Here is a 576,716-nt window from a genome sequence, read left to right on the forward strand (position 1 = left end):
ACAGAAAATAAAACGTGGTATCTGGTGAGGAAGATAACAGTCTTAACTTATCTTTCAGAGAGGTTTTAAGGAATTCAGGGTGGAACCTTCTATGAGGAGATTAAAAGAAGTCTAGGTTTGAAAATAAATAAATAAATAATACTCCACTAAGCCAATCAGTTTTTTTTTTTTTTAATCACTGTTGAGATATTAGGGGGAAATATATATTTTCATTAACTAACTGGGTGTTCGCTTTCAAAGACTCGATTTCTGGTACTTTTTTTTTTTAAGATTTTTATTTATTTATTTGATAGAGAGAGACACAGCGAGAGAGGGAACACAAGCAGGGGGAGTGGGAGAGGGAGAAGCAGGCTTCCCGCCAAGCAGGAGCCCGATGCGGGACTCGATCCCAGGACCCGGGGATCATGACCTGAGCTGAAGGCAGATGCCCAACGACTGAGCCACCCAGGTGCCCCTCGATTTCTGGTACTTTTTGACAAAATTTCATTTATATGAGGCATCTGTAAACCAGGTGTGCTGGAGCTAGGTGGATCTGGTCAGGTCTTAGCTGAAGGGAAAGCTGAGATTGCCACCTGAAAGGAGACGGTCTCCGAGGCACCTTCCTCGGGATAGCCAGTGCCCCACAATCCACGAGTGACACACCCTGCAGGTGCAGCAAGAAGGGGCTAAGCCTTCAGTCACCAAAACTCATTCCCACTTCCCAGCACAACTGCTATAAATCAGTAGCCAAGGAATGATGAAATAGTATCTATAACATTAATATTTGAGAGCATGATCATAGTTTTTGAGGGGCTCATAATGTGTACAAATAGACACATGTACACATATACATAAGTACATATATATGCAGGTAGGTATATGTGTATGTACACTTTTTTTTTAAAGATTTTATTTATTTATTTGACGGAGAGAGAGACACAGCGAGAGAGGGAACACAAGCAGGGGGAGTGGGAGAGGGAGAAGCAGGCTTCCCGCGGAGCAGAGAGCCCAGTGCAGGGCTCGATGCGGGGCTCCATCCCAGGACCCTGGGATCATGACCTGAGCCGAAGGCAGACGCTTAACGACTGAGCCACCCAGGCGCCTTTGTACACTTGTTTTTATGTGGCAACATACATACTTCCTGTAATTTCTTTCCCTGAGAATTATTGCTTCTCCTAGATCTCTGTAACAATACCACACTCGTCAAGTGGGAAGTTGCAGAAAAGAAGCCTCTTCCCAGCAGGGAGCTACAACGGCATGAAACAAACCGCTGTTTTCTAAAGCTTTAAAAGCTCTTCAGGATGTTGTGTTTGTAATGGCCCCTTTTTGACTTGGACTAATCCTCATATTTGTGCAGTTTGTACAAATTCATTGTAAAAAGATATAATCACGTTGAAGGATAATGGATTACACCTCAGTTTCTCTACAAGGCATGCTCCTAACTTTATTCCGTTGGACTAGGTCTTAGATGAACCCATCTGTGAGATTTGGTACTCTTGAGAGTCGGGCTTTTAAAGGGATTCTGAACAGTTAAAATGGATCGCCCTCTGGTGTTCACTCGAAGTATTGCCAGTTGGAAGATTTTTTAGAACTATGGTATTACTGAAGAGGAGGAAAAATAAGTTTATGCAGTTTTCTCCTTTGACTGAATCAATTTTAATAATAATTGGGGTACGTCTGGGGAAGTACCTAGTGAGGTATTCTTGTGAACCCACTGAAAGAACCTCTTTATTTTTATCCACTCCTTAGGCTTGCAGATAAGCATAGGATCAGTTTCCTCTTGCTCTTTGGGAATTTCAGTCACTCTCAAATTCTTCACCCAAATTTTGGGAATCTTCGAAGTTGTCTCAAATGTACTTGAGAATTATTTTCTTATAGATGAGCTAGGCTTTCTCAGCAGAAATTGACTTTTGGGAGGATGAGGCATTCATTTGTATGGGGTAAAAAATTGTGGGCACTTGGCTGGCTCAGTCCAGGAAGCATGTGAACCTTGATCTCAGGATCGTGGGTTCGAGCCTCATGTTGGGTGTAGAGATTACTTAAATAAATAAAGCTTTAAAAAATAGAGAAGGAAGCTGAAAAGCTCTGGAACATTGGACACTGTTCAGAAAATGCTGGTTGGAAAGAATGATTAAGTGGGTGAGGCAGGGAGCAAGGAAGCATCCTGAGGACAGTGGACACTTGTAACAGATGAGCACATACAAAATGTAGACAGAGAAATGCACTGGAAAAGGTGTATTAATGCCAAAGGTAAACTCTGACTATAATTCAATCTGGTGGCCTAGAGAGAGGAGATGGTGACACTGTCATAACTTAGTGTGTCCCCTGTTCTTCCACAAGTGATAAAAGACCAGTGGAGTCTGGCCAGCAGCTTCCCCAGGCCTGCTCTTGGCATTAGAGTGCAGTTGGAGTAGAGATCCTAGAGGTAATTATCAGATGCAGTATCCTGGGGGTTTAGCTAGCACTGACGGAGATTGTCCAGGACAGGACCGGGTTATAAAATCCAAATACAGAAAAACAAAGGGGGTTGAGATCTAAACCAACGTGGATCAGGGACTGAAAGAGAAGCTGAGAAATGCAGATATGGAAGGAATTTGTGGGGCCAAGGTTCCACATCTCCCATGTTTTATGTTTGTTTCTGTTTTGTCTTCTTAGAATCCTCTGCCAGAGCCTTTGGGAACTGACGTGTTGCAAACCAAAATCATATCACTAACTCAAGTTCAAAGCCTAAAGATTCCCAGAATTTTGTGTTGGATGATGGAGTAAAGTCCTTTGAAAATTAGTTTGCTTTTTTCCTCTCCCTCTTTGTATCTTCTTTGTTGATAAGCAGTACCCATACAATTTCAGTCCTGAAATTGTTATTTTAATTAATTTGAGATGAAGTGAGGTCACAAAGCATTCTCATCATGTTCTCTGAAACCACATCTTTTCGTATCTCTGCTACAGCACTTGGCTGTTGGAGTTGTGTTCATTGTTTTCATGTCTACATATCCCATTTGTATTAGAGCCCCTTAAAAGCAGAAACTATAACTTATTCCCCTTTGTATTCTTAGCATCTAGCGCAAGATGTACTTGTCAAAAAAAAGAAAGAAAAGTGATTTACAAGTATTTTTCTGAAGAAATGAATGGATGAATGAATGAATGAATGATAGAGGTACATTCTAATAAATGAAGTATAGATAAACTGAGAACAGGTCAGCCATTTATATTTGGGTAACCATCTATCAGGCTTTTAAGTTTCTGTTTCATATTGGGCTCTTAGAAGCTTGAATAAATGAAAATAAATAAAAAATAAATAAGCATAATAGAATGTTCCATATTATTTATTATACAAAATGGAATTCAAAAGAGGCCCCCTGGCATCGTATAAAATTTCAATCATACTATGAATCCATTTTCTCCATAAATCTCAAATGTGGCACATTTTGTGAGGGGGATCATGTTTGGTGGTCAACACTGAGAATGATGGCTGATTTCTGGTGGTTGGTTACCTACATTAATAATAGGGTGAATGAAATGGAAAATCAAAGACCCCACTTTATGTCCTCCTGGCAGACCCATTTTTCTCATCTTTATTAAAACAGTACTAATTGTCCTGAAATTTGTAGACCTCAGGACATCTTTCTGAGTGAGCACAAGTTATAATTGTAATCTAGTCAAATTCAATTTTAAAAAAAGCTGTTGTTTTCTTCTTTATTTTTCTTTTTTACCTCCAGCAAAGTCATTTAAACATTTTTAATTGTTTGACCAAGAGATGGCCTTGCATCTTGGTAAACCTGTGGATCCCACTGACTCTGTGGCTATAGTAATTTAAGAGTCAATGTCAGTTTGTCAAATGGGCAATATGGAACTTCCAGAGATTATAAACCATTTGATTATTGGCAATTTATTATCGTTTTAAGTTAGTTTCCTTCTTTAAAAAATTGTAACCCTGGGTTTCTGAGATCAATATTTTACCTGAGATTAAAAGAGATAAAAGACATTCCAATTCAGCTCTTCCATAGTGATGGTTTTTATCATCCATGATCTTCTTTAGGGAGAAGGTCAGGAACCGCCTTTTGTCGCTGTTTTGCAATGTTTGACTCTGTGTCTGGACATTGACTGTGGGCAAGGTGTAGGAGGGAAATATACATTCTTGGGAAGTTGACTACTTGGCCATGGGGCCTGCAACCTGATATTACTGCAGAAGTCACCAACAGGTGGAAAAGGCATCCTGAAACCGGAGATAAGACTTTTAAAAAAACATAAAATTAAATGTTTTTCTGCATTAAATGTTTTCCTTAAAAAATTATTTGCTCTATTGTTATCTAATTCAATAGTTGCCAGGATTTGAGTAATGACTCACTTATTTTTTTTTTAAATATCAGTGAAAAATTGCAAACATTCACTAAAGTAGAGTGAATAGTACAAGGTAACCTCTATATAACCTCACTCAGATTTGACAATTATCAGTATTTTGCTATTTTTGATTGACTATTCCTTTTTCTTTCCTTTTTTTCTTTGCTAAAATATTTTAAAGCAAATCCTACATTTCACCAATAGATATGCGTGTATCTCAAAAAGAACCTTTTTTTAAAAAGCTAATTGAATTTAAATTAAAAAAAAATATTTTAACCAAAATGCCATTATCACACCTAACAAAATTAAAAATGTTTCTTGGTATCAAATGATATTCAACTCATAATTAATTTCCCAGATTGTATCAAAGCATGTTTTTCCTGCTGGTTTGTTGAGGATGCAACATTCAATGTTTAAAATGTAACTGAATCCCCACATGATACCCATTGTTAAGAACATAATGACAAATCACCTACATGCACTTGGAAACACTTTTGAACGCGGATGTATTTTTTAGCCTCTATATTGTCTACATATACTTGGAAAATGATAGTGAATATGTGTGAGATATTTTTCATGCTACAGACAATGCTTGATGACCACACATATTTGTAGCATTTGTAATAATTTGTAACTCCTCCTCAGGCTGTGAGTCCTTGATCTAGACTACATTTATTAAGTGGTGAAAGATCATTTTAACTTAGAGCAAGATTTTTATTTTGTTTTTGTATTTGTTATGTTTTTTATTTTATTTTATTTTGTTGTTATTATCAAAGAATTATGACCTGACCTCCACTGTAGGAATTTTCCTTGTAACCCTGGATTATTATTCTAATGGTTTCCTAGGCTTTTATGCCAGAGAGTACTTAATAAATGAGGTAATTTTAGATCATTTTGATATGCTAAAACCTGAGCTTCCTTATTTGATTCCTTACTTGATTCTGCTGTACTCCATTTTTACAATATTTATCATTTATTCATATATTTCCCAGATATGAATTCTGTACTATTAAAGTTATTTTTGATTAAAATGACACCTTATGAATTAAATTCTAAAAATGATAATGTCAGAGAAGTGAAACATATTCATTGTAAAAAATTATAGAACTATATAAAAATGAAAGGAAAAAATAATTTCTTATAGTCTATGACCTAGAGAGAACCTCTGGTAATATTTTGATGTATAATCTTCCAATTTTCCCTATGAAAATTTGGCTCATTCTGCATGTATAATTTAGTATTCTACACTTCCACATTGTGTTGTGAACATTTTCCTTTTTCATTATGCTTATAAATGTGATTTTTACAAGGTTCCATAATATATCACTATATGGATGTACCATAACTCCCTTAAACATTGTGTGTTTGCTGAGCCTAGATCGATAGATGGTTATACATACACATAAAACATTGTTCTATATTTCTTCTGATTATTTATATTTAAAGTAATTTAAAACTAGTAATTATTAATTAGTGATAGATCCTTTAAACTAATTGTTCCATGAAATACTGGAGACAATCTCCTTGTTTGCTTTGATCCCCAAATCACTAGGATCTGCTCCATACTTCTCAAGTTCCCCAACACTTGGCATCTGCTGACTCCTTCTCAGCACCACCCCTTCTGTCCTGTTGCATTACTTCCTGCCCTATTACCCAAAGAAGCCCTAAATTTCTCTCACTCAGTTACAAAAAGATTTCCAAATCTTAGTCTCTAACAGAAATGCAGGCCCACCATTGATATATCTCAAATACAGCAAAGCTCTGAGCAGAACACAATGGGCCTTCAATGACCACAATCTATCCTTAAAGAATAGTTAGCGTTATGGAGGCAAATTTTCTTCCATTAAGGAACTAATCTTTTGCTTTGAAAATTTTCCAGGAGTAGCTTGAGCAGTAGGTAAGGGGTAAGGCCAGGAAGTATGTGTCAGGTACTTACCACAATGCTTGGCACTTGGGAAATGTTTAATTAAAGTTAATTGTTGATGATAATGATGATGGATACATCCTCTTTATGAATACATTTGTTTATGCCTTGTGAAACTGACATTTTCATTGGCCAGTGGTGCACAGAATGGTATTCTATATAAGGTGTTAATATATGCTTAACACATTTTGAAAAAGCTTCTGGGTAGAACCACTTACGTATTGCACTGTTCCACAAGTTGCACTGTTCCAGAAGAAACAAAACTTGAAAAAATTTGTTCCACTGAGAAAGCGCTGTGGGTCATATCAATAATTCTACTACTACTACTACTACTACTACTAATTGTTGGTAGTATTATATTTGTACTCCTTTTCTTCAACTGCAAATATTGAGTCTAGGATATATAAATCTCTCCCATTGTGGATAATTTGGGAAAAAAAAACCAGGAACTGAATGATTAACATTTTTTAAAGAGGGGAAAATAAAATAACAGACAAAGCAGGAACAGACACTTAAAAAGTAGAAAAGGAAGTCATGACAAGATAAGCTAGTTCTTTCTCAGAATGACAATTGGGCAGCTTTCAAAGCAACTAAAGGTTTTGACATAAAGTTTATGGGCTGAATCAAGGCTATATAATTTCATATATTGGGGGAAGGATTTGAGAAATGCCTAACAGCTATGCAGGATAATTTCAAGACAGGGTAACAATGTATATTCTTTCTTGAGCATTCATATTTTTTGCATCTCTTTGAATCCAGTAGGATCTGAAGGCATGAATCTATGGATTCAACATAAAAAAAAAACCCTAAAATACTGTCTATTTATATGGATGCTCCTTAGGATTCAACGATCTACATAAAAGCAAAATTAATTAAAACATGTGTCATTAAAACCTCAGAGGAGGGGTAGCCTAAGAATGTCCTAGCAAGTAAAATACGGTAATTGTGCCCTGAGACACTCCCCATTATAACAGTGCAATATATGTAAAATGTAATTTGATGGGAGAGACTTTTGGCTTTGTTTTAAAGACTACAAACAAATTTATAAGAGTTCGTTCAAGTTCACCTAAGATACAAGATATCGCTCTTTCTCTCAAGTCTGAAGTTCTTAACTACAAATTGCTTTACCACAGACCATTTCAGCAGCTTCACCTTCCTGGTTGGACATGATGTAAGTTCGCTTTTGCCAAGTTAACAAGCCACCCTAAAAGTTAGTGACTTTAAACAACAACCAACCACTGACGTATTGCACTGTTCCACAAGTTGGCAGTTTGTGCTGGTGTGAGTTGGGCAAGCTTTCTAGTCTGGGCCAGCTCCAGCTGGTGTGCCTGGAGCTTCTCCCCACACGAATTCTCATTCTTCACCAGGCAGGCTTGGGCTTGTTCACATGGCAGCATCATTCCAAGCCAGCAGGTCCCAATGCATCAGTACTCTCCAAGTTTTTGCTTCTGTTACATTGGCAACCGTCTCGTTGGTCAAAGCAAGTCACAGGATCAGTACAAACAAAAGAGCCAGAGAAAAATTTTGATTGGGGCAGCTTCAAAGTTACTATGGATCTAGGGCAGGGAAAAATTTGTGGCCATTTTAAAAATTTACCACAGAGATGAATCTACTGTAGACTTACAGACTGCCTAATTTATATGCTACATATCCCCATTTTATAAATGAAGACCTAATTTTCAAAAAAAATAAAAGTGTCCAAGATCTCAAAGATGACAAATAATGGCATGAAAATTTGAACGCTTTTCTACCTGACGTCGCTGATATTACCATTAGACCATGCTGATTCCCCAGGGGCTCTGGAGGACTAACAAGTTTGCATTAGATAACAAAAATCCATAAGAAATAACAATATACAATAGAGACAGAAGTTTGCCTTTATTATTTAAGGGGTGTGTGTGTGTGTGTGTGTGTGTGTGTGTGTGTGTGACACTTTGCTTATCCAGCAGTTTCTCTCTATTTAAGGCTTTGGAACATTTGCAACAGGTTTCTCTAGTCTCAGAGTAAATCCATATACAATTAATAAAGATTTCAAATTGGGGAATATAGTGTGGTGGAATGAAATGTAGTTAAAACTTAAAATGTTATAATGACTTGAATCTGTCCCTAAGTCAGATGAGATTCCATATTGGTTCACTTAGAACCATAGACATAGATAACTCCTGCAATAATCAGAACAGAATTAGAACCAACAAACTTTGCATTTCCTATCCCTCAAAAAAATAGCATGAGAGTGTGCAAACAACTGTATGAGAGAGCAAGAAATGGAGAAAGGCAAGAACGAGAGGAAAAGTGAAAAGGAAAATGAGAAGGAACAAGAACCAGGGGAAGCAAGAGATTCATACACCTGCAGTGGAAGGCACGATTACTTAAACTATTAGAAAGTACAGTTGACCCTTGAATGATGGAAGCATTAGGAGCACCAACCTCCCACACAGTTGAAAATCCATGTGTAACTTCTGACTCCCCCAAAACTTTACTAATAGCCTACTGTTGACTGGAAACCTTACTAATAACATAAATAGCCGATTAGCACCTGTTTTGTATGTTATATTATTATATACTATTTCCTTTTTAAAATATTTTATTTATTTATTTGAGAGAGAGAGCACGTGTGTGCAAGTGTGAGCAGGGAGAGGTGGGGGAAGAACAGAAGGGGAGAGACAGGGAGGGGAAAGAATCTCAAGCAGACTCCACATTGAGTGCAGAGCTGGATGCAGGGCTCCATCTCACAATCCTGAGATCATGACCTGAACCAAAAACAAGAGTTGGATACTTAACCAACTGGCCACCCAGGTACCCCCTTATATACCGTATTCTTAAAGTAAGCTCGAGAAAAGAAAATGTCATTAAGAAAATCCTAAGAAAGAGTGCCGCATGGGTGGCTCAGGCGGTTAAGCGTCTGCCTTCAGCTCAGGTCATGATCTCAGGGTCCTGGGATGGAGCCCTGCATCAGGCTCCCTGCTCAGCGGGGAGTCTGCTTCTCCCTCTCCCTCACCTCTTCTTCTGCTTGTGCTCTCTCTCTCTCTCTGTCAAATAAATAAAATCTTAAAAAGAAAGGAAAATCCTAAGAAAGAAAAAAATACACTTACAGTACTGTACATATATTTATTGAAAAAAAAATCCTCAAATAAGTGGACCCACACAGTTCAAACCTGTGTTGTTCAAAGGTCAGCTGTGGTAATATTTTTGCTGACTTAGAAGAATGGCAATTATTTTTTTCCCAGACACAATGGGATCTCACTGAATGTACTCCGATTTAATAGTATGTACTTGAGGTCTTTTTTTTTTTTTTTTATATGTTTTATTTTGAGATCATTGTACATTCACATGCAGTTGTTAGGAATAATACAGAACTATCCAATTATTTTTTACCTAGTTTCCCCAATAGTAATATCTTGTCAGGTCATTTTGAAAGGAAAAAATAACAGAATCATTTCATTTAAAAAAATGATTAAAGCCCTGGAATTAAAGAATTTTCAACCTAATTAAAATCACTCAGTGTAATACATCACATTAACAGAATGAAGTACAAAACCACACAACACCTCAATTAAGGCAGAAAAAGCATTTGACAAATTTAACACTGTTTTATGATAAAAACTCACAACAAATTAGGAATAAAAGGCACACACCTCAACATAATCCAGACCATCTATGGAAAGCTCACAGGTAACATCTACATAGGTGTAGAAAATTCTAAAGATTCCACCAAAAAAATATACTGTTAAAAACTAATAAAGTTAGAAAAGTTGTAGGATACTCACCTAAACAAGGAAGTGAAAGATTATACATTTAAAACTATAAAATATTGCTGCAATCAATTTTAAAATATACAAATAAATGGAAAGACATCTCATGTTCATGGATTGGAAGACAATATTGGTAAGATGTCAATCCTACCCAAAGCAATCTACAGATTCATTGTAATCAAAATCCCAATGTTATTTTTTCAGAAAAAGAAAAATCCATCCAAAAGTTCATATAGAATCTTAAGGGACCCAGAATAGCCCAAACAACTTTGAAAAAGAACAAAGTGGGAGGACTCACACTTCTGATTTCAAAATATACTGCAAAGCTACAATAATCAGCACATTGTGGTACTGGCATGAAGACAAACAATAGAATAGAATAGAATAGAATAGAATAGAATAGAATACGAACAGAGAACAGAGAATAGAATAGAGAGTCCATAAATAAACCCTCATGTATATGATCAAATGAATTTTTTAAAGATTTTATTTATTTATTTGAGAGAGAAAGAAAGAATGGGGGAGGGGTAGAGGGAAAGGGCAATGATCTCAAGCAGACCCCCTGCTGAGTGGGCAGCCCCATCCCAGGACCCTGAGATCATGATCTGAGCCGAACAAGAGTCAGATGCTTAACTGACTGAACCACCCAGGCACCCCTGATCAAATGATTTTTGACAAAAGTGCTGAGGCCATTCAATTGGGAGAGGACAGTCTATTTAACCAATGTTATTGGGGAAATTAAGTATCCATATGCAAAAGATGGAGTTGGACCCTTATCTCACTTTCTACAAGAATTAAATTGAAATGGATTAAGGACCTAAACAAAAGACCCAAAATGATGAAATTCTTAGAAGAAAATATAGGGGAAACCCTTCATGACATTGGATCTGGCAATGATTTCTTGAATATGACACAAACTATGGAAGCAAAAATACACAAAAGACACTACATCAAACTTAGAAACTTTTTGCATCAAAGGATACAATCAGCAAGTGAAAAGGCAACCTATAGATGGGGAGAAAATATTTGCAAATTATATACCTGATAAAGGTTAACATCCAGAATATATAAAGAACTACATATCAACAACAAAAAATCAAATAACCCAATTTTAAAAAGGCCAAAGAACTTGAATAAACATTTCTCCAAAGATGATACACAAATGGCCAACAAGCATATAAGATGTTCATCATCACTTATCATAAGAGGAAAGCAAATCAAAACCTCAATGAATATCACCTCACATGCATTAGCGTGACTACTACAAACTAACCAGGAAACAAAACAAAACAAAAGTTATTGGCAATAAAGAGCGTCAGTGATGATGTGGAGAAATTGCAATCCTTCTACATTGTTAGCGGAAATGTAAAATGGTGCAGCCATATGAAAAACAGTATGGAGTCTCCTCTAAAAATTGTCTTAAATTACCTTATGATTCAGCAATCCCACTTCTGGGTATATACCCAAAAGAATTCAAAGCAGAGTCTTAAAGAGATATTTGTACATCCGTGTTCATTGAGACATTATTCACAATAGCCAAGAGGGGGAAGCAACCAATCTGTCTATTGTCAGATGAACAAATAAAGAAAATATGGATATACCTACAATTGAAGGTTATAGAGCCTTAACAAAGATGGAAATCTTGTCCAGGGCTATGACATGTGATGGGTGGAGGTACATAGGTGAACCTCAAGGAAATTATACTAAGTGAAATAAGCCAGCCACAGAAAGACATATGAGGTACTCCTATGAAATATCTAAAGTAGTCAAAAATCATAGAAAAAGAAAGTAGGAAGGTGGTTGCCGAAGGTTGAAGGGACGAGGCAGGGAGAACTAGTGTTCGATGGGTTCCAGTTTCAGTCTGACAAGATGAAAAAGTTCTAGAGATCTCGTGTACAACAGTGTGAATATGCTTGGCACTGTTGAACCATACACATAAAAATGGTTAAAACGGTAAATTTAATGTGATTTTTTTTTAACCACAGTAAAAAAAAAAAATAGTGGTTAAAACACATTCCTCCTCTTCTCGTCAGTTTCCAAAGTTCAAAAGCGGAGCTTTGCTCAGTGAGTTATTTAATCAATGAAATCTCCGGTCTTACTGAAAACATTGGTGATGACAAAAATGAGAGCACTTAATACCACCAAAATTTCACACTCCTGGCCATCTGCTTTTCAGAGTAAGTGAATCTTGAAGACAAATTAACATGTGGCATATGAAAGAAATGCAGAGAAATTGGGACTCTGCCCAGACCTTCAAAGACTAGCACTATCCATTTGGTATGAAAGCAGTTTTCTTACATATAGGCGGGTCCTTCACATTCCTGGGCAAGCTATTTCTTTATATAAACAATCTCCTGTAGTCCAGTTCATCCCATGATCTTCTGTTATAATCATTCAGCTTCAGGCACAGCAATCCACATATTTAATTAATTGCACCTCTGATCACACCCCTTCAGATCTGGCTTTCACACCCAACCTATCCTTCCTAGGTGGGGTTTAGGATCTGTTTGAATGAGTGGTAAAGTGCAAATCTTCACAGAGCCACAGAAGTGGAGTCCTTTTGTCAGGAAACCTTTAGGCAAGCAACCAAGGGCATCCTTGGCATTTTTAAATAGACCAGTGGCTGGATGGTAGTGGCAGCAACAGCACCTGGGAACTTGGCAGAAATGCAAATTCTCTAGCCCCACCCAGCCCCACCCAGCCCCACCCAATCAAAGCCCCGGGCTGGGTTTCAAACCCTGCAGGTGATTCTGATGCCTGCTGAAATTTGGGAGCAAGGGCTCCAGATCATCTACCGCAATATGCCCGAGGCCAAATCAACTCCATGTCACAGTAAATGTGGAAAAAGTGGCAGCAGGTGGCAGTGTTTGACTATTTCTGCCTTTTTCATAAACTTGGACTCCCCGTAGAACAAACCAAGTTGCCCAACCTGAACATTTTAGCACAGGTTACTGCTCACTTAGTAAAAAATAAATTTCATTGTTATTTTTCTTTTCAAGAAGAAGACAAAACTATTTCCTTGAAAATACAGAACCAAAATCTAAAAATAAAATTGGTGGGGGTTTTTTGTTTGTTTGTTTTGTTCTTTCCTCTTGGGAACTTAGGGAGATTTAACTTGGAGGTACCTTTTAAATTGTATTACATCAAGATACAAAAGTGGTTGTGCTGGAAACTCTTAAGTATATTCAACATAAAGTCAACAGAATGTCCATTCCTTCTCCCCAGCTACCCTATACTTTTTTTTTTTTTTTTCTATTCTATGCAGCCATGATTTTGGCCCGTCCAATTTACATATGTGTCCCTGGTGTGAACAGTGAGCTTAAGGATAGTTTATATTTTGAAAAGGGCTCGCTGCGGTACAAGCCAGAGTTTTAATCATAGCAAATGGGATGAAGTTGGAGAAGAGTTATCGCTGCCTTAAGAGATTATATGACATATATGTGATTTCATAGCAAGAGAGTCCGGCTTTCCAAAGGAAATGACTCGTTTTCCCATTACTAGATCCAACACTAGCCGTTTTCTGATCATCAGTGGCTACAGGGATTCAACCCTGATTTGCCTGGAGCCTTCTAGAAGCCTGCCCTCCCAGTGACCCTTCCTAGATCACAGAGATTCCGGCCCACTGCACTGGGCTTGCTCACAAGAAGGAGCACAGAGAAGGTACTGAGGTCTAGCTGTGGCCTAGTCCCATTCACCACACTCCCTAAGCACAAAGGGTTTCTTTTTTTAACATTATTGTACGCTGAAGGGCTTTGCTTGATGAATGGCCCTTTGAATGACGTGTGTAAGGGCACGCAGTGCCTTCTCAAAGACAACCGGTTACTGCCGGTGACAGTAAATATGGTCAGGGCTACTCCTGCCTCATACTGAAGCTTTGTCTTCTGATGTTCTTTTATCTTGAATATAAATTTGTTCTTGTCAGCAATCATAAGCTATGGAGGCAGGATTCCATATATGGAAGGCAAGGCTTGATCTTCTCTACCAGCGGCACGTTAGATAGATCTTCCTGACGCCATATTACATTGACTGCTATGCGGCCTCGGGGCGGGGGGGGGGGGGGGTGACGGGGAGAGAAATAGATCAGTGCCTCTCCAGATCAGGATCCTATCTTGTCTTGAGATCATGTTTCATTATTCCCCAAGCCAAGAATGCATGGGGTCTGATCCCCGGCCAGATAATGTGATTCTGGGACATAGATCGGGATTACTGAAGATAAAGTGGCCTGGCCATGAGGCATACTGTAAGAACACATGTGCTTATTAGAGTGCATCCCATGTCTGTGGCGGCTGCCCTCCTGCCAAGTCGGAGTGTGACTAAGCTCATCCCTCCCCTCCGCTCCCACGCGAGTCACAAGTTTGCTTGCACTTTCTAAAAGCAAAACGTAACAGTGAGAGAGGCCCAGTTCGGCTCGAGATATACAAGCTGTCAGTTCGTGTGGGGACAGAGGCTGCCTTCCATTGAGGCAGCACCCCAATAATGCCAAGTGGCACCTTTGGCACCCTTCTGGGTGCAAGCTATTTCTTCCCGAATGAATCACTGATTGTCTAGGTTCTTTGTGCTGCTCGCTGTTGCTTACATCATAAAGATGTGGAGGCTGCAAAACCTCACTTTGTTTCAAGCATGGAAAAGCAGGTTTTTACCCTCCGCGTGTCTCCCTCCTTATATGGTAACAGCTGAGCTCGGAACCACGGACAGAGCAGGGCCCTATCTTTGAAAGGAACATGGAAGTCAAAGACAATATCAAAGGTTGAAAACCTAGAGTGGCTTTTTTATGTACTTGATAATAACATATTTAAGTCAGGACACCTGGGTGGCTCAGTCGGTTAAGCATCTGCCTTTGGCTCAGGTCATGATCCCAGGGTCCTGGGATCAAGCCCTGCATCCAGCTCCCTGCTTAGTGGGGAGTCTTCTTCTCTCTCTTCCTCTGCCTCCTTTCCCCACCTGCACATGCTCTGTGTCTGTCTGTCTGTCTCTCTCTCAAATAAATAAAATCTTTAAAAAATAAAATCAAATTAAAAAAAATTTAAGTCAACCACTTTTTAAATGGAGTTACATGTCTGGGACCCCAAGGAAGAAGTCATGAGCCTAGAAGGATTTCAACATTCATGATTGAAATCCACTGGGTTCTAAGTGAAAAATCAAGGAGGTCGAAGTGGTTCTTCTGTAATTATATTCTTCCATTTACAGCTTCCCTTATATAAAGGATAGGGGAAGAATCTCCTACTTTTTTAAGGTGTAGGGGGCAGACCATCCCCATCAAAGACATCTGGAGTGCTTGCGAAATGTGTATTCCCAGCCCTGACCAAAGATTAGAATCACTGATTTTGGGGCCTCGGGAATCCGTATTTTAACGAGATTCCTGGGTACTCTTTTTCGACACTGAATTTTGAGAACCATTTATCCAGGATCTTAAGAGACTTTCAGATTTCTAATAACAATGGAATCCCCTAAAGAGTTAGCACGGGGTGCAGTGGGCTCCAAGGATGCCTTTGACTAAACCGTCGTGCAGAACGGCCCAAAGGTAGGTGCTTGTTCTTACTATGTACATATCATCCCCCACCATGCAGATCTCTCAAGGGCAATAATCAGGCCTTGAACTCCCTTTCCATTTTCAGCAGTGGCAATGACCATGTTGCTGTAAGTAAACAAGACAAACAGTCTTGTAAGACTAGACAGAAGGCACAAAGTAGAGCAAGTAAAATAAGGCAGAGCAAGTATTTGCAGTTATTGTACTACGTTCAAAGGAACATCCCACTGGGATTCAGTCAAGATAAGTCTTCCCTGACTGTCTAATTTCATGAAGCCCACAAGGACATGGCAAGGTTGGGGAAAAGGCTTCACTGGTCATTGGCGAAATTCTGTTAAGAGGACGGTCCTTCCGAACTGAGTTAAAACCTGGGGTGACCCCACAGAGGTCCTAGTGCTAGAAAAGGCCCTGGCATATACTGGGTGGTCAATAAATGTTTGTGGCATGGAAATGAACATTGTGATTCCAGCGCTTCTCCATTTGCACTGATTCACAGCCTCCTCTACTTCCTATCCCATGATTTTATTCTCCTATCCCTACGTATTTGCCCTAAAGAGCAGAGCCTACTAAATAATAACAATACTTAATTCGAAAACATCCAGTGGTCTCAATGAAGAGAAATGGCCTTGGTCAACTCCATCAGACATTATTTGCTACCATTTGGACAACTTCAAGCTTTAGATCCAAGCAGAAACTCTAAGGTGATTAAGTTTTGGCGGAAATCAAAATGCCCAAGCCTCTAGGAAGTCCGTCCTGAACGTCTTTGTCATTTTGTCTTTCTACTCATGGACACTGCCTTAAATATGTTAATCGAAAAAGAATATTTCACATGTGTTATGACACGCAGTTCTAAGGCCTCCCTTCTAGAATGAAAGCTCAGTGAAGACAGGAACTAAAAATATACTTAACACTCCTTATAAGCACAAAGAGTTTACAGAGCTTAAGCAGCTTGCAGGCAGTTAATAAATACCTTAACAGCAGAATGAATGGCCACCAGGAGCCTGGCAAAAAAAAAGGAGCCACGAAAAAGGACTCATGCCAAGATGGGGCTGCCGGATGGTAAGGGGGACTCCTGAGGGAGAAACCAGTGGTAAGTTCTTGCTCAAAAAAAAAGATTCAGAGCCAAATGCTTACTTACTCCCAAGGACTAGCCTGACTGTGGTCATGCTGTTGTTGGTTGGGGGGCCGGGAGGGAAGAGGAAAGAGAAAGAAAGAAAAAGAAAAAGCAAAATTCGAAATGGAAGCAAACAGACTTGAGGTAGAAGTATTTGCACACGTTCCTCTAGCCTCCCAGCCTCTCCACTGCGTCTGCTGCAAGTGAATGGCCCCCTCCCATCCTTCCCATTGGGAAACAGGTGTCTCCTGCCAGTTAGGATTTAGAAATCAACAGGGTCTTCTTGAGAGAATGATGACAAGTCTAATTGCAAGGAGCAGCTGTAGAGCCCTTGGCTACGCTGGGGCGGAGTTTATTAATCCCTGTTTTGCTGGGTGCCGGGCACAGAGCTGGGGTCAGCTCCCGTCACAGGGTTGAAGCTGTAAAATGTAGGGCGAGTATTTAATGGCAGGAGGGATTAGAGCACTCCGCGCTGATCCTGGGAGTCGGGCATGTAAGCCAAGTGGACACAAAGCACTGTCAGCCAGCGACCTCAGTTCAAGGGGCTGCCGCGGCTGGAGAACGTGCTGGCATGTTTACACAATGCAGGGGACTTATTCAGTCTCCCTGTGTTTACTGGCCTGTTGTCAGGACCCTGCCCCTTGTCCAGGTTAGGAACCTGGAGGTTCTTAGAAGTGTGACCTCACCATGGTTCCTGATGTTTGTCTCTGCAACATATTTATATTATGTAAGCCCTTAGTTTGAAGAAGCCAAGAAAAGTATGCTAGCTTAGTACCTTGTAGGTATGGAATTGGCAAAGCCAAGCCAACAATCAGCAAACAAAAAAGCAGTGTGCGTTTGAAGGGCCCGTGTAAACAAAATTTTTAAAATAAATTAAAATTATTAACTTGAAAGAGCTTTCTAAGATTTCCTAGTAGGAGAGCATCATTAGATTCGCCGGGGCCCTTCTATGGGTGTGTTTCCAGACGGCATGTATGTGGACACAGGCTCATACGCACATGCTTATAGGCTCAGATGTCACCTCCTAGGGAAGTCCTACTCAGTCCTTCTCTGTGCTTCCTGGACACACTCTTCAGGCCTGCACACCAGCTCTTCTTTGAAAGTGCCTTTACTATTTGCGTGTATACATTCATGAGTAGAGCGCAAACTTTTTTTTTAGGGTGGATGCGTGTTTTAGTTGTCTTTGTATCCTTATCATCTAGCCTAGTACCTGCCCTATAGTAAGAGCTCAATAAAGGTTTCTTTAAACTGCCACCTCCCAAATGGGGAGGCGTGGAATCTGTCTGCCAACGCATTGCTAGCAATTGCCAAGGCAAACATACTGCAATCATGCTGTTCTGTTGCCATCTAAGAAGTCATTCCTTTAAAATGCCAGTGAAGACAGGAAAGTCCAAGAAACATTCCTCCGGAAACACATGCAAACATTCATTCTGGAATGCCTTGGCATTCTCTCATAAGAATAGCTCAGTGAGAGCCCAGCAGAGAGAAAAACGAAACCAGAGAATAACATTTGCTCACAGAAATTTACAGACCTTAATATAGGCAGTGCTGAGAGGTCAAGGTCAAGTGGATTAACAGGATGAAGAGTTTTCAGTAGGGAAATTCTGCAAGTCCTATAAACACATTAAAGTCTGCAGTAAGAAACTAGCCCATATACCAATGAAATCGTTTTTAACTAACATTTCCCAGAATCGTACTCAATATTATCCTTTGTCCTGACCAATAGAACCCAAAGAGGAATAAAATTTTGCCTTTGTCTTAAGCTGCTTCTAGAAGGGGAGTAAAATACTGTACCATGAGCATGAATGCACTGAACTCCATGCTCTACCAGCAGAATGGATTGTAACGCACAGAGAGATGATTTCAGTCTGAGCGGGATTTTGCCGACCTGAGACAGGGATATTATCATGTTCAGAAGACAAAAAGGAGTTTTAAGAAGAGGAATTAATTAGTCTGAGCAATGAGAGTACAAGGTGTGTAAGAAGAGCAAATGAGATCCATGTGAAACCCAGAATGAGAATGGGCTGAGAGGAGGGTGAATGTAATAGTGGTTAATGCCACAGTGTCAGGCTAAAGAGCTCCCCGCCGCCCCCCCCCCCCCGATCTCTTAAGAGATCCTGGAGTCTTGTAAACAGGCTTTCAAAGAGGAGAGAGACAAGCTGAATTCTGCTTTTTATTACCCCCAGTGAGCTGGCTTACAAGGGATGTATTAGAATGGTGGGGAGCAGTCAGGTGACAGCTTAACACTGTTAATCATCTTGGCAAAAAGGAGTTGAAATCTTCAGTTAGGGATGTGGCCAAAGGGGTGAGGTGTGGACAGAGATTTAAAGAACATTTAAGAAATGGTATGGATTAGCCCAGAGAGGGAAGGCAGAGCATGGGGGCAATTCGAAGTCCAAGGTTTGTAGTTTGGGGAACAAGTTAGACTGTTACAGCATAAATAAAGATAGAGAATCCAAGTGGAATTATGGGAAGATTAAGTGCAGAATTTGTTAGTGAAGACAAACTTATAAAGAAGCAGACAGAATTTACATAGGGTCTGAATCAATACTTAATAAAGAATGTTTTGTGGAGAAAATGTTCTAAGATAATGAGTCAGTATGTAGAAAAACAAGTCTGCATGAAGTGATAAATAAATTTAAAGATTCATCTTACAATCTCAAATAATGTGTACATAGTGTAGAAAAAGAAGGAGGCCAATACATTAGATCCCCAAAACACAAAGTTGAATTAATCGCTTGCTTAAGTAAGGGAGAATTTATCTAGTCTTATTGAGCAAAGAAAGATCTTACAGAGGGTTTGGGGAAGAACGTGTTTTGGGTGGTGTTGATCACCAAGGCAAGAGGACGCGGCCATAGTCTTGGAAGCAGGGTTTTGTGTTGGTGACAGAGGCTGGAGTGGGTAGATTTCAGCTTTACAAGCTTGTTCACTAGTGCGTGTGCCACCCAACGACTGGCTTTGAAAATGTAAGGCTGCCATCGATTGGTTGGTTTTCAGAGATGTGTTCCTGGAAAAATCAGCTTTAACTAATTAGGCAAGTTGAAAATCAGCTCTGGTGTTTGCTTGCATTTGCCTTTTAACTGAAATTTATTGATTAAACAGGTTTAAAACTACTTTCTAGGCTTTAACTGGTTAGCAAAGCTCTAGAACTCTCAAGCTCTTCTTTAGTTTTTCTTTAATTATTCTTAATAGGTAGGAAACCGATGCAGTAATGGCCAAATCATCCATTTCACTGCATTGCTACTCTGAAAATCTAAAAATAAAAAGCATCTCTATTTTCGAACTTCTCATAACAATTGCAAAATACAACAATCAAAGGTTTCCAATATTGCCAAGTATTTCGAATTTGTGTGATCTTAGCAATTAATCTTCCATAATTTGGCTAACACCTAACATATCTTTTCATCTTGCTTATTTTCATGGTGTGATGCATTGTCTCACTCTATGAAGAAGATTTCAAATCCAGTACTGAAATGAGACAGTTGAAATCCAGAATGGTTCCTTACTGAGCTTAGGGGCTATGTATGTGTGCTGTGGGTTTTTCTTTGTAAATTATTGGTTGCGCCTGTCAAACTGTTTAGATACTTTGAATTCTAAGGTAATTTTTGGTAAGGCACCATTTGGTTCCCTTACAGCTGATGTCTGGGGCTATATGTGTTTCAGCCGTGGTGCTGGTCCTGACAGGCTGACAGAATGCTTGCTAAGTGGATGTCTAAACAGATGTCTTAGTACATATGCCTTCTCTGCACCGAATCAACAGAAGGCCTGCATTTTCTGGAATCCGCTACATTGTTTATATTGTGATGTAAGATTTGGAAGCTGTTTTAATTTTTTGTTGAATACAGCTGAAAAAGGGCTCTGCTTCAAAAAGTATTAAACTGAAAATAACATTCAACTCCAAATACCATGCCATAGAGCCCCCTTATATAATGCACTTATCCCAGGCAATGTAGTTGTCCGTGCTGCTAACCATGTCCTTCCCCAGTCTCTGAACACCCTTGGGGATCAGGCCTCCTTCCTTTGCTATTTTGGCCCAGGGCCTTGTTAAGGCCTTGACACATAATAGCTACTCAGTAAGTTTTCACTGAATAAATAAATCAGTAAGATTTTAACACCAGATGCCAAAATATTTCTTAAATGCAAACAGAGGTAACATATTCATCTTATTATGCTCATTTCCAAGTTCCCCTCAACTATAAATACTCAGAATCCCCAAATAGGAAGAAATGTTGGAACCAATAATCTCCAATCCCCTCATTTCACTTTTATAAGGGTTCCTGAAAAACAGAGTAGAGAATAAAATAATTTTTGATGAAACTTGAGGGTATTATGGTAAGTGAAATAAGTCAGACAGAGAAAGACAAACACTGTGTAATCTCACTTATACGTGAAATCTAAAGTAAAACCAACAAAAAGTTGAACTCACAGTTATAGAGAACAATCAGTGGTTGCCAGAGGTGAGGAGTGAGCGGTGGGCAAAATGGGTGAAAGTGCAAAAGCTACAAATTTCCAGGTATAAAATAAATAAGTCTGGGATGTAATGTACAGCATAATGACTATAGTTAACAGTACTGTCTTGAATATTTGAAAGTTGCTAAGAGAGTAGATTTTAAAAGTCCTTATCACAAGAAAAAAAAATTGTAACTGTGTGGTGATGAATGTTAACTAGACTTATTGTGGTGATTATTTCGCAATACATACAAATAACAAATCATTATTCTGTACACCTGAAACTAACATAATATTATATGTCAATGATATCTCAATAAAAAAGAACTAGGGGCACCTGGGTGGGTCAGTCGGTTAAGCGTCCCACTCTTGATTTTGGCTCAGGTCATGATCTCAGGGTCGTGACATCGAGTCCCGTGCTGGGTTCTGCGCTGGGTGTGGAGCCCGCTTAAGAGTCTCTCCTTCTGCCCCTTCCCATACCTCCCTCTCTCTCTCTCAAAAACAAAAACAAAAACTAAAAACTAAGATCAGGAAACAAGTCTCTTGATTCTTAATCCAGTACTTTTCCTATCATCCCATACTGGTCTTTCTAAACATATATTTTTTAAAATTTTTCCTATCAGTCCAAAACAGTTTCTAAACATCATTTTTGTATCAACTTCTATTTGATACAGACTATTTTAGTTTCCTGTTTTCACTAAAATCAGATTGAAAGAGCAGAGTTCTTGTAATCAGTTCTTTGCCAATACTAAACCACTAAGACATTTTCACAATGATTGTCACTTCATATTTCAAGCTACTACCCTCAGCTTCTTCCGATGTAGATATCACAGAGAAAAAAAATGTCTCCAAAGAAAGAAATTCTAATGACAAAGGGAAGAAGAAGACAAAAGATAAATCTAATTTAAATTAGATTTCAGGCTTGATTAAACATGAAAACATCTGGTCAACCCATGGTCTGATATGCAACCCCTTGGTTTTCCTTGACTAATTACAATCTTGTGTGTTCAAATCATTCATTCCTTTCTTATTCAGGAAGGCACAAATATTACAACTCTTGACCTTAGGGAACCCACTTCTTGAGGGGCAAAGAAAGGGGGCATACCTTGAGCGAGAAGGAAATAAGCTAGAATATACTGGCATATATGGCTTTTGTGAAGTTGTTTGTGAACTGAATCGCACTTTATAAAAGAAACTGAAGGGTTTCTGCTGCTAAGGATTCTTGGAAAAAGTCAATTGTCTAGGGTCCCTGGGTGGCTCAGTCATTAAGCATTTGCCTTCGGCTCAGGTCATGATCACAGGGTCCTGGGATTGAGCCCCAGGGTGGGCTCCCTGCTCTGTGGGAAGCCTGCTTTTCCCTCTCTCACTCCCCCTGCCTGTGTTCCTGCTCTCACTGTGTCTCTCTTTGTCAAATAAATAAATAAATAAAATCTTTAAAAAAAATTATCTAGGTCCCACATCAATCATTTAAATTAGAATCAACGGGGGGCACCCGGGTGGCTCAGTCGTTAAGCGTCTGCCTTCGGCTCGGGTCATGATCCCAGGGTCCTGGGATCGAGCCCCGCATCAGGCTCCCTGCTCGGCAGGGGGCCTGCTTCTCCCTCTCCCACTCCCCCTGCACAATTGTGTTCCCTCTCTCGCTGTGTCTCTCTCTGTCAAATAAATAAATAAAATCTTTATAAATAAATAAATAAATAAATAAATAAATAAATAAATAAATTAGAATCAACGGGAGAGGTAATTTAGTATTTTTTTTTTAAACCTATGTAGTTCAAATGTACAGTTAAGGTTTTGAAAAATTTCTTACACACTTTAAAATGTGTGTCCTAATGACTAGATGCTCCACCACCAATTCCTGCCCTCAGAAATGACTACAGCTGCCTCTCTTGCTCTACTAAATTTGCTTTGGACTCAGCCTCTGGTCCCTACCATGCCCTTCTATTTACCACACAGCCACCAGCGTGGTCTTACCTACAAATAAATCTGATCATGTCATTCCCTAGCTGAAAACCCACTAGCTCTCCAGCACATGTCTAATATTGGTGAAGTTCAAACTCCTTAACTTGGACTCCAAAATCCTTCCTATTCATCCTGCTGCCTTCTTCCCTATGCTCAACCTCCACTGCTCCATGCAAGTTCATTGTTCTCTTTAGGATATGGCTGCTAGATAAAAAATACAGAACACCCAGCTAAATTGGAATTTTAGAGAAAGAACAAATAATGAAATATTTGGAATACATTTATACTAAAATATTATGTTTTTTTCTCTTAAATTCAAATTTAGCTGAGTGTCCTCCTGCATTTATATTTGCTAAATCTGGCAACTCACTCCAGGAGGAATTCTGGGAGCTGTGTCACCCCCTCCTGTCTATTCTTTCCCAGGCAGTCAGGCCCTCTTCCTCTGAACACACTGCTTTCTTCAAACTTCCACCTAAGGTTAGAATCATCTTGTTGCCTATCTGGTGTCAGGAACTAAGTCTTATTTGTTTCTGTAACCTAGCTCCAAGCTGTGCCTGGAGCATGGGTGCTTAATAAAAGCTTGGAAAGTGACCAGACAGCACTCCCGGGAAACCCTGGCCAATATAGTGATTAGAAGCACTACCTTAGTTTTGAGTACTACAAGCCTTACTCTTTCTGGAACATTATCAACACCCTCAAATCACCTGTGGCAGTCCATGCCTGAGGACACTGTATCTTCCAGATACTTTGGCATGCCATCTTTGAGTTTCTTTCTCTACCTTATGAAAAAAATAATTTTTTTGTTGTTGTTAGCTTCCTTTAGAGGAAGCTCCACAGGAAAGCTCTTTAAATATCTGTATCATTTAACTGTCACAACAACTGTATGATATGAGTTGTTTAAGGATTGGAGATGGGAAGTTGAAGGCTCAGGGAGGTATGTAATTACCATAAAGTAGCAAGAAGCACTCTAGGATTTGTAATCAGGTATGTCTTACTCTAAACTGTGCTCTTTTGAATTGACTATGCTGATTTATTTCACTTTTTAGCCTGTTCTTAAATATCAATGACATTTTCATCCAAGAGTGAGGTGGCCAGGATTCAAGAGGGCCTCCCAGTGATCCTCACTTCCTGGTATTGACACCCTGTGTAGTGTCCTCCCACATTGTCTCATGGTTGATCTGTGTGATTAATAACACATGGTAAAAGGTATGCCACTTCTGAGATTAGTATAAAATACTGCAGTTTCCACTTGGGGCATGGTCTTGCTAGCTCAACCAGTCTCTTCCTCTTGGATCTCTCACTATGAGGCAAGCAAGCTGCCATATTGTGACTAGTCTTATGGTGAAGTCCATGTGGCAAGGAACTGAAGCCTGAAGCCAACAGCCAGGAAAGAACTGATTCTGGTTAATGATCATTTAAGTGAGCTTGAAAGAAGATTCTCCAGGCAGTTGAGCTTCGAAATGACTAGTCCTGACAACTTCAATGTAAACTTGTGAGTAACCCTAAGCCAGAACCACTCAACTATCCTGTTCCTAGATTACTGATGCTCCAACACTACATGAGGTAATAAATGTTTAATGCTTTTAGTTGCTAAGTTTTGGAGTAATTTGTTACACAGCAACAGCTAACTAATAAACAGGGTAGATGAGACTTTCTTTCTTTATCAGCTTTTCTGATAGAGTTAAGGAAGGTTTAGTGTCTGAAATCACACCATTTAATCTACTGCCTCAGCTCACATGATGATAGATAAAGACCTTCTCTTAGGCTAGAGTGCAAGTGTCCAAGCTTTGCTTCTAGTGTATCAAATATGAAGAGAAAATAGATCAACAAGTCTCTTTTTCACAATTTAGCAACTGGGGAGCAAACAATCCCCCTCAAGCTCTTGACTCTTCCCAAGGCTCTGGTGGGTGGTTATTTATAGCTGATTCTGAGTTATTGCTGCATAACTTCCCCGATTGCAGTTTGCACAGTATTTATTGAGCAGCCTTTAATGATGAATAGAGTGAGAAACACCAGGCAAAGAATATGGTAATAACAGCACATAAATTTTATTTTCATTTACCATGAAAACACCTGATTTCCTTCAACATTGTAAACATGTCACATTATTAGGCAGTGAAAGGCTGATGAATTTAGACGTTTATTTAGACATTGTTTTGAATGGAAAATGTACTTTAATTCCACTTGCCTCCACTATTACAGATCATTTTATATTTATTTGTTTTATTTCACTTTGGTTTGTTTTAATTAAAAAAAAAATCCCAAGGAGAGAAAGCAACTGGAAAGTTTTCTCAGGATGGGATTGGTTTTTTTAAAGATATTTCTCTTCTTATTTTCCTGTGAACAGTGAGGCAACCTCAGGATAGAACACTTAATGGTCAGAGTTGGCAAATAGCTCACACTTTGTAGTTAATAAACCCGATCAGAACTAAGTGTTTAGAAGGAAACTCTGCTAGACCATTTTTTTTAACAAAATGCAAAAACGCACTCATTAATTATATATAATTCTGTCCTTAGTTAAAGAAGGAGATTTCAGGCTAGGAAGGCATCTTATCCCTCGACTTCATGTTAAGGGAGTAAGTACCTATGAGCTTAAATTACTGCCCAGGAAAACAACAACCACCTCATTACTGTCAAGCCCATGATTTGCTGTTTCTTTAGCATGATGTGTTTTCTGGTACTAAGGTTCTGTCAGTCATTTTAATAGAAACTCCTACCTTTAGGGTTTATCATTCAACTGTTAAAAAAAATGGTTCTGGTTGGTCAAAAAACAACGTAAGGGTGCTTTGGAGTTATATGAGAAATAGGAAAAACGAAGAAACCTATACAGTCTTAACCACCATGCTAAATTTGGTCAAACAGAATGTTGGAGCCTTTATGTGACTCAGCAGTACCCTGTTCATTGAACCCATTGTATGCCTAGGGGTGGGACAGTAGTCAGTCAGGGCGATAGGCCACATTTTTTACCAAAGAAAGAAAAATTAAAGAGTCACAGGATCTAGCATCTGATGGGCTTAGTTCTAAACTGCATTTTATAGATGATTAGGTAATGCAGTCACAGTGATGGGGAAAGAGGGGGGAAACAGATGGAGCACTGAGATTCTTGGCCTAGATATCTAGGTTCTCAGTGTGTATGTCAATTTGTAGGGTGACATAAAGTAAGGTATCAGGGTTTATCCAGAGCACTGTAATTTAGAGGGAGTAATAATTGAAAGCAACCATTTTAATCTACTATGGGATATTTTGGGCCCCTTTCTTCAAAATAAACAGTTCTTCCCTTCCATCCCTTGCTGAACCCAGATCTGTTGGCCACTGTGTAACTGGAAAGAGGAGAAGACCTAGAGAATCAGGAGTCCCAAAACCACTTTATATACTTTGAGTGATCCACTCTAACCTCCTTTATTCTCCAAAACATCAATGGAGGGCATGCTTTTGGGCTGTTTGCTCCAGAAATCACCATTTCCAGTTGGTTATTAGTGCACACTCTCTTGACTACAAGTGACAGAGACCAAAGTCAAACAAGTTTAAAGAAGAATGAAAAGAAACAAAAAGAAAAGAAGAGCTTTGGCTTATAAAACTAAGCCAGCGATGGTTGTTGAGTAGAAGTTCTGGCTCCTTATATGCTGAAACTAAATGCTTCGACAGATCATCAGGGCTCCAACTCTCAGCTCTGTTTGCCACTGTGTTGGCTTCGTATTCTGGATCTCTCTCAATACAGTGGGAAGGATGGTCCTGGTGTTCTAGGCCAATGAGCCCAGCCTAGAGCTTATGATCCCAGAAACACATGCATCTCACAACATCTTTAGAGAAAAATCTTGGGGTGAGTTTTTATAGGCGCAGCTTGGGTCCTATACCCATCCTCAGGCAGATAAATTGTAGCAAATAGGATGGAATATGATCGGCTAAGGCTGAGCCATATGTATGGTGGTTCTCTAAAAAGGAGATACTCAGTACACACAAAAAAGCTCATGTTCACTATAGAAAAGGCAACCCATAGAAGGGCAGAAAATATTTGAAAATCATATATCTGATAAGTAGTTAATATCCAGAATGAAGAATAAAGAATTCCTACAATTCAACCCAATTCAACAACAAAAATAGGAAATACCCCAATTTAAAAAATGAGCAAAGGGCTGAATAGACATTTCTCCAAAGAAGATATCCAAATGGCCAATAGGCACATGATAAGATGTTCAACATCACTAATCATTAAGGAAATGCAAAGCAAAACCACAATGAGGTATCACCTCACACACATTAGAATGACAACAGTCCAAACACATCATTATAACAATGATGGGGACGTGGAGAAACTGGAAGCCTCGTGCATTATGAGTGGGAAAGTACAATGTTGTGCCACTGCTATGGAAAATTGTGTCAGTTCCTCAAAAATTTAAAAAAATTACTATATGATCTAGCAATTTCACTTCTGGGCATACACCCCAAAGAATTGAAAGCAGGGACTCAAGGAGGTATTTGTAGACCCATGTTCATAGCACTGTTATTTGCAGGAGCTAAAAGGTGGACACAACCCCAGTGTTTATCAATGGATGAATGGATAAACAAAATGTCGTGTCTCCGTACAAGGGAATACTGTTCAGCCTTAAAAAGGAAGGAAATTCTGACACACTATGACATGGATGAATTTTGAGGACCGGATGCTACATGAAATAAGTCTGTCATAAAAGGATGACTACTGTATGGTTAGTCTATATGCTTATAGGAAGTATTCATGGTAGTCAAATTCATAGACAGAAAGTGGAACGGTGGTTGCCAGGGGCTGGAGGGAGAGGCAAGAGGGGATTATTGATCAGTGGGTCTGGGTGCAGTTTTGCAAGACATGCAGTTCTGTGGCTGGATGGTAGACAGTAGCATGACAGTGTGGATGCACTTAGTATCACTGACTGTACACTTAAAAAATAGTTAAGATAGTAAATCTTGTATGTATTTTATTGCAATTAAAAAAAAAAAAGGCATGTCCACTATAGAATTTTTAAAAAAGAAGCAAAGTTGGCCCAATTGTTTCTAAAAACTTTTTCTCCGTTTATCCTTTAGAGACTTTCTTCTGGACATCTGTTATGCAGATACTCCTGAAATCATGTGGAATCCTCAGTGCTCCCCCCGATTTGTTTTCCCGATACTCATGTAGCTCTAGGAACTCCCCACGTGCCCACTCTGGTCAGAAGCCTCCTCAGTCCCATGCTTTAGTTCACGGCGTGTGTAAGTCAGTTGTGCCAAAAGCTGTTGATGTGTGCGTTATCTCCAGGAAAGGTGTTTTGAAGAGGGAGCATCTAGAGAATGTGTTTTTGCTTAAATGTAAACCAATTCAGCAGCTTTCATTGGGTAGTTAACTCTAGGGATTCCATACAGAACTGGATATAATCGTGATCCTTAAGCCAGATCCGCTGAGGGCCCTTATTACCATTCTCTGAAGAAGTAACATTTTTACTGCACAAGGGTCATTTGTCACATAGGCAACTCAGGATGGTATGTGCATGGCGTTAGGCCCATAGGGAGAGCAAAGAGTTATGGGTAATGCCATTGCTTGCAATCTCACATGCTCTGGATTGCATTTTTCCTCAGATCATAATTCTACAAGTTCTGAGCAACTCGATTGCAATAACCGGACAGCCAGATGCAATGCAACGAGCATAACTAGACAGTCCACTCGATGGACCTAAGGCCCAATTCTATTTGTGCCACCCACAAGTCACAGGACTTTGGGGGGTCACTTTAACGATGTAAGAGGACTAATGATACCAGCTCTCAGGGATATGATAACTAAATGAGGTAAGATACGGTAAGCTCCTGGCTCATTAAGTCTCTTCAAATGTTAGTTTCCTTCCTCTTCCTCCTTCTGCATGCTCACTTCAGAGCTGCCTCCAAACCTACTGATTAAATCAAAGCCTGGCCACCTCCTGCATGATCCTGGGAATTCCTCACCTTGCTTCAATGGTACCAGCTGTCTCTACCTGGGTCTGTCTCTGCCAAGGTCAGATGAGTAAAACCACAACAACCATAATACAGGCTTCACAGAGATAGATGGAGGTACATGAATGAATCTCCCTGTTTTGGATAGACAGAAGAATAATGTTCTCTTTTCTTAAGAACCAGTCCTTTTTTTTTTTTTTTAAGATTTTATTTATTTGACAGAGAGAAACACAGTGAGAGAAGGAACACAAGCAGGGGGAGTGGGAGAGGGAGAAGCAGGCTTCCCATTGAGCAGGGAGCCCAACTCGAGGCTCAATCCCAGGACCCTGGGATCAAGACCCGAGCCAAAGACATACGCTTAACGACTGAGCCACCCAGGTGCCCCAAAACCAATTCAGTTCTTGAGCCAAGCATGGTGACAACATATACTTCCAGAAGTGGTCATAATCAGTGGTAGTAGATTTTATTTAGGATAGCAGCTGGTCCTCAACATTTGGAAAATACACTGGTCATTTGTAAAACTTTAAATGCAAGTTTAAAAAATGATGTGTTATACTACCTTTTTTCCAGAACCCTCTCTAATGTCTCCTCCACCTCACCCCCTGCTGTTTCCATAATTGATGTAGATATAATTTCACGAGCTAAATAAGATGGTTTTTAATTTCTATTTACATACACATTATTACTGTCCACTTTCATGAGAATAGGTTATCCCACCATAACATATAATTTAATGAAAGCTGTATTTTTTTGGAGTACATAAATCTGTCGAAGAAAAAGTGACTAAATCACTTGTCATTCTGTTGTAGAGCTCCTTCTCCATTAGGTCTTCACTGTTTGGCAAATAAATTAGCAATGTCATGTTTGTTTCCAAGCAGACATAAGCTGGTGATGACTTGTACAAGTGAGTGACGAAAAGGTCACAGAGGCATTTGAAGTCCTTCAGGGTTGTAAATCCAGATACAGTATTACTTTATCTTTACAGGAAATTAGGGTAAGGCGAGAGACAGGAAAGCAGGATAAGTCAACTGGTAACCCCAAATAATTTTTCATGGTGTACGCTGTACATACACATTCTCCATTCCTGCCATCATTTCTAGCTTTCACTAATGCTCTCTCAAGGTAGCACAAATAGCAAATCTTGTTTAAATGACTAATTAATATGATCTGATAAAATTATTTAGGATTTTATTGACTGCTTTCAGAATAATTCCATTATGACTTGACAAGGTGTTTAATAACCAGCCAGGAGGTCACTGCAAGCTCACCATCCCACTGGACAACTCTACTTTGAGGTCCACCACCACCTCCCACGTAACACTTCCAACCACTGGACTCAGTATCTTCCTCCAATAACTAGCACCACCAATAGCAATGGAAACGGCTGCCAGAATCCTTTTCTCTTTTGTGTTTCTGATCTCTGTGAACGGCCCCACACCTGTATCTTGGGCACTGCATCTACCAAATTTCCCAAATTTTTCCCAGAAACCCAGAGGTAAGGTGGGATTTGCCTGAGGGCATGAGGAGAAGCAGGAACAAATGCTAAATGCTAATTATTCTTAGCATCTTAATCTCTTTAAATCTGTGTCCCTGTCTCCACATTCGTGGCCATCACCTAACTCAGGAATCTATCAGTAACTCTTTGGGACCCCGTGCCAGCCTCACAGATCCTCCGTCCTCCACTGTGGGGCCAGAGTCACTATTGTCCAGTGCAAATCTGGACACCTGCACCCTCTGTTTACAAGCCTTTCATTTGACACCTACTGATCCCATAATAAAATCAAAACATGTATTGAAAATCAAATCAGATGGAATATTGAAATCCTCATGATCTGACCCTTGCTTATTTTCCAGACTCATTTCTTACTATTCCCTCTCTTCACCCTGTGTTCCAGAAATAGTAATTATTTGTAGTAGGTTCCCTGACCACACCATTCTACTTTTCTCTCTTACCTGAACACTCTCTTCTTTATTTTTCACTTTGTCTAGATGCTTCCAATCCCTGGTCTTCTCCATTTTGTCCTTGGAGGTCTAGCTTGGAAATCATTTTCTCCAGGAATCTTCCCTTTGATGACTGCTTAAGTGCCTCTGCAAACTATTCACCATGCCCATGTGATACTCATCGTAACCCCTTTCACACTCTGTCTTCAGATTCACCCCTACCTAACTGCCGAAGAGCTTGAGGGTCAAGAGTGTGATGAGTTCAGTCAGCTGTGCCCATGGTTCTGTGGAGACTGATTTACTTGATGGCTCCTCCAACTTCTCCAACACACACTCTCATTCAATTCTGTGTATTTTCACTGAAGGCTTCACAGAGAACTAGATTGACATCATCATTGCAGCCACAAGGCACAAAAATCTATTTTATGACTACAAAGACAACACGTTACCCTTTAGGCACCAAGAGTGTTCCCACAAGCCCCAATCAAGAAGTATTTTATTGGGGTGGGGCACCTGGGTGGCTCAGTTGGTTAAGCGTCCAACTCTTGATTTCAGCTCAGGTTATGATCTCAGGGTCATGAGATTGAGCCTCGTGTCGGGCTCCAAGCTGGGCGTGGAACCTGCTTAAGATTCTCTCTTCCTCTCCTTCGGCTCTCTCTCTCTCTCTCTCAAAAAAAAAAAAAAAAGTATTTTATGGGGAGGGAAGAGAATATTCTGGTTCGTATAGAGTTATCTGCTTTGTCAGATATTAGCACATTATGTTTGAACATTTTTCAAATTGTGTGCTAACACAATTCTGGAAGGTTCTCTGGATGAGGGACAGGCATTTAAAATCAGAACTTGAGAAGTTTTCCCCTTGGTGCTGTGAGAAAGCATCTAGTTTACTAGAGTAAATCGCCAGAATTGACTTTGGCTTGGTCAGATTTTTTGAGGTTTTTGAGTGGTGACCCATGAATGAGAATATATATTCTTTTACACTACTATATTCAATAACTATTTTTTAAAAATGTATATCCTGAACAGATGTGAAATAATGGTTATCTTTTGCTAGCTAAGGGAAATCACACATTCCTCTTTCTTTTCTTATTCCTGGATCTCAGAATCACAAACCACAGTCTTTGCAAATAGATCTAATTTTTATGTGATATTTTGTAGCTTTAAATAATTTAAATCAACTAAAGCTACTGGTGTTGCATATTATTATTATTTAATAAAAGAGTAATGGGGGCAGAGGAATCAATTACTGATTCATTGCAAACTTATTTTTTCTTTTCCAGATTATTCTCAGTTCACATGTAACTCTATTTCCAAATACGTCTTTACTTATGACCATCCTTGCTCTTTATTTTCATGAATTATTAGACCAGCAGACACTCCAGCTAAGTTGTAAAAATTTACATTAGTTCCACCCAAACTTACCTGCATGTTTTCTCTTTTTAAAAAAAATCTAGCTCAACTTTTTAAAATCTTTTTAATTTCAGACCATGATCATACAAGTTTTCCTATGGTTTATATATTCCTTCAGCAAATATTATTTGGGGGTATCTACTACATGCCAGATACTCTCCTAGATACTGGTTATATAGAAGTGAACAAAACAAAATAAGACAAAAATCCCTGTCCTCACAGGGCACACATTCTAGTGCGGAAGTCATCCAATACAAAGGATAAACAAAAGTATGTGCCATGCTGGGTAACTGTAAATCTAGGGATTAAGTATTATTTAACAGTAAAGGAGGGAAATGATATAATGCTGGGGGAACATGTGGGACATACTCAATTTTGAGGTGAGCCTTTTAAAAAGTTATGAATGAGGTTGTCAGAAATTTCCCTTTGGTTTGCATCTGAACAACAGATCTGCAAATAAATCAATACCATACACAAGGTAAAAAAGCTGTTAAAAGCTATTTAAGGGGTGCCTGGGTGGCTCAGTCGGTTAAGCGTCTGCCTTCGGCTCAGGTCATGATCTTGGGGTCCTGGGATCGAGCCCCATGTCTGTTTCCCTGCTCCATGGGGAGCCTGCTTCTCCCTCTCCCTTTGCCTCTCTCCCTGCTTGTGCTCTCTCTTGCTATCTCTGTCACTATCTGTCTCTATCAAATAAATAAATAAAATCTTTAAAAAAAAGCTATTTAAGACAATGAAATATTACTCAGCCATCAAAAAGAATGAAATTGTGCCATTTGCAACAACATGGATGGAACTAGAGGGAATTATGCTGAGTGAAATGAGTCAGTCAGAGAAAGATAAAGAGATGCTGAACTCTAGGAAACAAACTGAGGGTTGCTGGAGGAGAAGGGGATAGGAGATGGGGTAACTGGGTGATGGGCACGAAGGAGGGTGCTTGAGGTATTAAGCACTGATGAATCACTAAATTCTACCCATGAAACTAATAATACACTATGTGTTAACTAACTTGAATTTAGATAAAAGAATTTTTAAAAAAGCTATTCAAGAACAACACTCCTTTTATCACTCTTGGAAGCTACTTATAAACTGGGTCCCATATTCATCTAAAAAAAACATTGCTTTAAATATTCTAAAAGGTATTATGTTGTCATTAATGAACTGCAACTCCTTTCTCCATTATGCTTGAATGTGACTGTTCCTATGTCAAACCAATGCAACTCACATCCTTTTGGCACACCAGCCCACTTGTAGTCTTGATGAGGGACATTCTGTCATGTTACATCTCACTCACCTTAACTGCAAATGACATCTAGGTATAAGCAAGGGAAGGTAAGAATACATCAGGAAGCTTAAATATAAATTTCACATTATTTAGAATTGAGCTAAGTCCACACAACAAAAACTCTACAACATGGGAGGGTGAAGAAAATGAAAACATTTCCAAAGGTATTTATTGAGAAATAGTAAAGATGTACATATTTTTACAAGCTTTTATTATTAATTTACATTTCTTTAAATTATATCGGCCCCAATAATCTATACTTTACTAATACATAACAGAAACCCTTGACTTTGTGAGATTTCCATAATGCTACCATAGTTGGGAGTCAAAATGCAACTTTGGCTCATGATGCTTAAATTTGTTTTTGAAAGAAATACTAAATGCCATATTCACTGAGAATGTAGGCTCTTCAAAAAAAAATGTGCTTAAAAAGATAACAACTTCAAACTGCAGCATGCTGTTGACACTAGTTTGAATCTTCACTCACCAGGGACTAAGGAAAAAAACATTTTTAGAGTTATCCACTTTTTTGTGCACAAACTGCATGATTCTAAATTTTTTTTTTTTTTTTTTTGCCTCTGAATTTGACTTAACAAACTTTTGTAGGGGTAGAGTATGCCATAATATTGTAGCCAGGCCGCCTGCTTTGATATTTTTCAGGTGTGACACAAGGTGGTTACCCTTCCTAGTGACAGACCAAGTTTGTACATGTAATAGCCGCAAACTCATTTCAGTGACAGAACACTTTTCAAATTGGTTTATAAGAAGGGACAACAGTCTATGTCAACAGAAAGTGGGAACTGCCAAAGGGGTTGTTCTTTCTGTTTGTTGGCTTTTTTTTGTTTTTTGTCTTTTTGTTTTTTTAGATCAGAAAGGAAGAAGATCTCTGTTCCTAGCATAGGAAAGGCAGGGTTCTAGTTTGAGCACGCCTGAAGTTGCATGACAAGCTGTGAGGTCGCCCAGAGTGGCCTGCGCCATTGCTGTGCCACCAAGCTGTTCGTTAACCTAGCATTTAGATTTTATGCCGGCAGCCTCTTCTGAACACACAATCGGGGGAAAATAGCACTGTAAGAAATAGCACTGGGTGAGGTCATCGGTGACACTTCCTTTGCCTGTGAAGGGGTGTTCCTTTCTGTACCTGCAGGGTTTTAGCAACATTAGAAGCCTTGCTTGTTTGATATGAAAAAGAATTAAAAGTCTAGATGTAATGCCACAGCTCTATCGTTTAAAAAAACTGGCTAGAAAGATAATATTGTTTTATTCACAGTAATAAATATTTAAGGTATTAGTGCACAAAATATAAGTATTGATAATCAGTGCAGCTCTTTGATTTTTTTCAACTCCTATTTTCAAGTTAAGGCCAATAGAAATGTAAGATGATGATGATGATGATTATCATTATCATTATTACTAAAAGTATTGCAACCTTAATTTGTCTGCACCAGTACTTGGGGCAGAGAGAGCCAAAAGTTACAAAATGTAAAGAATAAGTTTAAGGTTTGTGTGATGAAAGCACAGTCTTAAAATCTGCAAAATTGGATCTCAAGTTCTTTCTGCCCAATGTAAATATGGTCTTAGCATTCAGTAAAGAAATACAGGTTTACAACCTGGAAAATAAAACCTCATTTCCATAGTGAATGTTGTGATCAGTGTGCAAAGCACTGATCCCACAGGAGCCACGGAAGCCTCAGATGATGAACTATCATGGACCAGCCTCTGGTTAGGGGCTCTGCCTACTAGCTGGATTCCAGCCTCCACATTTTAAACACAGAACTGCAGGTGCAGACACCATTAAAACACTCATAGATCTTGAAGTCTTAAATTTCCACAAGGGAAATTTCATGTCATACAAAATGACAGGAGAACCTGTATCATGTTCCTAACATGGGCTACACACCAAGAAAAAAACACGCATGCACACACAACGATGACAGGTTCTCCTTGCAATGAATGCAGGCCATTGTTCAGGAAGAGTGCGGGCAGAAATGAAGGTGCGTGGGCCTCTAAGGGAGAGAAACTGGACTGACGCATTCAGACGGAGAACCAGATACTATTTCACTGTTGTAATTTTCAGTATTGCTGCCAAGATCTGGCTCGCTTGCCAATATATTTTGTGATGATATTCTAGGTAAAATTTTCATTGATTCACTCCTTTCTTTAGAAGGCATCTGGGCATTCACCTTCCACCACTGATGACATTTCATTTTCACGATGGCACTGGGAATGAATGCGCTTAGCTTTATTTTAAGCCATGTTCACTCAATGTGAATTTCAAGCCATGTTCATGGAATAGCCTAAGAAAGTTTGGGGGCTATTTGCTTATGATTTTAATGAGACTATCTTCCTCGACACAACTTACACATATCAAAAAGTCAAACTCAAAATACTGTAAGTAGTCATGAATATGGCTCTTAGTTTTCTCCAGAAGAACTGTAGAAAGGGGTACTCGAGACTTCAACATACATTTCACTTTTAAGTAAAAGTCCCACAGTCTTTCCCAAACCTTCCCATAACCTTCTGCTTATGGTTGGATGCACAAATAGTTGCCTCATATAACTACTGGAATTATTAAGAACCCAAATAAAACACAAGCTTTCCTTTATTATCATTGTTTTCTTATTGCAACAAATACTCAGATTCTTGCTGATGCAGTATTAAGCTTTGATAGCTTGAATTTTAAATTTGGTCATCTTAAGAATGATCACAAAGGGTTTTTTTTGTTGTTGTTGCTGTTGTTTTTGTTTTTCATTATCTACAGAGATTTTAACCAAAGTTACATTGTAACACACAAACGCTGTCTTGTCTTTAAGGCACAACACATCAGTATGAACATTTTGTTTGCCAAACTTAAAAAAAGAGACATTATTAGACTCCCACTGCCCACCCACTTCCCTCCCCAACAAATGAAAAGAAAAATTGCATCCACTTTCAAAGTCAGCTGCTAATAAAGTCACAGTAAATTATTTTCATCCATAATTTACACAAATTACAGGTCTAGATAGGATTGTCCTTATACAGTCTGAGTGCATTCCAATTCAGATTTTCTGGGCTAGGTAGGCTAAAGTCAGATTCAAACCTCAGGGCTGAGAAGATCTCCCATGTTGAGGAATGTCGTTGAACACCACCTTGTCAGACGGAGCCTGTGTTGGGTGCTTTGCCAGGGTAAGAGGTCTTTGCTAAAGCTGTTAATTCCAGTTAGGACTCACTCGGTGTGTACCAGCAACCTCCACAGATTTTTTATTTTTTTAAACCATTAAAGTGTTGTAAATATAAGACCATAGAGCTTCCTTTCTGTAGTGCTAAAGTTTAACTCCATTCAGCAATCTGAATTCTTCATTCTGGAATTTTCATTCCAAATATGATTTCATCCTTTAAGACAATTTATATGTGTAAAGCCAGGGGCATTGAATCACACATAAAAATTCAGTGTACTTGAAATATATATATATAAAAAAAATGGATCTCCAGCTAGAGAACACAGTTACAAATACTCTAATTCCAGTGCTTGATGCAGAGCCAAGAGGTCTGAGTGACTTGATATCCTCCAAAAGGGCATGTTGTGCTGTGTGTTGACAGAGGGAGGGACAGAGGAGAGAAGGGGAAGGAATGGAGAGAAATCATAACTCTTGTCTCAATAAAGCAGCAGTACACACAAAGACGTGTGGTTCACCCACACTCAAGGGAGGGAACTCAAGGGAGGCATGATCGTATTTGAAGGCTTGGTAGCATCAATATCGTATTGTCAAGATAGTAGAGAAATAGATCTGAACTGGATTTTAAAGTTTATAAAAGCAAATGCTGAGATTTCTTAAGTAGTTTAGTATTTATTCTGGAAAAGCATGACCAACATCAGCATCTGGGGAAGCAAGTTGAGCATGGAGCAATCCTCCGTGGCTTATGGAAAGCAATTTTTAACCACAACACTCCTTAGGGTTCACCTCTCAGAAACAAAATTTAAAAAATGATAAACTTCCTAAGTCCAAGGTTTTTTTGTCTATAGGAGAGGAAGAAGGTGAATTCCTTTCTATGTAAAAAAATAATTTGAAGCTGGACTATATAAGGTAGGAAACAATGTGGGGATGATCAACCTTCTTCCTTTTCTGGGGTAAGTAATAACTTAAGCCAGTAGCACTGACTTATTTCACTGGTATGGGACTGAAAGAAAGCACTCCAGCATCCGTTCCCAATAGGGGTGATATGTACTAAAGGGGACAAAAATGAACCCTTTTGGGGAAAAATATTCTTAGACATTACAATGGTTTGAGGCTCTCCAAAGATATACCAGGATATGGTATATGTGTGAGAAGCTTCACAAAAAAGTGTGATTAGGAAAAAACTGTCTAAAAATACTCCATTATGGACAATAATGAAAAAAAGAAATAATGCACCGTGGCAATTAAAACCAAAGCATTATTTATAGTTTTGGGCTGATGGCATCTTGTAGAATACATATCTATATATATATATATATATATATATATATATATATATATATATAAAAACAAAAATACATATATATGTGTATATATATATAAAACATGCAAATGTATTTTATAATAGAAGTTAAACATTAAAATAATAATCACTACTGTTATGATTCTTTGTTGTCCAATATGGTAGCCAGTAGCCCCATGTGTGTATTGAGCACCTGAAATGTGACCAGGCCTGTTCAAAACGTATACTGAGTTTCAAAGACTTAGAATGTAAACATCACATTAGTAATTATTATTTTTATTAGATATTGATACAATAATATTCTAGGTATATTGGGTTAAATTATATTACTAAAATTAATTCCACCTGTCTCTTTTTTTAAAAAATGCAGCTTCCAGAAAACTTAAAATTACAATAATGGCTCACATTATATATTTCTATAGGGGGCTGTGGTTATACATTAATTCTTAAACTTTGAAATTTCTTCTTAAATTTGCAAAACAAAACATGTTTCTAGGTCCAATTAAAGCACAGAAGTTTTTTTGTTCATTCAGCTCAGATCTATTTTTAACAACAAAATGGTACTTTGTATTTCTGCGCATGCGATTACAGCCACATCCAAAGAAAAGCATGCATCCTGCATACTAGAGGGACCAGCCACCTGTGTTTCCAAATAGAACCGTAAGCCTCCACCATCACCAAAACTGTACCTACATAAGCAACCATTTGGAAATAGCATTCTAACCAAGGTTCTCACCCACTTGGAGTCATGCCTTTTTCTCCTGAAGTTTCAGGGTTAAAGCAGAGGGTATAACAACTGGGGTGCCAAGTCCTGTTTTCACACCATGGATAAATGGTGTAGACTTTATGCATTTTCATTTTCAAAGGCATATAATGTCTCTGGTTTGGAAAAGCAAATTTATATTGTCCTGACCTAGATCTGTGTGAATTTCACATAGTCTAAAAGACATGCAAAATGTCTGCCACAGCGGCGCACTGACTACTCGTTGTGTGTCACGATGGTGCCAATGTGAAAAATCAAAATAGCGTGGACTCCGGACATTAACAAACTCCAATAGATAATTCAACTGTGTGCAACTGGAAGTATTCTAAGTAGCAGTCAGCAATGAAAGCTGTGTTTCTTGAGGCTGCATCTCTGACCTGATACAGAATGTCTGAGGGGCCAGTGTGCTGTCCTGGGTCACTGATGTTGCTAACAATTAAGACCAAGAGCTCTGTGGTAATCAGAGCCTCCACCAGTTCTTAGTGTTACGGAAAAGCATGGAATTTTTCAATTATGGCTTCCAACACTTCACCAAACCTTCTAAAGTAGAAGCTCTTTCTCTTTCTTCATTTCGCTTGATTTAAATTACCTACAAACCGAAGTCATTTCTTTTATCTTTCTAGTATAGCTATAAACTTTTCTTAAAAATTTATTTTGGAAAACAGAAATCAGGTAAACACTCCAGCACATGCAGTGTGAAGGCTTTATTAGATGATGATTTGAGATCTCCTCAGGATAATGACAACATTCTTTCTAAGTAAAACAATATAAACTGCTTTGTCACTATTTAAAAATAGCAATCATTTTGCTTTATTCTATAAATTATATGATTTTTATCCTGGCTGGATGATATTTTGTGACCATTCAGTGAAGGGAGCATTAGGTCTCAGTGTTGTGTCAACTGATAGTTTGGTGTCTAGGACCAATCCTGGTATCATTCCTCTTTTGATCTTGGGCCAACCATTTAATGGTTTTTAACTACCTTAATTTCTTCCTCAGAAATATGGGCCAGATGAAAAGGCTTATTTAAATACCTAGGGCCTATGAGATTTTCTGAATATGTTCAATGTCACCTGCTTGGCTTCAGTCGAGTACTAACAGCTCACTCAAACAGGCAACACTCTTCTAGAAGATACAAGGCAGACCGCCTCTAAGTCTTTATGACAAGTTGGCACCAAAGGATCTGAATAATACATGTCATTCCAACAGCATTTATTAAATTCTCTAGCAATAGTTTTTTCTTCAGCTATTGAATCTATCCTTAGCATTTATCATCAAGGAGCACACTTACTACAAGGCACTCACAAGGACCATTGGCATAGAAGGTGGGTGAGCAAAAGGGTAAGAACAGAGCCACTGATATGATTTCTATGGAGCTCATTAAACTTGTCTATCAGGTTAAACTTTATGTGTTTAAAAATGGTTATTTTCCCCCACCTTTCTCAAAGATCATCATATCTGTGTGCATTACACGTAAACACACACACACACAGACACACACACACACAAATAAATCTGACTAAATTTTTGTACATTTCCTATCGAATTTCAGGCAAAAAAATGCTAGACTCCAAATGGTTTATTTGAATGTAAGTATTGACCTTCTCATGCTCTTACTGCTTTGCATCTATAAATTTAAATCATTTGTCAAGCTGCCATTGGGCCAAACTACAGGAATGCAAACACAAAAGCTTGCATTAAAAGTATCACGCCAACATTGTTTGAGACAGGTTACCTTTTTTGCTGCCTGTTCTTCTTCTACACCATCCCCAATTACAACATATACTACTTTTCTGCCAAACCTTTGCATTATTCGTTCAAAGCAACTTTCTTTTCCTGGAAGATAAATGAGATAAAGTTCAGAGTGAAGTTACCTGGTTAGCGGCATGCTCCTCATCTCGGCCATCTCCAATCACAACATAAGTTATGTTAGTGCCAAATCTGGACACTATACGCTCAAAACAGCTTTCCTTGCCTGAAAAACAATGCACTGCTTATTCTTCCAGCCATTGCATTCATTAACCTAAAGATTCATAAAGTGTTAGGTTAATTTCTCTTGAACATCAATCACTTAAGCTAGCTTGCAATTTCTGGGTTTATGAAATCAACAAATACATTTGAATAATGTTAAGTCTTTACTTGAGACAGATTATTGAACAAATGTGTTTCAACACTCCAAAAAAGTCAATAGGGTTAAGCATTTGACCCAGAGAAAATGTTAACATCTTTTACACCACCAAAAGAATAGTGGAACAACTTTACAAGCAACTATGAGTTTTAACATTTTTTTTGTTTAATTCTGTGTATCAATTTTATCTAGTTTAAGTAGTACAGACAAGTCAGCTAGAAATATCATTTTAAGAAACTGAAGGTTCACCTGTAAGGAAGGAGGAAATACTAAGATGTGGATTTACCTTGATAAACAACTCCTTTCTTCAAGTGGCTGGGAGCTAGTCTGCTCAGATTAATTGTACTAAAGGTGCTATTTGGGCCACAGCCCTGAGGACACCTGTCTCCTCTGATTGCACTATGGGAATAACACGGTGGAATTTCTACATGTTCTTCATTTTACAACATTGGCATAATTCTCTGAATTTCATTCCCAGAATGTTCATGCAGTCATGGCTATTTTTTGCATTTTTTTCTTAATCTGATAGTTCAGAACTCCAAAAAAAAAAAAAAAAAACAAAAAACTACCTTAAAGGGAAAAATAAAAATCATTGTTTTTTCAGATTAAATATGAGGAACAATTTGGCCAGTAAAAAAGAATATCGTCCTTGCTAGAAGAAATGCTTATATGCTGGTGTAAAATTACTTGACATGTCAAAATGCAAAATAAAGTGTGATAGGTTAATCCTGCCAGCATAAATACATACATTTCTGTAATGAATGAGTGGGACTGGCATCAGGCCTCTGAGCTGTAGTGCGTAGGACAATGTGGAATTTACATTAGGAAAGCTTGTAAAGGCTCTCTTTAACTATACTCCTGAAACAGCTGCAACTGGGGGCTCTTTTTAGCTTGTGCCAATATCGAAACTCTGCGAGGCCCAGGACATGTTATTTTTGGTAGGGGATTTTGGGATTCTGGGCTCTTGCCAAGGTGCCAGAGCCCAAGTTTGCTGACCTGCAGGGCACATTATACAACCTATTTCCCCAGGCATTTCCTTGACAAGACAGTGCAATATGCGAGCTGTTTTCTTTTAACTCTTTCAGGATGGCAGAAGTTAGGAAGCTCTGTTTTTGAAAGATTATTAGAGACGTAGTCTGTGAGAGGCACTTCAAGTCACAAATGGCTCCGCAGACAGATAGTAAGCAAATACACAAGGTTGTAGATCTTTAATTACTATGGAACATTGTTGGAAATGTGGATTTCCAGGCATTCATGAGTTCTAATGCGTGGGATTATTTTTTCTGGAATAAAGGATGCTACTTCCATCCAGCCGGCACTCCCCTGTAATGCCAACATAGTATTTTTACCTTAGATCTAGATTATCGCATCTGCAAAGATGCAATACCATATACCATACTAACTAAGATATTAAGTACCAAGGCCAAAGACACTCTATTACTTAGAAAACAGGTGCTGTAGTGAAAGATAAATACAAATACATAAATAAGTAAACAGAATTGTCCAGATACTGAATTCAGAATTTCATCAGGCAACAGTTTTCATAAAATTTGCATATGTACAATGAGTCACAGGCTCCTTTGTTATCTGAGCTCTGTTCAAATTTGCGTGATATTGTAATAGCAAAACTGATTAAAGAGGGAATCATGCAGACAGACATATTAAGAAAATCCCCCAAGACACAGATGTGAACACATTTCATACAGAGTTAGAAAGAATTTTCTTACCTATTTTAGTTGCACTGTAAATATTCTCAATGGGGAAAGCACCTCCTAAACTATAGAGTAGAACCTTCGCGAGTGCTGGGATCAGTTGGGTTGTCGTTACCAAGACATTTACGCAGTTACTCCTACGATAGGGAGGAAATACGCATTGTTGTTTTCTAATACTAAATAATTTCTAATGGTGCAGATTTTAAATGGTCACTGGGGTCTTTCAATTCCATAACAAATGGGCCCTGATAACCTAACCTTTAAATGTCAACAGTTATTTACGGAGTGCCCGCTACCTGACAGACACCATGACAGGGGCTAGGAATACATCCCAAAATGGGGGAAGCGGAAGAAGACAGGCAAAAAGAAGTCATGGATGAATGACATTTTTGTCCCCGCTGCATCCCAGATCACAGGATAGATAGGAGAGAGACAAGGAAGTAGACACCTGCAATATGAAATATGTTCTATAATAAAGATCTGCTCTTTAGGCTTCTGTGGAACCTCAGAGAAGAACACCTACCTCCGCCAACGGCAATCATGGGAAGGTTATCAGAGGGATAGTTTAGCTCTAAGTTTTACAAGCATCCAGACGAGGTATTTTTTAGGGTGGTAAGATTCTATGTCCCAGGGTTAGAAGAGCCTGGAAAAGTAGTAGTCATAGGCAGAAAGAAGGTGATGGGATGCGTAAAAGGAGTTTTTGGATTTTGTGGGAGCAACAGTCCAGTGTTCCAATCAAGAACACTTCTTCAGATGGGGATCCTGAAGAAGTAAGAATGGAGAGGACCCTTATTTAATCCGGAAGAGGTGAATCCCTATATCTCCTTCTTAACAACAACAAAGGGCAAACTGCATTTAATGGGTTCAGTTTTAATCCATCTACAAAGGCCCTACTCTTTGAGAGTGAAAATGTCCCATTTTACAACTTACGGTTGTTTCTTTCAGAGTAATATTGCAGGGAGATAAAGGAAACACCAAGAGAGTGGAAACTGTGAGGCAGAGATCTGGAAAGAATGGACTGTGGTCCTTCCTTCTGGATTACGGAAAAATTGAGCCATCCTGCCTTGAGGGGCTCAAACCACACACATCAAATTGGGACTCAGAAGGCATACAGGTATGGACCTTTCTCTACTGGTATTTTGTAGCACGAACCTTTAATACATATTAGTGAGAGCCTCAAAAATATTCTCTGGAAATCTCTAGATTGATTATCAGAAGCCTGGTTGGAAGTTAGAAGAGCAAGTGGGGTGCCAACTTTTCATGGTATGTATATGCTTACCCCCCAGTAGACTTAATATTATGCTTTATATTCTTTAGACATATCCTGTGTAAAGAAAAACTGTAATTTATTCAAAAACAATGATAAAACCTTTATAATTACAGGCTTTTAAAACCTTTTCATTTCTAAATTATTTCCATAGATAACCTGATTTTGTAATGGGAGCTCTGATTTCTGGAAGCACACGACGAGGTTCTCACTTAGATGGGATAAAGAAACAAAGCCTTCTAGAGGTAGAAGTCTAGTTAAGTATCACCAATGTAATCCTTAATGTGGCCAATAAGACAATAAAGACCTAGAAGGTGATTTGCCTGTTATCAGACAGAAACTCCCCGAATAATGGCAGATTATTAAGCATAATACACAAGCACATTACTGTATTGAAGTAATATTTTGAAATCTAGCCGTACCACTGATACTGAGTGATACTTGGAGTTATATCATTTCTTCTTTAAATTACAAACTTTGCACATGTTTATAAATTGCAGATTTATAAATTATAAACATTGCATATATTTAATATTCAATTTATAATGCTTTGTAACTTCTAATTACAAACACTGCATATATTTATAGGTTTACATGTATATACATTTGTGAAATATGGGCAAATATCAAGAACATGAAAAGCATCAATTATTTAGCTATCCAGAGAGCGGAGAGTAACTGCTCTCACCATCTTGTGTGTTTACTTTCAGAATTTGTGTATAGATACTTTTTCTCATTAGTACCACAATATACATATGATTTTTTTCTTTTTTCGCTTGTTTATATCATGAGCCTATTTACTTATGTCATATTGTCTATTAGTCCTCCTTTCCTCACAAAATATAATGTGTGAAAACCACATGTGGCTGCAGCATCGTTTTTTTAAAGTTAGCTCACTTAAGATGGTTTGACTTCTAAACAGTATCAATAATGTGTGACATAGAAAATTTTCCTACACATTTGATTATGACCTTCAACTATATTCACAGGAGAAGAATTAGAGCTGGAGGGTACAAACTTAGCTAAAGGCTCGGATACAGAATTCAGCCACATTTTGTATAAGCTTCTGTTCTCCTGGACATTTTGTAGAAATTACCAGTAGGATCCTACATGTGGATGACTTGACAAATTTCAAGGCACTCTAATCTCCAGTGTGTAATGACTTATTTTTCCCTTTGTCCTTGTTACACTTTTGCTTCTTAAAATCACATACCCATGTAGTTGCTTTAAGGCCGGTGTGTAATAATACTCTCTCTATATCATGGACAACACGTATATAATCTATATAACACTGTAATAACCCTTGGTTTTTAAGCATCTAGGAGACTTCTTTTAGAAATAATGAAAGCTGCTGACCTCCTTGTCAGAGAAATGTACATTCTACTACATTTTACACACAATTTCAGGGACTCAGGAGTCCTCACATCTTAGCTTCCTTGAACTTTTGTCTCCATATCACCAGTTACAGATCACAAGCCAGCAAGTCCCATTTTAAAACAGCTTCAATTGTGAGACAGTTCTTCCTTACATAGAGCCAGAACTTCCTCCCTAGGATTCCCACACATCCATCCTAATTTTCTCCTTTACAGATCAGAGAGAAATGTAACTTACTTTCAGCCTAACATCTCAAACAGTTGAAATTGGTAATCTTGTTTCACATAGGATGTTTCACATAGGACTCTCCTTCAGACGAAACTCCTTGGCTCCTCCCTCCAACTGTTCCTTTCACGTGGTATCCTCAGCCTAAAACCCTTCTGGCCACTTGGCTGGACATAAGATGTTGAATATGCCACGCCCCCGTTGAATGTGGTGCCCAGAACTGAGTGAAGTGCTCTGGTTTGGCTTCCCCAGCCTGACCCAGGAAACCGGTAGCTTCCTAGCCACCTCCATCCACCCCTTACAGTTTCCGACATCAGTGTAGTTGCTGGTTACGTGGTGGCTGGAAGCCACGTGGAGGACTGGATGCACACACGCTAACTTCCATGTTCTAACCCTGGATTCTCCTTTTACCCCACTGAGGCTTTCTGTATCCAGATTCAATCAGTGCAAGTATTACCTCTTCCTCTGAATTTGTGCTACCCACAGGTTGGCTATGCATGCTTTTATTTATCCACCTAACTCAGAAATAAAATTAAGGAATGGGATAGTATAGAGATTCATCCCCACCCTAAGTAGCTATCACTTTCCAGATTTATATCACTTCATGAACTAGCATTTATGGCACATGGTGTTCAGCTAGTTATAAGTCTATTCAGTTCTATTATCTACACTAGTAAGTCAGTATTTCACTGTTCAGTTCTAACAACACAAAGGTTACAAGTTTTTCAAAGAGCTTTCACCAGGGATTTTGTTGCATTTAAATATGCATATTATCGGGGCACCTGGGTGGCTCAGTCGTTAAGCATCTGCCTTCGTTAAGCATCTGCCTTTGGCTCAGGTCATGATCCCAGAGTCCTGGGATCGAGTTCCGCATCAGGCTCCCTGCTCAGTGGGACGCCTGCTTCTCCCTATCCCACTCCCCCTGCTTGTGTTCCCTCTCTTGCTGTGTCTCTCTCTGTTAAATAAATAAATAAAATCTTAAAATATAAATAAATAAATTATGCATATTATCTATAGTGGGCCAAAACACTTAAAAAGATGCACTCTGTGTAAATTGTATTATTTTATTTTTTTCATCATCTCCTGTACTTTGCCACTAACAGGGTGCTGTCTTTTCTTTTTTCTTTTTTTATTCAAGCCACATGACCTTCCTGTGGAGATTATCAGTAGTTATATAGAAAGGAGGGTAAAGATAAGGGATCTCCTGCTGAGAAGCTGCAACTCCCATCCTCTACCCCCCAAAACCTCCCCCACACACATTGAAAATCACTTGCTTCAATGAATTGTTGGGTCCCTTGAAATTCTAAAATACTCTAGTAATTAAAGAATTTGTATATATGTTGCACTATTACAACTACATCTTCAATACAACAAATACAGAAACTGAAACAATACCACTTACCTAGTACTAATAATTGATAAAGATTTAAGTGCATTTGTTAGCCAGGAGTCTGTCAGACCTTCGATCTCTGCCCTTAACTGTAGCCATGCATCTCTCTTGGCAGGGCCAAGGAGTCCTGCAACCGAAAAACAAGGCAGAATCAAGAGATGACAAATTTCAGGAATACCTTGTCTAGGTCTCCCTTCTGTCTAGGATAGATCATATGAGAAAGAGAGAGAGACTGATTTATATCAATAGTGATCTTTCATTTAAGAACTGATGATCCATTCATTCATTCAAACATTTATTGAACAACTTCTAGATTTCAGGTCCTGGGCCAAACAGTGGGGATGAAACAGTGAAAAAGTGGGTCCCAGCCTCTGTTCTCACTGAACCTAGAATCTGGCACAGTGGACGCGATCACCTGAGGAGCTTCCACCACTCCTGTGCTGGGGTCCCACCCCAAAAAACGGTGATAGGATAGGTCTGGAGAAGAGGCTGGGGTCGACCAGCCCAGGGATACAAACCTCAAACACTCTGGTGGTCTGAAAATGTTTCACATTTTTTTTTTTAAAGATTTTTATTTATTTAATTGAGAGAGAGAGACTGAGAGAGAGAGAGCACAAGAGGGGGGAGGGTCAGAGGGAGAAGCAGACTCCCTGCTGAGCAGGGAGCCCGATGTGGGACTCGATCCGATCCTGGGACTCCAGGATCATGACCTGAGCCAAAGGCAGTCGCTTAACCAACTGAGCCCCCCGGGCACCCCCATAATGTTTCACTTATTGATAATCACAATCATTACCACTTTTAACCAGTAATACTGACATTATCATATGCACCTACCAGCGCTGAAGCTATCACAAATACTCTGCGTTTTAAAAAGAAGTTACAAGAATTGTGTTTAAAATTCTGAAGCATAGGACACACTTATAAACAATGGTTAAAACTGCACTGATGTTTGGATAAGAAAAAAAGGAGGCATACTAATTTTTTTATTTAAAAAACCCTTGTTTATGGGGTGCCTGGATGGCTCAGTCGGTTGAGCGTTTTGATCTCAGCTCAGGTCCTTATCTCAGGGTTGTGAGATCGAGCCCCACGTCAGGCTCCAGGCTTAGCATGGAGCTTAGTTAATAAACAAACAAACAAAAAACCAAATAATAAAAATAAAAAGTCCTTGTTTTATGATAAAACAAAATCATGCAAATCTGCTAAAAAGAAGTTTCTTATTTAAATCGTATTTCAGAATATTAGGAGCACATACACAGGTGGATGATTTTTAAAATCAAAATGTATAGTTTCTGACAACTCTCATCTGTCCTTATTTCAATAAAGGGATGCTAACAGAGTACAGAAAATGGACTTGCATGTCAGCACTTAAACTTTTAAAGCTATAATATTATTTATTAGTAATCTTGTTAGTTTTTACATAACTTTAATACCCTTCATGAGGGGAACAATGCCATACCTAAATAAAAATTATTTCAGATTTCTCAAGGGGATATTTATTTTAAAATTAAACATGTTACCCACAATTGAATTTATTCTATTTTATTTTTTTTTAAGATTTTATTTATTTATTTGACAGAGAGAGACACAGCGAAAGAGGGAATATAAGCAGGGGGAGTGGGAGAGGGAGAAGCAGACTTCCGGCGTAGCAGGGAGCCCGATGTGGGGCTCGATCCCAGGACCCTGGAATCATGACCTGAGCCAAAGGCAGAAGCTTAATGACTGAGCCACCCAGGCCCCCCACCCACAACTGAATTTAAACAGAATATCTGTTTGTCTGATTTTACAAATGTCTTATCTAGAGCATTGGAGTGAATTAGGAAACTGGAGTTGTCTGTCCTGCAGGGGCCTCTTTCTCATTTGGAAATGAAGATCTCCTATTTCTAAGATCTCTTTTTGGTTCTAACAACCATAATAATAATATTGCTATTGCCTATGGTTCTACATATTTTTTTTTAAGATTTTATTTATTCATTTGAGAGAGAGAGTGAGCACAAGCAGAGAGAGAGGCAGTGGGAGAGGGAGAAGCAGACTCCCCACTGAGCTGGGAGCCAATGTGCGGCTCGGTCCCCGGACCCTGAGATCATGACCTGAGCGGAAGGCAGACACTTAACTGACTGAGCCAGCCAGGCACCCCTACATGTTTTTTATTCTCTTATAGCTACTGAGCGTCTACTGAACATCTATTATGTACCTTAAGGCTCACTAGACACTGGAGATACAAGATGAACAGACACGCAGCCCCCGCCTCAAGATGTGTGTGGTGTGTGTAATATATATACCATAGATGAAAATGTTACTTACTACACTGTATTCTATGATAAGATATAAACATACATATATATAGTATGCATAAGTATATTTAACTTATCATTCAATTTAGATTCTGATTTAAGCTCCTCAAATCATCCTTTAAAAAGAGAGAGAGAGAGAGAAACAAACAGAAAACCCTGGGAGAAAAATGTTATGTGACTTCATAGCTAATCTTAGGGTCTTGCTGACATAAAATTGATCCTAATAATAGAAATAACCAAGGTTTATTTTATCAATAAATGTATCCAGAATTTTAGTTTTGATGTCACAGGTTGTGATATCACCTCTAATATATGGATGAAGGTAAAATAGTTTAGATTCAACCTACAGAGTATCTGAACATTTAAAAACCATGATAATCACAGTTAATACTATACATGGAAAAGATAAAAGATATACTGCCAGACAACGTGCAATTTTTTAAAAAAATAAAATAGTCTTGCTTAAGTCTTTGAAATAACATAAAGCACTGTTTATATTTATTTTGGAAAGGATTCCAGAAAGATAATGAGGACTAACCACTCTGCTTTAATGACTGGGGCCTTTGCTTTTAGGCAGGTCTTCCCACTGCCTCAATGAGTTCCCCTGTCTGGTTTGCACAAATTCTATCTGCACAAGAGGGGTAAACTTCCCATGTCCTGCTGTAAATCTTGACCAAACATCTGGGCACAGAGAATTCCCAACTCCTTTGGCAGAGCCACGTTTTATTTTGCAGTTACATTTTTCCCCCCCCACCAACTAAGAAACTTAAAATTCTGACTCAGGGGAGTTCAACAGGAGCTCTTAGTAACTTCTTTTCTACTAGAGTAGTCTCTAACATGGAACACAGAACTGCAGGTCAGATCCTGCTTCTCTCTACAGTATCTTTATTAGATTTAAAGAGCCACACATACCTCCAACATTGTTCTTGTAGGTGTTGTATAATTCTTTTACTCTTCTGTAACGAAAAGCCAACTTCCTCATCCAGTCAACCCCTCCTCTTACACCTGTTGGCAAACAAAGGTTTGCACTACTTGCAGCTGCATGGAAGCCATCAGTTGCAAAACTGTAGGTACTGCAACACCCAAAATACATTAAAAAGAAATAAAAGAAATAATTACAGGTGCAAAACTCCATAGCTGAATTTCTGTAGGAAAGAGCATACTGAAAGGCATGGCTTACCTTAAGTCCTGCCCATTATCATCAGAGGAAACATCATCTATATGAACTTGATCACACTCCTGTTAAAAACATCGGAAAAGTTACTTGTTTTTCAAAGGATGCCTGTGTGGTTTTGGGGTTTTCCATCTTTCCATTTCAGACCATGGCCAGAAGGTGGCAGCATTTGCCCATCTATCCCACGGACAAACTGGGGAAGTGACAGCATTTCTATTTTAAATCCAGAAGAGTACCATAAAAGGGGGTCTGAAAACATATGACATGTGGATTTCTTTCGAGCAGCTTAAAATTGTTTACTCTGAAAATTATGGATAACAAATTATCTTTTGAATCTTTATAAGAATGACCGGTGTTCACTTTTAGCCATTTCTGTTGCGTATACTTAAATATGCAAACAAAGCTAATCTGAAGATACACAGAACTTGTGTGGTTGAAGGTCAGGTGGTTACTATTATTTGCTATTTGTTCAGCAGCTATGGAGGGGCCTGATGATTATGGTGTCCTGTGAGATTTCTAGACTTCCTACCTTTTGCTGGGCCAGGGGTACCATGAAGGAACCATGCTGATGCTATTCTAAAAGTCCTGGTCTTTTAACACAGAAAAAAAGCTAGATAACCGTGGAAGTCGGTATCTTTTATTCCTTTTTTTCAAGTTTTGAAATCTTGAAGCTGAAAATAATACTTACAAATAAAAGGGAAATAATGAAGATTTACCATCTCCAATGTGCTACAAACTCAGAGGAGAATAAACTTTAGGTACATACACCCATACACTTGATATGACTGAAATCACAATGTTCTCAGAGCAAACGGTTACTTTTCTAGATAAGAAGTAAATTCTTCTTTGCTGTTCTAAGGGTCCTATTCTATCTTCAAATAATCTGCAAAGTTCTAATGAAATAGTATGTGATCTGAAGGTGGAATTTGGCTAGGGCATTTAAAATACCTAGTACTTACTGACTTTAGGATAAGTATGGTTTAGCTTTTGGGGCCTCTTTTTCTCCCCTCAAATTATTTCAGATACTCACAGATCCTGACTGCATAACATAGTGCTTACTATTGAAAATCACTTTTTAAAAAATTATTAACTCTGACAAGAAGATGCCATACTAAGCAAGGGCTTTTCAGCTACTATTTATATTCATTATAGGACCTGGAAACTATTTGGTAGTGAAATATTTCATATCTCATCTCCAGCTTTCCACACTGAATATATTAGAACCTTTTATAGTTTGAGCTTGACTAGCTGATTTGGGCTTCTTTTAAAATGTAAAGTATAAAAGTAGCCCAATTAATAGAATTTTAGTATGTAACTTGAAAATCCAGGTAAATAAAAGTTCATATGATTTACATAAATTATACATAAATTAGTAATTTTAGCATAAATGTCTACCAATACTCCTAGGTAAGGAAGGGCTCCAAAAAGTTAATCTGACTGGAAGCCCTTCCTTACCTAGGAGTATTGGTTAATCTGACTGGAAGCTCCCTGAGGGGGGTGTTTGGGTCACCTGGATATTCCCCCCCCCCCCCCCCCGCTTAAGGCACAATCTGGCACACGGTAATCGCTCAGCAATTCTTTGTTGACTAAATGGCGGATATCTAGACAAATGACAGTTCTTGATAAAATTATCACAATCATTTAAATTTTCTAACACAAAGTTGCAATTATATTAATTGCAATCCTACATGGCAAGGACTGTAAGAGATATTTGTATCAAGAGTGGAGGGGAGTTGGGGGAGAATGGGGTACAAGCCAAGGCTGCAGGAGTGTAAGGGCGGGACATGCACTTGGAAAGGGCTTACCCCATTTTGGCTAAGTATGGGTGGAAAGGAGTACAGCCCAAACTTTAACCAAAGGAGGCATTATGCTTTCAGAAAAATCTCAGGGAAAAGTACGGCAAGCAACAGTAGTGGCTACTGGATTGGGCTCTAAAGGAAAGGTTGGAGAGATTTGATCATTAGCATGAAAATTGGAAATAAAGTTCTCCCAGAATAGGGAGGCAACAAAGTGTTCTAGACAACAAGACTTATTCCTTATTAGAGACGGTGACATTCTTGGTAAGTATGAAGATGGAAGTAAATTACTATCAAAATGGCATCATGTGAAGCTGTTCATTCCACTGAAGTTTTGAAATCTTTCATTATGTAAATAGTTTCCATCTCTCTCTTTTATAATAAACTACAATAAATAAATAAATATCCAAAAAAAAAGAGGGGGGAATCCTTACGAATGACTCTGGTAATTAGAAGTTATTTCTAGATTTCATACCTTCTCATCCTAATTTGTAGAGAAATTCCTCTGACATTTCAAGTATTAACTCACATGATTAATTTGTACACTTTGCCCCTAAATTTATTTTTTTACTCCTGAGGACATCAGTATATCAAACTTATTGGAGCATGAGCTCCATATTTGAAGTTATGTTTGAGATTTTTCCAAATGGAACTTCTCTTTAAATTCATGCCGATTTAACTATGCTTGTTGACTCTGGACTCTTGCCTGAGGATTACAGTCCAGTGAAAGAAATCTGAACTTCAATCACTTACATTTTTAGAAAATTCCAAATAATTGTTCTTCAATTAGTTTTCACTCAGAGGAATTTTGCAAGAATTATTTTTGACCAAAACCTGAAATACTAAAAACAGTGCAATGCTTGGCTTCAACAAATTTCAGTATAAGGACTCAAACATTTGGACTAATTCTGTTATTAATCTTAAATTACTTAATTTTGTCTTGCGCGGTGACCATGAAGTTGTCACTGATCTTTATCACTTATAATCTACACAGCAGCCTTCTCTCACCTTTGTGAACCTGAACTCCCCAGTGTCTTCTTTTCTGGAAGTTATTCTAACTGAAATAACATTTTTATTTCAACAGACAGCATTCTCTTATTAGGAGGAGTAGTGTGAGCATTTGCCTCCCTGCAGTTGGGCAGGATGCAGCGAAGGGTCTATTAGGATTTAAATTTGTATCTTTTAAGGAATTATGTGAAAGCAGCTGCTACTACATATGTTACAGTATCTACTGAAGGATTTGAGTCTCAAATTAGAGCTCTGGGTTAAGAAAAGGAACCCTGAGAGATTAAACACAGAAGCAAAAAAAAAAAAAAAAAAAAAAAGGCTAACGATGGAGTTATTCTCTTGAGGAATCCGCCTCTTTGTTAGCAGAAGCAGAAATAGCTTAACACCAGTCTGCAGCCCATGACAATCTTTGCTTACCAGAGGTTTACTGAAATAAAAAATGGGGAGAAAGACAAGTTGACTTTCAAAATGAGATGTAGAAGGATCGTGGATATATATGTAACAGCACTGAATGACCCTTGAAAGCTACTGTTTAGATTTTATTTGTTTTCATGCTTGTTTATCTCACTGAAGTCACTAATAAGCCTTTAAGTTCCCTTGGGCACCTCATCTGGATGTACACACACGCACGTCGTGTGCATGTGTGTGCGCACATATGAGAGTTCAGTCAATTTACGTGCAGATAACTCAATCATTTCATTGGTAAGGTATTTTTATTGGATACTAAGTTGGAGTGCTTGAGTCAAATGGAATTTTTAGCACATTTTAAAACATAACTAAAAAGCTATAATCAGAAGAGAAAGTCAATACCAATATTTTCTCAGTTACCATTTTTACCGGAGATCCTGTAGGGTATTTTGAAAATATATTTTATATAGTACATAATTCAAGATAAAAATTCTTAAAGCACCGTGACTGACCACATGCTTCTGATATTCCAATATTCATGTCAAACTTGCTAAAAGTATTTGCAAATTCATCATATGCTACTCTCGCTTTCTCACTTCACTATTCTGTGAAAAGTTGGGTGGTAAATTTACTCCATCTGGCTCCTAATGTGCCACTAAAAAGCTAAAAGGTCATTTATCCCATTTATTTCTAGTAAAAAATAATTAATGAAATGAAATAAAAACTCTAAAACCTGAATAAAATCACATAAAAATTTTTTTTGGTCTTTCACAGGTTTAAAAAGATGAGTAATCTTAGAATTTTCTTTAGAAAAATGAGACTCATCCATTTTAACCAACAGAAAAACCAACCTAAAAGTTATCGCCATATATAAAAATTCAAGTTCCAAAAAGATTAAAATGTGTTTTCTATTATAATGTATATATAAAGTCATTCTGTATACTACCCTACTAATAAGTAGCATGATTAATTTAAATCAGGTTTTAGAGAGGTGATTATTTTTTCTTATTATCTAAAACTGGAAAACTTGCCGAGGAATACTGATCTTTCATACTGGCCATTAAAGAAAACAAATAAAACCTCTTTAAACAGACAGTAATTTTATTATCCAGTAAAAACAGTGACTCACTGCAGAGAAAACACCACCAAAAAAATGATACTACCCAGATTTCCAGCACATACATTTATGGGATATACTAAAAAACAGAATTTTTACTCTTATGTCTCAAGTGCAGCTGAAACTGGATTTAAGACCTTGTCAATTTTTAAAAGTTATTTAAGACACTGACTAATTTAGCTTTTCTTTCTCACATCCTTCTGTTAATTTCAGCATGGTATGGGGGCAGAAATATGTGCTCTGGAGCCAGAGAGACTCCAGAGTTTCAAATCCCAGTTTTACCACTTAGCTAGCAGGTAACCTTAGACATGATTTTTATGCTTGTGGGACCTACAGTTTCTCCTCTACAAAAATAGTGTGATAAACAAATTTATTTCAAAGGGTATTATTCAATCAATGGAAAATCCAATATAAAATGTTCTGCACAAGGTGGGATTTCAGCAATAATAATCTCCCTCTCCATTTATAATAGGATTATAGATAGACACTTTTATTTCATTGTGAAACCACTGGGTAAAAAATAAATGTAAATATGTCACTTAAAAAATATTTCACCACAGTTGCACTTGATTAAGAAGTACTTCTGCTCAGTGCTCAGCTACTCAGTTACTTCAAATTTTACCATCTGAATGCCTAATAACTCAGATCATTAGCACCCAGATTATATACCTTATTACAGTACTTATTTAGCGGTCTTGAGACTATTGGGGGAGGGGGAGTTCTTTCAATTTGTTATTGTTTTTATTTCCCCTTTGAGGTTGGAAATGAAAAGATAAATGAGAACAAAAGAAAAATGCAATGCAACCAATCAGATGTGCTACGTAAACAGCTCTAGCACTGTTTTATCCAGATGCAGAGGAATTAAGGAATGATAATATTGTCTAAAATTAGGCTTCAGATTATCTACAAAACTTAATGACCCATGCCAGCACCATGAATAGTACCCAGTGATTTAACCTAAATAATACTCTGGTTAGGAACCTGGAAAAGCTAATGTTGACTCCAAAGGTGCCCAATGGGTTGTCCAGAGGGACAGCAAAGCAGAGCTTCTCCTCTTCTGAGATACTTCTGTTTTAAACAGGTGCCAGTAAACAGGCAGAATTCATTAGCGCAAGTTAGCTTTTGTTTATATTTGTATATACATTTTTCCCCTTGACAGAGACTTTGCTATCCTCTTGAGCTAAGTATTTTTCAGATTTCTTGAGGTTATCTGCCTATTTAGAAACCATCTAAGCATTATAATAGTTGGGATACGACCCTTTCTTTTTCAATTCTTACCTCTAAATCATTAAAAAATAAATGTGTATCAGCAAGATTAAAAATCATTTCCTCCATTCGGAGTCCCAGGGTTACAGCCATGGGGGGATCCTGAAAAGAAAATACACATAGAATGAGGTAAAATTTCAGTAACCACTTACTATTAAGAATATCTTAAGTGCCTATTATTGGGGGCGGTGGGGGTGGGTAGACTGTATGGATTTTTACCTAGGATCCAAAAGATTTCCCAATGATCTAAAAAGCTGCCTTTCCAAAGGATAATCCAAACCACACTAAATATACATCTGTGAATTTACAGGAATTCATACACACATCAAGACAACTTGGAACACATTTCCACATACATCTATATGTTCGTGAGGAGGGAGTAGGAAGCAAGCTAGTTCACAGGACCCGGTTTATATGTACTCCATGGAAAGTCCTTTGGAGAAAGATATTTGGATGGGCTACTGAAGAATGGAGCAGACTTGTACAGAAGAGGAAAGGCCATCCTTCAAGAATAACAGATAATAAGTAGGTAAAGGAGAAAAGGAGGACTTCTGGGTGTCTGCAAGATGGGGGCAGAAAAATATCATCTGAAGGTGGGCCAGGAAGAGCTGGTGGAACACGGTAATACCACCACTCAATTGTTAATTGCACTTTGATCGACAGGCAACATTTATTTGAATACGCATACAGCTTGGGCTAACCGGCATCTGACTAGAGATTAAGAGGGTAGGGCTGAGGATAACTAAAGGAACATTAATTCAGTAAAAGTAATCTAAGTAGAAAATACATAATGTTTAAAAGTTTAATGACCGTAAGGGAGTTAGTAAGGAGGCAAGTGACGTAATTCTTGTCTACAGAAACCGAGATATTATCTAGCAGCAACGAGCTGAGAACCAAGACCAAAGTTGGTACTTTACCATGATTAACCAGAGTTGACAGCCTGGCATCAGACGTGTAAGGCTTTGAAAAGTAGGGAGAGTTTAGGGATAGGGCTGGGAAGTAATTCATGCACAAACATTGTGCTTGAAATGATGGTGGGTGAAATGATCTCTAAAGGAGGATTGCAATAGGTATGCCTCTGGAGATACAGAAACTAGAAAACCTGGAAGGGACAAAGCCTCAGAATTTGAGACCAGAATGAGTATTAGCAGGGAGAAGAATACGGTTTCGAATAAAGCTGACAAGTCTAGAAGGATACTGTTGGTTTTGGCTGAGAAGTTATTTTGGAAGACTTTAGAGGGTGATTTGGGTTGAGTGGCTGGGCCAGGAGCCAGGTTGTAGGGATTTGAGGAGAGAGAACCAAACTTGTGTTTTCAATGTTCTAATAAATGGCATTTCAAAAAAATGTATTTAAACTTGGGGAAATTAATGTTAACTTTACTTCCATTTATGATAAGGACATGCAACCCAACAGGCCAAGCTGTGTTCATTTATACCCCTGAACTTATTCCACTTAGCAGGAGAAGCCCTTCCTCATCCCATTCCTACATGGCAACAACAACTTTCTGCCTATACTCCCTTCCATATGCTTTGAGGAGGAAACCCTAGAGTAAACATATTTGAAGTGAGTGTCAGCTTCATATTCTGTAGTGATTAAAACTTAGAGAATAGGAATTGAGTGCTAAGAAAGAAAGAGGTCACTGAGGTGGTTCTGAGCAAAGTGAAGACTCGATGTGGGAGAAGATGAAGACAGGGCAGTAACGATATGTTGGATGTCAACACAATTTTCTAATTGTTTGCATCGCTTCCTTAGAGATTTCTGTGGATTTCATAGTCAGAGACTCTCTTCTCAAAAACAGATGTTCACTGTTCACATACTTGATGGCGTCCTGGTATCATGTCCTCTAGTCGCTCAGACTTGCCTGCTAGATTCATTTGTCTTCCAGTGACAGGATCATTTGGAGCAACACACCCAAAGACCAGATAAATTCCATTTCTCCAACAAATATTCAAGAATAAAAACAGAAACAGGGAGTGCCTATTTTGTGTCTCAGAAGGATCTCTTGCTGTTACCTTCAAGTATGAAATTCTTCTTTTTCCTTGCTTCTTCTGTTGTTGTTCATGTTTTTGTTGCTGTTGAAAGAAAATCCCTGAAGGCTGAATAATTTTGTTTCAAAGTCTACATTTGTCTTTTTCTGTTCAAGAATTCCTATTTCCAGTCTCTGTCTCTGTGTTTTGGAGTGGGGTGGATAGGCTGAGGATGGAAAACTTGTAAATATTCTGTGTAGTCATGGGACCATGAACAAAAAGTCTATAGAAATATCAGGAAAAATCAAATGTAATTATAGCATGAAAACATATAATTCCATTAGTGATGCTCTCTGCTTTTGAGGAATGTTCACTGATGCAAGACAATAAAACCGAGCTCTACACTACTCCGTTATGTTTCTGATGATTACTGCCCTAAAGATATATATTTCAGATGGGGATTCAGAAACGTCCTATTTAAAAGGTTTTCCTTCTGGAGACTTGGTTGGTTGAATTCTTCTCCTATGATGCGCCAATTTTTTCTTTTTAAAGTCTTAAATAAAATTACTGAATTTCTTATATTCCTGTCTCACATTCTTTGCATTTATAGATCAGATTTATGAGGCTGGGAGAAAACATACTGTTCCTCTTTGATTGTTACTTTCATTGATTCCACGCTTCTGAAGTCCATAACTCTCTATGCGACCCATGATAGGCAAATCCATGAAGAATGCATTTTGTGCATCTGATAAGCATGCAAATACAATTTAAAAAAAAAAACCAACATGAATTCTCTAACAAGTAAGCATAGCGTACGGTATGATGAAAACTGTATCTGAGCATTCCACGGGAATGCAGCCCCACGGCACTAGAAGGGGTCGTTCCTTGGTTTTTCAGGCTATGGCGATCCCACATCACATTCTACTCGGAGCCAGGATTTAGTAAGCATTTTGGCAAAATATCATTTGTTAACTGGGAAAGTTTAGGTTTGAGGTTTGCTGGAGTGTGAACTAGCTGTATTTTACTGAGGTTTCCAGAGAACAAGGCCTGTTGAAAAGGAGGTGTTGCGTCAGCCATGCCAAAGGCTCGGCACAGATGGGCTAGGGACGGTCATGCCACAGGCCAAGGAAAACCATGTCTGTAAGAAGTGGTGATCTTGTTTCTAAGAGAATGTTTAGTGAGGGCTTACTTTCAAGTATCGAGTTTTTTTCCCCCCAGCTTACTAAGTCACTGGGACAGCTAAATCTAAGCGGATTACAATACCACATTTTTCTAGCTAAAGAACCCACAGATGTAAGAATCCAAGAAAGAGGACCAGCAAGTTGGGGGAGGTGGTCTTAGTGAGGATCTGTAACGGTGGGCACCCCCTGCTCGGCCGGACTCCCGCGAGAACTACCAGAGCTGCAACCCCATGGTTTTATCAGGCGTTTGAGAGTTCAACATACTTCTGGATTGAACCCAAATTTTATACAGAGATGTTTGCTCATTTTCATGAGATGTTTGTAGAATTATGGGCACCTTATGAATCAAGAGTTACTGCCTTTTTTAAGTTTAACTGTAGTGCGTGTTGAGTTTAGGGTCTGAAATGAAGTGACGGCGAAAACTTGGATGGGGGGGTGGGGAGCGGGATAATAAGGGCACCAACAGCGTTTTGTGGAAGCTCTGACACATATTATACATATATAACCGTTCCAGTACGTTCCAAGTGTCTACAGCAGAGTTTAACATGGTGCAAACTGAACTTCTGCCAATTTACTCTGTGTACTGCTCTATTAAAATACTTAAACTATTCCCAAGACATTTTAAGAGAGGGAGGGGGGAGAGAGAGAGGGAGAGAGCGAGGAAGAGAGAGAGAGGGAGGGAGGGAGTGACGGAGGGAGGGAGGATGAAGAAAATGAATAACTCTTGGCCCTTAAATGTGTGATTCTCAGCCAGATGTTACCAGTTTTTAACCAAGTCAGGATCAAGTACGGCACTTCTCTATATCAAAATACTAACGCCTATTAGCCATGTTAGCACAGAACATAAATTGGAGCCAGACTGTCTGTCTATGGGCCTCTGCCCTGCACTGGGCCATCAGCTGGAATTCCTCCTCTAGAGACACAATGTAAAAATATCTCAGGAGAGGCAGCAATTATGTATTTTTAAAGAAATAAGGAACTTTTTTCTTTTTTCAAAAAGAACTAAAGCTCTTGGAGCAGTTATTCCTTTGGGACCGGAAGCACATTTGTCGACTTGTGGGCTCAGTGGCGTATGATGTGCACATTCATTACAGATGAAGGCAGACAGCGGCACTGTGAACTAGGGTAGGAAGAGCTAATGGGTTTGCGAGAGTATGTGAACTCTTCTCATCAGTGACAGGGGATGAAGTGAAACTCAGTCGTGAATCAGAAGGGCAATTTTACAACTGACATGTTTCTCTATGATGGACAGGCAGAGGGCTTCAGGGTTCTCAGGGGGAAGTGGAGAAGGGTCTCAGGAACACCCACTCTGTTAGCGTGTATTCACTGAGTGTCTGCGATGTGTCAGATGTGTTCAAATTCTGGGCAGAGAGCAGAGAATCAAATAAAGTTCCTGCCCTTATGGGGTTAATACTATTACTGGATGATTACCTGATAAATACTGGACAAAATCCATGTAAATATATACTATGTCAGGTGGTGAAAAAAATCAAAGTCAGCAGAAACAGAAGGCTATGGGGATGGGTGGTGATGGCTCATTTAAACACAGTTCAGGGAAGGCCTTTCTCAGGAGGTGACAGTTGAGGTTAAGAACCTGAACACAGTAAGGGGACTAGCCATGCAGAGAAGAGGGGGCAGCGAGCACATGTAGAGGCAAGAGGGAGTCCGCATGCGTGGAGTGGTGTGAGGCACCGTGACCCCAGTCAGAGAAGGGAAGCGGAGCGGAGTGCTCAACTGGTTCAGACACACAGCAAGATAAACCAGGAATTTGGCAAGCAGGTCATTCCACAGACTTGAAGGGACAGGCAGAGAATGAGAGCAGCAACTGAAAATGGGCTCCAGAGGCTTTTCTGGTGATGGGACCATTACAACATGAAATATGGCATAAAGAATAATCCAGAAGAGTGAGGAACTGGGGACTCAGGCATGAAAAAGGTCATTTCCAGAGTCAATTTATTGGGTAAGTACAAGGGCCTAGATCAAGGACATGAATGGAGGTGCAAAGAGAAGGCAGAGAATATGGTTACGGTGTAAAGATGAAGCAATTTTTTTCCAGCCTTTCAGTTTTTTTGTTTGTTTGTTTGTTTTGTTTTGTTGTTTTTTTCCTCCAGTGAGGAGGAGTTTTGTGCAGAATTGAGAAGAGCTGTGAAGGTCTGAGGGGAGAGGAGGTTTGAAACAGTCAGCTGGAAGAGTTAATTCTCAAGAGTGCTGGACCCACTGGAGATTTGTGGACACAATCAGCTGCTAAGATACAGGGAGAGAGTCGGGCAGGTTTTTCTGCAACGTGAGTCTGATGCCTAAAGAGCAGGATAAGGACAGTAAGGCTTTATGGGAAAGTGGGGCTACACGGACATCCAGGGCTGAGGTGATGATGTCTAATGCAGAGCCCATCAAACTTGACCACACATGAGAAACACCTGGAGAGTGTTTAAAAATCCCACTGCTTACCCCACACCCCACACCAACGACATCAGATTCTCTGAGGTGGGAGCTATGCATCGGTAATTTCAAAGCTCTCCAGTGATTCCAATGTACAAATAAGACAAAATCAACAGATTAGCACCTCGCTACTCAGTGTGGTTCACAGACCAGCAGCCTTGACATCAGCTGGGAGCTTGTAAGAAAGACCGAATTGCAGACCCTACCCCAGATCTACCCAAGCAGAATATGCAGTTTAATGAGATCGTCAAGTGATTCATATGCATGTTGATATTTAAAAAGTACTAGTTAAGAGCTCTCATGAAGTTCTGGGACAGTAGGGAAGACCAGAGCTGGTATGAGCTTCTGGTTTCCCAAGAGGTAAGCCTCTGGGTTGCTTCCGAAGGACTCTAAGACTTGAGTCAGTCTGATCACTGAGTAGAATGCTAGTTCAGTAGAATTTCTTAGGAACTAGGATTCCCTACTAATAATTTAAAGTTATGAGTAAGAGTGCATTGCTTCACCTTCATCTCCATAAAGACCACCTGTGGACTTAACTTCAGCAACCAAATGACCCACAGTGGCTCTTTTCTTAGTCATATAGCCAGATACCTGCTGGGGAGCTGGTAAATGTGGAAAACTAGCTAATTTTTGCTCAGGATTAAGAGTATTCATCCAAATTTAAGCATTTGATGTAAGCAACATATTTGCAATTGAACAGTAGTTAATATTAAGTAATCAGAAACACTGATGGAGGCGTTATTCAACTTACCACTACCAACTTCCGTTTCAATCAAAAGAGATTCCAATAAACTAATGATGGAATACATACACTTCAAGGGGAATTACAGTAGTAGTAATACACTATACTTGCAGTTGCTATGCTATATTCCTGCTAGTGTGGAGACTCTGGATCCATGAGACATGTTGAATTTTTATTATTTTTTGGCCCTTCTAGCCCATCATATGCCATATATATTTTTTTAAATATAAAAAGCAAAATAGCATTATGTTTATACTATAGCATTGCAGTTGGGTGAGAAGGAAACAGTCAGGTTGGTGAGAATAGCCATGGGAGGATGAGCTGGAAAGCCCAGGACTGAGAGAGGGGAGGAGGGGCAGAGATGACTGAACACACCCAACTGGGGTGGCCATGGGACTTGGTGGGGGCGGGGGAGGGGCAGGGAGGTGAGGGGTACTGAGAGGAAGGGTGTAGAAAAGAGAGGTGAGACATTAACCTAGAAAATGGAAGTTGATGATTTAAGGAAACTTAAGGGACAGTAATAATCAAATCTGCCCTGCCCACCTCCTCAAGATGGGAGATTGCGCAAGTTTATAAACTGAGGTCATAAACAGGGACTGAAATTTCAAGGGAGGTTAAAGAAGTCATCTCTAGAAGTTCGTGTTTTTAAGAAACGAATTACCACTCACCTTTCTGGTATATTCGTTTCAAGCTAATAAATGTGATGTCCCTTCAAGATCTTTCCCTTTTCCCTTCTACTCCCAGCAATAACTTGGTAAGGCTGGGCTTTAGTAAAAGTGAGCATGATGTTTGGCTATTTATGGTATCACCTAGAGCCATTCAATCCAATAGAAAAAAAAAATTTCTCTGAAAGGAACAGATACTCAACAGAAAAGGAACACAGAGCTCTGCAAGAGGAGTCTCTATGACAGAGTTTGAGAAATGTCACTGTTTTTGACTTTAGCTTTACTTGTACATACATGCGCACTGTAATTATGTACATACCATTCACATACACATATGTGCACACAAACACACATATTATGAACAATCATGTAGCACACCATAACATTTGTGAGGCTTGAGAATTCTGCACTCACTCACTTGTATGTACCACTTACTATCTTGTCACCGTCTACTTCCCTACAACAATGAGCTGAGTATCTTACATTATGAGACAAAACAACAGATATAAATATATGCAAATTTCTTTAGGAAATATCCAGTTTTCCCAAAATTCAGTTTCCCAATGTTCAGATTTCCTTGAGACCACATAAAGTAGGTTACACTTACTGAATGTTTATTCTGTGGTAGGCAATGGGCCGAATTTTAATGCATTAGCTCATTTAACCTTCTTAATCACATGATTAATTTTATCATCCTTCCTTTTTTATATAGAAGGTAACTGAGGCTCACAAAGTTTAAATAAACTACCAAGGTCACATGTGCAGTAGGAGGTAGAGCTAGAATTTAAACTCAGGTCCATTCTCCCTTCAAAGCCAGGATGCTCTAGCCATTATGCCCAGAGGGGAGGTGACCTGCCCTGGTGTTAACGTTGCCATTAGGGTGGCCTCTAATCCATGGTTCCAACATTTAACTAATTCTAATCACTTCCTTTTAAACCATGTTGCTTTTTCTTAGTTGGCATGCACCTAAGTCAGTACTTATCTTCATAGCTATCTCAAAATTTAAAATCTAGCTGGTGCCATTTCAGAAATCTTTCTATATAAGTGTGTGTGCACTTTTAATATAAAAGTAATCAATTGGTTTATGTTGATGGACATCTTATTTCCCCAGCGCTGCTCTTCTCTAAGATGTTGTCTACAATGAGCAAGTAGTTTGGGGAGCTTGAATCTCAATTTCTCAGTACAAGGTAACTAACCAACTGTTCACTTTTCCTTCAGTCTTCTTCCCTGACTTGGGCTATTTCCTTTGCTTCCTCACCCATACTGTGGAATAACTTTAGAGAATCATGGCTTCACAGTACATGACACATTAATGCTCCAAAATGAATCAAATCCCTAAAGCACAATTTATTTAGCTCCTTTCATCCCTCCTTCAAAAAAGAGGAATTACTACAACTTACCAAGTAAAATAATACATACACATAATCAGGGAATAGGAATAATCTTCACAAACTCTAACAGATGATGGATGAGATGATTCCTCATCTGTGTCCTGCTAAATTTACAAACTCCTATTCCGGAGTTTTACAAGGCTGAAAACTGTACGTGCCCACAGGTGCTCTGCTGTAAAGCCCATCATCAGCTTCATCAGCAGCGGGGCTCAAACACCCACATAGCTCACTTGCCATTATGGTAAATATCCGGGAGCTCTTCTGTTTGGGAAAAGAACATGCTGTGTTGACAACAGAACAGAGTCCCAAAGAGCTAAGTTTTTAGGAAGATCCTTGGAAAATTCACAATATCATTTACTTGTAAGTGGAACTAGGATTTTCCAGAAGTTTCTTTTTTAAGTTAAAATGCAAAAGTTAGTTACACAGGGCTATTTATAAGTGAAAGGGCATTCCTAAATTATTATGTTCCATGCATTTTATTTTTATAGGTGGTGGGGAAAAAAAAACAGACCAAAAGAATGTAGAGATTAAGAACATATCAAAGATATGTGGGTTCTGACTGGCCATACCACTTATGAGTTGTGTGAGAAACTACCAACCACACAGGGCAGTGACGAAAGTTATGGAGATAATGCATTTAACAGGACACTGGGCAAAATGTCAGGCCCATAGCAAGAATTCAAGATGGTGCTTATTTTTTTTTCTTGGTGAGAGAAAGAAAGATAAATAGAGAGGTAAGTAGGCGTGGTTCTGTCAGGACATGATTTTGTATCTCTGGCACTTACATTTCCAGCTCCCAGCTCACTATATGTCAGGCCACTATGATAACCACTTCATACAACCACTGACCTTCTGTGTGTCCAGAAATAACTGCCAATAGTCACTTCTCATTTGGGGGAAATAGTGTGTATTTTTATAAGTTTCTCTAGTCTGGGATGCGGATGATAGTTTTCAGAGCTAAGTGCTACTTTTATACATTTACATTACCTCATTTAATCCATCAAGTAACCCCAGGAAGGAAACAGATTATAATCATTTTCAGATGAGACAGGCTCAGAGGTTAAATGACTCGCCTCAGGCACATCTAGGCACAGGACTTCCTTCTAACTTCTAGCTTGGTGCTCCTTCAGCTGGATTACTGCCTTAAAGACTGTGTTCTGAGCAGCATCCAGGACTCAGGAAACTCTTCTGGGGTGACTGAGAACAATGGGAAGGGATTGGCTCCATGAGGGAAGTGTGACATTTCCAGTCCCTCAACATCTCCATTTCACCTAGAGCAGGTCTGCCCTCAGATGTTTTATATAAAGATGCTCGGTGTGACGCAGTAAATGTGCACAAAGGATTCTCGGGTGAGAAGGAAAAAACTGAAAAATCACTATGTTATACAAAAATGTTGTGCTCTAAAAATGCATGTTGTGGAAACAAGATTCATCCAACAAACGAAAAGGACTGAAGACATTAACAATCGCAAGCTGACACAACCTTTAAGTAGTATAAAGGTCGTTCTTTCCTCTCCCAGATAGAATGGCCCTGGTCGCTTTTGTTATTAGCAAAGCAAAGTCCTTCTGAATTGTCAACTAGTCACCAGAATGACCTCACTTCAAGCAGTCCTCAAGGTCATTACTGAAGACACTAGGGAACTGAGGAATTAAACATGGTTTACAAAGGATTCTCAACTGTGAAACATCTCAAGACCTCTAACATGATAATGTGCACTGGATGGCCATAAAATGCAAGTAGTCACTACGTCTTTGTGGCCATGGGCCTTTCCAAAAAGACTACCAATTAACATGTCACAGAACTCACTTTTTCAAGAAAAAATGTTGGGGAAATACCCTATTCTAGTGGTTCTTAAAGCATGGTTTATCAGCTTTATTGGGGGTTTACTCCGAATGCAAAATCTCAGGTCCCACCCAGACCTACAGAATCCGAAACTCTGGGGGTGGGACACAGCCACCTGTGTTGAACAAGCCCCTCGGGTCATAGTGACTCACATGGAAGCTCCAGAAACACTGTTCCAGTCTAAATCACTACCATTTCTTATTTACTGCATAGTAGCCTGCGAGTCTCCACAGAGCAGCCAGTTATAAACCATCATGTCCTCTCCCAGCCAAAACCCCTCCAACACACTGCATCTAGAATAAATCCCAAGTGCCTTACAGGAGATACCCTAGCTGATGCGGCCCCCTGCTCACCACTCTGTTCTTACCCTGCATTATTCTCTCCCTTGTTTACAACCTTCCAGCCACACTACTCCTTTATATTTCTGGAACACTGGCAGACTGTTCCTGTTCCAGGGCCCTCCTGTGCCCTCTGCCCGGAACACTCCTCCATGCTCTCCCCTTCCCCCCACATCAACACAGCTAGCTCCTTCTTGAAATCCACGTCTCAGTATCAATGTCACCTCCATGGTCAGACCCCAGTGATGCTCTACATGACACAGTTTCATTGTCTTCACTGGAGTTATGGCTATCTGCTCTGATTTTGTTTGCTTGTAAGCTCCATGAGAGTAGGAAGCTGGTCTGTCTTGCATTAAGTAAATATTTGCTAGATGAATATAATCTGTCTACAGAGCTCTAGTTTCACCATTTTTACCTGTGGTTTGTGGGCAAGCGGAAGCTGCCCAATGCCCTCTTGGTCCCCTCTGAATGACCTCTGAGCTGCGTGTGGTCTCCAGCTTCAAAAGATGGTCCTGACATAACATCCCTTCTTTAGCTACTTCCCAATATGCCACGATAGTAATGTCTTACTGGCGAGAAGACAATGCCAACTTCCTTTCGGACATTAAGGAACATGTCAACGATCAAATGACTTTTAGAAAAATGTAAATAATAATTCAATAAATAAGGTCATCTAAGTGTTTATCATGGACTTCAAGAAGGGTGTTTTCATTCTGATTAGAAAAAAATAGAACCTAAACAAATTTTTACTTTAATTTCCTTAAATTGCCCCAAGTGAAACATTATTCAATGCGGTGAATTCCAACAGGCTCCCTGCCTGTTAGAATCATATAAAGTACAAGGACTTGTTATGAGACTTACCAAATGTACCAGCATTTAGCATTTTGTGAACTTGGTCATGTTTCTTAGCCCCTCAAAACCCTGGGTTTCTGCATCCGTTAAACTTGGATCACAACAAGTTACAGCAGAGTAATTAAGAGAATCAAGTGGGGGCGCCTGGGTGGCTCAGTTGGTTAAGCGACTGCCTTCGGCTCAGGTCATGATCCTGGAGTCCCAGGATCAAGTCCCGCATCGGGTTCCCTGCTCAGCGGGGAGTCTGCTTCTCCCTCTGACCCTCCCCCCTTTCATGTGCTGTCTCTCTCTCTCTCATTCTCTCTCTCAAATAAATAAATAAAATCTTTAAAAAAAAAAAAAAAGAGAATCAAGTGGGATAACATTTGTGAAAGTGACCAGTAACAGGTTTTTTGAATGTTGATTCCTGCCAACTGTTCTGCGAAGCCTTTCAAACATGTTCTCTCTTTCATTCTTATTCACTATAGGTAGTACTATTCCCATTTTACAGAAATTGAGGCCGAGTGATGAAGGACTTTGCCTGAGGTCACAGAGCTGCAAGCATCAGCGCTGGGTTTTCAAAGTGAAGTTTATCTAACTCAAAGGTCCTTGTCCTTAACCATCATCCCTAGTGCTTGTGAAATGCTGAACACAGGCTCCATCCACCACACAGTGGGTGTTCTATAAATGCAAATTTATCTTCCCCAAACGTTCAGCAGTGCCCCTGATTCTTTTCCCATGCTATACTGCCATGAGGCAGTGATATCTGTCTGCCACAATCCATTTCACTAAACATTTCTTAACTTTTGCCTCTTGAGGGAAAAGTATCCCAATCGTCTGAGAGAAGATCGTTCAAATTATTTCAACCTAAAGAGAACTCCCATAACTGCCTACGTGGTTCCTCACTGATTGTCTTTACTCTTTTTAGGATATGTCACATATTGCGTTCATGGCACATTGAAGGTCTATGGTGTGTGATGTGCTGTAGCAGAAACGAGATGGGTTTTGGGATCAAATAGTCCAGGGCCCCACGACTCATCTCTGCCACTGACTAGCCGGATGACTCTGCACATGTTTTATTCCCTGAGTATGTTTCCTCATTTAGAGATGGGGAGAAAATCCTCTCTCTTACAACTGTTGCAACTAAATAACATTAGTTCCCTCCTGCCCTTCACTTTGCCCCCCTCTTTCGATAAGCTCTGCAATTTTAAGCATTGAAAATGTCTCTTTTGTATTCCAACAAAGCTGTCTGACAATACTTTAAGAGAATGGAACTTGTACGTGAAACTGATGCTGCATGTCCAGGTGGCCATCTGGGGAAGTGACAGGTTTCTTCCGGTGATGCACCACTGCTGAGGAAAGCATGAGAACTTTGCTATTACAATTGCTCTTGGAACCAGTCTGAGTCACTCAAGAAAGGCACCTTGTTATTCAGGGTTTTTTTATGGTTCACCCCCCCACCTTTTTACTGGCTCCCCTTCTTATCCCAAAGGGAAGTCTACGCTCCGTACTGGGAGGGGTGCAACTTTATGTTATTTTTGCCAAAAAGAAAAAAAATGTACATACACACACATATATATAATGACATTTTGACCACGCTCCTTATTTATCACTTTGGGTTCAAATGATCTTACTATTTCTAACAGTCAAAACCACCACAAAAGGATGAAGGTGTGAAGTGAGGAAATACTCCAAAAATCTAAAGGTAATTCCAAAAGATGACTTCCACCACTGGTCTGACACAATGGAAGCAACATGGATATTTAGGTCTATAGCCTCTGATCGTGACTGACTATTTTGAAGGGCACTTTATTTGGATTCATATGTTCAAGTTAGATTACCTTAAACATTGATGTACTATGAAACTTAGCCATATAAAAACGTTGCAGTCAGCTCAGCAGCATTTACTGGGTAGTCCTCATCAGCCAAAACTATTTCAGAAGAAATGCTTTAGACTGTTACCCGGAAACTTTTTAAACTGTATACTCTACCAGTCATTGAATTCTGAATGTGCACCCCAAATTTATATATGGTTACTTTATTTATATGTTATATACATATTCTTTAAATTATAATAATATGCATGTATTTGTAAAGTATGTGCATTATAAAACATATAACAATACAAACTGCAAGACAAAAATGTGTGTGTGTGTGTGTGTGTGTGTGTGCATGTGTGTACACACATTACTTTTTTTCCTTATCTTTGTGGAGCATCTTGTGTATACCCGGCACATATTCATACACCCTGCTTTGGAGACCACTGTTTTAAATGACAATGATTGTGATAAAGGGGCTAAGACCCTTTTTTGTAAATGGCTGTTAAGCAAAACTATTACCTTTCAATATTTGTTTAGTTACATATATTACTTACACCAAAAATCAAATACAGTGCAGATTCACCAAGAGTGCAATACACGAATATTTCAAGTAGGAGATACTTGAGCGCAATTCATCATTATCGGTCTAGAAGACAAAACTTAACAAAACTGCTAAACACTGCAGGCTGGGCTGACATGAGACCCTCATAAATAATGAAACACTATAAAAACACAGGGAAGGTACTTCTTCTATAAGCGTAATATGTAAAGGAGGCAAAGTTAGATACAACTTAGAATACGGTAACTGAAGGCAGGCCACCCTGTTCCGAGTTGACCCTGGTCAGATTATGAATCCTATAGAGTCAAAAACTCAGACAAGAATGGCCTAAACCACTGTTTCCCTGACCAGTGTGCTGGAGTTGCCTTGATCTTTGTAGCGGCACTCACGCAGCGAACACCAACCCAGTCAGAAGAAATGAGCTACCTACGCAAAGGATGGCGAGGAAGAAAGGAAGAGGAATCACGAGACCATCTGTCTCTGAATTTGTGTGTGTGAGGGGATGTTATCCCCAGTTGCTGCTCAAATGCTTATTCAAAGTTATAAAAAAAATACTTGTATTCATAAATCCAAAGGATCTCTCAGACAAAAGATGACTTCCTTATTTCAACTGGCATTCTATAGCAACACTTGGTGCAATAAGTGAATTCAAGCAATTTCTTAAAGTTTCCTTATGAGAGGATAATATATGATTTTATAATGTTGAAAGTCCATTTTAATTTACAAAATAATTTTTCTAAAATGATTATGTCATAGTAATAAGCTTGCTTTTGATGCAGAAAATTCAAAGGCATTCTGAAAAAAGAAACAGATTCAATTTTGAATTACTTTTGTAAAATTTGCCAGTTCTCATTAAAGAACAATGAGCCACTGGAAATTAATTAAGAGCAGATTTGACAGCCTACAATAAAAACACTTAAACGTATTTAAATTGCTCTGGATTTTTTTTTAAAGATTTATTTATTTATTTGAGAGAGAGCGAGAGAGGGCGCAAGAGTGTGAGCAGGGGGAGGGCCAGTGGGAGAGAGAGAATCTCAAGAATCTCAATCTCCACTGAGGGTGGAGTCTGACACAGGGCTCAATCTCCTGACCCTGAGATCATGAACTGAAATTACTCTGGATTTTTGAACAAAATAAAATTCCAACAAGGTGTCTTGGGGTGAAATTTCTTGATCTCTTACCTTGCCATACTTCTGGGCATAAGACCCTGTGAGCAGTGAGTGGAAAACAATGATGGTTTCATCCAAGTCCCAGACAAACACACGCTGAAGAAAAATACAAGTATTAGAGAATTATCAAGTTCTAAGGAAACAGAAATCTCTTAGTTGAAAACATCTGACTTCATCGTTGGGTATAATCTCAATACCATTTTATAAAAAACTATGCTACTCCATCAATTTTTTTCCAAGTTTGCCAGATGTTACCGCGATAAAACCAGAGCGGGGAGAGTGATAAAAAAAAAAAGTCATAATAAGCTTACAGATCAGATGTCCTAATTTGAATGAACTCATCTAAATATTTACTTGCAGTTAATACCCCAAAAGACACATTTGAACTTAGGATATAAGTGTGCTTTATTTTAAAATCTTTTGCCTCATGGATTCATGAGATTTTGCAATTTGTGCAAAGGAATAAATTTTTAAAAATATTTTAAAAAATCAGTGAATGATCCCTAAACAGAAATTATAAACTGTAAACCTCTGGGTTAGTTTAGGCCATCAGGTGGGTTGTTTAGTTTGCACAGTGCTTAGAAAGATTTCAAATTATTTTTTGATGTACTGTATGGTGAATAACATAACATAATAAAATAACATAAAATTTTGAAAAGAAGAAAGATTTCAAATTATTGATCAACATTTCAAGATTAGGAGATTTCACACAAACATCAGGGTTCTGACCGCAGCAGGGAAACTGGAAGATACTGCAATGCTGACTGACATTCCACATGGCGGTGATGGGTGGGCCCCCTTCGACTGGGCCAATGCTCCCTGCTCCCCACATTCTGCTGACTCCCTGGCCCTGTTCACTCATTTATATCACCTGCTGGGTTCCTGAAAGCACTGGAATGCACTACTGTCCTTCAGGTGAAAGAAGTGATGTCTTACAAAGAGGCTATTATTTGATTTGTCTATTATTTGATTTTACCAAGTCTGGAAATTTGGGTATTTTTCTTAATTGAACGATGCAGTTGTGTAAGAAGTAACACAGTATGGTTAAGAATAGTTTCCCTGATGTTTTAGAATAAAAATCAACCTGCTTAACATGGACATATCTCAAAAGAGCTCTCAACTAGAAAAACAGATGCATGGAAGTTTTTATAGATACAAAAATGTTAACATGTATCAAATGATTGGAATTTTTCCCATTTTCAGAAGACAACTTTTCATTTCCATACAGATTAATTTCACCTTTTTAAATTTTATTGACCCCCCCAAAATTTTATTGACCCATATAAACATCTTTCATTACCTTAATACTACCAAATAGAGTGTCTCTCAGAAAATTATCCCACAAACAATGGCTTTATTTTATAAATTTCCATTTGTGCCAATTAGGATCAAAAGATGCAATTATCTCAGGCCTAGAATTTGTAAAGTACCATCGTTTTAAAGTTTTTAATTTTGCCATTATAATGGATGGAACCTCAAATTTTGGAGCTGTGAAATGCCTACATGATAAGATCCACACATTTCATGATATATCCTTCTTTTTTTTAAGGTTGAAACCTTATGGCACTGTAAGGTATAGAATATATCATTTCAGTAAAATAAAACATCATATTCCACTCTTTAAGGATAAGTCAGCATACCTCCAGGTCACTGTCAGGAGGCGGTGAGGGATTATTTTTCCGGCCTCTTCCTCGGGATTTTGACCCAGAACTCCTGCATGTTCTCTCATCAAGATCTTTGATAGGTGTGGAGGGGCTCTGCACGGTATCAAACTCTCCTAGAAATAACATGACTTGTATCAAGAAAAGTGCTTCATTTTTAGATCAGGTATGAGTCTTTGTTATGAATTATCTTAACGAATCCTTTTACAATAGAAAACTCCTCATGACAAAAAAGATTTATCATCCCAAAAATGCAAAATCCCAATTCAATTAAAATTTTTGCAGGTCACACAAATCCCCCGTAGTTTCAAGCTATGTGATCTATTAAACCTGAATGTGTTTTATACTCCGTATGTCTTCACTTTCCCTGTCTCTACCCTCCCCTACATATTTATCCAAATTTAGCTCTGTTCTCATCTCCTTATGTCAGAGCTCAAAGGAGGAGATGTCTTCTTCTGGATCAATCCCATCCCTCCACCTATAAACTTGACTCCCAACCTCACCCTCTAAGGGAATTGTGCTCCATTAGTTAAACCCTGTCTTAACTTTCTTCCAACCTCTTGTTCTTCTGTGGGCCATGGACAAGTTTAAAAGTCCTTCCCTTGACCTTGCATTTTCACCTAGAAGGTATCTGCTTTGCTATCTTCTCTTTTCTAAGTGATACACCTTAAAAGAATAGTACATTACTTGACAGGGCAGTCCAAAAGAAATACAATGTGAGCCACAAATATAACCACATATATAATTTAAAATTTTCTAGAAGCCACAATAAAAATATGTAAAGAAACATGTAGAATTAATTTTATTCGTGTACACTAATTGACCCAATATAACCACAATATTATCATTTCAGTGTGTAACCAACATAAAAATTATCAACAACACATTTTACATAATCTCCATCTAAGTCTTTAAACTCCTGTGTGTATTTTACACTTAACAGCAGACCTCCAACTGTCCTAGCCACGCTACAGGTGCTAGACAACCACGCGTGGCCAATGGTGACAGCAGTGGACAGCACCTTTGCCTCCACTTCCTGACATCTGATTTGTCATAATCAGTTCACCAAATCTCTAATAAAACTACTCTTACTCAGAGTCCCCGATAACCACCCAACTGACAGATGTAATAGACAGACTCAGTCCTTATCTTCCTGGATGCCTGAGCTGTGTTTGATCCTCTTAAACACCACGTCCTTAGAGCCATTATTTGGCAGCTGATACCTTGCGGTCTCCTAGCTCTGGAAGCTCTCTCATCAGTCCTTCTCTGTCTAGGAGACATGCACTCCTTTTCCTCCTCCCATTCCTTGTACGCTGGTATTTAAGAGTCCAACCTTTGGTCACTGTTCTCCTTATTCCACACCATCTGGGCGATCTAACACTCTCACTGGTTAATCACCCTCTCTGAGATGACCCATACATAAATCCCTATCTCCGATGAAGCCACATCCTACAGAAGTTTCAGACTTTGTATCTAACTGACCTCTGCATGTCCCCTAGGTACCTGAACGTCTGACATGTCTAAAGCTGGGGCTGGGGCATCTTATGAGGAAGGAGTACTGAGCAGCAGCAAATCTGTGGGAGCAGGTTAAGATAAACCAAAGCGACAGTGAGGTGCTGCAAAACCTCACAAGTAACAAGAGTCAGACTTACTGTAGGACTTAAAGCATTTCACTCAATCTCTCTGAATCTCTTTCTTTGTATATTAAAGCATGGGCAATAGCAGCTGCTTTCTGAATTACTGAGGTAAAAATGATTTATATTTAATTTGATTTAAATCATGTATGTAAACACTTCTAGGAGAGTCTGAGGGCAAACTACATTAAATTTAAATTAAATTTAAATTACTATATTTAAACTTAAATTAAATATAAAGAAGTTATAACTATTATGCTTTATCATAAAATTAAAGAAAAATAATTATGAGGACAGCCAAGTAGTTATTAATCAAAATAAACAAATCTGAACAAGCTAGATAACATTTAGGTCATACCTCTTCTGAGATGTTCTAAATAAATAGTCATTTTTACAAAGCTCACCTGTAATTATTTCTAATGGTTATAACATTTTCTTTGGGAAACACTGTGCATGTCAGGACAGCATCAAAAAAACACATGTCTGTGCTTCAAATATTATTTGCTCTTAAAACATTGTTAGCATTGTTCCTATCATGGGTCTCTGCTATCAACTGTGTGAGAGTAGACAGTGTAATAAATAAAGGCTCTATAGTTTTCAGTTGAATATCGCCCCATCTTAGAGTAAAACGTGTTTCAGCTTACTTGCACAAGCATTAAATGAGGCTTTAGGTATTTAAATACATGCCAACTTAAAAAAAAAATCACACAAAAATTTTTCTATTTCTAGTTATTTTTTTTTAAACAGAATTTTAGTAAGGTTACTATGCCCTGCAAGTCAAATGTTCTCGTTCTGATAAAATGATGATTCAAATTAAGCCCCATTTATTAAGCTTATAAAATTTGTTGGATGACCTCCCACAAAAACTTGTCTTTCTACTCATGATAGATCAATTTTCAGCTGTTAACTATCATGAGGCAGCTTTGTTCTTGCTAAAAATGCAAGAGCTGAAAGGTCAAAAACTTGCAAAATTCCAAAGCTATTGTGATCAGTTATGGGTGGCTGATTGTTGACTGGATCCATAAAGAAGGAGTTTGGCAGAACAACTCAGCTATTAAATGAACTGGAGAGCCAGTTGCTAAAGAGCAGAAGGAGGAAGAAGGGAAAAGGGTGGTCATAGAACTGTCCGCATTTCAATAAAAGTAGGATTTGATACCACTGATTTTTGTCAAGTAACAGAAGGATCTTGAAAAGGCTCAAAGAATTCGGACAAAATATGGACACAAGTGTTTTGATGAAAGTAAAGGCATATCCTTTTAAGAAAACCATGAAGAGTAGCTCCATATTTATCCTTAGTATGTGTCATGCACTGCCTTCTTTCTTAAAAAGTTTATTGAAATACGTGTTTGGCTCTATTCACTGCTCATTATGTCTGTGAGATTCTTGCCATTTTGTAACCTGGAGCAGTTGTTTGCTTTTTCTTTCATGTGGCTAGAACTTCATTATATATGTATACTACGCTTTATTTATCCATTATGTGAATGAACATTAGGTTATTTGTAGTTTTAGGCAATTAGAAATAAAGCTGCTATAAACGTTCTTGTTCACCTCTTGTGGACATAAACTCCTATTCCTCTAGGGTATATTCTTAGCAGTGGGACTGCTGGGTCATATGGAAGGCATATGTTCATCTTTAGTAGACACTGACCACCTTTTTCTAGTGTGGTTGTATTAATTCACTCTCTGATAAGCAATGAGATTTCCAGTTGCTCTACATCCTTGCCAATACTTGGTATTGCTAGTCTTTTTTTATATTAGCTATTGTGGGGGTATGTTGGTCTCATTGTAGTTTTAATTGTTGAATAATGATGTAAAACACTTTTTTTTTGTATTTTTTTTTTTTTGCCCATTTGGGATCTTTTTTTTTTTTTTTTATGAGGTAACTGTTTAAATCTTTTGCCCATTAAAAAAACTGGGTTATCTTTTTCTTATTGATTTGTCAGAGCTCTTTATTGTAAGACATTCTTTACATATGTATGTCTGAGTTAAACTTCACTTTAACCCAGTGAATTTGGTCCTTTGTTATCCTCTTTTAATAATGGGAAACCGGAGGCATGTGATATTTTAAATTAACTTACCAAGATGAAATAGCTTGTATGCAGAATGCTGGTATGATTCCAGAATTCCTGCCTTAACCACTAGGTTATCCTTTCTCACCCAAACAGCAACAGATCCTCCAGGTTACAAAGAGGTCAAACTTATATCTGTTCCTACCCATCAAAAGAGTATATAGACTTTTTACAATCTCGTGCGAGTAAAGGCCAATGAATTCATCGAAAGATCTTCACAGTAAAAGAGTAGGTCCTGCAGAGTACATGTGTGGTAGCTAGTCTCCTATAGTAACCACCCAGGGGAACTGTTCTGACCTCTGTATCTTTTGAAGGTTCTATCCTTTCTTCTGATAAAGGGAAAAACCAGGAACTTGAGCTCAACCGGTCATTAAACATTTGTTGACACTTTTTTTTTTTAAAGAGGAAGCTGTTAATTCCAGTGTCTCTGCCAAATTTCACTCAAGTAATTGCACTAGGGTACATTAATGCTGCAGGTAGGGAAAAGGCAAATTGGCAGAGAAGTTAAATGTGGTCAGTCCTTTCCATCTAAATCCTCTTGATAGCTTCAATTAAATGAATGAGCACTTTGCCTTCCTTCCTGTCCTTGTGTGAAATGCCATGAAGCTATGGAAATTCTACTGAGTTCCGCCTAAGAAACTGGCTTCTCTTCAAAGAGTGAAGTGATCTTACTATATCTTTTACTTTTCTGAAGGACCTGTAAAGTTTAATTAGCTAATGTATTGTAATGTTTGCCAAGGTCTCAGAGTAAAGGATGATACTGTTACAAATTACTGATTATTTTTCATTTTCAAGATGTTTAAAATATTGAAAGAGGGGGAGCTACAAAAATCTCTAATCTTAATGTGCTAATCAGTCACCAAACTTTCTGAATGCAAGTCAAAAATATAATATACCTGAGATAATCTTTGTTAAAGGCAAAAAAAATCTTTATAAAGGTAATATAAACTCAAATATCTGTTCTTAATCAGTATGCTAATGTGTCTTTAAATACACTGTCAAACTGCCTAAAAGGTGAAGTCAAGAACTGAATACTATTTGCAATTTCCAAATAACATCAGTCATTACCAGTTGCCCTAGGCTTTTCTTGGGCCAACACTATACGTGATTGAATAATTCTCCTTTAATTAGTACAGTAATGAATAACTACAACTTCTAAGTTTTGAGTATTTAGATCCAATTTCATTTCCTTTAGTTTTATCTCTAAGCCAGAACCACCACCTGTCTATTATAGAACATAAAGTATGTTTCTATTTTAAAAACGAGAGCTGTGAACAGTAAATGATTTATGAAAAATTGTGGATATAATTGTTAAGTCTCTGTGTTCAGTCCAAAATGCAGAGCTGGTCAATGGGAAATACTTTTCATACCCTTGAACTGAGTACCTCAAATTTCATCAATAACAAAGAAAAATCCCATAGTTATAAACTTGTTGGCTTTTTGCATGCATGCCAGACCTGGAAAGGCAAAATCTAACTTAAAACTACCTTGCCTGAAGTTCTGGGGTCAGAGAATTCCCTAAAAATCCAGACATATTATTGTTATAATTTTGGTTAAGAGAATAATACAGTTACAAGCAAAAATGATTTCTTCTCTTAATTCAGCAGAAAGTCTGATAAGACCTGAAAATTATGTCAAACAATAGTTGTTGGCATTAGCAATCAATGGAAAGCTAAAGAAATTGCATTCTGATAGTGACTATGAGGATGTTACACATGGATGTGTCACATCCAAAGTCACATATTCAGAATACCTACATGCCTGCATTTAGTACTTTTAGTGTAAGCAAAATAGCTATTCTGAATATTTATTATTCTTTAATTAATGGAAAGTGTCCATCTGTGTCTTTCCTGCACAGAAACTTTTGTGATCACACTGAAATTAGAGCAAAATCAACAGCAAATTCAAAGTGTTATCCAGCGGATATCATATTTGAAAACCAAATATTTTTCACTCGTGGTAGTTCTATTCTAGTAAACTCAAAAACCGTCTGCTGGTCCTGGTCCTATCATTCAGTCTCCAGTACCTTGATGATCAAATACTTCTGTGATTTTTTTTTTAATACAGTCATCCTACCCTGTTTCCCTACGCATTTACTACTGAGAAAAATCTTTCACAGTTAAGATATCCCCTTATCTAAACATCTCCACTATCCATTAAGCAAGTATTCTGAAATCACACTTTCTTCTTTCCTCTTCTTTTCTTTCTTTCTTTTTTTCTTTCTTTCTTTCCTTTTCTTTCTTCCTCTCTCTCTTTCTCTCTCTTATTTCTTTTATTTCCCTCCTTCCCTTCTAGATTTATATATTTGAGCGAGAGCGGGCATGTGCGCATGCGCAAGCTGCATGAGTGGGGGGAGGGGCAGAAGGAGAGAGAGAAAATCTACAGCAGACTCTCTGCTGAGTGGGGAGACTGACATGGGGCTCGATCCCACGACCGTGAGATCATGATCTGAGCCAAAACTAAGAGTCGGATGCTAAACTGACTGAGCCACCCAGGCACCCCACACATTCTTTAACTTGAAGTAATATTCTTGATGAAATGTAACTACTGACTCAAAGAGGATCAGGACAGATTTAGAACATGGGATTTAAGCTGAAATGAGGTTAAGGTGAGTGAGGCACTAAGAGGGTGAAATTTAAGGGCCTTGAGAATGAATGTCTCCTTCAATTGTGTACCCCATGCTTCCCTGGCCTTAACTTAGTCCTGGCCCTGCACAGGATACAACTGCTGAGAGAGCTGGGGCTAGATGAAAAGCCTAAACAGGAGCGTTAAGGGGACAAGGACCAGAAATTCAAGGGGACTGTGTGGTCATGGAAGGGAGGATCTAAAGGGGAAGATGAAAAGAAAGAAACTGAAATGTAGGAGCACCAAAGACAAAGTCTAGTAGAATACAAGACAGTTTTTCCTTGGAGCCACAGTTAGAGACCCTATTCTGACTAGGGAACCAAAAAGAAAGGATGTCACTATTTCATCAATTCATGATCTGAGCATATCTTGGCTATTACTTGAAGTGTTAGCTTCATTCTCACTTCTTTATGTTCAAATTAGTTTTCTTGCTAACATTCCTTGTATTATCTAGCATTTTCCCTTTTCAACACTCATACAATTTTAATTATTTGCTTGATATTTATCTTGCTTGTCAAATGGAAGCTAAAGGTATGCAGAGAGCTCATTCACTACTGGAACATCGGCAGTACCTGGGACCTATTAGGCACTCATAAATAATTGTTAAATGTCCTTAAATCTCCTTGGAATTACTGGTCCAGTTAGAAAGAATTTATAGTGTTGTGACCGTGTTTCCCCATTTTCTTGTCCTTCCAACACTGGACAAAAAAAGATAAGATTGGATCTTGCAAAATAACTGAAGTCAGAAAATTAAGTTGGAACATATTAATAGTGATTATAAAAATTTTTAATTTCATTTTTCTTATTGAATCTTGATAGTTCTTTATATATGCTGGATACAAATCCTTTATCAGATATGTGTCTTGCAAGTATTTCCTCCAAATCTGTGGCTTGTCTTTGTATTCTTATAACAGTGTCTTTCAAGGAACAGAAGTTCTTGATTTTATGAAGGCTAATTTCCTTTCTTTTAGAGATTGTGTTTTTAATGTCACACCTATAAAATTTTTATGTAACCTAAGGCTACAAAAATTTCCACCATGTTTTCTTTTAGAAGGTTTACAGTTTTAGTTTTTATGCATATTGTATATGGTGTGAGTTACAAGTCAAGATTCTGTTTTGGGGTTTGTTTTTTGTTTGTCCTATTATTATTATTTTTGCATATGGATGTCCAGTTGTTCTGGTACCATTTTTTTTTAAAACAAACAAAAAAAACCCTTTATCTCCAACTGACTTTGCACCTTTGTCAAAAATCCATTTTCCAGTGTATGCATATGGGTCTATTTCTGGACTCTCTATTCTACTCCATTGTTTAATGTATCTATCCTTTTGGCAATACCACACATTTTTGATAACTTTACTTTATAATAAGTCTTGAAATCAGGCAATGTCAGTCCCCAAACTCTGTTCTTATTTTTCAAAATTATTTCAGCTAATCTAGGTCCTCTGCCTTTCCTTGTAATTTTAGAATCATCTTGATGATTTCTCCAAAAACTCCTGCTGGAATTTGAATAGGATTACAATGAATCTTTATTAATTTTGCTTTTAACTTTAAATACTTCAGCTGTGTCAGCAAATCCAAGTCCAGTGGCACTGCAGATAAGCTTCAGACAAGGAAGAATACAACGGATCTTAAGTAAGTGCTAATCAGAGAAAGATATTAAACTACCTACCAATGATCCTACACATCCTAGGAATGTAGGAAATGTTCACTGGCTAGATCTCCTGATGACTCACAAAGATGAAGGAGCTACACAGTCTCTCAAGCTTAAAGGAAATGCTATCAGTTACACCCAAAGAAGATAATCTTACTACAGCTTTTCCATATTGTCATGATCTTTACAAAAGAAATGATTAGTCAGGCAAAAGGTCCACTGAACTTTTTATATCCATATTCATATATATATATACTGCCTTTTGAAATTAAAATCTCTCAACCATCCACATCTAAAAGAAGGGTTTTCTGCTCTCAACCAACCATATCTAAAAGAAGGGTTTTCTGAAACGCCAGAAGCAAAGCCTCATCTCATACAGTGGTACTGGCCCAGATTAAACATCAGCATAATTAGATGAGAACTTTCAACCTTGTTTCCAAAATATCCTTTTTTGCCATACATTAGACCCAGCAAAACATAAAAGTATTTCACCTGGATGAAGATCTGTACCTGGTTGGCTAGTCAGTCCCGGGAGAGATTCCTGCAACTGATAGGTTGAGGTTGAGGATGATGTGCCATCAGCCGCCGTGTTATTTGATGTCATATACGCTCCATACGTGGATGCTGAGTAATACTGGGCATACTGGTTTTGGCCAAAGGCTGTGTAGGATGGATAATCCTGAAATAATAATTGAGACATATGTGTGCTTGAAGGAGAAATTACTTCTGGTATGCTCCTAAGAAAAGCAATCACTATGGTAACTGAAAGACTAGTATCTGGCTCCATTCGTTTTTGGAGTCCACAGTTTTGAGGTGATCCTAGTGAGTGCACACAGTTACGAACTACCCTGCTGGCTTCGCCAACCAGGTCCAGCACATAATTCTCAAACTGCCTAAAGGCTGCATATGCCTCACTTGACCATGATTACTTATTCGGGGATGCACTTCATAAGGTCTTATGCACTGGGAGAGAAGAGAGGGTAAGCACCAGTTCTTACACATCTTCTAATATCACCAGCAAGGAGATGATATGCCTGCCCCTTCTCAGTTTCCATATGGACCTCAGTTGGCGTTTATGTGATTTCTGTTACCCTTCTACATTACTCTTGATAATTATGCATGAAATAAAGAGTAAATAAAAGAAAATGAATTAAGAGGCTTTTTTTTTTTTTTTGAGAGTTTTTTTACCCAGCCTTTTATAGGCTATGTGTCATCTAAGGGCTTGACTTAAAGTCTCTAGTGAGGTTTTCAAATATTGAGTTTGCCTCATTTGCTAGAGACAAAAAAGAAAGTATTGGATCAACTCCTCCGACCTGCCCTTTATTAAAAATTTCTAAGAACCTTAAAGTGATCTAAGTAATCCTTCAAAATCCTTTTACATATTAAGATAACAAATAAGAATTTGTTGCAATAATTGGTGTTTAATGTATCTAGCATGTTTTAGCCCAAATTTTTATCAGTAATGACAAATCCTTGGTCAGGATTAAGATTCCCTGATACATGTTCCTAAGGAAACAAAGATCCACATTTGATGTGGTTTCCAAAAAAGGAAGTTCTTTATATAAGTAAATACGTGTATAAGCAAATACGTGTATTAACAGAAAGGATTAAGTACAGATGACCCTTGACCAACATGGGTTTGAATTGTATGGGTCCACTGATACGTGGATTTTTTTTCAATAATATAGAACAGTACTATAAATGTATTTTCTCTTCCTTATGATTTTCTTAATAACATTTTCTTTTTTTCTAGCTAACTTTATTGTAAGAATACAATATATAATACATATAACATAAAGTTTGTGTTAATTGGCTGTTTATGTTATCAGTAAGGCTTCCTGTCAACAGTGGGCTATTTTAGTTAAGTTTTGGAGGAGTCAAAGGTTACACATGGGTTTTTGACTTTGTGGGGGGTTGGTGCCCCAACCCCTGTATTGTCTGGTCCAACTCTAGTATGGCAGGAAACTAAAATTCTATTCGTCTGTTAATTTCAGGATCTGATGTTCCCCATCACCACCTGTAAGCTAAGGAAAAAAACCTCTCAACAATACTTGGACAAAATTCTTAGCAACATATCTTTCTCGGAGTAAAACAATTACACAGTACTTACTTGGTGTCAGGCAGTGTTCTAAGGCTTTAAGTGGATTTACCCATTTAATCCCCACACCCGCCTATGCGGTATTATTACCCCATTTCACATTGAGGGGGATGGAGGCACAATGTGGTTAAGTGATCTATCTGCTTGAAGTCAGACAGCTAGCAAGTTTCAGAGCTGGAATTGGAACCCAGAGAAGCTGACTCCAACATCTGTGTGCTGAAGTTCTCCCTGAGGCTGCTAATGTCCTTACGGGAAGATGAAGTGACTTAGAGGAAAGGTACAGACTACTAGCTATTGGTGACTAAAACATCTTTTTGTACTCAAACTTATCTCAGAAATCTCCCCTTCTCTTCATCCCACTACTGCCACCCTGGTCCAAGCTACCTTCACTTCCTGTTGGAGCCAATGGACTGGTTTTCCAATTTGTTTCATTTCTAGGTTTAGTTTTCTCCAAAGTGCCTAAAGCCAGAGTAATCTTTTCAAAACATAAACTGTATGATGTTATTCTCCTGTTCGAAATCCTTCCCACTGGGCTTGGAATAAAATTGAAATCCCTCACAGAGGGATACACATACAGAGCCCTACATACAAACACAGAGAGCCAGGGCCCTGCCTATCTTCATAAATATGCTTCTCCATCTGCCATCATGCACAAACTAAACCTTCCCCTTCTTTGAATTCACTGGCACACCAAGGATTTCACCTCTCAGAGGTTTAGTACCTGCTACTTTCTATGCCCGAAACACCCTGGCCCTTCTTCTTCACCAGAGTCTTAGAAGACTTGTCTCAAATGTCATTTCTACAGATAAGCCTTCCACAAGATCTTCCTTACTCAAAATTAGATTTCTATTAATATTTTAATAGGACTCTGTTCTGACTCCTCATGCTTTCCAATTCTATATTTACTTATGTGTTTATTGGTTTATTGTCCTATCCACTCCTGTCCCCATTTACATGTCTCCAGCATACAGACCAGTTCCTAAGACTTGATAACTACTCAATAAGTATTAACTAAAATAATAGACTGGTATTCCAACCATGGTCCAAAATATAGGTTATGTGTTATATTGGAGCCACTGTATTTAAATGTTCAGATAGTATTGGATCTGTTTTATGCCATAAATCTTTCTTCTCGTTTATGAATCTTTCTTTAAATCCTCCCAAGTAGAACAGAGTAGTCTTTCCTTTATGCTACCTACCACTCTGCCTAGTATATATTTCTATTATTATATTCATTATATCCTACCCTCTTTTCATATTATTTTCTTATCCGTTTCTTTAGGATTGCTTCCTTCCAGACAGCAGAGAACAATGACATTATTTTTGAATCTTCAATGTCTAGTCAAAAGTCTAATGATAGTAAGTGCTCAGTAAATGTTTCCTAAATCAATAAAAAATAAGTAAAACGAAGCTACCTGGATTATCAAAAATTCTCAATATTTTTAAATATAAAATAGGCATACCCAGCTTTAATGTTTAATATTAAGAAAACATTTTTCTAACCAATGCCAAATGACACAGTTTAATTCTATCAAAAATATTATTTTTCCACACTATTTAATAATCACAATTTCTTTTTTTTTTACTTTTGTTGCATTAATAAGCATTAAGAAGGCAATTAATATAATTCCTTCAGTAAATCCAAAGAGCATAGTTGTGCGATAACTTAGATTTTAGAATATATAAAAGTCCAACAACTATGTTAAAGTAAAATAGTGTACTGTCCACTAAGGAAATCAACTACCCTTCTATCTCAACTACTCTGAACATGGCTGAGAACTAGGGAATAAGGACAAAAGATTCTGAAGTGTCAGTATATTCACTCATCAGAAACATTCACTCTTGCTCCACACATAATTCGAACAAACTAGATTTTAGAACTCACAAAAATACTAAGAAAACATAATTAGGAGGAGGACTAAGGACTGCTAGAGGCAAGCACAGTGACAAAAATTACAGCTGTCAGGAAAGTAGGAATCAAAAATTTATTAAAATGAACCACAGGACTAGAAGAAAAAAAATCCAAGAGGCATTTGGTTTAGTAACAAATATTCTAGACTAAAAATGTCATAACCTAATTATTGGTTGTAGTTCAATCTCTTAATGTTCATAATATCTTGTCAAAAAAATAAAATTATGTTTAGTACAGTTTAAAATAATAGGAAAATATGCAATACATTTTGTAGTTCTACGCCAAATGATTAAAATGATCATGGCTTAAAAATTTAAAGGGCAAACTTTCAGCAACCAGAAAACCTAAAATACCCAGAATAAGACAGATCCCAAGAATTCTGGAAAGCTACTTTTTACCACCTTGAAATGCCATCTTAATTTTAAATAAAGAAACCTTTTTCTAGGAGAATATGCACTTATATGACAACCTGAAACTATTCTTCAAAGATCTGAAACAGATACAAAAAGCCTAAATACAAAAAAGCTACTATACCTGTTGTGAACCACTAAAATTCGTTGAATTGGAGACTGAATTATTTGCATAAATAGTAGATGATGGCGCAAAACTAGAACCTAGAAATAAAGAACAAATTGCATTTAAAAAGTATTTCTTTGCAAAATAATAATAACATTTCACTTTGCAGAATCCAACGAAAGAAAGATATTTTTAATTTTGTTAAGGCAACAAAACGTGAAATTTGAAGTTGAAAGATTTATAAGGAAAAATGTGCTTAGCTCTATCCCTCTTGTGACAACAGTTAAAGTCTTTGCTATAGATGTCTGTTGGACTAAACAGGAGCACATGGGAACTGTCTTAAGGACAGCCGCTAACCTTTAAAGGTTAAATGTCTAGAAGAGCAAAGGTTTTCAAAGAATAAAATGTGATGCAGACAGAGTACTCCTAGGAAGCTACTGGAACTTTCAAATGGTCATACCAACTGCATATGCACACAGAAACCATTTGAGTTAAAATGTGGATGGGTTTAGCTTAGGAAACAGAGAACCAACTTAGAATTGATGCTTATAGCACCCTGTCTTTTCTTTCCTCCTATGTCCTTTCCTTAGGGCCAAGAGAGATGTGAAGTGGGGCTCAGACTCAAGGAAGAGCTGCTCACACTACAGTCACCTAGGGTTTGAGAGCCTTCTAAAATTTGACCACACAGTTAGAAATTTAATTATTTTTTAAATTCAAATTTTAAATTACTTTTTAAATTAAAAACAAGTGAAATATCAATTTAAAGATTAGTTTTTTAAAACATACATTCTACAGAATGGACTTACGAGGAAGTAAAATGAAAGACTATTGACACAGCTGATTATTTGTTTTATCAATGTGTTCTGAATTGCAATGGTATTATGTAATTAATGCAAACTGACCTGGCCCAGAATATCCAACATGAAAATATTTGGGGGAATAAATTAAAATACAGTCATGGTTGCTTTCATACTCCTAACTGAAGCTGTGTGGCTCACTGTGGCTTTACCATTTATGCAACTATATTTCTACCTACAGTTTAGGTAAAAAGAGACCTGCCATTTCAGCCAAAAAGGTCTAGGTAATTATTTCATTTTAGTCGATGGACTAAAATTTCAACACTAGTTGATTAAAAAAGTATGTTCATGTAACCCCAAATTTATGACTAACAATATAGATAAAATGACAGAAACAAGCTTTTAATGTATTTACTATATCACTAAAATTCTGCAACTACTACATGATGATCAGATGTAGAACCAAAATTAAATACTCAGATACGGAGGATTTTTGCAGGGGGGGGGTACAAATTACATAAATATTTCTAGTAAGAAATAGAGTATTAAGAGAGGAGGGGTATTTGAGGAATGAACAGAAAATCCAAAATAGTTCAATGGTAAATAGGACTTAGAAAGGTACTAATTCAATTTTAAATATAATCAAAGCAACATTACATACTTAAGGAATACAGACAAGAAAATACTGGGACTTTTTATGAATCTCTGAACCTCACTTAAGGAGATGCCCTACGTGTGACTGACGTGGCCCGGAGGTTACTCTGCTTGGACCTAATGTCCTGCCAATTATATACAACCTCAACTTAAGTACTGAAATTCGGTATGGGTCATGTTTCTTGATGTATATTCATTTCTTTTCACCATGTTTTTTTTTCCCCCCTAGTTATTTGTCTTTCCTGATGTGAAGAGCAGTAGCAATTAAAACCATTTTCATGAAGGCATATTCCTACTCTGAAGCCAAGGAGTCTCATCCAGAGAATTCCTCCTCACGTAACACGCTTCCTGTGTGGTGGCTTACCTGGCATCTGGTAAGAATAAGGCGTCTGGCCTGGCTGTGGGGTAGAAAACCCCGGGCTGTAACTGAGGCACCCACTCTGTAACGGGGACTGAGTCTGTGAAAGCCCGCTCTCCGTCTTGATGCCCGGCAACATCACGCCCAGATCTGTTTGGGAAACACACGTGCAGACCCTTGCATTAGTAAAATGACCTTGCTCCTGAGTTGTAACTTATGCTAGAATATCTAAGCACTAGGCAGCAGGATTACCCGCTCATAAGCAAAGGAGCAGAGAGAAGACGTGAGATACCGTATGTGGGCAGGCTGTAGGGCTGTCCTGTCTGTGAGTAGGCTGTGTAGACGGCTGGCTGCTGCATCCCCGAATACTGAGTCTGGCCTGCGTAGGCAGACATTGTTTGAGCTGCTGGTGTAGAAAGAATGTGTGGATAGGGCCTAAATATCAGAAAAATAGCATTACTGTGGCAACAAAGACTGCACATTATTTCAGACAGCTTAGATTCAGTGAAACCTTATAATAGCCAGGAAGTAATCCTCTTCTTTATCCACAATACAATTCTAACAATAGGGAAAGGACAAGAGTCCAAACGTCCGAGCTACAGATCAGTCTAGTGACTTAGGACAAATGGTTTAAACTCCCTAAAGACTTACACCTCACCTGTAAAATGAGAAATTTGGATCAGATATTGTATCTAAAGTCTCTTCCAAGTCTATAGTACTTGTTTACCTCTGAAATAGTATTCTAATTAATGTGCAGGGCAGGGAAGGGGGGCCCAGACCAGTTAGCATGCTCATGAGGATACTCGCAGTCACTACGAGTGACCTACTGCTCTACAGTGGATAGAAGAGTCATGAAAAGCCCTACCAAGAACTCTCTACCAAGAACAGGACATTTAAAAAAAGAAAAGAAAGGAAAAAGGTAGGCAGCTGCTTCCTGAACAGAAATGGAATGCCACTCCCTTTATCATGCCACATTTTACAGAATGTTCCTGAATGGGTATCCAAACACCAGTCTGTACTTAAGAGTAGAGACTGTAGCTGGTTGCACAGATTAACATTTAAATGTGTGTGAATCATGGCTCCAAAATCTTAACACATCTGGCTGGTTGTAACCAAATTCAGATACGTACCTAATATTGTTAAATTTGAAATTTGTACCACTGTCTTCAATAAGTTGATTTCATTTGTTATAAAAACAACAGAGCACATTATTCAAAAATATGTTTCTGAGAACTTGAAATCCAATGAAAATAATGTAATATGGAACAAATTATGAAGGGTTAACGTTTGAATAAAATATAATCTTTTTAGATTTTCTTTAAGCTAGTCATCATTTTTGACTTTCCATTAAGAAATCAGTGTTTTCTGGTTTGAGCTTGATGCTCTCCTCAAGGTATACAAAGATCCAGAATTAAAGGAACTGTCTGGACAAACATGAGTATATCTCTATTTCTAGATTTGTAAAGGACATTTATCCGTATGTCTAATCCACCCAACTGATTTATACAAGCATTCATCTATTCAACTATCTATAACACACTTATATACGTAAAGGTATCCCAATATGAAGTTATGTTGCGTGAATACAGATTAATAAAGATAATCCTGGAAAATTATTCTAACAAATCTGAAAGAATCTACTGAGCACTTACTTGGAAGGATAGAGCTGTGGGGAATATTGATGCGCTGATCTGGGGCTGTAGCCACTACTTGTTATTACTGTAAAACACAAAAACCAGTGCAAAAAATAGTTGCTTCATGAATAAGTTTCACTAGAATGACAAAACCAGTTTGAAGAAATTATCATGTTCAAGAGATGTTTCTAATAATTCACTTATTTTCTAAACAGAAAAAATTCATTTTCTAAACAGAAACAGATGCCTAAATATTTTCTTCTAATTGAACTGCTTCAAGTTTGCTCTAAGAGCATAAAATGAAATCTTCAAGCATAAAATGAAATCTTCTCACAAATCCTTTCTCTCTTTCTTTTGCTTTCTCACACCAATAGCATATTCTTATGTATGATTAAGTATGAATAAACATCTTTGATTACAGATCATTAAGATTTCTTTCATGACAAAGTAAATTTTTAAAATTTTCAGACCTTATGTTTTATGTTTTAAATTCCAAATATGACAGCAACATATTGCTCTTCTTCCGTATTTATTCTACCAAAAAATTCAATAAAAATTCAGGAAAAATGTGAAGTTCCAGCTTCACTTTTAAATTGTAAAATGCTATCATTTTATATTGCCTCGAAGTTTACCAATCAGATGACAGTTAAGAATGCAGAGTCCAAAATGTCTGAGTACTAACTGGAATATGCATAGAAAGCATGAGGGATAAGGCACCACGTCTTAAGAAACATAACTGCATAATGCAGCAGTAATCATATTTACAAATATATTTTGAACTATCAGAGAAAGTTCTTTTTTGAGAAGAACTTAAAGGTGAAAGCCAGGTCCTATTAACATTTTGTCCTAACATGCAGCCCCAAACTGGAATACATTCAGAAGTTTGGAAGTTTCTCTTTCCCTTCACCATCTGCCTTGACTAAGACAGATGTATTGCAAATATATGGACTCCAAAGTATTGAGGCAGTCCCTTCAGAGCCAATCCATACTGGGCAGGCACACAGAGTGTCTTTATTAAGCCATCTGCTGTTCATTCACTTTTCAAAAAGATTAAAGTAGTACACAATGCAGTGCTGGAATTAGTTTAGTCTAATCAATCATAGTTATACTTCAAAGTACTATGTCCTTCCTAAGTTGTTCATAATAATTCTGGAGCTAAACTTTTAGAGTTATAAAAGTGACAAATAGGTTTAGGTTGTTAACTATTTTATGAAACATGATATATTTCTATATCCAAATGCTATTAAGTACCCTTGTGATCTGTCATTTCATAAACACAAAGAATTTAAAATGTATTTAAAATGCTATTTTGGCCTGTAGGCTCTGAGTATGGACAGTATATTACAGTTTTCATAGCAAAAGGTGCAGAAGTTTGTTTTCAAGGATATTATGAATCAATTTTGAAAATCATTGAATATGACGAGAAGTGTCATGTTCTAAATATTTTAATCAAGCAAAATTTAAGTGAATTTGCTATATAAATTTGAAAATCAATTGACCAATGAACCATTAATTTTCTACTGATTTATTAAAGGCTTAATGTTCAAAACTTGTTTCAAATCACTTCAGTGAGAACACTCTTTTTCTACCACACCATAGGCACTAAGTGTACATTACATAATAGCAATAATGTTATTCCCCAGGAAATTCAGTCTGGTTCATTAACTCACAATAGTGAATACTCTTTTTAGCAAAAATATAGTTAAATGAGGCATAACTTCATGTGTTTTTGTCTCTTATTTATAAAATGTCACTTTGGCACACTCAAGACTTTATAGTAATCAGGTCTTCTCAAGATTGCAAATCACAAAGCTTTTCCAAAGAGACATCAAGTAATGAAAAGAACCATCCACCACAGCAGCTTTTATAAAAAAAAAAAAAAAAAAGGCCAAAGAGCAAAATTATTTCAGGAAAAAGCCCCATACACCTGAATGGAAATCTGAATATATAGGATTTTCCTCCTGCTAATGAATGAATCTAGGCAACATTAAAATAATGTACCCAAAACAGTATCAAGGCTTAACATTTAAAATTTCTATTATTATCTGTATGTTCACTTTCTAAATAGAACGCAAAACCTCTGGCTCAGAAAACTAAGATGTTCACACAAAACTTGCTTCTAAACTAAAATGTATATTTATTCTAACTCATGAATCTGCAGATAACCGAAAACAACAAAATTTGACTAAAGTGGGTTGAGATTATGCTGACCAGAGTAAAGTCTGTTCCTACACAGGGCAGCCTAATCTCCAGTATGGTTTCTGGACTACTATGTACAGATTTCAGAGATTTTCCTTTCATTCCCCATTGTCATTTCAGTAAACAAGAGATATTACCCCAAAGCACTCAACTTATTATATTCCATCATCTCTGCAAATAAAAGTAAGCAAACTGCTTGTTTTTAAAAGGTCCTGAAAATTAATTACAACAAATTTCTATACAATACTACCAGATTCTCAGAGCATGATGCAAACAATTTTAAGGTTTTATTCTAATTACTGTGTCACCTTAGATCAGAGACTCTCAATGGGGTAGGCGATGGGAAGTGAGGGAGCTGGGCAGGTAGGAATTTTGCCTGTGAGGGGACATTTAAAATGTCTGGAGACATTTTGGGGTGTCATAACTGGGGAGTGCTACGGTCATTCTGGGATAGACAGTGGGGATGCTGCTAAACCTCTTCTAACACAGAGGACAGATCCTCCCCTACAAACAAAAAAAGAAAAAAAGTTAGCCGAATTTTTAATAGTGCTGCTGTTGGGAATCCCTGACTTAGAACACTGTTGTCCAGAAGAACCCGTCCAACAACCTTCCGTGGAGCTGGAAATGTTCTGTAGCTGAGTTGTTCAACACCGTAGCCACAGGCCTGGAAGACCACAGGCAGCTCTTAAACACTTGAAATGTGACTGTTGTGACTAGAAAAAACATTTTTCCTTTTACCAAATTTTAAGATAATTGAGACTTAAATAGCCCCCTATGGCTAGTGACTATGGGACAGCACATCCCTAGATAATTCGTAAAAGAAAACTGGGCAACTATTTGTAAAGATAATGTGAGTGAATTTTAGACAGGATGGCAGCTCACAGCTATTTCTTTTTCCATTCTTATATTTTCCAATGGGGTAGTACAGAAGGGACTCCCAGACTGATCAGAACACTGCTCTGCACTCATTCATACCAGTGAGCAGCTGTGGGGCCTGGACCGAAGGGCCTTCACACCTTTAACTTATCTGCACCTCTGTATTCTTGCCTATAAATCAGATCAGAGACCTCTGAAATTCCTTGTGTGGCTAACGTTCTACAGTGTTGTCGTTTAGCTATCAGTGAACTTGTGGTATGGTATTTAAGGATGCCAACAGTTCCTTAGTAATTTCACTTCTTTCCCTAAAAATGTGTTCCCATGCATTCACTCTGCGGAAAGTTTACCAGAGTTATGGTAGGTGAGCAATAAAGACTGCTAGAGTAAGTTGCTACCTATTTATCTTCTGGGAGGCAAGTGAATTGCTAGAAAGCCTGTGGATTAGCGCATGTGAGTCTCAATGCAGAGTGTAAGAATTATTACCTCTTTCTGTCTGAAATACTAATATTTATGTGACTACACAGCAACTGCTCCCAATCAGTGTGAACTAATGAGAGGGGCTCATCTGTATCTATAAAAATGCAATGTATGCTTACCAGGATACTATACTCAAGGACATGCCTCCACTCTTTATACCTGAAGCACACCCACATACAACCTCCGTATGTGAGAATATGGATAAAACATTAAGCTGTATTAAGGTAGACCAAAAGAACCACGATGTAATTACCACAAAAACTTCTCTAGGTTTACTGTTCATCTTTGTGCTATTCAAATTCCTTCTCAGGTTAAAAAAAAAAAAAAAAAATCCTTTCACCAGATAATAAACTAAACAAAATATTGTAGCTTAAAATCTTGAACGAAGTCAACTTAATGCGTGTCCTTTGTGCCCACCTGGGAGTTATCAGGTATTTATATTTAAAAGGATTGCTGTTTAAAGACACGCTATTGTTCTCTTTGAAGCACTGGGTGAAAGTAGTGCTCTCAGGCTGGGTTCTAATGCAACCAGCATGTGTCCTCCCAAAGCCCATTAACCTTTAATACTTGTCACTCAGCTGCTTACACAGGAGGATTTTTTTTAAACCCAGAGAGGAAACAAGGTTATTTAGAAGGAATCAAATGGATAGTTTTACATCTCGAATGTTGGGAGAGAAGGGAGTTTTTTATGCCATTTAAATGGACAAGTCAAGGGAACAAAGCCAACGATTACAACCTAATTATTAAATTAAACACTCTATAAAATAATTCCAAAGGAAGCCAGCCCTGCTTATTCCTAACAAGAAAGTCAGAGGACTGTTTTGCTGTCAACTGAAAAATCCAGCAAAACGATTCCAAGTATAATTTTTTAAAAGTATATACTTTTATGACAATTAGTTCTCCAAAAACTAAATCTAACGCTAAATCGATAAAAACCCGCATTCTCAAAACTCCGCTGCTTATACACCAGGAAGATGGTGAGCACCCCAATGTGTATGTAGCAACGCGTGAGCTTAAGGCTTTACCTGACCCAGTAAAAGTGTCAAGGGTTCCATCTCCAGTGGTGGTTGCCGCTTCGCTGCTGTTCAAAGGCTCTGTTTTGACTGCAAGGAGAGACACTATGTAGAAGAATAAGTACAGGTGAGTTTTATTTCTAAATTTTTATCAAAGACGCTGATTGTTCCACTAGTGGCTTTTCCAACTACCACGGGCATGCAAAAGAGAAAACTTGAGAAGTCGATGAGGAAAGTTTTGTTAATTTAGCTTCTAGAAAGTGGACATGCATTTGCAGAGGATTCAGTATAAAAATCCTCTGACTAAGCTAGTTCTCTCAGATCTGGGTTTTAAAGGCAGTCAACCTTATAAAGGGAAGCAGGAGTACACATATTTGCATTTGTAACTCACCTAAGCACCCTCTGACATTAGAGTCAAAAGACAGAAAAAACGAATCACAGTCGGTCTTCAGCCCATTTAATCCAAATCATAACAAAGAGATTTACTAGCTTGTATTTTATTCTTCCCAAGGAGACATTAAAAAAAAAAAAAAAAGATTGATTGCCTAAGAGCACAATGGAGGCATATGGAAATACAGAGACCACGGGCCTGTTCCTGAGATGGGTGAAAAATGAGGCACTCTAAATAAATTTCTGCTCTTAAATATACTAAACAGTCCTAAGATGTTGGGGTTTTTATTTTAATGGTAAAACAATTTTTAATGCATTACAGAGATAAGCAGAGAGAAAGAGATCATTTCTACAGCAGGGAGTACATCTTCTGAAAACTCTTTAAAATGTTATTATTACTCTGAAGTAGTGTATTTTGCCAAAATCCTCACTTGGGAACGATGTGAGCAAGCACACCTCATCATTGTCATTAGATGCAGTGAGTGGGGGAGGGGGGCCATGAAAAAGCCTCGACCTGTTTTTGTCACACCATATTTTCCCTTTGTGGGCAAAGCTCTGCTACATACATCACAGAAGCAAGGGGATCAACTAAATTATTTTCTACTTAACACCTCTTATGTTTCCTGGTCATAAAACGGAATGATACAGTTAAATAACTCAGAAGCAAGCAGAAAACTATAAAGAAGAAAGCTGAAGACTAGCCAACCATGAGCAAACATGGCAAAAAGAACAGTGGGGTCAGAGTGTCCCCATCAACCAAGCAAGTCAGCAATGTTACTCTGTTAGAAAGGCAATTAACTGATGGAGAAACATGCAGTAATGATTATGCTCTCTTTCCACAGAAACAGGATTGACTGGACTCCCCCCCGCCCCCCTCAGTGAGCCCTGGGGTTAAGTTAGCATCCATGACTGAATAATGTCATGAAGATTTGCCCAAAGATTCAGAGGAGAACTGTAAAGTTTGGAAAGCAGAAGTGAAGAAATTTGGATTACTTATCCTAGCAAAAGGCAAGTTTGAGGTTACCCTATTTTTCAATAGCAACGATAATCTGAGGACTAGGGTTTAGTTATTTGTATAATGATAAATAATGAATTGGTGGTTAAAACTTTATGGTAGTAAAATTTACATAGTAGTCCGTTTATAGTTATACCTGACTACTAATTATATTTCCCACTACAAAATTATTTACTAATGGGGCACCTGGGTGGCTCAGTGAGTTAAGCGTCTGCCTTCGGCTCAGGTCATGATCCCAGGGTCCTGGGATGGAGCCCCACATCGGGCTCCCTGCTCAGTGGGGAGCCTGCTTCTCCCTCTCCCACTCCCCCTGCTTGTGTTCCCTCTCTCACTGTGTCTCTCTCTGTCAAATAAATAGATAAAATCTTAAAAAAAATTATATACTACTACAAAACTATTTATCAAGAGCTCATTTCTCCCTCATGACAATCATATGAGGTAGATAATATTATCATCTTAATTCTTCAGATAACAAACCTGAAGCACAAAGTAGCTAAATAACTTGCCTATAGTCACATAGCTAGTAAGAACTAGAATTTGAGACCAGGTGATGTGGTTTCAGAATCTAAATTCTAAACCATACTGCCTCTCAGGAAGCACTAACTAATCAAGAATTCCTTTTATCTGTATGAAGATGATCCAGAGTGTGACCTAGGTGGATGTAAAGCTCTCTTTCTGATGTAATGCCCACATTCGACTTCTGACAAAAAAGCACAGCCCAAAGCCTTCAGCAACACTAATACAAGGGAGAGTCTCTTGAAACTTCCAAATTCTAATGCTGGGTACTTTCCTATTTACCTGTGTCTAAATCTACAAACAACTGTAAAATAGATGTAAAAAAATTACGTATTTTACTTGTGAATTGAGGAGAAAGGAGCAGAACGAGAGCTGGGTCTAAAAAACTAGTCTAGAAGCCAGACATGAGGATTAGTTCTGTTACTCTGGATCCCAGCTTTGTATTGATGTTGATTATAATCGCCTCAATTTGAAAGTTTCAGGTGGTCAAAAAGAGAAGGAAATAAAGGGAGACAAAGAGTTGTGGCTGCATTCACCATCCTGGAAACATCTCTCATTAAAACTTTAAAGGTCTGAATTTAGTCAAAGACAGACAAAGAAGTTCCATTTTACCGAGAAAAGGCATCCGTAGAAAGTATATGAAGAGAAGCATAAATGTCAAGATGTGTTCAGTGTACTAACATGCATGGATTTTAAAGTACTAACTCAACAAATGGATTTGGAGAAAAACTGCACATTAATGCTAATTTATTTTTCATATGCAGTTAAGAACAAAAAGGAAAAGAGGGAAATTTCATTATGTTGCTACGAAAAGCAAATTATTCTCACATTAGGTGGACATCAACAAACATCTCTTGGCTCCAAGTAAAATGCAAAGTTAATTTGGTTTGATTTTGTAAAGAAAAAAAAATAACATTAGGTAATAAAAAATAATTTGTTCTTCCAGGGGCAGAAAACTAAGAGGACATTCCATATATGATTCCATATATGATTAGTTAATTAAAAAGACAGAACACAAATAAGTATCTTAATATTTATAAAACAGGTAACTACTACAATGGAAACACTATCTTAATTAAAAAGCTTGAAAAATGCAAGTCATTTTCAATAAAGGTTCAAACATATTTAAAATGTATCCCATTTTCTTTTGTCTTGGTTTTGTTTCTGCACTTTCAATTAAATATACCATGTACTTTATTAGTGGCAGGAAACTTTGTTTTTAGTTAAATATGTGCAAGGCATTACTGGAAAGATATTCATCAATGAAAGATCTTACTATTTTTTAAAACTTATAAAAATCCTCATTCCAAATGATTATCAGTGTAATTCATTGTCATGTTCAAATGTAACTTTTTCTCACTGTATTTCACTTTTCTTAAAGTAACACAGGTTCAACAGGGTTTTTAACTTATTAGGACAATGTCCACAATCATTACATGCTATAAAATGGAAAGGACAATCTTCTAGAAGTGATAAACATCATATTTTTCAAAAAAATGAAACTTACAAATGTTTTGATTTCAAAAGTAACAAGCATATTTTAATGTCCTAAGTTAAAGAGTATTGTGGTTTTACTCTTCTCTATGTTCAAAATAAGTAATTCGGCATTCAGGGTTAATTCCGTAATTCAGGGTTTCTCTAAAGGATGACAAACTATATACAGCACTCTGTACAGAACTTATTATTCAAGAAATACTTGTATTGTCAACCCCCCCCACTAGTTATATATTTGCAATTTGGATCTTTTTCATAGAGCCAAACTTAAAAAAAAAAAAAAGAAAAAAGTCAAAATATTTTTAATATATTGGTTGCAATATGTTGGTATAATTGGATTTTATTTTTCACCTTTAAAGATAATTGCTATCTATGGACTAAACCAAAACTGTATGTGATTATTGTCGGCTGTCAGCTGTGCCTCGGCCTTCATCCCTACCCTCCTGCGCATATTTTCAAAGCAAATTTAATCTTGTCTGTTCAGATTATCTTTGGAACTCAAGTACAACATTAATGTTTATTAAGTATTTGTGAAGAAAGTCTGTTTATTATAATAATCCAAAGTTCATGTTCATTAGTTGCGATAGCAGATTTAATCCTTGAAGGAGGTGACCCAAATAATTTACATTTTACATTTCATCTTCCAAAATCTGTGCTTAAACTGGTGTACACTTAAAAGACATATATATGTTAATTCTAAATATACTTCTTTCTGAACCACAAAATCACCCATAGCTCCTCCTAACAGCATAGATTCTACAAAGAATTTCAGGAGGAGTTAGATTAGGAAGGTTACAATTTATAACACTGCAGGGGACACACAGTATTGCCTACCGATTTTAATAATTAGTATAGCCTATGATTTATGTTTGTCTAAATCAATATATTCACTCTAAAATCTATGAGCACCAAGTGTCTTTCACTCCTAAATATCCAGAAAGTAATTTCGTAAAATAATCTGATAAAGCAATTTATGGTTTTCATTAAAAAGAAATCTAAAAAGAAATAGAGCCACGATAGTAGGTGGTTCTACTTCACAAACACATAACATTTGGAAATAAACCCCTTGCCTAAGTCAATCATCTGTATAATAAATATAATAAAAATTCTGGAAGATTCTTTTCTATGATATATAGATTTTAAATACAGAAAATGTTATAAATCTGATCAGAATGTCTGATTTAGGTTCCCCCAAACCTTCTCTTTAAAGCATTTTCTTAATCTCCATGTAGAATCAAATATTCCTTCCCTCTGCTATGCACCCACCTTGAACACATTATGCACTCATTACTTTCTTGTCTGTTTCCCTCTGCTGGACTTTTGGTCCCTTGATGGCCAGTATCATATTCTATAGGTCAATGGGTTCCTATTTCCTAGCACAGAGCCTGGCATATAACAGGAATTTGATACATTTTAATTGAGAAAGTGAAAATCTACTTTTAGATCCTATCCTAAGCAATTCCAACAGATGTCTTTCTGTAAAGTACAGCTAATCATGAATCTTGACACCATTAAGCAAATAAAAATCTTACCTATTTCTGTAAGTAACTTTTCATATGATTGGCATGCATTTACGTGCATAAATATGCATATACATGAAGTATACAGAACATAAAGATGGCTTTATATTGGGGGTCAGCGAACTATATCCTACATGCCAAATCTTCCCCATGGCCTGTTTCTGTATAGCCTATGAGTTATGAATGGCTTTTAAATTTTTTGACAGTTGAAGAATATCAAAAGACGAATATTTGTGACATGTGAAAATTTTCTTTAATTCAAATTTCAGTGTTCACAGATCAAAGTTTATTTGAACACAGCCAAGGTCATTGTCTATGGCTGCTTTTGTGGAACAACAGCAGAGCTGAATAGCTAAAACAGAGACCACATAATCTGCAAAGCCGAAAATATTTACTATCTGACCTTTTACAGAAAAAATTTGTTAACCACTGATCTACATGCTAGGGTATGATTGCATTTATTCCGCTTTTATTGACAGTTCTACATTTTAACAATTTTACAAGCAACAAAAATTTGAAAGGAAATTAGTTTCCAATATAAATCTGCAGATGTAATTATATAATTAGGACTAAGGTGCTGAAACACTTCAAATCAATTCAAGGAATAATGTAATATATTTAAAGAGTACCAATGTAGTATGGTAGGATATTAAGGTGACACTATCAACTTATTCATATTAGTAAAAACTATATAATTAAAGTCCTTCTGAAAATCTCAAAGTTAATGGAAAGATTTTCAAAAGCCACTAAATTAGCTTTTGCTTTTTCCTTTTTTTATAAAAATTTTATAAAGTGATCCAATTCCCACAATAAAACCCAATATTAAAAATAAAACAGTTTAGGGGCACCTGGGTGGCTCAGTCGTTAGGGGTCTGCCTTTGGCTCAGGTCATGATCCCAGCATCCTGGGATCCAGCCCCACATCAGGCTCCCTGCTCCGCAGGAAAGCCTGCTTCTCCCTCTCCCACTCCCCCTGCTTGTATTCTCTCTCTCACTGTGTCTCTTTCTGTCAAATAAATAAATAAATAAAATCTTTAAAAAATAAATAAATAAAACGGTTTACTGTCAATGGGAGAGATATGCACCAAATCCTTAAGTCTGTGCTATAAACACCCAACATACACCCATACAATAAACACCCCAAAGTCATTAAAATTCATAAATTCATAAATTTCATATCAATATGCCACCAAGACTACACCGTTAATAATCAAAGTATACCTAACATTTTATTACTAAAAGCTTACCTTCTTTGGCCAGTTTACACATTCTAAATGCTGAAAATATACTATATGACCAAACATTGGAGAGTCTTTTAACATAATGCATGTTTTCATTTTCCTTAAAAACTACTGCCTAGTTATTACTGAATTATTAATTAAAGAAAGGGAAATATACTGTTTTTTACTGGCAAACAATTTGTATTCCTATCTAATTTAAGACAAAAGCTTTGGCATGGAAATATTATCCTCCTTCTATAGAAAGAGATTAAAGCTCAGAGAGGTTAAATAACTTGTTCAAGGTGACACAGCTAGTAAGTGTGTTCCTTCTGACACACAATTCCTGTTCTTCCCACATGGCCACGTGACTATTAACATTAATGCTAAGAATTAGGAAAATCTGAGGCTTAATATTTAGAAAAATATTTCTTGGGGTGCCTGGGTGGCTCAGTCATTAAGCGTCTGCCTTCAGCTCAGGTCATGATCCCAGGGTCCTGGAATCAAGCCCCGCATCGGGCTCCTTGCTTGGCGGGAAGCCTGCTTCTCCCTCTCCCACTCCCCCTGCTTGTATTCCCTCTCTCGCTGTGTTTCTCTCTGTCAAATAAATAAATAAAATCTTAAAAAAAAAAAAAGACTCCAAAATAAAAAAAAAAAAAATGTTTCTGGTTGAGATTAGATGTAAATTATTAAATACTGATTGTACATATGTAAAGTTGCCCATGTTACATGAATATTTGAGAACAATAGCCAGTGAGCTAAAAATGTTTTTTACAGACGAAATGTTTAAAAAATAAATAAAAACTAGAATATTTTATGATGTGATGACTATGAAATTTAAATACTAGGATCCATAAATAAGGTTTTATTGGAACCTGATGAATGTCATCCATTTATGCATTGCCTATGCCTGTTTTTGAGTTATTGGTGACATAGCTGAGTAGATGAGACAGACATGGTATGCTCTATAAAGGCTAAAATATTTACTATCTGGCCCTTTATAGAAAAAGACCCTGAGTTAGAATTAAGAGAAACTAAATTCTTGCAACATATTTTAAGTATAAAATGTATATTTTAAGTGTGGAATTGAAAAACATTTTGAGCTAAAATTATAGAAAAACATAAATAATGTGGATAATGGAGTATTCTTCATTCACTGGCCATATATTTTAATTTAATTAGATACATCAAGATCCAGCCAAACTGCCTATCCTAACTGCTCTCTTATAATGCACATTTCCAACAGGTAAGGAGGTCTTCTTATTAATCTTAAAATTGGGTGATTTCATGTTAGTGTTATAGTTTTGCTTTTATTTTTTGATTTTGATAATATATTAACTTTTGATTTAGAAAAAAAATTTTTATGGGGCACCTGGGTGGCTCATTTGGTTGAGTGTCCGGCTTTTGGTTTAGGCCCAGGTCACGATCTCAGGGTCCTGGGATTGAGTCCTACGTCCGGCTCCATGCTTAACGGGGAGTCTTCTTGAGGATTCTTTCTCTCCCTCTCCTTTTGCCCCTCCCCAGCCTCTCTCTCTCTCTAATAAATAAATAACTCTTTAAAAAAAAAGAAAGTTTGTTTATACTTTTATATATTTTGTGTATATGAATGTAGTAATTATAGTTCAAAGTATTTTAAGGGTTAATATTGATTTATAATTTTAAATGTATAGCTTTCACACTGATAATTCTTTAAATGATGGAATTTTAAATGTTTATGTTATACTTTAGGCACTTAACTGGATTATTTATTGAAGTCCGTAAAATCACGAATATCTTTTTGCCATGTTAAGAATTTAAATTAAGACAGTCTGTAGGTTATGGAGATGACTGAGTTTGTATGTATGTACAGTCTGCTTCACTTGCTCTTACTGATAGGACTGCTGTGCTGAATTAGCCACTTAGATGATATGTAGTTAGAAAGACAATAGCTGCATCTGTTGGTGCGACATTATAAAAAAATGTAAGAAAAAACAGTACTGGTCTAAGGAATCTCAGATTACAATAGTAGTTGGTAAGAAAAAAAACATAGTCAACTGTTATCTATAAACAACAAAAAGTCATGTTTATTTCTCCTTTTTCTTTACAAGTACTTAACACAGGAAGTGCAAACAGAAATAGCAACAGAAAGCAAACCAGAAGGGCAATACCACACACCCAAACACATGCAGTGTACCATCATCTCTCATACTTGTTGCGGAAGAGGGGGTGTTGCAACTCAGCAACCAGTCTGCAGTGTTTAAAACAGTCATGTTGTCCCCTGAGAACAGGAACAGTATAAGGGTTCATTGTCCGAATGCCTGCTCAGTGTACATGAATAGTCTTCAATGCTTGCACTGGTTCCTGACCTTTTAGCCAAAATCGTAACTGCAATGTATGACTTTTATACTTTATCAGGTCTGTTTTAGTTTAGTTAAATACATACACATGATGATTAGTGAACTCCAAGGTTTGATTCCAGAGTTTTTAAAAATCTTATTATATGTACCCAAGTTAAGGTTTAAATATAAATGTTCTTACACCAGAAATCATCACTAAACAATCTTATAAATTTGCAATCCTATAATTAATTAGCTAAAATTATAGATGCAAGTTTAGAGACAAATAAACATTATAAACAAGGAAATGTTAATCTACAATGGGTTTGGTGTAAAACATTATTAAATACAGGCAAATTGCAATGCACACAACTTTACAAAAAAATTTTAGACTGCACAGTTATTTTAAATTAAATGGGAAGAGGTGTATCAATTTCATAAATACTGAAAATTTAAAAGAAAATATGATGTGGCAAATGCTGTTATCTAATAATATAATTAGTTTATAAATTAAAACTAATTTCATATAATTTTTCTCTTATTGACTAAAATAGATCTATAAAACTTCAAAATGATGGAGAATAACTTAAAAAGTAGCTTACACATAATGTGTATATATTTGACATCTCTCTACATATTCTGATGTAAAAATTGACCATATATTTTGATGGCGGAATGCATTTTCTAAAATTAGTAGGGCAGGATATCTGAAATAACTGTTATTATGCTGTGGCATAATTATAGGCTAATCAAATGAGAAAGTATCTGAAAAAAATTTAATTCCCAATTTAAATACATCAGGTATTAATCTCTTTGAAAAGAAAGTGCAGCAGACATAAATATTTTTCTATTCTCAAACCTCTTTTAAGAAAAAAAGAAAAATTTGGGATAGCCTTTCTCCTGCAATTCAAAATAAAACCAAAAACTAGTATACTAGTATAATTTCTTTTCTCTCTGTCTCTCTCTCTCTCTCTCACAAGATCAGAGTGCAAATCTTTTTGGCCACACTTTCTACATTTTTTTTTTTTGGAATACTTAACAAGGGCAAATACAAAAAGGGAGCTTTGCTAAAAGCCTTCAAAATGTTGTTCAGGGATATCTATTCTTTCTGAATTTTTCCAGCTACAGAGGAGGCGCAAAAGTTTCAAGAAAATCAACAGAATAACAGTCTATCGGCCATATATTCCCTGGATATAATGCTGATTATGTTATTACTGATAAGGATTTATTTATTAGCAGATCCCTAGCATGTGAAATTATAGCAAACATTGAAATGTGCTTCTGGGTGTCTCTGGGGTGGTACACTTACCTCCTGTGCCATTTGTGGTGACAGATGTGCTGCTGAGATTAGCCTTCTCCAGTTTGGAGCTACCAGGAGTATCACCACTTCCAACAAGAGGATGAGGACTTGCGAGGTCCTGCATTTCCATAGACCTGATAGAGCAGGAAGCAGCAGAGCAAAAGCTGAAATCTCAGCAATGACTTCTTAATAAACTACATATATTATTCTACTGAGCACACATGTGATCTCACAATAAGAACTGAGACTAACAGCTAAGACTTCTTTGTTAACCAGGTGAACATGACGGTCCATTAAAAATTAGTAAATAAATAAAGCTTCCACGGTAGTCTAGCCTCATAATATATTTGTAATCCTACAACTATTCTGTATAATAAAGTACAGAAGAAAGACTCTGTCATCTTAGCTGTTTAAGTTGATAGGGATACCTTCCCTCCTACACTGACCATCTCAGTTATAAACATGTAGAAATGTGGGAAATATTCAACTCCTAAAATGTGATGTATTCAGCCACCAGTGACAAAGAAATCAATAGCTAGAAATAAAGTATAAACTCAAAGTCAGAACAGAAACTTCTAGCTGACCTTGTGGATCCAGGGCTGAAAACTGAGCTGAAGGACTGAGGGCTAGAGTTGTTACACCTTTAGTATCTACTTAGGAATAGACAGGTTGACTTAAGTCTGTTTCAGGGAATGTGCTGGAATTGAGCCCCTAAATAAAACCGAGACTCTTGAAAGGCTGACGCTCTTTGGAAACAGAAACTAAAAAAGCAGGATTTCACAGTAGTCCAAAGAAGGCATACATGCTTCAATGAAAGAAGAGAAACACAAGAGATCAACAAAAATCAAGAGAGCTTATCACCAACAAGCTACCCTGTAAAAATACTGGAGGAAGACCTTCTGTTCAAAGGAAGGATACCAGATAAAAACCCAGAGCTACAGGGAGGAATGAAGAGTGACAGAAATGTAAATGTATAGGTAAATACAAAGGTTATCTTTTGTTTTTCTTTTAATTCATGAAAGACAGCCAACTGAAGCCAAAAAAAGAAAAAAAGTGATTTATAATATGGTATAGGAATAAAATATATGTCAGTAGCACAAAGAGAGTGGGACAAAATTATATTCTTTTAAGGTTCTTTCATTTGACATGAGGTGTTATGATATACTTGGAGAAGACATTTAGGATACATCAAGTAACACCTAACATTAAATATTAATAAGAAAAAAATATTAACAGATATATATAACAAAAATTCAATGGAAAAATTAAAATAAAACATTTAAAAATTTTGATTAACCCCAAAGACCAGGAAGAGAAAAGAAGAAAGAACATATGTGAAAAATAGAAAACACGTAGCAAGATAGCACACTCATACCTAACCATATCAATGATTACGCTAAATATCAATGGACTAAACACTCCAATGAAGAGCCAAAGATTGTCAGATTGGATTAAACAACCACAGCCCAACTATTAGGGATCTACAAGAGAAGTATTTTAAATACAGACACACTGTGATACTATGGTATATTGCCCAGAAGAATTCATTCCTATAGCTGCTGTAGTGTTACCAACTGACAGTTCTCAACTAAATTCCTCTCCAGGACTTGCCCTCAAATAAAGAGTCATTTGGACCTAAATCACACCCTTTCTGGGGCAGCCCTCATCTACTGACTGACCGTGAAGGGGTATAAAGGTATTACCCTCACCCTGAAAGTCACTTGAGTCTAGAGTCACCATAAGATCAGCTGAGACCTTTGTTGCAGTTGCATTGACGATCAAAATCTCTCAGTCTAATCATGCTTCCATCATTCCACCAAAAATAATACCACTGAAAGCACACTCCAATAAACTCCTGGCACATAAATCTCCATGTTAGAGTCTGCTTTCTGGGAACTTGAGCAGTGATAAGGCACAACTAGGTTCAGAGTAAAGAATGGAAAACAATGTAACATGTAAATAATAAACATAAGATAAATGTTTGGGCTATTATAATATCACAAAATGGTCCTCAAAATGAAGAGTATTACCAGATACAAAGAGATGAATTAAGAAAATGAAAGAAATGATAAATTCCTCACAACCCTAGATGTGCATGTACCTACTAGCCCGAGCTTCAAAATATATAAAGCAAAAACTAACAGAATTAAGGGAAGAAACTGACTAGCAGTCCATGGTCATACCTGGAGCTTTTACAACATTCCTTCCCCAGTAACCAATTGCAAAAGTAGACACTGTCACCAACATGCTGTAGTTGACAGTTATAGTATACTAATACCCAATAATTATAGAATACACACTATTTTCAAGTGCACATGGAATGTCTACCAGGATGACTGTCAGGTTGGGCATAATATAAGTATCATTAGATTTTAAATTAAACCTTACAGAGTATAGTATCTGGCCATAATTAATTAAATTAGAAAGCAATGGTAGTACAATACATGAAATAATCATTAAAACTTGAAAATTAAACACCACAATTCTAAGTAACCTATGAGTCAAAGAAGAAATCACCAATGAATTTAGAAAATGCTTAGGACAAAATACTAATGAAAACACATCAAATCACCCCACATGTAGTCAACTGATCTTTGACAAAGTAGCAAAGACAATACAGTGGAGCAAATGCAGTTTCTCTAACAAATGGTGTTGGAAAAACTAGACATCCACAAACACACAAAAAATAAGTCTAGACACAGACCCTATACCCTTCACAAAAACTAATTCAAAACTGACCATAGACCAACATATAAAATGCAAAGTTATAAGTTTTGAATACAACACCAAAGATAGAATCCATGAAAAATAAATACTGGTAAGCTGAGCTTCATTAAAATTAAAAACTTCTCTTCAAAAGTCAATGTCAAGAGCATTCAAAGACAAACCACAGACTGGAAGAAAATATCTGCAACAGACACATCTGATAAAGGACTGTTATCCAAAATATATAAAGAACTCTTAAAACTCAACAATAAGAGAAAAACAACCTGCTTAAAAAAGGGCCAAACACTTCAACAAACACCTCACCAAAGAAGAGATATAGATGGCAAATAAGCATATAAAAAGATAGTCCACATCACATGTTATCAAGGAAATGCAAGTCAAAACAGTAAGATAACACTTCACTATTTACTAGAATGACCAAAGTCTGGAATACTGACAACATCAAATTCTGGCAAGGATATGGAGCAACAGGAACTCCCATACATTGCTGGTGGGAATGCAAAATGGTATAGTCACTTTGGAAGACAGTCTGGCAGTTGCTTATAAAACTAAACATACTCTTACCATATGATCCAGCAGTCACTCTCCTTGATATTTATGTAAAGGAGTTGAAAATATATGTCCACACAAAAATCTGCACACAGATGTGTAGAGTAGCTTCATTCATAATTGCCAAAACTCGGAAGCAACCAAGATGTTTTTCACTAGGTGAATGGATAAATTCTAATATAGAGAGTCAATGGGCCATTATTCAGTGTTAAAAGGAAACAAGCTTTCCAGCCATGAAAAGACATGAAGGAATCTTCACTGCATATTACTAAGTGAATAGCCAATCTGAAAAGCCATACATACACTATGATTCCAATTATATGATATTCTAGAAAAACAAAACTATCTTGCTGGCGTAGAGATGAGGGAGGGATAAATAGGAGTACAGAAAATTTTTAGGACAGTGAACATATTCTGTATGATCTTGTAATAAAAGATATATGTCATTATACATTGTCCAAACCCACTGCATATACAATACCAAGAGTTAACCCTAAAGTAAACTATGGACTTACAGATATGATGACAAGTCAGTGTAGGTTCATCCTTGGTAACAGATTCACCATTCTGGTGAGTAATAACAATGGAGGAGGCTATACATGTATTGGAACAGAGGGTTTATGGGAAATCTCTGTACCTTCCTCTCAGCTGTGTTATGAACTTTAACTGATCAAAATATAAAGTCCTTAAAACAAAACAAAGACTGCATATCAATATTTGTGATATGCAAATGAAGCAGTGGCTAATGAGAAATTTATATCTTTAAAAGATTATATTAGAAAAGGAGACGGGTTTAAAATCTGTGATCTAAATTTCTACCCTAATAAACTAAAAAAAAGGAAATTAAACCCAAAGTAAATAAAAGGAAGGAAACAATAAAGAGCATAAATCATTGAGAGAGAAAAATCTATGAATAATAGAGAAAATTTACAAATCCAGAAGATGATCATTAGAGATACTAAAAATATTTAAAAAGATAATAAGGAAATATTATGAACAACCTTATGTCAAAGCGTTCACTAATTTAGATAAAATCAGCAGAATTCTTAAAAGTTACAACCTATAAAACCAACTGAATAAAAAATAGGAAATCCAAATAGTCCTATATCAATTAAAGAAATTGAATTCATAATTAACACCCCCCCCCCAAAAAAACCACAAAAAACAAACAAACAAAAAAACCCAATTCCAGGGCCATATAGTTTTCTTAGTGAATTCTAATAAATAAGGAAAAATAACAGTCTTTTATAAATTCTTTCAAAAAAATAGGAGGGAACACATTTCACTCCATTTTATGAGAAAAGGATTACTCTCATCTAAAATCTGACAAAGACAATTTAAAAAGGTACAAGGGCCTTACCAGTAGTAAATCCAAAACATGAACCAAAAATATCTGAAACTTAAGTCAATACTGCTCCAATTCAAATACTGAAATATCAAAATGATGGCTGTTCAGGAATTGGTAGTTCCCCTCCTGCTCAACGCTTAAGAGGAATCTGAATGCTCAGACCTTACCTTAAGTGCCAGCCAGAGTCAAGGATTTAGACTCTTCAGGAAATAAACATGACAAAAAAACAGTATGCTTCAGGCTCTACTGAGTTTTTATGTTCAGAATACCATAAATATTTTGAATACCATATGTATCTTGAGTCCTAACAAGAAGCAGGAAAATGTGAGCTCTAGTAAAGAGAAAACACAGTAAACAGAAGCAGACCTGTATATGACCCAGGTTTTAGAATTATCAGACTAGGATTTAAAAATTATTTTGAATATATGAAATAATTTACAGGAAAAGATGCATACCCACGCAAGATGTGTGTGTGTGTGTGTGTGTGTGTGTGTGTGTGTATCACACATATACATATATATACATATGTGTCATATATATTTATACACATATAATATACTTATATATAATACATATGTATATATGTACATATAGTTATACATACATCTAATACATATATGTATATAATATGATATGTAATATACATATATGTATATATCTATGTATTGCATATAGAAAAGAAACAAAAACTCTAAAAAAATGAAAATTCTAGAACAAAAATTACAATATATTAAATAAAAATATTCTTTGGATAGATTTAACAGAAGATTAGACACTGCAAAAGCAAGAATCAGTAAATCTGAAGCTGGGCCATTAGAAATTACCTAAACTGGAACAGCAATACAAAAATGGAGGGGCAGGGGAATTAAATTGAGTATAAGTAACTTGTGTAATATTATCAGGAAGCAAGAGAGTGAGACAGAATAATACTGAAATAAGTAATGGCCAAAATTTTTCCAAATGTGATGAAACACCAACCCACAGATTGTTTAAATACGATGGACAACAAATGAGAAAAGGGAAAAGAAAACCATACCTACACACATTGTAGCCAAATTCTGAAAATAACATAAGTAGAAAGCTTTACAGCAACCCGAATAAAAAAATAGGGAAATAGTAGTATTCCCCAAAAAACTATTATCTGTAGCACACTCCTGGTAACAAGCTTAATTATAGTAAGTAATGAATGTTTATGACTTTATTATCTCCTACTGGACCCACCCAATATATTTTTAATGTAATTGATCAAATTAATTAACAATTTCTTATTATACGCAAAGCACTGTCACAGTTGTTAGGATTGCTGAGTGAAAAAAACATGGCCCTACCCTCCAGGAGTTTATGATCCAAACGAGAAAGCAGATCTTGTGCAAGGAAAATTAAAGTACATTAAATGTCCACTGAATGGAACAGACAGAAGTCTGCGTGAACTCAGAGTACGGCAAATTTTCTCAGAAACTATTAGCTGGGTTTTGATGATTTCAAAGGGATTCTGGGGGAGTCACTGGTCAGTGGTACTGCTGAAGCTGCAAGGTAATATATGGGCTCAGCCAATTTAGACCACATGCAAGGTGAAGAAGCAAGGCAAATTAGTCAGGAATGAAAAGATGGAGCATACACTGAAGAGAGGAGTAAAACTATGTTGCTCCTGCAAAACAAAACAAAAATAGCCTTGGTATTTTACATTCCAGTTTCCAGGAAACCAAATGCAATGATCTGAACCTTTACAGTAAGTCCCCTTTGCTTGAATTCCCTTCAGTAGGTTGATATTTCTTAAAATTAAAAGAGCCTTCTGAAAACAGATGTGCATTATTACCACAAACTATACAGCAAGAATATTCCTATATTTCCTTCTGCATGTTCTGTAATTAATTGAATTCTGAAACTTTAGATCCTTTTTAAGTCTACTTTATACAAAATAGAAGATACAAGATGTAAAATGTACCATAGACTTCAACAGCAGAAAATGATTAATGGTACCAGTTTTTACTGAGTACATATAGTATGACACATGCTATGCCTGGTATGTCGTATATATTCTCTCCTTTAATCTTTACAGTAACACATTTATATGCATATTACTTCCCGTATTTTATAGGTGAAGCAATTGAGGCGTACGGAGGATGCACAACATGCCCAAGACCATGTAGGTAGAAAGTAGCAGCCCCAGAATTTGAACTCGCATCTATCTGATGGCAGAGACCAGGTTCTTTCTGTCACACATTGTATGTTTCCCATTTTTTAAGTGACTTTAATTCTGTCACACTGTGAAACCACAATCAGGAATGCAGAATACTGCAGTAAAACATTTTGAATAGTTTTCAAAAATCACTGAAGTCAATATAAGCATCTGCTCTGCCAAATCTATACTAGTTATCATCATATTTAAAGGTGACCCTCTTTTCCACCCAAGATGCCTGTTTCAACCCCTTTTTAGTCATAAGGCCATGTGAGTACTAGCATCAGTCTGGACAATATAAAAAATGAACTTATCCAGCAACACAAAAACTCATTTTAAAAATAAAGAATTGCAGGTTACATGCAACTAGTTTCTTGGTTCTTTTCTAAAATTCTTCTGTAGCATAGACAGAATTTATTTCTAACAGACTGAAATATCCTCTTGAAACCCAAGGAACAGCAAGCTTTCTATCTGTGTATTTCAGAGTCTGCTCTAACTCAGAAACCATAATTCCTTCTGCACAGACGCTGGTAATGGGTCACAGCCTTTGCACATACAGGCTGAGATTCCATCAATCCTCCATGACCCAAGAAATGCGAAAGCATCCAGTACTTTCCAGCTTTTTCCATACCAGCTTTTTCTCTTTGCAGAAAGTGGACAGCCTGTGTGTATGGCTCTATGTCTCATGCTGTCAGAGTGAATCTTCACTGTAGCCACCAGAAGGAGTCTAAGGAAAGGCTTTGCTTTGTTTAGCACTTCCTTTTCTAATATGTCTTAATTCCCCTTAGCTGCAAAGCAGGAATAATAACATTAGTCTCCACTTTAATAATGAGTCTCAGCTCCATTAAGGCAGGAATTCTTATCTTATCTTATTCACTGTTTTTCTTCGCTACACTTAGAATTGTGTAGGCTACTTGCTGAGTGCTAATGAATGAACAAATAAAATAGGAAAAATGTAGATGAAGTGATCTGAGGTACCTGGAGTCAAATGTAGTCTAGTTCAGAGAACACTGCTTGAACATCTACCATGTTCTAGAGACAGTTCTAGGAATACTTAAAATATCTCCAGAGACCTTGCAGGCTAGTGGAGAGCAAGAGAACAAACAGGTGGAGGGAAACAGGGATCAGTTCTCTGATGTGAATGTGTGTGGAAGTTTTCATATCTGTATGTGCAGTGTTAGATCTTCCAAATGAGTAAGAGGTTGTGTGTGTGTGTGTGTGTGTGTGTGTGTGTGTGTGTACACACACCCATGTGTTGGGGGCGAGGAGAAAGATGCTCTGCCTGTGTACAGAAAGCCACTGTGGAAGAAAAAAGAAAATAAAGCGACTTGGTCAACTTAGATCAGATGAAAGTCATGGCATGTCACTACTGAGTACCGGTTTCCACTATCTGGAAAAAGCCCATCAGGTAACAATGCCAGGCCATCTTAAACCAACACATTTCAGTTTCGAATCCAAGAAACCCTTGTCATAGCTGCAAATCTAAGCCAGTTTCTCCTTGGGCAGTAAGGCTGGGGAGGTGTGGATCCTCTCCAGTGGATGTAGATCCATTGTGTCACCGATCAGGGGAACAGACAGTTTCGGAAGGAGACCCTCATTAACCCATTTTACCAGATATGGTCAGAACTGGGTGCCACCGGAAAGAAGCAGAAATGGAGGAGGAAGAAGACCCCTAGCAACAAGTATCAAGAAAATGGACCATGCATAATGGGAGCTGTTCTTGCAATTTGCCAGTGACCTCATGCCTGTCCCTGGGGCCAGCATGAATGCTTGCAGTACAAGTGACCTGTCTGCCAGGGTGACCTCAGGCCCTGGAGTAACAGCAAATAAAGCAATGAACAGACTGTTCTCTGGACACTTCTACAGTCTTTCCTTTCCAGGGCCTGCAGCTCTACACTTGAGATCTGCAACTCTGGCCCTTTCTTCACTATGATCCTAACAAATTATCCAGATAAAACATGGTTTCCCCACCAAAGAAATGCGAGTAAATATTTTTAAAAAACAGAAGCATATTTCTAAATGCCAGTTTTCAAAACCCCGCCCCCACTTAATCTGTAAACAAAGAAAAAAAATTGAATGAATTTCCCAAGCATTATTTGAATGGTACAGGACTCAAGTTTCTGTTAGATCAGTTACAAACCATGGTTAATGAAGCAGGAAATTATTTCCCTCCAGTAAGTAGTAAAGCTGAAGGCCACAATCAAAACAGCTATGGCCATCAATTATAACCAGAAACACACGGACTCTTTTTCTGAGAAAAACTCTACCAGTAAGGATCAAACTGGATGAATAAACGTATAAAATAAAGATGACCCCCCCTGGAAAAAGGTGGTCCCCTACTAAAATGATGGAATTTCAATGTCCTCAAATGCAAAAATACCATTTTATGCCCGAGGCTGTGAATGCAGTCTTAAGAGCCTACATGGTAGACTCAGACCTGGGTTTTAAACCCTGTCTCTCCCATTTACCAGTCACTGGACTTTAGGCTCAAAAATGAAGATAATAATATCCACTGGAGGGCTGCTGTGCGAATTAAATAAGATCACACACACACACACACACACACACACTGCACAGAATTTGGCATACAGTAGCTCTTAATAAATGTTTGCTAATCCTACAGTCACTTCCACAACACTGTCAATAAATGCCTGATTTGTCTGTTTGAAAACTTGTGTTCACAAGAAAATTGTTTTCTTAAGAGGCAGCCCATTTCATTTTCAGATCACTCTTACTATTAGAAAGTTTCCCATACATAGTTTCCATGGAACTTTGGTCTCAGAAGAAACTGAACCCACTGACATGGGTCAAGTCAAAACCTCCTTTCCCATAATAACTGCCCTTCAAACTCCAAAGAGGGCTGCCCTGGCCCAGAGCCTCTACAGGTACAAAATACAGCAGAGACCATACAACTCTCACCGTGGACCCATCAGCACAGCCCGAAGAGTACATCAGCTTTGCTACCAGACACTTCAAAGTACTAATACATGATGAAACCCAACTAACGAAACCCTTAAGCCTTTGCCCCATGTTAGGATTTACAGTCCTGTTTTCTCTCAGTCGCTACACATGCAGTTGGCATTTGGAACCCAAGTAAACAGCTTTTCATGTGTTCCTCCTAAATGCCATCTTGTTGGAGCAAGTCCATTGTTTCAGCTTGTCCCACTACATTCTGATTCTGCTGTTCAACCTACTTTTCCCCTGTGTTATGACACCAATAAATTCTCTTAGCTTGCCTTCAGTACCGAATCACAGTAAAAATGCTGAAAGGGCCAATGTCAAACAGATCTTGAAGAGGACACTAGGTGGATCTCCAGGTTTATACAAACTCCTCAGGAATAATTATTGAGCTACTAGTAGTACTCATGTTCAGTCTGTATTTTTCTATCATTCCCCCACCGTCATAAATATATCGAGAGCCTCTGACACACCCCTTGCTGAATTCCATATGTACTTTGTATAACACATGTCTTTGTTCCTCTTTTCTGGTACTGCTGTCATAAAGACTGAGGTTATTCTGTCTGCCTTCTGTTTAGAGAACTTAGATTAGATCCTCGTGACCACAGCCCTCTTTCTAATTATTTACATTTAATTATCTAAGAATGTAATTTTAGAATCAACAATTCACAAGAATTTTGCTGTCTATAGTTTATGTCATATATGGAAACAACGAAAGTGATTTCTCATAAGCAATATGATGATAAAATACACATAAGGTGTGCATTGTATCAGATAAAAATATGGCTTGGGAATCAGAAACATGAGTATAAGTCTATGATCTACTACCTAGAAAAAGTTAATGGGTGTATGTGTAGATGGTTTTCTGAATATCTTCTCAGGTTTACAAGACTCTCTAAATAACACCAAAAGCCTTCCATAGACAGGCATTCTGTACTAGCTTCCCTTTTACGCCAAGACATTCTGTATCTTTATGAGATTACTCAACCCATTCACTTTGAACGCAAGGAAGTTAGCACCTGCCACGAGGGATCAGAATGTGAAATATGATTCAGGGAGCCCTGTGATAAGTGCCTGACCTTAGCAAACAAAAATAAAACCCCTAAGAAAAAGAAGAAAATGCAGCAATATACAAACCAAAGTATTGTGTGGCTCTAAACAGAAGCAATTAAAGTTCTAGTCCATAGTAAACAGTAGTTGAGTGTGCGATTCAAGGAACAGGAATGCCAGGAGGCGTCAGGGAACTCCCTCACTGCACCATCCTTATGACACTATAACATGATAGTCCCCATTAAAAAAAAAAAAAGAAAAAAAGCCAACCAGCCATCTTAGTGATAGGAACCTGGGGCCCATTTCTCATCTGACATAATACTTCACGGAGCAGGTCCAAAAACAATGCAGGGCCCTTGAAATCAGCAGGAGCTCAGCACTACGATCCATGCCAAAGAGCAAGATGAGAAATGGGGCTGGTATATAAATATTCATTGGAAAGTTACGGCCAACCTCCCTGCGCTGTGTGTTTAGTGCAACTCAAAACTGCTCCACCTGGTCCCTTCTGGCTCCCTCATGTCTACCAGGGGCTGGCAGCTGGAAAGCAGGCTGAGCCTTAGAGATCTTTTAATTTGTAAAGCACCAGAGGGGCAGGCAAGAGGGATGACAATGCATATGCTAGGTTTCAATTACAGGCTGTCTTTTTCCCAGGTGGAAAACAACACTGACGGCAGAGAATTCAATGTCTCATCTATTAAGGTCCCTCAGGAAATGTTTGGTCCTTTGCAAATGCTGGGGAAGTGGAATAATGCTCTTGACAAAAATCTTGGCAAAATATATCAAGCATATTGAATATTTTGTTGGGCTCACGTGCCATCTTTATTTTTTTCTCATTTTCCAAAGTAAAATCATTCTGTAACTTCTGCCTGGAAAAAATGGATGGCTGCCTCAAAGTTCAGAAATAAGTTGCTGTTTAGCCTATAAAATGTAGGATGAGAGAGGCTTTGAGATCACTATCCCATGAATCTCACTGCCAAAAAGGTTTTTAAATATTGCATAAACTTAGATGTGTTCCAACCATTCACATTTAAGGGGAGCACACAATGTTCTAAATTTAAAGCACTTGCCCAGTTCCTAAAAGCTTGACAGAAATAAACTACGATGTAATAATTTCTTTACAATAAAAATGTCATAATGTCATTAATTTCTAGGACACTCACCTCAGTAGCCTGCTGTAATTTGTCAGTGATGGGGGGGAGGGTGTGCCTCATATTCTACCTGCTATGAAGCAAGGTTTACCAAATACAAACAAATACACAGTGAAGGGTTAACTAGGTCTACTTGGTTGTTTCTAAATGAGTACTTACTGTGCTCATAATTATAAATTGATATTGCCTATTTATTAGAGTAGATCTGTCAGTTCTATTACTTGGATAAATTTCTGAGGTGGGTCACTTTATTTTTATTGTGTATTAAAAAGGGGGGGAAAAAAAGCAATTACATTTGTTTTTAACTCTCTCAATTTCACACTTGCCCCAGGGTAGTCTGGTTTCCCCATGGCAGTTAGACAGGGCTTTGCAATAACCACCTCAAACTTTTCAAAACCTTCTAATGCCACCCCACCCTTCATTGTTTTTGTTTTTTTTTTAAGATTTTTAAAATTTATTTATTTGAGAGAGAGAGAGCAGAGGAAGGGGCAGAAGGAGAGAGAGAGAGAGAGAATCTCAAGGAGACTCCCATCTACCTGATTCTGACTGTTGATCCTCAAACATGCCCAACAGGCTCACAGAGCAGGGCCTCTGCACTTGATATTTCCTTTACCTGGAACACAGTACCCCCAGCCATCCTCCTTGTCCTGTTTCTCTGCTCAAACATCTCCTATTCAGAGAGGCTTTCCTGTTCTCCTTATAAAACAGAAACACCACCCCCACCCAATAATTGCCTACTATCCCATTACATTACTTTATTCTTCTTCAAGGCGATTACCTCCTCTGACACAGTATATATTAATTTATCTGTATTTTTTTAAGATTTTATTTACTTATTTGAGAGAGAGAGAAAGAACATGTACAGGGTGACAGGCAGAGGGAGAAGCAGACTCCCTGCTGAGCATGGAGCCCAACTCAGGGCTCGATCCCAGGACTCCGGGATCATAACCTGAGCCAAAGACAGGTGATTAACCGACTGAGCCACCCAGCCACTCCCATCTGTTAATTGTCTCTCCATTTAGAATGTATGCTCCACGAGAGCAGAGAGTTTTTGTTCATTGCTGTATCTATAGCGCTACAACTGTGTAGGGTACATAGGGATGGTTCAGTTAATCGTTGTGGAGTATGTGATTAAATTACCCACTAATTTCACCTGACGGAACAAGCTAATCCTAGTTACTTAGGTTTTATTGTACTGCTTAATATTACTAGTTTTCTGTGGCATAGTTTTACTGTTTTTTAGAATCACGTATCTAACAATTAAAAAAAATAAGATTCAAGTATAAAGAATTTGAGTTTGACAGAATCCCCATATTTTTTATCCTTAAATTTGAAGTATAGATAATTAATAACTACTTAATGGGTGCCTAGCATGCAAGAGGCATTACTTTCTAAAATTTTAATAAAAACATAGTTTTGCCTGAAATTAAACATTTTCTTGCATTCTTTGCAAAATACAAATTTTAGCTTAAGATCAAGTGTCTTGGTATGTTCAGGCTGCTATAACAAAATACTACAGGCTGGGGAGCTTATAAACAACAGAAATTTATTGCTCACAGTTCTGGAGGCTGGGAAGTCCAAGATCAAGATGCCAGCAGGGTTGAGTTCCCTGGGGAGGACTCTCTTCTTGGCTCATAGCTAGCGCTTTTCCACTGTGCCCTTTCATGGTAGAAGGGCCAGGGATCTCTCGGGAGCCTCTTTTATAAGGACACTAACCCCATTCATAAGGGCTCTACCCTCATGACTTAAGCACCTGTCAAAGGCACCACCTCCTAACACTATCATCTTTGGGCGTTAGGATTTCAACATGTGCACTTAAGAGGGACACCAACATTTTTTTTTTTTTTTAAGATTTTATTTATTTATTTGACAGAGAGAGAGATAGAGAGAGCAGGAACACAAGCAGGGGGAGTGGGAGAGGGAGAAACAGGCTTCCCGCCGAGCAGAGAGCCCGATGTGGGACTCGATCCCAGGACGCTGGGATCATGACCTGAGCCGAAGGCAGACGCTTAATGACTGAGCCACCCAGGCGCCCAAGAGGGACACCAACATTGAGACCACAACACCAAGCACAGAGGTAAAAAGTAAAGATATTCCATTTTCAGTCTCCAAATAAAACTTTTTTTAAAGATGGTTTTCTATTAGGTTTTTTTTTTTTTATTTAAAGATTTTATTCATTTGTTTGAGAGAGAGAAAGCACGAGAAAGGGAGGGTCAGAGGGAGAAGCAGACTCTCGGCTGAGCGCGAAGCCTGATGCGGGCCTCGATCCTGGGACTCCAGGATCATGACCTGAACTGAAGGCAGATGCTTAACTGACTGAGCCACCCAGGCGCCCCTCCAAATAAAACTGTTTGATGCCTCAGTGCAGTATAACATTTACAATCTCTCCTAAACATAAGCATTTCCCTAAAATGGAAATAACAACACTCTTTTCTTTAAATGATTTCTGAAATTCACCAAATTTGTGGTATTAAAAAAAAAAACAAAACAGCTTTCTTTTTGTCTCTCTGAAGTGATGAGAAATCTAGGACTTGACAAGCTGACAAAATTCATGGACCTGGCAGTGGAAGAGGCTGCACCAGAACCTGATTAGGAGCTACTGACTAGGCTCTGGGAAACATTTAACTGATGATCGAAAAAAAATCCAAAACATCCCTGCTACTATTTTTCCCATCTGGCTACTTTATTATCATTACTCTTCCTTTCAAAACCCAGAGTCTTCAAACTGGTGTCAGTGCTTCCTATCCCCTCCTCACCTCAGTTACCCTCTCTCCACTTCAACCAGCATCCAGAGTCTACCTGGTCATTAGCCTCACCTCCTCATTACCAATCCAATGGGCTTTTTGTGTTTTTTTCATCAACTCTCACTTGGACCTCCTCTTTGGCATTTCACAACGTTAATGACTTCTCAAACTTTCCTCCTCCTAGGGTTCCTTCATACTTGTAGAGTGGTCCTGTTGCCTGGTTATGGGTCCTCCATTTGCCATTTCCTTTTACCTAAGAAAGAAATCTCCGTTTGTGTTCCGGTATCCATTTCTCACCCACAAAGTACAGTGCCTCGGGGAAGCTAAATCCATGCTCAGCTCCAGGAGATGGCAGTCTAATTCTTCTCCCAAGTTAATGACTGTTTCAGGAATCCTACATCAGGTAACCATATTTGTGCCGTCAAGAGTTCAGAAGAAGCCAAAGTAAAAGCCAATGAATCACTGAAGTAGTAAACTAGGATGCATGAAAAAAAGACAGTCTGCAAACCAGGAGCCCCCAAACTAAAACATAAAGTGAGGTTAAGGGCTGTATTGTTACAAAGCAGCTTATCTAGTGAGAAAGCAGTGACTGTGTGTTCTTCAGTGATCGGTTACAGTATTAGAATTCTCTTAAGTGACAGGGAATTGATCAGTGGTTACCTCATTTCAACCCTGGGAAACAGTTCAAGTGTTGCTTATGATTTCCAGAGGCATAAACAAGAAATGACCCAGGTCAAGTCAGCCTTGCAAAATAAGCTAAATTAAGCTTTGTTGTATGAATAAACTGGTTTTGTCTGCTCAGGGAATTTTCAAGGCTGGTCTCCGTTTGTTTTTGATTTTTACAGTGCCAAGGGGACACAGGGAGTACTTTAGCTGGAGACTTGTGGTAAGCTCCTCTTCACTCTTCTAGGAGAGCTTCCAGATGTGAACTGCTTCTTCAGCTGGACGTGAATGAGGGAGCAACGTAGCCCTGATTTATACAACCCATCATTCTATCGCCAGAGGAGAAACAGACTTAGGGCAAATCCAAGACTGGATGGCAGAGCAAAAGGAGACAAAGGAAACTGGTTTCTTGACGAAATTATTGAGCGCCTGGATCAACCACGCCCAAGGCCGTTTTACCTCTGGAATTCTAGTTATGTGATCCAATAAATTACCTTATTGTTCCAATCTAGGTGAGTCAGCTTCTCTATTACCTGCACTTGAAACCATTTTCTCTGATACAACTACCCTCTCCTGGTTTCTTGACGTCACGTCTGGCCATTAGATTTCAGTCTTCTTTGTGGGTCATTCTTGTGTACTCTTAACCCTTTTGATGTCCATAATCCTATAGCCTCTGCCCCCATCTCATTTCACTCAGGTAAACCTACCCTTCTGGGAATTTCCACATGTATTTGTGTACATGTATTTGTGTCTTAAACAACTATTTTGTTGTTGTTGTTGATCAAGTCAAAAAGCATCCCTCCTCAGCCCACATATCCCTTCTAAACACCAGATCTTACTTACAGTTCTGTACTGGCATCTGCACAGGGAGACACAGACCCTCCTAATAGCATATGTCCACAGCTCAACTCATCATTTCCTTTACAACTACTTAAACTCTTACCTCGAACTATACTGTTGGACTGGTCCCTCAAATCAGAACCCTAGGTGATAGACTCAAGCCTTCGGTCTTTATAGAGTTCACCAAAGACCCTTGGTGCTTCTGTCTAAATAGATACCAAGATATGTACTCCTTTTCATCCTAATCACTACTTAAATTAGGTTTTCATAATTCCTCACCTAAACTTTTTCTATAGGCTATACTTATCACGCCGAATCTTAGCAGTTCACTCATTCTTTGGTGCATACCAAGTAGTATGTGTTCTATGACCATTCCTTCACTGATGAATGAACAAACAGCTGCTCAGTTTTTCTGTTTTGTTTTTTTTCTCCAAATCATCCTCCAGACAATCATCAAATGGTTTTTCTCAAATACAAAATACAACTATGTTACTTCCCTTCTTAAATACCCTTCCCACTGGCAAAAACAAAACAAAACAAAAATTTCCAGTGGCTTAAGTTCAAATATTTAGTAAATGTCTACTGCATGTCAGATTTTGGGCTAAGGACTTTGAAAGAGTGAGTTATGCTTTTCTTATTTTAAAAATCCTATATAATTTAGGAAGGAGTCAGTAAATGACCTTAGCCATGGCAAAACATAGGTATCCTCACACTACTCTGAATCCAAGAACCAGCATCTATTTTTACTCTGGTAGACTAGTTTCATACCATTTTTATGTTCCATCTATTTAGATCTGAACTACAATTATCCTGAGTTAATTTCAACTTATATTGATGCATAAAAATTCCAGAAAATATGATTGACTAGTTGACACTGTCATGTACAGAAATTAGTACTTTTCAGAAGCTGCTCTAAAATTCAGAATTTAAATACTACATTTTATATAAATGAATATGGTGATTTGCTGGTTTTGTGATTCCACTTAAGAAATTAGTTCTAAAGTATCACATTCTTTAAAATTCAGAAATCACTCAAATTTGTTCATATTTTCTTCAAAGTTTTTTTTTTTTTTCCCTGAAGAAATATTATTTAAATTCCACCATCTGGCACATAATTTCATCCCTTCATTTATTTATTTGACAAATATTTGGGTGCCTAGGCTCTCAGTTTTCCTTTATGAACAAAATGGATACAAATTCTTAACTTTTGTGGAGCTCACATTCTGGAGTGGAGTAGGGGAGAAGAGTAAACATTCCCTTATATGGCAATTGCTATTCACTTTGAAATCTTTGCAATAGGTTATTTCACCTATTTATGAGACTCTCTACCATGCAGTTAGAGCGTCGGTGCTATAGAGCAGAAATACCTAAAGAGTCCAGAGGAGATGTGCTTGGTCACAAAGGTACAACTTCAGTAAAACAGATTATTAGCAGAATTCAGACAGATGGAGGCATGGGGACCTGGTATTCTGGCCAGAAGATAGAGTTGAGCCCTAGAACACAAGCTGACATGGGGAAGTGGGGAAAATAGGCTAACTAAAATGGAGAATGAATGTTGGAGAATAGAAAGGAGTTTGATTACTAGATTCACTAAGGCTGCTGAAGGCCAGGCACAGGAATCTGACAAAAGAGTACTGTGATTGGGGCAGTCACTGCAGGAGATGAGTCTGGCTCACGTGCATCAGTGTGATATAGACAAGAGGGAGAACTTAAACTGACATAGGCTGGTTTGGAAGCTAATGCAACAATTCAGGCAGGAAGTTAAATGATTTTTGACTAAAGTGGTGGTAACAGGATTGAAAACGAGGTAAAAGACGTTAAGAACATTTTGGCTGGGAAATTCCAACTTGAGAATCAGACATTTAAATCCTACATTCATTTATTCATATGTATTGAGCACCACAATGTGAGTTTCTCACATGAATCTAGCACCCAACATATTTATTGAGCACCTACTAAACATCCGCCATTGTACCTGTTAGTAGAGTCAATGGTGGTGAAACTACCACGGCCTCCCCACTCTGTGACGATGGTCACAGTCTAGGAAGGGAGATGGAGCGACGACACAGCGCAGGGCCGTGCTGTGGACATCGGCAGTAGAGATGAGGTGGGATTCACTTCCCGGGTTTTGCGTGAATGCGTACGCACATGCACACAGAGATAAAAGGCAGCGTCAAAACCGAGTTCTGAGGTTATTCTCCCCCGTCAAAGTTAGAGAGGGATTCCAGAAGACGGGAGGACAGGTTGACTCAAAGGCATGGAGGTGGGAAATGGCACAGTGTGTTCAGGTACCTGCAAATAGTAAAGTATTCCTGCATCACAATGGTCAGAGGGCAGGTGGCAAAAAACACAGAGCTCCCTGAGGTCTAGGCTGAGGACCGAAGCACAGTCTGCAGGCAGAGACGAGCAGCTGGGGAGCAGGAAGCCAAGGCAGCATGGACAAAATCACATGGTACAGAGATATGTGAGGACCACATGGAGGCTGACTCTAGGAGGGGAAAACGAGTCAGGGAGGCAAGAGGGGAGCCTGCTGGCGTGCTGAGCTGGGAGATGAGTAGACACTAAACTAAAGAGCAGTACAGGGTGATGGACTGATGGTTATTTAAATGCCTGATTATCAAGTTGTAAACAAAAGAAGAAAACTTTAGTAGGAAGCTCAATTCTAGAACCTGGAAACAAATCAGACGCGAAGAGAGGGACATTTCACAAAGATAATGAAGGTTTTGAACTCTGGTTGGGAAAAGGACGGAACAAAACAGGAACATAAGGAAGAGACTATTTGCAATGAAGAAGGAGTGATGTAAGACTTTGAGGGAAAAAGGAAAGACTTCCAAGTAGCAGGGCAGGACCCCCTGGCATTTGGGTAAGCCAGGCAGATCATGGATTTCAGTTCAGCTCAATTACTCCATGCCCTTTAACTTCTGAAGTTTACTTGCTTTGTTTTCCCAATTAGCTTTTAGATTTGCCAAAAGGTATCTACTTCTTTTACCACATAATTACTGAATACTATACATGCCAGACACTGTCCCATGCTCTGATTAATAACAGGGATTATTTTGTGTTTAATGTTTAGCTTATGAGAAAATATATGGGCACATATATATATATATTTTTTTTTGTAGAGTTTTACACATATATACAAACTCTACAAAATATAAAATGGCCAATCAATTAAATAACTGGAAACAACACAAATGTCCACTAAGAGGTAAATGGACAGACAAGCTGTGGTACCAGCACCCAGGAGAATACTGCTCAGCAATAAAAGGAATGACCTGACCCATGGACAGATGCTCACGACATAGGGGAATCTGAAAATAATTATGAAAGGACATCTATGGTTGCCAGGAGATGGGAGGTGAGGGAGAAGGAGGATGGGAGAAAAAATAAATGAAGAGGCAGGACTAAACTTTTGGGCTGATGGATAAATTAATGATCTTGGCTGTGGTGATGGGTTCACTGGCATGTACATATGTCAAAACATCAAACTGAACATTTTACATGTGCATGTTAAATGTACCTCAATAAAGCTGTTTTTGAAAAATAAAATAATAGGTGTATTTGTGCGGTGGGTTATGAGTTGATTTTTATTTTTTCTTTTTTTTTTACATCTTAAACACAAATATAAAACCATATGACCAAAATTCATTTTAAAAATTATAAAAATTGCACTGGCCAGGTACTGAACTAATCCTAGTAATCAGGGAACTGCAACTTTAAACAACAGTGAAATATTGTATCAAGCCCATCAGTCTAGCAAAATTACAAAATCAGATGAGGTCAAATGTCAGCTAGAATGTGGTAAAGTGGGTAATTCTCATACTTCCGGTGGGAATATAAATTGGTACAGCTAATTTGGAAAGAAATATTGCAATATCTAGCAAAGTTGAAACTCTGTTTATACTAATGACTGCAAAGCCAGTTTTCAATTTTCCTGGATCCTAATAATTGGTGCCACCATGAAGTATGAACACACATTTGTTGTGTGTATTCTGTGTGAGTGGTGAGATTTCAGACTTCCACAGTTTAGTTCGTCCCTCCTAGATTTCTCTCTGCAGTCTCTCTCCTTCCCCTTTCTCTGGTCGCTCTCCTTCCTGCCAGCCTCGCTGCAAACCCTCCAGTCACTCTACCCGCCCCAACACCCGCCGAAATCCCTTACCTCTTAACAGCGCCTTTTTCTTCCCCATCCCAACCCCCGCCCCCACCCCGTACCCCCTATTCCCCCACAAAAAAGGGCTGAGCAGGGATCAGAAGTGCCACGTGAAGAAGACAAATCTGTCCTCTGAAATGCGGACCATTCAACAGCGCACAAGGTGGGTAGGGAAAAGCCATGGCATCAAGTAAACACAGAGGAAGGTATTGAAGCCTTTATAGGGCCAGCCAGCCATGGCAGGAAGCTCAATTCTATGGGCATTCTGACTGGAAGTAACGAAACACCCAGAAAGCAGTAGAGCAAGAGGGCTAATATTAGAACTTTATGATTTGTAGCTATTATTTTTTATGGAGATGTTTTAGATATCTAGTAGTGCCACAAAATGTTTTTATTGATGTGCACATTCTGATACTCTAAAATTCTGTTATTAATGCTTGTATTAGAGGATAAATGCTGAACTGCTTTGTTGTCATTTGCTCTGACACAGCAAACACCATGCACCACGTCCCCAATTACTCTTTTCTGTTTCGACTCCAGAAAAATTATCCCATAACATCGTTTGTTTGTATGAGTAAACGATTAGAAACAACTTAAATGCCCATTTAGAAAAGAATGCATAGATAATTTGGATTATATAAATACAGAGAATACTATACAATGTTTACAGTAAATGAGCGAGAGCTACATGCATTAATATGGATAAAGAATATAAGCTTAGGGGGAAAAAGCCACAAAACTATGCATATTGTTTTATATTCATAGAGATTTTAAAAATTGACCAACACATATTATATATTGTCTCTAAATTTATAAATATGTAGTGAGATACAATGCATTCATGATAATGATAGCTTCTAAATTCAGGAGAGTCCTTTCTCAAGGACAGAGAATAGGTATCTCAGAGGAATATACAGGGATCTTCAGCACTGTCTATGTTTATTTTTAAGATCCAACGTGAATGTAAACTGATGTTAAAATCTCATAGAGATAGGGGTGCGGACAAATGTTTACATGTGGATAAAAAGTAGTTTTATTTCCTCTCACACCAAAAGGATTGGTACCAAAACAATTTCGTATTTTCTACTAAAAAAAAAAAAAAGTATAAAGACAAAAAAAAAAGAGCTTGGAGACATATGATACCTTTAAAATCCCATTATAATGGAAACAGTGAACTGTTCAGTTGTAACAGAGGTAATTCCAGCTGACTAGGTTTCTGAATTCACACCCCATTTATGAATTTATGAACACAAGGAAAGTGTCCTGGTTAAACTGATCAAAATGTACATGGTTCAGCTTTTGATAATGTGAATGTTCTTTCAGGAAAACATCTAAAGCTGAGCTTCTCTTGCTCGAATTAACTTTAAGCAAAACAACAGAGAAGCATGGTTGCGATCCCTTCCCATAATGTAATGCCCAATTTCAGAAATCTCTGCATTTTGCAATTCCTTTTCTCTGTGTCCCTTCAAAGTGAGGTAGAGCTTCGGTGACACCCAGAGAAATACTGCCTAAATACAGAGACATTAAAATGAAGAACTTCTAGGCCACTTTTGAGAACCCATGCTAAATAAAACCTATTGTAACCAAATTTTAGGCATGTGGAATAAATTCAAAACATTGTGGCTTGCCACAAGCTCAGTATACTAAACCTTATCCCAAATGAGATGTTACTTGATTTATTTAGACTCCTTGGCATGTTTGGATTAATGTGCTGGCAGTCTGAGCAGCTCTTCTTCCTGGGTTCTTTCAAGAATTCTTGGATAGAAGAGCTAAGCTAATTTGAATGACATTTATATGGGAATACGACTCCAGGTGCAATTATAATCAGCAGGCGGTAGGAACAGTGGTGGATCTTTCTGCTGAGTGCATCTGCCCCAGGGAAAAAGCAGAGGCTTCCTCCGACCTGCCTCTTGCAGGGCTGCCCTGGATGGAGCCTTGTCTTCACTGCAGAGGAGGACCAGTCTACCGGTGAGCCAGATGGAGAGAAGAAGGAGGGAAGGGGGATTTTTTTTTTTTAAAGTGTCTCCATCTGCTTTCTACAGGGAAACTTGACTTGGAGGGCAGGCTCAGTAAGAAGCAGTAGGTGAGAAGAAAAGTGAGCCAGAGAAAAGCCTATACAGAGTAGGCTATTCTGTATAAAGTGGGCAGCTACTTCTTAAACTACTGCAGGGCCTGCTCATTCTGCATCGAATGGAGCGTCGGAGTCAGAGAGCTGCTGATCGGGCTCCACAGGCTCATGCCACCACCAGCCTTAACTCTGGCCCTTTGCACACAGCTCCAAATGCAGTCATGCGGCATGGATAGCTTCCCAGCGTGCAGTCACCTCGGCACACTGCAAGCTTGGCCAGCTGATTTTTCTCCTGCTTACAGAAGTGTTGAAGTTCTCACTGTCATCAAGGTCATCCCTCCTTCAAACACTGTTTCAATGAAAGGTAAACTCAAGACCCTACTTTTGGGGTTCTATTTTAAAAGTCCAAGTGGCCTGGGAGGAAAATGGCATGTGTGGCAGGCTGGGACTCTAGTCCTGTGCCACTCTATCCCCAAGGAGTGCCATTCCTTAGACTCTTACACCTCCATTTTCTCTTGTATGGAACCAGGAAAACAGCCCTCGCCTTGCCTCACAAGGAAGATGGAGTACAAACAATAAAGCATGTGTTGGGAAAAATGCTTTTAAAACCCTAATTTGTAAAAAGCTGGAGGTATCACAACTTCAGGTTTCAAATTATATGACAAAGCTGTAGTCATCCAAACAGTATGGTATTGGCACAAAAACAGATACACGGATCAACAGAACACAAGAGAAAGCCCAGAAACAAACCCATGATTATATGGTCAATTAATCTTCAACAAAAGAGGCAAGAGTATGTAGTGAGAAAAAGACAGTCTTTTCAGCAAATGGTACTGGGAAAACTGGACAGCTATATTCAAAAGAATGAAACCGGGCCACTTTCTTATGTAACACACAAAAATAAACTTGAAATGGATCTAAGACCTAACTGTGAGACCTGAAACCATAAAAATCCTAAAAAAGAGAACAGTTAGTAATTTTTCTGACATTGGCCATAGCAACCTTTTTCTAGATAGGTCTTCTGAGGCAAGGGAAATCAAAGCAAAAATAAACTACCGGGACTACATAAAAATAAAAACTTCTTCACAGCAAAGGAAACAATCAACAAAACTAAAAGACAACCTACTGAATGGGGGAAGATATTCGCAAATGACATATCCAATAAAGGGTTAGTATTCAACATATATGAAGAACTTCAACACTCAAAAAACAACTAATCCAATCAAGAAATGGTCAGAAGACATGAACAGACATTTCTCCAAAGAAGACATCCAGATGACCAACAGACACAAGGAAAGATGCCCAACATCACTCATCATCAGGGAAATGCAAATCAAAACTACAATGAGATATCTCCTCACACCTGTCAGGATGGCTAAAATCAAAAACACAAGAAACAACAAGTGTTGGAAAAGATGTGGGGAGACATGAATCCTTGTGCACTGTTGGTGGGAATCTAAACTGGTGTAGCCACTGTGGAAACAGTATGGAGGTTCCTCAAAAAATCAAAAATAGAACTACCCTATGATCCAGAAACAGCACTACTGGGTATTTACCCAAAGAATACAAAAATACTAATTACACACACACACACACACACACACACACACACACACACACACAATGGAATATTACTCAGCTATAAAAAAGAATGAAATCTTGCCATTTGCAACAACATGAAGGAGAGTAGGGAGTATAATGCTAAGCTAAGTAAGTCAGTCAGAGAAAGACAAATACCATATGATCTCACTCATATGTGGAATATAAGAAACAAATGAACAATGATTTAAAAAAAGAAAGAGAGACAAGCCAAGAAACAGACTCTTAACTACAGAGAACAAACTGACAGTTACCAGAGGGGAGCTGCGTGGGGGGATGGGTGAAATAGGTGATGGGGATTAAAGAATATACTTATTACAATGAGCACTGAGTAAGGTACAGAACTGTTGAATCACTATATTATACACCTGAAACTAATATAGCACTGTATGTTAACTATACTGGAATTAAAATAAAAACAATAAAATTTTAAAAACTAAGTTGTAAGCAAAGATACTATTTGTAGTAATGGCAAAAATACTAATCAGCAAAGAGACCTCATATTTATAAAGGACCCCTTCTTTCTAGAGTCTTTACCTAACACTGTGATGTTTATCAACATGCTATCAGTTTTGCCCACTACGGATGTTGAATAATTGTTCATGGGCTTAATTAATGAAAATGAATGATGCATTAGTTATGGCATTCCCCCAAAAGAATGTCTCCTAAATTATGAGAAATTCCTACATCCTAAGTTATGGGGTTTTTTGTTTTGTTTTGTTGTTTTAGTGATTCTCCAGAGACTTAAACTACAGATCTCATTAGAACCTTCTTGTGCAGAGTCACTTGCCTAAGTACATCCCCAAGCTCCTCCACTGTGGCAGGTCACCTCAGAAATGTGCTTCCCATGTTTACCCCACATACACACTAAACAGGACCCTGAGCAGGAGTTATTAATAAAATGGAACATCTCTTCTGATTTTTCAGATATGAGACATCTCAGTCAGTCTTTGGTAGATGTCTTTCTTTGGGGCGCCTGCATGGCTCAGTCAGTTAAGCTTCTGCCTTCAGCTCAGGTCACAATCCCAGGGTCCTGGGATCGAGCCCCGCATGGGGCTCCCTGTTCAGCTGGGAGCCTGCTTCACCCTCTCCCTCTGCTGCTCCCCCTGCTTGTAATCTCTCACTCTCTCTCTGTCAAATAAATAAATAAAATCTAAAAACAAAACAAAACAAAAACAAAAACAAATGTCTTTCTTTGATGCCCACTGTGTGCTGGGCACCATGCGAGGCATTCTACATACAAGATGAAGAAGTTGGGGTGTTTGTACTGCATAGAGATCACACCCATTCAGACTGTCATGGCTGATACATGGTTAGACTGTATTGCACTACTTTTTAAAAGCACGGAAGTCCTTCGGGCTTGGGTAGTATGATGCTTTGGTTTGTTCCATTCTTCCCTTCCCATGGAGAAGAGTGCACATAGAGGAAATAGTATTTGTGGTGTATGTGCATGATTATTTTCATACAGGACGAAATCATCTTATTCACTCACAAATATGTATCTGAAATCTACTTCAGCTGAGGCACATTTAGGGGTTACTAAGTCTTGTAAGCTAGAATTTATTTCCTGTAAGAATTCAGTTTAATTAGGAAGACACACCATAACAATCACACATAGGAAGATGGTCCCAGGCAGTGTCTATCAAGAAGACCCAATGATGATGTGCAGAGATGTCCTGAGGAGCCCTAAGACATCTTGTGAAGGAAAGGGACATATCCCAAAGGAGGAACTTGGATAAAACACAAATGATGTGCAACGGGAGGATTATCTGTGTGCAAACCAAGTATTTCATTTTGATGTAGGACCAACAACGTTTGGGTCTACCACAATGTAGACCTGGCTGGCACTCTGGTTCATGAGTTTATGGAGTGGAGATCGTGTACTGGACATTTCTCCCCAACTCTATCCCTTCTCTGTTATTTGTAAGGCTGTACAAAGTCTGCACTTAGTGAAACCACGTTAGGAATTAAAGAATTTGAGGAAGTACAAAGTAATATTGAAATACTATTGCATAATTCCACCTTCTATACCAAGACGAAAAGGCCATTCCATGTTCTCATGAGTGGATAGGATTAGATAGTGTGACGGTGGCCCAGAGACAAGGGCAAGAAAGGAGAAAATTACTTTGCACATACCAACAAAAGGAGCAGCATGCCATGGTAGTATGTCTTCAGCAATTTAGAAATTATTGCTCTAGCTTAACTATTTTCTCTATTTTCATACATCAAAGAAAGAAGTACTCAATATTCTAACTTGAAAATGCCAAAATTGTAAACTTTATAAAATCACAATTTATCTTTAGATCCCTGATTATTTGGTTAATATGCTTATAGTTATCTTAGTTATTGTACTAACATTTCTCCAGCTAATCTAAAATAGAAAGTACTCATTTTTTTTTAAAGATTTTCTTTATTGGGGCACCTGGGTGGCTCAGTTGGTTAAGCGGCTGCCTTCGGCTCAGGTCATGATCCCAGGGTCCTGGGATCGAGCCCCACGGCAGGCTCCCTGCTCAGCAGGGAGCCTACTTCTCCCCTGCCTGCCGTTCCCCCTCCTTGTGCTTGCTCTCTGTCCCTCTCTCTTTCTCTCTGGCTCTGTGTCAAACAAACAAACAAATAAATAAATAAATAAATAAATAAATAAATAAATCTATCTTAAAAAATATTTTATTTATTTGAGAGAGAGCACAAGCGGGGTAAGGAGCAGAGGGAGAAGCAGACTCGAGAGGGGCAAGGGGCAGAGAGAGAGGGAGAAGAGACTCCCCGCTGAGCAGGGAGCCCGACGGACATGGGGCTCGATCGCCGGACTCGGGGATCATGACCCAAGATGAAGACAGACGCTTAACTGACTGAGCCACCCAGGTGCCCCAGAAAGTACTCATTTTGAACAAAACCCTAAGTTCATGTGTCAAACTTCATACAATTTATCTGTGTACTGTCTTATCAATTATGTGTTTCAACTATAATGAGAGTAAGTATGGATAGTTTACATGTGTGTGTTTATACATACCGCATATACGTATACATATGTTAAAGGTCTCTGTATCGTTCTAATTTTAGTGTATGTGCTGCCGAAGCAAGCACAGTATGTTAAATGTCATAGACAAAAGTCCACAGTATAATGACAATAATAACTTCCATTAATTATGCACTCAAGAAATATTCTTGAGCAATTAGTATCTGCAAGGTGCTGCGCTGGGCACTGTAGGGAGAAAGATTTACAAGATAACTAAGAGTCCAGCATCTACGTACCACAGTCCAAAGATCCGCCGCAGCTGTCCTATCCACCCTGTGAGAAACGCAGGCTGGCATTCAGGTACCACCCTGGAGAGTCAGGCTCTTGTGAACAAACTCCAGGAATGCAGTCAACCGACACACACACTCCCCAGCTTTTTGCTACGTAGTACACAGTTTCAGAATGTATGCTCCTTTCCCCCAACTGCTAAAGGAGGAAAAGCTCAAGTGGGAAAGCTACAAGCCACCAGCAAAACGAATGCCACAACGCAGGAGTACATCCTTAAGCAACATGGAGTTAGCTGTCAAACACAGGGAAAAGCAGGAAAGGCAAAACAAATCTGGAAAATCAGAGAAGAGGGGCTGGGGTATTTATTTCCCAAGCAGGAATACTATGCACTGAATACAATAAAGGGATAGAATGACACATCGGGTATAAGAATCAGCCATCACAGGAAAAAAACCCAGAAATATTATCTATATATTTTAGATAATTAAAAAGGCTCCTGTAGAAAGATTCAGATTTTAATTCAAGAAATATGTCTTCTGGGGCGCCGGGGTGGCTCAGTTGTTAAGCGTCTGCCCTCAGCTCAGGTCATGATCCCAGGGTCCTGCGATCAATCCCCACGTCAGGCTCCCTGCCCGGCGGGAAGCCTGCTTCTCCCTCTCCCACTCCCCCTGCTTGTGTTCCCTCTCTCATTTTCTCTCTGTCAAATAAATAAAATCTTAAAAAAAAAGAAAAGAAAAGAAAAGAAATATGTCTTCAAATCCCAGCTCAGCTCCCCATACTAATTTGTGATTTTAGGCAAACTTTTAACTTCCCAGAACCTTACTTCTATCTATATAATGGGGACAGTAACTTACAGTGTTATTATAAAGATTAAAGGAATAAATCATTTTTTGGTTTTTTTTTTATACTAGTAACATGCCTGGTTATGAATGTCCAATATAGAACGCATCTGTGATATGCATGAAGGGAGGGTAATCCAGGCAGAGTGGGAACACATGTAAAAGTCCAAACATGGGAATGCATCTGTGATATGCATGATGTACGTATGTACACACACACACACACACACACACACACACACACCCTTACTCATTCAACATTCCGCAAACTATATATTCTATCTCATGCAAATCCTATGAATTAACCAACTCATTGCAAGTCCTATGAGTTAATCTTGACAACAGGTCTCATAGTCACCTTTTTATTTCTTATTCCCACTTACTATAGCTTAGTCCAGGGCCCCCCTGTTTTAGGTCTGAATCACCACAGTACTCTCCAGACCTTCTTGCTTCAACATCTATTCCTGTTTTATCAACAGACCCACCTTCCTAAAAGATGATTTAGCACCACATAGTTTGCAGAATGAAGTGGAAAGAGAATAAAGTATAAGCCAGGAAATTAAGGTCTAGTCTTGGTTCTGCTTCAAGCTTAACCCAAATATGGGGCAAATCACTTAACCCCTCTGGCCTTCAGTTTCCCTCTCTATAAACTGAGTACATTTGATCTAAATGATTTCTGGGTCTCCAACTTAATATTCTTAATTTTAAATTTAATATTCAAATGACACATCAAAAATATTGCAAAAATCGATAGTCAAGACAACTGTCCCAAAGTAAATAATGATCAGGAGAGAAACAATAGCAACAAACTGCTTTATCAACATATTGCTGTACCCCGCTCCACATGAGCAGCATGTATTAAGCAAGCACCCAAACCCACCCATGTGCCCACATGGCATAACTACAGAGGGCAGTGGGCCTCCCCAACCCCACTCATTTCTGTGAATTTAGGTTAGATGTTATATGGAGATGGTGCTTTGCCCTACTCTCCCATTCATGTGTGAGCTATGGTATTTAAAGTACAGAGGGACATAGAAAACACAATTTCACCTCAAGGAATGTGGTTCTACTACTTTTTTACCAAGAAACTAGAGGAGTCAGATTTGGGGTCTTGATTCTAAATGCAAAAGTCCAATTGTTCTTAATGCAAAAATACAGGTATATAAATGCCTATACATGTGTAGCTTTGCTTATCTATGATATTAATATAATATACAATATTCATAATGCTCTATCTGTTCTAGATTATGTTGAAATTCTATCTGAAGCCCAGTATATGGATGTATAAGTCCCTCATTCACATTCTCCTCATAATCCACCTCAAATAGGTAAAGCACATAATGTAACTTCTGCTTTTAGTGAAGATAGGAGTATCAAGGAGATCTCTCATCTAAAACAACTTAAAAACAAACAAGATATATAAAACAATGGTTCTCAAGACACTGAACATCAGGCAACGGAAAACAGTGATCTGGGAGAGACAGAAGACAAATCAGGTGAGACCTCCAACTTAGTCTCTAGAGAAAATTTCCAAGCCACAGTGCAGAGGAACGCAGGCGGAGCCCAGTGAATGGAGGAGAGACAGCCTGGCATGAAAGGGGACTGGCCTCCTTTTCACTGGGGCTGCGCCAATGTTACTTCTCGTGTTAGTTTTAATATCATCCACAGATGGAGTGGAGGAAGAAGAGTTTCTGTCCTTAGGAAGCTCAGCGTCTAGTAGGCATACAGAAATATAAATTTAAAAAATTACAATACAGGGGGAGACGAACCATGAAAAACTATGGACTCTGACTAACAGACTGAGGGTTTTAGAGGGGAGGGGGGTGGGGGGATGGGTTAGCCTGGTGATGGGTATTAAAGAGGGCATGTACTGCATGGAGTATGGGGTGTTATACGCAAACAATGAATCATGGAACACTACATCAAAAACTAATGATGTACTGTATGGTGACTAACAACATAATAAAATAAAATAAATTTTTTAAAAAATTACAATATAGTTTACTAAGTTCTCTACAACAAGGGCAAGCACATAATCATTTGGGAAAATATGAGAAGGATTTCCAGCAGCCCTGGAGGAAACAGATCAGAGGAAGTTCTTTGCCGAGCAAACCATAATCTATGTTCTAAAATCTAAATAAAAGCAAAACAAAGGAAAGGAGGGTAATCCAGGCAGAGTGGGAACACATGCAAAAGCCCAAACACGGGAATGAGCATAGAGAGCATAGACATACAAAGGGCTAGGAATGAAGATGGTGGTGAAGAGGTCAGCAGCCTTCAGATCCTGAAGGACCCTGTATGTCTGGCTAAGAAAAGTGGATTAGTTCTGCAGGCAGTGGGGAGCCACCTATGGTTTAAATAGGAAATTACCTTCTTTTATTTGTATTTTGTATAAATCATTCTTGCTAACATGTAGAAAGCGGACTGGAGGAGAAAACCAGATGTGTGGAAATTATTAGGAGACTCTGATAGTTAGGTGACAGCAGGTATGAATTCAAAAATCAATAGATTCTAAAAATTCTAGGGAGGTGAATCTTTCTAATAAATTATGATTGATTAAATATGAGGGGAGAGCATGAGAAAAGCATCAAGGATGGACATCCAGATTTCTGTGAAAGGAAAGGCACTATGATTCACTGAGATAGGAAGAAAGGAGAGAAATTTTGGAGATATACATGAGTTCAATTTTGGACATGGTGGAATTAAGGTGTCCAAGGGACATGCAAGGAGAGATATCCAGTGTCAACAGAAAAGTCTGAGGGAGAGGCCTGTGCTGGAGACAGCTTTGAGGTTCATCCGCACATATGGAGTGTCCAAGCTCTGCGTATGGAACAGGTCCCTCGATACAATGGTAGGCAATGAGAAGATAAACATGGTAGGATCCTGGAAAAGGCCATTACTTAAGGGATAGGCATAAAAGGGGAATACAAAAGAGACAACAGAAAGGAAAAAATCAAAAGATGGCAAGAAACCCAGGAGGGTATGGTCTATAGGATAGTTAAAAAAATGTACTGGATGAGCACCAGAAATTATGGATAACCTCTGAAATGGTGGGGGATCCCGGGCATATATGGAAAGAATTGGCCTTTGACAGGACAGTGGCACTTGGTGTCAGAATAACAAGGGTAACAGGCAAAGAAAGATGTATGCAGATGCAGATTAAGGGAGGAAATAAAGGAAATCCCTGGCCTACGGTTCTAATTTATCTGTGAGGTGCGAGGCAAACTCTTCACATGTTGGAATATGAAGGGAAAATGAAGTGGAGTAAACTTAAGGAGAGTGAAGCAAGTTTCAAATAAATACTACCAGAAATGAGAGCGTTATTGGTGAAACTTCGAATATTACTGGGCAGGATGGAGGGCCTCATTGAAAACCAAGAATGAATTGATAGAGTTTTCTGGCATACTTCTGGTTGCCCCCAAGTATTTGGGGATTCCCTTCTTCATTCATAAAAAAAAAAAAAAAAAACAATAGGGTTTTAGTTGTGCTCATGGCTACCCAGCCATAATCTGCATTTCACAACCTTCTTACAGGTAGATTTGTACACATGAATGCATTCTCTCTAATAAGAATGAGTTCAAGAGACATGTGTCTTTCCAGCTGGGTTTGTCCTCCTTATCCTTATCCCTTCTAGCTGTGGGGAGATGATGAGAAATGGAGCAACTGCTGTGGACCACCAGCCCCAGTCAGGTGCAAAAGAAAGCAGGATCCACCACCAGCCCTGGGTCACCACTGAGCTCTGCAGTGTGATGTGAAAAAAGAACATCTATTTTACTCAATCTGGGCACTTCTAGATTTCTTTGCTAGTCTGTAGTCTAGCTAATACATACATTAAGTCTGAAAACACTCAGAGGCCTTGAGTGTTAGAAGGTAGGCAGTCTTGATTTTGGGTAGGGGTGTGAAAAAGAGAAAAAGGGATATGAAATTAAGACTATTGGCAAGCTACTAGTTGAAAAGGTGAGCCATGGGACCTACGCTGAGCCAGACAGTCTGTGAAGATCAATCAGGGGTGACAGATTGGGTCAAAGGACGAGGTGCCTTAATGAAGTCTCACACATTAGGGTCACTTAACAGAATGGATGCAGGCAGACAGGATCAATGGAGACTAAACTATACAACCACACAGAGAAATATGGATGACTTTTATAAAGAAGTTAAGCAAAAGAAGCCGGACACACGAAAAAGTACATATAGCACATATAATTCTACTAATATAGAGTAAAAACCAGGTAACATTAAACTATGACATTACAAGCCAAAAAAAAAAAAAAAAAAGATTGTGGCTGGAGAGGGATCACAGTGGGGCTGCTGGAAGCTGGTTATGTTCCTTGTCTTCCCTGGGTGCTGATTACATGGCTGTGTCCAGTTTTGTGAAAATTCAGAAAACTGCACATTTATAATATGTATGCGCTTCCGTATGTATACTGTACTTCAAAAACTAAATTTTAAAATTGCCCAACTGGAAAAATACATACCATTTTTACTTATCAAAATAGCAAAAGTGGTAGTTTTTAAAAAAACACAGTACTTCTCAGTGCTGTCAACCATGACACAAGGGCTCCAATGCTCTCGTGGTTTGACTTTAAAATGGCACAAGCTTGGTGAAAAGCTATCTGGCAAAAGGTTTCAAGAGCTTTAAAATATGCATGACCTTCGACCTAGAATTCCATTTCTAGAAGTTCATTTTAAGAAAATCAGAAATATGAGAAGACTTACACATAAATATATTCAATGCATTATTTATAAGAGGGGAAACTTTGAAAGGAACAGAAGTGTCCCCAAATGGGGAAAATGATTACATAAACTGTTAAATCCTGTGATGTGATAATTATGCAAATAATTTTCAATTACATAGTGACATGTTCATCATATAAAGTTTTTTTATAAAAAGCAAAATAGAAAAAGTGAGTATACAATATTATTCCAAATATCCATAAAATTATGGACCAAAGTATGGTTATCTCTGGTAGAATGACTTTTGTTTTCTTTTCATAAATTCTGTATTTTCTAGATTTTCTTTAAAAAGTATGCAATACTTTATTGATTACAGATAAAAAAATCATGCCTGTGTTGCATTTTTATTTGCTCTTCTCATAAAGTTTCCTATTTTTATAAAAACATAAGTAACAACTGTGTTCTGCTCCATAAGAACTGTTTCACTCTGAGCTGCCTGAGGGCAGGGTGTTATTTTACTCAGTTTAACTTTCTCCCATAACACCTTGCAGAGAACAGAGTCCGTTGAAACACTGAATCAGGGGCACCTGGTGGCTCAGTCGGTCAGGTCATGATCTCAGGGTCCTGGGATCAAGCCCCATGTTGGGCTCCCTGCTCAGTGGGGAGTCTGCTTCTCCCTATCCCTCCACTCTTCTCCCTGCTTATGCTCTCTCTCTCACGCTCTTTTTCTCTCAAATAAATAAAATCTTGAAAAATAAAAATAAAAAATAAAAACACTGAATCAAACATCAAACCCTCATCTGTTATCTTTTATTTCTATAATTGTACTATACAATTAAATAAACAGCATGCAACATGAACCTTTTTGTTGCTTGTATTCAAAAGTAAAAATACTTCTAACTGCACAGTTTATGGTTTAGCCACATATCTCCCTCCATCTCCTGATTAGGCTCAGGAGGGGCTGAAGGTCCAGGCATGGTGGGGGCTGGGTAGGGAGGGGCAGAAGACAGGGCTAAGGGCTCAACCCAAGCTCTAAGGCTCCAACTAGAGAACAGCTACTTTGATCTTCTTCCAACTCCCTTCCCCTTCCCCCATGACTCAAGGTTGAAGGAGGTAAAATCCAACAATGCCAAGGGTGAATCAACACCTGGGGGTAATCATTTAACTGGCCCACTGGGGAACCTGAGCCCTGTTTGAAGTGGACTGCAGGGAGCCCACAGGAGGGGAGGAAAGCCAGGTCAACAGGAGGGACTTCGGGCTGCTTAAGAGAGTAGGGAGCCTTCAAGGGGAAAAGGAAGGCTCATGATTGATAGAAGGAATTACGGACTTAGTTCGACAAAAAAATACAGAGAATTTTGTTTCTAGAAGGAGCTCCTTCATAGTCAAATTGTAATCTCTACCTTTGGAAGAAACTGCTAATTTTTATGGTAGGTGGTCATTTTTTGAAATTTGTGACCTGAATACTAATTACCCAATGTCCTTAATTAAGCTGGATTGACACACCAACTTAAATAATACTTTCTCAAAATGTGTATTCTCTCTCTCCTAGTCTTCACACACTGATGTTCACTCTAAAAGTTTAAGTCACACTCGGAGAAAAAGCAGCACGTAATTTATATTTAAGAAACACCAATAACACAATCTTATCTTTCAGAAATACCTTTTGCATGAGCATTTTACTCATATCATATTCAACAGGAAGCTTTCTAGGATGTTAATTTTTCTGTTCACTTAAGCAACTTCTAGTATAACACCAATATCATCTCACTAAACTAATGAAATAGATTTAATCAACAGATATTGATAACGCATAGGACACTAAGGACATGGCCTGGTTTTGCAAATGTTAGTGAATCTGCCATGTTAAACTTTTAATAGATATGCATCGGTTGTAGTTGTATTTGAAGTGTTTCAAAAGCCTCACAGCCCTCTTTTTTTTTTTTTTTTTCAAGTGCATTAAGATGACCCTGGAAAAACTGAATATAAATTTTAATGCTTTAATTTTGGATAAGAGCAGTAGATGCTTCCAAAATATCTTGCCAATCCAACCTCAAATGTCTTCTTTGCCCATCAGGACGCATGCCTTTTCCATGTAACATGGCAGCTACAGACCCAAGACCTAAGGACCACAGACAGACTCACCAACTTCATTTTCACTTATAATAAAATCCAGATTGGAACAGGGGTTTTGTAAGATCAAAGTCTAGTTAGTGGAAGGTGAACTCTTTTTTTCACTACTTAAAAAGGAACTGCAGTTACTTTCCACTAGAAATGACCACACATCTCCCTGAGCCCCATCAAAAATAAAAAATAGCATTACACTGCTTGACAGTTAAAGCTGAATTTAATCCATACAAGCAAGAACATACTCCAGCCTTAAGAATACCATGGATAGACATCACATCATGACTAACACTCACTGAGTGCCAAGTGTATGCCAGGCACTATCCCTTGCACCTTTGGGAAGTAAACCCTCTTAACCTTCACAGAAACATATGAAGTAGGCACTGTTATGATCATCTCATGCTTGGGTGGGGAAACTGAGGCACTAAGAGGTTAAGTAAGTTATCCGATGCCTCACAGCTACCCAGTGGTAAATCCAGGTTTCAAATTAAGTCAGTCTGGCTCCAGAATTTATATTCTCTACCATTACACTTGAAACTTGATTATCCTTCTAAGAACAACTTTTTAAAAATTTTTCTTCTGCCGAGATTCATTCAATCTAGATTCTAGAAACCAAAGATTTTTTTTTCTTTACACCTCTACACAAATCATTCAGGAGGACAAGACTATGCAGACAGTCCATCTGTAATGTAACCACATAAAAGACTTCCTGGCAAATTTGAGCCCATTAACAAAAGTGCACATGGGATCTGCCAAGGAGCCAGATGCTGCCCTCCCCTGCAGGATGAGTACCTTCCCGAGCTCATCACCCAGACCTTGAGGTGGGTATTCACCAAGAAAAGACAGAAGAGGGATGGTCTGTTCACCATACAAAGGGTGCACACATAAAACACATGACATGCTTAGTAAGAACCACTGAATATTTAGTATATAACAAAATACTCTTTAGCAAAACCCAAACAGAAGCACCAACAATAAAAGAAACCCTCTCAAGGTATGCGTTATAATTCTGGGACTGTTTGCATAATAAAATTAGTTAAAGCTTGTCCTCATCCCCTTTCCAGGTTTAGCTGTTAATATAGGTCAGTGTTTTCTTCCCCCTACTTCAAATCCTCCAAAGAATGCTAGAGAAAATCAGGCAACCCAGAACAAGCAGTTTTTGGGCTCTGGCACTCTACCATTTGGAAAAGACACTTGAACGGCGTGATAGATAGTGGTCTAGGAATTTAAGAAATACGAGTTTGGTTTCAGTAAGAAATACCTTTACAAGGAAGCTGAAAAATGGAAAACAGCAGCAGTGTTTTTCTTTTTTTTTTTTTTTTTCCCAGAAAATCAGTAACAAACATAGGAGCCCTAAATCGAATTTGAATCTACATAGAGTTCACTATTTGATTTACAAATTCCTACTAGGCTCAACTTAATTGAATTCAGGAGACTAAAATCACTGGAGCTGAGAAGATTTATTATTGCATTTTATCCATGGCACAGGGGGTCTTGGGATTACTCAAGAGTCAGGGGAGCTTGGCACCCTGTGAGCTGCTTCTGTTAAGCTTGCTGTAATGTGACGCCACTGTCGGTGGGGAAAGGGGGGGGAGCAGGCTTGAAGAGCAGGAAGGGAGTGAGCAAGAACAAAAGTCCTGGTGATGTGGGAGAGTCTGGGCTTGTGGGGTCTGTCTTTTCCCACCCCCACCGTCCCCCATTCAACAGCTAGTCCAATCTTCTCTTGGTCTAAGAAATATTTTGTAACAAACTCCCAACAAGACTAAAGAGGCAGAATGATCTTGAGAGGAATACCTTTCCTGCAATTAAAAAATGCAATTAACAAATGCTGTCATTTAACAGTGCAGGTTGATAAAACCCTTTGATAACCTGTGGTTGATAATACTGAATAATCATATGAACACTTAACAAGAGTTTTAATTAATCTTTTCCCTAACAACAACAAAAAAGCGACAGCAAAGGTTATTTTCCCTATCTTTCTAAATTCAAAGCTACAGTATTTTACAAATATATATATGTGTATATATATACTGAAATATTATACCAACAGCTGTATGCAAAATCTACTAAAGAGAAACACAGATGACACATCTAAAAGTTCAAAGTCAAATGATTTATCTTCCGACTTCTGGAAAAACCAATGCTCTAGATATGTTACTTCTCTAATCAGCTTTTCTCTGTCATTATAAAGAAGCTTATTAAAAATGTTCTGCATTTCTTCCTAACTTATTATGTTCAGATAATTATAAGAGGAGTGAAATAAATTTCACTTTAATTTTGGCGGGAAACTTTCTAGAATTAAAAAGTCATAGTTGCATACACTTGGAAATTATGTACTTTATTAAAGTGTAAAAACACGTTTTATACAACTTGTTAACAGCTTTCAACTTGAAACCGTACGTGGGCTATGCAGTCCGATGGATACTGGTGATGCAATCTAACCCATACATAACTGGCATTTAGCTGAGGACAACAGAGGATTTTGAAGACCAAGGCATTGAACATCCCGAAATCTTAGGACATTTTTAATGAAGAGAATTCAGAAAATATACACTGTTTCCAAGGTTTTCCAAAGCTGAGAGCGCGAGCCACCGGCAGGCACGCTCACGTTCATGCCACCGCGCGGGAGGCTCTGTTCGCGTGGACCGCCTCTCAGGCGGGGCTAGAAGCCATGTCTTCCTGGAAGCCCCGACTTCGCTCACTCTCCTTCTCCCACCAACTAGTAGTCATTTCTTTATGATAGTCTATCTTGTGTCACTACTCATGTAAGTGTCTTATCTCTCCTATTATTTTGCAAACCTGTTTAGGGCAAGAACTACATCTAACTTTTTAATTCCTTACAATATCTAGGACAGAGCCCGACCCGCATACTAAAGGGCTGAATAACCACCTGTTAAATTAATGAATGGAAATATTAATGAAGTTTGACAATCTACATTATATAGACAAGGTAATACTTGATACAGGGAGCAACATTAGGTTTCCCTTCAGTCTTTCCTCTAGATCTGTGTTGTCTGATACGGTTAACACTAGCTACATGTGGCTGTTTAAATATAAATTAACTGAAATTAAAAATTCACTTGCTCGGTTGCACTAGCCACATTTCAAGCATTCAACAGCTATATGTAACCAGCAGCTACTATAGCGGGCAGCACAGATTATAGAACATTCCCATCACGGAGAGTTACAGCACTACTCTACAGAGTAATCAAGGTGATCCTATTAAAAACAAAGTCAAATTGTTCAATCTTCAGATCACAGCCTTCCAATAACTTTCCAGCTCATTCAAAGCAAAAGGTAAAGCCCCTTTAATGACCTTAAATGAGGTGCCTTACTCCTCCACCCTGGCCCGCATCGTATCACCTATCCCTTAATTCCGTTTTCACTACTCTCCAGCCAGACACGATGTTCCTAAAACACACTAAACACGCTCTCACCTCAGGACCTTTGCACATGCAGTTCTATCTGCCTGTAACTCTTCTCTCAGATATCTGCATGGCTAACCCCCTCATTTCCTCTGTCTAATTCTCTAAGATCTTCCCTGACCATACAATATAAAATTATCACCGCCTGTCCCCACACATTCCCATTCTTCTTTTCCAGTTTTTTTTTCCATAGTACCTGCCACCACAAAATATACTCTTGTTTTATATATTAATCTTGCTTATTGTTTCCCTCCCTCTACTAGAATGTAAACCCCAAAAGGGAAACTTGAGTCTGTTTTGTACTCTGCTGTACCTCTATCTAAAATAGTGCCTGGCACATTATTTGCATTCAATAAATATTTGTTGAATTAATTTGTTGAATTGATGAATGAAGAGTATTTACAATCTATAGATAGGTAGAATATAAAATATTGAGGATGATTTTTTATGATTCTTGTGCAAATCAGTCATCTGACTGTGACAAATGTAAGAATAAATAAAATAAGTTACTAGACAACCTTAAGTTTTTCAGATCAATGGTGCTTTCTGCCACCAAGATAACCATTATATTCAGTTAGAACCATTTAGACTGTCAGAAGTGTATTCCATTCTGGTTTTTACTGCAGAAGAGAGACTGCAGTAAAATGATGCTGATCCATTCACTCATTCTCATATTCACTAGATATTTCCTGACACGCACAATTCCATATGCCAGCAGATGGCTAAGATCCTTTGGAACACAGATAAAAAACACAGCCCCTACCAACCAAAGTCCAGTTAGGGTGGCAGGGAGTCAGATAATACTCTAGCACAGTGTGTTACAGCCATGGCAGTGGTGAGCCTAGGGAACAAAGGGATAGATAGGAAAGGCACCTCAAATTTATGACACTAGGAAATGACTTTCTGGAACTGGGTTCTACAAGGCAAGAGTAATTCACAAGAAGGACTAAGGAAGTATGTTCAAACAGAAATAATAGCATAACTAAAGGCAACTAAAAATGAGTGAGCAGGTACCGTCAGAGGAGAGTTTTAAAATAGAACATGACAGCTGATGTTGAATCCAGTGAACAGGGCATCAGGGTTTCCCATTTCTCCCTCCTCACATGAACAGCGAAGAGGACTAGAGGCTGGAAATAAGCAAACCACTTCGTGGTGGCTGATGAAGCAGGGCCACATGTAAACCAAAAGTACATTCCAAAACTCAGTTAAGATGCTTTCTATTACTTATAGGCTCATATTAGCTAATTAAATGCACAGCAGATTATTAGTCTCAAATAATTTATATTAGTAAAAGCCTTTAATATTCAAGACAGCAACTAGAATTGTTCTTATCACTAGAAGACTGTAGAAGCTGGAAATATAGATGATTTGTTTTATTTAGTGTGACTGCATGTATTTATTTTATCTAAAGGATCTATCATGTATTATATTTATAAGATGAAAAAACACAGTTGTGAATGTTTTAAGAAAAATATGCAACTAGGAACCACTACTATGAAACCCATCAAGAGTGTGGACTGTCTTTTCAGGAGAAGCACAGTGACTGGGACAAACATAGGTCTTCGTGTGTCACTGGCTAAATGGATGTGAATGAATTAATGGAATAAAGTTATTCATTGCTTCAGTAACTAGGGATGTTAACTGCTCTCTCCTCGTCACTAAATAACATGAGGATTAGGAAAGAGAAAACGTGCTTTATGTTTCCCATCTACTCTATCGTTTTTTGGCAACCCTCACTCTGAATCTGAAAAAGTGAGCAAAGGAAGCAGTCCAAAGGCATCAACAGTTCAAATTCCCAGGACATTTTTATTAGGTATATATGAAAGGAAAAGATGTCTTCCAGTTCTGAACTATGAGTTATGGAAGCAGCTTCCTTTTTTTATAAAACATGGTCTAAATTTTGAAGGTGCAAAAAGAAAACTATAATCACTCAGATTTGAATAGATTATTTTAAGGAGATAAACTCAATCATGAAAAATACGTATGTTAGATATAAAGGAAAATCCTTGAAATTAAAAAGTAATCTTTTTTAAACACTTTCATCAAATTATCATTTTCGTATGGAACTGACATTGCACACTAACTATACATACCACCCTGGACTTAGATATACCAGGGGACGCCTGGGTGGTGCAGTCAGTTTAGCATCTGACTCTTGGGTTTCAGCTCAGGTCATGATCTCAAGGTTGTGAGATGGAGCCCCGCGTCGGGCTCACGCTTAGCACAGAGTCTGTTTGACTCTCTCTGTCCCTCTGCCCCTCCCCCCTGCCCTCTCTTTCTCTCACCGAAATAAAGAAATCTTTGGGGAAAAAAAATACCGGAACAAAGTCTTATTTTTTTTTCCCTTTCAGGTAAAGAAGGCATTTGGAGGAAAAGTGAACTAGTACTTATTTTATAGGACTTTGCCCTCTAAGACTCCAGTGCATGGGCTAGGTCTTTCCGGAGTCAAACAAAGCTTATGGAAAAATAGCACTAAAGTAAGTCAGCTAGCTATAACCTAGTTTTCATTCTCTATCAGGTCAATTTCTGGTTTTCTGTATAAACAAATGAAGAGGGTCCAAAAGGACATTTTTTGGTCCTTTCTATTTTGAGAGTCCCAGAATCCTGTTTATTTTCAGGTACGCTAAAACCACACCAATTCTTATTTAGCCTAACACATTTTTATTCGTTTGTGCTATTTGGCCTATACAATATGAATGCTTCCTGTTTCACAAACACATAAGCACAGAAATAATAAACAGTAAATACTAAATAATAGCAACAGAGATTTAAAAAATAGCACTTGGGGCTGTTCTAAGAGCTTTCGTTTCACGAATGTAAGCCCTGCAACAACTCAGGACAGCAAACACTGTCAGCATCTCCAGGACAGAAGTACCGAAACAGAGACACCAGAAGGGTAAGGAGGGCCCAGGTTGTGGAGCAAAGACCATGGTCCTTGTCTGTCTGTCTCCAGGACCCAGGTGCTTCACCACTGCACAATGCCATTTCTTAATCTTATTTTTTAAGATTTTATTTATTTATTTGTCAGAGAGAGAGAGAGCACAAGCAGGTGGAGCAGCAGAGGGAGGAGAAGCAGGCTCCCCCCTGAGCCAGGGGCCCGACGTGGGGCTTGATCCCAGGACCCTGAGATCATGACCTGAGCCGAAGGCAGACGCTTAACCATCTGAGCCACCCAGGTCTCCCCACAGTGCCATTTCTTAAGCACTTAGTAAAAAGTATTTATTTGTAGTAGTATTTTCACAATAAACAGTGGTACCAAATACTTAACAGTTCTACAACCCATTCTCCTCCCTAATTCTCTTGACCCTGTCACTTGTTACTCTTCCTCTTATTTCTCTATAAACATGACATTTTATTATATTTTCAAATGGACTTACTCTATTATTCTTGTTTTGAATTCTAACATAATCCTGATTATTATTGACTGAGCTAATATATAAAGACTGTACTTAGCGATGGCTCATAATTTTTACAAAAGGGATTACAATGGAGCAACATCTCCTACTAGGCATGCCTTGATGTCATCTTATACTGCACTGCTCCCTGAATCACAAGAGTAGACAAAGAGGCAAGCATTTGATTCCTGATTATGGTTAAATATTATCGTAGTGCTTCATCAAAATGAATTTGCAAAGGGAAAAATGGACTAGACCATTTCAGTACACATTTCGACATTTGTGTTGATAACTAAATAGTTTGAATTTAAGCTTCCAGATACTTAAGTAGATTCTCACTTTGGAATGTTTTTATAAGACTGTGTTATTTCATGAATGTTACCTTTTTAGAAATCTGAAGGGAATAAAAAGGGCAAGTGTTCTACTCAGAGAGCTAATTTCTAACTAATAAGTAACAAATTTAATAATAAAGACAACCTAAGAAGAGCCTGCCACTCAACAGTTTAATGGATGTTCTGAAGTACTCTTCCCTAATAAGGTATTTTGGAGACGTTTTAAGAACTGTCATTAGCTATCCTTCTGTGTCCTTATGCAATCTGCAGAAGGTGTGCATATTAGGTCCGCAAATGTGCAATAGTATGAACAAGATATATATGTGTGTATGTGTACACGCCTATAAGTAAATCCCCTCTCCCAAGAACATATTCTCCCTTCCCAAGAATCATATGGCTAATTTTGAAAAAAAAAAAAATGTTTTCAGCCGAAATTTTGGAACAAGAGGGTAAAGGAATATCTTCTCAAAGCCAGTGGAGATGGCTGGTCATCATGCAGCAGTGGGCATCCTCCAGATCTTCGCTGTCCTCCCCTTACTTCCTGTGATTACTCCTCAAAGGTCAGAAAAAAGCAGTAGAACCTTTGCTGTTCTCACCCCACACACATACCATGGCACTGTGGCTGCCTGTCATTTCCCCGTCTCTGCTAAAATATCGGGTTTCTGATATTAGAGAGAGGCATGCTGGAAAAGACCCTCAGTCCAAGCTGCTTATTCCTAGGAAGGCTGAGCCCTGGATTCTGCCACATTTCAGTCAGGTCATGTCACAAGTCCCCAGGGTCAGTTGTGGACACTGGGAAGATAATAGCCACCTCTCGTGGAATGTTTACTATGTGTCAAACATTGAACATAATATCATCTAATTTAGTCTTCATGACAACACAAGAGGAAGGCACCAGTTCTCTGGGGTAAAAGAGGATATGAAACTTAGAGGTTAGTAAGTAAGGGAATGATATTTGAACTCAGATCTTTTTGTGTCTACAGTCTGTTGACTAGTTGATATTATTATCTAAGAAGAGAGTGTTAGACAAAGTAGGAGAACTCGAGCTGTATCTCTCAGTTTAATTCCAAAACCAAACCTGACCATATGAACCACAGCAAGTTCTTTCTCTCCATTCTTATGCAGAGGTTAGAAGTGATTAGAATGTATGCCTGCTAAGAAAAAGCCTACAGTTTAACATAAAAGGGGCAGATGCAAACTGAAGCAGGTTTGAACCCAAATCACAATTTAGAGCATCTCCAAAGTATTTTTAAAATAACTCTGTTAAAAGGTAAGGTAACAAACAGTACTTTGTACACTATACTATTATCCTTGACTCAACTGTGATAGAAATTTCAACATGATGTCCAGGGCACAAACTCTGTTTTCATGGATTTTGCTAAGTACAAATCCTTCTATTAGCAGAGACTGTTCATGCAAGAGGGCTTGTGTGGAACTGTCTAACCAGTATCTGGATCAGTTTATATTTTAGTAATGATGTTTTATACATAATATGGATTAGATATGTTTCATTTTTATACAAAACTTTTAAATAGAGAACATATAAACACAAAAAACTTAGAAACAAGTAGGTAAATATGCTGTTATTCTGATGTGTAAACTCAGAAACATAAAAATCAAGCAATGTCAGAAAATGAGGTAAGGAATCCTGATGAATATTGTGAAATTTGGAAATACTAGTCCCTATTTTTTCAGATCTAACTGTCTAATTATTCTTTCCATGTTTCCCAGTAATTATACAAAGCCTCCTCTTTTTATTTTCTTTTACTTAATTTGTTTAAACTACAGCAGAACTTTATACATTGACGTTAAACAATTATCTTCACGTCAAAATTATTTTAAGAAACCTACTCTGGAAATCACACAGGCATGTTGCCAATTTATCCATGTAATGTGAAGGAGAAAAAATGCTGTTAACATTTTTTAAAGTCAGGAAACTACTTTTAAAGCCAGAAAAATACAAAAGTATTGTCATTTAACGGGAACTTTGTTTCATGTCACAGCATAGACTCCTGCCAGAATTCTATGCTATATAACTACTTATATTTTGATTTTCAGCAGATGTAGTCAAAGTTGACAACATTCTTCTGTGAATCATTAGAAAATATTTTCACTGAAAACATATTCTTGATTTAAAACATAAGTGGCCTCATGCGACTTTTTTTTTTTTTTTTCTCAACAGCTTCTACCAACCTGTTTTTAACTCCCTAACTTTCCCCACCTTTCCGCACCACACACCAACTCTTGATCTGGTGAACTAACCAGATAATGAGTAACACTGAGTATCGGTTTCTCGTAGTTATCATCTACTTGAAAGAGGGAGAAAAACATACTAAAGTACTAGTTGAACAAAAGTAATTTCCTTCTGTCCCTACTGCTTCGTTAGAAATAATTTATATGTGTTCCAAATTACAATCATAAAGAATAAATTATGACATAAATATGCTTGGTGTGACACTGTAAAGAATTGAGCATGTATAAATTATGCCCAGAAAATCCACTAGCAAAACAAACGGATTCCCTGGGATACTGACCTGGATTCAGCATGACCTGGTGTAGGCACGAGCTGGCCCGAGCTACCACTCCTCTAAACAGAGCAGCAGAAGACTACAGACCTTGGAAGGCACACATTTGGCCAAAAGATAAATAACCATGTAGTTAGCTGTGTTATACCTTATACTTACTTAACTATCATCCATGTGCTTTGTGATTCATCTTTAAACAGATCCAGTCCTTCTGCTTCATATACCAACCGCATCAGCTAAAATAACCCTGTACAGGTTTCTTGTCTTTGCCTGCATTTCACCAGTTGCAATAGGGGACAAGATTTTACAAAATATGTTTTAAACTGCAAATTGGCTTTTTTTTTTCCCTTCTTTTTTGAAGAAGCCATATCAGAACTTTCTTCAGGAAACTGACCTTTCCAATTCTACACTGTGGACAATTTACTCCCCTCCCACCCCCACCCCCCAAAAATGTCCTCACTTTTAGTGAAATTCTGGACTTCACTGATTTAGAATCTTCCCAAAGTTTTTGAACAAACCTTCTATAGCATGCATGCAAAAGGAGCAATTTTAAGACAGAACTTTGAAATAAGAAACACATGTCAGCCTGAGAAGTTCTAACTCTTACTACTGACAATATCAAAAGAAAAGCCAACTGGGTAAAAGTAACATGAAGAAAAGAAGTAGCAGCTGAATAAATCAGACTCCCTAAATATGAAGAAATGGAAACCTGTCCTAATAGTTGCTCAGAGAGAGTTCAACCAACTGATCCAGCTTCAATGTGAATATGAAAATTCAATTTAATGAAAATCTACTGCATAAAAGTTCTGTTCCCTTAAGAAAAGGAATAAGACTATTCAGAAAGTAAAAAAACAAAACAAAACAAAAAAACAAAACAAAAAACCACTAAAAATACCCCAAATAAACTAGTCTCAACAACCTCTTCACCCTTACCATACACACAGAATCAATTCACATGCTTTGTAAAACCAGTTTGGTCACTCCTGGAATTACAGAGATGGGACACAGGCATTCCTTTGCTATTCATCCGATTCTTAACCTGAAGACAAGGCCTACATTTTGCACCATCCTCTCTTTTTTTCCAATTTTATTTAGCAGCCATCTAGCAGCTTTAATTAAATGGACCTCAAAGCATGACCATAGGGGAAAAGACACACAAAAGTATGCAGGGTGAGAAATTTGGTAGCGTACCACCTACGCAAGCAAAATAAATCAATTCTAAAGCCTTTCCAACTCCTGTTTAAAGTAAATGATAAATCAAGAGGAGGATATCAATATTTAAAAGGCAACTATTTTTAAGATTCCTCAATGATCACTAATTTCCATTGCATGAAGAAAAAAAAAAACTCTTCCATGAAGTAAAATTCAATTTTATAAAAATTCGTATGCTCTAATACCAAGAATTTGTTCAATGGAATGCAATGGGTAGACTGGAATGGAATGGAAAGAGTAAAAAAGCACTGAACATATAATCTCTGAAACCTCCCACTGCTCATCCTCCATTGTCAGGAATGTTCCCTGAAATCTGGCTGTAGAGATTATTGACTCTGTCTAAGCAGCATCAACAACTCAAATGATGTTATTGGGATACTGACCTTGAGTTGTTTTTCTAAGGTATTGATGGGTTGTGCTTTGCTGTCTATACTCTCACATGGATGCCCTTGTCCCAATGTCAAGTGTCTGTGAGAGCCATTCTGGGGTTAAATGTCAGAAGCTATGGATGAGAGCTCTTTTTCCAGCAAAGGTGAGTGACTCATTCTGGGCCCTGGGAAGGCTGGCTTCACTAGCACCAATTCTAAGCCTTGTATTTCTTAAATTTCTCTTAGTCCACCAGACATATGATCTTTTAGGATACACAGTAGCCTCCTCTGACCATAATCAGGCATCCACTGGGTACCTGGGGAATGTCTGAAACCAGGCCAGGAAGTTTGAGGTTCTCATTTCCACTGGGGGTGCTACTTAGCAGTGGAAGAAGCCAGGTTAGGACAATCGTGCAGTGTGGGGGGCAGTCCTGCATAACAAAGAGTTGACTCTTCCAAATCCCCCCGTGGAGAAACACTGGTGGGTCACCCACACTTGCAGTCACATTGTACCCTTGCACCTCATGCTTCCTCCCCACCATGGTTACCATCAGTGCTTCTCCTGACAAGGAAGCCTAGGATAATTCTACCCCCAGAACACATATGGAACATTATGTTTAAGAAGATGTCAAGTCAGTGCGTGTGTGAGCTACAGTGGCCTGTTTTGTCTCCCGCTCAGTGCCAGACACCATGCTCCCTTCTAACGCCAGCAGCCTGCACCACGACAGCTGCTGCATGGAGGGTGTGGTGCAGCCACCTGGACATTCTGCCAAACCACACTCGTCATCTCTTTCCGAGGCACTAGCATGATATCTAACATCCCCATTAGCTGGGACTCTGGATCTCCCATCAGAATAATAGAAAACGAGAGAATGGGCCACGTAGGGGAGATAAATAATAAAGGGTCACATCATTTCCTGTAATAAGACTGTGTACGTTCTTGAAAAGTTAGTATTACTTTTCAGAGGCATGGCCTTTCTCTCAATTTATCCCATGACAGAATGCAACAGAGGAGCACCCTATTTAAGTCAAGCCTATAAAAAACAGAACAATTATTTCCCAGTGACCTTTTATTTCAAGAAGCATTTTCACATACTGTGTTGCTTTAAAGACAAAAGTGCAATGCCCCTAATAAAAGCCATCCTAAGAAAGGAAAGAGAAGAAGACAGAGAGAAAGGGACAACAGAGAAGGAGGGAAGGATGGCAAGGGAGAGAGTGATTGTTACATTTCTACCTTAGAAAGTCTGGTAAGGGCATGAGCATTTTGTTCGAGTAACTGTAAAACTTATCATGCAAACTAGGATTTTCTAAGAAAGTAGAGTATCTCTAACCAGTTCCAGAGCGGACACGGGAACAGTGATGTAAAGTGGGACTGTACGTGGGCCAAGCTAGGATAGAGTCCTCCTACTTGCTACAGAAAGTTTAGAGGTCTCTCTGAGATTCGACCTTGTTTACAAATGGTATTTGAGCCTTATTAGTTATTATGTGGCATACTGTAATGAGACTAATGTGGGTCCAGACATAAAGAACTTTTCACATACAAAAATATGTAATAACTTAGCTGCTTATTCATTCATCCATGTATATAATAAATATTTACTGCTTTCCTCCTATGTGCCAGGCACTATGCTAGGTACCTGAACTGGGTTGAAAAAAATCCCTAAATGATCCAGATATTGAGCTGCTCCTATTAAATGTGAAAAAGAAATATTTCTACAAAACTTCAGCTATCTAGGGCCTTCAAAGTATGGTCATTAGCGTTTAGTCAAATTGTCTGGCTGGCTGAGATGTGCATCGTTTTAAGCAACGGCACATTCAATATGGAACCTTCTATATAGAAATAGTTCCCCAATGTTTTACGGTGCTAAACATAACTTTTCCTTAGAGAGTCAAGGTGATCAGACCTCATGAGAATGATTATACAGTACTAAGGCATGCAAATGCCCTCAGGAATTGCTAAAGAATACAGGGCTTCTAGCATTAATGCCAAAACAGCCCACATGGCTCAGCATTTTGCATTCTTGTACTTATTTTTATTTTTGTCTCCTTTTCATTGTTAAACTGTCATTTGTCAATATTATAGTGATAATATACCTTATAGGACAGTATGACATTATCTCCACTTTACAGATGAGAAACTCTGAGGCAGAGAAGTGAAGCAGTTTGCTTGAGCTCAAACACCTGGGATTCCACCTCAGGCAGTCCACCACATTCGCCTACCCTGCCATGTAAGCAATGCCACATCTACCTTAATAAGACATGAACTTGAAAACTTTAGAATTATGTAAGAGAAAATATGCACCTGAGAAATGCAAGCCTGTGAGTTTGGGGAAATCAACTCTATGACACCTAGATTTGTCGTCAGGCATTTTTCTTTCTCAGATATGCCTGTGTAAGCGAAGTTTGTCGGATAACTCAGTCTGCCAAGTTCACTGAGCCTTGGAAATTAATTACAATTAAAATGAAGACATTTTTACAATATAATCTCACATATATTTTGTCCAATTATTCTTAGGTTGGATATTTTCTCATGAGAAATTTAGACTTTTAGGAAAAGTAAAGTTTAATTTTAGTTACGTGAATTTAAATAAAAAGGCAGTTCTTTGGTACAGTAACATGCCAGAAAGACATCAAGTATCAGGTGATAGAAATTTATAAAACACATGAACAAAGAACCCATTCAACTATTGGCTTATTGAAAAGCAAATGAGAACACTGTGTAGGTTGCTAAGACAACAGAGATGTGATGATTAACTGTGAGATAATGAGCAGATCTTTGTGTCTTTATGAATCCAATTTTTGGAATCTAAGCCCTCCTCTGTGTATATATAGCTAAAATTTTAAGAGTATTACTTAAATAAAAATGCCTTCAGGCTTTTGAGGTCTGCTCACGAAGAAGCTTGCAGTCTTCTGCTCAGGACAGATCCCTTGTCGTGGAGGATGTGTGCGGTGGGGCAGAAAGAGGTGTTCCTGGCAGGAAATCAAGTCTGTCTCGCAGCAGTGATGGATGGTCTGCCTGTCAGAGATTATTACCCATAGGTCACGAAAAAATTATTTGCAATGGATTTATCAAAACTGAAAATAAATATTTTCAAAATACAGTGAATAACAGAAATTGCAGCTTTTTCTAGAATGTTGCTACTTCGAATTTGACATCCTGGGCTCACTCCCTGTGAGCCACAAGGCCCTCCTCACTGATGTTTCAGCCAGGCCAGGCTCCCACTGAAGGGCTGTTCAGTGGCTCATTCCCCAAGGGAACGCACTCCCCCCAGCCCTACTCTTGCTGTACTACCAGCTCCTTCAAGTCTTTGCTTAAATATCGCCCAATTTAAAACCAGGACCTACTCCTTCCCAATAGTCCACATACTCCACTTTGTTCCCTAGCCTTTATCATCTTCTAAAATAAGCCATCATCATGCATGTTCCTGTTTCGCTCACTGACGAATCTCAAGCACCCAGACCAGTGCCTGAAACATAGAAGATGCTCATAAATAGTCACTTTAAGGGCAAGAATCAGTGTTCCTCTAAGTGAACTACTGAGAAGAAAACTAAGATCTTGTTTCTTCCCACCTTAGATTGGCCCAACACGCAGAGGGCCCTCCGAAAGTTTCTATTTTCTACTCAGTTGAGTCTAGAACTTTGTGCTAAATATACCCCAAGTCCAGAATAATCATAAGGATTTATGTAGCTCAGTAACTCCTAAGCAGATCATCAGCCGACATGGTACACACTCAGAGACCCTCACTACCCCCACCCATAATAATTTGGATTATCAATCTGATGCAAAGTAGGATCTTGTCTTGGCTTCTCAGGTCCTCTGGATAAAAGTCACCAAACAAAGGCTACTTTATGTGATGTGTTACTCTGACCAAATTAATTCAAAGCAGCTAACAGTCTCCAGAAAGACTGTTTCATATTATTAAACATAAAGACTTCAGAGGAACTCAGTTTACTCTAAGAGAGGCTGAACCAGGACCACAGCCATTCTCTGGAACTCATCACTAATAACATGTGGAGAAATCAAGTGTTTTCTCATCGTTAGAGAATAATGCAAGCTGTCAGGAAGAAGCAGCCAGATCCCTCCCACTGCCACCATGCCTATTTCAAGCTGAATCTATTATTTCATGCTTTATAATATGTTTATTGGTTCTTAAGACAAATAAATAATACACGATGTAGAAAATTTGGAAAATGTGTTTAAACCATGAAAAAGATAGCATCAGATGTCATCTCAAAATAACCCCAATTTGCTCACTGTCTCCTTTTAAGTAAGTCTCAGAGCTAGCTTCCCTGCCTCCAGGCACCTGGGCTGCAGCTGCTCTGTCATCACAAGTACAATTTAATCATGTTATTACCTGATCAGCAATCCACCAGTAACTTCCCAATACCTGGAAAAATGCGTTGCCAAAATTTCAAATTTGGACTTCAGGTTATTGGTCACTGGTTGTATTTCTTTGAATGTGTTTGACGGTTTTTTTTTTAAACATAAGTCCAAACCTATATACTCATTTTGGCAAGATTATCGTCAGAAAGATAAATAATTTAAACTGCTACATGAAGTGCATTCATCAGACAATCACGTAACAACTGGAAGAAGTGGAGAAAGTAATTTACATTTGCAATGGCATTTGAGAGCTGAAGAGAAGGACTGGGCCCACTGGTTAGCAACTGGTTAGCTTGGGGATTGGGGACAGCAGGGGCAAACTTTGCAAGAAGGGTTTTCAGCAAAAGGTGAGTGGAGCGCCTCTTCCTTTGAAGTATGGCTGCCACTTGGCGTAAAGCTCTCTCATGCGATGTTTTCTTTGCTGACAGCAGCTTATAGATGTCGGACCTATGAAATCAAGCTCCAAGTCTCCATATGAGTGAAAGTGATAACCACTGAGTTGTATCTGATGAGGGAAGGCGAGAAAGCAATAGAAGCTGGATTATAGGAAATGAAGGACTTGGGGAGGGGGTGCTGGAGAAAACAAACAGTCTTGGACAAAGGTAGGAAGTAGAGGGCACTTGTTGGGTTATCTGCTCAGCAGTCTTTTCCTGAAAGTTCTTCTCACCCCTGCTTCATAGGTTCCCAGAGGTGGCTCCTGAAAGCCAAGTTTCTGTTTTGGGAACCTGTCCCTCTGATGCCATTCCCTTCCCTGGAGATTTGGAGCTGAGATAAGGAAAAAGAGAGAGATTCTAGGCCAGAGATTTTACCTATAGAAGTATAAATTATAAAATCAGGAGCAGTGTCACGTGGGCATTTTCCTCCTACCGTGACACCTTGAGAGAGAATAAGACCAATCAGCCAATCCTCATCAAGAGGTGAAGACATGAAGTGGCTAAGCAGCCAGGACCTGCGTGAACAAGAAATGACCAGGAAGGTGGTCCCTGCTCACACATCTTACAAAATCCAGCAAACTCTCTCTTCTCAGGTTCCCTAAGATACCACATCCTTGTTTAATATCGAAACAACAAAGTGACAAGCAAATAAACAAGCAAAACTCCTCTTTTCTGCCTAAACTGCCTCACAGTGGTAGCTACAACCAATGAGTCCTAACAAAACCACTAGAAATCCAAGCCGGCAACACTCTGCATTAATTTACCCATTTTTCAATCTCATTGACAATTTTCCCACATGAATCAAGTGGGATGCCTCAGCATCTATAGAAAATCCCCATCAGCGGTGCCTGGGTGGCTCAGTCGGTTAAGTGTCTGCCTTTGGCTCAGGTCATGATCCCAGGGTCATGGGATCAAGCCCCTTGTCTGCCTGCTTCTCCCTCTCCCTCTGCCTAGTGTTCCCTTGCTTATGCACACACTCTCTCTGTCAAATAAATAAATAAAATCTTTTTTTATTTTATTATATTATGTTAATCACCATACATTACATCATTAGTTTTTGATGTAGTGTTCCATGATTCATTGTTTGCGTATAACACCCATAAAATCTTTTTTAAAAATCCTCATCAGTTTCAGTTTCTAGTCCTTTCTTGTACCTCACTGGGGTTCTCTTTTCCCCATTTCTTCAAATCTTATCTATTCTTTGACATTCAGCCATAGCCCTAAGTCTTCCCGGCAACTCTTCCTGAGCACTTCGGCCTCACGGTGCTCAGGACTCAAGCTGCACTCTGGTGGTATTCTCCTCCACCCCTCTAGTGAAATGAGCTCATCTGTAGAACTACCAAGCAACTACTGCCCTAAAATGGATGCTTTCAGGAAGCCAAACAATACACAAATATCTTATTTGACTCTAAGGTCTATATAGGAAATGAGGGCAGGAGAAGGAAAAAATGAAAATCAAAGTACGTATGTCACTGGTATATCTTTATCTTGAATGTACTTTCCAAGATCCATATAGAGTCATGTATTCTTATTTTGGTTTCCAACTAGAGGAAGAATACGAAATTGGACTAAATGAATATCTAACAGATCAGAATAAGGGCAACAGGGCAGTAGATAACAGGTAGCCCAAACAGTCCCTGGCCTCTCCCAAACAGCAACTAGGTAAAAGCATGTGTGTCCTTATTTTTACCTCATGCACACAATTCTATTTTTAAGATTATTTATTCATGCTTCTGCATATACTCTAAATGTCCACTAAATACTTTTTCTGATCAATGAACAGGGCAACCCCATATGGAAAGTATCATTAAGAAAGGCTCATCTGACAGCCTGGCCGAAAAGAAAGGCAAGGTCTATACGGAGCCAAGAGAGCCACTTGGAAATTTGTTGTATTAATTCAGAGATAAGGTGAGGACAGCTTGAACTTTCACAGCAGTAGTGGGAAGGGCAGGATAAAGAGATTCCAAACATAGCCAAGAAAAATTAAATACAACTTGATGACCAACAGGACTTGGGAGAGGAAAGAGAGAAAGAGGTCAGAGATTACTCTAGAGTCCTGATGTAGGACACAACTGAGAGAATCACCACTGGAAAGAAAAAATCCTGGGGGAGGGAGTGTAAATATCATAATTTTTTACAAGAGGAGTTTGAGACAGCAGAGCAAAATCCCTAATAAAATTGTCTTAGGGATTTGTGGTTACAAGAGATGATCCAGGAGAGATTACAAGCTAGGTTTGTGCATCTGGAAGTTACTGTTCACTAAACAGGTATGTACTGAGGACCTGCTATATGCTAAGCACTATGCTATATACTCATGATACAACAGGGACCAGAAAAAGCAGATGTGACCCCTCACCTTGTAGAGTTTATAGTGTAGTGACTGAAGCAAATGTTAATCAAATGAGGTGCCTCTGAAGGAGAAGCACACGGGGCCATGCAGCCAGAGGACAGCGGGTCTGGATCACTGGGCCCACGAGGGAAGAGCAGAGATCCTAGGAGTGATGAGTTGAAATGAGGTTGGTGAACAAAGCTGGGAGGGGGAGCAGAGCACAAATGGGGAAGGAGCAGTCCAGCCTCTGCAGAAGGAGAATGGCATCTGTGAGTGCAGACCCTTTTGCAAGGGGAAGCTTGACTGAAATCAAAGCTAGAGGCATAGCAGTGGCCAGAGCATGCTAGGCATGGTGGGCCATGTCAAGACTGGTGAACAGAGGGGCACCTGAGTGGTTCTGTTGGTTGAGCATCCCACTTTTGATTTGGGCTCAGGTCATGATCTCAAGGTCCTGAGATCAAGCCCCACATCGGGCTTCCTGCTGAGCGGGGAGTCTGCTTGTCTCCTCTCCCTCTCCCTCCACCCCTCCCCCTGCAAGCATGCTCTCTAATACATAAATAAATAAATCTTAAAAAAAAAGAGTTGTGAACAGAAATTACATGTGAAAAACATGAAGTGGAAAGCAAGCAAGAAGATCGAGAACCAAACCTAGGGATCTGAAGACATAAACCAAAAGCTAAAAACACATGAGTATGGGAATTAAGTACCAATGATGAGGCCCTTCTTCCCTTGAGCTACAGCTCATTCTTCTCCACTACTGGGTTTAAGATGTCTTCTTCAATTTTGAACACATAATAAGAAACTATTCTGTGAGTACCGGTGTGTAAGGACTTTTCACATGTATTATTTTACTCTCATTTACTCATTTATTCTTAGAAGATAATTAAATTTGGAGAGGAAATACCCCCCAAAATTAACAAGTATAGAGATAACACTAAGCTGTGTTGCCAATAAAGATACATCACCAGGAGTCCCCAGTGAACTATAGGACAGGGCTGACCAGAAGCCTGCATGACAAGATATTTAGAAAACAATAATCTAAGTTTTGAGACTGTTCTTTAAATCTTCAAGTTAACACTAATTGATATCAGGGTTTTAGCAGATAACTTAGACAATCATCTGAGGAAATCAGCTCAATATGCTACCAAGACCCAAAGGGTCAAGATATCCCAGATACTGAGGATAAAATTAATAGCAACACAGAACACATTCTTCATTCTTGTTCAGAATCCCAGCTGTTTCCACACCTGTAAATCTGTCAACATACATCAGAGAAGGCAAAGTGGATTCAGAAAACTTCAGCAAATGCTAGCCAAAATGATGAAGAGAATAGAGAGGTGTCCTCATGAGGCCAGGCTTTGAAATGAGATAGAATGCTTGCACAATTGGAAAGAAAAAGATTAAGTAAGCTATGGTATGACTCAGGTTAAGTAACCATTTTATGATATAAATTAAGTTCCCAGATTGAGTTCTTTCTTTTCAAATCCCCAAATATGAGAATTAAACCACACTCTTAGAATATTTATCCATCGGGGCACCTGGGTGGCTCAGTCGTTAAGCGTCTGCCTTCGGCTCAGGTCATGATCCCAGGGTCCTGGGATCGAGCCCTGTATCGGGCTTCCTGCTCTGCGGGAGCCTCTTCTCCCTCTCCCATTCCCCCTGCTTGTGTTCCTCCTCCGCTGTGTCTCTCTCTGTCAAATAAGTAAATAAAATCTTTAAAAAAAAAAAAAAGAATATTTATCCATCATCTATCATTTTCAGGGCAAGTTGAAAGAGGCAGTTTTAAACAACTAGAAGGAATTAATAATTACTTTGTATTGTGATTAGTAATTTTCTGGGTTCTACAGTCTAAAATACTATAGTCTATAGGATTTGCTAAAATGTGGCTAAGTCTAAGAAATGGCTACATAAACATGGACTGGACAGCTAGACTGTGTTCCTGATAGAACCTGTTTATTGGTACTACATTCTGAAATTTGCAAGTCTGAGAACATGCAATCTGGCAGTAATGAATTTTGATGCTTTTAGAGACAGAATATTAAGCCAGGTGGGCCTCTGATTTGACACAGTGAAATACAAATGTGTGTTTTCAAAAAGGGACCCTCACTTTTCACTGCTATGAAAAAATACAGCATTTACGTTTTTGACAGGAAATTCTATACCAACAAACATTTCAGACTTCTGGAAGCATTACAATAATTATTTTACTAGCAAATAAATATGTACAGCTTAATGCCTTAAATATAACATTGTTAAATGTTTACATAATATGAATTAGTTGCATTTTCAAAGATTTTATACGTAGATACTGAATACATCAAATTCCTGAGGCTCACTGAAATATTAGATACTACACTGAGATTCATTCCGGTGCTTCTTTAAAAGCTGGAGAGTCATTTTGCCTTTCTCTTGATAACTGTAAAGTCAATATAGACTAGGGCAAGTCACAGCACACAACCAAGCCTTTGCTGATTTCAAGAAACCCCATTTCTCAGCAAACCAAATTTCTCAACCTAGGAAGCGGGGAAGAGTACACCCTCACCATTACCCACTGAATCATTCTGTTTTACCTTCACATGGAAAAACGGTCACCTTAGCTCATAGGTACCATGAGTCCTTCCCATATTTGAATACTCCTCCTTAGATTCCCCTACTCTAATCTGCTGGTGGTTGGTATGTGGGCAGGCTGAGAGAAAAGGAACAGATAGATATATTTCTTAGAAGTCACTTCACACAGTCAGTTTCACCGAAATGTTTATTTCCAGCCACTTCTTAATTCACTGCTTAATTCACTTAATTCCTTAATTCACTGAAGTAAAAAACAAAATTGCCAGATTTGTGTTTTATTTCCTTTCTGTGTTCTTGATCTCTTCTTGGTGAAAATGCTGTACAAGTTAGTGACCCAAATAGGAAAAAAGTGAAGGGAAACCAAATTCCACCAAAGGAAATCACCAAAGAAATCATTCAGGTTATCATGAGGACTATTTTAACATACAGCCATATTTGCATATAGGATATTTGCTAAGAATGTAATTACAGAATGAAATAAATTATTTCCTCACCTCTTACCAGAAAGAACTGAAAGTAGAAAAGTTAAAAATATGTGAGACTTAAAGAAATTTCTATTAGCTTCACTTGTCCAGAATCTATTCATTATAGTATAGTTAAACAAGATCCATGTATTTTCAGTGAAGACTCAAAGGAGGCACAAATCTACACAAATAAATTCACCATCAGTTCAGGGGAAAAATCAATATAAAAATGGTATTTCCATTCATGTTTTAGGATAGCCTATCCAGTAACAGACAATTTTAGGGTATGATAAAGTATGTCAAAAATACAGATTTTAGTTTTCTCTCGTACCCATTTTATGGTTAACATTAATTTTAGGAACAAAGGCCAACAATACTATTACATGATTAGCAACATGGAGGAAAGCAAAAAAAACAAGGTCAATTTTTCTATGAAGTACACTATATCTCTTCCCATATGACATCAAGTTCAATACAGTTTTATGAGCCTGAGAAAATGTAGTCCCTAATATCTGACTTTTAGTGTATACATATAATGTTATTTCTAAGAAGACATTTTTACCTTTCTTACATAGATCTGTAAAGTCTATTTTTCTCAATCTACCAGTCACATCTGCAGCCCAAACATTTCTTTCCAAAAGAGGAAAAAAGCCAAGCAAGACAAAGAATTTGCTGATACACATATGTCACCCTAAGAATTTTCCTTACAAAGTCTCCACACCCAATTTAATTACTTCCCTACTGTAAAAACACTTTCCATCTACATTTATTCTAATCTTTTCAAATCCAAAACCAACACACTATAAAGCTAGCTAAATAAATGAATTATATTAGCTTTAGGTTCCAAGTGAGGCAGCACTTTATAAGGCAGTGGGTCTCCAGCTTGCATGCATTTTATGCTGATGCAGTATTTCATTTGGAGCTCAATTCTTTACTTTAGATTTGTTTAGAATAGAATTATCTAGCCCCGGGCTTTAAATCTCAATCTGAATCAATCAATCTCTCTCCTTTTTCTATCTTGTGCTCCTTCTCTCTCTGTCTCTCTCACACACACACACAACACAGGAGAAGGGACGGAGGGAAGGAAGGAGAGGGAGAGAGAAAAAGAGAATACAGGAAGGTCTGTGGTTCCTAATGAGCACAAAAAAATGTAGCCATATACATATATTGCTAAAGCAATGTTGCACTGTGTGTGTGTGTGTGTGTGTGTATGTGTTTAACAGGTGATAAAAACTGAACCTCAGTACATGCATACAATAAATACTATTTTTGGCATTCTTGGATTCGTTGACTATTCAGTAAGTTATTGTATCATTTTTGTGCAGAATGATATTTTGCGTATTTTTATTCTCTTGGCATTCCATCATTGCATTAACCAAGTGCCAGTTTTAGCACTCTACTACCTAATACCTATGAGTAAACAGAGAATGGCCATGCCTTTATGTTACTGACACTTTTAGGGTGTGAGATTATCCCTTGCACCAGAAGGTAGGAGAGGAGACCAGCCAAGATCAAAATGTGTAGGCAATCTTGAACCAATAAATGATTCTTGGTCATGTTGAAGGTCTTTCCATATTGTATTTTAGTAAGTAAGGACTCTTTGTTTTTGATATTACAAAGCTTTAGAGTCATTAGAAATAGATTTGCCTATTTTGACCTATTTATATTGCAAATTAGGAAACTTCTAGAAGCAGCTAATCTGTGGCAACCACCTCTTGGTTTCCAGGAAGTAAAGATATTTTTTCAATTAATATATATTACACATTACATATTAATGTAATAATACCTTCTATGTTATAAAATAAAATGTATTTTAAATAGTCTTTTTAAAATAACCACAATTTACCTTACAAACAAAATTGTACTTTTAAAGGCCATTTAAGCTGGGATTTGTTAGATAAAAGAAAATGATCTAATTCTGGTTCAAATACACTGAGTTCAAAATTCCCTGCTTTTCATCTAAGTTATTTATATCAACTGTGAACGCAGTTTGGTGGCTTTCTGCTTTTTTAAAATTTATTTAAGCATAACACCATGTCCAAAAATCCTGAGTGGACTTAAGGGAAAAAAATTTGATATGAAATGTCAATAAGGATGATGATATTGCTCTGTTTTTTTTTTTTTTAACTAATCCTCAAGATCAGCTTTGCAAAAATTATTTAATTACTTAAATAACAAGTCATAGGCAGGTCACTCAGAAAGGTCAGCAAAATGATTAGGAAGGAAATACCCACAGGATTAGAGTTTAGACCTTTCTTTTTCTCCATGCATCCTGGAATTACTCTGCTTTGTAGGGAAACCTTTAATGGTTCATCCATTTCCTAATGCTCCAATAAGCTACCTGTTTATATTTTGATATCTAATTATAAAGGATAAAGATCAAAATGTCAAAGAACAAATGTCAAAACTTCTATATCATATTTGTATACTCTTGATGGTCCAAAGGAAAAGACCATTTACAATCATTTTAATATAAGATGTATCAGAATTAACTACAGGAATATCATACTGTATAAAATGAAGGAAGAGTTATTCAAACTGTCAATGTATGCCACATAATATATACTTGTTCTCCAAAAAACAATATGGTGGCCATAAACATTTTTCCCTAGATGTGTGTTGCTGTATTATACCAAGAAAATCACTATTTACATCATACACTGGAGCAAGGAGGACAATTAAGACCCATCTCACCATTAAATTTAATTTCTTAATATAATAAGCTAAGTTATATCATTAACATCATACTCAGGTTATGCTTATTACTGTAATGGTATTTACAATACTTTTTAAAATTCAAGCCTGGATTTTGAAATGAAAATGTGTAGGCCTGAAAATATTGGGCATCTGGTCTAAGCACAAACAATAAAATGGTGCTAAGTTCCTGTATGTAGTGGTCTGACCACTTTATTGCATCATTTCTACAGGCTCCAAATAACCAAAAAGAGAAGTCCAAGTCAATTTTGATTTTTCCAATTTGACAGCATTCTCAAACTCTAGCAATGTTTTATCAAAAAAAAAAAAAAGAAAGAAAAAGAAATACTATAGTTTTATTGGTAAACACAGATTTGAAAGTTGAATTATTCAGTTTCTGGAAAAATTTCAGATGTGAATACATTGTAAGAAAAGATTAGAAAGAAAAATGTAGCTGAACTCACATAGTGAATGGAAAGGGAAGAGGTTTTCAACTATTTCTAGAGATGTTTCTACTATCGTTCTTTAAAGCTGACTTCAATCAGAAGAATGGTACCCAATCCTTTGGATTGGATTCTGGTTAACGGTACCCTAGCCAATACAAAATGTTTTCATAAAGAAAAGTTCTTAAAGAATCTCGACGTTTCAAATCACAGTTGTATCTGGAGTATGACATCTTACTAGTTAGTTCTCCAAAATTGCCATTTTCCTTAGTGGAGTCCCGGCCTCTATTTTACAGTACCTGGAATTCTGAGCTTCTGAAACGTCGGATTCTGTGCACGTTTTCTTTACCTGTAAGAAAAGAGGACTAGTTATTCTCATATGAACATACAACTTCCTCACACAGGTTCACACACTTGGTAAAGTGGATACAGCTCTGCTCACCGAGATTTCTATAAAATAATCCCCGCATTTTCCAGGGGTAGCATGCGGTGCTAAACAGCATATTTCATTATCATCCCATATCAGCTGCCAAAGGCGCTTCCCTAGACTCCATCAGTACATAAAATGTTCAGCTGAAATGGCTTGGGACTAGCCTAACTAGGAACAAAGCAACCAAAGAACCAGGTTTCCCACTTAGGAAAAAGAAAGCCATACTGTTCTCAATTCACTAAGAAATGTTTTTCCAATTGATACCGCTTCTGTCCCCTACCACAGTGCACAATAATAAACACCAGGTTCTGGGGGCAAAGCATCATGTTAGTTAAAACATTCACATATTAATTTTCATTTTCTCAATCCAGCGGCTGTATGTTTCATATATTTCTCAGCATATCAATTAAGTTTCAGCAGGGCTCACAGACTTCTCACATATATTTGCAGTATATTTTGCAGACTGTATTTCCACTTTGTGGTTTTTAGCCCATAAAAGGTAAAGAATGAAAATAACTTTTGCTTCTAGGACTTGCTAACCATTTCTGGACAACAGTGTGTGATACATTCTCTGAAAGAAGGTAAAGCACAAATCCACTGTCTTTCACAATTTAACTTCAAGCACAGATACTTTATCTGATTACTATGGACTTAATGGTATATCATAATGCAAAGTAGACTCAATTTAAAAAATTTCTTAGTTAATATGGAGCATGAACAATATACATTTACAAGTCTACTGTTAGACACTCTGGGTATTAATACTGTGAGGGTCCATCTATGCAACCTACAGAATCCAAAGCATTTTAAATTCTAATATGAAACTTGGAAGCGAAAAATAAGTCTACTAGATATACACCCTGGGCACACACCATGGGTGTTAACTGTGATACAAATGGCATCATTTAAGAATAAATTTTGAGGGGCGCCTGGGTGGCTCAATCGGTTCAGTGTCTGACTTTGGCTCAGGTCATGATCTCGGGGTCCTAGGATCGAGCCCTGCATCGGGCTCCCGGCTCAGTGGAGACTCTGCTTCTCCCTCTCTCTCTGCCCCTCCCCGCACGTGCTCTCTTTCTCTAAGAAATAAAATCTCTTAAAAAAAGAGTAAGTTTTGAATTTTAAAGATGCAGCATTGTCTTTCCAGCTCATAAATTCTTTCGTCCTCTGACTCAGAAGAATACTTAAAAAACAAACACAAAAATCTTCTTGCTTTCAAATATCTATGTCTTCTGCTTTCATTTCTAAGCCTAGACATTTTCATCATCTGGGAAATCAATTATGTTGCTTGATTAACCACACTCTCTTTTGCATCCTGTGTATACATTTATACAGTATGAAAACAAAACTGATGAACAAAGAGATTATTATCCCTGTCTAATCATGTAACAGCTTCTATGCTCTTAACATGGAACTCAGCACCATGAGATGGAAGGGTGAAGAATATTTTCAAGAGCAATTAGTTAAAAAGAAAAAAAAAGTTAAAAAAAGGAATACTTTTCTTAAAATATAAACAAAATTTACTACAAAACCCACAAAAGTCTTACATCCACTAAAAATTGTCCAAAAAGAAAAAAAAAATACTACAAGGGAAGGATACCAGAACAAAATCCTTATTTCCCACTTGTTCCTTCCTATGATTCTTCACCAGAAACTATATGAACTGTTCAATGAATATGCAGAATCACCTCAAAGTGAATGTTACTTTCCTCAAGGCTATGATGACTAGACTTTGGGACTGGCTGTAGAAGCTGCAGACCACACTAGCAAATTAGACATATACTCCCAAAGCAAGAGTCAGAACCAGACAAGCTTCCTATGACTTACAAAACAAGGAATTTTTTTAATACTCATAGCTTTTATAAAGCATCACTCTCCAAATAATTAACCAGAAAGTTCTGATTATTTTAATTTATCTTCAAAGTAGTAATTATAATGGCAGAGAACACATCTACTGATTATTCACTCTCTAGTACCCACTGAGTCTCAGATTCATAGCTAATGCTAAATAAGTATATGGTGAAAGACTGAAGTAGATACAGATATTCTTTATCTATACATATTGCTAAAGCTATAAATTCTACAAAGTGATTCTTTTTAGGAGTTTCATCCATTTGTTCATGGTCCAATGAGGGAAGAATAATATTTAGAATACCATGACTGCTATATGAAAGGTCTCTGCAGTGTTATGGATGCTCAAAGAACAATCTACCCCAGCCAAAGGAAGATGGGGATAGCAACAAAGGAAGTGACTTCTCAACTGAGTCTTAAAAGACAAAGTCTTCAAAGACTAAATCTGGAGAAAGGAATTTCAATATCATGGGATTTGCCAGAGGAATCCTATTATGAAGAAGACCTTACACATGACAAAGAATTCAGAACTTAATCTTTGGGCACTCAAGACCATTGAAGAGTTTTAAGAGACAGCCTCGTTAGAGATGATGTAGAAGATAGTATAGAAGGGGGACAAAGTAAAGGCTGTAGAGACTAATAATACAACAGGAGAGAGAGTTTAAGCTCCATGAAAGCAGGGATGGCATTGATCTTGCACATTACTACATCCCTAGCCTTGAGTAGATGCTCCCAGTTATGTTCTGAATGTGTCCCCCCCAGAATTCATATGTTGAAATCCCAACCCCCGAGATTACGAAGTGGGTGGGTCTTTGGGAGGTGCTTGGGTCATCAGGGTGGAGCCAGTATGAATGGGACTGATGCTCTCATGACAGAGACCCTACAGAGCTCCCTAGACTTTCTACCACGTGAGGACACAACAAGAAGGCACTAGCTATGAACCAGGAAGCAGATCCTCACCACACGACCATGCTAGTGCCGTGATCTTGGATTTCCAGCATCTGGAATCATCAGAAATAAATTTTTGTTGTTTATAAGCTACCCAGGCTGTGGTGTTTTGTTATGGCAGCTCAAATGGACTCAGACACTCCCCAAATACTAGTTTACTAAGAGAATCACATTCAATCCATTGGTAAGAGATAGTGACAACCTAAATTAAGACAAAAGCCATGAGGACAGAGGTGAGAGGATATTTTTGACAGATATTCCTGAGACAGAATTGACAGAATATTATTACTGATTGAAACAAAGTATCAAGATGAATATGATCTGATCTTTTAATCTGTCCTTGAAAAGAAATTTTGGTAATACCAAAGACCAAAAGAGATGTTAACTTATAACTTCTTTAAAATACTTCAAAAACCCCTATCTTATTTCTGAGCTGATGGAAAAAAGTTAAATGAACCATTAGGAAACTTTTATGTTTATTGTGTCTTGATCACAGAACTAGAAACCAAATGGATAGTTTTACCTAAATTTGAACACACCCTCCCATCTGAAAGAGCAACACTTCATCAAATGGTGGCTGCTGAAGTAAGTATCTATGCTATTGGAGAAAGAATATCCTTACAAAATATATGGAACCTTCTGTTTTCAGTGATCACCAATTTAGTTTTGAATTTGTTTTTGAAAAAAGTCAAAACAAGCAGGCCAAGAAATGAGGCAAAATTTCATGCCCATAATTTAAATCAAATCCTAGTTTTCATAAGACACACAAGGACGTGGGCAAAAAATATGCCAAGAGGACAAGATGAATAGTGTTAAATTCTTTTAATAGGCTGCACTGATGTGAATTTTTGCCCTACTTAACATTATAAAAGTACAGGCAAAATCAAAGTGAAATGAAAAAGAATTACAAGTTTATTTTAAGAAAATAACTATTTGGTATGTAATTAACATAAAAATATCAAAACACCAAATTTTTGGAATGAATGAATGAATGATAGCAGAAAGTTTATTATATGCCAGGCACAATGCTTAGGTAGAAGCTATTTTTTTCCCAATTCATAGATGAGAGTACTGAGGACCAGGAAGATTAATCTGCAAGCAAGTTGTGTAGGAAACTTCAATTCCAGATATATAAAGGCATTTTAACCTAAAGAACCTAAAATTTTAAGAACCTAAAATTCATAAACATCCAACCTAAAATGTTTAAAATGAAGATCAAAATGTCTTGTTATTTACAAGTTGAATTTTTACTACAACATAACAATGGTAATTGCTGTCATTTATTAAGCAATTACTTTTTTCCACTCACTGTGCTGGACTATGTATATATGAAATCTCATTTAATCTATGAAGACAGGTGTGATGGATGAAATTCTCCTTTTACAAATGAGAAAACTAGCGCTCAAAGAGGTTAAACAACTTGTCCAATGTCCCACAGCTAGCACTAACAGGGATGGAATTAGAACTGAATACTATGCATCAAGCCTTTCTTTCTCTCCTATGCTAGATCTGCAGGTTGCTTTTAGTAAGTTTTTTTAAAACTAAGAGTTGAAACTACCATCCCGTCGGGGGTGGGGGGAAACATTTTTAAGGAATCTACTAGTTATTTCTTATAATACAACAACCATTAAAGGAATCTTTTTTTAATTATGTTATGTTAATCACCATACATTATATCATTAGTTTTTGATGTAGTGTTCCATGATTCATTGTGTATAACACCCAGTGCTCCATTCAATATGTGCCCTCTTTAATACCCATCACCAGGTGAACCCATCCCCCACCCCCCTCCCCTCTAGAACCCTCAGTTTGTTTTTCAGAGTCTATAGTCTCTCATGGTTCGTCTCTCCCTCCGATTTCCCCCCTTCATTCTTCCCCTCCTGCTATCTTCTTCTTTTTTTTTTTAACATATAATGTATTATTTGTTTCAGAGGTACAGGTCTGTGATTCATCAGTCTTACACAATTCACACACTCACCATAGCACATACCCTCCCCAATGTCTATCACCCAGCCACCCCATCCCTCCCACCCCCCACCACTCCAGCAACCCTCAGTTTGTTTCCTGAGATTAAGAATTCTTCATATCCTAAAATTTGTATGGAACCAGAAAAGACCCCAAATAGCCAGAGGAATGTTGAAAAAGAAAAGCAAAGCTGGCGGCATCACAATTCCGGACTTCCAGCTCTATTACAAAGCTGTCATCATCAAGACAGTATGGTACTGGCACAAAGACACATAGACCAATGGAACACAATAGAGAACCCAGAAATGGACCCTCAACTCTATGGTCAACTAATCTTCGACAAAGCAGGAAAGAATGTCCAATGGAAAAAAGACAGTCTCTTCAACAAATGGTGTTGGGAAAATTGGACAGCCACATGCAGAAGAATGAAACTGGACCATTTCCTTACACCACACACAAAAATAGACTCAAAATGGTTGAAAGACCTCAATGTGAGACAGGAGTCCATCAAAATCCTAAAGGAGAACACAGGCAGCAACCTCTTCAACCTCAGCCACAGCAACTTCTTCCTAGAAACATCGCCAAAGGCAAGGGAAGCAAGGGCAAAAATGAAATATTGGGACTTCATCAAGATAAAAAGCTTATGTACAGCGGAAGAAACAGTCAACAAAACCAAAAGACAACTGACAGAATGGGAGAAGATATTTGCAAATGACGTATCAGATAAAGGGCTAGTATCCACAATCTATAAAGAAGTGATCAAACTCAACACCCAAAGAACAAATGATCCAATCAAGAAATGGGCAGAAGACATGAACAGACATTTTTCCAAAGAAGACATCCAAATGGCCAACAGACACATGAAAAAGTGCTCAGCATCACTCGGCATCAGGGAAATCCAAATCAAAACCTCAATGAGATACCACCTCACACCAGTCAGAATGGCTAAAATTAACAAATCAGGAAAAGACAGATGTTGGCGAGGATACGGAGAAAGGGGAACCCTCCCACACTGTTGGTGGGAATGCAAGCCGGTGCAGCCACCCTGGAAAACAGTATGGAGGTTCCTCAAAAAGTTGAGGATAAAGGAATCTTTTAAATTGGGCTACGGAAATATCCTGTCTTTATCAAGCACTAGTAACATTGAAAGTCCATATCAGCAAAGTGAAATAGGGTTTTAAAGAAATTATCCAAATACCTCTAGCATTCAGTGCTGCTACCAACACACCAGCAACTGCAAAAAAAGGTCTACATGAAAAACAACTTCTGTGCTTTTATTTGGTGTTTTACATCTAAAATATCAGGAGCGGCTCATTCAAAAGAGCTTTAACTAAATGCACTGGGGTGTACTAGGTATCATTCTGGGCATGGAGATGAACCAGACCGGAGGAGTCCAACAGAGAAGCCCCTAGCCACCTTTAGCTATTTAGAACTTACAGTGCAGCTACTCTACACTGAGATGTGCTGTAAGTGTAAAAGGTACACAGGATTTCAAAGAGTTAGCATGAAAAAAAATGTAAAATATCTCAGTATTTTTTATATTGAGAAGTGAAATATTTTTAGATATACTGGGTTAATAAAATAATTTCCCATTTCTTTTTGTTTTTCTAAGGCAGCAACAAAAAAACTGGAAATACATATGTGGCTTACACACTATTTCTGTGGAACAAAATTGACTCAGACCCACAAAAACCTGCCTGCATGGATCACTCATTCTAGCGGAGACGACATGCAATAAATTTGTAAACAGGTAAACAAAGATTATGTCAGTGGTAAGTTCCAAGAGAAAGCAGAATAAAGGGGAAGAGAACACCGCTTAATAGTTAGACAATTATAAAAGTAGTTCTAATTTCACATACTAATCATCCTTCCAGTTTTTAGGCTGTATGTATGTAAGTAATGTTAAGTTGTATTTTTTAAATGAATTGTAAAGAATGTAGGATTTGGTATTGAGAGTAATCAACAGTTTCAATGTCTGGAAAATATATGCAGAATATATCATCTCTAGAGTTTTTTCATTATGACTATTACACTCAAGTATAAAAATCACCTTAAAATTTTTCCTATTTTCTAACCACTACATGCTTTGAGAAGCTTACAATCTTCTCAGGAAAAACAGAATTAACTCATTTTAAAAAATTGCAAAGAACAAGTTTCTTTTATCCCATCCACCATCTTCTAAAAAAGCTGGAGCCAATTATCCCAATCATTTTCTACTTAATCTTGCTGTTTGTAAATCCTGAAACATTAAAGATAATAAAAAAAAGAATAGAATAATAGATGACATTTTAAAAAGACCTCTTTTGTAACTTCATGTTGTTTTGAAATGAACCTTAATGACTAAGTCTTAGAATATAATATACAGTGATAATAAAGGATCAATCCTGCAATTATAAATCCAAGATGAAAACTTCAGAGACGAAAGTTTGCTGATGTAATGAATAGCTCATTATACGTATTTTTATGGATGGTGTGTAAGACAATCTTTATTTCTTCTCTAAACTGTGTAGGAAATATAAATTAGATTTGAATACAGTATGTTTAAGAAAAAAAGGATAAAAAAGACATATAAAAATAAAATTTGTTCTCCAAATGCAAATTATATTATAGACTATTGCATAGAAAATTCTTTGTAAACACAGAAAGTGACACAGAATTATTGTCAACAACAAAAATTTAGATTGTCAACTTTGGTTGTATTTCAAATGTGAATAAAATGCAAATCTTACTGAATAAACAATATTTATACAAATACTGTAACCTGTCAGTGCCTATAGCATCTTATATTGACGTCCATGTTATAAAATGTATTTTATGACTGGATTGGATAAAGCTATAAATAATTTCCCAATAAAGCAGAATAGGTATGTAACTTCAGTTACCTTTAGGTTCTGACTTAGTGAAGATAATAAAATAAAACTGAAATATCAATTGTTGTGACATTTCTCATATTTTCTAATACTTTAGAAAGTTGGTCATATCTGAATTCCAAATTACATAATGGAATGAAAAAGTATTTTCTTGTAATTATTCCAGCTGTATTCTAGGAATATAACGTATGCTCTCATTAAATACATTTTAATTAGATGACCCTTTTAAAAACATTTAATATTTTACAATTAGTTGAACCAGCTGATACTTTCATGGGCTTCCTCAGATCATCTTGTTCTCAGGTTAACAGCGTTAAATAAATATGAATTAAGATATGTCCCTTTTTACTTCAGAATGCATATAGTAACATAACTAACAAAATATAAAACTAGGTGTGTGAATTAATTTTTAAAAATTGAGCCAATATAATAATAGTTAGAATATTCAACAAAATACCTAATTTTTATTATGGAGGCTTTTGCCAAAAATTATTCTAGTATTTATTTACTTGGAATAGTCAAATAGAATATATGTTCATTTTGTAAATATGATATTTACAAGTTAATACCACTCTAGAACTTAGCATAGGATGTATACTTTAATGAGATAGTCTAGGATATTTGTGCAACCAAGTGATTATAATTTATGTTGAGAAGATCAGCACAGAATTCCTATTCTGCTAGTAGCCCCAAACAAATACACACTTAGTCACCATCTAAACTGGCTTCAACTAAAATGTCTCCACATTCCTCAACAAGACCTATTTTACATTTTTCTATGTGCTACAATTCATTTCTTGACTTCTAAAAACTTAAGGCATAAAAACATCTTTGGAACACAAAGGTTGTCACGTAGAGTTTTTAAAAATGTGTCACTGTTTTAATAATGTCCATACAAACTGAGAGGCTTCTCAAAATAAAATAAGTAATGTAAAATAAAATGCCATTGTGCCAGATGGTGGTCAAAAAATTAAGGTCTTGGGGACAGACTTTACAAAAATCTAATTACTAAATAATCTAAATCTACTTTTATAAAGTGTCATTCTAACTTAGAAACAAAAATCTTGCAGTTCTAAAATGCATACATTTCTGAAATCCTTCTCATGAAGTTTGGAACGTTTCTTTACTCTTCCCTTTATTCAGTATATTCTTTTCAACCTCTTTAACATTGCTTCCCCAAGCTTCTCCCCTGCACCACCAAGTATCATTTTCCCAAAGCCCAAGTTATTCATTTATTATAAAAGTGAGGGAACTCTACAATGTAACTGGAAATCTGCATCCATTTCAGTTCATAGAAAAATTGCCATATCCTTTCTTTAACTGCTATACATAGATAAAATACAAAGATCCAATTGAATACTCCGTTTTTAACTACAACAGTAAACAAAATAAACATATATACTAAGAACAGTAGGGTTAGAGTGCTAATAAGTAAAAATCCACAACCAAAAACCTGAAGTAGAAATTATTTTACCCCTCTAATACTGGACTGTCATGGGCAAGATCTTACTTGATTTCTGGCCTTGAAAGCAGGGGGCCTTCCAGGACCCAGGTTTGGGGGAGGGAGGTTATACAAAATCACCCACTGGGGAGGAATTATATTTTAAAAGTAAAAAATGCTATAGGCTATAACTCTTCATCAACTACAATTGTCACAACAGCGTTCACATTATTTGAGAGTTCATTGCAAGGTTGGATATATTTAAAACGCAACTTAGTAACAATGACTCAGGGAAGCAAAGCATGATTATATATGTACAGCATATAAGTATTAAATCAAACGTCAAACCTCATAAGCTTTTAGAATTTGGAAGCACATTTTCTCCTTAATTATGCCAGAGCCCTTTGTCACCTGCCATAAACTCCACATACACTATATGAAATATCCAGGAAAATTTCAAACTCCTTCTAATGGTATGTTTTTTCATTATTACCCAACAGGGACTATATCAAAGGTAACATAGTACTTAAAATGCCACAAAAGGAACTATAAGATGCCTTAACATATCATGTTACAGCACATATGAAAGGTTTTTTTTTTTTCCTTCCAAGTTTGGAAACGAGACTAGACTGTTCAACCATGATACTCTATCTAAATATGATAGATAAGTCTTAAAAGGATTTTTTTTTGTCTCACAAATGTGTACTATAAAAACCTAAGAGATATTTACCCATAAATCTTGATCTCATTTATACATTATGTTTACATGTTTCTTGTCCTGAGTATCACAAAGCAGACAGTATTAAAACAACAAAAGAGCAAAGTGGAATATTCAAATCTAAACCAAGAACTAGTACTTAACAAACATAATGTTAATTTGGTAGAAGCCACTGCAATTAAATTCAAATTGCTGACTCTACCTTACATTTTCTCAATGTACCAGGAAAGAATAATTCTACCAATCTTAAGTATAAAAATCTTTTAGCTTTAGATTTCCCTCCATTCAAGCAAAGATTTATGAATTCACACAAATAATGCCTTAAAAATAATCTTACGAATTGACCCTATTCCCTTAGATAGAGAAGTCTTGCTAATGTTTTTGGCAATGTCTTCTGTATCTTTCTGGGGTCTCCCCCCCTTTTCTTAGATATTGGAATGTTTTGGCCACAAGGTTAAGAAAAACTTCCCCATTTATCATGACCTGCCAAGCACAACAGGCCCCCAGACAACGCAGCCTTCTACCACTTAACAAACTCAGCTCATCTTAGCCATGAAACTTCAAAAGAATTTGGCCACAGGCATAGATTAGCTATCATTTGTTTTGCAGCATAAATATCAATCATTCTGTAACATACTCTAGTATTCCTAACATCATCTGTCTATTAAGTATAACTGATAACTGAACTTTTCAATTTGAATGATAACTAATATAGAGATAATCTGGTTTATTAATATATAATTGTAGAATTTATGTGTAATAATTTTAGTAAAAGCTTCTGTTAAAATCTTAGTTTGAACCATATATATATAAACTCTAAAAGATACTTTCAGTTAATATATAAAAACTCTCCTAATGTGTCCAAAGGTATCATAGTAACTTAAGGAAAATTGAGAAATCCTTTGACTTTAAAAACAAATTGATGGATAGAATATAAACAATAAAATGTTAAAGGCGATTTTAAATTGAATGGCATATATCTGTAGATTAATTTGAAGATTAATTTACGTATAATGTAAATACTTCTGGCACTTTTATATTGACTTTTAAAAAGTATACACAGAGCTGTATTTCCAAATTTTGTAAATTTTAAATTCTTGATCTCCCATTAAAATGACAACTTTTATAAAGAGAAAATCCTGGGATTTTGGCATCAAGTTCTTTATTTTTTAACTAAACTACATACAATAGAAAAAATATATTTGTAGCATTATTCATTTTAATCATATACTTTTTATAATTTTAGCAACATTTTTCAGCTTTAAAATCTAAGGTAGTTTTATATTAAATCCATCTTGCAAACCATTGTTATAAAAAGCTTATAAATCACCTTTCCTTAAGTTTTAATCCTAAAATGAAATTCCTCATTAGCAGAGTTAATAAAACACAGATTGTGACATAATTTACACACTAAAAAACACAAATTATAAGATTGCTGCCTGAGTAGATTTTCTATCAAATTAAATTAACATTTTGAATTACTTGCAAGCTAAGAGCATATGACAAAACAGTTTCACATGAAACATTTCACACATACAAATATGTGATATGTGATAAGAAGAAATATTCCTATTAACTGTGTAAGTTCAAGTAAAAACTAAGCAATTTATTATAAGCCTTTTTTAAATATAGAAGTTGATTCCTTACATGGAAGTAAGATTTAGTCAGGTAATTTCACAGTTTTTGTGGCCCTAAATATTTATCTATCATAAGGAATGAAGTACCCTCTGCAGTCTCAAAGTAAAATTGATCCACACAGTGGTTAAACTCAAGGGTTAAAGAGTAAAAGAATTATAAATTAGGTCTATCTGTAGTGAAGGTCTCATTCTAGGTAAACCTAATAAATAATTGAAATATACTTACGATTTTTTCCTCTTTGACCTCAATTAAAATGGCTTTGTGAGAGCAGGTTCTAAGGACAATTTATCCTGGTTTCCTCAATACACACTTAAGTCATCTGGCTTTTGTATTTCTTCAACAGCTGCATTACCTTCAAAATTGGCTTGCACCATTTCCCCAAAGCAAAATGTAAGACTGCCCCCCGACACACACAACCACCTTCCTTCTGTGGGTGGCTGCGAGCTCGAAAAGTCAGATCATACAATTTTGAAAATTCTAACAACAGTAATTTTTAAGAACTTAGAGGAAGAAAGAGAAAAATCAAAGTAGAGATTTTTAAAATTCACTTTTCTCTGTTTTCCTTCTCCTCCCTTCCCCCCTCCCTCCTTCCCTCTCTCTCCCTTTCTCTCTCTCTCTTCCTCCCTCCCTCTCTCTCTCTCTCCCTCCCTCTCCCTAAGTTATAACACAAAGCATTACAGGTTATTGGTATTTGCTTCTGTTGCCATTTTTGATAAGTAATATTTTTATAGTTTAGAAAACTTTTGGTGAAAAAACAAACACTCAAAAAGCAAAATAAGGTAGTGCAACATCATTGTTCAATTAGACAGGATTTCAGAAAATCATAACTGCAATCAAGGAAAGGAGCAGGAAACCGGATAGTGCTGACTGATGCTCAGTAGACCCTGGAAACCAAACTGGAAAACTTATTGGCTGTGATAATTCATCCTCTCTCTCTTCAAACAGGTTCCCTAAACAATCTAACTCTAGCAATAAATCAGTGGTCACAGACACTTAGAATTAGAGGATGTTTTCTCCTCCTGAATTGTGTTTTTTTCACAAGAATAATAAAACAGTACTAAGAGAGCAAAGTTTTCCTCAGCTGTCTTGAATGAAAGAAATCTTTTAGATACTGAAATTATTCTGACAATTTGCCTCATCTTAGCCCCTTGATGCAGCAAAGTAGCAATTCACACGCTTTCTTCATGAGATTCAAAGATACAAAAATATATTTAAATAATCTAAACCAAAGCATATCAAAGGCTTCTACATCAAGGTTCTCAAAGTACCACTCAACTGCACATCAAACTGAAGGTAAAACCAACTAGAAAGTTAAGATATTTTTTAAAGAAGTTAAACTTGATTTTACTATTAGCATTTCAGGGGAAAAATCCCATAAAAATAAGGAAACATTTGTTCTCTTAAAAAAATATAAACACTTATCATTGAGATGACTACATTTGAAATCCAATGAAAAATCCAAATTTAGCACAAAATTTCAAATCAAAAAGTATCCAGAAAGAAAGTCTTTCATTTAAATAGATGGTGTTATTTTTTAAAAATCCTATAGCATGCAGCTATCAAGGAAAACTCCTTGAAGTCAACTATTAATATTTTCTAATGAAATGTAATCTATTTATTATCAATTATTGCTTCACCTGCATTTCTCCTAGCATTAACATAATGTAATCATGTTTTATGAAGTAAAAACAAAATGCATTTAAAAGTTTCAGCATGGGCAGATTGGAGATTTTCTTTATACTGACCCACTTGCTCAATTTTATGTACATATTTCTCCTATCATCCTTAGACTAAAACTGAGAAAAATCCAAACAAATTATTTTAGTTAACATTTTTTTCTGAGATAGAATTGCCTATATTTAAACATATGACCCACCACATCATATAATAGTCATTATAATGTTTCAATCAAAAGCTAAATACAACTTACCTCATTTAAAGTCCCAAAACCTGAAACTAATTCCAGTTTTATTTGGAAGTAAGTTTTGTGTGTGCATGAATGTGTGTGTGTGTGTGTGTGTGTGTGTTTGTGTGAAGTTCAACAGCCAATAAATTCCACTCTCCAGTATGAGTAGAATGAAACCCGGTTCGAGGATTACACAATACTCTGAAAGGTTTATAGTCTCTAACCAACATCCAGGTAGCGTTAAAAACACCTTGCTCTGGCATGAACCTTCCGGCTCCAGAAGCTGTGTAGTTATTTAGGTTAACTAGGAGGACACCTGGAGAGTAAACACTCTTGGCTCCAGCCAATGGCTTTCCACGCCCTTCTGTTTATAGTAAGATGACTTGCCATCAGAGGTCACCCCCATCAACAGCACCTGTCTTTCAGTGGGCATACAAGAAACGGACTGCCTTTATCCTGACTTCTAAACTACTAACCTGCTGTCCTTACAATCCACTGTTCTAGTTATTTGAAGAGTTAAATCCCTACATTAAATTTTCTAAATTAAATTTTACTTTAATTTCTTTTAAAGCAAAACATTTCTGTAGAAAAAAATACCTCTTGACAAGTTAAGGATTGGTCCTCATTTAAATAAGGATTGCATGAGGATTGTCACTCCATGTCCCAAACCAGCATTTTGGGTTTTGTTCCTTTTAGCGTTTTTGCTTTTTTTTTTTTTTTGATTGAGGAAGAAGTCCTGCAAAATTTTACTTTCATTATTACATTTCTCCATTAAGTACAACATTTTCTTCTTCCCTTAAGCACACACACAGGTATGCTGACAAAGTGGGAAGATAATTACAGGCATTTTTATTTCATTCATTCTTTATGTAATTTTATTTGAGGTAGAGGAAGGGATGATCACAATTATAAATATTTGCACAGAGGTTATCATTTTATGTAAAATGTTCTCTAAAACAAAGCATTTTATGTATAACAAGGAAGAAAAGAGATGTTAAGTTCTAATAAAATGAAAACAAAGAGCTAAATTCAAGAGATAAGGATAATGCAAATTAAGTCCCTTCTCTGACACTGAAGTTCCCCTTCTTTCTAATTTATAAAAAAAGAATTGTTTTCTTTAAAGAAAACAATATTATGGAAGTTTCATTCCTTCCCCCTTTAAAAATGTGTCCTGGAGATCTCGAAAGACTAAGCTCATTTGGTAAGTTCCTCCTACAATATTTCAATGTAGCCTTTACAGACATTATGAGAATTACTGCCTCCAATTTGTCTACATAATTCTGGGATGATTTCTTCCACTTTTCTTGCTCTCTAAATGGCACAGAGAGGCAAAGCTTTCAAAATAAAGACCGACAGCCAAGGGGTAAACACAGCTCAATGGGAGTGATTTGTGGCACGTGTTTTTTGGGAGTCGTTTTCATTTTCCATGGAGGAACTGCGTGAAAAGCCCATCTCCTACTTCAGGTTTGGTCAGCACTCCAGAAAGCCTGGTGCCCTGGGGACTGAAGACGGCGCTGTCTTCCCATAATGGTGGCTGCTTGCTGCCGCTGGGAAACTGGATAAGTGTAAACAATCCACCTGCAGCACTTCTCAGCCCAGGTTTGGATGCCACTGCAATACTTTCTTGACAGAGAGTTGTCTGGCTCTATCAGAGTTAATAAAATGTGCTGATCAATTATTTGAGAGGCCTCATTTTGACAGATCCAGTGCTTTGTTCCTAGGATGGCTGGATGACTGAAAGGAATGTCATCTTTGCAGCCAAAGCTTAAGTAGTTAGAGCTTCTTGAGAACTGTGGTATACATTAGAGTTTTTAATGTCAACAGAATATGCTTCGGAAATGGCTACTTTCTTTAGGGACTGTAAGTCATTCAATATTTTCTAAACGTGGAAGAGCTCAAGACACATTCATTGAAGCAAAATCTATGTCTGTTCCTGTTACATTAGAGACACGATGAGCCGTACCTAAAACCCTGAGAAGGACAAAATAAGTTCTTCATGAATTAAAGAAGGCTGGCTAGATGGTAATCTTCTTCCCCAATCTGGGCGTGGGGGGGCCGTGAGGAAGAGGGTCAGTAAGCAATGTGTGATGAAAACTCTGTAAATAAGGGAACTACGAATGTGAAAACAAATGTCATTGGTAGTTACAACTCTCTAAGAGTACAAGTAACTACAATCCTTCTGGTGAAAAATATAACCTTTATCTCAGCTTAAATTAGGTCTTCAACGTGTTCCTAGAATCATAAAAGTAATTGGTGTACCATTACTTTACACTGTTTAAACTAAGGAGGAAAATTATATTGATTTTTTAATAATATTTATGAACAGATTGTTGAGATGCTCTCCCGCCCCCAAAGTACTGCTACCAACTAATTACATGAACAGGAACAAAGATAAACTGTTCTTTCTTTAAAAAAAAAAAATTATTTATTTATTTGAGAGAGAGAGAGCACATGGGCTGGGGCAGGGGGCAGAAGGAAAGGGAGAGAATCTCAAGCAGACTCTCCGCTGAATGCTGAGCCTGACTCAGGGCTCGATCTAAGGACCCAGAGATCACGACCTGACCCAAAATCAAGAGTCCGACACTCAATGGACTGAGCCCCCCAGGAGCCCCAATAAACTTCTTTCTAAGTATCTCTTTCCCCTCCTATGAAACAAATGTTTCCATCTCAGAGTGTCAATAGTATAGTATTTTTTCAATGCAAACCACATATATTTGAGACTTTATCTATCAAATATATTCCATTGAACAATGATTGTTTCCATTACCCACACTTAAAATCAAGCAGATAGCTGTCAGTCAATGCTAATTATTATGAAATAGCCTGTAGGTTCAACTGAGTTAATAAAATAGCCAACAAAGGAACCAGATACATTTAAAAGCCAGTAGAGCCATATTGTGGGTAAAATGCTTGGTTTCCCTTTTATTTTAAAATATTGAAAATAACACTTTGACTTCCAAAAACTACCTTTCAGTGATTTACGTGCAGTCTGTGAGGACCTGCCCCACATCTGACAGGAGTGAAACTACTATGACCTGCACAAAGTCGATGCACTCCAGCAGCGACCTGCACAGTGCTACTGAGCTCGAACTTGTTAAAGGCATGAATACCCTTCAAAGTAACAGGCAAAGGGAGATGAAGTTCAGTCAATCATAACACCTCTAAGCTTTCATAGAAATCATATAATTTTTTAAAAAATTTATTTATTTATTTGAGAGAGGGAGCATGGGGTTGGGGGGTGCAGGTGGAGAAGAGGGAGGGGCAGAAGAGGAGGGAGAGACAGAGGATCTCCAGCAGACTCTCTGCCAAGGGCATAGCGGATGCAGGGCTCAATCCCATGACCCTGAGACCGTGACCTGAGCTGAAATCAGAAGCTCGATGGCTCAACCGACTGAGCCACCCAGGTACCCCTCACATAATTTTTTTTTTTAAATCAAGAAAATAAATCAGGTACTGCAGTTTTAGGAGTGCATACTTCCAGTTCACCCTAAATACTCACTCTCCATAAAGTCTTAACAAAAGGTCGGTGCTTTGGGGCTCCCTGTTCTTCCTTTCTTCCCCACCCCATGGCATCATTTTTTGTACACTGTCTAGTCATCTATCAAGCACCTACCCTCTCCATAGTTAAAAAATGCCTCCAGGTTCTTTTATAGCATTTCTTGTCACTTTTCATTAATGTCTGATTCAATATTTAGACAGCTTTGTAATAAGTTCCAAGGAAAGATATTAAAAATCAAGAGATAAAGCAGAGCCAACATGGGAAAACAAAAGAACACTAAAAGTACAATCACGTAATTCTGACAACAACCAAAAAATCATAGAAAGGGAAAGAAAAACAATTTAAAATGTCTGTAGGTACAATAAACTCCCAAATCGCTGGTTTGGAAAAGCCCATATGGAATCAAAACTAAACAACTACCACAAACTACAACCACCTCCTTAGCTAGGTTACTGATGTGGTATCTATATTAGAATACAAAATATATTAGAATACAAAATATATTAGATAATTCATTATAACATATATATTCATATATATATATTCAAATATATATATTCAATATAACAAAATATATTAGAATACAAAATCCAATACCTATTGGTTTATTTTAAAATAAACATTTAAGCAAATTATGCCCATGCCATTGTAGAACACCATATAGTAATCAAAGCAGTAATTATATTTGCCATTTGATTAATCTTCCTTCTTTTTCTGGTAACACTGTCAAACTCAAGTATATTCAGGAGCCAAGTGGGTAATTTGGAGGAGTGAAGCTGGTCAAGTGGAGGCGGGGCTATTGGCAAAATGCATGATTTTCCCTGAACCACTCAAATTCTGTACTTCCTCCCTAGAAAATTCATGTGTTTTCAAGTCTTAAATGCCATCTGTATGCTGTAGATTCCCAAATTTTCATCACCTCCTGAGATCCATCATCTGGGTTCCAAAGTTTCACATTCCAAAATTTCACGTTCCAAAATTTCACAAACTTTAATATGTCCAATGCTAGGCTCTTTACTACTCCACCACTAATCCTATCTTTACTGTCCAATATTTTCCACATAAATAAAGCCAAACACTAGAGTCACTGGGTCCTCCTTTTCCTCGAACTCTGTATCTAAATTCATCTATGCAGCAGAATTAGACCAACCTGAAGGATTAACCTCAACCTTGTCTCCCAGAGTACTAGCCCAAATCAGCTGAACAAATCTCATAAACCATTAAAGTCAACTTTTAGAAAGCCAAGTGGCTTTACCCTTAAGTTTCTGAATTGACCCTTCCACCTAGTCTTCAGATATCAATGAGCCCCACACGAGGAAATTTAGGGCAATTCTTAACATCCTTTTTTTTTTTTAATTTTATTTTATTATGTTATGTTAGTCACCATACAATACATCATTAGTTTTTGATGTGGTGATCCACGATTCATTGTTTTCATATAACACCCAGTGCTTCATGCAGTACGTGCCCTCCTTAATACCCATCACCGGGCTAACCCATCCCCCCACCCCCCTCCCCTCTAAAACCCTCAGTTTGTTTCTCAGAGTCCATACTCTCTCATGGTTCATCTTTCCCTCTGATGTCCCCCGCCTTCATTTTGGAAGGGAATTCTTAACATCCTTAACAATCCTGGCCAGTGATTTGAGCCTGGGCTGAATACCAGCAGGATCAAGGTGGTATTACTGATCACTTCAGCTAAAATCAGGAACAAATTTTATACCACCTTTTCTAATTGGAGACAGAGATAATGGTCCACAGGGCACACATAATAATGAGTCAATTACTCCTCCATAAAACTTCCTTGAGTGACCAAGAGTAGCTTCCCTGAGTGACCAAGAGGAGCTCCACATTCGGCAAGTGTATGATCTACAGTCCTAAATACTTGAATGTCTCTTATGACATCCCTAACAAAGAAGTCTTCTAAACAACAAGTACAGTTCTAAGAGTACATAAAGTCCCCAGAAAGTGGTTTTTATGACATTTAGGGCCCTACAAGTAGGATCAACATCAGTTGGGGAGATACATGCAGATGGTGCCTCCAATGTGGCTTCTAGGTCAGTTAGCAGGGCTTATGATTCCCAGTTCAGCTCCAATAACTAAGTCTAATTTGGGGGACCAATCAGTTCAATCTCTATTTGTCCACACCACCAACTAGTGGCATTTATTTGTCACATAGAATGAATAACAGCCACGGAAATGATGGGGAAGAAAGACATCTAAATGTGTTCATATGCTTTTTGCATGAGAGGTGGAGGAGTTGGGCCACCTTCTGCTGTTGTTGATAGACTCCTTGGTCAGGTAAGGGGAAATGGTGCTCAAATCATGGCAGAGCCATCTACCAGGGGATAGCAGAGCTAAAAGTCACTTAAATTTAAGGTGCTTCTAACAGTATGGGAGAGCCACACTAGGGCAGATTCCTTCAAGAAGAAGGTTCCAGGAATGGCTATGAAAGATCAGTAACATCATTAATGTTTACTGGATCACTGTACCTCCCAGGTCTAATGTTTTCTAACCACAGATTGTCATTGCCCTTCCCCTATCACCACGAAATCGTGTCCTATTCCAGTAGCTACTACTTCACCTTTTTCTAATCATCCCCTACTTACACAGACCTTTCATCCAGAAAGGTCAAGAGCAAGAGGACCAAGGCTATTTTTATAAAACTTACTCAGGCCATCAAGGGAGATATCAACATCTAAGAAGAATCAGCAAGCATTTTACTCAATCAAGTGATCAATATCATTATGATCCAGGACAATTCAATGTAACAAGAAATTTCAAGTGGCTGAACCAATATAAGTTTGAATCCTCTCTTCCCCTTTTTGACCAGGCTGCCAGCCAGAGGGTGTACCAAACAGGATGATCTGGGGTAGCTATTAGGGGAAGGAAAGACTCATCACATCTAGGAAACGTCAGGATGATATCCTAAATCTTCAAAATATAAAATATGGTATAACCTCTCACCCCTCCCGTCCTTATCATAACTCAGGAAGTGGTCAAGAGATGATTTGAAACTGGGGCCAGCTGGATTCAGTACCCAAAGTGTCTTACCAATATATGTGGACCAGAGGAAGTCAGAGAGGCAGAGTTATCTTTAGAGTTGATTTTAAGGAGGCTGTTCCAATATTCCACCACACAAAATGCTGTGGATGACAGGGAGCACAGAAGGGCCACTGAATACCTTCCCAATCAGCCCTGGCTTCTGTGACAGAAGGTGCACCATTGTCAGACTTATCTAGATTAATTCCGAGGGTCACAGTGGTGTGGCTGACGTTGGCTGACTGGAATAGACCAGCAAAACCATAACCTGGAAAACTGTCAACAGCAGTGAGGTATCATCGACGTCCCAAGAGGGGGTCCAATGCAGTCAATTTGTCAGGAATGGCAGGAATAAATTCCCCCCCCCCCCCCCCACTGAGACAAACAGGTCAACTGTTAGCATGAGTCATCAGTTTTCCATGCCAGTCATTCCACATGGAAACAGAGTGCTTTACCTCCTGCTCAGTCTTTGATTGTGGGTCTGCTGCATGTCCTGTCCAGTAATGAATCCAGGTAGCAAGGGCAGAAGTCTGGGTGCAGACTGAACCAGCAGCTTGATTCCAATTGGTTCTTATCAGAGAACAGGCCCTGACCATAAACGTCTTCATGAATGACCCTGACAGCGTAACCATTTCCACAGCTTGTGCCCCCCCCACCCCGAGGGATGTTTTTAATCTGCCAGTTGGTAGTTTTTCAAATGGCAAACCAAAAAAATACATCACTGGCAACACGCCCAGAGACAGTAAATATGTAATAAGATTTATCAAAGGGAGTATTGGCCAGCACTGTAAGAACTGCCTTGAATTTTGCACACTGAGCAGAGACAATATCCATTTTCTGCATAGCTGATGCTGAGCCTGAATAGTCACAGCAGCCCAAACCTAACTGAATTAGGTTTCAATTTAGCCAATCCATCAGTGACCAGGGCCCAGGCATTTAAAGGAACCTCCTGGGAGTCAGGAGATAAAGTTTTCCCTAAAGGGAGAGTTGACACTTTTTCATGTGAAGTTAAGATGCTGCTGGTGTCAGGCTGCTTGCATTCCTGACCATGTCATTTTTTTTTTTTTTTTTAGTTTTTGATGTAGTGTTCCATGATTCATTGTTTGCGTATAACACCCAGTACTCCATGCAGAAGGTGCCCTCCTTAATACCCGTCACCAGGTGAACACATCCCCCCATGCCCCTCCCCTCTAGAACCCTCAGTTTGTTTTTCAGAGTCCATAGTCTCTCATGGTTCGTCTCCTCCTCTGATTCCCCCCCTTCATTCTTCCCCTCCTGCTATCTTCTTCTTCTTCTTTTTTTTTTTTTTTAACATATAATGTATTATTTGTTTCAGAGGTACAGGTCTGTGATTCAACAGTCTTACACAATTCACAGCGCTCACCATAGCACATACCCTCCCCGATGTCCATCACCCAGCCACCCCATCCCTCCCACCCTCCACCACTCCAGCAACCCTCAGTTTGTTTCCTGAGATTAAGAATTCCTCATATCAGTGAGGTCATATGATACATGTCTTTCTCTGATTGACTTATTTCACTCAGCATAATACCCTCCAGTTCCATCCACATCGTTGCAAATGGTAAGATTTCATTCCTTTTGATGGCTGCATAATATTCCATTGTATATATATACCACATCTTCTTTATCCATTCATCTGTCGATGGACATCTTGGCTCTTTCCAGAGTTTGGCTATTGTGGACATTGCTGCTATAAACATCGGGGTGCATGTACCCCTTCGGATCCCTACATTTGTATCTTTGGGGTAAATACCCAGTAGTGCAATTGCTGGATCATATGGTAGCTCTATTTTCAACTTTTTGAGGAACCTCCATACTGTTTTCCAGAGTAGCTGCACCAGCTTGCATTCCCACCAACAGTGTAGGAGGGTTCCCCTTTCTCCGCATCCCTGCCAACATCTGTCCTTTCCTGACTTGTTAATTTTAGCTATTCTGACTGGTGTGAGGTGATATCTCATTGAGGTTTTGATTTGGATTTCCCTGATGCCAAGTGATGCTGAGCACTTTTTTATGTGTCTGTTGGCCATTTGGATGTCTTCTTTGGAAAAAGAAGTCTGTGTGCAAATGAGCTTCTGCTCATTTCTTGATTGGATCATTTGTTATTTAGGTGTTGAGTTTAATATGTTCTTTATAGATTGTGGATACTAGCCCTTTATCTGATATGTCATTTGCAAATATCTTTGGTTTTGTTGACTGTTTCTTTCGCTTCCCTATCAAAATACCATCAACTTTTTTCAAAGAAATGGAACAAATAATCCTAAAATTTGTATGGAACCAGAAAAGACCCTGAATAACCAGAGGAATGTTGAAAAAGAAAAGCAAAGCTGGCAGCTTCACAATTCCAGACTTCAAGCTCTGTTACAAAGCTGTCATCATCAAGACAGTATGGTACTGGCACAAAAACAGACACATAGATCAATGGAACAGAACAGAGAGCCCAGAAATGGACCCTCAACTTTATGGTCAACTAATCTTCGACAAAGCAAGAAAGAATGTCCAATGGAAAAAAGACAGTCTCTTCAACAAACGGTGTTGGGAAACTGACCATGTCATTTCTATTTGACAACGGAGGCTTGTTGGGCCCCTCCTACCCCATCACTCACTGAGGATGAACTGATATACTCCAAAGTGTGAATATCAGACTGAAGAGTCACAAGGCCTGCACGGGCCGGGCATTCAGTTTGACTCAAAAGAAGTATGCCTGGCATCCATATCAGGGATGTTGTGAGACCAGGAGTGGTACCACCCCAGGAAGGTTGCTTCCTTTTGCCAGAGCCTCCAAAGAGCAGTCATAGAGACCTGAAGCTCAGAAGAGGTCATCAGGGTTGTGAGGCCCCAAAAGTCTTAGCACCTCTGCATATGCAGTTCTTCAAGATCAGAAGAATCCCCTCTGGATTTTGTAAGCATTCCCAGTATAATCATGTAGAATTCAGTAACAGAAGCCACGACTAGAAGACATTGAATTGGCCAATGGGACCTGCCAACAAAGTCTACTAGTTTCCTTCCTCTATTGCAAACCCTGCTCAAGCCACATTAGCTGAATTCAGGTATCCCTTTTCTCCACAGATGGGTAGGCTGGTAAACTGGGCACTTGTATCTCACATGTCCATAAAAGTTTATGTTCCTCCCCTCCCCATAGTTACATATTTTTTACCCACATTTGGATGGGTAAATAACAATTTGGATCTTCAGGATAGGGAGAACTCAGCCTCATTACTGTCTTTCTCATTAAAGAAGCTAAAGTTGGGATAGAGGAGTAGGGAGAGAATCTAGGGTCACAGAGAAGAATAGCAGCTCCATGTTAGTAAATGAGGTGCATGTAATTTCAGTTTTGATTGGGTCAAGCTCAGGACTCAATCAAATGAACATTTAATGCATTCAGTTCATGCTCTGTACTGAGCAGCAAGATCACCATCACTGACATCATCTATTTCAGTTTGGGGAATCCCTAGACTTAGTAACCATAACCTGTGGCTCTGGCATTTGCTTCCTTTGGTGGACTCAGGCTTGATTTGCATAGGAGAGATTGTTTTAGAGTCCCTTTTAACTGAGGGCATTTACTGCCCTATGATAACATCTCTAAAGTGCTATCCCTGTTTTCACATAAGAATTATGAGAATTTTCCAAGGCAAAGTGGATGACTGCAACAACGTGTCTAGATTGTTTGGGTAGTTTATTTTCCAAGAGATCATCTTCATCAGCATTCCAGGACAGCAAGAGCCCCAGTACTAGTCAATACCACAACCATGGTTCTCCATGGGAGCTTTTTGTTTCTGGGAAATCTCCCCCCAAGAGGGACAAACTTCCCTTATAGCAGCCCAGATCCACTGCAAGAACTCTTAAGACCTTTCACTGTTTCCTGATGGATCTAAGATTGATGTGACAGACTGCAGGAGGGATGAGCCATAAAATGGATCAGGTTTTGCCATTTTAAACAAGTATTATACACCCCACACCATCTTTCAAGTGAACAACCAAAGTTCTAGTCATTTGCTTGGCTATTACCCATATGGTTTCAAATTTCCCTCATTTCATGCTTACCCCGTGAAATTATAAATGTTGTCTGGAGAGGTCAGAAGTCTCCTCTAGACCAGGATGGGTCATTGTAATACTTGTCACAATGGGGTGGATCTGAAACTGACCCTGAGATTGATGAGGAAGTCCCCATGCCTAGAATAGGGTTAGGTACAACCAGGGTACCTTTTAGCAACTGATTTGAACCCACTTCCAGGTACTTGGATTACAACCACCTCACTAATTCATCCTCATTAACTGGCAATAAAATTGAGGACCATTTTTCCCCAGTTGACCAAACAAATTGGTCAATATATGTTCACTAATAATGTCCATGGATTTCCCTCAAATCCCTTTGATTGTCCATGAAGTCCATATCCTTTCTCCTTCATAAAGCCATATCTCTATCATTATCCCCACCTCATCACTAAAACTGCCAAAAATTGTGAAGGGTCTCTAGTTTTACTCTATTTACAGGCTAATAATTTAGCCTGTCACAATTTCACAAATGCTGGCAGAATATATAAGACTTCGAGGTCAGATTCAAAGGACTCTACATTCACAGCAATAGCAGAAGCCAAAATATCACCATTTTCTTATGACAGTTCCTGAGTTCCAATTTCTACAGGGTGACATGACATCAGGACATGCAATGGGTTGTGCAACCCTGTGCTTAGGGAGCCCAAATCTTTTATAATGGGCAATAAACATGCTGCCCTTGCTACAGAGGAACGGGTTTTATTTTATAGGCAAATATTTCCAAGGTAAAATCAACTCAGCAATTAGGAATAATTATACACCACTGCCTGGTTTAATGAGGCAACTAAATGTTTCAAGATACAGAGTTTCACTCCCAAACACCTGCCTCAACTATGTAATACTGAAACCTCACAACTTCTTTTATCAGGATAAGACCTAAACAAGGGCCAAACAAAAGTCAGACTTTGCTTCCTAATGGTCAGAAAAAATATCAAACTCTATACACCTGCGTTCATGGACTCTATTAATAGGACAGTCCAATGGACTCTTACTCAGAGTCTATTAAATATTACTTTACACATGCCTAAGAAACTAAATATGCTAATTTCTATATTACAGCTCCTCAAAAAAAAAAAAAAAAAAAGGAGTGGCGCCTGTGTGGTTCAGTTGGTTAAGCATCTGCCTTTGGCTCAGGTCATGATCCCGGGGTCCTGGGATCGAGCCCCACATTGGGCTCCCTGCTCTGTGGGAAGCCTGCTTCTCCCTCTCCCACTCCCCCTGCTTGTGTTTCCTCTCTTGCTGTGTCTCTCTCTGTCAAATAAATAAATAAAATCTTAAAAAAAAAAAAGGAAAAAGAATACCTGACATCAAGTGAGAGAGTAACCCAAAAGTAGAGAAAACAGAAAACTATGATTCCAATATAAGAATCCAAAAGACATTTATGTAAGAACAACTGGCTTCTACACTCCAACTGCCTCTTAGGGTTTCAGTTCATTAACTGATTGCACAACGATGACCTTGGGCATCAGGAAGATATGAAAATGTTCAGCCAGGAGATGTTCACAGCAGAAAGAGCCCAGGGCTAGGTGTCAGAGGCTAGAGCTCTTATCTAACCTACTGGCAAGGTAACCTTGGGCAAGTCATCCTCCTTAACCCACAGTGTCTACATCTGTCAAACAAAAAAAAACAATGTCTTATGTATCTCAACTGGTTGCCTGAGCTATTTTCTATAATGTGCTTTGTAAACTATACAGTTCTCTAAAGCTCAGGTCAGACAATTCTTCTCCATAACACTGTATTCCAGCCACCATGGATTTCTGTCAGTTTCTCGAAAACAAAAAAGATCCTTTCCCCTACCAAGGCCTCTCATTCGTGTTTCCAGTGCCTAGAATGCTCTCCCCCTATTCTCTTAAGACTGCCTGCCTCTCACCCTTGAGATGTCAGCTGAAACTTCACTTTCTCAGACCTTTCTCGATCACTCAGTCTAAAGCAGTTTTGCCCTGTCTTTTCTTGTAGTGCTCTCATTTTCCTTCGTAGCGCTGATCACAATTTGCACGTGTTTGTTTGTTTTCACCTAATGCCTGTCTCCCGCTTAGCTCACAGACTCCGCAAAAACTGGACCTAGGTCTGTTTTTCCTTCAGTTTATACACAGGGCCTGGCCGAGTGCACAGCCGAGAATGATACTCTACAAAATTTTGTTAACGACTGACTGAATGAATGTGTCAGCATAAGGCTATACCATCTGGGCATTTTAAGAAGCAAATATATGTGAAATTATTTTTAGAAAAATGCTCAATCAAAATAGTTCAACTAGAAAAAAGTGTGGCACTTTAAATGGGTAAAAACTAGGATATCTGAAAAAAAAATGAGAATGGATGACTCCTTTCCACTGTTACATTTAGAAGTATGACTCTACAGATGAATTTTCCAGTCCAAAAAAAAAAAAAAAGACAAGGTTTTTTAGAGTCACCTACTCATGTTCTCCTTTGATCCTGTGAGATAGTTATTATCTCAATTTCACAGAGAAAAATAATTGAAAATTCAGATATTTAGCAACTTTCTCATGGTCACAATAATAATACTCAAATTCAAATTCGGGTCCTTTGATACAAGTCCAGTACCCTCCAGTGCACTACGCTACTTCCACTTTCAAGAGAAGGCTCTGATCAAAGGATTAAGTACAAACATTTTGGTTTCTTACTATCAAATTAGTTTCAGACCAGTGACTTTTGCTGTGTTGAAGCAAGAACTTCAATAAAATTACCAGTAAATCAACAGAAGCTATGAAGTTATCAGTGGGGTTCACCTCAGGGTTTGTTTTTACCTTTAACGTTTGCTTTAATTCAAACCATATTGAGAGGAAAATATTATGTAGTAGCAAGACTTAGTAATACCTCAGGCAAACTGAGCCTAATGATGTATGTGTAAAATACACATAATTATGTATATATACATACACACATACTACAATTTTTGGTCCTAAATATAATATATAAATAAAAACATGATAAATATAAATTATATAAATATCATACACACATTATTGTTCCCCAAATAACAATAAGCCATACCATAGTATAAAATCTGTGACCCAAGCAAAATTATCAAAAAGACCCCTTTACTCTTGTCTTAATTATAAAACAAACAACCCCAGTGATAAAGAGCCCCATTTTGAGTGAATGCATCCTTAGAGAAATAAGTGTTAATGAGAAAACAGCTGCTTCTGCATAACAGGGTCCTGTGTCTTTGAAAACTATTCAAAACAGTTTAGATTTTTTGGCATGACATGGACATCGGGCATCTGGATTTATGTCAACTTCTGAAATGTATGGGCTAAGACAAGGTGAGAGACATTTTAGAAAGTTTTCCGAATGATTTCTTCAGTTCAAAAATTATCTTACAGTTAGATCAGGTACTATCATTTAATTAGGATGGAAAGAAGTTACTTCTATAAAATTCATTTTCCTACTTTAGCATGCAGATATTCCTGCAAAACAGATTTTTATGAGAATATTAAAGTCCTCCTTTTTCTGCACTAGGAAATGAAAATGGTAAAGTATATACATATATAGAAGACTAGTTAATTTTTTCTGCTCTTCCATAATAGGAAATAAACTCTTAAAGTAGGATTACCTCCCCCCAGAAAGGCAGTTTAGCCAAAGAGAAAAAAATGAGAAATAAGACTACATAAAAACTACTAAACAAGGGCCATTACAGGGCACCTGGGTGGCTCAGTCAGTTAAGCATCTACCTTAGGTCATGATCCCAGGGTCCTGGGATTGAGCACCCTCCCTGCCCCCCCACCCTGTGCTCCCCCTGCTTGTGCACACACACTCTCTCTCTAACAATAAAATCTTTAAAAGACAAAAAGGGGGCCATTACATGTAATGTAATCATAAATACACAGAAAAAAAATTTACTTTTTTTAATTTAACTTTCAAGATATAGAATTATTCTTAACCAAGTTTATCATGAATTATGAATGAAAATAAGTTTCATCCCAATTTGTGGTTTAAAAAAATGACTGAATTTGATTGACAGAAAAACTGCCTGAGTCTAATTGAACGTTTGGAATTAATTTCTCCTAAACTACTCCACTACACATTAGTTCTAAGAATAGATATTTAAGGTGGTTACTACGTAGGTATTAACTATATTCTCATACATTTTCCTATTAGTTACTATGATGCTATAATACCATAGAAGCTCTTACATTTAAAAAAAAACTCACTGGATTAACTGATGTTCATCACTCTTTTTTTAAATTTTTTTAACTTTTTATTTAAATCCTACTTAGTTAACACATAGTGTAATATTGGTTTCAGGACTAGAATTTAGTGATTCCTCACTTACACATAACACCCAGTGCTCATCACAAGCACCCTCCTTAATCCCCATCATCCATTAGCCCATCCCCCCTCCCCTCTAGCAATCATCACTCTCTCTTTAAAACATTCTGAATAATGCTCTGACACTCTGAATGCTAATGGATAGTAGACTAGTCTTCAGTAAGCTCATTCTCAAAACTCTTTCATATTCATTATACCACTTGGTCGTCATAATACCAAAACAGCTGACTTTGTAACAATAGCCACCATTTCTAAATCTGAAACTGAGCAGATATCACTATGACTTCAGCAGCAGTCAACTCCCACTATCTTCTCTACAGCTTGTGTGGCAACAGCCATGAACAGTAAATAATAACCTCAGAAATAAAAACATTTTAGGAAAACTTCTATAGAGTTCTGGTCAAGCACTGATTTCCCTAACATCATCATCACCACCCTCAAAATATGTATCAATACAACTTGAATCAAACACTTTTAATAATACACATGTATTATGCCATTTGAGTGAAAAACTGCACATAGGTGGCATGATTCTTAACTTTAAGGTTGACAATATGTGTTATCAACTGAATGTTTGCAAATTCACATGTGGAAGCCCTAACCTCCAATGTGATGGTATCTGCAGATGGGGTCTTTGGGAGGTAAGTAGGGTTAAATGAAATCATGAGGGGGAGATTAAGGCCCTTACAAAAAGGGAGACCAATGAGTTTGCAGTCTATTTCTCCACCATGGGAGGACTCAGGGAGAAGGTAGCTACCTACAAGCCAGGAAGAGAGCTCTCACCGCAACCAACCATGCTGGCACCTTGATCCTAGACTTCCCAGCCTATAGAACTATGAGAAAGAAATTACTGTCATTTAAGCCACCTAGTCTATAATATTTTGTTATGGCAACTCCAGCTAAGACAATATGAAACTATATAATGTAATAATACTGATAATTATTTTTCTAATAAAGGCATGTCCTTTGTCTTATTTTTTATTTATTTATTTTTTTGGTTTTTACATTCGAGAGCCTGGATTCCTACAGCACATAATATTAAAAAATTCAATATGAGAAGCTTAATCTTGAAACTTAAATAATGACACAAAGCTATTTAGAGACCTTACCAAATTATTTATACAGTAATCACTGAGGAAAAACCATCACAAGTAAGTTGAGGACTGGGTTCATCCCCAGGAAACAGTAATCATTAAAGAACTATTTTTCAAAATGATCTGTCTGAACTTCTATGAGGATGTCCATGGCCCCAAAAGATAGATTTGGTATTCTACTCTCCAAAAGCTGCAGCCACAATCTTAATGAGAAACTGACTATACACTGGGAAAAATCTAGGTTCTACAGACAGGCCCTGTTTCTACACTGGGAAAAATCTAGGTTCTACAGACAGGCCCTGTTTCTGTGATTTCCCATAAGCCTCCATGAGAAAGAAAAAAAAAAAAAAACAAACTACATCTTAACCTATTTTCAATGGATCTGAGTCATATCTTCATACAGAGGCTGAATGCCTTCATAAACAGTAATTTTTTCTCACATTTTTTTTCTCTTGGTACAACTTTTAATAAACTGAAGAACTCTAGGTCCTTTCTCTCCTGGAAACTACTCTTTCACTATCAAGTATTCTTGTTCCAGAAGTCCTACCAGAAATGAGTCTAAAAATTTTACAGGAATCTTTATAAAAGATCTGACAGAAAAAGAAGCAGTAGAAGGTGGTGGAAGTGAATCAATACACACTTTGGAATCAGGAAGTAGAGAATCTGTGTTCCATCACTGCTGCTTACCAATCATGTGAGATTCTTCATTAGAAAAATTGAGATAAAATAACAGTACCTGAGTCATTCTGCTGAATAAATATGGTGAATGACCTCAAGCATATAGCACAGAATAAACACTTAGGAAACATTAGCTCGTCTTTATCTTCTTCCTCTACTATGACTATTATTAATGCTATGACTTTTTAATCCACCACTACCACTACTACCCATAACAATAAGTAACTGTTATTATTACTGGTGGTATGTTCAGTTCTGTAGTTAAAGATTAGGACTTCACCTCTCTGGAACTTATACAAAGTTCGTTCAAAAATTCAGGTGGCATTTTGTTACTGAAGCAGTAACCGAGGGTTTATAAAGCATATGTAACTGTGCCTTTAATATTACCAACACTGTACAGTTATGATGGCTGCAATTTTCCTTAAAATACTGTAGCATATAGAAAATATTACTGTGTGTGGGTTACTTAGATTAAGCTATGATTTAGGTGTTGCAAGCATTCCATGAATAAAATGCAACAGAGGGGTGACTTTCTCATTTCAGGAAACCCACATTCCGAAGCTACTAAGTCTTCTGGTATCTGTATATTCATCAACAACTAATATTATGAAAATGAGAATATTTAATGTCCGAAGTGGGTTTTCACTGATGAAAACAGTAGTAGCCTCTTGACTAGCACTGTGAATGTGAGCAATGAGCTCACACAGATGAGAATAAAACTATTCAAGGTAAGTGTTCACTAAAATATTTTAGCAACACTTCCCATTCTTGCATAAATTGAGTATAAAAATCAGAGATTCCTGTAGCCTTCACTTTTAAGATGTCTTTGACTAACTCTGAGCAATCCCAAGCTGAGTCATGAACCATAGAAGATTCTGATTGTCTGATACTGGCCAATAAGGTGAGAGAATCCTGATTTTGGAATTTTGATATTTGTATCAACTGAAACTTCCATGCTAGGTGGTGGTCACAACACCTAAAAAGACAGAGAGCTAGAACTCTGAGCCTATAGAACAAGCTATAGGAGTTTTTTTGTGTGTTTGCTTGCTAAGAAACGTTCAATACATTTTTATATAGAAGGCAGAATCTGGCTGAGACTTCATTTTTTACCCAGGAGCAAGGTTTGGAAGGAAGGGTGGATAATCTTCACTCATCTCAACATTAACTACCTAACAGAAGTAAAGAATTGTAATTTCATCATATATCCCACATGGAAGGGCAGGCACACTCATACATCAGTGCTCTTCCCTGACAAGGTGTTAGAAATAGAATACTGATTAACAGATATTTGAGAATTTTTATGTAAACCTGAAATAGAGGAATGACTCAATAATAATATAATAATAATAATAATAATAATATTAATATATTATTCAGGAAAATTCTCTCCATTGTTACAGAAATAAACATTCTCAGCACAACATATGGTCGTGATTTTTTTAAAATCCATGTGAAATTTATTCAAAGTAGAGAAAATACTACCCACAGTGAGATTTTTATTGTAATACATGCTTGCTTTCTTTGGTAATAAACTATGAACTTATTATCATTCGAACTTGTACAAACACGTCTAAAATATCTTTAGTGTTGGGACAGCAAGATTATCAACTTTTCACAATTACCAACCATGATATTTTATGCTAAGACATGTGGAGCTTCATTAGCAGTATTAAATTTGTTGGTTTAGCTAGGGGTCATTGATTTCCCAACTTTCATTCTGCCCTGTAAGACTCTTCCTTTTATTAAACTTGGCTTCAACTTTATCTTTCTTTCTTTCTCCTTTTGGTGCACCTGCAATTCCGGCCCCATGATCATCATGCTTTGTAAATTAAGTCAACTGTTATGTTCATTAATTATAGGTCTCCAAATGTTTTCTTTTCCATTTATTTTCATTTCTGTTTATTGATGAAACAGTATTAAAGGAAATTTTAAAAGAAAAAATATTCCGCTATTCCATCAAAAAAACTATTGATGTTATGCAGTTTTTCTAGATTCCTTTTAAGATATCTTCCACAGTATCAGGGGCGCCTGGGTGGCTCAGCCGTTAAGCGTCTGCCTTCGGCTCAGGTCATGATCCCAGGGTCCTGGGATCGAGCTCCACATCGGGCTCCCTGCTCCGCAGGAAGCCTGCTTCTCCCTCTCCCACTCCCCCTGCTTGTGTTCCCTCTCTCGCTGTCTCTCTCTCCTTCAAATAAATAAATAAATATCTTTAAAAAAAAAAAGATATCTTCCACAGTATCTATGTTATATTACTTTTATATGTATATATGACATTTCAAACCATCTAGGTAAAAGATGAGAAATAAATACTACAAATTATAATGCACATGAACATATTGCATGGTTTCCTTCATTTAATATTAAGTATATTATTTTAAAATATTTCTCTGTTGTTCCATTCTTCTCTTTTTAAACTCCAGACCATTCATCATGATAAAAAAAAAAATCTCAAAACAAACTTCCTTTTGAACAAGAGATGATGGGTCATTCCCATGACAGCCATTGAATTGTGAGATTATTTTGTTTTATCAATTTTAGCCAAATTAGAACACATTTTGTACACAAAACAAGGCTTAAAGTACATAAACTACTGAAATTATAGGTGTAATTGCAATTCTTTCTAGCAACAAAAATATAGATACAAATCAAATGCACATTTAGAAAGTACTTGGCTTTGGGTAAGAATGATGTGTCAATGTCACTTTTTATCAAATGTAACACTGTGGTGTGGATAATGTTGGAGACTATGCATACACAAGGATAGGGAGAATATGAGAACTTTCTCTATATGCTACTCAGTTTTGCTGTGAACCTACTCTAAAAAATAAACTACAGATACTCTAAAAAATAAAGTTTATTAATTAAAAAATATTTGGCAGCCTTCAAAAATGTTAAGCTGTAAGGTTTCTGAGATTTAAAGAAATTAGATCTATAGTTCAAGAACAAACAGTAATAAAGTAGGGATTGAATAAATACTATTTTCTCTTCTGTTATTTTTGTCTTTCACATAGCATTAAGTCTTGCCACTTCTTGCTTTAAATTCTTCATGATTGGTTTAAAAATAATCTAAGATGGGTGAGGGGACTAGGCAAAAGGTATAGACAGACAAATTTGGTATTCTCTTATTAACTATTAAAGATGGATGATGGGTATAAGAATTCATTAGGGCCCTTTCTCTACTTTTATATATGTTTGAAATTTTCCATTAAAAAATATTATTTAAAAAAAAAAAAAGTCTCATATGGACATCCATTCCTGACCATGTTAAAGAACTTGTATCAGACTTTCCCCACCTCCCCGTGATAAAACTAGAAATCCAGATAAAATATATAAAATGGTTGGTTTTAGACATTAGACAAAGTCAGCAGAGTAATCCTGCAAAGGAGAGAAATAAAGAAAGTGAGCACTACAATGGTAACAGTTTTCTGTCTAGAGTCACTTTCTGCATTGTGAGGCAGGGAGGGGATATCTTAGATAAGAAATCAGCTACCAGAGTTCTGGAAGGTTAAGAAGCCTGAAATTCATGGGGCAGGGTACTGGGGATAACAGAGCTATGCAGACAGAGAGCTCTAGAAATCTTCATGGGGCCCCGTTATGTAGTTGCTAAAACTAAATTGTACACACATGAGGTTGAAACTCCACATGACAGGTAAGAAAAAAGAATGACCAATGAACTCTAGTCTACAACATGCAGAGTTTACAGAGAACTAGAAGACACTTGCACCGCATCCGGCTGGCGTGGAAAGACCTCAGTGAATGTCTGGGACATTCTGATGAGACCCTGAAAGTTTATGCCTTAATGGTAAGGCAAAACTAATATTAGATTAGGGCTACACTGGACCCACCTAACAACACTTAAAAACAAACTAAAATTCAAGCTGACTTGGAAGTTAATTAATGGCTTTCTAAAACATGATTTAACACTCCATACAGAAAGACAATAAAATCCGGATACTCAGCACCTAACATTCATTATGTTCAGCATCCCATAAAATGTTACCAGCCGTGCAAAGAAAACATAACCAGGAGAAAAATCAGTCATTAGAAATACAAACAGAAGTACCAAAGACAATATAATTTGGAGAAATTGATATTAAAACCATTATCATAAATATTCTTGAGAATTTAAATGGAAAAAAAGAATATAATAAAAAAATGAATTGTGTAAGAAATAATGAAATGGAATTTCTCAAGCTCAAAATATGGAGTATTTAAAATGAAAATAAAGTCACTGGATTAGATTAACAGGAGATTTGGCACTGAAATAGAAAAGATCAGCAAAGTTGGGGACATAGCAAACTAAGACACAGAAAGAAAAAGAAATATTTAAAAAAAAAAGAAAGAAAGAAACAGAAGCTTGTGGGGCAATATTAAGCAATCAAACACATGTATAATTGAGGTGGGAGGGAGCAAAAGAGTGTTTGCATAAAAATGTTAAAACTTTTCCAAATTTGGTGAAAATAAGATTTTAGAAGTATTGCTCTTTAAACGACACCTTTAATCACAATCTGGGAGAAAATATTACCAATACCTGCATCTGATGAAAGACTTGCCTCCAGAATATGTAAAGAACTCTTACCATCCCAAAATAAGAAATCCAATAATAAATGGGCAAAGGAACTAACCAGACCCTTCACACACACACAAAAGATATACAGTGGTCAATGCCACATGAAATGATGCTCAACATCATTACTACCAGGGAACTGCTGATGAAAAATACAAGGAGATATCACTACACACCCACCAGGAAAGTTAGAATTCGCAAGACAGTACCAGTGTCCATGAGAAGGTGGGACATGTGGAACTCTTAGACATTGTTGGTAAGAATGTAAGATGGCAAAACCATTTCGGGAAATAGTTTGGCAGATTCCTATAACTGTAAATAGACATTTACCATATGACCTACCAATTCTACTCCCAACTAAGTATTTACCCAAGAAAAATAAAACCATAAATCCTCAGAAGGACTTGTATATGAATGTTCATAGCTTATCCATAATAACCCCCAAAACCTGCAAACAACCTAAATGTTCACCAGCTGCTGAATGGTAAACAATGTGGTAGAGCCACACAATTGGATATTATGCCAGCAATGAAAAGAACAAATTACTGATGCCCTCAAGAATTTGGTGAAGCTCCAAAGCATCATGCTAAGAGAAAGAAGTCAAACAAAAAGATACCACACTGTCTGAATGCATTCAGATGAAATTCTAGAAAAGGTACAACTAATCTATAGTTACAAAAAGATCAATGGTTGCCTGGGCCTGGGGAAAGGGGGATTTACTGATTGCAAAGAGGAATGAGGAATTTCTTGGAGTGAAAGAAGTGTTCGGTATCTTGACTGTGGTGGCAGTTACATTGCTGTACACATTTGTCACAACATACCAAACGTTATATTTAAAATGCATGCACTTTATTGTAGGTAACTTATATCTCAATAAATTGGATTTTTAAAAAATCTCCTTCAGATTCAATCCTTCTCCATTACACTTCTCTCCATCTGCACAATGATAATCCTAGTCCAGGACAGTATAGTATGTCTTCTTCGCTGTTACAGAAGCCTTCTCCATGCTCTCCCTTTTTTGGAACACAAAGCGAGAGTGGTTTAAAACACTCTTCTTCAAACTGCAGGATGTGGCTCTTTACTGGGTCATAAAATTGAAACCAGAATTGTTTTATGCCATGGAATAGAAATATCAGAATGTCCTGTGCACAATAAAGTATATTTTCATAAAACTTAAAAGAGTATGTGTGTGTGGTGTGTGTGTGTGTATTCAGTAGCCATGCAAAATATTTCTGACTATGAGTCTAAACTAAAAAAGGAAAATATGAAGGTCTCTGCTCCAAATACAAAATAGATTATGCTTAAAACTATCCAATGCCTTCCCACTTACTGCACTTCACATAAAAGCCAAACTTTACACTGTGGGATCTAAGGTCACCTTTATAATTACATTGTAACAAACATGGTCCCTGCCTACTTCCCCAACCTGGCCTTGCTTGGCTTTCTCCTTCACTCACTGCACTCCAGCCTGTCATCCTGTTTGCTGTTCCCCAAACACAGTAAGCTCCTTTCTGCCTTCCAGTTTCTTCATTTTATAGCCCATTGTCTAGAAGATCTGCCCCAGATTTCTGAATGGTTCCTTTTCTTGTCAGTTTGGTGTCTGCTCAGACCTCACCATCTCAAAGACACCTTCACTAACGACTCTGTAAATTAGCCACTACTCCTAGGCTAGCGCTCTCTACCACAGCATTTTGTTTTACATCTTTTTTTTAATTATGTTCATTTAGTCAGCATGTAGTACATCATTAGTTTTTGTTTTACATCTTTACAGCACTTAGGTCTATGGAAAATTAGCTTCTTCATAGTTAATCTGATGACTATCTGTCACCCTCTTCCCCTGAAATGGACTGGAAGTTTCATATGAAGATGTACTTTCTTGACCCTCTGGTTGCACATAGCCCCCACCACTCTGTACTGCTTTTCACCCAAAGCATTTCACATGTTGACATTATTGCCTGGGCCTCAAGGTACCTCGTTCTGGCATACACTCATGAGTCCTAGCTATCGGAATAAGAGACTAGCACTAATTGGTAATTATTACCGAATGAAGATACAAGTTCCTAATAAAATTTAGACACATTCACTCATTCGTTCATTTACCCATTCATACACATTAGCCCAGTAAATGTTTAGTGAGTGCCTAATATGTGTCTCCCCTAAAAGAGATAAGGAAGTAAGTCATGGGGATATTTGACCTGTTAAGTTTCTAGGCAGGGGATAAAGTACAAAGGCCCTTAGGGTGATGTCCTGGTGTATTCAAAGACCACAACCCGCTAATTTGGCTAGAGTACAGCACCGAGGAAAAGAGAAGTAGGAGGTAATATCAAAGTGGCAGCCAAGGGCCTGAGCAATCATGCAGAGCCTTTTAGGCCACTCTAGGACTATGACTTTGATGCTGAGTGAGACTGGCAGCCAGTGGAAGGTTTAAGTAGAGGAATGACCTGATCTGACTGAAGTTTTAAAACACTCACTTTGGGCTGTGAAAGAATATGCCATAGGAAGACAAGCAAGGAGGTTCTACAACCATACAGATGGAGATGGAGCTCCCTGGGCCAGGCCTCATAGAAATAAAAATGCTGGATGTTGATCGCATTCTGGTTATATTTTAAGGGTAGAGACAACAGTATTGTTAATGGATTTGATGTCTGCAGAGCAGGAGAAACGTGAAGGCTGGAGATAAAAACGTGTGAATCTTCATCATCAAAATGGTATTTAAAAATACAGGGACTGGATAAATTGACCATGAAGGAAATATCCAATGTGGAAAGATAAGAGAGATGAAAAGAGTGCCCATTACATACACCTGAAGGTTTCCATTTATAGCATGTGTAAGCAAGAGTGATACTAGAGCAACCTGGTATCGTCGATTGTGAAAGGTGGAAGACACTGAAAATATCCCCTGCCACATGAGGAAACTCAGTGCTAGAGAACAAAGTGACTTTGTAAAAGTCATATAACTAGTTATGGCAGAGCCCGGACATGAACAAGGCCCACCTGACCACTTGAGCTACTCACGCCCATACGATAGGCCTCTCATGGTAACATTTAAACACAATCCTCACACAGAAAAAGATGTATCTAATCTTCAGTAGAAAATCCACACTGACTATTTATTGAATGAATACAAAGTTCTGACCATTCCATAAAGTATGGATTTCTCTCAAAGCCTAGAAGCCCCCATGAAAAGAAGCACAGAGGGTCTAGAATCAGATGTCCTCAGTTTACTAGGTAGGGACATGACCTTGGACAAGTTCTTTAACTCTGTGTCTCAGTGTCATCATCTCTAAAATGAGCATAACAATCATCACCTCTGTGTCGAGTTGTGGGCATTAAATAGGATAATCTATGAAAAATGCTGACCGTAAGGCTTGGTATAGAGTAATTCATGATAAGGGTTAGCATTGATTATTTCTCTACCCTGTGCCAAATCTGGGCAGCTGCCTTGCCTTTTCGGTATTTACTATTAGATATGATAGCTATAAAATAGGGGATGGGGAGATGTGCATAATCACCATTTCACATGACACTACCACTCTAAGTCTCCATTTTAAGGGTATAATTTACACATTTTACACTCACAAGTTAGAAAGGGAAAGAGTTGTGTACAATATATTTTGAGATTAAAAAATGAAAAAATAAAATCATCACTATCTTTCCTTAAGAACCTCATAAAATAAAATATACATTTTAAATTCTCATAAAGAGAAACTGAAAAGCATATGAAAACCAACTACAATGAAAGTGTAGAGAAATGTATAAGTTAAGATAAATACCATGATCAGAAATTCATGTGAATGGAGATATATAGAAAGAATATCATAAAATGCTGAACAAAGTTGACAGGAGAAGGTCAATCATACAAAGGAATGGAGTATTTTGCTCCCACTTCTCTCAAGTGTCTGGTCTTCTCCAAAGCCCTCCTCATGGCAGACTTGCCACTTTCTTCTTTGACCCTTGTAATAACACACTGCAATTATTTGTTCAACTGTCTATCTTCAAGTAACCATGGGCTCCTTAAAGGAAGGACTGGATCTTCACCATTACAAAAACGTATCACCCAAGACTTTGTAAATGTATTTTGGTCATACCTCATCACTAAAACAACTCTTATATTTCCATAAGCCTTCAGTTGTAGAAAAAGGAAAAGCCCTTCTGCCTCATGTGTAGTCCTGGGCACACTATGGTGTAGGGGTTAAGACTCGGAATCTAGAGTCAGCCTGACATGATGAAAATCCATACTCGGCCACTCTTGAGCTATGTGACCAGGGCAAACTACTGCCCCATCACTGTAAAATGGGCATGCCTGCCAGATAAAGTGGATAGAAGATAGAATAAAATCAGTTATGCAAAGGATTTAGCTTCTAGTGACATAGGAATCACCCAATAAATATTAGCCACTATTTTGAGAAAAGGATAGTTAAGGAACTGTACCAATAAGCAGAAAAGAGATAATTTTAGAATATCCTGACTATAATTTGGAGTCCACAAGGTTTCTAAGCATGAGATTTTTAAAATTTTATCAATTGTAATTGATCTGAGGAAGCGTTCCTTTAATATAATTCCAGTTATTTATTTCTACTCTTTTAAAAGCCCAAACTGTACATTCTCTAAGTATATGTAAGGAAGACTATGCAACTACCCCTTGGGGGATAATCTATATTAAATTTTAGTGCAAAGTCTGATCAAAATTAAAATTGTTTAAACCTATAATTAAAAAAAAAATAAACTTCATACCTCTGGAGCACAGTGGAAACATAACCTAAAAAGCTCAAAAGACAAATGGATGAACAAATAATTTCAATCATATCAAGCAATCATTTCCCTAAAGCAGTTTCCTCTCCAAATTACTAGCCTGACAAAGTCCCTACAGATGGGTTTTGGTGAGTGCACTCAACTGAGGGAGGTAATCTATACCCTCCAGCTCTTTGCAGGTCTATATTCTACCAAACCTTTCATTCCGGGTAACCAGGGTTGGAGTAACTCTGAATTAGAAACACCCTTTCTCTAAAGATGTCCTTATCTTCTCTTAAGCATTACATATTCTACAGAGGTAAATAGTAAAATACATTTCAGAATGCCCTGAAAATTGAGGGACAATATGATGAATAGACTATTTTTATTACAGAATCACTTTTCTTAAAATTGAACTAGACAAATTCACATTTTACTTACAATTATTCTCAATTTTAAGTTTGAAAGATTGAACTAAAATATCAAAAATAGGTACGTTGCCTCTTGTTACTGAAACATAGGATGAAATAGAAAAGCCTAGTCAATCATCTCTTTACATATGCTGTTTGCATTCCACTTTCAGTTGATTTATAAAACATAAATAATATAAAAATTTTAAGGAATTTACATAATTTTACCTCCAATATCAATATCATCAGAATTGAGAAACTTACTGGCTTACCTCCTAAAAATATTGTTAATGGATAATAAGACTGATAATCGAGGGCGCCTGGGTGGCTCAGTTGGTTAAGCGACTGCCTTCGGCTCAGGTCATGATCCTGGAGTCCCGGGATCGAGTCCCGCATCGGGCTCCCTGCTCGGCAGGGAGCCTGCTTCTCCCTCTGACCCTTCCCCCTCTCATGTGCTCTCTCTCTCTCTCTCTCATTCTCTCTGTCTCAAATAAATAAATAAAATCTTTAAAAAAAAAAAAAAAAAAGACTGATAATCGACAAAGTTGATGACTTATCTTTGGAAGTTAAAAGTTAAATACCCAGGTTTTGGACTTACATTTTTAATCAAAAATACTTGAGTAATGGGGCACTTGGGTGGCTCAGTCAGTTAAGCGTCCCATCCGACTCTTGGTTTCGGCTCAAGTCATGATCTCAGGGTCAAGGGATCGGATTGAGCCCTGCGTTGGGACTCCGGCTCAGTGAGGAGTCTTCTTGTCCCTCTCCCTCTGCTCCTCCCCCCCGCCTCTTTCTCTCTAATAAATATATAAAATCTTAAAAAAAATACTTTAGTACATCTTCATTTGTGTGTGTCTCTGCAAAGATATATCATACACATCATATTTAGTATCCCTATTCCTCATAAGATTGTGGGAAAGTTTAGTTTGTTAAAAGAGATTGGCCAAATAATCCATGCTACAAAATACAACTTTTCATAAGACCCAAGTGGCAAAGGCTATACATTCCATCCTTGCCACTTCATGTCCATGTAAGAGCTGCAGTAAACTATAAGCAAACTATATGGAAAAATCATGCTTAGTGATTTTCTTTCTTCCACAAAATAACTTTGTACATCTTTTCTTTTGAACCATTAAATCTATTATTCATTTTTAAAAGCTAGATTAGATCATAGTTCCATATATACATATACTTATCAAAACAGCATGTCAATAGCTAACATTCTTACTTAATTAAAGAAACTTGGAGGAATATCCAGTATTCTTTCAGAAGTAAGACTGTTTATTTCCAAACTGGAAGGCCATCTATTTAATCAGATTAAACAGAAAGGAGAAAAACCCAAGGAATTTGTGGTATTTTTAGGACATAAGCCAATAAGTTTCTCAGTTCTGATGATATTGACACATGGCATAATATTACATAAATGCCATAAAAGTTTTACATCATTCATGTTGTTACAAAACAAATGAAAATGCATGAATAAAGGAAGAGATGCCACTTTGATATGATTAAAAAATATTTATCAAAATCCACAATTGGTTATGTATACATGCACATTTATACGCAATACTATATTGAAATATATTTCATTTATATAATTTATAAATATATAGTATATAAACATATATATGATATTTAACAAATGCCATCTCATTTAAATACCAACTTTGTCTAAAGGCAGTTTTCTTCAATTGTTTTACTACCTAAAATTGATCAAAGTATAAATGGAACCAAATCAGACTGTAAAACTAACCCAAAATCTTGACCAATCAGATAAGACTGATATAGTAAGTTTATATAGTCATAAGCAAAAGCAAACTTCTCAAAAAACTGAAACATAGCTTTAAATCTGTCAAACTATTTTTAAAAAATCAAAAAACATCAGAAATATTTTCAAAAGTAAAAAGAACATGGACATCCCTTATCACACGTACTTGAAATCACAAGGTCCTAGATCTACTCCAGTACAGAAACCAAGGACCTGCGATAAGTCAGCTAGGTCATCTAATCACCGACCTGGGTCTCCTGGCTTCCAGCACAATGCCCTTGGCATATAACTGTGCCTAACGTTAATCAATGGTCAACACATGCTTACGTATTTCCCTGTAATGCTCTGCTTCACTACCTTCGTCTGTACCCACACTGAAGAATCTCCTGTTCTCTCTTCTCATCGTAAGAACAGCAGGTCACTTTTATATCAGAGTATGACAAACAAAGCCAAAGTAATGATTTCTTTAATAGTGAATAAAAATCATTGATAAATAAATGGCTATCAAATTGTAAGACTTTGGGAAAAATATTTTTCTGATAAGATAAACTTTGTAAATATGAGTCCATAATATTTGATTTCCTACCCTGTAATAAGAAAATATTCATAATATGTGGACACTTTCTTACTATATGTAAATATGTATAAGTATTTATGAAAAATATAGTTCTCCTTTAAGTACAACATTCTTCCTTTTTTATTTTGAAATAGCAACCACTATCTCAAATAAGAAAATAAATATATAAATACTTTGTAAATGGCAAAATGGTGTGCTATTTGTTATAATTAGTCTTTGTTAAGTCTATTAAAGCAAAGGCATCAGAATACAATTAAATAATGTGTGTATGGTGGCGGGTTGGGGGGTTGGGGTGGAAAGCTAATTGTTGGTGGTGGAGGTAGAGGGATTGTTGGGCTAGGGTGGGGCTAGTTGCTAGGGAATGAGACTAATACCCATCCAGATACCTGCTGAAATTGAATCCCACTTGTAGGATCAAGGTCTAAACGAGAAAAACAAAATGGAGAAAGAGGGCTGAGACCCAAGGAGGGCAGAGTAGAGACAGAGTAAAAGAGTATACAAGTAAAGTAGGAAATGAAAACCACTAACAGATCTAAAGTAAAAGACAAGTCACAGACCCATCCCAGTAAATTCGATTCAACTGAGGAGTCATATGCAGGAATGAAATCTGCTAATGGGTACAGTTTTGTTCTGATGGATCTCTTCACAATTGAGCTTTTGTTGGGTTAGCCTAAGGTCAAGCTCTTCTTAAAGTGGCCTCACTCCTTCATTCCCCAGGGTATCTGCACGTAATCTAGAACAGTTCATGAAACATTTCAAAAATCAATTTACTCCCTACCTCCTGAGAAGAAACTTATAAAACCAATAAATCAAAGAACTCAAAATAGCCATTGATCTGTAAGCTATCATTATTTATGGCAACTGCTCATTCCTCTATAACTTACAAAATAAATGACACACAAATTCATTCTATCAAAATCATAAAGATCAATAAGCCCAATACAGATAATAGTGTTCAGAATACAGAACTATTAGTACAGTGCACAACTAGGTATCAAGTCTGTACTATATAAAAGATATACCAGCATTGAAATGTAAGAGAATTTTCACCATTAAAACAAATCAGTGCTGTTTAGTTTATATCAAAACCTCTTTGATGATTCATATATACTGAATAAAGATTTCAGAAATTCCAAATTGTCTTGTCAATATCTATTTACCCTAGCCAGACCTAGATATAAAAATGCCAAGGAATTATAGTAAGAAGGATAAATTCACCGTATGCCTTAAGTCAAGTTCAGAAAGATATTAGAAACCACATGTGTAACAGTGGATACTTTAAAATGGACAGCAGCAATGTACCTTGTTCTCAGATAATCCTGGGTAATAAAGGACTTAAATTTAGATGCTTATGACAAAACAGTCATTCCCTGCCCCCTGACTGGCCTGCTGACCTCTATTTGTCTCCCTTTGCCCGTGATGGGTCCATACAATTGTCTTGAAATTCAGCACATTTGGCTAGACAATGAAAATGTGTCCAGGCTTCATGAAGCCCTTCTGGGGATTGGAACTGCCTATGTACCTTACTTACCAAAGGGCTAGAATTCGTTCTTAGATTTTTATCAGACCAGGTCCAAAATGGCTTCATGGTATCACCCACCTGACTCTACCCTGCCACAGAAAAAACCTACAGATGTTGGTTCCAATCTAGGCTAGTCTCAACTTCAACTCATTTGCTGAGATTTTATGATCTGGATTTGGTGCTCACGGTCTTGTAGTCAGTAAATTGCCCCTAAGCCCTGACCATTGTGAGTTAATGCCCCTGATCAGTCAGCCTATTTAGGGTCCCAGCATGTTTCCAATGACACCTCAAGATATTTTTGAGAAACTTCAGTAGCATTAAACCACATACTCTCATATAATTAACCTTGATTTTGACTATGAGAAGACATGTTACAAAAGTAAACAGGTTGAAAAAAATGTCTTCAGTCACTTGGGGAGACAGCCGAAAATCAAATTTCAGTAGATGCTATCCATTCCACACTAACTATTCACTTGTTGAATGGTAAGCTTTTTTTTCCCCCTTAAGTGGTAGTTGGCTTAAAGCCACCATCCCCATTAGCTACATAGTTGGTGAGAAACAGTGGAAATTTTTTTGTCCTGCTTATCTAGAAATCCGGCTCTCCCTTAGCTGGTCATTTGTGAGTCAATGTTTTTTTTTATTCACCTATTGCAAAAGTCCTTTGTTTCAATGACAGAAAAGAATTTTCTAAATTCTGTTCAATGCTACACCTCCAAACTAGAATTTATTAGACTATTTTTATTTGGTAGTTCATAAAGCCAAATGCATCTGGGACTTAAAGTTTAACATTATACCTGACTCTACAAAGGGCTCCACTGTTAATGTTTGTCCATATCTCTCGGGAAGGGATCCAGATTAATTCACATGGTAATACAGAAAGAGTAATGGCTTTGACCAAAATGTGGCCTGAGTATCAATCCTAGCTTTACCACTTAACTTTAAAATTTAAACTACCACCTAGGCTAAATTCATCCACATGTCCATCCAATCATTTATTCATTCAACTAACACTGAATGGATACCTACCATGTTTGAAGTACTTTATAGGCACTCAGGGATAAGGCATGAATGAAACAGACAAAAATCTCTGCTTTGTTGATGTATGCATTCTAGTGGAGTTGAATAGACAAGTAAAATACACAATACGTCAGATGATGATAAGGTCTGTGAGAAAATGTAGCTGGAAAAGAGATTAGAGAGGATTGGGATGGTTTGATAAAGTAATACTTACACAGAGACCTCACAGACATGAGAGAAGGAAGTCTAAGTATAAATGGGAGACAAATCTTCCAGGGGAAGGATGTGTATGACTTCCAACACAGAACTGTGCTTTGAGGGTCTGAAAACAGCAAGGAGGCCAAGGAGCTGCAAAGGAGTGAGAGAAAGGACTCCAAGCTGAGGTCCACAGGGATGGTGACACTGATGTCATTGAGCCCTGTGGGCCAATAAAGATGGGCTTCTCTGTAAGTCACACGGGAAGTCAATGGAAGGTTGGAGCGGAGGAGTGGCATTACTCATGTAAATTTTCAAAAAAATCACTCTGGCTGCTGGGTGAAGAAAGAAATGTAGAGGGGCAAGTGAACACAAAGGAAGATTTCTTCAAGCCTGTGCCACTCATCAGCATGAAATTAGAGAAGGTGATGAGCAGTGGTTAAAGTATGGATGAATTTTGAAGATTTGGCCAACATGATTTGCTGGTGCACTGGATTTTAAATGGAAGTCACTTATCGTGTAGCCAAAGACTTAGGAAATGATAAAGTGCAATTCCTCCTACATTTCCACGTGCTGTTGTATATACCCTGGGCATTTACCTTGGATCTGAGTACCCCGAACACACATTTTAACAGGTCTTTTAAGGAAGATTCTGCAAAATGAGGCATAGACAAACACACTGAACCGATGTCTAGGCTACCTGAAGGACCTACATTATGGGAATGTGAAGAGAGGAATTAGGGTGACCTTGAAAGCACTCCAGGTCAAAGACACCCATGCCCTTTCAAATGGCACAAGTCCTGAGTGAAAGATGTGTATGTTCAAGGGGTAAAGGCAGAAGCAGCAGCATTCTTGTATCCAGAGAAGTGGTCCAAAACCAATCTGGCAAAAAAACAAGACAGGAGAGTCTACAAACTGCTGTTTTGCTTTTAAATTCTGCTTGTATCCCTCCAGTAAACAGAAAGGGTGTGGAATGAACTTTTGCCCACACTTTAACACGGTAAGCTTATGTATACTCTTAACATTGGTGACATTTTTTTCTAACCCACTTCAATGGATATGATAAATTCTGGTACTGGGACTTAACATTCCCTTCTCTTTTAAGTCTCTCCCACTACCCTATACTAACCTCTAACCATATTGGTTGCTAAATTTTACCAATCCCATGATCAATCTTCCAAACTTGCTTGTTGGTTTCAGCTACTATTTTACACACCTCTGTAATCCACCCTTGGCCATCATCCCTGATGATTCAACATCATGTTACTGGCCTTTTCTGCCCTCTGGAAGCAGTCCTTCAATGCCTCCAAGTCATTGACCTCCCACGTCCTTCTCCACTTTAGCTACTTATAAACATCTACCTGGACCTTGTCATACTGGTTATTAATCAACCCATCAGAGCTTAAACTCTTAGTAGACCCTCTCTAAACACAAGCTCTTCTTTTTATCACTTCAGAAACCACATTTCCACTGAATATTCTGCCCAAACTGTAGGTTACAGGCCCCTTCTGGTTGTCATGTTTCATTAGGCAGCCAGGAATCCATGATCATCCTCTCAGAGGATAATCTTACCAATAAGCAAGAATGACTTTTTCCCTCTCATTTCTCCTGCATATTTCCATTTCCTCTCCAGGGACGATCTCTGCTTTGCAGACACACATAATCATATTTCCCCAATCCTAAAAACAAACAAATCTGATATTCTTCCACTGATGGCTCTGTACCACCTCTGGCCATTTAAACCAGTCTGACCTAACTGCAACCGTCATACACCTGCTGGTCTCTAAAGGCAGACAGCAAACACACTGGGGTTTACAGCAACTGCTTAGATATTCAGAAGCTACAGCTCCACTCACCCCCAAGAGCAATTTGGACTTTGTATCTGAACTTGTCTCCTTCAGAGGTTTAACAAAACCGAACTAGGGGGTGTGCCTGGGTGGCTCAGTTGTTAAGCATCTGCCTTCGGCTCAGGTCGTGATTCCAGGGTCCTGGGATCGAGCCCCGCATCAGGCTCCCTGCTCAGAGGGAAGCCTGCTTCTCCCTCTCCCACTCCCCCTGCTTGTGTTCCCTCTCTTGCTGTGTCTCTCTCTGTCAAATAAAAAAAAAAATCTTAAAAAAAAATGAACTAGGTCTCTCCTGATGGACCTCACTACCTTGTGCTGCTTTAACAGAAATCTAAAAAAGCAGTCCCTTTTCCTGGCCACATAGCCAGCTGCCTTTACGGGCTATACAACTTCTCACCAAATGATGAGTTCATCAATGATGATTTGTGCAAAGACATATGACATGTCTGTGGCCCAGTTTGCAAAGAACCCTGCCTCCTGATATCCAGCACAACACGTTCCTTACCACATCCTGCATTCCCAACACTGATTTCAGTACCTAATAAGGTCTTCTTGTAGTGATAAAAAGGACTATGACAATCAATGCATAGAAGAGTCTAGTACATAATGTATCTCCCTGTTTCTGAGATGACAAAAAAAGGCAAGTAATTGGTGATCATTTTCTAAATTTTATTATGTGTGTGTGTGTTTGTGTGTGTGTGTGTGCGCGTGTGCGTGTGCATGCACATAGACAATGCTGTGTGATTTTGGCAAGAACTAACATTGCTACCTCTTTTACAATTATCACGCCATATTTAAGTTAAACACCACAAGTGTGGATGCTGTAATGTTTCCTAAGAAATTATTTTAAGGCACAAATGCAGCAGTGAGTAAAAGAACAACACAATCAGTGTTGTATCAAGGCCATGGTCTTACATTAAACTATCATTTGTTTAAAGATACAGCTGTAAGAAAACTCAATGGTCGTGACATCTATATAACTTCTAGAGGTAAAAATAAAAGCTTTACTTTTTATGAATTGCTGTCAATGTAAATTAAGTAGAGACCTTCCTGAAAGAACCACTCTGGAATATAAATACATGTTCAGTTGAAGTGAAACAAACCATCCAGTTACCTCTTGTTGAATAAATATGGTAAAATTTACATGGGTAGTAGAAAAAGAATAAATTCACTAGCTACATATAAGGCACGTATATAATTTGAGTTTAAAATGAGCATAAATTATCAGTATCGATGCTAGTGAAATTACAAATGGCTTTTTTTCTCAGAATTTTTCTAATGTTTCTAACATGAATAACTATTACTTGTAGTAGTAATATTTTGGTAATTTTTGACTAATGATTAGATAGCCCACAAAGTACTCTAAGTTGGTATTTGGCTTTTTCTCTTTTTTTAGATTTATTTATTTATTTGGCAGGGGTGAAAGGGAGAGGGTAGAGGGAGAGACAGAATCTTGAAGTCAACTCCTCTCTGAGCATAGAACCTGATGGATGCTGGGCTCAATCTCACGACCCTGAGATCATAACCTGAGCCAAAATCAAGAGCTGGCTGCTTAACCAACTGAGCCACCCAGGCACTCCAGGTTTGGGCTTTTTTCTAATCCCAACAGAGAATTAATGTTAGGTTTTATATTTGGAGAAATTCTGAAAAAAAAAAAAAGCTTATATAATATTTTTACACAGAACAGCTTCATAGAGAATAACAACTACAGAAAAGTGTTTTTTCAAAGATTAAAATTAGAAAGAACTCATCATTTAATTGTCTGGAAACTGTTTCAAACAAGAATAATTAGGGAAGTACACCAAATCAGTGCTATTTTGTACAAAAGAAATGCACTACAGTATTTTCTAAAGGTCTGTTTCACAGCCAAACTATATTTAACTACCCAATATGTTTCCACCTTATTTTCTCAAAATATCTCAAACCCACTATGTCTAAAACCAATCCTTGGATCTTTCTTCCCAAACTTGCTGACGGTCAGAGTTCTGATTCTCCATGCCTAACTACAACATTCTTCCAGTTACACAAGGCAGGCACTTAGGAGTTATCCGTTATAACCCGCTCTGCCTTACTCCTCGTTAGCAATATAACATTAACAATATAACGTCATTTTTTACCTCTAAAATTTACCTTTCTCTCACATCTTACACTTCTCTCTCTCATCACCACCATCCTGGTACGACGCTATCATATCAGCGACTATCAGGTAAACTGCAGGAGCCTCCTGACCCATATTCCACAACCATTCTTCCTGTGTGAAGTCAAGTACACTCTATCTGTGGCAGGCACAAAGCAATCCTAAAGTCCCACACTCTCAGTGGAGGGATATAGAGTTTGAGACTCACACAAAACACACATTTACACTCCTGATGTGATTTCACTCCAGGTGTTCAAAACCTGGAGGATTTGGCAGATTTGGGGGTGTAGATGTTAGGGTGACTTTCTGAATTGGTAAAGGATCATCTCACCAGCTCTAATTTGTCAAGTACTAGAAATCCTGTAACCAGATGCACAGGCCGAGTCAAGTAACTACCCAACTTGCTATCCGTCTGCTCTCTCCCTCCAAATTTCTACTATGAAAATTTTATACAGACAAAAAAAAAAAAAAAAATGAAAGAATAGTACACCAAACCCTCAGATGTTCTCGTGCTAAGTTCCATAATTCTTCCAATGTTTTCATGTTTACTTGTCTTTATTTCTATCTATGATATATTTATAATTGCTGTTAAATCATTTGGAAGTAGGCTGACATCTCAGCCTTCAACATGCCATCTCCTAAGAACACATTCATTTCATTGATGGTATTAACAATACCATAAAATCTTCTAAAATACCCAATCACCCCAAGAAAGTCTCTTTGTTTTTAGTTTTTTTAAAACGAATATAATGAATTTTTTTATAAGATGTTTTGTTGTTAAATCTCTTTAATCTATTTTAATATTAAACAACCTCATCATCTTTTTAATCCACGATACCAAGTTTCTAAAACACCTAGGCCAGGAGTCTTGTAGAATATCCCACCTTATGGTGTCATTTAATCGGTCCTCCATTCTTACCTTCTCCAAAAACTCAGAGTGAGGTCCAGAGGCTTGATTATAGTCAGGTTCAACCTTTTTTTTTTTTTCCTTTTGCATAAATACTGCATATGGGAGGCTGGGAACTACATATCGCATCACATGCAAAGCCTCCACTATCAGGTTGTTGTCCCATCATGAGTAAAACTAAGTTTAATCCCTTGGTTTGAGTGGTAACCCTCCGTTAGGAAGTTACAATTTTCTTCTGTAATTAGCACTCAGTGTCTAGTGATATCACTTTGGCATCATACGAATATACTATTCCCCAGCAGACATTCATGTATTGGTTTTAGCATCTGTCAACAATGTCCCAATCAGTTATTAAAGCAGGAACTGCAAATATGGTGACACTCTATCGTTCCTTCTACTTAAAATAGCTGGCATTTTTTTTTTCTGTAAAGAAGAGCTTTTCTCCACATGCCCCCTACCCCCAAGCATCACTATGGATTCATGGGTTTTAATTTCTTCCATTTGGGTTACAATGAATCACAATCATTATCCTTTATGCCTCTAGCCCATGCTCTACAGTGCAGCCATAGACATCTTTCCTAAAAGGAAATCGTTTTCTCAACCTCTCTCTCTCTCTCACAGACACCTTTGCACACACATTTTAACACCTGAAGGTTTCCCAATGTTCTCAGGATAAACACACAAACACACACACACACACACACACACACACACACAACAACAACAACCTTTACTTAGCCTACAAGGGCCTGTACTCTGGCCCCTACTCACCAGGACAGCTTTACTCCACTTAAAGCTCACTTACTCCCAGGCTCCATCGACAGCACACCACACTCCTTCCTCCCACACTGTGCACGCTACCCCCCACCTGAATTTTCACCCCACGCACCTCCACCTGCTTAACTCCCAGGAATCAGTTTCAGTCTTCAATTAATACCTTTCTCAGAGAAACTTTTAACTACCTACCTGACTCTACAGTACCCCTAAGACAGATTTTATACTTATTTCCATGGTTATTTGCTTTATCCCTCTTTGACCAACTTGACTATAAGCAACCTGAGGGCAAGAACAGAATCTATTATTTTTTTTAACCAGGCACAGTGCCTAGAACATAGTAGGTGCTGAAGAAATACCTGTTGAGGGCGCCTGGGTGGCTCAGTTGGTTAAGCGACTGCCTTCGGCTCAGGTCATGATCCTGGAGTCCCGGGATCGAGTCCCGCATCGGGCTCCCTGCTCAGCAGGGAGTCTGCTTCTCCCTCTCCCGCTCCCCCCTCTTGTGCTCTCTCTCTCTCTCAAATAAATAAATAAAATCTTTAAAAAAAAAAAAAAAGAAAGAAATACCTGTTGAATAAATGAATAACTCATCCTGATGCATGGTGTTACTAATCATTTTTATACACCTTTAGAACTATTTAGAGACAGGATGGAAGTGCCTGTAAAAATGTATCAACTAGTAAACAAAGATTCCAAAATCTATTATTGAATGTATCTATAATTCTCTAAAAAAGCAAAGCAAAGCCCTAAACTTACAATGGCAGACTGCTGAGCCACTGCTGTAGTTCTTCATTTAAAAAAAAATTTGATAATTTTAGTAATCTGGAATCAATGGGCTATACCTTGAAAAACAGAAATGCAGAAAGACCTCTACCAGATCATCAGTCATGTCTAAAAATAGCTTTCTTTTGTGGAATATAGAATTCCCTCTTATAACAAACACATTGTGTCATAGCAAAAGCGATATAAAATGGTCAATTAGAGCTTTGATGACATTCTTACTCCTAAAATTAGCTGAAGTGTATTCTTTATTGGCTAGATCTGTATGGAGCTCTGTTACTGGCTGGATTTTGAAATTTTGGCAAAACAAATTCTCAACAAAAGATAAATGGATGCTAAAATATTCTTTCTATATGTGCTATTTCTAACATGAATGCTAATACTCATCATCCTTCAAAGTACATAATAGAGCCTTAATGAAATGAACCTTAATAAAACATACTATGTTATAAAGAATTTGGTGGAGGTCACTAAGCTTGTTTTTTTTTTTCTTGCTAAGAGTGATCAGATAGATTGGCAAATGCACGCTCGGGTAGGAAAACTACTGAAACACAATACAACTTCTTGTTTGTGCTAAAATGTTCGGCCCTGGTGACACATGCCAACTAGACACATGGCAGCAGGAAATTATATCCAGGTAGGGCCTGCTAATCACACTTACTAATACAATTTCCAGATAGCACTCAAGAACAACAACAACAACAACAAAAAAAATCCTGTTCTGACAGTCTTTCAATTACTACCAACCTGCAAGCAAACACAACATGTTGAAAGAAATGTTCCATTCTGGACTGGACTATTTTAAATCTCTGGTTGCAAAACACAGAAGGCTTGAATCTCTTCTCTTAGACACAAGAAGTGTGAAGAAATACTTCCATGAATTCTGTCCCTAAGTGCCTTTGAGGTACAGCAGAGACAATTCAGACTTATAAAACCAGAATAACAGTAACGACAACAACAACAACAACAAAGATGTTTTGCCTTTAAGCATCTGCCTCTGCTAATTCAAATTTCTGTCATGTTTTAAGTTGAAGCCTATTACACAGCATAGGAAATATTCTTCCTGAAGACTGACTCATTGTCACTGAGTGAAACAGCAAACTAGGCTAGAGAACTGTGTGGAGGCTCAATGTTTCTTCTGTTCTCTCTTTGTAATTACACTAAGTAGTCAAGATTGAGTGATAGCTGAGAGCAGTGGAATTTTACCAATCAGAAAGAAAGAGCTCCTTAGTATGTGTGTATGTGTATATATAAATATATTATATTTACATATACATATATATATATATACACCCCACCAGTAAACTTCCTAATCATACAGGAATTTCTTCAGAAGGCAAGATAATTTTATTCTCTGCAAAAGTTTTGTCATTAACTATTAATGACATCCAAAATGCAAAGTACAATCTAATCAGATTATAGAATGTGATACTACTCACTACAATTATCATGTTATTTAATTTTCCTTTCCTAAATATTCATTACTATCCTAGCATATTAAGAAAGGTGTTCTTGTTAACACAACTGGTAGAAAACGAAAGGAAAAAGCACCACAGGGGATGATCTGGGTTGGACATTGCCATGGCTCCAATGCTGAGCCAGTCGCCTCCACTTTCACTGCATATGCTCAATAAATGCTGAAAGAAGAAATCAGAAAAATGTTCTATGTATACTGAATAAATATTGAGAGACTATCCCAAAAAGTGAAGTTGTCTTAGTTAATTAGTAAGCAACTGATTCTTGATTATCTCCTTGACATTAAAACCATCACCACACCAAATTACAGTAAAATTTACGGTCATCGGTTTCAATTTCCTTTCTGATGCTTAAATCCCCTTTTTGTTGGTAAACTCTAATGCAGAGTTGTCTACCCTCTTTTTAAAATTTCCACCAATGGAAAGTGCACTGCCTTTTAAGGAAGCCCATTCTAGGGTCTGATAGATTAAATTGTTAAGAAGCTCTCATCTCTGTTGTTCTCATGTATCAAGTATTCATTAAAGGAATATTCTGTACCAGGTACTAAGCCAGGATTTCAGCATGTTCCCTGCCTTCTTGGGGCTTCTAGTCTAGTAGGACAGATAAATAAATAATCATAGAAAATGACTACGTAAGTACGAATTTTGGTAAGTTATCTGAAGGAAAGCAAAAGCTGCATGGCACATGGTAAGTCCAAAATAATTTAACACAGTATCGAATGAATCAATAGAGATGTGACGAAGGACTATAACAAACCAGAGGAGAAATCATTTAGATCAGGGAATCTGGGAGGGCTTCTTGGAAGAAGTGACATTTAAGCTAAGACTAGGAGCACACCGGGAAAAGATCCAGGAGAAGGCCACAGGAACTGCATAATGAAACCCTCAAAGTAGGAAAAATCGTGGCTCCTTCCAACTCCTAAAATAATATTACAGGTTCAACAGCAGAATGAGGGGGGGGCATGGGTGGACTGAAAGAAAGCTGAAGTTGCACAAGCCTTGTGGCTATATTAAGGGTATTAAATTTTAGTCTAAATGAAATTAGGAATCTACTGAAGAGCTTCAATCAAGGGGATGAGATGATCTGGGTTTGGTTTTGTTTGAAGACCGTTCAGTCTGCTTTCCTGTAAATGGGGCCCTCACCCTGGTGTCTAGGGCTACAGAGAAAAGGTCTCATTCCTCTTTTTTATGACTCTCCTTTAGGCAACCAAGGAGAAGGTGTAAGACCTGAGCAAATACAGCCAGGGTCTCATGGAAGGCTTCTCTGTGGCAACCACGCGGATGCCCAGTACTCCCAGGACACTGCTGAGTCCCCACTGAATTGTGGTTCAGTCTACTGATCCTCCTGTCCCGTCAGGACAGCTGAAAGCCTCTCTGGAGGCCAGGACCCCACATTGACAGACTGCCAGGAACTGACAGAACAGTGGTAAGAGAACACAATTATAAGCCTAGAGTTGACATCAAAGTGTGACTGTGATAACTATTTTTAGCCACTAAGGGGACATTTCCCAAAGGATACAAACTTCCAGTTACCAGATGAGTAAGTCCTGGAGATCTAACATAGGGCATGGTGACTACAGTTAACAATATGGTATTATATACTTTAAAGAGAATGGATGTTAAAGTGTTCTCACCACCACAACAAAAAATTGTAACTATGTCAGGTGATGGATGTGTTAACTAACCTTACTGGAGTAATCACTTTGCAAAGTAAACATCTATCAAATCCTTAAGTTGTCTACCATAAACATATACAACATTTTATGTCACTTATAATTTAATAAAGTTGGAGGAAAATGGTGGTATTTTCATATACCTGAATTAAGAACTGAACTCAGATTACTTTGTAAAAGTATTTTCTATCTTTGACTTCTTCAAAATACTTTAAAAAATGAAAACTACTTCAGCTCAAAATCACTGGGGCACACTGGAAATGCATAGATTTGGAATCCAAATCTGAAAGTATTGATCAATTATCCTCTCTCTAGGTTCTGAAAGAGAAATCAGCCAGCTTCTTGGATGATCACATTGTGAGGACTCAGCACTGCTGTATAAAAAGCACTGTTGCAGTAAAGTAGGTCCTATCTTAGAAATGGAACAGACAAAGCCTTTCATTTATTATTCATGGTGCCTTGTGCCCATGTCAACTCCTGATTAATAATTAAAATTAATCTCATTACAGAAGATTTCATTACAGGATAATTTAATTAAATGATGAATTGGCTCCCAGATGTTACCTTCTGTGCCATCTTTTAAATAATGCTGATGATGACACAGGGATTCACTAGGTATCAGTCCGGTCTTAAGAAAGTGAATTATTTATAGGGCTCTGCGATTCTGCCAATAATAAATTTTATGGATCACACATAGGCATTATCCTTCTCCAAAGTCACATTCTTCCAAGGTTTCTGACATTTTCACAAAGTTTGTGAAGTCCACTGAAAATTTAGTGCCATCCTTTTGTCAGTCACAAGAATGTATCCATTTGGTAAAAATGTTAATCAACAAAATTTATTCATTTTATAGGACAAGTATATAATGGGGTCTCAGAATTAAAAATCTGAAATATCAACTTCAAGATAACAATGAAGAAGGATATATTAATCATTACAAATGCAAAAAGGAGTTTGATTATACAAAATAATCAAACATATTAGGAATGAAACTTCATAATTTTGTTTGATTTCTTTATATGAAGTAACCAGTAAAAAGAGCCTTACAAAGTCAATATTTTTTTTTAATTTGCCACAAACCAACATAAATCACAATTTTTAAGCACTTCCAGCTACCACATACTTCCCTGTTATAAACACTGCTCTCACTGCACTTCGCACAAGATACACATCTTGGCAAATAAACATAAGAAAAAAATGAACCACTAAAGCCAACTTTCAGGGGATGAAAACATTTAAGAGTCACTTCTTCATTTACTTGAGAAAAATCTAGGCTTTTATGAATACCACAGTGTATGACAAAATACAGGCCATTCCAAATGTTATCAGCAAAATATACAGGTTTTAATTATTCTACTTGGTTTAAAGATTCTAATATAAAAAGTAATACTTGTATATTAAAATCTCAGTCTAAACTATGGTTTTTATTTTTATTATTTTTCTAGCAGAGGTCAGATTTTTCTTAATTTGGGATTTAGAAAACCAAGTTAGAAATGGGTAATCTTCCCTCATAAAGAAATGTATTGTATTAGTACTTAAAAAAAAAAAAAAAAAAAAAAAACCTATTGCGGTGAACTCAGGGTATAATACAGAGTTATAATTACAAAGTATTCAACTGTGTTACCATGTCTTTCGTATACTATGTTCAGCAATATAAATAACAGAATCACAGCATCTCAGAGGTTACAGCGTATCTTGGCAGACATCTAGTCTATCTTCTATCCAATGTATGAATTCCTTAAACATCTAAGAAGGAGACACTCCTGACGTATCTGTATCAGTGCAATGTGCATAATTTTTTTAGGCAGCTTCTTTCATTTTCAATCAGCTGATAGGGCTAGAAAGTCCTTATACAAGGTCCTCTCTGAATCACTTGAGGTTTTCCACTATCTTTCTTCCTTTTCTCTCTCCTGCCCACTGCACATTTTTTCATTAAATGGGCAAGTTTCCAACTCCAGTCCCACTGATCCACCTTCCCCAAATAGCTCTTGTTCACTCTTTGCCTTCCAGGCTCCTTCTCTGCCAACTCATGTCTTTTCTCCTTTCGAGCTGATCCCAAACACATCACTCTGGGATTCTTTGACATCATGTCACCATTCACTTCCACAAAGAATCCTAAATAGCCCTTATGTGATTTGAACCATGTGATTTATATGCAGGTATATACTGTACTACAATGGCAGATCTTAAGCAAATAAGACACAGGGAGTTTATGGGAAAACACCAGGCCTTCTGCGAAATACCAATTATTTAATTCTACCAATATGAACTAGGAACAGTTTTATAAGAAGACATTATGACTACCAATGCAACATAAAATCAGCTATGAGCATACAGTTCCCACAAAAATAATTATGTAACAACTCAACCAAGACTGGGTGTTTCTGAGATTTTTCTATTGATTGATCTCTGTGACTTGTTCTTTCATAGTAGACAGGCTAAGGTTTTCCAAAACTATAAAATTTTTTAGTTGGGAAAAAATTGTCTTCTGACTTCAAACTCCTCAGCTAGAATTTCAGATCATTTCTGAGATGGTCACGTTGCCATTTTTTGTACTCCTCGTTAGTGCCTATAAAAATTTTGTAGTTGCTCAATAGGTGTGGACTCTAGACTGGGAAGGGATTTGCTAGCACATAATAAGACTCTTAGGATACATATTATTTATATTGGGAGAACAGACATGGGAAAAAATAAGCTCAAGAAAGTTTTAAAACTTTGGAAAATTTGGATGGTATAAAAACAGACTTAATCATCAAATCACAATATACCAGAATTAATTGTCACCACTCCAAGAACTAGGAGAGGTTGCTGTTTAAAAGTATTTTTAAAGATGATTACCTACACTTCTCTGAATAAATCCCTACAACCATTCTATGAAATAGGTAATATTACCCCCACAATTAAAGATAAGGACATGTAAACAAAGATGATGTAATTAATTTGCCCACAGTCACACAGCTAGTAATAGTGGAGCAGGGATTGAAATCCATGTCTATCTGACTCCAAGTATTAATAATAATGTATTTTTAAAGGTTCTAAGTGCCTTGCATGTACTAATCTCATATAATCCTTACATAACCAACCCTATGAAATTGGTTACTCTTAATTGCACTATTTTAAGAATGAGAAAACTAGGCATAGTAAGATAAAATAACCTCCCACTACCAAGGTGCAAAACTGGACTGTAATGTCAGACCGTCCAACTTCTGGGTATTCTCTTAGTCTCTGCTCTAAAAGCCTCCAATTCACTCGTCCTTTATCACGAAGGGTTATGTTGACTCTGTAAATGATCATGACCTTTATTAAAAGTCTACCAGTTTGAACCATATGAAAGTAACACTAACCAGGTGGAAGTGTCTAGGAATTCTTCCCAATTCCCATGCCACCCAACCTGTCACCTGGACAATACCAGTGCCTTTCTAACTGGTCTTTAGTCAACTCAGTTTTTCACTCTCCAGTCTACATACATATGAAATGGTCTCTTCTAAAGACTGATTTTGTAATAAAAGAATTACTATGACTCCACATCTTCCCCAGAAATTTTCTGATATACAATGTAAAGAATTACTAGTCTCTTGTATATATCTATTTACTGGACTGTACCAAGTACTCTGACGCTAGAATTATAAAAGACAATTAGGAAACAGAACATCCTAAAACGTCCTTGTGACTGAGAGTCTTGGGAAAGCTTGTTTTTATCTCCTGTGAATGTGAAATTGCTCCCCATGCTGCTCCCTATGTACCAAGACCAACATAGAAGCCTACTGATCTTTTCTCTGGTTTTAAATTTATAATATCTTTGAGTGCCAATTTTAAGTTTCCTTCAAAAATGTCTCTTACATCAATATTACTGTAAGTTTTACTTATACTTAATAATAACTTTAAAATATAAGGATTTGAACAAAAAATTAAATTTTATATCACTATACTGAAAATGAAGCAACATATTCTCTATTTTGACATAACTCATGCAGGGCCAACAGTGAGGCATGAGTCTTTGGCAACATCGAGAAACAGGGAAGATGGGAGCCAACAAAAAAGCCAAAGAGGCTTGGTTCAGGCAGGCACTGGGAGCCCACAAGTGCTAAGTGACAGAACCAGACAGAATCACAGGAGACCAGGATGCCTCCAGTACTTAAAGAACAGAGGGAGTCAACTGAGGGCTAACCACCCACTAAGAGCGGCACTTCAGCTACAGCAAAGGTATGAGGAAGATAATCCAGAGCTCTGGAGAAGAGTGAATCACCCTGTCCAGTCAAACAGGCTATGACCTGGTCTCAGCAGAGCAAGAGTCCTGTGAACATGAGGAAGACCCAGTCACACAGCTGTACAGCTCTGCCTAGCGTTCACCGGCCCTACCCGGCACCAGGCACAGAAGCAGAACTCATCACACACATGCCAGTTTAAGGGGTTGGGGTCCCCAGCATATGTCAAGCTCTAGGCAAGACTGGCTCTGGAACCAGGTGGCTCTGAGCATCACTGCCTCCACAGATGAGGGAACAGGAAAGAAGGGCATAGGCTACATACCTCTTCCCAAATCTGAACTTGCAAAGAAGGATGGAAGTCCCCGCAGGGTCTTCCTAGAAGGGAGTCTATGAAACATGAGAGGCAAACAAACACCAAACAGGAATTTGTCGATATAGCATTAGACCAGAACTACAGGTGGGTAATGATAGAGGAGGTTCACTTTGTCATGTGTGAAGAGCTAATGGCTCTGAGGGAGATTGTGGAGAAAGTGTGAGGTCAACAAACTCCTTCCAGTTTTCCTACAGCTGGGCTAACAGGGAACGGCCACACTCATCCCTTTCTTTGCCCATTTCCTCTGGCTGCTTCCTTGCTACAGTGCTAGAGCTGAGTACTCCCAACTGGGGCCAGATGGTCACAAAGCCTAAAAAGCCCTTTATACAAAAATCTGCTGACTCCTGCCTTAGAGAAGTACCAGTCTTTCCAGATGCAAATTTATACATGGAAATAAGTGTAAACAATTAAAATTAATAATTTTAAGATTTGAAGAACAGAACATAAAGGTACCATACACTCTCCAAAGCTAACCCACACGAACCAGATGAATCACACAGATGTGGATATAAACAATCAGAATTCTGATACTAACAAAATGGTCCACATCAATAAACTAGGATATTTCAGTTCTATCTCCCTCTCTCTCTATGTGTGTTTGTTTTTACTCCACTGTATCAACATGTTTACCTTCCACAAGATTATATTAGTTCTTTCTTCTTAGGATCACAACCATCTCCCCATACAAATCCCACTCATTCCTACCTAAATGTATATGCTACATTCAACACTTTCTGCCCATTTTATGAATGGACGCCTGGTTGCCACAATGAACACTTTAGCTGATGAGCTAATCTGGCATCCTAGAAATGTGCGAGCTGCCTTTCAGAGATTGGACTACCTCTGTCAAGATAATTACTGAAATATGCTCTATAGGGGCACCTGGGTGGCTCAGTCGTTAAGCGTCTGCCTTCGGCTCGGGTCATGATTCCAGGTCCTGGGATCAAGCCCCGCGTCGGGCTCCCTGCTCAGAGGGAAGCCTGCTTCTCCCTCTCCCACTCCCCCTGCTTGTATTCCCTCTCTCGCTGTGTCTCTCTCTGTCAAATAAATAAATAAAATATTTTAAAAAAAGAAAAAGAAAAAGAAATATGCTCTATAGTTTTCCAGGAAACTAACAAAACTTGAAAGAAGGGACTGGATTGAGTATTATTTTTCTATTAGCTTATTTGCTAATGAAAATCTTTCTTTTTTTTTAATTATGTTCAATTAGCCAACATATAGTACATCATTACTTTTTAATGTAGTGTTCAACGATTCATCAGTTGCATATAACACCCAGTGCTCATCACAACACGTGCCGTCCTTAATACCCATAGCCTGGTTACCCCATCCCCTCATCCCCCTCCCTTCTGTAACCCTCAGTTTGTTTCCCCGAGTCCAGAGTCTCTCATGGTTTGTCTCCCTCTCTGATTTCTTCCCATCCAGTTTTCCCTCCTTTCACTTGTGGTCCACAGGGGAAGGGAGGAAAATCTTTTAATTTATTATCATTATTAAGATCCATATCCAAGAAAGTTCATGCAATCTTTCATTCAACAAATATTTACTAAGGACCACTATGTGCCCTGAGCTATCCTGGGGACCATTTGGACCAAAGAAATAACCTGGAACTGGTTTTCTATCTTTTCACTTTCACAGAGACCCTTTATTTTCCCAACACTTCAGACACACAGTGGAAGGATTTTTATACATTTATTTTACATAAAAATAAAAAAGAATTCATAAAACAAAAATAGTAACTGCCATTACATATTCCATAAGAAACACTGCTACAATTGAACAGCTGAAAACAGAAAGGTGGTGAACCAAGTATTATAATGACACTGGTCTCACATACACCCACACAAAAACCCACAGAATTTTAAAATCTTCAAAGATTTAAAATTTCTTCCATTTCCTTCAAATTTACAGAAGCTGAAATGTTATTGTAAATAAAACTTCTAATTATAGACACTATTCAAAATTATTTTGGGGTGGTAGAATACAGTATAAATTCTCGGTTACAAAAAGGGATGTACTGTATAATATTTAATGTGCTTTCCAAATTTAAGAATTCTAACTATATTTCTAATCTGACGCTACAGAAAGACTGTTTTGACAGCAGTGGAGAGGCTACATGCATTATATATGAACTGGTATCCAGTTTTCAAGTTGTCTTTCAAAACTTGAGGGGTTGATTTTCAAAAGAAGCAGAAGACATTAAAAAATATTTGAACTTGCACAAATGGAGGTGGCAATTTAAAAACACAGTAATAATGGAAGATGAGTTTAATACCAGAAAGTTCTTGTATTATCTGAGAAATAAGAGTGGCCACTCACATATCCGGATACTACATCATGTGCCACCTCTACCTTATAACCTGAGGGGGAGACTATGAAGCATTTGTGATGTTCCAGAAATAACGGTGGTGATTCTTTTATTATTTCTGGTCTATGAGAGTGTATAAAATCTCATTACTGAAAAACAAAATTTTGAAGGCACTGACTGACCCTTTAATACATTCACTTTTATTCCTCCCCCTTCTTTCCCACCTCTCTCTCATGCGCGCGCGCGCACACACACACACTAATCCTTGCCTCCTTTAGAACCACATTATCAACTATTAAGTTGTTACACACATGCAAAAACGTACATTTATACTAAGCTATTTGGTGATACAAGTAAATCTAATTTTAGTATAAAATAAAGGCATAGTGTTTGGATTCTGTAACTGTTCCTCTTAACAAAATTTTACATACTATCTCAGTCTTTAATACAGACTAAAATATTAACAAATTGCATCTTATAAAAAATTTGAAAGAACCAGTAGCAGGAACTTTTCACTTTTGTTGAAATTCAAACTCAGAAACCGTGGCAACACTGTAGTTCAGAGTCTCAGAGCAACTCTTGGAGCCACTTTAATTCTTAATGTCTTAATTACTTGCACTTATTAAATAATTGAAACTCTCTAACAAACAAAAGATGAGATGGCTCTCCTGCTATCTGACCAATATGATGGCATGAGCTTATTCTAAAAGAAGAAATCCAGAATTATGTTGAAAAATTATGTTGAAAAATTTTTAAAGCCTATATTCATCATGGGTTTTTGATCTTTACACACACACACACACACACACACACACACACACACACAGGTTTTGTACTGATATATATGCAGAGACATAGATCTGTAAAATAAAAATGAATTTTGTTCTGAGAAACTAGTAATACTTATATTTAGAAACAACCACTAGAATTGCAGGCCCTCAAAGATAATGGGTTAATCAAAAATCATTTTTTCCTAACTAACCAGTAGCAAACACACTGTAGTACACAAGTATAATTCTATAAAGCACAGAAAGTCTGAAATGCAATTGTAAAATATCATATTTTTATGCTGCTAGCTGTAATTAATGTTCTGGGTACTGGTTCATTCTGTATTTGCAATGCAGATAGCTCCTGAATTTCTCATATATATAAATATGAACATATAAATACACACACACAAGATTCACTGGCAGTTATAATAGTTAAGATACAGTCTTATTTTGTAATGTGTCCAAAAGTGAGTGTACTAACCACACCTCAGAATCAGCTCCTAATACTGACATTCCTATGTCTGTTCCTTGGGAAATTGGGCTCAACTCTCATGAGATGCAATATTATACATATCTTAAGGAGAGAACTGTAAATATTTGTTAAATAAATTAATGAATAAAATTAACTTCAGATTTATTCATGCACCATATTTTCATCTCAAAAGCACTATACTCCAAGTTTTCAAAGTATCCTGACCTTTATATTTGTATACTAATCACATGTTTCTTATAGGAAAATTCATCTTGTAATTCTGGGTAGAGCACAGACATCAGAGGATAGATGGTCAGTGATACTGAGTCACAAATATTCATCTTTAAAAATTAAAGGATAGTAGTCTTTTATAGCACAATGATTATACATTTCTGTTTTCCTACAGTGGCCTTGATTTACTTACTATCCTATATAACTACTGATAGTCCCTTCTTTCACTCTCAAAGCTGTCTCAGTCTAAATAATAATAAATAACTAAAGCTCACCTTTTCTTTTTCTCAGTAATTATTTCCCAAGTCTTGTCTCAACTTCCAATCAAGATTCTTCCACACATTCAATCACTGATATGCCCCCTATGGCTCAAAACCCACAGCAATGATAAACATAATAAGAAAATATAAAGTCATAAAGCTATCATTGAGATTTTTAAAAATAAGGTTAGAATCTTTAGGCAAGAAATGGAAAATCTGTAAGGAAAGCAGAAGCCATGGACTTATTGGCCTTTATGTCCAGGTAGGAATTTGGCTCCTAAGCAACACAGGCCTAGAAGGGGGAAATACTTTGCTGAAATTCTCTGACTCAAAATAAGCCTGCTACCAAAATTCCAGAACACATTTTTAAACACAACCAATATGAACATTAATTGTTTCTCCATATGAAATTACTTTTATGGAAATAAGTTTAGAATTTTCAAACAGATAAGGAAGGCAGAAAATTCCTTTCTCCCTCTCTCAAAGGTAAAACATTTGCAAACAACAAGTGACAGAAATTTTAAAGAACAAGAGATATAAATGTAACAAATTTAAAATATTGAAAAGGAAATTAAAAACAGTTTAAGTAAATGGAAACTGAAGAGCAACTGAGAGAATATGCCATCTACTTGATAGGAGTAGTTGAAAATAAGAGGTTATAAGTGTCTTTTATAGATAAAGATATAGATTATGATAATAAATGTTTGGAAATACAAACATTAAGAATTTTCATAAAGTTATATAATTCCTCACCTCAATCATTTACTCTGAATAACATGTAGGATAAATAAAATGAAATCCATACCTAGATACAATATAGTAAAACTGAAAACAAAATAGCAAGTATCAAAAGCCACTAAAGAGAAAAAAACAAATTAGTAACAAAGGAACAACCATTAGATTGATGGGAGGTTCTTATCAGCAACAAGAGATGTCATTCATTTATTCAAAAAATATTTTTGATTAGTGTGTTCCAGGCAGAAGACAATAGGACAACATCTTTAAAGTGCTGAGGAGGAAAAAATCATGTTATTTATAATTTTATACCCAACTAAAGTATTATTCAAAATGAAATTACAAATAAAGTCACGCTTAGATCATCACCAAATCAATTATTTAGGGATATACTTTAATATGTCGAAAAATGAATGCATAAGGATGTGATAGTATTAAAAAAGATTAAATACTATAAATTTTATTAACTGTTTACTGCAGGATAATAACAAATTATATTGTATCAAAAAATAAAACCAAAACTTCAGTCAATATTAGCAATGAGAATATTCACTGAATATTTATACAATGCTAAGGTATGTCAAGGAAGAAGTAAATAGATAATTGTCAGACTTTAAAATGTATAATAATTTCTATATATTTAAAAAGTAAAAGCAATATCTACAGAAACAGAACTATAATGTATAGCTTTCACATAAGCAGAGAAAAATAAAATGAAATACAGAAAGCTTTAATAATCCAATAGAGAACAGGAAGGAGGAAAAAGGGAGCAAAACAAAAAACTCAAAAGAAGACAATACACAAATATGAATATACCTGCAAACACAATAAATGTAAACAATAAACTCCCTATTTAAAGAAAGTAATTATCAGAGTTATCTAAAAATAAAAAAAAGTCAAGCTTAATCTGCTGGGAAGACACATCCCTAAAAGCCATGCAAAACAATTGCTCTTAAAATGAGAACATGGGGATTGAAAGCGGAATATTCAACAAATACTAACCAAAAGAACACTGATACAGCAATGCTGATGTGAAAAAATAAAGTATAACTCAAAAAAGCATTAATAGAAGTAAAAAGGAACATTGTCGAAGAACAACAACAAAAAAATCCACCAAGAAGACACAACAATTATGAACTTATATGCACAAGCAGCAGCATCTCAAAATATACAAAGCAAAAACTGACATGATTCACTCTACTGTACACCTGAAACTTTATATAATATATATATGTAATATGTATATATTTATATAAAATATAACACTGTATGTTAGCTATACTGGAATTACAATAAAAAACGTAATTAAAAAATAATCACGTAACATGAAGCAAAACCTGACGGAGTTACAATGTAAAAAAGAATAACAAATAACAAATGTACAATCTTAAAGGGAGATTTTTATTCATCTAGTTTCGTGGCAACTGACTCTACCTAAATTCTGGTTGCTAAACCTAAGCACAGAAGCCCAATCCCCTACTTCTTTCTCGTTCTCCACCTTTCAAAAGATAGGACCAAGTGGATATCCTCAAAGATTAAAGCCAAGCCCTGAGGATGAAGAATCCCTGACCACCACCAGCAAGAGCTGTGAAGAGGGGCTTCCGGGGTCTAACACTGGTAGGGAAGACGGGAGAGAGGAAGAGGAGCTGGGGTTTATTACGCACCAGACTTCCTCAGAAGGAGGGCTGACTACATGGCACAACCTCCGCGCTGCTCCTCCAAGTGTAGTAGGTGAGAAAAGTGTACATGTGGCCTCCTGTCATCGGTACCCTGCTTGGACACCACTGCGCAGATTCATATGGACTTCAGGAAAACGGTATTTGGGGCTCAGATGATCACGTTAAAACAATGTTGACTGCATAAAAATGAAGAGTGCCAAAGGAAGGGAGAGAAGAAAATAGAAAATACTGTCCAGGACTTACAGGAAAACCCAAATTTAGAAACATTTAGATAAAATGAGAGTTACGAACACTGTCAGAATCAGCGTAAGCGACATCTGTCAGTGTATTGATCAGGGTACAGAGCATGTTCAGGTATTCTGGGGGTTCAAAAGAGCAGTTAAACCTGCTAAAGTAACTAAATTAGTTCAGGAGACTCTGGATGGTAAAAAAAAAAAATTGCTTACTTTTTGAACTGGAAAAATATGGACAGCAGAATAAAAAGAGCATCTGGAAATAGAATAAACTAAGTGCAAGTTTTATCAGGTGGGAAGAATAGACAAGGCATGAAGATGAACAGGTAGGCACCACAGGAACTAGTGTGTGAAAATAACTAGTACAAGCAATGAGACTCACGTTAGTTTTTGTTTACCTCCACAGACAAACCAGTCTTCTTTAACAGTTTATTCTCTGCCAGAAAAATCTTTACATTAAACTCTAAACACTGACCATCTGGCTCTAAAATTCTGTTTTTAAATTTGTGATAATTCCTCTCATATGTTTTCTCTTTAGTTCTATCCTCAGTGGGACCAGCAAACAATAACCAGTCACACCCACAGAAGGGTCCGGTACCTACACAATTCAGAGACTTAAACTGTTCACAAATTGTCATGCTTCAGAAAAAACTATTCAGTTGAATAACCACAGGCCGAGAGATAAAGCTCTGGTTCATCATCTTTCTGAACTGTAGATCAACAAACAAATACAAGTAAGTTCTACAAAAGTATATTTAACTTCAAAACCTCATGAAAAAAGCAAGTTTCATTACAAGGTAAATACTATGGTCACATTTATATGAGATAAATGATACATGGATGGATGGATGGATGGATGGATGGATGGATGATGGAAGGGTGAGACTGAGAATGGTTATATAAAAATTCAGATGTATACATACCAAATTATTATGTGGTTATCACCAAAGATACTATTCTCTTTTATTTCATATACTTTGACTCCAGAACACTGAATACATACTAATTTATAATTATTTTTGTTTATTAATCTAAGCACATTTATCCTAAATAATTGTACAATAATAAACTTAGAATTCTATTAAGTTAGAATAATTCCAACATAAAACCAAAGAAAGAGAAGAGAAATACACTGCTATTATTAGTACATATACAAATTGCTAATATTGAAATCATAATTACTTTGGTCCCAATGCTTGCCCAGAACTGGGGACTGGATTTGCTACAGTAAACTCAATCTGGACACTTCTTGCCTGACAGCTAAATCGATCCCCAGCCATCTACCTGTGTGGGTAACAATAACAACATTGCTCGAGTAAAGCTGAGCTTCTTTGGAGCATCATGAAGGTCTGCGGACACTTGTAATTTGGTAGTTACAGGTGAATGAAGGCCATTAGCTTTGAAATGAGCTGCCTACAAATACCTATTTCTTGAAGTCCTACAGCCTTTGACCTTTTGATGATGCAAGAGAATGAATGGAGCTATAAGGTTTTGAGCAGCTGCTTGATGGTGGTGACATTCATCTAGCATAGACTCTGTCCCTCTAACCTCCACTTCTGTCTCTCTTGGCCGCTTGCTTTCTTGTTCCAAAATGAACAAGGAATTCAGATGAGGCCCCGGCGGTCCAAAATGAATAGAGCAAGCCTAGGCTTCTATGCAAGCCAAAAGAAGAAAATGCTATAAAGCCAGTAGGACACAGGGGTGGTACCAGAGGCCCTGAATGTTGTGTGGATAGCAAGGTCACCAACAGGCAGTTAGAAGTGGTCGGAACTTGAGCTCCACCTGACAGGTACCTTGAACTAAGACAAGACAGAGAAACGCAGTGCCAGCCAGATCAAAACAGTGAATGGAGAGGAAAATACTGAGACAGATACTCTGTGGATCTGTTGGTGTGGAAGGGGTTCGAGGCAAAGCACAGTATTCGTGAACAGCCATACGTAAGTAAGGAGGGGCCAAAGAAGGGTAGAGTAGAAAATCAATGGGAAGTAACTACAGAAGAATATGACAGTGGTGGAATTAGTAGGCTAAAGTAATATTTTAGTTAAACCCTTGAGTATTGATTTTCTAAATTATCAAGTTATCTTTAAAAAAAAAAAAGCATCTATCAACATCTACTGAAAAACAATTTCACTACCCAGCATGATCTGCTCTAGCATACATTTCCCTTAACTAAATACTCAAGCTCAAACCTATTTAAGCTGATCACAGAACTATCTTGGTTATAACTGAATACTTCAGGCTCTAAGATTTTTAACCTTGGGGCCTATAATCATGCGTGGTGGAGACACTGTACCTAAGAATTTAAGGGAACAAATTAATGCAGCTCGTTTTTTGTATGTTCATCTACATATCTTATAATATTAAAGAAGTCTCTACCTTAGCCTTCATAAATAGTAACTACTTTGTGAGGAGGAAAAAAAAAGAAAAAGAAAGCTGCTAGGCTTTTGAAAGAATTAGGGAGTTTTCAGCTCACTGAATCAGGAATTAGAGAGAGCCTCTTCATCAGGAATACAAATCACATGCCGCCCACAGGGCGACAAGGTCTGGAAGACGCCCCCTAAGCTCCGGCAGGGTTTGCAGGGTGCACTACGGGAAAGCAGACGTGCCCTCTACAGTGTGTGCTGCCTAGTCTCACAGCCTGTTCAGGTTAGCCAGACCTCTCCACTGACACTTTTGAAAAACACTCCTTTGCTGTCAATTTTTACATCCCCCCCCCCCCCCCCCCTTTTTAAAAAACCCCCCTTTTTCTTCATTTTTTTCCCCCCCCCCCCCCCCCGTTTAGAAATTACCACACTATGGCTGCCATTTTGTCCCACTATGAACTTCTATTCGGAGAGGCAACATGCCTTTTTAGTAAGTGGAAGAAAGCAGTGGAAGAAAGAAAAATACTTTTTAGATGAACTAAAATTAAGAATCAATATACTTTTCCCCGAACTGAGGGTTCTAGAGGGCAGGGGGCTGGGGGGATGGGTTAGCCTGGTGATGGGTATTAAAGAGGGCACGTTCTGCATGGAGCACTGGGTGTTATGCACAAACAATGAATCATGGAACACTACATCAAAAACTGATGATATAATGTATGGTGATTAACATAACATAATAAAATAAAAAAAAATCAATATACTTCCCGATCATGACTGTAGAATATGTTTTTCACCATAATTCAATTCCATGAGCTTCCTTTTTGTGTCAAGGCATAGTTTAAATTTTGACTTCTATTTAAAGGCCCTAAGACTTTGTTTCAGTCACCCTCATCATTTCCGTTCCTAACATTTATTTAGTATCTTTCCAACTGTCTATCAGCAGCATTTGTCTTTCACCAAACTTCTTTACCATTTTTTAGGAGAATTTTCAGCAAATTTCCTGAATTTAAGAGTATCTGCTAACCAAACCTCAAAGACAGATTTTTCCTTCTTGCTCAATAATTTCCCACAAAATCATTTTAATATAATTTTCTCAAGTAAAAAATGTAGTTTACTTATGATTAAAGAAATCACCATAAGGTTGAAATCACCATAAAAGAAAAGTCTTCAACTTTCCCAGAAAACACTTAGTTTTAACACTTGATGGGTTTCCAAAAGCACTGAGAAAATAACACATTTTAAAAACTCTCAGATTTTGTTGTTGCTGTCCCGAGTAGTATCTGCGGCCTCCCCCAACTATGCAGCTGCACTGCCCAAGTGTGATTCAGTGGCCTGAAAACTGAAATTCTGTGCCATTTCAGTAACCACAGATCTTTATTGTTGAAGACACTACATTAACCATGTTTCATCCTTTCCATGCATGTGGATTACCCCTCACTTTAGGCATGTCCTTTTCACTGCAAAGATTTATATAAAATGTTCTTTTAAAGGCATACTAGAAAATCAGCCCCCACCCAAAACTGCACACCCGTATTAGATAGGCAGGGAAAACAGAGTGATTTCTGATGTTGGTTCATAACAGATTCCAATTTCACTTAGATATTCCAATTGATTTGCAGTTCCCATCACCAACTGCTCAAGGGAGAGAACTATATACTACTTTCTTTTACCATATAAAATGTTTTATGGGCTAAAAATGTTTCTGGGGCACCTAGGTGGCTCAGTCAGTTAAGTGCCCGGCTCTTGATTTTGGCTCAGTCACGATCTCAGGGTGGTGAGATCGAGCCCCATGTGGGGCTCCGTGCTCTGTGGGGAGTCTGCTTGAGATTCTCTCCCTCTTCCTCTGCCCTTTCCCAATTCGTGCACACTCTCTCTCTAAAATAAATAAATAAATCTTCAAAAAATTAAAAAATTAAAATAAATAAAAATGTTTCAACAATAAGGATGATGAAGTAAATTCCAAATAAAAATCACGTATACTTAATAGCTTTTGATTAATGATTGTAATACTGGTACGTTAACTAAATTTTAGTTAAGATACATGGTTTGAGAGGCTGAAATATTTTCACGCAGAAAGCAAGCTGTATCCATGTGCCTGGAAGAAAAACACTGCTTAAACAAAACAAAAAATAGTGCTTTATTACCATGTAAAATAAGTAATCCATTTAATAAACTAGAATAATAAAAATAAATATGTATGTATATGTACATTTTCACATAATTTACACCCAGAATAGTTAACTTTTCATCATTCATACTAAGGGAAATGAGCCACGCATGGCTAATCTTAAAACAAAAATATTTAAGTGTGAGATGCTTTTGATTATCATTCTATAAGTTAAAATTTATCTTTAGGCTTCATTTAAGTACATATTTAAATAGTCTTTCTAAATCAAGAAAAAAGGAAATTAATGGTGAAAGCTGAAAATGGTAAAATAATAAAAGTTTTGCAGAAGTTAACAGGTTTTGCAGGTAATACGTAAGTTTCTATATACCACATACAGTCACCCATAGGCACATACTGTGCTACTTGGTGTTCTCACCTATGTTTTTCTCCTGGCATGACATTTAATTGGTAATGCTCAACTTAATCTTTCTATTTTTGAAGTACAACTGGAGGCTCATAAGTAATTTGTATCAGATGAATGATTTGACCACAATGACATTTTCATGTTTCTTATAACCACCTATCTCTCATATGATAGCTTTATTCAGATACTAACACTGAACATACAAACTTTTTAAAACTTAAGGTTTTTTAAATATAGCAATACTTTTAAAAAAATGCAGCTTTATATTGGGGGTTAGACATTTTTATTTCTATAAAAGGCATTTTGAAAGAGGAAAAGTTAGCATTCTAATCAAAGTCAACACATAGCCTACCTCAGAAAAATAAGACATCAGAAAGATTCTCATATGGGGCTCCCGGGTGGCTCAGCTGGTTAAGCATCCAACTCTTGGTTTCAGCTCAGGTCATGATCTCAGGGTCATGAGATCGAGCCCCACACAGGGCTCCGCTCTTAGTGCAGAGTCTGCTTGAGATTCTTTCCCACTCCCTCACCCTCCCCCTCTGTTCCTCCCCCTGCTCACTCTCTCTCTCTAAAATAAATAAATAAAATATTTTTTAAAAATGAAAGATACTCAAAAAGGGAGAGATAATTCATATACATTCTCTAACATGATTCTTCAGTAGTTGTCTTAAAAATAATAATAAAATGAATGAAGGTGACAGAAAACAAAGTCTAATCTAACAACTCTATAAAGAAAAGAAGCCAGAGGATTATTGCAGATATTTGTGTAACAAAAAATGAAAAGGGGAGTTTACAAAAGTAAAATAAGAATAAAGTTATATAAGTTATGTAGCACTTAATGAAAAACTGATTAATTCCTCCCTTTTCCTCATCCTCCCTACATTTAATCCATTAGGAAATCCTTAAATAAGACCCATCACAATTTGCAGAAATGGTCATTCCCCTTTTTTTAAGATTTATTTATTTATTTTAGAGGGGGGTAAGAGGGGCAGAGGGAGAGAGAGAATCCCAAGCAGACCCCACACTGAGTATGGAACCTGACCTCGGACTTGATCCCATGACCCTGAGATCACAACCTGAACCAAAACCAAAAGTCAGACACTCAACCAACTGTGTCACCCAAGTGCCCCAGAAATGGTCACTTCTTATGTCCTCCAGCCATGGTCCACCTCTGCCATGACAGGGTTTTGGCATATTCTTTTTTTTCTGGAAAACTCTCCCCCTGTACCTCTTCAGCCCTCTTCCCTCACACAAACATCCCCCATCCTGCCACTCAACATAATTAACTACTGCTCATAACCTCAATCATGGCTCTCTCAGAAAGACTTCACTATTATATGCTTTTATAAAACCATGAACCCATGCTCCATAGTACTTATCATCAGTGTCGTACTTCTACAATTTTTTTTTTGCGTGTGATTATTTGATTAGTATCTATGCTACCACTAGACAGTAAGTTCCATGCATACAGGCTCCCCATATGCTACTTTTTTTTCTTCTCTCATTTGTATTATTTATTTATCAACTGATTGCCAACCATGTCCCTAGTACCCAGTGCAGTGTCTGCCTTGTACATAAGTTTTATGAATGTTCCTGAATGAGGAAGAATATCTCCATTGCATTTACATTCTAGAGGCAGATCATACAAGGCTCATACAAGATCATACAAGGCCATGGTAAGGAGTTTGGAATTTTAGCTGAGTGCCATGGGAAGTAACTAAAGGACTTTGGGGGTGAGGGGGATATGATCTAATCTTAAATTTTTAAAATTTTACTCCTTCATTGTATAAAGAATACACAAATACAGGAAAGAGGGGAAGGAAGGTATACTTGCTAAAAGCAACTGCAATGGTCCAGAAGAAGAATCATCACAGCCTGGCAGGGGCAAATGTACAAGCAGTAGAGCTAGAAAGATGGAATAGACTGGGCACATAATGGCGATAAAATGGCGAGATCTTGAAAATGGTAATGAACTGCACATGGGGAATGAGCAAGAAGAAAATAGGAAAACTTAGTTTTAGGTTTGAGGTACTAAAAAGACAAATAATAAAATTCAATATGAGTATAGAAAAAAAAGAAGTCTGAGCTCTTTTGAAAGAGTCATCAAAAGAAAGATTCTAAAGGGGCGCCTGGGTAGCTCAGTTGGTTAAGCATCTGACTCTTGATCTTAGCTCAGGTCATGATCTCAGGGTCATGAGTTCAAGCCCTATGTTGGGCTCCATGCTGGGTGTGGAGGAAGGAGAGAAAAGAAAGGAAAGAAAGGAAAGAAAGAAAGAAAGAAAGAAAGAAAGAAAGAAAGAAAGAAAGAAAGAAAAAGAAAGAAAGAAAGAAAGAAAGAAAGAAAGAAAGAAAGAAAGAAAGAAAGAAAGAAAGAAAGAAAGAAAGAAAGATTCTAAGAAATGGAAATTTTGAAATATGTGATCTTCTAGGAATCTAACATAAAGGAGATTTCAAAGATAAAAATTGCAGTTGCTTCCGACAAAATTAATGTTAGCCATTGGATTTTTTAATCATTCTAACATGTTCATATTCAAGAATCTATTTTTGAATTTTGAATTTGGCTGAACACTAGACATCTAAATCACAAGATTTTGTTAAAATCTGGGATGCTTCACATCTTTTTTCATGGTGGTTCACATTTATTTTTCCTCAGGACTCCTCTAAATATATTTTAGAGTCATTAAAGTCTTGAAATCAATGAAAAAACTGTTAGCCAAATCTCAGTGCCACATCTAAGTTCTTAAGTCCTCAGCAAACTATCAACAAGTATGGGATAACCATTTTCCATGTCAACTACAAGCTACCATTTTGCTTTACAATGGCAACTAATGGTTCACTCAAAGGTGGAAAAAATATATGAAAATTCAAACAAACCAGTTTATTTCCTAGCATACTGTATTAAAATTATGTTTAACAACCAATGGACTGGGGTCCCGAGGGAGCAGGAGATCCTCGTTGCAGTAACGTGTTGATGGAGATAAATCAAGAACTCTTCAGAATCACAAATATTTATTTATATAAAGTTAATTGTTTTCAAGTCAGAATTAGACAACAGATAAATAGTTGAGAAATAACAATGCACTGCGATCCCTGTTCGCCAGTAAATATTCTGCTACAAAAAAAGTTTTTTCCCTTCTAGAAGGGGAAATTATTGAAGGCCCCATAAGGCAGGAATTATCAAAACACAGCACAGTGTTTTCACACAGGCTTCCCACTTTAAGTCACCAAGTAAGTAAAATGTACTCCTCACTTTCCAGGCTGTGTGGCCTCTGAGGCTCCCTTACTCATTATCGTAAAACCTCACCCTGAAGGAAGATTCTCCACTTAAGACTTGCTAATTGTCAGCAAATCACAGAGGCTTTCCCAGATACACCCTTTTTTCTCCTCTCCTACAAATCCCCAAAACCTTCTTCCTGCTACTTTCCTCACTGATAAAGGATACAGTATCATAACCAAAAGAATTAGAGGAAGTTCTCACCCCAGAGATCATATATTACCACGGGGTTTGACTGTGCAGATTTCTTCCCACCGGCTATCCTCACTTGGCTTCTTTGTGCCAGAGAACACTAAGATTGACAAGTTTCAAACCAGAAAAAGAGATCTGGTTTCAAAGCAAATAGGCATGTTAGTGCATTATCTTACTGTGGTACCTGGTTTTACTACTCTTGTATTGTGGAAAGGACGCAAGAATGGTACGATTAATAGCAAATTAATGAAAACCACTCCCAAGTATTCTGGAATAGGACTACCTTAATCAGAATGGGGAACAAAGATATGTTTGAAAATGTCTGCAGGGCTTTCAAACAGAACATTTTTATGAAAAAAAAAAAAAAAACTATGTCTATCACATCTGCATATACATATATGAAGATATAATTATCTAGTAAGTTAAATCTGAATATTTTAAGAGTATTTATTATTGCAATGTCACTGCCCAGTTTATTTTAAAATCTCATAAAACTTCAAGGCTCTGGCCTGAAATTACTGCAATTCTGGATCACCATATAATTATTATCAGGCTCACTTAAACTCTAATATACCGAAATTTATTTCCTAAAAACAAGTGTAGTATTCCCATTAAATCTCAATTTAAATATCTTTGATTTCCACAATTTGATGATTTTTTTTCATTGCCTATAAAAGGACATTATATTGTCTTAATAAAAGCAAAAAATATATATTTTAGCATAGCTACTAAACGAATTTATATTATACTGGATATTGTAAGAAAACTATACTTATGTCTCTTCAAACAATACCTAACATGCTTTTGTGAGCATGTTTTTTGCTATGTTTTAAGGGTGTACATTTCCAGTACAGCTAGAAAGTTTAGTAGCTACAGAAAATCATATCCATAATTACGATCTTATATCATCTCCGATTTGATTTAGATAAAAAATTCTAAAAACCTCTCTGAATAAAAAAAATATTTTAATTTATACATTAAACTTATTTTAAATATTTTACACATGTGCATTAAAGTTTAGAGGCGCCTGGGTGGCTCAGTCGTTAAGCTTCTGCCTTCGGCTCAGGTCATGATCCCAGGGTCCTGGGACCAAGCCCCGCATCGGGCTCCCTGCTCGGCGGGAAGCCTGCTTCTCCCTCTCCCACTCCCCCTGCTTGTGTTTCTTCTCTCGCTGTGTCTCTCTGTCAAATAAATAAATAAAATTTAAAAAATAAATAAAAATTTAAAAAATAAAGTTTAAATGTACAAAAATATCAAGTTATTGAAAGCGAGACAACATGTTTTCATCTAAAATTACTGAATTTGGAATCAGAAACCCTGGATCCGACTCCTGCTTTTTCCATGTATTAGATCGATGATTTGGGAGAGCTGCTTAACTCCTCGCATCCTAGTTATATCATCTGAGAGAACAGAGACAGCCCCTGCATTGTCCTGAGGGATGATTTAGAAGGCTAGCACTTACGGGCCACGTAACCTTGGGCAAGCGACATAGTTGTGCAGGTCCTCAGCTTCCTTATAAGTCACAGAATGGTGATTATAAATACATCTGCCTCATAAGACTTTCATGAATAAATGTGACCATTTATATAAAGTGCTGAAGACTTGCTCTGTACATAGTAAGGACCCAGTAACTATCACTATTTGTGCTGTTGTCCTTATGTGGGATAAATGCAACAAACACAGCGTCCCGAAAGGAACATATTCAGGCAGGCTAGAAAGCCCGTCAGACCTGGAGCAGAATGCATGACCAGTATTCCGGTCTGACATGCCTCCCGCCCACAGCACTAAGGGGTATTTGATTAAATAGCTACGTGTTCCTATGGCAGCAGGTTCTCAATTCAGATGAGTCAAGTCTACACAGCAAAACTGCTCCTTCCCAACTGTCAAATCCCAGTAAGACTTTTTCTCATCAAATGGGACATTCTGCTGAAGCTTTGAAGACACAAGCCTGAACTCTATCTCTCTAGACTAAAAGGAAATCTGAACACAGTAACATTTAACTTCATTGATTTAGTTCTTTATGAGGCCAGAAAAAAAAAAATGTCATGATCTATTAAAAACACTCGAAACCTCTGGGAGCTAGGACGGATGTTGGAATCCTTTCAAACCATGGAAGAAATGATTCAGGATGCAGAGACGTGCTAGGAGTCTCCTAATGAAACTCGGCTCACATTCATCATGTGCTGGATCCTGGAACGGCTTTTGCTTTGTCCCATATGGTAGTTTAAATACATTTCAAACTATTGTTGGTTTATATAGTACATGACAGAAGATAATTTAAACACAATGTCCCAACTGTATATTTGTTTTGGTTATAACACTTACTGTGTGTACAATAAATGCCCCACTACAAAAACAATACAAAATGTTTTTCTTACACATAAATCATCCCCTGCTTGTTGCAGTGAAAGTGTGGATTAAATACATGTGATGCTTTTTTTTTTTAAGTTCCTACTGAGGATCTTTGTCCAGTTCAGCTCTTTTATGATTTAAATTTATGTACATTATAAATAAGGCATATTTTACCCCTTATATTTGATTTATAGAAATAACTACTTAAACATGGTGATAGTATCAGTTTTTAAAATGTTAAATATTATAAACTGATACGCAAAAAAATGAGAGATTCTGAACATGCCAATTTTCAGCATAACTAAACATACGACATAATGGAAAGATATGAGCCTGGATTTCAAATTAAAGATTCCATTTATAATAAATGTCCACAATAAAATGAAGCTGCTCAGAAGCTTTGAGAGTATGAAAGAAGTGTTCGTTTTTCCACTTGGAGAATATACTTTTCACCCAGGGCAGCCGCTGATCATGTTCAAGCGGTGTAGGGTACCAGAAGAGGGAGGAGCAGTCTACGGAGCAGGGACAGCGGGACAGGACCCGTGTGCCCAGCCACTGGCCACAGGAAGTCATTCCACTATCAGAACCCACTTTCTTTACATGTAAAATGAGGAACTCTGTCTACGAGGTCCCTTCTAACACCGTATGTGTATGTCTATGCCTTCTGGTACTCTACTCCATAGGAACAATCTGTTCTACTGCATCTGGAGCCCATCTGTTCAGTCCTAATCTAAACTCTGCCACTTACCTAGGCAAGTGTCTTCACCAAGGCATTTAACCTCCCCTTGCCCTAATTTCCTTGCTTTTATAATTTGTGATAATAATTGTGCAATATTAATACACTGCCTACCTGGCAGGAAAAAGGTCCTAAAAAATCACAGAATTTTACAACATCATTACAACTGCCAAGCCAAGTGTTTCTATTTCGCCCAATGTTTACTAAGATTATATAAGACATACATCTACAAGAATAAATACACACACCCATATACACACACACACTCACACACACATAATAATATTTATTAAGCACATAATCATTATTACTTAAGAGTTATGAATAATGACAGAAATTTGGATATGTCCTCCCTCTTTTTATTTACTTACATATTTTACTCTTTTGTATAAGCATAGGTATGAAGCAACCTAACCTAGTTGAAAAAGACAGGCCTGGTTTCCAAACCCAAGTCTGCCACTTACCCATTCTCTGGTCTTGAATAGGACACTCAACTTCCTCAACAGCTTAATCTGAAGCATAGATACTGGGTGTAACAATAGCTGCCATGTTAGGTTACAGGGAAAATGAAAGAGAAAACACGCTGAAAGAGCCCATACAACACCAGCTCACTGTGTGTGTTCCGTAGATTGTAGCAATTACCTTCTTGGTCTGCTCAGTCCCTATGCTTATCTCCTCCTGGCAAGTGCTTATAGGTCAGGCTACCATGTTTCAGCTGCTAATGGAGTATGTTTTCTCACTCAAAACTTCAAAAAAGGACAGGTTCATTATGCTCAACCACTCATGGAGGGCACAGTGCTCAGCAGTGGAAAGTCAAAGAAGACTATGCATTGAGCCCCCTTTGCTGAATGTCATTACAAGTTTTAACAACCAACCAGTAGCTAGCATGCATTGTTTGCTTACCCTATGCCAGGTACTATTTGAAGTGAGTTATAAGTTGTTTAATCCTTACAAGGAGCACTTCTCACCACTCCTTTCCTATCACACTGGCCTCTCAACTGATCTTCCTACTTCTGACCTTGTCCTACTTGGTCTATTCTCAAAATGGCAGCCAAAGTGTTCTTGTTAAAACAGTCAGATGCTGTTACTGCTTACCCAAAACCCACCAATGCTTCATCTCACTACAAGTCATAATAATGATCAACAAAGACCTACAAACTCTGGGCCACACTACCACTCTGAACTTATCTCCTACTTACTTGCCCTGTTCCAGCAGTAGTAACTCCTTACGTTCCTTAAACATATCAAGCACTTTCCATCTTGAAGCCCTGCATTTGCTGTTCCCTCTGCCAGGAATGTTTTCGCCCCAGATATCCTCACTGATCGGACCCCTACCTCTTTCAGGTCTTTACTAAACTGTCATCTTCTCAAAGAGGTCTTCCCTGACAATTTTATTTCTCCACTCTTAACCTGACCCCAGGATTCTCTATCCTCCTTCTACCATTTACCACACCATCTATTTTACTTACACTATTTGTTGTCTATCTTCCCCACTCCACTGCACCCAGAATATAAACCTAGGGACAGGAATTTTTGTTTATTCATTTAGTGCTATTTTCCCAGTGCCTAGAAAGTCCTGGAACACAGGAAGTATTCATAAATTAACTCTTGAATTAATGAACAAACTCTAAAAGATAGATCAATTTTATCCCTACTTTACAGGTGAGAAAAATGGACGGGTATATGAACTTGCAGTAAGATACAGAAGCAGGATTAAAATTCACACTCTAGAATGCACACTTGAAGACTATGTTCTTCTACCTCTCAAGATAAAGTTCATGACCCCCTACCATGATGTACACAACCCTCCATAATCTGGCCTGGCCTAGTTCTCCAGACCCATCTCCCAGCCCACCAACAGCACAGAGCTGCTTGTGGTGCCCAAGGCATGCCACCATGTGTCACCCACCTCAGCGTTCACAACGCTAGCTCTTCCCAGCTAGCTCTTCAGCCTAAATGTTCTTCTTTTCTTCTTCCCGCTATTTCCCCAGCTTGCCTACACTCACATCTCAGGATCTGGCTGGGAATATAAGAGAAGGAACATCTGCAGAAGGTGCCCCCCTCTGGACTACCACAGAACCCTGCACATGTTCCCTGAGATGCTCGGCCCACATTTTTTAGAATAATATATTAATGTGTACCTTCCCCACTAGAAAATTAACTAATTAATCAACTAATTGATTAATTAATCCATAGAATCTGAAATAAGACATAGCACAGGATTAATGCTCAATTAAGTTTGAACTGAACGGTGGCCACAGAAACTCACTAGGAAGTTTATGTGTTCAAGGTGTGGGAGAGGTATCAGTGCTACCAACAATATCATATAAACCACTCTTGTTCCTTCAAGGAGAATATACATTCATTCATTCATTCAGCCAACACATTTACCTGAACCTTCTATACAAGGTATTGTGTTAGACTCCATGGACCCCATGAAGATGAAGGAGATAAGTCTTCCCCCTCCTGAGCCCTGCACCCACTCCACCCCACCTCTGACTAGGAGTTAATGATCTCGTACTAAATTTAGTGCCACATAAATTTCACGTGAGTGTTATGAACAAAATATTACCAGAGCTGTGACACATGAACGACCACTTCAGGATGCAGTGGTAAGGAAAGACAACAGAAGGAAGTCATATTTAGTTTAACCTAAAAGAACGGGTTGTACTGTAACATTTATATTTTATATTAAATGAGAAGAATATTCCTCCTTAGCCAGATGTTAAAAGATGGAATAAAGTGAAATATGCTCTTTTATCTCCAATTATAGGAACTCAAATAATTTACCGTTTCTAAGCAAAAATTTTATCATAGCCCAGTAAAACATTCAGAATCTCTATAACTGACCCCAGGAATGGGGAAAGGCAGAAAGGATAGAAAGAATGGAGCCCGGTCACAGTTCCCATCTTGGAAGCAGTACAAAGGGAGCCTACAAACATTGACCTCTCCAGTCTTATAACACTGGTGAGAAAACACAGGTCTAGCTTTGGCACTGGCCTCCAACCTGGACTTTTGATGCAGCTGGATTGTCTCTGTTTAAGTGAGTATCTGAAATAATTAAACTCAACAAGCCATAGTCAAATCACCATGAAGAACTGCTTCACTGGCTCCAAACAGAAGAGATTACAAAAAAACAAAACAAAAAAATTAATATATCTAGTTCTACCAAATATAAAAGTAATCTATGTTGCTAAGAAAAAAAAAATCACTGAAAAAACACTGAATACCAATATGCTTACACTAAGCACGTACTAGGACCAAATGCAACATCGTGCAGTGCAAGCCCGCATCTTATAATAAAATTAAGAATCTAAAGCAAACACATAAAAGCAAATAAAACTATAGAGCGGCAATCTGCAAACTATGCCTTGTGAGCCCAATCTGTCCCACCTCTTGTTTTTATAAAATAAAGTTTTGTTGGGGGTGCCCGGATGGCTCCATCAGTTAAGCGTCTGCCTTCAGCTCAGGTCATGATCCCAGGGTTCTGGGATGGAGTCCTACATCGAGTCCTGCATCAGGCTCCCTGCTCAGTGGGGAGTCTGCTTCTCTCTCTGCCCCTCCCCCTGCTTGTGCATGCACTCTTTCACCCCACCCCTCTCCCTCACAAAAATAAATAAATAATCTTTAAAAAAAAATAAAGCTTTGCTGGAACACAGCCCTATTCATCCATTTACATACTGGTTAGGACTGCTTCCACCCAACAACAGCAGAGTGAATTTAGCTGCAACGCAGAACGTATAGCCCACAAAGCCTGAAATATTTACTAACCAGCCCCTTATAGAAAGAGTCTGCAGATCCCTGGATCAAGCTAATAATGTAAATCTTTTATCTGTAACCGGTATAGCTGATATAATATTTCTTGACTATAGAAGACTTTTAATTCTACAAACTTTCATACAGCTTTTGATTTAATAAATATAAACTTATTATCATCATATGGTGATAGTGTTGTCATCTGTTCAGAAAGATTCAAGATCTTAGTTTTTAAAATCTATAGCTACTTGGGATTTACTATAAACAAGTACATAGTAAGTTGCCATGTAAAAGTATGCATTCATGTGTAGTATGTATATATGTTCTTAAAAGTTTCAACTTCATTGCGGCAGCTAACAGCCAGGCTAAAAAATTAAAACAAGCCAACTAACCATTTTTTATGAGCAATTTGTTTCTAGAATGTCAAGGTTTCTGGTTGAATAAAGTCCACATTCATTCAGTTGTGAAACAATTATTTAATGAATAAGCTGTAAAATATGTTATAAATTTTGGTGCATGAGAATACATAGTCTCAACTCCAAAAACCAACTCACAATGCACTACAACTCTAGTATTAAACTGAAATCTCAGGAGCTCAGATATTTTTATTTCTGCCCTGTTCCAAGAAGAATTGGGCCATGGAGTCCTGACAGTGTTCAGTCTGGTCTCGCTCCCTGCAAACTCCCCACTGTAACAAAACTTCCACAAAGCTGCTAGAGAAAGTTCTGTAAAAAAAAAAAAAAAAAAAAAAATCTAATTCTATTACAGTTAAAACTCATTTCATTGTTCTCCACAGTTCGCACACAAAAAGGTGAAAACTCCTTCGCCAGCCATCCAAACCCTTTCAAACTTTGGCCTCTGAGTCATCTGCAAAACCATCATTTTGCACATATCCTCAATTTCTGGAATATTCCCCTCCCATCCTATGCCAGCTAAGTCTTAATATTACTCCTCCAAGAAGTAAACCTAATGCCTCGCCCCGTCTTTCTTGCCGGCAGTTTTGGTCATGCTCTTCTGTATTCACATGGTTCTCTGCACTCGGAGCTCCATGAATGCAGACAGGGTTACAACCCGGTGGACTGCGTGCTCCTTCAGAACAACAGACGTGTCCTAATCATCTGTCTGCTTCTGAAGTCCAGCAATCTCCTCACCTAAAGTGCAAACTGACCAAAAATCTGTTACACAAATGAATGTGTCAATGACAACCAACACAATAAGTCAAGTAGAACATAGTGGATAAGAACTTGAATTCTGAAGGCAGGTCCAAATCCCAGCTCCACCACTTACTGGCTTCCACATAATGCAGGTTATTCAACACCTCCAAGTTCAGTTTCCCTCATACATACAACAGAGATAAAAAGAGCATCTACTTTATATGGTTGTATTAAGATTAAATAAAAGAAAGCAAGTAGAATATTTAGCATGGTGCCAGGTATGCAGTAAGATAGCTATTATTATCTCATATACAGTTATTTTCATTCCCCTTGTATTAGGATATTGTTCTTTTCACAAAATTAAAGAACAAAAAGAACCCTGAAGGCATCCAGGAATCCACTAAAATCTTGATAATCATAAAAGTCATATTGGTGCGCTAAGGGAAAACCTGGAAATTCAGAATGTACACAAAGGAAAAAACTCACCAGCCAAAGACAACGGTGGTTAACATTTTCATCATGTGTTATTAATACAATAGTATAATGTTTAAAAGATAAACATTAATTCATCATGTTTTCCTTAAGGAATTCCTCTCTGAAGAGTTCTTTAATGAATAGTTTACATATTTAAAGCTTCTTATCAAGATGTTTTAATATACTCTTATGATTGTAATAATTGCACATGTTCCAGAACCCTCATACAGAGCATAAACACAAACACACACAACCTATTCATCAGCATGACTCACATGGATATGCCAGGCTCATTACAGTCAAAAGTGTATAAAATATGAAACATATGGTAAGAAAAGTCAAGACCCAGCAAGAGATGGCCTTCAGCAAGATGAAGTTTCTTAGAATTCTGCAAAAACTTTGCTTTTAATTTTACAAGTACTGAAAAAAAAAAATAATCGGACATACAGAATACAGAAGGCAAACAGAGCAGTGTGGTCACAATCTATTGTGTTCATCAGAAGTTTTAAAAAGCTATTTCATGAGAAGGTACTCATGATACTCCTCCATTCTGGCACTTCCACCAGTTAAAGCGTGTCCAAAAATGAAGCAGCTAGTACAAGAATGCATCACTCCTAAAAGAAACCAAGTTACATTTTGTACAAGTATTTGTGATTAATACTGATATCAACCAAATATTGGCCAGGAAAAGATACTACTTCCTGAAGAAAATCAGGTATCTTCAGCCACATATTTGTATTCATTCTGTTATTCTCATTACATTTACACTGAATAAGAGATGGGAAGAGAACCGAGAATAAACTATTAATATTCATCATATAAATTTCTCTTTGTGGTGCTATCGTGAAGGATATCTACCATTTCAATAATAAAAATATCATTATGGGATTGGGCTTGTGTCATATAGGAGAGATAGAATGAAAAATTTTTTGAAAAGTCAACAAATATGTAGGATTCTAATGCATATATTAATTTTTATGATATTATAGAAATAGGTTAATGATTATTAGAATTTTTTGTTTGCATAATTGCATACATTACTGCACATATGTGGTTTACTTTTTTTTAAAGATTTTATTTATTTATTTGACAGAGAGAGAGAGAACAAGTAGGCAGAGAGGCAGGCAGAGGGAGAGGGAGAAGCAGGCTCCCTGCCGAGCAGGGAGCCCGATGTGGGGCTTGATCCCAGGACTCTGGGATCATGACCTGAGCCGAAGGCAGCCGCTTAACTGACTGAGCCACCCAGGCGCCCCTGTGGTTTATTTTTTTAAATTTACTCCCTGAGGTTATCCCATAGGAATTCACACCTTCAGTCTGGGATCTCCAATCTAAAATCCCACACTTGTTATTCTCTAAGTCTTCCAGACTTTGTGCCCTGCCCAACTGATGCTGATAACCCAGGGAAGAGTCCTGCCCCACTCTCCCACTACATAGAAAGCACTGTTGAGAAACCTTGTTTATAGCTCTATGGTTTATCTCTCACCTCCTACAGGGCAGGGACTCATGTGTTTATCTTTAAGTGTCTACTGTAGAGGCTGGTGCCTGGCCCCTAATAGGCACTCAATGAATGAAGGTGTTGATACATTTATTAGGTTGAACCAAATGAAATTATCATTTTTGTAAGTCAAAAATGATCAAATAGTGGTAGCTCCATAAAGTCCAAAATACTATCTTTTAGCAAATGGTTAATTACCAAGTGTGTACTTGGGAGGCAAGAACAGTTCTAAGTAATTTACTTATATTAATTAACACACTTTTCACAAACAAGTCCTATTGCAGGTACTTTTATTATTCTGATTTTGTAAATGTGCAATCTAAGAAACAGTGTAGACACAGTGTAGTTAAATAAACCACCCAAGGTCAAACAGCCAGTACATTTCACATGGGGATTATTAACCACTGTGCTATAGTTTTTGACATCTATTTTTTTGAGCAAATAAACAGTATATACTGAAAGTATCAGCATAAACTTAAGATATTAAAAATTAGATTTTCTAGTTGTTTTCACTGAAAGGTCCTAAACACAATGACATTCCAGTAGCAATGAGCACATCTAGAACTCTGATCTTGTTTATAAATGTCTTTTCCAACCAAAAGAAGCAGGGCTCCCTGGGAAAACTGGCTGGTTCCAGACCTAGCTGAAGGGGTAATACAAAGCAAGCCTGGGATATCTTACTCTGAAAAGTAAAGATGGACTCAAAACTTTTAAGTAGGGTATGTCAAAAGGACACAGGAGTTGGCTTGAGAGGTACCCACTTAACAAATTCAGGACAGTTGCAGTATCAAAAATAATGACTCTAAAGGATTAAAACATGTTTAATTAGAAATAATCCATGAGACCACAGTAAGAGAAAAAAGGTAGATAGGTCAGAGAAGAAAGGTCTTCTTTACAGAAAAATGGCAAATAATACATGTAGAAGAAATAAGAGATCTTAAAAATCACTATTTTGTAGTTCTCAGGGTAATTGCTAATTCAGGCACTTACCACTAGTGGATGCAAAACCCCTGTGAAAGGCTGTTGGGTCTTCATGCAGCCTGAAGGTCTCTGCCCCCCAAAGCTGGTGAGCAGACACCATGATGCTGGGCTTGGCCTCAACCCCTCATCTGTTTACAGCTTGATATGCCAGCAAGAACTTCTATGGACTACATGTTTAGAGAAACCCTTCCTAGTAAGGCAGATGTAAAAATGTTGTACTAAAAGTTAAGTATCTTTTAAAGCATGGCTGAGATGGCAGGAAAGTAAGGGAATTCCTCAGAGGACAAAAATGAAGACTGGAAAATTTGGAAGGGTTAATGAGCACAGGCTAGGGTTTGCCTTGGAGTCAGTCAATCCCCAGTGGACTCAAACTTGGGTTTAAATGAGGCAAAGCTAGGAGTCCAAACAGAATGAGATATTAAGATCTAGGACACTCACATCAAGGTGGGATCCTTGAACGGCTGCCTCAGTGATGTAGTAGGAAAAGCCTCATCTTGCACAGGGCAGTGATAGGGCCACATGCCTATCCTGACCTTGACTGAGATGGGAAAATAAGATAAAACTTTCTTGAGAATTCCTAACCACAAGCTCACAATCACTCAATTTGAGAATCAAAGTTCATGCTACATGGGTTGCCAAAAGAGCCTAAATCAAAATTTAGTTTAAATTAACCCCAGATGATAGAGCTTCTAGGCATCTGCCAAGAGCAAATTCTAATTCTGTGAAGGAACATATTTTAAATTCAGGTCCCACAGGATTCTCACAGATAAAGTTCAAAACAACATGAGCTCAAAAACAAGAACACAAACACTAACCAAAAGAAAGCTGGTTATAGCTAGACTAATAAAACCAAATAGACCTTAGGGCAAAAGGCATTTGATAAAGATATTAACATATACTGATATAAATTAACTTTTATTAACTTAATTTACCAGAAAGAATTAACAATTCTAAATATGCATGGACCCGGTAAAATAACTTTAACATGTATAAAGCCAAAGTAGAATTGTAAGATAAACCGATAAATCTACCATCACAATGAGAGATTGAAACACACCCATCTCAGTAATTAAGAGAATCAATGACACACTACACACCCACCTGCCAAAAAAATTGATAAGTTAATCAATAAAAACCAGTAACATGGAAGCTGTGAGCAACATAATATGTCTACTTTAATGGACATACATGGATACATATTAGATTACAAATGAAAAAGAAAAAAAGCCAATCAAAGTGCTGAGAATGGTTAGCCACTTAGGGGAGATTAAAAACCTACCCCGTATCATATAAATACTGGACTCCTGATTTCCTTCCAATCTTTCCTCTTGAAGATTTTCTTATCTTAGTGCTTAGGGTCACAAAACTTATAGTCATCACTGACCTTCTCTTTTCCTCCCACCCCACACCCTATCCATTAGCTTATCTTATGGGCTCTGTTTGAAACAGATTTAGAATCCTAACACTTTTCATCACTTCCACATCTACTACCCCAATCCAAGCCATCATCATCTCCTGTCTGAATGACTGTAATACTCTCCTAACTCGTCCCTCAGATCCTTTCCTGTTCTCCTATGGTCTATTCTCTATCTAAAATATAAATCATAGTATGTCAAAAATATATGCTCACATCTTTCCAAAGACTCCTCATCTTCCTCAGAGTAAAGCCAAAGTCATGACCAAGGCCTACAGATTTTTGGCCCCATACCACCTCTCTGATATCACATCTGATCTCCTCCCCTGTACTCATTCTGCTTCAAGCACCGTGGCCTCATTTTGTTCTATGATCATGCCAAGCAAGTCCCCATCTTCAGAGTGTTGCATGTTTGTTTCCTCAGTCTAAGGGTGTAATAGCATGTTCTAGCATATACTCCCATGGCTCATCTTTTCACTTCCTTTAGACCTCTGCAAGGAGGTCTTCTCCTAGAGACTTCTTTGATCATCAACCTATGGAAAAATGTATGCACACCTCTTTTCCCATCACTTTCTATCCTATTACTCATCCTTGCTCTTTTTCCAATAGCTGTAGGACACATGTATATATTTATTTTCTTCCTTCTTTCCTTCTTTCTTTCTTTCTTTAGAATATGAAATATTGGAAAGCAAGATCTTGAGGTGTATTTTTTTCCACTGGAGTATTTTCAGTGCTTGTAACAGTGTCTAGCACATAGTAAGTCCTCAGTTAATCTTTGTTTAATCAAGTCATCAGTAAATAATAAATACAATATAGCAGAATAAACAAAAACCATAGGTTCAGACAGACTTGGATTTGGATCCTGTCTTTGCCACTTGCTATGTGAATTTGGGCAAAATCTTAACCTCACGAAGACTCCATTTTCTCATTTTAAAAGGGGAATGTAAATACCTAAATTGTAATTATAACTTTTTCAAGGATAAAAACTGCATGTATATACAAATATTTAATGTATATGAAAAATTATATATCATATATAAAGCCCTGTGATTTATAATTAGTAAATGCTCAAGAAGCAAACATTAATTTTATGTAACTTGGTAAAAAACTCTTTGATCACAAGTTTTCCATGCATGGCGTATTACAACTGAAAATATTAACTCTGACTTAACAATAAGGAAACAAATAAGTAGATTAAAAATTAGGCCAAAAACCTCAACAGACACCTTACCAAAGAAGCAATACAGATGGCAAATAAGGATAGGTCATTAGAGAAATGGAAATTAAAAAGAGATGCTACTACACACCCACTAGAATGACCAAAATCTTATAACACCAAAATCAAATCTTATAATACCAAATGCTGGTGAGGATGTAGAGCAATAGGAACTTTCTCATTCACCATTAGTGAGAATGCAAAGTGGTACAGCCACTTTGGAAGACAGTATGGCATTCTCTTACAAAACTACACATATTCTTACCATACATTCCAGCAGTCATGCCCCTTGGTATTAACCCAAAGGAGTTGAAAACTTATGTCCACCCAAAAACCTGCATTTAGATGTTTACAGCAGCTTTATTCATAACTGCCAAACTTGGAGGCAACCAAGATGTCTTTAAGTAGGTGAATAGATAAATATGCTGTGGTACAAGCAGATAATAAAATATTATTCAGGGCTAAAAAGAAATGAGCTATCAAGCCATGAAAAAACATGAAGGAACCTTAAATGCAATTACTAAGTGAAAGAAACCAATCTGAAAATCCTACATACCATGTGATTCCAATCATATGACATTCTGGAAAATACAAAACTATGGCGACAGTAAAAAGATCAGCAGTTGCCAGGAGCTGGGAAGAAAGGGACAAACAAGTGGGGCACAGAGGACTTCTAGGGCAGTGACAAAACTCTGTATAATATTATGAAGGATACATGTCATTATACATTTGTCCAAAACTACAGAATGTACCACTACAAGAGTGAACCATAATGACCCCAAACTATGGACTTGGGGTAATTCTGATGTGCCAATGTGGGTTCATCAATTGTAAGAAATGTACCCTCTGGTGAGGGATGCTAATGATGCGGGAGGCTATGCGTGTGCCAGGGTAGGGGGTATGCGGAAAATCTCTGTACCTTCCCCTCAATTTTGCTGTGAACTTAAAACTCAAAAAATAAGTCTTAATAAAATAAAAATGTTAAAATATTAACTTTGAAACCATTAAAAACCTTTAAATATATTTAGAATTATACTTACTATCTGGTGGAGGATGAGAAATGTTCACTCACACTGTCTAGCTATATTATGCAAGAGCAGAAAAAAATTTACCCTGGATATTCAAATAAGTGAAAAAGTTAAGAAACGTTTAATCAATGCAATGTTGAATAGTCTTTTTTAAATGGCAAGATTGACCTCTTTTTTAATAATAGGCAGTTTATTTCAATGCTGAGTGACAATATAAAATGCAAGTGACCAAAAATATCCTCTTCTTATTCTCTAGCAGACTAAAGCATAGTGTGGGTTCCACATTGCTAATTCGAGTACATGTAAATCACTTGCAAGGATTAGCTTGTGAATAGCCTACCTATGAATATTTTACAGGTAAAAAGGACCTTTCTAGTTTAGGTGATAACAATGATAAAGGTGATCCCCACAATGCCATAACAGTTATATTTACAGAAAAATTTATGGCTTAGAAAGCACAGTCTCACTCTGCCCCCCCCGGGACAGGCAGGGATGAACATTACAGGTGAGGAAGGAGGCTCAGGGGGGTCAAGGTGCTACAGACAAAGTGACAGGTTAACTGGAAGACTGAGATGGGGGCTGGGAACCATTTTTCCACCCCGAAGTCAGTGTCCCTCCTAAAACACTGTCGTCTTTTCTTGTTCTTTCATAAATTATAACCATAGTATTCCATCATCAAGCATTTCTGAGAGATTCTTGGTAACAGAAAATTTACCTATCTCTCAAGTATTTTACATATAAAAAATGGAAAATAAAGTCAATGAAATACATTTAATTATATATGTATATGTATTATATACATACATGCATTTCATTATGTATATTATATACACTCTACTAAGTCCATATGCATATTTGTGTGTGGATTATAATAGAAAAAAATAGTGCTACAGGTGATATGGCCTCATAAAAGACGGTATTATTCCCTTTCAGGGCATATATTTTTTTAAATAAGTAAAAACCTTCATATCTTTTAATGGACTTTTAGATAAAAAAAAAAATAGCATAGTTCTCTGATCACAGATTGGAAGGTGAGGTCATGACAAAGACAGAACTGAATTTCTACAAAATAAAGTGAGAGAAACTGAGGACCCTGTGGACAAAGAGAAATTCAGAATACCTAGAGAAGATGTGGAGATGCAACAGGGATGAGAGAGAGACCATGGGAATCTGGAGCAAGACAGAGACCTCCAGGGAGAGATGACCAGTGACCACTGATGACCACTGAATTTCTATAAATTGGGTTGTGTGACAGGAGGTCTCAAGTTCTTTATTAAATTTATTTCACTGTACTCACTCTAAAACCTCCTCCAGTTCATAAGTATCTGCCACCGAAACTGCCTTATGATCATTGGAATAGAGCAGCAGTAACTCAAAAATTTGTGGGCAGTGTGAGGCAAAGCTATGTGGGAGAGAACAGTGCCCTCCTGGTCTAAGAGCCATGTTAAAGATCCAGACAAGAGCAGAGAAGAAGGCAGCTGTGTGGACTGACTCATGAGCACAGTGGCTCCAACCTGCTGATTTGGGAAAGCTGGAAGATTCGGGGGAATAGAAGGCATTGAAGCTACAAACATGTGGGGTACCACTCCATTGTCTTGTCCGCCCTGTTCTGCTCACTGACCTGAATATGTGTTTCTCAGACTCTAAGATCTGTAAGAGTATGATCTGCAGAGTCTAATTTGAGAAATATTAAGTAATTAGGTTAACTAAATAAATGTTGACACTTGTGGATCAGTTGGCACCAATAAAATATAATTAAAAATGCAAACCACAGTACTAAAATTTCAGAGAGGTACTTAGTTATAAGGTCATGGGTCATTCACAGGACCCAAAAATGTGCACAGTAATTGTCTGCTCAAATATATAATACCTTAGAAGTTTTTATAAAGAACTTGAGCCCCACTCCCTCAAGAAATATACCTACAGATCCCTAGGTGCACAGATCCCACCATGAGAAACACCGTTCTGTATCATTTCTCAGTCATAATGGACATAGAGTCATTTCCATTTCAGAGGCATCCTGTCCTCCAATCCAACCATGACCCAAAGCTCACATACACTTCTCTTTCTTCTAACCTGATTTCTAACCTAATCACTTTAGTAGAATCATACTCTTAACCTATTTCCAGGATCTCCACATATGCATGTCAAGTAAGCACCTGTGAAACAGTCATTCTGTAAATTCTATAGAAGGCACCATCCTACAGGCTGTGATAGATAAAGAGTAAGGCATAGGCCTGCCTTAAAGAAACTTAAAATTTGGGTGTGGAGGCCTAAGAGTCACAAATTAATACACAGTCTACCATATAACTCAGTACAGTGTTCTACAACTTGCACTCATTCTTACATTGCTTTGCATTTCTAGGATATATTTTACAAGTGACTCGTATTTTATGATGTTACCTTGCTTCTCAAATTAGGGTTTAGGAAACATGCTCAAAAAAAAATCACAGGATTAAATACAGCACCTCTTCTTGGGGCATGAGTTTCACCTATGTTTGGGGCTAGGGGAGAGGCAATGCTCGAGTGAGAATTTAACTATTAAGTTTTTAAATTTTACTTTATATTTTCCCCTATAAAGATATAATACAGAGGAGAATACAAAATGTGAATGATTTTTTTCAAAATCAATCATAAGCCTTCCATGAAGTTTCCTTTGAGATTTTCTATGGACCCCTATAGATTCCATCCTCAACTTAATGTAAAGAGGGATAAGTGGGGTCTACTCTCTCAGTTGCTATTCAACATTGTACTAGAGGTCCTAGCCACTGCAATAAGGTGGTAGAGAAATAAAAGGCATTTTGATTGAAGAATAAAAAAGTAAAACTATTCACAGACAATATGATTGTCTACACAAGAAAATCCAACACATTAGAACTAATAATTATTTGGCAAGGTTGCATAATAAAAGATCAATATGCAAAGATCAACCTATTTCCATACACAAGGGATGAACAATCAGAAATTGAAATAAAAAACTTTCACAATAGCATCAAAAATATGAAAGACTAAGGCATGAATCTGAGCTGTGCAAGACCTATATGCTGAAAACTGTTAAGACACTGCTGAGAGTAGTTAAAGAAGACATATAAACGGGTCAGAAGACTCAGCATTCATTGTTAAGATGTCAATTCTCCTCAACTAATATATAGATTCAATGCAATGTCAATCAAAGGGTTTTTTTTCTTTTTTTAATTAATAAACTACTAAGACCAAGAAAATGCAGGACTTAGGCTGGAAAAAAATACCTGCAAAGTACATATTTGATAAAGAATTTGCATCTAGAATATAGACATACCTACACACACACACACACACATTCACACAGAAAGTTTGCTATCTATAAAATATACCCCAATAAAAACTTAAAAATTAAAACAAATAAGGCAATCTCTAGTTTCAGAAGGATTCTTATCTCACTTAAAAAAATCAGTTTTGAGAAGCATGAGATTATGTGATCCTTAAGGTCAGGAACTAAAACTTCTATTTTTTCTTTCCCTTCCACCAGGGACTGAAACCACACGCACAAGGCTTAACAGATATAACCGAATAACTCAATTCAGAAATATAATTATCTCACGAGCAAGCAGCCTAGAAGGAGGATGTGTCAGGCTTGGCAGCTCAGTAATTTCCTCAAGGATGTAAGTTCTCTCTGTCCTTCTGCTTGGCCATCTTTAGCATTCTGGCTTTTCATTCTTAGGCTTATCACCTCATTGTCAGAGAATGGCTAACGCATCACATTCTCCTGCCACAGTCTCCAGAGCAGTAAGCGATGCAGGATGAGAGAACAAGTCCTTCCTGTGGCTCTCTATGTAGATGAAATCAGATCTTTCCCAGAAGTCCCTTGGGTCACTTGCCCAAGAGCAGACCAATCATTGTCAAAGAAGACTAAGATTACCATAAATCTGGCTTCAACCAATTAGACATCTAGGACAGTGAGTGGCCCTCAACAAAATCAGGATTCCGTTAACAGAGAAGAAAAGAGGTAAATGACTGGCAGGCAACTGAAAATGTCTTCTACAATTGTTGACTAGTAAACAGAAATCCTGAACAGCTTTTTACATTACTTAACTCTCTACTCTTCATATTCCACTAAAGAAGCACGAATATGAATGTTTGTTTATTCAGGGTCTCCCTCCTCTCAAAACAAGCATTTCTGGTGGTTTATAAAACTAATGATGTAATGTATGGTGATTAACATAACATAAAAAAAAAGTTAAAAGACATAAAAAAAACAAAATAAAATAAGGGTAAATAACCTAAGCCCAATTGAAAGAAAAAGAGAGCGAAGTATGGCGTCCTTGCTGGTAATGATGAAGTGTGCCAGAACACAGTGTTTGAAAACCCACCACTGCCACTGAGCACATAATGATTTCTGAATCTTAAATAAAAATGGAAAGGAAAACATGCTTAATCAAATAGGTCTTGATGTGGACAGTACAGAATATGACTCAGTCACTTCCGTTGCAATGCTTATCATTTCACTTTTTATTAGTGACATTTTCTTCAGAAACAATGAAAGTTAGTTCACACTCTCTGTGCAGTAGGGCCCGATAGTTGGGTTTAGTGTGAGAAGCCTCAGATATATTTTATTGAGAATGAGACATCCTGGCTAACCATTTTCTATGTATTATAAAATACTGGAAAATGAATATGACAGGGATTCATGTGGACTCAAATTGGTCTGAAATTTTTAGTGAAGGTTTCTCCTGTGTGACTTTGAAAAAAATTCATCAATAAGAGTTCCCTACGCTCAAAACTTCAACAAATGTTGTAGCTGAAAGCTCTGGGACATGAAAAAATCAAGTATGCTGGAACACAGCCTGAGACTCAAAAACCTAGCTTGAATCATTGTTCTACCACCGACCAGCTATGGGGTCCTGAGCAACCTCTTTAATGCTGTTTGTCCTTAGCTTACTCTGATTACACCTATGAAATAATAGAGTCGGACAATTTGGTCTCTGCAGTCTATTCAAGCTTTAACAAGCAAAGAATCTGCCAAAGGGGCAACATTTGGAAAAAGGACAAAACTATTTAAATAATTATACTTAAATTCCTAAGGGCTTTTTAATATACATCCAGACACCAAAGGATATTTTATAATAATGTTTCAGAGTAAAAAAAAAAAAAAAAATCTTAGCAAAAAAATTTTCCTTTTCCCTCAATTCCTAAATTTGTTACTTGTCCCAGAGACAGAGAAAACCAGGCACTGGGAGTACACTTTCCTCCCAATTCCTTGCATAGGTTGATACACTCAACCTAACAGAATCTAACAGCAAAGCAACTTCCAGTTTAAGATTCCAGTATTAACATTCAATCCATGTTCATGTGACAAACAACAATATCCCAAAGTCTTTCCATTAATTCCTTTAAATCTCAAGCTTGACATTAAAGCTTCAAAAATGAAAATAACCCAAATACATTTCCAATGTCAGTGCAATAAACAATAAATGAAGGGAAAAAAATAAGTCTAGTATCCAAATATTAAACCTATTATAAACCAGAGGTACTCCTGGGTGGCTCAGTCATTAAGCATCCGCCTCCGGCTCAGGTCATGATCCCAGGGTCCTGGGATCGAGTTCCGCATCGGGCTCCCTGCTCGGGGGGGGAGCCTTCTCCCTCTCCCACTCCCCCTGTTTGTGTTCCCTCTCTTGCTGTCTCTCTCTGTCAAAAAATAAATAAAATCTTAAAAAAAAAAAAAACTATTAAACCAGAAATGTTCAGTGTAAAGTTTACTCCCTTGAAGATTAGCAAATTCCTTCAACATTCTAAAATAATTATACATAAACTGAAGTTATTATTAATGATTCCTGATTTACTTCTGCACAGTAACTTAGGCACAACAGAACGTGTCTGAATCGACCACAAAGTGAGCAGATACCATTACTGTAGGTCCCATACAAATGTTCAGCAGATGGCATTCCAGAAAGACCTCTGAGCACCGATGGTAAATTACTTAAATATTAAATACTACTTCTGATTTTTCACAAAGGGTTTCAAATCATAAACTATTTTCCTAGGCTAATATGGAAGTTCTTTAATTTTGAGTGACTTTCAAAATCTAAGATATTAAACAAACAAACAAAATGAGAAAAAGGAAAAAAAAACAGCCTAGCTGGGATCCCAGCCAATGAAAACTAAATTTCATAGAAAAAAAATAAGAAGTCCACAATCTCACAATGAGGATGGAAACAATCACCCCAAACATGGATCAGTGCAGATATTATTATACAAATCGGAGTACTGGAGAAAGGAGGTATAGTCAGTCTTGGGGTGACTGGAAGAGTCTCATGAAAGATACACAGGCACACAGAGTTAATAGTACCCTGACATTATTTGTCTCTCTCATCTCATGCAAATGCTCTCAAAACTGAAGTTGTAAAGGCTTTTTATTTTATTTTTTACTTTACTTTATGGACATTCAAGCTCACTTCCCTTAGTACTGATATCTGAAACACTGTTAGAACCTGTGACATTTACTCTGTATTTTTCATTACTGAATGCCCTAACTAACTATGGCTATATATAGTTAAGCAATATAGAAAAACATATAATGTTATAATGCCTATCAACCTGGCAAAGTTCTGCATTTAAAAACCACTGATCACACATATGGTAGTTACCAAATACCTATATTTTATAAAATTTGTGAAGTAAGAAAATTTTGAGGGAGACAAGAGTTAGGTAAAATAAGAGTATGAAACTATAAAGTATAAAGACATCCTGAGCGATATGAAAAACAACCATAATATATTTTTCAATCTTTGTTGAATAAGTATTTTAACTTCCTGTGCACAACTTTAATCTATTGTTTAATTCCGGGTCAAAATGAAGTAACCCAAATATGCACTCTGTTATATAAAAGGCCCAGAGGATGAAATTACATCTCTCTCTAATAAGGTCCTTTGAAATCCTATACTAAAGTAACTTTGCAGCCAAATTATTTTTCTTCTGTTAATGCTGATTGAGCAATAAATAATAACTAGGAGAAAAACAAACATGTAAAATAAAGTGTTTCACACCTTTGCTTGAGCTTTCTTAATTGACCCCCATCTACCAACTTTAATACAAGCTCAAAGGAAGGCAATTATTTCCTCAGCCTCTAAATAAAGCAATAATTCAACTGTAGTTTTCAGGGGGGCAGACTTTAATTTCAACATGTTAAAAAGCTGTATACGAAAGTATGCAAATTTTAGTGTTGAGGTTGAAACAAACCAAACAATCTCATTTCACAACACAGTGCTGTTGTGATGGCCTTAGCTTGATAAGGTGCTCAAGCTTCTTAGCCTCCATTTTTGCATCTGTAAAACAAAGGATTTGACCAGTGTAACCTCTAAAGGTCCCACCACCTGTAGAACAAGTCCTCAGTCTTCCCTATCAAGCATGGTAATATGAAAAGGAGATAAAGTGGGCAGGACACAGTGCAAAAGAAGTGTGAGTGTGCTTTTGAATCTTCCTACAGATCCTGGTGTAGAAAAACCAGCAGAGACCCCCAAATCCACCTAAGCCATTTTTTAATGAAAAATAACTGATATGCAATATTATATTTGTTTCGGTGCACAACACAGTGATTTGATATTTATATGCATTATGAAATAGTCACCACAATAAGTCTAGTTATCACCTGTCACCATACAAGGTTCTTACAACCCCTTTTTAAATCAGTAGATTGAAAAATAAATACCATCTATTTTATCGTCTTCAGTCTACCCCTTCATATTATTTCTGGTGTAACAGATCTGTGAATTAAGGATAAATGTTAATAGAAAAAAAATGGACACAGATCAAAGTTTTTTTCTTCTTATGTATGAAAACATAACATTTCAAAATTTTGTTGTTGTTGAAGGCATGAATCAGGGAGGAAGACTAAAAAATATAGAGCATTTTCCCAGCAGATACACCTCATGGTTTATATTGTTGGCTCAGGAGCCAGACTGCCCAGTTAAAATCCTGCTCCCCCACCTGCTAGCTGGGTGACCCCTCCCCTATAAACTGGCAGATAATAATAGTGCCCACCTCATCAAGCCATGAGAATTAATTGAGTTAATATACACTTAGAAAGCCCAAGTGAGGACTACTTAAGGGTTAGCTGTGAGCCTCTGGGGCTCACAATCCAGTTATAATCCACTGGCCATGTGTGTCCACTGTAGCACTTTGGGCAAAATAATGAAAGCCAAGGAAAGTAAGTAGGCAATGTTTGTCCTTCCTTTTTTAACTCTTGTTTATTGTTTTTGCAGACCTTCTACCCTGCTATCCTGGTTCCTCGGCCAAGAGAATTAACGTAAACTTAACACATTAACTCTTGTAGGGGTATTTACATTCTACAGAAGTCTGGGAGAGAAATCAATCCTCAACCCAAGAAGATATGAAACGGTAGAATTTCATGTACTTTGAGACAAGTACTTTTTCAGTCTGACTCTATTGTCAAGTTTGACACAATCACATCTAAATAATAGGCTCTTCTTTTCGTTGGAAATACTGATATCCAAAGAAAACACAGCAAGCAGTTTCTTCTAGAGATGAGAGGCATTTTCATTAACCACAAAAGTGTTTGTTTTCTCTTGTCTCTTTTTAATGGTTTCAATGTAAAAAAAAATAAACTTCCAATGCTAACAACACATAGTCTTTAGTCCTAGCCAATGTGACCTACTTTGCTAAAGGAAAACTGAAAATATCTCTCAATAATCTATGTAATTGAGTTCTAAGAGATCCTCTACCACTTTTTAAAGTAATAGCTATTGCTAATCTTTTTTATACCACTTAAGTATTTAATCCTACCATGCTTCCATCCACTTCCTGATCTTGTCTGAACAAATGTACTTCCCTCCTGTGTTACTAAAAAAAAACAAATGTCAGCAAAGGAGAGCACCCTGGAATATTCAAAACTACAGGTATTCTCTACCATTTTCAGAGTCAGAGAGTGCTCTCCCTCCCCCATCCCAACGTTATCTTCTTCATTCTGACCCCTGCTGGGTTCCATTGTTGCTTCTGCAACCACGTGAGCCCACTGTGCCTTTGCCCATGTCATCAACCACACACAAGCCTCCTCTTGTTTGGAAAAAGGTGCTCCCTTCAATTACTGTTCTGTTTCTCTTTAAACACACAAGCTTTCTGTTACTTCCTCCTCTTCTCTGGACTGAGCCTCTGAGATGTCTCTTCTTACCACAACTCAAGTGAGACTGTATTTCAAAGTGCCCCCAATGACCTTCTAATCAACCAATGAGATAGCTTTTTTCTCAGTCCCCATTCTGCTTGACCTCTCGAAATGTCAAATAGTGATGACCAATTCCTCCTCAAAATTATCTTGGTTCTTAGCTCTGAAAACAGTATTATCCTGACCTTCCTTCTGTTACCCTATCCCTTCTGTCTTTCCTGACCCATCTTCCTCCTTCTGCTTCAGAAACATGGTATTCTCCCAGGTTAATCCTCATAAACCAGACATCATTTCCTCCTATGTACAGCACCTCAAGGAAAATACTGTTCTGCTCAACATGGCCAGCCCAGACATCTCTTCCATGGTACAACAGAGCTTCCCTGGTTGCTAGTTTGACACGTTCTCTACAGTTCTAAATTCAAATACATCTTTCTTTTTCCTTAAGTCACTGACACTTACTCGTGAACCCTCTTACTAGTATCTCCTAAACTTGAAACTCCAGGATAATCCTTGCCTTTCTTTTCCTTCTCCACATCCACCATTCACCATTCCTCTTATTCACTCTGTTTGGCTGGTTACCAAGTTCAGCAAAGCTTTCTCTTCAAGCTCTCTTCCTTGATTCTCTCCTTGCTTTCTTTCTACTGTCACAGCATTAGTTTACACCAGGAGTTGGCCAAGTATGGGCCACAGCCTGCCACATATTGATGTAAATAAAGTTTTATTAGAACACAGACATGACCATTCATGTATGCATCGTTTATGGCGGCTCTCACACTCCACCAGCAGAAATAAGTAGTTGTATGGAGACTTGATGGCCAGAAAACCCAAAATTATTTCCTGTCCTGCCTTTTACAAAAAAATTTGCTCCCCTGATTTAGGCCCTTCTCAGCTCACACGTAAACTGCTTCAAGATCTCCCAAACCATCTTCCATGCCCAGTTTCACACCTTGACTAATCTTCCCACCATCTGCTTAATTTTCCTAAAACATCATTTAAAAATATTACTCTCTTGCTCAAAAATTATGTAACTTTCCATTACATCCAACATAAAAGTCCCAAAAGACAGCACAGTATCTTACACATCTCTACACTTCATATAGTGACAAGCATCATGCTGGACATGAAGCAACATGTAAATATCTAAGCTTGACTTCAAAGATCTTTTTTTAGTCTGTTCTCAGGATTTCTCAGCTAGATTTCCCACCACTCTCCATCTTCATTCCCACAAAGCTTCTGATTCAGAAATTCTAATTCATCCACAGTTTTTGTACAGAACTTATTGTCTTCTATTTTACACTTCGGAGTCTTCACTCCTGCTATCTGACAGGCCAGGATAGGTCTTCTTGTGTCCGAACAATTTTCTCCTCTTTCAAGATCCAGTTAAGGTATAACTTAGCCTATCATAATTCTTTCCTTTACCTTTCTTAAACTGCATAGTACTTACTATTCTCCAGGGCTAACTTGACGATATTGTTTTGCTTTCTTACCTAAATTCTGTATGAATGCGTTTGCTTTTTCATCCCAGTTCCCTCAACAGTTTAATATAGCATATCACAGTAAATGTTCAGATAAACTTCCTCAAATATTTTGCAGGGAACAAATACATAAGCAAATAACTCACTGAAAGCAGACATAACAAAGACTTGCCTCCACCCAGAAGACATTTGTCTACATCTATAGCCATTTTTGATTGTCCCTAAAGGGAGAAAGTAGGGGAGGGAAATGGGAGCTATTGACACCTAGCGGGTAGATACCAGAAAAGCTTCTGCACATTACACAATGCACAGGACAGTCCCCCACTGCAAAGAACCATCTGGCCCAAATTGTCGATAATGCTGAAACTGAGAAACCCTGAGGTAGGTCAATTCTTTGCTAATTCGTAATGCCTACAAACCTCATATCTACAAACACAGCAATCAGAAAATAATATTTGTTGACTGATCTCTAAATATTTACGGCATTGTTACTTGGATCGAAGCGCAAAGAAGTGAATTACGTCTCAATACTTATTTAGCTGTATCTCTTCCTTGAGACAGGCCAACCCAGTAACCAGTAATGCAGATATAATATGTGATTTTTGGAAAATTTGGAAGAATCATATCGAAAGGAAACTTACTGATTGTGGCAACATGCAAGTATGGCATAACTCAGTATTTATAGGTATTATGATAGTAAGATCAAGCAACCACCTTAAGTACACTGTTGTCTCTTTAACCTCTAAACGTGTGTGCCCCAGAATTCAGTCCTCTTAATTTGTCTCTATCTAGGCTTACTCTCTTGGTGATCTCAACCAATATTATTTCTTTAAGTATCACAGATACACTGAAGCCTCCCAAATTTATATTTTGAGTCCAACCTTCTCTCCTGAACTCCAAATGGTTACATCTAACTGACTTCTTAACATTTCCACTCTTATGTCCAGTATCAGGTCAAACTTAATATGTCTCTATGAACTCAGTTTCTTAATACACTCCCAGAAATCTGTCCTCCACACAGTGTCTCAGTGATCCAGCATCATTCGATCTTAGGGTTCCGCCATCTTGATCTGAAGCATCGTCCTCATTCTTCATGCTAAGGGAACATATGGACCAAAGAATCATGCAGCAGCTTCTCACTGCTTCTACCTGGAAATGATACACACATCACTTCCCTTCGCATTTCATTTGCCAAAGTCCTATGGCCCTATCTAAATGTAAGGAGGCTAGAAAGTGTAGTTCCCAATGCACCAGAAAAGAGGAGTATGAAACAGCATTGGTGAAAACACAGTAATGTCTCTGCTTCCATGCCTAAAACTGAACTCCTGGATCTCCACCCTCAATCAGTTCCTTCTAAGTTAACCTATCTCAGTAAATGCCATGTCATCCTTCCCATTGCTCAGAATGAAGACCTTGAAGCCATCTTTGACTCCTTTCTCTCACAACTGACATCTAACCCATCAGCAAGTCCTCTGGCTCCACCTTCAAGACATACCCTGAATCCAATCACTTCACACCACCTCCCCACTACTATCCTGTCCATTTCACATCTGGATACTTCCAACAGCCCAGTTTCTACTCTTGTAATCATACTGTTAATTTTTAACACAGCAGGCAGAGTGATCTTTTAAAAACTTAAGTTACATCATGCTGTCCCTAAGCTCAAAACCCTCCAACTGCTTCACAAGTCGCTGAGGTTAAAATTCAAGCTCTTAAAATGGCCTAAGAACCCCTACGTAATCTGTACTCCTCTATTTCACACTTCCAACCCGATTACTTCTTTATTTCCACCTTGTTTTCTCCACCACTGCCACCAACATCGGCCTCTTTCTATTCTTTGAACATATGAGCTATGCTGCCACCTCACAGTTTCATAGTTGCTGTCTCCTCTAACCACAAACCCACTTTCCCCACATACCCATAGGGCTCATTCCTTCACCTTCTCCAAATCTTTGCACAAATGCCATTTTCTCAGTAAGATCCCCCTGACTCCTCTTCTAAAACTGCAGCCTTCCCTACCCACCTAACTTGCCCCCAGACCTTCCTATCCTCCTCCCTACTTTATCTGGTTTTCCTCCTTACACTTACTATTACCCAACATACTCTATTTGTTTACTATTCATCTCCCCTAACTAGAATATAAGCTCCATGTGAATAATAATATTTGTCCATTTTGTCCACCATGGATTTCTAACATCTAAAACTATGCTTCAAATATAGCCGTTCTTCACAAGTATTCACTAAATAAATTAGTTGCCACTGTCCAAAACTCATTTTAAGATAACTTTAGAAGCCAGGGGCCTGGGTGGCTCAGTCAGTTAAGCATCTGACTCTTGGTTTCGGCTCAAGTCATGATCTCATGGGTTGTGAGATCAAGGCCCACATCAGGCTCAGTGCTCAGCAAGGAGGCTGCTTAAAGATTCTCTCCCTCTGTTCCTCCCCCTACTTGTGCACCCACGGGCATGCTCTCTCTCCCTCTCTAATAAATAAATCTTTAAGCAAAAATAAAATAACTTTAGAAGTCGACATAACATCTTAAAATCAAAACTAAAATTGGGGGAAAGACAGAAATGGTGTTATATTTATCTTTTAATCCTCAGTTTAGCAAATTTCCTGAAAGAGAACAAGGAATCTTTAAATATTTCTTTAACTGAATTTGTCGAATTGTCCTTCAATTTTCATACATTCTGCTATCTTATGACTGTCTGTTCAAAATATTTAGTAATGAAGATCGTACAGTAGATTTGTACTCATGGGAGAATAACTTCTATTTCCCACCAAGACCCAGGGTATTTAAACATTTGCTCTTTATTTGAATAAGCTGAGATCAAGTTGAGTTTTAATGCATCAAATGTATTGAAGGGTCTGAAAACCATTTAAGTTGATCAAAGCAGGTAAGATAATACATTTTGCAGCATAGATTCTGGAAGAAGACTACATAAGCTCACATCCATCAGCACAGCATTCTAGTTGTCACAACCTTGAATAAGATCTCCAAGTTCACCTTCAGTGTCCTCTTCTTTATTTTTTTTTCCCTTTAACTTTATTTTTTTTATTAACATATAATGTATTATTTGTTTCAGGGCTACAGGTCTGTGATTCAACAGTCTTACACAATTCACAGCGCTCACCATAGCACATACCCTCCCCAATGTCCATCATCCAGCCACCCCATCCCTCCCACCCTCCTCCACTCCAGCAACCTTCAGTTTGTTTCCTGAGATTAAGAGTCTCTTATGGTTTGTCTCCCTCTCTGGTTTCGTCTTGTTTCATTTTTCCCTCCCTTCCCCTATAATCCTCTGTCTTGTTTCTCAAATTCCTCATATCAGTGAGATCATATGATACTTGTCTTTCTCTGTTTGACTTATCTCACTTAACATAATACCTTCTAGTTCCATCCATGTCACTGCAAATGGCAGGATTTCATTTTTTGATGGCTGCATAATATTCCATTGTATATATATACCACATCTTCTTTATCCATTCATCTGTCAATAGTGTCCTCTTCTTTAGACTAGAGTTATGACAGAGCCTGCCATGTGGGGCAGTTTAATGAGATGAGTCACATAAAGCACTATCAATGAATACAAGCTCTTTTCATCAGCCAACATTTTCCATTTGCTGTATAACTTACAGCAAAAGTTACATTACATTAATTGTCCCATTTCTCAGAATTATTAAAGCATGAAAGAAATAGATTACATTTATATCATAGACAGTTATTTTCATTTTAACTGTTAAGATAGAATCACTGGACAATCAATAGACCATATGTAAGTTGTAAATTCAGATAAGAGACTTTTAGTACCTAAAGATATTATGGCTCTTATTTGCACCTCTACTCTCCAAACCAAGTGCTCAAAGCTGCTGACAACTATCCAGCCCCGGATCAGTAGATGTGAGGCTCTCTGCCACTCCTCCTCCTGACCAAGTCATTGGCAGGCTGCACTAAGTTGATAATGTTTCTCTTCCACTGAGCCAGGAGGTAGCTTTAGGTTCCTTCTCAACAGGGGCAACTGCTACCGACTGATCACAGGTGACAGAAGAAAAGCCTAACATTTACTTTCCACATCATGGCAAATAGTATGCAATCACAATCCATATTCTGTACAATATGGGGCTCTCCTTCTCTGTATACAACTGTATTCCAAAATTTGTGGAGAGGTTTTAATAAAATTAAACTATAATTTCAGAAGGTCATAGAAGATAATTCATGGAATCTTCTTATGAATCCTTATCAACTCATGCAAAAATTTAGAGATTCAGAGTTAGAAAATTATGCAAATTGAAAGAGTAAGCCTTAGTGACTAATAAAAATTAAAAATTAAATTTACTGTATCTAGTTTTTAGGTACTCTATTATATAATTGCAAAGTAAAGATATAATTGGCAATTAGGAGTTACAACAGTTTTGAAAGTGGTTTAGCATTAAGCAAAATTCCAATGAACTCTGAAACATACTGTCCAATTGGATGGTGCAAAAAATACATGCTGTGAACATGATTCCTTTGACGAGTTTAAAGGCCACGTTCTTCCTAACAGATTTGCAGCCTCTCTTCCTAACAGATTTGCAGCCTCAAATATAATCTGATTTTGGTTAGATTAGAATAAAATACATTGTATGATAATGCTCAAATTGATTTAGAGTATCTAAGGAAAAAAAGCAATAAAATAATGGGATTCCAGGATTTTGACAATGCCACATTATCAAAGATGAAAAATCAATTTAAACTGAAGGTAGTCAAAATAATTATTTTATAGCATGGTGTTGAAACATTGACAGAAACTGGTGATTCTGAAGCTCTATATCTAAAGGATAATTTGGCTGACATATCAATTCCATACAACAGCTAAAAACTGTCCAAAAGACTCAGAAAAGAGCACAGGTTTTAAAGATGGGCTAGTAGCTATAATCAAAAATGATCCACAGAATCTCTAAGAACAGAGAGCTGAGGAATAATCTAAAGTCATTTACTATTCTAAGGGAGACAAACTGAGACAGAAAAGAGATTAATTTATTAAACTAACTCTAGAATTTTAATTTGCATTATTAAGTTAGTAGATCTGATGCAAAATTAAATACTATCAGTATCTACAAATATATATAAACTTCTAAAAACACTGCTGCAACATATATCTAAGACGGATCGAATGGATGTGAATTTAGACCTCACTAACCGAAATATGTCGTCAATAATGAGTTAAGTGATTCAAGTTAAGTGTAACAATGTTGACATATGTAGGAATATGCAAGCCCTATTTAATGTCTAATATTAGGGAATGCTATCCTACAGTAAAAAATTCATTCTCCCTCAGTCTGCTTAGTACCCATTAATGCTTTATTCCATAACACACGGTGCTTAAAATTCACAAGCAACATTTTTTCTCCAAACTTCTAGCTTGACGATAAATTTAGGCAATACTCCCTCTCACTTTGATATGAATGAATAATGTGAGGGAAAAAAATCTATGCGAAATCATCAAAATAGGACTTCAAGATATCTCAATGTGTAAGGATAGTATAGAAGCTATGAAAACAACAAATATTGCTCACTCTTTATTTGAATACAGGGAATATAACATATTTCACAGTATCAAAGGAACTTGTGATTATTAGTATAGATACTGCTATGTATAATTTAGATTCATATTTATTTCTATTAACAACATTTAGTTAAAAACTGTAGTCAGTTATAATTGGATATAAAACTGCTTCTAAATAATTATGAAGTTCTAATATAGAATTTCAGACAAACATGAAAACTAAACCTTACTTTAATTGCTGACCTCTTAAAATTCCCTAGATGCTCTCAGCCAGACTGCAAAATAAGATCCAGATAAAATGCAAAAAAAAAATTAAGAACCACACTTTGTTTTGATTACATGCTGTTAAGTGAGTATTATATGTTATGTGCAATTTTTAAAAAATGTAAGTGAAACATGAATTCATGAGTCAGTAATCCATTTTGAGAATAACATTTTGGCTTTCTAAAATTCATCAGGCTATTCAGTAACATACTTTAGTATGTAACAGTATATAAAAGCTTTTGAAGAAAACATTCATTAAATGTCAGCAAGAATTGTGCTAAGAAGTAAGGATACAAGATGAACAAGACTCACTATTACTCTTAAGTAGTTTATAATCCAGTAGAGAGGTAAATAAACAGATAAGATTTCAGTTCTGTGGGGTAAGTCTGGGATGGAGGTAAATGTCATTGGCAGCACATCGTAGAAGCCCCTGACCCAGCGAGGCTGACAGCCTGGGGAATAAAGAGGCACTCCAGAGGAACTGTAACCCACACTGAGTCTTCCAGATTTACGAGGTACCTCGGTGGAGCAGAGACCCATCTGGGAAGAGGTTACAGCGCTAGCAAAGACACAGAAACCTCAGAGAACCTGCAAGATTCCGGGAACCAAAAGAACCCGGAAAGAATACTGAAGAGATAGAGGTAAGCAATCAGTTGCTTCTGTGGGCTTCACTGCATGCTTGGGACTTTCTCTTGAGGGCAAGAAAGGGCCTGTGAAAGATATTAAGTAGAACAGCAACATGAGCAGGTATGTATTTCAGGAAGACCACTCTAGAAGCAACTTAAAGCAGAAAAAGACAGTCAAGAGATAAAATAGAGATCCAAAATAAGAGCTGGAGCAGAGAGAACAGCTTTGAGAGATAGTAAAATTTAAGAAGAGATAGGAGTTTGAAATGGGGATGAAGGAGAGAAGGATGAGTCCCTGCTTTCTGATTTAATCCACTCTGTAGCTGAGGATGTCATCCTCAGAGGAGATGAGAAGAACTGAAACAGAAGAGAAAGGAAGAAAAATGGGGAGAGGAGAGCTTGTGAGTTCAGTTGTCATATGCTGAGTTTGTAAACCTATGCACCTCCAGGCAGGGCTATCTGCCAGAAGGTAACTGGATATGCAAGAATGAATGCATACTCTTTAAAGTCCATCTGAATATGTCAGGTAATTGTAATAACAGCTAACATTTACCAAGTTTCTACTCTAAGCAGGGCATATGCTAAGCCTTTCATATAACTTCTTTTTATTATCCTCCCCACACTACATATGAAGAAGAGTTTAAGTAATTTCCTAATGGTTACAAAGTATTTAAGTGTCAGGGATTTCTGATTTCAAGTCCTTACCCACTACACTATGCTGTATCATGCAAAATCCATTACAGGTTTTAGGACCAGATAGACGTGGGTTCAGTTCTAATCGCTGCTACTTAACAGCCAAGTGACCTTGACACTCTCCAAGCCACAGCTTCCCCATCTGTATAATGTATAATGGTGACCATAACAATTACATCACAAGATGTTAAGGATTAGAGAGAAAATATGGAAAATGCTAGATTCAATCTATATGTGCAATAACTGGTACCCACTGTTATGTCTATGCCTAGAGAAAGAATTCCTCTATGATCTGAGAAAATTTCCTTTCATCTTATTATGAACTTCCTTTTAATTCTACTCTATTTTTTCTATATCTTAATAAAGGCTAAGTATCATTTTTCAAAATATTTGAAACATACTTTATAAAATTTAATGTCATTTAAAGATTTCACTCAAATAGAAATCATTTCAATGGAAAGGGGTTGATTCAATGTTTTTGACATTTCTTATAGTGATGAATGTCAAAATAAGAAAACCCCAAAGCCATAAGTCATGTCGATGTTCTGGAAAGAGCTTTGGACTTGGAGTCAGAAGACCTGTGTGAAGTCCCAACTCTGCCGTTTACTAGCCATGGCATCATGGGCAAGTCATTAACAGTCCCAAGGGTCCCTCAGTACATGTACAAGATGCACAGATTGGCCTATATGTTCTTCTAAGTCTATGGATGCTGAAGGAGAAAGGCTTTACGATCTTTATAAAACCAAAGCCCTTAAGTCATTAACACCTGACACAAACTTCAAGCTTCCTGTGTTTTAAACCAAAAGTGCCCACTCTTTGATGGCCTATCAAACCACACTATAAATCAGGAGCTCCCAATCTGACTCTGACCAGATGATAACCCTCAGCTGGAGAGTTCAATGTGAGGTGCCGGGGGGGGCGGGGAGTGGGAGGGGAGGAGTGGAGAGCATTCTTTCCTTTTCTCAAAATCTCCCCCATTCTCACCAAAAGTTCAGTAGCTGAGTTTGAGCTGAGAAGCCAGAAGGTGACACTAGATTTCTGGTTTTCAAACCTGGATGCACATTAGCAACACCAGGAACTTAAAAAAAAATTTGTTTTTAAATGTTGAGCTCCGTAACCCTAAAATAACGTTGGAGGAAACTATGTATGATTTACAAATGCTCGGTTTCACTTTGTAAAACATCATATGAAGCATCTTGTGTAATAACCTCACTCTAATGTTAAGCGTAAGAACATATTCTCTTTAACCTCCACTACACTGAAAACAAATATTCTTGAGGATACACACATAACTAGATCAACCACTCCAGTCTGCAGGGACTGCACCTGCATTATCTCTGAAAGTTCCATGTCCCGAGCAACCCCAGGGTCTCTGGAAAACAGGGGCAGTTGGTCAATATCTCTCTCTCTCTCTCACAGACACACACACACACACACACACTCAGGCACACATGCATGCATGCACACGTAGGCACACACGCACACATGCACACAAACATTTAAGTAACCCTCAGTGTGTCAGAACAAAGTATAGATCAACAGTGGCTCTCTCATGAAGCAGCACCACTAAAATGACATTATTCAATCAGATACATACATGGTCTCACTTACAGACCTCTGACGCTACTGGGATCCATAAAGAGGCAATCGCATGGGTGACATCATCATGCTATCATCCATTTTGTTAGAGTCCACACTACGATAACCAGCATTCAAAAAAATAACTCCTTGGAAGCCCCTGCCTCCTAATTGCTATTTGTCTAGTCAAAAAATTTTTGAAGAATAACATCTCTACCATTTGACAGACTTTTTTTTATACTTTTATGGTTTTGTATTTTTTGTTACATTTTTCTATAATGATGCCATGGAAAATTAAATAATTTTACTTTATTTAAGATAATATACAATGAAATTAGGCAATGGTTGTGTCTGTTTGGAAATTAAAGACTTGGTTATCATCTTTTCTTTTAAATGAAATATTTTTAAAAACAAATTAACTTGAAATGGCATGTATTCACCAGAACATATACTCCTCTGTATTTCAAAACCAAGCTCATCACGGAAGTATTTTCTAGAACCACATTATTATACACAAATGCACTCTCTTCTGTTGCCTCGTAGGAACATTAGATCCTAAGATCAAGTCATGATCATACAAGCTACTAAAGAATAGCATCGATCTGCATAACACACCCTTGGTAGGTTCCCATGTCTCCTTACTTGTGACATCGCTGGTTGTCTATGAGAGGAAGGGCTTGGGCCATGGTTGGCTGTGGTGTGCGAGTGTGAGGAAAGACCTTGCACTGACTTCAGTTCCACCCACTAAAGCATTAGTGCCATGGAGACACTACTAGTGAGTTAGGAGCAAAGGCCCTGGAAACCCTTTCCCTTTGAGAAAAGCAGAATCTTAGAGTGACTGTCACCAATCTTGTGCGTTCTTCACTCTGCAGAGAACTAGCAAAATGAGGAAGCCCGTGAAAGCACAGGAGGACTGTGGCTGCCATCCCTAAAATGAACAAGAGGCATGCTGGTAACACACCTTCTCCTGTTATGCTTCTGACTTTCAACACTACATGCACTATCTAAGCACCTTGGCAATAAAACCAAATAAAGAGGGTGTGCAAAATTGTTTAGACCGTCGAAAACACTTGAAATGATTAAATGCCCTAGTCTTTCTACCACTGGCTTTCCAAGCAGACAATCAAGGGAGACCTCAAAATGTGATATCATTAAGCAGGAATGGCATACATTTCCAAAGGTCTGTTTTATGGCCTTAGAAGAGAATTCAAAACTCAACTAAAATATATATTTTTAACAAAACTCTTGATTTTTATGATATATTCCTTTTAGTATGATTTTGAGTGGGTTTGCCACAACTTTTTTCAGCAAACTTGAGACTGAATAAGACTTACTGATTGCTCATTTAAGTCCTGGGAGTCTTCCATGTGGTTTTCTCACTTCTCCAGCCACCTCCAAACAGAAGCAACTTCCTTCAATTAAAAGTGGACGATCTAAAACAAAAAGATGGAAACAAAGAGGAAAAATGAAAAGGTTATTTTTTTATTTATTTGCAAATTACCAAAGCACAATATGATTTATGTGATAATGGATAATCCATGAGAGCATTATTTTCAAAGAAGAAAACTCATTAATGTTATCTCCATATCTTATAGACCTAATGATCTTGAAAATCACATCACGGTAAAATTGGAGTATGTGAACAGCTACTCAGGAATATTATAAACAAAAACATCTGAGGACAATTTTGGAGACACGGTCTATAATAAACTATTTTGCTGAAAGAGATCTGTCATTAAGCAATGACAGATTAAAAATTAAGAGTCTGTATTAATTGATCACTTTCTGAAGCACATGAATTGAGAAAATACAGTGTGTATCTTAATATGACAGCTTGCTATAAAGGAAAATTTGCCTGAATTACCAGATGACCATTATTCAGTTTTAAAGAATAGAAGGTCATAAAATACATGGTCAATTTTAATTAGCAATAATCGCGCCTTGGATAAACCTCATTGGCTACAATACTGCCACTGCGCAAAGCTTACATGGTCAATTTTAAATAGAGAATAAAAATAACACTATTACAATAAAAAAAGGTATTACAAACATAAATGGGAAGGACAATTCATTAATAAACCATAGTGAGACAATCAGTTAATTATTCAAAAAAAGTTCATCTTTACTCCATACATTTAAAACCTTCCAGGTAAACTGAAGTATAAAAAAGCTCCAAGAAAAACAGGCATAATTTCTTTTAATTCCCAGATGGAGAAAGATTTTGTAACACAAACAATGGAATACAAAACAAAAAAGCCAAATAACCTCTTGAATCCCCTCACACCTACATCAAAAAAAAAATGATAAAAATTAAAAGATATGTGAAAATATAAAAAGAAATATCTGCACAAATATCAAACACAATAGGCTAATGTCCTTAACATATAAAGAGTTCTTACAATGCAAACAGAAATGCACACACACCTCTACAGAAAAATGGTCCATCACCACAAAATAATGCTCAAACTCATTAATAAATAAAATGCAATTTAAAATAGCAATGATGCATCTGTAGCCCTTCAAATCCTCACTTTAAAAATGAAAAGTTTAGAAAAAGATTTCTCACTGGCATAAATTAGATATAAAGTGCTAAACCCAAGGAATACTTAGTGCCATCGAAATTCTCTGAAGATATAATTTAAGTGAAAGATAAGTAATCCAATAAGTGTTCTGCAGAAACATCTTCCCCAGTTTACTGAAATTCAACATACGTAGGTGTTTTGCTCCATTTTAGAAACATCCATTCATACATTCCCTACTACAACAAGGCAGCTGTGGCTTTAATTTCTTTTCTTTTCCACGTTGCAATATTTTCTACAACAAACCTATTACTTTCCTTATGAGAATACATTTTAAAAATTACAAAGGAAATTTAAAATATAGCTTATAAATTGTTTTATGCATATAAGACCCAGAGATACAGATTAAAGATTTTTTTTTCAATCTTAAGAGTTAAAAGTCATAAAATAGGAATGTAACTTGTATGTATGTAATGTGACAGTCTCCATAAGACACGGATTAAGTATACTCCAAAACTAGGGAAGTGTCCCTTTAAAGAACAACACAATTTCACAGCATATATGACATGAAGGAGGAAGGGTAAGCATGAAGCACACTGAAAGTTGGGGCAGCATGTATTCGGATTCAGAAAGATAAGCAGGCAGGGAGTTCAAGATGTACAGACGTGATTTTTTTGTGTTGGGGGTGGGCGTGGGAAATGGTGACTGGAAAACCTGGGCTTCCTCCCTCTTTTGTCTCCCACTCTCCCCTTCTCCTTAAGGACTGATTCACCGTGTCTAATCTGGGTCATTCATCTTCATTCTTACTGATCTCTTGCTTGCTCCTCCTATCCTTGAAGACCTCCATCCCAATCCTCAGCCCTGTGTACTGCTCCCTCCCCTCGTGACCAAGACCACCCAGGTCAGGCTCACCTTGGGTATGGGCCCACCACCATAAGTGCAGGCCACTAGTCCCGCTGATGCTGACCTTGCTAAGACCTGCCCGCCTCATGCGCCCTTCCTCCATCCTCCCAGATGGAGGTGTGGCAGATCATCTCCTTTAGAGGCATATTCTCCTCACTACCTGGATAACAGACTGGCCAATTACTCCTAAGCCTGCTGTTTAAAAAAAGTACCACAAACTGGGTGGCTCTGACCAATAGAAATTTATTCTCTCTTAGTTCTGACAGCAAGAAGTCCTAAATTAAGGTGCTGGCAGGTCCAGGCTCCTTCTGGAGACCCTAGAAAAGGATCACTCCTTGTCTCTTCCTAGTTTCTAGTGTTGCCCACAATCCTTGGCATCCCTTGGCTTGTAGATACATCACTCCAACTCTGCTTCCATACTCAACAGTATTCTCCCCGCCCATCTATTGACTGGGACTTCTTCTGTGTGTGTGCCTCCATGTCCAAATTTTCCTATTCCCAAAAGTACCCCAGTCACTGGATTAGAACCTACCCTAATGCAGTAAAACCTCATCTTAACTTGATTCCTTCTGCAAAGACACTACTTCCATGTAAGGTCACATCCACAGGTAATGGGGTTAGAATTTGAACATATCTTTTAGGGGATCCAATTCAACCCACAACATACATATGGTTACCACACTAAAATGATTTTTAAGATGTCATCAAGGTTTCAATGTAGTATTTCCAGAAAGGATACCTAGCAATTAAAATAAGGATATGGATCATTAGGAAAGAAGTAATCATTTTCTAGAAGGACCACCATCTCAGGACAAGGTAATAACTCAAGTGAAATTAAAAATTAAGACTTCAGAAAAGATGTTGGAACATAAGAGAATTAAGAAAAAACCAGCCTTTTTTTTTTGTTAACCGCCCATTGAGAATCTATTTAAGGTTCCAGTTGGGGAGCTATTTGCATTAATGTTCCATGTTACAACATAATACTTTGCTTTATGTTTCCTTAAAATTGAGATTGTTACTTAGTTTAACTTCTTTATGGTAACATGAATTTCTTTTTTTGCCAAACACGTTAAGGTACTAAAACATTATGAGCCCAGTGATTTTATATTATTGAACCAAGTAAAACTACCTAGGCTAATTGCAGACACAGTATTATTTTACATCATAATTTAGCAGTGGTTGTTATGCTAAATCTTTTAACATTTCATTTTCACAAATATATGAGAAAAAGACAGGAACACTCTTCAAATCAAGTAAGAGAAGTATTACTTCATAATAAAGATATAAAATTAAAGAATAAATATAACCTCTTGCTGTTTTATGAGGCAATAATCTAGTTTCCAGCTCTCTTTCAAGGCCATTCCCCCAGAAAAGGTGAATTTAAAAAGGAGTAATAGCAACCTCACCCATTCCATGTTAGATTTTTTTCTCCTGCAGTCAGGTTCTCAGTACATAGTAAATGGATGATATCCTTTTCTTCAACTCTGCTTTAGAAAAAGTGAGCTATCAACTCTTGTGTCTTAGAAAATTAGAATTTAAAAGAACAATCCTTCTGGTTTAAATATATAAAGAGATTGTGATATCAAGTTACAAAACAATTCTCAGAAATGGAACACGGTACTGAGGCCTGGTCCAGGCAGTGGAGAGAGCAAAGAGAAAAAGATGTTGAGGGATGTTTGAGAAATTTGTAGAGTTTGCGTGATGCAGCCCTCAGCCTCTGGACTGATCTTTCTATCTAATCAAACCTTCAGTGAAAACGAGATTGTCCAGGCAGGCTTCGCTCTGGCTGAACAAACATGAACGTGGAGGGGGGCGGCTCCCCGTGCCAGGGCTGGCACGGGACGAGGACAGAAGCTGCACATGGGAATACTACACGTCTGGATGATGCACACCCATGGCACAGCCTTCCACCAGCCATTAAAGCCAGGCACCTGGGCTTTGTCACTGACTCCTTGCCCACTCCTCTCCATTTCCGGAAGCTACCAAGTGCTATCAGTACGTCATAGTGCTCATTCAAATCTCTCCATGCTTCTCTCCTCGCTGCTGCGACGGTAGTTCAAGCCATCAGGGGCCCTCGCCCAGATGGGAAGCAAGAGCTTCGTGAGGGGCGCCTTTCCTCCAGAGCGGCTCCCTGGACTTGACTTTTCACAGTGCAGCCAGAGTGATACTTTAGAGATCTAGCTGGATTCTCTTAAAGCAAATCAGAGCTTTACCCCACGTGCAGGATGAGCCAGAAATTCTTTAGTCTGTCCTACTTGAAGCTGGGGCCGTGCCTAGCAGAATCCCATGAAGGATAACCACGAGTCCACGGCCTTCGCTCCCTGGGGCCATGGCCTGTCCCCAGCGGGAGTTCTGAGGGAGAGCTCCACCTTCCTTCTCCCCCTGGCTGTGTTCACTGTGCTCTCCATTCCCTCATCCTATCACCGCCGACGCACTCACCACAGTGCCCTGCAGCCAAGGTTGGGACTGCAGCAGTCTCCTGAGAGGATGTGTGCACAGTCCAGGTTCTGCCGCAGTACAAAGGAAGAAGGAGTGGGGAAAAGACTACAACCCCCACCCACGTGACAATGCCTACTGTGTCCTGAGGGAAAGGTGGAAGACGACCTCGTACAGGGTTGTCCATACTGGTGCCAGGTGCCAGCCCCCGTGCAGACCCTGAGACGTGCAGGGAGGCACGTGGATAAGGACTATCCCATAACCACCATCAAGGCCCCCTTTAAACTTAGGTGGGGGCTTTGAAGAATCTATGTACATGTGCAGAATTTCCTGGGCCAGGGGATGGTGTCCTTCCATTACATTCTATCATTCAGAACAGCTAATGCGTTGTTTGACTTTCAGATTTTCAAAGGGCACGTACATTTTCGGAGACATATTATGGACAAAATGACACTTTGCCCACGTGGGGCTATATTATAAATATACTGATCCATATCCAGCATTCAGCTCCTAATCCATTAGACTGCACGGTTCTTCCCCAGTTACACCAAATTGCTTGTATCTAACGATGCATCACAATCCCTTCCTATTGTTTAGGATGGGTGTGTGGGAAGGTATCAGGCTAGTCCTCTTTCAGTGGCAAAATCTCTGGGATATAAAACTTGGGCATGCTTGGGGTGCCTGGGTGGCTCAGTTGGTTAAGCCTCTGACTCTTGGTTTCGGTTCCTGTCATGATCTCGGGGTCGTGGGATCGAGCCCCACATCGGGCTCCGTGCTCAGCGTAGAGTCTGCTTGAGATTGTCCCTTGACCTCTCCCTCTGTCCCTCCACCTTCTTGTGCTCTAAATAAATAAATAAATAAATAAATAATAAACAGAATCTTAAAAAAAAAATCTTGAGCCCTCTTTACAGACATGTGGACAAACCTGGGTCTGCTAAGGAGAGACAGAAGAGAGGTGACCCAGAAAGAGTCGCAAAAGAGAGGATGGCAAGAAAGTCCTGGCAGAATTTAAGGACCTGGATCTTATTACTCCTGAAGTCTCCACTGTTTCCGTGCCCTTCCTGCTGCTTGGCTGTTCAATTCTTCCTTGGATTCCATGAGCTATCCTCAGAGCCTTCAACTAAATTCCCTCCCTTATTAAGCATACCGCCTAACATAAAACTGCAGTTGTAGAGAAAGTCTAACAACTTATATTTGGATATTATAGCTGGACTCCCAACTGTCAAGAGGGCATTGCTTTCACATCCTGCACATGGAGTCACCTACACTCCCCTCCAAATTTCACGAATGGGTCTGCGAAGCTGGGACAGGCACTGGCTGGTTCCAACAGCTCAGGCAGCATGCCAGAGACGGAAGCCAACAGCACAAAGAACATCTAGCTCCAATTCTATGGCCAAATGTTCAGAGGTGGACATGGGCATTCTTTGACCATGCACGTGATGCTCCTCCCTACCTGTGCAAAAGGAAAACAGCAAAAGTGTCCAAGAAACAGATCTGGGCGAGCAGTAATGAGCACTTTGCTTCGCTTCACTCTCCTTAAATGAAACCAAACTAAAAACTAGATGCCAAGCTATTTTGTTCTATAGAGCATGAACTTTGCAAAATAGTCCATGTAACACAAAATGTTTCCTAAGAATGGGGTTAATTTCTCATGCTAAAATTATAACAGCTCAATTTCATGATAATCACCTGGGTCATTAGTGATAGGTTCATTTTTTGGCAATCATCTTCCTAGAATTATAAATTATGACCCCTTGATTTTTGACAAGCAAGGCCAGCCAAGTTTTTTCTATGTTGTTTGTGTTTGTTAATTGTTGCTGGTTGGCTAGTTATCCTAGAAAATGCAGACCCAGTTATATAACTGGATGATCCCAGAGAAACCTCTGAAGGAATTCTGAGCCTGGGCAACTTCTGTTACCCTACAGATACTGAGGCGGACTCTGTAGGCTCATGTGCTTCCTCTGTCTCTCCTCCCAACCTAGATTTCACAATTACTCTGCTGAGCTTTCTGTGTACCCTGGAATGGTTCATCTAGCTCTGCTTGTCCTGTAGCTTGGCAGGAAACCTATTTGAGCCCTTTCTCCTAAATAGTCTGTTTTCTCAGCCATAAACCTCTCTTCCATACCTGGGAAATTTTTTTGATGAAGAATATACTGACCCTATGTATTACTTAACACACATCTGATGACTTTATGCCCCTCTTGAGGAAAAATTGTTTCACTTTGAGAGACTTTAAAAATACATCTCCTAAATTTAGTATTCCCCTCTTGAAACCCTAGAGGTATAAAAGATAGTTTTGCTAGAGGGAATATAAATTTAGTGATTCCGAATAAAGACTTCTGAATAAAGCAGTTCTGTATGTGAGTCCTTGCTTTACCACTGGATAATGGTACAGCCTTCCGATAGTTCATGAATGCCTCTAAATATCATTCTCTTCACACATAAAATAGGAACAATAATGATATCTGTATTGTATTATGTTGAGATTAAATAAAATCATGTATTTCAAAAATACAAGCCATTTGATTACTCATGACAGAGTGGACGAAGATCTCTGCTTCTTTATTTTCCTTTCTATATTATGAATTAAAACATTTTAACATTTTTACTGTACAGTGAAGTATTATCTATGCAATTTCTTATGGAAATGTAAGAATTTTTAATTCTGCTCTACTAAGAATATTATATTAATCAGTGATCTCTAGAAGGTGCATTAACTACCTAGGTTTAGATAGTAGCCAAAGTCACCAGTCTTTGACCAATTCTCTGAACTTACATAAAGTTTGTAAAAATGAACAATATCTTAATTACATTATTACCATTTACCCCTTTTTAGTTTGCCATTCTACGTAACATCAAAGTTGTGACTGGTTTCTTTAGTATTGAGAGACTGATGCTGTCAGCAACAGAATTATAGATGGGTGTGTGAAAGAGAATGGAAAATATTTTCAGGAAAGAAGTTTTAAATTGGTAAAAGCAGGAGTGAGGAGCTAGATATTAGTAAATAAATACAATTTGTTATTACTATATTTTGATACCACTAAAATGCGAACAAAGGATGACATGTGTCATAAAATTACAACAACTACATCTACTCTGGATTTCTGAAAAACAAGATGAACAGTAACCAAAATTAAGGGACAACTTGAAGACTGTTGCAGTGATCTAGGTAAAAAAATCAAGGGAATGTGAACTGATGTGATGGCTGAAAGACACTCAGAAAAAAGGTAGATATGCAGTATGACATTAAAGACAAATCAATAGGACACAGAAAATATGTGAATATAACTCCTAAGGCAAATACGACTTGCAGGTGTCACGCTATGGCTCCTGAAAAATGTGTCATATGGAAAAGTTGAAAGGAAAAGATATTTTTTGTTTGTATGTTATTGTTTTAGTTGTCATTAATTTCATTTATGGGCATGGGCAGGAAACAAAAGCAAGAGGCAATGTATAAAAAGAAAGTCTGAGAATTCTGTCTCTTTTATTGAAGGAGGGCTAGAAAACTCAGCCCACCATCTGACTCAGCAAGGAAGCTTGTCATATGATGGAGCCATTGGGAAGAGAGTAAAAGAAAATAATTACTTGAGATAAATCAAAACCTCAGTCTTGCTCAAATGTAAATTCTAAATTGTTACTGCATCTCTGGTACAGAAACCTCAAACCAAAAAACTAAAATCAAGACTGATCCAGAGGCCTGAAATCCCTAGACTCCAGGGGAAGTAAATGCAAAATTATCCCACAGGGCAGAAAGAATTCTGAGAGAAATTAATCAAAAATGATAAGCTACATAAGGAAACAAAATGCCATAGAGACAGCAGCTGCAACAACAGGGAAACTAGGATCCAAAATCTGAGATTATAGGACAATCTGAAAAATATAAGTATTCTTAAAGAGACAGAAGGAATAGAAACAATATTGAAGGAAACCCCCCAACCATGAAAAATAAATACACAAATTTGGGGGAGAACCATAAAAATGTTTTTTTTAAACTATATGCACTGAAATCTTAAAAAAGAAATGAATTAATTAAATAGAAAATTAGATTTAGCTAAAGAAACAATTTGCGAAGTAGAAGATAGAAACAAATACATTAACAAAAATACTAAGTATCCAACCCCTTGAGTGAAATTAATGGTAACAAAAAACAGTAACAATGCAAACATGTATTTTTCTCTCAAATTTTCCATATCACCAATTTCTCAGGAATCAAGGTGTGACAACTGAGAGTTATCCTTTTGGGGGGGAGGGTGCAGAATCCAATATATAACAAAGTAAACATGAGAGATATAAAATATAACAATAAATTTGACTTACCTATAGCCAAGTTACTTGCTTAAATTCTGTCTACAGTGAATATTAGTTAGGGATTTAATTATATATGATGCTTTTGCCTTCCTAAAATTTCGGACACTTGAAATTTTTTTATCCAGAGTTTTAATTAGGGCTGGATCCAAAGTTTGAATACCTTCTTCCCTCTCAATAAATCCCCCTCTAGCATCAGAGAATAAAAGCATTCCACTGACTTTACAACTGCATTCAAAGTAGAATCATATTAACAAAAAACTGTCATTATTGCTTCTAAAAACCCAAGGACTTTTTAAGGGCTAAAGATATAAGAATTCAGAAAAGAGTATCTCAAATAAATTTGGTGTTGTTCAATTCTATATTGTGCTTCCTTGTTGTATGTTCTGACTTCAAGAGAAACTTAGAAAGAGAATATAAGTGGAATCTACAGAGTCTTATTTCTTTGTCTCGGGATCATGAGGAATATAGAAATAAGTGGGGTTTATTTACAGAGTGATCATATGAGTCTGTAGATAGAATATTTGAAGCTTCTTAGCTCCAGGGAATTGAACCACACCTCTTTCTCCACTTTCTTTCATTTTTTCCTTACATATTAGTTTATAAATCTACCTTTCAGAATTTCCACTCTAGTCCACCTACCAGAGCCACAAAGTATAAGCTGAATCCTGCTTTAATATATATGGCAGGCTGTTAGATATTAAGAGAGTGCTATCATTCATGTCACCCCTAAATCTTTTTTCCTCAAGTTAAGTACCCCTAGTTAATACCACATCTTTAATTAAAAAAAAAAAAAAAAGTCCTTGTTTCCTAACAGGGATTATGGGAAAATTCACTCAGCCACAATTGCTGGGAATGCATAATTGCCTAGGAAATGCATTAAAGGGAAAACAGATATGAACTAGGTCATAGTGCATCATTATTTTTAAACCATTCAATTATAAATTGACATTAAATTATTACAGATCAGCATTAATGTATACCAAATATCACATTCATACCCAGTCAAAAATGAAAAGGAAACCCAATTAGCTGAAATGGAAATTAATGGCAATAAATTTTCAAAGCAGTGAGAATGAACAACCTTAGGATTCTGTTTATTTGCTGGTTTGTTGAAGACTGAATTATTCTCCAGGAAAATTAAAGAAGAGAAAAGACTAATGTTTAAGCTGCTGGAAGGTCTGGTTTGCCCAGGACTTGGACGTGCCTGAGCTTGTTTGTAGAATCTATGGGTTAGGCTCCCAGGGCTCCAAGTGCTCTTGGGCCTGAGGAGCCTCCTGGGAAAGAACTCTTCCAAGGAAAGAGCTGGTGAGCCATAAAGCTGGAGAAGAGTCTGAGTCCTAAGTCTCAGGGCTGCAAACAAAGAATAAGAAAACAAACCAACCAACCAAAAAAATTGTCCACTAAACTCTGTAGAAGAGGTTGAGGGCAGATGGCAACCCTGTATTATTTGGATTCTCTCTTATAGGGTACTGTGCTGGGGGAAGGGACTGGATACTTTCCTCCTTTGAAGTTACTTGTGGCACCAGCTGTTCAATCAAGGAGAAGTGAGGTCTGACCCAGAGAAATACTATTTTCTTTAAATAAGACTCTTAGAGCTTGGAGAAAAAAAGGGTGAAGAAAGCTTGGGAAAAAACTGGTTAAACTAGTAAGAAAAAGATCACAATAAGAATTAAAAATGTGAGATGTGAAACTCCAGAAAATGACAGAGAAGCAGAATAATTTGCCCCCTCCTGATCAAACCAAATGTGAGAGATCGCAGAGATGCGGACACCAGTCCTTTCCATACTCTTGATGGGTAGTGTGGTTTCTTCTGGCCAGCATTTGGCGCTCCAGGCCCAACTAGGGCTGTAGCCAAGTTCTTGTTCAAGCCCTGAACAAACTATATTAGCTCCTAAAGAAGCTTCAGTGCTTCTTGTAGATACTTCTGTGGCACGCACCTGGATGATCCAACTTATTGTTTAATGCCTTACTTTTCTTTCATGGTCATGAAAAAAAAAATACAATAAGTTTCTTTAAAGAAAACATCTAAGATGCATAAATTCAAATATTATTCACACTCCCTACATCAAGACTATATCTTGCAAAAACATGGATTCCTATATAACGTATAAATTAATGAGTGAATGAATGGACAAGCAAATGAACAAATAAGTAAATAAGGAAACACTCCTAAGGCACATGTCAGGAAATAGATAACTTCAATTTCATGAAGTTGCAGGTTGAATCAGGCAAACAGAATCGTAGATTTCCATGCCTGCCATGACTCAATGTATGGCTTTGGGAAAACCTTGTAATTTCTCCATACTTCAGTTTCTCACCCTATAAAAGGAGTATATTGCTTGAAATTCAATTCCCTCACTGCAGTGAAGGTTTTGATTCAACATTTATAAAACGCTTTTTAGCTTCCCTGATTAATAGGCAAAATACTGTGGTAGTTGCATAATACGCTTTCCAAAAAGTATAAAGGTAACTAGTCAAATCTAATGTAAAATGATACTTGAGAAATAAATACCAGTCATATTTATTACTTCTCCATTCCATTTGCTAAGTCATAAAAATTACTTCTAACAGAAAAAGTATCAAATTAATATTCAAGCCAGTTGAAGTGTTATCATCATAGGTTTACCTATATTTGGGGGGTGGGGAGTTGTTTTGTTTTTCCAGGCTGCCCCACATGTTTATATGGTACAGTCAGGAATGTTGGGCATGGTTTTGAAGGCCTCTAGTGTATTCGTTGGTTTCTGGCATTCTAATGCACTCTACTCTTATAACCATAAAAGTACTCTTGAGTGCTTCTGGAAATAAGTGTTTTAACTGCATACATGAAATTTCTTGGGAGGAAAATGTTAGCTATTCTACACACATATAGTACTTAAGTTAGCAAGAGAGTTCCTTCTCAAAGGCACAAAGCAGTTTCCCCATAGTAATATAATTTTCAGTTTTATGTGCATAAGTCCTATTGAATCCCTTAGAATAACAGGAAATTCTGCAGGAAAAAAACCCACAAAAATTGATAGCCATATTTATCCAATGCTGGAGGAATAAGTTAGCTATTTTGAGTTGGATTACTCTTAAGGCAATAGATAACCATTAAAGGTTAACCAGAATCTTCATTAACCAGAAATTGTAAGACCCGAATATTCTAGAGACAAAATTTTCTACATAGAAAACTCTAACAATAAAGTCAACTGATTAATACATTTCATTTGAACATTACTTTAGCCAGGACTTGAGTAGCTATTCTCTGGATTTTGATACATTAAATTTCACATTAAATAGATTATAACATTTCACAGATTTACAAATTAGTACATTGATAAGACAGCCAATATTTTGATCTATAGTAATAATTATCAACATATATTCAAAATGGAGTAGTCTCTTTTATAATAACAATACAATGTCTATACCTTTCACCTACATGTTAAAAAACTATAGTAATATATGTAAGGTGCTTAGAATCGTGCCTGACACATAGTTGGCTCTTAATAGAATAAAAATACATAATTCCTCATAAATTTTCATCAACAACATCTGAGTTAGAGCCATCTCTCCTAATAATTCCTATAAATATTTTATGGCACTAAGTGAAAACATGTCACAAATATGACATATACTGTTTTTATCCTTCCTACCAATTAGTTTAAGAACTATGAACAGATATAATAAGTATTCTTATAATTCAGTTCTAACGACTCTTAAATGAGATATTAACCATATATAACATAGATTTGATATATATGGGGTTAATAAATTATTTACTTTCATCAGTGAACTCTTCCAATTAGTGTATGAGTCTCAAGGAATTTTACTATAAGCCTTCTTATGAATCAGAGCACAAATACTTATCATGTTCAATTGAGCATAAAATTTTGCACTTGGCTTTTATGAGAAACATGCAAGCATCATCACAGGGATGCAAGGTGTTACAACTTTTGTGAAAAATATTTTGGCACCATTTATGCAATATACACATATTCTTTCACCTATTAATGCTATGTCTAAAGTATTACGTACAGGAATTTTGGATAAATATAGAGAGAGTTATATAAAAATCATCACTGCAACACTCCTTGTAATAGTAAAAAACTGCAAGCAACCTAAATATACACCAAGAAGGGAACAGTTAAATTATAAAACACAGGTATAAATTAAATAGGATTATCCAAAATTATATGTACTCATGTGGGAAAGTATTTAAGATACAGCATATCAAAATAAAAACAAATGTAAAATAAAAATAAATTACAACCTCACATAGTTCTTACATTTACACATGTACAAAAACAAGAGTCTGAAAGGAAGCGCACTAAAGTATAATGATTAACTCTGATTTGTGGAATATGGACAAAATGAATAAAGTGAGGGACATCCACTTTTTACTTAAAATAAATCTGTGTTTTTTATCTTTTTATTACTGTAAAACATACACACACACACACAAATCAAAAGTAGACAGCTGACAAATATTAAATAAGCACCCCCCACGTCACCAATCAGACCAAGATAAAGGCTATTAATCAGCATTCCAGAAGCCTTTCTCCTTCCCTCTTCCAGTCATTCCCCTCAGGTTAATTTCTATCATATCTGTTTTAATAAGTTACACAACGTATGGATTACCTTTTCTTTAAAAAAAATTGATTAAAAAAATCTTGCTTCAGCAGCATGAAGGCTTCTTTTCTGAATATTAAATACACTCAGCAGGTTATTCAAAGAAATCAATTTAAAATATATTCTGAGCATTTTCAGTGTCTTTCCTGCATGAACTGAGTTATTCCTTACAATTCCACGAGGCAAGAGGCAAGCATAATTATTACTCCCCGTGTCCACACCCTGGAGCTGTGGCCTACGGCAGTTCAGTCAATAAGTGCCCCAAGGTTACACTGCGGAGGAACGAGGAACGGCAGCAGGGCCTGGACGCACACAGAGGTAGTGATTCCGGTATTTGCCACTACTTGTCAGACACACACAAAGGAAAGTAAAGGCAACAAGACGGAGAGTTGAGAGCGCTAGGGTGTCTCCAGAACGAGGTCCTCTTTTTCGCTTCCTTTTGAATACATCACTTAACGTCTCTAATCCAGCCCCCAGCTGCAAAATGAAGACTTAAGGTAAATTTCTCTTCTGATCTGATTCTCTGATAAATAATGTGACCTACTAAACTACAGAGCAAATATGTTTCCTCATGATGTAGTGCAATTACATACTGCATTCAGAAGTGACTCATACAAGGAAATAAAACCACAATTTTTGAAACTATTGGAAACAATAATTTTAATTTAATGTTATTTTTGGACACCAGAGGGTTTTTTTTTTCCCCCTAAACAAGCAAGTTGGTGGTTTTGAAGGGTCTTGCTCATCTTTTTGTAGAAAATGCCTAAAAACAAACCACTGAAAACTAAACAAAAAATTTTCCTTCCTCAATTGTGCCTGAAAAAAGACCTAATTTCTCTCACCAAAAGGCCACACATACTTTAACAGACACATCTGGAATTTCTGGCCCCCATATTTTGAAACATTGACATAAACAAATACAGAACATGCTTCCTCTCAGATGAAATCCGTAATTCTGAGGGTTAAAAATTCTTCTAAATAACATGAAGTGTATCTCTGCACAAAGCAACCAGAGCGGCCAAAGTTTGTTTCGGGAGAAAAGTAGAAGTACAAAGACTATAAACCTCGACTAGAATCTGTCTTTTTAATTTGGTTATTCAAAATGCCAGTTCATGCTGGAAATATCTTTTCTTCTTCTAGAAAATCAAGAATATCTTAGTACAAATGAACCTTTAAGTAAGTTAGAATAAAAAATAATCAATAAATTTGCTTCTGTGACCATAAGGAAAAGAGAATCAGTTTCCAAACTGTAAACAGGATTTTCTTTGTAGTTATCTGGCTTTGGATGTGTGTCCTTTGAAGACATGCATGGAATAGAGCAGTTAGTGAATTTCCATCAATATGCCCAAGCACTGGACTACAGAGGGGGAAAGATAGGATCTCTACCCTCAGTGAGTTCAAGTCTCTCTAGAAGACAGATTCACATATAATTAGCCTGAGCACAATGTGCTTTTATATTAATAGCCCCAAAAAGGTGCTATGGTATTACAGAGAGAAAAGAATGAATTCTGCCTGAGCCTTAGGGAAGGCTTCCCAGAGGAGGTGACATCTGAGCTAAGCCTTGAAAGGTAAGTAGATTTTTTGTCCAGGTAAGCAGCAAAAGAGTAAGAAGCAAATAGGTTAAGGGAGCTGGAGCAGTGGAAGACAAAGGTGGTGAGAGTATCCCAGGGAGAAAAAAAGGAAGTGCCTAATTGTGTTTTATAACACAGAGCATTCATAAAAATAGCTAAGTCTTACATTAAGATCCACTATACAAAGAATCAACCTGAGAAAGTAGATATGTGACCTGAATTCTTAGAGGAGGGCAATTCGCTAATTTATGAACCCAAGAAGTGTTCCTTTGGAAAAACCCCAGAACCTCTGGTTTGCTGGCTATTCTCCAATGAACAGGCTTCCTGTTCAACATCAGGCATAAAGTGTCTGGATGGACTTGAGTTTTGCTATGCCTTCTTTGGACTTCTTGTCAATGCAAGGAGCAGAACTCTCCTCCATGGTCTGAAAACTCATGATGTAAGCTCCTGACTTGCAACCCCCCCACAACTTCCCTGGAATGGCCCCCATCTGTCACGGGGTTGCCCAGAACCTTCATCTCTCTGCTAACATGTAGTTGTGCAAGGTTCATTTCCTCTTAGAAAACAGAAAGACATTTTGATCACATACAATAGGCTACATTTGTAGCCACTTTCCCCTCTTAAAAGTACATTTCCAAAATTAAAGCATAAACCAAAGGAGAGGCATGAGAGAAAGAGACAGACACATAGACAGAGTACATTTTTAAGTACCTCTGCCCTGCTTGCTTGAGCATCAATCAGTAAATGATATGAAATCTCTAGGTCAGCTGACTGCTTCCAGGTAACATGACTGCCTGCCTAATATAACTAAAGTAAAACCATTAAATCAGACAATGTGTAGGAGTGGAGTTTCAAGTATCTTTGCAATTCCTAATGAGATGACAAAAGTTATACACTGTTTAGACCTCATGAGTATTAGTACAAGCATATATTTATAATACTAATTATTTAATACTTCAAAATAACTTCCACATTCAACCCAAAACTCATGTAGGTAAAGTTACCCTCTCCCACTGTATGTTAACGTTTTGTGTTCCCATTTTGTTCCTACAGGTAATCTTCAAACATCTTTCATATAGGCCTAAACTAGGCAGAGGTCAGAGATGGTGCTCAGACCAGTCACATTTACTTACAATCAACTACAGATCAAGTCGTAGATAAAATGGCTGTCAAAATTAAACCTCAAGAATTAGAACCTAAGTTTGGATTTGGTAATTCATCACAGGAGTGCTTTCATGCAATATTCTCATTTTTATTTCCTCCAGATTGTACCACTGTTATTGGACTCAAGATCCTGAAATTGTGGTACAGACTGAAAGCTAAGACATATTTCATCTGAAAATTTCTTATCACGAATGAACAAATGATTTTATTAAGTATTTTAATCTTAGGCAGTTGTGATTATAGGTAACTTTACTTTTTCTGACACTACAGACTATAAATAAAAGTTTCTTATTACTGAATTATCTGTCTATGGAAAAATAAGTAATTGTCATTATTAAAAATGAATCAAAAGTATCTACTAATAAATAACAGTAAAAAAATAGAAAAAATAGATACTAAGGTGAGTCAAACAAATACCTACTTCCTATATACTTTCCTAGGTATTCTGCTCTCCCTTGGAGAAAAAATATGCTGAAAATAGTCAATCTGTGTGAAGCTTATCTGTAAATCCCCTCTATGCAAAGTTTATCTATCAATAGAGACCGATGATATTTGTTTGATTTTGTATTTAAACTTAGGAGGAAGGTATGAAGATTCTCCACACTTGACTGAAAATAGAACAATTCTCTCATGCAGATACCTGGGAATCTTTTGACTCTATCAAGTGATCTTAAGATCTACTTTGGTCATGGGTTCTCAACTGGGGGCAGTTTTGCTTCCAGAGGATGTCTGGCGATGTCTGGAGACAGTCATTACTCGGGGGAGGGTGCTACTGGCATCTAGTGGGTGCAGACTAGGGATGCTACCTCGCACTCTACAATACACCAGACAGCCACACACACACACAGCCCAACAGAGAATTACTGAGCCCGGGGCGCCTGGGTGGTTCAGTCAGTTAAGTATCTGCTTTCTGCTCAGGTCATGATCTGGGGTCTTGGGATCGAGCAGAGCCCCACATGGGGCTCCCTGCTCAGTGGGGAGTCTGCTTGTCCCTCTCCCTCAGCCCCTCCCCCCCACTCTCATGCTCTCTCTCGCACTCTCTCTCAAATAAACAGATCAAATCTTTTAAAAAAGAAATATTGAGCCCAAAAGATCAATAATAAGAGCTTGAAAACACCTAAAACTAATATAACACTGTGTATCAACTATTGGGAAACACTGGTCTCTATACACTGCGGGATTCAAGCACAGCATCAATATTAGTATAATATTTTTTATTACAGGTGCATCTGGCAGTTCCAGGTAAGTCATAAAAACAGGACCTTAACAATTATATTAACTTCCTTTCCTCCCTCAGCCCCACTCTGCTATACAGTCATTACATCTGAATCCAAGGACTGAGTGATAAATTCTAGAAACAGAGGAGCTTATAACCCCCTATTGCCTCTGCAGAGATAAGAATCATAGCAATATTTAAAGTTATCTTATTAAGTTTACATTAAGTTCATCAAGCCCACTGTCAATTGAAAAGTATACAAACTCTTATAATTGGTACCTTCAGGCTGAGAAAAGCAACCAAGGATTATAAAATAAGAGTACCATTATAGAATGTGCTTAAAATTGCTGAGGGAAGTTGAGGAACCCCATAAATCAAAGCCTTAAAAAAATTCTAGATTATTGCATGTGGAAGTATTTGTTAAAAGAAATTCTGTGCAACATAAATGGCCAAAGCTCAGTTTAGAGCACCTCTAATGTCTTCACTTAGGGTTCCAAATACAGCCTCAGATTTCCCAAGATAACCCAAGAAAGCCAAATTTGTACTTGGATCACTGGAGACTCGGTTTATAGTCCCCAGTCTATGGCCTCAAAAAATGACTTCCAGCTCTAAAAATCTGTGAACATTTTCGGTAAACTAATAGAGACTAACAATTATAATATACTAGCTAATACTCATATCAGACACTCTTCTAAATACTTCACATATATTTACTTATTGAATTCTAAAAAGAGCCTCATAAAGTATGTTCTATTATATATGAGAAAACTGAAACAAAATCAGTCTAAGTAACATGCTTATCATTACAGAGTCTAGTGTCAGAGCTGGGGTTTGAACACAAGCAGCCTGGCTCCATATTCTTTGTACTTAACCACTATGCTATAAAAAGAATCAGGTCCCTTAGATTTTAAGTGCTATGAAATACTCGTATCTTCAGAGATCTTCAGGATACTTGGCTTATCCACTGGATCACTGACTTCTCAATGGTCATATGGGAAATAAATACATTTCTACATACATATACACATACATATAAGCTGGGCCTAGATTCAGAGCTGTAATTCTACTGAGTTAATACAAAAATCCCCGAGGTTGTTCTCAAGGCTGTCCTGCAGTCTAATGGTCACAGCTATCCCCGCTGTTCCCAATCTCATGGCAGAGGATGTCCAGGGCCACCATCAGTGCCCTCGTCCCCATTTTCTTTATTCATTCACTCAACAGAAACCTACTCACCCCTACTCACTGGAGATATGGAGATGACAAATGCCAGTAATCATGTCAGTAAATTCTCAGTCTAGAGCAGGATTTAAATTCACGTAATCTATTACGCGTCAATGTGGCAAGTACTGTGCTGAAGGTAGAAACTGGGTGCTTTGGCAGCAAAAAGGAAAGAAACATCCAACTCAGCCTCCGGAGGACAGATGAACTTACTAGTAGAGGTAACATTTTATGACTGCAGTCTTGTAAAAGAAGTCAAAGAAAGTTTCAGGGGCAGAAGAGATGTCTGACAGGTAGAAAGAATCCCATGCACAAACAAATGTGGTGGAAATGATGAGGGTGTACTTATTTGAGAACTGCAGTTCTCCATACGGCTAGAGATTCTTGTGACCCAGTGGTGACAGATGAGAATGGCAACCTGGGCAAGGTTCTCAGCACAGAAGGCCCTGTGTGCTCCCTGCTAAAAATTCTGGAATTGTCCTAGAGGCAAGAGAACATTTTTTGAAGAATTTTAAGTCAAGGAGGGACCTGATAAAAATTGTGAATAATGTAATTGAACATTCCTGGGATGAGGAGGAGAGTTTTGGAGACAGTTCCAGCATAGTCCAGGGTGGTCCCTCAGAACTAAACCAAAGACAATATGACCTAGTATGTATAGGACACACGTCCAACCAAAGCTAATATGATAATCTGAGAATTAAACCTGTGATCTTGGTTATCATGGTTAATTCACTTACTATTGCTAACCATTCCTTGTGAATGGTATATGCCAAGAAAAAGTAAAACTTACTGTTAAGAGACTAAGAGCCCCAAAGTCCTCAAAATTAACACAGAGAAGTGAAAACCTATTCATCTCACTCTAAATTTTGCATGTCTTTAGCAACACTGAATATGAAAAAGCACTGAAAAAGCATGTATGTGTACCCAGAATTTTGCTAGGTCTTTTCACAAATGAAGCCTGGAAAATCTAAAGACAATGATTAAGGAGACAAAACGGACCTACACTAAACTTCTTCTTGGGTCAACTAAGAAAGATAAAACAGTAGCCTCATCTGAACACCTGAAGGTTCATGTAAAAAATTTAATAGTGTTGCTGTTCTTGACAGAATTTTTGAGGTTTGCATTCTTAAGTTACCTACTAGAAGCAAAGTTTGAGATTACAGAAAACCTGCCAAAGGGAATCTGAAAATGACTCACCCACTTGTGATTAAATTCGGCTAGCATTACCTGAGTCATAATCATACATGAATATACATCTGCATTTAGATATAAACTTTTAAGTGAAAAGCATTAGCCAATTCAGAGACCTATTGACTCCCCAAGTCATCACCACTTTTCAACACATTGGACACATTAGGTTAGAAGTATTCAATCTCTGAGTCAGAACATTTAGGTCTTTTCAAATCCTTGAACATTGGGGAGTTCAGAGCCAGAGGTAAACTGTAATGAATAGATCAGTCCACGGGGTATATGCAGGGTCTGTGAATTGTGTACATGACCTTCTGGAGAATAAGCTTTCCTAGTATGTGGTACACCTACTTGATTAAGGACAGAATTTCAAATCGAATGCTATTGCTTTTGTGAGTAGAATTAAACTTAATGGCATATGAATGTAAATTTTTTATGATTTAATTGTAGCCTTCACTAGAAATGCCCCTTTCATTTTAGAAAGAAAAGAGGAAAGAATCATAGAAACAGCAGCAAAAAAATTATATGAAAATCCAAGGTCATGTCCATTTAGGCCACTGCTGATGTTCCTTCATAAAGTCTTTAAAGGGAAAAAGATACTCTCATAAAACAAATCTTTACATGTAAAAAATGTGGTGGGCCTCATTCAGACCTATACCTCTCTCTATGTAGGAAACATACTGATCACTTTTATTTTCTAAGTATTAAATTGAAATAAAGTTGCAGATTGGTTAATAAGAATATTCAAGTAATACTAGGGTGAGCAGACGTACCTTTGGCCCACATATTACTCTGGAGATAGCTTATGGTAGTTGAGAGTTGTTTTGTTTTGTTTTTTAGTGGAGGGCAGGCTAACATACCACAGCAGGTACTGTGAATGGACCCCCTTCTCCGAGGACCCTTTTGCAGTGATTTTCGCACACCAGAAGTCCCTTACAGAGACTCTGGGAGCCAGCAATGGCTGGAGGACAGTGTTGGTGAGTGATTCACGGGCCACCCATGTTCTGCTTCACTCAGAACAGTGAATATTTCTCCAGTGGGCACAGTGTCAGTTTTCACTTGGATAAAGGGGTCTGTGGCTCAATACATAAATAAATTAAAAATGAAAACCACTGTTTCAGTGAAAAAAAATACATTCAAGTTATAAAACAGATGATCGGCAGCAAAACAAAAGTGTTCACCTAGAGAAAACCTTAAAGATGTAAAGTCTGAAAGGATATCCATGCAAACTGAAAGTGTTTCCAAAATATGGGTGACCCCGTTATAATTTAAACTTGCCTCTAGAAATGCAGTATGCAGTCCCTATTAGTTGGTTCAACATGAATGCGTAGATTTGAGAGTCATACCCAGCATTCAGGCTTAAAACAACAGCAAAAGTAACAACAGCAACCAAAACCCTGTAAAATCCATAGTATCTAACCAATAGATAAGGCCTGAAAAACAAAGGAAAATTCTACGTATATGTGAAATATTAAAAAGATCTAGTCATAAGTTCCTGTCATTTGGGAAGCATTCTAAAGTAACAGTTTCTCCAAATTCAGTCATTTGCCACCAACCTTCATGATTTTGGCTATTTTAGCCAAGCATTTACTCACTGTTACTTCATCTGCTTCTTTAAATAGGCGCTTTCTAAAATTTAATTTGTTTTACTTCAATACTTCTTTTTGGACTTTTCTTAAACAATATTATCTGTGAAATTATAGGTTTAATGTGAAATTTAATGTATCTTTCTAATATCCTTAGAAATAAATACATAACCAATAATAGAAAAAGAAAATGTTCAGAGAGCACCTACAATGAACTCATATCCGGCTGGTGGGAGCAACTGCCTAGAGCAACCGTTAAGGATAAGGACTCTGAGGTCAGACTACAGAGTTGGAATCCTGGCTCCACTCCACTGCATAACTGGTCTCAGTTTCCTCACCTGTAAAATGGGAATGCTAAAAGTAACGCATTTATGGCATAGTTGAAAAGATAAAATTAGCTAATCCACATAAACACCTTCAGGTGTTTCGCATAAAGTAAAGCCTCAGGAAATGTCAGCTGGGATGTTATGACGATGATAATGATTGATGATGGCAATGACTGATGACAAGAATGGTGATGACTTACACGGACATAAAAATTACAACTGTATAAAAACAGATCTGACAATTTCTATTTAAAAATATACTTTGAGATATGAACATACTTAAGAAAAAATGCTTTCGGTGTAAAATCTCAAGATGGCTACTCAATTTTGGGGGTTTTGGTGGGGTTTTTTTTTTTTTTTTTTTAAAGATTTTATTTATTTGACTGAGAGAGAACATAAGCAGGGGGGACGGACAGGCAGAGAGAGAGGGAGAAGCAGGCTCCTCCCTGAGCAGGGAGCCCAATGTTGGGCTCGATCCCAGAACCCTGGGATCATGACCTGACCGAGGCACCCCTTCAATATTGGTTTAATGCAACTTCACTTTGAAAGTATTCCAATGTGATGACAGCAATCAAACTTTCAATATAAAAATATCTACCTGTGAAAAAATAATATTTAAAAAAATCCATGGGGCGCCTGGATGGCTCAGTCAGTTAAGCATCTGCCTTTGGCTCAGGTCATGAATCCCAGGGTCCTGGGATCAAGCCCCAAATGGGGTTCTCTGCTCAGCGGGGAGCCTGCTTCTCCCTCTCCCTCTGCCTGCTGCTCTGCCTACTTGTGCACGCTCTCTCTCTCTCCCTCTCTCTCTCTGTGTCAAATAAATAAATAAAATCTTAAAAAAAAAAAATCCTAACATGATAATATAGGTCTTTATCCCATGGCCCAAAAGTACACCAAAATAAATGTACTTATTGTATATAAATAAAAGTTTTAAAAATATGAGCATGTCCTATTAAAATGTTTCATATGAAGAAAAAAATTAGAATTCCTGACATTTTAATATGGTGTTATTCATCAGCCATGGACTGAAATCTCAGGGTGAGAAAAGGGCCAGGCCAATGCTGAAAGGTTTCAAATATCAAACCATACTATTATGTCAGTGACCTAAGATCAATTAGCACCTTTCAATGACAGAAAAGGTTACCGTGAGACTCAGAGGTGCACTCTCTGAAACTATTTTAAACCACCATAAAAATGTGGTATTGATAACTCAAAATGCTTTCTATTTTTAAAATAATCCATTTCATCTCTTTTTCTGAAAGACAGAAAAGGAGTTAGGGCAGTAAGGGTAGTGGCATTCATTTTCAGTACCTCTCTACTAGTAGAAACATAGCTGGATACACGAAAGAATCACAAAGTTCAAGAGTAAAATGGCGTATCACCAAGGCATATACTAATGTGTAGTGCCAAGAGCAATATTAGGTGACAGTAATGTTTACAAAGTCTTCAAACCTCTTAAAAGCAATCAAAACTGCTTGTACTGTGCTTGAATATGTGATTCTTGTTTATTTTCTTCCACTCAAGTTCAAACTAAATGATGCCAAGTTTGGCTCCATGTACAATTTAATGAATATTCAGTGCCCCCCATGTTAAAACACATCTAACTGAATGCAGCATTACACATACTGCAATTAAATACACTGCTGCATCTCATCCATCTCTACAACAAATGCCTGAAAGATCATGTCATTTCTTAGTTCACTGGGGAAAATTCACCAGAGCAGCAGGTACATTGCAATGTCATCCATTCGTTCTCGTGTTGATTTCATGCACCTAGTAACCATTGTAATAAAATCCCCCAACTACATTTCTGAATACAATTAGTTTAAGATACTCTATAGGAAGACACATTGTAAGAGCTTAGAATGTGTAAAAATAATATTCATTTAAAAAAGAAACTGTCGTGATTATATTCTCACTGAAAAAATAAGGTGTTTGATAGAGGTTTGTTCAGTTCTTCAATGAAAAGATTCAAAACAACTTCTGCTTTTGATACTACGCTTTTCTGTTTGTTTCTTAAATGAGTGATCTGAAATATTTACAACCAGACAGTACCTAATTTTAGGTTTTAAGTGCTTTAACAGCTCCGTGAAATATGATCAGCAGCTGCAATACAGAACTATGGTGAATAAAGTCCTTATAAAGGGGGCCTGTTTTTACTGAATGTTCAGTGTTCCTGCATTTACCTAAAGGGAAAAAAAAAAGATAATGAAAAAACATAATAAATACCCATGCTCTTAAATTACTTAACACTTCACTAAGTCTTGAAAAGGATTATCTCCCCTCTTCTTGGATTCTCTATAAAAATGTGAGGTTTCATTGGGTAAATTTAATTTTATTATTTGAAAGTTAGAATGTGAACTTTCCAACATCCTAAATCTTCATAACAATAGTTATGGCTTTTCTACCATTCTACTTTTCTAAAAGTCCTGGATAAATTAATTTCAGTGCATAGACTTTTTTAAATGAAATACCAAGCCACATAAATATATTTTTAGACATGGCATCAGTCATTTAGAGCTTGCAACAGAGATTGAAAACATGAAACTGGACACTCTATTTCCCGTGGGTATGTAAAATTTATTTACACCCCAAATCACAACATAAATAAAAAGGAAACTCTTAGAAATGGAAAACTGAGCTTTCTCTTTTTTCTAATTCAAAGAGATTTTTTAGAAGAAAAAATAAATTACAGCAAAATGACAAACTACTCATCTGCCAACCTCCCTTCTAAAAAGAAACTTTTATGCAAAGGCAATTTTTTTTTTCAGCTAGCTTCTACAAATCCTCTAGAATGCAGCATCTGTATTTCCTAATAAGAATAATGATTGTTCCTGAACCAATTTTTTCTTATACAAATCTTAGGGTTTACTTTTTAATTTTTAAATTTGAACACATGATTTCATTATCTATGAATATATACATAAAGCTTTCCATTTTGTATAAGAGAAATTGTTTCTAATATCCAATGAATTAAATACTTCCTAATAAAAAATAAGTAAATCTTTTTATTTCCATTATAATTGTGAAACAACCTCTATGATGGCCTTAAAATGTTGAAGGGTACTCTTGTCAGGTAATTGACAAAGGAAAAGAGGCTTTTGAAAACCACATGATTTTAAACCTTCACTTGTTATGAAAGACAAAAATATGTCCCTAGCAATTAAAAAAAAGTTTACAAATAATCTAATTACATTAGTTTCAAAGTTGTAACTGTCAAAAGTTTTAATTTTCTTTCTTGTACAGTCATTTCTAAAAATTGGTTTAACTCTGAATGACTTACAACTTTTAATCGGGTGGAACAAACTATTTTTATGGTTTATAATAACAATAAAAATGGATGCGGTTATATCTGCCTTTGGTATTGTTGCCATAAAAATCAGATTCTGGCAGTCTAGCTCCACACAAAACAGTCTGTCTCTTGTTACTACTGCTACTTATTTCTTAGGATAATGTTATTTGAAAAACACACACACAAATGCCTTTGAGTGCAGTCTCCTAAAACGCACCACACCACGTATCAAATATTTTGTTTTAGGATTCTCTCCCCGCCCCCTTTCCTCGTTCTTCGTTCTTCAGCTACAAGCTGTCCAGAAACATTATAAAAGAAGAAGAAGAAGGAAAGGAAACATTTCTGCTTGAAACCAAGTTCTACCCAGGAAAGGTTATCAAGTACGATCCTTGTCCTGACGGGGTTTTAAAAATAAAAACAAAAACAACCCAACCAACAAAACACCATCATTGACTTTCAATACTGCCAGTCACCTATGTGTAAATGAAACTTCAGAAGCTGCTAAAGGGGAGCCCGCGGTTGTTAAACACTCCTAGGACTCCCACCTAAGTCCCGAAGGAGCGCGCACAGAAACTGACAAACGCAGGAGGGTGCAAAACGTGGCCGCTGAGAAGAGCAACAAAATGCCATATTCGAGAAGGTATGTTTCGCTACATCAATTACGTTGATCCCAGGGTGCCAAGCCAAAAGGGGTAAGGGAGAAAGAAAACTGTTAAGTATGAGCTCTTAATGTGAAACCTAACCTGTTGGTTCTCTTAGGTATCAGATTTTGGAAGTGTCTGTAATGACAGCCAGGAAAGCAAATTAATGGCCAAAGGCCCACTGGGTTTGAACACGAGACTCCTGTTACCTCCTTACAGATTAAGTACACAACACACACACACGCACACGGAGATGCTCCACGTGGAACTGCTCTGAAACCAAAACACACGCCCCGTCGCTATCCTGCAGGCACCTTGGCAGAAAGGGCCCAGGGACCTGCACCTTCCTCCACTGCCCTCAGGTTAAGGATTCATGAATGACTGCCCGCTCTGGAGTGCTGGGGAGAGACGAGCGGGGAGCGCGGGGAGAGGAGACTGTCTCCAAACACTACCCTCCCACCCACCCCCCACACACACTCACCCGGAGCACAAACCCCACTAGCCTTCAAGGGAAGGAGGGAGAGAGGTGGCGGGGAGGACAGACACTGCCACCCCAACGAGGGATTGATTGCTCTTGGGTTTCGCTACCGCCCTGCCACGGGACGCGGTCCGCAAATTTCCTTACAGTTCCAAGCTATTCAAATCATGCTTACAAAGAAAGAGACATCTTTAAAGTGTTACTAAACGAAAAGTTCTGGCTGCTGTGTGGCGCAAAATAAAACAAGCACACACTCGGTCTTCTTCCGAATCCCGCTTAACCACGCGAAAACAGCCGTTTCCAGCGCCTCAACCAGCCAAGACCCAGCAAGCTTTGAAACGAGAGAAAACCTGCTCTCCGCAGCCAGGTCCCTTCGTTTGGAGAAGTTATAATCCCTCCATGGCATCCGCGTCCCGAGCCAATGAACGCGACTCCTCTGACAAGGCGCCTCTAATTTCACGGACCCTGGCAAGCTGCAGGAAACATTCGGTCCACGCCGCATAAAAACTATTAAAGTGGGATGGCCGCAGTTTAAAAGGCCGGTTCGTGCCTCGAGATTAGAGCACATGCAGTGAACGTACACGCATGCAGCACCGTGAAAATGCCAGGAGCCTGGGTCCTCCACCGGACCGGGTCAGCATCCCTGGGTCAGGCTTATCTAGGGGGTAGTCGCAGTAATAAATATCACTGGAAGGATGTACGGGAGCCTGGGGGGGGGGGGGGGATACAGGTAGGAGCGGCGCTCCGCGTCCCGCCGCGGCCCTGCAGCAGCCCCGCAGGCATGGAGAAGACCCTCGGGGCGCGGGGTGTCCTCCCGGGCAGAAGGCACCACGGCAGCCCCGGCGGCCTGGGCCTCGGGCGGGCTTGCTGCACTCCGCCTCCGCGCGCCTGCTGGGAATCGGCGCCCACACCCAGTCCCGCCGTACGTCCCCAGTCCCCGGGGCTCCGCGCCCCCGGCAGAGCCGCGCGCACTTCCCCGGAGAGAGTTCACAGGCTCCCCGCAATCCGGACCCCGCGGGCGGGGAAGAGGAGAAGGGGCACTCACCTCCCCGCAGCCCGGACTGCCTCGGGATCTGAAGTTCAAGTGTCTGTCCCAGCCGCGGACCCGTGCTTCTGTATTTAGGTATTTACTCTCGTTCCTTCCAGTGTCGGAGTTTCCCCTTCGCGTTGTGCCTCTGGTGAAAACAGGACATCCCCTTCGGCCACCCCCCCAACAAATAGCGTACACTAGTGGGGGAGAAACGGGGCGGGGGGAGAAGCCGGCTCCGAGGGGGAGGAGGAAAGGAGAGAAGCCAAAACTCTGGACTAAGACAGGGGTGGGGAAAAAGTGGAAGAAAAGAAAAAGAGAGCGTGCGCACCGCCACCGCTGTCGCCTCTGCCCCGCTTTTCCAAACTAAGCTCTTTCCCCCTCTGAACGGGAGCGACAACTTCACGTGGACAGGCTCGAAGTTTTGCGCGGAAGCCGGGAGCGGCCGAGCGTGCGCCGCGCCGCGGGCAGCCTTGCACTTGCGCGCGGGGTTGGGGGCGGGGGACGCCGCCGCCGGCGCCCGCGGCCACTGGAAGCTGCCGGGGGGCCCCGGGGCGGGCGGCGCGCAGGGACCAACTCCTTTTTATTCGACCTCGCTGACTGCCTGTTGTCATCGTTCGCGGTCCCGCGTGGGGACCGCTTGGGACCCTCGGAGTCCCTGGTGGCGCCGCAGTAATCTCCGCGCCGCCCCCACCCCGCCCCCCACGGGCCTGGCGCCGGCCGCTGCCACCCGCGATTGAGGGGAGGGACCCGCGACCGCACTCCTCTCCCCGGACGAGGGAACCGCTGTCTGTCCCCCACCTGCTTCTGCGGGGCAGCTCAGGAGTTGCCTGCCACTCCGCCGCTACCCAGTCCCCGGGTGTAGGCCATTTCGGGCCCCCTGCCGGATTCCTTTCCACTTACCCCAAGGGAGAAGACAGAAGGGACTTCGCCTACTTGCAACGACGTAAAAGAAAAACCAACCCACGCCAGTCGGAAGGGACGAAATACCCTTTTGCGTGAAGATGTATGCTAGGAACGAGTAAGCAGTCTGGGGGTAGGCTTTGCTGGGAAGGGCCTGGGCCCCTTCCAGCGCTGGGCACAGGTATAGGCATCCCTTCCAGACGCCCAAAGGTCAGGCAGCGTCAGAGCTTCCCCAGGCACATTGCTGAAGTGACATTTCATGCCTAAGCCTTCTGCGCATGCATTATGCACCCACATAGAATTTAATATTCTATACGAACATATGTGTATATCACAACCAGGGGCTGCGGCAAAGTAGACAATAAACAACACATAAATTTTGCATCCGTTTAATCACTTCTCCCTGAAACCTATTGTCTATTTTAGGAGCATCTTTAATTGTGACATCGATTTTAAGTGTTTTAATTTATTGAGAATTTACTGTCAGTCATTATACCGGTCCCTTCTGGTAGGTGTATGTTCGTTTAATTTTCACAACTCTAAGGTGGTTATTGTATGGTGGTTATTTAAGCCCGTGCAAGAGATAAGGAGACTAGGCCCAAAGAAACCTAAGTAACTTCACCGAAGAGAACCCAGTGGTCTCTAACCACAAAGCCTATGATTCAACAAGCAGCTCCCCACATAACCTTAGATGTGGTGGGAGAGATTACAAGGTACCCAGTAGAATTTACTCCTATTCAAAGAAAATTTAGTTTTCATGTTTTGTCAACTTAAATTATTTTCTGTAAAAATTTCGGAAAAATATTTCCCCCTTTATTTCAGCTTGGTCTTTTGCAACTGACATCAAGACTGTCAGGTTCAAAAGCAAAAACCAGTTGAATTCTTGTAATTACAGCTTATTTTTTAATTAGTGGGGCATTGTCCACAATTATGAACAGGCAATTGAAAAGGTGAGGTTGTAAATTTAAACTGATAAAGGCACTCACTGCCACTCTCCCCACTCACTGGGTGTCGATCTTGCCTGCAGATTTATTTTGAAGACCTAGACCTGCCAGGCACCATGTTCCTTTTTCTGCTTCTCCAGGTGGAAAGGGTTCTGGTGGTGGATTTGGTGCAAAAAGGATTTGGAGTGTGATCTGAAGCATATCGTGGCCTGAAGAGGATGTCAGTTAATATACATGTAAGACAGAAATATCAATGGGAAGACTTAATTAACTTTGCAGATCTTATTTTCCCCCATTTTACAGGTGAGAAAATTAAGGGCTCAGAATTTTTAGCAGCGTCCTAGTAAACGGCAGACCTAAAATTCAAAGCAGCCTCTGTGCAACCCTAAAGACCACTGTTAGCCACTGTGATGCTATTATTATTAATAGAGTAGTCAGAAAAATAGCAAATATTTTTAGTACAGTGTATGCGTTTCAATGACTATCAAATACGTAAAAAGTAAGTGCAAATGCTGAATTTAATACTCTCCTTATAAGACCACAATTTTTGAATTTCATTTTGGCATGAAACATTGTTAGTGTGACCTCTAAATAAAGGTGGGGAGATGCACAATTTGGATACAGCAGAATTTCATACGCTAGCATACTGTTCATACAAATAACTTTTTAGCATGGTTTTTTTACACCCTTCTAAAATCAGATTTTCAGCAAGGCTGACCTTGCTTTCAATTTACTTTGCTCCAATGTGGTATTTTTATACATCTTCATAAGAATGTATTTATAGAAGTTATTTTAAAAAACCAGAATTAATTATATCACAGTATTCAACTTTTTATTACTATCTTTGAGTCCATCTAGTCTTAAATGTACATAGATTACATGGACACTAACAAGAGTGATATAAAATGTCATATTTCAGTCCAAGTTTGAAATAAGAAATTGAGCATAGGAAACAAAGAATTTTGAGGTCCCATAGGCAAAATATATTGCTTGTTTAAATAAGCATTATTTCCATCATATCTATTGAATACCGCTTTTATAATTATTGCTAGATCATCTGTAGTATTTTAACTTAATATTTTCCTTTAAACTATTTGTATTATAAGCTTATCTGACAAAAGAAACTTCTTATCATCATAAATGGAAAATCAATATAATTTACCATAAATAGGAAATAACCTTGCAAATGAATCTGTATTATGTAAAATTATTTATTCTATGCCACCTAAAATTATTTCACACACCAGTCTGAGAAACACTGGTTTAAAGAATTACATTCCTTATGTCCCTCAGGCTCTCCAAAACATATTTTCAAGCCTTTCCTTTCCTTTACTGTAGAGAAATGATGTTGAGTCCAAGATGCTTTGAGGTGTTACCTTTAAAATTCTGTTTTTATTCAATTATTGATTTCCTTGCCTAAAATATACTTGTATCTGAAGTTGAAGTATCTTTTTAAAATTAATTTATTGTTTATTGTTTTTCTTAGTATCTTACTTGTAAAATTCGAAGAATTCATAAGCACACAATTAGAAACCAAATTACTCTCTAGAGAGACTATACCAGTTACCCATTACCCTCCCCTTCCATCTGCCCCCTCAACACTTCATCTTAGGCCTTAACCTCTGAGAAAGAAATATTCCAACTGTTAACCTCGTGAAGTGGCAGCATCTATTGGCCCAGTCTGGTACTGCAACAAAGTTCTACAAGGCAATGAAGGGGAGAGGAAAAAGTAAAACAATGAGAGGGGGTCAAAGAGCTTGAAAAGACAGGTGGGGAAATTCTGAAATCTGCTGGAAAATTCTGGAAGTGATTCAGAAACACTAACAAACCCTACATGACACGAATAAGGTCATCAGAATATCGATAAATGTCCAACTTAATTGGAGAAAAGACATGTTTTGGGGAGCAAAAAATAATGTGACTTTATACTGAAAATCGGTGGAAATCAAAGATTCCCTTATTAGCAATTCCTTTAGCCAACCCCTCCAGGGCCGGATGCTTCTGCAGTTGTCATCTACTTACTATTTGTTTATTTTTCATGTGTGCATGGTACTACTGGGCATTGGGTTTTATAGAAGACAAATTAAAAAACAAAGCCCTCTAGGAGTTCATAATCCAAAATGTCATTTTTATTTTAATTTCATTTAAAAGCAACCTTAAGGGAAGACCATTCCATCACTTTAGTAAGAACAAATTTCAGGCTAAAAAATTTTAATAAGACACTACATTCACCAAGAAAAGAAAACAGAAGACTGGATGCTTATAGAAATAATCCCAAAATAGATCTTTTGAGTTACTCCATTGGTGGACCTTTGAACTCCAGCTGGAAGTATACACAGTTCTTAAAAAAAAAAAAAAAAGTCATTCAATTGTTTCTTAGCAAATTCTAAGCAAACCCTTTGAGCTTTGGGAGAATGGCCTTTCAGAAGCCAGCACCCATACGAACTAAGTTTAACGCTGTTTTACTCAACTACTCTACCCAGGACAGATTACGGGAACCAATGAGGATAAGACACAATTGCCCAGGAATCTAAAGGGCTATGCTGCTGGTTTACTAAAATCTGCAAATAAACACATATTCTGAGTAATTTTGTGCAAACAGATCAAGCTTAAAAAGGTTTCTACTGGTTTATGAAAGTGAAGAAATCGGATCTGCAGGGGACCTGTTGGGTCATTCTCTTCTGCTGGGCTCTCTACTAAACTTCCTCATTCTTGGCAGAGTCTCTAAAGAAAAAGAAATAAATGCACACTCTCTGGGAGACAGCTTCATTATATTTACTTTTAAATTCTCTCTTGAAATTTTTTCTCAAGTTAAATCCTTTTAGTACCATATTATGCAATTCTACTCTATCTTTCATGTTTACACCCAACCTTCAGATGTTTATAAACAGATATCATGCCCACTTTTAGTCATCTGTGAGCCACGTTAAACAAATGTAAGGCCTTTTAATCTTGTTTCAGCTCAGTCTCTCCAAGCCCTTAATCATTCTTATTGCTTGTCTCTGAACTATTTCCAGTTTCCTAGATGTTCATTTTTGTGAGACGGATCCCACATTGAGCGCATTGTTCCAGGTGTGGTCTCATTAGCATACTAGAATGAGTCCTTTTTTTTTTTTCTTTTTCTTCTGTGGCCTTATGTTTTGGCTTCATTGCAAACTCCCACCAACTCATGCTACTTTACCTACTCTCACAAACTTACATGTAACTTCTTTCTCTATTTTCGCTTCAGCAGAGTTTCTTCTGGCATACTGCAACAATCTGGAAGTACTCCAAATGCATGGTTCTAAATGATAATAGGAGTCAATATATGAACAATATCGCTTGGTTGTCCTTTTGATTTCAGGGGCTTATAACTACATTTCAAATAAGGAAAGATCTGGGTGCCTGAGTGGCTCAGTTGTTAAGTGTCTGCCTTTGGCTCAGGTCATGATCCCAGGGTCCTGGGATCGAGCCCCACATCAGGCTCCCTTTTCCACGGGGAGCCTGCTTCTTCCTCTCCCACTCCCCCTGCTTGTGTTCCTGCTCTCTCTGTCTCTGTCAAATAAATAAATAAAATCTTTAAAAAAAAGAGATCTAACCTCCTTTTTAATACAACTCTTTATTATATATACTTATGATGTTCATCTACTTATAAAAGAAATCCACTGATTACAATTCCAAAGTCCCCAAAGTCCACTGATGATAATTCTGAAGTGCCCAAATTATGAAGGGCAAATAAATCAATTTGACAATTTTAAGGTAATGTATTTGGCATGGTTAACTCCATTACCTATTTATTTTATAAAATCTCAAAGTTAGGAAGACTGCTATATTGCAGATATCCATTTAGACTGAATATTTTTTAATGAAAACATTTTAATATAACTGAAAATTTAAAGGAAGCTTTCTAATGTCCATTCTTTTCAGTATATCCTAGATTTAGAAACCATGGCTTTATACATTTTTTTTTAATTTTAGCTGTATATTCTCACCCCCACCCCTAACACACATTAAAATGACTTTCCTATTCACTTGATTCTTTTATTCTGACACCAACCATCTCAAAATAAGTGGTCAACCCTCAGTGCATCTACTTCTGCACCCTGTTAAATCCTAGAAACCTGACTTCGTTCTCTTTTCTTTACAGAGACTGCTCTCTTTAAAATCATCAGTGGTCATTCAAACGGTCATTTCTTCATCACCTTTGACTTCCGGGAAGCATTAGGTATTATCAACAGCCTTCTGCTATCCAGTAGCCTTCTCCTCTTTCAACTTCCATGATTCTGTGTTTATCCCTCGATTGTACTTCTCTAGTTTCTATGGCACCACCTTCATAGAGGCCCAACAGTTAGAATTCGTCCTCACTCTCTTTCTTACCTTTCATATACAACGAGTCAACAGGACAAGTTTATTTTGCATTGGCAGTTCTCCTTATCTGCCCTTCCATTTCCTTCTCACTGCTGCCTCCCCAGGCAAGATTCTGCATAACTGTCATCCTCCTCCCCTAGGCTCTCTTCAGCTAATCCATTACACAGAGATAGGAGTTTGTCTTTCTCTAAAGTACAGCTCTGGTCTCAGTGAAAATACACGGTAGGTTTCAAATGTCGATTTAATAAAGTGCAAACATCTAAGCCAGCAGTGAACTGCCCAGAGCAGATGTGGCAAACCAGAACCTTTCATCTTCCTTACCCTCTCATGCAGTCTCTTGTACATAGCAGGTGACTGATATTTACTTACATAAATTAATTAATCAATTGAAATTAGGTACTTAAATGAAAACTGACCAAATACTTCAGTTGTTAACCTGCTTGCAATAGACAGAGAATAGTCAGTATAATGGGAATCTTCCTCCTATGTGTTTAATTCATTAGTAGGTAATGCCAACACATAGAGGATCCCCTTTGGGCAATTTGATACCCTTTAAGCCCAAAACGACTTCCCTCTTTTGTATTCTACTTTTTACTATTTCCCATTGGCAGAGATGAAGTGTTCTGCATGTGTCCTACAATCCGGGATCTGTGATGAATCATCCCAGCTTCATGACCGTTTCCAAAGTGGTCTATGAGTTCAAGAAAACAGAGATTGGGATATATGGCTCAGGAGGGGAATTTGAGGACTACTCACCCAGATAGGAGGCCTGGGGCAGAAACAAGCAGGAGGAGAGGGACTCAGGATGACAGCCTTTTTTTCCCTCTATTAGTAGACCTCATGTAGTGCTGGGGACCTAAGATGTACTCATTATTATTGTACTCATTTAAAGAACTTCCCTGGGGTGCCTGGGTGGCTCAGTCAGTTAAGCATCTGCCCTAGGTTTGGGTCGTGATCTCGGGGTCCTGGCATCCAGCCCCGCATTGGGCTCCCTGCTAAGCGGCGAGCCTGCTTCTCCTTCTCCCTCTGCCCCTTCCCCTCGTTCATGCCCCCCCCCAAAGATAAATGAATTTTTTAAAAAACTAAAAATAAAAGAACTTACTTGGCTTCAGACTCCTGCTAACTTGATATTACCTGAAAGTGCACCATAGTTACCCTATCTGAAATAAAAGGATGAGCCCACACTCCTTTGTTTCAGGATGAAATGAGCCAGCGCAAGTGAAAAATCTTTGTGGTTTCTAAAGTGCTATATACTCATATGAGACAAAGCCTTGAGGAGGTCTTCAAGCTGTTGCTCCTCATCTCTGCCTCTTTGAAACAGTTGAGTGCTTAAAATGCTGTAGCATTTTTCTCTTTAACCTTCAGATAAGAGGCAATCTAGATAATAACAATGGATCTTTTACCCCCATTGAGCCAATGAAGTTCTTTAAAAGAAAGAAACCCATAAACATTTATAATTTCTCCCCCAAATTGGCTCATTGCCAAAAAATTATTCCTAACAGCCAGGACTGAAGCCACCTAGGACATCAGTCTTAAGGAACTCAAGAGCCTGGTGGTATGGCCTGGATTTCTTTCATCCTGGGTTTTAGGATATCAAATTCCTAAGTCCCTCTTCTTTCACTGTCAGATCCTTTCCCAGCCCTCCTATTCACAGACCTGTTCTTTGGTGAGTGTCCCCCACTGACAAGCTCCTCACTGGAACTTTCTTCTCCTTGGCTTCCGTGATTCAGCTCAGGCCTTGGTCACCTCCAGCCCTCTGACCCCTCCTTTATCCTTGCCTTGAATCCATTCTGGCCATTTAAATGTTGATGTCCCTTAGCATCTGCTCTTAGCATTCAAACGTGCTTACTTAATGTAAGGAGGTCAGAGATGAACCACAGTCACTGTCCTCCAGAAAATTTCACTCTAGAGCAGAAAATAGGGCATTTAAAAATAGTTATTACAGGGGCGCCTGGGTGGCTCAGTCGTTAAGCGTCTGCCTTCGGCTCAGGTCATGATCCCAGGGTCCTGGGATCAAGCCCCGTGTCAGGCTCCCTGCTCTGCGGGAAGCCTGCTTCTCCCTCTCCTACTCCCCCTGCTTGTGTTCCCTCTCTCGCTGTGTCTCTCTCTGTCAAATAAATAAAATCTTTAAAAAAAATTTAAAAAAATAAAAAAATAAAAATAGTTATTACATGAGAGAACGTGTCAAGCTTAAGAGAAATATTGACAAGCCTACTACTTTAGTTCAGAACAGAGAGTTTGCTTCCATCTGAGGGAATAAAGGAGGTGGCATTTGGACCTGGCCTTTAGGTCATGAAGAGTGTTTATGCCTAGGAATATATATAATTCAAAACGAGAAAAACAGAAGCCATTGTCTCTCCATTCCAGCCTCCTCCAGAACAAGATACTCTTCTCCCCGTGTTCCCTTACCTATTAATGGCACCAATAACCCCCCAGCCACCCCGAGGTACAAATGAGTCCTTTCATTCCTTAGCCCTGGTCATCCAATCAGTTGCTGAATCCTGGAGGTCTCACTTCTGTGATAAGCTTTGCTTTATCCCTTCCTCCGTATTTTTTAATGCTAACTTAATCTCTGTTTCATTTACTCTCACATAGAGTATTTAAATAGCCATACAATTGGTTTTCCCATTTCCAATGCCTTTCCCCACTTCTATCAGATTACTCATTTTACAACACAGTTCTGTTCATGCTACTCCTTTACTGGGGGGGGGGGGGGGGGAAGGGAATCAGCTTTTAAGCTCACATTCCAGAGCTTCCACTCTCTCATCCCATCCTGTCTTTCCACCACTATTTTCTTTGCTCTCAGTGCCTCAGCCACCCTACCACAGATGATCATCACTCTTTTATGAACTCCTCCATAGTTGTGTGTTAGGTGTGGATAATAGTCTACCTAGGATGATGGTTACTTATAACATTTTATTCACCTTTGTATTCTCTGGAGCATTTAACGTAGAATCTTATACTTGGTAGGCATGACACAAAAATGGGCTGAATAAATCAATGATAATTCTTTAATAAATATACTACATACATACTGTCTGAGCCTCCATGTATTGCCTGGGTCTCAATGAAATATACCTTTGTATTAATTGGTAGAGGTATAATTAAAAAAGAAAGAGAGAGAGAGAGAAAAAAGAAATCCTAAAAGTGGTAATAGGTCAGTGGAAGGAAGTATTCCATCTACCTCATAGATTGTTGTTGAGAATTAATTCATGACATCACACGTTGGTTGTGTGTGTGTGTGTGTGTGTGCCTGTGTGTGTGTGTGTGTGTGAAGACAGAGTCTTAATATCATCAGAATTATAGGCTGTTTATATCTTGAAGGCACTGAGAATTGTGTAACTAACCAGGTTTCTCTTTGATTTCCTTACAAAAAGTTTAAAGCCCCCTTTGGACTTCATCCCCAGCAAGGGTATCGGTTGCTACAGTATGTCTCTTTGTATTAGTCTTGTCCCCTAGACCATTTAAGGCCCCATCTTATCTTTCTTCCTTCTTACCTGATTTTAATTTGCTTTTAATCATATTTTATCCATGTAAGCCTCCTATATATAAAGAGCTATTAAAAGTGTTCATACTATTTTGAATGATCACGTAACAGAAAATAGGGCAAAAGTATCTTCAGGGCCAGAATTTTAAGAATCTTGCATCTTAAAAAATGCATCATTCGTTTTTATGAATTCCTTCCACTGTTTCTCTAACTTGCTTACTCCACCTTTGTCAGCAATCTGCCAAAAAAGTTCCAGGTAATAGATTACTTTTTTCAGTAACAGTGTGATAATACTCATCATAGAATAACTGCTTTTATAAACCTATAAATAAGTTTGGTCATAATGTGGCCCAATCTTCTCATTCTCTAGCTCTGAAACTCTTGTTGCAGAGAGGTTAAGTGATTTGTTTGCTCATTAAATGTGGGGAAATGGAAATAGAATAGAGGTGTCTCAACTCTTCCCACACTGATTGAAGTCACTGAGCATAACATGTCTGTATTATTGTGCCTGTGGATGACACATTTTTAACAGGAACGCTAAATATAATATTAGTTTTATAAAATATACAACTAATGGAGAAGTAACATAATTGACAAGACTCACTTTTTTATGTCTCCCCCACCCCCACATTCTTTCCAACTCTTTTTTTCAGATCGATTCTTTGCAGTACCCTATATTTTCTGGATAAAATTGGAAACTTGTAAAACAATTTTTGGTATAGGTTTCCCATAGTATATAATTCAAAATATTACTAGAAAGATGGAATAATTAGATCCATTTACCATGGTTATCAAATTTCAAGAATCAAGAGACTGTGACCTACCCTTTTTATTAATAATGCTACATGTAGAAGTCGGATATTAATTCAGCAGCAAGTTGCAACCAGCAAATAAGAACAAACCAGAAGTGTTATGTGTGTATATAAGTGTTTTTTAATTTAAAATTTATATTATTTTTGAGGTCAAGCATAACTTGAATTTACAGCTTTATTTTTAGTATCAAAACAAAACTCAAAGATGTTTATGTTTGACAATGTGACTTCTTTATCAATGTTATATAAATATTAACAATATTTACATTGCTTATATGTATATCAAATTTATTTAATATATTATTGAATTATAGTTTATAATTTAATTATATTTTATAATATATTTTAATTATGATTTAATACTATTACTTATCAATATATTTATATTAAATAGCAAAACAATTCTAATACATTTTGAACACATTGCTGTGATACTTAACTTAAAAAACTATCAGACTGAAAATAAAGCATGATACATGTACAGCACACAAGAACTGGTAATGCAATTGAAGACACAATTTTGCATGGCTTTAGGAACCCATTGCCAACAACTGAAAATATTTAATTTGTACCTTTGATATCAGAGCATTTAAAAATATTTTTATTAAGTGTTTTTTCATAAAACTTCATAACATAAAACATATAACCTTTAATCACTCTTTGTGCTATCATTTAAATTCTCGCTGAGAAAAATATCAAACTTCAAGCTAATTTGGGGAGCCTCCATATTTTATGTTTGTGTCAATCCTCAGATGAATATGTAAAATTAAAAGTAGTTTTCTATTTCCAAATAGCAAACATCACAGCTCATCAAGACTTACATTCGTTTCACAAATTAAACCCACAACGCATTGTTTATGCATTTAGTTCAATGTGCAAACAATGCCTCATTGAGGGTTGTATTTCAAAACAAGTAAAAACTTGCTTTAGTTCCTTTTACATGTCATTGTAACTTTGAAGTGTATGCTTATATGAAATGGCTTCTCATGGCCATCTGTGGTCTGTGTACTATGGGGTAACTAGCTAGATTAACTCCTAGCTTAACTTTTACTGCTTGTTAGGGAGTCTACAAACTGTACCTTGGTGCCATTCTTGATCAAACATAAAAGAAAATGTTTTGTTTTTTCAGTTTTGCAATCTGTATTTCATTTAGATCCCTCAAATCATTGAACAACAAATCTGTTATTTTAATGTCATTAGCATTTCTGTTAAAGTAGTGGTGATGAATAATTTTTCATATGAAAACTCATAAAGGATTACTCAACTCAGTACCTATGGAATTATACTTTCAAATATGGTACACTTGTTTAAAAATGAATGTCTGTGGCTCTTTTCTTGTGTTTAAAATTTATGTAATGACCTAAGATTTGAGATAGCTTACAAAAAAAGTCATTTTTGCCTATTAAGATGACCCAAAAATTCCAGTTATTAATAACTCATTATATATGAGTTAGTCCACACTTTAATAAAAAAAAATCCTTTCTTGCAAAGACTTTTCCCTTTTTTAAAATATTCTTAAATGCTTTTTCATAACTTCATGACTTGATGAGGTTCTATTAAGAGGCCTCTAGAATTTTCTTGTGAAGAAACTGAAGAGCCCAATCATCTTATAAAATAAAGAAAAGAACACAGAACTCAACCAGAATTGCTTTTTCTTTAGACTTTCCCGAATCACATCAGATTTTTCGGGGAGTATAGGCGCCAAAACTGCAATCTCATTCCCGATGCAGATGGACCATAATTCTGGGCAAAGGTAGAACAACCATTTCTCTTACATTTCTAATATATTTCTAAACAATATCAAGAATGTAACAAAATACTTTGTGATAAGCTCACAGCATATGGGCCTATTTCTTCAGAAATAATCTAATTATAACAGTTATCCCTCTGGGACTGTAACCTATAATTTAGAAGTCATCATCTCCAAGTATAGTTAATGGTACTTTTTGCTAAGACAATTGCCTTGCAGTTGACATCCTGAAATTCATCTCCATAGAGCTCTTCATGCACACAGCCTTAAAACATCCATCTGAATGTTTACTTGACATTTTACAAACAGGAATGGCTTAATATCATCTAAAAGATGAGATATTTAACTGAAAATTTCTCCCTCTAGATCATCTTCAAAAATATTATATGTCTATTCTCTATTTAGTACCGTTTGATAGTAAACCTCAAAAGTGCCATTTATCCTATTCTGTTTTCTAGCTGAAAGTCAGTTTTTCTCTATGTCAAAATAAAACCTTTTATTTGTAATGAAATCTTTGGTATAGAAATTATTTAGTTTCTAAAACAAATAAAACACAAAAACAATAGCAAAAAAAAAAGTATGCTTCTTTCTCCAAAATAATTCATATTTCAGCATGTATTAATCCTACCAGTAATTTTATATGCTATTTATGTTATTTTTGCTTATGTAATAAGAAATTAAGATTCATCAATCTACTACAGATTAGAGTGTCCCTTCTGGAAACTTGAAAAATTGGGAATCCTATTGGAAATCTGGATATCCAGAGCCTTATCTCTTTGTATTGATGGATCATGTGTTGTGCTCAACAAATTGTACAATTTCATTATTAAGTTCCTTTAAATCTCTCTAATCAGTTTGATGTGGTTCTGATAACTTATTCTTAAGGGTGAACATCAAGGGAAGAATGAGCTAGACAAGAGGTTGCCTAACTGGTAAGAAGTAGAGGGGAAGGAGGTAGGGTTAGATAAAAGAGTTATGTATTGATTCAAGTTGCAGTCATAGTTAAGAGTGTTTGTTTCCCACTCTCAGCAAGAATTCCTTTGACATCATCCATAACCCACAGTCTCATTGCATCATTTTAGGACCTGGCAAATAATAGGTACCTAATAAATGTTTGTTGAATAAATAAATTAATCCAATCTCAAATTTAGAGCTTAATACTAATTATATGTGTGTATATATATATATATATATATTTTTGTTTTGTTTTGTTTCCCTAAAACCACCTTTCCTGAGATTTTGGGCAGTCATGCCTGCATGAGTTTTGAGACTTCTACATCACAGAACAAGAACATTGCTTTGTTATACCTCAATCTGAATGGGAATGTATCTTGTTTTTCTCTCTCTGTCTCTCTCTCTTTCGATCTTCTGTTACTGAATTTAAGTAATAGCCCTTAATTGATCTCACACAGATAATGAGAGAACAAGGGCCAGGATGATTATGGAATACACAAAAAGTAGTCAAAGTCTTAATGATACTTTCAGTTTTTCATTAAAACATACTATTTTGAATTTGTTGATTTGGCAAAGAATGACCTTTTGGCTCTGAAAATTATTTTTCCTGTAATGTTAAATGAGTGTCAAGAAATTAATCCTCCCACCACACTTATAGAAACAATAATAGTATGAGTTGGTTATGAGCCGCTTTGATAGGGTACTGTAAAGCCCTTTAGTCTTTAAAGAGTCCTGGCATTAGGTAACTTTAATTGTTGGTTTCAGATGTCAGTCTCCATCAGGAACACAGCTGGAGACTGATAGGTGTCGCTTGGGAATAAGCATTTTGGATTACTTTGAAGTCAATTGGACTGAACATGAAAATTTTATAGTTAGTGGCAGATTTCTTTTTAAGATATATTTAAGTAAAGTATCACTTAAACCAATTACATTAAAAACTATCCAGAATAAGAAACCTCAAAGGAAAATTTTCCTCAGTGGCAAAGTGTTAATCAAATAAACCAAGAAAACATTTTCCCCAAACCCATAATTTCCATGCTTTGGGTTGTTCTTGTTTGGATGTAGCCCATTTTAACTCTTTCATTTCATTCCTGAGGATCTTCCATTTTGACATGGGTATTTTTAAAAGTCATAGACATTGTAGCACACACAGGACCAGGGCAAGTGGTGTAATGGTTAGGTACAGAGAACTTTGGGACTTCCATCTGTGCCTGGCTGTGACTGATCCCTCATCTTTTTATTGAGCCTCCCTAGATGATGCAAGACCAATGCCTCCTGGTCCTCAGAGTTGTCTTTTTTTATAGAGAGAGAGGTTAGGAGTGACTCATATACTCTCCAACATGTGCAAGAGGACAAGGGTATTTTCCCTAAATGATTAGAGTGTTTCAATTTTGTTTCTTACTAGAAAATTTCCATAAATCAGTTTTTAATTGAATTGTGATTTATAACAGAATCTTAATGCCCTTGACATCAAAATGAAAAGTAACTTAATATTAAAGTCCATGGATTTCAAAGGGAGCAGGTAGGAGTCAATATGTGCCCTACTAAGTGTTGTGTACTGGCGTTAGCCAATGAATCCCTACTTTACAAAAAAGCAGAATAGAGAAAATTTTTTAAAAAGAAATGATATGTACTATATAAATTGGTGGATGTTTATCCAAATGTTTATCCAAATTTTTATGGTCATTTATCCAAAGTTATTTCCACTGTGCTCTCCAGTTTTCCAGCTTTTAACTCTTATTTCAGTACAAATAACCTCATATCAAACCCAGACTAATCACTTCATGCTTTATTCCCTCAATTTTCTCATTCTTGGCATCCCCTATAACACTATTAGACAGCATCTTCTATTCTTTGCTTGAATCGCTGGAGAAACTTGTTCTGGACACTTCGTGTATTGTATTCTTACTGGCATATATAGCAAGCAGAACGACTGAAGGTGATGACCCTTTTACAGAAATCTCTGCCATCACAGGACATTTAGGTTTATCTCATCGCCCAGTTGTTGAGCCAGCTGCAAACAAATGAATTTGTGATTCTTTCTAGAACTAGAGATATGATTAAATACATCTATGAGAACTCTGCAAGAGTGGAAGCTATCATAAACACAGAGTCACAGAGTCAGAGAATGAAATGTATATGAAGGTGTATATCAACAAGTGGGATATGCTCTTCCTAACAATGGGTGATCAGACTTTACACTTCTGTATCATGCTGTGTTTCATGCCTTAGATTTTCCTTTGGATGCCTAGACCAGAGATCATAATGGAAGAAACACCATATAGGAATCCAGAGTCCTGGGTACCAGGTCCACATCTGCCACCATTTGTTGACATTTAACCTCTCTGTTCATTTTCCTAATCTGCATAAAAAGGGGATCCAGCTCAGTGGTTATTCCTAAAGGCCTGCTCCAGCTTGAGCATTGATTCTGCTTCTCCCCCTGCCTTGTTTGCCAGCCAATGAATAAGCACTTAATTGTTGCCTAATATGTACCTAGGTTGGATGAATTTCTTAGTGACTAAATAAATCTGTTTCCCAGCTGAGGCCAGGTCTATAAATGGTAAGTAAATTAAACCAATAGCATAAGGACTGCTCTACTCATATTTCTGCAGATTTTCTGTGAAGAGTAACTGAGGGTCAGGGAGCAACTGCGTGCATGGGTCTGGCTGCTAATTTAGCATCAGAGGACCTGCGCTAATCCAGGATAATTACTTTTCAGGTCCAGCTTATCATGGGTGTGTGAATATGGCCGTTATTCAGATGGTGTCCTGTAACAACTTTCAAGTGATGGGTGGAGGGGAAGAAGTGAGTCATGTTAGTAGACATAATTACATGTAGTGAAAAAAAGTACTGGGAAAATTCAGTTAAACCCACACAAATACATACACATAAGTGGATGTGTTTAATTAGGATTGGGATTGTCCACAGAGCTATATAGTCATTAATAGTCTTGATTGATGTTATCTATTAAGAACATTTGTTTTCTCCCAAAATGTCTCACCCACAACTCTGTAAGGGATTCCTAATGTTCCACTATTAAGAACTGGTTTCTTTGAGTTAAGTCAAGGTTCACCTGTTCACATGGATATATTTTTGGATAGGTGGTCCCATATGTTTTTAAGTTATCTTAGTGGGACTTTCTTTTTCCAGTGTGATAGCAAAGTGGGTCACATTTTAATTGTGTCACACAGTAAAAATGTTTTGATATGGACTAGGGAGATAACAGTATTTGAATGGCTGGGGAGGGAAGTATAGGTCTGGGAGAAGTGTCACAGTGGAGATAAATTGGAACCAGAATGGGTCAAGAGGGGAGCCTCAGACCCCAAGGGAAGAAAGTCAACAAAAGGAGAGACAGGAGAATAACAAAAGATACGCTTAGTCAACTTCTTACTCTATTTAGAGCCTGTTGCTGATTTATGTTTACCTCTTGGTTATTTTTGATAATATGATGCTTCTGATTCTTAGTACTTAAAACATTATCTTTACATTTATACCACTGTGGAACTTCTGTGATGCCAAGTTTTCTTGTTAATTCTGTGCACTTATAAAATAGAATAGCCACAGGTAAATTGATTGATTTCTCCAAATCTAACGGGGAGATAAAAAGTCACTTTTCCTAATCTCTGATTCTAGAAAGCTCAATGGCTAAAGGGCAGGTAGGGAAAGAAGAATCACTACCAAAATACTAGCAGGGTTAAAAATACTACAGAGAAATACACGTTAAAGACGTATGTAGTAATCTTTATGTAGTAAAGTATGCAGTAACATTAACCAACTTTATTTTGCGCTCACCAGATGTTTTATATGTATAATCTCCCTTAATCCTGACAACTCTAAAAGGTAGCTACTATTTTTAACCCATTTTACAGATAGAAAATGAAGGCTTAGAGAGAACAAGTCACTTAGTCAAGCTCACTCTGCTATGCAAGGAGCATAGCATTGATTCGAATCCAGATTAATGAGGCTATGGAGATGGATCTTCAAACAACTCTGGCAGATAGCTCACTATAGTCAAAGGGTGTTGGTTGGCACATACCATTGGTGAAAAGAAAACAAACAGACCAAAACAAAAACAAAAGATAGTTACCCGCTGTGGCATTTATGGAATCATATAAAAATATATTCAGGCTAAACTGCAATTGTCAGTAGCCAGCATTTGTGTGTAACTTTCCAAGCAGACTGATTGGCTAAGCGTTATACAAGTTGAATTAAGACGTCATTGCCAAACCTGGGAACTTATAGTAGATGTGTGACTAAGTAAGAAATTTCAGAGAAAATGGAAAATACAGCTGACAGCATTAGTAATTCAGCATTATTGTTATCCTCTGCATTGCTGCTTGTGTTCTCTTAGGAGGAGCGCTGATGGGAAAATTCTTCAGGCTGGTTCAAATACTGTGGGCTAGTTAATTCTGGGTGTCTTTCAGTGATGCTGTCCTTTTGGTTACTGTGACCACATGTGTGGGATAACACCACCACAGTGGCATCCATGGCCGAGAGATACACAGCTAAGGCTAGGATGTTTATTCCATCCCACCCTCACTTGTTCTCATTCTCTGCATTTTTTTTTCCCATTGGGGTTTTGATATTTGATGTCAACTCAGCAGAATATTGACTTCGAACTGGGTTTTTCTCAGCCCCAGCTTAAGATGAAAAATAACATAAATTGTAACTTGGATGGTAAATCTCATCCATTTTCTAAGGCAGGGTATTGTTTCAAATGGTTATGTGGCTAAAGACAAGAGTTGTATTCCTGTGTTACCTAGAAAGTTACACTCAAGGGCTGAGACAAATAGAAACAATGCTATGTATAGGCATCTTGCCCAAGCTTTCTACACTTCCCTTACACCCATGCTCCAATGATTAGAACTGCTTTCTCAAATATAATTATATCTATAGATTAGCAAGAAAAAGATAATCATTGAAAACCAGATGAAAGTCCCTAATATCCTTTGCAAAGGATGGCATATAGAAGACCAATAAATACCTGGGAAGTTGCTCAATTTCATTGTCACAAATAGAAATGCAAATTAAAATTATGGTGAGACATTATTATAGACAAACAAGAGTAATGAAAACGAAAAGGCAAACGATAACAAGTGTTGGGGAAGATTTGGAAAAAAAACAAATTCTTAGACTCTGCTACAGGGAGTATTATCTTGGATAACGATTTTGGTAAACTTTTTGTGAGTCTCTACCAAAGCTGCACATATGTGTACTCTATCACCCAGCAATTCTACTCCTAGTTTATATCCACAAGAAACACAAAGTTATGTACACCGAAAAAACGAAACAAAAACAATAAACAAAAAACATGTGAAGAATATTCATAGCACTATTCATAATATCCAAACTGGAAACTACCCAAATGCCATCAACCATCAACAGTAGAATGAGTAAATTGTGACACCTTCACACAATAGGATTATATATACAATGAAAATGATTCACAAACATATGCAACAGTATACAGGAATTTCATAGGCATAATGTTGAGTGAAAGAAGCCAGACACAAAAGAGTGAGTATGGTATGATTCGATTCAAGTAGAGTATGAAGTGGACAATATTTATGCCAGTATTTATTGGAAGTTAGAATAGTGCAGACTCGGGGATATAGTGCTTGGTAAAGGGGTTTGGGGCTGTTGGTAATGTTCTATTTCTTGATCTGGGTGCTGGTTACATGTGTGTGTTTGCTTTCATTGAGTTGCACCCTTATGACTAGTGTACTTTTTCTGAATTTATGTTATTTCTTCAGTAAAATAATTTTTCAAAAGAGATGAAGGAAGACCTCTTCTACAATACATTAACCTAAGTATCACATCAGTGAGGTTACATTTATCAGATTAGTTAGCAATCTCCTTGAAAAGCAGCAGTAGAAATTTAACAGGATGAAACTGAGGTCAAGAAAGTTTTGATATGGATGGAAAGGTAGCAGAGAATCTGAAAGAGTTATGAGCACAGTAGGCCCAGATGGAGAGCTGGTGTGGGTCCAGCTGCATTTAGGAGGCAGCTGTGGATACCTCAAAGGGCCTGGATCAAGGCAGGTGTGAGCAGGCAATGAAAGAAAGAGATTCTGGGATATAAAATGGAAAGCTGGAGGGTAGGACCTGAAAATAAACCTCGTATTTCACAATTTGCCTGGGGCTAGATCTAATCAAAAATAATGTTGATGTTATTCCAAGTGACATAGAATTTAATTAAACTTTCCCTAATAATTCAGAAAAGTATACCTTTCTCCCTGCAAGCCTTGGTGATCTTATACGGTATTTCTTTCTTAGTTCTTCATTTACAATTCACTAGAAGAAGGCTGAAAATGGTGGGAAGGAAGTGGGATTAAACCCACATAGAACATTCATTCTGCATGGATTTCAGACAGTAAAGGTTTACCAATAAAACCATGTGATATTATACGTGAATTACCACTCAGAATAGTCCCAACACTAAATACAAGGGTTTCAATTAATAACATTATTTCAGAGATAAATTTTATTTAGGGAAAATAATTTTCTGTGTTCATTCATTCACTTATTCCATAAATACCTGATGGATTCCCATCATATGCCATTATTTGGTACTTCTCTTCAAATCTATAAGAACATGAACTATAGAAACAGTCCCAAGCATAAATGCCTCGAAGAGTGTGAAATTATGACTGAAGTATAAATCATAAAAATTGGAAATAAGAGAGATGGCATGCACCCCAAATAGAATGTGTTCTTTAGAAATCTTGCTGATGAGTTAAAAAACATGGTAGAGAATTGGGAAATAAATAAAATAGTATAAAATATCCTGCACTTGAAATTCTAATGAATGTTTCTAATACCAGTTTAAAATGTTGACTTTTCCCTGTATGTTTAACAGTATTACCATGCGAATATTGAGTCCTTGTAATGGAACTCTTGTGGTGTTTATTTTTGTCTACATGTTGAAATGGCACTATTTCTACGGGGAGAACATGTAGTAGAGAAGCCACTTGTTTTCATCTCATTTTCTGGGACCTGTTACTCTCTTGGGTTGCAATAAAGACCACAGTTGCCACAGTAGTTTTCAATCTAGGGGGATTCCTTTCTTTCTTTTGGTCAAGGATAGCAAAGATGGCCTCAAACCAAGATCTACAAAGTCAACAGGCCGTATTCAACTTCTTTCCTTTCTGAATGATTGGTTCCTCTTGGCAGTAAAAACTTTACTTTTGTCTTTCAACAAAAATGTTGCTTAATCTCCATTGGGTTTCAATCCTGTGATCCCTTTTTCCTTCCTACAGCCAATTTCCCCATTTTTAAAAGAAGATACCTGGCTCCTCATAGTTTGAAATACAACACATATCCTTAAATCAACAGGCTGTTTTAAATTTAGGAAGTGAAGCCTGATCAACTGATGTTTGCTTATGGACTTTTTATTACTTAGGAAAGAGCTGGTCCACCTTTCCTAGGCTAACCTGGCCCTGAGTCTTAGAAGCATTCTTCCGGAACACCTCTTACCCCAGAAAACTCAATCTGCAGTTGCAATTAACAGAGCTCTGGAACAGAATTCTAAATGAGATATAAAATTATTCTTTGAAAGTCATACATTTTTTGGTTCTAGTTTTCAAGTCATTTTTCCTTTTGAGGCTTGTCATAATCTTCCTCTTGAGGTAACTCTCATCTTCTCCATCACAAATCACAGAGGGCTTATAGATTAATAATTCCAGTGTTAATTGAATGTGGTAATTCTGCCTCATGACACTTGGTGTGATGTTACATGAATACCATAGGGGAATAACGCTGTGTAAATCTAGATTCACAAAGAGAACTTGGTGTCATTTATACCTATATCCAGTGCCTTCAGAAGGTTACTTAACCCTCATCTTTTCTTTATCAATAAAATTAAAACAATTCTTCATTATGTTATTTGGACAGTGCTTCAGATGATTGAAATATTAATGGGAAAATCATTCAAAATTAACATTTTCCATGAATTTTCTGTTTCCCTGAAATTTGATAATATAAAAGTTTTTTTTTTTTTTTAAGAATTATAGCATTGATAAGGAGCTTAAAATTTCCCTAATTTACAGATGGACAAAACAGATTTGAGGAAATCTGCCACTTTCGATGTCACCAAGAACTCAATTAGGTACTTAATCATTGTTCCCCCAAAGGAGATATTCCTCACATATTCTAGAATGAACAACAATTCTGGATTTCTAAAATGACACAACTGAACACAGAAATTGCTAAACATGCAGGTTAGCCTAGATCAGACTTAATTCTAGTAAATTACAGCTTCTTCCTCTTATTATTAAAGAACAAAATGAAAGCGATTAAGAAATATATTAAAGACTGTACTTACCAGCTCAAATAGAATGGAACACAACATGAAAGTAATTTATCATTCAAGAAATATTTGCAATAACCAAGTTCTGACTTGGGTATACTGGGGGTGGGGGGTGAAATATGAGCCTTATGGGGACGCCTGTTAACATCCCTAAAGCCTTGGTTATCTCATCTAAAAAATGGAGTTGGAGCTCCTGGGTGGCTCAGTTGGTTAAGCATCTGTCTTTGGCTCAGGTCATGATCCTGGGGTTCTGGAATAGAGCCCCCCCACCCGCCGTTGGGCTCCCTGCTCAGCAGGGAGCCTGCTTCTCCCTCCCTGTCTGCCATCTGCCCTTCCCCCCACTCCTCCTCTCTCTTGCTTGAATAAATAAATTAAAATCTTTTAAAAAAATAAAAAATGGAGTCAATATGATACCTACCTCATGAATTTCATGAGATAATGGGGATTAAACAAGTTAATTCCTGTAAATTATTTAGCACAATACCTGGAACATGGTTGACACTCAGTAAATATTAGCAATTTTTATAACTGTCATTATTATTTTACATACAGAGGATTGTTGTTATTCATGGTAGTTATGTTCTAAAAAGTCCCTTCAAACATTTAATTAACAAATACTGAATCATTACCCCTAGGGAAAATACAGGGTTAGGCTCCCACAAATCTGGTCAAAATATTTTCATCTGCTGAACAATATATACCACTGTTTTATGTGTGCTTCCTTTTAAAGACACCTTCTTCAATATGTATTATTGATTTGGGCGCCTGGGTGGCTCAGTTGGTTAAGCGACTGCCTTCGGCTCAGGTCATGATCCTGGAGTCCCAGGATCGAGTCCCGCATCGGGCTCCCTGCTCAGCAGGGAGCCTGCTTCTCCCTCTGACCCTCCTCCCTCTCATGTTCTCTGTCTCTCATTCTCTCTCTCGCAAATATGTAAAACCTTAAAAAAAAAAAATTTTAAAAAAAATATGTATTATTGATTCATTAACATTGAACTCATCCAACAACACTATAACTCATGCCTCCATACAGCTTATCTAACACACATATCTTCTCCATAAGTCCCATCACAGCTTTCTTGCACTGAGAAACACTAGACAATACTTTTGCACTACAATTGGCAACCATTTTATATTGCCAAGTCATCACCACAAAGCACAAAATGTGGAAAAAACATCACAAGAAATAGACCGTGAAAAGAGCAATTGCTCAACTTCAACTGAGAGCGTGCACTTCCGGTGACTCAAATATTTTGCTGCTGTGTGCACATGCATGTCTGCAAATCACTGCGAGACCACTGTGAGGGTTGATTTTGGAGTTACAAATAAATGTTAGCCAGTAGGTGAATTCACAAATACAGAATCCACAAAGAATGAGGATCAACCGTATTGAGCGTTTGAAAAACTAAAATGAATTCCATTTGCCTAGATAAGAGTTTCAGGAGGGAAGCAGCAGGACAAGAAGTTTGGAGACTTATACTAGTGCCAGAAAAGGCAGGATCTGGTAAGCCCTGTTAAGAAGTTACTCATTTTTCTAATAATGAGGCCCCATCACTAAAACTTTTGAATGGAAGGATGTCATAATTAGATTTGTGTTTTATAAAGAGCACTGGCTTATAAAGAACACTAGAATAGAAGCAAACCCTAGAATGATGTCTTATACATGGTGCACACTCAATATTTACTGAATAAATTCCATATTTACTGAATGCAATATAGAGATCAGTTTTGCTGGGGCTGGAGGCAAGGCAGGAGGTAGGGAAACTTTAAGATGCTACTGCTATTCAGTATTGTAGTTGAGGTTCTGGCCAGGGCAGTTAGGGGAAAAAAAATGAAATAAAAGGCATTCAGATTGGGAAAGAAGTAAAACTATGTCTATTTGAAGATGACATGATATTATACATAGAAATTCCTAAAGATTCCAGTAAAAACTATCAGAATAATCAATTTCAGCAAGGTTTTAGAATACAAGCTGGGTATACAAAAACCAATTGTTTTTCTATACAGGAGCAATGAGCAAACCAAAATAAAATTAAGAAAACAACTCAATTTACAGTAGAATAAAAAATAAAATACTTAGGCGTAAACTTAACCAAAAAAGCACAAAACGTATATGCTGAAAACTATAAAACTGTTGAAAAAAAATTGAAGACCTAAATAAGTCGAAAGACATCATATTCATAGATTAAAAGACAATATTAAGATTGCAATCATCCCCAAATTGATCTGTAGATTCAACATAATCCCTATGAAAATTGCTACTGTTTGTTATTGTTGAGAAATTGAGGCTGATGCTATAATTCATATGAAAATCATTTGACCCAGAATAGTCCAAACAATCTTGAGAAAGATCAAATTTGGAGGGCACACAGTTCCTGGTTTGAAAACTTACTGTCAAGCTACAATAACCAAGAGAGTATGGTACTGGCATAAATACAGACATAAAGACCAAAGGAATAGAATTGGGAGTCCAGAAATAGACCCTCACATTTTTGGCTGGTTGATTTTCAACAAGGGTGCCAAGACAAGTTGTTTTTTTTTTAGGGGGTGCTGAAAATGCTTTGGGCTTAAATAGTGGTTATGGTTGCATAACTTTGTGAAAATACTAAAAACCTCTGCAATGCACACTTTAAAAGGGTAGATTTTATGACATGTAAATTTTATCTAAAACTATTTTTTTAAGAATTCTATAGGATTTCCAGTTCTGATCGTGATACAGTAACTGCTAAGAGAATCATCCTCCCACTGTTAATCAATACAAACATGGATAAAACTTACGATAGACTTTTAAAGCCTCAGGTAGTAAGTGGTAAACAACTGTCACTTTTGAGAGAATGGAAAAGCATGAGATGAGCCTTATCTTTTCTGAACTTGAGCACATAAAATTGAAGGCCAAGTAGAAATAGTAACTTGGTGTAGCTGAGGAGGCAATTGCCTGATTTCAGAGGTGTAGAAGAAGGTAAAATTTGAGGGGCAGGTTCCCAGTATTGAGGGAGTTACTCAGATGAGTGGGGATAAGTAAGCATGGGGGTTCCATTGCTTCCTAGGCCATGGCATGGACTTGGCAAGCAGCAGAGAACAGCTCCTGTGAGGCAGAGCAGTGATGAAGATTTCAAAGTTTTCTCTGTGTTAGGAGAGTGGGAGGGAACGAGGAAGAGAAGGAGGAAAATGAGGTGAAGAATAGAACATACAAATGGATATATTACATAGCCACAGTGACCGTAACCATGGCAAGCTTTGATTTTTCAAGTGATTAAACAAAATCAAAAATGTCTTAAATAGGGATGCCTGGGTGGCTCAGTTGGTTAAGCAGCTGCCTTCGGCTCAGGTCATGATCCCAGGGTCCTGGGATCGAGTCCCACATGGGGCTCTGCTCAGCGGGGAGCCTGCTTCTCCCTCTGCCTGCTGCTCTCCTGCTTGTGCTCTGTCTCTCTCTCTCTGACAAATAAATAAATAAAAATCTTTAAAGAAAATGTCTTAAATAATTATTGTTACTGACAATGTCAATCCATAAAAATTTAAGAAAAGTAAAAATAAAACCTGTTAAATAAATATCTACTAAGTTTCGTATCCAAAAGACCTATTAATTGCAAAGAACACCACCGTAGACTGACGATAATAAGGAAGGTAAAGTTTAAGAATTTAGTGGAATTTATTTAATTTGACAGATTCTTTTTTTGGTGGGTTGATGGATTGTGAAAGGAAGAGTGATAGGGAGAAGGGAGAGAAATTCTAAGATAATTTATACACAATAAATTATTCTCTAAAACAAAACTCTTCCAGAAATATGTTTTTCTGACAAGATCACTCCCATTAGTCCATGCAGGTAGGTGGAATCCTTGGTTTAGAGTCAAAGTAGGTTCAATTATACTAAAAGCAGTATTCAATTTTAAAATAAGGGATTAATGTCCACAAAGGTGTGAATCAATCTTTTCCAGTTAATATCTGGCCCTTGTGTCCTTTTCATTTGAGTGAAGAATACATCTGTCAGTTGCAAACATTTATCCACCTATTGGCTGGGCTGGACAAAAAAGTCAATTGAAAATGAGGCTAAGAAAAACATGAGCCTAGTCTTATCACATTAACAAGTGATTTTAAAAATTGTTTTAACCTTGTAGTACGTGGTTAGTCATCACCATGTGCACCACTAACTCAAGCTAGATACTTGTTCTTTTGCCAAATAATGTCACTTTAAATGTGTGCAAATATCAATATCACAGTGAAATTTAGGACCTAACTTCTGACAAGGTGTGACCACATGCATGGTAATGAAATTTCATCTGTTCTCTTAAAATTTCTCTTCTAAAGATGCTTTATTTTAGGAGAAATGGAACCCATTTAAGTTTAAAATATCCATTCAAGACAGCTATGAAAAAATAAACTGTACTGAAAAAAATCCTAGCTCTAAGTATATATATGGATTTGTTATTCACTGTAACTCATTGGTAATGTTTTCTAAGGGACTAAATTTTTTAATACATTATGTATGAGAAAGCAAAGTTTCACTGTGTTGTATATTAGGTTAAACCCTTTAAAATAAATACTAGACAGTGAAATTCATCACAATATGCCTTTATTTAACATTTTCCTGCAGCTAATGTTCATTTTTTAAAGGGCTGGCTAAGGGCCCAAAGAGGATCATGTAACACTGAAAAAAATCCTAGGTCCCTGGAAGACATTATAGAGACATTCCAGTGTATTTAATTTTTTAAAAATGATATTTGTCAAATTGCTAGCCATCTATTAGACTGTGCACTCTATGAATATACCACCATTTTAGAGTGTTGATAATACATCTTATTGGACTTCCCACTAGCCAAGAGTTCCTGGTAAAATATTTTCCTACCACATAAGCCACTAGTCATCAACCATGTCAAACAACATTTTCAATTTGGATAATGAAATTCTAAGTTGACTGTACTCAATAAATAACAGAGATACATAATGTTAACCATATAATATTTTAAGCATATTTAAATTAAGCTATAAAAGATACAAGAATTTAAGGCAAAACATTTATATTGATCTCATATACATAAATCTATTAACTACTATGTTTTACAAATGCATAATTTTTAACCCAGCCTTCTCCAGTATGGAATTTAATGGCATATATGGAGTAGATATATTTTAAAACTAGGAGCAGAAATCTGCTTTAAAAATATCAAATAAGTTAACATAAGCTCTGTTCTCTTTGATAGATAAATGGAGAAAATATACAAAATATAAAATTAACCATTTTCATCATTTTAAATGCACAGTTCAGTGGCATGAAGCACATTCACATTGTTGTATAACCATGGCCACCATCCATCTTCAAAATCTTTATCTTCCTAAACTGAAACTCTGTACCCACCAAAAAATAAGTCCTCATTACCCACCCCTGCCAGTACCAGTAAGTACATTCCATGCTTTCTGTCTCTATGATCTTGATGAATCTAGATACCTCCTATAAGGGGAATCATATGCTATTGGTCCTTTAGTGACTGGTTTATTTGACTTAGCATGATGTCTTCAGGGTTCACCCATGTTGTACCTGTGTAGGAATTTTCTTCCTTTTTAAGCTTGAATGATGTCCCATTGGATGCATCTACCATGAATGCACACTTTATTCAGCCATCCATCAGTGGATGCTTGGGATGCTTCTACGTTTTAGCTATTGTGAATAATGCTGCTATGAATATGGGTGAACAAATATCTATTCAAGTCCCTGCTTGCAATTCTTTTGGGTATATACCCAGAAGTGGAATTTCTGGGTTCTTCGCATATATTTTTAATACGTTCTCAGATATACCCACGGGCTTGTTTCATATTTTAAAGGTGATTGTTGCTCTTTTGAGGGACTCAGTATCACTATATCCCTCCCCTTAACGTCTTCACAGTCAACACAATCTCCTTGCCCAGGAAGCATTGATAAGATCTCTTATGAAACAATGGAAGGAGGTTTCTTAAGATGGTCTACCATTCTTGACCTATTTATAAATTCTGAATATTTGTTTTGCTTAGGGACACTGAAGTTTTTGCTTTTGAAGTACCAAAGCTGGAAGAAACTTAGGGAAAAAAAAAAAAAAAACCCACAAAACTGGTGTCCATTCCCCAGCCTTCACGTACAGCCTCATCCTGATTCAATGTAACTCTCTTTTATTGAAGGCCTCTACAAGACAAAATTTCAAAGCCTTCCTTATCAATCTCTTCCTATGTTCAAATCCCTTTCAAAAGAAGTTTCCTCATATGTAAATAAAATCTAATTTCGCTGTTACTCTCCCTGCTCTGTTCTTTTGTCAGCCCCCTCTACTCACTCCTTTCCATTCTGAACTCCACATCACTCCCAAAACGTATACACAGATCTTTGGAAATTCAGTGTTAAATGTCACCTCTTCTTGGAAGTCCTTCCTGATCTTCCAGGGTGATTATAATTTCCTTGTCTGAAAAAATGGAGGGAAAAATGTCCTCCTTTCATTGATCTGTTGTGAGAACTTGATGTGAAAAAAAAAAAAAGATATGCTTAAGCAGTATCTAACGCACACGGTAAGTTTTCAATAAACGTGGGCTGTTGTTACCAATGAAAACAACATTTAATAGAGGATGAAGAACAGTTGCTTCCTATCATTATAGTACATTTTTCTACATATAGAAATCATTATTACTTTACCATTTAGCCAAACCATCTTTTTGTTGTCTTTTCTACTAAATCTTATTTTCTTACCTTTTACCTATCCTAAGCTTTCTTCCCTAAATCTTCACTAAATTATTCTCATCTACTTCAGCTTCACAGTCCTAAACTAGAAATTAATTTCCAAGTCTGGGAATGAAAAATGTCAAATACAACTGGAGATGGGAAGAGGAGAGATGCTAATTTAATATTAGTTAATTGTTTGCCATCTTTATAGTGCTTTTTCTCTGATAATGTGTTGACACGATATTATGCTCTTAGCCTCTTTGGCTCACAGGCCTCCCTTGCAAATATGATGGAACCTATGGATCATTACGTGCCTCCTAAAAAACACACACACAATTTTACATTAAAATTCTGGAGATGTATGAAGCCCCCTGAATGTTCCAGGAGTGTCTGTAAATCCAGGATCAACACTGAGTATTGTATAATATAAACATAAAAATCTCAATTGTTCCAGTTTCCTCTGAGATACATCTCAGATTTCTTGCCGCAATCTTTTATCCCATTCCACCACTTGCTGTCTATACCTCTTTACTGATTCCCAGTGGTTAAATCAAGGCTGATTTAGCCAAATGCTCCAGATACTACAGAGAGGGATTGAGGGAACAAGATAAGGGATTATGTTTATGTCTCGGATATATCACTCTCTTTTCTTTGCACGTGCATAACCAGTGTTAGGAAACTCCTCTTTAGGCAAAAAGGTAACATAGTAAAGAAATGTTAAATTCTTTAGTGTATTTGAAAATCCTAAACGCAAAAACACTAAAGTTTCTGAATTCACATAGTCGCTCAGAAAATGTACTTCAATCCAGTTTCCTTCTAAAAATGGTTTTCAATAGACTACACAAAACTTTGAGCTATCCTGGTAGATTTTGTAATGTTTTTGTGAGGTATTAAAATAAATTGGATAACAATCTAATTAAGGTAGACTAAACTTGATTCATCCAAGGGCTTTTACACCAGGGAATAAGATTTCTTTCTAGTCTGTAATATTCTTATACATATATTTGTGGGTAACCTGTCTCATTTGATAGCACAAACTATTACTACTAAGAACAGAAGAAACACATAGGTCAAACTTTCCCTCCAAGATGAGCGGAGCAATTTAATTCTAAGCCCAATACATTGAGTACCAAAAAAGGTCTTAACAGTGTCTTCTTCTGTTACTTTAATTTTCAACTTGGTCTATACTAAATACAACTTTAACTTCATTTTGGTCATAATTTACCTTATTACATGTTTGATTGGCTATGCCTTATTCTTTGATACTCAGAAAGTGTTCCAGAGAAGTACATGCAAATGGTCAACCATCCCTATTTGTCTACTTGTGTAGATCCAGTAGTTGTAAGTTCTGCTGTGTTGTATATCAGCAGCAACCAGTCAGATGGCACCACTACCCCTGAGTAATAGACATAGAGAGTGGTTAGGGACACAAGGTATCAGTGAGTAAGAGCTTGACGATATGAGTGAGAATTTAAGGCAATTGCTTCCAGTCAAGTTGTGGAGTAATTGATGAGCAGAAGGGAAGGAAGAAAAAGAGTGATTGAACAGCAAACGCTGAGAGATCATCTAATTTCACCTGCATTTTCTATAAATGAAACATAAAGTAACTGATTACTCTTAGATTAGTACTGGGGACATGGTTTAGGGGGAAAAATTAGTCATTTGAGATTCAAGAAACCTGAATTCCAGACTTAAATTTGCCATTAATATTAGGCAAGATAGTTTTTCTGTGTCTCAGTTGCCACAAATGTTAAATGAGAGGATTGGGTTAGAATTCCATGATGCTAATCTTTAACAAGGCTGTTTTCATTCCCAGGCTAATACTATTTCATTTGAACATTTACATTCTAAATATGAGCACAGTAAATGGTGGTGTTTACCATCAACTTAACATCAGGAAGTCCTCGTTATAATAATAGTTATAATCATTACTCAATATTAGCTATTACAAGATGGATAATATGATATATTTTAAAATATGTTAAAGTTATACTTTTTAAAGTTATTAAGCAAATTTTTTTTTCATTTTTTAACAATAGATAAATTATTCGTTTTTTAAAATATATGTAGCTCTTACTGAGTATCACCCACATTTCTAGGTCCTGGAGATAGATCAGTAAGCAATATAGAAAAGGACCCTGTCCTCAAAGATAGAAAATTGAGAATAAATACAAATTGAGAATAAATACAAAATCAAGATAATCTCAGAGTGTGATTAATTTCTTTTAAGGAAATAAGAGTTGATTTTTATGGGGACTATTGGGTAAATGTGACTGGGGGAGGTGGGAAGATGTTGCTATCGATTGGATGGTCACTTCTAAAAGAGAGAAGTTTGGGCTAAGGCATACATCATGAGAATAAACCATTTCTGCTGAGAGGCACAGAGATAGGAAGGTACAAAACTTATGTAGAAGGAATGATGTTGCTCTTCAAGGAATAGCAAGAAGGCCTGTGTGGCCTAGTATGGGATAAAGTCTGAGGGACAGGCAAGGGCCAGCTTAGAGAACAAGTTAAAAGTTTCCACTGAAATATTATTAAAACCCAAGCTGACTATAGATAATGCTGCCTTCTGTGAAATGGGAATGTGGGGAGAGTGGTATGTACTCAGGTGTGTGTGTGTATGCGTGCGTGTGTGTGATTTGGACATGACTATTTCTTAAGAGAGTCAAATAAAACTTTTCTGTGCATCTCACTTCCTTGTACAGAGACTGGCCAAGGACAGAGAATGGGTAGAACCTGATGCAGAAGTTCAGAAGCACACTTAGTGAGTCCTCATACATGACTGGGAAACTTAGAGCTGAGTGTGGGGTTGGTTAGAGAAAGTGGCATTATCCTAAAAAGGAGAAGAGGGTGTCTGGTCCAGGTGACCTATGGCTATAGGCCAACAGATTAAGTAGAGAAATCACCAATATTCAAAATTTTGTGTCATCGCTAAGTAAATGACTTTAGTCTTGCCAAACTTTCAGTAAAGTCAGGGACACGGACAGATACTTTTTATTAGAATTGCTTTTTTTGAGGGAATCAAGGAAGATGGCTGAGTTCCATGTTTGAACTGATGCAGAGCAGTAAGTATGGAAGTGATGTAGGAGTGAGACTCGGAATCCTGTGGACTCTGGCACTTGAGGCCGGAAGAAACCATGAAAACACAAGTCCCCCAGAAATCTCAGGGAGAACATCAGCTGCATGGCCTGAGCTGGCTGTAAGTTTAAAAAGTGTTCACTTGTGCATTCATTTTCAGTATCTCACCGCTATGGAGTCTCTTGAAGGAAAAGAAAGTAATTGGAAGAGGCAGAGAAAGAGAGAGAGAGCACGCAACTTTTTTCTTAGAAACTGTAAGCACCCACAATGCCAAAACATCAGTTTGGTGAGGAAAAACAAGTCAAGTTAGTCGTTTAATACGGAGAGTACTTAAATAATTGGCTGGTTGACTAAGTTTTCACTTCCCAGCAGCTTGCTTTGTCATAAAAGAGACAGAGCTCAAACATAAATATTTAAGAGTAGAAATACATTCATTTTATTCCCAATTCTGAGACATTCATAAACATGTTTCAGTTTTATCAGCAAGAATCCATGTGAATGACTTGTCCCATTTGCTCTGGGATTCTGGAGTTTTAAGTGGGCCAGGGTTTATCGAAGTGTTGAAAGATATTATAAAGCACTTACAAGTATTCAGCTAGTCAGACCGCTCAATTAGCTGAACATTTATAACCTTAAAATTTTGACAGAGCATGATTCATGTAGGAATGACCCCTTGGACAACAGATGGCTTTATAGTAGGTATGCTTGAGAGAAAGCACACAAAGCAATGTGATCTGAAGGAATAAAAACGGAACATATAGAGAAAGTAAAATTGAACTTAGAAGCATGGATTGTACTCTTAAATAAAGGAAATTGTTGAAAAATTTAGCTGATATATTTTTAATGATGGGGGTTTTTTAAATGTTTTATTTGAGAGTGTTTAAGACAATCATTTATGGGACATGCCACAAAAATAAAATAGACCAAAATTAATATCTAGTTAGTATCTAAGCAACCCACCCTAACTCAGATTATAAATCTAAATTAAGTATTTAGAAAACAATAAAAGTAACAGGGTTTGGGGAGTAAGAACCACCATGTCAACCAAAAACCTAAATCCACAGCATTTTAATTTCTTGTTTTTTTCTTTTTTTCCTGTAGTTGTTGGATGCTTATATTCTGGAAAGTATTCTGGAGAAGCATTAATTCAAAGGCATATTTTAGGATGATATTTTTACCACCAAAATATATCAAGTTTTGATTAAGAGGGTTTTATCAGTTTTTAAAGGAGAATCAAAGGTGATGTAAATAAAAACATATACTTTCAAGTATCTGCAGTATTCCTTAAAACTGAAGTTAATACTACATAGAAATTCACTTTGGAGAAAGAAACATCAGATCCCCAAAAATACTTGATATGAATCCATGGAACAAATGCAAAATGTCCCTCTCATTTGGAGCCTATTATGGTACACATTATACTGGTACAACTCTTCTTTCCTTTCCTTTCCTTTCCTTTCCTTTCCTTTCCTTTCCTTTCCTTTCCTTTCCTTTCCTTTCCTTTCCTTTCCCTTCCTTTCCTTTCCTTTCCCTTCCTTTCCTTTCCTTAATTTCCTTTCTTTTTTTAACTTCCTAGGAGCACAAAACTAGTCACCATAAAAAAAAAAAATTCATGGAACAAGAAGCAATAAACAATTTCTCCCAAAGGTCCAAAAAAAAAAAAAGAAAAAAAAGAATCTCCAATGAGAAAAAAACAGAAAACAGAAAAACCATCAGAGACCAAGGAGGAGAACAGGACGCAGGACACCCATGCCCCTGCCAGTGCTCATTGCAGACGTGTCCTGACCCCTCAGAAGAGGTGTGCCCATCTGTGGTTCAGGAGAGCCAGGAGCAGTCGTATGTGGGTGATTAGATTTTCCACACTTACTGCTCCATTTTATAGACGGACCACCAGAGTTCCTATAGGGCAGTATGAGGACTGCTCTCTGACTCTACCGAGTTAGCAATAGGTAAAAACCGCACGGTCCTTAAATTCAGCACTCCTTACCTCTTCACAACTGCTGCGTAGTTATTAAAGTCATAATAAAGTAGGATTCCTACTTATCAAGTTTTCTAAAATAAATATAAAATATTAACAATGAAAAATCAGTAAAGACAAAAAATGCATTAGCTTATGCCTTTTTGCCTTTACTTAGTTATTTCACCCCTTAACACTATTAAGCAAGAAACATTTATGGACTAGAATGCTCATTCTCAACTAATTGTTTCTACAAACTGTAAATGAACACTTTAATATTCTCATGCTTCTTTGGTCCTCGTTACAACTCTGTAGACCAGGTTATAATTTTTCTTATCCTCATTTTATAGATGAACCTGAAGTTTAAAGAAAATAATTTATCAAAAATCAAACAGCTAGTACAGACGACAGTCAATATTAAATAAAGAACTTCTGCCTATAAATTACATTCCACCTCCTTTAATCATGCACCTATAACCGTAATGACTCCAAATAAATATTCTTCTAAAAAATAATTTGTTACAAGACCTATTATCCACCCAACAGGGACACATACTAAGAGTATAATTCTTGAGTAATTTTCAGGGTGATCTTGTAAAAAATATATCAGCACTCTGAAGATCATTTTTTATACATGAAAAATATTTGTTCAATGCCCCTAATTTGAATCACCCAACAAATCAGAAAAAAAATCATACTTCAGCATCTTAGACATTCACTATTAATTCCTCAAACCTTTTCTTTATATATTCTTTTTCTTTTTCTAGTTTGAAGAATAAGAAAACCTATTAGGAAATTTAGCTGTTACAAGTAAAACTGAATTAAAAGAAGAAGAAATCAGGAGCAAGAGAGAGAGAAAGAGAGACCTAACAATGATACTAGGTTTGGGGGGTGTTTTAATCATAGTATTAGTCGAGGAAAAAAATGAAACACTGTGCTCTTTGGGCACACATAGCATTTCTATGTACAAGAATGATTTAAAATTGGCATTGGCTTTAAATATTGCCCATGAATGAACTCTTAGAATTAAAAACAAAAACAAATGCAACACACATAATTACTGATAGAAAATACAATTTAAACGCAGAACGGTTAATTAGCAAGCACGGAATATTCCACAAGTTACTTACAAGGACAAGCTAAGCCCTATCAAGGCTTCTGTGGTCTGCTTCTATATGAGATACTCGTTGTCACTGTATAGATTTTTTTGCCCTTCTGCTAAACATTCCATGACTTTCTTGGCAAGACTGAATGTAAGTTATTCTTATAAAATACCAGAACTGTCATAATTATGATTTTTTAGTATTATCCGAATTAATTGCAACTTCCAGCAGGGACACGGACTAAAATAGCAAGAGCTGCGGGTGATCTCAAACTACTCTCAGCATGTCCCAGCGAGTACTTGGCCAGGAGCACAAGTTACTTAAAAAAAGCATGTAACCCTTTAGGCCCGACAGTCAATTAAGGCCTTGGTAGAAATGTCAGCCATAAGAATGAAAAGACCTTTCAATTATTTACATACAATTTTCCTCTAATTAGTGAGAACTGATTTTAATTTTTTCCCCCTCTTTCCTCAAACAGGACCATATGGGATCAAGTTTAGAAGGGCAGCTGCTTCATTAAAGACAGAGAGAGAGAAAATGAGAGCAAGAGCGGAGAGCCAGGAGGGAGAGAGAGAGAGAGAGAGAGAGAGAGAGGTAGTTTTTCTTGTCAATCAGACCTCATGATTCTTATAAAGACGGGGTCAGCAAATGCCTCAGCTTCGCAGTCTTTAAAGATTTGTAAGGATCTTTGCTAGGGGCCATGCTGGTGATATAAAACAATAAGACATTTTCAAAAATGCCTGACAAAGGAAGTACAAAGATAATCAGCAGAGTATAGTGTCCCAAGCTCCATCTACTCTACTTTGATTTGGTAGTTACATGGCTTTCCAAATAACAGTACATGTACGTAAAAAATATATAATGATTTAAATATAGTATAGTCAAAATCATATCGTAAAATTACCTTTGTAAAGCAATTTTGAAAAGGCTTTTTGAAATATTTGAGTAGAATTGACTCTGGAATAATTGTAAGTACTATCCAATCTCTAATATCAATCTGGAGTTGACATATCTTTAGGGGCACCGTTTGGAAAAACCTTCACAAAAGTACATGCATTTCATTTTTTATTCTATGGAATGGACAATAATGTAATAAAATTTCCTTTTGTTGATGTTTTCGCTTTATTTCTAGGTATCTACCTCTGGAGGAAAGAATGTTCTGGGTCTTTCTAATTACATTACCTCTTTAATATAACTTTTTAAAGTGTTTTTAGGTCATCGGCTTATGAGGAGAGACTTAGACGTATTTACACTTCTAAAAGTAGAATTTGAAAACACACTACCTTTCAGAGCTTGATTTATTTGTATTTATTTGTTTCCAAATGTTAACTTGGAATTGCCACGTGGGAATTTCCAAATGAGGAGCAGCCATATGATATTTCCCTAGCAGTGTTTACAGGATGCTGACAGTAAGAAAGATTGACATAAAAGAAAACATTAAGCATTCACAGTTTTGTTTCCATTTATCCTGACATTGTTATTTAAGACAAACTACCTAAACTTTCTTAAAATCCGAACCTATGCACAGGAGCCCGGCAGTGCTTCTAAGTCTTCCACACGTGGCTTTAATTCAAATAAGAAGCAATTTCACCATCTGACTACAGGTTAACTATCCCCAGAAAATCCCCCTGCTTTCCCTGTACCACTGTGTGAAGATAGGCCCAAACCAAAAACCAGAACATTCAAAACCGAACCAAAAACACCCAGGTAAAGTCAGAAGTTACATGGAACAGCTTCTGCCAGCCAATAAGACTCCTTTCTGTGCGAATAGGATGTTCAGTTGATTCGGTTGTCTGGGCAGGGAAGTAGGCTTTCAAGAACCTAGGAGTATGTGCAGATTTTGTAGAGAATGGGAATGGCTTTCTCTTTCGCTTTCTCCCATCTTTAGTCTGAGCCATTATGGAGAAAGACGAAAGCATCGTAGAAGAACTCAATCTGGAGTTTTGGGGCAGAGAGGGCTGGCCTTGGAAAACGTCTATCCTAAGGGATCCCCAATATTTTATAGTACAACAGGCTCCAATGCCACCCCCAAGCTCGTGTAACTCATGAAGGGCAATAGCTGCCCGCTGACTTTGTGAAGATCAAGTCCATTGGCCCAGACATTCTCTTCTCTCAAGCTCCTGGAAGAGTTACCTGCCTTCTGTCAAATGCCTTCTGTCCCCTTTCTGCCATCAGTCACTTCTAGTTGGGAGAAAGTTCCCCTTAGTCCTGAAGCTGTTGACTAATGAATTCTTGACTCTCCTTTCCCTCACATATCAGTAAAATCAAAGAATTATAGTGTCATTCAAAACTAGAGTCTTGGGCAACTGTCATTTTACAATGGGCTGTGTGAGAATGGCTTCCTTTTAACTAGTCCCCATGATTTATTCCAGATTCCTCCATTTTAAGTCTACGTTATATGCCAGAAAGATTTTTCTAAAATGAAACATTTCCAATTTTTTTTTTTAAGATTTTATTTATTTGACAGAGAGAGAGACACAGTGAGAGAGGGAACACAAGCAGGGGCAGTGGGAGAGGGAGAAGCAGGCTTCCCGCAGAGCAGGGAGCCCGATGCGGGGCTCGATCCCAGGACCGCGGGATCATGACCTGAGCTGAAGGCAGACGCTTAAAGACTGAGCCACCCAGGCGCCCCAAAACATTTCTAAGTTTTTAAATTTTCTTTCCTAGTTAAAGTCTTCTGTGGCTCCTCAATACCTGTATTTATAACAGTGATTTCAAACACAGCGTATGCTTCAAAAACATCATAATATACCCTTCACCTTCAGCGTGTTAGATTTGCTATCTCTAACACGCCTCCTGAAGAAGGTCTGCCAGAGTGGGGATCTTTCTCTCAAACCACTCCAATCCATTTTTGCAGGTAGAGATGGACTAAAAGATTGCCGACCAGTATAAAGAAGAGCCTGATTCCGGGGTTAAGAACAGAAATTGAAAAAATAAAATAAAATAAAATATAAAATAACAAAAGGAAATGAGGAAGAAAAGAGAAGGCAGGATTTCTTTGCCAGTTCTGAGGAGATGGCCTAGTAGGTGTCGGTAGCAGGGAGGGCTGACTGGGAGGTCGCAGGGGGAGGGATTAACGGAACGGTCACTGCCAACACTGGCTTCCTGGGCGTGTCATCTATGCTGTTGCACACCCAGGAGCCTCATGCCTGGGTCACGTTCTGTTTTCACCATCTTGAAAGTCTTAATTTTATTTTTGAACTTGTGTTTTACAACTGAAATCCAATGAGACAACTGAGCACTCAAGAGTAGAGATGTGCTCAGTATGTGTGTCCACTCTTCCTTGCCTCCCCATAAGCACAGAATTCTGAGAGACTCACTCGCAGTGTGGGAGTTCGTTGACATTGTGAGTATAAGCTAAATGCGTTATGTCTACAACTGAGTGAGCAGGGTGCTGACAGCTCCAAGAGGCCATGCTTTGCCTGAGAACTAGAACATACTTCAAATACAGAAAAACATAATGATGTTCTAAGAAACACAGTGACCGAAGAACCCTCTCACATCCTCTCTTTCTTATGTTACTTCCCTGAATTAGCCAACCACTTCAACTAAGAATAACGACATAGACGGGAACAGAGAAACAGAACAACCCATAAGTCCTTTTCCTTTCAGTCTCTCCTTATCCATCAGTAAGCCAAAGGCAAAGACTGTTGGTAACTGTGTATGCATATAGACAAATGATACAGTTGTGTTTTGTGCAGCACCCCTGCTGTTCTAGTGAGAATGAAATACACATGCACGTACAGGCTCTGAAATGTGAATTGTGCAACTTTAGTGATTTCACATACGAGTCAAATGATCTTAGGTTTGCATTTAAAACTGGCACTGTAGCATATAAAGATGAATGGCAAAATTCATGTTAATTTAAAGTTTTAATGTTTCTTTACTTAGAACATTAAAAGCAAATAACAAAACACCATGGCAAACTGAGAGAGAGTGACCATAGAAGAAGGAAAAAGCTTTATATTTTAGGAAATTCCTTACTCTCAAACGAGGGGCCCTGCATTTTCCTTTTGCGCTGGGCCCTACAAATGATGTACTTGGCCCTGCCACTTCATTACCTGCAATTCTCATTTTGGTTTCCATAGTTGGGTTGAGTTTATTATTCAAATCACAAGTAAAAGGCTACTTGATAGATTCTTCTCTATCTTGTGGCTTGACAAATTAGTTCTAGGGCCAGTTGAGGTATGGACTAAATGCTCCCTTTTTGCCATGATTGGGACATAGTCAGAATTGTGGCTGGGGTGGGAGGGAGCAGAAAGAGTGGTTCATCCCTGGAGAAAAATTCTAATATATAATGTTTTCAACAATTTTTAAAGGTAATATATTCACATGGTGGTTGTTAGAACCATGGGGTTGTTAAAATCACCTAAGGACCCCCTGTGAAACACTCAATTAAAATATCGGTTTTGAGAATATGGGGTCTATGGCTGTTGGGCTGGGCTTATGTCCTTTACAGGCACTTTCCTGAGTGCAAAGATGCCAGCAGCCACACAGTGACCAATGTGGAATAAACACACCAAGGAACGTGTGAAAAATAAATCCTGGGTTACCCTTGGTCCCACAATTTATGGCAGATGTAACTATGAAAATAATGCCTTCCTCACTTAGTTTGATGTAGTTTTTTTATTCACTGATAACAAAAATGAAGGAAAAATAGGTAAAACAAAGGTTATACAGATAAATAATAAGAGAAAAATTATCTTCTTTTAAATTTGGGACCTCTTGCCTTGGTAAGAACCCAGAGTGATTGTGGAGAATTTCTCTGCAGGATTGAAGAAATGGGGCCGAGTGTGGGGGGGAGGGGGGAGAGGAGTGGAGGGTGAGGAAACTGAGCAGCTGCAGTAGGCAAGGGGAGAGGGGGAGACCTCCCAGGCAGCTCAGGAGGTAGTGACATTGTAGAAATGTCTAAAGGGGATATTTCAATGATAAAATTCTCTCCTGCTTCATCTTAAAATGAAATCCACAATTTCTTGTTAATGTTTTGATGGAACTAGACTTGCATATGTGAAGAAGGCTGGGGCTCCGGTAAGGATTGAAATGGGGCTTGCGTTGGAAGGAAGCTCCAAGAAGAGGACTGAGGAAGGGGTGACACCGGTTTGAGTTCTACAGATTTCAAAAGGTTGTCTTTAGCATTTAAGAGAAGGAGAAAATTTGTTCATTTCCCATTTAATATTCTCAGCCTTCCTGATAACTTTTGGCTGTTCACATTGACTTATTTCTGGGCACATATTCAATTTTCCTCATTCCTCTGCCCTCTCCAAAGGAAAGACCTAATTCCAGTGCCTCCAGTTTTACCATCTAGCATTTTGTCCAGCAAATGGACTCCTTGGAATGATGATGAAAGAGAAATGTCAGTAGAGATTTGTGGCAAAGGCAGAGAATATTTTCATCATAAAGGGAAAGCCTGTTTCCCTGGCCACCTTCAATGGCCTATTTCCTGGGCTCTAAATATAGAGCACCAGGGTTTTCCTCACACCTGACCCTGATGCTGCCAGCTGGGAGATTTGGTCTCTATTCCAATATAAACTCTACCATGTAAACAATATGTCTCAGCCACTTTCAATATAGGCATTTTTTTTCCTTAAAACGTATGCTAATGATATATCGTTAAAGTGAAATATTTGCTGCTCCTTGTAAGTTTCTAGGTTTAAGCTACAATTTCTATTATTAATAAGTGAAAAATAAAAGGTATTCTTGGGCTACCTCTGTATTTTGAACACCAGCATAGAGTGTCTCAGGTTTGAGAACCTTATTATCTGGACTGAGCAACTACTCGCGGTCACAAAGAGATGAATCACTGTGACTCTAAATGGAAATCATAGACAATCACTCACAATACTTGCCTTAGGTTGTTCATGGTACATCGGCCCTTAAGCCCCAGGGGCCTCACCTGTCCCTGTGGCCTGAAGAAATCATTTGTGGTTTTGATCACATGTGATTTTCTTCTGCCTCTAGCTTCCTCTTTCTGGTCAATCCATCATACACAAAGTCAGCTTTCTACAACACAAATTATGTTGTGTTATTCCCTGCTCAAAAGCGTTCCAAGACTCCCCACTGATTTCAGAAGAATCCAAACCTCTTAGTGTAGCAGTCAAAACTCTTCACAATCAGAACTCAATCTTCCCATCTAGTACTTTCTCTCTCTGTCCCTCCCCTTTCCTGTACTTCCCTCCCTTTCTATAAATATATTTTTAAATACTCCAGTAACCCTAGTTAGCAGTTACTCATGGGATCAGGGATGTTCATTGACTCTTTCATTTAGCATTAGACATTAAGCCATACTTTTTTTTTTAGGTGTACAATACAGTGATTCAACAATTCCATACATTACCCAGTTAAGCCTTATTTCTTTATTCTTGTATTGATATAAGGAGAAGAGTTTGGTTGAATAATACCTATACGGTCAAATGTTGTTCATCTAATTTTTATTTGAGACATTTGATAAAAATGCAGATTTTTCAGCACCACCTTAGACCTAAATCAGAATCTTTGGAAATGGGATATGAAATCTGAAGGTTAAGCAAGTTTTTCGTATCTATCTAATACCCCAGAGTTTGGATACTCCATGTATTTGACATTAAAAGCAATAGCATTTGCCTTAATAGTATCATTTTTATCTTAATCATCTCTATGCCACTCAAACATGAAGATCCTGCCAATGCCTACTATGTATCCTGCAGGGCATACATTACCCAAAATAGATAGATGTAGTTCTCTGGGGCTCACTATTGATTGAACAAAAAAAAAGAAGACTGAAAAATATCATTAAATATTCCAAAAGATAAAGGAAATGTGCCAGAATGCTGAGGCTTTGCTAGGATTCAGTGACTAGAGTTGAAAATATTTGACTTCTAAGGAAGCCTTCAGGGAGATATATTGTTTTAAGGACATGAAAATCATTCCAACTTTGAAAATGCACAAAAGCAAAGCATGTGGAAGATTCACGAACCCTGATCAAGTTGAGTCCATCTTAGTATGTGATGGGAGAGAAGTTAGACATGGAGAAGAAAGTGAGCCTTTGTAGGTAGAACAGCTAGAAACACACAGTTTGAGGACTTTGATAGGGAATTCATTTAACATTTATTAGACCTGATTGAGCAGCAATATAGTTCTAAGAAATATGAAGTCATCCAGTGACAATAACTGATATTCACTCAACAATTATTTATTGAATGGCTTGTATACATGCTAGTCACTGTTTCAGGCACCAAGAATTCAGCAGTGAAGAAAAGAGAAAAAGTAAGCCCATACCATCAGGAAGATAGACAATAAACATTCAGACTGACTCCCAGCATCTCTTCTGTCCTTTCTGTACTGAGTAGCAGCAATACAGTGTAAAGAATTTTCCTCCACTCAAGTGGTGGGCCAGTCTAGCTAAAGGCAACCCTCTCTTGCCAATGGTTGCTTGAGGAAAGGGGCTTATGATCCAATTCTCAGTAATAAGATCAAAAAAAAAAAAAAAAATGTTTGCTGGAGTCTAATAAAGGCGCAGGAAACCAATTTCCCTTTCCTATTGGATGAAGAAGAAACATGACCTCAATTTCTGCCATGAGGGGCTCTATATTTGGATGGCCCCAACACTGTTGTTGAAGAAAAAGAGATATAGAAAGAACTTGCTGAATCAATCTTCCAAGAAGCCTGCACCATCTCTGGGCTTTTTCTTTTATGAACTAATTCTTTTTATTTTTACTGATGCAAAATATATCTTAAGTGATACACATATATAACAATTTTTACATACCTCATTTTATCCTCAATAACCTTCTTCAAGATGAATATTCTCTGCTGATAAAAATATAAAAGAAAAAGCTTAAAAGTGAAGAAAATAGCAGAAAATTTTTACCAAAGCCCAAGTGGGAGGTTTGGGGGTTTAGAAATATATAGTATAGAAGCAAAGTAACAGTCATGGAGCATCACCTATGTGTGGATTCTTATGATAAGCATTTCACAGATTATCTAATTTTAGTTTTTATAAAACTCTAAAAGTTCATTATTATCCTTATTTTACAAATGAGTAAAACGAAGGCCAGAGAGAGTGTAAGGAATTTACCCCAGGTCACAATGTGCAGCAAACATTTCAAATTCAGATTTCTGGTCAGCACATTCTATGCTCTTTCTACTTTGCCATAAATTATTTCTTGTGAGAAAGCATTTCCTATGAGTAAGTTCTCATAGAGGAGTAGTCATCAGGGCTTGGTAACATGAGAATTTAAATTAAAGAACATTGGAGGAAGATGTGTGAGTCCTTGTGACTGGAACAACAGTGTGGTAACAGTGAAAACAGTGAGACATTGGAGAATAAAGCTGTGATGAAGGATAACCAAATGGTATTTGTGGGCATTTCAAAGGCAGAATTACAGTGAATATTGGGTTATTAGCATTGCACAGGGATCAGAAATGAATGTTTAGGGAAGTCCAGTGAAGGATGTAAGAATAGGAGGACACAGAAAAATAAAAGAGAATAAAAGGAATGAGAAAACCTGGCTCATCTATAGGCAAAATCATATGCTAGATGCCTCAAAGAAGAGTTTAGGAAGAATATGAAGAAAGCCTGTCAAAATGAAAAATGAACTAATTCATCATTACACTTTGGACTCTCAGATTCAAGATGTAGAGTGGCAAATGGTTGAACCAGGTTTATCTGCCTATTAGTTCAAGCAAAAAAAGTGCCTGGGAAAATATACCAAAATTCAGAAGTTAACAGAGTTTAGAACTCCAATTCTTCCACATCCTGATACAATAAGTTTCCTGTTGTTTGGAGGGGAAAAGAATGTGGGAGGGAACTTACTGGGTGCCTGTTTTGAGGTAGACTCTAATAAGAACTTCACATATAATTTTTGACCCACCCTGTTGCATGGATCTCAGAATAAAGCTTCACCACAAAAGCTGTAGAGATGTAATGGACACTCAATCTTCACAATAACCATGTGGGATTATTGTGTTAGCTTCTGTTTTACAATCGAAGAAGGGAGGCTCAGAAGGATTAAGTTAGTAGTCATAGGTTATAGGGTGAAATCAGGATTGGAACATAGGTTTGAACAACTCCAAAACTGTGTTTATCCACTTCTTGTAGACCTTTCAACCACATTTTATTTAAAATAGTCCTTCTGTGAGAAAAAAAAAAAAAAAGTAAAGTGAACGATTGAGAGGCAATAAATAATAGCATATATTTATTCACAAGAGCAAATTCATTTAGCTTAGTCACTGTGCTCGTTATAGTGCCTTCTAATTAGTGTTCACAAGAACAACAGCATAGGGACTTTATCAGCTTTTGTAGAGTGATCAGATTGAATTTACCTTTCTATCTTAAACAAGTAGAAAATTAGACTACATCTTTAAAACTATGGTTTTTCAGGTGCTAGATAGCAGGCAATACAGGTCAGTGACTCCTGAGAGCAGGGGAACAAATGCAGTGAGCTCTGCTAGGAGAGAGGTGGCAGACCATAGTTGATGGAGAGTGAGCCCAAACAGAGCTTATTGATCTTGTTGAATTGAGAAAAGTGAGGTGGGAGTTTGGGGAATCTAAGGAGGCTAGAATTTAAGTGGGGAATCAGAGAAAATGGATCTGGACAGAAAGAGAACTTCAGGGATTTACAGATGTGCTCCCTTAAATTTCTGGCTGAATAATATGGACATATGAGAAGAAAATACCTGAATTCAGAGGAAGAACTACTGTAAAGAAATATCTAGAAAAATCTACCCAAGTGTCATATAGGACTGGGAATAGGTTGTATTCTCAGCAATAATTCAAACACCAAGTACATGGGGCATAGAATCCTTGGAAGGTATTGCCTCAGTAGTGAATAGAATTACCCTGAGACTAGAGGCTGGTCTGTACCCATCCTAACAAAGCTTAAAAGCAAATGTTAAAACTGATTCCAAAAAAAATGTATCTGTATGCTATAATAAAGACTAAAGAAAAAAAAAATCTGGCACCAGAAAAACAAAATTTACAATGTCTGACATCTAATCAAAACTTACCAACCAGACAAAGAACCTGGGTAAAACAATCCGTAGTGAAGAGAAAAATCAATCAATAGAAACAGACCCAGCAATGACAAAGATGATAGAATTAGCACATGAGGACATTCAAACAGCTGTTATACAATTAAAGCAACAGAATATCAGTGAATGAGGGACAATGTCATGTAGAACAACATATTTGTAATTGGAGGACGATTACAATAATGCAGAAAAAAACCATTTTACGAATTACTAATTATGTTTGGTACAGTTTCAATTTAAAGTACAATGGATATGTAAATACTGATCACTTACCTTATGTCAAATACCATAATAATTCATGTAAGAAATGAAGAGTAAGGTACCTAATATCCCAGCTCTAAAGAATTTAACAATCCCTTCCGTGCATAAGGCAAGTAGAAGTTTTGCTATTTGTCTGGTACAAGACAATATACGAGACCACATAAAGAAGAATAAAATTTAAGAGCCAAGCTTAGAGAAATGCTTTGTATAGGAGGGGACATTTCAGCTGGATATTTGAGAATGAGTAGAAATATGAGTCATAATTCTGAGGCACAGAAAATATATTCTATTTGTAAGAAGTTATTAAGAATAAATGCAAGGATGCAAGAGAATTAGGCATATGGTATTTTTTTCATTGTTTTCATTTTATTATGTTATGTTAATCACCATATATTACATCATTAGTTTTTGATGTAGTGTTCCATGATTCATTGTTTGCATATAACACCCAGTGCTCCATTCAATAGGTGCCCTCTTTAATACCCATCACCAGGCTAACCCATCCCCCCACCCCCCTCCCCTCTAGAACCCTCAGTTTGTTTCTCAGAGTCCATAGTCTCTCATGGTTCGCCTCAAGTCAGGAAATGACAGATGTTGGCGAGGATGCGGAGAAAGGGGAACCCTCCTACACTGTTGGTGGGAATGCAAGCTGGTGCAGGCACTCTGGAAAACAGTATGGAGGTTCCTCAAAAAGTTGAAAATAGAGCTACCATATGACCCAGCAGTTGCACTACTGGGTATTTACCCCAAAGATACAAATGTAGTGATCCGAAAGGGTACGTGCACCCTGATGTTTATAGCAGCAATGTCCGCAATAGCCAAACTATGGAAAGAGCCAAGATGTCTTTCGACAGGTAAATGGATAAAGAAGATGTGGTATAGGGCGCCTGGATGGCTCAGTCGTTAAGCGTCTGCCTTCGGCTCAGGTCATGATCCCAGGGTCCTGGGATCGAGTCCCACGTCGGGCTCCCTGCTCTGCGGGAAGCCTGCTTCTCCCTCTCCCACTCTCCCTGCTTGTGTTCCCTCTCTCGCTGTCTCTCTCTCTGTTAAAACATCAATAAAATCTTAAAAAAAAAAAAAAGAAGATGTGGTATATATATACAGTGGAATATTAGGCATATGTTTTCAGAGTGGTTAAGTGTTATAATGTCTTACATTAATTCAGGAAGGAGGTATGTCAGTTCAGAATGTCAGAAAGGGAGCTAGTGTAGGTGCAATCCTGTTACCTCCCTATTCATTTTTACTACCTTTACCAATTATTATAGGAAATTTAGGAAGAATATTAGAAATGTAGTCTTTGGGCGCCTGGGTGGCTCAGTTGGTTGGGCGACTGCCTTCAGCTCAGGTTATGATCCTGGAGTCCCGGGATTGAGCCCCATATCGGGCTCCCTGCTCAGCTAGGGGTCTGCTTCTCCCTCTGACTCCCTTCCCTCTCATGCTCTCTGTCTCTCATTCTCTCTCTCAAATAAATAAATAAAATCTTAAAAAAAAAAAAAAAGAAATGTAGTCTTTATGTTGTACTGGTGAGTGTATTTGTTTGCTAGAGCTTCCATTACAAAATACTACAACCTGGGTGGCTTAAACAACAGAAATTCATTGCCTCTGTTTTGGAGGCTGGAAGTTGAAGATATAGATGTTGACAGGGTTGTTTCTTTCTGAAGACTGTGAGAGACAATCTGTTCTATGCCTCTCTCCCCGGTTCTGGTGGTTTTCTAGCAATCCTTGTCTTTCCTTGGCTTGCATCTTTACATGGTATTCTCCCTGTGTGTGTCTGTCTATGTGTCCACATTTCTCCCTTTTGTAAGCACAGTTATATTGGATTAGGGGCCTTTTCTAGTATGACCTCATCTTAACTAATTGTATCTATAACTACCCAATTTCCAAATCAGGTCACATTCTGAGGTACTGGGGGTAAAGGCTTCAATGTAAGAATTTTAGAGGGGCACAATTCAACCTAGAATGGTGGGGAAATGTTGGAGGCTTAGGAGAGAGTCATAGGAGAGGGTTTTGAACAGAACTGCCCTTCAGCAAGAGTGATCTGGCAGCTGTGTGTGAATCAGTCTTTGAAGGTCTAGTCTTTCCTCCCCCCTTCGCTCTATATCCAAATACACACATACACTGTAACCAAGCAGCGCCTACATTCACCGCACCTTTTCGTCTATCTCTGCCTTTGCCTATGCTATTCCCACTCCTGGAATTTCTCTACCGCATTTATGACTAACTCCTACTCTTCCTTCAATACCTATCTCAAACATTTTACTCATGTCCATAATACTAGATATGTCTAGCACATTTCAAGAAGCCTTCCCTAAACATGCTACTCCCCTTCTGAATGGTGCTCATAATCCCATTGTCATGACCATTAAAAAAAAGTAACATCATGTGTTATCACATGTATAATACTTTTTTATGAAACCATGACACACTTCAGGTTAGATACAATGTCTAATTCATCTCAGATCTCTTGCAACTAGATCAGTGTGTGGTGTTAAATACAAAGAGTAGAGGTAAGGATGCACCTAATTCCGCTGTTCTTCAAGGCCTATTCTTAGATTCTTAGTGTGGATTATAAAAAAAAAAAAAAAAGGCTTCTACATTGTGCTTATTGTATGCCTGGCATAGTTTTAAGTGCTTAATATACATCAACTCACTTAATCTCCAGGAAACCCTGGTGAGTTGGGTACTACTGTTACCCCATTTTATAGATGATGACTCTGAGGCACAGAGACTCACGACTTGCCTGGAATTACATGGCAACTGAAAGACTGATGCCACAATCTCCTCCTTAACCACTTTGTCATGCTGCCTCTCAAAAACATTTGCCCTCTTTACCACAGGCCTTCATTGTGAAACCATTTCTAGTCCTGCTTCTGATTAGCTACATGATTTTGAGCAAGTTATTTAACTTCTCGATACTTAATTTTTTCAATTTTGAAATGGAAATAATGGTAGTACATCCTCATAGAATTAATATGTGTAAAGCATTTTAAAAAGTGCCCAGCACTGAGTGAGCCCACCACACACACACACACACGCACACACATACACACACATTGAATAACTGATAATTTATTGTACACTATGTAGCTAATTGAAGCCATACTGCCTCCTGCTGATGATTAATAGTGTCTGGCTTCTGAAGAAGGATGGTATTGGCAGATTTTTTTTCCTTTTTATGAAGGATGGGACTGGGCTGTCACTTTCTATGAAAATGAGAAAGAGGAGGTCAGAGGTGTTTTTGATAGCAACACAATGGACCTTTATAAGGCTTAAAAAAACATTGCGGTGTTAGGAGTCTGAGAATCTGGACCGGCACTGGCTTATAGCCGTCATCTTGACCTCTCCTCCCTCCTTGTAAGGGGCAATGGAAATGCACCAGGGAAGAAAGGAGAAAATTTTAGAAAATATTTCAGAAAATACAACCTTGAAAGGAAATTAAAAAATCAGAATTCTGCACAATAAGAAAATCCTGTTCACTGAGCCTGTTGAACAGTTATCAACAATTCTTTAGAAAATTCTAGCAGTTTACATGTGGAGTCAGTTGCTTTCTAATTGCTACAGCAGGCTACCACTGGGAAGAACAAAGGAAATATTTAGCACATCGTAAATTCTTCTGCAGCCCTGTGGAGTGGCTGCAGTTCAGATTACACATTTATAACTAGCATTTGAGAGCAATTTCTACTTCACTTTTGAGAAAGTTGTTGGGGAAGCAGTTCAGCACTGTTCTTCCTACGATTCTGGAGAAATACAGACCGAGCGTTTAAATTTAATAATCCAGTTCATTTGTGTCAGGATTTAACGAAGCTTGGAAAGCTGTAACAAGGAAATCCGTCTTCTCTAGAGTTTGCTTTTTCGTGGGAAGTAGTTTTTTCGGTGAGTGGGAAAGTGTACCTCAAATACACTGGTGGGGTGCTCTGGTAACACCCCAACCTGGACAGTGGTCTTCTCATAGGCCAATGCTGAGACATTCTGGAGAATAGGCAGGACCTAAAAATAGATTCAGTTCACACCGCCAAGGAGAGCAGGCAAGCAACAGGCATAAACATATTTCATGTCACCAAGGATGCAGTGAAGGAGTTGCACCACATATTTAGGGAAGAAACCATCACAGTCCAGTAAGGGCCCCAAGAAGCCACTTAGATATGAAAAGTCAGAGGTGAGCTTGACTCTTAAGATGGCTCTCTTGAAGTTATTATATTTATATTGCAGTTGATGAATGAGTAGCTCTGCAGTGCCCGATTTATCTTTGACTTTGGGGAAGATGATTCAATTCTCTACACATTTTCAGGGGCACATTTGCTTAGCAAATAGAAACACATTGTGGAATAATTGGCTGATAGTTTATGATTTATGAGTTGTCTCTGGCTTTAGGTCCTTGGGCTGGACACAGCCATAAGGACTACCTTGTAATTCTTTACCCTGATGATTGATAAAATATGGGAGGCCATTTCTCCCCCACGATATTAAATGAATGTCTTACCCCAAGCCCTAGGGAGAAGAGGCTAAGATTCGAGTCTTTCCAATAAATGAAAAAGGAATGCTTTTCTGAAATTATGGTGACTAAATTTCTCATCCTCCTCCTAAAAGAATTGGTAATCTTCTCACTAATTTGTCCAAACTTTTAATTGTGTATTGGCTAATATTTGGAGAAAATTTCCAAATAAGGTAAAAAAAAAAAAAAAAAAAAAGGAAAGAAAAAAAGAATCTAGTTGGGCTTCCTGCTTACTGAGACTAGTTCCAACATAAAATCTCTATAGATTTAAGCTACAGAACAAATCTTGTCTATTTTTCTGGATGAATATAAACTGTAACTTCACTATTTTCTCTCTGACCAAATTTAGGATTACAGTGTCTTTTTGTTTTAAAAGTAAAACAGTTCCCACTTTAGGTTTTGGTTTTGCTGCATAAGTAGATAACATGATTAAATTGAATAAAGCAGTCATTTACTTGTTACATTTGTCAAATTAATAATTACAGTTTCTCTTTCAACATCACATAATTTTATGCAACTATTGGCTGACAAGACTGAAATTCTCTATTATGTCATATACATAATCTGTCCTCAATAGGGAAAAAAATAATCTCTTTGGCTACTCAGCATATATTCCGAATATAATCTGGTTAGGTAGTAAAGTTTTATTTTTTTATTTATTTTTTTAATCTGGCATGATTTAAAAAAGTGCTAAAGACAAAGGAAAAATGCTTTAAAACCATAAAACACCTGATTTGTCTTCAGCATCAATCTAATGCCCACATAAACTGCAAGAATTTATATCATATACATTCTGTTGCTCGACAACAAAAACAAGACTAGCCATACCTATGTAAAACATAAATATTTTAAATGTATTTTTATATATTTGAAAAAAATGAATAGAAAAAGGGTGACATGTATGAAGTAAGGAATTAAATGAGAATATTAGCTAAAATCTTGTCAAGTAATATAATATTTATGAATGTACACTATCAATTGATTTTCACAACAAATTAGAATCTCTACAAATCAAAAAGTTTCTAAGCTCCAGCCAATGATTTCCTTATTTCAACCAACATTTGATACAAATAAAATCCAATATAACCATTCCTTTGGATTTTATTTCGATGGGATTTATTCTCTGTTCACCGATATAAATGTTGGTCTAAAATAACCGATGTCTTTGGAAATTTTATTGAATAATTAATTCATTGTTATTTTTAACCACAGATTCTCACTGACATTTTAGTAACTTACACAAAAGCAAGTATTTAAAAAAAAAAAAAAAACATGAGGTAAGAAGAACCCTAATAAACATAATTCTAAGAGGGAATCTTTTATTGTTGTAAAGCTTATAAAATTGAAGGTCTCATGTTTTAAGAAGATGAAAAAGGAATTCTTTCTCTGCTGTGCAATAAATGGACTATCTCACCCATGAATAATGATTAACGTTCTTTCACTCAGAGAAAAGGCTTGTAGGTAGGTGTTCACACCTGCAGCATTCATGAATTATAGGCCCCCTTCCCTTGAAAGAAACTTAATAATCACTATTCACAGGTGAAGTGTGCTTCAGTTGGATATAAAAAGTTGAGATAAAACCAGTCAGCTTTGTTTCCAGCACTGTTACTTTCCCAGCATTCCATCCCCTCCAGTCACTGCAAAAATACTTGAGCAGCTTTAAAATTATCCAAAGGTGGTGTTGTAAATACCTTTTCTTCTCAGCTTAGTTCTGTGTTTATCATAGAGATTCAGAGGTGGTTTTAAAGGTCAGAAAAACAAGCTGCCTGCAAACTTGGATTCAAACCCAAGTAATAAGCCCCGCATTTTTCCAACTGTACTCTTCTCGATGCCAACCAGGTCTAAACTGACCTCACATTTCCGCATTCTGAGCCCTCACCTGCCGACGCTGCCGGATAAATATAAATACAAATGTAAATGTATGTATCCATTTAAATAAAAGTTTAAATAGTATAATTTTATGTATAAGACTGAGTGTAAATTTAAATATAAATATAAACAAATGTAAATAAAAAATACATATACATGTAGTTTTCCAATATGGTAGGAAGGTTTTTTATTATTTCCATTGCCATTTTAATTCAATAAAGATCTTTATGGCATTTTTTTTTCTGCTTAGAGGCCACAGTGATGGCCCACTTGCCATCTATGGCTTGTTCTTGGTTCATAGGGTGTTTTTTAAAAATACTGAACCATAGGGGCACCTGGGTGGCCCAGTCGTTAAGCCTCTGACTCTTGGTTGCAGCTCAGATCATGATCTCAGGGTCCTGAGAACGAGCCCCAGCGTGCTCATCAAGGAGTCTGCTTGAGTTTCTTTCTCCCTCTCCCCCTGTCCTTCCCCATCACCCATCTTTCTCCCTCTCTCTTTCTCTAAAGTACACAAATAAATCTTTAAAAAAATCTACTGAACCATAATTTAAAACGTGGCATATTTCATTAAAATGCCACTTAAAAAAATATCTAAATTTGTCAATTATTTGAAAAGTTTCAAGCTCTGGCAACACTGCACTTCCATTCCTTCAGAGTACCAACTGGCAGGTGCTGAGCACTGGGTCAGCTTGCAGACCTGACTTGTACGTAACTCAGTTACCATTTCCTGCCTGCACCTCGACTGCATGATCCTAGAATGACTGGACTGTCATTCTTTTATCAGCCCTCATGTCTCTTCACACAGTTAGCTTTTTACTCATCCAACCAACCAACACTGCTCCTGCATCTGACCTTGAGAGTACTTAGGTCTTTGGATGGAAAGTGGAGTTAGCTGTTCATTCTCTGCCTTTGAATCCTAGGCAAGCCTTTCATGAAACACCGGGGCTGTAAAGATAATGGGCAATGCTACCTTCCAGATTACAATTTAATTGGAGACAAAGAAATACATGTTATTAAACAGATAAATAAAACTTGCAAGTGTGATGATACAGGTGCTTGTAGAGGAATTAAAGCACGTAGAGGAGGGTTCCCTGATCTAGGTGGGATGGGTGGGGAAGGTGCGGTTAGAGTCAGGGGAGAAAGGGGAGTGTTCAGACCTGGGCAGAGAAGGCTTCTGTTGTAGACTTTAGAGATTACGAAGCAGTTAGGGCAGCCAAGGGTTGGGTGTGGGACAGTATGGGATAAGCCATTGGTTTAGTCTTTTTCTTATTTTGTCTTGCCTTTATTTATGATGAGCTACTCTCAACTTCCACTCTTTGACTTTCTCTAGCTCTGAAATCAGCATTACATCTACTGTTACAGTGCTTTTATGAACATTGCTCAAAAACAAACTTTATCACTGTAAGCCATGTATTTTCCAAATATATATTCATCTCCACCTCAAAAATAATCTTTAGATTTTCATCCATGACTAAATCTGAGGATATTTGATAAACCATGTGAGAAAAAAACACACTAAGACTGTTCAATAAAATGGGAGGCCATTACACACACACACACACACACACAGAAACCTTACATAGAAACATAGTATATTAGGAGCTAATACTATTAGCCACTGTTGAGATTCAATAAAATTATCCTCAGCCACCGAAAAGAAGGGGGACTTTCTTTTTCAAGTGTTTAGAAATTGAGTTTTAATATTTGGTCAGATCCAACATTTTGGTTTGATAGAACCAAATCGTTCATTAATATTTCAAGTTTTAAAACTCCAATGAATTACATTCGTGATTATAAAAAACAAGAATGCATAAAAAATAAAAGCAGGAAACATTCTAATTTAACTATGGGGCCTAGAATGTTTTCATAAATAGCCATCTGTAAAATGAAACTTTGGTTCCTGATTTAAAACAAAAACATTTCTTTTAATTAAGTGGCGTTCTTGTGGGGTTGGCCTTGGCATGTGTTAAAGGATACAGATGATTGTCTCCCATAACAGAAATGTAAATGTTGTAAAGAATGAAAAATGTTATCAGGATGTGTTGTTAGGTGATGCCATCTTTTCTTTGAAAAGAGTCATAATCAAGTCAGGAAGCACAATACAAAGTGTTTCAGGCTCTTCACACATAGGCTCCCTTTCAGTACAATAACATCAGTCATCAGAAGACATTTCAAGTGCAATCCATACAGTAATAGCTAACCAGATAAGTTCAAGTTGGCAGTTCTCGGAGTGCGCTCAGCCTCTACCGTATTACCGGTTCTCGTTGCTTTGTTAGCTGAAGTAGTAGGCCTGCCAGGTTTTTTCTTTCAAAAGCTTATAAAATTCATAGTTAAGAAAGGTCTATGAAAACTTAAAAACAAAGGAGATGAATTCAAAAGCAGCTGCTTATACGGTTTGATCGCAGTATTTCACTGCAAGTCACGATGTCTTCACAGGGGCTTCATACTTAAAAGATTCTGAAAGTTGATTGATTGTTCCCAAACTGCTACATAGTTCTATTTGATTAACCACGTATATTTTTTTGCCAATATGTCTGGCTACCTATTTAAAGTTAGTGCATTGCTGGCAGTATTACAAAAACAGATTTTAAGGATTGGAATCAGATTTGGCAGTAAAGGATTCGGTTCCAAACTCAGAGGTGATCTTAAAATTTCATTTGACATAAAAAGAAAAACCTTTGCAGTCAAAAACAAAAGGCTGTACTTGCATTGAAAAAAGCGTTTTGGCTCCCAAACATGTTTATTTTTCCTTTGTTTTTGCTCTATCACTGATCCCTTTGAAGAATGGACTTCAAGTGATATTATTTAAAAATATAAGCACACACACACATTTAATCAAGATCTTTATTTAGATGTGAAGTAAAATCTTACTCCTTTCAAGTAAAAAAAAAAAAAGACATATTTTCAAAAGTTCATTGCAATAAAAGAATCTTTTGTCCTTCCTCTTGGCATTTTAAGGTTTTAACGAGTTGTTTATATATCTCAATGGCTTGAAAAGACAGATGTATTTTATGTAATCTTCCATGTAAGCTTTTTTCATTTCCCTTATAAATTACTTTTCCATATTTTAAAATGTAGTTATGTTTTCAGGAAAAAATGGCCAAAAAATATGAGCCGTTATTTGTTGGCCACCATCAACCTTTAGATAAAGTAGGTATAAATCACAGTAAGCAATAAAATTCCATCCTAAAAATAAACCACAACTTTATTGAAGAACTATCTATTTAAACTGTGTTGTCTCATTTTCGTTTTACCTGAACATTAACGTATGAGTTTCATTTGAAAGCCAGCAGTTAACAACCCATGTTTCATATTCTAATTAACATAAAAGAGATCTATTTCAATTAAAGAAAGCAAACTTCCTAAAGATTCAGTGATGAACTGCTTTTATAGTCCGTGAGCTATGGTCGTAAATTACATATAACACACTGAGGAAAAAAAAAATAGAACAAAGATGCCAACCCCTGAAATATATAATTGAGCAATAATAATTTAAGTACACATGTCAGCTTGTGTGTGTAGCAAATTCAACCCACAGAAGCGCAGACCTAACGAAATGGTTTCTTGCTTTGTAATCTCCATAAACCTTTCCTGCTGCTTTTAACTCTTATAGGTTTGAATACAAATCAAATGTAAACCTTAACTTCATCTGGAGCTGGAGTCCAGAAGACAAACAGAAACAAAACAACTCTGCAATGGCTTACAGGGACTAACGAACGTGTGCTTTGATGGATGATGAAAAAGCTCTCGAAGTTAAAGGGGCACAGCTGAGTGGATTGCTGCAGTGGATAATGAGATTCCTCTGGTTCAGAAGTACCTGATTGTAATGAAATAATCCACCCCAATGTTTGCAATTAAGGTAATGTAAATTCTAGTATTTGTGGGATACATTAAAAAGGCAAGGTGAGAGCTCCCCCTATTGACTCACAATAATGCACAATGTACCCTGAAATACACTTCCACCTATTCATCATCAATATAAAATTTCAGACGTTTAAGGGATATCAAGAATCATCTAATTTGACTACCTAATTTTATACATGTAGGTACTGAGGCCTAATGACCTTTACTGTGATGAAATAAATTAGCTGCAGAGTTGGAACTGGAACCCAGAGCCTTTGTCTCTGAGCCCCGTTTTCTCTGCACTAAGGCATGACGTCCCACAGGTGATAGAATTCGGAAGTGGGAAAGAGCTAGAGAGACCCAACGGATCTAACTCCAACTTCCTCTGGTCCAGGAGACCCACAGAAGCTAAGAGACCTGTGTGGATCACACAGCTTCTTACTAATAGACAGAAATTACTTTGTTCTTTCTAATAGAATGAAATCCTAGTTATATGCTCTATTATTTCTACTCTGATGGTGTGTTGTGTCTTGTTTTGGGCCCCAAATCTTTTGTTCTTTTGCAATTTGAAAACAATTTTTTTCAAAATATAAGAATTTAGATTTCTGGAAGACATGAAGACATTCACTTTTTGACGATACATATTTTCTGTGAATTAACTAGAACATGTATATTAATAGGGTTATATTTACTTACATGCCTCCCACTCAAAATATTTATAAGATGATGTGTGCAATTGTGCAAAATGGTAAACTACTCTTAAATTGCAAAAAGCAAAAAAAAAAAAAGTTATTTCTCTGATTTGCTCTTTGGTGAAAATATTTTTGATTAATTAGCTAAACTTGATATTATCGCTATTGTTCCTGTAATTCATCATGAGATATTGATGAGATACTGTTGATTGCATTTATGGCCTGAGCAGAGTCCCCCCCACCCCAAACCTGAAGATATGTGGAGATAGATTTATAAATTGCACTCTGTTAACGCCTAGAGGGCAAGGGTTGGGTTTTATACATCTATTTTTATGCATCTATTTTTTCAGTGAACACAGTTGGAATGAACGCAGGGCTTTGAATAAAAGCTTTTGATTTGCCGTTGTTTGTTACGCAGCTTCTACTGAAGTTTGCTCACAGGCGCCAGGACTGATTGCTGGACTCTAGGTGGATGCCTTCCAGAATCCCACCACCCTAATGCTTTATTTGCTACCTGACACTTTCAAAATGCTGAGGTGCAGGACCTGTTACCACATCACCTTTCTTTGTCCTAGATGCTTAGCCTCTGTGACTGTTGTAACAGTGCACGTGAAGAGAAGTTGAATGAAATGCTCGTTAAGCTAGGTCTTGTGCTTGGTGATCCGAAGCAGAATTTTGTGTTCTCAAATAATTAGGGACTAGAAGAGAATCACCCTGTCTCCTTGAAATGTTGACCCTAATCCATGTAGTCTTCGTATGTGCATGATTGAAAACGTAAAGGTGACAGATACGGGGTTATTTGTTTATCAATAGGAAATTTGTACATGGCTTTTTTTTTCCTCCGGAGTTTCTTGTGCATTTTAAATTGCTCAGCTGTCTGTTACCTTTGTGGATTCTCCCCCCAAAACCCCACCCTACCCTGGCCTACTCCCCACCCTACAGGATAGAAACAGTCTGTAGAAGCTCAGTGCAGGCAAAGAAAATTTATATATTTCATCAAGTTTGAGAATCAGATTATTGCATTCCACTCAAATTAGAAATCAGGTAATTAGGGCGCCTGGGTGGCTCAGTCGTTAAGCGTCTGCCTTCGGCTCAGGTCGTGATCCCAGGGTCCTGGGATCGAGCCCCGCATCGGGCTCCCTGCTCCGCGGGAAGCCTGCTTCTCCCTCTCCCACTCCCCCTGCTTGTGTTCCCTCTCTCGCTGTCTCTTTCTGTCAAATAAATAAATGAAATCTTTAAAAAAAAAAAAAAAGAAATCAGGTAATTATATATCAGTTCCCATTTTAATTTTGCCATTCAAAGAAAGTTAAATAATGATGAGAAAGTGTTTTTATTCACTTTCTCATAGACACAAATATTTTTTTTTAAAGATTTTATTTATTTTTTGACAGAGAGAGAGAGAGAGAGAGCACAAGCAGGGGGAGTGGCAGGCACAGGCAGTGAGAAGCAGGTTTCCCGCTGAGCAGGGAGCCAGATGCGGGCCTCGATCCCAGGACCCCAGGATCATGACCTGAGCTGAAGGCAGTTACTGAACCAACTGAACCACCCAGGCGCCCCGACACAAATATTTTTTTAATAAGTGCATGGAATGGCTTCCAACCTTGATGAACATGATGGAGGTAATAAAATATCACCTTTGCTTGCCACAAATCTAACATCTACTTTATTTTAAGTTTGATACTTAATTAGCTATTTATGCTCTGCCTTTTATTTATCTGAACAAACGTTTTTGGAACAAACTTTTTTAGTCCACTATTTTGTGGACTTTGGGTATATCAGTTACTGGCTTCAACTTCTGACTTTCTGGAACTTGACTCGGAATTTCAACTTGAAAGTTGAAAATATGTCATATTAAGGTAACTTTGATGATGGAACTTTTAGAATTGGGAAAAAAAAGAACTAATGGGTGTTAGTACTTCTTAGTACCATAATATGCAATGAACAATCTCTTATGTGATCAAGAGGGGCCAGGTCTGATGGCAGTTAGAGATGAAGGAGAAGCAAGAAAAAGAAGGCAGGTGCTGGTCAAGAATCAAGAAATAAAAAGGGAAAGGAGACTTCAATCAGGTATTTCCATAGTTATCTGGTCTTCATGGGGAAAAGCTATTGGCTTCACAGTATTTCTTCCCTACAGCTACGGATATTCTTGTGTGAGTGAGTGTATGGGAGGGAGGGCATTGGTGAGGGGCACACATCACAGCCACGATGATAAGAAGTTTGGCCACTGGGAAGTAAGAGCAGTGGAGCTCATAATTCACATAACTTGTCCAAGAAGTCTTAGAAATAAATATTAACATCCACCGACCTTATTCTAGGCTCAGTAGTCAGTATCTTGGAGTGAGCCTAGATTTGGACAGGAGATATTTCTGGTTACCAGGGGTTAGACATGAAGTAAGTCCTTTACTTTCATGGGACCTCATGTCCTAATTCCCAAACTTAAAATAATTGTATTTAACTTTCAGGGTAGTTGTGAGAATTAAATGAGTTAAGGCACATACAATAGCAAGCAGGCAACACATTTTAACTATCATTTTCAGAAAAAAATCAAACTAAGAATGAAGACAAGAAAAAGTTGAAGGGACTGACTAGGTTCTAAAAGAGAGTACAGTACAATCTAACAATGATGGTTTCAATTTAGAATACAGTGATGGTTTCGGGGCGCCTGGGTGGCTCAGTTGGTTAAGCGACTGCCTTCGGCTCAGGTCATGATCCTGGAGTCCCAGGATCGAGTCCCGCATCGGGCTCCCTGCTCGGCGGGGAGTCTGCTTCTCCCTCTGACCCTCCCCCCTCTCGTGCTCTCTCTTCCATTCTCTCTCTCAAATAAATAAATAAAATCTTAAAAAAAAAAAAATAGAATACAGTGATGGTTTCAATTTAGATAACCATTTCTAAAATACCTCAGAGTAGGAACTCAAAGGGAGAAGCTACATGATAGTGTTCATAAATCTTCAAAAACTCATTTGATAACATTTTACATTCATTTTGGATGAAAAATAAACTTTGATAAATTAGGATTAAAAAGATGCTTTCAACACAATTAAAATGTAGAATTTATTGGTGAAACAAAGTGTTGTGATTAATTGAGAAATATAACAAGAAGGGTTAATATCTCTGACATTATTTTTCCAGATTTATTGAGCTATAATTAACACTGTGTAAGTATGACATGGTGTAAGTTTAAAGTGCACAAGTGATGATCTGATACATTTTTTATATTGTGAAGTGATTACATAACAGTTAATTAACAAATCTACATCTCACATAATTCAGTTTTTTCCTGCTATTATTTAATATTGCTCTTGAAGAGTTATTAATCCAGTTATAAACTATTAAATAGAATTTGCATATATATTATAGATATAACATTGTAAAATTATGTATATAGGATATGTATGGTACAAATCTAGAAAATCCAAAATATTCTACTGAAAAATTACTTATGATTTAAAAAAACACATTGCCATTTTTTAAAAAATGAAGCATAGTTGACGTACACTATTATATTAGTTTCAGATGTACAACATAGGGATTCCAAATTATATACATTATGAAATGCTCACCATAAGTGTAGCTATTGGTGACCAAAGTTATTATATATTATATTGACTATATTCCTTATGCTGTACTTTTCATCCCTGAGACTTCTTTATTTTATAACTGGAAGTTTGTACCTCTTAATCCCCTTCCTCTATTTTCCCACTCTCCCACCCCGCTCTTCTGGTGACCACCATTTGTTCTCTGTATTTGAGTCTGTTTCTGTTTTCTGTTTGTTCGTTTGTTTTGGCTTTTTAGATCCCACATATCAGTGAAATCGTATGGTATTTGTCTTTCTCTGCTTGACTTATTTCACTTAGCATAATACCCTCTAGATCTATCCATGTTGTCATGAATGACAAGATTTCATTCTTTTTATGGCTCAGTAATACATTGTATACATGTACCACATCTTCCTTTTTCATTTATCTATCAATGGACACTTAGGTTGTTTCCATATCTTGACTATTATAAATAATGTTGCAATAAACATAGAGGTACACATATCTTATAAAATTAGTGTTTTCATTTTCTTTGGGTAAATATCCAGAAGTGGAATTACTGGGTTGTATGGTATTTCTATTTTTAATTTTTTGAGGAAACTCGATACCTTTTTCATCGTGGCTGCACCACCTGATAATTAGTAATATGGATTATCTTTTCATCTGTCTGTGGCCATCTATATGTTTTCTTTGGGAAAATGTTTATTTAGGTCCTCTGCCCATTTTCAAATTAAATTATTTGGTTTTTGATATTGAGTTGTAGGAGTTTTTTTATATTTTGAATATTAACCCTCTATTGGATATATCATTTGAAAATATCTTTGCCCATCTAGCAGGTTGCCTTTTTGTTTTGTTGATGGTTTCCTTTACTGTGCAAAAGGTTTATAGTTTGATATAGTTCCAGTTGTTTATTTTTGGTTTTGGTTCCCTTGCCTAAGCAGACAGATCCAGAAAAATATTTATAAGACTGATGTCCAAGAGTTTACTACCTATGTTATCTTTTAGGAGTTTTATAGTTTCAAGCCTTATATTTAGGTCTTTAATCCATTTTGAGTTTATTTTTGTGTATAGTGTAAAAAGTGGTCCAGTTTCATTCTTGTGCATGTAGCTGCACATTTATTGAAGAGACTGTCTTTTCCCTGCTGTACATTCTTGTCTGCTTTGTCATAAATTAACTGATCATTTAAGTGTGGGTTTACTTCTGGGCTCTTGATTCTGTTCCACCAATGTGTCTACTTTTGTGCCAATACCATATTGTTTTGATTACTATAGCTTTATAGTATAATTTCAAATCTGGGATTGCGATACCTCCAGCTTTGTTCTTTTTTTAAGACTGCTTTGGCTATTCAGGTTCTTTTGAGGTTCCATACAAATTTTAGGTTTATTTGTTGTAGTTATATGAAAAATACAGTTGGTATTTTGATAGGGATTGCACTGAATATGTAGATTGCTTTGGGTAGTATAGACATTTTGACAATATTAATTCTTCTAATCCATGAGTATGGTATATCTTTCCATTTATTTGTGACATCTTCAATTTCTTTCAACAATGTCTTATAGTTTTCAGAGTACAGGTCTTTCCAGCCAAAATCATAAAAATGAAATATTACAATACGTATATTTCCATCTTTGGAAGATTAAATTAGCATTTAGGTAGCTTTCTGATGAAAAAACAAGACCTAGTAAAAAAGATTCTAACAGTAGGTAAAAGTAACTGTGAAGCACACTTGATCACCTTAGATCAGTTCAACTGGCAAAATAGATTTATTATAAAAATGGAAAAAATAAAATGTAGGTGAAAAAAAGGTATTCTTTACTACACTATCCTTTCAACTATTGCACTATTCTTGATCCTAAACTTTGGGAAATATTTAATTTTCATTTCAGATATCTTCATTGTTTTTAGCTAAAGACTTTTTTTTTTCTTAAAAAACACAGTCAATCCTGATTCATTGTATAGAATTGGGGTATACAATGGTAATACATGAATAGCTTGATGTTGGAAATTCCTCTGAAAGACAATTATAAGGTAGAGTTGCAACGGAAGTTATAATTTATGCCAAAAGATAGTGCATGTTTTATTCCTACTCAAAAGTTTAGGAATAATGGCCTTAGGGAGATTTAAAATATGTAGCTTTGAATAGATGTTGATTATTAGCTCCTGCAATCACCCCCAACCCTGCCACCCTTCCATCAAATTTCCCACTACCTACACACAAAATTTAGACTGAAAGATAAAAATTCTCAGGAGTAGTTGGAAAGATGACTTGGTTTTTGTGATAAAGTGATATGTTCTTATAAATTATGTGGGAATCAAGACATGTAATAGACTTCATTTTGAGTTCCAGATACACTTCTAAAAAAGCAAATTCATAGTGGAACATGAGAAAAAAATATTTACAGTAAAATAAACTTTAGACATGGAGAGAGTATACCTTCATATTTATGATTTAAGCAACATAGCACAAGTGAAAACTTGAGTTAGCAATCTTTTTCTTATCTCTTGAAATATTAATATAAAACTGCCTTTAGATATTTTTAAGAATAAATAGAACCTTATTAAATTATTTGCATGGATAGTTTCTGGACTTTCATTTCTGACAATATGCAGATCAGATATCCTTAAGAAAAAAACCACCCAAATATCCTTGTACAAAAATTCTAAAAATGCTGGATAAAATTTAACAAAACCCATCTTTTTAAATGCTTAACTATTCTGGCAAGAAATAAAGGAGGCAGATTCATAGAAGCCAAAAAGAACAAGCAAGCATAAATCCAGAGATCTATTATAGCACTAAATTGGACAGCTGCCCAGGGAGACATCTGCCAGGCCGTGGTGCCCCAAAGCTTTCTTTCAATGGACCAAGGGAGCAGGCTATAGGTGGTAGAGCCTATGGCCTAATCAAGGTAGGAAGTTTCATTATAATCATCCTCATGATGTCAGAACCTTCAAAAGGTAACATCTTTAGTAAAGAATAAACTAGAAAAAGTACCACAACAAAAGAAAAAACTAAAAAATTTGGCTGCAGATAGAAGGGGAAGGAAAGTTTTTCTTGAGAATCTGTAACCACAGGCAATACATTATGTAGGTTCTGGGCCAGAATTCATTCTTTTTGTGTGGTCTAAACACTCCAAGATAAAAATTTGGTATAAACTGATCCTGGGTTGCTAGTGTCTCTAGGCACCTGGCAGAAGCAAACAGTTATTTTCTCTGGGGAGTACACGTTTATCCAGGCCCCAAAAGGTACCCCTATAAAGTGTCACAAATATGAGGTCTCAATTCAAAAACTATAAAGTGGACCAAGTCTACATATGTACTTATTATAAAATATGTAAGCTCAATGCATTTGAAAAAAGAAAGGTAGAAAGAGTATGACAAAGGAATAGCAGACTATCCCAAATATTCAGGAATATTTGGGGGAAAAAACAACTAATAGAATCTCTATAAATGAAAAATAAAATAATTATCATGAGAACTCAATGGGCAGGCTAAATAAAATATTTGACATAGCTGAAGCGAGTTGTTACAGATTAGAAGATGTATAAGAAATTATCCAATTTGTAGAACAAAGATAGGAAATATTAACAACGAGTTAAGAAAAAAACAGGTAAGGTCCAGTAAGAAGGTAAAACATAACTATAGAACTCTAGAATGAGAGAATGGAGAACATATGGGAAAGGCAATATGTAAAGAGGTAATGTCCAAGAACTTTACAGAATTAATTAAAAAAATTCATATTGAGACAATTCAATGAATCCCAAGCAGGATATATAAAAAGGAATCCACACTTGGACAAATTGTACTAAAATAATAGACCTGCAAGTCAAAAAATACTGAGAAGGAAGAGATTACTTATGAAGGAATGAAAACTAGGCTGATCTCTCAATAGGAAGAAAAATATCTAAAAGACCGCATGATCTTTGAAAAGATCTATAAAGATATTTTACACCCAAACTGAGGAAGCTTACTACCCACCAGCACTCTCTAAAGGAACATCTAAAGAACAAACTTCGAGAAGAACAAAAATGTTCCCAAAAGAAAAGTTTGTAGTACAAATAGGAATGGTGAGCAAAGAAAGTGATAAATGTGAGGGTAAGCTATACAGAATTTGATTATATAAAATGATAATTGTATCATCTATGAGGTTAAAAAAACATAGAACTAAAACAATAACAATAAAAGAATAACATATAAATTGGAGAAAAGGGGTTTAGAATGCATTCTAAATTTTTAGAATTGCTGGAAAGGAGTAAATACATGGCTTAAATGTGGACTTTATTAAGGCAATTATTAATTTAAAAATTTCTCAAGTAAACACTAATAAGATAGAAAAAGAGCATAGAGCGTCTAAACTACTAGACAGAAGATACATGTATGCATGCAAGAAAATACAAACAAATAAACTGAAGAAGACATAGCAAAATTAGGAACTGAAAAAGGATTTAAGTCACAGTACAGATTAAAAAGCTGAGAGACTATTTTGTCAGTGAGTGTGAATACTTCACTGAAATTACTAGAGAATTTATATAATTAGCTAAAACTGTGTATATTTTAAAAAGCCTCTAATGAGTCCTATTGTATTAGGAAATTAATGTCATTTAAAATCTTCCCAGTGGAGGGGCGCCTGGGTGGCTCAGTTGGTTAAGCCCCTGCCTTCCGCTCAGGTCGTGATCTCAGTGCCCCTTGTCAGGCTCTCTGCTTGGCAGGGAATCTGCTTCTCCTTCTCCCTCTGCCCCTCCTTCTGCTCCTGCTCTCTTTCTCTCTCTCTCAAATAAATAAATAAAATCCTAAAAAAAAAAATCTTCCCAGTGGAAAAAAAACCCAGTACAGGGTGATTTTAATCATGAGTTCTATCGAATATTCAAAGGAGAAAGTTCTTATTTCTATCAGCTCTTCAGAGACCAAACAATTGAGAGAACACTCCCCAACTTGTTTTGTAAGGAATTGCCCTTATTCAAAAAAGCATTGGGGAGGGTATGTGCTATGGTGAGCACTGTGAATTGTGCAAGACTGTTGAATCACAGATCTGTACCTCTGAAACAAATAATACGATATATGTTTAAAAAAAAAAAGGAAGAAGAAGAAGATAGCAGGAGGGGAAGAATGAAAGGGGGGAATCGGAGGGGGAGACAAACCATGAGAGACTATGGACTCTGAGAAACAAACTGAGGGTTCTAGAGGGGAGGGGTGTGGGGGGATGGGTTAGCCTGGTGATGGGTATTAAAGAGGGCACGTACTGAATGGAGCACTGGGTGTTCTACGCAAACAATGAATCATGGAACACTACATCAAAAACTAATGATGTAATGTATGGTGATTAACATAACATAATAATAATAATAAAAAAACTAAAAAAAAAAAGCAGAGAAGGAAGTAAGGGAAAACTATAGGACATTGTCCCTGGTGAACACAGAGGGAAAAATAAAAACAAAAGATTAGCATATGAAGTTTATAATGCATAAAAGAGTCTATATTATGACCAATTGGATTTATCTCAGGAAAGCAATGTTAATTTAATATGGTAGAAAATTATTTAATGTAATTTACCACTTCAATGGATTAAAAGAAAAACATATGCTTCTCTCACATTTAGAAATAACATTCAACAAAATTCAATATCATTCCTTCTTTTTAAGACAAAAGATAAACTTAAGATCTCTTGGCAAACTTTCTCAAACTGGTAAATATAATATCTAAAAATATCCTATAGTAAACATCACTAATAACGAAATGCTAAACATTCTATTTAACATCAAGAGCAAAACAAGGGGCACCCAGGTGGCTCAGTCAGTTGAGCCTCTGACTTGATTTCAGCCCTGGTCATGATCTCATGGTCCTGAGATGGAGCACTACCCCCCCCGCCCCCCCACCCCATTGGTTGGGCTCTGGGCTCCCCACTCAGCAGGGGCAGGGGTAGGGGGGTTGTCTGCTTGAGATTCTTTCTCTCCATCTCCCCATCTCCCCCTGCCCCTCCCCTCTGTGCTCTCTCTTAAGATCTCTCTCTAAAATAAATAAATAAATTTTTTTTTAAAAAAAGAGGAAAATAAGAATGCCTGCTATGATCACTTCCAGTCAACACTGTATTTTAAGAACTCACAAATATAATTAAGTGAGAAAAATAAATAAAATACCAAGGGTTGGAAAATAAATAGTAAATTGTCATTATTGTCATATACTATGATCATCTACCTAGAAAATTCTAAATAATTTACAGAATTAATTTTTTAACTCTGTTGCTGACATAAGAGCAGTAATTCAATTTTATTTCTATATACCAGCAACAAAATAGAGGATGAAATTTTATTTTATTTTATTTTATTTTAAGATTTTATTTATTTATTTGACAGAGAGAGACACAGCTAGAGAGGGAACACAAGCAGGGGGTGCAGTAGGCCGAGGGAGAAGCAGGCTTCACGCTGAGCAGGGAGCCCGATGTGGGGCTCGATCCCAGGACCCTGGGATCATGACCTGAGCCAAAGGCAGACGCTTAACGACTGAGCCACCCAGGTGCCTGAGGATGAAATTTTAAAGATAATATTACTTATCATAAAATATAATGTACCTAAGAATAAATGAAAAATAGATAAAACCATTATGGAGAAAATTATAAACTTTAATATGACATTAAAGAAAAGGTTAATAGACATACTATACTTATGGAGAGGAAGACTGAATATTTTGAAGAATAGCAATTCTCCCCAAATAATCAAGATATTTAAGTTAATTCCAATTAAAGTCCCAAGCTGATTTTAAAATATATGTGGAAGAGCAAAAGATAAGTATAGTCCAGACTGTCCTCATGAAGAACTAACAGATATCATGACTTATAGTAAAGGATGTATAATTTAATTGTGATGTCATGCAAGGATAAACACAGTGCCATATGGCACAAAACGGACCCCTCCCTGGACTTGTGTGTACTTGGCAACTTCATATATAACTAAGATTGGACAGCAGATTGAGGAAAAAGTTTAACAAATGAAGCAAGTCCAGTGGGTTATCCATATGTTAAGAAAAACTAAATAAGATTCCTGACTTATGCCATAAATAAGAACAAATTCCAGATGATTATAAACATACAGAATATGAAATACAAAACTTTTTAAGATCAATTTTAGGAGATAATATTAGTGAAAATCTTTATAATGTTGAAACTAGGGAGAATTCCTTAAATAAGACACATAAAGCACAAACTAAAAAGGAAAAGATTAGTAAATTCAATAATATTAAAACTGGACATTCTATTATCAAAAGATATCATATAGAAAGTGGAAAGACAGGCCACAAATGTAATAAAAATTCACAATATTTTTATTTGCCAAAAGATGGGTACCCAAAATATATAAAGGATTCCTACATATTGATTTTTAATTTATTTTTATTCATTTATTTATTGATAAAGAGGGAGAGAGAGAGTGGGGGAGGGGCAGAGGCAGAGGGACAGAGAGAATCATAAGCAGGCTCCACACCCAGGGATCGATTTCACAACCGTGACATCATGTGCTGAGCCGAAATCAAGAGTCGGACACTTAACCAGTGTAGCCACCCAGGCACCCCCAGATTGATTTTTAAAGGCAAATAACCAGGTGGAGTAAAGGGGAAAGACTTGAACAAATACTTCATGGGAAAACAAAATCAGAACAATAAACATAGTAAAAGATACTCATCTCATTAGTACTCAGGCAATCCGGTTGTGATATCATTTTACACCCATCAGAATGGCAAATTTTTTAAATGTCAGACAATATGAAGAGGTAGTGAGCACTGACAACTCTTATAAACTGCTGATGGGAAAATAAATGCAACAACTCTGGAAGTCTGGCATTTAGTAATTAATTTAAAATATGCATAGTCTGGGAGCATTTTCATTGACAGATAAATACCTTTACATGTACACAGGAGTCGTGTACACAAAATTCTTTTTTTTTTTTTTTTTTTTTTTCGTGTACACAAAATTCTTATCATCATTGGTTATAGTTATAAAAACTTGAAAACTACCAAATGCTATTAAAAGAAAGATAAGATAAATATAAAGAACATCAAGCAATATTTTTTGGGAGGATGCATATATATGTGGTAAAATCATAAAGGAACACAAAGGTGATGATTTTAAAATGCAAGAGAATAACAGTGAAATCTTTCAGGAGTATGCATGGGACTTCAAAGTGTTAGTGATATTCTACTTCATAAGAAGGGTGGCAGATTTTAACATGTACACATGCTTCATATGTAATTTTCCTACGTAAAAATTTTATAATAGCTTTTTTGAGAAAGTGAGCATTTGTTGGGTTTCACAAAAAGTAGCAACACATTGGTTCCAAAAACTTAACTCAGCAGCGTGTGGGAGGGTTGCTAAGTAAATCCTCTCAAAAGTAGCATATCTGACATTGTCAAGTGGAATCAAACCTATTTTACATATGTTTATGATTCTAAAAGATTTACACTCATCATTTTTGGTAAAAGTACTAGTGAGTAGATATATTTCCTTACTCTTTAAAAAAATCGAATAAAACCACGAATTTCCTTGTGTATGTACCATACACATAGACATTTGGACGAAGGGCCTAATTCTAATGATGATGAACCACACTGCATGGATATTGTCTGATTACTAACATAGGGTCTCTAACCCAGCATTGCATCCTGCCTCTGAAGACAAAAGTTTGGGTTGCCCCACGCCAACACTATGCTGTGTTGATTTTGTATTTCTACAGGTATTTCTCTTACTGAAATTCAGTACATAGAATTAGGAAACTGCGTTGTCATAATGACATGTTTCTATCATTGTTATTCTGATAGAATTTTTTTTTTTTTTTGGAACGGTAAGAATAATGTCGCAAAGTAATTGGTTTTCACTTACACACAATGGAATGTAAGTACGACTTCACTGTTTAATCGAATAGGTGGAAAGTTGATAGTTCTTATTCAGGCTTAAACAAGGACTCTCGTTCAATGCACTAAGCTAGTTTGGCTGTTAACACAGGCAAACAAAGAAGGGGAATGTGCCTAGTGCATTGGATCTCCAATAAACTAAAACACATCTAGCAAAAACCCTCTCTACTTAGGGATTTAAAAACTCTTAGTACATGTTGAGGTGGGACCAGACTCCTTCCACAGGCAGTCTGTGAGTGTCTTGAAAAACAAAATGCCTGTGATAAGTAATCAGAGACATCATTATACACCTGTTAGAACAAAAAGTACTGTATCCTGACTGTCATAAAGAGTAGGAAGTAGGGACTGGATGCTTCAAGAGATTGGGTAATAATAAAGAAAAAGGCACCCTTTCAGCTCAGAGGACAGTAGCTGGTTTTATTCCAGACAATGCTGGGAAATGCTGGAACTGGAACTCATTCATACTTGATGACTAACAAGGGCCTTATATAGGCCATCAGATGGTATCGGTATCAGTTTAGAATCTGATGGAAAGCTGTCCACACAGTCAAAGTTGGTATGAAGTATCATGATACGTTGTAAACAGCCTCAGTTCAGAAATCTTTTGCTCATCTCCAGAATCAGAAATTAATCCAGATCTCAATTTTGCTCCAGCTAAAAGAAAAAAGATGTTATCAATTTTATTTCTATTTAGAGTTGCCAGATCTACCAAATAAAAATTTGAATTTGAATTTCAGATAAACAAAGAATATGTTTATAGTATAAGTATGTCCCATAAAATATTGGGGACATACTTATACTAAACAATTATTTATTTTTATTTTAACACCCTGTATTTCAGCTGGTAACCCTTACCCCATTTTCTTCCCAAAGTTCCAAATTTTTTGCAACAGTTAGTCTATAGTGAATTTTAAAAAAACCAATATGGGGATTGATGACTCTGAATTTAGCATAGACCTGAGGTAATTCTAAACATCTGAAAGAATTAGATCATGCAGGTTTTAATTGTTATGGGTCAGGGCTATTCATGCTAAGAGAAATGAAGTCTCTAGGTAGCCAACATGGGTAGTGAATCTTTGGATCTTTGCCTGGTGGTGCCTCATTGATTCTTCTTGGCTTGATTTGCATAGGGATAAAGAAGTCAGCGAAAATGGTGAAAGGCAATAGGCTTTGTGAGATACTTAGATTCTGTTTTACCCCGTGTGACTAAAAGTAGCTGGTCTTCCTGAAAAAGACACCCTTTTTTTTGTTTGTTTTTTAAGGAAAGCCAACATCAAGAAGTGAATGCCAAGTGTTGAAGCTGCCCTAAGAAACTGCTAGAGCAAAATATTTGGTCTACCTGTCCCCTCTGCCCAGAACACTGCTCTTTCAGATATCCACGTGGTTCACTCCTTCACTTCAAGTTTTTGCCCACTTGCCATCTTCTGTACAAGGCTCTCCCTGCCCACCCTGTTTAAAACTCCAATCCATCGTTCTTCCTCACCCTCTTCCCTACCACAGGACCCCCAACACACTTCATTACTGTTGAACATTTTTTCATAGCTCTTATCACCTTCTAATACACATGTAATTTCCTTATTTATCATTTTCTGCTGTCTCCCTCACTCCACTAGAATGTAAGTCTCAGAGGCCATGGACCTTAGTTTATTATGTTCACTGATCTATCATGAGTATGACATAGAAAAGTACCTGACAGTTAGTGCTCAAAAATATGTGCTGAATGAATGGATCCATTTATAAAGGGAACAATCTTTTATAAATTAGATTTTTGGAATCAAAACTCTCTGTAACCTAAATCTGTAAACATCATTTTGACTTTGCCTATTAAAATGGACTGAAAGGGGCCCATGGGTGGCTGATCCTCGATTAGGCGTCTGCCTTGGCTCAGGTCATGATCCTACAGTCCTGAGATTGAGCCCCACATCAGGCTCCTTGCTCAGCAGGGAGCCTGCTTCTCCCTCTCCCTCTGCTGCACTGCCTTCTTCTGCTCCCCGTCTCTATAAAATAAATAAATAAAATCATTTAAAAATAAAATAAAATAAAATAATAAAATAAAATGGACCAAAAAAAGCTCTAAGCCAGTAATAGGTGTATGATTCTAATCATAATACAGATATCACATTAATAAATTCTTAAAAGTGGACCAGAACAGATTCTTCTGATTGTATTCTCAACAAGATTCAAATATAATAAAACTGTAACTCTTTGGGATCATTGGGAAATGAAACATTTTAGTGATAGGTTTCAATGTTTGATCTTAAAATATTTGTAAAATATGTTACCATCTATTCATAAACACCACAATCCTGAATATTAATGATTTTTCTTTCTTTTATTTATTTATTTATTTATTTATTTGAGAGAGAGAGAATGAGAGAGAGCACATGAGAGGGGGGAGGGTCAGAGGAAGAAGCAGACTCCCTGCCGAGCAGGGAGCCCGATGCGGGACTCGATCCAGGGACTCCAGGATCATGACCTGAGCCGAAGGCAGTCGCTTAACCAACTGAGCCACCCAGGCGCCCTATTAATGATTTTTCCTTGACAAATATATATTTTATAATTACTCAGAGTTCTGAATAGCAAATAATTATCTTGCTATGACTGTTAAAGAAGATAGGGAAATATAGAAATTTAAGATAAATGTATATTGTCCGTGTACATACCGTGAAAGTCAGATTTGGGAGCATTCTAAAACTTTTCTTGTGATTTGCTTGTTTCTCCTAAAAGCAGTTTAAAGAAAATGAATTGGATTAATTAAGGATTGCAATTTGAATCAATGTTTAATTAAGACCTTAGTGTGAAATAAATTTTATTTTTTTTCTCCTTTATCACTATTCTATTTACTTTAAAGTTTTGTCTTTCCCTTGATCTGTGTATAACTTTTTTACTTTTTTTACCTGATTAGCATTTTGGCACCTCATCATCCTTCCAAGACTAAGAAAAACAAAAGACAAAACAACGTAGAAATTGGTGTTCTAGCATTCCACCAGGCCTAATGGTAGGCACTGAGCCGGACTAGTGTGCCTGAGGCCACAGTGATGGGCAGAAAGAGGGAGCAACGGTGGCCTGCCACCTATGTAAATCCCAATAGGAGAAGTCCTGTCCTGTGGGGATTACAAGGGAGTGGGATTACTTCCAGTTCTCCTGGGTATATAGCTTATAGAGTCTACTCCCTCCCCCCCCTAACTGTTGACCAAGAGGAACAAATCCCATTACAATACAGTTATTAAGTTCTACACTGACAACATTCCAAAGCCTTGAGCAGCTGCAACATGGACTCCCAGGTGTTTTAAGGACTAAGGAGACCATGCTTGTATATATCCATTCCTATGCTCACATTTTCTCTTGATTCAGTCATTTAGTACTTATTTTTACTGAGAATGACTTGGAGAGTTGAGGCTCAACATTATAGCTAGCAGGCTGTCTTCTGTTGTTAGAAAGACTCCCCTCAGGGTACCTGGGTGGCTCAGTCTGTTAAAGCATCTGTCCTTGGCTTGGGTCAGGATCTCAGGGTCCTGGGATCAGGCCCCACATCAGGCTCGGCAAGGGGCTCCATGGTAGGTGGGGTGTCTGCTTGTCCCTCTCTCTCTCTCTGCCCCTCCCCCCATCCCGCTCATGCTCTCTCTCTCTCAAATAAATAAATAAATAAAAAGAAAGAAGGAAAGACTCCTCTCCACCACCCTAACTCTGGCCCAACAGAGATTCACTTTTTCCTTTATTGAGGTATAACTGACATATAGCATTATGTTAGTTTCAGATGTAAAACATAATGATTCAATATTTGCATATATTGCAAAATGATCACCTCAATTAAGTCTAGTTAACATTTGTAACCATTCATGGTACAGAACTGATTTTTTCTTGTGATGAGAAATTTTAAGATATACTCTTAGCAACTTTCAAATATGCAATACAGTATTATTAATTATAGTCACCATGCTGTATATCCTTGTGACTTACTTATTTTATAACCGAAACTTTGTAACTTTTGACACCCTTCACCTATTTTGCCCACCCCCACAATCAATAATATGTTCCCTGTATCTATAAGCATATTTTGCTTTTGTTTTTATTTTAGATTCCACATGTAAGTAAGATCATACAGTATTTGTCTTTGTCTGAGATTTCACTTAGCATAATACCCTCAAGGTCCACCCATGTTATTGCAAATGACAACACTTCATCTTTTTTTATGATTGAATAATATTCACCTGTATCTCACATTTTCTTTATCCATTCATCCATTGATGGACACTTACCTTGTTTCCATATCTTGGCTATTGAAATTATGTTGCAATGAACATAGGGATGCATATATCTTTTCAAGTTAGTTTTTTTCTTTTTTTTTTCAGAGAAATTCTCAGAAGTGGAATTGCTGGGTCATATGGTAGTTCTATTTTTAATTTTTTGAGGAACTTCCATACTGTTTTCCCTAGTGGTTGCACCAATTTACATTCTTACCAGCAGTGCACAAACGTTCCCTTTTCTGCACATCCTCACCAACACTTGCTATTTCTTGCTTTTCTTTTTTCCTTTCTTATAGTCATTCTAGCAGGGGTGAGGTGATATTTTATTGTGATTTTGATTTGCATTTCCTTCATGCATTCCCTCATGATTCCCTCATGTGTTGAGCATCCTTTCATGTACTTGTTGGCCATGTATATATCTCTCTTTAGAAAAATGTGTATTCAGATCCTCTGCCTATTTTTTAATCAGATTGTATTTTGCTATTAAGTTCTTGTATAGGTTCTTTATATATTTTTGATATTAACCCTTTATCAGTTATATGATTTGCAAATGTTTTCTCCCATTCAGTAGGTTGATTTTTTCTCATTTTACTGATGGTGCAATTCACTTTTTGCTTAAGCATTTTTAATCATGTTTATGGATGTGAACATTTTCTAATACTCCTAAGCTCAGATGGAAATCCAAACACTTGTGGAGGATTTATCAGTATAAAAGAGCCCACCTTGGGCATGTTCACATAGGCCACACACATACATGTGTCAGAACTCATCTTACTACATGTTCCTATCTTGAGGTATCTCATTTCTATTAGACCTGAACTCCATAAGGGCACATGACTTAATTATATTTCCATTCACAATATACTTGGCCTATGGTAGAAATTTAATAAATATATGTTGAGTAAGTGAGTGAAAGTCTCAATTAATTAATTTTAAATACACTATTTTCTTGGGTATAAAATTGTAATTCAATTTCTAACTTGTATTTTAAAATCATACCTAGCAAGCAAGAATCTCTTCACCATTGTCAAGTATAATGTAGTATTAGAATGCATATAAAATTAATATAAGTACTTTAAAATGAGAAAAAAACCGTGGAAATTAGAAAACAGTTTTTTTGGTAGAATAATTCTTATTTGTGTTCATGATCTAAATTTCTCATAACTCAAATTAAAACTAAGTAAATGCAAATATTATATGCACTTGGAGGTTTGCTGTATATAAATTACAAAGTGTCATATGCATTTAGTATATAACATATAGTACATAGTATATAACTGTTCTAAATCTATGAAAAATTATATTAACCTGGTTAGTTTTTAATCTAGCTGCTATTGAATTGTGTTTGATATACTCACTAAAATCTCAGACTTTACATGGACTCTAGATATCTTTGCTAAAATAGTTTACCGAGTGAGCTAGTTTGTTATAATTGAAGACGATGGCCAATATAAGGTAAGATGAATTGCCAAGGTTATATACTGTAGTTTTGTTAATCTTCAATTTCTCAGGCTAATAGTTTAAAAAACCTCTACTTTACTGATAATTGAGCCAATGAAACTGTATTTGAGTCTGTATTTCTTACATTTGTTGGAATTTTTTTTTGCAAGCATACATTTATTCTTTTTTTTTAACTTTTTAATTTTATTTTATTTTATTATGTTAATCACAATACATTACATCATTAGTTTTTGATGTAGTGTTCCATGATTCATTGTTTGCGTATAACACCCATTTATTCTTATAAATCACATTCTCAAATTCTTAAACTCTTTCCTATTCATAGAAACTTACATAAATATATAAAACTTCTTCTAAAGCATGGAATCTGCAATGTCAAAGTTTCTTATTTATTATTATTTTTGCTAGCTATAGATTTTAGGTCACTAACGTACCTAAAGGCATGTTTCCAGCTATTGGATATCAGATATTTCCAAAATGCCTCAGTGAGATTCTACATTTCAGTAAGTCTCTTTAATGGATTTTTTTCATCAATAGTAATAGAAAACCTTACTTTATGTTTCATAATTTTAGTATAAGATTTGTTCTAAATCTATCAAAAAGTGGCATAGATAATATATTTATCTTTTTTCTATTGTTATATTCTGTACATAGCTTATGAGGTAAAGTTTAGTCCCACTAACAAGCTAGAACGACCCCAAAATTCTTGTATGTGTGTGTGTTCTTTAAATTATTATGCGAAGAATGTTTCCAATCAACCTATCCAAAATATGAATTGAACCCCAAAATTATTTGGATTGATGTAAATGGACAGAGGTTAATGTGGGCTTTTTTGGTTATGGCAGCAAACTGTCAGTGATGGATGAGGTGTGAAGCCCATGACTGATGCCCTCAGATGCCCACACAGAGTGTGGTCCACTCACTGTCCACACTGTGTAGACCTACAGCCTTCCACTACTGACTTATCCAGAAAGAGTATTTCCTATATTTTTCCTTCAGAAGGCTGTCTAGTGACCTCTTAAAATACCGATGAGATCTTTCTTACACAAGCTGCTTTATTTTCTTAAATTAGTGGGTGCCTAGCTGTGGCCACAAAATCCAGTGGGCCAGAAAGCTATTACAGAGACACTCTACAAATGCATTTTCCAATAAAGTCAAGCATTTGCTATTGAATGGATGAATAATATATTTTGCACATTTATGTAATGTCAGTTTCACATATAAGGATTTTCTGTTTGATTATCAAAATATTAATAATTGAAAACACCACTGAATTCATTCATGTCTTTCACTTATGTAAGTTCCCAATCAAGGTGGAGTGTTTCACGAATAATACAATGTGGAAGTTTATGGAATTTTTGACATTTCATACTATCTTGATACAACAAAAGTTTGAAACTCTAGGCCTTAAATCATTTTTTCTTTTAACTTAAATACTCAAAACATTAACAAGAACAAATATGAAACATTGTTACATTAATGTGAAAGCAATAACTTTTACTTTTTATTTTTTTAATTGTGAATGTATATTTATTTTTTATTTAAATTCAATTAGCTAACATATAGAACATCATTAGTTTCAGATGTAGAGTTCAGGAATTCATCATTTGCATATAACACCCAGTGCTCCTCACCTCACCTGCCCTCCTTAATGCCCATCACCCAGCTACCCCATTCCCCCACACACCTCCCCTCCAGCAACCCTCAGTTTGTTTCCTATAGTTAAGAGTCTCTTATGGTTTGTCTCCCTCTCTGATTTCTTCCCATAAAGCAGTAACTTTTAACTATGATCATTCTTTCATTGAGAAGCTCTTTAAATAAGCTATCTTTCAAAATAATACTTGTTGTTTTTTATGCATATTCCCAAGAACATCAATGTCAACATCACATAATGGATTTTACTTTACAAAATCACAGCTTCATAAAAATCAGCGCTAATTTGACTCAAGATGGGACAACAAAATCACTTGCAAAGTATTCCCTGACAAAACAATTTGGATTTTTCACACATGACACATGGTAAGAACCTTGCAGATGACAGTACAACTTGAGAGGAAAATGTCTTGGCAACATCCCACTAGCACCCTCCCAGTCCCTCTCCCTGACAGGTCCAGCACCGAATATAACATACTGTTTAAGAGAACTTTCTTAACTTGTAGTTATCTGCTACCCGCAGGAGCACCAGTGACTTCCTTGTTATTCTCCTGAGAACTAATCTCTCAGATAATAAAGGCTTAGAACTAAATTCAATAGGATGTGTAAATAAACTGTTTATTAGAAACCCTTGCCCATTTTTTTGTAATCATCATTAGTCAACAACTTATCCAGCACATCCTTCCTGACATTATCTATGGTAAATTGACAACAGACAGAGGGGCTATCACATGGAAGTGCTTCCTAAAGACTTTGTCCACTCCCCTTGCCTCCAGGGACATGTCTAGTAAGAAGTTACTATTCTCCTCTAGGATTTTGATGGCTTTCTGTCTCACATTTAGGTCTTTCATCCATTTTTTTTTTAAAGATTTTTATTTATTTATTTGAGAGAGAGAGAGTAGGAGCGGGGTGGGGGAGGGGCAGATGGAGGAGCAGAAGCAAACTCCCCACTGAGCAGGAAGCCCGATGCAGGACTCGATCCCAGGACTCCGGGATCATGACCTGAGCTGAAGGCAAACACTTAACCGACTGAATCACCCAGGCGCCCCTCTTTCATCCATTTTGAATCTATCCTGTGTATGGTGTAAGAAAGTGGTCCAGTTTCATTCTGCATGGTTTCCCAACACCATTTGTTGAAGAGTCTTTTTTTCCATTGGATATTCATTCCTGCTTTGCCAAAGATTAGTTGACCATATATTTGTGGGTCCATTTCTGGGTTTTCTGTTCTGTTCCATTGAGCTATATATCTTTTTTTTTGCCGGTACCATACTGTCTTGATGACTACAGCTTTGTAATATCGCTTGACGTCCATGATGGTGATCCCTCCCACTTTGCTTTTCTTTTTCAAGATTGCAACGACGTGGATGGAGCTAGAGTGTATTATGCTAGTGAAATAAGTCTGTCAGAGAATGACAAATACCATATGATTTTACTCATATGTGGAATTTAGGAAACAAAACAGATGAACGTGTGAGAAGGGGGGAAAATAGAAAGAGAGAGGGGGAGGCAAACCATAAAAGACTCTTAAGGATAGAGAACAAACTGAGGGTTGATGGAGGGATGTGGGTAGGGGATGGGCTAAATGGGTGATGGGTATCAAAGAGGGCACTTGTTATGATGAGCACTGGGTGTTATATGTAAGTGACGAATCACTAAATTCTACTCCTGAAACCAATATTACACTATATGTTAACTAACTAGAATTTAAATAAAAATTTAGAAGATAGAAATAAAAATAAATTTAAAAAAAAGACTTTGTGCATTCCCAACTGTTCTGTGTATTTCTTGCTTACTGTACCAAGAGCGTAATGAAGTAAGAAGACCCTTCTCGGTCATGTGTTTCAGAGAGAAAAAGTTCAGATCCACTTGTCCTGAGGTGGCCTGAACATAATGTTAATAACCTAGCTGATCTTTGCTGAGTTATCCTGCATGTTGTTATGGTGTTTTAGAGACTCATTTATTAATTCATCATATATTTATTAAGAGCTATAATATTCAAGGCTCTATGACATATATGGATTGAGCTGGAGATAAGACTCAAGCGCAAGGATTTTTAGGACAGTGAAAACATTCTGTCTGATACCATAATGATGGATACATGTTATTATCCATTTGTCCAAAGCCATAGACTGGATAGCACCAACAGTGTACCCTAGTGTAAACTATGGACTCTGCGTGACTATGATGTGTCAAGCAACTTCATCGATTGCAACAAATGTTGATAATAGGAGAGATATTTGATAATGGAGAAGGCTATGCACATGTGGGGGCAGGAGTTATATGGGAAATCTTTGTACTGTTCTTTTAATTTTGCTGTGAACCTAAAACTGCTCTAAAAAAATACAGTCTTTTAAAAATGAAAGACTCAAGAGACAGAAGAAGAATACTGCTGAACTCTGATCACTCTTATGGCATTAAAATATACTTCTTTTTGTACACTTACTGATGTGTAGAAATACAGAGATTCAGAATTTGAGCGAGGGACCCTGAGCACTTCCCCTACAGCTGAGGGAAAGTGTAAAGTACAAATAGACTATTTGTTCTCCTTTTCTGGCGTTTGAAAATAAGACCCGATGTGGGTAGTTCTGGGAGAGCTTTTTGCTATTCTGCAGGGCAGTTTTGCATAGATTCATCAGCTATGGGAACAGCCAAGCTCCCCTAGGGAGAAAAGGGAAATCAGGCTCATTGTGCCCTGTCCAGTAAAAGAGGAAAATCCATATTTGAATCAGCCTGAAGGTTAATAGAGAAAAGATTCACGTAAATGCATTCCTTTTCCCCAAGGCTAGGCTACTGTCAGCAGAAGATGATTGAGTTAGCAAAGGCATTTCCCCTTTTTTTCTAAAATTTTCAGCATCATGAATTCCACCCATGCGTACTGCCCTCACTCCTCACCCCCCCCACCCCTGACACATACTTTAAAGAGAGCATCTAAGTCTGCCAACTATGTAAACCTCCCCAATGACCTATGCCAGATTTCTCATCACAAACACATAGCTTGAGAAGGGAAATAGCTAAAATTGGTTTAAATGGTATAAAATAGCCATTCCATTATACTGGTAAGGAAGGAAAATGGGAAATGCAAACAGACCAAGTAATTATGCTCTATTTGCATCTATAAAAATGGTGCTGACAACTTATGCAGACCTTAGTTTTTATTGGTCCATTTTAATATTCTCAAAACAATCGCTCTATAACCCTTATAGTTAGTGAGGAGTGCAAGGGGACCAGAGAAGAAAGTATGTTTTTAAAGGAATGAATGACTATACTATATATGCCAAATGCTTGAATCTTGTTTATTGACCCAATAATTTATATATAACATATATACTATAGATTTATTTTATTACTTTTCAATACTTAGTGATTATGCCATCATATATTTTAAAACATTTAGATTTATTTCTGTAACAGGTTTAAAAAAAAAGAAATGACCACTTTTGTATAGATGACTTTGTAATAAAGACCCCATTGTCTTAGAGTTCTTTTTTCCCCTACTCTTACATTTAAAAACACCCTACTAATTTTCTACCCTCTATCATTGGCCCGAACAGTGTTAGAACTTCTATTACATCCCTAATGTTCTATCTCATTATTACTTTTTGCCCCATTACTAACACTCACAAATAGGATTTTAACACGTGCAAAAACCATCTGGTATGCTCCAGACCATGAGATCCAGGAGACCCGTGCTACCTGAAAAGGACTTGATTCATTTAACATTGCTCATTTAAAATATTTTCTTTGGTTGGTCTAGTGCTTGTTTTAAATACTTGAGTGCTCTAGTTTAAGATTTATTATGCCCATTAGTATTGCTTTGTTGAAACTGTAGTATGCATTCTAACAAGTATTTACAATTTATGATGGTAAGTTCAAAGTTGTATAATTATTGTAGTAATTTCCAAGTCATTCACTTGTCATTTTTTATTTTCAGACCTTCCCACAAAAATTTACAAGATTAAAAAAGCTCTTGTCCAACTTCGTCTTTGTTCAAAAGTTAATTTTAGCTTTTGGTGAAGTCCGCTTTAAAATATATCAGCTATTTTTTTTCCTATTTAATATGTTAAGGATGGGTCACCAAACCCCAGAAAAACTAGAAAAATAACTAAAACACTCAAATGGCTGTTTCTTGGAGATCATTTTTCCAGAATGTAATCTTTTGGATTAATGTTTTAGATTCAATGGATGAAAGTGTAGGAAGTTTCCTTCCAAGATGTTTTTGAAATCCCAGGTACAAAGACTTTTCCAGATCACACAGAGAAATAAAGTTTAGATTTTCTGCTTCCTCTGATTCATCCTCTCCTGTGGAGAAAGCCACTGCAGTTAAGATGTGTTATTTGAGCAGCATTGCTATAAATAGCATCTGCATAGGTATCCTCGTCCTCTACTGTTGCCTATGATAAAACTTCATTCCTTGACCATTTTTATAGCCAGGACTGTGACTTCACAGAGTTGCCCATATAATGGTTTTCAGTTCTTGTAGAGCATTTGGTCTTACTTTCTTAAAGATGTGTCCCTTCCTAGGTAATGAAATTGTCACTTACTGAATAGAGCAAAAAAAAGTTGTGATCAACTGACTATTGGAATATGGCATAGATATCCTCAAGAAATAATTTTATTTTTGCCATAGCAAATGCTTAGGTTAAAAAAAAAAGACTATTTTCCTAAAACAGTTGAGTTGAAAACTTTCATGAAAGCGGTTTGCCTCTAGGTATTTCTAATATCTATTTTTCAAATTTGCCAAATTTTCCCTAGCAGTGGAGTCCTTCATCCAAATAAAATATCATTATATATCCCAATATATAAAAAGACAAGGTGGAGTTTCTGATTAGAGTGGAGGTGGGGATTGAGAGCCCCCTCAGCTCGGCCCTTTTGATGTTCAAGACAGTTACTCAGGAAGGTCCAAGGCTCTGAAAAGCAAAGTTTGAAAATCATTCTTCAAAGACTTTATTTTCAGTTTTTAGCTATAGATGTTATGAGTTGATAGTCATGAGGCAGAGTCATTCTCACCTTAATCAACATCAAGTAGGGAAGGTAACATCCACATTTTTCACTCTAGACCTAACCTGATGGACATCTCTAAATCAAAATCTCTAACAAATTGTATTACTTTTTCAAGCTTCAGTTTCCTTTTCCATATATCAAGATTGATCATCTACCTTGCACCAATGTTGCTGAGATGAAAAGTAATAACATAGGAAGACCCGCAGTAAATGTGGGCACCATTCCTTTCCCTTCTTCGATAATTAGGTTTCCAAACAACTATTTTACAGATCATCCATAAAGTTCTTGTTATTGGGTATACTCAACTCAATGCCTTTCACCACACCGTGATTTCTCATCTGAATCAGAGAATTATTGCTGTGATACAGCCTTTATGGTGAAATATTGGCCTTTTTTCACTTAAATGTCTAGGGTAATGTTTAGGGTCAACTTTGGCATCTTGTTGACCCATTTTCATCTCCTGCAGGCTTTAGGTATGTAACCTTGCTGTCCTCTTGTAGCCACCACCATCTCATTTCCCATTTGGTGTTCTTACCCTACATCTCTTTGTTATTGTCTCTACAACAACCACTCAGATCCTCTCAACTAAAAATAACCAAAAATTATTTGGATTAGATTAGTTAGATTACCTAACTACAACAAATAGGAAAATTACTGAGATATTAGAAATTTGTAAGGAGGCATCTGCCAAGGATATGTAAAATCACTTATTGCTGTCATGGTAGTCTCCACAATATTTTGTAAGTTTTGTTGCACCTTTATGGAAACTCAACTATGCAGCCACAGAGTCATCAAAAGATCATCTTCAAGGTGCTGAGAAGCCAGTAACAATGCCCTTCCAGGTGATTAATTGTTTGGCTCAATAATTTGTTTGCTTTGTTTAAGACACTGAGGAGACTAGTATGATGAGGGGCCAAGGCAGAAATACCCTGACATCAGAGGTTTCAGACCCCATTTCACAAAATCACAGATACACTGCCCTAAAGCACCCCACAGTGTGGTTTTCAGCGACCAAGTCCCCGTTTGGTGCCATTGGGCAAGAAATAGACCTGGAAGAGTGTCTACCAGAGTTTAGTTATCACACCTGAGAGTAAAACAGCATAAGATTTTTAAGACTCATACTCAATGTTAAGTACTGGTTTTCATGTCCACTCTGCCAGCCCAATACATTTTTTAGAAGTAGTAATAATACTTGTTTCAGTTCATTAACATGCAAAGGACTTTGTTTACTTTGGTTCCAATTTGGGAGTAAGATACATTCAGCCTTATCTTAGTTGAACACTGGATGAGAGCACATGGCCTGTAGCAATAGGTAGATCGAAGGAAAACTTGACTGTCAAATCTGAGGGATTTTCAGAAACTCGATTCTAAAACTATTCTTCAGGTTCAGGCCTGAAGATTAATTCCTCCAGCCACTCAGCTGGGCTTCCTCAATTATGTTGTTCTTCTAGCTTTTCTGTGTCCTCTCTCTAGTTCTTGCTTTCTTAGATGAGGTGGAAACTTCCTCCTGTGACCCTCCCCAAAGGTTCCTCCCCAGGCTCTGGACCATCTTAATAATCTTTTTCAAGATTCTTTATTCTTTTTCAATGATTACAATGTTCTAGTTTCTTCCATTCATTTTTTTTCTGATTTAATTTTTTTCCTGGCGTCATAATTTCTTCCTTTAAGTGGTGCAGCTTGATTTATATTCTCAGCCAATGTCTGGATCCAGCCTGCACGCTGTCATCCCAAAGCTTGTTGCCTCTATCACATTGTTTCTCTCTCTGACCACATCTAACTGCTACCTACTTTTGTTACTTTTGCTGGACGTTCCAATATGTTCTTATTTCTAGTCTGAAAGCCATCTAGATAACACATCTATATCACATCACAGGACATATTCTAAATCCAACAAATATTCGCCCCTCAAGTTCTTGATTTCATCAACTTCCCCTTGATTCTTCTTGCTAATCAAATTCAAATGCCATTCAGGAGGGTGGTCTTCTGAAACTTAAAATAATAACAATTTTATAGTACCAAAATATCTCAAGCAGACAATGAAGAAAAATCACTATAATTTCCTAGAAGGGAAAAGCAGAGCTTTTCCATTAAAGCTTTATCATAAGCTAGCATTTCTGAAAATGTTTGATTCTGGATAAAAATTCATGTCTTAACATTCTGGAAAGCAATAAAGACATAAGATTTATTATACTTTTTGTTCTATTTGGTGGCATTGGAGATGCATGCCACACCTTCATTAGTTTTGACTGTGATGTATATTCCAGTACAATAATACTGTTTATAGATCCTGAGCTTGTTTTTATACGGGTAAAAATGTGTAAAACACCACGTAGGCATCAAATACCATTATTACTAAGGCAAATATAATCAGACACTTTTTTTCATGGAACATAGTAGCAAAAGAAGAATAGTCGAAAGTCAGATCCAGTTTGTCACTGATGGACACTACTATGTCAGTGATCTTATATCTCTGAATTTGGTTATTTGGGAGAATACAGAGCTACATAGGCTTAAGGATTAGATTTATTCAGAGATTAATAACAAAGAATATTTTTGGTTGGGTTTTATATTTTCATATCTCTTATCAGCTGTGATCTACTGGCCAGAAAAACAAAACAAAACAATAATTAAACTGACTTGTCCATTCTGCCAGGGCTGAGTCTTTGTATTCTGGGAGGGAGAAGTGGGGAACGGAAGATGGAAGAGAAAAAGCAGGTTTAGTTTCTTCAACAGAAGGTTGAAGCTGCTAAGCAGCTAAGCAGATTGTTTAATTACCTGCCACTTTTGACCTCTTCTATAGTATGTGCTTATGGTCATTCTGACTTGAATTTCATGTGCACCATTGCTCCAAGTTGGGGCACACTCCTGTGCATAGTTTGTAATTCCTCTTTTGAGGAACTTTTTCTGTGTGTGAGCCCATCTTTCCTCCTCATAGGACCTATTGTAGATATTTAGGGGGAAGTGTTTGTGAAAAAGGAAGAGGAGTCATGTGTTGAATATAAATATGGGGTCTAAAGGATTTTGATGTCATAGAAATCTATTAGAGTTATTTGGATGTGTTTTCTAGGGGATCTTAAAAGTTTCAGCTTTGTATCCAATAAGATAGAATAAATATCAAAGAAAAATATGAGTTGAAATTCTGAATAGAAGTATGGTGCTCTTAGGAAAACTTCTGTGGTCAATGATATACAATAAGATAATTTATCATCAGCTCTGTCTTTCCTAGCAGGAAATCTTGCTGATGATTGTAAGATGACTTAAATTACATTTTTTATATCACAAAATATTAAAGAGGCAGCTTTTCAAATGCATATTGTCCATATCATGTACTTAGGAATCTATATCCAGGCGATTCAGCAAGAAAGGGCTTAGATACCACTAACTCCTGGTTCTGGTGGCAGAAAACCCGATCAGTGCACTGACTGCTGACTCAAGTCTCAATATAGATTTTACAAGAGGAAGAACAAGCTGAACAGAATAGTGTTCATAATCTCTGAGGCTGAAACCCAGGGGCGACTCCTAAGATCTGGCAACCGATAGTTATGATTACTCACCTGCCAGTGATGTCCAGGAATTGTATCTCGGTCAGATGTTTCAAGGATATATTGGACTGCTATAATATTTACATAATGAATTTAAATTGGAAGTCACCAAATAATTATTGGGCCCTTCCTGCTTGTAAAACACCAGGTGGGTCACTGGGATGGCAAAATTAAATATATGAGTCCATTTCCAGAAGATACCATATTTTTTTTTGTTTTGTTTTGTTTTTTTTTTCAGAAGATACCATATTTTGATTAAGGAGTCAAAGGAAAAGATTTTAAGATGTCTTCCATGGTTTCCATAAAACAAAAAATCAGGGTTAAAAAAATGAACTGGAAAACAGGGACTTGCTGGAGTGGGAGGTGGTGGGAGGGTTGGGGAGGATGGGTGATGGACAGTGGGGAAAGTATGTGCTATGGTGAGTGCTGTGAATTGTGTAAGACTGATGAATCACTGTGGTCTTGCCCGTACAATCTTGCTGTAGTCTTATCTCTGCAACGTCTTGAGTCGTTGCCTGGTGTGCCCATCTCCCCTTCAGAAGTGATGCTTTGGACAGCTCTGTGGTCTTGAATGCTCCACAGCCAGTCACCATTCCAACCCAATCCTATCCCTAGCTCCAGATTCTTAATGCAGACTAGACCAGTATTCTCAGCCTCCCTGCTCACACGGAAGTTAATTGGACAACTGGTTGCATCTCACACACTCACAGTGTTCAACAACTGGTTATTAGATAAAGGGATGAATGTAATACTATCTAAATCTTAGGCATTCCCACTCCAGATTTAATTAACTTCGTGTCCTCCTGAATTTCCTGAATTTCTACAATGGGTTATTTAATGTTTTGCTTTTTGTTTTTGTTTAAGGATTCACACACTGTAAAATGACTTCTCACCTCATGGGAAAAGATGATTATCCATATAAGGGTGGATGCTAAAAAGTTTTTGATAGTAAAGACTCTAGACTCTGAGTTTAGAGCACCTGATGGGTCTGAAGCCAAATTGTTTATTACAGAGACCATTTTCCTTCTGGGGCGCCTGGGTGGCTCAGTCGTTAAGCGTCTGCCTTCGGCTCAGGTCATGATCCCAGGGTCCTGGGATCGAGCCCCACATCGGGCTCCGTGCTCCGCAGGAAGCCTGCTTCTCCCTCTCTCACTCCCACTGCTTGTGTTCTCTCTCTCACTGTGTCTGTCTCTGTCAAATAAATAAATAAAATCTTTAAAAAAAAAAAAAAAAGAGACCATTTTCCTTCAGATGTTGAATAGAAATGCTGTTGCTCTGACCCTCTGGCTATATCAGTTCCTAGGTTTCCCTGTGCTGTTCATATTAGATGTTCTCTGGGTACCTAATCTCCAACTAGCACTATCATGTAATTTACCACACTGGGTCTCAGCTGGGTTCATGTTTTGAATGCAGTATGGAGAGCAGAGGTAGTGGGTGTTATACTTGTAACTAGACATTATCTGCTGTGTGAATGAGACTGCATACAGAAAAATGGAAGGAACTGATTTTGGCTTACTCGTTATGTAACTCCATCTCTTTTTTCATGTCTTTGTATGTTTTAAGTGTATCAAAAGCTTATAGCACATGACAACAATGCATGGTGATTTTCCTGGCAGTCTCAGGATAATCCTTTAGCTTCTTCAGTGTATCAGCCAGAACACAAAGCTGCTTCTTTCTTCCCAGAAACTGAATAGTAACAAATCACTCCCAATACATATAAAACTGGATTTTATTCAATTTTCCCCATAATCTACAGCTGTGGAGGACTTTTCATTTTTATGTTAATTCAAATCACATTGAATAAGATCACATTTTTTTTTAAATTCTGAGGTTAAAAGTCAACCAATTTCTATGCTTACCTTTTAAAAAAGTTACTTGAATCCAACATTATAATTTCCCTTTAAAACTTCCAGTCTATCCTTTAATGCACAAACAAGATATATTTCAGGGACTTTGGCTCTGACAGAATTTTATGGTGAATAACGTTGTCCATGTACTGTTGAAATGAATATTTTTCCCATTGGTACATTATGTAATAAGCTACCCTTCAGAAGTGATCTCAGAGTGAACATCTGTACTATAGAAATACTGTGTGTAGAATTTTGAGGTCAAGTTATGTTAAATCTATGTTCTCCAAAGTCATAGTCTCTTTCATAATAAATGACATACAAATGTCAACTTTATTACATACCTAACAGCTACACATCTATTATTATTTTGACCCTACAATAAGATTTCCTTATGATGATGACATTATTTTAAATGCATAATATATCCAGTATGCTGAGGGTCAAAGAGAGGTTGTTTCTTTTGTTTTCTCTTTTTCAGCATTTTGTGGTCAATTATTTCCTTCCTTCTGCTACCTTTGGGTTTGATTGCTCTTCTTTTTCTAGTCTCTTAATGTGTAAAATTAGATTATTGGTTTGAGATCTTTCTTATTTTTTTTTGAATATAGGCATTTACAGCTATCATTTTCCCTCTGATCACTGCTTTTGCTGCATCACATAAGTTTTGGTATGTTTTTGTTTTCCTTCATCTCAAAACATTTTCTACATTCCCTTGGGATTTCTTCCTTGACCCATTGGTTGTTTAAGAGTGTGTTGTTTAATTTCCACATATTTGTGAATTTTCCAGATTTCCTTCTGATATTGATTTCCAGTTTCATTCCATTGTAGTCAGAGAAGATACTTTGTATGGTTTAAATCTTTATAAATGTATTGGCACTTGTGTTGTGGCCTAACATATGATCTATCATGAAGAATGTTCAATGTGTACTTGAGAAGAATGCATGTTACACTGTTGGTGGGTGGAGTGTTTTATAGATGTTGGAGAGTTGGAATATTGATTTTTGACAAAGGCACAAAAGCAATTCAGTGGAGAGGGGAAGATATCTTCAACAAATAGTGCTGGTAAATTAGATATCCATGTGCAAAAACAAACAAAAAGAACTTCTATCCACACCCGGCACAACATACAAAAATGAATTCAAAGTGGATCACACACACACAGGTGTAAAACCTAAAACTATAAACTTCTTAAAAAAAAGGTAGAAGAAAATTTTTGTGACCTTGGGATAGGCAAAGATTTCTTAGAAATAATAAAAGCATGGGGCGCCTCAGTTGGTTAGGCATCTGCCTTCAGCTCAGGTCATGATCCCAGGATCCTGGGATCGAATCCCACATTGGGTTCCTTGCTTGGTGGGGAGTCTGCTCCTCCTTCTCCCTCCTCCCCTCTCCTGGTTTGTGTGCTCTCTCTCTCTCTCAAATAAATAAAATCTTAATAAAAATAATAACAAAAGCATGATTCATAAAAAGATAAAATGATAAACTGAACTTCATAAAAATTAAAAACATTAATTCTTCATCAAACAAGCCTGGGAGAAAAATACTGGGAGAAAATATTTGAAAATTATATCTGATAAAAGGCTTGTATCTAGAATATCTAAGGAACTCTAAAAATATAAAAATAAGGAAACTAAAAAGCCCAATGAAAAAAATGTGGAAAAGATTTGAATAAATACTTCATCAAAGAAGATATATAGGCAGCAAATAAGTACATGAAAAGATGCTCAATATCAGTAGTCATTAGGGAAATGCATGTTTAAACCACATGAATAACACTACACACCTCTTATAATAGCAAAAATTGAAAAGTCTGACCACCCCAAATATTGGTGCAGATACAAAGGGACTGAAATTTTCATATACTATTGATAAAAATATAAAATGGTACAATCACTTTGGAAAACTATTTGACAGTTTTTTAAAAAGTTAGACATGACCTATCATATGATATAGCTAGCCATTACATTTCTAGGTATTTACTCAAGACAATGAAAGCGTGTGTCCTTACAAAGACCTATGCATGAATATCCATGGCTTTATTCATAACAGCCCCAAATTAGAAACAACCCACATGTTCGTCAGTAGGCCATGGATAAACAAATTTTAGTATGTCCATATAATGGAATACTACTCAGCAATAAAAAGGAATAAATCATTGATACATATGACATTAGCAAATCTCAGAATAATTAATTACACTGAATGAAAGAAGCCAGACAAAATGAGTACATGCTATCTGATTTTATTCATGTGAAATTCTAGGAAACATTAATATACAGTGATAGAAAGATCAGTGGTTCATTGGTCTCCTGGGTTTGGTTGTGAAAGAGAAGAGGGAAGTATGACAGAAGAGCCCAAGGAAATTTTGGGAGTGATGGATATGTATATTCATTACTTTGATTGTGGTTATGGATATATATAATTCCATGCAAAAAATGGTTTATTTTATGTTAATAAAAACCTCAACAAAGATGTTTAAAAAATAATAACACAGATGGGATCATGTCACTTCCCTGGTTAAAATTCTTCAGAGCCTGCACAGCCTAATAGAAGCCAACCCCCCAGCATGACATACAGTGTTTCTTAAGATACGATCTCCTATAATTCCTCTACCCACAACTTGTCTTCCTACTAATCAATGACTTGAAGTTCCCTCAAGAAACTGTATTTTTTTTTTTTTTTTTGAAGCTCCTCACTGGACAAACACTGTTTTTTTGCCTTGGTTTAAAGCCTCTATCTCTCTTACGTGTCAGGTAGATGTCTGCCTTTTCATATTAAGTTCAAATCACTTCTGCCATGTTCTTCTCCCCAATTCACCAAGGAACTAGGCCCTGCCTCTTCTGTAATCCCACGGCAGCCTGGTCAAGTTACAATGACTATACTCTCCATGGGTTGAAATTATTCATTTATCTTTTAACCTCTTCTCCATTAAATTGTAAGCTTTTGGGGGACTCTGCTTTATTCAACTATCTCCTCAGGAGGTAGCAGAATTCAATAAATTTTGTTAAATAAATGGATGATCTCAAGACCAATAAGGTAAACACAGGAATTGCTTGTATAAAATGCTGCTTCACAAGAGCCAACTATTGTTACTGTTCTAAGTATGTCCTGAGGGTAAAAATTATCCCAGGAATCATCCAAGCATCTCTCATAGAGAGAAGAAACAGGTTTACATCATACTTTCCATCAATAAATTATTCCACAGACTCCGTCATCTAGATTTGTATCTCTCTTTAGCCCAGTGAGATGATGTTTATACATCTCAAGTATCCTAGTTCTCACATTATGGAAGTTAAAATAAAGTTATTTGATTATAATATAGCCAGTGTTTTTAAGTGGGAAAAAAATCTATAAAACTGTTAATAAGAAATAAAACTAACTTAAAAGCACCTCTGTCTAGCAGTAATAGTATAATTAAATTTTAATTCATTTTGTCATATTTTCTTTAGGTAATCTTAAAACAACATAGTGCTTTAAAAATATTTCCTGCTTCCTGGTTTTTCCACTTTGATTTTGTATAATGGTTGCTCTTTCTTAATTAAAAAGGCTGCTGGAGGATAAAGGGGTGGTAATACAATCTGGCCAAACATTTTCAAATTTCCTTCTTTATTGCTTTCTACCTTAATGAAAACATTCTCACACTAAGCCATGGCGATATAAAGAACAACATAGCATTGCATTTAGCATTATAGCACAAATAAAAGAAAACAATTTTTTTGCTCTCTAAGGAATCTGAAAGCAAGATACGTCTATAATTTTAATGTTCAGATTTGACACTGAAATATCACTTTTACAATTAAATTTGCTACTAATTGTATTGTAATTATGTTCACCTAGTGAATTGTGTGCAAGTCACCTTCTCTGCAATTGAGCTTGAAAGGCCAAATGACTGGTGACTGGGAAAATTCAGAAGGGACAAACTTACAAAACGAACTTCAGAAGAGAGACTCCTAATCCAATTGATTATGCCTCAGAGAGTCTGTGAGTTCCTTTTCCATAGCTGAGCAATTCTTGTCTGCTCAGCTTTAAATAACTATGAAATCCAGACTGGTGGAACTGTTCCAATCTGCGGACAGTGTGATTAATTCAGAGAGCTTTGGCATGGTAACAAAGTCAAGTGTTTCTCACTGTGAGAAATTCTCAACTTATTTCATGGATAAGATTGAATGGATTTGGAAGTACACGTCTATGGGAATAGCATTAGGGAGTGATACATGGTAAGGGAGGGGCTGCAAAAACACTATCTTTGCTGGTGGTTCCTCATAAGAGTTTCACCAAGAGTTCTGAGGTCTGTGGAAATGTAGCCAACCCATGAAGGACAAAGCCTTGAAGTTCATTATACTTAGGAGAAGTGATCTTATTAATCAAGCATTATTGTTGAGTCAGTTATTCACTATACAGTGAGCATGCAGGGTACTGCTGGACTTACAGAGTGGAGGGAGCAAGACACAGATTTCTGGGCGGAGAGAATGTTTCTCCAGGTGTGATTCTAGGAGAGCTGCCTTATGTGTCTCTCAATACCCTGAGCGATATCCAAGTTATTGAATAAGAATTTGGAATGGTTTAGCCTGGAAATAGTTTAACCTTCTTCCCAGAAATTTTTGTGTATCTTAAAGTGTGAAAACCACTACTCTTGAGCTTACATTCAATGAAAAAATAAAACAAATTAACAGGCTACTGTGATATATGGCATAATTTGAGGCAACATTTGAGGACCATCAGCTATAGAAAAGGTGAGAAGGATGGACATAAAGGAAAGTCCTCAAAACTTGGTGATTAGGAGATTACTGGCAATTTTTGAGAGAACAGTTCCAACTTAATATTTGGGCTTGAAAGCCAAATAGCAAGGGATTTAAAGAATGAAATGGAGAGAAGAAGAAACTCTGGTTAGACCATACTGCTTTAGAAAAACATTTCAAAACTCAACCAAGCCATTTTTTTTTATACGTCTTCAAAACTACTTTTAGAGAAAATAGCTGTATTTGGAAGATAGTGTTGAAACAAATCAAACCAGTCCATGATCTACCAGGTTTCGTGACCCTAATTATCAAAGGGGGCAGGGCATCAATACAGCTAGAAACTTAAGATGAACTCAACCAAGCCATTTTTTTTTATTCGTCTTCAAAACTACTTTTAGAGAAAATAGCTGTATTTGGAAGATAGTGTTGAAACAAATCAAACCAGTCCATGATCTACTAGGTTTCGTGACCCTAATTATCAAAGGGGGCAGGGCATCAATGCAGCTAGAGACTTAAGATGATATGTCAAATCTGGGGAGTGCCTTTGGATGGAAATGGTCAATGAAAATGGTTCAGACATGTCCTCCATGTCCCCCACTTTCTTCCTTCTGTGTAAAGTCTTTTCTCCTTCTTATTTTCACACTTTATTGGCTTATTGTTCTCTTAAGAGGAAAATGAAGTGATTGAGTAAGCTGGAGAATCTAAGGCCAAGAAATAATTTAATTTGAAATATTTCCTACCACTAATTTTGTCCTTGATGGAATCAGATCATTTCTATTTCAAGGAAATTTTTATTTTGATAAGAAAAGAGGATGACGTTAAAATTTATCTTAATTTTCTGGCAAGTATTTGCATAAAATGTATACTTGAGGTTTGGTGCCCATGCGTATTTCAGTATACTAGGGTCACATGGACAATTTTTCTTCTTTTGTTTTGCCCTTTTTTTTTTTTTTTTTTTAAAGATTTTATTTATTTATTTGAGACAGAGAGAATGAGAGAGAGAGAGCACATGAGAGGGGGGAGGGTCAGAGGGAGAAGCAGGCTCCCTGCTGAGCAGGGAGCCCGATGCGGGATTCGATCCAGGGACTCCAGGATCATGACCTGAGCCGAAGGCAGTCGCTTAACCAACTGAGCCACCCAGGCGCCCCTTGTTTTGCCCTTTTATGCTTGGGTTTGGAACCCAAGTAAGTAAAAAAAATGATGCTTGAATTTAAATGAATGTGTTATCGGTGTAATCTATGAAAGCTTCATGTCAATTGTTGCTTCTAGTATTTAATGACCATAAATTCTGAATTTACATCAGACAGCTTCCTTCTCCTGGTTTGCCCAGATAGCTTTTCTTTTCTTCTTCTTCTCCTTTTCCTCCTCCTTCTTCTTCTTTTTAAACTTTCTGCTATATTCCAGTGAAACACCACCTTCTATGTCTCTCAATCTCCACTGTTGCTTGTTTTGATATTCAATGATGAGTATTTGATATTCAATGATTGAGTATTCAAAGAGACACATAGAACTGCAACTATATATTTTTGAGAACCCCCCATACCATTTTCCATAGCAACTGGACCATTTTACATCCCCACCAACAGTGGACAAGTGTTCTAATTTCTTCACATATTCTCCAACACTTGTTATTCTTATTTTTTTTTATAATAGCCATCCTAACAGGTGTGAGGTCTTATCTCACTGTGGGTTTGATTTGTGTTTTGCTGCTGATGAGTGATGCTGAGCATCTTTTCATACACCTGTTGGCCATTTATATGTCTTCTTTGGAAAAAATGTCTATTCAAGTGTTTTTCCTTATTTTTAAATCAGGTTATTTGTCAAAATATTAAAAATAACACTACCATTTGAGCTAGCAATCTCCCTTCTGGTATGTATCCAAAAGAATTGAAATCAGGATCTTGGAGAGATATCTGCACTCCTTTATTTAGTGCAGCATTATTCACAATAGCTGAGACATGAAAATCTAAATATCTATTGGCAGATGAATGGATAAAGAAAATGTGGTATATATTTACATTGGCATATCACTCAGTCTTACACAAAGAAGGAAATCTTGCCCTGTGTGAGACCATGGATAAACCTGGAGGACATTACGCTAAGTGAAGTAAGCCAGTGAGAAAAGGACAAACACCGCATGATTCCAGTGAATAGGGCATCTAAAATAGTCAAACTTATAGAGGGTAAATGGTTGTGAGGGGTAGGGAGAAGGGAAAGTAGGAAGCTGTTGTTCAACAGGAATAAGGTTTCAGTTACATGAGATAAATAAGTTCTAGAGATGTACTGTAAAACACCCTGCCTATAATTAATACCGTATCGTGGACTTAAACCTTTTAAAGCGTTGATCTCATGTTAAGTGTTCTCACCACAATAATAACAAAAACCTCAGCAAAATGAGGAAAATATCAACACAATCTTATTCAAAACTGTATTTTAACTTACAGTTTTATTCTAAACTCACGAAAAATTTGTTGTAGAAATAGCAAATATCTCAAAAAAAAAGAAAAAAAAAAAAGAAATAGCAAATATCTCTTTCCAGAACAATCTTTTTAGGCTTTATCGCCACCCAGTAGAGCTAGGGATGAGTATATAATCCAATTTGATTCTCTTTCTTTATCACTCCCTCTCCTCTCCCCAGTGTAGGTGAGAAAGCACCTATCCTTGAAATTATGGGGAGCCAGCCAAAGTATGAAGTGGGTACACAGAAGATAAAACAGATAAAATAACCACAGTTCTTCTAGAATTTCTTCATTCACATGAGCAAACAAGTACCCTTCTGGACCAATGCATGTGAAATGTTGTGTATGTTCAGTAATAAACTTTCCTTGAGAGTAAAACAAAACAAAACAAAACAAAACAAAAACAAGTACCCTATTTGCAACCAAAACTTTCTCTAGAATAGAATAAAAATCAATGGATTAGGAGTCCAGAGGCTAAGTGCTGTGTGTATCACACAGTAGACATTCAGGAACCATTAGCTGAATGAATAGACTTTCAAAGTTTCCATAGTCTCCCTCTGTAAACTTGGGCAAATCACATTATTTTAATGTCTCTGATTACAAAATAAAATGTTCATGAACATTTTCTAAAATCACTTCCCACTAAAACTATGTATTTTCTATGAAGGTAAGAGTAAATATTAACTATTCTTATTAACATCAATTTCATATTTGAAAGACTGTTTTTTTGCAGGTTTCAATATGCAGTGCAATTTGCATTTTTTTTTAAGATTTTATTTATTTATTTGACAGAGAGAGACACAGTGAGAGAGGGAACACAAGCAGGGGGAGTGGAAGAGGGAGAAGCAGGCCTCCCGCTGAGCAGGAAGCCCAATGCGGGGCTCAATTCAGGGCTCGATCCCAGGACCCTGGGATCATGACCTGAGCAGAAGGCAGATGCTTAACGACTGAGCCACCCAGGCGCCCCGATCTGCAATTTGCATTTTTCAATTCTCTTTTCCTCATTGTTTCACTGAGGATCAGCATTTTTCAGCAAATTATCTATAATAAAAGTAACAAGCCTTATATTTATCAGGAAATATATTCAGTATATTTTAACACATTTTATAACCTTAAAATGCAATATATTTATTAGAAAATAGCTAAACAGAAACACATTTAATATGAAATCACAATAGAGATCTTAGTGCTTCACTGTGTACTAAAAACTACAGATCATTGTTTTCTGCAAGTGTTTCAATATATTGCAACATATGACTATTAGGGGAGCTGTACAAACATCTGCCTATCAGTAGCATTTGACTTCCAGGCTTGTTGAAACAGTTTAAAAATTTTTTTCAAATGTATTGGGCTTTACTTCTTTTCTTTTGCTTATATTACAGAAAATTAATTATACTGAAATGGTTAAATCAGATGTAATTGTTGTGTCATTTACCTAACCAAGGTTAAAACTGAATATTCTACTTCAAAGCTTTTGTATGGAAAGTGAATAATTTCATCTTCTTCAGTACCTTAGGGGAACCAGTTACTAGTTGAGGTAGAGAGAAGAGAGGCATGACTTGAACGAGAAGAGCAAAGCAACAATTCATGAAACTGCAGACACACTGGGATTTCTACAAATGTCACAAACAAATTCCTGTCGGCCGATGCTGAGAATGTGTGATGATCTGACAGAGTTTGTAGTATTTGATACCAGGTTTAAGCTGGAAATTGGTTAAACTCTCTAATGTGGCTGAAGAGGCCATGACTTAAATGAGATAGTAAACCCTACTTCCTAAATTCTTATTGCTTTAACGATTTAAGGACCCTCCCTGTAAGAATGTGACATCAAATCTTAATATCTGCTCCGGTTTTGCCTGAACTCTGTCATTGTTTTTTGTTTTTGCTTTTTCCTTCAGAATGATGACTCTGGTCCAAGTCTTAAATACTGTAGTTTGTGGCATTCAAACAAAGACTGTGAGTGACCCCAAGCCAACTCTGAGCTTTTTCCCTTTGTGTTACTAGCAGGCTTCCAAAACAAGATTATATTCAGAGCCAAAACACCAATAATATTTGCCAGGCAATGAAAGAACCACAATAAAGAGGCAACTACCATCATTCTGCGGCCAAATTTAGTAAGATGGAAGTTGATTACAAATGCATGAATGTAAAATGGATGTTTAAAATCATTGGCTAGCTCCTGATACTTAAAATTTTAGTTTTAAAATCCCTTCCTATATCCCCAAATATTAAAAGAAGAGATTCAACAACTATAGAGAATATAGAATATAGCTTTTATTTTATTTTTATTTTTATTTTTAGAGAGGGAGAGAGAGTGGGGGACGGGGGGTGGCAGAAGGAAGGGAGAGAGAGAATCCTAAGCAGGCTCCACCCAGCATGGAACCCAACGTGGGGCTCAATGTGGGGCTCAACGTGAGGCTCAACCTCAGGATCCTGAGATCACGACCTGAGCAGAAATCAAGAGTCAGATGCTTAACCAACTGAGCCACCCAGGTGCCCCTGGAATATCACTTTAAAAGACACAATAGAGAAGCCATGGCTTTAACTGAAGGCCATGGCCATGTGATGTGTTCTTTATATTGCTTATTCATGAAGAACCTGTTTTCAATTGCTCTAAGTAATAATTTTTTGATTATAACATAATAATATATTCCATTCAGTGATCTTTTTGTTTTACCATTTAATTCCCTAAAGGTAAAGAAAGAACATTCTGTAGGCAACCTAGAGTTTAGGTTTCTTCAGTTTTTTTTTTTTTTTTAAGATTTTATTTATTTATTTGAGAGAGAGAGAGAGTGAGAGTGAGCACAGGAGCAGGGGGGAGGGGCAGAGGGAGAAGCAGGCTTCCCACTGAGCAGGGAGCCCAATGCGGGTCTGGATCCCAGGATGCTGGGATCATGACCTGAGCCAAAGGCAGAGGCTTAACCAACCGAGCCAGCCAGGCACCCATAGGTTTCTTAAGGTTTTAACTATTTTTTTTTTTCAACTTAAATTTGCAAGGGATCCAATGCAACTAATATAATATCCAATTGAGAAACAATATTAAAACACTAACAATATTACAGGTTCTTAAAATTTTGTTTCACTGGCTAACACAGATTAAGAGGTATGTGCATAGTTGTTTTTAAAGACAGGTTTATACCAGGGCTCCGAAATAGATGCCATTTTGGTAGAGCGTGCGCTAAAAGGAGATCTCATCAGGACTTCGGTTAGAATAGACCCCCTGTGCCATCTGGAGCACTAACTGAACACAATTTGAAGAGTGAAGGGGAAGAAAATTAATCTATGGTGATGGGAGTCAGAGAAGGGGTAACTTTTTGCTGAGGACAATGATTGGGATAGAGCTTGGGTGAGGCTTATGGATCCAGGTTCATGCTGCGTAACTGGACTGAGGTGCAAGTTACATGAGTGTGTTCACTTTGTAAAAATTAACAGTTCACTTACGATTTGTGTACCTCATCGTCTGTTATATTTCAGTAACAAAGTTTACCAAAAATATGAAGGGGCACTCTAAAAGACAATTGACCTGGAGCCTTAAAAAAAAAATCATCATAAAAACAGAACAAAACAAAACAAAGCACACCCAGATGCAATGCATAACTCTTGACTGAATTTTGGAACAGGGGAAAAATAGCTATAAAAGTCTATTGGGGACAACTGGAGATATGTGAATATGGAATGGATTGTAGATTATATCCTGAAATCTTTATTAATTTTCTGAAGTGTGATGAGGTATTGTTATACGGTTTTTAGGAAATGCTCACTGATGTACTTAGAAACATAGAGTCAAGATGTTTGCAACTGACTTTCAAATGGTTCAGAGAGCACTGCATGAGTGTGTGTGTGTACAAGAGAGTGTGAGTGTGGTTTTGCATATGAATGTGTTTATTATTTTTTCTTGAAGCCTGGCTGACACACAGTGTCACCTTAGGTTCAGGTGTACCCCAGAGTGATTCGGCAAGTCTGTACATTTTGCTATGCTCACCATAGCAGGTGTAGCTACCGTTTGTGAGTGTGTGTTTGTGTGAGCTTATTGAGGTAGTGTGTGAATGTCTGTGTGAGTAGAACAGTGAGTGAGCCATTGACAGCGAATGAGATGCAACCTTAATCATCGCTAAATCCCAGGAAAGAGCATATGAACATTTTCTCAAAACATTTTTGTGCTTAAATTTTTTTTTTCCAAATAAAAATGGGACTTTAAAGGGAGAAAAGGGAAACGATGATCTCTTGACCCAAATCTTAAGTCTTGAGATTCCTGCTGAAGTATTCTAAAACCAGAGGAAGCTGTCAGGGCTGTGGAAGAATGTGGGAATAATGGACCCCGAGACACGGGATGAGTTATATTCTTACATACAAACCTCCTGAACACTCACCGTCCTAAATTTTATTTTTATATGGCACACATTTAGAAAATTTAGGAGTGTCCTGGAAAGTTGGAACAGCTGGTCTGCGAGCAGTGGGCCCCGGGGCTGGGGGTGGTTGGATGTCTGAGGAATTCCAAGGCCTGTGAGAGAAGTATGTTTCAGAGCAAGGCCCCAAACTGCCCGGGAGCGCACAGTGTGAGAAACAAGGCACTGGACGGGCCCTGACAGATGTTATGAAAGGGTGGTGTTAAGTGCCTTTTTCAGGATATTAAACCAGCGTCCTAACTGGCAAAAAAATGAATTGTCACTGACATTATGTCGGCCCATTGGAGACCCTCTCTGCTACTTTCCGTGATCTGGGAACCATTATACACGGGAGATCGATATGCTCCTGGGCAGGGATTTAAATAATGATTTCTAATAAAACCTATTTTAGACTATTCGGGCCAGAGGATAGAGACAAGTCACAAAACATAATGCGTTTAAAGCTGCTCTCCCTCCCTTTCTCTCTTTTTTAAAGACCTGAATAATGGAAGAGAGATCTGGCGATAAGGCACCAAAAAGGCCTTTCGGTCCTGGCCAATCTGCTTAGCTAATGGCTGTAAACTGACACCCCTAATGAAATAAAAATGTCTCAGTTCAAGTGCATAGCTGCACAATTGTTAACAACCCTGAACTCTGGCTGCGATCCTGGTGATGGGTACTAAGTAATGCACTGACAATTTCCCATGACTTCCTTCCTCTCTGCCCCTGCCCAGTGAAGAGCAAATAAAGGAATCCTGCCCGAAATGAAAGGGCTGTAGCATCATCGGGGGAGTTAGGCCAGGGACCGGGGGTGGGGGTGTTGTCCCTTCTATCTCTTTCCTCTGCTTGTGAAGGTGGCCTGCTTGGGTTGCACGTCAAGTCCTCAGGGGCCTGTGATGGGTAATTGACAGTGCTCGGTTGGGCCGGGGGCTTTTTAAAAAGGGAGAGCCCGAGAGGGCGTGTGCCTGGAGCCTATCGGGGCCCCTGACTCTGCCCTTTGCCTCCAAGAGCCTCCGAGCTCCGCGGTGCAGACCGCAGGAAAAGCCCCGTCCAAGTGTGCTAAGACGGGATGGCTGTGGTTAAAATGGTTTCCCCTGGCTCTCCTTCACAGCTTGCAGTTGTCTGATTTCAATCAGTGGCGGTCCCCCCCACATGTCCAGCCATCAATCTGGATGAGTGTGTCACAGCACGGGGCATGTTCCAGTTACAAAACAGCCTTTGCCACAGCTTTCCCTCCTCAGCCACTGATAAGTATGCCTTTGATATTTTTATTAAAAAAGAAAGAAAACACATTGGAAAATATGTTTCATTTCTTCCAGCACAGACCAAAGCCCCTGAGGTTGAGGAGGATGGGGGGTCTGTTGCCAGGAAAGCGGATGTCGGGGGCTGGGGGCGGTGCCGAGTTCTACCTTTGAAATTCCAGAGTTTTGGCAGGTGGGAAAGGCCCCCTCCCAAAGCCCCTGACCCCCTGAGCTCTGCCATCTCTACAAGGGTGTCCTCCCCGCCTCCTCCCGGTGACGAGGATGGGCCTGCCTCCGCGTTGTTCACAAAGCAACAAGCCAACATCACAACCCTCCTCCGACGAGGAACACACATTGTAGGGAGAAACACGATTTGGAAAGGATTTGAAAAGAAATCCTGGGCTCCCCCTCAACCCTTTTGCCATCCCCACTGATGGCTGACTGAGGCACCGCGGATGGACTCGCCGCATCTCCGTCCCCGCGCACTCAGCCGCAGGAAGGAGGCCGAGTGTGGGAGGCGGGCAAGTGTCACTCCCGGGCAGGGCTCTGCTGGCGGGCCTCCAGGACATGCCTGCCCACTTAGTCACCTCCAGGAGACGACACAGTAAACATTCTGTAGCCAGGTTCCCGGCGCCTATTTTAAAATAGGCTGTTCCAATCTATTTATCATCAGCGGTCCACCTACCTTCCTGGCAGAGTCATCAGAAAACCCTCTGGGGTTGAGCGGACCTGATACCCACCCCTCCACCCCGCAGCCTTTTGTTCAGCTGTGAGGCTAAGGAGTGGCCGGCCTGGGTGACGCTTATTTCAATTCGGTTTTTAAATGAGGTCAGTTGTCTGTTGCCTGCTGGGAAGGACTTTCGAGTTACCAAGCCTTGTACCTGGCAACATAAGCATGGAATTTAAAGTAAAAGAGGACCTCTCTGTAGCCCACCCTCTCAAGCCTAATATTCTTTGGAGTTTGATTGGAAAATCATCCACCTTCCTTATGGTATATAGGACTCCTACTAGTGGCTCAAGAGCCTGAGAACCTATGTAAGAACCCTTGGGAGGGGGGCTAGGGGGATTTCTAACTTGACAAATCTGTAGGTCTGGGAACAATTCTATTTTGGAAAATCTTAGAAATAACAACAAAAACTCTGGGGACTTGAGGAAGTGTCCAGAACTCGTTTTAGGCATCTGGTACTGACTATGCTTGAAATAAGGGCTCAAGGATAGGGTGAGCCTTCTGCCCTGTGCAGGACTAGAGACAATGTTTATGGAAGGTAGTATCCCCATCTTAAAGAACTAATTCATGTTAGGAAGAGGAAGATGATTCATAACAGTTCCAAAAGGACATGAAGGAAATCAATCTGTTCATGAAGTACCACTTAAAGAGTTTATCCATCTGGTTAAGCATTTCATCATGGATTGCCTGAATTCAGTGACTTCTCCCACTTGCTGGCTTGCCATAGTCCATAAAATTTTCCTGGTTCTGAAATTTTTATTCTTAATGAATGAATGAATAAAATTGCTGTTTGTGTTGGCACAGATGATTATGATGTTTATTTATTTTTTATATTTTTTGAAGATTTTATTTATTTATTTGACAGAGAGAGGGAACACAAGCAGGGGGAGTGGGAGAGGGAGAAGCAGGCTTCCGGCGGAGCAGGGAGCCTGACACAGGGCTTGATCCCAGGACCCTGGGATCATGACCTGAGCCAAAGGCAGACGCTTAATGACTGAGCCACCCAGGTGCCCCGATTATGATGTTTAAAGACTAGAACAGAATTAAAAAAAATCATCCACTCACTCAAAAATATTTTTGGAGAGTCTACCATGTGTTAGGCACTGTTCCTGGAGGTGGGCATATAGCAAGAAAGAAGATAATGTCCTTGGTGGAGTATATATGCTAGAAGAGGAGACATACAATAAATAATTAAATGGAAAAATAAAAGATGTAATATCAGATACTGATAAATGCTACCAATAGTGATGCAGGTGGTTAGAGGTGGCCTTTCTGAAAAGGTTTATTGAAATAGAGAACTGAATGATGAGAAGGAGAAAGCTAGAGAAAAATATTCCATGCAGAGAAGAATGTTCCACGCAGAGAAGCCAGCCTGCATGTGTGAGAAAAAGAAAACAAGTCCTTGCTAAGGTGACCATCTGCCCCAGTTTGCCCAGAATGGAGGGGGTTCTCAGGACACATGACTTGCAGTGTTAAGACAAAGTGCTGGCCGCCCTGTGAGTTCCCAGACACACCAAATGAGAAACTATGATAGAGAATAGGTTTGGGTAGTTAGGCAGGGATGGGGGTCCCTGTAGGTATGGTCTGGAGTAATTTTACTCTGAGTTTGATGAGAAGCTTTGTAGGATACCTGTGGATCCCAGGCTCTTATTCTAGAAGATTCCGATTCCATAATGGCGTTGACATTTGAATGATCTAGTATGCAGTATTGAATATATATGGGATTAGATTAGCAGTGTACCTAAGTGTGCTTTTCATCCTGCGGAATTTTGAAAAAGCAAAAAATATAAGAGTCTCAGAGTTGGAATGATCTGGTTTTGTCATTTGCTGAAGTTGCTACAAAAGCTCCAGTGGCAGAACGGGAAGAACAGGCAGTGGGTGGCCTTGGTAGGAAGACTTTAATAGTGCAGACCTTCATTTCTCAGTGGGATTGAGGGAGGGAAGACTCATTTGGGGAGGATTAAATTTATTTGTGGGAAAAGGGGGGTTTGATTCATGGTATAAGCACTTTATCTGTGAGAGTTAATAATTGCATTATTAAATTTGATAAGATGGCAGGAAACATCAGACACTTGATGTTGGCATATCGTTACTGGGGCTATGTTATAATCTGGCGCTCACTGTTTAGCCATTTGTGGTAAACTGGGGCAGAATTAGAGCAGAGCATAAATCAAGGTGAAAACAGAATGGAAGGTAGCAACTGGAGCTACTGCATAATGTTGCCTTGAAGGAATATTCGTATCATATGTTGAGCCCTATCAGAAGCTTCTGGAGGCAACATTAAACAGGTATTTATAAAAGGCCTTGAGGACTGAACTGACCATTCCATTGGTCCCCTGTGGCTACACATTGGCCAAAGACTAGGAACACAGCCCCACAATGATGCTGGTGGGATATCTCTGATATCCCTTTGCTAAATTTGTCTCTCAAGGGAGACAGCACCATCTCTAGTTGAATGTTGGACTGCGAGTCCACAGCCTATCATATTTATTTATTTATCTATTTATTATTTATTTATCTATCTGAGCGGGAGCATGCAAGTGAGGGGCAAGGGAGAGGGGTGGAGGTAGAGGAAGAGCGAGAAAGAGAATCCGAAGCAGGCTCCATACCCAGCATGGAGCCTGACTTGGGGCTCAATCTCACAACCCTGAGATCATGACCTGAGTCAGGGGTTTAACCGACTGAGCCACCCAGGAGCCGCCCCCCATCATCTTTCAAACGAATGTAGGAACGCCCTCCTTATTGGTCTCCCAAACCTCATTCTATCCTCCCAGAATCTATACTCAGCAGAACAATCAGAGTGATCTTTTTTTTAATTTTTTTATTGTTATGTTAATCCCCATACATTACATCATTAGTTTTAGATATAGTGTTCCATGATTCATTGTTTGTGCATAACACCCAGTGCTCCATGCAGAACGTGCCCTCCTCAATACCCATCACCAGGCTAACCCATCCTCCCAACCCCCTCCCCTCTAGAACCCTCACAGAGTGATCTTTTAAAAACAATTAAGTTCCGGGGCGCCTGGGTGGCTCAGCCGGTTAAGCAGCTGCCTTCGGCTCAGGTCATGATCCTGGGGGTCCTGGGATCGAGCCCCGCGTCGGGCTCCCTGCTCAGTGGAGAGTCTGCTTCTCCCTCTCCCTCTGCCTGCCTCTCTGCCTACTTGTGCTCTCTCTCTATCTCTCTGTCAAATAAATAAATAAAATCTTAGAAAAATAAATAAATAAAAATAAATAAAAACAATTAAGTTCCCAACATACCCCGCTTAAAAGTCTGCCAACAGCTTCCTGTTATAATAATGATAAAATTCAAGCTCCTTTGCATGGTCTACAGGCCCTGTATCTGGCCCCCGCTTTCCTCCGCAGCTCATCTTCTAGCACTCTGTCTTCCCTCGGCCACTCCAGCCACGCTAGACTTCTGGCTCTTCCAGTAACACTCCAGCCTTTATACTCAGTAGTCCCACCTCCTGGAATATTCTTCTCCACATGTTCCTCCTTCATATGAGTTAGGTATCTACTTAAATGCCACTTCCTTAGAGACTCCCTTTCTGTCTCCAATATCTAAAATAGTCACCGCCACCCTGTCACTTTCTATCACCTTAGCCTGCTTTATTTTCTTCAAACCCTTAGCAGCCATCTGTTTCATTTATTCAGCTAGACTGATAAGAAATCTAGGACTGCTCTAAGCAGCTCAGGCCACATTCATTCCTCTCTCTTAGGAACATTTATTCTTTTATGGGTTAGTCAAGCTCAGGGCTGCTGTCCTTGTTCAAGGAGTTCTCTTTTAGTTACCCTCTCTCCCTTTCCTCTGGGGCTGATGGATGTACTTTGGATTTACCTCTTCATACTCTGCAGGGCTAAGGTTTGAGTCTTGGGTTTGGTCTTTAGAGTTGAAGTAGACAAAACTGACATATGAACTGCTTTGTTTTTAAACAACTTGGGACTGCCTATACTAAAGAGAAAAAGACTGTGTATTAACTCACTGAAGTTCTGCATTAGACTATTAGACCAGCTAATAATAAGCAACATTAATTCTTGCTTTGGTCAGTCATTATCTTGTACATTCTCTCTCCCAGTGACCTCCCATAGAGAGGTTATTGGTCTGGCAGATGATTCAGACATTCTTAGGTCCTCTGCCCAAAACAATATTAATATCATCTCTTCAGAACACTCCATTGTATCATTCCCAACATTCGGGTTTGCCAGAAGCGCCAACATCAAAAGACTTTTTCCTTTCTTAACCAGAGCAAAGGAAAAATCTCTGATTATCTTAGAATACATTTGAGGTAGTACGTATCATTTTCAACTTGCCTGCACCTGATCCTTTCAGTGTTAAAATGACCAATGACATACTGATGATCAAAACGTAAACAAACATCTCCACCAGAGAAGAGGATGTAAAGTTAAAGATAAGTTTTTTTTTGTTTTCATGTTAGAAGTTTACATTAAACAAACTAAGATAAATTTAACACATGTTTAATTTCTATGTTGAAACCCTTTGTCCTAAATTGTATTGATTTGGCTAGATATGTGATCATTAAATTTAATAAGAAACACTTTGCATATTGCTTTAAGATGATTTTCAGGTTTTGTGTTTATTTACCATGGAAGCTATTTTTGTACTGGGTTCAAACCAAATCTTTGAGTGGACATGAGTTTGACCTGTCTGGTAACTCATTGCATGGCTTGGTTTCTCAGCTTGATTTGATGGGCTTTGAATCATTTACTTTTGAAATTCACTGTCAGTTAGGTGTGTGAAAAATAATGCTTTAATCTTTTGCACCTTCCCTGTTCACTTCTGCTCCCCCTGAGCCTGCCTCTGTGTTAATACTTTCAGACTCACTACATTGGAGGGGGGGAGACAGAGAGAGAGGGAAAGAGGAAAGAGAGAGGGAGAGGAAGAGAGAGAGGGAGAGAGGCAGGGAGAGGGAGTTAGAGAGAAAAGGGGGAAGGGGGAGAGAGAGAGTGAGGGAGAGAGCGACAGAAGAGGGGAAAGAACAGGGAGAGATGGGAGGACGGAAAGAGAGAGAGTTAGGAGAAGAGGGGGAAGAGGGGACAGAGAGAAAGAGAGGGAGGTAGAGAGAGAGAGAAGAGGGGGAAGGTGGGGAGAAAGAGAAAAGAGAGAGAGAAAATTTTTCTCTATTCACTTTTCAGTTCCTTCTCAGTAACACTTTCTTGTTCCCTGGCACCTTGTCTTATTTTTAGAGGTTAACAGTCCTTTTCCTTTCTCAAATATTGCTTAATTTCTTCTCTTCAAAACCCTTTAATAGGTGAGAGAATCAAACACCATGTAGTAGAAAGTAGAATGCAGTGGTTAAAAGCCTACTCTCTGAAGCCAAACTCCCTGGGTTTGAATTCCCAATCAACTACTTACTAGCTGTGTGAAGATGGGCAATTTGCTTTAGCTTTCAGTTACTTCCTCTGTGAAATGGGAAGACTATCAGTGCTCATCTTACATTATTTAATGATGGTACTTTAATATAATGCATTAATAGATGTAAAGTGCCTGGCAGTTAGTAAGCACTCAATAAACATTTTCTCTTATTATAATCTCCCATCCAAATCCTGAGTCATGCATATCATTATCCAAAAATTTACATAAGACGCTAGTGCTCCCGTGTATGGGCTATGCTTCCTTGCTCCAACATGTTTATCAATTCAAATCAGGTTAAATTCAACACTGTGGACAGCTGGGAAGGAGAAGTTAATCACGATAAAGTTATCTACAGTGTGTCTGGAGGAAGGGGGAAGGCATGGACACCCATTTGTCTTTAAGATGGGAAAGGAGGAGTAGCTACAGAATGGTGGCTGGGAGACTGGGGCTCCCTTTCCCCACAGTGAGTTTCTCCTGAGACAGAGCTCAAGCACAGTAGCCCAGACTCATCAGGCTGGAGGACTCAGGACAATCATTCTAATTTGAGGAACACTTGGGAAAGCTTAACTTCCCAGAATTTAGCATCACTACCAGGTCTGTTTTTTGTTTTAGGTAAGGTGTAATGTAAATTTGTAATTATTAATTTTTATTTATATTTGTGAAAAACAGGATTTCTTCATTAATAATAGATAATCTGTTTCCATGATCATTTATTTCAGCATTGCATATTCCTAAAGAATAAGACATTTACACTTATATATGTATATGCATACTATATTATTAATTTTTTTAAATGATTATTTCCTTAAGGATAATTGTCTGATAGAGTAGGGGAGTTTAGGCATATAGTCAATATCAAGCAATTTTTATATTATAGAGATTAGTCAAATTCTATTTCATTTTAGACATAGTTTTTTATTAAAATATGTACAAATCATGCAAAAGCCAGTGTGCTTTTCAGGGAGCCACTTTTCAATGAAAAGGCAATTTTTTACTAGTGGGGTACCTTATGATGACAGTGGAAAAAACGTTAATCTAAGATTTATCTGATTTTGAAGTACAAGTTTGTTTGCATTGGCCATAGAAAAGTCCTTCCTTAATGACCAAATGCCAAATGTATAAATTGTAAATCTTGTTTTTCAATAAGGAACATTGCTCCCATACAAGTCTATTTTCATTCCCAAATCCTGAAAACTGGCACTTTCCACCAAATAGTCATAAGACCTTCAGCATTCCCAATTGCCCAGGCCTTTTGTGGCACAGAGAGTTGCAAATATTTTCATCTGGCTCTAACATCATAGGAAAATAACCACTGTTCTGGCATTGTACATCTACCAAAGGCAAGTTTACTTCCTGGGAAATTGAGGCTGTATAAAGTTCTTCTTTCTGAAAGTAATGATGTCACCTAGCCATGTTTTAATTACTAGCAAATTACTGAACATACATCCTAAAAATCAGAACTACATCTGAGGGAGCACATTAAAAAAGCCAAAAATAGTGGGCAGACTATCTGACATTCTCACAAAAATCTCATAAATGTTTGCAGTCCTAACATAGCAAAAACCTGGTAATATTTAATGTTGCAGAAATAAAAGAATGATTTTTAATTATGCAATAAGAGAAAATAAATTTTGAAATAAAGTACACTTAGGAAAATATAATTTAATTAAACATTAAAATATCTTTGATACCACATTCATGAGTCAAAATTATGGGAAAATGTTTTGAATTCTAGAAATAAATGAATAAAATTTAGAATAAATGAATAACAAATCTGAAAAACATAAAGATCTTAGAATCAGTCATGACTGCTTGGGTTGCTAGAGACAAAATTTCAATTCAAATTGGTTCAAACAGCAGAAGGAACTTCTTGGGTCATAAAACAATAACAGAAACTGATTCCAGGCATAGTTGGATCCAGGCACTCAGGTGATGTTTTCAGGAATTGTCCTTCTCCCTCTATTCATTCTCAGGCAAGCCTTTCTCCATGTGAAGAAAAGAAAACCACAGCAGCACTAAGCTTGTAGGATTTGTATAGCTTGAAACCTGAAAAGATGAAAGATCATTTCCCCACTCTTAAATAATCTCCCCAAAGAGCTCTGATTGATGCTGCATGGGTCGTGTGCCTAAACTGGTCTAAGTATTTTACCTACAGGGGTAAAATCACTTGCCTAACCTTGGATCCAGGAAGTAGAGTAATGAAATTGATGGCCCCATCATAATCACAGTATGAGGGAGAGGAAGCTGGACAGAAAAAATAAAAAATAAATAAAACCAGATGTTTGCCATGATACAGTAAATATATAGTTACTCTGTAGAAGTAATGTAACTTCGCTAGAGGTTGCTGGTCAGAATTGCTCAAAGAGCATTTATTGACTTCTGATATGGATGTGGCAATATATATTCAGGATTCTCCTCTTTTCTTGTGTACAATCAAGAAGAAAACAATCAATATTTAAAAACTAAGGCACAAATTCCATTTTTAACAACACTTAAAATCATAAAATGTCTAAAGTTTGCCACAAGTGATAGAGTTTATGCAGAAACTGCATGGAAAGGAGTGAAGAACAGTGGAGAGTAAGAAAATGACACTGGCAGATTTCTGAATATGTAACCAAAATACCCTTCATGGAGGGGAGAACTATATCTGAGGGTCAAAATCTTTGTATCTTCAAAAGAGATGCAGAAACAGGAGTGAGCTAGTTGAAGGCAGAAGCCACTATTCTTCACCCCTAACCAAATAGAATGATTAAGTCAAAAAAAGAGTAGAGAAGAATTTACAAAAAAAAAAGAATTATACAAAAACCATATTTGCATGAAGCTGCCTAAATTTGTGACAGCTGAGGATAAGGCAGGGTCTATGTTACCAAGAAAACAAAAACAAAAAGCAGCTACTCCAGAGTCCTATCTTGTTCCATCCCACTTACAAGAAACTCTTCTTATAATAGGCCCCAAAACCCTCGGTTCATAATAATAAACCATAAGCAGGAATTGGCACACATCTATGCAGAGAAGCCATAAGCATAAAAGAAGAAACAAACAGCAACATTTATTAACAAAACCACTTACCAAGTTAAAAAAATATTGCCATATAAGAGACTAAATTTTAAACAAATATTTTACTGTAACATTTTTTAAGTAAATGCAGCAATGGCCTCTGTGAATGAAGACCACAAAACAGAATACCAAGAACTTAGAGAAGAGATGGAGAGACCACACTAGTAGGTAAACCAGCATAACAATAAGGATGTAGGGAAAAGAAAAGCATCAAAAAGTGAAGAAAGAATCAGAAGGAGCTCAGAGGTATATAAATATTGGGAAAAAGCAGCAATAGACACGGATGAGAAAAATGACAAAAATAAACAAAAATACAGGTGGAATAGATAGTTAAAAAGAATTAGAGAGGAAATGTTGGCAATAGGAAAAGGAGATACACCATATGCATAATCGGAGTCTATGAAAGAGGGAAAAATGGAATAGATAAAATATTTAAAGACATAATTCAAGAAAACATTCCTAAAACAAAAAGCACTTAAATCTAAATATAAAAAGCAGGTTATGTGTTACACATGTTCAACACCTGCACATTTTTAACAAAGTTAATAAACTTAAAAAAACAATGAATCCTTTGGGCAGTTGGGAAAAAATATCACTTACATAAGAGAAAAAAAACCAGTCTTCTCTTAGGTATCTTCACAGCAATATTTAATGTCAGACATCAAATGATAATCCATAAGAAAAAGGACAAGAATCATATGATCATTTCAATAGTTGCAAAAAAAACATTTGACAATGTACAACATCCATTCATGATAAAAACCCTCAGCAAAATAGATTTAGAGGGAACATACCTCAACATAATAAAGGTCATATATGAAAAACCCACAGTGAATACCTTAATAGAGAAAAACTGAGAGCATTCCCCCAGGTCAAGAACAAGACAAAGATGTCCACTTTCACCACTTTCATTCAACATAGTACTGAAAGTCCTAGCTACAGCAATCAGATAATAAAAAGACATAAAAGGCACCCAAATTGGTAAGGAAGTAGTAAAACTTTTACTATTTGCAGATGACATGATACTAAATACAAAAAACTTGAAAAACTCCACCAAAAAATTACTAGAATTGATACACAAATTCAGCAAAGTCACAGGATACAAAATCAATCTACAGAAATCTGTTGCATTTCTATATACTGATAATGAAACAGCAGAAAGAGAAATTAAGAGAACAGTCCCATTTACAACTGCCTCCAAAATAAGATACCTAGGAATAAACCTAAACAAAGAAATGAAAGACCTGTACTCTGAAAACTGTAAAACACTGATGAAGGAAATTGAAGATAACACAAAGAAATGGAAAAACATTCCATGCTCATGGATTGGAATAACAAATATTGTTAAAATGTCTATACTACTCAAAGCAATCTACACATTTAGTGCAATTCCTGTCAAAATACCACCAGCGTTTTTCATAGGATGAGAGCAAACAATCCTAAAATTTGTATGGAACCACAAAAGACCTCAACTATACAAAGCAATTTTGAAAAAGAAAAGCAAAGCTGAAGGCATCATAATTCCAGACTTCAAGTTATATTACAAAGCTGTACTAATCAAAACAGTATGGTACTGACACAAAAATAGATACATAGATCAATGGAACAGAATAGAAAGCCCAGAAATAAACCTACAACTATATGGTCAATTAATCTTCAACAAAACAGGAAAGGATATCCAATAGAAAAGGACAGTCTCTTCAAATGGTGTTGGCAAAACTGGACAGCAAGATGCAAAAGAATGAAACTGGACCACTTTCTTACACAATACACAAAAACAAATTCAAAATGGATTAAATACCTAAATATGAGATTTGAAACCATAAAAATCCTAGAAGAGAACACAGGCAGTAACTTCTCTGATGTTGGCCATCACAAATTTTTTTAGCTAGATTTCCTGAGGCAAGGGAAACAAAAGCAAAAATAAACTATTGGAACTACATCAAAATAAAAAACTTCTGCCCAGCAAAGGAAACAATCAACAAAAGTGAAAGGCAACCTACAGAATTGGAGAAGATATTTGCAAATGACATATCCAATAAAGTATCCAAAATATATAAAGAACTTATAAAACTCAACACCCAAAAAAACAAAGAATCCAATTAAAATATGGGCAGAAGACATAAACAGACACTCCTTCAAAGAAGACATCAGATGGCCAACAGACACATGAGAAGATGCTCACCATCACTTACTATCAGGGAAATGCAAATAAAAACTACAGTGACATATCACCTCATACCTGTCAGAATGGCTGAAATCAAAACACAGGAAACAACAGGTGTTGATGAGGATGTGGAGAAAATGGAACCCCTGTGCACTGTTGGTGGGAACGCAAACTGGTGCAGCCACTGTGAAAAACAGTACGGAGTTTCCTCAAAAAGTTAAAAATAGAACTACCCTATGATCCAGTACTCACACTACTGCATATTTACCCAAAGAATACAAAAACACTAATCCAAAGGGATACATTCACCCCTATGCTTACAGCAGCACTATTTGTAATAGCCAAGATACAGAAGCAGCCCAAGTGTCCACTGATAGATGAAGGATAAAGATGTGGTCTATATATACAATGGAATATGATTCAGCCATAAAAAATAATGAAATCTTGCCATTTGCAAAGACATGGGTGGAGCTAGAGAGTATAATGCTAAGTGACATAAGTCAGTCAGGGAAAGACAAATGTCATATGATTTCATTCATATGTGGAATTTAAGAAATAAAACAAATGAGCAAAGGGAAAAAGAGAGAGAAACCAAGAAACAGACTCTCAATGATAGAGAACAAACTGATGACTGGGGGGGCGGGGGGGCGGGGGGATGGGTTAAATAGGCGATGGGGTTTAAGGAGTGCACTTGTTGTGATGAGCACTAGGTGTTGTATGGAAGTGTTGAATCACTATATTGTACACCTGAAACTAATATAACATTCTATGTTAACTGTATTGGAAATTAAAATAAAAACTTTAAAAAAAGAAATAGAAAATGATAAATATCAAGGACTAAACCATGAAAAAAAAATACATCTTATTTTCAAGTGTTCAAAAACCTTTTATATGTATCAATCATACTGGGGGAGAAAGAAAATCTCAGTATACTCCAAAAAGTAAAATTAATACAGGAGACATCCTCTGATCACAATGCAGTAAAACTAGAAATTAACAAAGGCAACAATAAAATGCCTCCACTTCCTAGAAATTAGAAAGTCCTAAACACAACTCACTCAAAAAGAATATTTAATCTCAAATTGTAAAATGCCTTAAAAAAGATGATAATTAAAATGCTTCATATTAGAAGTTATGAAATATAGCTACTATGAAATACAGAGTTCAGAGAACATATTGTAATCTTAAATATTTTATCAATAAGAAGCAAAGATTAAAAAATGGAATATACATATATCTTAAAATGTGAGAAAAGGAATAAAAAATGCATATAGAAAGGATTAATAGAATGACATTATTAGAAAATAAACCAATGAATAAATAATGGTAAGCAATAAATAAATCCAAAAGCTGATTTTGTTGGAAAAATTGGATTAAAGCTTTTACTGACTTAGTTTTTTAAAAGTTCAGAAGTGAAAAAAATTAAGAGAATTATGATAGTATTTTCCCCAATTTCATACCAATAAATGAAAAAATCTAGATGAAAAGGGAATTTTTATTGGAAAATGTAATTTATCAAAACTGACTCCAGAAGAAATAGAAAAATCTAATTACAAAGAGGAAACAAAGGAAACTGTCAAAGAACTTTTTTTCCAAAATGCAACAAGTGAAAAATAGATTAACAGAGGATTTACACCAGACTTTTGGAAGATAATTATTTAATCAGTTTCAGAGTACAAATAAAGAAGAAAAATTTCCAAATATTTTCCAAAAAATATAAGGTATCTTAAGACCAAAGCCTGATAAAGACTGTCCCTGTATTTGTTTCTGTGTTGCATAATACATTATCACAAATTTAGCAGCCTAAAGCAACACACATTTATGATCTCATATTTTCCATGGGTTGGGAGTCCAGACACAGCTAAGCTTGGTCCTCTGCCATAAACATATCAGCTGGGCTGCATTCCTATCTGGGTGCCTGATATGAAAAAAAATTGTTTCCAAGCTCACTTAGGTTGTTGGCAGAATTCATTTCTTTGTGGCTGTAGAATTCAAGGAAGTTTGCATTTTCAAAGCCACTAATGGAGTGAGAGACTCCAGAAAAAGTTTGCTAGGAAGATAAAGATTTATATAAGGTAACGTAAATATGGGAGTTATATCCTGTCACATTTGCCATATTGTATTGGTTGGATCCATGACTTGCTTTTACTAAAGGGAAGTCAATTAAACAAGGGCATAAACATCACAAGGGCACCTTAAAAATTCTGTCTACAGCAGCCCTTGATAGAAAACTCTAAGGACCTCTCATTTATAAATATCAATATAAAACTTTTGGATAAAATATTGGCAAGAAGAATATAGCTGCACCTTAAAAGAATACAATGCGACAATCTAGTGTAGTGTAGATACTCTAGAAATGCAAGGATGGTTCAATATTATAAGTGTATTATTATTATCCATTGTATTCATAGATCTAAAAGAAAAAAATCCAATCATTTCCGTTGATGTTGAAAAGGCATTTAATACAATTCAACATCCATTCTTTTTTTTTTTTTTTTTTAAAGATTTTATTGATTTATTTGACAGAGAGAGAGATAGCGAGAGCAGGAACACAAGCAGGGGGAATGGGAGAGGGAGAAGCAGGCTTCTTGCCGAGCAGGGAGCCCGATGTGGGACTCGATCCCAGGACCCTGGGATCATGACCTGAGCCGAAGGCAGATGCTTAACGACTGAGCCACCCAGGCGCCCTCAACATCCATTCTTAATTTTAAAAACTCTTAAGTACTAAACACTTAATTAAATTGTTCTTTAACATAGTAAAATATGTTTTATCTCAATAGCCAGCTGGATGATTCTCTCTAAGGTAGGAACAAGAAAGATACCCAGTATCCCTGGTATTACTTAAGATTGTATTGGAAGTACCAACCAATGCATTTAAAATAGAGAAAGAAAATATGGAGACACAAAAAATTGGAAAGAAAGGAGTAAAATTATTTCTTTTTGTAAGTGGCATAAATATGTACCTAAATGCCAAAGAGATTTGATTAAAAGCTCTTACAAACAATAATAGAATCCAGTTATTTAACCCAGTAGAAACCAAATATAAAACCAAGATCAAGCTCAATTCCTACATAAATAAGATGAATATAGCCCGTTGCTCTTGTGATGTGATTAAACCACCAGTGTTCCACCCACTCAAGGCACCAGTCTCTCAATCTTACTCAATGACTTTGAAGACTTTGGTTTGATTTCCCACACTTGATGGTAGTTGCCATAATGCTGCATGTGCAAAGCCACACTGTTTATGACACCATATCTCTGTTCTCTCAACAAGGCCTGCAATTCAGTTCCCTCAGGAAGACATCTCTGATTATACTCAGCACATTCTCTGCATGCCATTACTCTGCATGCCCTTAGCACTTAGGGCAACAGTTTGTCTTGTCCTAATTTGTGTTTCCTTATATGTTGCTTACTAAGTAAGTGTTAAGTGGTGTATGTTTTGTTTACTCAAATAAAGATTTTGAGAACATTGTCTTTTCAATACCTCCCTCCATAGTGCCTAGCTGGAGTAGTCCATGACCAAGTATGCAATAAATGCTTTTCTTAATTTTTTAATCAATTTGTAATATAGGGAACATATTTCAATAGTTCAGACATTAAAAAAGATATAGTGGCATATAATGAAGAGTCTTTCTTCCATCCTATTCCCCATCTTTTCCATCCCCATCACTCACAGATAACCCATTTTCTTGTTTATCCTTCCAGAAAAAAATTTATTCCTGTGTAAGCCAATACAGTTATAGCTTCTCTTTTCTCTTATCGTTTTTATATAAAGGCTAATATATCCATTTCTATAAACCTTAACAGTATATTTCAAATAGCTTCCCATTAATAAATAGAGAGTTCCTCCAATTTTTATTTTATTTTATTTGTTTTATTTATTTATTGTTTTTTTAGAGAGAAAGAGACAGAGACAGCTCTCACACATGCATGAGAGAGAACGGGGGTGGGGAGGGGTAGAAGGAGAAGGAGAGAGAGAATCTTAAGCAGGATCTACGCCCAGTGCAGAGCCCAACACGGGACTCGATCTCATGACTCTGAGATCATGACCTGAGCCAAAATCGAGTTGGTTGCTTAATGTACTGAGCCACCCAGTCACCCCTCCTCTAATTTTTAAATTGCACATTTAATTATAAGTGCATACTATCATTTATTTAACCAGGGCACTACTAATGGACATTCATGTTGATTCTGATCTTTTGCTATTATAACTAGTGCCTTCCAATTGGTGTATTAGATACATATAGATACAGACTTGCATTAATATTAATAGATAACATAGATTCATTTGCAAAGAAATTATATGTTGATGGTCCAGAACTACCCTGGCCCTCCAAGATGACTTTTCATATTTATGTTCTAATTCATGATGTGTTCCTAGAAAAAGTCTCATTAAAGGCTATCTACCATATTCCCCATCCCTGCTTGCATTGTAATTGTGATAGAAAGCCAATTATTTCCAACAAGGACAGGAATTGCTCAAGAGAAGGGCTAGCCTTATTCCCTTAATACAGGATTGTAAAAATGGATTAAAGTGGCTGATATCATCTCTTTCTATAAGAATTTGTTAAGTAAGAATGATATTCCTGGACCCATAGGCAGATGATTTATGTGTACTGAGGCAGTCAAAGTAACTACAGTTGTGAACCATATATCACCACATTGGTTAAGAACATGAGCTTTGAAACCAGTCTGCTTCTACCTGTGACTTTGGGCAACCTATATTGTTATTTGCATCACAAATGAGTGCATCTGTAAAATGTGTATACTAATAGTTCCTCCTTAGTGTCTGATAAGTAACACCATATAACAGTTATTACTTTTTATTAAACATGAGCAAATATATACTCATCACTCATAATAAAAGAAAATGCTTCCATTCTGCCTTCAGCCCCACAGAAAACACAGTTGAGGTGAACGTGCTCAGAGCGCTCACACTGATGCCTAGACCTATCAAACTTGATTAGGCTCTACCAAACCATTTGGCCAACCTCACTGACCTAAAGTGACTTTTGTACCAGTGGTTTTGCACAACCTCCGTTTCTATTTGCAGGCTGAAGTAGGGGCTGGCTTTTATGAATTGCCTTAGACTCCTAATTGTTTTATTTACACATAGTGATCTGCAACTGTACTTGCTTCACTGTATTCCTCCCTAAATAGAACACTTAAACTGTGGTATTGTTTCAGCACAGGGAGTGATAAAGCAACAAAGTCATCAAGAACTATTAAAATTAAATTGAAGCCACAGTTTAAAATAATAACAACCAGAGAATTCAGGCAAGGTGAAAAAAAAATCCTTCATTGTACTCCTTCCCGCCCCTCCCCCCCAAATCACCAATAATATTGAGTCTATGATATGACCAACCTTTCCCTGGGAAGCTGGAGCTGAAAATAGAGACAGGGCAAAGGCCACCACTGCTGGTAATGGTAGGGATTACATGTTAATATTGATTAATTTCATTGACTGGTTGCTGCCCATCAATTTAATGGTAGATTGATGGCATCTGTGCTGAATCTAATGACCTTTGTATTTGTTTATTCTCCTCAAAACCTCTTAGGAAACAAATCAATCTTAATCCCGCAATTAAGCACAATTTCTCAAATACCAAATGTGTTATATTAACTTCTCTAATATTATTCTTTTAAAACTGGCTCTGAAACATAAAAAGGAGTTTAGCATCTATAAATGAAAGACTGAATATAGTTCTAATACACAGGATTCTAACACACAGAGTTTTCCCTTTCCAAAATAAAACTTGCATAAAGAAAACAAAAATGCTTCCCCTGTGTTCGATTGTCTATTGACATCTTGCAACCATTTCCACACCCTTCCTTGTTCATTCCTTTACTGAAGGAGCTGAAGGCCTAAACCCACATTTCCCAGATGTTCCTGCCACCAGGTTCCAGTTTAAAGTCTGCGAGTCAGAGGTCCCTGTGTGTTATTTTCCTGGCAGAAGTGAGGAAGGGCCAATCCTGCTCCTGCCATGGTGGAAAGCCATTTGGGCTTCAGCAGAGGGCCAGAAGACAGATGTGATGATTTTGCCAGCATTTCCTAGAAACCACCTACTTCAGGGCAACAGGTAGTGAGTGAGGTTATCAACGGTGGCTCCCTGAGATTCCTGCCCTTCCTGATTTCCTAAACATTAGCAGCAGCTTCCTTGACCTTTGCACAACCTGCTCTTTCAGCGGTTTTTAAGTCTCCTGAATTAAATCCCTTCCCACATGCATATCCTAGAGCAGTTTCTCTTTTCCTACTTCCTCACTAATACAGCGGTTGCTACCAACAGTAAAAGCCCCTGGAATCTTCTCTTGACTTTGGACCAGGACAGGTGTTTCTTGGCTCTTCTTGGGTACCACATTTCCATCAGGTGTGGCCTTGGACCCAAGAGCTGGCCAATAAAATGGGAGCCTCAACCAGATGCACCCGTCCCGCCTGGCTCTTACCAACTTCCCAAAACTGATTCTCTTTTCATTCCCCACCACCCAGCTGGATGGAGCTGGCTCCCGGGGAAGGGCTCAGCCCATGGTAGAGAAAGTGTGTGTTCCTGGTCAGCACTGGAGTAGAGTCCCTCTATGTGTATTTCCTTTGCCCATGCAAGCCTCACTGTCATGGGAAAGGTAATAAGATTTTACTGTAAGACACTGAAATATTGGGATTGTTTCAACAGTTAGCCTTCTATAATTAGTGCATGATCCTTGAAAACAGGAAATAATTCTCCAACTTCTGCTTTTTCCATGGAGCCAAACATACATCTATGGAGAGAATAGACAGTCAATAAATGCCTACTTTATGAAGGAAAGAAAAAAAGAGGTGCGGATAAATGTATTTAAATAAACATAATTTAATAATCAGATGATCACTGGAGGAGGTCAACCTGAACATTTAGTAGTGATCATTATGTCACATATGTTTGAATGAGAAAAATGCACCAGCCCGCCAGACTGCTGGCTGTTATGGCTAAGGGAAAAAGTCAATATAGCACAGAGGTTAAAAGCACAGACTTTCAAACCTGCTTTGTCACTTACTAGCTGGTTATCTTGAAAAAGACACTTAAAGGCTTGGGCTTTTGGTTTCTTCATCCATTCATTTCATTTGGGGATGATAATCATAGCATAATTATCTCATAGGGCTGCTGTGTGGGTTCCATGATCCCACACTTGTAGAGTACTGGGTAGAGTGCCTGGATTGTGTTTGTCAATATGGAAAATAAAAAACTAGAAAATATCCTGGCCTTTCTTGTCTTTGGCAATGAAGCCTTGTTTGATTGTATTTCTTATTTTTTACACTCTGTCCTCCTACACTGACTTTGCTTTGGGTGCTATAGATTCCTTTGTAAAGGAAAAACCTACCATGTTTCTACTTGTATAAGGAAAAACCCAGTTTTTCCCTTCTGGGTTTCTCTCCTGTGAGTCTCTTTTACTAATCACACAGAACACTACTTCTGACCCTTCCGGTCACCAAATGTGTAGGGGTTTCCTGCCTCAACAAGCAATTCCCTGTGATGCCAGCTGGGTGTCCTACACTTTAACTTGATTCTATCCCTGCCTGGAGAAAGTGTCAGATCCACAGCTTAAAAGCTCAGTCCTGGAAGACCATCTGCCCCCTACATCAGATGCCAGTCTCAAGCCCAGATTATTATCCCTGCTTCTGACCAACTGGCTATAGATCAGAGGCTCCCCTGCCCTTCCTTTGGTTCAATTAATTTGCTAGAACAACTCACAGAACTCAGGGAAATATTTAACATCCACCATTCTATTAAAGGATATGATAATGGGTACAGATGAACAGCCAGATGAAGAGATATATGGGGCAAGGCCTGGGAGGGTCCCAAGTGCAGTAGCTTCTGTCTTTGTGGAGCTGAAGGGTGTCATCCTGCCAGTGTGGATGTGTTCACCAATCTGGAAGCTCTCCAAACCCTCTACTTTTGAAATATTATGGAGGCTTCCTCATGTAGGTATGATCAATTATGAACTTTGTTTCTAGTCCCTCTCCCCTCTCTGAAGGACAAAGGTAGGGCTGAAAATTCCAAGCCTCTAGGCATGGCTTGGTCTTTGTGATGACCAGCCCCCATCCAAGAGCCCACTCAGAATCAATAGAACAAAAGATGCTCCTAGTGCTCTTATCACATAGAAAATAATGAGGATTTTAGGAGCTCCAGGAGCTGGGGGCAGAGACCAATATATACATTTTTTATCTCACAAACTCAGAAAAATTTGGGCTTTTCCCCCATCTTTACAAGTTAACTGGATTTTTTCTGATTTACAAGAGTCCTTGATTTCCTTCCATACTGGTTTATTAACTCAGACGTCTCATTCTTACTTTCTTATTACATTAATGTCCCAGTTAACAGTAAATGACCATTTTCTTCCTCAACAGCTTTAAAACATACTTAGTCAGGTTTTGTTTTTTCAAGTATCATTTTTAAGTATCTCATGGAAATATTTAAGAAATTTTGGGTTTTATAACCTCAATCCACCACGTCTGGTGCCACAAATCCTTCTTTCCATTTGTATTTTATTCCATGATGCACAGCTTCTCTCTCTGCTCCCTGCTACTCTTCCTCTCAGTTACATGTTGTGACAGTATCTATAACCTGTTTGCCCACTGACGCATTATTCTCCACACTCCCAGGTTTCTGTCCCCCTTAAGTGCCTCTGGATGGCCAATCCACTGACTTTTAATGTCATTCAGTTTCTCTGTGCTCTTCTTTCTGTGCATTCACCCTGACACACACACAGCTGATTTCCTTTCTCCTGTCACACCACCTTTCTTGCCAAAATCAACCATATGTGCTCAGTGACTCTTGCATATTTCCTCCAAAAGAACTTTGCTGTGTGATGTTTGGTCTTTTGTCACTATAACAGGCAGCACTCATAAAATGCTGTTTTTAATTTGTGCTACAGAGCTCAAATGCATATGGTCCTCTCTGAATTAGAGATAAGGAACAGGTCTACTACTCATATAGTGACAACTTTCAAGTAAGTATCACTTCTTCCCCCAACTACCTCCCCACTCCCCCCCCCCCCCCCCACACACACTCAGTACAATCCTATCAACTCCCGAAGCCAGTGCAGGGAGAAACTTCAAGACGATGGTATGCTTTTGACAGTTTGTTTCTCTTCTGTATCTTTGAAATAGGGTGATAGGCACATAAGGCCCTTCAGCCAAATGTTGTGGACTTCTTCTTGGATTGGGAAGAATCCTTAGTTGAATTGTTTCATTATTTATTCTTGAATTTAAAAGCAAAAGAAAGGATGGCTCATGATGCAGAGAGCAATATTAAGTGTATTATCTGCAAGATACTTGGCAGAGCTACAAGGTCAACCCTTTACAAGTTACCAATGCTTTCTAAAAATATGTATTTATTAAGAGTATTTGTTTCCCTTCAGATCACTACATTTGTATCTTTGGGGTAAATACCCAGTAGTGTAATTGCTGGTTCATACAGTAGCTCTATTTTCAACTTTTTGAGGAACCTCCATACTGTTTTCCAGAGTGGCTGCACAAAGGGGTACATGTACTCCAATGTTTATAGCAGCAATGTCCACAATAGCCAAACTATGGAAAGAGCCAAGATATCCATCAACAGATGAATGGATAAAGAAGATGTGGTATATATATACAATGGAATATTATGCAGCCATTAAAAAATGAAATCTTACCATTGACAACGACATGGATGGAACTAGAGGGTATCATGCTAAGCAAAATAATTCAATCGGAGAAAGACATGTATCATATGATCTCACTGATATGAGGAATTCTTAATCTCAGGAAATAAACTGAGGGTTGCTGGAGTGGTGGGGGTGGGAGGGATGGGGTGGCTGGGTGATAGACATTGGGGAGGGTATGTGCTATAGTGAGCGCTGTGAATTGTGCAAGACTGTTGAATCACAGACCTGTACCTCTGAAATAAATAATACATTATATTTAAAAAAAAAAAAAAAGAAGAAGATAGTAGGAAGGGAAAAATGAGGGGGGGTTATCGGAGGGGGAGATGAACCATGAGAGACTGTGGACTCTGAGAAACAAACTGAGGGTTCTAGAGGGGAGGGGGGTGGAGGGATGGGTTAGCTTGGTGATGGGTATTAAAGAGGGCATGTATTGAATGGAGCACTTGGTGCTATATGCAAACAATGACTCATGGAACACTACATCAAAAACTAATGATGTATGGTGATTAACATAACATAATAAAATTAAATTTAAAAAAAAGAGCATTTGTTAAATGTGTCTGTATCTCTTGCACTAGCTTGGTGCTGCCTTCAAGGGCCCTAGTGTCTGGTCATAGCAGAGGGAGTTGGGTCACAAAGAGTGTAGTGGGTTGGGGCAAGAGTAAACCCACAGAGTTTACAAGCTGGGCCACTGTGCAGATGACTCTGACTTCTGAAACATTCTAATATCACTGCAGTTTGTTTTCACATCTCTCCCTATTACCCCTTTGGCAAAGCCCTTTTCCTGTCTTACCATTCCCTGACGCTCCCCTGCTTCCACTGGCCGCCCAGCATCTTGATTGGTCTTCATGGCCACAAGCTCTAAAGCGTTCTGCCCTCACTTGATTAGTCTTCAAGGCCACAAGCTCTAAAGCATTCTGCCCTCATTTCTTCCATGCCACACGTCACACTTTTCTTATTTTCTCAACCTCTTACCCGATTATCAGTTCTTTGAGACTGAGCTACATTTAATTTATATTTTCCTCCCAGCATATAGAATAGAGATATCATACAGAGATAAAGCACAGAACAGAGGTTCAATGTATGTGCATTGAAAGGATGAATATTGACCCTGTCCCTCAAGATCTTACTGGCTTACAATGACTGATAAAGTGCTCATGGGTCAAAATGCAATAATGCTTTAGCTTTCTTAGAAAATATTTAAATATTTTTATTATGAAGGTAAACATGCTCCTTCCAAAAATTTTAGCAAAGCAGAAGTATATGAAGTGGAGGTCTTCTTTACTTTTTTACCGTCTAGCACCTTGTCCAGGGAGACCCATATTTGTTGTGTGTCCTTCTGATCATGTTCTATGCAGATATGATCACACAAATATGTTTATAATATATGAGTTGATTCATAATAAAGATATATATATACATAATATACCTTTAACACCTGTGAAAAATTGCATGACCATCTTGCCCACATTCTTCAACAGTAAATAGTGAACTTGATGTTTCCTAATGACTTAGGTGTATCTACAATGAGTGCCTATCACCATATAATAATAATTTAGAGCCTAACACTTCCTGAAATTCTGTGATGCCCTCCCAAACAGTTAAGTTGATAAAAGTTTTTCTATTAATGATAGCACTGCTTTTTTCCAATGCCTGGTCTTAACATGGCCAAGACTCCCTGCTTAGCTGTCAGTTGGTGCTTTTTGCTACTATCAGTCTGTTTGTTTCTTTCCTCCTAATTTGGCACCTCTAATTTGTTATATGTTAGCAAATTAGATTACCAGGCTTGCTGGGGATCTGCACAAGTTGAGGGTGAAGTCCAAAGAGAGGTCTTCAGAGGATCTTCTCTTAAATGAGATGTGAGTACCTTTGGTTATGGGCTCTGTGATTTGAGAGTTACCTTGCAGAAAAGTTCCATGGCAGGTTGCTGACAGGTGAGACCAGCCAACACGACCAATAAGTATCCCTAGCATAAGGCCTGGTTCCAAACTGAGGAGTATCTGTGGTTGGCTGAGACTCAAATAATTCAACTCTGATCTTAAAAAAAGCTTAAAAAACAACAACAAAAATAAACTAATAGCTACAGGGTTGCTTAAATGTTGAAGTCAAGTGGATTGTGAAAGTAACTAAGACCTATTGGCTTCAACATTCAGACATATTAAAGGCAAAAGAAAATAAAGGGGTGGGGGCAGTAGGAGAAAGCCCTGTCTGTAACTTTGAGCTGCCTCATTTTTTTAATGGAAAAATTGTTACAAATGGGTTCTTCAGCATATGTTATTAATTTCATTATCCTGGCTTTTTGCCAGCTAAGCATCAAGCCCTGGTTTTTGTGATTTCAATTGCAACTAGTAAAACTCATGTGGGCATTAACAGAAACAGACAAGAGAACTTTTTTTTCCCCAAATCAACTCCAAGTGACTATTTGAAAGGCTTTTATTTCATAAAACTAGTTGGAACATTTGTTTTTGTTGATGAGAAGAATTATGCCTTCCTAAAATATAGTATTCCCAGCCTATACCAAACTTATTTGAAGGACTTTGAGTAAATTATTTGTACTGACAGATAAAAAATATTTAAGTAATGTTTTAAAATGTCTGAAATTTTATAAATGTTCATATAATTTTTACTTCTTATTTTTTAATGCACTACACAGTTTTTTTAAAAAAAAATAATAAAAGACTATGACCAAAAAAAAAAGGTTTTCTTCTAAATGAAGAAATGGTGATAAAGCTCAGCAAACAGAATGGCAAATTTAGTATTAAAAGTGTTCCATGAAGTAGTCTTTATTAAACCTTTAGAGATAGTATAATTCTGTTACGAAAAGTCATCGTTCAAGTCACAAAAAATAGTCCAGAATTAGCATCCTCCCTCCTCTTTAAGCTGACATTTATTGAAGCCAATTATAAGCCAGGCACTTTAATAATATCATTTGCTGCTTATCTAGCACTCATTATGTGCCAGGAAATGTACTAAGTATTTTCTATACACTCCTTTTTAAGAAATCCCTATAAACCTTTGACCCAGATATTGCCATTTCCAATTACAAATGTTTACAAATGAGAAACTAAAATCAGAGAGAGTAAGTATATCTTGCCCAAGGTCATATTGCTAATAAACGTGCATGGAGAATTCAAATTCATGAGGGCATCTGACTCTTAAAAGCCAAGGTGACCAACTGTCTCAGTTTACCTGTGACTAAGGGCTGCATGGGATGAGCGATTTGGGGTCCTAAAACTGGAAAATTCCTAGGTGATCAGAGATGAGTTGGCCCAATTAGATCCTGCTGTTTTACCTGTTGTGCTAGCCCCTTATCTTGCTCTGCCCTGCGCCTAGTGCTCTCTCACTTCAAAGTCTGTCTATTGCCTGAATTTTGCATTCTTCATTTATTTTTTTAATCGTGAGCATCAGTCCCTATACTACTTAATATTTTTAATTTAAAATCCTCCTAAGGGCTCAGGACATTTGAAATTGAGACATCTATTTCACAGACGCATTCATTCATTTATCCAGCAATGTTTACTGAATGCCCTCCACGTACCAGGCACAGGAATTACAATGATAAATAAGACAAAGTCTTATTGTTGCAGAGCTTACATTAACATGAAAGGGGAGAGAGAAGAAAACAAATAAGTACATTTTACAACTGCTGATGATAGAATGTTGTGAGGTCAGGCAAAGAAAGTAGGGGTTGGTCATGTTTTGTTGTTTCCTACCTTGTAGTCAGGGAGGTCTGAGCAGTATTAAGACAGGAGGGAGCTTGACATGAAGGTCATGGGGCTGCAGCTGAGAAAGTGAAGGGGGTGTTCCATCAGATAGGACCTCCAAGGAGGTGCTAAGAAAATTGTTGGGGAGTAGTTGGGTATGAATGTGAGCTTCCTCATTTTTTTTCTCTTTCCCTTTCTCTGTACTGAAAGCATAAAAGCAGACCACACAATTTTGAAAATTCTTTCATGAAATCTACTTTGCAATTTGTCCTTGGTGGCAAAGGCCATCAGGTTAAGAGTTAAGACTGGGTGCGTAGAAGGAACTATCAGGTAATAGAAAGAATTACACCTAAAGTTTCGTGTTCCCGATTTTTATCCTGATTCACAATATACAGCCTGGGACTGGCAAAACTCAACGATTCAAGTTGAAGATTCTTGAGCAGCCAAATCAAATTTGTCATGTATTGGTGGTAAGTTCTCTCAGGTTTTTTGGTCCTATGGTCTTTGTCGAGTGGAGGTAACAATAATACTGACAAGAACCATGTGAATGTCTTGCATTTGAATGATGACTGAGTTCTCAGTGCCCTTTCCTTAGCATTATCATTTATTCACAAAACCCAGTGGGGTAGGCAGGGAGATACTACCACCATTTTATATATAATGAGGATGGAGGTTCATAGAAGTAAAAGTTAGGTGGTTTGTTGGAAGTCATATTTGCAGAAAGTGGTGGAGTCTGGACTAGAACACAGCCTTTATTCTTAGGTCAGTAGTCCCATGTATGGTCTGCATATCACTTTGAAGTGATGACACTTTTGGAAAGTATACATTAAGGGAAGTACCTGCCTCCTTTGACAATGTCAAGCGCATCTCACTGTAAAGCCAAAGTACCCCCAACACATTCTCCTGCTTCGGATTGAGTTCTATGCTCATCCTGGAAATTCTCTTATTGGTCTGAGAGTTGAAAGGGCAAGTTCTTTATCTCATTGTGGGCACCTTCCTTTTTGACATCTTCAGATTCCCATTACCCTTTCTTCTAGGGTCCATTTAGTCTATATGAAAGTAGATCTATCAACCCTTTTTTCTCCCACTCTCACATAGGAAAAATGCAAACTTTAAATATTTCAAACACATTGATCTCAATTTAGAAAAGTATATCACTCTGTTTTCCCCCAGTATCTCTCCCTATTCACATGCTCAAATCTCTCTTATCCTTAAAAAATATCCATTTGATTCTAACCCCTCTTCAAATTACTTCTCAATTTGTCTGATTTTTACAGCCAAATTTCTTTTTAAAATTTTATCCTCTATTTTCTTTCTTCCCGACCTGTTCTCTCTTTAATTGATCATCCAATATTGTTAGGTTTGCTGATTCATGAATTTACTCCTCTCCATCCTTTGAGGCGGCCAGAGTTGCAGCCCTCCTGATCTCTTGCATTGAACTCAGCCCCCCACCAGTCACCAGTTTCTTTCTAATGGAATCTGTCCTCACATTGCTGCAGAATGAGCTCCCCAGGCCAAACTGATGGTTGCAGTCTCCAAGGCAAAGAAGCCTCTGTTGACTTCTCATGACCTATAATACGTACTCCAAATTCCTTAGCTCGGCACACAAGACTCATCACAAGCTAATCCAAACCTCTTTTTTCCAGCTTTATTTCCTGTTGTTCTTCCTCTGCTCATAGCTCCACACAGGTATAAATGCTATTCCCTGTGCCTGGGAAATGCATCCATCCACTCACACCCAGAGCAAGGGGCACCTTTTCCCATCCCCCCGTGTGATTCCAAAGGACTCGGATTATACCCCCTTTCAGCAGTTCTTACCATATGGCAATACTGTTTTTCTCTTTATGTGTTTCTTCTCCCTAACTGCTGTATTTGGCTCACTGCCTGGCACATAGTAGGCTCTTCATAAGCTTTTCAGTGAATTTTGATATGAATAAAGAAATGAATGAATGGAGCCAGGGAATTGGGTAAATTTATTACATAAATACCAATACATCTGTCGTTTTTTTTAACCACAAGAATAAAGAAGTTCAACTTTACAATAAGTAACCTACATGAAAGTGTGTGTGTGTGTGTGTGTGTACACATTTGCCCTAGTAACTATTCCCTAAGTGTATTTCAACCACTGTAGTTTTAACAGCTGCCATATATGTAAATATTGCAATAAATTTTAGGTTGCAGTTTTATGGTATAGAAGTGAAAATGAAAAATTCCAGTGAAACACTAGACTGCAGCAGTATCATAGAGGCTAAACATTATAGATCATATCACAAGATGGAAAACCATATAAAGCAGTGAACCTTTTTTGACCTCTGGCAAAAATGCGCCATTAAGGGACTAATAACACATAGTTTTTATAATTAAAAGATAGAAATATATCACAAACTTTGGATTTTAGTGAATTCTCCATTAAAATAGAATCAACAAAACTAAATATCTAATAATATGTGAATTGTTATTACCCTCTATTCTTTTAATTTTCTAATTTGTCTATTATAGCCATGTGTTATTTTAGTAATGGGAAAACAAAATAAAAAATAGAGTACTTACATAACTGCAGGCTCTTTAGGTCGAAGAAAAGTTAAATAATGGCTAGATGTAATTTTAGCTGCTTATATTTAATATTTTAATTTTATCATTAATACATCTAATTTTTCCTTTCTTTTTAAAATAAGATAGTTTCTTCTAATTTTTAAAAAAATAGACCTAGTTTCTAGAGCAGTTTTAGGTTTATAGCAAAACTAAGAAGAAGGTACAGAAATTTCCCACATGCTCCCTGTCCCCCCACATACACAACCTTTCCCACTATCAAAATACCACAGCAGAGTGGTACATTTGTTATAATCAATGAACCTACATAGACCCACCATTACCACCTAGAGTCCATAACTCACATTAGGGTTCACCCTTGGTGTACATTCAATGGGTTTGAACAAAGGTAGAGTGACTTGCATTCCCTACTGCAGGACCATACAGAATAGTTTCACTTCCCTAAAAATTCTCTATGCTCCTCCTGTTCATCCTTCTCTCCCCTTTAACTCCTGACAACCACTGATCTTTTTACTCTCTCCATAGTTTTGCCTTTTCTAGAATTCATATAGTTGGGATCATCCAGTATGTAGCCTTTATAGATTGGCTTCTTTCACTTGGTAATATCATTTAAGGTTCCTCCATGCATTTTCATGGCTTGAGAGCTCATTTCTTTTTAGTGCTGGGTAATATTCTATTGTTTAGATGTACCACAGTTTATTTTTCTATTCACCTACTGAAAGACAACTTGGTTGCTTCCAACTTGTTTTACAATTATGAATAAAACTGCTATAAACAACTATATGCAGGTTTTTGTGTGAACCCAGTTTTCAACTCCTTTGGGTAACTACCAAGAAGCACAATTGCTACATAACATAGTAAGAGTATGTTTGGTTTTGTAAGAAACTGCCAAACTTGTCATCCAAGGTGACTGTAGTTTGCTCCTCATTTCAAGAATAATCTGTTTGTTGTAGTGAATTTCTTAAAGACCAAAAAATAAATAAAACCCTAAAGAATATTTAAATTACCCATAATTACACTAACCATAGCAAACCTGTTAATATGCTGACTTATTACCTCCATATGTTTCTCTTACTCAGTCATACAGAGTATACATTTTGTGTCTTTCTTCTATCCCAATCTTTAAGTCTTTCTCTGAATTTTGGAATATTTCCTTAGGAAAATGAGCATCTCCTTATAGATGATTCCCAAATTTAATTTCTGGCCCTGACCTTTCCACTGAGTTCCAAACTCACATACAAAAATTCTCCCTTAATAACTTCAGACATTTCAAAGTCTAGTGGGCATCTCAACATCAATGGAGCCAAAGCTACAACTGATTCCTCCCCCCACCTCCCTGCACTGACACTTACCTGCGGAACCTCTCCCTCCCAAGTGTTCCCATCTCATAAAATGACCCCAAAATGGGCCTAATTGCTTAGGTCAGTAACCCAGGGGTCATTCTGAATTTTTCTCCTTGCACTCCCCTACATCCACCTGTTGGCACTCCTTCCAAATTATGTCCTGCAAACCTGTCTGCCTCTCTCTTTGTGCCTGCCACAACTCTAGTCCAGGCCCCAACATCTCTTCTTGAGATTGCTTCAATCACCTTCTCACTAGCATGGTCATCAGTACAATACAAGTCCTTTTGACTCATCATATGACTCAAAAGTGTCAATCTGCATACTCAGATTGAGATCTAAATTTTTTAAGACATTTAAGGCCTGTACCCACCTTTTTATCTCTTTCCATTTTTCAGTACTATACTGGCAAATGTTTAAAAAGTGGGAGTAATAAAAGCTGTTTGGTAGCATTTGCTGATTTCTCTGAATGATTTCAAGCTACTAGCATGGTGTCACTGAACGTGGGGTTGGAAAGAGTCCTATATTCAGCTCTTGGGAGGCAATCTGAGCAGGTTCCAGCCTACAACTAGGACTCCAGCATAGAAGTCTTCTTTTTGTGCCTGAACACCTCACTTTCTTTCCTACCTTAGAATCTTTGCATCTGTTCCACCAGGACCACACATGGCTGGTTACATCTTGTCATTAACTTGTCAAGCTGAAATATCACCTATGATGACTACTTTGATGTGTCAACTTGTCTAGGATACAGCGCCCAGTTGTTTGGTCAAACGCCAGTCTAACGTTTCTATGAAGGTATTTTTTTAGATGTGATTATTATTTCAGTCATTTAGATTTTAAGTAAAGCAGATTAAATTCCATTATATGAGTGAACCTCATCCAATTAGTTGAAGACCTTAAGAGAAAAGACTGAGGTCCCCAGAAGAGAAAAGAATTTTGCCTCCAGACTGCCTCCATACTCAAGACTGCAACATAAACCGTTCCCAGAGTTTTCAGCCTCCAACCTACCCTGAAGATGTTCAACTTGATAGCCTCACATGCATGTCAGCTAATTCCATAGAACGTCTATATCTATCTATTGATCTCAATTGATGGATAGATAGATGATTGATAGATCTCTATCCTACTGGTTCTCTTTCTCTGGACAACCCTAATACATCACCTCTTGAATAAGAATTTCCCTGAAAACCCCCTGGTCACTCTCTAACAAACTTATTTTCTTTGCTCTATGTATCACTTTCTATAATATCTTGTCTGTTTATTTGTTTATGTACATGTTTATTGTCTGTTCTCCCCCTGGTCCCATGAGAATGTAAGTCCTATAAGAGCAAACACCTGGCCTATCTTGTTAAGTGCTCCATCACCACCTCCTAGTAAAACATTCAGCATGAAGGAGGCATTTAAAAAAAAAAAGTTTGTTCAATCAGTAATTCTTAGAAGTGTAATTAGGGGTCAAAAAGATATATTTAAAAAATTTATTTTTTTTACATGTTCAAAAATATTTATTAATCACTTTCTATGTACCTGTGCAAAAGTATAAATATATATGCAAATATACATTAGAAACATATTGGATAGAGACTGCCTACACTGTTTTGCATCTTGGTGTTCCACTTAATTTGATAGCATGCATATTTTTGTGCATATTCCTATAAACTATAATTCTTCAGGAACATCATTTTTAATAACTGCATAGCAATCCATTTTGTAGGTAGCAAAATGTATCAATATTTTGTGGACTTGTACATTTCTGTCAATTTCTCTTTTTTTTTTAATTTTTTTATTATGTTATGTTAATCACCATAATCACCATTATGTTATGTTATGTTAATTACATCATTAGTTTTTGATGTAGTGTTCCATGATTCATTGTTTGCATATAACACCCAGTGCTCCATGCAGTACGTGCCCTCTTTAATACCGATCACTGGGCTAACCCATCCCCCCACCCCCTCCCCTCTAGAACCCTCAGTTTGTTTCTCAGAGTCCATAGCCTCTCATGGTTCGTCTCCCCCTCCGATTTCCCCCCCTTCATTTTTCCCTTCCTGCTAAAACTCTTACTATCTTAAATGCCTTATAGAAAGCTTGTAGCAACTAAAACTACCACTATCAGTATCAGACTGACTCTCAACATTTCTTCATTTACATAATAAGTGATTGCTTTGGAAAGGCTCTGATAAGGTAAGTAACTACTTAACCATCCTCTATTGCTTACAAGTCCATTACTAGAAAGAGAATCTTTGGATTAGAAAATATGATATACAGACATGGCCCACAGAATGATAAGGACACCTCTTTACTTTTCTCCTGAATGACCAACTGTGCATACGAAGGCTATTGCTGATGGATTTTAGAAAGTTCTCCCTTTTCCACCATCTTGGTTTTATTTTTTTCTCTCCATCATAGTCCTGAGGTCAGGAAGGGATCCTACAGTAAAGAGTCATGATCCTGCCGAAAAAAGATGGGATGGAAAAAAATGATTCATCCAGGCCCAGTATCACATTGAAACATCAACCTGGAATAAACTTGCTCATATAAGATAGCACTTGTGCTGTCTCTTTCTTCTTCTTGACCAATCCTTCTATCATTCATAGACTGGGGACTCACAAGGAAGGTTGGGTGACAAAACTAACCTTCTGGGGGCAGGGTAAGGTATGCATGAAATCCGATTGTACTTTCCTTATTCCCTACCCAACTAGTCTATGGGTCATGGAGTTATCTTATTTTAAGTTGATATATAGTTGAAATGTATTTGGTAGTGAGAGCAAACACGTTTTATTGTTTTTATTAGTCACATACATATTCCTTGTCAATGAATTCTATCTACAAGCTTTGGTCCATTTTCCTATTGGCAAATTTTTTTTTTCTCCCTAGGTGGTTACTTCCCTTTTTCTAAATTCTGGGCTCAGATTACTATTTATATAAATTATTTCTTTTTGGGGCACCTGGGTGGCTCAGTCATTAAGCGTCTGCCTTCGGCTCAGGTCATGATCCCAGGGTCCTGGGATCGAGCCCCACTTCGGGCTCCCTGCTCCGTGGGAAGCCTGCTTCTCCCTCTCCCCCTCCGTCTGCTTGTGTTCCCTCTCTCGCTGTGTCTCCCTCTGTCAAATAAATAAAATCTTTAAAAAATAATAATAATAATAAAAATAAATTATTTCTTTTTGTAGTTTTATTTCTTGACATTACTTTATAATGTATCTGAAATTCATTTGGCTGTAATAATAAGACCTAGTTTATTTAACCCACTCTCACAGAATCATTCATTAAATTTCTTCCTGTGTGGTTTATTCGGTTTTTAGTTTCAGTTTTATTAAATGATTTCATTTGGTTTGCTAGCATTATTTTTATTTGTGATGATAACTATGACATGTAGAAAATGCTTACAATTACTGAGATTTGTTTCTAGATCTCTTTTTCTTTTTTTTTTTTTTTTTTAAAGATTTTATTTATTTATTTGAGAGAGAGAGAATGAGAGACAGAGAGCATGAGAGGGAGGAGGGTCAGAGGGAGAAGCAGACTCCCTGCCGAGCAGGGAGCCTGATGCGGGACTCGATCCCGGGACTCCAGGATCATGACCTGAGCCGAAGGCAGTCGCTTAACCAACTGAGCCACCCAGGCGTCCCTAGATCTCTTTTTCTATCTCTTTGATCTGCCTTTTGATTCTTGAACCTCGGATACTCTGCCGTGTTATTACAGTTCTGTATTGTTTTTAGTAGCCAGTAGAGCAAGTCCCCCAGCACTTTTTTTTTCAAAAATTTCTTTGATTTCTTGCCTTTTTATTCTTCTGGATGCTTATGAAGTCAAGCAAATCTGACTAGGATTTGTGCTATTAATAATATTACCTCTATAACCTAATTTGAGAAAAATTGCCATCTTCACAACACTAGGGCTCTTATCTATCAATAGTAGTAGAAAGATAACTACTCTTTATTAAAATAATTATAATAAAGAGGTTAAAAGACAAGGATGATCAGGACAAAACTACAGAGAAAATATTAGATAAATGCCCACTTTCTAGATTCAAGGCCAAAATGCCAATCTCCCCATTTTCCACCCTAACACAACTGAACATTCTCACTCTTACTGCACCCACACTCTTCGTGATGAGAAAGATTTTGTCTTCTTTCAACTCTTACATGTACGCTGTAGATTCAGATCACTTATGTGAATTCTCCACTGCATCTATAACATTGTACGCCTGGAAAATGCATTTTAGCTTCCATTTGAAGGGCAAAGGAAGCATCATATATCTAATAACATAGGCAGGAGATTATGAAAGGGAGACGGAAAATGATCAAATTCAGCTAATCTCATAACTCTCTTCTTTAAACAAGGGTGAACTAAAGCTAAAAGCACTCAGATGTATGGGCCAATTCTCTCCCTGATCCTGGAGAGTTAAAGGTTGCATGTTCCCCATGTAAGGCTTACTTCACGAAGGAAACCACAGTGAATCTATTATGTGAGAGCTCTTATTTCAGGATGTTGCTGCAAGAATTCCTTAGAGTTTTTCCTCTAACCTTGAGCAATCCCTCTAGACATCATTCACCAGTCACACACAACTATATATAATCATGCATTACAAAAAGTTTTCTTTATCTTCAATTAGATTATAAAACACTATTTTTTCAAAAATGTTTTTAGTGATTCTTCCCCCTAAGGTTTATAATTATTGCCTTTATTTATTATTGTATGGACAACCAGAATTCTCACATTAAGAGAATCTCTCAGTGAACTTCAGCTCTGGCCATTCTGTGTAAGTAAATACCTGATTTTTGTTTGATTACTTATAAGGGCTGGACTATGGACTCTGAGTTTCCCAATGCATTTTTTTCTTTTTTATTGGATGTTTTGGAAATATTATAAGAACAAAAGATAAAGCATAGAAATTCGGGCAAATGTGGCTTCTGATGAAAATAAATCTGACTATTCCCCAAATATGAATTTCTTATAACTAATTTCCTTCTCACTAAAGAAAAATTACTTCCTTGGCTCCTAGCAAAAGAGTCAATATTAGGAAATGTTTCCCAGGGACATAAATACTGGACTTTTTCAGAAAAACAAAATTTTTTTCTCAAATGAGATTAATGATTATATTAATTCATTGGATAATGACAATTCTTTTTCCCTTCTACTCTTGCAATAGTGTAATAATTGCAACACTTTCAATCTAAGAAATGGCTCAATCTATTTGTTTGATCATGTTTTGTGATTATATCATATAATTTCCATGCCTGCCTGTCAAGAAGCATATTGAGTTGAGAATTATTAATTTTGAGAAAAGCAGTATATACTATCGCTAGCTTCCCTTTCAAATATGAGACTAAAATCTTTAGAGCCTCTTAGAGGTAATTGCCATCAACAAGGAATTCTTACATTAGCATATATGTACATTTATAATTTTAATAAATTAAGAACATCATAAAACTCACACTGTATACTAAATATATGAATTGTGTTCTAAAGCCTCTATTAATTGCAAGATCAAATCAAGACTTCAAACATGAAAATGAATCTAATACAAATTACTACTTGGAGGTAGTATGTTATGGGATTCTATCATCATTCTCTGTGCTTTGACTGGAAGGTTTTCTACAGTTTGGGGCCCAAGGATAGAGCTAGGAGAACACTGCATAATAATTGAGTAAAGGATTAGAAAAGGTGGCATTAGAATACACTCACAGCCTACCTCTTTCATTGCCAGGGCTTTTAGGGCATCCTTAGAAACAGCACATTTTACCTAAAATATTTAGACGATAGCAAATATTGAAGAAAAAATTGTACATTCTGAAAAAATAGTTCAAATCATGTTTAAAGTGCTTGTGTCCACCCACAAAGAAGAATAGATTTAAGACATCAGATATAATCAACTGACATTTTGTTAAGTGATCATGTGCTACCTCTAATAAAGGGGAATAGGGTTTCTGTGGCATTTTTTAAGTGAACCAACCTATTTTTATAAAACATGAAAAAATCTTTATAACCACTAACAAGGGCATCTGGTATATGCAGCATCAACATTCATTTATTTGTACATTTTTATTACTAATTTCATACACACCAGATAATGATTTAAAAAAATGTCAGTGGTTCCTATTGTTTACTGGATCTGTGGTTCTCAACTGTAGCTGATTTACCTAGAAAACTTTTTAAAAATGCTTGTGCATGAATATCTCCCCTGATTTACAATTAAATCAGTATCTCTGGGAGGTGGAACCCAGGTATCGGTGCTTTTATTAAAGTTTCCCAGGTGAATCCAATGAGTAGCTAGTTGAGAATAAATATCAGATGCCTGTATTTGGCATTCAAGGCCTTAGCTGTTCAAGCCTTGGCTCTCATTATTTTCCTGTATGAACTTATGTTTTACTCAGAATGAACTAATAACTATAATTGCTTTGTATTTTCCAATCTCTCTATACATCTTTGCTAATACTGTTCCTTCTTTAGATTCACATATCTCCTACCAAAGGCTAACCACTCATTATGAAACAAATAATTATCGAGCACCTACATGTTCAGTCTTACCATTCTATGGTAGTATTTACATGGCATGCAATAATGCACTTCACAGCCAAGTGGTAATGTGGGTAACTTAAAATGCAAGAATAAGATGGGGCTATGATAACAGACACAGAAGCTATTATGAAAATACATTGTAAGGGCATCTTGTCCAGTCTTAGGAGTTCTAGAAAGCTTCCAAGAGGCTGAACCTTAAGAGATGAGTGGAAGTCATTTAAAAGAGGTAAAAGGATGTCCAGAAGAAGGAAAAACACGTGCAATGTCTTGGAATTAAGGGAAAGCATGAGTTCTTTCAGGGCTAGAGAAGGGGGTGCAAGATGGGAAATAGTAAGCAAACAGAGAGAGAAAACCAGAGATCAGATTATTCAGAGTTTATCTGTGTGTGTTAAGGTCTTGGACTTTAATTCAAGAACAATGGTGAGCCAGGAAAAGGTTTTAAGAAAATATATGCAGTTTAGAAAGATCAAGTTTGTGGAGGCAAAATGGATGGGGTGGAGCTGGACTGGAGACATGGAAACCAGGTAGAAGGTTATTGCGGTAATTTGAGATGGGAGATTACAGTGTTTGAACTGGGGCAGTCGGTAGATTGAGCTGGGACACTGTCTGGCGCCCAGTTGGACATGCAGAATTGTTCTTCATAAGAAACTCTCTAGAAAGTGGAAGAGAACGTTTTCAGAGTCTTCTGCATAGAGGTGGTGGTTGAAGTCATGGAAGAAGAGCTTTCCAAGCAAAATAAGTTGGAAGAGGGCTACGAACAGAATCATAGGAAACACTGACTCACAAGGGAAAGATCAGAAAGAGGCATGAGATCAAGAGCAAAGTACTGAAGGAAACCAGGAATTGACAAAGGCATCAGGTATCAATGTGTTAAGTAAGACAAGCTTCTCAAAATTCTTGACAAACTTGCCTGCGGGTAGCATAGGCATCTTTTCTTGTATTATATTGCATATTTATGTGAAATTGGAGCATTGATTAACTTCATTTTGCATATCTCATCTTAAGCAGGTAGAAGTTGAGTTCAGTGTAATAATAGAAAAGAAGAAATTAGAAAAAAATTGAAAATTTTAAAATAATGACTACAAAAAGGGAATGCAGAAGGAGATAATGGCAGGAAAATAAAAGCATGATCTTAACAATTGATTGAGATGAGGAACAGCAAACATATTCTCTAGTTTTTAAAGATGGCAGCTATAAAGAAAGAGTTGTCCCTGTTCCAGGTAAGACGGATCACAGGTGCTCAGATACTGTATGATTTCCCCTCGGTAGAGCTCTTCAAAATTGTAATTAAATGTAACTATATTATTAGTTAATTAAAGTCAGACCCCTTCCCAGGCTAGAATATAAGCATCTAAAGGTCAAGGACTGAATCTGTATCTCCAGTTACCAGAATAATATCTGGTATGTGAAACAAGCTTATTAAATAGTTACTGATCACACTAGGGAGGGGACAGAAGTCCATAGGAAAAGTGCTGAAAGAGAAAACTTGAGATGAGGGGAGGTGGGATTCAGAGATATGGGAAGTGTAGTCCAGCATGCAGGAGTCAACATTGTCAAAATTCAAAAAAGCTAATCAGAGGGTGGACACATGTCCTGGCTCGCCTAGGACAGTCTTAGTTATCTGTTACCCTAGCGTAATGATTAAAACTCCCTCATTTCATTCTCAAAATGTGTCCATTTGTATGACAAATAATACAGATATTTGGGTGGACTATCTGGTAAAAAAAAAAAATCATATATACATATTGAAATAATAACAATTCTCCTTATATTTCATTCAGGATGAAGGTTTATGGTAAGTAAATTATGACAAATAGAAATTAACATAACCTACCAATCATTTATAAAACTTAAGATGTGTTAGATTTCATTGATAATCTCTTTATTTGGCTAATGACTATCATGATTGTTTTACTGCAAGAATATAAAACTGCTCATAGAGTCTTGTTTTTATTTTCCTATATCCTATTTTTCTCATGACACAGCGGAATTTTTAGGAACCTAACTCTGCTTTCACTGAAGACACTAACACATTGTTTTGCTACTTCAAACAGCTGTGTGTAAACTCCATTCTTGAACACCAACCACCTAAATTTGCAAAGCCTTTGGAATCCTTAAGATCAAAGCATCTTCTAACTGTACATTTCTATTATTAATTGGGATGTGAATTTAAAAGTTGGCCTGGTGGGTAGAATTGAATTGCACTGCTGATTTTATTAAGCTGATCAAACCTCACTAACTTGTAGCAATTCTTTTCTATCTACTGTTCAGGATAAACAGATACTCAAACTAATCTCAGAAAATACCAAGTAATAACTTTTCATTTCAGTGCGGGCCATGACAGGCACAGGTGAGGACAGTTAAGCAATTGCAGGCTATCCTGCTACTCAAAGCAGCCAGCAGTCTCTCTAGAATCCCGTTATTCCTGCAGCCGATGCCCCAGTTAGGTGAATAGCTGGAATTTTTCCTTGCCGGGAGATGCTATAAATTTGTCTTATTCTTTTTGTATCCATAATACCTGGTATAAAGTAGTTGTTCATGATCAAATATTGAATAATGATACACGGGCATTGTTTTTGTTTTGTTTAGCAAGTTTTTTACACAGCGGAGCAAAATTTAGATAGCACACATATATCATTTAAAAATGTTTATTGAACTGTTAAGATTATTATCTGCCTAGTTCCCTGAAAAGAATTTGGGAGATCTTGTCATGAAAGTCATTTATCAGTTGTTTTAAGAAGTAAATGAGGCTATAATTTTGAAAATTGTTCTTGGTTTGACAAATTTTCATCATCATCATCATCATCGTCATCATCATCACAGTAATCATTCCAACACTAAAAGATAAATGGTCACATAGTGAAGGAGCTGTATAGAGCTCATTGCACCAATATAATAAAAAAAAACTAAGTTCCATTCTCAAATTGCTTGGCCAGACTTCAACCCTAGTATTACCTTGTTTACTGACCATCATGCCTCCAACTATTGTGTGTTAACTCATTTCTGTTCCTGGTTCTATTAACTCACTAATTTTGTGAATACAGAGAAGTCACTTTAACTTACTGAGCCTCATTTTTTTTAATCCATAAAATGCCACCATTGTCTGCTCCTCTGTGCTCCTCTAAGACCTTATAGTTACCTCTGTTATTAGAATTGTGTCAAGTGCTGTTCTCATCTTTTTACTTCTATTAACTCATTTTATCTTTACAATATGATGTAAGTTTTCCTCCATTCTTTCCCTTACTTTGTTTCATAGCAAATTTAAGCCCCTTTACAAAGTCACACAGTTAACTAAGAAAGAGTCAGGATTTGAACTCAAGCAGTTTGGTGCCAGAATCCAAACTCTAACCACTGTTTTCCACTTTATTTTATTTTACTTCATTTTAATTAAATGAGCACACAACTCTCTTCACCACTAGAATAAGAGCTCCTTATGGCCAACTACTGTAGTTTGTTAATCTTTTATCTTCCTCATACTCAAGTATTTTGTTAGTTCCTAGCACATAGTGGATGGGCCATTAGTGTTTGTCAAATGCATGGATGAGTATTTGCCCTGCTATCTCAAAGGGATTTAACTCCTGTGATTAGGTTATGCTAGATTGCAAAGGTGAAGGAATTTTGCAGATAAATTAAGGCCCTTAATCGGTTGGCTTGGAGTTCATCAAAAGAGAGATTACCTTAAGTGAGCCTGACTTCAGCAGATAAGCCATTTAAAAGGGACTCAAAGCAGCAATAGAGACTTCCTATTGGCCTTGAAGGAGTAAACTGCCATGACATGCAGAGGAATCACATGACAGGAAATGGCTGATGGTCTCTAGGAGCTGAAGACTTCAGTCCTATGCCACAAGGAACTGAACTCTGCCACCAACCATGATTTGGAAGAGAGCCCTGAGCCTTAGACAAAATTGGAGCCATGACTGATGGTTTGTAAAGTTAGCCTGGAGAGACCCCGGGTAAAGGGCCCAGCTAAACCCATGGTCAGACTCTTGACCCATGGAAACTGTGTGATAATAAATGTATATTGCTTTTAGTTGCTGAATTTGTCATAATTTCTTGTGAACAAAAGGAAATTTGTCCAGGGCACTCTAACATTAGAATTTTGGTTCTGTTGAATTCCTAGAGTTCGCATGCTTCAGTGGCTGGAGACATGAAGCAGGAGACAGAAGGCAAGGGCTCAGAGTGATTTAACTAGAATAAAACATGCTTGCTGGAAATCTGTTCGCATTTCTCCTACCCCCAACTCTGCTTTGGACATCAAGCACTGGGAAATCAGTTATTCCTACTCCCTAGCACATGGCATCCATCATCATCGGTCTGCACTCCCTCTTGTTTTATTTTTCTCTCCTTATTTTGGATCCCTACCACTATTCCCCTCCCCTCCACTGGCACCCTCTTTAATGTTTTGCTACATGTCCTTGGCTGTGTAATGACCCGCATATAGTATAGTGTTATTGAGCTATTGTCTGTGTGTGCCCTTACTTTATATAAGTGATACTGTACAATAATTCTTATTCTATTTCTAATTTTATTCTATCATTTTATCTATCATGTTTGTGATTTAACGATCTAGCCACAGTGGCACTATTAATTTGTTGTTTTTCACTGTTGCTGAATGTTGCTGAACATACCACTTATCTATTCCCCTAGTTTTTGGACCTCCAGGTAGCTTCCAGCCCTCTTTTCCCACCCACAGTCCTGTGACAAACATCTTCAAACATGCCTACATATGGACATGTGCTAGAGAAATGCTTAAGAGTGGTATTGATGGATCCCAGGGAATGTACTTAGTTTTACTGAGTGCTGTCAGTTTGTTCTCCAGAATAGCTAGTTTACATTCCAACCAATGGTGCATGAGAATTCCTACTTTCCCATAATCTTACCAAAAGAGTATTACATAATTTTCTAGTTTATTTAATCTGATGGGTGTAAAATCTTATCCCATTAACTATTTGAGTTTCCCTTTCTGTAACATGCCAGTTTATTTACTTTGCCTATTTTCCTCCCTCTCGCTCTTCTTCACCCTCCCCCCATTACCTTCTTCTTTCTTTCCCTTTTCTGATTTGCATAAGTTTTTTATGCATCAGATATTAATTGGTTCATCTAGTTATTGTAATTATCTTTTTTAAACTTGTCACCTGTTTTATTCTTAATTATGATATACTGATCTTTTTTTCTTATGACTTTGAGGTCTTTTTTTGTAAAGTCTTCCTCACCCCAGTATCACAATTTTTTTCTTTCACATTTAGTTTTTTTATTCAGTTTGGAATTTATTTTTGTACACATTGTTTTTTTTTTTTTTTTTTTTAAAGATTTTATTTATTTATTTGACAGAGAGAGACACAGCGAGAGAGAGCGCACAAGCAGGGGGAGTGGGAGAGGGAGAAGCAGGCTTCCCGCCGAGCAGGGAGCCCGATGCGGGGCTCGATCCCAGGACCCTGGGATCATGACCTGAGCTGAAGGCAGACGCTTAATGACTGAGCCACCCAGGCGCCCCTAGCAAGCCATTCTTTCCCCCACAAATTTGTGGTACCACTTTTTAATCATGTATCAACTATTATTCAGCACAGACTAATTTCTGAGCAATTTATTCTGCTTCATTGTTCTGTTTGTTTCTGTGCTAGTTCCACTCTGTTTTTTTGGTTTTTTTTAAATAATGATAACTATGTAATACGTGTTAAGTCTGGGTCGGTAAGAAGCAGATGCCAAAATGAGGGGCCAGGAGAGCCATCAAACCATAATGCCAGTCTCACCTCAAGTGCAGAAGAAAGGTGAAGAAGAAAGCTCTTAAGCTGCCATGAAGTTCTAAGGAGAGTTTGGCAAGGCTGTTCAAGAGTCCTGGAACCAAAGTTGGCCATCAGAAGCATTCTGTGTTTCCCAGTAATGGGCTTGCCCTATTATCCCCTTATGTCTTACTCAGTTCAGGCTGATATGACAAACATAACCTTGACTGGAGGGCTTAAACAACAAATATTTATTTCTCACAGTTCTGGAGGCTGGGAAGTCCAAGATCATGATACTAGCGTATCAGGTGTCTGGTAAGAGCCTGCTTGCTGGTTTGCAGATGGCCATCTTCTTTTGTATCCTCACATGCAAGAAACCAGGAAAGGAAGCAAGGTCTCTAGGGTCTCTTCTTTTAAGGACACTAATCTCATTCCTGAGGGCTCCAGCTTCACGACCTAATCACCTCTCAAAGGTTCATCCTCCAAATACCTTCACACTGGGGACTAGGTTTCCACCAATGAGTTTTGGGAGACACATTCAGTCCATAGCATCTGCCATGCTCAATACTTGATAGGGAGCAAGTGTGTCCTTGAGCACAACACACCAATGGATTTCAGAGTGAAGCAGCTGGGGGCTGGGTGAACTGATCAGACTTCTGAGAGGTGCATCCTTTTACTGCAAACTACAATCCACATGTGGATTCAAGAGTGAATCTTCTTTTCAAGACTGATTTAGCAATTCTCAAGTCTGTATTTTTTCAAACTAATTTTAGAATAGTTTGTCAATTCTTAAAATAACCTAGTGGAATTTATATTGGACTTGTATTGAACTTTTGGAATAATTTGGGGAAAATATATATCTTTAAAATGTTAAGCTTTCCCATTCACAAACATATCATACCATTTATTTATTCAGGTGTTCTTTTAAGTAGTTTAGTAGGTTTTAAAATTTTTTCCATAAAAGCCTATGTATTCACTGTGGTTAAATTATATAACTTAAAAGACTGATTGCTACTGCAAAGACTATTCATCATTTATCTGGTTTATTACTCCTTAACACATAACTGTTATGTGTTTTTGTGTATTACAAATAAGAAACAATCCATTTTTTTTTGGCTTAAACTCTGTCCTTAGGTTTTCCATCTCTACCATTTAAGTGGACAAGTCTCTTTTTACAGAGGAGTTCCACCATTTCTTCTCTTTTAATTTTATTAGTTTATTAGTTAATTAATTTATACATATCAGTAAAATTATTTTGAAATATATGTAATCACTAAACAACAAAAGCTTCCAACTCTAAGTCTCAATGCAAAAATTGACGTTTTCTGGTTCCCTCTACTGTCAATTTGACATAGTACGTCTGTTTTTATCATTGACTTTGGTTGTTTTTGTAGTTTCTGGAAATATTGAATTTTCATTTCCCCCTTAAAATTTCCCCATGATTTTTAGGCCATCTATTGGCCACTTTCCTTTAGCTCAATAAAGACTTAAGAACAGTGTCTGCCTAATCCCCTATCACCATATAAATAGGCAATAAAGAATTTACAGCAAGGTCAAATCTTATGGGGAAAATATTTAAAAGATCATTAAAGTAATTATTCCCTGGAAGCCAAGGTAATTGTTTTGAAATCAGATTTTTAGAATCGTATAGCTATTGAATGAGCATGAAGTCGAGAGAGTTAAGCACAAGAAGTATGTCTTTGGCACTACATTTAGCAGCCTTCCAAAAAGATGGTTTAGATTTCATTGTGAAATCATACAAATGAAATGGCATGCATCATGTTATTGGATTTACAACCCGCTGAAGATAAAGGTATAAAGTTCTCCTCTGGTTCACCTGACTTGCTCTGAGTTGTTGATCAAGTCAACTTTCTTGATGGCTAGATTTTCTGGTTATGCTACACTTGTCACCCACTTAAGGATGCCTTAGGCAAGGAAAAAGGAACTCAACCTGATGCACTGGGGCTGCTCAGTAAATGTATAATTCCCTCCCAGGCTGTTATGTATACAAACCTTTCAGATAGCTTATTTGGGTCCTTGTTGGCCAGGCCCTTGGTGACAGCATGGATGGCCCCATGTAGCACTCACCATTGTAAATAGGCTCCCATGCCACAAACGAGAGAAGTCAGGCACCAAAGAACCACTAAGCAGCAACATCTTCAAGCATTTACTATTTCTGTCCCAGGGTAAAGACTTAATGGATAAAGAATGTTGAATAAAGCACTTAGGAAATGCAGGAGAGCATGTAAGTGCCAAATTATCAGAAGGATTACTTACTGGCCAAATGTAAACGTTAATACACAACCCCAGGATATGATAATTTATGTATTTATTTCTAACAAAAACATGACTGAAGACCTAGTGTTGACTGATTAAATTACATTGGAGGGTGTATTTGTTTTCTATTGCTCTCATAACAAATTACCACAAATTCAGTGGCTTAAAACAACACAGACTTACTATGTTACAGTTCAGTCAGTGAATCAAAAGTCTGAGGGAGCTTGACTGATTTCTTTGATCTGGGTCTTACAAGGTCAAAATCAAGGAATCCTCTAGCCTGGCTCTTACCTGGAGGCTCTTACCTGGCTCTTTTCCAGACTCACTCAGGTTGTTGGCAGAATTTAGTGGCATGCAGTTGTAGAATTGAAGTCCCCATTTTTTTCTGCTGGCTGTTAGGGGTCATTCTCAGCTTCTAGAGGCTGCCCATATTCCCTAGTTCATGTCCTCCTTCATTTTCAAAGCCAGCAGTCTTGGGAGTTCTTTTCACACTTCAAACCTCTTTGACCTTCTCTTCTGTCTTATCTGCCCTATCTCCAACTAGAAAAGCTTTCTGGTTTTGAGAACTCATTTGATTAGATTGGGCCCACCTGGATAATGAGGACACATTCTCTCCTTAATTACCTCTGGAAATCCCTTTTGCTATTTCACATAATAGTCACAGGCTTCAGGTATTAGGGTATGGACATCTTTGGAGGTCACTCTGCTGACCACAGAAGGTAATTTATAAGGGATAAGTCAATCCACTGGATCTGGTTTGTGTGCACCCACATTTTGGCATGTCTGGGAAGAGGCATTCTTCTGGGGAAGAAATTCCTTATATGATGTTTCCAATATATGGCTCATCTACAAATCACCTTCCAATTGAGAACAGAGTTCCGTAGCCCTTGTAGTATCTTTCTTCCCCATGAACCTGTCAGAGATCAGGGTTCTTCAATCATGCACAAGACCAAACAGAAAATGTGCTAATTTAGTGGATTTTGTAGTTTTTAGTCTCTGAAATGCCTCAGCAGTATTATTCAAAATTCGTTATCCCAATCTCTGGCTTTGGTGCCCACACTGATGTAAAATTATCTCCTGGAAATGAATTTTTAAAGTAAAATAGAAGTAGCTCTCCAGGCAGAATTTTTAGCTTACTGTATGACATTGGTGTAAACAGTGCTTTTTGGATTAGATCTTTTGTGCCTAGTGCCTCTTGGACTCAGAGTTACCAAAATCTAATGAAAATTTCTATTATTTAAAGTAGCTTGGGGGCACCTGGGTAGCTCAGTTGCTTAAGCATCTGACTCTTGGTTTCAGCATAGGTCATGATCTCAGGATCATGGGATCGAGCCCTGCATGGGGCTCTGTACTCAGTGGAGAGTCTGCGTTAAGAGTCTCTTCCTCTCCCTCTGCCCCTCCCACCATGCTCACGTGCATTCTCTTTCTTTCCCTCTCCCTCTCACAAATAAATAAATCTTTTGAAAAATAAAGCAGTTTAGACAATAGAAATGAGGAATTCATTAGAAGGAAAGTCCCCAAGGACAAAGGTAAAGGAATTTATTCACTGATGTATACTAAGCTTCTAGATAGTCCCTGGCACAGAGTAAGCATTCAGGCAATATTGGTTAAACAAATGAATGAATGAGGGAAAGGAATGCTATTATCATATGCAAATTAATTAATCTAATCTGGACAATATTCTGTGATTTTGTTTTTCTGTGTTGTATAAAAGTTGATGATCTGATGTCAAAATAAATACATATAAGGTGATATCTTTAGCGGAAGCCTCTGTACAGTTTTTTATTTTATTTATTTATTTATTTATTTTATTCAAAATTTTTTTATTACGTTCAGTTAGCCACTGTATAGTACATCATTAGTTTCTGATGTAGTGCTCAGTGATTCATTAGTTGCATATAACACCCAGTGCTCATCACAACATGTGCCCTCCTTAACACCCATCACCCGGCTACCCCATCTACTCCCATCCCCCTCCCCTCTGAAACCCTCAGTTTGTTTACTGGGGTCCATAGTCTCTCATGGTTTGTCTCCCTCTGATTTCTCCCCCTTCAGATTTCCTTCCCTTCCCCTAGGGTCCTCCCTGCTATTGCTTATGTTCTGCATATGAGTGAAACCATATGATAATTGTCTTTCTCTGCTTGACTTACTTCACTCAGCATAATCCCCTCCAGTTCCATCCATGTCGATGCAAATGGTGGGTATTCATCCTTTCTGATGGCTCAGTAATATTCCATTGTATATATGGGCCACAACTTCTTTATTCATTCATCTGTTGAAGGGCATCTCAGCTCCTTCTACAGTCTGGCTATTGTGGGCATTGCTGCTATGAACACCACCTTACACCGGTCAGAATGGCAAAAATTAACAAAATAGGAAACAACAAATATTGGTGAGGATGTGGAGAAAGGGGAACCTTCTTAAACTGTTGGTGGGAATGCAAGCTGGTACAGCCACTCTGGAAAGCAGTATGTTAAAAATATTTAAACATTTTTTTAATGTTCCTCAAGATGTTAAAAATAGAGCTACCTTATGACCCAGCAATTGCACTACTAGGTATTTATCCCAAAGATATAGATGTAGTGAAAAGAAGGGGCACATGCACCCCAATGTTCATAGCAGCAATGTCCACAATACCCAAACTGTGGAAGGAGCTGAGATGCCCTTCAACAGATGAATGGATAAACATTTATTTATTTTACAGAGTGAGCACGTGCGCAGGGAACAGCAGCAGAGAGAGTCTTAAGCAGACTCTGTGCTGAGCACAGAGCTGGACATGAGCTCAATCTCATAATCCTGAGATCACAACCTGAGCCGAAACCAAGAGTCAGAGGCTTAACAAGCTCCATCACCCAGGCACCCCTGTATAGTTTTTTTTAAATCGTAGCTTATTATAGATCTGTTATTACAATATGACAAGCTCCACAACTACCTTGTAAAGTGAATTATCTCAGTGCATGAATGAAAGAGTGTTTGATCATCCCTGAATTCTGAATTATATGTACTAGCAAGATGAAAGGGAAAGACTTGAAATTGACCCTTACATAATGACAACACTTCACTGGGCTCATTATTCGAAATCTCCATGTTTATAAGACTATTGCTCACATTTGTTACGTTTCAAAATTTCTATTTGAAAAAATGCATGGAAAAAGGGAATAGAAAGTGATATGCTGAAATATTAATGGAGGCAAGACCATGGATGATTATTTTTGTTTATAATTATAAAGAAATACTAGGAGCATAGGAATACATTTTACTTTTATAATCAGAACACAGTATCATCCACAAAGGAGAAAAGAACTAGTCTTGGGACCTCCCCTGACACCAGTGACAGTTTCCTAATGGCCATTAAAGTGGTACAAGAGGCAAAAAGGAGGATTTCACAGACAACACAGAACTAAGATGCAAACTACAGAAAGAAAGAAATCAAGATTTGATAAGCCAATCAATGTTTCTTAATAGCTTAGTCTTTCATCATGTTTTATGTTAATGTTTATATATTCACAATAATTATAAATTAGATGAAAATAAGTATGAGGCAGAAGGAATTAGTTAATGCTTTTAAGGACTTGTATGTCTTCAGTTCGTTGAGTTTGACAGACCGCTACAAATTGGGTCAGAAAACATCCACAAGGCAGGTGACTAGGAAAGTTTCCATTCACTATGCTTTCCTCCCTTGCATCTGGTAAAGTGGAAAAAATTACCATACATTCTTCTGGGGGAATGTGTACTTCCCTCTGGGGTATTCTGCATGGAAGTGTGAATGAATAGAAAATGATTATCAGAAAATCAAAGATTTTAAAGTTTACAAAATCTATACTTCTCATCAACCCAGATTAAAGTTTGCATCCTTCAAGAGAAAAGACAGTTTGAGAATTTGGACTGACAATCAGTTACATCCTATAACTGAGAGTATGTGACTGCGTTCTATTCAGACTAAATTAACTGAAGCTGAAGGGGAAAGGGAGAGAGCATCACCTCCTTCCAGGGGCTCCTCAGCACCATACAGCTGTTGTATCAACAGGGAGAAGTGTCTTTCTCTGAAAGAGAAATCTCTTTCTTTGGTGGCTCTCAATCACAGCCACTAAAGAAAGAGTGCAATCCACACTTCCTTGCTTGGAACTTTTAAAATAACGAAGTGGGCAGCTTATAGGTGATAATTCATTCTGGTGTTGAACTGTTCTGAAAACTAAGAAAGCCATACAGAAAAAAAACCTTACAAGCCATCCAAAAATACAACCCGTGTACACTTAATTTACATATATGCTTTTTCTCATCATCTTGCAAAAATTTAAAAGGATGTTTACATCTCAGCTTATATATATTATACATATATAATATATATACCTTCGAACAGAAAAAATATTCTGAAAAAACTGTGAGTATAATTTGATATGGGATACATTTAACAGCTGGAAGGATTTCACACTTAGAGCCCAATTTACAAAACTCTGGGGTTGGCATTGTTTCAACTCTAGTCATGAAAATCATCATTTCCCAAATACCTTTTTTTCTGGATTGGTAAATTATTTGTATATGGAACATACATCATTTCAAAAATGAAGTTATCATAGCTGAACCTGGCTAGGCATAAATGAATAACGTCAGAAGAAATCCCTGAAAGCATTATTCACTCCCACCGAAATCAGACAGCCAGTTTCATTTCTTAGCTATAAAAATTCTTTCTTTGCAAGCAAACAATCTATGCTTTCACACTGCTATCCTTAATTAGCAGAAGAAACTTGCTGCTTTGTTATGAAAATAAAATATGAACTTCCTATATGGTAAATAGTGACAATAAAGAATAGAAACTGAATTTTGTTCCAATTGTGTGTGTGTGTACGTGCGCGTGCGCGTGCGTGCGTTCGTGTGTGTGTGTGTGTGTGTGTGTGTGGTGTGGTAGTGGGGGTGGGGATGTTGGGGGATGGTTAGAATAACAGTGAGATTAAGATGAAGAGACACTGAGGGACTGAAGTGGGTTTGTTTTAACTTGTAAGAATAAGGAAGGAAAAGAATGGTTGCCCAAGAGACTAATGAAGGGAAGTGAACAAACTCCATGCTGCTGTGGCTAGCTACTATAGGATGATTTAATCTGTCCCAAGTTCCACACTCCCCAGACACTGGAACATGGATGGTGGGAGAAAGGGGGCACTCACTCTATTCTTTCCCTTATAGGTTCTCCAGGCCAGAGCTTCCTTTTGTGCATCCAGATTTCTCTAGATTGAAGAAAATGGACCAAAGCTTGGGCTCCATTTTCAAATTGTAATTTGATGCAGCTTCAAAGAAAATTTTATAAAATTGCCAGTAATACAACCATCATCATTAGGCATCAAGTTGTGTCAGCCTTGCCTGTACTTGTGGAAGTTTCTCACTTTGAATCTATGAACCATTCCCTTAAACTATTTGGGATTCCATTTTGAGCCTCACATTATTACAGAAATTTGGCTTGGTGACATTTGTTTTAGCAACTATATTCAAATGCTTTGTTGATGGGAATTTTGAGAATTTTTGTCTTCTGAGAAGTATCCTGATATAATGAAAATGAGAGAAATTTGGGAGTCATACAAAATGTTTATATCCTGGTGCTGCGATTTATAAGCTGTGTGACTGAGCAAATTACCACACCTCTCTAAGATCCAGCTTACTGATTTACTATGTGTTGTACTAAATTATGGTTAAGACATAGTAATATATATGTATATATATATGAGATAGCACCTGGAATAATACCTAAAAATAATGAGGGTTCTATAAATTAGTATTTCTGATCCTATGTCATATCAAATGCTGCATCAAGCTTTAAAGTTTTGTAAGAAGTGCCTCTGGAATTAGAAAAGTAAGTTTAGAATTTAACTTTGGCATTGAAAAATTAGGTATGTATATTAGTGTATATCTCAGTCTAAAAGAAATAGGCAATGAACCTAAAGCAAACCCATCAATGTGAATTTTATGTCAATTGTTGATAGTATTGATTTATACAATGAGTAGTCACAAAGAGAAATTTCTCAAAGAAATGCAAATGGGCCCCCTGAAGGCCTGTTGACTGTAGGTTTTTTATGCCTAAAGTCTGGTTCCATTAATAAATTATGTTGAATACCATGAAGAGTATAATTATTTTAAATCCTAAAAACCAGCCCTGAGGTAACTGGTGCAAAGGTGAAAATCTAGAATATTTCAAAATATTATTTTCTATCACTCTGCCACCCACTTTAAACAGATCTTTGGTCACAGGTCTAATTAAATAAATGGAAATATGTTTTGCCCCTAGTGATGTTCTACTTAATTCCCGGCAGGCCACACTGAGCTGTGCCATGAAAACAGGTCCCACAGCTTATGCTTGCCTCAGAACACACAAGATTACAAAATCTGCTTATCCCTGTTTGGTTTTAACACCCGTGAAAAAAAATACAAGACTGTCATGTGGCACACAAAAGGCTCAAGTATCTCCCTGTTTAGAAGTTGGCAGTCCTGAACAGCAAGAGGAAATAAGGTTGTAATATTAATAAACACCTGCTGGTTCTATTATACTCATTGGCTCCATCCCAGCGAAATAGTTAATCAACTAAACCTAACAAAACAATTATCTAAACCCGAAAGCAGTCTATGTTACCACATGGCTCCGAGTCCACCCTGTAAGAAAATATGAGAAGCCCATGTACTGTACTGTTCTGCAAAGTAGGAGAGCAGAGTGTATCCCTCAGCAAGGAACTAAAAATAGCAACAGTAATCATAGCATGATCTCCCCGTGCCAGGCACTGTTGTAGGTGGATAGGAGGGACACCACAGTGAATGAGAAAAGAAAGGTCTCTGCTTCCCTGGAGGTCACATTCCAGGGGGGAGAGACAGGCGACAAATGATAAGCCTAAGCCTAGTGAGTCCCCACCCTGTTACTCTTGGATCACTCCGCCCATTTCCTTCAGGGCATTTATCAGAGCGATGGTGACACATGCGGGTGGGGAGAGACAGAAGGGGCACAGCGAGGACCACCACAGGGAGACAGAAGACTCCTGATTGAAAAAGAGACCTTTGAACAAAGATCTGAGGGAGGAGAAGGCACCAGATTGGATAGACTTGGAGAAGATGGCCTTCTCCCAGATAAACGCAGATGCTCAGAGCCGTGCACCAAGGAAGCAGGGCAAGTGATTATCAAACTACTTCTGACCAACTACAGATAATGCTCTTTCCATGACAAAAGGCAGCATCACTTCTTGGAGTAAAGGAAATCCGAACGATGCTATGACATTCATAGTATATTCTTCTCACTTAGCAGGGTTAGCATTTTTACTAAGCCTTGAATATGTGTGATCACCTCAGAACCCATCCCTTACGGAGGCTTTGAAGAACCATAGAGATGCTGCTTTAAAAACATAAAGGCGTTTTCCACTTTATGTTCCTGGGACTTATTGCAGGTTAGGTGGCATTTCTTGAAATATTTAAGTGCTCAGTATTTAAAGTAGCATGTAATATATAAATCCCATTTCCACACATGGATCAAATCTTTGAGAGGAGACAAAACATATCCAATTGTGGGGGAAAAAAAGGACAGGAAAGCACAACTTGGGAAAAATATTACTGACAAATATATTTTACAAATTCCATTTCAAATTAGATAAGAAGATGAAATAGTTAACACTCACTCATGTTATTAGATATAAGCTGTGTGAAGACAGGTTCTGTAGCCAATTTATGTGTTTCCCAGACTGTATCTGGCACAAAGGACTTCAACAAACATTTCTTTATTTATTTATTTTTAATTTTTTTTATTTTTTTTTTGAAGATTTTATTTATTTATTTGACAGAGAGAAACACAGCGAGAGAGGGAACACAAGCAGAGGGAGTAGGAGAGGGAGAAGCAGGCTCTCCGCTGAGCAGGGAGCCCGATGCGGGGCTCGATCCCAGGATCCTGGGATCATGACCTGAGCTGAAGGCAGGCGCTTAATGACTGAGCCACCCAGGCGCCCCAAACATTTCTTTAAAAAGAGTAAAAATGAACGATAGCCAAACCATTGGCCAGCAAATACATTCTAAGGAAAGAGAATAGTACACCAGTTCTAGGGTTTCCTGGGTGGCTCAGTGGACTAAGTGTCTGCCTGCAGCTCAGGTAATGATCTCCCGAGCCCCGAATTAGGCTCCCTGTTCAGTGGGGAGTCTGCTTCTCTCTCTCCCTCTGCCCTTCCTCCCCCCATGTTCTCTCTCTCTCTCTCTCTTTCAAATAGGTAAATAAAATCTTTTAAAAAATAGTTCTGTTATGCAAACAAAATGTACACTGAGACATGCATTAATATCAAGTAAAAGAACCACAGAACAATTAAACAGAGGCATTGCTTTCCCTTAGGAGAAAAGATAGCAAACACTAAATGAAAAAGCCAGATCAAAATATCTTGTGCATCACATAGTTGGAATATAGGGATATATATATATTCATTAATTTTATTATATAGAATATTTAACACACACCCCACACCCCCTAAAGAACCTTTCCTTTTTATCTCTACTAAGATAGTAGAGTTAAAAATAAGTTTTAAAAATATCACTACTTGCCTACTCAAGGCTTTTAACCATGAGTAGCCAAGGAGTTAACAGCTATGGAAATAGAAGGAGAGGTTAGAGACCCAAACTACAAACCTGGTTTCTTTTATATTTCCCAGTTGGACTATTAGAACTGAATTAAAGAACTTTGCTGAATTATTCTGTTGGCATAAGTGAGCCTGGCCAGAGGTTCAGAAACAAACACATGGCGGAGGGCACAGGGGAACCTCAGACAGCGGACTGTGGCTTCACTCACACGCACCTACCCCCTTTCACACAGAAACACACAGATGACTCTCTCACTAGTGAAACAAGAGAGCAACCCCTTCAAACTTTTAAAATTAGAAAAGGCGTGTGTGAGCACTCTGAATCAGAAATATTTCAAGAACATTACAAGAATAATTTGTTTATTTCAAAGATTATTTAATGACACCATTATTTACCATTGTATAAATATAATTGGAAATGAAAGACAATCCTAGTCTATTGTAACAACATCACCTGACACTTCTCTATACTAAACCAAACAGATTCAGACCTGAACTGGTTATCATAGTGATTATTTTAATTCATTTGTGATAATGCTAGTAGTACACAATTTTAACATACAGGAAAATGGTATTAAAGGAGAGTCATCATCTATTCCAATAACTACCTGAAACACCAGATTTAGAGAATTAAATCAGCGTCCAAAGGATCATCAATTCCATTGCTAATGAAATATGCAGGTATGCATATGTTAGAAAAGTACTAAAAGTTGAAGAAAATAAGAAGGGAGAGTGGTAATAATAAGATATGATAAATGGGGGTGCCTGGGTGGCTCAGTTGGTTATTAAGAGTCTGCCCTTGGCTCAGGTCATGATCCCAGAGTCCTATGATGGAGTTCCGCATTGTGCTCCCTGCTCTGAGGGAAGCCTGCTTCTCCCTTTCCCTCTGCCTGCCACTCCCCCTGCTTGTGTGCTCGCTCTCTCTTTCTGTCAAAATAAATAAATAAAATCTTAAAAAAAAATAGGTGTGATAAATATGTGATCAAACAAGTGATATGTTAACAGAATCTAGGTGGTGAGTACATAGGTGTTCGCTACAAAATTATGTCAACTCTGCTGCATGTTTGAAAATTTTCTTTTTTTTTTTTAAAGATTTTATTTATTTATTTGAGAGAGAGAATGAGAGAGAGAGAGAGAGAGCACAAGAGGGGGATGCGGGAGAGGGAGAAGCAGACTCCCCACTGAGCAGGGAGCCTGATGCGGGACTCGATCCCGGGACTCCAGGATCATGACCTGAGCCGAAGGCAGTCGCCTAACCAACTGAGCCACCCAGGCGCCCTGAAAATTTTCTTAATAACAGGGGAAGATACAATTTAGGAAAACATTAAAAAGTGCTAACCAAGAAAAATGAGTTAAGAACACAAAGACTTAGAATGGTGGAGGTAATACTGTGTAGGAATCATGGTCCACGAGGGAGGCAGTGTAGTGCAGCATCTGAGAGAGTTTTCAAAGTTAAACATTTGCATCAAGAATCCAATCTCAGCTCTATTATTTGCCCGCCGTGTAACTGATGTGATTTCTCTGTAAGCCTCTTTTTTTGGCATTAGCAAAATGGAGATGATATTGCCTACTTCATAAAAATATGAACACAGAAAATTCTTAGGAGATTATCAGACATCATTCGCAGGTGCCATTACTAACAATTATGAAAACAAACAAAATACTGCCAGAAGGGGTATAAATAAGTTAGCTGGGTAAATACTGGTCCCTGGAATGAAACATACAATGTTAACAGTATGGTACATTAGTTAAGATATTTGGGGGCACAAAAAATGAAATACTCAAATAAAGGTCAAGTAACATTTTTGTATATCTCACATAACAAAAAGTCAAGAAGTAGATGATTTTGTGGTGGGTTAATTTGACGGCTTAATAAGATCAGAGGACTGGAGGGAAATTTGTTTCCTCTCATGATCCTATGTTGGCTGCAGCAGCCTCAGGCATAACTTCTTCCGAGTATAAAATCTCAAAGCAAGAATATAAAGGAAGTTATTCCTTGCACATCTCTATTGTTATCAGGGAGAAAGCGTTTTCCCAGAAACCCTATGCTAGTTTTACCCCGTGTCTCATTAGTCAGAGATGGATCACATGTGCACCCATAAATATTCACCAACAAAAGAGAATGGATTGCAAGGATTGGCTTTGAACAGTCATAGTTTATCCTTTGGATTTGGACAAGGGACCCATCTTCCTGAGTGCAGTATTGCCTAATATCTGAAAAAAAAAAAAAAAAAGGGTTGCATTGGTAAGAAAGATGAATAAAATAGCTGTTGAGTTGGCAACCCACAGTTGCATGCTACATATGGAAAAATAATTATCATGTTAATAAAGACACACAAATTACATGCTGATCACAATAACTATGTGACATAAAATAACAAGAACTTCTGTGATATGAGAAAGTCTTTTAAACTACTGGGACTATTTCTATAGAAAGGTTCTACCAAAATATTCCACACTGAAGTTGATTAGATGGTGAATCTATGTTACATGCACCTTTAATTAAAAAGCATGAACGATTTTCAGAAAACAAAAGAGATCTACTTCTTTTTTTTTTTTCCTCTTTTTTTAGAGAGGTGGGAGTGAGGGGCAGAAGGAGAGGGAGAGAGAGAATCCCAAGCAGACTCCACATCCAGGGCAGAGCCTGATGCAGGGCTTGATCTCACAACCCTGAAATCATGACCTGAGCCCAAATCAAGAGTTGGATGCTTAACTGATTGAGCCATGCAGGCGCCCCAAGAGAGATCCACTTCTAAGCAACAAGTATTCCTCTATCAGAATGTCTCTGATATGAAAGTGCTTTTGCTTTATATTTGTTTCTTCAAGGTAAATGTTAACATAAATTAATAGATTGGTCCCTATTATAGAATAAAAGCTTATAAGTACCTGTTACGAAAAAGATTTTGATTGCAGTGTTTGCACTTACTAGTTATGAATAGTTACACCAAGAAATTGGGCATAAATTGCACAGTTTATTTCAAGCTTATTCCATAAAGATGTTCCAAATATAGAATGTGATATTTTGGGCTGAGGTTGGTTGATGTAGAAATACAGCTTACTAATACTTAAGGAGGCCATTCAGGGCATTGTTTAAATTGTGTTAACTGAGGGGAAATAGGAGGAAGGTAGTCAAAAGGTATAAATTTCCAGTTATGATAAGTAAGTACGAGGGATAAAAGGTACAGCATAAAGACTATAGTTAATACTGATGTATGATAAACAGGAAAGTTGTTAAAAGAGTAAATCCTAAGAGTTCTCATCTCAAGGAGACATTTTTTTTTTTAATTGTATCTGTATGAGATGCTGGGTGTTAACTAAACCTATTATGGTAGTCACTTCACAATATACGTAAGTCAAATCATCCTGCTGTACACTTTAAACATATACATATCTAGTGATGTGTGTCAATTATTCCTCAATAAATCAGAAAAAATTATTAACTAGAACTAAAATTGAGGTAGGTTGTTCTGTCATTAGATGCTAAGAAGGTGGATAGAGTGGGGCAATATACGTATGAAGCTTTTGGATAAACAAAGTTTTACACGAATAGGGAACCAGGCAGCCCTTTGGAAAACATGCCCTCGGTCCCCAGCTGATAGTATTTTGTGAGCCTTGTATTCAGGCCAAAAATCTTTGGAAGTCCTTAGGGAGCTACAGTACCAATGTTTCAGCTAATTTAGCATCATTTAAATGGGGCCTTGCTATATATCTTTGGGTCTGGATTTCTTTATTTCCAATTATTTAATGGATTTATTGAAAAACAGTTTTATTTCAAAACTCTTATAAAAAAGGGCCCATGTAATTTTCTTCTCTTATATATTGAAAATACATGTTACTTCTTTGAATTAAATTCACTTCAAATCAACAAATATTTACTGAGTTCTTACCTTTTGTAAACCCTGTGTTAAGTGATCCGGAAGAACAATGAAGTTTAAAACATAACCCTGGACTGCTAGGATTTCCAGTAACTGAGAATTGAGTTATGAGTATCCTCAAAAAATCTTTCTCTGACATGTTCTGTCTGTTGCAGACTCTTTTGGGGGTAATTTGCCTCTGGATTAAAGAAAATAAAGAAGGCAGGTAGGATAAAGGAAGGGCATTGCAGAGAGACTTCTGCTGTCCTTATACATATCTATATTATTTAAAAACCTTATTTAACAATGAACATGGGTTCCTTTGTAATAAAGAACTAAACATTATTTAACATTTTTTGTAAAACTAATGATAATTAATCTACATTAATAAACATCTCAGAAGTTACGATATGTAAGTTGTAGGAAACCAAAATGGCCCCACTAAACCCCACCTCCTCATGGTATCCTTACCTTTGTGTATTGCCCTCCCACATTGTACCAGGGTTAGTCTATATGGCCAATAGAATATGGCAGAAGGGAATTTTGTCACTTCTGAGATTGGGATGTGAAATACTGAGCTTTCCTTGTCAGGATTCTCTCTCTCTCTATCACCTATCAGTTTTTTATTTCCATCTCTCTCTCTCCCTTGTTACTTGCTGTGGGGGAAGCCAGCTGTCATATCATGAAGTAGCCCTACAGAGAAGTAAAGGTGCACGTGAGGGAGAGCTAAGGCCTGCCAGCCACCATAGAGCTCAAAAGCAGATCCTGCAGCCCCAGTTGAATGTGCAGATGATTATGGGCCTCGCCAACATCGGCTTTGCAATCTCATGGGGGAGCCACCCAAGCCAGAACCATCAGCAAAGCTCAGAAACTGAGAGATAATAAATGTTTGTTGTTTTAATCTGCTCAGATTTGAGTAATTTGTCATGTAGTAATAGATATCTAATGCAACGTACGATATCATCCCCTGCCTGATAACCCTTAGCAGAGTCCAGTTCAGTTACTGGAGGGTTTATTCAACAAATAGTTATTGAGCACCTACTATTTCCTAATTAATTTGCTTAGATTTTCTACCTTAAAATGTTGTTCTAAGAAGCCCATTATGAAAGAAGGAAGAAAGAAAGAAGAAAGAAAGAAAGAAAGAAAGAAAGAAAGAAAGAAAGAAAGAAAGAAAGAAAAGAAACCCATTATTCCTCAAAGCCAAGGATTTTTAGTGTATATATTTCATCTTAGCTATTAGCATGAGCTTCAAAAATTATTAAAATAAATTATTTTATATCTGAAAATTGTAATTTGCTGTCTTTCGAATAACTTTCTGATTACTGGAGACGTAGGTTTGGGATACTTATTTTAACTTATTTTTATTTGTTATATAAAAACAATTTTATTTGTTATATTTGTTCTAGCTAATATAACAAACTCTCAAATCTCAGTGGCTTAAATCCATCAAACTCTTTCTCACTTGTGTTAGGTCCAAAGTAGATATGCTGGTAAGGCGGAAGCTTTCTTCGTGGTTCCTCATGTATTCTGGATTTTTCCTTTTCATGAGTCCTTGGCTGGCCATTTACATCTTGCCAATAGACCAAAGAAGAAAGACTATAAAGGACCAAGTAGAATGTTTTTATGTACCAGACCTGCAAGTGGGAGACATCACTCCAACCACATTCCATTGGTTGGATCTTTCTTCTCTTCCCAATCCTACAAATCTTTATCAAGTATGGCTCAGAAAATGGACTTTCCTGATCTTTAAGGCCAGACTGTTCAGACTTGAAAAACACATTCTTTTATTCGATTGCCTGTTTTAAAAATCAAAAGATTGCTATCAATTTTTTGTCCCTTGTTTTTCTGCAGGTAACAGGCTGAATCTCTTCTTGTTTTGTTGTTGCTGTGGGTTTGTTTATTTTTAAATCGAGATAGCTCTCCAAAAGTTGAGATGAACCGGCGGGAACACCAAATTTTGTACAATTTTTAAAAAAATAGATAAGGCCAATAAAGTAATAATAATATTTCCTTTGAAATATAATTTTTGGCAAGTTTCTTCTGATTTGTATTTAAAGTACAAATGAACTCCGAATACTTAGTCTGAATAGTATATAAAAAATGAAATAATAAAAAATGAATAACTTTTCCTCTGGGTAGCCATTTACATATAAAATCAATCACTTCATATATAAATCGAGTTTATGTGAATATCTTTTTTATAAACATGTGATTTACACTGATATTTTAAATCATAGCTGTATTGTTAGTTGTTTCTCATGTATGTGTATTCATATACCTATACCTACTACATTTTTTCATATTGCACACACACTTGCACTGATTCATAGACCATATGTTTCATGTGGTTCCAACATTATTCTGCTGCTCAGTGAAGGGCCACTAGAGCCGAGACCATAGGTTATAAAATTTTCATAATTTCTTGGCATGACTATTACTGCTGCCCAAGAGTATATTAAATTAGTCATTCTACTGTAGAAAACCTTCTAAACTTTTTCCCCTTGAAATAAAATATATTTTTTGATGTAAAGGAGGCAGGAAACAATCAAATCTTCCACTTCTGGGCCAATACTGTAATTTCACAGTTTTATTTCAAATATACCATAGCAGAAAGAAAAATTGATAAATCATAAAATAGAAAATTACACAAAACCATGAATCTTACTTTTTTTTCTAATAAAGATATAATTCAAGTGATTTAGAATGATTCTGGTTTACATGAGAAAGGAAACAAAACAGCCCCCAAATCTGGATAAGCATTTAGCGATAATATGAAAGGTGACCTAATTCGGAATTGTAAAATGACACCCAATGGAATATTTATATTACTACAATGAACAAACATATGGCATTGAAATTTTTGCATTGAAATTCAACGTTTCAAATCACCCTGAAAAATAACCAGGTTAGTTATTCCTTTCACAGTGAAAACTAGGATTCATTAAATCCTGAGCAAATTCCTACTTTGGGAATAATTTATTCTTTTTTTGGCTGTTGTCTTGGAGATTCAGTAATGACTATAATAATCTCTATAATCCAATAGTCTAAGAACCAGATAGAAAAACAGGCAAGAACCTGAAATGCAGTCCTTTCTAGTTTTACGTATTTGCTTAAAGGTCCTACAAGAAGCAAGTTTATGCTTCTTTCATCCACATGAAATGAAGTATAACAACAGTCTGTAAACCCTCCCACCTCCAATACCTAGAAAATCAAGATAAAATAAAACCTTTATTTTAAATACATAGCAGAAATGCACAAAAAGAAATGGGTTTCCCTAAGTGCTAGGAATAAAATAAGAACTGACACCGAGTGGTTAACTCTTAAGCTGTTATAGCAAGGATTTATAATTCCACATTACAAAATATCCAGAGATATAATCCCCCATGACCAAGATTCAGGAGCTATAACAAACAGAAGAATTAGACCCCAATAACATGAATAATAGAAACAGTCTGAAACAGCATACAAAAATAAGTATTTTAAAGTGATTTAAGTATTTTAAAATGATTAAAAGAGGGGCGCCTGGGTGGCTCAGTCGGTTAAGCGGCTGCCTTCAACTCAGGTCATGATCCTGGGGTCCTGGGATTGAGTCCCGCATCAGGCTCCCTGCTCACTGGGGAGCCTGTTTCTCCCTCTACCTCTGCCTGTCACTCTGCCTACCTGTGCTCTCTCTCTATCTCTCTGTCAAATAAATAAATAAAATTTAAAAAATAAAAATAAAAATGATTAAAAGTATAAAAGGGAGAGTTGAGATTATACAGAAACCAAAGACATCATGAAAGAAACCTTGGCAGACTTGAAAAAGGATCAAATAATAGACACTGATAAAATAAAATTTGATAAACTGGAAGATAGATATGTTTCTTTTAAAAAAGAGATAATAGGGGTGCCTGGGTGGCTCAGTCGTTAAGCGTCTGCCTTCGGCTCAGGTCATGATCCCAGGGTCCTGGGATCAAGCCCCACTTCAGGCTCCCTGCTCCACGGAAAGGCTGCTTCTCCTTCTCCCACTCCCCCTCCTTGTGTTCCCTCTCTCACTGTGTCTCTCTCTGTCAAATAAATAAATAATAGGAAAAAAAAAGAAAAAAGAAAAAAGAAATAATATATTGGCCCAAAGATAACAGAGATAAGGATTAAGAGTTGGAAAATGTGAATGAGATGAAGAAATACGGAGCAGAGAATTGGAAGATACACGTCTGTAAGTTTGAGATGAAGAGAAAAAAAGATAATAAGAGGAAGACAATATTTAAATATTTAATTCCTGACTATTTTCCTAAATTGATGAAGACTTGAGTCCTCACATTGAAGAAATCTGAGTTCCAAGCATGATAAATAAAAATAACTCATACTTAAACAAATAGTACCAAAATTACAGAATATCACTGATAAAGAAAATATCTTTTTTAAAATATTTATTTATTTTATTTTATTTTAGAGGGAGAGAAAGAATGGGGTAAGTGGCAGAGGGAGAGGGAGAATCTTAAGCAGGCTCCACACCCAGTGTGGGACGATGAGGGGCTCTATCTCACGACCTGAGATCAGGACCTGAGCCGAAATCAAGAGTTGGACGCTTAAGCGACTGAGCCACCCGGGTACCCCTGGCTGTATATTTTAAAATGATTAATTTGGGACTGTAAAAATAAGGTAGAACTAAAATATTGGATAACTGTTATATACAGGAGGCACACGGACGTTAATTCTCCAAGGATCCCTTCCTGGCTAAGAGAAAAGTTAGAATTTCTGAAAAACTGAGATTGTGTTAAGAGCACCATACATGTTAAATTTTAAGATTGATCTTTAATAAAGTAGAAAGAAGCTATAAAGCTTCCAAACTATAACTGGGAGAAAAAAAGGAATAAAGAAACTTGATCGATGTAAGAGAGGCAGACAAGGAAAAAAAGAGTAAAATAGGTTGAATAAAATAAGATTTTCTATGGTTCCTTATTTCCAAGAATTAGATTCAAAATTCTTATCATGGAATAAGAATATATATATGAGACTATTAACATTATTTTTTCAAGATATTATCCAAGTGGAAAAGAACCAATCTACATTACTATATTTTATTTAAAATAATTTAGCTAAGATTAAATTATAAACTTGGACAGTATTCAATAAATAATGTTATTAGCACCAAACCATCTAAAAATTAAGATGGATATGGCTCTCAGAGAATTAGATAATGTTTTGTGAAGTGGTTTGTTGACCTCTTCTCTAACAGAGAATATCTGGCATGATTAAACCAGCACAAAAGGTTTTTGGAATGTCCAGTTGTACTTGAACAGATGTGGTGGCTGAATAAAATAGTTCCTTCTGATGTGGTTTCTACTTCCATCTTCTGCCCAAGGTTGCTAACCATGACGAGTCATCATTTTATATATTTAATAATATAAGAAAATTTAAAAAAAAATAAAAGAAAGATATCTGGTGTTATGTTCTACAGTGGCTCTAGTCCATTCAGGTACCCCCATAGCATTGGTTCTGGTCAAATTGTGATGCTTGTGTTTTGGTCCCTCTCATCTTGACATCCCATACCCAGTCGCTTGTGGGCTCATTAAGCCCCTTCCTTCAGCTGTCTGGAGTGTGACCTAACTCTGCCCTGCTAAGCCAATGCTATAAATGACAAAATTTTCCAGTGGCCATCTTATAATAAATGTACTTGCCTTGTGTTGTGTTCCATATAAGGCTTTCTCTTTTCAGCTTTCCAATGTAATAGCAATAATATCATCTAAAGTGTGATCCTCTTCTACTTAGGTAACATGTGAATTTCAATTGTAGCTTTATCATGGAATCTAAGACTTGTGTTCAAGGTCAAAGTAGATCTGTAACCAGCTGTGAGACTTATGGGAAACCAATAACCTTATTGAGCCTTAGTTTCTTCACTTGTAACATGGGAAAATAGTACCTGAGCTGCCCACCTCAAATGATTATTGTGAACACTAAATGAAATAAAATACGTCAAAGTAATTTAAATTGTGTAAACCTCTATAATTTACTATTTAAAAAATCTTATTCAAATGATTCATTTTGCTAAAGCCAATTTTGAATATGGTAACTGCTTGGACTCTGAATATTTTAAAGTGGGTGTTCCATTTGAAACACATAAGTAGACAGTTATCCACACTTTCTTCCAATGTTTTGAAAGTCATCCTGAAATTAACTCTCATTGAGAAATCCAATTACATCCAAATAATAAATACATTGATGTACTTCCTGACTTCTAATCACCCAGGTTCAAGAAAGCCAAAACATGACAAATAAAAACTGGTCATCTAGAGAAAATGGGAAGTTTTGCCACACTCATCTATTCTGTTCAACAACTAGTGATACAACTGACTCAATGATATGATAATTGAAAACTTAAAAGTCTTTTTATTAGCTATTCTGCAAGTCTAGCAAGGGAGCCAATTGAAGTAAATATCAAAAATTTGGGTCTAATGTAAGAAATATTCCCTCTTTAAAAAAGGAATGATTCCCACTAATTAATGGTAATACACTGTAAAGTCAATAACAGGGGGACCTGGGTGGCTCAGTTGGTTAAGTATCCCACTCTTGATCTCAGCTCAGGTCTTGATCTCAGGGTCATGAGTTCAAGCCCTGCATTAGGCTTAATAAAATAAAATAAAAATAAAGTTAATAACAGATTCCTTTAATGCAAGTGATATTACTTAACCAAAAACTGTTATCAGTGTAACTCAAAATGTATGTAAGTAGAATCAATAAGTCTAGTAACTGGTTGGAAAAAATAGCAGGTCAGTCTCAGAATAAGACTACACACACACATATCTCTATTTTCTATTATTTTTTTTCCAAATAATAGTAGATAAAATATAAGTGATCTTTACACACATTTTTAAAAATATTTTTAAATGGGTAATAGAAGAGAAAGATGTCAACATCCCCAATTAAACTGGTCAACATAATCCAGAGAAGGGGAAGCAGTGTGACATTTTGTTGGTAGTGAACAAGTAAGAAAAAATACTTCTCTGTGTGTGCCCTCCCTTAATATGAAATCATTGTGTATTCTGCGGGTCAATCAATGAAACCTACTCTGCAAGTCCTAACTTTAGACACCATGAAAGTACAAAAAGGGATAGAGCTTCAAAGTGTTTTAGATGATAGTTTTATTTATTATAAATTAAATGCAATTGTTTTCTGACCACCTCGTGTGGCCCAAGGGCAGGTCTCAGGACAGAGAAATAGTCTTACATCCATCTGCCACTATTCTGTAAAAAAAAAAAAAAAAAAAAAATCCAGTCATCGTATTTCTCTAAGTTTTTATAATGCACTTAGCTAGTCCACTGGTGGTCCTTTCCATAAAGTACTTTTGAAAATAAATATTTCAAAATGTCAGAGGAAAAGCAAAATGCCCTTTTAACCGATGAAAAGTCTCAACTTTGAAATGTATCTTCATTACATGGAAGACACATCTTTGAAGGTCCGCCTGTGTAATAAAACACTGTATCAACATTGTAGGTAAGCATCGACATCCGGGTGACTTATTGGAGGAACACCGGTGTTTAGTGGAATACCAGTGGTCTCAGGCACTTAGAATTTTAAAAGCAGAAAATTAATTGCCATTGATCCTTCGATTGAGATTTATGAACACAATGCAGTGCGAGAGTGGAGTCGGTTTTGTTGGTTTAACCTGCGCCTGTGATATTTTCACCCAAAGCCGCTGCATCGGCACTCACGTCGTACCTTCCACCTTCCCATTTGGAAACACAGCACACATTTCTGAGTCAGATTTTTCTAGTTGTTTTCTAAAAAGGTTTATGATCACAGCTGCAGTAGTTATGGGTTGGTTTATAGTACATTGCCCATAGATGGGCCCATGTGTCCAACAGAGATTGTTTGATACCATACCTTGCGCAGACACGGGGCCGTTCTTGAGGTGTGCCTATAAACCTGCCGTTAAATGGACCAGCTGTACTCATAAACTTACATTAGCAGCCTCAATCCACCCGCCTTACAAAAGTCATTGGCAATAAATCTATGTTCAGTCTATATATGCACTTTTAAGTATTTTTTTACACTTCTGAAAAGAAAATATAAAATATATCCAAGTCTTCTGTGATCCTGACTGAAATAAGAGCTGATTTCTTTGGGGTGTATAAACAATGTCTTTAAAGGCCTCACTTTCCATTTCTTTGCAAGATGTCCATCCTTCTTGACAGCCTTGAATTCCTCAGCTTACAAAGAAAAAAAAAAAAGCAAATGATAAATTTTGGGGCCTTTTTTTTTCACCTGAAATCTTTTGATAAGAAATTTGAGGGCTTGGGCATGATTCACTCTATGGTCACTATTTCATGCGTTCAGTGTGGCAGCTCACTGGGAAACCAGGAGGGAGCAAGTGTAAGCACAATGACCCACACTGATTCAGCTGTGAGCGTGTGTGTCTTCAGTGTGGTCACCCGGGACCACAGCACTTGCACAGGATGGACCTCCTCCACTCTCTTTGTCTGCCATCAAAGACCAGTGGTGATTACCTAGGCCTCTGCAGGAAGGACATCGTTAGAAGAAGCTCCTTTTCCATCTGAACTAGAGTTCTGGTTCATTCTGTTCATCAACTTTCTTTTACAGCATTGTACTTCTCATGAAACTTTTTATTAATTGTTTTAGCTCTTTTCTTGGGCATTTGTTATGGTTTTATATTAGAAAAAAAAACCTTGTATTTGAAATTGTAGGTAGAAATTCAGGTCTACAACTTATTAAAGTGTTTTGGGGCGGACTATTGGATCTCTGAGTTTCCTCTTCCACAAAATGGAGAAAGAACTCTACATGTGAAATAGTGCTAAATAAACATTTGCGGAAGCTCAAATCTATGCTTCTGCTCCCACTCAGTCACAGTATCATTTCAATTTTTTTACCTAATTCCAGAAACTATCGTTTTTCCCACTACTGTCTCCTACTCTAGATGAGGAGAACAGTAAATGCTTCCAGTCTGGACTATTGCAACAGCATCCTCATCTAGCAATCCAATTTCCAGTTTTTCCCCTTTTTAGAACGTCTTTCTAGGAGATTCTCACGATCTATTCTTTATCTTGCTCAAAACACTTTAATTCTAAATGTATGCATATATATAAAGTTTTTTCTTAAATTACAAGACATTTCTGCCAATTTTAATGAGTCAAAGATACATTTTTTAAAAAAAAAGTTTGGAAAGAGTTTTAAGTTACTTTGAGGATATACACTGGCTTTCCAACTAAAGCAAATTTTAAAAAGCCTTCTAAAAGTTTCCTTTGCCTGAAAATTCTCATCTTGAAATGGCTGTGCTTTTGAGAAATTAACAACAGCAAGTTTTCAGTCAGTTTTGCAAATACAACCAATAACAATTTATTTTAGATAGCGTAAGTGATCCTTGGATAAATATATTAGACATTGTATTACTAATCTAATACTGGGACAACCCAGTGGTGACAAAATTGGGAATGGTGATGGAGGAAGTAGTTACAATAGCTCTTATTAAAGTCTCCTTAGGTAACAATTATTCTGAAGTAGGCTAGGTTCTCTCTCTCTCTCTCTCTCTGTCCCTCTCCCCCGCCCTCACTTTTTTAAATAGTAAGAAAAGAGGAATTTATATGTCCACCTCAATTTTGGGGGGCAGGAGGATAGGCAGTCAGAAATTCTTTTCCCTTCCTTCTCTGGCTCAGCACAAAGTATTTCAGATGACCTTGCAAAAGCATTCAACATTATTGGGCCGCTCCTTTCTTGTAATACCATTTTCCTTGGTCTTCAGATATACTACTATCCTGCCTTCTGTCACTTCTCTGTTTCCTGAAGAAGTACATTTTCTTTTACTTGGCCATTAAATGATGTCTTTGCTCAGTGTTCAGTCGTTGGCCTTTTGCTCTTCTCATTTTATATCTTTCCCTAATTAATCTCATTTATACTCATATCCTTAGTCACTACCTAAACACAGATGACCCACAAATTTATCTCAGTAGCTGAGACCTTTTCTTGAGCTACACATGTATATACCCAACAGCTGATATCACAGTCTCCAGCCAGTCTCAAATGTATTGCAAATTCACTATATTGAAAACCAAAATCATGATCTTCCCTTCCAAACCGTGACTGTTCCCTTTCACAGTGAATGGAACTAACATCTATCAAGTTATGTAAACCAAGAACCTGAATTCATCCTTGAAACTTACCTTTCCTTCAACAATCTCCTTGCCACATCTAATCCATCACCATATTATGCTAATTTATCTCCTAAATAAGCTCTGAAATCAATTCCTTTTTCTTTATCTTTATTACCAACTCTATAGTCCAAGCAACCATCATCTCTTGGCTGGCCTATAAAATGTCTTCTTTCTGGTCTACTCAAGTTCACTTGGCCCCGTCCTGTCCAATTCCAAATCTATCCAGATACTCTCTTCCATTCCACCCTCTCCTTTACAACTCCCCAGTTACAACTCTTCATTGGCTTGCCATTGCTCTCAGAATGAAGACCAAACAGTCGATATGGTTTATAACACCCAGAATAGTCTCATGCCTACATGCTTTCTCAGCTCCATCTTGTTTGTACTATTATCCTTTTTGCTCTCTCAGCTTAAGCTTTGCTGGCCATCATTAGTCCTTCTTAATCATCATTTCTCCCTCTTTCTCCAAATCCTTTGGATCTTGAGTATTCTTTATTTTCCAATTTACAGAGTTTAAGCCTATTTACCTTTCAGAGATTGGGATCTTAATCCCTGAACTAGATCAGATCTACCTATTGTAAGCTCTGTAGTAGAATGTATATCTTCTTTCTGGTACTATTAGAATTTCAAATTTACATTTATTTTGTGGCATTTTCATTGCTCTCTTTTGAATAGGCTTTAAACTTCCTGAGGACATTGACCATTTTACTCAATGTGTAGCACAGCATGAGTGGTCAGTGGTATTTGTTGCAAGAATTACTTGATAAATAAACATGTCTCAATGGTAGATCCACCTTTTTAAAGTGGCCACAATGACAGTGTTCTCTCTGCAAGACACTATGTAATGAGGAAGGGGAAACATGGACGGTGGAGTCAAACAATTGTGGGTATGAAATTTCCTTTCCTTCCTACCACTTTGAAGCATATCAACTGGAGTCCTCCCTAACCATCAATTTTCTCCTCATCAAAAATAGTGCTGGGGCGCCTGGGATGCTCAGTCGGGTGAGCATCCAACTCTTGATTTTGGCTCAAGTCCTGATGTCAGGGTCCTGGGATCAAACCCCATGTCCTTGTCTGGCTCTCTGCCCAGCGGGGAGCCTGCTTCTCCCTCTCCCTCTGCCCCTCCCCCTGCTTGTGCTCTTTCTCTAGCTCTCTCTCTCTCAAATAAATTAATAAAATCTTTTTTTAAAAATAGTGCTAATGATGTCTTCTTTCAGGGCTGTTATGAGGTAAGGGACATGGAGTAAGCGCTTTTTGGATAAATAATTTAACTAATATATTTATGCAAATGACAGCATTTTTAAGCACCTACTGTGTCAGGGATCATCATCAGCACCATTTTTGCTCCTCAGTGTGGGGGATACTTATTCATTGAAATCCATATCAGCTGTGTCACTTGTTGACATTCAGTGCTGTCTTGTAGTTAATCTTTTCTGAGTGTGCATGTTTTGTTTCCTCAAGAAGATTAGGGAGCAGGTATAATGAGCTAAAATTGTTTTTCTTTTAAATGAGTTTCGGAAGGGAAAAATGAGGGGGGGGAAATCGGAGGGGGAGAAGAACCATGAGAGACTATGGGCTCTGAGAAACAAACTGAGGGTTCTAGAGGGGAGGGGGGTAGGGGGATGGGTTAGCCTGGTGATAGGTATTAAAGAGGGCACGAATTGAATGGAGCACTGGGTGTTATACACAAACAATGAATCATGGAACACTACATCAAAAAGTAATGATGTAATGTATGCTGATTAACATAACAAAATAAAATAAAATAAAAATAAAGCGAATTATATGTATCAGGAAAAAAATAAGTGACTTTCACTTCTTATTATTAAATATTTCACATAATAAATGGCAGTAAACATATGTTGGTTGATTTATTTAATAACTTAAAATACCAACTGCACAGCTAATCCCCAGGAAGGAATATTTAAAAAACAAACAAACAGAAAGGTCCATAATCTTTGCTCTTAGAGAATTTTTAAAAATCAAACCATAGGGAGTAAATAAATACCAGCTCACATGAGACTTGCTTTGAAGTATAAATATTACAGTGTATGTCAAGAACTTTGTCATCATAATAGAATTTTAACATATGAAATGTAAACTTAGAACAAATTAGTAGTTGCCCATAAACACCTTTAAAAAATTTATGGCTCTAGCTCTTTTCCGTGTCCAAACCAGCTTTTAGGAGACACTCTGAAAATTAGAAACATTTCCTCAAATATCCTTTATGTGTTTTGTGGGAAGCATAATGGTAGTGAATATGGAAAATATTCTATTTTATTTTGAAAGAAATCCTCAACGGAATTATTCCATGCCAGGGTTAAACTGCGAGTTTGTACTCAATATTCTTAGCCATAATTTAAATGCAAAAAGTTAGGATGACTAACAAAACTCAGCATTTAAAAAACAAACTAAGGCCTCTTTAAAAAAAAAAGAAAAAAAAAAAATGGTGGCGCTTGGGTGGCTCAGTCGTTAAGCGTCTGCCTCCGGCTCAGGTCATGATCCCAGGGTCCTGGGATCGAGCCCCGCATCGGGCTCCCTGCTCTGCGGGAAGCCTGCTTCTCCCTCTCCCACTCCCCCTGCTTGTGTTCTCTCTCTCGCTGTGTATCTCTCTCTGTCAAATAAATAAACAAAACCTTTAAAAAAAAAAAAAAAACTAAGGCCTTAATTCAATTTAAAATATCTGTAAATGTTGCTTATCTTCCCTGGATTGAAGTAAAATGCAGACCTTAATCTTTGGCTCAAAGAAATGGTCTTGCTAAGGATTCAACATTCTGGGCTATGAATTCATGAAATAAAACTTGCATTTTTCCATACTTACAACATTTACTCTTAAAAGTGAGTTATAAAATTATAGCAGTAGTGCCAGTTCATGAGAGAAATTTAGAAACATTTTAAGGGCATAAAGAAGGAAAGAAGTCAACTCCATTTGATGGGTTTGTGTTACAAAAAAGTGGGGGTGTCTTACCTCAACACTAAGGGCAAATCAGACAGGCTGGAGTCTTTGGGATTCACCTCCGCTTATCTGCAAGAAGCCTAAGAGAAAATCCCAGCAAAGTGACCCTAACCTCTAAGTAAGACTTGGTCCCTGAAAGGGATTTGCTATTCCAGATTCTGAGTGCCATATGGGTTCCAGTGCCAGGATTTGTCTCTTGGACCAGTTCTTTATTAAAATCATACCTTTATCCATCAAAGAGCTGGAGAATCCATGAAAAGCTGTTCCAATAAAACTTAGTAAGCCCCTGGGGAATAAAAAGAATAAAAAGGATAGTGCAAATATTCCTCCAACAGGAGGTATCACATAAGGGAAACAAGTCATATCCCCTTTTCATCCAAGAAGCTCCAAGGAGATATCTGGTATCTGGAGGTTCTCAGTGTCTCAGGTGGGGTGGGAGAAAATGATCTCCAGCAAATGCTGAGTGAGTTAAAGGCAGCTCTGCGCAGGCTGACCAAGGGCAATAGCAGAAGGGGAGGTAAGTTCTAGAACAAACATGCAAGTGCAAGAAAGATAGTCCCTGGAATATGAATTTGATTGGCAAGAAATGATGTTTTATTTTAATTAGCATATCTCTGATTTCTAAGAAATTTAAAAAATGATTTAGAGTTTGTTGGTCATCTAGCTCTTGTGACTTGCCTATTCATGTCTCTTTGTCTGCTGTAATGTTCATTCTTTTCACTTAAAAGGAAGCCTTTATAAATCTGAAGATTTAACAATCTCTCCACGATATGTTGCATGAATTTTTTACACTTTTTAGTTTGCTCTTTGATTTTTATTTATGATACTTTTGACCCAAATCTATATATATTTTCTTTTGTTTCCAGCCTTTGCACTTCAAGATCAGCTGGACATTCATCTTTGTTACTATATTTAGCTCTATAAACCACATGAATAAAATTTTTAATAGCTAACTCATTTTTGCATTTTTAAAACAATTACCTTATTATCATTATTTGCATAATCCATTATTTCCTCACTGATTTGAAATTCCATCTTGATCATATTCATTTCACTTACATGTATTTATCATCTCTTTATGTTTCCAATGATCTGTAAATTCAAATGGCTATACCACACTGTTCTAAGTAATAAGATTTATAATTTAATTTAATATCTGATAATGTAAGTATGCCTCATTACTCTTCTTTTAAAAAAATATCTTGCCTACTTTCTTCTATGTATTTATTCAGATGAATTTTAGAATTAGTAATCAAATTTCTAAGTAAGAACTTGTGGACTTTGGATTTGGATTTCATTAAATGTATATACATCAATATGTGGGAGAAGTGACAACTTCACACTGTTGAGAATTCCCATCCTAAAACAAAGTAGATATCTCCATTTATGGTTTTATAATTTTCTTGCTCAATAAAGCTTTGTAGCTTTGTTTTCATTCGTTTCTGCATTTTTCTTATATGTTTATTCCAAATTAGTACATGTTTTTTATATTTCATATCTCTTGAGAAACATCTGTTTATTACATTTTGCTAAGTGATCTTTTTGCTCACATAGAAAATTAATTTCCCTATATTTATTTTAACATACATTTCTTGAAGAATATCTCCTTATATACGGTATCTTCTTCAAATGCTTTACAGTTGATGACATTTTAAGTTTTAGGTAAAGAGAAACACCCACAGACTTTAGCATCAAAGATAGCAGGTTGCATCTTGGCTCGAATGTTTCCTCACTATGTAAAATTAGGAAGTTATATATTCTCTGAACCTCAGTATCCTCATCTACAAAAGGGAGTTGATTTTTCCCTTGGAATGGTCACTGTGAGACAAAGTTAAAGAACTCTTATAAAGCATAGAGCTCAAATATAATATATTGTAGGAATGGAAGAAAAATATTAATTCCTTCCTTCTCATCCTGTTCTCAGAAAATATGACTTGGGAATTTCAACTTTTAGATATATGAACTGAGAAAAAAATAATTATATGTAAACACATACACGTATAAATAATGTGTATCTGTATTATTTACTTTGATAAATTTTCTCCTGGTCCAATTAGTTGGTGGCAAAATGAACATCTATGTATGTATGTGAGTATGCATTCTATAATCAATAGTATTGCCTTTGGGCGGGGAGGGGTGGAGGGAGAGGAAAAGAATCCTCAAGGAGACTGCCCGCTGAGCATGGAGCATAATGGGGCTCGATCCCAGGGCCCTAAGATCATGACCTGAACCAAAATCAAGAGTCCGAGGCTTAACCGACTGAGCCACCCAGGCGCCCCTCAATAGTATTACTTTATAGATGAAATACCAGTGACTGTAATTTCAAAGTTAATGCATCAAGTCACAGGATTGTTCTATAGAACAATCTATCACGTCTGCGAGACTGGTGGGCAGCCAGCCACTAAGGACCGTCAGCAGTCATGGGCTTCACTCATTAATGGCCTAAATACTCACTGAGTGAGCACCAACTACCAGGCACAGTGCTGGGCACTGAGGATGTGAAAGGTGACAATCTCTGCCCACTGAACGGTGTGGCATTCCCAACTCAAGCAAGTAATCATCTGGTTGACTGTTATAAAGCTGTAGTTTCCTCATCTGGATCTTCAGATAAGGTGTCTGATGACCCGTTTCTTCCCCCTGAGCAGCTTCTCTTATGGATCTGATTTTCCCGTCGTTACCCGCTTCATAAATGTGTCTCAGCCTGAGTAGAATGAAGCAAACTATTGAGCATTCCATTTTTGTTTCTGAAGCGACTGCCCAAATCTTTATTTCATTTTCTGTTGATGCCTCAGAAGCTGACCTAGGATAAATGGAAGCTACGGACTGCCAACTGTGCTGTCAGCTGCATGGTCGGGTCAAAGGTGCTGGCTGAGCTTGCAAATTCTGACGCCTTGCCCACAGTGAAGGTATTTGCCTTAGAGGGAAATGGTGCCTCGTGCATACCTCACCCCACAGTGCTGCTGAATGCGCCAATTTCGGGCACTGGCCAATTTAGGGAAAAGAAGTACAAAGGAAGATGTTTCCTTCACGCCCTCCAAATACATAAAACTACCCGCACCTCCACAGCCACCCTGCTCTTGGCTTCCAGCACAGCCTCATGCATTAGTAACAGCAGAGAAGCAAGTTTCTGTTTCCTCTGAGTTCTGGGAAGTGGCGTGACAGCTGGTTGCCATGAGCAGCACATATATTCCAACCCTGCGAAGAACAAAACTCCCTACAACACTCTTTTATCCATGAAACTAAAAGGGTTTGATGACACTCTTTTGGTTTCAATCCATTTATCTAATTTCCTCCCATTAAGTTCCTGGTCAACGAAAGGTAGTTCTTACTTAGAAAAAACATTTACCTTTGATCAAACATAATTTAAATGCTGAATTTTTGATTTAAACAAAAAGAGAGAGAGAAAGTTCAAGATCTAGGAAAAAAATCTATTGACCACATCGTTCGACAAATGAGGTCAAGCCTGAATTTGGCGAGGAATCATTCTCGTATTCGTGTGAAAGAAATAGCCTGGAAAGAATGGTCTTTTTCTCTTGAAAGATGCACCCTCTGACCTACATCATGGCATAGAGCGAAGAGCTCAGTAACTATAAATGTCACCGATGACTCTCACCCCTGGTTTCACCCGGGGTTTTTCTAAATGCTTATGTAGTGTACAAATTATCCGCTGAAGTGTAGCCAAGGGTGCCAAGTGAACAGTGCAGAAGACGTCAGAAGGGAGTGAAACTTGGAAATGGAATGGCAGTCTTTAAATAGCCCAGCTGCGCACATCGTGACGTGACGTCAGCGGCTCTCCAGTCATTACTGATAGGCTACGAGGAAGAACCCGTGGAAGGGTTTAATCCAGAGCGAATATTTGTTTATTCAATGATCACTATATTGCCACTAGGATAGTTACTATACTATTATTTAAGATTTAGTTCTCTCCCTTTTTTTAGTTCACTTTCTGTCTTCCCTTCTTCCAGAAAATGGTAAAAAATTTCAGGCCCTAAATGATTTGCCATTTAATCAGTTTTGAGCTCTATAATCATTAAGTTAGGCACAATTTTGAAACTTCTCATTGAAAAAAGGACACAATTAAAGATTTTGAGTTTTAAGAGAAGATATCATAAGCCAATTTTAATAGCATTTTTGCTAATAAAATTTTGAGGCATTGGATGACTTAAGATCCATTCATATGAAAGAATGTGCGTGTAACTATGGAAAAGGATTTAACATTTATTAGCTTCCTAATATGTGTCAAGCAGTAGGCTAAGCATTTTACATATGTTTTCTCATTTACTCTTTTTAACAGCCTGAAGAAATACACATTATTGTCCTTAATCTACAGGGCAGGAAACTGGAGACTCACAAAGATTAAGTAAAGTATTCAAGTTTAGAGAGAAACTGCTTTTAAGCGGCAGAACTTGAGTTAAAATTCTGCTCCTTTGGATTAAAATCGATGTCTGCTAAACCCAGACCTCCTTCTCTTTATATTGCACCCCACAGGTTTTCCCATTCAATGAAAAATTGAAAAGGTATAAATGACAATTTAAAAATATTCCCCTCAGTAACAAACAAAAAAACTTTAATAAAATCATCATAATTAAGTAATATTGACATCTGTTTACAAAACTATTTTCATGCAATAATGAAAACTTTTATCTTTTAATAGTAAATTATCTGAATGGGAAATTAGTCTCCATTATCATTAAAACATAGTTTAAATGACATTAATAGTTCTAGCAAAGTTAAATTTATATTAGGCTCAGAGCATAAATACAAAATGCATGCAGATTTGTCGCATTAAGTGTAGAATATACCTTCCTTTGATTTATTTTTTAATTCTTAGTGATCAAGAGTAAACAAAATAAAAGTTCTTTCCTCTATCCTCTGTCAACTTAGTCACTCAAATTTGATTTAAGATCCCCAACTTCCAAGTATGTTTTGTGCTGTTGGTGATGTCTATATTTAGAAAGGAATACAAAACCATAGTAAGATCATTTTAGATATTTGTTAATGTGTGAATGGTGGAAACACTGGTAAAATCTGGTGAAGGTGGGCCTGGGGAGAGTGATGAATCAGAGTATCTAAACCTCTCCTCCTTTTCTTCACTTATGATTGGCGGTGTTAATGTTTCTTCTCAAGAGGAAAATGCTTCCAGCTAGGCACACAGATTCCCCCGCCCCCACCCCTTGATAAGCCACAGCCTGAGCACAGTTGGAAATGGCCCCTTTAAGAACACAAACCCGTCAGAAAGCCCCATCAGAGAATATCTTCGTGCCAACCAATGGTGTTCAGCCCTCTGATAAGTCAGAAATTGAGAACCAATGTTTACTTTTCCTTCTGTCATGGCAATGAGCCTGGAGTAATAGGGAAAGCAAAATTTCCTGAATGCAATTCTCCTTAAATTTATTCTCTGGGGCTATTTCCAAGAAATGTGCTTCTATGGAAAGTTCTTCATGGATGTGCTGTCCAATATGGCAGTCACAAGCCACACATGGGTACTGACCACTTGAAACATGGCTAGTGCTACAGAGAAACTGAATTTTTTATTTTACTTAATTTAAATGAATTTAAATTTTGAGACAAAAAGCAGTATAAAACATATTTTTATTAAACACAACTGTATTGCTTTGGTAAATATTACATTTCACTTCACCTGTTGCATCATGTAAGGTATTATTTAAGTTCAATTTTAGTTTTTACTTTTTTAATGTAGCTACTAGGAAATTTTAAATTACATTTATGGCTGACATATTTCTATTGGACAACACTGTTTTAGAGGAAGTAGGGCAAGGATGCTCCTGTCAGACTGCATGGGATCAAAGTCTACACCTCCACCTACTATCTGCTTGGCCATGGGCAATTTACTTAGCTTCTCCATGCATTGGTTTTCTCATCTCTAAAATGGGCATGATAATACAAGTACTTACTTCATAGGGTTAGAAGGATTAAATACGTGCAGGTTTCTCAAGTGCTTAAAACAGTGCCCGGCATAAGGTAAACATTATATATGCCCTTGTAAACTAAAAATAAAAGCAAATGATTCCTCTCTGGAAGAGGTAGATCAACATTCTTCCAACGGAGGCTAAATGAGAGTAAATTGATTACAATTGTTCTAATGCCCTAAACTGAGCATCTGTAATAGATGAGAGATTAGAATATCTAGAATTTTTTTTATTAAGTCCCACAAAAAGGATGCTCAACAATAGAAACAGAGGTGAACCAAAACATACTTCCTTACAAAAGCTTAGTTACCTTAAAATATATTTTAAAATACTTTGTGAAAGGCAAACGAAGACCCCAAAATATTGTTGTTATTCCTGTAATATGTTCCTCTCTCTTCCAGGACTGTTGGAACTGTCAGAGCACAGAATAATTCTTCTTGGGTATCACTTGCTGTGGGTGACAATCAGCCACAGTCATTTAAGAGATTTCAATGTTTGTTTGTGTCTATTTTATTGTAATAACCAGTGTGTCACTTAGACACATAATTAAACTATCTGGAAAATAATCACTAAAATATACATAAAGCCTCATAGAAATAAAGTATAAATAAAAGATTCTTTTAAAATTTTATTTAGACAGAGGAAGGGATAGAGAAATCTCATCTATAAAGTTTCACACTCTTTTAATATCCTTAGTTCACTAGGTGAATTCATTGAGTGCCTGCTGGGCGCATGGCCCCATGAAACAAGCCACAGTCTCTAGGTTCTGAAAATTGAGTCTTCTGCAAAGTTAAGATTAAGGCAAAAGTGAGCAATTTGTGATTGCAGTTTTCACAAAACAGAAGGTCTATTTTGAGTTGTCTACCATTAAAATATATTCATATTTTTGAGTTTCTCTTCTTGAACAAGAGTTCAAAAGTGTGATTTCTAATTTGAGAGGGTAGTTGTCTCAGTAATTCATTAAGCTTCCCTTAGTGTGGCTACAGGTAAAGAACTAGGGTCAATATTCTATCAAATACTATTATGTTTCCCTAGAGGGTCAAAATCCTCCCCCCCAATACTCTTGAAAGTGAAAATAAACCCCCAAATCAAGCTTAGAAAGCCCCAAAAGTACTCTGTTGAGAAAAATGAGGACTAGATTGTGCTTGTCATGCTATTTTCCGAATGTACTACTCCTTTCACCTCCCCCTCATCTGTGAAACACATCTGCGATTTTTTTACTAACCATTTTCCAGCCTCTTTCATAAAATAACGGTTGTGTTCTGGTGTTTTTCATTTTGAATACCGAGAGCATGTCTCCCATCTGATCCACCGCCACATTGTTAAATCCAAAGTAGAAAGAGAGAGTGATCGCTCTGGTGTCTCCAGTTGGCAGCAGAAAATGTGTTGTTTTCAATTACTGTGTGTAAAAGCTCAGCCAAAGGGAAAGCTTTTCAGGATGACGCGCCTAGAAAAAGAGCCACCACAAGCGAACACTGGAAGGACAATTCCAAAATGCCCCAAGAAAGGATTCTCCGTCCTGACAGCAGCCGAGCCTGAAGACTCCCTTCAGTTTTGCCAAGTCACCTAAGGGAAAATTATTTGCCTTCTAGACCAAATGTCACAGACAGACATGGCCTGGATCCCTACGGAGTGCTGTTTGACAAAGGAGGTCCGTTTGCCCAGCCTCTTGCTCCAAAGGATGTCTGCTCTCCGCAATAGTAAAAGTTAACACAATACAGAAGTCCCGCTAATACAAAGGATTTGCGATTAACACTCTACATCAATTCTGATTTTCCATATTTTTTTAGTAGAACCAGGTTTGCTAATAAAGGGCCAGCTGTTAAAGTCACTAAGCTCATTTTCATCACAACCACCACATAACAGGACCCCTGCAAATACCTGAGGCCGGCTTTTCTCTCACGGTGCACTTTATATTGTTTCAGATGAAACGTACCCTCCGCCAACATTTCTGGGGCTTCATCGTTAATGACTTAAAATACAGTTACAAGGTTTGGGTGGTAAGTTGGCAGAGCTGCTGTCCGTGTGGCATCCAAGCCTCTCCCCCCGAAGGCCTGCAGATGATTTCAAAAGAGAAGGAAGGAAAAAAATGAAGGGAAGAGAGAAATAACCAGAAGTCAGGGGAGCCACCAAAAACTTGGACCAATTGTCGCGTTGCCAAAAATACAGATTTTCAAATGAATGCTTCATCAGAAGGCAGGTTGGAAAGAAAAAAAAAATGGAGTGGTGTGTTAGAAACAAAAAATGGAAGGGAAAATAGGTGGTGCGCTGTCCATCAAACTATGTGCACCTCTGTCATAATTAAGGAAAATATAAAGTTTCGATCTTGAATTATGATCAGTATCTATTCTTCATAAGAATCACAGATTTTTCTGTCTTTTCCTTCCTCGCCAACCCCCTCCTAGAGTAAGTGAGGAATTTATGAGAGAAGGAGATCTGTAAAAACTAAAATTATACCAACGTTTTGAATATTTGGAGGGGCTTTCACGAAAATCACATACTCACACCTCTAACTTCCCAACAGCAGCGAGTTTGCCCCTGAGCAAACATGATTTTCGTCACACCACTGTTCCAGCGAAAATGCTGGTCTTGACAAGCTGTGTTCCTGGTAAAATGTTATTGTTGGCAAGTGCGCTTGGTGGGGAGACAGCTTTGGGAGGCTCCCTCCCGGGTGGAGATGTGCAAATTGACTACAGCACCTGTGGGAGCGTCAGGTACCTCTGACCCAGATTCACTCTGTTTTCTAGCACCCTGTCCCTTTGTTCTGTAATGAGAGCCAAATGTTCCCCTTCACCAGTCCCTCCGGCCCTGTAACGTGACGCCCGTCGGCCTGGACAGCCCCCTGTCCCTTCCCCACTCCTGGGCTGTGCTGCTACCATTGGCCTGAAATTGAAAGGGGTTTAAAAGCCCTCAGTTCTCTTGGGTGTTGCGCTAATGCTCTCTGCTCCCTGAGTTCTGAGATAGCCGTACCCTGTTAGCTTTTTTCCCCCACAATGAACCAGACTGTTTGCAGGTCAGTTATGAAAGCTAAACTTTCATTTACTTATTTGTATTGGCGGGAGAGTCATCGTATTTTTCAGGCAAGAGAGACTCTTCTCCCAAATGAAAGAGCCAGTGAATTTTCTTACACTCCATAGGACTCATAGTAGGAAATACTGGCATCTCACTGGAATCACTGATGTGTTGTTGGGGCCCATGGTTTTTCCTGGCTGCTTTTCCCTGATCTCAGGAAAGATGCAGGGAAGTGAAGCTCGATGTACCAGAGCAGCTCCTGCTGGGCTCCAAGTCACATGTGGAAATGTCAGCCCATGGCCTGCTTTGGTTCATCCTTTACCCAAGCCGGTCTCCCCATCTGACCAGTGACCACACATGTGACCAGTGGCCACACAGGTCAATCAACCACACATCTGCCCAGCAGACAAATGAATCTTCCCCCAAGACAAAGCAAGTCTTAGGAAGTTTTCAGAATAAAGTTTAGGGAGTCATGAGTGCTGCATACAAAGGACCCTTGTTAAGGGTCCTAACTCTGTCCCACCGTGAGTGACTCAGCTTCAAGCTGATGAGTTAAAATGGCCTGAAAACTCCAAGAACACCTTGACTTCTGTCACCCTGAAATAGGGCCACGAGAAATCTGGTCTCAAATTTGTTAAATCAGGCCCTGCTCTTCTAAGCATCCTCCCTTCCATTTCTGTGACCGCCCTACCAATCTTCTTGTTGTTGTAATGCCATGTGCTTTTGAAAGATGACCTCTCTGCCTGGGGCAAACAGTTGGACTAAAGTTAAAGAAACCAATTCGGTTTCAGTATTCTGAATGAAGAGGAAGAGTCACATTCAAGAGCTGTTTGGAAGGGAGGTTTTAAATATAGTTATGATTTACTACACACCAGGCATGGTGCTAAGGACTTTACATTCATTATCTCATTCAATCCACACCACGAGTCTATGATACAAATATTATTGTTGCCCCACTTTGTGGATGAGGACATTGAAATGTAGAGAAAGATGAACTTCGCTATGCTGATATACATGACTGAGTTGGGATTTGCATTAAAGTCTCATTCTGAAGCTCAGATTTCTAACAGAAATGCTGAGCAAGACTTGGTGACTAATCAGATGCTGGGGAAGGAGGCAGGCCTTGGGGTCAGAGCGATGACACTCTATTGAATCTAGAAATATGGAAATATGAATTAAGATTCACAAGGTACACACTTAGACTTAAAAGGGACTCTAGTGATTTAGATCAACTACCATTTTACAGATGAGGAAACTGAGGGTCACAGGTGACCCAATCTATGCAAGCTCATGTTGTGTAATATTGGCAGAGCTCTAGTTGGAAGTCAGCTCCTCCAGGTCTTACGCTGTGTTGTTCCACTTTACTGACTTACTTGGCCACTACTCTTGGCCGTCTTTATTTTCAGTGTAGTTTGTTCACTTCTTTTCAAAAGTTTTGACTAACAACAGAACACTGTATCCACAATGAAGTCTTCATAATACAGAAATTTCTCTACCTGCCATTGGTGGGACTTCTGATCAGCATCCTACCTCGGCTTCTGTGTCATTTTCAAGTGCCAGCTATAAGGCCAGAGGAGGGAAATATTAAAGTATAGACATCGAGGTCCCTGAAACAAATGAGTGAACTGGCCAGCCTGCTTAGACCATTTTGTGCAGGCTCCAGAAAATTAGGTGAAACTGCTATTCTGTTTTCCAATGTAAGTTGAGGGTATTTTTCTTTACGTATGTGTTGAATGCTCTTTGTGCCTTTCAGCTTTGTTGGGGAGGAAGTGTATTACCTCCTGGCCTGCATTTTCCCGACTCATTTGGGACAAATTAGCCAACCATAGCTTTCCCCTGACTAAAACACCCGCATTTCTAATTGAAGGAGAATAAGCACCTACTTGTGGCATTTGTTTTGGACAAACAATAATTTACCTAGCCTCTGTTTGGGTGCCATGTTCTGGACAAGATGCTTTGCAGCACATCTATCAAATCCTTACCACTACGATTGTATCTACCGTTCAGATAAGGAAACTAAAGATGAATTTTTTTTTGCTCAAGTTCACACAGCTAAGTAGACTATCTGGATATCTGTTCACCTGCTCCGTCCAAAGCTTCCAGTCTTTCCACCACAACAGTTCTCCTTCCATTTGCAATTGTTCGAAGGTTCTTCATCACCAAAGTCCAGACTGCTGAGGGATGCATGTACCCTCTCAGGGTCTGACCTCCGTACCTCCTGCCTCCTCTCTCCCTGCATCCCCTAGAGACAAACACCCTCTCTGCGGCCACAGTGGGCTCTGCAGTTTCAACCCTTCTAGCCATTGACCACATTTTCCACTTCCTGGAAGTCTCCTCACCAAACTTATAGCTACTTTACAGATAATGAAGGAAATGGAAACGTATGTATGTTTAATCTAGATCAGCCTCTTTTACTTCTGGAAAGCACTAGTTTTTCTCCACTATCTTATTTTTCTTGGTTTTAGTGTCACTAGAAACTATGTGATTGAGAATGAAAAACTTTTTCAACGTAAACTTAAAAAAAAAAAAAAAAAAGACAGTCGGGCACCTGGATGGCTCAGTGGGTTAAGTGTCTGCCTTCTGCTCAGGTCATGGTCCCAGGGTCCTGGGATCGAGCCCCAAATCGGGCTCCCTGCTCAGCGGGAAGCCTGCTTCTCCCTCCCCCACTCCCCCTGCTTGTGTTCCCTCTCTTGCTGTGTCTCTCTCTGTCAAATAAATAAATAAATAATCTTAAAAAAATAAATAAATAAAGACAGTTGCCTTTGGACCAGAATGAGTACTTGGGTCTGCTGCTGCTTCAACATTACTTCTCCAGGCCGGCCCATCAATGAGAGCAGAATTCAGGCATCCAGCTCAGCCTGATGCACAAAGAAAACCATTGCTGGTTGGCAAACCACCCACAAGTATGGTGGGAACTGATTCAGCACTCTGTCAGGTGCTGCCAAAGCCAACAGGAGGGACCCAAGGTACATACACCTGACCTGGGAGGAAAGTTTAAATCCACTGTAGGCAAGACAAAAATACAAAATGATACACAGTATCTTGGTGTCCTCAAGACTGTCCAGGAAACTGTACAAACTGAAGAAGAAAGTATCTTGCCCCAAGAGGTACCACGTATGTGAAGTAATAAAAATAAATGTCTAAAAACTGAAATCTCAAGAGACAAGGCTCATAACATATTAAAAAAACTTGAGGAAAGTAAATAATATAAAGCTTCAAACACAACAATGGAACCATGATCAGAGAGTCACAAGTCTAGATGATGATGTATATCTCTTCCTTCTCCCCACCATGGAGACCTTTCAGTCCTTCTAGTCATCCTTGCTTTAACCCCACTAAGAATAACGTAAGTTTCCATCTTGTGTCTCCAAGGAAGCATAGCAACTTACAGCAGGTGGAGATATGAACCTTGCCCTTGTCACAGGCATGACTTTGGTTTTTGATACATAGGTATCCAAGCACTTTAAGAAAGGCAACTTGTGAAAAATTCAAAACATTGCACAGCTTTTCAAGATTACTGATATCACTGTGGGACTAAGTGTTATTATGTTGTATTGCTGAAAAACATTTTTTGGAAAATTCAATTATATATCAACTGACCTCCATGAACTCGCTGCAAAAAGAGCCCTGCTAAGAATAATTTTGGAGGAGGAGGTGCTTTTTTGATCATGGAATATGACCCCTACTTCATTTGTTTCTAAGTTCTGTTTTCATTCATACTTTTCTTTGTGCACAACAGAGACCTTCTCTTCCAAATAACCTGGAGAGCTAAGATGCTCATACAACTTCCAAAGTTCCACATCGTCTTCTCTTCTTGAGAGGTCTCTCTCATTTTTTGTAGGTAACACAGAAAGTAAAGTAGAATTAGAAATAAATATTCTCTCAAACATATCAAGTATAGAAATGTCCAAAGAGAATGTTTAAACCCAAAGGGCAAGTGAAGAACGCAAGAGCTGGAAGGCAAAGGCAGGGGAAATTTGAGGAACTCAAGTTTCACGGGGATATTAGAAAAAAAAAAAGTAAATGTAGACAGATATTTGTGCCAAGGCACAACATGAAATAAATACTCAAAAGTTCAACACAGACCTTCAACTATCAAACAACATATGGAAATTCCTTTAAAGTCTGCTGGAATTTTCACTAAAAGCAGATCAATAGGCATAAACAGCGGTTTATTAAAGGTGACCCAGCCCTAATGATTCGTGTTTATTTACTGATTCAACAAATTATTAAGCCTTTAATATGCCAAGGCCAAGGAAGGACTAATAATACAGACTCTCTTCACAAAGGTTCATAGTCGAATAGGGAAAATGAACATTTAACCAAATAATAGGGAGTTATAGCGGAGGTGGTATACACAATAATCAAAGCATACCCAGAACACAGTGGGGCACAGAGGAGGGAGTGGCTAATTATAGGCAGATGGTCCAAGAAAGCTGCCCAGAGGAAGTGATTCATAAGTTGGTCTTGATGGATGAGGAGGAGGATCAACATTTTAAAATGACAACCAAAGGATCACATACCACAGTGAAACGTGGTCATGGATGAACCATTCAATTCCATTGAACAAGCATGTGTCCGGAGCTTACGTCTGCCCTTAGCTCTATGTTGAGTTTCTGTGGATACTAACAGAAGAAAAAGAAATAAAAGATGGAACTCTGCCTGCAATGATTTGTAATCATAACCAGGATAACAAAGCTTAAACACGTGAACTAATAAGAGAATAATATAAAACAGTACCATTAAGTACCGAAAGTTTGTGTATAGACACTAGGTACTATAAGAGGTCAACCTCTGAAATCTTACTGTTTATAATAATACGAGGCAAGACAATGAAGGGTCTATTTTTAAGGCATATAGTGGGTAGAAACTGGTAATTACAGCTCATTTCATTAACATTTGTTCCAGATAGGTCATCCGAATCAATCATTGGAAATGAAATGCTTAATTGTCTAGTGAAAAATTGGCAATGAAGCAAATCTTACCAAGAGATTATTTGCCAAACAAAGCTCAGTGTTCTTTCATATAACCTATAATGGAATAAACTGGGAAATGTCTTTTGCTTTTTTCCATGATCTAGCTGAACTTAGAGGCAGATTTTGAGATCACATGGTCAGCTTCTTGTTAAACCTGAGTGAGTATACTTAAGCAATTGTTGAGGTTGGGAATTGGATATCAGATGGCAAATTAAGAATAGGATTTCACTGAACCATAACAACCAGGTATGCAGCTCTTTCCTAGACCCCTAAGTAGGGGCCAGGCCTTGTCAGGCCATGAATAAGTGACCACAACAAAGGAGCAAGTCAGCAAAGACAAGGGCCATATAACTGCCTATCTGTAGTCCACTGATAACCAGGAGGGAAATGTGGGTAATGGACAGGAGAAAAAGAGACTCTATGGGACAGCCAACAAATTGCTGTGTAACTGCCTGAACAAACTCTGCCAGGAGTTCTATAAATATAAGAATCATCTTAACATCTAACAGACCTTCCTTTTAATGGACTAGCTCTATAACAAATAGCCATAAATGTCTTTAATTAGTCTTCAAAAATAGATTGACTAATTGTAACTTTCTTTAAAAAAAAGTTTATTTAGTATGTAAATATGTCAGAATGTTGGCTCTTTAGCTAGAGGGGGTGGAAGATAATAGCAGAGTCTTTGGTAGTATTTGGGTACCGAACCACTACTTAGTACCATCGATGACACCGCGAAGCTGCAATGCCAAACAGAGCTGCCTATAAACACTCCCTTATCCTTCTGAAATAAAAATTAGTTAGGACCAAAATGTAGGCTTTACCTCTAAGGAGACCTGAACACATCAGCCCAGGACATGCGTTCAGAATTCTCTCTGTAGATTTTCATCATTTAATTCTGCGGCTCTCAAATTGATCCAGGCTGTGGTTATGTGGTTCTCTCTCTCTTTCTCTCTCTCCCTCCCTCCCTCCCTGTCTTTCTCCCTCTCTTTCTCAGGCTTGAACTTGGATCTCTTTGTGACTTCTTAAAATGTGATGCCATTGCAAGAATAACTTACTCACTTTATCTCCGTAAGGATCAGATTTCATGGTTGTGGTTAACCCATCACCCTGACTATAAAAGAGGTTTTGGTAGGTACCCCTCCTTCAGATCGACCTTACTCAGCTTCACGAAGTCTGTAGCCAGTCTCTCCCTCATGACTCTGTCTCTCATGCCTTCCCAGGCTGTGACATTTTTCTCATCCACTCTACATCATGAATACCTTCTCTCAGGACTCAAACCTAAGGAAAACATAAGTAAGGAGGTTTCCCTTCATTCCCACCTTACTCCCCATGATGGAGGTGAGGACGGTATTGATCATTCAAAGGAAAGAAAAGCCTTGGAGTGCCTGGGTGGCTCAGTCAGTTAAGCTCTGACTCTTGATTTCGGCTCAGGTCATGATCTCAGGGTCATAAGATCAAGCCCCAAGTTGGCTCCTAGCTCAGCTCAGAGTCTTCTTGTCCCTCTCCCTCTGCTCCTCCCCCCCCCCCACTCGCTCTCTCTCTTTCTCAAGTAAATAAAGAAAATATTTATAAAAAAAAGAAAGAAAAACCTTTATCCACAGAAATGAAGTAGTAGTGGTAAAGTTTCAATCACTAGTCAGCAAATAAGGGAAGAATTTGGCCACATTGGAGAGCCTTTTCGAGTACTGCTGACATTCTCTCATACTGTAACTGGCTTTTCTTACTGAGGGCTACTGACCTTGCCTTTGTCTTCACTTCCAGAAAGATGATTTTTCTACCAAGTGACAACACAAAACAAAACAAAACAAAACAAAACACCACACTCTTAATGACAGACGGATGAGAGAAAAACAGTGTTTGGAGGCTTCGGTGATTTATTCATCTGCCCTAAATACAATTGTGTATCTAGCTTTCTACCTGACAGTTACCAGGCCATCACTAATATATACTCCTTGCACTTTATTCTTAAATAGAACATAGACTCAGAAGTCAGCTTAGTCATCGGATATATATATAATATAAAATATAATTATTATATGTTATAGCTATTTAATTAATAAAATATAATAATTTATAGAATGCATTTAGTAAATATAAATTATACCATATAATATCTATTATATTATAAAAACTATAAATATATTAATATCTCAAACCCATCAATGCCCATATTGACTAAGGACCCAGTCACCAGACCCTTCTCTCCCAAACATACAAGGACCAGATCTGAGGTCCTACTGATTTAAACTCTTCTGAGTCTCCCTAGGTGCTTTCAGTGCAGCTTGTAGTTTAAAACACAAAGAAAATTAGAATGATACATGGCAGACCATATCGGCTTGAGATGCCATTACAGTCAATCTTATAGACTCTTGTGTACTTCAAAAACATGGAGATTTTCACTCCCACTCTTCCCTCCCCCCTTTTCAACTGGCACTTACCAAAATAAAAGAGGAAATGAAATTATATAAACCGCTTTCATGAAATATTGTTGGTCTGGCTTACATTCCCAGTAATCTATATGTATAATCATTTTATGGCTTAAAATATTATGATTATGCCTCACATTCTTAAGATAAAATGGATTTTTTGAAAAGGAGAAACCAGAGGAAAAGAAGGAAATATTGGGATTATGGAACAACCTTTAATTCAAAAGGTTTTTCAGTGTATCTGTTCTCAGGGATTGCAAGTCAGACACCCAATCTCACACAGAGGCTGTGGGATGTCATGGATTGCAGAAAGGATGAAAATCCTCCCAGGCTCTGGCTTTCCGAACTTCTGTGGGTTTGAACAAGACCCTTACTGAGATTCGGACTTGGGTTTTGTGGTTAATATATGATAACGGGGTTATTACACAGTGATCCTTGAGCTTTTAGGTCAGCTGTGGCAATCAATCAAGAGACACTTCTTTTCTGGCAGGCACACACTTCCAAAAAAAATTCTCTGGCAGACTCAAGTTAGTTAGTAATGACAGAGTAACCTCTATGTCAAATAATACATTGGATAAATTTTGCATGTGCTATTGACTGACAGAAGCTCTGGCATTCTGGTAAGCAGAAATCCAAGCTTCAAAAGAGCATAAAAACCTCTTTCTTCTGCCCAAACTAAAGTTAGTTAAATTAAACACATTTTATCCATACAAGTTTAAAGAAAGACACTTCAGGAGTAAGTTCACATTTTGGTGCCTATTCTCTCTTACTTCCTTTTCTTTACTCTATTACAAATAATCTCCATAAACATCCTTTTCTTAAAATAATTTGTATTTCTGAATGATTTAAGTTCCATTCAACAAAAATTTCCTTAACACCCACTGTATATTTGGCGTGGTGTTAGGATTAGTGAAAAGATAACGATGGACAAGATACTCCATAAGATCTTACATCTCATTCATAGTCATCTTTCGGGATCAGCAAGTTCAAAGGGATGGACAAAGAGGGGATAATTTTTGTAATGTGGTTCTTAGTTTTACCTTGGTTTGTTTGTGTTTCGCACTAAGAAGATACTGGCATATGATGATTCTGCTTCTCCATCTTGTGAAATTAAAGGGGGTGAGGACACTCTGTGAAACAGTTAGACTGCAGCTAAGTAACTCTTACACTTCCTAGCAGCCATTTTAAGTGAGGCAATAATTATTCTAATTTTGGCAAGGATAGGAGAATCTATTATGACCTACAGTGGTCTGTTAAGGTAGTTCTGTTCTCGGGGGAAAAAGTGGAGAGAAAAACTTATCTAATTTGACCAAAAATAAATTCTCACGGATTGAATAAGAAAAATTTAGGGAAAGGTAAGGCTAACTAAACAACTACTGATGTTGCCTTCTGAATTAACTCAATGATTCTTCTCTTAATAACAGACCTGTTAAGAAAAGAAAACTCAACTCTCAAGTATGGTACCCAGTGACTTCTATGTAATGCCTACACATACTCCAGGATGGAGTTTAGATGATCAACCTCCAAGTTGATTTTTCTAAGAACATGCTAAGGGAGAAGTGACAAAGATTCTATGTATGGATTACACATGGCAGCACTATCTAATAATATAAAGCAAGTCACATATGTAATTTTACATTTTCTAGGTGCCACTGTCCACTAGAAGAAATACCATGTGAACTACACATATAATTTTTAATTTTCTAGTAGTCACATTACAAAAAAGTAAAGAGAAACAAGAGCTTCATTTAACACTATATTTTATTTAACACAATATTTTGAAATTATTTCAAAAAGTAATCAACAAGGGCGCCTGGATGGCTCAGTCGGGTTAAGTGTCTGCCTTCATCTTGGGTCATGATCCCAGGGTCCTGGGATCAAGCCCCTCATCCGGATCCCTGCTCAGGGGGAGTCTGCCTCTCCCCCTCCATCTGCCTCTCCCCCAGCTCATGCTCTCTCTTGCTCTCTCTCACTCTCTCTCTCTCTCAAATAAATAAATAAAATCTTTTTTAAAAATGTAATCAATTAGGGCACCTGGATGGGCTCAGTCGTTAAGCGTCTGCCTTCGGCTCAGGTCATGATCTCGTGGTCCTGGGATCGAGCCCCACATCAGGCTCCCTGCTCCACGGGAAGCCTGCTTCTCCCTCTCCCACCCCCCCTGCTTGTGTTCCCTCTCTCGCTGTGTCTCTCTCTCTGTCAAATAAATAAATAAAATATTTTAAAAAATAATAATGTAATCAATTAAAAAATTAATGAGATATTTTGTGTTCCTCCCTCCTACTAAGTCTTTGAAATCCAGTGTGTATTTTTCATTTACAGTATAACTCAATTTGGACAGCCATCTTTCAAGTATTCACCAGCCATACCTGGCTAGTGGCTGTTTACTGGGCAGCATCGATCTACAGAATTCTTAACACAGCAAGAGATGCTCCCATCAAACTATACAAGACTCTTAGTGCTGACCTTCTGGTTTGAAGAATCAATTGGAAATGAAAAATTTTATACCATTTAAATAAGCTTCAAATAGTAAAAACAACACTTTTTGAGACGAGAGATAAAATAATCCAGTTTAAAGCCTGAAATATATTATGATCTGAGCACAAACTTCAATTAAACTTGACAAGTAATTAATGTTCAACCATATTTACCAGTTCCCTAAAAATCTGATATGATTTTGTCATTGAAGTATTTTCAACTCTAGATAATATTTGCCATTACACAAAACCCAAAAGTTCCACCAACCAGTTCTCTGGGTGAAGTGCTGTCACTCCTATCAATCCAAATGAACATGGCCATAAAGAAAATAAGGACCTTTAAACTACCATTTATATTATGGTTCTAAAGTCAAACTGCTCATCAGCAGTAACAACAGTTCCTGGTGTAGTTTGGCAGGAGCAGAACACGCAATGCAATTGCCCACGGACTTCCAAAGATCAAAACCAACCAGATCTATAATCGTGTGTTCAAACATTCTCATTTCAAAAAGATAGAGTTTATTTGTTTCTGAAACAGCTAATTTGGAATTCACATAAATACGTCTTTAACTTCCCTTCTAACACAAGTATGAATTCCTCAAAGACCACAAGAGCCAAGTTTATACTTAACTATAGTGGAAAAGTTTGTCAAAATGATATTTTTCTATTACTGAACTTTTATTTTTGTTTGTTTAAGAACTTTTATATTTTTAAGAAAAATGTAAAGTGATTATACAGGCAACCCCGTAGTAACTGTGCATCCACCCTTTATGTAAACTGTTGATAAAGACTTTTTATGAAAAATAAAACCTCTTCCAAAAGAATTTTGAATTTTCCATCATGATGTTCATGTGTTAAGGTACTGTCTTATCTTGTGCTCCCTGGTTTTAATGACAAATGCTAAACAATCATTGCAAGGGAGGTGGTGAACGGTGATGGACATCAGTGCAGAAAGCCCAGAACTTGGCCTCCCACTGATTAGCTGCAGGACTAGAAAATGTATATCAAGTCTCTGGATCTCAATTTCCTCATGTATAAAATTTGAAAATAAGAATAAATCAGCTTCAAGACTTCTTATGTTCTGTAAATCATGGTAAAAATTTTAAAAGATTAGTCACTTGCGAAGCTGAGCAAAGGAGTTTTGCATTTTCGGGGGGTCTAACCATGGAAAAGAAACCCATGTCAAGTTTTCATTTAATTAGCTTTGTCTATACAAAGGCTAACAATTGTTTGATTCTGCCGCTTCCGTTAAGCGTCCAAGTTAATTCAGTTTTGGCTCTGTCTTGCCTCTTCCAAAGCTAACATACAAAAAAGAAAAACCCCAGGATTGACTATTAAAATGTATAAATTGTTGTTCATTGTCTAATAAGTCCATTTGGTAATCTAACATAGACATGATAGTGAATCCATGGGTGCTATTAGTGAATATATATTTGTCCTCCACCATTTCGGTAAACAAGAGTAAACTATTGTGCTATATGGTCTGAAAGAATTACTGTATCTCCAGAAGTTGAGTACTATTCTCCTTGCCAAAGCATAAAATTAAGTGTATCATATTCTGAGGACTGACAAGACAATTTTTTTTTTTTATTGTATTTACTTGTATGTTAAGTTTGAGCACAGAGTCAAGGATTAAGTTTAATAACTATGTATATTTATGAAGAAATGTCCATTCTCCCATGCCATGAAATTTCAATGTGGGTAGTCTTTCTTCTAATATTCTAAAAACAACTATCCTCCAGAAACTTAGATAGATAGACAGACAGATAGGTGGAGATAGGCAGAGTGTATCTACATACATACACCTATAACATTTTTAACTTTTTTATGGTTTTGCCTATAACTTCATAGACATAAGAAGACAGTGAGGTGGTCCTGGGTGGCTCAGTTGGTTAAGCATCTGCCTTCGGCTCAGGTCATGATCCTGGAGTCCTGGGATCGAGTCCCACATCGGGCTCCTTGCTCGGCAGGGAGTCTTCTTCTCCCTCTGACCCTCTCCCCTCTCATGCTCTCTTTCACTCTCTCTCTCTCACATAAATAAATAAAATCTTAAAAAAAAAAACAAAAACAACGAAGACTTAGTGAGAATCTGGCCTAATAACCAGCTTAAAAGGGAGCAGAGACACTAATGGAAGTTCCTTGCTTCATCTTCTAATGGAAAGCATTACTATTAATTATGATCTGTTTGCAAACAATGCTTTATGTACAATTCAATCCTTTGTTTATGTATGAAATGCCTACTGTGTTTGAATGACATATGGATTCATTGATCCTCCTTTCTGTTTCTTTTCATTTGATGATTTTTACATAGTAATTAATATTTTAATTACACGATAAGGGCACTGGCTCTAAAAACAAATTTGAAATTTTTATCTTGGCGTGCCTCGATATGTAGCCATGTATTTATATACAGGTCAGCCATTCATCAGCTTTCTATTTTTTTCTTTTTAATACAAATTTTAAATTCAAGCAAATGTGTTCTACTTGACAACAAAATCGTTTCACAATATATATTATGTATTTTTGTATATATGTATTTAAACCATTCTTTCCCATCTTTATAATAAAAATGCAGTAAGAATATAATTTTAAACAGAATGAAAGATTAAGCAATACAAAAATAATGAAAAGTCAAAATATGCACACTGTGCAAAAACATGGTCACATAGATTTTGCCTTGTATAAACTTCATCCTGCCTATGTGGGTTTTAACATATTTCCATGGCTTTAAATAGGAAAACATCTTAAAACTCAGCCCATGGGAAACCCAAGCTTGATTAGTTTTCCCTTTTACTACAGCCTGCAGAGTGTAAAACACAGCACATCAGAATTGAATTTGTCATCTCCAGACCTCACAGGAATTTTAGGAACTAAATAGTTAGGAAGCCATCCTGGTACCTCTCTTTGCTTTAATCAAAGTCGAAGTTTCAATTTAAACATTCAGGAAATCTCCCTTATTTAAAGCAATCAACTCGTTGCTGACAGGGTCTGGCCTTACTGTGTTTAATTTTTTGGCATCAAGCAAAACTTGATTGGTCACAGCCAGCCCACAAGGAGTCCTCCCCTTCCCTCAAAGAAGAAAGAAGGATTCCAGATCTTTGCTGCTTCCAACATGAGTCTAGAGATATTGATGCATTTTCAAATCAGCAATGCATTGACGTAAACCTCCCCTGGAAAATGGAGCTAATGTTTAAGACGTACGTGGGCTTTCAGAGTCAGACAGCTATCCCACTGAGGGCTGCTCAGCTGTAAAAGAATTTTCTGAGACAGTATGAGTCAAGCTTCTTTATTCCTCCGATTTCTCCCTCTTTTGTCACACTTTGCAGAATATGTGGCAAGTTACCAACTTATATTTTATTTTGAAGATTTCAATTTCCTGTAGATCAAATAGACAACAGATCAAGTGAGGCATGAGGCAGGAGCGGGGTTGTGGCACGCCTAAAAGCTACACACCAGAATCTCCCAGGAAAATGGGTTCCAGGAACGGCCTCATGTGATGCAGATGTAGGGCCAGAAGTAGAAATTGAGCTGGATTGAGATATAGACACATCTTACTACATTTAAGAAATGTGGAGGGGAAAAGAGCTAATAGAATTAAACCAATTGCACTAAGATTGAAAAGCATCATTAAAGCTCGGAGAAATAAAGCATTCAGTCAAGAGTTTGAAATGATGGCATCTGTTCTCGGAGCTCTCAGTGGCTCATCTTCTTACAGTAAATACTCAAAGATGGAGAGAATGAGGTGTTAGCTCTTTAGTTTGTTCACCCCATGGAGATCCTGCCAAAACATTGCTGGAAGTATTCCACACGAAATTCACCTCGGACATTTGCAGTCCTCTATGATAGTTCTCCAAGAATGCCTTTCCTAAAAAGAGGCTAAGAGATGTGGTAAATTATGTAGTGAATTTACTAGTTCGTGAGTGAGGATTATCTAGAGGGTGCTACATTTAAACACGTTCAACTTTTACGAAGCAAATTTTAAAATAAAAATTAAGTGGTAATATTTTGTGTTGTCAAAATGCTTAAATTGCACAAGATTTTAAGATGCCTCTAAAGTTAGATCTTATACAGGATTCCGTTATTTTGCAGACTATTATTTGACCCGTGTATTAGTCTAATTAGGCTGCCATAACAAAATACCACAGACCAGGTGGCTTAAACAACAGAAATGTACTTTCTCACAGTTCTGGAAGCTAGAAGTCTCAGATTAAGGTCCAGAAGGGTCAGTTTCCAGGAAGAGCTCTCTTCCTGGTTTGTACACAGCTGTGTGCTCACATGGCCTTTGTTCTGTGCTCGGACGGAAAGAAGGAGAAAGAGGGGGGAGAAAAGCATGAGGTCTCCGGTGTCTTTTCTTATAAGGACACTTGTCCTATCATATCAGGACCACACCCTTATGACCTAATTTAACACTAATTACCACCTAACTCCTTATCTCCAAATATAGTCACATTGGGGATTAGGACTTTCACATATGAATTTTGGGGAGACACAATTCAGTCCATAGCAGTCTATTAACAAGATCTCAGATATTTATGTTGTTTACCTACCAGCACAGGAAAAATTCTCTTCTTATATACTTTTCCTATACTTTCTCCTCCAAACACACACATTCATATATATTCATGTATACTTTCTCCTCCAAATATACACATGTACATCATCAGAAATAAACTACAGTCTTGGAAATTAATCTGTGCATTTGTGTGTTGCGGTGTGGAAATCTGATACATTTCCCTAGAATATTTAATGTTTCCTTGACGCTACTGATGAAAAAAAGACCAATTTAACAAATCATTCCACTCATGTTCTAGTCAAAATCAGATGCTATAAAACAAAAATGTTGGGAGCTTCAGATTCCCTAAAAACCAGATTATTATCTACAAGGCCTAGGATAACTTTACTAAGCAATTTCATCGTTTTTACAGAAATGCCTTTTCTCTTGACCAACAGGAAAGAAAATTGTATAGAAATTGCCCCCACAAAATATGAGAAAATGTGTTACACATTTTTGGGTGCAGGGAAGTGCCTATTACACTTTCATTTTTCAACCATGGCATACCACAGCTCAAAACCCAGGGGCAAAGAACTCACTTAACTAAGATACATCCCATACATCATAAAAATGGGGCTGCCTTTACTGAAAGATGATGTAATATTTGAGGCAAGTATATTGTGTTACTGAGATTTCTGTAGTTTTTCCTTGCAACTGTCACCATTTGGATATGATAAGTGAGGACAGCTACTTGATATACTGTGTTTTATTTCCTACTCATGCATCATTTGAGCCAGAGTTTCTCCCAAGTGTGGTCTGGAGAGCCCTGGGGGCCCTCTGGTTAGTCTATAATGCTTCACGGGGAGGAAGAACTTGACCAGAACAGGGGTACTGAGTAGAGTGATGGCTGCAGAAAGCAGCTGAGGTTGTGGTAGTTCTTACCCACAAAAGGAGGCCAAAGAGCAGAAGTCTGACAAGTCTAAAACTTAAAGATTTATCACGCTGGCCTCATGGACAGGGGGCAAACATAAGATGATTAAACCCAAGGACCCCTTCTCTATCCCAGGGCAGCCTTTTCCTCCTTTTAGCAAGCCACAGGACCCCAACTTGCTCTCCTTTCTTCTACTTCAACCCATTGTCTCCTTACATATTCCCCAGCATCAACACCCTCACCCAAGATGTGCTGCAGAACTAGCAAGGTCCTCCAGGCCTTCTTCCTCCATATTGCCCCAGAGGGACAAAATCTTTTGTCAGTCACCTGGTTTGTTGCCCTTGACTAGGGGGACAGCAGAGAATACAGAAATAGCAAACACAGAAAGTTACAAATATCCCAGAATTCTTATACCCTTCTGAGATGATCACTGGACTTCTGTCTCTCCTTCATTTCCAGGAATGGAATTCTCTGCAGATCCCTTTCTCCAAAGACGACATTTTTAGCTGGGGGGTATTGGGTGTAGCTCTTTGTCATTCCCATCTCACAAGCAGGTACTTTGCATTTTCGACATGCTGGTGATGGGTGAAACTATGTTAGATCGCCTTTGTCCTGCACAAGAAAGTTCTTCTCAAACTATTTCTTCACACAGCATTTTATTTATCTTTTCACATTATTCACTTAAAAAATACCATAGCAGTCCCGTGGTATTTAAAATGCAAAGTAAAACAAAATTCAAACATTGAAATGGGGTATATATGAAAAGTTTACCCATCCCCTTTACCTCAGTCCCACTATCTAGCCTGCTTCCACCTCTGACTGTCCATTGGGATGGCCCGTCTAGATTGTCACTATATGCAAGGTATCATGCATATATGTAAGCCAATACATATAGGAGGATTTATGTATGTTTTTGTATGTATGCATGTATGTGTATCTATCATCTATCTATCTATGTATCTATCTATCTTTCATCTATCCATCTATCATCTGTCTATTATCCTTTTGTTTCTTAATATAGTAAAGTATATTATGCATTGCCTGAAAAGTTTTGGTGCAGTTTCAAGCTTTAGTAATTTTAGAAGTATAAATGCTATGAACTTTCACCAAAAAACAAAATTTTAATCATTTAAATTTTATTTATACTTACTTAGTCTTTTAAATTTTGAATAGTATCTTTTTAATGTCAATCTTTTGTTTTCATCAACATTTGCCATCTTCATTTTGAGGGACTGAAATGTATATATTACTCTGCTCTTGCTTTTTCCAATTACTGTGTCTTGGTGATTGTTCATTGTAATATATAGGTTTTTATCATTCTTTCTCAGAGCCATACCGTAGCCCGTCGTATGAATGGATGAGAAATGATTTAACCAGGCTTCTGTTTATATACATTTAAGTTGCTTCTAATGACACTCTAAAGACTATTCTTATATATATATTTTTTGTTCATTTATACTGGCATAGCAATTAAGAATGCTTTTGATTATAAGTAAAAGAAAGGTTGGCCAACAGTGACAACACTATTTGTTTTAAAGAGTTTTCTCTCCCCCACATAATAGGAAGTCCAGCAGTGAGTGGTTGCAGGCAGTTTTAGCTGCTCAATGATGCTATAATTCATTGAAAAACTCATGCTTTCTACCTTTCCATATCATCATTCTTAGTGCACTGGACTTTTGTCCTCATCCTTGTCACTTCATGGTCATAGGATGGCTCCCACAGCTCCAGGAATCACATCCATCATCCAGGCAAGAAGTAAGGGAGAGAAAGAGAAGCAACTACATCTGTCCCTTGGATGAGGACAGGGAAAGCTTTCCTAGAGCCTGCAGTAGATTTCTAGTTTTCAGATGATGATGATACCTCTCCCCATCTTCAAGGGCGACAGTAAGAGAATGGGGATGCTAGAAATAGCTATTGTGTTAACCGACCAGCAGTGTCTGCCACAGCAAATTCATCAATTGGAAACATTTCCAGATCTTTTTGAGTGACTTTTTGCTGAAAGCACAATCCTTTTTTTTTTTTTTTAATTTTATTTATTTATTTGACCAAGAAAGAGAGAGCACAAGCAGGGGGAGCTGCAGGCAGAAGGAGAGGGAGAAGCAGGCTCCCCATGGAGGAGGGAGCCCGATGAGGGGCTTGATTCCAGGACCCTGGGATCATGACCTGAGCCAAAAGGACACTTAACCAACTGAGCCATCCAGGTGCCCCTAAAAACACAATCCTAATTCTGCGCTAAATGTTCTGTCTTCCCCAGACTTCCTGATAGCTCCCTTTTGTCCTACTATCCAGTTTGTTACTTAACTGTTTTATTTATTTTAGTCTTCTCTGTACTTTGAGCTTGTAAAATGCTTTAGGGTAGAGACCTTGTAGTTCTTTGTTGCTCACAGAAATGAGCGGAGTCATTAGTCTACAAATATGTACGTTAGTTAGACAGAAATGTAGAAAGCTACTAATTAATGTGGTTTGAACCCGGAAATTTTTGAAATTTTGGCAATTGTTTCACCCAGACTACTAAGTCAGAAAATACTTCACCTTATATAGTCAGATAAAAAAAGGTAAGTTTAATGTAATATGTGTGATTCTATTTCAGTAAAAGCACTAGATTTTATGTACATATAGTACAGCTGTGCATGGGCAGGAAGAATAGGGAGAAGTATACACCAGTCTTTTACTATTGGATAAATGAGCTGCAAGGTTGTGGAGGGAGGGGATGAAAAGAGATACAAGGGAGAAAGAAGGGGTTGCCTTTTCCTTTGTTATTTTCACTTGATAATATAAGAATTGAGTACTTGAGTAATTCAAAAATAAATAAGAAATTCAAAGAAAAAGAGAAGTCTCCTTTTTAAAAATACTTGATGCATTTTGTAATAAAATTCTAAATATTCATAAGTGGAATTTCAGGTAAATAACTATTTCTGAAATAGGTAGAACAACTTAACCCCTGCATTTGTATTAGTTCTTTGAATATAGTTCCCTTTACAAAGAAAGAACTTAATATAATGAAACTATATATAAAAGTATTTCAGATACATACTTCCTGTACTCTTTACTCTTTTAAATAAGTCAAAAATTATTACTGATATTTTAAAATAAGTCAGAAAATCATTACTGATTTTTTGATTACCAAGTTGAAGGCGGGGGAAATAATAATACATATTTAATATCAGTGGACTGGGTACATTGAAATAGTCATTCAAATAGACAATGTGCACATCCCTATAGACTCGCAGGGTATCAGGCCCTATGTCAAAAGCAAACCAGGCAGCAGATTGGAAAAATATTGGAGAGTCTCGCTTTCTTTTCTATCACCGCGTTTATTAGGTTTTCATGGGAATTTGCATGCATACAGAAACGGAATGTACTTGCTGCCCTCCTTAAGGATGTTTTTTGCTGCTTCTGTAGCGGCTCTAAAATTCCTGAATCTCCTGAAATGGTTTTCATTGTATATCAATCAAAAATGCATTTTACAAGCAGTAATCACACTCTACAAAGAAAATCCTACATTTTGGGCTAATCCTTACCTTCCTTTTTTTTCTCCTCCTTTCCTCTCCTTGTCCCTTTTCCCCTAGATTGAAATGTAAAAGTCCAGGGCAATAAGCATAACCCCACCATACACAAATGTAAGGAAAGACTGGAGAGGCACTGATCATTGGATAGGGGCAATGATATGGCTAAAACTTTATTGAACTTTTATTATATGTTAGGCCACGTTGTACATATATTAACAAATTTAACACTCACAATTTTGTCTGTATGGAGAGATCCATATTATCAGAACCATCAATAGTAAACTAAGCAACAAAAGCAGTATCTTGGCAAAGGTGCCAATCACAGGTTTTAGCCCTAAGCCACATCAGAAATAAGACAGAGGGAGAGTTACAATTACTTCATCTTCTTTCCCTAACTTCACCCCCCTTAAATTTCATCTTCTGGTTGGCATACAGATCTCAGCCTTAGCATGAAAACAATCAGCCCATCCTTACACCAGAGAAAGGACAGAAATTGCTCTCTTCAGCTCTGATCTTGGCAATGTGGTGGAATTTTCTAATCTGATTTATTCTTTTAATGCCTCATCATCTTAATGAAGAAAAGTCTTGAATGAATTTTTCAAAGTTTAAATTCATGCTTCTTCATATACTATATAAATGATAAATGAAATAAACGTTAGCTTGGCTTTTTCTGGTGGATCAAGAAAACAAGATTGAGATTACTGGCCAATTTATTAGTTCCATTTGATGCTGAGTCAGGGAGCTTGAAAAGTCACAGCCACATTTTAGTTGACCAATTGCGGAGATTTTATAAGAGTAAAACTTTGTTGTTCTTAAGAAGAGTTTCAGTCTTCTAGTGCCAATAGCTCTCTCGGGTCCTAATGCAATCTGTTGTTGGAAGTCTTTTTTGGGATTTATGAACACGTAGTTAGCAGTAAAATCTACCAGACACTAGTGCTCAAGTTCTTATGTCACTGCAACTCCAGCAAGGTGTCTTTCCAAAAGAAAACAACAGGTCACAGTGACCTGTGTTGGCCATCCTTAGGGGATGAGTTTGTAAAGCTCACCTGCAGTAGAGGGAGATATAAAGGCCTTGGTCTCAGTGTAGCCTCGCTTCCTTGCAGTGAGTTTCCATAGCTGGCTGGTGATCTCTCCAACCAGAAATGAACACGCACTCTGCCTTTCCCTAGAAGCTTTCCACTCAGCTAACCTCCATATCCCAACCGTACCCCACTGCAGCCTGCGTGGCCTCACCCTCCCTGCTGACTTGACCTCCCATCATATCACGGGAAAGGAAGCATTGAGCAGAATCTCTACCACCCTCGAGGTTTTACCTCCTTGACACACCCTCCCCGAGACATTGAGTTTGGGGCATTTCCAACTTCAGAAAGGAAAGCAAAATCACATGTTCATTTTGGTATTATGAATCTGCTCAAAAATAGGGGGTCTGGAATAGCTGTATGCTAAAAAATACCGGTCAAAACCACGATGAGACTTTTTTAAAAAAAATAAGAGGTTATGCCAAGTTCTGGCTCCTCTTGTCTCCCAGCTGCTGTCTCACAGACCCCTGCACTATTCTAAGGGCCGGAAAGGCTTCTATACACTGGCTCATTTGTGGTCAACATAAAGTAGACTGTAGCCTTGTACCCACTCTCTTTGCTTTGTTAAAAATAACATTAATACACGTTCATTGTAGAAAATTTGGAAAATACAGAAAAGCATAAAGGAAATAAAAATGACCCACCACTCCACTCACTTTTTTAGCTGCAGAACTAAAAGCAAACATGGAAATCAAAAGAGCAGATAACTGTACCCAACATCTTCTGGTTCCTTTTTACATTGTTCATGTCCAAATATTTATTTAGCCAAGCAACTGGCAGCAGAATGACTAAGCAAAAGAACAGCTTTCAAATCCCAGCATCTTAGAGGCAGAATAGGCAACCTGAAATCCTACCTCATGGTACCTCTGAGGGAACGTAAGCAAAAGTCAGGTCACTGCTTCCGGGAAGGCTTTTCGGGATAGTTGGCTTCACTCTATGAATTTCAGTTTGCCAGGAACTTCTACTTACATGATGTACTTCCTACCCATGGGTCCTAAGCAGAACTCTGGAGCAACACAGAATGTTTAACTTCCTCTTGTGTTATTTTAACAATCAACCATTCCATCTTCCTAAATTTCTTATTTCAAGAGTAAACTATTCTGGACATCCTATTCTGGATGAGCTCTACTTTGTTCAAATCATGATGTCCAGAACTGAATAAAGAACCCTAATTTTGCTGAATAACATGGGGGATGTCATGTCAACGTCGGTGATACTGACACTGAAAATCTACTGACAATCAAAATACAGTTAAAACACATTTTCTAATTATAACAATAGTTTAATTTCATTCAGACTCACTGGCCATACCTTACACCAAAGATGTTTGCAGCAACATTGGCTACAATCACCCTATTCCACCAGCCCTAGAAGGACACCTTAAGCAATTTTTGTGCCTTTACATATGCTATGATGGTTATTTGATGTGTCAACTTGGTTAAGTTGTGGTGCTCAGTTGTTTGGTCAAACACCAGTCTAGATGTTGCTATGAAGATATTTGTTATATGTAATTAACATTTAAATCAGTAGACTTTGAGTAAAGCACTGATGCTGCATAATGTGAGTGAGCTCCACCCAGTCAGTTGAAAGCCTTAAGAAAAGAGACTGAAGTCCTAGATGAAGCAATTCTGCCTCCAGACTGCCTTTGTACCAAGAGACTACAACATCAACTCTTGCCAGAATTTCTAGTCTTCCAGCCTGCTTTACAAATTTTGGATTGACCAACCCCATAATTGTATAAGGCAGTTCTTTACAATAAATTTCTTCTCTTTCCATCTCTCTCTCTCTCTATCTCTGTCTCTCTTCATCTTATTGGTTCTATTTCTCTGATGGACTAATACATCTCATTTAATATTCTTCCTTTCTTCCTTTCCTTCCCTTCTCTACTATTCCTTACTTTCTTTTCCTATGCTTGACATACTTAGTCAAACATGGACCCTTAGCTCAACTTGCTTTTTGTTCACTAGACAAATATCTTCACCTCTATATATGAATCATGGTTTTCTTGGCCCCATCTCCAAGCAGTTATTTTTGTCATTTCCACCTAATGAGATGCCTCAGTACTTGCTGCCTTATGAACCACAGTTCTTCTTCCTTCAAAACATTGACTAGAATCTCCTTTGCAGAAAGCCTTATGATCTCAACTCTTGTGGCTCTGGTCACTGACACCTCTAGCAACTCACATAAAACACATACCTCTGTTATATGCCTACTTTATTCTAGAAACTTTTTTATGTTCTTTTCATTGTTGTTATTTTTTCCATGTTCTTTTCTTTTGGTTTCATCTGAGTTTTCTTTGATAGATAGAGAGATGATAGATAGATAGATAGATAGATAGATAGATAGATAGATAGATAATAGATAGATAGATAGATGATAGATTTTTTTCATGGAGCCTAACATGGGGCTTGAACTCAGGACCCTGAGATCAGGACCTGAGCTAAAATCAAGAGTTGGCTGCTCGATCGACTGAGCCACCCAGGTGCCCCTCTTTCCCATTTATATTAAAAGCTCTTTAAGGATATGAAACATGTCTGACTTTTTAGTCTTGCCTAGAACTGTGTTCAGCATACAGAGGCTCCTTAATAAATATCCTTCACTATAACTTATTCAAATAACTTGAGACTTTCTGGCATGGATGAAGGAGAGAGCTAGACACAAAATTAGTTAGAACTTCCATAAAACTAAGCCCCGTTTGGATCATGTTTTAAGACCGCTGAGAGAGTTCAGCTATTGCTATTTATCAAGCTTCTTTTAAGACCAATTTCCTGAGGGTCCATTGTTAAACTTTTCTAAGTCCTACCAGTACACACATGCTGAGAAGATTATATGCAATGATGCAGTGCTTCTCAAACTTTAATGTGCATAAGACTCACCTAAAGAGCTTGTTAAAATGCAGATTCTGATTGAGAATGTCTGGGTTGCACCTGAAACACTGCATCTGTAACAACCTCTCAGGTGATGCTGATGCTGCTGGCCTATGGTCCACATTTTGATTAACATGGTCTAATAGAGAGGACCTAGGCACAAAGTCAGAGCTAAGCCCAAATGATGACTCCCTCACTTACTAGCTCTGGGAAATGCCTAAAACAATGGAATATTGGTAAGATTAAATAAGCAGATGCATATGAAAGCACCTAGAATAATGTCTGGAATTTAATAGCTGTTCAGTAATCTTGATTTCTTTCCCACTATGTGAATGACTATCCCTGTCAACTTGTTATGTCTCTCATGTCTCATTTTAACTTTGTCAGTTTATAATGGTGGTATGTTTTTCTCCAAACATCTTTAGTTTTTTTAAAAAACCTATTTAAATTATTTTTGGTTTTTAATAATCTTTATCTTTGTAAAATAAGAAACTATTTCTGGGCTCCATTCATTTTCATTGGCATACCACATATCATTGTGTGGGCTTTGAAGTCAAACAGACGTGATTATTCAAATTGTTATATAAGTTACTTCATTTCTGTAAACATTATTTTTCTCATTTTAAAAATGAGGATAATAGTAATCCAGACCACAGACATATGGAAAGGATTAAGTGAAAGCATGTAAGAAAGTTAATCAGGGTTTGATTCATAGTAAGCACTTAGACACTTCTTGAGCTTTAATGATAAGGGTGGCAAAACTACAGAGGAGACTTAATTCACAGACTTGACAGTTCTTCTCTGTCGAAGTCAGGAACAGGAAGAGTGGGACTCAGAGACCTATGATGGGGACATCTGAGTAGATGAACCTGAGAATCTTGAACACCTAGGGTTCACTGAATCCACTGATTGGCAGAAGTTCCTTCCCCCTTGCAAGAAGACAGCAGCCTTCCCTTTCCTATAAAGGCCTTACCTGAGGCAGTTGCCTTGCAAGATGATGCTTTATCTTCCTCAAGATCTACTTTTCATCCTGTATTGTCTACAGGCCAAACAATAGTGTCAAGTCTCAGCAGAGCCCAAATGGGGTCCTCCTTGCTTTGGGAGAAGATAACTTACACATCAAAAAGTTGCTAAATCTGGCAAAAATATAAAAGCAAGAACCAGGAAACTATGTATGAGGGTGGTCTTTAAGGGTATAGGACAAGAAGTGGTAGAATATAAAGGGCAGTAGATTGTAAGGTGGTCAGAAACATTTATTGACAAAGTAGCACTCTCCCATGACTAGAGGTTCAATGTTGTACCAGTCTGCTATTGCCACAACAACCACATAATTTCAGTGATGTGCCACAATAAACATCTATTTCTCACTTTGCTGAGGTTTGGCTGATAGAGTCCGGGCTTGGCTAAGCCTGCTCCAAGCTGTGGATTGACTCCAGATCTGCAACTCACGTCTTTCATCTTCCTTGGAACAATGGTTATTCAAGGCATGGTCTTCTTGAGGCTAAAGATAGGAGTTCAGAAGACCAGTCCAATTGTGCATCCATATTTTAAGTTTCTGCTGCCATCATGTTCAATAACCTCCTAATAGCTAAACCAAGTCATGTAGCCAAACACAACATTCTAAGTATCTGAAAGAAAAAAAATATTTTCATTATTTGCATATGGCATAATTGCCTACCTAGAAAACAAAGAATATATAGATAAAAATATTAGAATAGTAAGAAACTGTAGCAAGGTAGCTAAATAAAAGATCAGTGTACAAAGAGAATTGCATTATTATTTGTTATAAAATATTATTATAAAAAATAATGTATGAAGGATACCATTTATAGTTGAAACAAAAAGGAAAAGGTACAAAGACACAAATCTAACAAAAGATGCACAGGACAAGTGTGGAGAAAATGTTGAAGCTTTTTGAAAGATACTAAAGAAGATTTAAATATTTAAAAATATATCTCACATTCAAGGGTAGGAAGACTCAAAATCATAAGGATATAAATTATCTCCAAAAAAATTATAAATTCAATTTAAAAATGCTAAATAGTTATTTCAGTAATTTGACAAATAATTCTAAAATTTGTATAGAAGAGCAAAAATCCAAGAGGAATGAAAACATTAAAGAAAATGATCAAAAATAATGGGAGAAGAAATATTCCTACCAGATATCAAGATCTATTATAAAGCTAAATTAATTAACACACTATAGTATTAGAACAGAGATAGATAAATCTATCCATTGAATAGAATGAGGAGCTCAGATTAAGACTCATGCTAAGAACGAAGACAATTCATTACCCATACTTAAAAAAAAAATTAAATCTTTCAATTATATCTCCTCACAAAATGATAATTCCAGTAGATTAGACTGAAATGTAGAAGACAAAATTTTAAATTTTAAAAGACAGTATAAGAAGAGATCATTACAAGGGTGCCTGGGTGGTTCAGTCAGCTACCGGTCTGCCTTTGGCTTGGATCATGATCTTAGGGTCCTGGGGTCTAGCCCCACCTCTGGCTCCCTGCTCAGCGGGGAGTTTGCTTTTCCCTCTCCCTCTCTCTCTTCCCCACCCCCAGCTCATGCTTTTGCTCTCTCTCTCTCTCAAATGGATAAATAAAATCTTTAAAAGAAGAGAGAGATCATTACAAACTTTAGATATGGAACACTTTTATGAAATAAGACAGAAAAAAACTCTGAAAAAAGATTAACAAATTTGACTGCATTTAAATTATTTCCAAGGGTCAAGAAGGTTACCATGGCATGAATTCCTTCAGATAGTGAGTGCCAAGTGCTTTTCCACTGTGTGGTGGCATAGAAGTCCCAAGGTTTCTTCAGTGCCTAAAGAAGAGGTAGGGTTGAAAGAACATAATGGGGTGCACAAGCCACCACATGAGAGTTTTGCTAAATTTAGTCATAATTCATTTTTTTAATGTAAAGATATCTACTTAGTTATTTTAGTAGTTATTATTTGATGATTCCAATATCATAAGTTGCTTGTAATTTCCACTAAAATTCACTCAGTGGTTAATTTTCTTATATGATTAGTGATCTTTGATTCTGATCTCTATTTGGCTTATCTTTACCCATAAAAAATTGAGGATGCTTACCTTTGGAGAAGAATTATGTTTGTTTCTATTAGAAGCAGGAAGGTACTACTGACCTTGGGCAATTTTATCCCCCTTGGAAAGTTCCTGGATTAATCCTAGAGTCTTTGATGTATTTCTCCCATTTCGCCCTTGGCCAAAGACAGTTTCCCAGCTATAGCCCTAATACAGGCATGTATATTTAAGGCAAAGTTACTTTTAAGTTTGTTTAATGATGCTTTTTTCAGCACATATTCTTGTGTTTTTGTTTCCAGGTGGCAGGTTTTTCTGTATTTCCTGCAAGTCCGGAAGTCCAATTAAAATATGTTTTATGTAGATCTCAATTTTTGTCCCTCGGAGAGCCCTTCACAGTGTCTGGTCAGCCAGACTGACTGAAGCCAAAACCTTGGGTACATAATTTTGGACAGAGCCTGGCAGTGGAAGGTTGGCTGTTCTCAAGCTATAGCAATATCTTACCTTGCTGCCAGCTCTGCATTGCTCTTTTCCACCATAGTCTCTTCAGTATAGAATGTTTAAAGGATCTTGCAAATGCTCCAAGATAAAGAAGTATGAAAGATTGCCAGCCAGTGGCTTTCTAGCTCTTCACCTGAAACCGTAGTTCTTTCTCTGCTGTTTTTTTAATTCTAAAAGCAAAAAGAAAATGAGTGTAGTCATCATAACCTGTGCCTTGATCTAATTAAATTATATCACAAGGTAAGAACAGAGAGTAAGCTGACTACAGGGCTAATGTGAAGCAATTAAGAATTTAGTTAGCAAATTCTAAAATAGTTTACAATTCTGTTTTCGCTTTGCTATTCTGGCCTATAGCCAGATAGAAAAGTGAAAGCCATTTTGCTATTCAAATGCAAGTATAGCTCATCTCAATTTTAAATCACATATTGAACAACATCATTAGACCACTATCATTTTCCTGCTTTGCTCTAGTTCTAAAAATATGATATACTGTCTGCTTCTCTTCTATTATGTATAACCCATAACAAATAAAGCCTTAGAATTTGTAGTCAGAAAAACACAATCTATCATGATGCTTTTTATGTTTCCTTTCACTATGAACCAAATTGTGCATTTAAAATTCTGGCTACATTTAAGATCCTAAAGGCACGTTAGCTACAATCCAACATTTTCTTTCCCTCTGGTGTCAGTTGAAAGCATACTTTCCAAGCTCTTATTCACTCATCTAGCAATGACTTCCCTTGTAGGATTTCCAGTTAAATTTTGTTAGTAGCCTTAATAAAGCAAAGAAAAGAATACAGTGAATAATATAATCGGATCAGAATTTTTAAAAACTGCATATTTCATACTTTCCCCAAAAATGTTATCCACAACACTTCCCCAGCTTTGAGTTAAGTTATGAAGTGCTGATAATTCTACCTTTCAATATATTTATTTTTCTTAAAAAGGTGAGGCAATAAGTTCATGCTTTAAAAAAATTACTCTGCTTCAATCAACCTCCTACATAAAGGAAATGAGCAAACTGGACAAACTGTGTACTTCAGGAAAGGGAAACCTGCCAAGACAGTAAAGAATTATTGAGACAGAATGTAAGAAAATATAGGAGCCTGGGAAGGTGAGCCTGAGATTTGAGGCCATTTTTCCTCTGGGAACATTTCTGATTCTAGATGAGGCAGTTGTGAGGCTAAGCTACGTTTTCAGCAAACTAGCAGGAGCAGGGATCAAGGATTGTGGTCAGAACCTGTCAAAGGAATGGAGTCCTGGTGATTATCCTTGCTTTTGCTTGTCCATACCTTAAGGGTGAACAAGAAGCAAAAAGACCTCCACAGTGGCTGAAATATAGCTGTAGGCCATGAAATCCTTAAAATTGGACTGAGTTAATCCCAGGTTGTCAGTACTGCCCAGGCACCTGGTAAAAGCAAATGTAGATCCTCTCTGGAGGAAGATAACACCACCATAAGCCTCAAGATATTTCTTTATTCAATTTTGCACAATTTCTGGTAAACAATGAAAAATAAGTCACATTAGAAGAAAATAACACATTCAAGGAAATCAGCAGAAATAAAAGCAAGAAACAGATCCAGAAGGTCTCCAAATATTGGTAGTATATGGAGATATAATGGTAAAATAATTCTGCATTCTGTGATCAAAGAAATAACAGACAAGATTGAGAATTAGATTTATAACTGAAAGTTATAAAGAAAAGACTAAATGGAAATTCTGCAATTTAAATCACATTTACCAAGATTAAGAAATCAATGTTCAGGTATTACAGCAGATTTGACCCAGCAAAGACAGAATTAGTAGCTACAAAAAAAGAAAAAAATATCTGGAAAAAAGCAGAGAGCAAAAAAAGAAAAATACAGAGGAGTGGATATAAGATTTAGAAGATGCAGTGGGAATTCTAATATGGAAGTATTTGAAACATCAGACATAGAAGAAAGAGACAATGTAGACAGAAAAAATATTTGAAGAGATAGTTGTTGATGAAAAGTATTGAACTACAGATTTAAGAATCCCTAAAAGCTCTAAGCAGCATTAAAACATTCCATACATAGGTATATCATAGCAAACCCATTGAATCCCAACTGCCCTCAAAAAAACAAGAGAAATAGGACAGTCATCAAAGGACAACAATTGGACAGAGAGCCATCTTCTCAACAGATGAAAAGTAAAAACGATGGAATCACATAATATATTTATGGGCCTGAGAATAATAACCGCTAACTTAAAATTTTATACCCAACAAAAGTATTCTTCAAGGATGAAGGAAAAGTAAATATTTTTCAGACAAACAAAAATTGAGAGAATTCCTCTCCTGAGGACCTGTACTGACAGATAATCATCAGGCAGCAGGAAAATAAATTCAGATGAAAGTTTGGGATGCAGGAAGAAAGAGAAAGCAATAGAAAGGACAAATATGTGGGTAAATCTCAATGAATATTGACTATATATAACAATGATAATGTGTAATTAAAACAGTGAGTTATTGGTGCAAGGATACATTAGAGCAATGAATTAGAATGGGAATCACATAAACAGACCTATGCATATATAGTCTATTGAGTTATTAAAAAGTTAGCTCTATAGAGCAGTGGGAGTAAAATGTACTGGGATAATTGGATATCAATAGTTTTTAAAATGGAAGTTATCCTTTACTTCATATATACACAAAAAATAAATTCCAAGTAGATTTAGATCTAAATGTGAAAAGCAAATAATAACAAACACTCCAGAAGATACTTGAAGAGAATATCTTCATGACCTTAGAGTAAGGAAAAACTTTTCAGAAGGCAGAAAATGGCACTAACCATAAAGGAAAAGATTGACAAAATGGACTACATTAAAATCAACAATCTCCATTTATCAAAAGACACTAGCAAATAAAAACTTAAACAAAAGACACTATGAAGAGAGTAAAGAAGTGAGTCACATACTGAGTGATAGTATGTGCAATACGTGTACCTGACAAAAGGTTCACATACTGAATCTAAAAGAAGATGCCTAAAGATGAAGAAGAAAAAGAAATCCCAATAGAAAAATGGGCAAGAGATTTGCATAGGCACTTCAAAGAAGAGAAAATCCAAAGAGGTTAATAAACATATGATAAAGGACTCAATTGCGTTAGTAATCTGGAAAATGCAAATAAAACCAAAATGAATAAACCCCACACAACCACCTGAACTGTTAAAACAGAAACAACTGGCCATCACAAGTGTTGGTGAGGAGGTGGAGCAAAGGGGACTCTCATAATCTGATGATTGGAGTATAAATTGGTAACCTCTTGGAAAACTTACTGGCATTAATTACTGAAGTTCAATTTACATATAATCTGTTGACTCAATAATTCCACCCCATGTAGATATCCAATGGAAATGAGCACATGTGCACCAAGAGACATGCTTAGGAATGTTATAGTAGTGTTGTTGCTAATAATAACCCCAAACTGGTAGCAACCCAAAAGTCCATCAAAAGTAGAATAGATCAACAAGTTCTGGTACATCCATTCAATTCTTATGAATTGCATGAATACACAACTGCAAACAACACTGTGGATAAAGCTTCAAATATAATGTGGAATGAAAGACTGCGGACTAAAAGAATGCATACCATATGATTCCTTTCTTATAAATTTCAAAAAAAATTCGGACACTACATTATGGTATTAAGTGATTCATATGTATGTGATGTAACTATAGAGATAGGCATGAATGTGATTATCATAAAAATTAAGGAAGTGGAAAAAAATTATGGCAGTGGAAATTTGGAGAAAGAGGAAGTAAGAGATACTGGGGTACCCAAGGAGTACTTTTGGGTCTTGGTAATTTTTGATTTATTCCTAGATCATGATTACAGGATGTACACTTTGTAATAGATCACAGAACTTAACAATTTTGTTCTATATCTCTTTTCTGTATGTGTGTTTATATTTCACAATAAAAAAAGTTAAAAACTAAACCAACCCAAAGTAAATAAGATACATTTTAGCTTGAGAGTCAAATTTTTGTAAGGATCACCTTTTGTTATTTTTCTCTTCAGACTGTAGATAGTAGAAAATGATGCGTCAAGTGTGGAATATTTCATCTTGAAGGAAAAAGGCTGTACCATGTGTATGTAACAGAAGTTCACACACTTGTTGTTTTGTTTTGTTTTGCTTTTGTTTTTAGCAGTTCATAAAGAGATTGAGTAGCATTATGTTGTGACCAGAAATGTTTTCTTGAAGGAGAATATTTTTTTTCTCTTCCTTCTCTTTTCATACTTAGAGAATACATAGTGAAGAAATAAACTACCGCAAAAGATACATTGTTATACAAAAGCAACTGAAATTCAGTATAAGAATATCATGACCTCTCCCTTTTCCTTTGTTGACTCTTCGTTCATTTTAGCAAACTGCTTTTGAGTTTGTACTTTCTGTCTCTAGTTTTCCCTTTTCTCTTGACAGTTTCTTCAAATTACAAGTACCCCCAAACACCCTTAATTAAATGCCTTTAATTGTAAGTTGAAATGTATGTTTTCTCATTTTCTACTACTTTAAAATTTCCTAACAGTGATGACCTCATTGCTATTCTGAAGTTCAAAACCGCATGCATAGCTACTAATCCATCATGGATTTGTGCCAACTGTCACTTCTATCCTTAGTGCTCAAGAGCACTGGTGAGATTGTGATCATTAGAACCCCCTGAGAATGAGAATCTTACACTTTCATGCATGTCCTCTGCCCAAACTGCTTTTGCTCAAACCCAAGGCTGTGTTTTCAATTACTCTAGAGATGGAGTCAGCTTTATTGTATTGGTAGGGCAGCTCCATGCAGGCTCCCTTTCCTGGACTATAGACATCTTGATGACTTTATGAATAAAACTTCTGTTTGAGTCAAAAATAATTCCATGGAAGAAAGTCTGTGGGATCCGACACCTATTAAATAATGTGTTAAATTAACACCCCAACCTTTCACAACACCCAATTAATCACTAAATCCTGCTCATTGTTTTTCCTGAAAGAACTCAAGCCACCATCATTTCTTGCTCAAATTACTGCAAACGTTTTCTTGCTGGTCTCCCTGACTCTAATCTTGATCCCTCTTTAGTGATCGTGCTGAAAGGCAAGGATATCCTCTTACCATCCTGTTTAAAGTTTCTTCCTTCCAGAGTTTCCAGTGTTCTCAGAATAAACTTCAAATTCATTAGTAAGACCCTTCCTACTCAGGCCTCAGATGACATGAAGATGCTCTATGCTCCAGCATTTTGAATTAGTTGCCCAAGATGTGTCATGTTCTCTCCTCTCTCTGCGCCTGTGTACTATTCCTCCACCCACAACCCCACTTCCACACCTTCCTTCTTCCTTGGGAACTTCACATGGTTAATGGCTATTTTCTACTTGGCCCGTCAGTCTCGGGTTAGATACCACTTTTTTCTGTGTCTCCTTCTCTAAATACCCAAGTCTGGATTATATGCCACCCACCATGTATTTTCATAAGATTCTATACTTAGCCCCATAGCTTTCTTATCACTTTGAATTAATTGCTCATCTCGTTTTCTGCTAAACCACAAGTCAATAAGCCTCAGAGGGCAGGGGCTGTGTCTGCAATGTGGCTAAGACCGATGGCTAGCACCGTGCTGGCACAGACTGGCTACGCTTCTGAAAACCAATAATAATACCCGAATACTGTGCCATTGTTCACTATTAAATGGTAGTCACTGAAACTCTGAGTGGAAGAACGGTGAGAACAGGATATATATGTATCAATTTCAGGATGGACTGAAACAATGAAACCATATCCCATTAACAGATGGGAAAATATTATAATGATTTGCTGAAGATGTGCTTCAAGTACCTTGCCAAAATTTGAGAATATCATACCAATAAGATTAGCTCCAAAACTGGAAGCCATACTTTTCAAATCCCAAACCAGAATAGATGGTCTGACAAATGATTCTTATGATTTATCAATCTATCCTCATAAAAATTTAAAACGTTTAAAAATAAATCATATTTAATTTAACACTGAACGAATTGCCTTCCTTAAAAATAATTAAATTTCTTGGAGTATAACTATGCTGAAAATCCAAACTGTATGATTGCTGCATCTTTAAATATATAAATTTAGTGTGTTTTTGATGAGAAAAGGCAAACTGACTTAAGCCATGAGGAAATTTACATAATGAACTTCATAGGCAGAGCAAGTGATAGAATTGACTAATCCAGACTCTGTCTCCATTTCTCTGCTGTGCCTTTAGCTGTGCACCCTCCCCAGCTGGACTGCATCCTCCAATTGGGAACCATATGGGCATAGAGCAGCTCTAGGCCTCTAATTTTTACACCACAACATAGAAGAGACTTTTTTCCCAGGAGAGCTCAGCAATATTTCTTTGTGTCTTAGGTGCCCAAACTGCTAACATGTCACATGTGAAATAATTGCTATGGCCTTGTTGGTTTAGCCCTGGGTTCCTAAACCTGTTCCTGTGGCAAGGATAATGGGATTATCTTAGACGAGACATAAACTTTCTTCTAACTTATTGCACTGCCCAGAAGAAAGGTGTACACATAGCTGAAAATCAGGATGTTCTAAGGAAGGAGAAATGGGACAATGGATGCTGAGAAACCAACAAACAATTTCCACTACAGTAAAGAACAGCATTTCTGTTTCAATCGTTTTATAGCTGTTTTTCAATTATGCCAAATACAGAAGATATCTAGAGTAAACATTTATATTGTACAGACTTTTAGTGGAATTCAAATTGAGCTTATACCTAGCTCCAAAACATAAAGGACCACATTTTAGCACATGGTGTATATTAATCTGAATAACACATTCAAAGGCTCACCATTAGAGGCAAATGCTCAAATGCAAAATGTTCCTCAAAGCCAAAAACTATAGCCATTTAAAAATATTTTCTGACTGGTTAAAAATGGTTTGCTTGGAAGTATTATGAATAAAATATGTGTACTTAGAAAATAAGTGTGCAATTCCCAAACTGTGGAATTTACAGTCAAAGAATTGGAATAGACATCTATATTGTTAAGTGGATTCAGCCTTTTGTTTCTTAAGTAAAGTAAAAAATACATATGCAAAAATCTGTTTATACATCTTGTTTAGAAAATGCGCTTAAGTTATATATTTCACTTTTCTGGCTTCCTCAAAGAAATCATAACCCAAATTTGACAATATGAGCAATACAAAGACAAAGTAAACTATATATACAACTCCTTTCTAAGTTGAAACTGCCTCAAAGCAAAAAACAAAAGATTTGTTTCATTGTGGGCCTGAGTTGGCTATGCTAGCAGATCCAGCTTGCACCCATGCCCCCAAGACCATAACTTCATGCCTTTTCCCACGCAGGAAATTTCATAATATGGGTAACATACAAATTAGAAACACAGAAGTAATTTTAAATCCATCTTTACTTTTGCCATCAATTCATTATTTATATTTAGAATATCCTCAGTTTGTTTAAAGTGTGCTTTAAATTTTTATCAACAAAAATTAAACAAAGTTTAATACAGTTAGTGCCACGAGATTTGGTTAAAAAATTCAAACTCTCCCTTTAAATAAGGTTAAGGTTAGATTTTCCTATCTAGATTGAACCAGAGTAAACACTAACTATTATTTTTCTTATGTTCAATCTAGGATCCTATGTAGAGATCATTATTAAGTGGATAAAAATGAATATAGCACAAAACAGGCCCTTAAGAATTTTTCATATAGTAAATTGCATTTAAAAGGAAATGTTATATGTCAGTATACATCTATATACATATTTCTTTTAAATTCTGAACATGGGAATATTTCTGTGTGTGTGTGTGTGCGCGCGTGTGTGTAGGAAATAGAAAGAGACCGTTGTTACGAGAACTTCAGTAAAAGCAAAACTTATTGTCATTTTCCTATTTTTACACGTATATAGTTGACCAAAGCCATCCATTATAAGAAGGAGACATGACTCACAAATCATTTCAAAGCTGTGGAACCTCACACCTTCTCTTAGTGGCTCTACACTGCACTTTTTGCTAAGGTCGCTGTGGTTACCAGAGCCTTATTTTTCTAGGATTGAAAATATTTTGTTACTGAAAAGCACATCCTATTATTTACATAAATATAAATAAATTATATTTATCATGTAATTTAGATAAAGAGAGCTTAGGTCAAAATCAAAATAAAAGACAGGATATTTGTCCTTAAAGCAATGTCTCTTTGAAAAGCCCCAAAGTATTTATAGAACAGCCCTCAAGACACTTTTCTGGCCTTGACTTCATCACTCCCTTCTTGTGAGTCTTCAGCATTGTTTTTCCAATTTCCAACTTTCTAATTTATGCCTCCTGCGTAAGAAAGTAGATTCTATAAAGCTCTTCAAATTGCTAAGAAATGAGGGATAAATGCAATAAACACAAAACAATAAGAAAGATAGTCTGTCACAATAAAAGGCCACATTTTTAAAAATCCGTTTTTGCTAAGCTATCCCAGACTACAAAAAAAGATGCAAATCTCCCCAGTTCATCTGATAAAGACAGCATAAATTTGTTGCCAACCTGCCAAACTTTTATTGCCAAATATGTTCCTAAACACATCTCAAAATGGTATTTGCCACTTATCATATATTGATATGGAAAATATATCATACCTTAAACTCAAAATTTTCCCTGCCTGGATCTGACCCTTCCCTCCCTCCACTCACCTGAATCTTCGTTCTATATGCTTAGACCACATCAAACCTCTAAGGGCAGTTCTGGCCTTGAGTATTTAGTCAGAAAGAAGCCATTTATTAGGGACTCGACCTCATGTCACTAGTTTAGTCTGGTGCATTGGCCCTCGTTCTAAGATTTGAATTTGGCTGTTTCTTGTGCCTCCTTTGAAAAGGAGGTCTGACCCTGAGCCTCTTTTCATAACTAAAGTCCCAGAACTGCTGACACTAATTCTGAGGATGACTGCCTCTGATTCTCCTTCCAAGTGGGACACCTGGATGCTGACTTGTCTGAACCTGTTGATGTCAGAACTACTATTGTTTCCACTCTGCTGGACTGGACGGTCTCTTGGAATATAGGATTGGTTCTGTCTCTTCACCATCTGACCAATCCCCACAACAGTTTTGGTTCTGGGTATTAGTCCTTCCAAGGCTGACTCCTTTGGTCTACTTTTAACCAAGCAGTGCCGGACAACGACAGACCTCCCCACCCTTAAGTGCTGATCTTTGTATGTGTTCCCAGTAACAAAGTGCTAAAAAAAAAAAAAAAGAACACTAATGTGACACTTCTCTCTATAGGTCAGCTTTCCCATGGAGACACACATACACGCACACACACACACACAGATGAACACATATATAGACACACACAAAAAACGACTAGATGACAATTAATCTCTACTTAGAATTACATGGTTTTGACAATATCTAAGGCAGGTTTTTGCACCCAGCAGCCCTTGGTAAATGTTCCTTGAGACTGAGAAACTAGATGCCCAATTTGAGTCATGGCCCCGCTTACTGCTTCCCACTGTACTTTCTAATGATTCAAGTGATTTTCACTACAAAGTCTTTCTATTCCTATTAGATGTTTTTCTCCTCCGTTTTCAAAAGTGAGGTTTCTGGATAAAGTTCTCTTCCAAATCTTGACATCCTTCTTGGCTTACTTGTTAAAACCAAAGTGCCTTAACAGTCATGTAGTTAATAGAAAATTGTTAAAACAACCATGTTTTATCCAGTGTGCCGATTCCCAGATATAGTTGAATACATACCAACTAGTATCAGTAGCGTCTGTCTTCAGATTATAGGCACATTGCTTTTTAATATAAATATCAACATAAAGAAATCTCTTACTACATTATTCAGAGGACTCCACAAAAATATATTTTAGGACAATTGGAAGATAGGAGAGGATTAATATTGGTGTATACAAGGCAATGTTTCTATTTGAAATATTGCAGTATCATTTGGAGGGGAGGCCTGCGAAATTCTATGTTACTTGATCAATATGGGCAGTGATATAGTTTTTCAAACTGCAGTTCTGTCTGGCTTTCAGCATCATTTAGCTGTAAATTTGAGACATGTTACATTCCAATTTAACTCACCACCTCTCTGAATCAAATGCTACCCACCATTACCCAATCGCCTATGCATATACTTTCACCCATCAATACCTGCTTATTGACACCAACCTATCATATCTTACCAACACTTGCTTCCTGAGCAGCTCCCAAATCCCCATTTCACACAACCATCTTCCTATTTTGTCCTTTTTCAACTGTTTACTTTTTGCCCAGCCTTCAATTCCCTTTCTCTTAGGTCTTTATGCTACCCTCCTCCCACTGAAAAATCCCATTTCTCATGGTTGGGAGAGGAAAGACAAAGGCAATTTGGCTTTGAAGCATTTAAGTAGATTCCTTGCTTTAAAGACTTAACCAAATGAAGATCTATTGCCTTTACTCAAAGCAAAAAATCATTCCAGATTTATATGAATTAAAGTTACATGTCTACCAAAAGATGTTTAATTTTGACTTTGTCTTAACTTGGTTGTTAAGCAATTATGAAGAATAGAGAATAATAATATCAAACTAAAAAGGTCATTATGAGGATTAAATGAGATTTTATTTGTTAATGTGTTTATGCTCTGATCAAGTTAATGTATTAGTTTGATTTAATCATGCTTTTGTGTAACAATCAGACTCTTGTCTCAGGACAGAATGGTACAAGCTTAAAATCATTTACATAATTCTGGCCCAACATTTGTAAATACATTTAATCAGAATGTAGTTTCCATATAAAACAGTCATCCATTGGCCTAGGAACTAGCTTCATGCCACATTCAAAAAAAATTAATCATAACTATAAATAAACACTATTGTTTTAATGTAATATGTGTCAGTAAAATAAATCAATTAATGGATCAAATTAACATTTTCCAGATAGATGTTGGGGTAGTACCCTTCTTAGTCATGTGTTTCTTACCATAAGATGAACTCTGTGATGGAGTTAATTACCTTCTTTATTTGAATTGGCTATCATTTTCCAAATAAGAAAACCAAGAGTAATGATAGCAAAACTAGAACTAATAAGACAGCTTTCAGTAAGGTAATCAGCTAAATTATTGGTATTAAGTAAATAGCTTTTATAAATGTTTCTTAGCAACAGTCAGTTCAAAAATAAAGTGTTTACAAAAAGACCTGTTCAAAGTGCCAGCCACAAAAATTTAAAAACAAAGCAAACAACCCAACAAAAACTTCCAGGCCAAATTTAACAACAAAAATGAAGGAGGAGGAAGAAAAGACGGGGGATCAGGAATAGGAGGAAGATGAGGAGGAGAAAGCATGGAAAATGTTTTTTTAAAGAATTAATCCTTGGGGCGCCTGGGTGGCTCAGTCGGTTAAGCGTCTGCCTTTGGCTCAGGTCATGATCCCAGGGTTCTGGGATGGAGCCCCGCATCGGGCTCCTTGCTCAGTGGGGAGTCTGCTTCTCCCTCTCCCTCTGCCTGCCTGTCTGCCTACTTGTGCTCTCTCTCTCTCTGTCAAATAAATAAAATCCTTAAAAAAAAAAAAAGAATTAATCCTTAAATTACACATGTAAAGGAAGAAATTTTATAAAAGGCATAATAAAGAGGAAATCATCTTACCAGCTATCAAAACACACTATAAGGCCACATTAATTAAAACTGGTGATACAGAAATAGACAAATAATAGAATAAAATGATGATGGTAGTTAATTCTATGCTTATATGAGAGGTTAGTATATTAAAAAGGTAACATTTCAAATTCCAGAAGAAAATGGACTATTCAATAAATGATGTTATTAAAACAACTCTCCATTTAGGAGAAAAAGAAATTGCAAAGAATATTTTCCAGATGGATTAAATATCCAAACCTAAATATTAAAAGTAATAAATAATGGAATATAATACAGTAAAATTATTTCTATGATCTCCCTAATCAAGACACAAAATCCCAAAATCATCGTGCGAAGAAATGAGAGATTTTTAAAATTCTTTAAACTATTCTCTTAAACAGACTAACATGGCAGATGTTTCCTTAAGATGTACACTGTATTGTTAGTTTTATCACCAAAAATTAGACATAATATATACATGGTATATTCATAACATAGGATATTGTGCTGTCATTAAAAGAGTAAAGTAGGTGTTGAAACATTTATAGAACAATGTCCATATTATATTGTTGAAAAAGAGCAGAAAATTACAAAATATGTCTTAATATGATCCCATTTCTATGAGAAAAGCAAATACATGCACATTTATATATGCCCAGAAAATTTTAGAAAAATATATATTAACCAAATTAGCAACTTGGTTACCACTAGTAATTAAAACTGGAAGAACAGTAAGGAGTTTTCATTTTACACTTTCCATACTTCTCAATTGCTTTAATGTGTTTTCTCAATACAAGCATGTGTTATTTGTGTAATTTTCTTTAAGTAGACTTCATTTTTTAGAGTAGTTTTAGATTTCCAGATGTAGAGTAATTTTAGTTCTAGTAGTTTTCGATTTTCCAGTAGTTTTAGATTGTGGATATGGTACACAGTTCCAACAATCCTGCCCCCAGTTTCCCTTTGCATACATTAGTATGGTGTGTTTACCACAATTAATGAACCAATATTGATACATTATTATTAAATAAATACATAGTTTATTCAAATTTCTTTAGTTTTATCTAATGTCCTTTTTGTGTTCCTGGGTCCCATCCAGATGTCATATTACATTTAATTGCCATGTCTCCTTATTTCTGACAATTTCTCAGACTTTCTTTTTTTTTTTATGACTTTGACAGTTTTGAAGAGTGCTGGTCATGTAGTTGTAGGATGCCCCTCTACTGGAAATCATTTGATTTTTTTCTCATGATAAGACTGGGGTTTGGAAGAGTAAGATCGCAAAGGTTAAGTGTTATTTTCAACACATCATGTCAATGGTAAATACTATTAAATTGATTTATGACAATTGATGTTGACCTTGATCATCTGGTTGAAGTAGCCAGGTTTCTCCACTGTAAAGTTCTCCACTGTATAAAGTTCTCTCCATCCCCTCGTTCACACTGTACTCTTCGGAAGGAAGTCAATATGCATAGACTGCACTTAAGAAGTATAGATTTATTTCCCCCCCACCTTGAGGTCAGGGCACCTACATAAATTATTTGGAATTCTTCCAACAGGAGATTTGTCTCTTCTCCCACATTTATTAATTTATTCAATTATTTATTTATATAATTATGGATTCACAGGTGTTTATTGTATACTCTGTGTTATAACTAATACTACTTCATTTATTTTATTACTCCAATTGTCCCAATTTTGGACATTGGGAGCTCTTTCAGTTGGCTCCTGTACTTCTTGGACATACCTTTAACAGTTGTGTTTTATTTTGTTTTTTGTTTGTTTGTTTGTTTGTTTGTTTTGAGTAGCTCTTTACTGTTTGGCACCACAAGATGTTCCAGGTTGATCTTGTCTTGTATATTTCCTTCCCCAGCCCCAGAGTCAATCATTTCACCAAGGAGTCCCAGTTCCTTCTATTGGAAGAATGGTATTAGAAACCAACATCTGGGCACTAGGTCTGCTCTTCACTACTGGGATTTTGCTTCTAGGTCTCCTCAGCTGACAGAGCAAATAGATGTGAATATATACACTAACCCATGTATATATAAATACCTATAAATATTTCTATGTGCAACCATTCATATCCATATGAAGCTAAATATGAGTTTTTACTAATTGTCTCCAATTCTAAGCTATTACCACATGAATCACTCTAGCCTCTTCCTCTTGCTTGTCTGTAGATTCCAGTACAACAGTGACAAGTTTGACTCCCACCATCTACCATCTATTTACTTAATTTTTCAATTCCAGTGTACATATGTCAGTATCAGAATTATTTACCTGTGCCCCCATGAGAAATGACTTTATCAACTAGAGGGTAATGCTTTCGTGCAGTTCTTTTTATCTTCAGTCTTACAGACTCTGCTCATTTCCAAAGTTATTTAGGTCAGCATTTTTTACCCCCATCCTCTTCAGTGAGGTTGTTTCATATATTTGTAATACATGTATATTCTCTTTTTTTAATTTTATTTTATTATGTTATGTTAATCACCATACATTACATCATTAGTTTTTGATGTAGTGTTCCATGATTCATTGTTTGCGTATAACACCCAGTGCTCCATGCAGTACGTGCCCTCTTTAATACCCATCACCAGGCTAACCCATCCCCCCACCCCCTCCCCTCTAGAACCCTCAGTTTGTTTCTCAGAATCCATAGTCTCTCATGGTTCGTCTCCCCCTCTGATTTCTCCCCCTTCATTTTTCCCTTCCTACTATCTTCTTTTTTTTTTTTAACATATAATGTATTATTTGTTTCAGAGGTACAGGTCTGTGATTCAACAGTCCTACACAACTCACAGCGCTCACCATAGCACATACCCTCTCATGTATATTCTCTTATTACAATCTGTATTCCTTCCTGAGATCCCCAACCTCCTTAATAATTTTTTTAAATTTGCATACATTAAGGTTCACTCTTTGTGCTGTAAAACTCTATGGATTTTGTCAGATACACAATGTCATGTGTCTACCGTGACAGTATCATTCAGAATAGTTTTACTGCCTTAAAAATTCCCTTTGCTTCACCTTCATCTCTTCCCCCTGAAGTCCTGGCAACCACCGATCATTCCACCGTCTATAGTGTTGCCTTTCCAGAATGTCATATGGTGGAATCATGCAATATACAGCCTTTGCAGACTAGTTTATTTCACTTAGGAAAAAGAAAAATCTAAATCAAGTAATTAGAATATAATTGAAGTATAGAGGCAAAAAAAGGAATAAAAATATCCACTACGGACTAAAATTTATAAACACCAGCTTCAAACTACATAGGCTTTATAGCACTCGGAGGCATTGGGAAAAAGCTCAACAAATATCCTTCATGAAAAAAATCCTTAATTCCAAACCTTGTAAGTGAACGCCGGAGCTGTCAGCAGGCCTGCGTGAGCCCATCTACTTAGGGCAGATGGCCTAAGGGGAGAGGTAACCTCTAAAAGGACTGAGATTTATCCACAGCTAGAATTCAAACCATTTCAGGGATATGGTTAAGAGAGTAATTTTATTCTAAATTTGTTTTTGCAATAGCAGACCATTTAAGAGACCATGTAATGTTTAAAAACCAAATACCCATAGGTACGATACAGTCAAAAATATCCTCCACATGGCTTAATAGTGTACTATTTAAAGTGCAAAAATTATACCACACAGAAGCATGAAAAAGGAATATAATAATCAGGCGGTTAAGGGGTATGTATTCTACTTACAGACAAACGATTGTTTCTTGAAAAACGGCATTTCGACAAACTGCGAGTAAGAGTATATTTAAGCCATTAAATACTGTTTGTTACTATTAAGTTAAAAATCATTAGCTAACAAAATATAACTTAAATCTGACACTCTATAGAGATAGACAAAAATAAATCCCCTTGAGTTATTCAGATAGACGATGCAAATAGTATTTCAAGCTTAGACTTCTAGGTACGGCTTACATTCCAATCTTGCTATATTGTGGTGTTCTTGTTTCATGCCAAAGCCTGGAAGTCCTGAACCAGAAATCTTCCAAGAAAGCCTATTCTTATGCGATATTTAATCTGATTTTATGGCAACTAAAACAGAATAATTTTGGATTGGGCTTCTGAACTTTTTGGCTGCTTATCTAAACTGAATAGAACCAAACTACTGGAGACTTTTGTACTTTTTAGAACACTTTCTTTAAAGGAAAAAGAGTGCTATATTGTTTCTTTGAACTCCAGGGTGGCAGGTGGGCAAAAAATAAATAAATAAAAAACTTAAAAATAAAATAACAAAAACCGAATCAAAGCTTACAGATTTGAGTCATGACTTCTAGAAAATTCAACTTTTCTTCATTACCTGGCAATTATGAGAAATAAGTATATATTGGCTCCTGCCCGAACAGACATATGTTTCCCAAATCTTCAAGATATCTTGGATAAATGACATCACTTTAAAAATAGCACCCTTGGGAATTATTTGAATTCAAAAGGTTTAGGGAGCTGAGAATGCAAGAATCTAAAAAGAGTTTTCAATTACTTAAGATTTTGTTTATGTGAGGCCTTTAGAAATTAGTAAACCAATGGAGTGGAGGGTGAGTTTTTGACATGGATTCACATTTTCCATAGGAATTGGTGAATTTTTAAAAATTACAACTTGGCCAAAGTGAGAATACAAGGAAATGAGCACCTGCACATTGTTGGAGAGAGTAAATTCTTATCAGAATATTTTAGTAACATGAATAAAAACCTTTAAGTCACATATATCTTTAAATGGATAGTTCTACTTCTATCCATGGGTCTGAGGATTTAGCGACAAGGACAGTCATCACATCCTTTACAATTGTGAATATCAGAAACATTATTCGATTTTAATAAATAAAAATACCTAATGCATAAACTACTCTCCTAAATCTTCTAACCTTCCTCATAGCCCCATAAGGTAGATGCTTTTGTAATCACCACTGAAGAAACTCCCATGCAAAGATTAGGTGACTGCCCTGAGTTCACACCCCTAAAAAGTAGCAGACCTGGAATTTGAACCTGTGCTACCTAGTTCCAGCATCCTTATTCTTAATCACCATGAACCGTGGTTATGGTTAATAACGGAGTTCCTACTGTGTTCCTTAAGATGAGCACTTTACATGTATTAACCTATCAAATGCTCACAATACCACTGTAAGGTGGACATTCTCATGGACACTCATTATCTCTATCCTGTAGGTAAATGAATTGAGGTCACTCTCAGCTACAGGAATGGTTCTTCCAACCTTGTTTTCTGTCATCCTCCCTCACTCCTGTTCTCCCAGTTCCAATGAAAGAATAATCCATTAAGCCTGCACCAGTCAGACTTTCCACTCTCATGGAAACCCATCCCTTCTTTGAGGTCTGGGGAGATGTGGGTAAAAGCCTTTGGATGTCTTTCCTTGATTCATTTCAGAATCATTGTCTTGAGCAGATATTTTTTGTGGACTGCATTTAAGGAAGTGACTCTCTTCTGGTTTCCTTGAAGATGGGAAAAGGAGGAATTTAATTTTTATTTTTATCAGTATCTTCCAGAACTATGCTTCTGGTTAAGGAACACACTTTGAAACCACAGGTATAGAGCACTTGTCTGATTTCTTGGATGTAATCTGAATATTGTGTGTTTGCTTCTCCAGATCTACTTTCTGCCTTTCTCCACCTGACTCTACGTTCCAGGAGGCTGTCTCTGAGCAGAATGGATAGAATCCATGTATCTCCTTGCCTTTTGGCTCCTGATTGGTTTAAATTAATGGAGGAATTAACAGAAGAGAAAGAAGAGAGTGGCATAGGGTACTTATTCCCCAGGCTCCCTCTCTTCCCTGTCATTGTGGATTGACTGCCTCCCTATATGAGGAACACAGATATGATGTTGTCATGAGACCTTTTCCAGGCTCCCATAATTATTCTCTCTCTTTGCCTCTTAGGTCCAGGGTAACAATAGCTTCCACTGCCACTGTTCTTAGGCCTTGGGTTCCTACATATTCCTTGTAGCTCTCCCCAAACCTGCCCACGAATTTATAAATACTACCTTTATTAGTGTCTTCAAATAGCATTTTTAGTGTACCAGCTATTTCCTGCCAGTACCTTGACTAATACAGTAGGATAGGTGTTCAGCCTCATATTGTTTCCCCTGCATCCAATGTGTCTAGGGTGAAAGAGCCCTGCTGAGTTTTTTGCATCCTTGAACTTGAAAGATTTCTGTGTCTTTTGCAAGAATGTGGAAATAGCTCAGAGACAGCAAGAGAGTTTAAAGAAGTCTGAGCCCAAGATCAGGAAGACTCAGCAATACTCCAAAAAAGCCCATCATCTGGTGGGTCTGGGAATCCCTTGGCCGATGTCAGTGTTGAGGAATCACAATGATTAAGCATAAGAGACAAATATATATTTATCAGTAGATGGTAACAGATGAAAACCAGATCACCCTCTCCCAACAAGGGGGACTTTATAGATGTGACGACCCTGGAATTTGGATGGATAGTTGGTCTAAAATGTTTAAATACTGGCAATTTCACAAAGAGAAAGAGAAAGAAAAACCTTGAGTTGACAATGACCAGGAAAATGGGAGGACACAATGAGTTTAAATTATTGTAATAGCCTCCAAGGTAGACCCCAACAATTCCCACTACGAGTGTTTGTGTCCTTGCATGGTACTTCTCGACACTGAATAGGGCTGACCTGTATAACCAGAAGCATATGGTGGAAATGGCAGAGTATGACTTCCAAGGCTAGGTCATAAAAGACATTACAACATCTACTTTACTCTCTTAGACCACTCATTCTGGGAAAGTCAGGTGTTATGTTGTGAGAATACTCAAGTCCTGCAGAGAAGTCCATGTGACAACAGCTGGCATCACTTTGCCAGCCATGCAAGTCAACCATCTTGGAATCAAATCCTTTAATCTCCATCTATCATTCAGACAACTTATAGCCCTGGCTATCTGAAATCTTGACTCATAAGAGACCCGGGTAAGGACCACCCAGCAAAGCTGCTTTCTTGCATTCTGTTTTTCTTGACACACAGAAACTCTGAATAATAAATGTTTATTTTTTTAAATTGCCAAGTTTGGGGTAATTTATTTCATATCAGATAATGACTACAGATTTCAGTAACTGGGTGCTGACATAAGAAAAACCTAAAAGGGAGAAAAAGTTTTATAACTGGGCAGTGGGCAGAGCTGGAAGAACTCTAAGAAGAGTATTAGGGAAAATCTAAAGGGCTTTGAAGATATTGTTAGCAGAATCCTAATGGCCTTTGAGAACTGCCAGTGAAGGCTTAAAGAAAAGTAGGGAGAATGTTATTGGAAACTGGAGGAAAGGAGATACTTACATACTGGCAGAAAGTTTAGCAACACTGCCACCTGTGGTAATGTGGAAAGTAGAAAATATACCAATTAATTAGGTGCATCACTTGGAACCCCAGATGCAAGCATGTCATTTCAAGTGCAAATGACAACTGGCCATTCTGGGCCACTAACAGAATGCAAATTCCTCTAGTCAACTAACCTCTCAAGTAACTAAGGAGATTTCCAGGCAGTGTGCTGAAGGTGATGCCTTATTTCTTTTTGATCCTTATATTACAGTGGGAGAAGAGAGAAATAAGCTAAAGGAAGGACTGTTAACAAAAAGGAGCCAGGAGTTGTTCAAGTTGAATATTCCCAACCTCTACAAATGGCTAACACTAAGAAGTGGCTTCTGGGTAAAGATCAAATCCAGGATACTACCAGAAAAACATGGTTTAAAGATGAAGCTGAGGGTGTGACCATAAAATGTCCTGAGACTTCATAGAGAGCTAAGGCATGACCTCAGAACACTGGTCAGTCAATACAATAGGGCTTTTGTCTAATGGAATAAACCTCAATCAGTTCAGTTTGGGGGTAATTTATTACTCTGCAATAGATAACTAATAAAATATGTTGTAGGAAATAGGGTTACTTTTTGTTGTTGTCACACACAACTAAGTTTGAGGCCTTAGAATTCACATCTACAACACTTTAATATCCCAAAGGAAAACACAAATTCAGTTAGATCAAAACTGAATTTTCATTCTCTGCCTCATTGTGTGGAATCACTGTCCACTCTTCTTAGTCACTGCTTAGTCCCTTTCCCCAGCTCTCAACAGCATGCAACACACACACACACACACACACATATTCAACTGATTACTGGATAGCATAGATTCTACTAAGTGAAGTAATTCTCCTAGATTTTTGCAACCCTGGCTGGTGTCTTGGCTTCTAGTCCAATCCCTAATGGTCCTATCACCATGTTATTCCAAGACTGATCTCCTTAAAATGAAAATCAAGTTATAGGCCTTTTCTCTATAGAGAGCTTTATTGATTTTTAGTAGAAAATTCAGCTCAGCACATGAATCTTGCCATGCTTTGATTCCTGACTAAGTTTCTTTACCTTCCATAACTTTCCCGGACAGATCCTTTTCTCTGGCCCTATCAGTTTATAAACACACAATATTTTTTTACTCTGTGCTTTCATACATATGGTATACATGAAGTAGATTACTCTTCCTTTACTTTTCTGACCAGCTAATTCCCTTTCGTATTTTGAAACAGCACAAATGTAATATCCCTAACTTATGGGTATAATATTAGTTAAATTACTTAAAATATCTTAGCCTCTGTTTACTTGTAGGTGAATAGTAGTAGTAGTACCTATATTCAGGGCTTCAAGTGAGGACTAAATGAGATACTGCATGAAAAGTGTTTACTAGAGGTCCCAGCATTGTATCATTGTTTTTACACATTTTCACAGCTCCTCATGAGGAAATTTCTTTTCAAAACACTATGACCTTGCTTGAACTGAAAAGATCTCATCATATGAAGAACATCCTTAGACACTACTTGAGACTTCAGATGTAAACATGGGCAACCAGTGCAGTCATTCTCTCAACTAGCTGTTCTGAGCCATCATAAAAATATGGATTTCTCTAGCCAATAAAATGCTTTCAAGTGCCATTATTTGCATATGATCGTAGGCTTACATTCCCAGCTATTTTTCCTTCTATTAATCTTCATCTTAATTCTTTTCAATGTGCCTTTTGAAACATTTTCCCAATAAAATAAATTCTGCATTGCATTCTTCAAAATACACTCACATGACACTAAAATTTTGCTCTGGCCCTGATGCTTTCAACGTGATGGGTGTTCATTTTCCTGCACCATGACTATAAAAATGTAACAAAAGCACCGTTTGCATTCTCCTCTTCCCCCTTCTGTGTGGCTACTTCTAGACCATTGCTTAACAACAAAACCGTTTCACAACTCCTGATATATCTGCAAAATGCCTAGTTTTTTTGGATAGAGTCTGATTCATGTCTCCATTTTTATATTTTCTCCTTATCTTTTGGTATTTATTTAAAAACCCATAGAGTCTTTGTTTAAACATTTTATTATCTGAATTTCTTATTGGCCTAATCTTGATGTTTATTGCAATCTGCCCATTTTCCCCGATGGTGGATTGTTTCTTTGAGTGAGTTTATAATGCAGATTATAATCTCATCTACAGAAAACATTAAGATCGTGTTTTTCTCCAGAGTTGTGTTATGTTTACATTATTATTAAATTATAAAATTGTCATAAATTAATACAGAAAGTGGATATTGCTACTTTAAAAAAATAGTTTCACAGCTTGGGGCTTCCAGACCCTACAGGAAGGATAAATTCAAATCCCAAATCTCAAAATCAGAGCAGAATAATAAATAATCAAGGAGACATCACATAGTGACTCCAGGACAAGACAGGCAAACTCCCTTGTCACCTCCGTGTACTGCAGGCAGTTTGTTTCTGATCTACCATTTCATAAAAATTGCAGTCCTGGCTTTAGGCAAAACACTTAGAACTTCTATCTCAGAGTACCTCGAAGCTTAATATTCTATTTCCAAGGACATAAAGCAAAATCTTTGGCCACTAAGCTTGGCAAATACCCAGGCAACTCCTACATAAACTCCCTCTTAACTACTCTGGTTTTCATTTTCCTCTTGGGTTCTAGCTTCCAGAAATTGCTTTTACATATGCATGTGTATATGTATATATTTATACACACACATATGAACACATGTTTGAAAGCTCAGTTAGGCATTTAAATGGATATTTGTTGTATTGTATACTGCATTTCCAGGTGGGTACAGAAGCTTTTTCAGGTTCTCTAATCCACTATGTTACCAGAAATGGAAGTGTGTTGGTTTACTTCACCTATTTTCTTTTTTTACTTTATGGTTTCTGCTCATTTCTAATTTCATCTTATTCAGAACTTTGACTTTTCATGGCCCTGCTAAGAAATACATTCTCTTTACCATTCTCTTTAACTCTTTTCATAAATTTCCTTATTTATACCCCCAAGAGAAAGGAGGGCTTGTCCTTGCTAATGATCATTATTCCTTGTTTGGGCAGACATGCCAGACCAGCTCTGTAAGCCACTGGATTGGTTGCCCCAGTGTTAGCTGCCTATCGCTTTGTCCAATCAGCAATGTGCGTAACAGTGCAGCCATTTGTATATGGATGGATGCTATCTCAGCAGGCTCCGTCAGTGAGGCAGTCCTCTTATATAGAGGCTATAATTTTGAAAGTAATTGCAAATGACCTCTATATACAATGGCAATGTTGGAAAACCCAGAAATGTGACTTACACCACAAGGGAGAAGTCCCAAAGTCACATGATAAAGCTGTTTATTCTGTTTCTACCTCCTCCAATCATGCCCTCTGAGTTCTTCCTCCCACCTTTCCCACACACACCCTTCATTCCCACTTCAGCTGAGACAAAAACTCCCCTCACTAGAATTTCTACCAACTCCAGCAGGTTCACACAAACGGTATGATTATGCTGTCATCAAATTCCTGGAGCCCCAGACCTATAAAGCATCCCAGAGACCATCTCTACTCAGAGTTAACAAGGAACAGGTTGCCATTACCAATAGCTTCTATGGCTAAATATCAGCATTTTCCAGCCAGTGTTCTGACATATGTTTGTTTCAATAATTGTGCGATAATTACCTTTTGTTATCAACAATAAATGTAAAATGTTTATGAGTGATTTGCTTTTTATTCGTAATGCCACTTGCATTATGATTATTTGCCTTCTGCATGAAATTGTAAAAATGAAATTATGAGTAATATGTCAGTTAAATATCTTTCATTGAAAGCTACAGACATAGAATTTATTGGAAGGCATCAAGAGGGAAATTAGGATTCAAAGTTTATCAGAGGATAAAGAGGATAAAGAATAAGGTTTTGGGGAACACTATATCTAAAACTAATGATGTAATGTATGGGGATTAACATAACAATAAAAAAAATTTAAAAAAAAAGAAATGGAAAACACACACACACAAAAAAAAGAATAAGGTTTTGGCATACGAAGGGAGACCTCAAAGCTAGGAAGCAGGAACCACCACAGTAGTCTTATAGCCGGGCAAGGACAGTGAGGACCTCACCAACGGGGAAGAAAAAAAAAAACTAACCATTGTAGTCTTTTGGTTCTTCTACTCAAGATTAAAATTTCAAAACAGAGCATCCAATGGGTTTGGATTTGTCTTTGACCAGAAGACATCAGGTCTTTTAAAAGACCTTTCTCTAAGAACCATGAGAGACGATGGACTCTGAAAAACAAACTGAGGGTTCTAGAGGGGAGGGGGTTGGGAGGATGGGTTAGCCTGGTGATGGGTATTGAGGAGGGCACGTTCTGCATGGAGCACTGGGTGTTATGCACAAACAATGAATCATGGAACACTATATCTAAAACTAATGATGTAATGTATGGGGATTAACATAACAATAAAAAAAATTAAAAAAAAATAAAATAAAATAAAAGACCTTTCTCTATTTGAAAGAAGAAAAGGAAAGGAAAGAAAATAGATGCAGATGGTCAAAAGATACAAAATTCCAGAAATATGATAAATGAGTCATGGAGATGTAATGTGCAGCGTGGTGACTACATTTAACAATACTGTGTTGTATTTTGAAAGTTGCTGATAGATCTTAAAAGTGCTCATCATTAGAAAAAAAATCATAACTATGTGTGATGATGGGTGTTAACTAAACTTAGTATGGTGATCATTTTGCAACACATGCACATACCAAATCATCATGTTGTACACCTAAAATTAATTCAATGTTCTATGCCAATTGCCTCTCAATTAAAAACATAAAATAAAAAGAAATGATTTAAAGGAAAATGAATGTTGAGCAGTGAAATAAAATAAAGCAAAAGCCTATGTCCACTGCAGCTTGCATCCTGGAATGACATATCATCTGTAACCGCTATAGTTCCTTAAGTGTGCACCAAGCATATGGATCTCAGCTGAGGAACACTACCCCCGTAGAGCAGTTTCAGTAAGCAACGCTTGTCTGCTCGGTTTCCTTTCTTAATGAGAAAAGCTAATGAAAATTACAAAACACTAGGAACCAAAGATTTGTTTCAAACCCTAGATGTTGAATTTCTTAGAAAATGCCAGTGTTTAAAAAAAATGTGTGGGATGCAGGGAACCCCTGATCAGAAGCATAACCAATGACAATAATGTATGCACTTTATGAATATTCTTAAATCAAAAAATACAAACCTATTATTTATTATAAAACTGAGAAGAAAATATGTTCTGTACCCCCACCTCAACAGCTTCCTTTTTGAACCCTGATTCCAATGGAGGTTTTGAGTCCCTTCCTTCAGTTTCTTCCTGCTCTGTACTCACTATGTGTGAGTCATGGTAAGACTGAAGAAGCAGAGTTGCCAACATGTGGCTGGCATATGCGATCATTCTTGAAGTGCCACTGGGCATGATGTACGAACGATTCCAGACTATTACTTGCCTTCACAACTTTTTGTAACAGGTGCAGCAAATGAACTTCTGCTCCTGTCTTCCTTAAATGCACACAAATAAAGCGTTACCATGTCCTGGATGTGAAGTCATGCCTACTTCCATGAATCATATTTTGTGTTCATGACTCTGCAACTGAGAATTAGTCATTTAGACCTAATTAGTTTCTTCAAAGTAGGAAATGTACGAACAATTTAATATCCAGCTATAATTTCACATAGTCATAAAACATCTAGAAAAATGCCAATTAAGGTGTTACAACAAATATATGTATTTTTGCACCCTGCCATCAAAACCCTAAATGAACCCTGAGAATCATGTGTTTAAACTGGCTGCTCTCCTACATTCGTAGAGGACAGTCACAATCAAGGGCAAATGTTCAGCAATATTGAACCCAACAAAGTGCTTGACAAGTCCCCATTCAAGGAAATACAAACAAATAAATCTTGTTTCATACACCTTTTAAAAATTGTATTTTAAATTTGATAATTTTGTCATTTGACCAAAATGCATTTATTCAAATACTAAAATCACAGCTATTGATGAAGCAAGCATGTTACCAGAAATAGAAACAATCCTTTGAATCTGTTGCATGTTTTTTTTCCACAACAAACACATGTATTGAAATGTATAGAAATGTGCAAAACCCTTAGTTTTATTTCTCTATGCATTTAATATTCATGGAGACAAAATAAAAGAAAATTTAATGTGTGGACTGTCACTAAGATATTTTTAAAATCATTTACAATCCCCAAAGGAGTATAAGAATCTATTTTGCTAAGGATGAGCAAAGTACATTTGTATTTCCAAGTAAGCTGATAACACTTTTTGCATTTCTACTTTGGTTTAGGTATACATAACATCTCCAGAAGTGACCGGAGAATATTTTCTAGACACAAGTATTTGGTGTTGATTTAATAAACATTTGTTTAACATCCACTAATATGTTTTATAATTTTTAGTGTAGAAATCTTATCCATCTTTTATTAACTAAATACTTAAACATTTAATTTCCCATCTTTTATTAACTGAACTCTTAAACATTTAATTTTGATGTTAATATTAATGGAATTGTTTTATTTTGTAATTTTTCCATTGTTTGTTGCTAGGATATTAAAATAATTGATTTTTGTATGTTTACCTTGTATCTAACAACTTTGTTAAATTTACTTATTGATTCTATTAGATAATTTGCAGATAATCTAACAGAATCTATTTTATTGGATTCTATTTACACAATCATGTGATCTACCTTTTGCTTCTTTTAAAAAATATTTTAACATTTTATTTCTATTTCTTATCTTACTGAATTACCTAGGGTCATGAAAGGATTCTGAAGAGAAAAATGACCTGTTTGCATCAGTATTTTTAAAAGACATTCTGGTAGAAGTGTGTAATATTTATTGAAATGAGAAGTTAGGTCTAGAGAAATCTAACTAAGGAAACATATGTGGGAATTCAGAGAAACACATATTCAAGATTTTTCAGAAATAAAATTGACGGGGCCTTTGGGTGGCTCAGTCGTTAAGCGTCTGCCTTCAGCTCAGGTCATGATCCCAGGGTCCTGGGATCGAGCCCCACATCGGGCTCCCTGCTCCGCGGGAAGCTTGCTTCTCCCTCTGTCACTTCCCCTGCTTCTGTTCCCTGTTTCGTGCTCTCTCTCTGTCAAATAAATAAAATCTTAAAAAAATAAAATAAAATTGACAAGAGATGGTAATCATTTATAAGGACTGAGATCTCTAGCAAGGGTAGCTAGACATTTACATGAGATAAGGGATATTTAAAAAGAAAGAGAATTAATCAGAAGTAGATTGAGAAAGGGTAATTAAAATGAACACGTTTTGAAAACATTTGATATCCAACTCAGATCACATTTACATCTTACAAAACCAGTAATTTTAACACCTCTATAGATTAGGTATCTGCCTCACCCAAGGGAAGAGGGCAGATAGCCCTGGGTAACCATGGTTTGAATCTTGAGCTACAGCTGAGGGATCTTAATGTGGGATCCAAGAAAGTTGATTCACAGGGTGACCAGTTGCCAGGTACCAAAAAAAAAAAAAGGAGGCCCATTAGGAATTAATTTTGAATAGTCTGTTTCAATAATTAGAGTTATGAAATATGAAGGGATTCAGGTTGTAAGAAACAGAAGCAAATCTAAAAGGAAGCCTAGAGAAAGTTTATAGAAAGAATAGACTCCATGAACAAACTATAGTTATGGATTAACCTCAGTTTTAAGGTAACAGAAAGCTAAGAGGGGGAGAAATGATCTAAAGACAAAGAAATATAGGTAACAATGACTATTCAAATGAAAATTCAACAAATATTTGAGCTCTTACTATGTTCCAGGTACTTTTCTGAGTTCTGGAACTATAGCAGTGAATAAAACAAACAAAAATACTTGCCCTCATGGAAGGATTATATTTTAGTGTGACTATCAATATGATAAATATATTGAACAAAATGCATATCATATCAGGATGTGGTAAGTGTTGTGGAGAAAAATAAAGCAAGGAAGAGAAACAGTGTGCCCTGAAAAAAGGAGAACATGAGTTTAAAGTAGAATGGTTCAAAAAAGCAACACAGGGCGCCTGGGTGGCTCAGTTGGTTAAGCGACTGCCTTCGGCTCAGGTCATGATCCTGGAGTCCCTGGATCGAGTCCCGCATCGGGCTCCCTGCTCGGCAGGGAGTCTGCTTCTCCCTCTGGCCCTCCCCCCTCTCATGTGCTTTCTCTCTCTCATTCTCTCTCTCAAATAAATAAATAAAATCTTTAAAAAAAAAAAAAAAAAGAAAGAAAAGCAACACAAAAATGATAATATGTGCAAGAACCTAAGTTGGGAGCATACTTGACATGTTCAGGGAACACTAAAGACAGCGAGTCTGGGATGGATTGAGCCAAACAGTGTAGGAGGAAGAAAAGGTGGATACGATGGAGGTCATGAAAACATACACTGACAGGTGTATGTGAGGATTCACTATAAATAGGCTGATCATTCTCAGATTTACTTTAATATATCACCCATTCCCTTGATCTGCCTCATCCATTAAATTAAACAACCTATAATATTTAGCATTTGCCACAATCAAGGTCGAGTTTACTCCTCTTTTTGTACACTGGTCAAGCACTTGCTACTCATTTTGGAGATCCAGTCTCTTTAGCCAAATCAGTTTCTCAGCCCCCCCTTTCTCCATTATCCCTTTTTAACCTCGATTCATCTTCCATCCCAACCAGACTCCGTTTCTGGCATGCTGGCATGCAGAAGTTCACTCCAGTTATGAGGGTAACATTACAGACTTCCTTGCTCTAGTGGTCATAAGTTTAGTAAAAACCCCAATCAGGGCAGTAATATTTTCTTTTTAAAATAATATTTCCAGAGGCCAAACTCACTTCCACTGGAAAAACTCACAAGCCATGGCTTTTGAGGTCCCTCGTGGCCTGTGAGCTTGCTTTGGGAAGTCATTCAGCTCACCTCCCATCAGGATTGCACAGGATTGGTAGAACTATAATGATGTTGTGAGTTTGGGTGAATTACTTAATAAGTAAGTCACTTAATTCCATTTCTTGCAACGTACGTCATTCCATGGGCTCTAGTCATAGGGCATTAACTCTCTTCCTCCAATCAAGCTGCTCCTCTCAGTTGGACACTGAAATAGACAGAAAGCAATTTTTCTTAGGAGTCTGATGTCCTGGCTTAGCTTTGTTCCTTTACATTATTCTTCTTTTCTAATTCCTTTGCACACATGGACAAAAGTGAGAAGCTCTTGCATTCATGAAATCTCAGAAGTCTCAGTCCAAGGAAGCGATTTGGAATAAAATATGCTGATGTACAAGTTAAACCAACTTTTTTTTCCCTTAAATAAGTGACATCTCTCAAAGAAATGATAGCAGCTTTAGCTTGAAAATAAAAGCTCTAATGTAAACTAAGTTTAGAAGACAATGAGAGGCCGGAATACTCAAGTTTGCTTGCCTTCAGTAAATAGAAAACTGTAATTTTAAAGAGCTGAAAATATCTCACAGAAATATCATTTCAAAATTTGGAATGGCCCTTTCTCCCCCAGAAATGCTAACAGATTCACTATTATCTAAGTGTGATAAAATTCAAAGCATATGAACAAATTTCTCCCAATTTTTATAAAATTTTTAAAATTGAAAAGTAAATTATTAGTTCATATAAAATTGGCCAGAATCAAAATATTGGAAAGGGTCAGGAAACTGGAACAATGTTAGTTTCACCATTCTGTATTATTAAAGCCCAATTCTGCTGCCCTCTTCAGTTATGGACATTTTAGGTGGGCAGTGTGGTAGAGGACCACGGACTATGGGGAGGAAAAGGAATTAGACTTATTCTCGGTGTCCTCAATTTTCAGAACTGACATCAAATATTTGATACTACAATGTAATGGATTTTGCACAGATAAGAGCAAGATTTTGAGATGTTCAAAATTTTCCAAAGATAGAATAAACTTTCTGATCCAGCAGTGAATTTTCCTTTTCCGGGTTTGTCAAACAAAGGCCAAGTGACCACTCTTCTGCATAGATGGTTGTGGAAAAGTATTTCCCAAGCTTTAGTCATTTAAAAACTTATATCATTAATTCACCATATTTATGTACCATGTTTTAATTTTTTACATTAAAATGATAACTTTTTTTCCTAAGTAATTTTGTTGAAAGAAAAGGCAATAATATCTGTCATAGTGAAGGCTTACTATCTTGGAATTTTATTCTTTTTCTAAAATACTTTAAGCATTTTAAATAAGCATTTAAATAACTTAAAAACATTCACTCATGTACTGTCTAAGGTCACCTCATGTTCCACCAGTGGTATACATTTCAACTTTAGGAAATATGCTGCAAAAGACATTTCAGCATAGAGAGGGACCTTTCATGTCCCATTCCCTCTGTGATCTATGATTCTAAATAGATGATAGTTGCAGAAGCATGACTTTTTCTTTTCTGCTGCTAAGCACATGGTCACATAGAATCTTCTATATCAATCAACTTTTATCATTTCAAAAGTGCTTTTATTATTATATTTTACCCACTGAGCTCTGCGTAGAAATAATAGGGGTGAGAAAATAAAAGCACATAAAGTTGCATTAAACCCACATTACACAGTTAGTTCATGATGGACTATGTCTACAAGTTAACTCTGCGCCATATCCTCTCTCCACTAAATTAAATTCATCCTTAGTGAAAAGAATTATTTAGACCATTTGCTGTTTTACACTCCTTTTAATAAAAATATGTTTTCAAATTAGTTGTTCTTTATTTCCTTTATTTTCCCTTATTTCTTAAAATAGGAAAACCATAGCTCAAACAGCAAACAAAACTTTGGGTAAATGTTCTCTTGAATACCTTGTCTTTCTACACTTATGTTAAGACAGTTCTGACTATAAAATGCTATTTCACTTAACATAATTATCATTGTAATAATATTTAAATGTTGAAAGAATGTACTTGAATAAATCACATATTTTGTAATGTAATTTTTCTTGATATTATTTTGAGTGATTTCTGATACTCCAATAACTCAATTAAGTAATTTGTATTTTTTAAAAGCTACATGTATGCCAGCACCAGGATACATGCTGGGGAGATTTATGTAGAAGCATAAATTAGTGCAAAGACAATAATCTTACAACCTAATTAATAGAAAAAAATTAACATAAATGGAAGAAATAGCAAATAACTCATTTGATGTAAAAACCATATCGTGATAGATTTTTCTGTGCCTTTGGATAAGATACTTACCCTCTCTGAGTTATTTCATTTGTAAAATAAGAGGGTTGAATTGTTCTTTTAAATCTCTGAAATTCTAAAATTTATGTCTTAGAGTAGATAAGATTAAATAAAAGAAAAAGTCACTTAAGAAACTTAATGTTCTTGGGGTGCCTGGATGGCTCAGTTGGTTAAGCATCTGTCTTTGGCTCAGGCCCTGATCTCAGTGTCTTGGAATCGAGCCCCACGTAGGGCTCCCTGCTCAGTTAGGGGTCTGCTTCTCTCTCTCACTCTCCCTCTGTGCTCTCTCTCTCTCTCAGATAAATAAATAAAATCTTTTTAAAAAAAGAAACAATATTTTTTTCTTGCAAAGAATGCAAAAGAGATCAATTTGATAGCCATTAAATAACTTTTGCAAAACACTGCTGAAGTGATACCAATATTTTTTTTTGCTTTTTGTTTTTATTATGTTATGTTAATCACCATACATTACATCATTAGTTTTTGATGTAGTGTTCCATGATTCACTGTTTGCATATAACACCCAGTGCTCTATGCAGTACGTGCCCTCTTTAATACCCATCACCAGGCTAACCCATCCCCCACCCCCTGCCCTCTAGAACCCTCAGTATGTTTCTCAGAGTCCATAGTCTCTCATGGTTCGTCTCTCCCTCCGATTCCCCCCGCTTCATTTTTCCCCTCCTACTATCTTCTTCTTTTTTTTTTTTTTAAACATATAATGTATTATTTGTTTCAGAGGTACAGGTCTGTGATACCAATATTTAAGATTTAATTCAGACATACAGGTTAAAGTTGTAGTAAGCTAGTTAACAAATATTTCCTGAGCAATTGTTCATGCCAGGCACAGTTGTAATAGCTGCTGGTGACATATGTAAGAGTTACCATCCATACTGGAGCTTACGTTCCAGAATCAGGGTGGGGTGAGCCAAAGAACAAACATCAGTTATCATCGTGATTTTGGATTGTATTGAAAGCATTTAAGCAATAATCGTGTCTATTTCTTATAAGTTCGGTCTTTCTTCCAATGTGCTGCAATCACAAGGCTTCAGCTCAGGTTCTCCAATCAAACTGCTCTTCTCAACTGGAAAGTGAAATAGACAGAAGGCAGGATCTGACTCAAACTTCCAGGAGGTTTTATGGGTCCTTGGGAGAACTATCACCTAAAAACTACAGGACATCAATGGCTTCAGATCTTTTCTTCAAGTTCCTTTACCCAGGGCAAATCCATCTGTATTCTGGCCAATCTCGTGCTCCTTTTCTTCCCAGAGGTACCACTGCTTTCTCCCGAGTGGCTTTCTTGTTAGAATCTGAACGAATCCCAAGCCACTCTTCCACACTATCATCTCATAAGACGATCTCACACATCCTGCAGTTTGACAAACTTCAAGAATGCAATTCTCAACCCAGTCAGCTCTCCTTGGCTCCACATCAAGCTTTCAGGTTTTTAGGCAGGATCCAAACACTGACTAAATGCAGGGGCTTATATTAAGTTCTCAGGGTGGTTTCATTAAGGCCCTTTTCTCTTTTTTTTTTTTTTTTTTTTAAAGAAATTTTTCTTTTTTTTTTTTTAAGATTTTATTTATTTATTTGAGAGAGAGAGAGAATGAGAGACAGAGAGCATGAGAGGGAGGAGGGCCAGAGGGAGAAGCAGACTCCCTGCCGAGCAGGGAGCCCGATGCGGGACTCGATCCTGGGACTCCAGGATCATGACCTGAGCCGAAGGCAGTCGCTTAACCAACTGAGCCACCCAGGCGCCCTAAAGCCCTTTTCTCTTGATCTGAGGTAAAAAGGACTCATAACAGACTAACTCTTCTCTTCAAACATATTCCCATTTCTAAACCTTACTCTTTCCACCCTCTTTATGAGTGAAGGGTTAATAAGATTAGTTTTGCCATCTTCTTTAAAAATGTGTTATTCAGGGCTTTAAACTTTATTGTCAGTTTATAAGGAGAACAGAACTTTAATTAAAGAAGGATGAAACTAGCAAAATCCAGAAGGTGGGAAACTTCAAGACAACTAACCCAGTTTTTCAACAAATAATTTTAAGAGAGGGAAATAAAAAGAGAGACTGGAGAGATATATCAATCAAATATGATTCATGAACTTTGTCTGGACCCTAATTCAAACATACTACCTATAAAAAAGTATGAAACAAAGAAATGTAAACACTGGCTGGATTTTGGTGATATTAAGGAAATATAGTTAAATTTTTCAGAAAGATAATGGTATTGTGGATATATTAAACACTGAGTAATCTTTATCTGTTAAGGATATACATTAAGATATTTATTTATATCACATTAAGATATTATATATCACATTGAGTGATATGATGTCTGGAATTTGTTTCAAAATAATGTATTAGTGGGGCGCCTGGGTGGCTCAGTTGGTTAAGTGGCTGCCTTCGGCTCAGGTCATGATCTCAGGGTCTGGGATCAAGCCCCGCATCGGGCTCCCTGCTCGGCAGAGAGCCTGCTTCTCCCTCTCCCTCTGTCTGCCGCTCTGCCTGCTTGTGCTCTCTCTCTCTCTCTCTGTTAAATAAATAAATAAAAATCTTAAAAAAAAAATAATGTATTAGTAGAGGGAGTAAGGATAAAGATGAAACAAAGCGATATGTGTTGGCCATGTGTTGAAGCCAAGGCATAGATACTAAGGATTCATTATACTATTCTATCTACTTCTGTAAATATTTGGAATTTTCCATGAAAACTAAAAAGGGAAAGCACGGCTTCATGCTCTCACAGGTCTCTCTGAATTGTGGCATTGATTGTCTTGATGCCTCAACTAAAATATTCATTTAACATTTTTCATATAAGGTATTATAAATGTCTATATGGCCAATTCATGGGTTGTCTAATACCCAACTTACTTTCTACCATACTATATTTCCCCTCCCTGAAAGCTGAGCCTGGACAACTGGTCCACTCTTTCCCCAACCCCTCCGAAATTGTGTTGGATGGTCATATCGTGCAGGAGCAGCATGGTATAGAAAGTATCTCCCTGGATTTTTTAGTCTATGAGTCACTAATTGTACACTTCAAAATTTCTTCTACCATGGTAATTCTGAAATTAAATAAGTTCCATCATGAAATTTTGTGTGGGAGACAGCTATACTTCTTATCAGTCTCAAGGGAGTGACTTTATTTTGAGGTCAAATATTTTAAATTACATTCATTAATGCCCCAATTTTTATGATCCTTTGACATAATATGATAATGTAGATGACTTATGAAATATCAGTTGCTTTTGTGGAGTAGGGTGGAACTAAATACCATTTAGAGTTTTTTCCTATGATGACATTATGCCATCCTAAATCCTTTCTCTGTAAAATTGCTTCTCTTTTTAGTATCTGTTGTAAATCTCATGATTGATTACAGAAATTTGTCTGCAGGGCCCAAAACTCTGACACTTATTTCTTGTATTGCATTCTTTATTAGGTTATCCAAAAATAACAGTGCCAAAAGCCATTATGAGGACAGGCATTTACAGGAATTTTAGGGTAAAATTCATGGAAAGCAAGTAAAAAGGAGCCACATAATATGTCTCACTTTCTCTCTACTCAAATATTCTTTTTTTTAATAATACGGGTAAAAGAGAGGGCAAATTAAACTTTCTCACCACTATTAAACATTACAAGTTACAGATATATTTCAACTAGGCATCTTTAACATGTCATAAATTATCTAAATTCTCTTCCCTTCCTTAGGAATGGCAAGGAAATCTCAAACACACACACACACACAAGATGACACTGACTTCATATCACTAAATTGAAGTCCCCAATTTCCTCATATCATTTCCTTGCACAATAAAATAATAAATTTTGGACATGTAAAATAAAAAAGGAGCTATAATCTCATCAAAATATGTAGATAATCACAACTTAATGTCTTATTAGCAATTGAGGAAAAGACCAAAGTTTGACCCTATTCATTCTCCAGTTAAAGGAGAATGACATGGAACAGGTTATGGCCATCAAAATTATACACAAAATGTTGGAAATAAATTAAAACTTATCACCCAAATATCTATTTATAAAGATCAAAACCATTGGATTATGAAAAATTTGAATGTGATGAAGGAGATCAATAAACCACATTGGCTTGATAATGTTTTTCATAGATTTGCACATCTAACAAATCAAAAGAATGCTGGTATAAGTTGATAAGCTGACTCTGAAAACAATTATCTAAGTATGTCATACAAATGCATTGAAATAACTGGGATAAGGTAGTTACACAAATTATGAAGTACCATATACCTGAGAAGGTGCCTGATCAGGGAAAACTGCTGATGCTAGAATATCAGCCAGTAGAGGAGAAAAAGAGAAACATATGTTACAAATGCAACTGAGCAAAAACCCCAAAATCGTCTTCAGAGAATTTTGTATTTTTATCAATTGCTTGGACTTACCGATGATATCATTACAACATTAGATGGATGGTTGGCTCTTGATAATAACTATATATACAGTTCTTATTATATATTAGAAATTGTCCTAAGCACTGCATCAATCCCTGTAATCTTCATAATAATCCTATAAGAAAGTATTATTATGATGCTTGGTTTTAACAGGCATAATAACAGTAAACTGAGGCACGAGAAGTTCTATAACTTGCCCTAGGGGATGAGTAAACCAGAGCCACTACTCTCTACTACCTCTTGACTTTGAATAGATAAGACTAATTTTCATGAAATAATTAGAAAACAACTGTAAATGTATTACAAAAGCTATATGTGCATACCAAAAAAAATGTGGTGAATGGATATGTGTTTTGGAGAAGAAACATGGCCAAAAAAATGAAAAAAAATTATAATATTTAATTGGGGCAAAATGCAAAATAAGGTAATATCAAAAGACATATGATACATCATAGTCTCAGCCTGAGTTAGCAAACTAAATTAAAGTGAGTTCAAAAATCATAAATAGAACCCCAAGAAATAAGAATCTTGAGAATGTACTACCAACATACTTGGTCAGATTATTCTTTGCCACCATGCCATCCCTGGACAAAGCTGAAGCTCAAAAATGTAGGTATAAACCATCCAAATAGTAAATTTATATTTTCTGTTTTCCAGACACTGTGCTTTATTAGTAGTATTACTGTTATTTCCATTATTACAATTAATACAAAAAATCCATTTTTCTTTGTTTTGATCCAAAATACGTATTGAAGCGAATAAGATAAGCTCAGCAAGAATGATAAGGACAGGCTGGACATATTGAAGACTGTTGAAAAATACAGATGAGAAGTCCTATGGAATTGCAGCATTATTGACAATAGCCAAGGTATTGAAATAACCTAAGAGTCCATCAATGGATGAATAGATCAAGAAAATATGGTATATCTATACAATGTAATATCATTCAGTTATAAGAAGAAAAAAATACTACCATTTGCAACAATATGGATAGAACTTCAGGGCATTATGCTAAGTGAAATAACTCAGAGAAAGACAAATACTGTATGATCTCACTTATATGTGGAATCTAAAACAACAACAACAACAACAACAAATTCACAGAAACAGAAAAGAGATTGGTTGGGGGTTTGGGAGTGGGTGAAATATGTGAAGAGAGTCAGAAGATACAAACTTCCAGTTATAAAATAAAAAAGTCCTGGGGATCTAATGTAGAGCATGGTGACTAAAGTTAATTATACTGTATTGCGTATTTGGAAGTTGCTAAGAGAGTAGATCTTAAAAGATCTCATCACAAGAAAAAAATTGTAACTACGTACAGTGATGGATGTTAACTAGACTTACTACAGTGACCCTTTCACAATATATACAATATGTCGAATTATTATGTTGTACAGGTGAAACTAACATAATGTTACATTTCAATTATACCTCAACTAAAAAGAAGACAAAAAAGACAGAAAGAGAGAGAGAGAGCCTGCAGAGATAATCATATCTTTGCTGGATAGAGAGGATCTAGACTGGCTACTGTTCCCTTGTATGAACTTTGAGTGAACTTTTTCCTATCAGGGTTCTCGTCAAAGTAGTCCCCATAGTGAAAAGTTGTGAAGAGATATTTTATGGCTGATGGCAAAGATTTTTTTTTTCTAATGAAGGGCAGAATGAAATGCTGCTTTGAAAATGGTAGGATTTAGTTTAGACTTAGGAGAAATTTCTTGGCTGTAAAAATCTACAGTCTCTGTAGTATCATAGGAAAGTAAATTATTGACTCACCTAGTATTTTTATGACTGAAGAAGAAAAGGCTCTTGCTGGCCTGCCTGGAAACAGGGGGATGAACTAAATGACTTCAAGGATTCCTTCCTGCTAGTTGATTTGGGGATAATTACAGGGAAGAACAAACACAGTCTACTTTTCTGGTATATCCTCAAGCAATTTAAAAAAAGTTAAAAAAAAAAACAACACATTAGGGTACATGAACTTGTAATGATATCTTAAATACACTTACATCAAAATCTTTGCAGATGTGAAAATATGTTTCTCTTGCCTTCTTGTATCTAGTATCTGACGTCCTTGGCAAATTTAGCCCTGGTGTATCCCTAGCACTGAGGCAGGGGTTTCAAATTACTGATGAGGTCTTCTGCCTCTTTAAAGGTGGTATTAAGAGTACCTAGGAGTTCTGAGCAATATCGTCCCTTTTTAGATCTGTCCATTCATCATGATCCCGTGCCAGAATTTGTTAGGTAAACATGATTGACAGACAGCCATCTTTATCCTTTATATGGCTGGAGGTCAGCCCTGGTGGAAAGTAATGCTTTTTTAATTAGCTGTTAGAGGATTGAGTTTCCTTTGTGTGCATTGCATGCTGCTCTCTGTCTTAGCCAGTATCCAAAGTGGGTATCTCTTATGCCTTTCGTGCTTAGTATAACTCAGATGACTGAAGAACAGTCATAAAAGATTCATATTGAAGCTGTTTTATAAAATTTGCACAGCTGGCAAAAAAATAGAGAGAAAAAACATACTTGAAATAACGGAGTCCTAGGAAAGGAAAATGAGCAAACTTTTCAAGGCTATCTTGGCAAATAGTGACTGCAAAGAGAAAATGGTTTTGTCACAATACCTCTGCTGCAAAAAAAAAATAAACATAATTTTTAACTGTAATGTGCAAAATATAATTTCCCTCCAAGGAATTGGTCCTTCCATTGAAAGGTAAAATAAACCCCTGAAACACTTTTGGTTTGGCAGAGTTTGCAAGAAAAACAGAGCAAGCATTCGTGACTAATTCAATGGCACTGTACTTCTTCCGTATCTTTTGTGAAGCAAGATGTTCACTTCAGAAAAAGCTGATGATTTTTATGCCTGAAACAATTAATTTCACAATACGTGAAACCACTGTGAAATGAGAATGGGTGTGCACAAAACATTAATACATGTTCAAAACACATGCTTTATATTTAAGTGTGAAATTGATGGGCTACAAAAGAAACACTCTCAACCTTATAATATAAACTACTAAGTAGTTTATAAATACAGTAACTAGATATGATGATTCAGTACAAGGGCTAATTTATATTAAGATCCTAAAAATAAATTTTCTAACTTATGAATCAAAAACTCAAATCAATTATTGCAATGCAAGGCAAAAATAGACCCCAACTCTCTTTTGTCTATTTTTGTGTCTAAGCTAGTCTACTGATTTTCTTTATTGTTTTCTGTTTCCAATTTCATTGCTTTCTGATCTTTTAATTATTTTCTTCTTCTTAGGTTTATTATACTCTTCTTTTTCTAGTTGTTTAAAGTGAAAGCTTACATAGTTAACTTGAGATGGTTCCTTTTTTGAGAACTTCCTTCCACCGTGAACTCTCTCTCTCTCTCTCTCTCTTTTTCCCATTAAGAGGTGATATGGTGTTTAAGAGCATGCAGTCTGGAACTAAACTGCCTGGGTTTGAATCTGAGCTCATTTACCAGCTGTGTGATCTTGGGGAAATTACTTAATGCTCTCTGGGCTTCAGTTTTCTAATCCATAAAATGGGACTAAAAATACTTCTTGCCCGTTTAACTGTTGTAAGGAATAAGTGAGTAAAGATACCTACAGAACTTTGAAGTTCTTTGCAATGTGTGCAATCTGAGTGTTATTATTCTTGCAAGTGGCATGGATTTATAAAATACGTGGAGTATCCATCAGGTATAGTCTATCTTTTAAAAAGCCAACTTCATTTAAATAACACATTACCAATAGCAAATAATTTATTGGGGTTTTTGTTTGTTTATGCTCCCTTTCTCAATGCATCAATGTATATATGTGCACAATATGGAGTTGTACTTAAAATAGAGGAGGAAAATGAATTCATCCACTTATAATGTTGATGACATTATCATCTATCTATTACCGTGAAGGTATCCACGCCAGTGTGTGTAATTTCAACCCAGAGGAACTTGAAGAAGTCTCTGTTGCATGTCTTGTTTATGACAAGAATTGATTCATCATGAATTGTCCTGTTAGCTAATTAAGCTCCAGAAATCAATTCATTACTAATCTATACCCCTCCTCTTTTGAGTGACCTGGTAGATGTATCGTTTAAACAACCAACAACCTGCAAAAGCAAAGAGTTCACTTAAAGCAATGACTACAAGGCCAGATGAAGTGCACGATTTTAAAAAAACTCAAGGCTGACATGCTTTTAAGAGATTCCCCAAGATACAGCTTTGCTAGTTTGTGCTTGATGCTGGGCAAGCAAATCCTTTGCCGCTTCGTCTTATAACTTCAGGCAGCAAAACTGGTCCGTACCATCAGAAACACGGACCACGTTTGGAATTCACTTGAATTTTGGGGATGCTAAGGTTGAGTTTTTCCCACCAAAGGATCATGATGGCTGTCAAAGAAATCCACATATAAAATGTGCTTGCCGAGGTTTAAACAAGCCGATTAATCTGTAGCCGCTCTGGCGGCAGGCGACAATGCAAAGCCCACTGAGCAAAGCACCTGAGGAGTGTCACATCACGTGCACAGCCAAGATTTGTGCTTTTGTACCATTTTTCACCAACACATGGCATCTTTGCCTTCAGTGTGTGACTATGGGAGTCGTAGCCAGGGTGAAGACAGGAATTAAAATGCGGTGGGAAATCATCCACTTTCTTGAGCACTTATTACATGCCAGGTGCCGTGCTCCGTAAGCCCACTATGTATTATTCTCCTTTGATCAATTGAACAAAAGCAATCATAGAAAAGCCTTTCAGAATGAATGATTATTTGGGAATTGGAGGTTGCAAAGAGGAAGTGTTTTGGCCGGCTGGGATACAAGTCACTGACTAAGATTTGTAAATGCTCATTTTGAGAGGGTTTTTATGCATCTCTTTTCCTCTCCTTTATGTGACTGTAGGGCTCTCCCTCATACAGCCAGTCTTCTTCATTGCTGTAGGTGCACACACATCCACATATTCGTGAAGATATAAAGTCTAAAAAACCTGTTACAGGAAAAGGTTTTAACTGTTCCTTTTTTTTAATCTTATTTCCTTTCACTGAGACCCAGTTTTGAAGGGAAAATGCTTCAGCTTTGGTGTTTCATCTCATTAAAGTACTCCACGGAAAAGAGTTTGCTAGAAATTTATAAACAAGTGCAGCATTATGGGTCTAATTAGCTGGAAGGATACCTGTATAAATGGAATCTGTCGGACACAATAAGCTGCCCTTCCCCCACTTACTTATATAATAATCCTGGCTTTCAGAAGACTAATCACTACACACCATCTACACAGCATCTAATTTCCTCATCAAATTTCTCTGCTGGGTTTAGCCATGCTTGTCAACTTCCCAGCTCCCTCTTCAATAACTGGGTTTATTCTTAGTGTCTCGCCAATAAACATTCCTATGAGCAAAACCATGAAAGAATGAAGTCCAAATTTCTTTATCGCTCCCTCTTTCGAGAAGGGTTTTCTGCTCAGACTCCTGGGAAAGGTCACAGGTAATTTTGGCTGGTCACTTTAGGGTGGCAGGATTGCAGCGAGCACATTGGGGCCTTTTGTTTAAACGACCCCCTGACCACCAAAGGTGACCACAAGCTGCAGGGAGACCGTTTAGAAAAGCGCACAGGCGGTCATGGAACCAAGTCTGCCCAGTTCAGTCTCCCTTTCAGCACAAATTAAGTTGCTCATATTCCACGTCAGGACAAATGTAGCTTTCTGCAAGCAAACTTATCTTCCCTTTTGCTTATGTGCTCCGCATTGCTGAGGGTTTGCAAGACGTTTTTAAGATGACTTATTGTGGCAGAGAAAGCTACCGTGAATGAACTGAAAGCCAAATCCTTTTCATATTAATTTTATCAATGGAAAGTTCATTTAAATCTTTCCCACTGAGTATCTCCAAAATACCTGCCTTTGTAGAGTCTCAAAAGAGAAGTGGGGGTGGGGGGCGCCTGGGTGGCTCAATCATTAAGCGTCTGCCTTTGGCTCAGGTCATGATCCCAGAGTCCTGGGATCAAGCCCTACATCGGGCTCCCTGCTCTGCGGGGAGCCTGCTTCTCCCTCTCCCACTCCCCCTGCTTGTGTTTCCTCTCTCGCTATGTCTCTCTCTGTCAAATAAATAAATAAAATCGTTAAAAAAAGAGAGAGAGAGAGAAGTGGGCACCTAGTAAATTGTGTAAATACATAACTACTGAACTGGTTATTTCTAAAATAGTATTGGCGTGTGGTGCTGGATGGGTGGAATTATGTACCCCCTCCCCTCCGCTTCCTAAAAAGATATGTCAGAATCCTAACCCCCTGTGCCTTGGAATGTGACTTTATTTGGAGGTAGAGATGTTATAGAAGTAATCAAATTAAAATGAGGTCCTTAGGATGGGCTCTAACCCAACATGACTGGTGCCTTATAAAAAGGGGAAATTGGACACACACTGGGAGAAGGAAGACAAAATTGGGGTGAACAGCAGAAGCCAAAGATTGCCAGCAGACCACCAGAAGCTAGCAGAGAGGCATGGAGCAGCTCTCCCTCACAGCCCTTAGCAAGAATCAACCCTGCTGCCACCAGGGGCTTGGACTTCCAGCTTCCAGAACTGTGAGACAGTACGTTTCTGCGGCGCAAGCCCCTCCGTGTGTAACACTTCGTTATGGCAGCCCTGGGAAGCCGCTAGCAATGCGAACGATACATTCCAGGGTATTAAAAAGTAATCATTGCCCTGAAAAATCATCCTATGCCCGCAAATAAGTCAGTGGCAGCTGTAGAAGGATAGGTTTGCGAGACTCTACTGTAACACAATTTCTTCTTGAGCAAGTTAGACTTGGTATCTCCTCCCACCTCTGTAACCGTCTACACTGCGTAAGTGTTCCACTACCCTCAGACACTAATAAAACCTCTAAGCCAGAGTTTCTCAACCTCTGCACTGTTACCATTTGGGGTCAGATAATTGTTCAGTGTGGGCTGTCGTATGCACATTGTAGGATGTTGAGCAACATCCCTGGCCTCTACTCACTAGATGCCCATAGCACCATCCCCCAGCACTGTGACAATGGCCGCAGACGGTTTCAATATTCCGAGAGGCACAATCACCCGCGGTGGAGAACGACTGCTCTGAACATATTTTCAGGGAGTGATTGCAAACTTTCAATGAAAAAAAAAAAAAAAGATTTATAATTGATGTTCCCTAATCCACAGTCTTCATGGCCTTCGGAGACTTTTTCCAAACCTTAGTAAATGAAAGCCTTGTTTTATTCATAGGCAAACCAATCATATTCAATCTCTATTAGCATTTACCGAGGGCTTCTCATTGACATCTTAGGCTAGGCTGGAGGTTCCTTGCCACGTGAATCTTATTAAAGTAGCCTTGGAAATCTACCTCTTTGTATCTGGGAGCTCTTACTTAAGAAATGGGTCAGTTTGGCAACTGTCACCTTCCCCTCGTCCTGAGGGTGAAAAGGAAAGTTTATATGATTAACTTCCCTCCATCCAGAGGAAAGGGTGGTCTTCCGTGGCTGTGGGGCACCTTGCCAAAGTCAATACTCAGGAAATGTTTGTTGGATCAATGATGGCTCTTGTTCCTCAAAGACAAGAAATAAAAATAAAAAGTCTCAGGCAAAACATAGTACAAGATTATTATATTGGTAAGTTCATCTTTAGTGAGTGAAATAAATTTTTCTTTTTATTCTACACCATTTTTTATACTACATGTTTTCAATCCCAAAATATGCATTTGACCCCAAAATAGAAAGTTTTTCTTCTTTGTGGGGGGAGGGTTGCCTTGTGTAGAGGGTACCAGTATTTACCATCTTGACACATTATCATAGTGTGATATTAAGATCCCAGGCTCTGGATTCAGATAGACATGGATACATGAGTTTGAATCCCAGATGCAACAGGGTGCCGTCATCTTTTGCCAGGTCCTTGTCCCAACATAGCTTTGGGTTTTGTTTTGTTTTTTTTTAATCTGTAAAATAGGAATAATAGTACCTGATAGAGTTATTATGGGATGAAATAGGGTAACACTTGCAAAACACTTAATTTGGATAAAAGCACAGTTACCGCTAATTATTGTTTTCAGAGCTGGACAATTTCCAAATTGATCCATATAAATGTGTTCTTCCCCTAAGTCTTTCCAAATGACCAAACTTTACTGCTGCAGAGATACTTTCCATGGCTTTCCATGATAACAGTATTTAAGGGAAGGTTTTCTAAAATAGGGGTGAGCAAACATTTCCATAAAGGAACAGGTAGAAATATTTTAATCTTTTCCAGACAGTCTCTGTTTCAACTACTCACCTCTCCCATTGTAGCATGAAGACAACCATAAGCACAATGTTACCAAATGAACATGGCTGTGTTGCAACAAGACTTTATTTTCAAAAACAAGGGACTGGCTAGGTTTGGCCCATAGGCTGTAGTTTGCTAATGCTTATTCTAAAAAGAACAAACAGCTTTCCCTTTTCACGTATCGTTACCCAGGCTTTGTATGTTGGTGCTTCATTAAAAAAACAAAATCACTTCAAATATAAACCATGTCTTATCCTTTTTCTTTAAAGCTTTACATTCCTCTATATGATTCAGAATAGTAGCAATTAAACTGAGCTTACAAGTTGTGAGATGAAATCAAGGCTGAAAACATCATTTCACTTCTGCTCAGCAATACAAGTTGAGCATGCGTGAGCATCCTGTCCATGCCATGGCTCGAGGAGTCTCTACAGAAGCCTGTGGGTGCGTCTGAGTTGACCCTTCTCCTTCTGACTTTATCAACAACAGGTGAAGATGGATCTCCTGGTGTGATCTCCCATGATATCAGGAGCCCTATAGCAGGGCCTGCATCTCATACATCACAGTGGCCATAAAGACTCAGTGCCGGGACCATCATAAACACTCAAGATTTTGTGTCCAATTTATGTTAACAAGTCTTTGCTCCCCTGTGGTCCAGACTTTGAGTGTTATACAGTTCAAAGAACAGAGTCCAGCTTACAAAAGTCATTTCCCAAAAAAACCCCTCAGTCATTTATTTCTTTTTTTTCATTTTATTTTATTATGTTGTGTTAATCACTATATATTACATCATTAGTTTTTGATGTAGTATTCCATGATTCATTGTTTGCATATAACACCAAGTGCTCCATTCTATATGTGCCCTCTTTAATACCCACCCCCCCACCCCTCTAGAACCCTCAGTTTGTTTCTCAGAGTCATAGTCTCTCATGGTTCGTCTCCCCCTCCGATTTCCCCCCCTTCATTTTTCCCTTCCTACTATCTTCTTTTTATTTTTTTAACATATAATGTATTATTTGTTTCAGAGGTACAGGTCTATGATTCAACAGTCTTACACAGTTCACAGCGCTCACCATAGCACATACCCTCCCCAATGTCTGTCACCCAGCCACCCCATCCCTCCCAACCCCCACCACTCCAGCAACCCTCAGTTTGTTTCCTGAGATTAAGAATTCCTCATATCAGTGAGATCATATGATACCTGTCTTTCTCTGATTGACTTATTTTGCTTAGCATAATACCCTCTAGTTCCATCTACATCGTTGCAAATTGCAAGATTTTGGTTTTTTTGATGGCTGCATAATATTCCTTTGTATATATATACCACATCGTCTTTATCCATTCATCTGTCGATGGACATCTTGGCTCTTTCCATAGTTTGGCTACTGTGTACATTGCTGCTATAAACATTGGGGTGCACGTACCCCTTCAGATCACTACATTTGTACCTTTGGGGTAAATACCCAATAGTGCAATTGCTGGGTCATACGGTAGCTCTATTTTCAATTTTTAATACCATTGAGGGAATTTGTAGAGCAAAGAATGCCTCTTTAAAATCCCACTTGTGCTAGCGCCTATGTCTATGTTTAATGTAGTTTATTTCTGAAAGATTTATTAATACCACCTACATGTGGGACAATAGCACTCGCACCAGGGATATGGGATCTCTACTTCCATGGTCAGGATAGTCCCTGCCTGACAAATTCCCCAAAACAAAGCCCCAACCCTGGCATCTCTTCCTCTCCCTTTCCTTCTGGGTTGTTCTTTATAAAGCCAAAACGTTAGGATGGTGACAAAGAAGTTAGCACAGAGAAAAAGCTAGGAACCTCATGAATAATTAATGAATCCCATAACAAAAATACAATGCGTCTTGATTACGATGCTGTGCTTTGAAGCCTTAAATCAGGATTCAAACAAACTCCAATCCCTTTTGAGAAATGAAAGAGTAGCTACTAACCCTAAGGCAGAGAAGAAAATGAGATGTTTGAGGAGAAGAATGTAACAACCACTGCCACCATTTATAATTTGAAGTTCCTTATAACAGGTAATTTGTGGCATCCACAGTGTGGGTACACTCTTCTCTTTCTTGGCAAGGCCAGTTCTGTTGATGTTCAAAATCTAGATACAATTTGTACAGAACATAGGTGTATTAGTTTTCTATGGCTGTGTAACAAATGACCACAAACTTAGTAACAAATGACCACAAATTTAGTAGCGCAAAGTGACACTCCTTTATCATTTCACAGCCTAACTGGGCTCCCTGCTCAAGGTCTCAACAGACTGAAGTCAAGTTGTCAAACAGGGCTGTGGGCCCATCGAGGGCTCAGGGTTCTCTTCTAAACTCCCATGGTTGTGATTCAATTCAGTCCCTTGCTGCTGTAGGACTGGGTCCCTGCTTTCCTTCCAGCTGTCAGCTGGAGGTCTGTCTCAGCCCCAGGAGGGCCCTGTAGTTCTTGCCAAGCAGCCTTCCCATGGGCCCTCTCACAGCATGGCAGCTGATTTCAAAGCCAGCAGAGAATCTCTCTGACCTCAGGGAAGGCTTTAGGTTTTCTTTTAAAGGGCTTGCCTAATTCCCTCAGACCACTCAGAATAATCTCTCTTTTAATTAACTCAAGGTCAGCTGATGAGGGACCTTGATTAAATCTTCAAAATGCCTCCCCCTCTGCCATACATAACACAAGGTAATCTCAGGGATGATATACCATCACATGCACAGGTCTTACCCACACTCAGGGACAGATCCTACGGGATGTTTGCCACCGCAGACAGGAATCCTGGGAGCCATTTTCGAATTCTACCTACCACTATGGGAGAGACTGCCACGTTGGGATGACCGCAGTCCATCCCAAACTACCACAGATGTACGCTCGTATATGTATGTGTGTGTGTGTGACACACTCCTATCCTTAGGAACTCACTCCTGAGCATGGGCTCCCCCAAAGTGTAAAATCCCACACTTAAGATCCACAGTGATCACACAGGGTATTTCTCGTTTATTTATTAACACCGAGCCACAAACGGCACACGTGCTTCCTGCTTTCACTCCATGAAGCAAACTGAAATCTTGAGATAACTCCCTTGATAGGGACAGGAACCCAGATGTGCCTTTCAGGCAATGACTTTCTCTTGCCTGGAAAACTACAAAGTGAATTTGAAACCACGGGCAACACAGTGGCAGTCACATGGATAAGATAAAAAAAAAAAAAAAAGAGGAAAAACAGACACATCAGGAGCCTGTAAGCTGTTTTCGAAATTCAGAACCAGCGGAATACTTAGGTTGGCAGCATCCCGTAACTCGCCGCAGGAGGTCCGACAGAATGCACTCTATACGTAACCCATGCAAGCCCCAGGTCAACAGGAGAGTATTTGCATAAACAGAATCCTAGAGACCATGTCGTCGCTGCCTTTCTCTTCCTTCTTCCGCCCTCTCTCCCCTACAAGCCAGTGGGATTGAGTTTCCCCGGGCTACCTTCCATGAACATCAAGGAATGCAGCAGAGATGAATGTTACAAATACACCAGCAGCACCACCACAGAAAACTGCTTGTCCGCTCTTTTCATTTCTCAGTACAAGCAAGCATCTAAAGACTTTGCACCTGTTCTAGTTAGCCCTGGCAGATGCAGTCTGTATTTATATTAATAGAATGATGTTTTCATAACAAAATGGATGTGCAGCAATTGTGGCGCTCACTTTGGATGCTCTCACAAGCGCACAGATCGGGGGATGGGTAGCTCTTACATAAAGTCCCGTGGCAAGGGTAAAAGATGCACAAATCCCAAGCTGAATCATCAGGACGGTTTGAGAACTTTTCCAGGGATGACCAGACTCGAGTATTGGAAATTGAATCAGATACTCGCTGAAGAGGAAAATATGCTGGATATAAATGGGCTTTTCATGGGTAGTTTGGAGCTATGAACTCTTTTGTATTCCATCTCCTGTTTCTGTAATTTGTGTCTTATCTCCCCAGGGTAGAGCTGAGAACTAGTGAGATCATACTTGGCTCAATTCCTGAAAGTTTGTTTTGAGTCACCAGTGTAAATATTGCCCACCCAATCTGTACATTTGCACAAATTAACTGAAACCAGCTACCCAATGCCTTGTTCGTATTTGGATCTGTTGATTAACCCTGACAGCTGTAACTTCATTAGTCCAAGCTCTGGCCATAGCAAAGCAGCTGTCAAATTAGGAGGAAGTAGACTCACTGAAGTCGCCTCTATGGACCGGACATATTAAAATCGATAGGTGCTCTAAAAGGTTTCAGTTATGATTCTAATTCTAATTTATGTTGTGCAGTGGGCTTCTCCTACATCCACAATATAGGCCTAACCTCAGTTGTTTATGAAGAAATCAGAGGATCTCTTACAAAGCAAGAACACAGGTTTTTACCTGAAGACTTCGGACCTGGATCAGTTGAAAATGGGATTTTAGCATGCATTATAACACACAGACATTTTAATATATTTTAAAATATAAGCTCCTAATGTATTTTTTGGCGTGAGAGATTTTGTTAGTTTTGACAAGAGGCCAACAGGGTCCTGACTATAGAAATAAGAAAGATCCTGCAGCTGGTGCTTACTGGAAAAGTAGAGATAAAAAGTGAGGGAAGACTTAGAACACACTCCAATAGGAATGTGGTTTCCCTAAATAGTACACAAAGTCCTCCAAGTGAATCCTGTTCTCTTCCACAGGAATCTCTGAGGAAGGGGTACAGAGAGAAAATTCTCAATATCTATTCATTAGAACCTGGAGGTTCAGGGGCAGATATGTTTTTCCATTCACCAGTGTTGAACAGGACAATGGGGCCAGGTCAAATGCAATGTGTGAACTTCCTTTGCGGTATTTTCACTACGAGGAGATGGCATGGCGGAGCAGGAGAAGCTGTGAAGGAAAAGTCTGGAGACCTCCACTCTAGCCCCTGTTCTGCCACAGCCCACAGTCAGAGTTTTGGACAAGTCCTTTTTAGCTCTCTATAGATCTCAGTATTCAGTTATAAAGTAAGGAGGTTTACCTGATGATTGCAATGGCCCTGTCCATTTCTAGTCATTGAAGACAATGTGCACAAACCCATTATCATAAGAAGTTACTCCACCGCGGCCCAAGGGGGCTTCAACTACAAGTTTTCTCACCTGGGGGTGATTTTCTTCCACTCTTTTTGCAGTGCCCTTCAGCCTATTATGCAAACAGGTGCTGTCCTTTGGCACCCCCTGGTGGTGTCTACAGCTGTTACATGCGCCTTCACCATGTGGCCCTTGAAGATAAGCAAGCTTACTGTGGGAACTGGCCTGCAGGGCCCAGACTGCTGTTCACCAGGGAAAAAAGCAAACCAACACTCATTGTTGTGACGTTACAGTTTTTAACCCACTGCTTTTTAGAGGCTTAGCTGAGCATGCTGATTAAAAAAAAAAAAAAAAGCTGCATTAATCAGATGGTTTATTGATATAAACACTATATAAGTGCTCAGCCCACTTCAAGTTAAAGGATTTACAAAATAGGACTTCTACTTTCATTATTGTGAGGAAATAAGACTGATCATATAGGAAGTATTCAGGTCTTTAGTAGAAGTGTTTCCTTAGCACATGACCAATTTAAATTACCAGAAATATTAGATTAACCTATATCCTGATGTTTCCTAAATATATATTGAGATAATAAGAAAGCACTGAAAGTTTACTGGGCCTTTCCTCCATTTGAAAATCATTTACAGAGGAAAAACTTTGAAAGTCAAAAGTCAGTTAATGTGAAAAAATAAAGAAAATGATTTTTTTGCTATTGAGTGACAGCTAAATATATTTTAAGAATTGTGAGTCTTTAGAAATCAAATTCTACCCTCAATCATGATAATCTCCATTTAAGCTAGCAATTACATTATATTCCCCTGATCACGTCAGCCCCACTCTTTTTGCTTACAGTTATATTCTGTTCCTTTCACTTTGAAACTTAGTAAAAAAATTGTCTTTGATTTAGTGTAAAAAGCAAGTACAACATTTTAAATTGAAGTGCCAAAAGTTATGACTGTCCAAAGAAATCAAGCAAACACGGGGTAAAGGAAAATGGGAACTCCCACAAAAGTTTAATTATTCTAAATTAGGTTGACTACATTGATTCTACTATGTGTTAATGCTGAGTACTTTCAAGGCTAATTCATCTCCGTGTATTTAGTTTGATATGATTATAGCAACTATAACTGTTTCCAGGTAGGGTAAGGGGGGGAAAAAAAAGCCACAGGAAAGAGAAAAGTCAATATTCCCTAAAGGAGAAAAACATTTCTTTGCCATGTTTACTTGACTCCTTCTGGCAAAAGGCTGTTAGTGGTTGTACCACACGGTTCAACCAGAGCTTGTCTCCAGAAAAAAAAAAAAAAAATAATAATAATAATAATAATTGCATCTCAGAGATTTGGTTTGGAAAACCTGCTTTTGTTTCCAATGCCTTGTCTCTTCTCAGCCATGTTTATAAGCACTTTCCAAGCTCTTTACAAGCATTTTGCCTGTCTCCCCACACTCCTAAATATCACCCTCTGCTCCTTACCGCCAGCCACGGGTTTCAGCCTCGGCCAAGGAATAAAACATGGCTTCACCTCAAAGGCTGCCATTAAATTTACCTCATTTACTGACCAGCAGGAGGTGCACCCACCCTACTGGGGTCAATGTTAACTATAACACTGGGGAGCTCATTGGCGCCCCAGACTGCTACCCTGTTTAATGACTGTTGGGCCCCAAGGGCCAGGTAAATTCTACTGTTGACATATTGGTGGCAATGGCCTTGGAACACCTTTGATCCATTAGTATGCTCTCTCCATTCAAGGATGCATTTTACTGTGTGTTGGATAAAAATAACCAGATATGGAAAAGTGAAGGAAACAAAGTGAGCACCTACTGGAAAAAAAGCCATTTACGCTTCTTTGCAGTAGATACCAGGGCCTACTAGGACTTCAAATTTCAGGAAAATAAGGCCTGGAGAACTCCACCGTCTGGATAGAACCACCATGGGTCCTCTGTTGCCTTGAGGTGGGTAGTAGTAAACTCCCCAGAACCCGGCCAGCTTGCTGAAAGGCCGGCTTTCACTGCTGAATGACGTTTGGGCATGGGTTTCTTCGCCTTTCCTCAACATCGCTTTACCATTCTGTAAAAACGTGAGCTTTCTCAGCACAGTGACTGTGTCTAAAACAACTTCGAGCGCTTAGATACACTGCTACATAGTAAAAATAGTGCCTGGACTATCGGCTTATAGTTTTTCATTGGCTGATGAAAGATCATACTCAGTATAAGGGGAGGGGGGATTTCCTTTTCTTTATGAAATTAAGGGCATAAAAATGTGCCAGATGGAAAAGCCTGGAAGTCAGAAGGATCATTGTATCCATAGACTGTCAAATGCTATCAGGCCAAAAAAAAAAAAAAATGCTATCAGGCCATGATCCCTTCCATGTTCCCGTGTTACCCTGCAGAGCGGCCTCTCTCAGGCCTGGCCTAGAGTGACCAGGTTAGATGGTCAGGGCTCTCAGGCTGAATGCTGATTCAGGCCTTCTCTCTCCGCTGCCAGTAATAGTTTGCCTTAGTGCCAAATTTAGTGGTGGTTTCTTATGATGTGGATACCTGTCCAGCAGGGATTGGACTCTGACCACAAGCCTTCTTCCTTAAGCCACAGAATAGCTGTCAGAGGGTAACTGCTGCTGATCATCATTACTTGCCAGGCTCAGCAGCCTCCAAGTAAGAGCTTTGCACATCCCATGGTGATTCCACTGAATAGTCCTCTCCTACCATGAAGCCAAATTTGTCAGGAACATAAAAATTCCTTGGGGTAATAATTCAGTGTTTGATTTTCAGTTCTTTGAAAAATAAACAAACAGAAAGCAAACAAAAACCTCCTGCTCTTCTCTCCCCAATTGATCGGGTCTTCTTATTCTGGTATTAATGATTTTCTGTTTCATTGCCCTTATGTATTTTACAGTCAACCACATTAAATATTTTTAGTCATCAGTGGGGACTAAATTTAAAAATAAAAAAAAATAAATTGTATTCATGTATTGCCTTCCTGTGAGAGCTGAGAATACTTTTGAGATGTTGTTCTTACAGCCTCTTACTTTTGTAGGCTGAGTCCCATCTTCCTCTCATTTTATAGAAGAAGAATCTAGATACCTATTGTAAAGTAGTCCAGTGCTAAGCAGAACGCCGTACTACCCTACAGGTAGTAGAGGGCAGAAACAAGCAAACAAACAAGATCAGAAAGAGAATTCATCGCTACTAATCATTTCATGATATGTTAAAGCCTCTATTCTTGAGTTGAGTCCAGCAGACTTGGACAATATGTTTTAGGTGAAGTGTTAACACAGACAGACAGCAGTTTACTCTCAGTAATGCTGACTTCCTGGAGTAAATTTCCTAGAAACCCCAGATTGTAACAATTTCTCTGTTTCATTTCTTTTTTGTTTTTTAATTCAATTAGCCAACATACAGTACATTGTTAGTTTCAGATGTAGAGTTCAATGATTCGTCAGTTACGTATAACACCCAGTGCTCATCACATCACGTGCCTTCCTTAATGCGCATCACCCAGTTACCCCACTCTGTTTCATTTCTTATAAACTAATAGCATTGTCCTGCATGCTAGTACCTGGAAAGCATTATTCCTTAAACCATAAAGTAGATGTAAGCTCTTAGTAGTAAAAATGTTTCAAATAATGAACCAAATATTAATATGTAAATATAATTGCATATATATGTGTGTGTGTGTGTGTGTGTGAAGAAAACAGTCAAACATGTTTATAATTAGAGTAATTCTTCACATTTGGGCTCTGAGATTTAAAGCATACTTACTTACCCCTGAAACAAATAATACATTATATGTTAATAAAAAAATAAAAAATAAAGCACACTCACTGGGGCAAGTCAACGAAGCTTCTCCCAAAGTTAGAAGTAAGACAATTCATGATTTAGAAGCTGTTGGACTTCTTTTGCCAGAAATCGACAATCTTTCCTTAAATAAAATATGTAAACTTTTTTTTATTAGAATAAGTTTGAATCTCTATGATATTTTAGCCCAGACCCAAAATGTGCAATTTTCAAACTTTTGTACATAAAGCAACTTGTCTTCCTGAGATTGTAGAAGATGTTAGAATTTTGGAACTGAGACACCCTGGGTTTCTTATGGTCTCATTCATCATACAGGAGAGGACAATGAGGCCCAGAGAGATTGAGTGAACTCCCCAAGGTCATGCAACTTGAGTTAAAACCTTACAACCTCTCCATCTTGCCTCAGTAGCTCACTATTTCAACTATACTGTAAAAACCAAAATACTGAGATTTGTCTACCTCTATATGATACCTATCTGGCCTCTAACTCTTGCATCTCCCATGTAGAAAACCCAGTTCAAAAAAATTATGATCAAGCCCACTGGTTCCATAAGCTCCCAAGCTTGTTTTCTAAAAAGCCAAGCTACGAGGTCTACTAAATACTAAAATGTCTTACAGACAGACAGCCACAAAAGTTCTTCAGAGTTCTAAGCCAAATAATAGACATTTTACCTGCACATACTGGAGGAACAAAATAGGAAAATAGGTCAAGTTGCCATAGATCAAACTAGACAATAAGAAAAAAATGTCCTGTATGTTTGAGGACAGAGTGCGCTCCAAGCACCCCGTCTTGATCTTCTTCTAGCTTTACCAAAAGTGTCTTGGAAACAAGTGTGATTTAGAATGAACCACAACCAGTTTCTGATAATCATTTCAATTGCTATATTTCCTTGGACACATTCTCAAAGTATTTAAATGAAGCCCCACGTGCAAATTATGTTCCCTGAAAAGAAAGCCTTCGCTGGCAAGTTGGTATTCAGTTTTTGTGGCCATGGCATAGAGACACAATGTATTTTTAACATTCTTGTTTTGTTCTTGTCCTAACTGACACTAGTAATTTGAGAAATGTCGAGGGCTTTACTGAATATAAATTTGAGGAAAAACAGCTCTTCAAACTATATTGTTAGAAGTAGGATGAATATTCAATCAAAGATGAATCAAAAAGTTTAGATGATGTATGTGGGCATATACCTTCCTGAAAACAGATTCTTCATGATTCCTTCCTGAAAACAGATTCCCATGATTCTTTCCTCATGATGTGGTATCCACCAGAATCACACTGCAATTTGCTACCAGTTGTGTTCTGAATGATAGAAATCTGCCCCACACTCATTTGGAAGTTCTTTTTATAGATTTATTGAATTTCAGAGCTAGAAATGATAGATGTACTATCTCATTTTGCAAGGTTTTGAGGGCAAAGCTATTTGCCTGAAGTCGTAGAATATGTGACAGCTTTATTTAAAACCCCAGATTCTGAACCCTTAGCTGAGAAACCACCTCCCCATTCTTAAAAATGGTTAACACCATGTCTCATACTCAAGTTTTCTTCCATGCTTATATTTAGTCATTCATTCTTAAATTCATTCCTGTCCCCCCTCCTTTCCTCTCTTCCTTTCACAAATATATATTTACCCCATGCCAAACATTGTGATGAGCTCTAGAATACAGAGAATAGAATATGGTCCATGACTCAAAGAACAGGTTGTTTAGAGACAAGACTGACATAGTAACCAATGGTTCTAAACTCTTTAATCTGGTTTACATGGTCCTCTATAGTCTGACCCCTAATTCACCTCTCTAGCTACTCTTCATCTTCCTCTTTGCTCCAAACTTATTAGATTCTTCAGGCTCATTGAATGGGTTTCTCCCACCTGTGCTCACATATGCCCACTTCTTGGAACATTACTTCTCCCCTACCCTCCTCATTTGGCTGGCACCACGTCATCCTTCAGGTTTTAGTCTAAATACCTGTTTTAAGGAAATTCTTTTTTGAACCATAAGACTAGACTGAGTCTTCCTGATAATTTGCAAACATTTGTATAATGCTTCTCTTCCTTTCTTGACTTGTGGGTTCAATAAGAAGAGTTATAAATAAATAACATATCCATTCTTTTCTCTTTTTGAGAGGGAGAGAGCACATGCACGCACATGCAGAGGGACGGAGGGAAAGGGAGAGAGAGAATCTTCCAGCAGGCTCCACATTGAGTGTGGAGCCCAAAGTGGGGCTCAGTCTCACAACCCTGAGATCATGATCTGAGCTGAAATCAAGAGTTGACGCTAAACTGACTGAACCACCCAGGCGCCCCTAACATATTCATTCTTATATCCCCATCTACTTAGTTCAGGAATTGGCACCCAGTATAAATTCAGTAAATACCTATTGAATGAAAGAATTTGTTTAGCATATAATAGAAGCACAAATGTAGTCAATTCTACTTGGGGAGACAGTCAGTGGGTGTCATCCATGTGTACTTGATTTGAAGGCTTTGGATGAATCTCATAAAATCAAGTGGATACATATCCTACCCAATTTCCCACCTTCTCTGTTCTGGTAAAAACAAAAACCAGTAAATAAGACCAGTTTGGATTTCTACTACCAATGCCATATTTTTTTTTCCTAATCTAGGTCCATACATAACCCCCTATCTACAATTCTGAAATCTCCAAAAAAATCTGAAAAGAGAATTGTTTTTATATATGTGGGTGACAACCTGATCTTAACTAACCATGTAATAGTCTTTATCCCACTTTATATGGATATTCATGTTTTGCCTCAGAAATATCAATGTTATTAGTCTTTATCTCACTTTGTGTGAATGTTTGTTCTGCTTCAGAAATGTTTTGGTTTTGAAGCTCCCCAAGGATCATATATTTCTAAATTTGAAACATGTCTGGTGTCAAAAATCTCTGAGAAGGGAACATGAACATGCACTAATGTACTATCTTGTGTTTTGTGCAAATTACTCCATCAATGTTAGCTCTCTTTTTCCAATGCTCTCCTTGATTAAAATTTTTCCCTACTGAGAATAACAGAAGTAAGATGTAGAGAATTTTAGAACCTGAAGCTCCAGGAATAAGGCAGCTCAACATGGGCTGTCACTGGACCCGATGTGGTCCTGGATCCTAAATACAGGTCCAGAACCAAGAGATCTTCTTCAGGCTTCATTTTTAAAGTTTATAGGATTAATGAGGTGAAGTAATCTTGCCTAACTCCTTTATCCTATGGCGGGGAGGGAAGGGGAATAGGTCCCTTGAGGCCAAGCTTTTGTCCTGGGTCTCATAGCAGGTTTATGGCTGCTCTATGTCTAGAAAACAGTCATTTGGCTCCCTGTTTAGTGTTCCCTGGCCCCTACCAAATTATATCATTCAAAAAGCAAGGTGGAAGTATAAAAAGTAGAACATCAATGACCTGAAAAGCAAAGGAAATGCTACGGTAGCCTCATTCCTTGTGTTTTCACAGGAACACACTTCTGCACCCTAAGCCCGACCCTCAGGCCTCAAATGTTAGGAAACAAACAGGAGCACCACTCCTGTGGACCAACTGTGGGCTGAGAGATTGGTGAGCAACGTGACAATGACAGGAACCTGAGAGAAAGAGGGTGCAGATGTGATCCTGGACCCTGGGAGAGCATGGAGTGGGTGGGTCCAGAAGGAGGTTAGAAAGAAAGATTTCAAACATTTCCGAGATAACGCTGTCATTATCCCAGCCTGAGCCTCCAGAAGCTAAAATTAGGACAAAAAGAAATGTGTAGCTAAGAAGAGTCCAGTTCAGGGACCTCCCAATACAGTCAGCTTTAACAATGAATACATGAAAGATGGAAGAAAGACTTTTAGCAGGGACAGATAATACATTTGCAAAGCCCTGTTTTGACAATGTGGGAAGAATGGTACTAAATGTCTCTAATGTTTAGGAAGGGATTTTTAGCAAAAAAAAATTATTTAAAAAATCCATGTATTTGCTTGAGGAAACGGTGACATGCGGGCGAAAGGCTGAGAGGTGAGAACTCTTCCACTTTCTAAAAACAAGAGTGATCTTGGAGCTAAAAGAGAGAGAATGGAAAAAGCCAAAAAAAGAACTGAAGTCTAACGTAACAGAAACACCATCAAGTGTCTGTAAATGAACCCAAGCCCCTGCTGACACATGATAAGAGCAAGCAAGAAATGTTGCTGCCCAACCACTGGAAATAGCTAAGAAAGGATGAACACCTGAGTTTCATGCAGGAGTAATGACTACAAAACAGAATGTATTTAAAGGGAACCAAATCACACTGTTAAGTTCACTTTTCTCTTAGGGAGGTAACTCACGAACAAGGGAAGTGATTTCATTAACAAGATGAGTGGATTGGCTTGAATGCTTTACAGCTCGGTGGATTATTAGTCAGGGGAAAGCTCAGTACTAACCCACCAGTCACCATGAAGGGAGGTCCCAGGGCATCTTATAGAGCTCCTATAATAGGGCTCCTATAGGGCTCCATTCTCAGTTCGGTCATTTTCCACATTTCTATTGGACAATGAAGGGATGAAGGTAGCAAATTTTCATTTGCTACAAAGTCAGTCAAGTGATAGAGAATTAAGTATTCTTGGCAAAGGAGAAATATGGCCTACAGCAAAACAAAAATGTCTAGTGGCTTAACTGGCTTAAGTGACTGGTAAGCTCAGCACTCCCCAAAAGGACTTCATGCGTCCTTCACAGAGATAGCATTCCTGAATGAGGGAGACAGAAGCCTTCACCGTGCTACTCTGACCAGACATTCCTCGGACTTGTGCTCGTTTCTGGGAGCCATGCTGTACAAGAGAGTAAATTCAAAAGACACACAACTCCAGTTAGGAATAGAGATGATGCTCAAAATTATGTTTCTGGGGAAATTTTAAAGAATTTGAGGATTTTTAACCTCAAGAGTGGACTTCAGTAGGATGTGATCACTGTCTTCAGATAGGTTTGCCACGTGGAAAAGGGATTATTGCTCTATGGGACCCAAAGTTCAAAACCTCAAGGAGATAAATTTTGGTTCCATATAAGCAAGTTCTCCAAGGAAGAGAATCATATTGCTTCCTTCCGTCTCAGAGCAGGCAGCTGAACAAATGTCCGACTCGGTGTAAACTATTCTCAAACTATGAGTCGGGCTTTAAGCAATGATTAAGAAGGATGGTAGAGAATCATATCTCAGTAAAGTTATCAACTGAAAAAATGTTGGCAGAAGAAAAGATTGTGTTCTTTTCTTCCCTCTGTATGAATATATTCCACTGAGTTCATATAAAGACATGAAACAAAAGTGTTACTGAAAAGTGGGCAAAGTTAAACAAAAAAAAAATACTAGTCTAAAAAGAACGGTTATGTTCTTAGGTTCTCAACTGTGTACCCTCAACATGGAAACTAAAAATGTGAATTGCGGCCTGTACCATACCATTGGGGGAGAACAGGATAGTTACTAACCACGGTGTTTGCCAGCCCATCTCAACAACACACAAAACCAAAGGTTTTAATCTACAAAAACGTGAGTCCAACAAACCCTTCGCCCTAACTCCCTCTACGCATAACTCTGAGTTATCTACACTAAATCATATTTAGATTTTGGCAGGCAAACTTCTTGGAAGTAAAATCATTTTTAAAAACACTGATTTTTCTATTAATCTCAAGGCATGAATGGAATTTTTTTAATGTCAGCTGAATGTCCACAGTGGGAACTTAAGAGCAACCCACACATTTCCTTTCAATGTATATGTTAGAAGGGCTCTGTGAATAAATGCATAATCTAAAAAATTCAAAAAGGGTGAATTAAAAAAAAAAAAACATAGAGGAACAAAAACAAAAAAGAATCTGCTCTGTTGCTCGCAGTTTCAAAACGAGACAACAGAAAAGCCATTTATTGAACACGCAACAGTCTACCAAAGAATGTTTGCCCAGGAGGTAATTCTCACCTCCTAGTCAATTCTTAAAAGAAAAACCCAAGCTCCACCATCTTGTCCTCTCTTGACAGGTTTTCAGATTGTGAAAGATGACACAGGGACCCGAGGGTGGCCCTACCATTATTTCATGAAGGTCAAGAGTATTTAGTCATTCCTGGTGGGAAACGTTAAGGAAGATCCGTTAGAAAAAGACTAGATGGCCACATTTCTACTGCCTCAGGATAGGACCGCAGTCATCCGGCGGTATTTCCCAGGAAGAGAGGGAGGCATCCAGGCAGAGGCTCCTCTCCTGGCCGTGTTTGCAGGCGGCCGCCAAGGGCCTGAGGCGCCCTGGTTGGCGCGGCCGGGCTCGTCTACAGTGCGGTACGCACCGCCACGGATCCTTACAGACTGGCGCGCGCCCCCCCGCAGAACTACCTCGAGTCCCAGACACGCTGTTTGCTCCAACACGTGCTCTGTGGTAGCCAGAAATTAAGGGAGATAAAATGTATGGTATGAATATGTGCCTTCTGGAATGACTAAATTTAGAATTTTCCACAAATATTATCGAAGTTACACGATCTGTGCCGCTGCTCCCCAAATAAGAGTAAGTGGGTTTTGTGTTTCTTTGTTTGAATGATATTGCCTTTCCTTTTGTCTTTTTTTTTTTTTTTTTTTTAGCAGACTGGGCCAATAATGATAAAAACGCAGCAATCACCTCTCTGCATACTATAGAGTATTAATTACAATAACAGTGATGCTCCAGAGAGATGTTAGCGAGGTAGGGGTTCCTAAAGGCTAGTCTGAACAGGTGCAAAATTTTTACCCGAACATGCCAAAGTTTTTACCAGTATATTACAAAATAAGAAAAATAAGAAGAATGTAGGGGTTGCTTAAAACACTGCACCTATTCTATTTACAAGTTTGTCATTTATTCTGATATTATGCCATGCTTATTCTCTTGTTATTAAAGAAAAATCTCTCTAGGAATAGAAGGACGGTGATAGGGTAAGATGTGTTACTGTTTTCTTGCCCGAGGTGGCGTACAGCCAGAGGGTGACAAGTCCGGGATCCACGCTCAGGCAACGCCACTCTGGAGCCCACGCTCCCAACCAACATGCCCCACTAGCTGCTTGTGCCTCAGTGTCCCCATCTGAAAAACAGAGAATAAAGAAAGCACTCTCCCCGGGGGTGTGAAAATTACTGAGTTCACATTTGTGCAGTTCTTCAATAGTGCCTGACGTATAGCAGGTTCCAGATGAGTAATTCTTTAAAAAAACAAAACATATTCGTTGTTCATCCAAATCACACAGCTCATAAATGGCAGAGCCAGGATCCCAACCCGTACAGTTTAGCTGTGTCTACACCCTTCACCTGCATGCACCACTGCTTTAGAGTCAGGCTGCTTCACACCATTAGACGCAAAATGAGTGTGAGAGCCAACCGCTAGGTGAAGGCATGAGCAGTTTCAAAACTATCTGGGATGGAGGCAGTCAGCCATGGCAATGGGTAGTTGCCTGGTTAGCAACTAAAAAACTAAACATCTCATCTAGATGGGAGGAAAAGAAGGGAACCAGGTGGGCTGTGTTCCCCAGGGGTCCCAGCACTCCTGCAGCTGTTGTGTGGGGTTAAGAGGCTTAAAATAAAGCCCAGCACAATCGCCAGCATGACTGAGCCCTGCCTCAGCCCCTGCAGGAGACAAAATGTTCATAGAAGGAATATGCATCAGTTGGTTTTTAAGAACTCTAGATTTAGCATTAGTCATTGGTTTGCTTCTAAATGCTCTAAGTTTTCTCTAGAGGGGAGGGGGGTGGGAGGTTGGGTTAGCCTGGTGATGGGTATTAAAGAGGGCACGTTCTGCATGGAGCACTGGGTGTTATACGCAAACAATGAATCATGGAACACTACATCAAAAACTGATGATGTAATGTATGGTGATTAACGTAACAATAAAAAAGTAAAAAAATAAATAAATGCTCTAAGTTTTCAAAAGAAGTTGTGCTTCTCAAAAGCAGACACACACACACACAGCATTTTTAATCATTATTGAGGCTCCGTTCATAATAAGAGTAGGAGGCATGTTCCCATCGATACGGAAGGAAGGAAAAAGAGAGATTTTGAGTCTTTTGCCATCCCCTCTCACTTAGGCAGTTAACTGAGAGGAAAAGTGATGGAATCCTTACCAGTTCCTGGTCCCACCTCTCTCTCTGTTTTGTCTATTACTTGCATTTCATCAGCTCAATGTAAACATCCCTGCTCTTGCTGCTGCCGGGTTGGGAAAAACTATTTAGCCTTCCAGGAAATCGCCAGCACTTTGTACTTGTATCTTGATGAGTGAAAATTTGTTGGAAGAATGAACCAGCGGGACTGCGCGAGTGTTTTGGGACCCATTACATGTTGCTATTTCTACAGTTGATCATGCCGGAGAATGATCTTGCCAATTAGCACGGCCTTCGCAAAGCATCCCCCATCAGGAGAGCTGGCTTGCTCGCGTCCTCTCCTGCAGCCTCAAACTCCAAATCCAGCACAGGTCTTTCATCGCTTATCACAGTCTTGTAAACAACTCCAACCAGCTGCAAGGGTTTTCCTTCTTTTGCCGGTAACCTTGTTTACCGTACATGTACAACACAAGTGACGGCATTTTGTTTGGGACTTCTTTTTTCATTAGTTTTTCTGACCAGGGAACCATTTTTGCTGAAACAGGTTGCGGGGTCCAAGAATAGCTCTCAGCTGCCAAAGGTAAAATAAGAAACTGTGCCCAGACCAGGCAGAACAAATGACTATAATGAGAGGATGCTCAAGACCAAACAATAGAGCGAGTTAGCATTTCATGTTAGCAAGTTATATGCGAGCACAGACTGGACATGTCCGACAGGGCTCTTGCATTCCCCTCTCTTATGAACAACCAGTGTGGAGGGCAGGTACTGAGTGAGTGCTAAGCCAGCCCCTCCCCAAGTGAGAACACAGATATGCACACTCAGGAACCATAGTCCAGCTAACTCACTAATTGGAACTAAAAGTCCGTCCCTCACACTCTTACCCAGTCTGTAAAATTAGGCAGATAGCTCCACGTAGTTTCATGTTTAGAATGACAACCAGATTTTTTTTTTTGATCAGTAAACATAAAGTATAAATGCAACACAGGTTTATCAGAGTGGTATGGTAGTCAGCCTTTTAACGACAGGCTCTCCGAGGAGAAAAGTCCTGATTGTAGTATTTTTCAGTTTCCAAGGTGTAAATATTCCCACGATGATCGATTTCAAGTTCTCAACATGACATCCCTGAGCACAGAGATGGGAAAAGGTGAGTAGTGGCATGCCATTATAAAGTGATACATAAAGAAACACACAGAGAAAGAAACCTCGAGAGCATCAGTAATTGAGAACTGTAGTAAAATAATTAGCGAGTCATGATAGGAGTATTTAGTGCCTTTGTTCACAATTTATTTAATTGTACATTTCTATGATTTAATTATTAATAATGCCTGTGCTTGACAACGGTTCCCAATATTCCTGAAAATTTAACAACGGGTTCTCATAAGCCAGTGGAAGCCAGCTCCAGAGCATTGCAGGTCACTATCACCAGATGAATGGCCATTTATTTATTTCTTCTTAACTTTTTTAAAAATTTATTTATTTTAGAGAGAGAGAAAGCAAGCGGGGGGAGGGGCAGAGGAAGAGAGAATCCTGAAGCAAACTCCCCACTGAGCAGGGAGCCCAACGTGGAGCTCGATCCCAGGACCCTGAGACCATGCCCTGAGCCGGAATCAGGAGCCAGCCACTTAACTGACTGAGCCACCTGGGTGTCCCTGAATGGCCATTTAATACTGTTCCATTCAGACTGCCATCCTCAGTCCAGCAACACTGACATCGTCCGAGAGTTTGTTGGCCCCCACCCCACAGTCAGAATCCTTAAGTGATTCTTGGGCCCAGGAAAGTTTGAGAAAAACTGAACTAATGAACAGCTTGAATGGATGCTAATTTAGGGAAATAAATATATATATACACACATATATATAATTTATCGTAATCAAAAATTACTGAATAGATACATAGATATTCACTAGAAAGTTTTAAGAAAACCTCCAATAATCGAGATGCTTCAGGACAGCTGCAAAGAATTGCTGAAAAATCCATAACGCCCCAAGATTTTTGTTTGAGTAATTCTGGATAAAACATGTGTCGGCATTCCTCTGGCTTTGGGAGTCAGAGATTCTGCTGTTAAAACTTTTGAGTTCAAATCCCAGCTTTCTGTCAAGTTTGCCAACAAAGGAACAGTGTAAAAATGATTAAACCTCTCTGTACCTCAAATTCCTCATCTATGGAATGGGAGCATATTACTAGTACCTACCTTCTTGAGTGGTTGTGAAGAACAGTGAGATTAAAGTGTTTACCCTGGCACCTGGCATCTAGTAAATGCCCAGTAAACTTTAGTAATTAGTACTATTTCCTAGAGGGGAAGAATTCCAAACTCTTCTCTATGTATCAACCCTAAAATATGTTTCAAAATAAGAAAGATATGCTTTCCTTGGTATGCCTTCTAAAAATTCTGATTTTGATCAGAGACTTTTATACTGTTCTTAGTCTTTAAGATTTATAAGCAAATAGAGCAATTAAAATTACTTCTAGGGGTGCCTGGGTGGCTCAGTCAGTTGAGTGGCTGCCTTCGGCTCAGGTCATGGTCCTGGAGTTCTGGGATCAAGCCCCACATCGGGCTCCCTGCTCAGTGGGGAGTCTGTTTCTCCCTCTGCTCCTCACCCTGCTTTCGTCCTCTCTCTCTCTCAAATAAATAAAAAATCTTTAAAAAAAAATTCAATAAATAAATAAAATAAAATTACTTCTAAAATATGTCCAAATTTCAGAGTGACTTATTCTAACTCAGGGAGTCCCCTGCAGCACTTCTGGGAAAAGGTCTTTAAAAGAGACTCAAAGGAGAGAAGGCCTCTTCTGCTCGACTGTCTCTTGTGCGGGCACTGCCTTGAACGCTGTGTGCGGGCGACCTCAGGGGCATCCAAGATGGCAGAGAGAACAACGGAAAGAACCCAAACGGTGGGGATGCCAAGAGCTCCTGCATCCAAACCTGAGCAACTGGAGCAGCGCCACCTAAGGACTTCTGTCATCTGTGATAACAAAGTCCTTAATGTTTAAGCGAGATGAGTTTACTCTTCTTTCATTCACGGGGATGCATCTGGACTCATGCAAATCTCTTTAGGTTAAATTGAGGCTCAAAGTGGTTAAATAACAAAGTAGCAGGTTGTGACAGCCAGGCTTCACAACACCCTTGGGTTTCAGGTCGGGTTTTTTTCTTTTTCTCTTCCCTTCTTCTCTCCTCTTCTCTTCTTCCTTTTCTTAACTAAGCTCACAGTAAGTTTGACCATTTCAAATTTTTCAGACAACCAACACTACCTATTTGCGTATGCAACATGTCCAATGGTATGACTGCTGCCAAAATGTCCCCAGGAAGCGGTAGACAGCCAAATAGGCATTCAATTCCAAATTCTGTGCTTTTGAGTAGACTTTCTCTAAGTAACCATAGGGGAGACAGCAACTATGGTATAAAATTACACCAACACAAATCCAAAAAATTACTCAATTATGAAAGAAAAATAATGCCATTAAACTGGCTATTTGGTATCGTGTAGGGGGGAAAAATTGATTTATTTTCTAACTTTTGCTATATCCAGCCAATATTGTTGGTATAACCAAGCCTCTTTTCCCTCTGAAATATGCAACTCCTGGAAAATGTATTCAGCAATGACTTACAAAAATAAGTTAAATCAAAAAAGATCTGATCAGGAAAAAAAGAAATTACTACAAGTGATTTTAATGCAGGGAATTGGTTACACAAGTGCCAGAGAACCTAAGAAACCAAACTTGTAATAGTGAGGAAACCCAGACCTTAGTCACAAAAAGGAAGTCATTGCCACTGCTGGGCTGGATACACAAAGGGAGGAGATGCTAGTGTAAAAGCCAGTATTATTCAGAGAAAGCTGGAGCAAGTAAGTCTGGTGGGAGCCAGCGCCATGGAAGAGTCACTGCTAAGCTACCACCAGAGGCAGAGAGTGGGCTAAGAAATACCTTCACTTCTCTCTTCTTCTAGCCTCCTATCCCCCACTGGAGCCTCCCATGATCAAACCCAGCCAGAAGCCAGGTAGCACCAGAACCTGGAAACTACAGTCTACAAGAATCAAGATCAGAGCAGAGTACTGGAAGAGTGAGCCATGAGTCCAAGAACAACGGGCCAAGTATCCTCCTGAGGGCTTCAACTCCTTGTAAGAAACTAGTAGTTTAATTTATTATTGCGTTTTCTCTCAATTCAGTTAAAAATGTTTCAGAGGAACATGTGGGCCAAAGATATTTTTATTCTACTTTAGTAGGTCTCCAATCAACATACCTGAGAATTAATTAAACTTAAAGATGTTAGGGACTACTCTAACTTTTTAAAAAGAAACTTCAGCACTGAGACTATTTTAGTTCAGACACCAACTTCCAAGTTGGTAAGTGGGCTTGAAAATGAAATATGGGCAGACATGGGGCACGATTGAAAACACGCATCCACCCACCACTCTAATATCAAACCAAAAGAAGGAGGAGGAGGGGAAAAAGAAAAAGGAAGGGAGGGAGGGAGGGAGGGAGGGAAAGAAAGAGAACTGCATTCAAATCAGAAACATTTTAACTACTACACAAATCACAACATGGATATCAGTAATGACCATTTAGGTTTTGAGCATTTTGTCTCTGAAAAACACCTATTCATCTTCTGTAGTCTAACTGTATTTCTATTAGCTGGGCTGAAGCAAGTGGCTACAAATTGTGTTTTACATATTTGAAAGATATATCTCTTTCCTCTCCTACATGATATTTGTCTTAAAATGAAGTAACACATTTTCTGAAGATTTGTGAGTTTTATTCTACCCATTTTTCTATCCTTCAGGGTGAGTTTGCTGGATTATAGCCCTAGCCAAGAATGAAAGATTCCAATCTCATTCTCAATTTCAGACTGTGTAGAGAAAAGTCCTATTTTAATCGAAATTGAAATCCCACAATTATGTTAGAAGAGTACTTTTTCAATGGAACTTTTTTTAAAGGTTATCTTTTTCTAAGTTATATAACTAGGAAATGAAACGGATCATCAAGAAAATTCCTTAGGTCTTTTGCATTGCCCATCAAGGAAATGTTTAGGTCGTATATCAATTCACTTTTTTCCTTTTTTGCTCCCCTTTTTGTATTAAGTTATTTTTATCTACAAAACAAGATGACCCAGGGCACTACAAAATGGCTTGTAAGTTGATATTAGAAAGTAGGAAAGAGAAGAAATTTTAAACAAGATGAGTGTAGGAGATTGAATACCAATTACTTGAATAAGGCACATACATTTTACCCTACATAGAAAATCAACAAGGTGTGTTAAAAAAAATATCCTCTGTATTTAGTGAGTGTTTGGAAATGAAATGAGAATATTAAACTTTATAAAGTGTTTGGTTGGTTGCATTAGATGGGTACCACTACTTCATGAGATGGATTGATGAAACACCTTTATTGCTGTCAGAACTCAATACAACAGTTCTCATCAAGCAAAAAACACTACAGAAATATTGTTTGGCAAGAATTTAAAGTCATGTTTCATAACAGTAGAAATTATGCCTAAGGGCTTGTGTGCGTATGTGTAGACTATCTATTAACTCCAAAAACGTGTTATGGCTCTACCCTGAGAAGATACTCAAAACCAGGATATTGAAATACTCGAATGTTCATGAGGATATTAATATATGGATGACTCCCAACAAGAATGAGAAAAGGTATAATGTCCAGGCCTCCCATAATATCCTGAGCACTTTTCTAGAAAAGCACATACTTTAAGCTATTTACTTGTCTGTCTCCTCTACTAAACTTTAAATTCCTTCAAATTAGGGGTTGTATCTTTCAATCTCAACCCTTGGTGCTAGCATTCTCCAAGACACACTGGGAATTTTAATCACGGTTTTGAAATAATGGAATGACAAAATAAAAGTATTATGTTTACTTGCATTAAAACCTCTCATAAATATAATTGGAAGTGAATAATATCATGGAATCTAATCCCCAGATTTGGACTGAAACACTGGTCTCTTAAGGTAGTATCAACATTTACTCTATTTGCTTAAGGAATTTTCACAGTATTATTGATATTGGTCATGCAAATTAGCCCCCTGGATAATTATACAAGCTTTGGCCTTGTTTTGTTCAAGCGAATAATTAAATATATGGACAAAGTCATTACTTAAATTTCTTATCTCAGTTTATAAATCAGTAAGATTTGTGACATGTAATTAGACATTTAGAGACATAGTAATTGCTCAGTGCACATCATTGCCATTTATAATTTATAAGAAATTCAAACTTTTTTTAAAGAAATTCAAACTTTAAATTGTACAACATGAGCAAACTAATATTACTATAAATTTTTATCAAAAAAATTGGGGCTAAACTATTAAATTGTCATTTTAAATGCTATTTTCTATCTTCTTTGAGTTTTAATTTTTTAAAGATTTACACATTACATTTCTTGAAGCAAAAATTTATCATATTATACATGCTGTGAAGAATTCTGAATGGTTCTTAAAAATAAAAATAAAAAGTAAAAAAAAAAAAAATGTACAACAAAGGCACCCAGTGGTTTGGGTATTTTTTACCTGGACATCAAATTTGCTAAAGATATTTGATTATTTCAAGACCAAAATTTCTTAAATAGAAAAACAGGTTTCCCTACTAAATATAGTTCTATTGAGTTTTCTTTCTGGATCTTCAAGGTAACCTAGTTACATAGAGGAAATTCTAATAGATTTTTTTCCCCTCCAGCTCTTTAAATTGTTAAATGAATAGTCATAGGAAGTAAGCTGGATAGTCTCTATATGATAGTTTTAATTGCCAAGTAGATAATCCCTGCCTGCCCAGCAAAATGCCCTTGTAAAGGAAATGGCCTTGCTTCCAACTGCTATTTGAGTGTCTGATCTCAGTGGCCTGGGTATCATGAGATACTCTAATCAACTCAGTAAATATATTAAGTGAGCACCCGACCCAAGGATAACCAAGCCACAGGCCCACCAATGGTATTTGACATGGTCTAGATTGAAGAAAAGAAAAGATAGCTGGATCAATCAAATTCCTTTTCTCTGTGATTTTAAGTAAGAAATACCCACAGAGCCGTACCACCAACTTTAACATAAATGCTGAAATGGCACCAGAACAGCAAGAGTCATGACTAGCCAAAGCCATAAACCAGCCAAAGTAATGGCAGAGCTGAACATGTTAGCATTAAAAAAAAAAAGAACAGAGACTCTTGAATCACATCTGAAACAAATAATACATTATATGTTAAAAAGAAGAAGAAGAAGAAGAAGATAGCAGGAGGGGAAGAAAGAAGGGGGGGAAATCGGAGGGGGAGACGAACCATGAGAGACTATGGACTCTGAGAAACAAACTGAGGGTTCTAGAGGGGAGGGGGGTGGGGGGATGGGTTAGCCTGGTGATGGGTATTAAAGAGGGCACATATTGAATGGAGCACTGAGTGTTATACGCAAACAATGAATCATGGATCACTACATCAAAAACTAATGATGTAATGTATGGTGATTAACATAACATAATAATAAAAAAATAATAAATAAAATAAAAACAAACAAACAAACAAAAAAAGAACAGTGTGGTTGCCCAGCAGGAGCACAGATGCTCCAATGAAGCTGTAAATCCCCTAGAAAGCCTGAAGGGCTCAGAATTGCCTCCTTTCCTCTGAAAAACAAACTGAGGGTTCTAGAGGGGAGGGGGTGGGGGGATGGGTTAGCCTGGTGATGGGTATTAAAGAGGGCACGTACTGCATGGAGCACTGAGTGTTATATGCAAACAATGAATCATGGAACACTACATCAAAAACTAATGATGTAATGTTTGGTGATTAACATAACATAATAAAAAAAAGAAGCAAAAAAAAAAAGAATTGTCTCCTTTCCATTTCTGCTTCATTCAGTTCCAACCCACGTATATTCTTCCAATAGTTTCCCAAAATGAAAATAGCTTTGCTGCTTTGTGCTATGTAGTAAACACAGGACATTGTGAAACAAACAAAATATTTAATACAATAAGGATTTTTTCTAAACCACTAATAGCCATTAGTCTTCTCTTTAGAAACATACTAGTATTCACATATGATTTTTCACAGCTGGTTTGTAGCTTGCATTTTTTAAGTTAAATGTCATGAACACATTTCTGTGATCATAAATATAGCTTTGGAGCATTACTTCTAATGGCTCATAGTATTCCATTGTATCCATATACTATAATGTCTAACAGAAATGACTTCATGATAGACATTTATATTGTTTCCAGTTTTGCTCTGTAATAAGTAATGTGGCAATAAATCTACTTCAACATTCTAAATATCTTGTACATGTATTTTTATTTAACTGTCTATTTTTGCAACTTAATATTTTTGAAGTGAAATTATTAGGACAGATGGTGTGTGTTTTTATTTTTGATTCAGTAATAGTATTGGCAATTTTAATTTCATAAGATACTCATTTTTCCTAAACCACTGTTAAACCAAAGTATTGATCTTTTCCAAGCAGGTAAGTGAAAAATACTATCTCATTCCTGTTTCAATTTGCTTTTCTTTGATTATTATTGATATATTTTGCCTCTTTTATTTCTCTTTTTTTAAGATTTCATTTATTTAGTTGAGAAAGAGAGAGAGAGATAGCGAGAGAGAGCACAAGCAGGGAGGAGAGGGAGAAGCAGATTCCCTACGAGCAGGGAGCCCAATGTGGGGCTCGATCCCAGGACCCTGAGATCATGACTTGAGCCGAAGGCAGACGCTTAACCAACTGAGCCAACCAGGCACCCCGACTCTTTATATTTCTCTTCTTGTAAGTAACTATTTGTAAACTTGGCCCACTCCACTATGAAAGTGTTGATTTTTTTCGTTGACTTAAGGAGTTCTTTATACAGCAAGATCATTAATATTTTGTCTAGTATGTATGTTATGAATATTTCCCCAGTATGTTATTTGCCTTTTAAATTGTTTAAAATATCTTTTGCCGTCAAATGTTTGAAATATTTTATAGTCAGAGTGACCATCTTTTTACCTTATGATTCCTGGTTTTCTTGTCACACTTAGAATGGCCTTCCCAAGAATAGAAAAATATTCATCCTAACTTTTTTAAGAATGTTTATGGAGTCATTATTTATATTTATATATTTGATCCATCTGGAATTTATCTTGGTATGATTAAAGTAAATACTTAGTTTAATTTTTTCCCCCTCAATTTGTAGAGTCATGCCAGCACCACTTTTTGACTAATACATGGCTTTTCCACTAGCTGATCCAAAATGCTACTTTTATCATGTACTAAACACCATGATAGATTAGAAAGACTGTGGACATAGTGGCAAAGCAGTTTAGTGCTAGAATTAGAAAAACTCAATGTTCACACTGACGAGCTGTTAACTCTGGACAAGTTCCTAAATCGATCTAGGCCTCAGCTTCCTTTTCTCAAGTGTGGAGACAATAATGCCTCCTAAAACCACACAAGGATGAAGTGATAAAAACTGCACCGAACACTCAGTCAGGCATCTGGCACAATGAACATTTCAATAAAATTATTTCCTAGCTGGACTTGGACTTATTATTAGATTTTCTTTCCAGTCCTATCATTCCCGTGATAAGTATAATTACAGTACAACCCTGTAATAAGTTACTCTTAATGATTAGGTTTCATACCTACTGAGGCAAGTTCTTTGCATTAATTTTTTTCTTAGAATTACCCAAGCTTTCTTATATGATTATTCTTTGGGAAATAGTTATCTCCCTTGAAGTAACTTGAGTGATGTAATTAAAACAACAATAATTATTTAATCTCTCTGAGCTACAGTTCAAGTACTTATGAATGGCATGGAATACCTACTCCTTATAGCTTTGGGGAGGGCTGGGTATTACGGTAAATAAGTGAGTGGCCCGATGCAGTGCCCGAAGCAGAGAAGAAGTTCAAGAATAGGTAGTATTGTGATGATTGTCATCTTGATTGTCATCTCCCATGATATTCAGGCAAATTATTACCATAAGAGCTTTATGTTTTAGAAAGTGACAAGCAGAATTCTGGATTGATAACAATTACTGTGCAACAGTCAATTCCGATCGTAAACATAAACTGAACTAGACAAGAAGATTCCTGAAGGGCCTACAACATGGGATTAGTACTATAGGGGCTGCCTTTGATACAATAATTAGAAAATCTTTGCTGGAGGAGGAGGAAAGAGCGGGCATTTCAACTTTCATTACTCCACGGGGCCCAAGACAAAACAAAAACTTGGTGCTAAAATTGCAAATATCTAGGTTGTATTTTGTAGACCTTGATGCATGTAGGGGTATGGATGAGGGATGATGTGGAGAGCATTTGTTACTCCTTGGAATATTGTGTCTACAAGGTAAATAATTATGCACACTTTTAAGGATGTTTATGGACTCAAAATTGAAATGGCTTTGAGAAAACTGATTAAATGAGCCATTTCCTGAGAGTAAGAAGACCTCTGGGAATAATGAAAGTTGCTGGCCTGCTCCCCTTCCTTCCTTCTTTCCTTCCTTCCTTCCTCCCTTCCTTCCCTCCTTCCTTCCCTCACTCATCCATTCAACAAATAGGGCCTCCTTTTACAATTCCCTGTCATTAAAAAAAAAGAAAATATTTACTGTCTTCCTTTACCTCTGAGAGAAGGGAAAGGAAAGAATTTCAGAACTCTAGTCAAGATAAATATCAAATGTATTATTATTTTTAATGACTCTTCCAGGGGAGGGGAGTTCCTCATCCAAACCACCCACACAAAATACCTAAAGTACAGTATCTTCTCAGTGTGAGCATAAATCTACTAGTTACGAAGTAAAAAAGCAGAAATAAGAAACAAATGCCAAACTCCATTTTTTCTTTCTTTCTTTCTTTCTTTCTTTCTCTTTCTTTCTTTCTTTCTTTCTTTCTTTCTTTCTTTCTTTCTTTCTTTCTTTCTTTCTTCTTTCTTTTTCTTCCTTCCTTCTTTTCTTTTTCTTTCTTTCTTTCTTTCTTTCTTTCTTTCTTTCTTTCTTTCTTTCTTTCCTTCCTTCCTTCCTTCTTTTTTCTTTTTCCTTTCTTTCTTTCTTTTTTTTTTGGTAATTTTCTATAACCAACGGATATCAGATTGTAAGAGTTTAAAATGCCTACCGTACACTGTGTAATATGCTATCCGGGTAAGTCTGAATGTGGCAGGCAGTCACCTTACTTTTCGGTTCTGAGGTTATGTTCATGAAGAGATCTGCAGTTGGTATCACATTGCACAAGCTCCCGGAGCTTGGGAGAGAATAATGACACGAATCAATAATGCTGTCTGGGAAATGGCTTAGAATAAAATATTACAGAAGGACACGAACATCACCCAGGGGGAGACTTCAGTGTTGATTAAATATGGCTGCCTCAGCTCTCTTCCATGCAGTGACAGATGGGGAAGGAGTGCTTACTTTGGCTTTTGCTGCATTCTTCTGAACTAGGGTTGCTCAGGTAGCTTGAACAGGGCGCTGTATGCCCGCTCCTTTAGCTTCGCTGCATTTGGTTGCCCCCTGCAGGCCAAAACTGCACACACAGGCAAAGAATTCCCCCACTGCTCTTCAACAGAACCCACAGCTTACAGTAAGTTTCGAAGTCTCTGATTCTCTTCAAAACATCCTTGCGAAAAGAAATACATTTAAAAAACACTCACACAGAGTTCTTTTCACCAATCTCCACATCCCAAAGAAAACAAAAGTTCAGTTCACTGAAGTTAACAAAACAGATTAAATTGTGTAGAAAAATTAACAAAATACTCCAAATAAAAGTGAGAATTTGGGGCGCCTGGGTGGCTCAGTCAGTTAAGCAGCTGCCTTCGGCTCAGGTCATGATCCCAGAGTTCTGGGATCAAGTCCGGCGTCTGGCTCCTTGCTCAGCAGGGAGCCTGCTTCTCCCTCTGCCTGCCGCTACCCCTGCTTGTGCTCTCTCTGACAAATAAATAAAATCTTTTTTAAAAATGAGAATTTAAAGACTATCTAGATAAATATCAACTTTAAATCACACTTGAATGCATAAAAAAAAGAATGAACACAAATTTGCGCTTCTAGTGTCAATAAATCATTCTTTCTTATTTTCTCCACATATAAACTGTTTTAAAAAACATATCCTGCAATGCCACAATCAGGAAATCTAGTGTTTTCCTTCCATTTTATCAGACTCTACTCTGAACTTATCATGGTGCTAAGCTAAAAAAAAAATCAGCACCATTTATCCTACAATATCATGTATCCTACCAATCCTTTATTTTGGCCTTTCATAGAGGCTAAATTTATTTTTAAAACAAAAAAAAACTTATTTTATTCATGGGAGTGAAAAATGTGGGTGGCAGAGGAATTAGCCTTCAGTAGTCTGGACACTGAATTTCCTCTGTGTGTGAATGCTTGTGTCTCTGGGTACCCTGTGATTGTAGACACAGGTCCAGAAATGCTTGCTGCCTACTCAGCTCTGTTATAAATTTGACTGAAACCATTAGCTAGAATGTAATGAATTCCATGTGTCAGTCTTACTTGGCATTAAAAAAAATAGGATTTTTAGAACACATAAGTGATATACCCACTCTGGATGATATACATTTTGTTTGTTTGTTTTTGGAACTAGGATTCCTTCCACATACAGATTTTAAAGAGTCAAATGGACATTTACATATTAACTGTTAGTTACAACTCCTGCTTTATAAATTTACACTTTCAGCCACTTTTTCCAGTATCTTACTCCATGGGAATTACTGAAGCAGGAAAACAGATTAACTTCTTCTGGCCACTGACACCTAGAAACTTTTTGTCGATAATTAGGCATACTGGAGACACTTCCTCAAATGTTGTACCCCTTGAAATTTTTATAACAAATAGAAAGCATTTTGTTCAATCTAATTCGTAAAAACTCAAGCTTATTATGTGTTCTTTTACCATTCTTATGGCCTAGAAACAGTCTGTTGTAAATAAATGACCTTTATTCAGAAGTTTCTTTTCCCCAGTACCATAAATAAAAACTGAAGAAGAATCTACCAGAACTCGAAAACACGGAAGGATTTTAAATCTCTACTAAATTGGCCACTCCCAAAGGTTTCTAACTCAGATACTTAGGTAAAGATAGTAAGTTGCGTCTTTTAGCAAAAAAATTTTCTCTAAAAGTAAAATCGTGCTCCTTTAAAATATGTACATACACAAGTACAAGAAAGTACCAACCTCTCCTGCACAACATACACTGCTTATTCTTGATTATCAGACATTTTGAAAGAAAACAATATTGGACAGCCAATTTTGCATTATTTTAAATTGAAAAAAAATTAAAATGTGCTACATAATAACCCCAAGACACCGATCAAATCATTAACACAACGACTCCTAAATATAGGTAACAAACTAGCAAGTTAGAATATAAGATGTTGAAAACATCTATTCTTAATTACTGAATAGTTAATTTTGCTGTTGACACACAGTTGCCTTGTGAAGTAGGGTGGCCTTCCTTTACACCAGCAGCTTTGATTCTGATACCAACTGTGTTTGCGATACAACATGAGTCTCTTCCCATACACTCATGAGATTGGGCAAACAATTTTTTTCTTTACAAACATTATTAAATAATGTTGAGGAGATATGCATGTTTCGTTATTGAAAACCAGGAAGCATTGTCATGGGAAAGTGATAAAAGGGAGGAGCTGGGGAAGAGTATACCTCTATCACCAGTGTGATCCAGTAACTCAGTGGGCTGCCTGATCTTCTTACAGAAGAACAGCAAGCCCAAGCTGGAGCGCCTTGTGATTACAGTAGCACACCAGGCCATGGTCATCTATATTCGTTTCCTGGAGCTACCACACATTGGGTGGCTTAAAACGACAGAACTGTATTCTCTCACAGTTCTGGAGGTCAGAAGTCCAAAATCAAGGTGTCAGCGGGGGCTTTCCTTCTGAGGCTCCATAGAAGAATCTGTCCCATGCCTCCCTCCTAGCTTCTGGCGGCTGCCGGCAACTCTTGGCATTCCTTGGCTTGTAGACACATTGCTCCAATCTCTGCCTCTGTCTTTCCTTCTCCCTTCTCCTCTCTTATAAGCACACTTGTCATTGGATTTAGAACACACCCTAACCCACGATGACCTCCTCTTGAATTCTTTAACTTAATTACTTCTGCAAAGACCTTTTTTCCAAATAAGTTCAGATTCAAAGATTCTATGTTGACATATCTTCTTGGGAGGTAGGGGGCACCATTCAATCCACTGTACTCTCCAAGCCTGAATTTATATAACATATCACGGCTACTGGAAATCATACCCACAGGGGCAAGGCAGCCCTCTGTCACAAGTTTTCATCCCTTCAAGCCACAGCCTCCATTGTCATTGTCATTTGCTGAATCAAAGAGGGACCAAAACCTCATTTAAATCTTCACTGGAGGAATGAGTTCAATATGTAATGAATTCAATAGGATTTCTTTGTGCTTCCTCAGTGTATATATCTAAAAATGAGCTGAAAAGTCAGGAGCCAGAGAGCCTTCCTAGGAGTGACCCTGTGGCAGGAACCATGTGGGGTCTCTATGGAAACATGTCAAGAATTCCTGTGGTTTTCTGATTTTTTTTTTTGCCTAGAAACTGCTTATAATGGACCGCCATTAAAGTGGTAAATAGAAATCATTCTACTTGAGAAATCACATGTAGGCAAAACAAACAAATAAACAAAAAAACAAGGAGTGGGGGCGCCTGGGTGGCTCAGTTGGTTGAGCCTCTGACTCTTGGTTTCAGCTCAGGTCATGAGCTCAGGGTCCTGGAATGGGGCCCTGGTTCCAGGCTCCGAGCTCAGCGGGGAGTCTGCTTAAGGATTCTCCCTCTCCCTCTGCCCCTCCCCCACAAAATAAATAAATAAATCTTTTTAAAAATTTTTAAAAAACAAAGAGTGACCAAAGTAATCACGTTTGATGGCTCACTAGATTTTATCACTTGCAACTAAGATGGAAATTAGAGTCCTTATGCCCACCAAGAAAATGAGCAAACAGGATTGACCCAGTTTTTATTCATGTGTAAAATAAAATTAACTCAGGATGTTTACAGCTGTGGGTAGATGAAGAGTTTATACATGTTCATAAGTGCATACACTTATCTATACACTGCCCATGTGTAATTTACAAATATTCCTGGATGTTGCTATTGAAGCGTTTTGTTCTTATCAATTGACTTTGCAGTTCTGAGGTCCCCCCACCCCCTGCGTCTTTCTTTTTCTTCTTTTTTTATTTTTTTAAATAAAGTTTTCTTTCAAGTCCTCTACTATTACTGTGTTTCGGCCATCAAAGTCCCCTCGTAGCCATTTTCATTTACCTTGTGACTCTGACCCTTTGTGAGGCTGAGCATTTTCAGAGTAAGCCGATCCTGCAGGTCCCCAAGGATGTTATTCTCATTTATTCACTCAGCCCTTTGAATGGAGCAGCCCTCACTTGGCAGCCGTTCAGCAGACCAAGATTCAAAGAGCACACAATCCTTTTTCTTCCAAGGGCCTTTCAAAACCTGGTCCAAGGCTTGTCGAGGAGCTTTAATGGATGTCAGTCATTTAGCATGTTACATTTC

The 576,716-nt window shown here is 37.5% G+C and overlaps 1 protein-coding gene and 1 pseudogene across 1 annotated transcript; both read right to left on the reverse strand.

Moving 5' to 3' along the window:
* Positions 1 to 36,662: 36,662 nt before the first annotated feature.
* Positions 36,663 to 300,327, reverse strand: EYA4 (EYA transcriptional coactivator and phosphatase 4). Its single transcript, XM_032407846.1, has 20 exons — positions 300,099 to 300,327; positions 299,214 to 299,343; positions 272,046 to 272,144; positions 162,637 to 162,686; positions 102,873 to 102,997; positions 93,110 to 93,202; positions 88,551 to 88,617; positions 87,191 to 87,333; positions 86,905 to 87,048; positions 85,108 to 85,187; positions 81,056 to 81,242; positions 72,563 to 72,699; positions 70,935 to 71,018; positions 55,990 to 56,079; positions 50,389 to 50,447; positions 50,121 to 50,281; positions 46,930 to 47,044; positions 42,677 to 42,798; positions 40,557 to 40,657; positions 36,663 to 37,165 (listed from the first exon to the last, which is right to left on the reverse strand). The coding sequence occupies exons 3-20, from the start codon at positions 272,076 to 272,078 to the stop codon at positions 37,085 to 37,087; spliced, it is 1,872 nt and encodes a 623-aa protein (XP_032263737.1). The 5' UTR covers positions 272,079 to 272,144; positions 299,214 to 299,343; positions 300,099 to 300,327; the 3' UTR covers positions 36,663 to 37,084.
* LOC116634830 lies at positions 272,567 to 272,696 on the reverse strand (annotated as a pseudogene).
* Positions 300,328 to 576,716: the final 276,389 nt, after the last annotated feature.

Source organism: Phoca vitulina, unplaced genomic scaffold (assembly GCF_004348235.1).
Source record: "Phoca vitulina isolate PV1807 unplaced genomic scaffold, GSC_HSeal_1.0 scaffold9, whole genome shotgun sequence".
Taxonomy (NCBI): domain Eukaryota; kingdom Metazoa; phylum Chordata; class Mammalia; order Carnivora; family Phocidae; genus Phoca; species Phoca vitulina.

Bases quoted from the DNA above. Each gene is read 5' to 3' on its own strand.
- EYA4 (XM_032407846.1), bottom strand. From the start codon at position 272,078: ATGGAAGACTCCCAGGACTTAAATGAGCAATCA. The intron at 50,448-55,989 runs GTAAGAATTGAA...TGTTTTTAACAG, and splicing joins TATTTTTTAATGATTTAGAG to GAGTGTGATCAAGTTCATAT. The intron at 42,799-46,929 runs GTAAGTGGTATT...TCCCTATCGTAG, and splicing joins TTATCAATTATTAGTACTAG to GAGTAACTGCGTAAATGTCT.